The 561,633-nt window shown below is 43.5% G+C and overlaps 5 protein-coding genes, 7 long non-coding RNA genes, 6 other non-coding genes and 4 pseudogenes across 26 annotated transcripts, besides 98 other annotated features; 12 read left to right on the forward strand and 10 right to left on the reverse strand.

Moving 5' to 3' along the window:
• Positions 19,542 to 24,290, reverse strand: MIR4733HG (MIR4733 host gene). 2 transcript variants are annotated; one of them, NR_186435.1, is made up of 4 exons: positions 24,027 to 24,290; positions 22,173 to 22,291; positions 19,825 to 19,918; positions 19,542 to 19,735 (listed from the first exon to the last, which is right to left on the reverse strand). It is a non-coding gene; the product is annotated as an MIR4733 host gene (long non-coding RNA). The 2 variants fall into 2 exon arrangements; NR_186436.1 differs by lacking the exon at positions 24,027 to 24,290 and adding an exon at positions 23,326 to 23,614.
• LOC124903974 (uncharacterized) lies at positions 20,435 to 21,927 on the forward strand. Its single transcript, XR_007065704.1, has 2 exons — positions 20,435 to 20,507; positions 21,676 to 21,927. It is a non-coding gene; the product is annotated as an uncharacterized LOC124903974 (long non-coding RNA).
• Positions 22,405 to 22,428: a protein binding site, noted in NCBI's record as "Sp#1 site". NCBI's record gives the evidence for it as "EXISTENCE:protein binding evidence [ECO:0000024][PMID:10435592]".
• Positions 22,405 to 24,181: a biological region, named in NCBI's record as "NF1 (neurofibromin 1) promoter region". NCBI's record gives its function as "regulatory_interactions: NF1".
• On the reverse strand, positions 23,150 to 23,225 carry MIR4733 (microRNA 4733). The gene has a single exon (NR_039886.1). It is a non-coding gene; the product is annotated as a microRNA 4733 (primary transcript).
• Positions 23,345 to 23,368: a protein binding site, noted in NCBI's record as "TLF oligo 3". NCBI's record gives the evidence for it as "EXISTENCE:protein binding evidence [ECO:0000024][PMID:15767669]".
• Positions 23,357 to 23,782: a promoter, noted in NCBI's record as "-270/+155 promoter; pMXNF13". NCBI's record gives the evidence for it as "EXISTENCE:reporter gene assay evidence [ECO:0000049][PMID:14647436]".
• Positions 23,390 to 23,629: a transcriptional cis regulatory region, noted in NCBI's record as "-263/-3; BssHI/EcoNI fragment". NCBI's record gives its function as "mediates inhibition by HTLV-1 tax protein" and the evidence as "EXISTENCE:reporter gene assay evidence [ECO:0000049][PMID:8627811]".
• Positions 23,477 to 23,500: a protein binding site, noted in NCBI's record as "Sp#2 site". NCBI's record gives its function as "positive regulation of promoter activity" and the evidence as "EXISTENCE:protein binding evidence [ECO:0000024][PMID:10435592, PMID:14647436]".
• Positions 23,603 to 23,626: a protein binding site, noted in NCBI's record as "CRE; binding blocked by cytosine methylation". NCBI's record gives its function as "positive regulation of promoter activity" and the evidence as "EXISTENCE:protein binding evidence [ECO:0000024][PMID:10435592, PMID:14647436]".
• Positions 23,770 to 23,787: an enhancer, noted in NCBI's record as "-320/-336 ICSBP/IRF8-binding cis element; nf1TATACAT". NCBI's record gives its function as "mediates activation by Spi1, Irf2, and Irf8" and the evidence as "EXISTENCE:reporter gene assay evidence [ECO:0000049][PMID:17200120]".
• Positions 23,770 to 23,787: a protein binding site, noted in NCBI's record as "ICSBP/IRF8-binding cis element". NCBI's record gives its function as "positive regulation of promoter activity" and the evidence as "EXISTENCE:protein binding evidence [ECO:0000024][PMID:17200120]".
• Positions 23,770 to 23,787: a protein binding site, noted in NCBI's record as "ICSBP/IRF8-binding cis element". NCBI's record gives its function as "positive regulation of promoter activity" and the evidence as "EXISTENCE:protein binding evidence [ECO:0000024][PMID:15371411, PMID:17200120]".
• Positions 23,770 to 23,787: a protein binding site, noted in NCBI's record as "ICSBP/IRF8-binding cis element". NCBI's record gives its function as "recruits Irf2 and Irf8; promotes transcription in myeloid cells" and the evidence as "EXISTENCE:protein binding evidence [ECO:0000024][PMID:17200120]".
• Positions 23,777 to 23,800: a conserved region, noted in NCBI's record as "conserved_region; NF1HCS 24 nt element". NCBI's record gives the evidence for it as "COORDINATES:sequence similarity evidence [ECO:0000044][PMID:16059932]".
• NF1 (neurofibromin 1) lies at positions 23,777 to 306,475 on the forward strand. Of its 3 annotated transcripts, NM_001042492.3 has the most exons (58): positions 23,777 to 24,169; positions 84,783 to 84,926; positions 87,810 to 87,893; positions 91,986 to 92,176; positions 98,691 to 98,797; positions 110,222 to 110,289; positions 110,510 to 110,585; positions 111,308 to 111,465; positions 129,222 to 129,395; positions 129,837 to 129,959; positions 130,211 to 130,285; positions 135,040 to 135,171; positions 143,251 to 143,385; positions 147,805 to 147,918; positions 150,650 to 150,729; positions 152,244 to 152,367; positions 153,895 to 154,050; positions 155,235 to 155,484; positions 156,018 to 156,091; positions 156,323 to 156,406; positions 157,825 to 158,265; positions 158,635 to 158,774; positions 159,060 to 159,182; positions 159,642 to 159,725; positions 160,873 to 160,989; positions 161,500 to 161,681; positions 161,802 to 162,013; positions 164,411 to 164,572; positions 164,718 to 164,821; positions 177,784 to 177,919; positions 181,738 to 181,800; positions 187,144 to 187,302; positions 187,832 to 187,929; positions 189,169 to 189,315; positions 190,511 to 190,657; positions 194,029 to 194,139; positions 254,620 to 255,052; positions 256,299 to 256,639; positions 259,096 to 259,298; positions 263,638 to 263,831; positions 265,133 to 265,273; positions 265,435 to 265,714; positions 266,168 to 266,382; positions 266,619 to 266,680; positions 266,825 to 266,939; positions 267,504 to 267,605; positions 269,305 to 269,445; positions 271,809 to 271,935; positions 277,920 to 278,051; positions 278,983 to 279,118; positions 281,057 to 281,214; positions 285,260 to 285,382; positions 285,760 to 285,890; positions 286,069 to 286,169; positions 287,280 to 287,422; positions 287,769 to 287,815; positions 289,287 to 289,503; positions 302,813 to 306,475. In NM_001042492.3, the coding sequence occupies exons 1-58, from the start codon at positions 24,110 to 24,112 to the stop codon at positions 302,953 to 302,955; spliced, it is 8,520 nt and encodes a 2,839-aa protein (NP_001035957.1). In that variant the 5' UTR covers positions 23,777 to 24,109; the 3' UTR covers positions 302,956 to 306,475. The 3 variants fall into 3 exon arrangements, with proteins under 3 accessions (NP_001035957.1, NP_000258.1, NP_001121619.1); NM_000267.4 differs by lacking the exon at positions 181,738 to 181,800; NM_001128147.3 differs by lacking the exons at positions 152,244 to 152,367; positions 153,895 to 154,050; positions 155,235 to 155,484; ... (38 more) ...; positions 289,287 to 289,503; positions 302,813 to 306,475 and having other exon boundaries at positions 150,650 to 151,564.
• Positions 23,856 to 24,166: a transcriptional cis regulatory region, noted in NCBI's record as "+231/+539 fragment". NCBI's record gives its function as "negative regulation of promoter activity" and the evidence as "EXISTENCE:reporter gene assay evidence [ECO:0000049][PMID:14647436]".
• Positions 24,022 to 24,091: a silencer, noted in NCBI's record as "silent region_8408". NCBI's record gives its function as "represses an Ori minimal core promoter by ATAC-STARR-seq in GM12878 lymphoblastoid cells {active_cell/tissue: GM12878}" and the evidence as "EXISTENCE:reporter gene assay evidence [ECO:0000049][PMID:35858748]".
• Positions 24,032 to 24,055: a protein binding site, noted in NCBI's record as "+415 (SP1) site". NCBI's record gives the evidence for it as "EXISTENCE:protein binding evidence [ECO:0000024][PMID:14647436]".
• Positions 24,078 to 24,101: a protein binding site, noted in NCBI's record as "+460 (KLF) site". NCBI's record gives the evidence for it as "EXISTENCE:protein binding evidence [ECO:0000024][PMID:14647436]".
• Positions 24,132 to 24,181: a silencer, noted in NCBI's record as "silent region_8409". NCBI's record gives its function as "represses an Ori minimal core promoter by ATAC-STARR-seq in GM12878 lymphoblastoid cells {active_cell/tissue: GM12878}" and the evidence as "EXISTENCE:reporter gene assay evidence [ECO:0000049][PMID:35858748]".
• Positions 32,463 to 32,644: a silencer, noted in NCBI's record as "fragment chr17:29430681-29430862 (GRCh37/hg19 assembly coordinates)". NCBI's record gives its function as "represses an EF-1alpha promoter that drives an FKBP-Casp9 reporter gene in an ReSE screen in K562 erythroleukemia cells {active_cell/tissue: K562}" and the evidence as "EXISTENCE:reporter gene assay evidence [ECO:0000049][PMID:32094911]".
• Positions 72,844 to 73,438: an enhancer, noted in NCBI's record as "NANOG-H3K4me1 hESC enhancer chr17:29471062-29471656 (GRCh37/hg19 assembly coordinates)". NCBI's record gives its function as "activates a minimal SCP1, AML or CMV promoter by ChIP-STARR-seq in primed H9 embryonic stem cells {active_cell/tissue: H9 hESC(primed)}" and the evidence as "EXISTENCE:reporter gene assay evidence [ECO:0000049][PMID:30033119]".
• Positions 73,439 to 74,034: an enhancer, noted in NCBI's record as "NANOG-H3K27ac hESC enhancer chr17:29471657-29472252 (GRCh37/hg19 assembly coordinates)". NCBI's record gives its function as "activates a minimal SCP1, AML or CMV promoter by ChIP-STARR-seq in naive and primed H9 embryonic stem cells {active_cell/tissue: H9 hESC(naive and primed)}" and the evidence as "EXISTENCE:reporter gene assay evidence [ECO:0000049][PMID:30033119]".
• Positions 74,035 to 74,628: an enhancer, noted in NCBI's record as "H3K27ac hESC enhancer chr17:29472253-29472846 (GRCh37/hg19 assembly coordinates)". NCBI's record gives its function as "activates a minimal SCP1, AML or CMV promoter by ChIP-STARR-seq in naive and primed H9 embryonic stem cells {active_cell/tissue: H9 hESC(naive and primed)}" and the evidence as "EXISTENCE:reporter gene assay evidence [ECO:0000049][PMID:30033119]".
• Positions 79,550 to 79,862: a mobile genetic element, noted in NCBI's record as "direction; forward".
• Positions 79,560 to 79,597: a non allelic homologous recombination region, noted in NCBI's record as "MUW-1, UAB-1, and UAB-2 intron 1 recombination sub-region, recombines with the MUW-1, UAB-1, and UAB-2 intron 2 recombination sub-region within the NF1 intron 2 Alu-mediated recombination region". NCBI's record gives the evidence for it as "EXISTENCE:nucleotide sequencing assay evidence [ECO:0000219][PMID:26189818]".
• Positions 85,809 to 86,088: a mobile genetic element, noted in NCBI's record as "direction; reverse".
• Positions 85,809 to 86,775: a biological region, named in NCBI's record as "NF1 intron 2 Alu-mediated recombination region". NCBI's record gives its function as "recombination_partner: LOC108281169".
• Positions 85,852 to 85,859: a non allelic homologous recombination region, noted in NCBI's record as "UAB-3 distal breakpoint sub-region". NCBI's record gives the evidence for it as "EXISTENCE:nucleotide sequencing assay evidence [ECO:0000219][PMID:26189818]".
• Positions 85,948 to 85,949: a non allelic homologous recombination region, noted in NCBI's record as "UAB-75 distal breakpoint sub-region". NCBI's record gives the evidence for it as "EXISTENCE:nucleotide sequencing assay evidence [ECO:0000219][PMID:26189818]".
• Positions 86,478 to 86,775: a mobile genetic element, noted in NCBI's record as "direction; forward".
• Positions 86,488 to 86,525: a non allelic homologous recombination region, noted in NCBI's record as "MUW-1, UAB-1, and UAB-2 intron 2 recombination t sub-region, recombines with the MUW-1, UAB-1, and UAB-2 intron 1 breakpoint sub-region within the NF1 intron 1 Alu-mediated recombination region". NCBI's record gives the evidence for it as "EXISTENCE:nucleotide sequencing assay evidence [ECO:0000219][PMID:26189818]".
• Positions 86,489 to 86,525: a non allelic homologous recombination region, noted in NCBI's record as "UAB-7 proximal recombination sub-region, recombines with the UAB-7 distal recombination sub-region within the NF1 intron 3 Alu-mediated recombination region". NCBI's record gives the evidence for it as "EXISTENCE:nucleotide sequencing assay evidence [ECO:0000219][PMID:26189818]".
• Positions 90,554 to 90,860: a mobile genetic element, noted in NCBI's record as "direction; forward".
• Positions 90,554 to 91,242: a biological region, named in NCBI's record as "NF1 intron 3 Alu-mediated recombination region". NCBI's record gives its function as "recombination_partner: LOC108281181".
• Positions 90,726 to 90,748: a non allelic homologous recombination region, noted in NCBI's record as "UAB-12 proximal recombination sub-region". NCBI's record gives the evidence for it as "EXISTENCE:nucleotide sequencing assay evidence [ECO:0000219][PMID:26189818]".
• Positions 90,784 to 90,814: a non allelic homologous recombination region, noted in NCBI's record as "UAB-76 proximal recombination sub-region, recombines with the UAB-76 distal recombination sub-region within the NF1 intron 8 Alu-mediated recombination region". NCBI's record gives the evidence for it as "EXISTENCE:nucleotide sequencing assay evidence [ECO:0000219][PMID:26189818]".
• Positions 90,995 to 91,242: a mobile genetic element, noted in NCBI's record as "direction; forward".
• Positions 91,006 to 91,042: a non allelic homologous recombination region, noted in NCBI's record as "UAB-7 distal recombination sub-region". NCBI's record gives the evidence for it as "EXISTENCE:nucleotide sequencing assay evidence [ECO:0000219][PMID:26189818]".
• Positions 91,012 to 91,029: a non allelic homologous recombination region, noted in NCBI's record as "UAB-10 distal recombination sub-region". NCBI's record gives the evidence for it as "EXISTENCE:nucleotide sequencing assay evidence [ECO:0000219][PMID:26189818]".
• Positions 91,016 to 91,035: a non allelic homologous recombination region, noted in NCBI's record as "UAB-11 proximal recombination sub-region". NCBI's record gives the evidence for it as "EXISTENCE:nucleotide sequencing assay evidence [ECO:0000219][PMID:26189818]".
• Positions 113,168 to 113,477: a mobile genetic element, noted in NCBI's record as "direction; forward".
• Positions 113,319 to 113,339: a non allelic homologous recombination region, noted in NCBI's record as "UAB-16 distal recombination sub-region". NCBI's record gives the evidence for it as "EXISTENCE:nucleotide sequencing assay evidence [ECO:0000219][PMID:26189818]".
• Positions 113,400 to 113,428: a non allelic homologous recombination region, noted in NCBI's record as "UAB-76 distal recombination sub-region, recombines with the UAB-76 proximal recombination sub-region within the NF1 intron 3 Alu-mediated recombination region". NCBI's record gives the evidence for it as "EXISTENCE:nucleotide sequencing assay evidence [ECO:0000219][PMID:26189818]".
• Positions 200,813 to 202,438, reverse strand: LOC101927057 (uncharacterized). Its single transcript, XR_243788.5, has 2 exons — positions 202,377 to 202,438; positions 200,813 to 201,565 (listed from the first exon to the last, which is right to left on the reverse strand). It is a non-coding gene; the product is annotated as an uncharacterized LOC101927057 (long non-coding RNA).
• OMG (oligodendrocyte myelin glycoprotein) lies at positions 223,447 to 226,039 on the reverse strand. Its single transcript, NM_002544.5, has 2 exons — positions 225,956 to 226,039; positions 223,447 to 225,137 (listed from the first exon to the last, which is right to left on the reverse strand). Exon 2 carries the CDS (start codon positions 225,129 to 225,131, stop codon positions 223,809 to 223,811), a length of 1,323 nt encoding a protein of 440 aa, NP_002535.3. The 5' UTR covers positions 225,132 to 225,137; positions 225,956 to 226,039; the 3' UTR covers positions 223,447 to 223,808.
• EVI2B (ecotropic viral integration site 2B) lies at positions 232,570 to 242,854 on the reverse strand. The gene is made up of 2 exons (NM_006495.4): positions 242,779 to 242,854; positions 232,570 to 234,430 (listed from the first exon to the last, which is right to left on the reverse strand). Exon 2 carries the CDS (start codon positions 234,407 to 234,409, stop codon positions 233,063 to 233,065), a length of 1,347 nt encoding a protein of 448 aa, NP_006486.3. The 5' UTR covers positions 234,410 to 234,430; positions 242,779 to 242,854; the 3' UTR covers positions 232,570 to 233,062.
• Positions 240,002 to 240,081: an enhancer, noted in NCBI's record as "active region_12008". NCBI's record gives its function as "activates an Ori minimal core promoter by ATAC-STARR-seq in GM12878 lymphoblastoid cells {active_cell/tissue: GM12878}" and the evidence as "EXISTENCE:reporter gene assay evidence [ECO:0000049][PMID:35858748]".
• EVI2A (ecotropic viral integration site 2A) lies at positions 245,210 to 250,422 on the reverse strand. Of its 2 annotated transcripts, NM_001003927.3 has the most exons (3): positions 250,295 to 250,422; positions 249,173 to 249,313; positions 245,210 to 247,823 (listed from the first exon to the last, which is right to left on the reverse strand). In NM_001003927.3, the coding sequence occupies exons 2-3, from the start codon at positions 249,229 to 249,231 to the stop codon at positions 247,103 to 247,105; spliced, it is 780 nt and encodes a 259-aa protein (NP_001003927.1). In that variant the 5' UTR covers positions 249,232 to 249,313; positions 250,295 to 250,422; the 3' UTR covers positions 245,210 to 247,102. The 2 variants fall into 2 exon arrangements, with proteins under 2 accessions (NP_001003927.1, NP_055025.2); NM_014210.4 differs by lacking the exon at positions 249,173 to 249,313.
• Positions 247,251 to 247,300: an enhancer, noted in NCBI's record as "active region_12009". NCBI's record gives its function as "activates an Ori minimal core promoter by ATAC-STARR-seq in GM12878 lymphoblastoid cells {active_cell/tissue: GM12878}" and the evidence as "EXISTENCE:reporter gene assay evidence [ECO:0000049][PMID:35858748]".
• Positions 247,511 to 247,570: an enhancer, noted in NCBI's record as "active region_12010". NCBI's record gives its function as "activates an Ori minimal core promoter by ATAC-STARR-seq in GM12878 lymphoblastoid cells {active_cell/tissue: GM12878}" and the evidence as "EXISTENCE:reporter gene assay evidence [ECO:0000049][PMID:35858748]".
• Positions 274,116 to 276,501, forward strand: AK4P1 (adenylate kinase 4 pseudogene 1; annotated as a pseudogene).
• Positions 280,203 to 280,515: a mobile genetic element, noted in NCBI's record as "direction; reverse".
• Positions 280,363 to 280,372: a non allelic homologous recombination region, noted in NCBI's record as "UAB-83 distal recombination sub-region". NCBI's record gives the evidence for it as "EXISTENCE:nucleotide sequencing assay evidence [ECO:0000219][PMID:26189818]".
• Positions 280,381 to 280,390: a non allelic homologous recombination region, noted in NCBI's record as "UAB-30 distal recombination sub-region". NCBI's record gives the evidence for it as "EXISTENCE:nucleotide sequencing assay evidence [ECO:0000219][PMID:26189818]".
• Positions 280,431 to 280,456: a non allelic homologous recombination region, noted in NCBI's record as "UAB-72 proximal recombination sub-region". NCBI's record gives the evidence for it as "EXISTENCE:nucleotide sequencing assay evidence [ECO:0000219][PMID:26189818]".
• Positions 300,511 to 300,805: a silencer, noted in NCBI's record as "tiled region #6872; HepG2 Repressive non-DNase unmatched - State 15:Elon". NCBI's record gives its function as "represses a minimal TATA promoter and a strong SV40 promoter by Sharpr-MPRA in HepG2 cells {active_cell/tissue: HepG2}" and the evidence as "EXISTENCE:reporter gene assay evidence [ECO:0000049][PMID:27701403]".
• Positions 319,690 to 320,279: an enhancer, noted in NCBI's record as "H3K4me1 hESC enhancer chr17:29717908-29718497 (GRCh37/hg19 assembly coordinates)". NCBI's record gives its function as "activates a minimal SCP1, AML or CMV promoter by ChIP-STARR-seq in naive H9 embryonic stem cells {active_cell/tissue: H9 hESC(naive)}" and the evidence as "EXISTENCE:reporter gene assay evidence [ECO:0000049][PMID:30033119]".
• RAB11FIP4 (RAB11 family interacting protein 4) lies at positions 320,475 to 467,011 on the forward strand. 5 transcript variants are annotated; one of them, NM_032932.6, is made up of 15 exons: positions 320,475 to 320,811; positions 360,613 to 360,700; positions 362,834 to 362,922; positions 446,451 to 446,677; positions 449,966 to 450,160; positions 450,715 to 450,849; positions 451,160 to 451,195; positions 452,312 to 452,411; positions 452,693 to 452,796; positions 453,890 to 454,030; positions 456,642 to 456,723; positions 457,206 to 457,343; positions 457,420 to 457,578; positions 459,126 to 459,269; positions 460,416 to 467,011. In NM_032932.6, exons 1-15 carry the CDS (start codon positions 320,653 to 320,655, stop codon positions 460,530 to 460,532), a joined length of 1,914 nt encoding a protein of 637 aa, NP_116321.2. In that variant the 5' UTR covers positions 320,475 to 320,652; the 3' UTR covers positions 460,533 to 467,011. The 5 variants fall into 5 exon arrangements, with proteins under 5 accessions (NP_116321.2, NP_001333677.1, NP_001290471.2 ...); NM_001346748.2 differs by lacking the exons at positions 320,475 to 320,811; positions 360,613 to 360,700; positions 362,834 to 362,922 and adding an exon at positions 416,908 to 417,232; NM_001303542.3 differs by lacking the exons at positions 320,475 to 320,811; positions 360,613 to 360,700; positions 362,834 to 362,922 and adding an exon at positions 416,908 to 417,072.
• Positions 329,021 to 329,522: an enhancer, noted in NCBI's record as "H3K4me1 hESC enhancer chr17:29727239-29727740 (GRCh37/hg19 assembly coordinates)". NCBI's record gives its function as "activates a minimal SCP1, AML or CMV promoter by ChIP-STARR-seq in primed H9 embryonic stem cells {active_cell/tissue: H9 hESC(primed)}" and the evidence as "EXISTENCE:reporter gene assay evidence [ECO:0000049][PMID:30033119]".
• Positions 340,253 to 341,218: an enhancer, noted in NCBI's record as "H3K4me1 hESC enhancer chr17:29738471-29739436 (GRCh37/hg19 assembly coordinates)". NCBI's record gives its function as "activates a minimal SCP1, AML or CMV promoter by ChIP-STARR-seq in naive H9 embryonic stem cells {active_cell/tissue: H9 hESC(naive)}" and the evidence as "EXISTENCE:reporter gene assay evidence [ECO:0000049][PMID:30033119]".
• LOC124903977 (uncharacterized) lies at positions 343,057 to 343,900 on the reverse strand. Its single transcript, XR_007065706.1, has 2 exons — positions 343,663 to 343,900; positions 343,057 to 343,181 (listed from the first exon to the last, which is right to left on the reverse strand). It is a non-coding gene; the product is annotated as an uncharacterized LOC124903977 (long non-coding RNA).
• Positions 343,149 to 344,112: an enhancer, noted in NCBI's record as "H3K4me1 hESC enhancer chr17:29741367-29742330 (GRCh37/hg19 assembly coordinates)". NCBI's record gives its function as "activates a minimal SCP1, AML or CMV promoter by ChIP-STARR-seq in naive H9 embryonic stem cells {active_cell/tissue: H9 hESC(naive)}" and the evidence as "EXISTENCE:reporter gene assay evidence [ECO:0000049][PMID:30033119]".
• Positions 344,588 to 345,428: an enhancer, noted in NCBI's record as "H3K4me1 hESC enhancer chr17:29742806-29743646 (GRCh37/hg19 assembly coordinates)". NCBI's record gives its function as "activates a minimal SCP1, AML or CMV promoter by ChIP-STARR-seq in primed H9 embryonic stem cells {active_cell/tissue: H9 hESC(primed)}" and the evidence as "EXISTENCE:reporter gene assay evidence [ECO:0000049][PMID:30033119]".
• Positions 345,429 to 346,268: an enhancer, noted in NCBI's record as "H3K4me1 hESC enhancer chr17:29743647-29744486 (GRCh37/hg19 assembly coordinates)". NCBI's record gives its function as "activates a minimal SCP1, AML or CMV promoter by ChIP-STARR-seq in naive and primed H9 embryonic stem cells {active_cell/tissue: H9 hESC(naive and primed)}" and the evidence as "EXISTENCE:reporter gene assay evidence [ECO:0000049][PMID:30033119]".
• Positions 353,719 to 354,446: an enhancer, noted in NCBI's record as "OCT4-NANOG-H3K27ac-H3K4me1 hESC enhancer chr17:29751937-29752664 (GRCh37/hg19 assembly coordinates)". NCBI's record gives its function as "activates a minimal SCP1, AML or CMV promoter by ChIP-STARR-seq in primed H9 embryonic stem cells {active_cell/tissue: H9 hESC(primed)}" and the evidence as "EXISTENCE:reporter gene assay evidence [ECO:0000049][PMID:30033119]".
• On the reverse strand, positions 354,084 to 354,916 carry LOC105371725 (uncharacterized). The gene is made up of 2 exons (XR_934661.3): positions 354,846 to 354,916; positions 354,084 to 354,350 (listed from the first exon to the last, which is right to left on the reverse strand). It is a non-coding gene; the product is annotated as an uncharacterized LOC105371725 (long non-coding RNA).
• Positions 354,117 to 354,317: a silencer, noted in NCBI's record as "peak2797 fragment used in MPRA reporter construct". NCBI's record gives its function as "represses an SCP1 promoter by STARR-seq MPRAs in K562 erythroleukemia cells {active_cell/tissue: K562}" and the evidence as "EXISTENCE:reporter gene assay evidence [ECO:0000049][PMID:32103011]".
• Positions 362,507 to 363,236: an enhancer, noted in NCBI's record as "H3K27ac-H3K4me1 hESC enhancer chr17:29760725-29761454 (GRCh37/hg19 assembly coordinates)". NCBI's record gives its function as "activates a minimal SCP1, AML or CMV promoter by ChIP-STARR-seq in naive and primed H9 embryonic stem cells {active_cell/tissue: H9 hESC(naive and primed)}" and the evidence as "EXISTENCE:reporter gene assay evidence [ECO:0000049][PMID:30033119]".
• Positions 363,898 to 364,398: an enhancer, noted in NCBI's record as "H3K27ac hESC enhancer chr17:29762116-29762616 (GRCh37/hg19 assembly coordinates)". NCBI's record gives its function as "activates a minimal SCP1, AML or CMV promoter by ChIP-STARR-seq in primed H9 embryonic stem cells {active_cell/tissue: H9 hESC(primed)}" and the evidence as "EXISTENCE:reporter gene assay evidence [ECO:0000049][PMID:30033119]".
• Positions 364,399 to 364,899: an enhancer, noted in NCBI's record as "H3K27ac hESC enhancer chr17:29762617-29763117 (GRCh37/hg19 assembly coordinates)". NCBI's record gives its function as "activates a minimal SCP1, AML or CMV promoter by ChIP-STARR-seq in primed H9 embryonic stem cells {active_cell/tissue: H9 hESC(primed)}" and the evidence as "EXISTENCE:reporter gene assay evidence [ECO:0000049][PMID:30033119]".
• Positions 366,335 to 366,444: an enhancer, noted in NCBI's record as "active region_12011". NCBI's record gives its function as "activates an Ori minimal core promoter by ATAC-STARR-seq in GM12878 lymphoblastoid cells {active_cell/tissue: GM12878}" and the evidence as "EXISTENCE:reporter gene assay evidence [ECO:0000049][PMID:35858748]".
• Positions 383,005 to 383,506: an enhancer, noted in NCBI's record as "H3K4me1 hESC enhancer chr17:29781223-29781724 (GRCh37/hg19 assembly coordinates)". NCBI's record gives its function as "activates a minimal SCP1, AML or CMV promoter by ChIP-STARR-seq in naive H9 embryonic stem cells {active_cell/tissue: H9 hESC(naive)}" and the evidence as "EXISTENCE:reporter gene assay evidence [ECO:0000049][PMID:30033119]".
• Positions 383,507 to 384,006: an enhancer, noted in NCBI's record as "H3K4me1 hESC enhancer chr17:29781725-29782224 (GRCh37/hg19 assembly coordinates)". NCBI's record gives its function as "activates a minimal SCP1, AML or CMV promoter by ChIP-STARR-seq in naive H9 embryonic stem cells {active_cell/tissue: H9 hESC(naive)}" and the evidence as "EXISTENCE:reporter gene assay evidence [ECO:0000049][PMID:30033119]".
• Positions 385,998 to 386,846: an enhancer, noted in NCBI's record as "H3K4me1 hESC enhancer chr17:29784216-29785064 (GRCh37/hg19 assembly coordinates)". NCBI's record gives its function as "activates a minimal SCP1, AML or CMV promoter by ChIP-STARR-seq in primed H9 embryonic stem cells {active_cell/tissue: H9 hESC(primed)}" and the evidence as "EXISTENCE:reporter gene assay evidence [ECO:0000049][PMID:30033119]".
• Positions 386,847 to 387,694: an enhancer, noted in NCBI's record as "H3K4me1 hESC enhancer chr17:29785065-29785912 (GRCh37/hg19 assembly coordinates)". NCBI's record gives its function as "activates a minimal SCP1, AML or CMV promoter by ChIP-STARR-seq in primed H9 embryonic stem cells {active_cell/tissue: H9 hESC(primed)}" and the evidence as "EXISTENCE:reporter gene assay evidence [ECO:0000049][PMID:30033119]".
• Positions 388,249 to 388,750: an enhancer, noted in NCBI's record as "H3K4me1 hESC enhancer chr17:29786467-29786968 (GRCh37/hg19 assembly coordinates)". NCBI's record gives its function as "activates a minimal SCP1, AML or CMV promoter by ChIP-STARR-seq in primed H9 embryonic stem cells {active_cell/tissue: H9 hESC(primed)}" and the evidence as "EXISTENCE:reporter gene assay evidence [ECO:0000049][PMID:30033119]".
• Positions 388,751 to 389,250: an enhancer, noted in NCBI's record as "H3K4me1 hESC enhancer chr17:29786969-29787468 (GRCh37/hg19 assembly coordinates)". NCBI's record gives its function as "activates a minimal SCP1, AML or CMV promoter by ChIP-STARR-seq in primed H9 embryonic stem cells {active_cell/tissue: H9 hESC(primed)}" and the evidence as "EXISTENCE:reporter gene assay evidence [ECO:0000049][PMID:30033119]".
• On the forward strand, positions 394,343 to 394,632 carry RN7SL79P (RNA, 7SL, cytoplasmic 79, pseudogene; annotated as a pseudogene).
• Positions 396,146 to 396,840: an enhancer, noted in NCBI's record as "H3K27ac-H3K4me1 hESC enhancer chr17:29794364-29795058 (GRCh37/hg19 assembly coordinates)". NCBI's record gives its function as "activates a minimal SCP1, AML or CMV promoter by ChIP-STARR-seq in naive H9 embryonic stem cells {active_cell/tissue: H9 hESC(naive)}" and the evidence as "EXISTENCE:reporter gene assay evidence [ECO:0000049][PMID:30033119]".
• Positions 398,493 to 398,994: an enhancer, noted in NCBI's record as "NANOG-H3K4me1 hESC enhancer chr17:29796711-29797212 (GRCh37/hg19 assembly coordinates)". NCBI's record gives its function as "activates a minimal SCP1, AML or CMV promoter by ChIP-STARR-seq in primed H9 embryonic stem cells {active_cell/tissue: H9 hESC(primed)}" and the evidence as "EXISTENCE:reporter gene assay evidence [ECO:0000049][PMID:30033119]".
• Positions 405,127 to 405,943: an enhancer, noted in NCBI's record as "H3K4me1 hESC enhancer chr17:29803345-29804161 (GRCh37/hg19 assembly coordinates)". NCBI's record gives its function as "activates a minimal SCP1, AML or CMV promoter by ChIP-STARR-seq in naive H9 embryonic stem cells {active_cell/tissue: H9 hESC(naive)}" and the evidence as "EXISTENCE:reporter gene assay evidence [ECO:0000049][PMID:30033119]".
• Positions 416,440 to 417,179: a silencer, noted in NCBI's record as "silent region_8410". NCBI's record gives its function as "represses an Ori minimal core promoter by ATAC-STARR-seq in GM12878 lymphoblastoid cells {active_cell/tissue: GM12878}" and the evidence as "EXISTENCE:reporter gene assay evidence [ECO:0000049][PMID:35858748]".
• Positions 417,270 to 417,319: a silencer, noted in NCBI's record as "silent region_8411". NCBI's record gives its function as "represses an Ori minimal core promoter by ATAC-STARR-seq in GM12878 lymphoblastoid cells {active_cell/tissue: GM12878}" and the evidence as "EXISTENCE:reporter gene assay evidence [ECO:0000049][PMID:35858748]".
• Positions 417,740 to 417,809: an enhancer, noted in NCBI's record as "active region_12012". NCBI's record gives its function as "activates an Ori minimal core promoter by ATAC-STARR-seq in GM12878 lymphoblastoid cells {active_cell/tissue: GM12878}" and the evidence as "EXISTENCE:reporter gene assay evidence [ECO:0000049][PMID:35858748]".
• Positions 427,713 to 428,674: an enhancer, noted in NCBI's record as "H3K27ac-H3K4me1 hESC enhancer chr17:29825931-29826892 (GRCh37/hg19 assembly coordinates)". NCBI's record gives its function as "activates a minimal SCP1, AML or CMV promoter by ChIP-STARR-seq in naive H9 embryonic stem cells {active_cell/tissue: H9 hESC(naive)}" and the evidence as "EXISTENCE:reporter gene assay evidence [ECO:0000049][PMID:30033119]".
• Positions 428,675 to 429,634: an enhancer, noted in NCBI's record as "H3K27ac-H3K4me1 hESC enhancer chr17:29826893-29827852 (GRCh37/hg19 assembly coordinates)". NCBI's record gives its function as "activates a minimal SCP1, AML or CMV promoter by ChIP-STARR-seq in naive H9 embryonic stem cells {active_cell/tissue: H9 hESC(naive)}" and the evidence as "EXISTENCE:reporter gene assay evidence [ECO:0000049][PMID:30033119]".
• Positions 437,679 to 438,158: an enhancer, noted in NCBI's record as "active region_12013". NCBI's record gives its function as "activates an Ori minimal core promoter by ATAC-STARR-seq in GM12878 lymphoblastoid cells {active_cell/tissue: GM12878}" and the evidence as "EXISTENCE:reporter gene assay evidence [ECO:0000049][PMID:35858748]".
• Positions 438,440 to 439,230: an enhancer, noted in NCBI's record as "H3K27ac-H3K4me1 hESC enhancer chr17:29836658-29837448 (GRCh37/hg19 assembly coordinates)". NCBI's record gives its function as "activates a minimal SCP1, AML or CMV promoter by ChIP-STARR-seq in primed H9 embryonic stem cells {active_cell/tissue: H9 hESC(primed)}" and the evidence as "EXISTENCE:reporter gene assay evidence [ECO:0000049][PMID:30033119]".
• RN7SL45P (RNA, 7SL, cytoplasmic 45, pseudogene) lies at positions 447,241 to 447,529 on the forward strand (annotated as a pseudogene).
• Positions 451,903 to 452,537: an enhancer, noted in NCBI's record as "H3K4me1 hESC enhancer chr17:29850121-29850755 (GRCh37/hg19 assembly coordinates)". NCBI's record gives its function as "activates a minimal SCP1, AML or CMV promoter by ChIP-STARR-seq in naive H9 embryonic stem cells {active_cell/tissue: H9 hESC(naive)}" and the evidence as "EXISTENCE:reporter gene assay evidence [ECO:0000049][PMID:30033119]".
• Positions 453,196 to 453,810: an enhancer, noted in NCBI's record as "H3K27ac-H3K4me1 hESC enhancer chr17:29851414-29852028 (GRCh37/hg19 assembly coordinates)". NCBI's record gives its function as "activates a minimal SCP1, AML or CMV promoter by ChIP-STARR-seq in naive H9 embryonic stem cells {active_cell/tissue: H9 hESC(naive)}" and the evidence as "EXISTENCE:reporter gene assay evidence [ECO:0000049][PMID:30033119]".
• Positions 454,191 to 454,485: an enhancer, noted in NCBI's record as "tiled region #11348; HepG2 Activating DNase matched - State 12:CtcfO, and K562 Activating DNase unmatched - State 12:CtcfO". NCBI's record gives its function as "activates a minimal TATA promoter and a strong SV40 promoter by Sharpr-MPRA in HepG2 and K562 cells {active_cell/tissue: HepG2 | K562}" and the evidence as "EXISTENCE:reporter gene assay evidence [ECO:0000049][PMID:27701403]".
• Positions 454,191 to 455,040: a biological region, named in NCBI's record as "Sharpr-MPRA regulatory region 11348".
• Positions 454,426 to 455,040: an enhancer, noted in NCBI's record as "H3K4me1 hESC enhancer chr17:29852644-29853258 (GRCh37/hg19 assembly coordinates)". NCBI's record gives its function as "activates a minimal SCP1, AML or CMV promoter by ChIP-STARR-seq in primed H9 embryonic stem cells {active_cell/tissue: H9 hESC(primed)}" and the evidence as "EXISTENCE:reporter gene assay evidence [ECO:0000049][PMID:30033119]".
• On the forward strand, positions 463,683 to 463,771 carry MIR4724 (microRNA 4724). The gene has a single exon (NR_039877.1). It is a non-coding gene; the product is annotated as a microRNA 4724 (primary transcript).
• Positions 464,311 to 464,610: an enhancer, noted in NCBI's record as "active region_12014". NCBI's record gives its function as "activates an Ori minimal core promoter by ATAC-STARR-seq in GM12878 lymphoblastoid cells {active_cell/tissue: GM12878}" and the evidence as "EXISTENCE:reporter gene assay evidence [ECO:0000049][PMID:35858748]".
• Positions 467,190 to 467,259: an enhancer, noted in NCBI's record as "active region_12015". NCBI's record gives its function as "activates an Ori minimal core promoter by ATAC-STARR-seq in GM12878 lymphoblastoid cells {active_cell/tissue: GM12878}" and the evidence as "EXISTENCE:reporter gene assay evidence [ECO:0000049][PMID:35858748]".
• Positions 470,451 to 470,500: an enhancer, noted in NCBI's record as "active region_12016". NCBI's record gives its function as "activates an Ori minimal core promoter by ATAC-STARR-seq in GM12878 lymphoblastoid cells {active_cell/tissue: GM12878}" and the evidence as "EXISTENCE:reporter gene assay evidence [ECO:0000049][PMID:35858748]".
• Positions 478,508 to 479,217: a silencer, noted in NCBI's record as "silent region_8412". NCBI's record gives its function as "represses an Ori minimal core promoter by ATAC-STARR-seq in GM12878 lymphoblastoid cells {active_cell/tissue: GM12878}" and the evidence as "EXISTENCE:reporter gene assay evidence [ECO:0000049][PMID:35858748]".
• On the forward strand, positions 478,874 to 478,945 carry TRT-CGT4-1 (tRNA-Thr (anticodon CGT) 4-1). Its single transcript has one exon. It is a non-coding gene; the product is annotated as a tRNA-Thr (tRNA).
• Positions 485,851 to 486,475: an enhancer, noted in NCBI's record as "NANOG-H3K4me1 hESC enhancer chr17:29884070-29884694 (GRCh37/hg19 assembly coordinates)". NCBI's record gives its function as "activates a minimal SCP1, AML or CMV promoter by ChIP-STARR-seq in naive and primed H9 embryonic stem cells {active_cell/tissue: H9 hESC(naive and primed)}" and the evidence as "EXISTENCE:reporter gene assay evidence [ECO:0000049][PMID:30033119]".
• Positions 487,578 to 488,067: a silencer, noted in NCBI's record as "silent region_8413". NCBI's record gives its function as "represses an Ori minimal core promoter by ATAC-STARR-seq in GM12878 lymphoblastoid cells {active_cell/tissue: GM12878}" and the evidence as "EXISTENCE:reporter gene assay evidence [ECO:0000049][PMID:35858748]".
• Positions 487,578 to 488,599: a biological region, named in NCBI's record as "H3K27ac-H3K4me1 hESC enhancer GRCh37_chr17:29886028-29886818".
• Positions 487,809 to 488,599: an enhancer, noted in NCBI's record as "H3K27ac-H3K4me1 hESC enhancer chr17:29886028-29886818 (GRCh37/hg19 assembly coordinates)". NCBI's record gives its function as "activates a minimal SCP1, AML or CMV promoter by ChIP-STARR-seq in naive H9 embryonic stem cells {active_cell/tissue: H9 hESC(naive)}" and the evidence as "EXISTENCE:reporter gene assay evidence [ECO:0000049][PMID:30033119]".
• On the forward strand, positions 488,796 to 488,883 carry MIR193A (microRNA 193a). The gene has a single exon (NR_029710.1). It is a non-coding gene; the product is annotated as a microRNA 193a (primary transcript).
• On the reverse strand, positions 492,570 to 492,691 carry RNU6ATAC7P (RNA, U6atac small nuclear 7, pseudogene; annotated as a pseudogene).
• Positions 496,699 to 497,199: an enhancer, noted in NCBI's record as "H3K4me1 hESC enhancer chr17:29894918-29895418 (GRCh37/hg19 assembly coordinates)". NCBI's record gives its function as "activates a minimal SCP1, AML or CMV promoter by ChIP-STARR-seq in primed H9 embryonic stem cells {active_cell/tissue: H9 hESC(primed)}" and the evidence as "EXISTENCE:reporter gene assay evidence [ECO:0000049][PMID:30033119]".
• On the forward strand, positions 499,942 to 504,459 carry MIR365BHG (MIR365B and MIR4725 host gene). Its single transcript, NR_186556.1, has 3 exons — positions 499,942 to 500,161; positions 500,885 to 500,974; positions 504,311 to 504,459. It is a non-coding gene; the product is annotated as an MIR365B and MIR4725 host gene (long non-coding RNA).
• Positions 502,166 to 502,785: an enhancer, noted in NCBI's record as "H3K4me1 hESC enhancer chr17:29900385-29901004 (GRCh37/hg19 assembly coordinates)". NCBI's record gives its function as "activates a minimal SCP1, AML or CMV promoter by ChIP-STARR-seq in primed H9 embryonic stem cells {active_cell/tissue: H9 hESC(primed)}" and the evidence as "EXISTENCE:reporter gene assay evidence [ECO:0000049][PMID:30033119]".
• MIR4725 (microRNA 4725) lies at positions 504,069 to 504,158 on the forward strand. The gene has a single exon (NR_039878.1). It is a non-coding gene; the product is annotated as a microRNA 4725 (primary transcript).
• On the forward strand, positions 504,211 to 504,321 carry MIR365B (microRNA 365b). Its single transcript, NR_029856.1, has one exon. It is a non-coding gene; the product is annotated as a microRNA 365b (primary transcript).
• Positions 509,522 to 509,571: an enhancer, noted in NCBI's record as "active region_12017". NCBI's record gives its function as "activates an Ori minimal core promoter by ATAC-STARR-seq in GM12878 lymphoblastoid cells {active_cell/tissue: GM12878}" and the evidence as "EXISTENCE:reporter gene assay evidence [ECO:0000049][PMID:35858748]".
• Positions 524,535 to 525,401: an enhancer, noted in NCBI's record as "H3K27ac-H3K4me1 hESC enhancer chr17:29922754-29923620 (GRCh37/hg19 assembly coordinates)". NCBI's record gives its function as "activates a minimal SCP1, AML or CMV promoter by ChIP-STARR-seq in primed H9 embryonic stem cells {active_cell/tissue: H9 hESC(primed)}" and the evidence as "EXISTENCE:reporter gene assay evidence [ECO:0000049][PMID:30033119]".
• Positions 525,402 to 526,266: an enhancer, noted in NCBI's record as "H3K27ac-H3K4me1 hESC enhancer chr17:29923621-29924485 (GRCh37/hg19 assembly coordinates)". NCBI's record gives its function as "activates a minimal SCP1, AML or CMV promoter by ChIP-STARR-seq in primed H9 embryonic stem cells {active_cell/tissue: H9 hESC(primed)}" and the evidence as "EXISTENCE:reporter gene assay evidence [ECO:0000049][PMID:30033119]".
• Positions 525,450 to 525,589: an enhancer, noted in NCBI's record as "active region_12018". NCBI's record gives its function as "activates an Ori minimal core promoter by ATAC-STARR-seq in GM12878 lymphoblastoid cells {active_cell/tissue: GM12878}" and the evidence as "EXISTENCE:reporter gene assay evidence [ECO:0000049][PMID:35858748]".
• Positions 526,462 to 527,317: an enhancer, noted in NCBI's record as "H3K4me1 hESC enhancer chr17:29924681-29925536 (GRCh37/hg19 assembly coordinates)". NCBI's record gives its function as "activates a minimal SCP1, AML or CMV promoter by ChIP-STARR-seq in primed H9 embryonic stem cells {active_cell/tissue: H9 hESC(primed)}" and the evidence as "EXISTENCE:reporter gene assay evidence [ECO:0000049][PMID:30033119]".
• Positions 527,318 to 528,172: an enhancer, noted in NCBI's record as "H3K4me1 hESC enhancer chr17:29925537-29926391 (GRCh37/hg19 assembly coordinates)". NCBI's record gives its function as "activates a minimal SCP1, AML or CMV promoter by ChIP-STARR-seq in primed H9 embryonic stem cells {active_cell/tissue: H9 hESC(primed)}" and the evidence as "EXISTENCE:reporter gene assay evidence [ECO:0000049][PMID:30033119]".
• LOC124903975 (uncharacterized) lies at positions 533,649 to 534,836 on the reverse strand. The gene is made up of 2 exons (XR_007065705.1): positions 534,761 to 534,836; positions 533,649 to 533,793 (listed from the first exon to the last, which is right to left on the reverse strand). It is a non-coding gene; the product is annotated as an uncharacterized LOC124903975 (long non-coding RNA).
• Between the last annotated feature and the right edge of the window lie 26,797 nt (positions 534,837 to 561,633).

Consider the following 561,633-nt stretch of genomic DNA (forward strand, 5'->3'; position numbering starts at 1 on the left):
GCTTATGGGATTTCCAGCAGTGCCAGAGAAACAGGTGAGGATACCACACAGCCGGAAACAACCCCAGCAGAAATGCCCAGCCATAAACAGGGCTGTTCTCACAGAAGCCCCACTGCTGCTGCTCACCATTCAATACCTGTGATGCTGGGGGCTGGACAGTGAGGCTTCTCTCAAGGCTCTTTCACGGTCATGTCTGCAAAAAGATGGACCCAACTACATGTGCTGCCACTTCACTTAAATGACCTTCATCTTCCTGGAGCACATAGGCATCTGCTGGGCAGAACCTGGGTCATAGGCAGAACCCTAGCTACAAAAGAGTCCAGACACTGTAGGTTTTAGAAATGGTCAAAGCAGATATTGTGTGGACCCATTCGTGGAATCTGCCACAGTGACCATATCGATTTCAGGCAATTTGTAAGTAATGGTAATCATGAGAGTTATATGAGAATAATGGCTAGCAATTTCCAGTGCTTTGTAGCACTTAATATCTTATAAGCATGATTTCATTTAATCCTCAAAGCAGCCCTATGAGGTAGGTACTATTCGTATCCTTGGATTGTAAGTGAAGACATCAAAGGACTAGAGAGGTTAATTCACTCACCCCACATCTCATGGTGGTAAAAAGCCAGGATTCAAACTCAGCTCTGTCTGAATGAAAGTCTGTGCTTTCAGCTAGTATACTGCTAATGCTTTACTAATTATTATTTTTAGTTTATCTTCTAGGAGCAGCTTGACTATCTAATCTGGGTTTACCACTTCTGGAAGACTTTTTACCCACAGTGGGACTCTGATATTTGTGTAACTGGAAATGGAAATGAGATCTTCTGAATGTGGAATGCAAAGGAGAGGGTACGTCTCACCAATCCTGGGTTATATTACCTTTGTGTCAGATGTAAGGTGACAAGCCAAGCATAGGACATGCACCAAGTGGAAAAGTCCACTGAAAATTTTATCTTTGAAGAGAACAGAAAAAGCATTAAATCTCTATATCTGGTACAGTCTATATGGGTTGTTTTATCTGAAAGGGGAAGGAGGAATGCTTTAAAAAAAAAGGTAACCTTAACTCTAGGCAAAACTTAAATTATTTTCTTCTCTTTCTTCATTTCTAAAGCTACAGCCAGTCAGACAAGATGGGACATGTAGTGTTGCACAATGATCCTGCTGCATTTTCAGCCTCCAGGCTGAGAAGCAAGTGCAATTAACATTCCAAGGTGGGAGTTATTTCCCCACCATTTGAGCCCTGCAGCATCTTATTGTGATTACAAAGGCTGGACTAACTGGCTTTGTCAATGTAATGTATACACATTAAACATATACAGACAGTTCTTGAAAAGTTATAAATTCAAACATTCCATAGTATGTGGAACCCAGTAAATTATAGAATGGGAAATGCTTTCAAAGGAGCACCTGATTCAGCATCCTCCTACCTCTTGTTTCTAATTAAAACAAAAAAAAAAAGAAAAAGAAAAAAGAAACATAAAAACAACGGCATTGTAGTCATGCTTTAATTTCATTCTAAACTTGTGTCATCCTGTTGAATTGAGGCCCACAGGGAACAGGGCCCAGCAAATCCCTGGACCTCCTGGTATTTGGTATAAACATAGCAGCTAACCTGGACTGGCTTCCACAGAGCTAAGACATTTTCTTTTTTGCACACAGAGCAGTATGCTCCAAAATTATATGTACATGTTGCAAAAGTATATATTTTGTTCCAAATATATGCTCTAAAATTATATATAATATATATATATTTTATATATATATAATTTCTTTGAGTCAGGGTCTTGCTCTGTTGCCCAGGCTGGAGTTCAGTGGTGTGATCATAACTTACCTCAGCCTTGAACTCCTGGGATCAAGCAACTCTCCTGCCTCAGCCACTTGAGTAGCTTGGGCTACAGGTGAGTGCCCCCATGTCCAGCTAATTTTTATGTTTTGTAGAGATGGGGTCTTGCTTTGTTGCAAGGTATCTAACTCCTGGGCTCAAGTGATCCTCACGCCTTGGCCTCCCACAGTGCTGGGATTACAGGTGTGAGCCAATGCACCTGGCCATGAACACATAGTTTTAAAAATACTTATTTGTTTAAATGTATATTAAGAAAGACATATAATAGGTCAAACATGAGATTCGTGGATGTTATTGCTCATAGCAAGGCTAAGATTTTAAAAAAGAAGGGGGAATCACTGAAAGGAATTAGATAAATAAATAACATGATACTCTAGCAAAACCAAAAACGTTGCAGGTGGTCCTGGAGTGATGAAAGTGAGGGAAGCCATCGAAGAGAACAGTGCCTGGATTCAAGTGCCTGCTCTGTCCCTGACAGGCTGGAAAGATCTTGAACAAGTCGTCTCCCCCTGATGAACTTCAGACTGTAAACTAAGAGGATGTACTGGGGCAATGTTGAACGTGGGGTGTGTTCTTCCTTGTTCCAGGAGACCAGGGCTTCCCATGGTGTCTCAGGCACTGGGCAGGAAGAAAGGTGAGGCTTCCACTCCCAACAGCTTCAACTAGAGGCAGCTTTCACTAGCTTTACAAATGCAGCTTCTTACAGAAGTTGGTTTGAAAATAAGGTTTCATTGGTTAAAAAGTCTGAAAATGTTCTTCTCAGCCCCAAAATAGAATATTTATATACTACGCTTTTGTAAACGATAACTAACCAAAAAGCTAATGATATCAAAATAAGTTCAGCTGGCGTGCGGCTTGTTTCAGGAAGTCTGTTCAAGAGGAAAGTATAGCCAAATAATAACAGATAATGTGTTTGATCACAGGCTATCCCAGGCACTGAGCTATATATACTAATGAATCTTGGAAAAACAAAACCAATAAACAAAATAAAACCACCACTAGGAGGTACGTTTTATAAATAACTCCACTTTACAGATGAGGATACTGAGGCTCAGAGAAGTGAAGTGGCTTGGCTTAGCTCACCCACTTTGTGCACAGTCAGGGTACAAACACAGGCAGTCTGACTCCCCTTAACTGTATCACTGTGTCGCCTCGCAGGAGGGCAGAGAGAGGTGCCTGGTACCTGGGAATCGGCGATCTCTAGCAATACAGATAAATACCCCATTTAGTGCACATTTCAGGCTACCCAGCATCCATGACCCAATTTTCAAAGATTTTCCATTCATCTAGTTGTTAGGCAGTGGTGGTCCGGGCATGCTTCTTTGGCCAGGCCAGGGATGATTTCTGTTTCATGGTACAGTCTTTGCTGTGAGGGTTCATCTGGGTGGGGGCTCACAGGCCTCTTACAATGGAGTTTCTCATATTCTGAACCAATTCTGGGTTCTCAGGCAGGTCCCTGAGTCATATTCTTTTTTCTCCTGGATCACAGGGCTGGGTCTACCTACTTTCTTTCTTTCTTTTTTTTTTTTTTTTGATACTGATTCTCGCTCTGTCAACAGGCTGGAGTGCAGTGGCACAATCTGGGCAAACTGCAACCTCCGTCTCCTGGGTTGAAGCAATTCTCCTGCCTCAGCCTCCAGAGTAGCTGGAATTATAGGCATGCGCCACCACGCCTGGCTAATTTTTGTATTTTTAATAGAGACGGGGTTTCACCATGTTGGCCAGGCTGGTCTTGAACTCCTGACCTCAAGTGATCCACCTGCCTCAGCCTCCCAAAGTGCTGGGATTACAGACATGAGCCACTGTGCCTGGCCAGAAGTCTTCATTCTTTACAGTACTTCAGGACTTCCAAATGCCTCTTCACTCTCTCCTCATGGTTTGCATTCCTGCACTGGTGACTCTCTCTTCATTGCAGTGCCTTCTGCATATCCCACACGGCAGGAGGCCCAGACAGGAACCCCCACGGTGTAAAAGGATAATGTTTGATCTAAGCGTTCTGTCCAAATCCCTCCAGATCTTTTTTTTTTTTTTTTTTTTAATCAGGCAGCCCTCAGAATCACAGCAGATTCAGAGAGAGTGCCCCTCTAGATTTTTTTATGATTTTGGTCATTTCTCTCTGCCTTCAAGTGTGCTTTTGTTTACAATGGCCTGCACCTGTAACTCTTCTTAGGGGAATTTGCCCTGGGCTACTGGAGCTGCTTTTCACTCAAGGACAGAATTCTGGAAGTGTCTAGTAGGTTTTCATGCTCCTGGTGTGGCCCTTAGTGGATGACCAAGGGTGAGACCCTCTCTTGCCTTAGGCTGAGACAGACTCAGGTGTGACTTACATCCCAGAGTGTTTCCCACCCACCCCCTCCCTGCAGGATCAGGCTGAATCACAGACTGGCTGGGCTCCTTCCCTTGCCTGCCTCCTCCACGCCTTCACTGATTTCTCCTGGGAGCCATTTTTTAAATTTATTACTTACACACAGGTCCTCATCTCAGGGTTTTGTTCTGGGAAACCCAACCTAGAAAAAGACTTAAAAGAAAAAAAAAGAATTACAACTTAAAACTGAAAATAGTTATCACTGGTTTTAATGCAGTATAATAAAGCCAGGCCTGTTCCTTCTCAGCCTCTTGAAGAACTTAATGCTCAATTTAACATTTTATTTACATTTTCATTCATCTTTTTATGAATTAATCACGCCCAAACTTTTGTTGCTCTTTCCTTCCTTTGAAAGGTTTCTGAGTTTCTTCCCTTCTCTGGAAGTTAACTGGTGAGGACTGCCTTAAACACAGTTTAAGGAGTTGTGTTGCCCCCAACCCCAATATCCCCTTTCAGGAAGTAGTGTCTTGGTTGTGTTTTGTCTTCCAACACACAGATGCATACACACACATGCACCCACAAATACACACTTGTGCACACACCAATGCACACAAATCATGTTCCCACATGCAGGCATGAATAAAAACATGCACTCACACACGTGTGCACACAGAAATCACGTACATGCACACATGCACACACATATGCACACCATAGTTAGGATTCAGGCACCTGCCTATCTGCCTGCCTAAACTGTTCACTGTGGAATTTCCTGATGCTTCTTTTTACTTGTGTGGTTTCCTGAAAGAGTATGAAGGACTCTGATGGTTGTCAACAGAGTGTCAAGTGTAGGACTGAACCAAATGACATACTGTTGAATATAATAAGAAAAATAGAAGGCACTGAGAGAAAAAGAAGGCGAGTAGTAAAATTTCTTTGGGTAGCTTCTAAGCACACATTTTTAAAGTTTTGCTAAAGTCTAAGGGGGCATACAAAATTACCTTAGATTAAATGTTTATTATAGCTTCCGTATTAATGTTAGGTCAGATTTATAATGTGGTAGACTCTGAATAGAACTATGTTTATACTATGTTGTATATACACTTTTATTATTATTATTATTATTATTATTATTATTATTTGAGACCGAGTCTCATTCTGTTACCCAGGCTGGGGTGCAGTGGCATGATCTTGGCTCACTGCAACCTCTACTTCCTGAGTTCTAGTGATTCTTGTGCCTCAGCCTCCCAAGTAGCTGGGATTACAGGCATGTGCCACCACACCTGGCTAATTTTTGTATTTTTAGTAGAAATGGGATTTCACTATGTTGCCCAGGCTGGTTTCGAACTCCTGGACTCAAGTGAGTCGCCTGCCTCAGCCTCCCAAAGTGCTGGGATTATAGGAGTGAGCCACCATGCCTGGCCTGCATTGTAATTTTCCAAAAGGAGGATGGAGTCATGCTTGCCAAACCTATTGGACTACAGCACCCTTCCTGAGGAGCATCTCTGGAAAGAGAGTCCAGTGGACAATACTCTCAGCAGTGCTGACCCGCTTTACCCTTGGACCTGCACGCTTGCAGTGATCTGGTCTAGCTTTTTGTTACATGAACACCAGCATTTTCCACAGATGTGACCTCCCACTGTCAAGGTGATTTAAAACAAAATTTTTTGTAGAAACCAAAAGAATCCTTGCCAGATAATTTAAGCATCAAAGAGATAAATGCACATGTGATGTTATAGAAGGAAAAGAATCTTCTTGGGAGGTGCTACTTCTCCCCTAGCCCATGAGGACCAATAAATACTAATGAGGACCCTTCTCATCTATAAGCCAGGGTGCTAAGCACCCTCCACAGACTATCTGATTTACTTATTACAGCACTGCCACGTGGTAGATGGCATTTTTCTTACTTTGTAATAAAAAAGCCTGAGGGTTAGAGAAGTTAAATAACTCACTTGAGGTGCCCAACATCATCTGGTAGGTCTGGATTCAAATCCAAACCTGTAACACCAAAGCCCATGGCCTTAAGCAATAAAAGGTAAAAGGCTGGCATGGTGGCTCACCCCTGTAATCCCAGCACTTTGGCAGGCTGGGGCAAGTGGATCACCTGAGGTCAGGAGTTTGAGACCAGCCTGACCAACAAGGAGAAATCCTGTCTCTACTAAAAAATACAGAAGTAGCTGGGCATGGTGGCGCATGCTGGTAGTCCCAGCTACTCGGGAGGTTGAGGCAGGAGAATCGCTTGAACCCAGGAAGTGATGGTTGCGGTGAGCTGAGATCTCGCCATTGCACTCCAGCCTGGGCAACAAGAGCAAAACTCCGTCTCAAAAAAATAAAAAAATAAAAATAAAAGGTAAAAAAAGCAAAGAATGAGGGGGAGACATGTCCAAGTGGACATCTGTACATCCCCCTTCCCTTGTGTGGCTCTAGCTGCCTGGATTTAAAGTCAGGTCAGAGCCCACATACCCCAAGGTATGGGGCCCAAAGTGACCATGCTAATTTCTCAGGCCTTAGGTCAGGTCACTCAATGATAATAGCTGATATTTATGGAGTGCTTCCCCAGTGCCAACCACTGGTAGGATCTTCACACGCGTGATCTCACTTAAACCTTTAGGTTCAAAGCTGTGAGGTAGGTACTATAATGACCCCATTTTACAGAAAAGCATAGGTTCAGAGAGGTTACTTTGCTTGCCCAGGGCCACACCACTAGGAAACGGTAGAGCTGGGCTTCAAAACCAGGTCTGGTCTGAGTTCAGGCCATATACTTAACCCATACTTAACTCTTTGAGTTAAAACTAGAAAAAAAATGGAAAAATCAGTCTTTTTTAGGTATTTCCAAATTATGAACATTTGCTGGTTTTGGGGGCTATGTAACACCCAGATCGCCTTCCTGTTTCATGGGAATTCCACTTTTGGAAGGTCTTGATGGGAGGGCCTCTGCCTGTGGGAGCTGGCAAAGGCCAGACATTCCCTGTCCCTGCCTCCTGGCTCACCAGTGGGCTGCTCCAGCAGGGAATGATGGTTTTGGGGGGCGTGATGATGCCAAGACACGGGAGCCCTTAGAGAGCATCCATAGCAGTGGCTGTGGCTGTGGGTGATGTTCCTGTGTCACATCTTTGGCTGGGTTTTCTGCTGACTCACCTTCATGAGTTCCTGCCTGTTTCCTGGGGCTGGTAGCCAAGCCTCCCCACCTGTTCTGTGACCCACCAACGTTTTTCCAATATACTCACTCCCTTTCTGTTTAGGTAAACTGCAGGTGGCTTCTGATGTGTGCAACCAAGAACCAGACATGTACAAAAGTCTTCGTACTTTTGGAATTATATAATTGGAGCCAAAGATAAACCTTTGTCTTAGGCTCCTGCAGATGATTTAAAAATGTATTCTTTTCTGAAATCCAAGCAGAGGACATAGCTGTGGCTTTGTCCTTGGGTAACAACCACCTTTTGTACACTGGGGCTATAGGCAGAGAATTCCAGTTTCTCAGCGTGACCTTCAAGGCTTTGCCCAGAATAGCTCCATTCATGACTCTGTCTTCTAACTAGGCCCGTATTCCAGCCAACCTGGCCTTCTGGCTGCTCCTTAGCCATGTTTTGCCTTTTCTCACCCAAATATTCACCTGCCCTTCTGAGATCAGCTTCTTCTAACACAGGTATACATGGAAAGCTTGGTCTTACATATACCTTGAGTCGTCCGCTTAGAAGCACGTCCTATATGTAATCCCAGCACTTTGGGAAGTTTGGCCAGATGGATCACTTAAGGCTAGGAATTTGAAACCAGCCTGGCCAACATGGTGAAACCCCATCTCTACTAAAAATACAAAAATTAGCCAGGCATGGTGGCATGTGCATGTAATCTCGGCTACTTGGGAGGCTAAGGCATGAGAATCGCTTGATCACAGGAGGCAGAGGTTGCAGTGAGCTGAGATCGCACCATTGCACTCCAGCTTGGGCAAAAGAGCAAGACTCCGCCTCAAAAAAAAAAAAAAAAAAAAAAGAAGAAGGTCCTATAGTCATAGGTTTCCCACTGTTTCTAGCTCTGCTGAGGGCCGCGGCTCCCCTACAGTGGTCTGCTAACTCCAACTCTAGGCCTGAGGTAGTCCACTTGGTAGGAGAAGAGTCTAGTTGTCTCTTCATAGGCCTCACTGGGAAGTGGGAAAGGGAGCGGGTCTCCTTCCCCTTCACCACACCACCCCAGGTTGTACAGATGGAACAACTCACTTCACTGGGCATGTTGGAACCATTGGAAAGCGAACCGAAATTCAATAGAAGGAAGGTGAAAGTTCTTGATGCATCTGATTCTCCCAGAGTTGCAAGGGAAAGTAGCACAAAATTAGGCCTTCACTTTGTTGGGGTAGAGGATTCTGCTAAGGTCTGGCCCTGAACGTCCTACTTTCTTGATCAAGCATCTTCTACTACAAGACTTTTGGGAAAACCTCTTTGAGTCACTGGAAACCACTGGGAAGGCTCTGTCCCATCCCCCTCCTCTCTCCAGACATTTCCTCATTCAAATGGGCAACTCAGCAGGACTATCAGCCCTGCTAGGACAAGGAAGACCTGAAGACCCATCAGAGGTAGCAGGAGCTGGGGAGAGGCTCAGGCTCACCAGGGTCTGTGGCTGAGGATGGGTATGGGTCGTCTGGGTCAGATTATCTTTGTGCTTGCTATTCCCTTCAGCAAACATGGCTGTGTCAGTAGCTTTTGAACTTGTTAGATTTAACAAGTAGTGGTTAATTAAGAAGCTTTTCTTCATTAACAAGGTGCTTCCCCTTTCCCTTGAAGTCCCTAAATCCCGTTATAATGTACAGGAGGGGTTAATCCCTTTCTCATTTTGCCTATCAGAGCAATGGAGGAGGCGTGTGGCTCATGCCTGTAATCTCAGCACTTTGGGAGGCCGAGGTAGGAGGCTCATTGAGCCCAGGAGTTCGAGACCAGCCTGGGCAGGGCAACACAAAAAAAAATTTAAAAATTACTTAGGTGTGGTGGTGTGCACCTGTAGTCCCAGTTGTTTGGGAGGACTAGAGGGAGGATCATTTAAGTGGGAGGATTGTTTAAGCCTGGGAGATTGAGGCTGCAGTGGGCAGTGATCATGGCACTGCACTCTAACCTGGGCAACAGAGCGAGACCCTGCTTAAAAACAAAGAAAAATAATAATGCAGGAGTTACTTTAAAAAAAAAAAGCTTTATTCAGATATAATTCAAGTATGATGCAATTCACCCACTTGAAGCACACAATTTGAGGGTTTTTACTACAGTATATTCACAGTTACAGGCCATCACCACAGTCAATTTTAGAATACTTTCATCAACCCAAAATTAAGCCTCATACCCATTAGCAGTCTTGGCAACCACTAATCAACTTTATGCCTCTATAGATTTGCCTTTTATGAACAATTCATATAAATGAAATTATACAATACTGTATGTGCTATTCTGTGACTGGCCTCCTTCACTTAGCATAATGCTTTCAAGGTTCATCCATGGTGTAGCATGTATCAGTACTTTATTCTTTTTTATAGATAAGTAGTGTTCATTGTATGAATATACCACTTTTGTTTATCCATTTATCAGTTTATAGATCTTTGGGTTGTTTTGACTTTTTGGCGATCATAAATAAAGCTACTAAGAACATTTGTGTACAAGTCTATGTGTGCACATATGTTTCTTCATTTTTCTTGGGTATATACCTAGGAGTAGAACTGATTGATCACAGCTCTGTTTAACCTTTGGAGGAGCTGCCAAAATGTTTTCCAAAATAGCTGCACTATATTACATTCCTACCAGCGCTGTATCAGGATTTCAATTTCTCCACATCCTTGCTACAACATTATCATCTGTGTTTTTTATTATAGCCATCCTACTAGGCATGAAGTGGTACCTCACTGTGGTTTTGATTTGCATTTTCTGATGGCTCGTAATGTCGAGCATCTTTTCTTGTGCTTATTGGTCATTAGTGTATCTTCTTTGGAGAAACGTATATCTACATCCTTTGCCTGTATTTATTTATTTATTTATTTGAGACAGAGTCTCTTTCTGTTGCCCAGGCTGGAGTGCAGTGGTGCGATCTCGGCTCACTGCAACCTCCACCTCCCGGGTTCAAGTGATTCTCCTGTCTCAGCCTCCCTAGTAGCTGGGATTACAGGCGGGTGCCACCATGCTTGGCTAATTTTTGTATTTTTAGTAAAGACAGGGTTTCACCAAGTTGGCCAAGCTGGTCTTGAACTCCTGACCTCAGATGATCCACCAGCCTCGGCCTCCCAAAGTGCTGGGATTGCAGGCATGAGCCACCACGCCCAGCCTATTTATTCATTTAGAGATGGAGTTTCATTCTGTCACCCAGGCTGGAGTGCAGTGGTGCAATCTTGGCTCACTGCCGCCTCTGCCTCACAACTTTCAAGTGATTCTCCTGATCAGCCTCCTGAGTAGCTGGGACCACAGGCACACGCCACCGCATCCAGCTAATTTCTGTATTTTTAGTAAAGAAGGGTTTCGCCATGTTGGCCAGGCTGATCTCAAACTCCTGACCTCAGGTGATCTGCCCGTCTCGGCCTCCCAAAGTGCTGGGTTTATAGGCATGAACCACTGCACCAGGCCATTTGCCTGTTTTTTAATTGGGTTATTTATTTTTATTGTTGTTTTTGAGTTGTAAGAGTTATTTATATAGTCTAAATACAAGTCCCTTATCAGATATATGATTTGCAAATATTTTCTCCCATTCTTTGAGTTGTCTTTTCACTTTCTTTATGGTATTCTTTGAAGCATGAAGTTAAAAAAAAATGTGAAGTCCAATTTACCTTTTTTTCCTTTAACTGCTTTGCTTTAGTATCATATCTAAGAAACCACTGCCTAACACAAAGTCACAAAGATTTACTTCTTTGTTTTATTTGATGAGTTCTAGAATTTTAGCTCTTATATTCAGGTCTTTGATCCATTTTAATTTTTGTATATGGTGTGAGATAGGGGTCCAACTTTATTACTTTGCATGTGGCTATCTAGTTATCCCAGCAGTATTTGTTGGAAGGACTATTCTTTCCCCGTTGAATTGTCTTGGTATCCTTGTTGACAATCAATTAACTGTAACTGTGAAGGTTTATTTACAGACTCTCAATTTTATTCTTTTTATTTATTTATGTATTTATTTTTTGAGATGGGGTCTCACTGTCTCACCCAGGCTGGAGTGCAGTGACGTGATCTCGGCTCACAGTAACCTCTGCCTCCTGGGTTCAAGCAATTCTCCTGCCTCAGCCTCATGAATAGCTAGGATTACAGGCACCCACCACCACACCCAGCTAATATTTTGTATTTTTAGTACAGATGGAGTTTCGCTATGTTTGACAGGCTAGTCTCCAACTCCTGGCCTCAAGTGATCTGCCCGCCTCAGCCTCCCAAAGTGCTGGGATTACAGGTGTGAGCCACCGTGCCTAGCCTATTCTATTGTTTTATATGCTGTCCTTATACCAGTACCAGAGGTTACTTTTTTTTTTTTTTTTTTTTTTTTTGAGATGGAGTCTCACTCTGTCACCCAGGCTGGAGTACAGTGGCACGATCTCTGCTCACTGCAAGCTCTGCCTCCCAGATTCAAGCCATTCTCCTGCCTCAGCCTCCCCAGTAGCTGGGACTACAGGCACCTACCACCATGCCTGGCTAATTTTTTGTATTTTTAGTAGAGACAGGGTTTTACCGTGTTACCCAGGATGGTCTCGATCTCCTGACCTTGTGATCCACCCGCCTCGGCCTCCCAAAGTGCTAGGATTACAGGCATGAGCCACCACGCCCGCCCTGCCTAGAAGTTACATTTTAATCAAGGCTGCTTTCTTTCCTTCCCCAGGAGGAGCTCCTGGTTGACAGTTTCTTTGTTCATAATTTAGTCTTGGAAGGAGGATAAGGTCAGAGAGAAAGGAGGGGAGGTAGGCAGTTCTTTATGTCTGTATTTTCTCAGGCTGTTCTTATTTCTCCAAGAGTGGGACTCCATACCATAGAGGACATGTTAGTGACACCCTCATTCATTTATTCATTTTCAGTGCATGGTGATACACTGCAGCTTGTCTGTGCCTAATTAAGTGGTTCTATAGATTACACTAACTGGATTCCAATAAACTAAATTTGCTGACCTTTTCTGTGAAGGCCAGAGGCTGTCAGTAGTATCAAAACATGCCTGCATTCATGTGCATACACACACAATGTGACCTTTAAAATAAAGGTGTTATTTAACAATGATTGAGAGAAAGACAAACTCCTTTCCTAAAAAGACACGTTAAGCAGAGGGCATTAGGAAAACAGATCTTTAAAAATATTTCATAGTTATGTGGTTTTGTTGTAAAGACAAGTATGTATTTATAAAAACTCATAGCTGTGGCCAGGCGCGGTGGCTTATGCCTGCAATCCCAGCACTTTGGGAGGCCAAGGCAGGTGGATCACGAGGTCAGGAGATCGAGACCATCCTGACTAACATGTGAAACCCTGTCTCCACTAAAAACACAAAAAAATTTAGCTGGGCGTGGTGGCGGGTGCCTGTAGTCCCAGCTACTCTGGAGGCTGAGGCAGGAGAATGGCCTGAACCCGGCAGGTGGAGCTTGCAGTGGCCAAGATCGTGCCATTGCATTCTGGCCTGGGCGACACAGTGAGACTCCGTCTCAAAACAAAACAAAACAAACAAACAAACAAAAAAAACGAAAACAAAAACAAAAAACCTCATAGCTGCATACTTTTAAAACTTGGAAATCAAAATTTCTAACCCATTTAGGATTAAAAGGAAATGTTTCAGTGGATTTTGTACTCATTTGTTAGTTTAGAAGAACAACTGGTTCCCATCAGGGAAAATGGAAAGACGCTAACAGCATTACAAGAGCAGCAGCACCTTTGCATAATTAGTGAACAGGATGGAACATTAATATCATAGGCCAGGCACGGGGGGCTCACGCCTGTAATCCCAGCACTTTGGGAGGCCGAGGCAAGTGGATCACCTGAGGTCAGGAGTTCAAGACAAGCCTGGCCAACATCATGAAACCCCATGTCTACTAAAAATACAAAAAAATTAGCGGGGCGTGTTGGTGGGCATCTATATAATCCCAGCTACTTGGGAGGCTGAGGCAGGAGAATTGCTTGAACCCCAGGGGCAGAGGTTGCAGTGAGCTGAGATCGTGCCACTGTACTCCAGCCTGGGTGACAGAGAGAGACTCTGTCTCAAAAAAAAAAAAAAAGAAAAACATTACATAGTAAGCAGAACTAATGACAGCTTCATCCATTTGTGTGTATGTACTCTTTTAGAGCAAATGTATAAGTTATGATATCCATTTAAAAAGGAACAAAATAAGCCGGGTGTGGTGGCTCACATCTGTAATCCCAGCACTTTGGGAGGCCAAGGTGGGTGGATCACTTGAACCCCAGGTGCAGAGGTTGCAGTGAGTTGAGATTGCACCACTGCACTCCAGCCTGGGCGACAGAGTGAGACTCCATCTCAAAAACAAACAAACAAAGAAACAAAAAAACTGAACTTTAGAAGCAGAACTTTGAAAAGAACAATAAATCAATATGCTGAAATCGAAGGGCCGGGCGCAGTGGCTCATGCTTGTAATCCCAGCAGTTTGGGAGGCCGAGGCGGGTGGATCACTTGAGGTCAGGAGTTTGAGACCAGCCTAACCAACATAGTGAAACGCTGTCTCTACTAAAAATACAAAAATTTAGCCAGGCAAGATGGTAGGTGCCTATAATCCCAGCTACTCAGGAGGCTGAGGCAGGAGAATCACTTGAACCTGGGAGGCAGAGGTTGCAGTGAGCTGAGATCACGCCACTGCACTTCAGCCTGGGTGACAGAGCGAGACTCCATCTCAAAAGAAAAAAAAAAATTAGTTTGGCATTGTGGTGGGTGCCTGTAACCCAGCTATGAGGGAGGCTGAGGCACGAGAATCACTTGAACCCAAGAGGTGGAGGTTGCAGTGAGCTGAGATCGCGCCACTGCACTCCAGCCTGGGCGACAGAGCAAGATTCTGTCTCAAAAAAAAAAAAATGCTGAAAAATGTAAAACAAGTCCAACCACAATGCTCTTACTAAAAATATTATTATAAACAATATTAACATTTTATGTTTATAATATATTAAATACTATTAATCATGTTGCAAATATTACTAATGCTGGAAGTTTTAGTGAGAACAAAAAGTAATATATTAAACAGAATAAAATTAAAAATAGTTAAAAATATATAGATTCTGTAAGTCCTATACTGGGCAGAGGTGCTTACATTCTTTTACTGATATGAATATGCCTTCAAAAAATTTTTTTTAATTTTAAAAAAGGAATATACCATCAAAAAAGTTTGGAGGCCACTGGCTTAAACTACTACAGTGTTGTAATACAGAACAACACTGTGAACTGCCAATAGGGAACTACAGTGCATGGCATTTCTCAAACTCGTCTGGCCATGAGTCATTTGGAGGCATGAAAGTTCCAAGAAACCCTCTTTGGACCATGCTGTATGGTGGATAAGAGCATGAACCTGGAGTCAGACAAAGCTGACTTCAGCTAACTACCAGACTCATCTTATACTAGCTAGGCGACCTGAGCATTTTACTAAATCTTTTTGAACTTTTTTCCTTATCTGTGAAATGGGGATAGTGATATCTACCTCATATGGTTGTATGGACTTTAAAAACAATATTGTATATAAGTGCATAGTATAATGCCTGATGTCTTGTAAGCACCCCTTAAAAGGAAGTTTCTATCATTCTATCATCTCTGATAGTTATTTAGAGACCTGATGTATCTTTCATAACTACACTTCTTCAGAGCAGAAATTGAATCTTCTCTTATGAGTCCCATGGAACACTTAGCTGCAATAGGTATGTGAGAATGAAGAAATAAATGATATTAATAGAAGCAGAGTTCTCTGAAAGACTGAGAGACTAACTATACCACCAAAGACAGAAATGTTTCTTTCTCAGCTGTTTATAACTTACCATTTTAATGGCTACACCAGAACATTCACATAGGATGAATCCTCATAGTAATTTTCCTTACCTAGGCAGTTGATAACAATTAGTCTGTTACTAATTGTTTCCAGCTGCTCCCCTTTGATTAATCAATCAAAACAAATTTATAATGGTTCTCCTGTGGTTTGATACTGCTAGGAGCCTAGCATGCCTGTGATGAAGACAAGATGACTACGTGTGCTTAAAAGTCCGGGGAGTAGGCTAGGCACGATGGCTTACGCCTGTAATCCCAGCACTTTGGGAGGCTGAGGCGGGCAGATCACCTGAGGTCAGGAGTTCTAGACCAGCCTGGCCAACATGGTGAAACCCTGTCTCTACTACAAATACAAAAATTAGCCAGGCATGGTGGTGGCTGCATGTAATCTCAGCTACTCGAGAGGTTGAGGCAGGAGGACTGCTTGAACCTGGAAGGTGGAGGTTGCAGTGAGCCAAGATCATGCCACTGTACCGCAGCCTGGGCAACACAGCAAAACTCTGTCTCAAAAAAAAAAAAAAAAAAAAGTCAGGGGAATAAGGACTGGAGTGGCCAAAGCAAGTTCAGCATCAGAGGATTAGGTGGGCTTTAAAGGAGAGACAGTGACTCAGGCCTATAATCCCAGCACTTTGGGAGGCTGAGGTAGATGGATCACTTGAGGCCAGGAGTTTGAGACCAGCCTGGCCAATATGACAAAACTGCAACTCTACTAAAAATACACGGATTAGGTGGGCATGGTGGTACATGCCTGTAATCCCAGCTACTTGGGAGGCTGAGGCATGGGAATCACCTGAACCCAGGAGGCAGAGGCTGCAGTAAGCTGAGATCATGCCACTCCAGCTTGGGCAACAGAGCAAGACTCTGCCTTGAAAAAAAAAAAGAGAAACAAAAGAAAAGTTATTTCAGACCCAGGTAAAAAGAACAAAGGCATGATAGTGTCCATTTCTGGCTCTGATTTCCTTTTGTGCCCCTTCCTCTGGAATGTTCCTCTTACAAAGTTTTGTTATAGTAGTACTAATGATACTACTACCACTTATGACAATTACATAATTAGTTACTTAATAAATAATCCAAATAAGTCCTAGACATCACTTGGCCCAGTTTTGGAGTAGTATAACATTCAGAGGAAGAACCTAGCAACCAAAAATGAAGTTAATTCCTATGTATATTTTCCTAATTACAACCCACAGTAACACTTCTGAAAATCACCTCTCTTTCTATGCCTTTAGGTCTCCATTCAGCAGCTGCTTAAAGCCCCTCTTTCTTTACTTTTCTCAGTATCTGTGGGGGTCAGTTAGGGTTACATTCAGCTGCATGGAACTGAAACCTGGATGCACATACTTCACAAAACAGAGGTTTTATTTTTCTTTCTGTAACCAGAACTCTGGAGGTAGGCAGTTCAGGGCAGGTACAGCTGCTTGAAGAAGTATCAGGGACCCAAGCTTCCTTTAGCTTCCATCTTTTGCAAAATAGCTGCTTCACTTCTAGGCTTTGATCTACGTTCTCAGCAGGAAAAAGAATAAAGAGTAAATGACAAAAGATCTGTGCTGTTGCTGGCAGGTTGGGCATTTGGTGGCATCAGCAGCTGGATCAGCCTTGTTGAGTGGGAGCCCTGCTACTCTGTATTTGCATCCTTTTCTCTGATGTTCCCCCAGGGTATGCCACTTTTTAAAAATGTCGACTGTTGGCTGGGTGAGAGGGGTGCAGTTTTAGAAGCTTCCCCAGGTATGGCCTTGGCCTTCCCCACTATGACAGCTCTTGCTCCACAGGCCAAGGAACTATCATAGAGGTTCTGCCAACCACCAAGTATGCCCATGCTAAGTACCCATTCAGAGAGGACAAGGACTCATCACTATATACCCTTGCTGGGAATCCGGTCTTCCTCAGTCATTAGGTTCTGGAAATTGGCTCAGGTTGAGAAACAGGGCAAGGGATTATGACTATTGGGGCAGCTCCTCTCAGCTGCCTCCTTATCTGTCCTTGTGTTTTAAAAACTACATCTTGAGGCACACAGTATCCTACTAACTACCTTCATAGCTTCCTGTGGGTCAGGCTTCCTTGGATGCCATTCTATCTTGCCACTTCTAACAATGCCACTTAATCTTCTGCTAGTTATGCACTGCTACCTGGTCTCTAGCAGGCCCATTGCTATCAGGGACCCTAGCTCCTGAAACATCTTCCACTATAAGCCCTGGTCTACAGAGAAAAGTGACTATTGGACTTCTCAGTGATGCTTGTGTCCCTCTCAATAGCACATTCCTTATTGCTTGTGATAAACAGCAGAACACAGCTGACAGGATAGGATGTAAATAATATGTCATTCCCACTTCTGAGTCTTTTGCTCCCTTCTTCCATTGTTTGCCAGGACAGCTCTGGCCTTTCTATTTTGCTTAGTGTGGACCACTGCTTTCTCCAAGCTTTCTAGAGCCATCCTAGCAATCTGTTAGCTTTATCTCCTGGAGTCCTTGCCAGAATGTAAATACTGTAGTACAGGAATGTGCTTATATCAATATGCTCTGCTTTATTTAGCATTATTTTCTCCTCCCTCCCCAATTCAGCACACTGGGGACCCTTTACCCAGTTCTCCCACCTTCTGCAGATGTGTATATAAGTTGGGTAGGTTTTTTTTCAGAGGAGTCTCTCTCTGTCACCCAGGCTGGAGTGCAGTGGCCCGATCTCGGCTCACTGCAAGGCCCGCCTCCTGGGTTCACACCATTCTCCTGCCTCAGCCTCCAGAGTAGCTGGGACTACAGGCGCCCGCCATCACACCCGGCTAATTTTTTATTTTTTTATTTTTAGTAGAGACAGGGTTTCACCATGTTAGCCAGGATGGTCTCGATCTCCTGACCTTGTGATCCACCCACCTCGGTCTCCCAAAGTGTTGGGATTATAGGCATGAGCCACCGCACCCGGCCTAAGTTGGGTAGGTTTTTTAGCTCCTTCAGGATACAGTGCCTCTCCTCCCTTAGCAGGTCTAGCATTTTCTTAATGGGGTTATGTGTGACTTGACCTTAGTTATTGGTCTGTTAGACAGGTGGAAAAGTGCAGGTAGATCTGAGGAGAGCGTGTGTTGCCTTGCAAGGCAGATAATACTTCTTGATCTTCAAGCAAGGGGGTGGGGTGCTAGTTTCTTGAGGGAGGAGTGGGACACTTCTACAAACCCAGAGCACTCAAGGTGATGTGGGGTTTTAAGGTTCTCAAGTGCATTGACCCAGATGCCCCATCTAAAGTGTCAGGGTCCCACTTCTCAACTATGCCCCTGACCTTGGTATAGTACACTCACTAGGGCTGAAAACCTTTTTGGCGTTCTTCTGCTCTTATAATTAAATCCTGAGCTTCATCTTCCGCTTTTTCTGCCTTATGCAGCTCCTACTTCCTTTATATGCTGCTAAGGAGGCACACTGGCTTTCTTCCTTAGCCTTTAATTGGTGATTCATCATCCTCAACCTTTCATTGTCTTTCTCCAAAGCACAGGTTTACTCCATCAGTAGCCATCCAATTTCATTGTTCTTAAACTACTATTTGCCCTATATTGTTAAAATGCCTGATAGATTGCACCTACGAGTGCATTGTTCCACTGAGGTTACATCCCACCCATTCCAGCTCTTCACCATTGCTGAAAGTTTTAACATCGTACTGCTATGGCACGCCGGGGCCTGTCAGGGCTTCCCCTGTGGACCTTACTGCTAACTGGCCAGGGGAATGATTCAGCTCCACTGGATCAAACCACATTCATGGGACGTTTTTGTCCGTTTGTTTTGAGACAGGGTCTTGCTCTGTCACCCAGCCTGGAGTGCAGTGGTACAAACATGGCTCACTGCAGCCTCTACCTCCTGGGATCAAGCAATCCTCCAGCTTCAGCCTCCTGAGTAGCTGAGATGACAGCTGCTCACCGCCATGTCCAGCAAATTTTTTTATTTTTTGTAAAGATACGATTTTACCATGTTGGTCAGGCTGGTCTTGAACTCTTGGGCTCACGCGATCCACCTGCCTCAGCTCCTAAAGTGCTGGGATTACAGGTCTGAGCCATGGTGTCCGGCCACACTCATGGATTTAATTGCCCTTGGAATCAACACCGTGCAGGAAAGGAGTAGGATTGAGCAGAAAAAGTTGAACTAAATGTAGTTACAGCAAATGCCTCAGCTTCCGGATCCTAAGGGAGCTCTGGTGCCAGGAGAGCCCTTCAGAGCAGCCCCACCCTGAGCCCTGCATCTGCCAGTCAGTGCAGACGGACCTGGTGAGAGGCAGCTTTCTTCAGCTGAAGGCAACTCCTGGAAAGGGATTTAGCTGATAGGTGTTGACAAGTAATGCGCCCAGCAGCTGAGGAAATGAGCACCTTAGTCCTGAAGAGTGGTGTGCTCTTTGGTATGCTGGGATGGTTGGTTGTGCCAGTGGAGATGGGGGTGGTGGGCAGAATGAAGGGAATACTACTGTAAAAGCTTTTTATTTTTTATTTATATTTATTCATTTATTTATTTTTTAAGACAAGGTCTAACTCTGATGCCCGGGCTGGAGTGCTGGAATGCAATGACACCATCACAGCTCACTGTAGCCTTGACCTCCTGGGCTCAAGCGATCCTCCCACTTCAGCTTCCCAAGTAACTGGAACCACAGGCACATGCCACCATGCCCAGCTAATTAAAAAAAAAAATTTTGTAGAGATGAGGTTTCGCCATGTTGCCCAGGGTGGTCTGGAACTCCTGGGCTCAAGTGATCCACCCACCTTGGCCTCCCAAAGTGCTGGGATGACAGGCATGAGCCACGGCTCCCAGCTTGGAACAAAACTCTTCGAAGAAAAAATTGGCAGAGCTTGTTGCCTGACCAAAAAACAGAGGCTGAATGAGAGAGATGCATTTAAAACAATACGAAACACTAAGGGTTCCCTGAATACTGTTGGACAGTGCAAAATGGGGGAAGTTAGGATACAAATCTAATTCTGTTCTACTGTAAGGCTCATGCCTTTTCACTAGACTAGTGCTGGTCAAACTGGTGTTCCATGGGCTACATTCAGACAGCAGACGTATTTTGTTTGGCTACACAGCATTTAAAAAATGTAAATTGGCTGCCACTATGTAAAAATTGGAAGAGTTTATATGTAAGTTCAGATCTCTAGCTTCTCTTGAGTAACTAGAAGATCTAGCAACACTGGGTCAACATTCCTGCATGGCAGTAACTGGAGTTGAGTGACAGATACTCTTTAAATGGAGAGAGTATCTCTTATCTGGATAAATGGAGGTGGGTATATGCTTCTTAATTCACCACAGTCTCTATGCATTACCTTCTTTGGCATTTTTTTTTTGAGATGGAGTCACTCTGTCGCCCAGGCTGGATTGCAGCAGCACAATCTAGGCTCACTGAAACCTCAGCCTCCTGGGTTCAAGCAATTCTCCTGCCTCAGTCACCCTAGTAAGTAGTTGGGATTACAGCCATGTGCCACCATGCCCGGCTTTTTTTTTTTTTTTTTTTTTTTTTTAGTAGAGATGGAGTTTCACCACATTGGCCAGGCTGGTCTCAAACTCCTGACCTCAGGTGATCTGCCTGCCTCGGCCTCCCAAAGTGCTGGGATTACAGGCATGAGCCACAGCGTCCAGTCTTCTTTGGCACTTTTGTTTAGCATTCCTGCCATATGTACTATGTATGGTCTAACAAAGTACATAATACATAACAGGCATTTGGGTACTTTTATTTTTATTTATTTTTTAGAGACAGGGTCTTGCTCTGTTGCCTAGGCTGGAGTGCAGTGGCGAGATCACAGCTCACTGCAGCCTTGACCTCTCTAGCTCAAGTGATCCTCCCACCTCAGCCTCCCAAGTTGCTGGGACCACAGATGCACACCACTATGCCTAACTAATTTAAATAATTTTTTTTGGTAGAAGCTGGGATCTCACTATGTTGCCCAGGCTGGTCTGAACTTCTAGGCTCAAGCAATCCTCCCACCTCGGCCTCTAAAAGTGCTGGCATTATAGGTGTGAGCCACCACGACCGGCCCATTTGGACACTTAATACTGGTTCAGCAGAACTGAATGAATTTAATTGGAGAGGAAGTTGGGGTGAAGTCTAGGCCTCTGACTATAATGAGAGGTTTGGCACTGAGGGGAGGCAACAGAACAGGGAGTACAAATTAGGATGAATTAATGACATGCTGGCAGGAGCTTGAGTAAAGGAAGAAGAGCAGAGGGCCAGGGCCTGAAGTTTGGGTGTCTTACCACAGAGCTAAAGAAGAGTGGGCAATGGTAGACTAAACTAGAGAAGAAGAGGAGAGAAAGGCACAGAGGAACTTCAGCAACGGAATGCCAGGGAAGGCAAGGGAGCTGAGGGTTTGGGCAGTTGCATCCAGTGTAGGGAAGAAGATCAGGGAGATAGACAGGCAAAAAGCCATGGCAACAAGGAAGTAGTTAGGGACTTTCAGAGGAAGTATGAGAAAAGGAGAGGAAGGTCATAGGTCTGAAGTTTAGCAGTGCAGTAGGGGGCACTGGAATACTATCTTGGGGGTATGAGTGAGTGCTTTTTCAGGGGTCCTACTTGGGAGAAACATAGATAGACATTCATTTAATATTCATCCATTTCTTTCCAGCATAGTCATCATTCTGACATCATCTAAAAGAAATTAGTATCTGCATTGCATCCTTAAAGAAGAAGGGACAAAAGACATGTCCAAACTGTCTGTCTGTTCTAGTGGAATAAAACATTAATTTAATATGTATTTTGGACAACCACCAACCTAGAGATTGGAAACTTTTCTCAAGGATATATCTCTCTGTATGTGGGCTACTGGCTTTGTGGCTTTTCTGTAGGAAAATTAAAATTCTAGTTTTGTTCTCCCTTATCACCCAGTGTCTGTGTGGCTTAACTGGCTGATTAGCGCGTGCTTGGAATGTGTAAATTCATTTTAACATTGGCCTAGGGGCCTGTGTGGTAGCTCACCCCTGTCATCCCAGCACTTTGGGAGGCCAAGGCAGGGGGATCACTTGAGGCCAGGAGTTCCAGACCAGCCTGGGCAACATAGCAAGACTGTGTCTCTACCAAAAAAAAAAAAAAAAAAAAAATTAGCCAAAGCAGGGTGACACTCACCTGTAGTCCCAGCTATTCAGGAGCTTGAGGTGGGAGGATCACTTCGGCCCAGGAGTCTGAGGCTGGAGTGAGCTATGATTGAGCCACTGCACTCCACTGCACAGAGTCAGACCTTGTCTCTGAAAAACAAAAACATTTGCCTAGGTAAAATGTATCGAGGAAGACAAATTTTAAAATTACTCATTCCAGGCCAGGTGCGGTGGCTCACACCTGTAATCCCAGTACTTTGGGAGGCTGAGGTGGGCGGATCATGAGGTCAGGAGTTCAAGACCAGCCTGGCCAATATGGTGAAACACCGTCTCTACTAAAAATACAAAAATTAGCCGGCTGTGGTGGCGCATGCCTGTAGTCCCAGCTACTCGGGAGGCTGAGGCAGAAGAATCACTTCAACCGGGAGGCGGAGGTTGCAGTGAGCCGAGATCGCGCCTCTGCACTCCAGCCTGGGTGACAGGGTGAGACTCTGTCTTAAAAAAAAAAAAAAAAAATTAGTCATTCCAAAGTCCAATGTCAGACATAGATTATCCGTTGTTTTGGATGTAATCCTCTTCCTGGAAAACTGGCACAACCCAATTACACATGAAATCCTTTCAACTCTGGTATTGGAGGTATAGGGAAGGACTTTGTTTTAGGAGACCCATAGTCTACCTCTATTGTTCTAGGAGTTAAACCACGTTGGTTTACATCCTGACTTTGCCACCTGTCAACTCAGACCTTGGGCAAATCAAAGGTCTGAGGGAGGAGTGCAGGCTCCCAGCGTTCCCACGGGGGTGGGGACGTGACGTATTCATCAGTTCATGAAGTTAATGATATGTATTGAAAAGGTTTGTTCAAGGATTTAAATAAGACGATGAATATATTGAATTAATAATGAATGCAAGGCCTTAAAGGTGTTTTGAGGGTGGTGAAACTTGAATCTCTCATCAACTGTGCAATAGTTATATTAACTTGGATGGCTATGAGTTTTGCAGAGGAAAGCTGGGCTTAAATCCCAATGCTAGACCTGGTGGCTAGACCTTGATTGCCACCGGGTCTAGCATTGGGATTTAAGCGACCTCTAAAAAAAAAAAATCACGGAATCTCTCTTTGGCCTTCCTTTTTTGTTTCTCAGCAGTCTACCAAGCTACGAAGAACCTGAAAATCGGAGGTCGTGTACCTTATTTTTTCTGAGAGCTTAAGCTGAGAGCACAGCCTCCCCAGGAGATTAGCGGCAGAGATCCGCGCGCTGGGAGAAAGGCTAGCCCCAGGGCGCCCTAACTTCCAACTCCGGGAGCAATCCAAACCCGGAGGCCGGCGGGGGAGGGGACAGCTGTAGGGGGCGGTGGGGATGGGAGTGGATGCTCCCGGGTCAGCTCTGGCACTCGCCAGCTGAGCCCAGCGCCAGTCTAGGTGAGCCCCACGGCGGTGAGGGACGCTCGCCAGACGGCCCAGAGGAGTTAGATGACGTCACCTCCAGGAGGACTCGCTTTTTCATTAATGAAACCGGCCGGCGCGGGCGCATGCGCGGCAGGCCGCCTTCCCTCTCGCTTCCCCCTCCCCTTTCCCAGCCGCGCTCTCAATCTCTAGCTCGCTCGCGCTCCCTCTCCCCGGGCCGTGGAAAGGATCCCACTTCCGGTGGGGTGTCATGGCGGCGTCTCGGACTGTGATGGCTGTGGGGAGACGGCGCTAGTGGGGAGAGCGACCAAGAGGCCCCCTCCCCTCCCCGGGTCCCCTTCCCCTATCCCCCTCCCCCCAGCCTCCTTGCCAACGCCCCCTTTCCCTCTCCCCCTCCCGCTCGGCGCTGACCCCCCATCCCCACCCCCGTGGGAACACTGGGAGCCTGCACTCCACAGACCCTCTCCTTGCCTCTTCCCTCACCTCAGCCTCCGCTCCCCGCCCTCTTCCCGGCCCAGGGCGCCGGCCCACCCTTCCCTCCGCCGCCCCCCGGCCGCGGGGAGGACATGGCCGCGCACAGGCCGGTGGAATGGGTCCAGGCCGTGGTCAGCCGCTTCGACGAGCAGGTAACCGGCCCGTGGCGGGCGGGAGGTGGGAGCGGAGTGGGGGTGGGGACAGAGTAGGTGAGGGGAGGTAGGAGCGGCCGCCTCCCCCGCGGCTGCCTCAGGCTCTGGAGGAAAGGAAGGGAAGGGAAGAGAAGGGAAGGGGGGATAAGTGGGGGTGGCCAAGGCGGGAGGTGAGGGGTAGGAGGGGACAGCTGGGAGCTTGGGCACCCTTTCCCTCCTAAGTCGGGGGGTGGGGCCTTGTCCCTGACCAGCCTCCGACCCTCCATCCCCTTTATCCCAGCCCTTCCGCTTGGAAATGGGGATGAGTGACCTGGGGGCGCCTTTAGGGGCGCGCCATCTGGATTTAATAATTACCCCCTTACTTTTGTTTTTGAGCAGAGGTGGGTAACGTTTAGGGGTTCTCTCTTCCTCTTCCCTCCGTGACCCTCCTAACTGGGGACGAGCGAACCCTAAGGCCTGTCTTATATACCCTCAATAGGAGAACGATAACATTCCGCCCCTCCCCCAGTTTCTTCAGCTTCCTCTCCTGGAGGGGGAAGAGCAGAAGAAAGCAAGGAAGGCACAGGTTTTCTTACTTTCTGCTCCATCGTCTCATCCTGCCCCGAGAGCTTCAAGTGCACACTCACTGCACATCTTTGTGATGCCCTACAACGTCGTCCCCCATATCCTGATGACACAGACTGCCTTTTTTTTTTATTGCCGTTTGCAGTGGAAACCGTGGTTCTGAAATATCTTCCCCTTCCTTGATAATTGCAGTCTCTTCCCCCCCCCCTTTTTTTTTTGCCAGCGGTCTGAGGATGTGATGCATTCTCGAGTGAGAATGTTGGGGAGTAAAGGGGAGAAGGGTGAAAGGAAAGTGAGAAACTGCTTCAGAGCCACCGACAACAGAGCAAAGCCAGCTGGGATGTGGTCCTGGAGCGGATCATTCTGCTAGTGTTTGTGGTTGTTTTTGACTCTCTCCTGGTTGACAAGAGAACTTTCATTGAGAATATTTGGGATGAAAAAAAAGTTTTGTAGCTTGAGGAGGTGACTTTTTATCGCCTGAGTTTCACACAATAAATCCTGGGGCTGATTAGAATAAATGCACACATAGCCTTTTGTCAGTGGAAATTGGTTTAACTTTGTGTTGCTGTAGGTAGTTGGGGATGGTTTAAGGGATGCTTTCTGCAGCTGTGGGTGCAGTGGGCTTCCTGTGATGGGGGAATTGTTTAAGATTGAGTCAACCTATTTTGTTTACTGGATATAATGGTAAAACATTATGGGAGCTGAAGGGGTGGGGGAAGAGCTCTTCTGTTATTTGATGCATAAACATTTCTTTACGGGACTCAGCGTTTCAGACCTACCTGGAAAATATCTTGGAATAGACAGAGGAAGTTGAGAAGAAGCTATGTAGATAAAATAGAGTTATGAAGCTGTCAGAGACTTGAAGGAATTGTTTTATCCATTCGTATGCTTCCAGACCCAAAGGCATCTAAACTAAACTACTAATCCATCTGAAGTATAATGTTACTGCATATAAAAGATTACATTATTGATAGAGCGTTAGATTTAAAACTTGGTAGAAAAGACTCTGTAATTTTAAGAAAGGATTTAAAAGGCACATAGAAGACTTCCAAAGCTGAACCTTGTGGACAGCAGAATCTGGATGTAGGAAATTGAAGGATCCACGCCGCAATTCTCCTTAAATTTTAAAAATTAAAAATTTTTTTCAGTTTTTTCTTAATTTTATTTTTTTACTTCTTACCTGTTCATCTCTAGGCTTATTTGCCATATTGGAAAAAGATACTTAAGAGAGGAATGATTTTGGGCTGGGCGCGGTGGCTCACGCCTGTAATCCCAGCACTTTGGGATGCCAAGGCAGGTGGATCACCTGAGGTCAGGAGTTTGAGACCAGCCTGACCAACATGGAGAAACCTCGTCTCTACTAAAAATACAAAAATTAGCTGGGCATGGTGGCGGGCGCCTGTAATCCCAGCTACTCGGGAGGCTGAGGCAGGAGAATTGCTTGAATCCGGGAGGTGGAGGTTGCAGTGAGCTGAGATCACACCACTGCACTCTAGCCTGGGCGACAGAGCGAGACTCTTGTCTCCAAAAAAAAAAAAAAAAAAAAAGGAGGAATGATTTTGATTATATACCCAGTAAAGCAAGAAAGTGTTTCTCCTTCTGTCCCTAGCTTTAAAAGACCTTAAGGCTTCGTTGTTTGTTATGCATATTGTGGAATCAAACTCACCACCATCTGTTAAAAATTAAGGACATTAGTTTTTAAAACAGCATTTTTCTGCATTCCTTATGTTGTAATTAAGAGAAAGATATATAGGAGAGATTATTCCTCACTTTTTTTTTTTGAGACAAGGTCTTGCTCTGTCGCCCACGCTGGAGTGCAGTAGCTTGATGTCGGTTCATTGCAACCCCTGCTTCCCACATTCACGTGATTCTCCTGCTTCAGTCTCCCAAGTAGCTGGGATTACAGGTGTGCACCATCGTGCCTGGCTAATTTTTGTATTTTTAGTAGAGACGGGGGTTTCACCATGTTGGTCAGGCTGGTCTTGAACTCCTGACCTCAGGTGATCTGCCCCCCACCCCCTGCTCGGCCTCCCGAAGTGCTGGGATTACAGGCATGAGCCACTGTGCCTGGCCTATTCCTCACATTTTTCTCTTAGAAAGTTAAAGTCTCTGACCTTGAGATACAAAAATGTAAGGGTTTTCAGTGTTTAACATAAGGTACTTATATATATTATATATAGTATATATATAAAATAAATTAATATATTAATTTATTATATAAGTGATAAATGTTTAATTCAAATTAGAGTTCACCTTACGGTTGAAAATGTCTTTTAGTCAGAAAACTGAGGCATGGGAAGGTTAAGTGACATAGATCTAATAAGAGCTTCAGTATGAAAAGTAGTGAATGCTTGACCATCAGGGAGATACTTTTCCTAAGTATCCCATAAAATTTGTTCTAATCCATTAAATATATTTAGAAGACTTTATTTTATTTTTTTTATTTTTGAGACGGAGTTTCATGATTCTTGCCTAGGCTGGAGTGCAATGATGCGACCTTGGCTTACTGCAACCTCTGCCTCCTGGGTTCAAGTGATTCTCCTGCCTCAGCCTCCCAAGTGGCTGGGATTACAGGCGCCTGCCACCACTCCTGGATAACATTTGTTATTTTTAGTAGAGTGCTGAGATTACAGGCGTGAGCCATCGCTTACATTTTTATTGAGGGGAGAAAAAGCCCTGCATGTACTGAGAGATAGTTGTATAAGAATCTTAAGAGTTGGCCGGGCGCGGCGGCTCACGCCTGTGATCCCAGCACTTTGGGAGGCCGAGGCGGGCCGATCATGAGGTCAGGAGATCGAGACCATCCTGGCTAACACAGTGAAACCCCATCTCTACTAAAAATACAAAAATTAGCTGGGTGTGGTGGTGGGTGCCTGTAGTCCCAGCTACTTGGGAGGCTGAGGCAGGAGAATGGCCTGAACCTGGGAGGTGGAGCTTGCGGTGAGCCGAGATTGCGCCACTGCACTCCAGCCTGGGTGACAGAGCGAGACTCCATCTCAGAAAAAAAAAAAAAAAAAAAGAATCTTAATAGTTTCAACTGTTTATAAAACTTTTGAATTTTGGATTATATTATCTGTACTTTGCTTTACTGGGCCCAGGGGGAGTTAAGCTTTCCTTCTTATTACAGCTAAGAGTTTGCCTGTTGGACCACTTAACGCCCCCAGGGAGCATGTGCATGTCTAAAGATGGCAACTCTGTTTATGATTGCTGTTTTGGTTGGATTTCTAATATTCGGTGTGATTAAAGCAGAAATGCATTTCTAGCCACTGCTGATTACAGACATATTGCACTCTGATGGGTATCGCTTAGCAACTTAGTGCAGTAGACTCAGTTAAAAGAAGTGGATGTGTGCCATATTGACATTTTGAGCTCACATTCTTGTGGGTAATATAAAATTCCTTAACCTGATAATATTGCAGCTAAACCTAGTATTTAGGGTCTAAGTTGAATGAGTATTACCAATTTTAGAAGTAATCACCTCCTTGGTTAGGGAAATGACAGTTGCACAGGTGGACAGCCAGAAAGCTGAATGTTATCAGTTAAATCTTACATCTCTCCTTAACCTGCCTTCGTGGTGCCAAATAGCAAGTTTCTAATTGAAACTGACAAATTGTAGGTGTGTAGCTTTTTTTTTTTTTTTTTTGAGACAGAGTTTCGCTCTTGTCTCCTAGGCTGGAGTGCAATGGGGAGATCTCAGCATACTGCAACCTCTGCCTCCTGGGTTCAAGCCATTCTCCTGCCTCAGCCTCCCAAGTAGCTGGGATTACAGGCGCCCACCACCACGCCTGCCTAATTTTTGTATTTTTAGTAGAGACGGGGGTTTCACCGTGTTGGCCAGGCTGGTCTCCAACTCCTGGCTTCAGGTGATCCACCTGCCTTGGCCTCCCAAAGTGCTGGGATTACAGGCGTGAGCCACCACGCCCGGCCATGTGTAGCTTTTAATTGTGGTTCATTAACCCAGTTTCTAAGCAAATTAGAACCTTCTGTGTATCTCCCCTAGTTCTGTATGCCCCACTGGTTCCTGTAGAGCTTTATTTCTGAAGGGAAGTATGGGAAAACTATGGATATTTGAACTAAAAAAAAAAAAAAAAGAATTAAAAAGAACTCCATCCCAAAATGATTTGTTGTAAATATGTTCATTTAAAGCAATTATATTTTCCATATCTGATCAAGCAAAAGTAGTACATAAAAGCCAAAAAACCCAATTTAAAGAATATGTTATGGAATAAACTCTGATTTTAGAGGTTGTAGTAGCATATTTGTTGTTCTCATACATTGAGTGTTCATCTGAATGTACGTTGAATATGCGGTGAGTGATTCACAGTATAAAATGATTGGCAAGTATCTTCGAAATTACAAACCACATACTGATTAGACAAATAGATTTGCAAAACTGAAGCTTTTTGGATTTAAAAAATATCTCCTAGCCTCATTCTTCAAGCCTGGTGTGTAATTTTTATAAGGCCTTATAGTAGTTGAAAATGAGTACTCTTTTATGGTGACGAATTCTTTATGGTGAGTGAGAAATAATGCTTATTCTTCCAATTTTAGTATATGTGGTGCTGAATCGAGCACAATAATGCTTATTCTTTGCTTCGGAATTTTTTAATTTATTATTATTGTTATTTTAAATTTTTATTTATTTATTTATTTTGAGATGGAGTCTCACTCTGTCGCCCAGGCTGGAGTGCAGTGGCGCGATCTCAGCTCACTGCAACGTCTGCCTCCTGGGTTCAAGCGATTCTCCTGCCTCAGCCTCCCAAGTAGCTGGGACTACAGGCGCATGCCACCACGCCCAGCTAATTTTGTATTTTTAGTAGAGACAGGGTTTCACCGTGCTAGCCAGGATGGGTCTGAATTTCTTGATGTCGTGATCCACCTGCCTTGACTTCCCAAAGTGCTGGGATTACAGGCATGAGCCACCGTGCCCGGCCCGGAATTCATCCTTTAGAAAGATTTCTTCCAGCTGTTCCTCAGTTCTCTGCACTCCCTTACACTTTCCACCTTATCTGTCTGGGAACTAATTTAGTCTTTATGTTGGCTGCTTTCTTTTCACTTTTCAGGCTAAGATTTCCTTTCTCTTGGAAATCAGACGTTTACTTGGTCCTGCAGCTCTCTCTCTGTGGACCAGTCTTTTTTGTTGTTGTTGTTGCCAGATACTCACCGCCTCTACTGTTTATCCACCCATTTCCTTTATAACTCTGAAAAGTAGCTCCTGCCTCTGCTTGATTGCTGTTTTCTTGAAAGTGATTACTTCTGGCAAAACATAGTGGTCATTGCTTAGTTGTAATGCCACTGTGATGTTCCACTCCCCCCGGAAACCAATCTCTTCCAGTTCCCAAGACACAATACTTTTCTACTGAATTGGAGTTCCTTAGCGGGGGTCTTAGTTTTGTTCTGCTATTCAGTGCCTTTGTCCCTATCCTAGCCATTAGCTTTCCTATAGATCCTTGATTTCCTCATCTGTTGAAAAAGAAATGGCTAGAAAATCTTTTAGATTCTTTCAAGTTTAAATATTCGATGATTTTAATATTCTAACAGCATGTCTCTGTGACCCAGCAGTCTATTGGGAGCTGACCCCACTTGATTTACCAAACTCTTTCCCATTATGCCTCTGCATGCACCTATGTTCCAGGCAGGTCACCTCAGTCTCTTCTGTGTGTATCATGCTTCTTCCCACTTCTTGGCCTTTATTTCTGCCAGTCTCTGCCTGAATGCTTTAATTCCTCCTTTGTGCTTTTCTAATTCCTGTCCATCCTTCAATGTTCAGCTCAGATTTCATTTTTTTTTTTTCCCCATGAGGTTGTTTCAGACTAAACTCTGCTATCTCACTTCTTGGTATCCTTGTTACCTGGAGTTTTACAGAACCACACAGTAAGTTTTCTTCCTTTAGGAGGATTGTTTGAACACAGCTTGGCTTTGTTTTCTTTTTTTCTTGTCTTTTTATCAAATGGAGTGCATACTTTCTGAAAAGCAAAGAACGCTATTTGAATTCTCTTCTAGTCACCCCAGTGCCCAGCACAGTCTTAAACACACAGAACATTGATGGAATGTTTTTCATATGATTCCTGGTTGAAGGGTAGACTGGCTAAATAAAAAAAGTGGTACTTTTGGCTTTGTTTTACTGAATTTTACTTCCATGTTTGCAATAGCCTAGGTCTGATAAGTGATATTTTAACTAGGAATGAGTAAGAAAATTAGCATAAAGAAGGAATTTATACATATTTATATTTCCTCCCATAGAGCAAACATGTTTTTTGAATCAGGTTTCAGATCTGATCAACTACTTTTGTAATTTTGGATTTGTCACTTACTGTTAGGATATTTTGCAATGGTGTGATAGAATATGAATGTGAAGCACTTTGAAAAGTCTAAAATTTTTCTAATATAAGATTTATATGTTTTCTTTATAGCTTATTATTATTATTATTTTTTGTGTGTGTGACAGAGTCTTGCTCTGTCACTCAGGCTAGAGTGCAGTGTAGCTTATTACTGATTATTGTGTTTTCATTAAATAAGGGAGAGTAGGCCAGGTGCGGTAGCTGATGCTTGTAATCCCAGCACTTTGGGAGGCCCATGTGGGAGGACTGCTTGAGGCCTTGAATTCAAGACCAGGCTGTGCAACATAGTGAGATGCTGTCTCTAAAAAAAATTAGTTGGGTGTGGTGGCATGTGCCTGTAGTCGCAGCTACTCAGGAGGCTGAGGCAGGAAGATCACTTGAACCCAGGAGTTCAAGCATACAGTGAGCCATGATTGTGCCACTGTACTCCAGCTTCGGTGACAGAGTGAGACCCTGTCTTCCAAAAAAAAAAAAAGAGAGCGTGACTAGTCTCTGGATATTCCTTTGTATGTACCTTGGCCAATATATACCTTACTTTAGTATCCATTGACAAGTTCTCTTTTTTCTTCTTCTTCATTTTTTTTTTTTTGAGATAGAGTCTCGCTCTATTGCCCAGGTTGGAGTGCAGTGGCACGATCTCAGCTCACTGCAAGCTCCACCTTCTGGGTTCAAGCGATTCTCCTGCCTCAGCCTCCCAAGTAGCTGGCATTACAGGCACGTACTACCACACCTGGCTAATTTTTGTATTTTTAAAAGAGACAAGGGTTCGCCATGTTAGCTGGTCTCAAACTACTGACCTCAAACAATCCACCTGCCTCAGCCTCCCAAAGTGCTGGGATTATAGGCATAAGCTGTGGTGCTGGTCTAATATTGTTACATTTTATTTTAAATGTTCCTGTTTTTTGCCCTACTCTTTTTATTTGACTTTTTAACCATTAGGAAATTAGATTCTTTTCTCAAATCTGCTTTATTATTATTATTATTTTGAGACAAGTTCTCGCTTTCTCGCCTAGGCTGGAGTGTAGTGGTACAATTTTGGCTCACTGCAACCTCTGCCTCCCGGGTTCAAGTGATTCTCCTGCCTCAGCCTCCCAAGTAGCTGGGATTACAGGCGTGTGCCACCACACCCAGCTAATTTTTTTGTATTTTTAGTAGAGGCAGGGTTTTACCATGTTGGCTAGGCTGGTCTTGAACTCCTGACCTGAGGTGATCCGCCCGCTTCAGCCTCCCAAAGTGCTGGGATCACAGGCTTGAACCACCGTGCCTGGCCCTATTTTTGTATTTTTACTATAGACGGGGTTTTGCCATGTTGGCCAGGCTGGCCTCAAACACCTGCCTCAGCCTCCCAAAGTGCTGGGATTACAGATGCAAGCCACTGCACCTGGCCTTAAGTCTGCTTTTAAAAAATGTTTTGGCTGGGTGCGGTGGCTCATGCCTATAATTCAAGCTTTTTGGGGGGCTGAGGTGGGAGGATCACTTGGGCCTCAGAGTTTGAGACCAGCCTGGGCAACAGAGTGAGACCCCATCTCTACAAAAAGTAAAAAAAACAAATAAAAAAAAAATCAGCCAGTGTGCATTGGTTGAAAGTAAAGAAAAGAAAAAAAACAGACAAATTAGCCAAGTGTGGTAGTATATGCTACTTGGGAGGCTGAGTCAGGATTGCTTGAGCCCAGGAAATTAAGGCTGCAGTGAGGCATGATTGCACCACTGCACTCTGGCCTGGGTGAGACCCTGTCTCAAAAAAAATTTTTTTTTTTAATATGGAGAAAGTATTTTTGTTTTTCGTTTTTTATTTGGGTACCGGCCACTGCACCCAACCAAACATTTTGTCCTTAAACAAAAGTTTAAGTCATATAATACAGTAGTAAGAATGCCTTATTTTTTACATCTTTGTTCTTTAAATTACTCAGATTGCTATGGGGCATTTTTGTTGTAGCTTTCAAATTTGGTATTCTGGGGTTCTATGTAGACTCTATATTGTTGCATTCTAACGACATACTTTTAAGGATAAGCAGCGTATTAATTAAAAATGTGTTTTCCACTTGTGTTCCTTAGGTCTGCGTATATTTTGGAGGTGTGTGTGTATATAAGTCAAGGGACAGGAGGTATCGGAAGGCTCTAAAGGAAGTTTAAGGAGGAGAATATTCTATAGAAGTGGAAGGGGAGATTTGTGGTCAGCTTAAACTGTTAAAAGGCTTGGGATCAATACCGAAGCAGAATATGAGCATCTTAATCTGTTTCTTTGCAAAGGATTGACTTGTATTTATAAAAGCATTGGCTTGTTTCATCTGACATCTTTTAAAGTACCCCATTTTCTTGGGGGCGGGAAGGGAGAGATGAGACCATTTGTTTTGATCTTGAAGGACAGAAAAGTGGTTTTACGTTGTAGTGACTGTGAATTAAGTTTAAGGTCTCAGCAAGTTGTAAATTTCTGTATCATACTATGTGGTAGAGCCTTCAGTAAACAGAGTACTCTCAGGTGTTTAATGCTATAGGATATAAACTATAACTGCTGTTTATAGTACCCTCGCTAAATTCTCTTAAAGGCAATCCATTTGACCACTTCAAATGTTATATGCCTGTGATATATAGTTATATTCTCTGCATATAACTGGTTTTTAAAAATTGTTTATTATTCATTTATTTTAGAAGTGAGGTCTCTCTTTGTTCCTCAGGCTGGAGTGCAGTGGTGTGATCATAGCTCACCATAGCCTCGAACTCCTGGGCTCAAGTGATCTCCCACCTCCCGAATATCTAGGACTATGGGCGTGCGCCACCATACCTGGCTATTATTTTAATTTTTTTCGTAGAGACAGTGTCTTGTTATGTTGCCCAGGCTGGTCTCAAACTCTTGGCCTCAAGCAGTCTTCCCACCTGGCTTCCCAAAGCACTGGAATTACAGGCGTGAACTACTGTGCTGGGTCCTGAGTGGCTTTTGAGCCACTGACTATATCATCAAAAAGCTTCTGTTGAGACAAAGCCTCAAGCTAGTGTGGAGTTCATCCTACTAAAATGAAGAATTGGCATTATGTTCTAAAACTTTACATATTCTTACCATAAATGGTACTAATTACTTTGCAGTAGCAGTAACTTGAGGTGCAAACTTCCAGATTGCATATTTTCTTTAAACCATAGTCTGGCACTCACGGTTTGGCTTAGGGTTGCCACTGCAGTCCACAAGCTGTCGCCTGCCCTTATTCATATTTTATAGCTTTGAATGTCTTATTCCATTGAACTTCAGATAACTTTTTTTTTTTGAGATGGAGTTTTGCTCTTGTTGCCCAGGCTGGAGTGCAATGTTGTGATCTGGGCTCACTGCAACCTCTGCCTCCCAGGCTCAAGCGATTTTCCTGCCTCAGCCTCCCAAGTAGCTGGGATGACAGGCATGCGCCACCATGCCCAGCTGATTTTGTTTTTTTAGTAGAGACAGGGTTTCACCATGTTGGTCAGGCTAGTCTTGAACTCCCAACCTCAGGTGATCCTCCTGCCTTGGCCTCCCAAAGTGCTGGGATTACAGGCATGAGCCACCGTGCCCGGCTGAGAACTTAACTTTTTCTGATGAAATTCTTTCCTGCTCCACCTAACTCCCGTGTCCCACCCCCACCAGCAGAGTGGTATATCTAGCACAAGAGGCATGAAATTAATTTAGTAAATAGCAGGACTACTAGAAACTTTTAAGGATTATTTAACTTATTTTTAATCAAAATTTTATACTCAGATAATGACCTTTTGGGAAGTTATGTCTCTTAATGATCTCAAGTGGTGACACTTTTCTGTTGACACGGTTTCTCTTGGGTAGTTCTCATAGTAGTTTGGGCATGAGAAAACAACTTTTACCACTTTAGACTTGTGAGGGCAGCCTACTATGTAGTAAAAGAAAAAGCTTTTGATTGTGCAACTTGCAGTGTGGTCTTGGGGAAGTCTCTTAACCTCTCTGAACATCAGTTTTCTATATTTTCATGTGTAAAATGGGCATGATACTTACCCTTCTCACATCATGGGCTTGTTTAATGACTTAGGTATGAATCTTATATGAAAGGAAGCTGTAAACAGTCATAAAAATGTATTAGCATCTGTGCAGTATTTTTTTTCTATCCATTCTTTATAATTTGGTGGTTATTATTTCTACTCTACATGAGAAAAAAGTTACAGAGGCAAAACATGTTCACAATCATATGATTATATAATTAACTGAGTTAAACTAGAGTATGGATGTCTTGACCCTTAGATCACTATCTTTCCAATAAATAGTTTTAAAAGTCTAAATTTTACTAACAGGTAGTACAAATATGCAAAATGAGGGATGTATGATTGCTTCTTCACTCGAAGATGGTATATTATGTTTTTCCTTTTAAGTTCATGTTAGAGTATCTGAATCTTTTCAAGTTGGTTAGATGTTAGAAATAGATGTAAATTTTAAGCATTATATATCCTTGATTTCATTATGTATTATTCTCCTGGTCACTTTATCAAAACTTCTTCAGCTGTTAGAAGTTGTAACATTGTTTCCCTTTTATTTAGTTATATAATACACTTATTGTACATTCTTAAGTGGGAGAATAGAATTTGTGAGAATACCAACAGAAATACACATACAGCTATAAATATGAGATTATGATTCTTTCATGTTGGCATTGCACAGTCTATTTTTGTAAAGTTGGTTTTTATATTCTAAGAACATTTTACTTAGAGTTTGATTACATTTGAGGCAAACTTTTCAACTTTGGTAGTATTTGAATGAAGATTCCTGGATGTGGTTTTTTTAATTGTTACATCTACTTTTTCAGTTTTTCTTTTTCCCTATAACAACCCTCAAATCCTTCATCTTGTCTTTTGGAGTATTTTTTTCTATCCTCCTGTCTTTATCGGTGCCTTCTATTCCTGTCCCACCTTGGGTCTGGGAAAATGTGCCTTTATGCTCCATGTGAGTCTTCTTCCTTTTGGGTAATGAGTGCGGAGGGAAAAAAAGCACAGTATTTCTTTCCCTGTTATGTTTCAGTTTTTGGCCTCTGATAAGTGAATCTGGAGTAGGGAATGACAGTGATAGTAGGTTTTGTTTTAGTCATATATTGGCGACAAAGATCAACGAAGACCTGAAGCTCTTGTTCCTCTCATGACACAAACTACCCACAGGTGCATGCCACCATGCCGGGCTAGTTTTTAAATTTTTTGTAGAGACGAGGTTTCGCCATCTTGCCCAGGCTGGTCTTGAATTCCTGGACTCAAGCGATCTTCCCACTTCGGCCTCCCAGAGTGCTGGGATTACAGGCATGAGCCACCGTGCCCAACCGAGATTCTGTCTCTGAAAAAATAAATAAATAAATAAAATAAATACATAAAAATAAAATAAAAACATTTGAAGACATCTTAAGTACACCCTAGATTCCCACCCCCACCAAAAAATTTCATTCATTCTTCAACCATTTCTCAAAGAACATGTTTTCAAGACACCTCACTATCCTAATTGTTTTCCTTTTGGTGCAATGGTGGTCAGTACTCAGGCATACCATTTTTTATCTTTCCTCCCAATGTTGTATGAGGGCATTATATGAAACTTAAATGGATTTAAAAATGCTGAGCTTGCTGGACATGGTGGCTCACACCTGTAATCCCAGCACTTTGGGAGGTGGGGGAGGGAGGATTGCTTGAGCCCAGGAGTTTGAGATCAACCTGGACAACACAGCTAGTATGCACAAAAAAATAAAAAAAGTAGCTAGGCGTGGTGGTGCATGCCTGTAGTCCCAGGTACTTGGGAGGCTGAGGTGGGAGGATGGCTTGAGCCCAGGAGGTTGAGCCTGCAGTGAGTGGTGTTTGTGCTACTACACTCCAGCATGGGTGACAGAGTGAAACTCTGTTAAAAAAAAAAAAATGCTGAGCTTCAGGTACAGTATATTTTTGGTATGCATTTGATTACCAGTACAGTATACCTATCAAAAATGTTAATTCACATGTTTTAAAATAAAAAGTTTCCAACATAAAAGTAGAGAGTTTTTTTTTTTTTTTTTTTTTTTTTTTTCTGAGACAGAGTCTCACTCTATTACCCAGGCTGGAGTGTAATGGCACGATCTTGGCTCACTGCAACCTCTGCCTCCCAGGCTCAAGCCATCCTCTCTCTCAGCCTCCCGAGTAGCTGAGATCACAGGTGCACACCACCACGCCTGGCTAAATTTTTTGTATTTTTTGTAGAGACAGGGTTTTGTCATATTGTGCAGGTTGGTCTCGAACTCCTGACCTCAAGTGATCCACCCGCCTCAGTCTCCCAAAGTGCTGGGATTACAGGCGTGAGCCACTGCACATGGCCTAGAGAGATGTTATAAATTAATCCTTTTGTATCCATTACTCAATTTCTCCCTAGTCTTATTTCATCCGTATTCCTACCCATTTCCTGCTCACTACCTCTTTATTATTTTAAAGCAATCCTATATATCATTTCAGCGTGATTTATTCTTATACTGACTTTAAGAGCTGTGTAATATAAAAACAACTCAATTAGGAATCAGAAGACTTGACTTTAAGTCTTAACTTTCTACTGGAATGAGTTAACAGGGGGGCAAGCCAAGCTGTATGAGCCCTGAATTCCTAATATGTTGAAGAGAGTAACACGTGGTGGAGGGGACATAATGTTACCTGCACTTTTTCACAGGGATCTATGAGAATCAAAGATAGGAGGTAATATGCATGAAAGTATTTTGTCTACTCTAAACTCAAAAGCAAAAGTGCTTTACAAAGGTAAGATTTTATTAGTAAATGCTGCTTCCCTGTATAAGTGCTAACAACTCATGCCTAATCAGTCTTAGAATTATCTGGATGCTGACATTAAATTAAGTCCATAGTATTAAAATCACCCTTTCACCTTTACCCACTCTTGGATTTTGACAATTGCAACAACATTTTCTCATTCCCAATCTGGCTCCTGTTACTTTTCATGACTTCTGCAAGTTCACTGACCACATTTCTCTTACCATATTTCTAAATTTTCATCTGTATCTTGGATTCATGTACACTTGAGCTCAGGTAAAACAGGGAGGTGGGCTCTTCATGCTTTATGTATCTAAGTTCTGATGACTCTCAGCAATGCTTTTTTTCAGATTTGAAGATCATTTTCTTTTTTTTCTTTTTCTTTTTTTTTTCTTTTTTGAGTCACTGTCACCCAGGCTGGAGTGCAATGGCGCGATCTCGGCTCACTGCAACCTCCGCCTCCCAGGTTCAAACGATTCTTGTGTCTCAGTCTTTCGAGTAGCTGGGATTACAGGCACCTGTCACGATGCCCGGCTAATTTTTGTATTTTTAATAGAGAAGGTGTTTCACTGTGTTGTCCAGGCTGGTCTCGAGCTCGTAACCTCAGGTGATCCTCTTGCCTCGGCCTCCCAAAGTGCTAGGATTACAGGCGTGAGCCACCATGCCTTGGCCTCATTTTATTTTCAACTAGAACAATTAGAAATAAAAATTGAGTTGAATAGTTCTGCTTTTAATGACCTATTGGTGCTGGAATCATGGACTCTAGTGATTCTTGTTCTTCTTTCCTCATCTTTTTGATCCTAATGTATTTTAAAAGCCTTTACATATTTTTGTCTTTAACATTTCTAGTTATTCTGAACTTTTGTTTTAACTCTTCTGTTAATTTATCCATTGTGTGTAGTGTGTATTTTTTCTTAAATGTCCTTATAAATACTGAGCTGTGGGGGAGGGGAGAGGAGGAGCAACTGGTGCAGGCACGCTAGTTTCTTTAGAAATGTCAGCTCTGCCAGATCACTTAAGACTTGTTAAAAGTACAGATTTCCTGGCTCTACTAAACATCGTGTGATTTCTAGAGGTCCCAGGTCATTTTTGACATAAAGCTGGGTTTGTAAACCACTGCTGTGTGATATACAGGGAGAATTTAATTTCTGGGTGGTATTTAATAGGTCACAGTACAGTCATATATATCACTGCAACAAGTTAGAAAACCACAATTGGATGAACTTTAAAAATCAATACTAAAAAAAATATTGGAGAGCTATGGATGTAATGAGGACTAGATGAATTAGAATTCCAGAAATAGAAGAGATCTTTATAGGTGAGCAGAGGATTGCTGACATTTGCTGATTCTGGACACACACTGAAGGAAAAGGAAACTAGAGAGGAAGTGCATTTTACTAAAACTGCAACATATCCCTGGCCCAGTTCAATTCCTGATTGGACTGAGGTGATCAGCCTATCTTATCCCTTTTGCCTAATAGAGGAAATAGACAGCTCTTACTGAGGAGATATATTCTGGGGTTTCTATGGTTCTTTCGTTTATAATACTATCATACTATTAACTATTCTAGAGATGTGAAAGGGTGGAAAAATTCAAGAGAAAAATAAAACTTATAGAAGCAGACTCAGAAAATTGAAGTTCATCAGACAAAGACTTATTTTAAAATAACTATAATATACTTAAGAAAATAAAGGAAAATACGGAGAAAATGGATGAAAATTTTCATAGAGAATTGGAATCCACAGAAAGAAACCAAATGAACATTCTAGGAATCAAAAACACAACGTTGGTTGCTTAAGGTCTTTATTTGTAGTTTAATTAGAAACTTTGGCGCAGGACTCTAGGACACTCCACCTCCCCCTCATTCTTTACTGTTCTTAAAAAACAAAAACAAAAACAAAAAAAACCCAGGTAAATTTAATGTATACTATTTAAGTTCCACGAGAGCAGGGCCTATGTCTGTTTTGTTCGTTGTTGTACTCCCAGGGCTTAGTATAGTGCATGCCACATTAAAAAACAAAACAAGACAGAACAAAATCTTCCTTAACACCACCATCACAAACCCCCCCATTAATAATTAATTGACATTAATCTGAAATTAATTATTCATTGTACCGGTTCAGTAGCAGACTATACACAGCAGAAGGCAAGACTAGAGAGCTTGTGGACAGATCAATAGAAAATATCTAGATAAAAGCACAGAAAAAAAAAAAAGAATGGAAAGAGTAGAACAGAGCCTCTGAGACATGTGGAACATTAGTAAAAAGTCTAATGTGTAATTGGAGACCCAAAAGTAGAGAGATTAGCATGGAAGCAAATACTTGAAGAGGTAATGATAAAATATTTTCCCAAACTGATGAAAGGCATCAACCTATAAATTCAAGTAGTTTAGCAAACCCCAAGCAGGATGAACACAAAGAAAACTACACTTAGCATATCTTAATGGAACTGTTGAAAACCAGAAACAAAGAGAAACGCTTAAAAGCAGCCAGAAGAGGGGAAAAAAGGCACTGTGTTCAAAGGAACGATATAATACAACTGATGGCTGACTTTTTAATACAACTGTGGAAACTGGGAAATAACAGACATTTTTTAAATGTTGGCAAAAAAACCTGCCAAGCTAGAATTCTACCTTCAGCAGAAATATCCTTCAGACAAGAAGGCGAAATAAAGACATTTTTAGACAATCAAAAGCTGACAATTTATGACCAGCAGACCTGCACTGTAAGATTACTGAAGGAAGTTTTTTAGGCAGAATGAAAATATCTCAAATGGAAGTACAAAACTGTAGGAAATAATGAAGAGCACACACTCGGGTAAGTGTGTGAGTAAATAGACAAGACCTATTGCCTCTTGTTTTTATTGCTGTTTTTAGGAACTTTATTGCTTTTTGCTATTCTAGAATAATAGAATTTCCACAGCTTTTAGGTTAAGGTAAAATTGCCATCCAATCAATAAACTGCACATATTTAAAATGTATAATTTGATGAGTTTTGATATACATATAAGCCTTTGATACCATCACCACAATCAAGATGAAGAACATATATTACCGGCAAAAGTTTTCTCCAGCCTCCTTATAATCCATTCCTACCTCCATCCCATCCCTAGGGAACCCTTGAGCTGTTTTTGTCTCAGTGGATATATCATAAGTTGTTTATCCATTCACTTGTTGATGGATAACTGAAGACAACTCAAATTTTCACCATTACAAATAAAGTTGTCTTGAAGATTCATATACATGACTGTCATTTCTCTTGAGTAAATACAAAGGAGTAGAAATGGGTGGATCATATGGTGGATGTATATAATAATGTTACAGGATATTATATTCTGTAATATTTTAAGAGGCCACCAAGCTGTTCCTAAAGTGATTGTATCATCTTACAGCAGTATATGAGAGTTTCAGTTGTTCCACATCTTTGCCAACACTTATTTAACCTTTTCTTTTAAATTACAGCCATCCTAGTGGGTATGAAGTGGTGTCTCATTGTGGTTTTGATTTGCATTTCCCTAATGACTCATGATATTGAGCATCTTTTCATGTGCTTATTTACCATCTGAATATTTTCTTTGGTGAGCTGTTTATCTCTTTTGCCCATTTTTAAAAAATTGGGTTTTACTGGAGTTTTCAGAATTCATAATATATGCTGAATACAAGTTCATCAGATAAATGATTTGCAAGTCTTCTAGTTTTTCCTTGTTTTTTTGTTCTCAAAGTCTTTCAAAAGCAGATGTTCTTAATTTTTCTGAAGTCCACCTTATCAATTAAAAAATAGATCATGTTATTGGTATATCTAAGGTATCTTTTTCTAATATAAGGTCACAAATTTTTCTCCTCTGTTTTCTGTAGAAATTTAGGATTTATACTAACGTTTGTGGCTCATTTTTAGTTAATTTTTGTATTTGTGCTATGTGCCTGTTATGCCAATACCACATAGTCTTAACTATAAAAGAGCTTAACTATATAAACTATAATAAAATATCAAGTCAGGTAGTATAAGTCCTCCAGCTTTCTTGTTTCTCAGAATTGTTTTGACTAGTCTAGGTCTTTTGTTATCCTTGTATGGTTTCGGATTGGCTTGTCAATTTCTATTAAAAAGCCAGTTTTGATAGAGATTCTGCTGAGTCCATGGATCAACTTTGGGAAGATTGCCATCTTAACAGGTATTGTTTTTTAGTTTCAATTTTTGATTGTTGCTAATATATAGAAATACATGGATGTTTATTGATCTTGTTTGTTTTTATTTAGGCCATAGATTTTTTTCTTTTTCTTTTTAAAGACAGGGTCTTGCTCTGTCCCCTAGGCTTCATAGCTCACTTCAGCCTTGAACTCCTGAGCTGAAGTGATTCTCCCAAGAAGCTAGGACTACAGGTACATGCCACCACGCTCGGCTCATTTTCTTATTTTATAGAGACAGGATCTTGCTGTGTTTCCCAGGCTGGTCTCGAGCACCTGGCCTCAAGCTGTCCTCTCGCCTCGGCTTCCCAAAGTGCATGAGTCACTGAACTTGGCCAGGCCGTAAATTGTTTTGAGACAGGGTCTTGCTCTGTTGCACAGGCTAGAGTGCAGTGGTGCAATCATGGCTTACTGCAGCCTTGACCTCCTGGGCTCAAGTGATCCTTCCACCTCAGCTTCCTCAGTAGCTGGGACTGTAAACACTCACCACGATGCCTGGCTAATTTTTGTAGAGACAGGGTTTCACCATGTTGGCCAGGCTGGTCTCAAACTCCTGACCTTAGGTGATCCATCTGCCTCGGCCTCCCAAAGTGTTTGACCACTCAGCCTTTATACAGATATTTCATCTTCTTTACAAGAAGAAAAACACTCTAAGCTCTTGCCTAAAAAGATGAAAATGTTCTTTGTAAAAATGAGGATGTCCTTACCCTCTTCCCAAAATGAGGAGCAGAGTCTCATAATTGTATTGATTTCTGGGGGACATTCACACTATCTATTTCTAGGCTGTGTTAATTATGCCTCAAATTCATAGTTCCTTCTGAATATCCTGTTACCTAGGGACTAAATTGTAAAGTTAACCTTTAATAAAGTTTGAATAACATAGAGAAGAAGAGGGAAGGAATTGATTTATAAACTTGCCCGTTTCCCTGTAATAAGGAAGAAAATATGTATAGCTGCTGTAGACCTTGCTTCTGTAACTGGTTGAGAGATTGTAGTTCATATTTATAACTACTTCTGCTGTACATTCCATGTTTCCTTTGTTCTCATTCAAGATCTCAGCTGGTGGGGTAACCTAAATCTTCATTAATAAAGAATATGGCTTTGGGAGGCTGAGGCGGGTGGATCACGAGGTCAGGAGATCGAGACCATCCTGGCTAGCACAGTGAAACCCCGTTTCTACTAAAAATATAAAAAATTAGCTGGGCGTGGTGGCGGGTACCTGTAGTCCCAGCTACTCAGGAGGCTGAGGCAGGAGAATCGCTTCAACCCAGGAGGCAGACGTGGCAGTGAGCTGAGATCACACCACTGCACTCCAGCCTGGGTGACAGAGTGAGACTGTCTCACAAAAAAGAATAAAAAAAAAAAAGAAAAAAAGACCATGGGCCGGACATGGTGGCTCACGCCTGTAATCCCAGCACTCTGGAAGCTGAGGTGGGCAGGTCACAAGGTCAGGAGTTTGAGACCAGCCTGGCCAACATAGTAAAACCCTGTCTCTACTAAGAATACAAATATTAGCTGGGCGTGGTGGCAGGCGCCTGTAATCCCAGCTACTTGGGAGGCTGAGGCACAAGAATCACTTGAACCCGGGAGGTGGAAGTTGCAGTGAGCCAAGATCACACCACTGCACTCCAGCCTGGGCGACAGAGCAAGACTCTGTCTCAAAAAAAGAAAAAAAAGAATACAAATCTTTGGTGGTCCTGCTTCATGTGTGTGCATGCCTGTGGCTGTGGTTTTCCATTAAGTTTTGCTCTTATATATATAGGTTTAGAAAAACATTTCAGGGAATCCTCAGGGTTCCAGACATAGTCCTCTTTGTCCCCATTATGTAGCAACAGTACAGTATCACCTAGTAATAGGACTGAATTACATCAGCTAATAGAATAACCCCCTTCTTTGACTGTTGATGTAGTGCGGTGGTTCTTAGGACAGTTTTACCTCCCAGGGGACATTTGGCAATGCCTGGAGACATTTTTAATTGTTATGACTTTCGTGGGGGTGGGGGAATGCTACTGGCATCTAGTGGGTAGAGTTCAGGGATGCTGTCAGGCATCCTGAAATGCACAGGACAGCCCCCAAGAGTAGAGACTGATCCAGTCCAAACTGTCAGTAGTGCTAAGATTGAGAAATTCTGATTTAGTGGTATGGAGGCAGTGGTCATGAGGTAGTTGTTACTTCCAGTTCAGTGGAACTGTGTGGAATCATTCCCTGCTTGGGAACCAAGGCCTCCAATCCAGCAGATATCAAAGTCGTAGGTACTTGAAACAAAACTTCTGCTAATGGAATTTTTAGGAATAATAGAGGAACTACTTCTACTTGTGCCCCTTGATTCTCAGGCCTTTGTATTCTAGCTATGGGGAAAACAATATTGTATATTGCTCATTGATCCACTGTAACTGAGTGAGTCTTCAGTAGTCCATTCTGTTAGACCAGCTGCTTCTGGGTGATGGAGTATGTGGTAAGACCAGTGATTTCCAAGTTCCATAACCCATTCCTGCATAACCCTTTTTCTGTGAAATGAGTACCTTGATCAAAGTCTTGTTGAGTAGTATACCTTGATGATGAACAAGGTGTCGCCCATGTCCTTGATGGTGATGCTGGCAGAAGCACTGTAGGCAGGGAATGCATATTCATATTCAGAATATGTTGGTGCCAGTGAGGACAAATTCTTGTCCCCTCCATGTATGTAGAGTTTTTGTTTTGTTTTCTTTTTTTAAGGTATGGTATTATCCACTGTCATTAATATTTTGGAGCATTTTACTTCCACATTAAAAAAGATCAAAATAGGTAATAATTATCTGACCAAGAAATGTTTTAAATAAATTGTAGACTTATGACAGCTATATCATCTATCTAAAAACCTTGGAGTAACTGTAAAATAGTGACTTTTGAACTGTAGACTTTACTCATGCAGATATCTCACTAATTTTGTTGAAATCTACCAGATAGAAATCCATTGTTATGGGTTGTATGGTTGAAAACTTTTTAGGCTGTCATTTGTTTCAAGATACAGATTGACTCGGTATACTTTAACATTTCTCATAGTTGGCCAAATTTAGGTAAAACTATTTAATTTCATTGAACGTTTTAGGGAAAATGCCTGAATATTAATAGAGATAGGATGAATTAAATTAAAGAACTTACCCTTTGAAAAATTGCCAGGGTTAGCAATTTTTATGCTAACCCTGCATAAAAATTGTGCGTGGTGGTGTGTGGAGTGGTGTATATGTTTCAGAGAAATAATATAAATGTTCAGATAAGAGTATCTGCGTAATCTAACTAGGACCTGTCTAACCTACCTGCTTAAGGATAGAGGAAATCTTGAGAGACTTGAAATTGAAGAACTTAAAATTTTAAGTCTTCCCTTTCAAGGCCCTATCAAAACATCATGACCACATCTTTGAAATAGTTACTTTTATCACTCAATATAGTTAGAAAATTTTATTTTTAGAACTCCAAAATCATTTTATTTTATTTTATTTATTTATTTTTTTCGAGACGGAGTCTTGCCCTGTCGCCCAGGCTGGAGTGCAGTGGCGCCATCTCCGCTCACTGCAAGCTCCGCATCTTGGTTTCACACCATTCTCCTGCCTCAGCCTCCCGAGTAGCTGGGACTACAGGTGCCCGCCCCCATGCCCAGCTAATTTTTTTGTATTTTTTTTTTTTTTAGTAGAGACAGGGTTTCGCTGTGTTAGCCAGGATGGTCTCGATCTCCTGACCTCGTGATTCACCTTCCTCGGCCTCCCAAAGTGCTAGGGTTACAGGCATGAGCCACTGTGCCTGGCTCATTTTATTTTTATTATTATTTTTTGAGATGGAGTCTCACTATTGCCCAGGCTGGAGTGCAGTGGTGCTATTTTGGCTCACTGCAACCTCTGCCTCCTGAGTTCAAGCAATTCTCCTGCCTCAGCCTTTGGAGTAGCTGGTACTACAGGCGTGCCGCCACGCCTGGCTAAATTTTTGTATTTTTAGTAGGGATGGGGTTTCACCATATTGGCCAGGCTGGTCTTGAACTCCTGACCTCAGTTGATCCTCCTGCCTCAGCCTCCCAGAGTGCTGGGATTATAGGTGTGAGCTACCGTGCCTGACCTCCAAAACCGTTTTTATTAATTATATTCTTTATTAAGTATATGTTTGATAAAGACAAGCATTTTTCCTTTTTTCACTGTTACATTCTTTCTGTTTAGAATAGTGATTTGCGGCCAGGCGCGGTGGCTCATGCCTGTAATCCCAGCACTTTGGGAGGCTGAGGCAGGTGGATCATGAGGTCAGGAGATCAAGACCATCCTGGCTAACAGGTGAAACCCTGTCTCTACTAAAAATACAAAAAAAATTAGCTGGGCGTGGTGGCGGGCTCCTGTAGTCCTAGCTACTCGGGAGGCTGAGACAGGAGAATGACGTGAACACGGGAGGCGGAGCTTGCAGTGAGCCAAGACTGCGCCTCTGCACTCCAGCCTGGGTGACAGAGCAAAACTCCATCTCAAAAAAAAAAAAAAAAAAAAAAAAAAAAAAAGGAATAGTGATTTGCACATAGAAGGGACTCAATAAATATTTGTTGAATGAATGAATATATGAAATAAAATCTTCCATGCTCTTGAAGAGAAGTATTTGTCATGTGACTGGTCTTATATGGCAGAATGTCCCTTGTTTACCATTCCTATTCCCTTCTAACCAAATCATGATATGTATTTTTAGGTATTCTTTGGCATTTCTTTTTGAACACCTGGAAAAATGCTAAAATATGGTTTAAAACTCAATGTTTGTGAATTAGGCTGTTAGGTGCAGCCTGACTTAAGGGATAAGGGCTGAATTATAGAGAAATTGAATTATGCTTTCAAATATGGTACGCATATGAAAGTAATACATGGTTGTTTTTTAAACTAGGTTAAATGTGGTAAATGCACTCTTTTAATTTAGTGTTTTATTAAATTTTGGTATATGTTGTGTTATAAGCATAAAAGTTTCTGAAAGAATTTTTGTGCCTAGAAATTGTGGGAATTGTTGCTTTCTTTAACTTTTGATTTGAAACAATCACAAATTACACTGGATTCTTAAAAATGTTGTAGGATCTTTAGGGAGCTCAACTGCAGTCCAGATGCTGATTTTTTTTTTTTTTAATACTTTAAGTTCTGGGATACACGTGCAGAATGTGCAGGTTTGTTACATAGCTATACTCGTGCCATGGTGGTTTGCTGCACCCATCAACCTGTCGTCTACCTTAGGTATTTCTCCTAATGCTATCCCTCCCCTAAACCCCCACCCCGCAACAGGCCCAGTGTGTGATGTTCCCCTCTGTGTGTCCATGTGTTTTCATTGCTCAACTCGTACTTATGAATGAGAACATGCAGTGTTTGATTTTCTGTTCCTGTGTTAGTTTGCTGAGAATGATGGTTTCCAGCTTCATCCATGTCCCTGCAAAGGACATGAACTCATCCTTTTTTATAGTTGCATGGTATTCCATGGTGTGTATATACCACATTTTCTTTATCCAGTCTATAATTGATGGGCATTTGGGTTGGTTGCAAGTCTTTGCTATTGTGAACAGTGCCGCAATAAACATAGGTGTACATGTGTATTTATAGTAGAATGATTTATAATCCTTTGGGTATATACCCAGTAATTGGATGGCTGAGTCAAATGGTATTTCTAGTTGTAGATCCTTGAGGAATCGCCACACTGTCTTCCACAATGGTTGAACTAATTTACACTCCCACCAACAGTGTAAAGGCATTTCTATGTCTCTCTCTCTTTTTTTTTTTTCTTGAGATGGAGTCTCACTGTGTTGCCAGGCTGGAGTGTGGAGTGTGGTGGCATGATCTTGGCTCACTGCAACCTCCGCCTGCCAGGTTCAAGTAATTCTCCTGCCTCAGCCTCTCCACTAGCTGGGATTACAGGTGTGTGCCACCACACCCAGCTAATTTTTTGTATCTTTAGTAGAGACAGCGTTTCACCATGTTGGGCAGGATGGTCTTGATCTCTTGACCTTGTAATCTGCCCGCCTCGGCCTCCCAAAGTGCTGGGATTACAGGTGTGAGCCACCGCGCCTGGCCTTAAGAGTTCCTGTTTCTCCACCTCCTCTCCAGCATCTGTTGTTTCCTGACTTTTTAATGATCGCCATTCTGACTGGTGTGAGATGGTATCTCATTGTGGTTTTGATTTGCATTTCTCTAATGACCAGTGATGATGAGCTTTTTTTCCTGTGTTTTTTGGCTGCATAAATATCTTCTTTTGAGAAGTGTCTGTTTATATCCTTCGTCCACTTTTTGATGGGTTTTTTTTTTTTCTTGTAAATTTAAGTTCTTTGTAGATTCTGGATATTAGCCCTTGGTCAGATGGAGAGATTGCAAAAATTTTCTCCCATTCTGTAGGTTGCCTATTCACTCATGATAGTTTCTTTTGCTGTGCAGAAGCTCTTTAATTTAATTAGATCCCATTTGTCAATTTTGGCTTTTGTTGTCATTGCTTTTGGTGTTTTAGTCATGAAGTCTTTCCCCATGCCTGTGTCCTGAATGGTATTGCCTAGGTTTTCTTCTAGGGTTTTTATGGTTTTAGGTCTTATGTTTAAGTCTTTAATCAATCTTGAGTTAATTTTTGTATAAGGTATAACAAAAGGGCCCAGTTTCAGTTTTCTGCATATGGCTAGCCAGTTTTGCCAACATCATTTATTAAATAGGGAATCCTTTCCCCATTGCTTGTTTTTGTCAGGTTTGTCAAAGATCAGATGGTTATAGATGTGTGGTGTTATTTCTGAGGTATCTGTTCTGTTCCATTGGTCTATGTATCTGTTTTGGTTTCAGTACCATGCTATTTTGTTTACTGTAGCCTTGTAGTATGGTTTGAAGTCAGGTAGTGTGATGCCTCCAGCTTTGTTCTTGTTGCTTAGGATTGTCTTGGCTCTACGGGCTCTTTTTTGGTTCCCTATGAAATTTAAAGTAGTTTTTTCTAATTCTGCAAGAAAGTCAATGGTAGCTTGATGGGGATAGTATTGAATCTATAAATTACTTTGTGTAGTACAGCCATTTTCATGATATCGATTCTTCCTATTCATGAGCATGGAATGTTTTTTCATTTGTTTGTATCCTCTTTTATTTCCTTGAGCAGTGATTTGTAGTTCTCCTTGAAGAGGTCCTTCACATCCCTTGTAAGGTGTATTCCTAAGTATTTTATTCTCTTTGTAGCAATTGTGAATGGGAATTCACTCATGATTTGGCTGTTTGTCTGTTATTGGTGTATAGGAATGCTTGTGATTTTTGCACATTGATTTTGTATCCTGAAACTTTGCTGAAGTTGCTTCTCAGCTAAAGGAGATTTTGGGCTGAGACGATAGGGTTTTCTAAATATACAGTCATGTCATCTGCAGACAGAGACAGTTTGACTTCATCTTTTCCTATTCAAATACCCTTTATTTTTTTCTCTTGCCTGATTGCCCTGGCCAGAACTTCCAATACTATGTTGTATAGGAGTGGTGAGAGAAGGCATCCTTGTCTTGTGCCGGTTTTCAAAGGGAATGCTTCCAGTTTTTGCCCATTCAGTATGAGTATACCTATGTAACAAACCTGCACATTCTGCACATGTATCCCAGAACTTAAAGTATTTAAAAAAAAAAAAAATCAGCATCTGGACTGCAGTTGAGCTCCCTAAAGATCCTACAACATTTTTAAGAATCCAGTGTAATTTGTGATTGTTTCAAATCAAAAGTTAAAGAAAGCAACAATTCCCACAACTTCTAGGCCCAAAAATTCTTTCAGAAACTTTTATGCTTATAACACAACATATACCAAAATTTAATAAAACACTAAATTAAAAGAGTGCATTTACCACATTTAACCTAGTTAAAAAAAAACACAACAACCATGTATTAGTTTCATATGCATACCATATTTGAAAGCGTAATTCAATTTCTCTATAATTCAGCCCTTATCCCTTAAGTCAGGCTGCACCTAACAGCCTAATTCACAAACATTGAGTTTTAAACCATATTTTAGCATTTTTCCAGGTGTTCAAAAAGAAATGCCAAAGAATACCTAAAAATACATACCATGATTTGGTTAGAAGGGAATAGGAATGGTAAACAAGGGACATTCTGCCATATAAGACCAGTTACGTGACAAATACTTCTCTTCAAGATCATGGAAGATTTTATTTCATATATTCATTCATTCAACAAATATTTATTGAGTCCCTTCTATGTGCAAATCACTATTCTTTTTTTTTTTTTTTTTTTTTTTGAGATGGAGTTTCGCTCTGTCACCCAGGCTGGAGTGCAGAGGCACAATCTTGGCTCACTGCAAGCTCCGCCTCCCGTGTTCACGCCATTCTCCTGTCTCAGCCTCCCGAGTAGCTGGGACTATAGGCACCCAGCTGTGGGTTTGTTATAAATAGCTCTTATTATTTTGAGATGCTCTCCATCAGTACCTAGTTTATTGAGAGTTTTTATCATGAAGGGGTGTTGAATTTTATCAAAGGCCTTTTCTTCATCTATTGAGATAATCGTGTGGTTTTTGTCATTGGTTCTGTTTATGTGATGGATTACATTTATTGATTTACATATGTTGAGCCAGCCTTGCATCCCAGTGATGAAGCTGACTTGATCATGGGGGATAAGCTTTTTGGTGTACTGCTGGATTCGGTTTGCCACAATTTTATTGAGGATTTTCACAGATGCTGAATTTTTTTCTGGGAAGAATTTACTTTGACTTTTTCATCCTACAAAAATTATTCTGGTTCTGAAGGATGCAGGTGTTTCAATGGTGTCCCATTAATATCCCCAGGCTTAGCACAGTTCTTGCTTGGTTATAATAGGCAATTAAGTGTTGAATGAATGAAAGAATTTTAACTTTATTCTGTGGGTTCAGGGAGCTGTTGAAGAGTATTAAGCAAGTGAGTGGCATGCTCACATGTTCTGAAGAGTGTTTCCTGGTAGTGATATAGAAGATGGATTTGAAGGGACAGTAAAGGCAAGAATAATAATTAAGAAATTGTTATAATAGGGATGATCTGAGCCAGGGTACTCATTATAGGAAATTAGGGGCAACCTTGTCATGAGATTTGTTTAGGAGATGAAATTGGAAGGCTTCAGATGGATGATAGGGGTAAGGAGGAAAGGAGGAGATTTAAGTGAATAAGAGTTGAGGAGAGGGAGGAGTTGTAAATGACAAGTTTCTTGTTTATTGTTTTGAATAAAGGGGAAAATTGTTTTCAGTTATTCATAAAGGACTTAAAAATGGGCTTTGATCCCAAAAGTTGTTTTGAAGTTATTTCCTGCTTTATCTTTGGAGACCCTTCTTCCCACCCCCACATCAAAGCAAATGCCCTCAACTGCTTTAGATGCAGTCTTGCATTGAAATAGGTATCACATTGTTTTATTTTGCTTGAATGGGTGCTGTTGGCTTAAACATCTAATTGCATCTGCTTTGTCTTCTTTAGTTGTGTCTACTTATGGGCCAAAAGAGCATTTCTACCTCTGTAATTTCATTTGCATATTGGTTTTCAGATAAATTGAAGATTAATTATATGAAGTATATGGTTTGTAATCTCAATTGAAGGTGAATTTTTTATTTTCCTGGTTGAATATAATGGAATCATTTTGGTATGGAGAAGAAATGGTTAAAAATAGACCAGTGGGTCATCTCAGTGTGAAAGTCAAGAGGACTTCTAGGCTTAAGCCTGGTAGCTAAATTTCTGTTGGCTCTACCCTCTTCATGATGAGTCCAAGTTTATTTTGATCTGCATCTTTCTTTTTTTTAATGAATGAAATTCTCCTTCATTCAGCCTGGTAAGTAACCTGGCCATTAGTACGTGACTAAATAGCTGAAGCTTCTGGCTTGAATTAAGTTATAAACTTAGCACAGTGGCAGGTGCTTGAACTGCCATGTTAAAACTAGCGCATAGAATCTTTGCCATTCAAAAACTGTTTTCTCAATCCCATGAAGGAGATGAAGCCTACATGGGAATCTTCACTGATTGTGCTGACTTTTCTTCTACAATTTTTAGTTTATAACATGTATAGTTTGTCAATTGTGCTAGGATATTTTGTTAATATGTTCTTAAAAATTCAAATCCCAGGGGTAAACATCAAATAATTTAATTGTGCCTATTTGACTTTATGGGAGAGTTAACAACCATATTTATATATATGGTTAAATGTGTATAATCTTCATTCTCAATCTTTCAGAATCCTTATTTTCCATTTTCATTTTTAGCATTAGCTGCATTATTTCTTTATACAACTAGGAAAAGGGATTATTCAGAAATTTGGTTGATGGCTTTTTATTTTGTAGAGACAGGGTCTGTCTCTGTTACCCAGCCTAGTCTCTAACTTCTAGTCTCAAGTGGTCTTTCCACCTCAGCCTTCCTAGTGTTGGGATTACAGGCATGAGCCACCGCACTGGCCAGATGGCATTTTAAAGAATAATGTTAGGAAAATAATTAATTTTTGCAAGTGAAGATAGTTGAAATGTTAGCTAAAATGATGACCTAGAGGCAGCTTGTTTTGGTAAATATCTTAGTCAGTTTAGGCTGCTATAACAAAATACCATAGATTTGGTAGTTTATAAACAACAGAAACTTACTTCTCACAATTCTAAAGTCTGGGAAATCCAAGAATAACATTCCTTTAAGCAAGGTTGAATGTACCAGCTTGGGCGATAGTGGCAAGTAGCCTCCTATTCCATTTTGTTCTAGAAAGCATTTTTTCTCTTTTCTATTATTTTTGTCTCTTTATATGTTTATGTGTTAGGGGGAGAAGGAGAGAGAATATTTTTATATTTTTCTTTTGGGGGGATATTTTTATTTTTAAATTATAAATACTTCTAATTTGCAAAGGATCCCAGAAATAGTTGAAGCTGTCTTTAAACCCCTCTCTGATCCCATTCTATCCTTTCTGTTAACTACTATTCTGAAGTTAATTTGTACTCTGTCCATTTTTATCCTTTTATTACATATGTTTGTGTTCATAAAAAAATTACAGTTTAACATTTTTACATAAAAAATGTTCTTGTAAATATTCTGCAATTTGCTTTTTTAAATTTTATTTTTTATTTTTAATTTTTTTTTGCAGAGCCAGGGCCTTGCCTTGTTGCCTAGGCTGATCTCAAACTCCTGGCCCCAAGGAATCCTCTTACCTTGGCCTCCCAAAGTGCTGGGATTATAAGTGTGAACCACCACTCCTGGCCTTGCAGCTTGCTTTTTAAACCTATTCTAAGACTTGCTCCCTATTTATACATGAGTATTAAGTTAACTCATTTTAACTGCACGTATAATATTCTATTATCAGTATGTCAGTTTATCCATTTCTGGTATAGAGGAACACTTAATTTGTTTTCAGGGTTTTTTTTTTTTTTGCTTGTGTTTTTGTTTTATTATAAACAATGCTTCAGGAAGCATATATTTGTATTCTTGAATTTTTTTTTTTTTTTTTTTTTTTTGAGACAGGGTCTCACTCTTGTCGCCCAGGCTGGAGTGCAGTGGTGCGAACTCGGCTCACTGCAAGCTCCGCCTCCCAGGTTTATGCCATTCTCCTGCCTTAGCCTCCTGAGTAGCTGGGACTACAGGTGCCTGCCACCATGCGGGCTAATTTTTTTTTGTATTTTTAGTACAGGCGGTGTTTCACTGTGTTAGCCAGGATGGTCTCGATCTCCTGGCCTCATGATCTGTCCGCCTTGGCCTCCCAAAGTGCTGGGATTATATGCGTGAGCCACCGTGCCTGGCCTTGAATTTTTATTTGACTTAAAACATACTGTGAAACTTGTAAGATTATGTGAATCATGTTTGTACAGTTTATACTTAAAAAAAAAAAAACATGGTGAACTCTTATCAATTCACAGAGTAAAAAACAACATTCCCAATGCTGTGGAAACACCTCTATGGCCCAAATCACAGTTCTTTTCTTACCATTCCCCCTACCACTATCTTGAATTGTATTTTAAAATTTCCTTTCTTTTCTTTATGTCTCCATGAACAATGTATTGCTTTGTTTACTTATTTTGATTTTCATGTAATGGAATAATACTGTAAGTATTCTGATTTCTTTTGTAAGCATCATTTTTCTTTTGAGCGTTAATCTATGGTATTGTATGCAGTTCATTCAGTTTTACTGCTATACATTAGTTCATTATTTGTATATATTGTATATATATATATATCTGGGCTATTGATGCACATTTGGATTGTTTCTAGTTTTTTGCTATTACTAAGAATGCTGCTTACGAACATTGTTATTCATGTCTTTTGTGCACATGCAGGAATTTGAAGTATATGTCTGGGAGCAGAATTTTTCATTTTATGGGGTATGGGTTTGTTTAGCTTTACTAAGTAATGCCAAATTTTTCTAATTTTTAAAAATTTTTAATTAATTTTTTTTTTGAGATGGAGTTTCTCTCTTCTCCCCCAGGCTGGAGTGTAATGGCACGATCTGGACTCACTGCAACCTCTGCCTCCTGGGTTCAAGCGATTCTCCTGCCTCAGCCTCCTGAGTAGCTGGGATTACAGGAGCGAGCACCATGCCCAGCTAATTTTTGTATTTTTATTAGAGACGGGGTTTCGCCATGTTAGCCAGGCTGGTCTCGAACTCCTGACCTCAAGTGATCTGTCCACCTCCGTCTCCTGAAGTGCTAGGATTACAGGCGTGAGCCACTGCGCCTGGCCACCAAATTATTTTTTAAAGTGATTGAATCAGTTGACACTCCCAACTGCAATATAGAAGTATTCCTATTGCTCTGTGTCCTTGCCAAAGCTTAGAATTGTTTCTTTAAAAAATTTTATGGGGCCGGGTGCAGTGGCTTACACCTGTTCAAGGCCAGCCTGGCCAACGTGGTAAAACCCGGTCTCTACTAAAAAATACAAAAAAATTAGCTGGACGTTGTGGCATGCACCTGTAGTGCTAGCTACTCGGGAGGCTAAGGCAGGGGAATTGCTTGAACCTGGGAGGCGGAGGTTGCAGTGAGCTGACATCTTGCCATTGCACTCCAGCCTGGGCAACAAGAGCGACACTTCGTCTAAAAAAAAAGAAAAAAAAATTATGTATCTGGTGGGTAAGAAATGTTGTTTCATTGTAATTTGAATCTGTATTTCCTTGACTACCAATGAGGTTTAGTTTCTTTTCGGATATTCATAGAGCATTTGTGTTATTTATTCTGTGAAATGTATTTGTGTTTCTTATTCTGTGAAGTGTCTGTATATACTTTTTGCCCATTTTTCTGTTTGGATTGTTTAATTTTTCCTGATTGATTCATAGCAATTTTTTATGGTTTTAGATCTAATTCTCTTGTTTTTTGAGACAGGGTCTGGCTCTGTCACCCAGGCTAAAGTGCAATGGTGCAATCTTGGCTCATTGCAACCTTTGCTAGGCTCAAGCTATCCTCCCACCTCAGCCTCTTGAGTAGCTGGGACTACAGGTACGCGCCACTGTGCCTGGCTAATTTTTGTATTTTTTGTGGAGATGGGGTTTTGCCATGTTCCCCAGGCTGGTCTTGAATTCGTGAGCTCCAGTGATCTACCCACCTCAGCCTCCCAAAGTGTTGAGATTGTAGATTTGAGCCACAGTGCCTAGCCTAGATCTAATTCTAGATTTGTGTTGCAAATATCTTTTCCAATTTATGATTGGATTAAAAAAAACTTCGGTGATTGAAATTCTTGATCTTACTGCAGCTGAATTTATCAGTCTTCTATGATTTATGTTTTAAAATTTTTTTGTGTCCTATCATTAAGATAATTCTCTATTTTCTAAAAGTTGTTTGCTTTTCACTTTTACATTGAAGTCTCTAATCCACATGGAAAGACTTTTTTTGTAAGGATCCACTTTTATTTTTTTGCCATATGATAACAGATAACTGATTGTTCCAGCCTATTTATTGAGTAGTGCATTTTTTCTCCTGTGATCTCAGTGCTTGCTTGGGTGAATATTAAGTGTCAGTATATGCACAGGCTCAGTTTCTAGACTCTCAGTTCGGCTCTCTCCTCTAGTGCCAGTAATCCACTTGATTATTTGTCCTGATTGTGGTTGCTTTATAATAATTCTTAGTATAAAGTATGGCAGGTCCCCAAAAGACTTATAATAATGCCTTTCCATATTGGTTTTACAGTCAGTTTATTGATTTCCGCAAAAAATGATACTGGGATTTTGAATGGTATTGCATTGAGTCTTTGGATCAAGTTGGGAAGAATTGATTGACATTGTTATGATATTGAGGCTTCCTATTTAAGAACATAATATGACTTTCTATTTATTTTATGTTTTAAAAAATCATTCCAGTTAAGTTTTATAATTTTCTCCTTATATAAAGAACTTCTACATAAAATGTCAGTTTTTCCTAGAATATTTTTATTATTTATACATGATATTTAAAAAGTTATATTTTCTGATTGTATATAGAAATGAAATTAACTTATATTTTGTCTTTATACTTTTTTTTTTTTTTTATTTAAAGAAACGGGGTTTTGCTATGTTGCCCAGGCTGGTCTTAAACTCTTGGCCTCAGGTGATCCTCTAGTCTCAGCCTCCCAAAGTGCTAGGATTACAGGTGTGAGCCACCACATCTGGCCTGTTTTTGTGCTATTACTGACTTATATCTAGATTCTTTGGGGTTATCTATGTAGACAGTGGATGATCTACAAATAGTTGTAGCTTTGTTTCTTTATCTTCAATCTTTTTTTTTCTCTGTGCATCTGTTGAGGGCTTTTAATGTTGAATAGGGGAGATGACATTGGGAAGCTATGTGTTGTTTTTAATTAATATTTTTTTTGTACATTGACCTCTTCTGTACCTTGCACTTCTGTTTTGTTTTGTTTGGTTTTGTTTTTGGAATGCAGTGGCGCAATCACAGTTCACTGCAGCCTTGATCACCTGGGCTCAAGCCATCATCCCACCTCAGCCTCCCGAGTAGCTGGGACCACAGGCGTGTGCCACCATGCCTGGCTGATTTTTGTATTTTTTTTTTTTTTTTTTAGAGATGGGGTTTCATCCTGTTGGCCAGGCTGGTCTCAAATTCCTGAGCTCAAGTGATCCACCTGCCTCGACCTCCCAAAGTGTTAGGATTATAGGTGTGAGCCACTGCACCCAGCCCCAGGGTTGTTGCTTCTTTATTGAGCTTGTCACTCAGTGCCTTTTAACTGGGGCATTTAGCCCGTTTACATTCAAGGTTAGTATTGATATGTGTGGATCTAATTGTGTCATCATGTTGTTAGCTGGTTATTATGCTGACTTGTTGGCATGGTTGCTTTGTAGTGTCACTGGTTATGTACTTAAGTGTGTTTTTTTTAGTGTCTGATAATGTTCTTTCCTTTCCATATTTAGTGCTGCTTTCAGGAGCTCTCGTAAGGTAGGTCTGGTACTAACGAATTCCCTCAGCATTTGCTTGCCTGAAAAGGATCTTATTTTTCCTTTGCTTATGTAGCTTAGTTTGGCCCAATATGAAATTCTGGGTTGGAATTTCTTATCTTTAAGAATGTTGTGGCTGGGTGCTGTGGCTCACACCTGTAATCCCAGCACTTTGGGAGGCCGAGGCGGGCAGATCATGAGGTCAGGAGATCGAGACCATCCTGGCTAACACCGTGAAACCCTGTCTCTACTAAATATACAAAAAATTAGCCAAGCATGGTAGCAGGCGCCTGTAGTCCCAGCTACTCGGGAGCCTGAGGCAGGAGAATGGCGTAAGTAAACCCGGGAGGCGGAGCTTGCAGTGAGCCTAGATCGCGCCACTGCACTCCAGCCTGGGTGACAAGAGTGAGACTCCGTCTCAAAAAAAAAAAAAGGAATGTTGAATATAGACCTCCAATCTCTTCTGACTTGTATAGTTTCTACTGAGAGGTCCATTGTTAGTCTGATGGGCTTTCCTTTATAGGTGACATGTCCTTTCTCTCTAGCCACCTTTAACATTTTTTTCTTTCATTTCTGCCTTGAAGAATCTGATGATTCTGTTTTTTGGAGATTATCTTTTTGTGAAATATTTTGTGGGAGTTCTCTTTATTTCCTGAATTTGAATGTTGACTTCTCTAGCTAGGTTGGGGAAGTTCTCATGAATGATATCCTGAAATATGTTTTCCAAGTTGCTGCCTTTCTCCCCATATCTTTCAGGGATACCAGTGAATCATATATTTAGTCTCTTTATATAATTTCATATTTCTTGGGGGTTTTGTTTGTTCCTTTTCATTCTTTTGTCTTTATTCTTGTCTGTCTTCTTATTTCAGAAAGCCAATCTTCAAGCGCTGAGATTCTTTTCTCAGCTTGGTCTGTTCTACTGTTAATACTTGCGATTGCATTATGAAATTTTTTTTTTTTTTTTTTTTGAGACAGAGTAGTGACACGATCTCAGCTCACTGCAACCTCTGCTTCCTGGGTTCAAGCGATTCTCCTGCCTCAGCCTCCTGAGTTGCTGGGATTGCAGGTGCCTGCCACTACACCCATCTGATTTTTTGTATTTTTCGTAGAGACGGGGTTTCACCATGTTGACCAGGCTGGTCTTGAACCCCTGACCTCATGATTCGCCTGTCTTGGCCTCCCAAAATGTTGAGATTACAGGTGTGAGCCACTGCGCCCGGCCATGAAATTCTTATAGAGTGTTTTTTAGCTGTATGAGGTCGTTTATATTCTTTTCTATACTGGCTATTTTGTCTGTCAGCTCTGTATCGTTTTATTGTGGGTAGCTTCCTTACATTGGGTTTCAACATTCTCCTGAATCTCAATGATTTTCATTCCTATCCATATTCTGAATTCTGTTTCTGTCATTTCAACCATCTCAGTCCAGTTCAGAACCCTTGCCGGAGAGCTAGTGCAGTCGTTTGTTTTAGAGGAAAGAAGATGCTCTGGCTTTTTGAGTCATCAGAGTTCTTGTGTTGGTGCTTTGTCATCTTTGTGGGCTGATGTTCCTTCAGTCTTTGAAGTCGCTGTTTTTTTTTGTTTTTTTTTTTTTATCCTATATGATGACCTTGGATGTTTGTGGTACAAGGTAGGTTCAGTTAACTGGCTTCATTACTGGAGGGGCCAGGGCTCATCTCAGGACTCCCGGAGTACATGGGTCCTCCAACTCTGGGGGACTGGCATTGGGCCCCAGCTTTGTTCTCTGGTTCTTTAAGGTTAGGAACCTGCTGCACTGGAGGGGCCGAGGTGCTCCTGGACCTCTGGTCACAATACTCCCGTGGGTTGTGCCAGCCAAAGTGTAGGGGGTGGCAGTGGAATCAATTCTTGTTCGCATGTGCCAGTAGCAGTGGCAGCAAGGCCACAGGGTGCTGGCCTCCATGTGGGCATTGGCAGCAACAGTGGCAGTAAGGCCAGGGCGGGGGGCTGCTGGTACACATGCACTGGTGGTGGTGTTAGCACAGGGGCAGGGTGCTGGTGGGTGCAGGACTGGGTGTGCCCTCTGTGCACGTTCATGCTGGCTTCAGTGGCCGGTAAGGGGTGGGGGTGGGTCCTCTGTTTTCTCTGCCTAGTTTCATGTTGGTGCAGGGGCTCAGTGCTGGTGGGGATGGCACTGGTGGGCTCTGTACCTGCCAGTGCTCCCTTGACAATGGCCATGGAGGGATAGGCAGGGTGTACTCACGCTGGCTGCAGTGGCATGGGAGGGTGCTTGCACGCATGTGTGCTGGCGGGGAAGGGAAAACAAGGTACACCTGTGCACACGTGTGGGCAAAGCATTTGGAGGGTGGCCATGGGCGAGTGCCTGCAGGCAAAGCAGCATGGAGCAGCCTTCGGTGGGAGGAGGGTATTGGCAGGCTCGTGCTTTTCCACAGGGATCACTGTGGTTGGAGCACTCTGCCTGTCAGCACCTTGTCAGTGCAGGAGCTGGTATGTGGCCCCCCCCGGCAGTACTGCAAGCATCCTGGCCAGGCTGGAGCCCCATGAGAGACCAGCAGACTGAGGGTACTCAGGTCACACCACCCCCACCTTATGGGCAAGACTGCCCTGCAGAGTTCAGGTCTGGCAGTTCCTCTAGGGCTAAAGTCTCCTATGGGAGCAAGTCGAGCCTTGGGGGATGGGCACTCCTGGCCCTGTTGCACTACAGATGCTCCAGCACCAAAACCTCTGAGCTCTGCCCTGGCTGGAGTTCTGCCCCTACCACTTCTCTAAGCAGCTTTCCCTGCCAGCTCAAGTGTCCTTGGTGGTTGAGGGGTCTCCTTGTGGTGGAGGAGTCTCCTTCTGCAGGGATTCCAGAGTCCCCTGGTGAGAGTGGGTTGCTGCTTCCCTGTTCAACTCAACTGCCTCTTCAGGAGTCACTGGGGGCCAGGAAAAAGTCCCGGTGCGTGGTAGCCCTGTGCAGGGTTCCTTACTTCTTCCCTCGTCAGTTCAGCATCTGTGTCTTCCCTCTGTCAGCACTCAGTGCTTTCCCTCTGAAGATCTGCTAAGAGTGTGCCAGTCATCCTGATCCTCTGGGAGATGTTCCTACTGGCTGCAGCTAGTTGGCCATCTTGGAGCCCCCTCCCTGTGGCTTTTCATGATTTCTAATAATTACATTGATGTTACATTCTGTGGGCTGTTCTTATTGAAATGTATAAATTTAACAAATCAGTTGTTGGTGTAAACTTGCTGATATTTTGTTTAGGATGTTTGTATCTATGAGTAAGATTGGTTTGTAATTTTCTTATATAGCTGTTGTCTGGATTTCATATCAAGGTGATTCTAGCCTTATAAAATCAATTGGGGAGTTTATATAATCTATTTAATCTCTGTGTTAACTGAAGTTGTGTCTAATATTTCACCCCTAATGTTTATTTCTTTATTTTTTCATGTTTTTTTTTCTGTTTGTGTATTTCGTTTTTATTTTTTTGAGACAGGGTCTTACTCTGTCATCCAGACTGGAGTGCAGTGGTGTGATCACTGTTCACTGCAGCCTTAACCTCCTGGGCTCAAGCAGTCCTCCCACCTTAGCCTCTCAAGTAGCTGGGACTACAGGCACATGTCACCATCCCTAGCTAATTTTTAAATTTTTTTTGTAGAGACGGGGTCTCACCTTGTTGCCCAGGCTGGTCTTGAACTCATGGGCTCAAATGATCTTCTTTCTTGGCTTCCAAAAGTGCTAGGATTACAGGCGTGAGCCACTGTGGCTGGCCTCAGTGTATTTTTAAAGACTCATTTCTAGGCCAGACTTGGTGGGTCATGCCTGTAATCCCAGCACTTTGCGAGGCTGAGGTAGATGGATCACTTGAAGTCGAGAGTTTGAGACCATCCTGACCAACATAGTGACACCGTTTCTACTAAAAATACAAAAACTAGCTGGGTGTGGTGGCAGACGCCTGTAATCCCAGCTACTCAGGAGGCCGAGGCAGGAGAATCGCTTGAACCCAGGAGGAGGAGGTTGCAGTGAGTGGAGATCATGCCGCTGCATTCCAGCCTGGGCCACAGAGCAAGACTTCATCTCAAAAAAATAAAAAGACTCATTTCTTAGCTTTTTAAACTTTGTTTTCTGTTTTGTTAATTTTGTTGTTACATTTTCTTTCCTTGGGTTTATTCTGCTATGCATTTTTCCCCTAACTTTTTAATGTTACTTATTTATTTATTTTTTGAGACGGAGTTTCACTGTTGTTGCCCAGGCTGGAGTACAGTGGCGTGATCTCAGCTCACTGCAACATTTGCCTCCCGAGTTCAAGTGAGTCTCCTGCCTCAGCCACCCAAGTAGCTGGGATTACAGGCGCTCGCCACCATGCCCGGCTAATTTTTGTATTTTTAGTAGAGATGGGATTTCACCATTTTGGCCAGGCTGGTCTCGAACTCCTGACCTCAGGTGATCCACCTGCTTCGGCCTCCCAAAGTGCTGGGATTACAGGCATGAACCACCGTGCCTGGCCTTAATCTTATGTTTAAATGTGGAAAAATGCACATAACATAAACGTTACCATCTTAACTGTTCCTAAGTGTATAGTTCAGTAGTATTAAGTACATTCACCTTGTTGTGTAACCAATCTACAGAACTCCCTTCATCTCAAAAAACTGAAACCCTTTACTCATTAAACTAGAACTTCCCATTCCTCCATGTTCCCAGCCACTGGAAACCACCATTCTACTTTCTGTTTCTATGAATTTGACTACCCTGGATACCTCAAATAAGTGGCGTCATACAGTATTTGTCTTTTTATAACTGGCTTGTTTCCGTTAGTGTAATGTCTTCAAGGTTAATCCACATTGCAGCATATGTCAGAATTTCCTACCTTTTAAAGGCTGAATAATATTCTGTTATTTGTGTAAACCACATTTTCTTTATCCATTCAGGACATTTGGGTTACTTTCACCTTTTGGTTATTGTAAATAATGCTGCCATGAACATGGGTGTGCAGATACCACTTCAAGACCCTGCTTTCAGTTCTTTTGCATATGTACCTAGAAGTAGGGTTGCTGGATCATATGGTAATTCTATTTGTAATATGTTGAGGAACTGTTTTACTGTTTTCCATAGGTATATGCACTATTTTACTTTCCCATCAGTAGTGCACAAGGGTTCCAATTTCTCCATATCCTCATTTACGTTTGTTATTTTGTGTCTTTTTTTTTATTTTTTTGAGACAGAGTCTCACTCTGTTGCCCAGGCTTGAATGCAGTAGTGTGATCTGGGCTCACCGCAACCTCCGCCTCCCGGGTTCAAGCGATTCTGCTGCCTTGGCCTCCCTAGTAGCTGGGACTACTGGCACCTGCCACCATGTCTGGCTAATTTTTGTATTTTTAGTAGAGATGGGGTTTCGCCATGTTGGCCAGGCTGGTCTTGAACTCCTGACCTCAAGTGATCTGCCTGCCTCGGCCTCCCAAAATGTTGGGATTACAGGCATGAGCCACTGCGTCTGGCCTTATTTCATGTCTCTTTTTGATAGTAGCCATCCTAATGAGTGTTAGGTGGTTTTATGACTTTTTGGTTTTTTTTTAATAGAGGTTTTTGCTCTGTCATGCAGACTAGAGTACAGTATCATGAGCATAGCTCACTGCATCTTCGAACTCTTGGACTCAAGCAATCTTCCTGCCTTAGCCTCCCCAAAGTGCTGGGATTATAAGTGGAAGCCACTGTACCTAGCACGTTTTCTGACTTTTAGAGTTATATTTAAGCTCATCAGTTTTGAATATTTCATTTGATTGTAAGTATTCAAAGTTATAAATTTATTAAATGCTGCTTTAATTGTATCCTACAAGTTTCAATAATTGGCTTTTTATTTTTCAATTTCATATTTCCATATAATGTTTTCAATTATGATTTCTCCTTTCACCTAGAGTGTTTCATATGAATATGAAACATGTTATGGTTTATATGTTACCAGTAATTTCAAATTTGAACTTAGCTTTATGACCTTGAACATATTTATTAGTTATTTATTGTTATGTTATAAATTATTCCCAAATGTAGCCGTTTTGTACAACAAACATTTATTATCACATAAAGTTTCTGTCCATCTGAAATCCATTAGTGGCTGAACTGAGTGTTTCTGGCTCAGAGTCTTTCATGAAGCTGCAGTGACAGTCTTGGCTGGGTCTGTAGTAATCTGAAGGCTTGACTGGGGGTAGAGCATTTGCTTCCAAGTAAATTCACTTACATAGCTTTTGGCAGGAGGCCTCAGTTCTTTGCTGGCCATTTGTAAGAGGTCTCAGTTCCTTTCTACTTGGGCTTCTCCATCTGGCTGCTTGTAATGTGGCAGCTGACGTCTCCCAGAGTGAGTGATCTGAGAGAATCAAAAGCCACATTCTTTCATGATCCTTAGAAGTTACATACCTTCCTGCTTGCCGTATAATATTGGTTATGCAGAACAACCCGAATACCAGATGAGAGAGGATGACACACGGGTGTGGATATCAGAATGTAGGAATACTTGCAGACCATCTTGGAGTCTGGCTACCATAAGCATACAGTCCATTTTTATAAAGTTTTCATGTCTTCTTGAAAATGATATGTAGTCCCAAGTTCTTGAGTGTGATTTTTACATAGGAGTTTGATCAAGTTTATTAAGCAGTTCAACTCTTCTAAATTCTGATTCTTTTTTGTCTGCTAGATCTTACTACTGAGAAAGGTAAGTTAGGAAATCTTTCACTGAATTAGTATGTTTATGCTTTTTTCTTGCAGATGTGTCAGTTTTGTGTGTGTGTTATTAGGTGCATAGAGGCTTACAATATCTTACAGTTGATTTGAGTCCTGTATCATCATGTAGTGCCCCTCTTGATCTCTAGTCCTTTTTATCTTAGTCCACTCCAGTTTTCTCTTGTTTCTATTTGCCTGATAGATCTTTTTCCATTTCTTAACTATCAATATTTCTGTGCCTGTATGCTTTATGTTTGTCTCTTATAAACAGTTCATGGGAAACCAGTCTGATGGTTTTTTTTTCTTCTGCCTGGAGAGTTTAGTTCATTTACATTCATTGTGATGACTGACATCTTTGGATTCCTTTCTGCCATTTTCTTTTTAAAATTTAATCTAATTATTATTACTTTTTTGAAACAGGGGTCTTTCTCTGTTGCCCTAACTTGAGTCCAGTGGTGTGATCATGGCTCACTGCAACCTCTGTCTCCTGGGCTCAAGTGATCCTCCCAGCTCAGCCTCCTAAGTAGCTGGAACTATAGGCATGTGCCATCTTGTCTAGATAATTAAAAAACATTTTTTTTTTTTGTAGGGACAGCATCTTACTGTGTTTCCCAGGGGCTAGTCTTGAACTCCTGAGCTCAAGCGATCCACCTGCCTCAGCTTCCCAAAGTGTTGTGATTACAGGTGTGAACCACCACCCCCAGCTCTGCCATTTTCTTATGTGCCTTTTATTCAACTGTTTCATTTTTTTACCCCTTGAGTCTCAGAATTTACCTCTGGGTTCATTTTACTTCTGCTTGAAGCATATTCTTTAGAATTTCTTTTGATGAGGGTCTGTTGCAGTAATTGCTCTTACTTTCCTTTCTTTGAAAATACAGGGCCAGCGCGGTGGCTCACGCCTGTAATCCGAACACTTTGGGAGGCCGAGGCGGGCGGATCACAAGGTCAGGAGATCAAGACCATCCTGGCTAACGCGGTGAAACCCCCATCTCTACTAAAAATACAAAAAATAGCCAGGTGTGGTGGTGGGCGTCTGTAGTCCCAGCTACTCAGTAGGTTGAGGCAGGAGAATGACGTGAACCTGGGAGGCGGAGGTTGCAGTGAGCTGAGATTGTGCCACTGCACTCCAGCCTGGGTGAAAGAGCAAGACTCTGTCTCAAAAAAAAAAAAAAAAAAAAAGGAAAGAAAATACAGTAGTCTCCCCGCTCCCCCCACAACCACTTATCAGCAGTTTTGCTTTCTATGGTTTGTTGCCCACAGTCAACTGCAGTCTGAAAATGTTAAATGGAAAATTCCAGAAATAAACAATTCATAAGTTTAAAATTGCATGCTGTTTTGAGTAGTGTGATGAAATCTCACACAGTCCTGCTTCGTCTTACTTGGGATGCAAATCATCCCTTTGTCCAGTGTATCCACACTGTGTATGGTACCTGCCTGTTAGTCACTTAGTAGCCATCTCATTTATCAGATTGACTGTCATGATATTGTAGTGCTGTGTTCAGTTAACCCTTATTTTATATAGTAATGGCCCCAAGGAGGAGGAGCAGTGACGCTGGAATATTGTTATAATTGTTCTTTTTTTAAAATTAGTTATTATTGTCGATCTCTTACTGTGTCTTATAAATTAAACTTTTTTATAGGCATGTATGTGTAGGAAAAAAACATAGTATATATATAGGGTTCAGTACTATCCCTGGATTCAGGCATCCACTGGGGCTCTTGGAACTTATGCCCCATGGATAAGGGGAGACTACTGTATCTTTATTTCTCCCTTATTCTTGAATGATAGTTTTGCTGGATATATAGAATTCTGGACAGTTATGTTTCCCTCAGTATGTTAAAGATACTATTTCACTATCTGTCTGCTATCATAGCCATTGAGAATTCAGTTGACATAATTGCCTTTATTTTATAGGTGACATTTTCTCTCCAGTTGTTTTTTTAGGTCTCCTTTTTGTTGTTTGTTCTGTAGTTTCACCAAAATGTTTGTAGGTATATGGATCTCTATTCTGCTTTGAGTTTTTGGACTTCTTGGGAGTGACATTTGTTGTTGTCTAACAGTTCTAAAAAGCCATTACCTTCTCAAATATTGTTTCTTTTCTGTATTTCTATTAGTTTTCTTCTGGAACTACAATTAGATGTATGTAATATTGTTTGAGGCTGAGCCAAGTAGTGTACTGTGATTAAGTTTACTTTCTGGTACAACTTTTTGTGTCTCCTAAATGTAATGTCTCATTTAGCCTCATTTTTTTCATTTGCTTCAGTTTTTATGTAGCTATTGTTATTTCTTTCCATCATTAACACGTTCTCAGTACAGTTTTTCACATAGGGTCAAACCTGTTAATCTGTTCAGTGTGACCATTTTCCTTGAGGATTTCCTCCCATGCTAGTGTTTAGAATTGGCTGCTTGCTATACCAGGTGTGCAGCTATCATCCTGTGTTCTCCCTTCAGCATCATTTTGGAAATTCCTATTGCTTGTCTCCTGTGTTGATTCCCTTGTTTTGTGGATCTCATTCATTTACAACACACCTTCCACTAGCTTGCTGGAAAAAAAAAAAAGTACAAAGGAGATAAATTTTGAGACCTTGAATGTTTGAGAATGTCTTTATTCTACCTTTTTTGAAAAAAAAATTGATAATTTGTCTAGGTCTTAAGTTCTAATATGAAATAATTTTTTTTCTCAGAATTTGGAAAGAATTTCTCCATTGCCTTTTAGTTTATCACTGAGATTATTGCTAACCCCAATGCCATTCTGGTTTCTGTTACGTTGTCATCAATCTGTTTATTTTTTCTTTTCTAGAATCCTTGGAATTTTTTTTTATTTGTCCTTGCTATTCTGCAGTTCAATAATAACATGTTGGGATACCAAATGGGTCTTACTTAGTTTAGAGACTCTTCAAGTCTGGAAAACTTCTTGTGTTATTCTCTGGCAACGTCTTCCTATCTTATTTATTAATTTTTTTCTTTTTTTCACATGTTGGAATTGATTACTCATGTAATGTTTTACATTTTTTTCTTTCATGGTCTTTCTTTTGTTCTTTTTTTGTAGAAAATATCTTGACTTTATCTTCCAACTCTTTAATGTTTTCTTTCTTTCTTTCTTTTTTCTTGAGACAGGGTCTGGCTCTGTCGCCCAGGCTGGAGTGCAATGGCACGATCTCAGCACTCTGCAACCTCCACCTCCCGGGTTCAAGTGATTCTCCTGCCTCAGCCTCCTGAGTAGCTAGGATTACAGGTGCCTACTACCACACCTGGCTAATTTTTGTATTTTTAGTGGAGACAAAGTTTCACTATGTTGGCCAGGCTGGTCTCGAACTCCTGACCTCAGGTGATCCACCCGCCTGGGCTTCTCAAAGTGCTGAGATTATAGGTGTGAGCCACTGCACCTGGCCTGCTCTCTCTATTTTAAAAATAGCATTCTTTAGTTTTTTTTTTTTTTTGAGTCAGCGTCTCGCTCTGTTGCCCAGGCTGGAGTGCAGTGGTGCAATCTCGGCTCACTGCAAGCTCCGCCTCCCAGGTTCACGCAATTCTTCTGCCTCAGCCTCCTGAGTAGCTGGGACTACAGGCTAATTTTTTTTTTTTTTGTATTTTTAGTAGAGACGGGGTTTCACCGTGTTAGCCAGGATGGTCTCAATCTCCTGATGTCGTGATATGCCCACCTTGGCCTCCCAAAGTGCTGGGATCAGAGGCAGCATTCTTTAAATTTTTAAGTATTTTTTAAGATACTAATAATTTACCGTATTTTGAAGTTTTCTTCTCATTCTTCATTATCTTTTTTCTCAAAATTAATTGTGTGTACTTGGTTCTTTTTCTTTCATGTTAATAAGGTTTCCTTATACCTGGTGATTCTGAGCTGTTTTCACTTTAAATATCTAAGTTTTGTTTGTTTGTTTTTTGAGACAGTCTCATTCTCTCGCCCAAGCTAGAGTGCGGTGGCATGATCTCAGCTCACTGCAACCTCCACTTCCCAGGTTCAAGAAATTCTTGTGCCTCAGCCTCTCAAGTAGCTGGGATTACAGGCATGTGCCACCATGCGTGGCTAAATTTTGTATTTTTAGTAGAGATGAGGTTTCACCATATTGGCCAGGCTGGTCTGAAACTCCTGTCCTCAAGTGATCGGCCTGCCTCGGCCTCTCAAAGTGCTGGGATTACAGCATGAGTCATTGCGCCTGGCCTACTCTTAGATCTTAAATGTTTTACACAGACACACACACACACACACACACACACACACACACACACGGTAACTGTGATGATGGATGTGTCAGTTGATCGTGGTAATCATTTCAGAATGTATACATCTATTAAATTATCATGTAGACCTTAAATTATTATTTTTGTCAATTATACCTCAAGCTGGAAAAAAATGCAGATCTACTCTTAAATGTGAGATAATTGGAAGCTCATGTGCATGGGCTAGGGTAAGTTGGTGGAGAACTAACTTTATTGTTGGAGGCTTTCTAAATGTATGTCTTTTCTTTGAACATTAGTTTGTTCCAGAAAATATTGCGTGGTTGGTTGCCTGGGAAGATGTATGTCTGATTTTCGGACTTGGAAGCAAGATAAAGGAAAGAGGCTGCTGGTTTATGGTATAGAGATTTTCACTCGTTAAGAAAGTAACAAAGTAAGGAAGTAGGATTATTGTAGAAATATTATTTTACAGTTCAAGTTTGTAAAACACAGGTGAAGGTAATCGTTGGTGGGTCTCTTCCTCTGAGATCACCAAATTATCTGTAGACTGGTTGGTAGACTTGGAGAGACCACTTGTTCTTGGACAACAGTTAGAAGCATACTGCCCTAAGCAGTAAAAAGGTGATTGTTGAGGGCAGCAAGAGGCGGTGTAACATACCAGTTCATTTTTCTTTTCTTAGCAAGCATGTACTAATTGCCTTTTAAAACTCCTGACCATAGGGGATAAAACGATTACAAGAAAGATACCTTCCCTGCTCCCATGGAATTTACATTCTAGCACAACAGTGGATATTAAACAACGTATCATCTGGTTATGTAATTACAGTAATAAGAATCATGTAGGAGAGGTCAAGGAAGCTTACTGCTGTGGGGTTCAGGATGGCATCTCCGAAAGTATGAATAAGGAAAGTGGTGGGAGAATAAAAGGAGAGTGGCAGAGACTCAGACTGAGAGATTAATTGAGATAATGACAATTGTGGGATTCAATGAGGTGTATAATGTGTTTAGTGCCTGGTACTTGTGCTCAGTAAGTGCTAATTAGTAGTTGTTTATAGCAATACTGTTATCTTGGATGATCAAATAGAAGATCCCTAGCAAGTAATTTTATAAAGACAAAAATTTCGTGTCAACTCTGTAATAAAACAATATATCCTTAGAATCAGTTATCACTTAAAATCCTTATTTTATAGAAATTTTTGTGTTTCAAAAGTATAGCTAGGGCAAGTCCCCCTTCAGGGTGGATACTTAAAGGAGATGAAATCACTTCATAAAGGTGTCTGCACTCCCATGTTCATTGCAGTGTTATTTACAAGGTAGCCAAGATATGGAAACAACCTAAATGTCTGTTGATGGCAAATTGATAAAGAAAATGTGTGTGTATGTGTGTGTTTATACAATGGAACGTTATTCAGCCTTTAAAAAGAAGGATATTCTGTCATTTGCCACAACTTGGTTGGACCTTATGCTAAGTGAAATAGACCACGCACAAAAAGAAAAATACTATATAATCTCACTTATATGTGGAATGTTTTTAAAAAGTCAAGTATACGGAGACAGAGAATAAAACAGTGGTTACCTTGGGCAGGAGGAGGAAGGAAATGGGGTTATATAGATAATAAAATAGCAGATATATAGAATGAAGAAGTCTGGAGAGCTTATGTATAACATGAAGACTATAGTTAATAAAACAAAACTGTATTAAGGATTTTTATTAAGTAATTTAGCTGCTTGTAACACTTACACACACACACATAGTAACTATGATAGATGTTTTCACTGTAGTAACCATTTTGCTGTCTATACACATCCCAAGATATCAGCTTATAAATCTCATATACACAGATTTTTTTTTTTAAAGGTATTGTTGGGGCAGGGATCAGGCTTAACTTTGTGGTTGTATCTGTAGTACCCAGCACAGTGCCTGACACATAGAAGGTGTTAATCTTGTTTTTTTTTTTTTTAGGTATCTGAAATACTTACCAGAAATTCTATTCTTTCAGATGAGAGACATCTATGTGATTTTAGGTATTAATAAAAGAAATATTCTTCCTTTTTTCTTACTACGGTGTTGGTAGTGGTGCTCTTTCTTCAGGGACATCATTGATGGCCTTTTAGTTAGAATTTAAATGTTATCCTTTCTGTAGCCAGCAGGGATCTGTTGGGATAAAGTCTTATTTTTCTTTTCTTGGGAGTAATTGGTGCTTTCTAACTTTTCAGCACTTAGACTCACAATGTATTAGTTATCTATTGCTGCAAAACACATTACTTCAAAACTTAGCAGTTTAAAACAACAGACATTTATTATCCCACAGTTTCTATGGGTCAGGAAGATAGGGGTACCTTAGCTGGATGCCTCTGGAGCACGGTCTCTTGAGGTTGCAGTCAAGCTGTTGGCTGGGGCTATATCATCTGAAAGCTTTACTGGGGCAGGGGATGATGTACTTCCAAGTTCACTCCCATGATTGTTGGGAGGAGGACTTAATTCCGTTTCTTGTGGGCTTCTTCCTGGTTTATGTTTGTTACCTGGTGTCTAGAGCTGATGTATTGGGTACTTCCCCTCTAGCATGGTTATTTTCTTTGTTTTTTCTCTCATTTAGGTGAAAACTTAGGTGAATTTTAATGTAAACCCTACCCCCATTATGGTCTAAGGGGCCTTTTAGAAAATGAGTAGAATGTACACAGAGGCAAAAATTTTAGCCTGTGACCTTTTGAAGAATTTTCTAAGTGAAACTAGAAACAAATTAACCATTGTTCACAGAGTGCTTTGCTTAATGTTATGCCTTCTTTTGCTAAATCCTCTTGTTTGTTGAAATCTTACATCTTAAGTTGCTGATAGTTTGTTAATAGAGATCATAATTAAAAGGTGATTATATTTCTTCATGCAGTTTAGCTTTACATTTCTTCCATTATACCCAAAGATTTCTATAATATAGCAAGAAATGTTTTTAAAAAGTGTTTTTCCTCAATTGTGTGAAAGTAATGTATCTAACTGAAAAGAAGAGAAACTCATAAAAGTAAAAATTTTAAAAAATCACCTTATTCTTACCTCTCAAATACAATGACCTCATATTTTAAATTTTGCTCAAGGTTTTTTCCTCCTCATTCTAGGCATAATTATTTTCTTATATGTGTTTCAGTATTACTTTTTTTGTGAAAAATATGGTTACAAATGTGGTCTAATTTCATTTTGCACTTTAAAAATTATTAATGAGGCCGGAAATGAGGCCGGGCACTGTGGCTCATGCCTGTAATCCCAGCACTTTGGGAGGCCAAGGTGGGCAGATCACGAGGTCAGGAGTTCGAGACCATCCTGGGTAACACAGTGAAACCCTGTCTCTACTAAAAATACAAAAAATTAACCGGGTGTGGTGGCAGGCGCCTGTAGTCCCAGCTACTCGGGAGGCTGAGGCAGGAGAATGGCATGAACCCGGGAGGCGGAGCTTGCAGTGAACCGAGATCGCGCCACTGTACTCCAGCCTGGGCGATAGAGCGAGACTCTGTCTCAAAAAAAAAAAAAAATTATTAATGAGATGGTCATATTTTTATGTTATTTACTGATCACTTACCTTTGAATTGCCCCTTGTTTCTTGAAGTTTTTCCAATAAATATTCTTATTAATAGGCAAGACAACCTGATCTGTTAGTTATGTAAACTTTTTGGTAGCTAATTGTATGTGCATTCTTTTACCTCCCGTTTGTTTCTTTATTAGCAGTGTCTTTTTGTTATAGAATTTATACATTTTCTTGTAAGCAAATATCAGTGTTTTTATTATAGGTGCTGTATGTTTGTCTTGCTTAGGAAAATCTTTATTACTCCAATATTATTAAATTATTCTTTAGTATTTGTCCTAATAGCTTTATGGCTTTGTTTTTTTTAAATCACACACACACACTCACACACACACACGGACACACACACTCTTTGAGACGGGTCTTGTTCTATCACCCAAGCTGGAGTGCTGTGGCGCAATTATGGCTCACTGCAGCCTCAACCTCCTGGGCTCAAGATATCCTCCCACCTCAGCCTCCCAAGTAGCTGGGACTACAGGTGCATACCACCACCCCCAGCTAATTTTTAAATGTTTTTTTTGTAGAAACAGGGTCTCACTTTGTTGCCCAGGCTGGTCTGAAACTCCTGGGCTCAAGTGGTCATCCTTCCTCAGCCTCCCCAAAGTGCTGGTTTTACAGGCATGAGCCACCACACCTGGCAGCACCCATATATTTTAAAATTTAGTATGAATTAGTCTTTTCTTTTTGATGTGGCATAATTGTATTGACTAATCCATTCTTTACCATTGATTTGAAATACCACCTTTATTATATTAAATTTGTGTGTGAATATGAATATCTTTTCTGTGATTGCAATTAATTTGTACTTGTACAGATTGTGCTGTAAGAGCTTAACAGTATATTTCAGTACTTGGTCATGTCTCTTGTTCTTGTTTTTCTTTTCTTTTCTTTTTTTTGTTTTGTTTTTTGAGACAGAGACTCGCTCTGTTGCCCAGGCTGGAGTGCAGTGGCGCAGTCTCGGCTCACTGCAAGCTCTGCCTCCTGGGTTCATGCCATTCTCCCGCCTCAGCCTCCCAAGTAGCTGGGACTACAGGCGCCTGCCACGACGCCCAGCTAATTTTTGTTGTATTTTTAGTAGAGACAGGGTTTCACCGTATTAGTCAGGATGATCTTGATCTCCTGACCTCGTGATCCGCCCGCCTCGGCCTCCCAAAGTGCTGGGATTACAGGCTTGAGCCACTGCGCCTGGCCTTGTTCTTGTTTTTCAAAAATTTCTTTGGTATTCTCACAAGTTTATTCTTCCAAATTAACTTCAGAATCAGCTTACCATTTTAAATAAGCACCCCCCTTCTAAATCTATTATAACATCTCACTACTTTCTCTTCTATTCATATTAGCTTAACTTAAGCTACCATCCTCTCTTGAGTAAGACTGTTTTCTAACATACAGCAACAAGAGGGTTCTTTTTAAAACATAAATCAGATTATGTCATTCCTTTGCTTAAATTCGTTCAGTGCCTTTTTCCCCTGTCTTTTGGTTATCTATTGCTGTATAATAAGCTACTCCAAAGCCTTGTAGCCTAAAAACAACCATTTTATTGTGCTCACAATTTTTGGGGGTCAGGAATTCATGACAGGTTCAGCTGGGCAGTTCTTCTGTTCCATATTGTGTTGCTGACACTGGAGAATCCCTTCCATTATGGCTTCTTCAGTCACATGTCTGGCTCCTCAGTGTTTCTTGGCCTCTCTCTCCACAATGGCGTCCCATTCTTCAGAATCTCTGCATGTGGCCTCGGCTTCTCACAGCATGCTGATCTCAGAGTAGTCCCATTTTTTACATGACAACTGGCTTCTAGGAAGAGGGAAATAAAAACTGTCAGACCAATTAAGGACTATGGCCTGGAACTACACAGTGTGCCTTTAAGCCGTATTTTATTGGTCAGAATAGTCACTGGACCTGCTAGATGAAAGGAGGTAGAAAAATAAATTTCTTTTCCTAATGAGGGAGTGGCAAAATCTTATTGCGGGAAAGCATGTGGGATGAGAGATACTTGACAGTTGGAAAATATAATCCGTGACATCGTCAAATTCAAAATAAATTCAGAGTTCTTAAAATGGCCTATAAGGCTTTTCATGATCTGACTCCTGCTTCTTGAATCTCTGACCGCATCCCCTAGATTTTCCTCTTCGTTCCCTTTGGGTTAACCACATTGGCCCTCTTGCTAGGCTTTGAACATGCCACACCCAACATCAGATCCATTTTACTTGCAACTACTGCCGTGAATGCTCTTCTTTAGATCTTTGCATGGGTCTTCCCGTTCTCATTCATTCATTCATTTTGAGACAGGGTCTCACTCTGTTGCCCAGACTGGAGTGCAGTGGCACGATCTGGGCTCAATGCAACCTCCGCCTCCCGGGTTCAAGCAATTCTCCCACCTCAGCCTCCTGAGTAGCTGGGACTGCACGCATGTACCACCATGCCTGGCTAATTTTTGTATTTTTGGGTTTCACGAGGTTTCCCCATTTGGCCAGGCTGGTCTCAAATTCCTGACCTCATGTGATCCGCCCGCCTCAGCCTCCCAAAGTGCTGGGATTAGAGGTGTGAACCACTAATCCCATGGCTGGTCTTCCCATTTTTTTACTTCATTTAGGTCTCTGCTCAAATGTCACATCTTCAGAGAGCTTCCCCTGAACACCTTATCTGATAAATTCTTGGTTACTTAGAACTCCTTAATCTTGATTTTTTTTTCCTTTTCATAGAATTTGGTGCTGTTAGTAGGAGCCTGGGGGGCCTAAGTACCACTTTTCTTCCTTCCCTGCCTGGCTTCTGAGCAAGTTGAGAAATGAGTAAAGGTGGAGGCCAAAATATATTTTAAAAATTCTTCTGACTAAAGGGAGATGAAGTAAAGGGAACAAAAGAAGTATCATGAAGATTCTCAGATGTCCGACATGGGAAACTGGGTAGATTGTGGTACTATTTACCAAGACAGGAAACATGGTAGGAAGATTATGAATTAAGCTTTGGAAATGTTGAGTTTGAAGTGCCTACAAGTTATCCATGTGGAGAAACCAAATGGACATTTGGATAACACATCTGAAGCTCAGGAGAGAAGTTTCCATTACAGATTCAGGTTTGGTAGTTGTTCTAGTTTTCTATTGCTGTGTAACAAACTACCACAAACAGTAGCCTAAAACACACAAAATTACTATCTTACAATTTCTGTGGGTCGGAGTCAAGGCATTGCTTAGCTGTGTTCTCTGCTCAGGTTCTCATCAGCCTGAAATCAAGGTTTTGGTTGGGGCCTCAGTCTTATCTGAGGCTTGGGGTTCTCTTCCAGGCTCATTGGTTGTTGGCAGACGGTTCAGGAATCTGGGGAGACAAGATTTTTGGGAGCGCCAACCCAGATGTTTCCATTCCATGTGTCAGAGTCTTGTTCTTTCCTAGCCAGGCCCCTGATCTGGACGTAGGAGACCTGCTGCCTTTGGGAGTTCAACCTTTGAAGCCCAACACATACAGATTTAGATATCTAATCTGTCTGTCCATCCATCCATCCATCCATCCATCCATCCATCCATCCATCCATCCATCCAATCTGTATATCTCTGAGATATATAAGTGTAATAAATGGGCGATAATCAAGTGCTGGTTTTGGTCCTTAGGTTTCTCTGCCCTCCTGCTGCAGGAGAGGAGAATCTCTGTGTTTTCAGAGAGGTTCTCTGGCTTTCAAACTTAGTTTTCAATTGGAAGTTAATCAGCTTTTTTGTTTTTATCTTTTTTCTTTGAAATCAACATCTGGGAGTGAGGAGCACTGGGCAAATGCAGTGCAGGCCCAGCACCAGCTTTGGCCAACCCCCACGGGGAGCCTGGAGCGAGAATGGGAGCCTGGGACAAGAATGGCTCTTCTGAGTTGCCCAGAATTGCGGTGGCTGATGTGTCCAGGCCTTCATATTGCCATATCAATTAGTCATTTGATGTGGGTTATCTTGGGAAGGATATGACCTTGAACAGGGTTGTTCCTTGTAGGTGAGGCAATCCCTGAAGGGGCTGACTGACAGCACTCCCAGCATTTAAGGTAAGTCCTTTTTTGAAGGAGGAACTGGGTAGCACCTCAGTGTCTACCACGATTTCTCTGTATCCACCAAATGGCCAATTTGTTTTTGTTTTTTATTATCATTATTCATTCATGGATTTAAACATATATTTAGCAAACTTTCTGTTAAATTATGTGTATAGAAAAGGGCACAAATTGTAAATATACAGCTCAGTTAAATGTTCACAAAGTAAACACACCAGTGTAACCAGTATCCAGATCAAGAAATAAAACAATACTGTGAATCTAGGAGTCCTCCTCGTGTTTCCTTTCAGTCACTGTTTTCCAGGGATCTATCCTGACTTCTAAAATCATGGGTTGAATTTAGCATGGTTTTGAAATTTATGTAACATCATACAATATGTCTTGTTCTGACTTCTGTCTGTCAGTATTGTATTTGTGAAATTAAGCTCACAATTGTAAGTCATTCTCTTGCTGTATATTTTTTCATGGTATGACTATACCAGTTTTTAAAAACCATTTCTGCTATTAACATTTGGATTGTTCCAGTTGTTGGGAATTATAAAACATGCTGCTGTAAAACATTGTTGTGCATGTCTTTTGGTGAACATATATACATTTCTGTTGGGTATATATCTAGTGAAATTGCTGAATGTGTGTGTGTGTGTTCAGTTTTAGCAGATAATGCCAGTTTCCAAGGTAAGTACTGAGTTACATGCCTACTAGTAGCTCCTAAGATTTCCAGTTGCTGTAATTTGCTCCTGTTTGTAGAAGACACAGCCTTCGAGGGCTTATCACTGAGAACTGTATTTACTAAGGTCTCCACTAGCAGATTCTGAACTCTTTTGTCCTCTCGAAGCTGCAAGGCTTTCAAATTCTGCTTTGCTTTTCAGAAGTTTTTAGTTTAGCCTTTTTACCCTCTTCCACTCACTGAGGCATTTGAGATTCCCTCACGTCTTCAGTTTTGCCAATCTAGCCCTCAGTGAACACCAGAATCTCTGATGGTTTCTTCTTCCATTAGAGGTACATTGCCTGGGAAAAAAGCCTTATTTCTCAATCTGTTTTCCTGACCAGAATCTGCAAATGCCCCAGGGGAAAAGCAGCTGCAGAAGATCCCCTTACCTCATTATAGCTCACTCTTTTTGGAATCTTAGTGTTGCTAATCCCTATTCCTTCAGTAGCTCTCTGAATTCTTCAAACAGGTGATTTTTATATTTCATCTTTTGTTAGAAATTAAGTTTGTGGTGGGAGCTATTGTTTTGCAGTAAATTATTCTATCCTACATGGAAACAGTAGTATGGATTTAAATATATTTAATATGTTTCAATAAATTGCCATCCTTAAGTGTTCAAATTATTACACTTTTGGCCAGTGGGGGCCTCTTTAAAATTCATTCCTAACCATTTTTGGCTTGACCGTTATTAGTCAGTGCTGCTATCTGGTATGACAAGATGTTCCGGGGTCATTATGTCTTTTTTTTTTTTTTTTCCTCCAGACATAGAAGCAGCCATTTCCTAAAGGAGTCCAGATTCCTTTTACTGGGAAATGGTCGTTCAAGATTACAACTGAGTGAGGATTACTATGGGATTGGTCATTAGTCATTACTATGGGATTGGTCATTGTTTCTAGGCATTTTCATTGGACAGAAATAGAAATATGTTTTTTAAAGTACAAAATAAAATATCTTGACTTCATATAGATACTTCTATTTCAAATTCAAGACTACATTTCTTTACTTTACCATTACTTTTATTTCCCATGCTGAAAGTCTTGGGTTTTTAGAGGCACTAGGAGTCATAGAATTAAAATACCACAGAATTATTTAGTTCCTCTCTTTATACCATTAAATAATTAGATACATTTATACCATTAAAGAATTAGATACAGTTTTCAGTTGATTTGTTTATTTTTGATTTCTAGACTTCTTAAAATTTTAATTTTATGTTTATGTAAGTTACGTAGTTCTAAAATGAAATCTACAAAAACAATATGTATTCCATATAGAATATGGATTCTATCCTTTTCACTTCTACTTTCTTTTCATTTCCTAAAGGCAACCACTAATTTTTTTGAGCATTTCATTCTTCTACTGTTTTGTTTTGTTTCTTAATATAAGAAACATATATTTCTATCTCCTCCCTCTTCTTAGATGAATGGAACATACTGTGTATATTTTCTCCATCTTGTTTTTTTTTTAACTTAAGATGTGTCCTGGAGATTATTCTATCATTTAATGAATTTGGATTCATTTTTTGGTTTTACGTTACATTTTATACATGTCTTTTATTTAAGTGTCACTGTGTTCATGTTATTTGCTCTTTCAGCATATATAAATATATACACTTATATACATGTACACACACACACATACACACACACACACACACACACATTTTTTGAGACAGAGTCTTGCTCTGTTGCCCAGGCTGGAGTGCAGTGGGGCTTAGCTCACTGCAGCCTCTGCCCCCTGGGTTGAAGCAATTATCATGCCTCAGCCTCCCAAGTAGCTGGGATTATAGGCACGCGCCACCATGGTCAACTAATTTTTTTGTATTTTAGTAGAGATGGAGTTTCAGCATGTTGGCCAGGCTGGTCTCGATTGCCTGCCTTGGCCTCAGCATATATTTTTGTATTTAGAAAGATTTATTCAGACCAGCGTTCATACTGTGTAATGATAAGGAATTTATTGTAGAAATTAGATTGTATACAGTTTTGAGGGGACTAAGTGAGGTGAGTATCTGGAATGGGGAATTGGAGGATCAGAGGAGTCCACTAACCAGATCGTCCAAATCAATGACAATGGGTAGATAAGTTGGAGCTGTTGGGGAAATCTGAGAAGTCAAATATATCCAGCCACTGAAGTGAGATTATGAAGGAGGAGCTTGAGGAGGGCACTGTGGGAAGCTCTTGCCATGTAAGGTTTGTCTTACAAAGCCCTGTAGGTTTGCACCCAAGCATCTGGTGGTAGGTTTGGGCTAGTATTGGTCAGCAAAGTGACCACTGGTCCAAAGAAAGAGCTGGACATGGAGTGAAAGAGAGAGAGAGTAAAAGCTGGAACTTTCTGGGTGCCTCTGTATCTGTCTCTCATTGTATGTTACTGTGAAACCTTCAGAATAATAGCTGCTGCTTCGCTTCCACATTTCAAACAAATTTTATACAGGTCGAGTATCCCGTATCTGAAATGCTTGGGACCAGAAGTGTTTTGGATTTCACATATTTTTGGGTTCTAGAATATTTGCCTTTTACTCACCGTGATCATCCCTAATCTGAAATGAGCATTTCCTTTGAGAGTCATGTTGTTGATCAACAAGTTTGGATTTTAGAGTGTTGTAGGTTTCAGATTTTTCAATTAGGGATAGACAGCCTGTACAAATTACCCTTTAGACCAACTCTAACCAGAACCATATAGTGAGTGGGATCTGGGAAAGTAGTTCCCAGCTTAACAGTTAACACACCACGCACCACCAGTACAATTTGTGTTTTTGTTCTGGTGGTTACCATTATATTAATACCTTTATATGGTATTCTAATTTCCTTCTCTTTTGGGGTGGAGGGGTATTATGTGTTGGTTTTTTACTCTGAGCAATATTGAAATGAACTAGAAACCTCCTTTCCTCATCTCCTTTTTCCCTAGCATTTTACTCTCAGTTAATAACAAGACAATCAAGAAACATATTCTACTATTTATATGCTCTCACCACCCTCCCTCTCCTCATTTTGATAATTGTATTGTATCTATATTATCAAGTACATAAAGCAGTCACCTAATATACTTTCTCCCTTATTGCCACCATTCTCAGTTCTTTTAGAAAACACAGTGATGCTCCGGCTGGGCACGGTGGCTCACGCCTGTAATCCCAGCACTTTGGGAGGCCGAGGTGGGTGGATTACCTGAGGTCAGGAGTTCAAGACCAGCCTGACCAACATGGTGAAACCCCGTCTCTACTAAAAATACAAAAAAATTAGCCAGGCAATGGTGGTGCATGCCTTTAATCCCAGCTACTAGGGAGGCTGAGGCAGGGGAATCGCTTCAACCTTGGAAGCAGAGGTTATGGTGAGCTGAGATTACGCCACTGCACTCCAGCCTGGGTGACAGAGCAAGGCTCTGTCTCAAAAAAAAAATAAATAAATAAATAAAAATACAGTGATGCTCCACATAATGACATTTTGGTCAGTGATGGACTGCATATGTAATGGGAGTCCCTCAGTATTATAATATGGTATCATTACCTTTTCTATGTTTAGATACACAAACACCATGTGTTCAAGTTGCCAAGAGTATTCAGTACAATAACATGCTGTACAGTTTTGTACCCTGTATACCATATAGCCTAGAGGTGTGGCAGGCTATACTATCTAGGATTGTATAAGTACACTCTGTGATGTTCACATGACAGTGGAATCATGTAAGGACACATTTCTCAGAACATACCCCATCACTAAATATATTTAATGATTCCTATTAATGTGGATGTCTTTCCAATTATTCTGGTCATCTGAAGCATATTCTCTAGTATATCCTCCAGGAAAAGGAAAAGGGAACAAAATTTCCAGGGTTCTTGCCGTTTAGCACAGTTTGTCATTGCTATAAAATTGTCTCTCAGTATCTGGGACATTGGTTCCAGGAACCTCCATGGACGGTGAAATCTGTAGATGCTCAAGTCCCTGATATGAAATGGTGTGGTATTTGCATATAGCCTACACACATCCTCCTGTGTACTTTAAATCATCCCTTGATTACTGATAATACTTAATACAATGTAATACTATATAAATAGTTGTTATACACTATTATTTAGGGAATAATGACGAAAAGTCTGTACCTGTTCAGTACAGACATACTAAAATTTATTTTTTGATCTGCAGTTTGTTGAATGCATAGATGGAGAACTCATGGATTCAGAGGGCTGACTGTATTTGAATTCAGTTTGGCTAGATATAAAATCCTTGGTTTATGTTTTCTTCTTTTTTTAATTATACTTTAAGTTCTAGGGTACATGTGCACAATGTGCAGGTTTGTTACATATGTATACATGTGCCATGTTGGTGTGCTGCACCCATTAACTCGTCATTTACATTAGGTATATCTCCTAATGCTATTCCTCCCCCCTCCCCCTACCCCACGACAGGCCCCGGTGTGTGATGTTCCCCTTCCTGTGTGGTTTATGTTTTCTTTAAATATCTTAAATTTATTTTACTTTATTGTTTTCTGACATAAAATTTTGTCAAAGTCTGATGAGAGTCTAATTTTTGGGTTTTTTTTGTATAAATAATGTCCTCTTTCTGCCTGTAAGTTCAAAAGATTTTTTTTTTCTTGTTCACGGAAGTTCAAAATATGTTAAGGTATTGGTCATTCTGGGTCACTTTTCCAGGTGTGTGGTATGCACATTAAAGATACAGTTTCAAGTTTTTAAAAATTTCAATAATAATTTCAGCAAAGTTTTCTTGAATTCTAGTTTCTAATATCCACTTTATTCCATTGGTTTGGTTTCTTTCTTTGGTGACTCCTGTTATATGTATGTTGAATCTTCTTTTTCTATCTTTTTTTGTCACTTTATTGTAAATTTTTATTATCTCGTATGTAATTTCTTTTTTATATTACAACTTTCCTCCTTAGTCCCCCCTTTTTTTTCAACATTTGTTTACTCTTAAAGCATTATCTTCTGTGTTAATTTACTCTTATGTATCTTCTGGTTAGTTTTCATTTCTGAAATGATTTATCTTCTAATTCTTTCTTGAGTTCTGTCAACTTATTTCTATCTGTAATTCTTATTTGTGTTATTCCACATCTTTTGTCATTTTCTTAATTTCTCTTGGCTCACTTTGAAATAATAATTTACAGTTTTCATCTGTTGGTGGATATGTCTTTTTGGAAACTTTGATTTTCTGTTGTTTAGACCCTTATTTTTATGTTTTTCTGTTTCTTACTCCTTTTTCTTAATAATAACTTTACATATTATTTGACCATAGAACTTTTCTGTTGGCTTATTTTTATGTGAAATTAATTTTTCTGAATTGGTAGGAGGGATTTGTAGGCCAGGATAGCTTTGTAGCTTTATGTCTCTAGAGCTTATTCTTTTTTTACTTTCATGAAATAAAAAAAAAATGGTCTCATTCTTTCAGAGATCTCTTGTTCATCTCTCTCTTTTTCATTTTTATTTGGACCTTTTTCCTTTTCTCCCTTTACCCCTGTTTTCAGTTTGGAGTTCATTCTCAGCAGTTTCTTCTCAGTGTGGGCTAGAACTGTGCTGTCCAGTCAGATCTAATAATTACATGTGTGGCTACTTAAAGCTAAATTTAAATAAACTTTATTTAATAATAACTTAAATAAACTTTAAACTTTTGATTTCTTGTCTATACCAGCTATGTTACAAGTGGTTAATAGCTACATGTGACGACTAGTGGCTGTTGTATTGGGCATTGCCCATGTAGAGCACTATCATTACCACAGCAAATCCTATTAGACAGTGATGCTTTTGAGTGTGCTCCATTCTCTTGAGACTTTTATCATAGGCCTTTTTCATTCATCTGCAAATTGCAATGAGCATAACTACCCTCTGTTTTGGCTAATATTCCTAAATTGGGCTGCTGTGCTTTTTATTAAGGATGCAGTACATTGGGAATCTCCTCTTGTCAGATCCATTAGACATTCTCCTTCCACCTGCTTTCTCTTGCATAGATGCTTATACCACATTAGTATTTTTGTTTTTTGTTTTCCAGACACAGGATCTCGCTCTGTTGCCCAGGCTGGAGTGCAGTGGCTAGATCACAGCAACTTTCTGGGCTCAAGCAGTCCTCCTGCCTCAGCCTCTTGAGTAGCTGGATTACAGGCACACACTACCAAGCCTAGATTTTTTTTTTTTTTTTTTAAAGTAAAGATGAGGTCTCACTCTGTTGCCCAGGCTGGTCTTGAACTCCTGGACTCAAGCAGTCCTCCTGCCTCAGCCTCTCAAAGTGCTGGGATTACAGGCATGAGCCATTGCGCATGTCCCCAACCAGTTTTGTAACTATAAATGGTTTGTTTCTATTTGTTCACTTCTCTGGGTTTGGGAATGAGGGACCTTGTCCCTTCATTTTCATGTAGATATTCATCAGTTTGTGTTTTTACTAGAGAAGTTCTAGTTTCTTTGATTTTTTTTTTTTTTTTTTTTTTTTTTGAGACAGAGTCTCTGTTGCCTAGGCTGGAGTGCAGTGGTGCGATCTCAGCTCACTGCAGCCTCCACCTGCTGTTCAAGCCATTCTCGTGCCTCAGCCTCCCTAGTAGCTGGGATTACAGGCATGTGCCACCACGCTCGGCTAACTTTTTGTATTTTTAGTAGAGACAGGGTTTCACCATGTTGGCCAGGCTGGTCTTGAACTTTTGACCTCAAGTGATCCACCTGCCTTGGTCTCCCAAAGTTCTGGGATTACAAATGTGAGCCACCGCACCTGGCCATTTCTCTGATTTTTATGGGATACTTAGGGAGATTCACCAGCTGCATTTTATGAAACCCTAGTTCAAGAAACATACTGGAAAAGGAGATATGGTCACAAAGAATAGGAGATGTTTCTAAGGGAAATAATAAATTAAAATGAAAGTTACAGTGACTTGTGCTCACTGAATCTAAAACCCAGCTGATTAAAAATTTGGCAAAATAAAATTAAAAAGGTTATCTGTGCTCGTAAACAAAAGTCCCATTTTTGGCCTTTCAGGTTTTTTTCCTCCATAATCTTTATAATTAACATTACGAAGTTCTGTAGTTTCTGTTCTGCCCCCTCCTTTACACTCTAAAAATGCTGCCCCACCCCGCCAATTTCATTTAGTATTTCCTTTTTTTTTTTTTTTTTTTTTTATTTGAGATGGAGTCTCGCCCGATCGCCAGGCTGGAGTGCAGTGGCGTAATCTCGGCTCACTGCAATCTCTGCCTCCTGGGTTCATGCCATTCTCCTGCCTCAGCCTCCCGAGTAGCTTGGATTACAGGCACGTGGCACTACACCCAGCTAATTTTTGTATTTTTAGTAGAGTCTGGGTTCACCATGTTGGCCAGGTTGGTCTCAATCTCCTGACCTCGTGGTCTGCCTGACTTGGCCTCCGAAAGTGCTGGGATGAGCCACCGTGCCCAGCCTATTTAGTATTTCTTTACTATCAAAATAATCGTCCATTATTAACTGATTTAGCAAACTTGGGCATGCCCCTCGGTCTCTTTCCACCTTTAGTTGTACTATGTTAAAAATGAGAAAGTTATATTCAGGTTTGTTTTTTTCACAGAGGAACATTGCTAGGTTTCTCTGTTAGCATTAGCAGGGTTTAATATTAACAGTAAGTATGTCCATGATGCTTTAAATACAGAATGCTATTTTTGAGCAGAGTAGAGATGAACTTCTAGACAGTGGAACTTAACTCATTCACAGAGAAATGTAAATGTGGTCTTCTCATAGAATATTTTTTCTCATGGGATTTGTCTGCTTGTGTTCTGTTATCCCTTCAATTGTGTAGCTGAGGGTGCTTATCTTACTGAGTGAGTCTTACTGTTTTTTCCCCAGGTTTTATAGTTTGTTCTTGCTTCTGAACAATCAGCAGTTGTTTGCCATTATTGACAAGAAGTCTAGGGCATAGATTTTCTTGATCTGTTTTTCTTTTAATGTTTGAGTTCAATGGATAAGGGAAACGGTTGTATGCATTTTATTGCAGACATTCTCTGAAATAATTTTTAGCCACAAGCAAATAGCTCTGTTTCTGTGAGTCATCATTTCTTCTTATATAGTGCTGGATAAAGAATTCTATTTTGTAGATAGAGATTTATGACTTCCAGAAAGAAAGCTGCAAAAATGGAAGTTTCCAAAGAATTTAAGATTTGCTATAATAAATGCTATCATATATTGGTGTTTGAGATGCAAATGTACATATCTGTGTATCATATATTGGAGGTTGATTGAAAATCGGAGTTTGAGATGCAAGTATAGGTATCTGTGGTTGATGCAGTTTTCCTAAAACGTCATGATTTTCAATGGCAAGTAAGTTATTTATGGTCGTTTTTAAGGATAAGCTGTTAACGTGTTTTTTTTTTCTTTTTTTTTCAGCTTCCAATAAAAACAGGACAGCAGAACACACATACCAAAGTCAGTACTGAGCACAACAAGGAATGTCTAATCAATATTTCCAAATACAAGTTTTCTTTGGTTATAAGCGGCCTCACTACTATTTTAAAGAATGTTAACAATATGGTGAGTATTTGGGTTACTGTGTTTTGGGGAATTTGCTTTCTTTTCTTTTTGATTAAAAAGTTTAGAACAGCATATTTTGAAGTATGGAAAGTGATTTTCTGTGGACTTTGGATATAACCATTAATCTTATTTTGTTTACGAGCACAGATAACCTTTTAATTTTATTTTGTCAAATTTTTAATCAGCTGGGTTTTAGATTCAGTGAGCACAAGTAACTGTAACTTTCATTTTAATTTATTATTTCCCTTAGAAACATCTCCTATCTTTTGTGACCATGTCTCCTTTTCCAGTATGTTTCTTGAATTAGGATTTCATAGAGCTTTTGTGGCCTACACGAATTGACCACAGTAATCCATTACACATATTTTTCTTTAGCATCTTGTTTGAATTTACTTACGGTTGTCCCAGCCCTAAGTAGATGATAAAATATGATCTCATAGTCCTAAAATGTGGATTGATTTTTTTATGAAGATATGTGTTTTTTCTTCCTTCTGTAACCTGTGACAGATTCTGTAGTAGTTACCCTGTTGTTGAAACAGTTTTTCTCAAATACCAGTTTCATCAAATAATTCCACTGTTAAAAGCTCATAATTTCTTTCTTCTTCCCATTTTCTAAAATCGATTGACGTTTCCTAGACTTCAGAGTACTCCAGCTGTCCTCCCTCTGTACCTTTGAACATATAACATCTTTTGTCTTTCTCAAGTGATCCCTTCCTCTCTCTAAATTCCTATTTAACATCTCCATTCTAAGCTGTTTCAAACTAACATACTCAGTTCATGGCAACTGATCTGGATTTTTCTTGATTAACTCTGAACTCTCTGCTGGTGTTTAGCATTTATTTATTTATTTATGAATGAATAAATGAATGAATGAATGAATGACAGGGTCTCATTCTGTCACCCAGGCTGGAGTGCAGTGGCGCAATCTCGGCTTACTGTAACCTCCCCCTTCCCAGTTCAAGTGATTTTGCTGCCTCAGGCTCCCCAGTAGCTGGAATTACAGGCATGTGCCACCATGCTCGGCTAATTTTTTTGTATTTTTAGTAGAGACGAGGTTTCACTATTTTGGCCAGGCTGGTCTCAAACTCCTGACATTAGGTGATCCGCCTGCCTCGGCCTCCCAAAGTGCTGAGATTACAGGTGTGAGCCACCGCGCCCAGCCTGCATTTATAATCCCAGTTTGTATTTGTTTGTATTGAGTTGTGAAACAACTTCTGGTTATAGATTGTGAAGATTGTTCCCCCTTCCTTTTTTTTGAGATGGTCCTTAGGTTTATTAGATAATATTCTAGTATGACATTGAAAAGACATGAAGTTACCTTTTTGCCTTATTCCCATATTTTAGATAATTTTTCTCTTGTTCTATTTTATTTTTAACTGGCATACAATAATTGTACATGTTTATGGGTACATATTGATGTTTCAATACATATAATACATAGTGATCCCACTAGGGTAATTAGCATATCCATCATCTCAATATTTATCATTTCTTTGTGTTGGGAATATTGAATATTCTCTTGTTATTTGAAACTATATAATGTTAACTGTAGGCCAGGCATGGTGGCTCACGCCTGTAATCCCAGCACTTTGGGAGGCCAAGACGGGCGGATCACGAGGTCAGGAGATCAAGACCATCCTGTCTAACATGGTGAAACCCCGTCTCTACTAAAAAAAAAAAAAAAAAAAACTTAGCGGGGTGTGGCGGCATGTGCCTGTAGTCCCAGCTACTCAGGAGGCTGAGACAGGAGAATGGCGTGAACCCGGGAGGCGGAGCTTGTAGTGAGCCAGGATGCGCCACTGCACTCCAGCCTGGGTGACAGAGTGAGACTCCGTCTCAAAAAAAAAAAGTTAACTATATAATGTTAACATAGTCATTCTACAGTAGTACAGAACACTAAGTCTTATTCTTCCTATAAAGCTATATTTCTGTATCCTTTAACAAATCTCTACCCACCCCGATTCTCCCTACCCGACCCTTCTTACCTCTAGTGTCCTCTCTTCTACTTTTTACTCTTTTTAGCTTCCACATATGAGTGAGAGCATGTGGTGTTTAACTTTTTGTTCGCATCATCCTTGGTGTGTTTCCTTTTAAGAAAGTTGCTTACACAATACCCTAAACTTACAAAACTAATAAACTGGAGGTGTAGAAAATCATTTACCTTCTTTATGGAAAAAATTAGTATTTTCCCCCCAAAAGCAGGACCATTTATAAATAGGTAAAGAGATTTACGGAAAGACATTTAACATTTTTTGTAGCTCCTCTGTTGCAGTGTGTGGGGCACAGTTTAGTATTTGCACATATGAATATGTGGCTGTGTTCCCAGTTATATTGAAATATTTTAATATTTGGGACCCTCTTTTCAAAACAAAACAGCATTGTTATATTGGCGTTCATTTAGTGCTTATTAAATAAGTTTTCAAAACCATAGTCTCTTGTTAATAAATACATATGTAGTATTCATTTTGAGGATAGTGAGTACTTAAAATTCACTGTGGTGCTATAGCATGTTTTTGCTATAAAAATTAAGACTTTGATCATTTCGTGGCATAAAAGTATAGTTAAATCCCCAATTCAAGATTCTGGTACAGGTCTATATGTGTGTCTAAATCCTACATATTTTTAAAGCATGAAGCAAAACAGCATCTTTTACTGTTACAAGGTTAATGGCAGACTCTAATAAATGCCATTTCTGTTTGCCTTAGACTTTAGTTTTTATGAGGATTAGGATAAAATCAGAAATAATATATTTAAGTATAGTATAATCTGGGAGGTAAAATGGAAGACTATTGTTGATCTTTTAGTCTTTCACTTTTCAGATGTGTGTTGATTGGTAGCAGAAAGTGAAACTAACTTTTATGTTCTGAATATCTTTTCTGTTAGAGAATATTTGGAGAAGCTGCTGAAAAAAATTTATATCTCTCTCAGTTGATTATATTGGATACACTGGAAAAATGTCTTGCTGGGGTAAGTAAATTGATCTTAAGTAGGCAGGCTTTGTGAATTTGATCTTGAGAATGATCTTATGTCCCAAAGTACAGATGTGGACCAAGAGGACAGTCCTATGGACTTTTGTCTGAGACATATAAATATGAGTTTTGTTAATATAGCTGACCTGGTGACAGACAATTTTTCATGAGAAAATTTTCTCATCTTTTGTAAATTAAACAGATATTAAGTTTACTTATAAAATGTTATGTTTCAGCCACGTATCTGTCTCTCAGGTTTTTAGGAAAATATTTTATGAAGAGATCACTATTTGATTTAACGGATCTCTCAGAGAGTTGTGGGAGAGTGCGATTCAGAAGTCCAAGAGTAATCTTGTATTTCCTCCTATATGAATATGATTTTAATATTCTACTTTTGAAATTTATGTAAATGAGAACTTAAAAATTAAACCTATTAAGGATAGATGTTACCTTGAGAACACTTGTTTTATGTAGACACACAAATATGCGATAGGTATGTGGAGGAGGAGAGTACCAAACAATTATTTCTCTGGTTTCCTGTAAGTTGTTACCACAGTGTATTTCAACCATGACTTAATTTGAACTTTTTCAAGAGTATTTCTATTGTGTAAAGAAAGTATTTCTATACATCATTATCCTTAATTCTTCCTGGAACATGGTAAGAGTTTATATAAATATATAAATTAAATACCTCTGTTTTAATGATCTGCCTAATCCATGTGTATTGAAATTAACTCATTTCTTATGTTCTCTCTTCCTTTGGCTCAGAATTCAGAATTTTGTTTTGATTCAGAATTGCTTCCCTCTTCACATATGTTGCAGTTCTCTATAGTGAAACTAGTTGAAAGAGACCTTAATATATGAGGACTGATAGTGTGGTTGAGAAGTGTTGGTGGAAGCATTGGGGTAGGGCATTGAAAAAAAAATTATATTGACACAACTGTGTATCCCTAGGGAAGGCTGTAAGCGAAAAAATGTAAGCATAATATGTATATATATTTTTCTTTTGAGACAGAGTCTCACTCTGCGGCACAGGCTGAAGTGCAGTGGCACCCTCTCGGCTCATTGCAACCTCCACTTCCCGGGTTCAAGCTATTCTCATGCCTCAGCCTCCCAAGTAGCTGGGATTACAGGCATGTACCACCATGCTCAGCTATTTTTTTTGTATTTTCATAAGCCATGGGGGTTCACTATGTTGGTCAGGCTAGTTTTGAACTCCTATCCTCAAGTGATCCGCCCATTTTAGCCTCCCAAACTCCTGGGATTACAGATGTGAACCACTGTGCCTGCCCTAAGCATAATATTTTAAATTTTCTTATTGACCGTTGACCATATTCCAAAATTGTGGAGACAGTGTTTATAAGTTTTCTACTTAAAATCGAAGGTGAGCTAGTTGTTTTAGCATGGTATTTTCCGTTAACTTGTGATATGCTATTGTTCATGTGTAAAATGGAGTGAAAGAGCAAAAGAGCTGTTACATAGGATGATGGAACTGGGAAGATGGGCAAATTTTAAACTTTTCTTGAATCAGTTTTTTCCAGTGGTCTTATTACTTTGACTGCAAATTACCAGTATATCAGCCACACCCATGACTGAATGGTGGGGCGTGGGGTCATATATTGCCTTGTTCAGTTTCACAGCTTTTCTCCATTAACATTTGTAATTGAGAGGTAATAATGAATGTATTTTGGAGAATGATTACCGATATTATTGGCCTCTGTTTGATTTAATACTCTTTGAAGATAGCCTAATTGAAATGCTAATAAGTGGGCCTAGTATAACTTATGTAATGCATAAAATGTATATTATCTTGCCGTGCTCTACTGTTGAAAAATGTGTATGCTTTTTCATTAAATTTACTATTTAAAAAGTAATGCTATTTATATTATTGAACAATTGTTTTATTTCCTTCAGTGATTTTACAGATGTTTCTTGATTCTTACTTTTAAATCAAAGTAAATTGAGGCAGTTTAAGAAGAACGGAGCTCACAAGTATACGTTTGTTATACATAGTTGGAATATTTAAGTGAAAGAAAAATACTTACCAATATGTTATGAGTGCAATTTTGTAGAATTTGAGGAATCTTAAGTATTTTTGTTCCTGTGAATATGACTATTATTTAAAAGATTTAATACTTCTTAGATTTTTATTTGTTAGAGTTAACATCTGTATTGTTTGGTTAGCCTATAAACAAGAAATAGGCATTGTAATGTGAATTCACAGGTTTTTGTGAAGTCTGTTTATGTACTGTCCCTATGTTTCAGTGTATTTGCATCTGAGAGTGCTTGGATTGCAGTTACAGAATTGAGCGTAGCATACAATTGTACACATTTTTGTTCTTTGCCATCTTGCTCAGTGTTATTAAAATTCTTATCCGCATGTAGTTATCAAGACTGTTAGGTGAAATAGTAATGTGGAACAGCATACCTACAGGATAGCTTATCCATTGATTGTGTGTTAATTGTAAAGTATATATTTACAAAGTAGAGATTTCACTGTTAACACCGAAGTTATCAAACTTGGTGTCAATAACAGGACCACCTGGCCTTATGTTCTCATGGTGTGATGTAATATAACCTATAGTGAATCCCCTAAACTGTTTAACCTCAATCTAATCAGACCATTAGGTTTAAATTTTAGCTTACAGAAAATATACAGGCCGGGCACCATGGCTCACGCCTGGAATCCCAGCACTTTGGGAGATCGAGACAGGCGGAGAGCTTGAGGTCAGGAATCCAAGACCAGCCTGGCCAACATGGCAAAACCCCATATCTGCTAAAAATACAAAAATTAGCCAGATGTGGTGGCACATGTCTGTAGTCCCAGCTACTTGGGAGGCTGAGGCAGGAGAACCACTTGAAACCAGGAGGCAGAGGTTGGAGTGAGCCAAGATTGCGCCACTGCACTCCAGCCTGGGCCACAGAGCGAGACTCCATCTCAAAAAAAAAAAAAAAAAAAAAAGAACGAAAATATACAATACAGTAACTAGAAGAGCAAATCAACCTATGTCACTGGAAAATAATTAAATCAAGGATATGGAACATTCTGTAAGGCAGCTGGCCCACTTAAAGTCATGGGAAATAAGAGTGGTGAATATGGGCCAGGCGTAGTGGCTCACGCCTGTAATCCCAGCACTTTGGGAGGCCGAGGAGGGCGGATCACTTGAGGTCAGGAGTTCGAGACCAGCCTAGCCAACATGGCAAAACCCCGTCTCTACTAAAAATACAAAAATTAGCTGGGCATGGTGGCGGGCGCCTGTAATCCCAGCTATTAGGGAGGCTGAGGCAGGAGAATTGCTTTAACCCTGGAGGTGGAAGTTGCAGTGAGCTGAGATTGCGCCCTTGCATAGAATAGTGAAACTAAGGAAACATCATGTTGTAATCGGTGAACTTTTTTGGATCCTTATTGAATAAAAATGCCTATGAAAGACATTTTGGGGGCAGTGGTGAAATTTGAATTCAGACTTGGTATTAGATGATACAAGGGAATTGTTTATTTTTCCTTGGTGTGTTAATTGTATTGAAGTTACATTAGAGAAAATTCTTTTAAGAGATGCCAAGGCACATGGGGTGAAGTATTCTATTTATAATTTACTTTGAAAAGATTTCAACCAAAATAAAATTACTTTGAGTAGGTAGTGTCTGTTTTGGTCAGTCTGCACAAAAGCAAGTGTGATGGCTCACCCAGGAATTTACTTAAATGTCAAGACAGATGACACAATGCACTCATCAATCAATATGAATTAAGTCGATTCTGTAATTGTAGAACTCACAGCAAACTGGGGATTCCCAGGGAAGGGCTCGTTTGGTGAACAAGAGAGCAAGCAGGAATGGGAGGACTGGTAAGGATGGCAGGGGGATTGAACTTTAATTGTGATTATGGGGTCAGAGATGGAACCATCCTCTTTATTAAACTATCTATAGACAGATGTAGCAAATATGATGAAACGTTAACAGTTGTTAAATCTAGGTGGTGTGTATGTAAGGTGTTCATTATTTTTGTTCTGTGTGTGTGTTTGAAAATTTTCATAATAGAAAATGTTTACAGGTAAAATTAAAGTTTAGAATAATGTGATTATTTCTATTTTAGCAACCAAAGGACACAATGAGATTAGATGAAACGATGCTGGTCAAACAGTTGCTGCCAGAAATCTGCCATTTTCTTCACACCTGTCGTGAAGGAAACCAGCATGCAGCTGAACTTCGGAATTCTGCCTCTGGGGTTTTATTTTCTCTCAGCTGCAACAACTTCAATGCAGTCTTTAGTCGCATTTCTACCAGGTTAGTGTGTAAATCCACATGGGACTACTGAAGTAATATGAATATTAGAAGTTTTGTTTTTTGTCTACATAAAAATAAAAAGTTAATGGAAATGAGGTTTTTTTGTTTTTGAGACAAGTTCTTTTGCCCCTCACAGCAGCTTTGACCTCCCAGGCTTAGGTGATCCTCCTACCTCAGCCTCCAGAGAAATGAGTTTGTCTGGGCTTGCGTAGAAATTTTATGCATTAATATCTTTGACATTTTAATTGCGTAATATTGTGATATTGATATGTGCAATTAAATAAGAGCACTGTTATGAATGTGAAAGTCTAAATTTCAGATAAAAATATCTGCCGTGAGCAGGCTTTAAAAAACAATACTAGGTATGAACTTTTGGTTTGGCTTTTTAAACATATTATCCCTTTAAATGAAACTACCCAATTAGATGGAATAATTAATGAGAGTAGTCAGAATTCAAATACTTTCACAACTCTACCCTTTATCACAAGATTTTAGGTTACCAAAAAACAAAACAAAAACAAAAACAAAAAAACCTAAGTGATGTGAAAACACAAGGAGGTGAATAATTGCAAAGTAGAATTCTCCAGAAAGTGGACTACATTTTAAATGTATGTAAAATACTGCCATTTATTGAGTATTTATAGCATTTCCTTTGCTGTCTCATCCTCACAGTAACCTTGATGATACTTCCCTCATTTTACAGGTGAGCAAACTAATACTCAAAAAAGTTCAGGTGATGTGCCAAATAATGGAGGACCCAAAATTTCTAAGTCAGGCTGGCTTCAGAATTTATATTAGTTTCACTATACCAGATTGCTTCCCTATCTATTTTAGCCACATTTTGATGAAATCTGTTTTATAAAATATACTTCTGTTTTTAAAGATGTATCAAAAATATAATTTAAGCTTTTATTGATGACTCAAAATCATCCTGAGCATTAGTTGTGATATGCTACCTACAGGTGGAGAAATTAGTATAGGTAGTGCTCTATGGGATAGAATTATAAGTGACAGTAGCAAGTAGCTGCAAATTGTTGTTATGCACATGATTTGCCTTTCTAAGGCAAGTAAAGTCAGATGGGTTATTAACTTAATTAGAAACTATAGCACAAATTATTTAGTGATTCGTGAATCGAAGACTAATACCGAATAGAGAAAAACAATCCTCTTTGTTGGTGCCTGCATCTTTGGCTCGTCAGTGTTGTACGAACAGTGGACTTTGATTATTCAGATTTACTGATTCCTTTGTTGTTTTCCAGCAGGTGTGAAAGACAACATACATCACCATTTGAGAATTTGTGTTACGGTTTTTTGGGGGAATTGATTAACTTCAGAGTCCTGCAATCTTTTTAATCAACAATGACATTTCTATAATTAAGATCCTAGGCAGCAATATTTTTCAACCTCAATGCAATTCTTGATCCAAAGAAAATTAAAGTTTTATTTAATGGTATATTATTGATAATCTTGGGTAATATTTACATGATAGAAAAATGTTTTCATGAAATCTTTTGAGCAGTAACGTTTTATATTATGAATAATAATACAGTGGTTGAGTCAGCAAGGTAACAAACACCTAGAGAGTAGGAGGGTGGAAAATTGTATTTAATAAAAAACGCAAACCCTTTTCATTTAGGTGACTGCTAGGCCGGCCTTACTATTTGAAACACCTGTTAAATTAAAGGTAGAAAGTGGTACAAAAAAACCCAAATGTCTTGTAGTCTATCAATGCATGAACTGCCTTATAGAACACAACAAATGTGCCACCTTGGAAAATTCTAGAAAATTTCTAGTCACCAAAGGTTTTACTTTATGGGATTTTGCAGCATTAGCACATGTAAAAATAAGCAACTTTTGTTTATTTCCTGAATCTAGTTCACTGTTGCCAGAATAGAAACCAAGTGTCTAAAATTTTATTAGCTTTCAGAGGACAGACCACTCAGAAATGGCATCTGTGAAATAACATTGTTTCAGACAACTGCATTTTCAGTTCCATTTAGCTTGTGTCAGAAATAGGAGCTGATCTTACTGAAGGATCACTCACCTAAAAGACCATTATGATGGTTTAGTTTAGGTTGGAACATCTTATGCTGTCATCGTCATAGTATTAGGTGACTTAAAATATGTGTGTGGCTTGAATGGTAGTTCTTTCTAAAGATTGATCTTATGTTTTATATATAATAGATGAATCAGTATCATGAAGATGTTTCGTGTTTGTCCATTCTCCCCGTCAATGTTTCTCCTTTAAGATTAAGATTTGGTTTTTATATTTCTGACCTTTACTTTTCTTTAGGGGAAGATAGGCTATAGATTTATTTATTTTATGTTTTTGAGACACAGTCTCTCTCTGTCACCTAGTCTGGAGTGCAGTGATGTGAACATGTCTCACTGCAGCCTCGACCTCCTGGGCTCAAGAGATCCTCCCACCTCAGCCTCTTGAGTAGCTGGGACTACAGGCACGTGCCACCATGCCCGGCTAGTTTCTTTAATTTTTTTGTAGAGACGGGGTCTTGCCATGTTGCCCAGGCTTGTCTTGAACCCCTGGGCTCAAGGGATCCTCCTGCCTTGGCCTCCCAAAGTGTTGGGATTACAGGATGTGAGCTACCATGCCTGGCTGGCTATAAATCTTAAGATAGCTTTATTTTTCTCTGGGAGTATACCATTTTCTGTGGCTTATAGTATTTATGTAGCGGAGTAACTGCTTTCTCCACAGAATTACTCCACAAATGCAGTTGATCTAGTTGTTTTGTAGTGAGAAGGTGCTTCAGAATATCTCATTTGATATACCACCAGAAGCAGAAAACTCAATGACTTTAAAAGTCATTTGGTTCTTTACAGTTTACTATTTGGTTCCATACAAATCTGTTCGTTATGGTTTCTTACTCTTTTTTTAAAAATAGTTTTCAGTTTTTTTATATGTCTCTGATCATTTAAAACGTATTTTACGTTCTCTTTAGTATTGTTTAATATTGATTTGTTTGTGCTGATTCATTCATAGTGAATTGTTTCATCTCAGTTTTGGAATCCTTGATTGCAAAGTTATCTTTAGTGTGGCCTGTATTTTCTTTGAGAATCCTTGTAGCCTTGGGCTGAGGGAGTGTTCTAGTGATGGTTTTGCATTTGCATTTGCCAGGTGCCCAGTTCTGGAGCTATTTTTTTCTTAATTTCTCAGTCCCAGCCTGTATGGGCAGTATAAATTTGAACCCTAAACTCTTAGAAGGTAAACAGCTCTAGGTGACTTTTTTCACTTTATCCAAAGTTTAGGCAGAGCAGTTAAGCTTCTTTGTGCTGGTAGGTTTTTTTCTTTTTTTCTTTTTGTGGGGAGTGGGGGCGGCAGGGGGAGTGCATTGTTCTTTCTAGTTCATGTTTTATGCAGGGCCCAAGTTAGAATCCTGAATTATTAGGGTACAAGGCGTTTATATCCAGTCTCCATGTGGATGTTAAGCCCCAAGCTCCTAGGTTAAGGAGATCAAAAACCTCACTCATCTTTCCTTTGTTGCAGGGCTGGGTCATGTACTTGTGCACTTAACTCTCTGGTTTTCAGTTTTCTTCTTCTTTTCTGGACCTATACATTTAAAATATCTTTCAGTATGCCTAGACTTTCTAGCTGTTTTAGTGATAGGTTTTCTACTGTTCATTTCTTTTGCTCAGACTACGCTTTATTTGATTTCTCTGCTTCGGAAATGATGTTTAACCTTCACAAAATACCTGCTCTCTATAAGGGTACCAGACTATAAAAGGGACAAAATTTTTCTCCCATTTTTCACAAACAACCACAAGAGTCAACTTTTCAGAAGTTGGTATTGCTGATCTATGATGTTGTGTTTTCTGAGGAGCCGTACTCCATATTTCTACGCTCTTTGCAGCAGCTGTGGAATTTTTAGCATTGAGGACAACCTCATTCCCAGCTTGAAATGCTGAGCTTTTCTTACCCTGATGATAGGAAGAGAGTTCATGTAAGTGCTTAGAATAGTTGTACTGTTAGCTGTAGTCTAATTAAAGCTAAAGTGAGTGAAACGAGAATTTGAGAAGGAAGAATAGGATTGATTACATTCTTATCAACTGAAGGTTTAGTGTGATGATTAATAACTCCTTTGCAAATTGCACTAAATGATTGAAATTCAAGTTAATACATATAAATTATAAGACCATATAGTATTTGTGCCTTTTCACCATATCTCTATTGCTGCATTTATAAAAGTTTACAATTTAATTGTGCTGCTTATATTTTTTATGTCTATTAATATGAATAATGAGTATGCCTCATTAGGTAGCATGATTTAATAGATTAGCAATACCAACTTTTGAAAATCTGAGTGCTGTGGTTGTTGGTGTAAAATGGAAGAAAAGTTTAATGCCTTTTATTAACATTTAGGCTAAGTGAATTTCTTTTATCAGTTTAAAAATATCTACATATTTGTTAAGTGTTAAATGTTTCTACGTTTGTGATAACTTCATATTCAACATAGGAGAAGCTGGGGTTTAAACAGATATTCCTGTCCTTATAAGCTTATGTTCTGTGAAGTAGGGATATTAAGCAAATAATTACATAAATACATGTACAAACTGTGAAAAGTGCAATGAAAAAAGGCTTACTCGGTTTTCAAATACAAAGTAAATGTACCCTGTGAATATAAAGTTTCATTCGTGTTTCAAAAATCTAGTTGATAAAAGTAGAAGTTAGTAAAATCAAGTTTACTTATTATAGTTTTAGTCTTAATTCAAATTATACTTTTACTTGTAATTGGAAATATGAATTTTTAAAACTATTCATTGTGGAAAAATGGAAAAATACACATAGAATAGTACTTCAAATCCCCATGCATCTCTTACTCTGCTTTAACTGTTTCTGGCATGCTATGGTTTCTCTTCTTCCCTTTTCAGTAATTTAAAGCAAACCCCAGACATCATTTCACCTGTAAATATTTCAGTATATATCTCTAATAAATAGATTTTTAAGCATTTAACTATAATATTGTCATACCTATCAAGAATCATAATTCCTTAATATCATGCATTGCCAAATTTGTGGGTTTTTTCATTATCTCAGAAATGGCTTTTTTGTTTTGTTCAAATTAAGATACAAATAGGATGCGTACTTTGGAATTGGTTGATATTTCTCCTGAGCCTCTGTTAATCAGTATCATTTCTTCATTTCTTCACCTTGCTCTCCATTTTTTCCCATGCTGTTTATTTGTTGGACTGCGTTATTTGCCTTTCTACATTCTGTATTTGGGTTTCATTGGATTCACGTTCATTTGGCTGGGGGGGGACAAGAATACTTTACTGATGATGCTATGTGGTTCCTAATGAATCACATCAGGAAACATGTCCTATTATTGACTTTTAATGTTATGATCAGTGATTGGATTTCGATGTTATCAGCATTATGTATTCATTATACAGTTTCCCATAAATTTTTCCTAATGTTTTTAGTAATCACTGATGATCACTGCCTGGATTCCACTTCATTGGGGGCTGCAAAATGAAACGTTTTCTATTCTGTCATTCATTCTTTATTTTAAAATTGTGACTTCTATGAAAGATTTTTGCTTCATTGTGTGTTTAGTTATCTTGCAATACAGTCCATGTAGGGAATGCAGGATACAGACTTGACTTCCATTATTCGTTATCAGAATGAGTTGGTACCCTAACAGTTGCGAAAGGTTACCCATGAAGTTTTTTCTTTCAATATTATAACAGGCTTGTGTGTTTTAATTTATTGTATGTGTTTCCATTGTAGACATAATTCTTTTGATCCTCAGATTATCCCATTTTTGACAGTTGAGATGCCTAAAGTGCATACCTGTGTGATATTTGACATGGTTCTGATAGTTGTTGATAGTTTCCTGTTTTCAAGCCCAAGGTGACCTGCCCTCACCTTGTATATCTCTTGCCCCCATCCTGGAATTAACTAATTTTCCCAAAGAACCCTGGCCGAAAGTCGGCAATATTTAGACACCTCAATCTTAAGGATAAGGATGCTACGATGCTACGTTTACTGAATTATCATGGTTTCTTTTATCATATCCCTTGTTTGTTATGTTCCTTTAGGTTTTTATAAGAAATATTTATTGCCTTATTTTTATATATGTCTTTACTCTTATGAACTCATCTTTGGGGGAAGAATCTGTTGAATTCAGAATTTAGGGATACCCGAAGACTTTTTTTGTTTTTGTTTTTTTTAAGAGATAGGGCCCACTCTGTTACTCAGGCTGAAGTACAGTGGTGTGATCACAGCTCATTGCAGCTTCAAACTTCTAGGCTCAAGAGATCCTCCTCCCTTAGCCTCCTGAGTAGCTGGGCCTATAGGTGTGTGCCATCATGCCCAGCTAATTTTTGTATTTTTTTTAGAGATGATGTCTTGCTATGTTGCCCAGGCTGGTCTTGAACTCCTGGCCTCAAGTGGTCCTCCTGCCTTGGCCTCCTGAAGTGCTGGGATTACAGGTGTGAGATACCACACCTGTCCCCTAATACTTAATTTGATAAGTTAATTTTGGTTTTTACTTTTTAGGTTACAGGAATTAACTGTTTGTTCAGAAGACAATGTTGATGTTCATGATATAGAATTGTTACAGTATATCAATGTGGATTGTGCAAAATTAAAACGACTCCTGAAGGGTAAGTTTAAATGTATAATATATCTGAAAAAAATCACTGGGTCAAAAACTAGTATCATGAATGTACTAATTATATTAATTGTGCTGAACTAGAACACCAAACTGGATTTTATAATGACATTTCCTTGTGAAATAACCAGTAATACAAATGGGTAATTATTTTTCAATCTTTGAAAATAATGCAGTAGAGAAAATGAGCATTTTAAATCTTGGCAATGGAAAGTTTTGCTTAACTACAATTTTTGTTTTCAATACAGAGAATGCAAGGGTGCTATTATTTCATTTTTCTGGAATTTGATCTCTCAAGGGTGGCTATAGGTTATAGAAGCTATCTGTTTAGCTATTGTAGCACTTTACAAAGATTGTCTGTAGTAGGATATCAAAGTTTTATTGCAGAATGGAACGAGGAGATTGTGATGTTATGGTGAGAGGATGAATTGAGCCAGAGATTTCATTTCTGACATTTCTGTTTTCAGCTCTCTACTGACTGACTTTATAGCATTACAAAGTCCCTTAACCTTCCATTGCCGGTTTTGTCTCCTTGTAGAACATGTCAGTAGTAGTTCCACATGGGGATATTATAACACCTAATATGTGACTTTAAAGCTTGGGAAGTACTTTACATGATTATGTGGATTGAAATAAACGATCAGAAGGAATTGAGATATGTTCTGTAGTAAGCAGTGATGTGTTAATGTAAATCAGATACCAATGAGTATTCATAAACTGAGTATGATCTGAAGGAATTGAGATAAATTCTGTGGTAAGCAGTGATGTATTCATGTAAATCAGATATCAATGAATATTCATAAACTGAGTATGAATATCTAAATTTCATTTTACAAAAAAATGTTTTTTAGTTTTTGGCATTATTAGACCCTGGCTAATTTAGATATGAAACCGTATACAGTTCACACATATTTTTATTTGTAACTTAAGGAATTGTCAAACAATAATATTTTTAATATCTGACCTAAAACAGATTGAATTATATTAGCTTCAGAAACATCAGTTCTGCAATGTAGTTTTCAAAATACGTGTTTTTGTTTTCTTAATATTTCCTTTAAACTCAATAACTATCTCACCAGAGATGTAAAAAGGCAATACCTATATAAAGGAATAATATAAAGCTGTGTTCTATTCATATTACCCTTGTTCATAATTTATGATTTTAGGTCATTACCATTGTGAAACCAAGCAACAATTAATTCAGTAACTTTAATAAAGGAAAATATAGGGGTGATTTTAGCTGTTATGCCAAGATACAAACATGTGGACAGCAATTATTTTAGATTATAATAAACCACCATTGAATTAATAGTTGAGATTTGCAAGATTTTGATATCTATTATTAAGCGTTGAGCAGTTGAGAAACTGAATGGTAAAATTTAGAGATCTCTATGAATTAAAGTTAAGAAGTATTAGTGGGATTTTATGATTTTTCATAACTATTCAGTGATGTTTTGGAAACAAGTCTAGTCCAGGTTGCCTGTGAATAGCTGTTTAAAACAATAGAAATGTTCAATCCGTAATAATTAACTGAAATGTCTCTTCTGTCCAAATAAGAGAAACTAATTGAATGTGTGGATAAATGACTTTCTTTTATACTGAAGTAACTTTCCCATCGAATGCGGCTCCCTCATGAACATAAATTTAGAGTATATGCTGATAAATATATAAAGTATAAAACCGATATTAAATAGGCCAGCAAAATATGGCTCTTGGTGACAGTGGTAAAAGGAATGCACCCTTTCAGTAATGAGTAGTAAAGGTAGTAATGTGTTTTAAATACAACTCAACAAGCCTTTGTTGAGAAACTATGTATAAGAAGCCATGCTAAGTGCTGGGATTACAAAAATTAATAAAATATGGAATCTGTCCCTAAGGAGCTCATGGCATGGTTTATGAGACAAGTGATGTCATTATCAAGTTATTTGCAGAAAAAAACTATGATAAACTCAAATAGGGTGAGTGTAAAGTGAGAGAGGAAGTATATATTTGTTTGAGGGGATGAGAGATGAGCAAGATGTGAAGGTACAAGAATAGGTCAGATCATTTTAATAAAAATATGGCCAGGCCTGGTGGCTCACACATGTAATCCCCACACTTTGGGGAAGCCGAGGCAGGAGGATTGCTTGAGCCAGGGCAACATAGAGAGACCCCCATATATACAAAAAAAAATTAGCTGGGTGTGCTGACACGCACCTGTAGTCCCAGCTACTTGGGAGGCTGAGGTGGGAGGATCACTTGAGCCCAGGAAGAGGTTGAGGTTGCAGTAAGCTGTGATTGTGCCACTGCATTCCAGCCTGGGTAACAGAGTGAGATCCTGTCTCTGTCTGTCTCTCTGTCTCTCTGTCTCTCTCTCTCTCTCTCTCTTTCTCTCTTTCTCTCGATATACCTATCTGTATATAGATATATCAATCGATATGTGTATATCCAGATCTGTCTATAGATATATCTGTATCTTGATAGATATATCGAGAGAGAGAGAGAAACATTTGTTATATTTTCAGTCTGCACCGGGCCTTGCGCTATGCAGTTTGCATGCCTTTTCTCATCAATTCTTACAATAACCCTGTGACGCAATACTAGTATTAATATTATCATCTCTTGTGTAGATGAGGAAACTGAGGCCTCAGTAAATTTTCAAAGTCACAGAGCTAGTAATTGTTCAGTAAAGATTGAGTTCACATCTGCTCGTCTCTAGAACCTAGATACTTGACTGCTGCACTGTTGTGCTTATGAGTTACGAAGCTTTATTTTAGTGGCCCTGGGAAGTGATAGAAAGGCTTTGAGGTAGAGAATACCTTAATCAGTATTTTATTTTAGATATACCCCTTTGCTTGAAATTTGCAGGATGGCTTGGTAGAGGGTTACCTGAACTTCTGGGACTTGGTTATGCAGTAATATAAGTGAAAAATAATGAGAGTTGTGGAGATCCAGATGATGGATTGGGGTAGGGTAAGGATGGGGACCAGTTTGATAGGTATTTAAAGAAGTGGAGGCTGGGCGCAGTGGCTCACACCTGTAATCCCAGCACTTTGTTAGGCTAAGGTGGGCGGATCACTGAGGTTAGGAGTTCGAGACCAGCCTGGCCAACATGGGGAAACTCCGTCTCCATTAAAAATACAAAAAATGGGCTGGGCGCGGTGGCTCACGCCTGTAATCCCAGCACTTTGGGAGGCTGAGGCAGGTGGATCACGAGGTCAGGAGACCATCCTGGCTAACACGGTGAAACACTGTCTCTACTAGAAATACAAAAAATTAGCCAGTCGTAGTGGTGGGCGCCTGTAGTCCCAGCTTCTTGGGAGGCTGAGGCAGGAGAATGGCATGAACCCGGGAGGCAGAGCTTGCAGTGAGCCGAGATTGTGCCACTGCACTCCAGCCTGGGCAACAGAGTGATACTCCGTCTCTAAATAAATAAATAAAATAAAATAAAAATACAAAAAATTAGCCGGGTGTGGTGGCACGTGCCCATAATCCCAGCTACTCGGGTGGCCGAGGCACAGCAGAATCGCTTGAGCCTGGGAGATGGAGGTTGTAGTGAGCCGAGATCACGCCATTGCACTCCAGCTTGGACAACAAGACCGAAACTCCATCTAAAAAAAAAAAAAAAGAAATGGAATACATAGCATTTGATAGTCAATTTAGATATATGAGGTTAGAGAGATATCACCAAATATTACAGAATAAGCTGGTTAGAGCAGAAAAGGGAAGGAAAGGTTGATGGCAGAAGAGAGGGTTTGACCAGGAAAATGATAAATTCAGTTTTAGATCTTCTGAGTTTGAGGTATCAGTAGGATGTCCAACAAGAAACTTGTAGAACTGAAAGATACTTTGGCTTTGAGAGTAGATTATGGTATATAACACATTTAAGATGTCATAAAGGTAAAGTTGTTGCTAAAGAGCACTGTGAAGAGTAATGTCATTATTTGGAAATCAGTGGAGGGTGAGAGCAAAGAGAATTCAAAGGGGTACTTTTAAAAACTGATTTGGAGAGTTACTTATTTGCAAGTCCAGAAAAAAGACTCATCTCTCTCTTAGACACTTACATAGATGTAATAAAAACCTTTATCCCTTCATTAAAAGTCAACAGGAGAAGTTCTTTGCCGAGGGACCATTGCCAGTAAAATCGCTTATAGACAGGTCATTTTTTCCAAACATAAATCTTTTTCTAGATGTGGACAATAAACTTAAAGAAGAAGAAATTAAAATACCCAATATATTTATATGGAGAAATGTTTACTGTTACTTGCGTTAAAATGCAGTCTACTATTTTGAACACTCCAATTAGCAAAATAAAGAAAATGAACATACTTTTATGATGACAAAGATAGGATGAAGGCACTTTCGTATGCTGCTTGGTGATAGCAGCATTTGGCCCAACCCTAGTGAAAGGCAGCTTGGTAATCTTTATCAAGGGCCCTAAAAATATTCATCTCTTTGACTGGACACTTCTAGAGATTCCTTATCTTAAATAAGCAGTGATGTGGGAAAAGATGTTGATATGAAAATATTTGTTAATGTTATTTATAATAGTGAAATAACAGAAATAACCTCAGTGTTAAAACTGGAAAACATTAAATAACCAGTCACTTAATACAGTGACTTAAATATTATGAGGGGCATCAAAGCATACTGAAAAGACCTTGGTTTTAAAGCCCAATTCAATCATTTATTAGATCTGTAACCTTAGACACACAGTTTGTTCATCTGTAATACTCTGAAAACATTAAGATTCAAAAAGAATTAAGTGTATCATACTAAAAATACATGATATGTTTTAATAGTTTGTGTAATAGTTACTATTGCATATAGAGCCATCAAAAATAGGCCAGGCACAGTGGCTCACACCTGTAATCCCAGCACTTTGGGAGGCCTACGTGGGCGGATCATGAGGTCAGGAGTTCGAGACCAGCCTGACGAACATGGTGAAACCCCATCTCTACTAAAAATACAAAAATTAGCTGGGTGTAGTGGCGCACGCCTGTAATCCCAGCTACTGGGGAGGCTGAAGCAGGAGAATCGCTTGAACCTGGGAGACGGAGGTTGCGTGAGCCAAAATTGTGCCATTGCACTCCAGCCTGAGCGACAGAGCAAGACTCCATCTCAAAAAAAAAAAAAAAAAAAAAAAAAGAGTTTTTACTGATACAGAAATAATTAGGGATACTATGGAAAAGAACAGGTTTGATACAGCTTATATGATCTCAGTTATGTTAAATATATTTGTTTTCTACATGCATAGGAAAAGTGGTAGAAGTAAAACCACCAGATGTTAACTGTGATTGTCTCTGAATGATAGAATCATTGATGGTTTTAAAAATTTCCCATAAACACCTGTGCTTTTGCTTTTTTTTTTTTTTTTTTTTTTTGGACAGAGTCTTGCTCTGTCGCTCAGGCTGGCATGCAGTGACATGATTATAGTACACTGTAGCCTTGAAATCCTGGGCTCAAGCTATCTTCCCACTCCTGCTTTCGAAAGTGCTGAGATTATAGGCGTGAGCCATCGGGCCTGGCCCTGTATATGTTTTCCAAATTTTTTAATTATACTTTAAGTTCTGGGGTACATGTGTAGAACATGCAGGTTTGTTACATAGGTGTCCATGTGCCATGGTGGTTTGCTGCACCCATCAACGCATCATCTACCTTAGGTATTTTTCCTAATGCTATCCCTTACCTCAGCCCCCACCCCCCGACAGGCACCGATGCGTGATGGTCCTCTCCCTGTGTACATGTGTTCTTATGGTTCATCTCCCACTTATGAGTGAGAACATGTGGTGTTTGGTTTTCTGTTCTTGTGTTTGCTGAAAATGATGGTTTCCAGCTTCATCCATGTCCCTGCAAAGGACGGGAACTTATCCTTTTCTATGTCAGCATAGTATTCTGTGGTGTATATGTGCCACATTTTCTTTATCCAGTCTATCATTGATGGGCATTTGGATTGGTTCCAAGTCTTTGCTGTTGTGAACAGTGCTGCAGTAAACATACGTGTGCATGTGTCTTTATAGCAGAATGATTTGTAATCCTTTGGGTATATACCCAGTAATGGGATGGCTGGGTCAAATGGTATTTCTAGTTCTAGATCCTTGAGGAATCGCCACACTGTCTTCCACAATGGTTGAACTAATTTACACTCCCACCAACAGTGTAAAAGTGTTCCTATTTCTCCACATTCTCTCCAGCATCTTTTCTTTCCTGACTTTTTAATGATCGCCATTCTTACTGGCGTGAGATGGTATCTCATTGTGGTTTTGATTTGCATTTCTGTAATGACCAGTGATAATGAGCTTTTCTTTATATGTTTGTTGTCTTCTTTTGAGAAGTGTCTGTTCATATCCTTCATCTACTTTTTAATGGGGTTGTTTGTGTTTTTCTTGTAAATTTAAGTTCTTTGTAGGTTCTGGTTATTAGCCCTTTGTCAGATGGGTAGATTGCAAAAATTTTCTCCCATTCTGTAGGTTGCCTGTTCACTCCGATGGTAGTTTCTTTTGCTATGCAGAAGCTCTTTAGTTTAATTAGATCCCATTTGTCAATTTTGGCATTTGTTGTCATTGCTTTTGGTGTTTCAGTCATGAAGTCTTTCCCCATGCCTATGTCCTGAATGGTATTGCCTAGGTTTCTTTCTAGGGTTTTTATGGTTTTAGGTCTTATGTTTAAGTCTTTAATCTATCTTGAGTTAATTATTGTATAAGGTGTAAGGAAAGGGTCCAGTTTCAGTTTTCTGCATATGGCTAGCCAGTTTTGCCAGTACCATTTATTAAATAGGGAATCCTTTCCCCATTGCTTGTTTTTGTCAGGTTTGTCAAAGATCAGATGGTTGTAGATGTGTGGTGTTATTTCTGAGGCCTCTGTTCTGTTCCATTGGTCTATGTATCTGTTTTGGTACCAGTACCATGCTGTTTTGGTTACTGTAGCCTTGTATAGTTTGAAGTCAGGTAGTGTGATTCCTCCAGCTTTGTTCTTTTTGCTTAGGATTGTCGTGGTTATGCGGGCTCTTTTCTGGTTTCATATGAAATTTAAAGTAGTTTTTTCTAATTCTGTGAAGAAAGTCAGTGGTAGTTTGATGGGGATAGCATTGAATCTATAAATTGCTTTGGGCAGTACGGCCATTTTCACGATATTGATTCTTCCTATCGATGAGCATGGAATGTTTTTCCGTTTGTTTGTGTCCTCTCTGGCTGGCATCTGGCAGGTGCCCCTCTGGGACAAAGCTTCCAGAGGTAGGAACACGCAGCAATCTTTGTTGTTCCGCAGCCTCTGCTGGTGATACTCTGGCAAACAGGGTCTGGAGTGGACCTCCAGCAAACTCCAGCAGACCTGCAGCAGAGGGTTCTGCCTGTTAGAAGGAAAACTAAGAAAGGAATAGTATCATCATCAACATCAAAGACCAAAGGTAGATAAATCCACAAAAATGGGAAGAAACCAGTGCAAAAAGGCTGAAAAAAAAACGAGCACGCCTCTTCTCCTCCAAAGGATCACAACTCCTTACCAGCAAAGGAACGAAACTGGACAAAGAATGAGTTTGACAAATTGACAGAAGTAGGCTTCAGAAGATGGGTAATAACAAACTCCTCCAAGCTAAAAGAGCATGTTCTAACCCAATGCAAGGAAGCTAAGAACCTGGAAAAAAGGTTAGACGAATTGCTGACTAGAATAACCATCTTAGAGAAGAACATAAATGACCTGATGGAGCTGAAAAATACAGCATGAGAACTTCGTGAAGCATACACAAGTATCAATAGCCAAATCAATCAAGCAGAAGAAAGGATATCAGAGATTGAAGATCAACTCAATGAAATAAAGCGAGAAGACAAGATTAGAGAAAAAAGAGTGAAAAGAAATGAACAAAGCCTCCAAGAAATATGGGACTATGTGAAAAGACCAAATCTACATTTGGTTAGTGTACCTGAAAGTGATGGGGAGGATGGAAAAAGTTGGAAAACACTCTTCAGGATATTAGCAGGAGAACTTCCCCAACCTAGCAAGGCAGGCCAACATTCAAATTCAGGAAATACAGAGAACACTACAAAGATAATCCTCGAGAAGAGCAACCCCAAGACATATAATCGTCAGATTCACCAAGGTTGAAATGAAGGAAAAAATATTAAGGGCAGCCAGAGAGAAAGGTCGGGTTACCCACAAAGGGAAGCCCATCAGACTGACAGCAGATCTCTAGGCAGAAACCCTACAAGCCAGAATAGAGTGGGGGCCAATATTCAACATTCTTAAAGAAAAGAATTTTCATCACAGAATTTCATATCCAGGCAAACTAAGCTTCATAAGCGAAGGAGAAATAAAATACTTTACAGACAAGCAAATGCTGAGAGATTTTGTCACCACCAGGCCTGCCTTACAAGAGCTCCTGAAGGAAGCACTAAGCATGGAAAGGAACAACTGGTACCAACCACTGCAAAAACATAACAAATTGTAAAGACCATCTATGCTGTGAAGAAACTGCATCAACTAATGGGCTAAATAACCAGCTAGCATCATAATAACAAATTCACACATAACACTATTAACCTTAAATGTAAACGGGCTAAATGCCCCAATTAAAAGACACAGACTGGCAAATTGGATAAAGAGTCAAGACCCATCACTGTGCTGTATTCAGGAGACCCATCTCACATGCAAAGTTACACATAGGCTCAAAATAAAGGGTTGGAGGAAGATTTACCAAGCAAATGGAAAGCAAAAAAAAGTAGGGTTGCAATCCTAGTCTCTGATAAAACAGACTTTAAACCAACAAAAAAGATCAAAAGAGTCAAAGAAGGGTATTACATAATGGTAAAGAGATCAGTGCAACAACAAGAGCTAACTACCCTAAATATATATGCACCCAATACAGGAACACCCAGATTCATAAAGCAAGTCCTTAGAGACCTACAAAGAGACTTAGACTCCCACACAATAATAATGGGAGACTTTAACACCCCACTGTCAACATTAGACAGATCAACGAGACAGAAAGTTAACAAGGATATCCAGGAGTTGAACTCAGCCCTGCACCAAGTGGACCTAATAGACATCTGCAGAACTCTCCACCCCAAATCAACAGAATGTATATTCTTCTCAGCACCACATTGCACTTATTCCAAAATTGACCACATAATTGGAATACAACACTCCTCAGCAAATGCCAAAGAATGGAAATCATAACAAAGACTCTCAGACCACAGTGCAATCAAACTAGAACTCAGGATTAAGGAACTCACTCTAAACCACACAACTACATGGAAACTGAACAACCTGCTCCTGAATGACTACTGGGAAGATAACAAAATGAAGGCAGAAATAAAGATGTTCTTTGAAACCAATGAGAAAAATACACAACGTACCAAAACCTCTGGGATACATTTATAGCAGTGTGTAGAGGGAAATTTATAGCACTAAATGCCCACAAGATAAAGCAGGAAAGATCTAAAATTGACACCCTAACATCACAATTAAAAGAACTAGAGAAGCAAGAGCAAACAAATTCAAAAGCTAGCAGAGGACAAGAAATAACTAAGATCAGAGCAGAACTGAAGGAGATAGAGACACGAAAAACCTTTCAAAAAATCAATGAGTCTCCTGACCTCGTGATCCGCCGCCTTGGCCTCAGTGAAACCCCATCTCTACTAAAAATACAAAAAAATTAGCCGGGCATGGTGGCAGGCACCTGTAGTCCCAGCTACTCGGGAGCCTGAGGCAGGAGAATGGCGTGCACCCGGGAGGCAGAGCTTGCAGTGAGCCAGGATCGTGCAACTGCACTCCAACCTGGGCGACAGAGCAAGACTCTGTTTAAAAAAAAAAAAAAATCAATGAATCCAGGAGCTGGTTTTTTGAAAAGATCAACAAAATAAATAGACCACTAGCCAGACTCATAAAGAAGAAAGAGAGGAGAATCAAATAGACGCAATAAAAAATGATAAAAGGGATATCACCACCGATCCCACAGAAATACAAACTACCATCAGAGAATACTATAAACACCTCTGTGCAAATAAACTAGAAAATCTAGCAGTAATGGATAAATTCCTGGACACATACACCCTCCCAAGACTAAACCAGGAAGAAGTCGAATCCCTGAATAGACCAATAACAAGTTCTGAAATTGAGGCAATAATTAATAGCCTACCAACCAAAAAAAGTCCAGGACCAGATGGATTCACAGCCAGATTCAGCTAGAGGAGGAGCTGGTACCATTCCTTCTGAAACTATTTCAAACAATAGAAAAAGAGTGAATCCTCCCTAACTCATTTTATGAGGCCAGCATCATGGTCATACCAAAACCTGGCAGAGACACAACAACAAGAGAAAATTTTAGGCTGATATCCCTGATGAACATCGATGCAAAAATCCTCAATAAAATAATGGCAAACTGAATCCAACAAGCACATCAAAAAGCTTGTCCACCATGATCAAGTTGGCTTCATCCCTGGGATGCAAGGCTGGTTTCAACATATGCAAATCAATGAAAGTAATCCATCACGTAAACAGAACCAATGACAAAAACCACATGATTATCTCAATAGATACAGAAAAGGCCTTTGATGAAATTCAACAGCCCTTCATGCCAAAGACTCTGAATAAACTAGGGATTGATCAAACATATCTCAAAATAATAAGAGCTATTTATGACAAACCCACAGCCAATATCATACTGAATGGGCAAAAACTGGAAGGATTCCCTTTGAAAACTGGCACAAGACAAGGATGCCCTCTCTCACCACTCCTATTCAAACTAATATTGGAAGTTCTGGCCAGGGCAATCAGGCAAGAGAAAGAAATAAAGGGTATTCGGTTAGGAAAAGAGAAAGTCAAATTGCCTCTGTTTGCAGATGACATGGTTGTATGTTTAGAAAACCCCATCGTCTCAGCCCAAAATCTCCTTAAGCTGATAAGCAACTTCAGCAAAGTCTCAGGATACAAAATCAATGTGCAAAAATCACAAGCATTCCTATACACCAATAACAGACAAACAGAGAGCCAAATCATGAGTGAACTCCCATTCACAACTGCTACAAAGAGAATAAAATACCTAGGAATCCAACTTACAAGGGATGTGAAGGACCTCTTCAAGGAGAACTACAAACCACTGCTCTAGGAAATAAGAGAGGACACAAATGGAAAACAATTCCATGCTCATGGATAGGAGGAACCAATATCCTGTATGTGTTTTATACTTTTTTTTGAAAAAGCAAGTTATTAAAAGAAAAAGCTCACAATCATTGATGTCCAAGGCATATTTGCTGTTTATGGAATTTTTCTTTCCTAGCAGACAACTATCGAGTTTTGGGTTTATGTTAGGTGTCTTTACCTTTCATTGCTTACAGATAATATTGGAGCAAAAGTAATACGTAAATGGAAAGTTATTTTGCTCTGAGTTGTATTTGTGTTAACTTATTCTAGAGTTAATTTTTAAAAATTGTGTTTTTTCCAGAAACAGCATTTAAATTTAAAGCCCTAAAGAAGGTTGCGCAGTTAGCAGTTATAAATAGCCTGGAAAAGGTAAGTTACAACCTCTCTGGTATTAAAATTTTGTTTTTGATGTAAAATTTGCTGTTGTTAGCATCCTGAATCAAAAAGTTATGACTTGAGTGATAGTTTCACATTCATTTTCAGGAAGAATACATTGTAATATTATTATGAAGGAAGTTAGAAGTTTGTGACATTTTATTTACTGTATTACAAAAAATCACTGTAAAGACATGTGGTTCTTTATTTATAGGCATTTTGGAACTGGGTAGAAAATTATCCAGATGAATTTACAAAACTGTACCAGATCCCACAGACTGATATGGCTGGTAAGGATACGATTGATTTTTTTTTTTTTTTTGTCTTTTAAATGCCTACTTGTGACATAAAAACCTATCATCGTTTTCCAAGTTATTTTTGTTATAAAGGTGCTTTTACATCTTCTATTGTCAACTGGTGTCAAATAGGAAATACTGTTTTTCTCTTACATTTCTAAATTAGGCCCAACCCTCTTCCTTTCCTTGGAGCAAACAAAGTAGTTTGAAATGAAGGTCAGATCTTTAGAGCTGTGATAGGATGGGGTGTTTGGCTCTTTGTTGTAGAGAAGCATGTGCTCTGAAGCTTTATTTTGTATTTAGGGAGATGTGTATAAAGTAGTAATATTCTCACCTATAATGTAAGACACAACTGCAAGGCAGAGAATACAGACTCCTGGAGAACTTTGGTAATTCTTTTTGGGAAGCTGTTCAGTCTTTGTTGCTTGGGTACATCACACTTTGCATAAGGCCCTTCACAGTGAGACTGAATACATGATCATCCATTCTAAAATGTGAGCTTTTCCAGGATAGATCAAGATAGCTCTTCTAACACATAGACAGTATTACATTGCTTGTCTACTTACCAGAATGCATTTGTGTAGTTGCTTAAATGAAGTTCCATGTTTATCTTTTAAAAATGTTGCCCTTGGGTTTTTACATAGTGTCAGCTTTTACTTTAATGCCAGGGATTTTGTTCCTATCTAATAATGTCATTTAATATATTTTTCATGCAGAATGTGCAGAAAAGCTATTTGACTTGGTGGATGGTTTTGCTGAAAGCACCAAACGTAAAGCAGCAGTTTGGCCACTACAAATCATTCTCCTTATCTTGTGTCCAGAAATAATCCAGGATATATCCAAAGACGTGGTTGATGAAAACAACATGAATAAGGTAAGGAGGGCAAAATTATTTCCATTATATCTAGATGTGAAGCAGTTTATTTTACTCAAGGTGTGTATTACTTTAGGCTTATTATTTAAGCAAAGTATTTCAGGGAACCATTTAAATGATCATTTTAGGTTTCTTTGTTTGATGGACTTAGAAGAGACATACTCATACATAATTTTATTTGGCAGAGGGAAAATAATACCAGGCAATGAACAAAGATTTAAAATAATCCCTTAGTTTCATTCTTTTGTCTGAGAAGACTAAACGATACCTCTGTTATTATTAAACGTAGTTTCTCTAATATTCACTACAAGGATTGCCCTACTTGAGTTCATCACTTTTATAGTGTGTTATTTGCATGTACTTAGGGTATGTGTCCATATAGTGCTACTGAAATTATCTAGTAACTCATTTTAAGTATTTTAGAACAGTTTTCAAAGAATTTTGCCAGGAAGGTAAGGCTCTCGCATATACCATCTATAGTGAAATTGGCACCATGACAACTGGTAATTCTAGGAGGCTCTTAAAATTTTTTTAAATATCACCTAGGTGATTGAAAAAAAAAAGAACTGAGTATTAATCCTAGGGTTTTACTGAAATTTCAATATGCAGTTTGTTTTGCAAATATTTTTTTTTTCATTTTTTGCTGCTTTTGGAGAAATACTCTTAGCTGGCTGAACATGAGATGGTTTCCTTCATGGTTTGCCTGTAGATGGAGATGTTCAGAATCAGCTGAATGATTTATTACTTTGTAGAAGTATTGGACCGGGAATTTATACATTAAAGGGTAAATAAATGAACCAGGTAATCCTTGAGAGTCTGTGATTGCGTGTTACTCCACTTAGGTGTATATCTCAACTTTTCCATTATGAGGACACCATTTTTCATGGTAGATTGTTTTGGAGCCCTTCAAAATAGTAGGTTTGATGATAAATACTGAGTGTCAACTTGATTGGATTGAAGGATACAAAGTATTGATCCTGGGTGTATCTGTGAAGTTGTTGCCAAAGGAGATTAACATTTGAGTCAGTGGGCTGGGAAAGGCAGACCCACCCTTAATCTGGGTGGTGCACCATCTAATCAGCTGCCAGCATGGCTGGAGTATAAGCAGGCAGAAAAATGTGAAAAGAGAGACGGGCCTAGCCTCCCAGCCTACATCTTTCTCCTGTGTTGGATGCTTCCTGCCCTCGAACATCAGACTCCAAGTTCTTTAGTTTTGGAACTTGGACTGGCTCTTCTTGCCTCTTAGCCTGCAGACGGCCTATTGTGGGACCTTGTGATCGTGCTAGTTAATAGTTAATATCCCCTTTATATAAATATTCTATTACTTCTGTCCCTCTAGAGAACCCTAATAGAGATTTTGGTACAAGGAGTGTGGTTCTAGAGGAACGGAGTATTAAGGATGGAGTTTCTTAGTTTGTTTGGGGGTTTCTGGAGTTTGCTGCTTAATATGATTAGACCCTAAAATATTAAGGACTCTACTTCTAATATTGTGGAGAACACTGATAGTCGTTGCTGTGAACTGTTTAGAGAGTTTGCAAAATAAATGCATTTGACACTCCTGATTCACCGCTAATGAGAGGCAAGGAGTTTAGTGACCCTATACATAATAATACCTTTGACCATATATGGAGAACCAAGGAACATAATGAAGCTGGTTGGTTGCTCCTAAATTCAGTGGACAAAGTGGTGAAAGAAAATGATGGGCCGGGCGCGGTGGCTCACGCCTGTAATCCCAGCACTTTGGGAGGCCGAGGCGGGCGGATCACGAGGTCAGGAGATCGAGACCATCCTGGCTAACACGGTGAAACCCTGTCTCTACTAAAAATACAAAAAATTAGCCGGGCGAGGTGGCGGGCGCCTGTAGTCCCAGCTACTCCGGAGGCTGAGGCAGGAGAATGGCGTGAACCCCAGGGGGCGGAGCCTGCAGTGAGCCGAGATTGCGCCACTGCACTCCAGCCTGGGCGACAGCGAGACTCCGTCTCAAAAAAAAAAAATAAAAAAAAAAAATAAAAAAATAAAATAGAAAATGATGAGCTCAGGGATTCTGTCTCCTGTCTTCAGAAGCAGATACTGAGCCTCAAATCTGCTAAGATTGACCTGAGTGAGACCCTTATCTCCTGTAGAAAAAGAGCTGAAATTGTGAAAAAACAAACACAAACTCTTATCATGCAAGTGGCTGACCTGCAACAAAAGGTGCATGTACAGCCTAACCAGGTGTCTACTGTTAAAGTGTGGGCATTGATTGGAAAAGAATGGGACCCTGCAACTTGGAAAGGGCATGTGTGGGAGGACCCTGATGAAGCTGGGGACTCTGAGTTTGTAAACTCTGATGAACCTTTTTTGCCAGAAGAAACAGCTTCCCCATCCCCAGTAGTGGCAACATCCCCTCCCTGAGCCATGCTGCCATCAGCCTTTCCACTTTTGTCTGAAGAGATAAACCCTGCGCTGCCTGAGGCAACAGGAATGGCCTCCCCTGAGGCAGTTGCCAGGCAAGATAATGTTGATTCTCCTCAGAAGCCACCCCCAACACCCCTGTTTGCTTCTAGACCTATAACCAGACTAAAGTCCTAGCAGGTCCCTAGAGGTGAGGCTGAGAGTGTGACCCATGAGGAGGTGCGCTACACTCGTAAAGAACTGCTTGAGTTTTCTAATTTATATAAACAAATCTTACTTGGAGAGACCTTGGTCATGTTTCACTTCCACAACATATGACACTGGTCTATTACATTAATGATATTATGCTGATTGGATTCTGTGAGCAAGAAGTAGCAAACGCACTGGACTTATTGGTGAGACGTTTGGGTGCCAGAGGATGGGAAATAAATCCGAGTAAAACTTAGGGACCTTCTACCTCAGTAAAATTTCTAGGGCTTCAGGGGTGTGGGGCCTGTCAAGATATTCTTTCTAAGGTGAAGAATATTGCTGCATTTGGCCCCTCCTACAAAAAAGAAAGAGGCACAATGCCTAGTGGGCCTACTTGGATTTTGGAGGCACCATTCCTCATTTAGGTGTGTTACTCTGGCCCATTTATCCAGTGACCCAAAGAACTGCCAGTTTTGAGTGGGGTCCAGAACAGGAGAAGGCTCTGCAACAGGTCCAGGCTGCTGTGCAAGCTGCTCTGCCACTTGGGCCATATGACCCAACAGATCCAATGGTGCTTGAAGTGTCAGTGGCAGATAAGGATGCTGTTTCGAGCCTTTGGCAGGCCCCCATAGGTAAATCACAGCGGAGGCCTCTAGGATTTTGGAGCAAGGCCCTGCCATCTTCTGCAGATAACTACTCTCCTTTTGAGATACAGCTCTTGACCTGTTACTGGGCTTTGGTGGAAACGGAATGTTTAACTGTGGGTCTTCAAGTCACCTTGTGACCTGAACTGCCTATCTATGAACTGGGTGTGTTCTGACCCATCTAGCCGTAAAGTGGGTCGTGCACAGCAGCATTCCATCATCAAGTGGAAGTGGTACATACACGATCGGGCTCAAGCAGGTCCTGAAGGCACAAGTAAGTTACATGAGGAAGTGGCTCAAATGCCCATGGTCTCCACTCATGCCACCGTACCTTCTCTCTCCCCACCTATACTGATAGCCTCATAGGGAGTTCCCTATGATCAGTTGGCAGAGGAAGAGAAGACTAGGGCCTGGTTCGCAGATGGTTCTGCACAATATGCAGGCACCACCTGAAAGTGGACAGCTGCAGCACTACAGCCCCTTTCTAGGACATCCCTGAAGCATAGTGGTGAAGGGGAATCTTCCCAGTGGGCAGAACTTTGAGCAGTGCACGTGGTTGTGTACTTTGCGTGGAAGGAGAAATGGCCAGATGTGCGATTATATACTGATTCATGGGCTGGAGCCAGTGGTTTGGCTGGATGGTCAGGGACTTGGAAGAAGCATGATTGGAAAATTGGTGACAAAGAGATTTGAGGAAGAGGTATGTGGATAGACCTCTCTGAGTGGTTAAAAACTGTGATGTTTGTATCTCATGTGAGTGCTCACCAACAGGTGACCTCAGCAGAGAAGGATTTTAATAATCAAGTGGATAGCGTGACCTGTTCTGTGGATGCCACTTAGCCTCTTTCCCCAGCTACCCCTCTCCTCGCCCAATGGGCCCATGAACAAAGTGGCCATGGTGGCAGGGATGGAAGTTATGCATGGGCTTAGCAACGTGGACTTCACTCACCAAGGCTGACTTGGCTATGGCCACTGCTGAGTGTCCAATTTGCCAGCAGCAGAGACCAACACTGAGCCCTTGATATGACATCATTCCTCAGGGTGATCAGCCAGCTACCTTGTTGATTATATTGGACCTCTTCCATCACGGAAAGGGCAGAGATTTGTCCTCACTGGAATAGACACTTACTCCTGATATGGGTTTGCCTATCCTGTATGCAATGCTTCTGCCAAGATTACCATGCATGGGCTCACCAAAGGCCTTACCCACCATCATGGTATTCCACACAGCATTGCCTCTGACCAAGGCACTCACTTTACAGCTAAAGAAGTGTGCCAGTGGGCTCATGCTCATGGAATTCACTGTTTTTGTTTGTTTGTTTTTTGAGATGGAGTGTTGCTCTGTTGCCAGGCTGGAGTGCAGTGGCGCGATCTCGGCTCACTGCAACCTCTGCCTCCCAGGTTCAAGCGATTCTCCTGCCTCAGCCTTCCGAGTACCTGGGACTATAGGTGTGCGCCACCACGCCCAGCTAATTTTTGTATTTTTAGTAGTGATGGGGTTTCACCATGTTGGCCAGGATGGTCTCAATCTCTTGACCTTGTATCTGCCCCCCTCGGCCTCCCAAAGTCTAGGATTACAGGCATGAGCCAATGTGCCTGGCCACACTGGTCTTAACCATGTTCCCAACCATCCTGAAGCAGCTGGATTGGTAGAACAGTGGAATGGCCTTTTGAAGTCACAATTACAATGCCAACTAGAAGACAGTACTTTGCAGGGCTGGAGCAAAGTTTTCCAGAAGGCTGTGTATGCTCTGAATCAGTGTCCAATATATGGTACTGTTTCTCCCATAGCCAGGATTCCCGGGTCCAGGAATCACTCACCATCACCCCTAGTGATCCACTAGAAAATTTTTCTTCCCGTTCTTGAGACATTATGTTCTGCTGGCCTAGAGGTCTTAGTTCCAGAGGGAGGAACGCTGCCACCAGGAGACACAACAACGATTCCATTAAACTGGAAGTTAAGATTGCCACCTGGACACACTTTGGGCTCCTCCTACCTTTAAGTCAACAGGCTAAGAAGGGAGTTACAGTGTTGGCTGGGGTGATTGACCCTGACTATCAAGATGAAATCAGTCTACTACTCCATAGCGGAGGTAAAGAAGAGTATGCATGGAGATCCATTAGGGCGTCTTTTAGTATTACCATGTATTGCCATGCCCTGTGATTAAGGTAAATGGGAAACTACAACAGCCCCATCCAGGCAGGACTACAAATGACCCAGACCCTTCAGGAATGAAGGTTTGGGTCACTCTACCAGGAAAAAAACCACCACCTGCTGAGGTGCTTGCTGAAGGCAAAGGGAATACAGAATGGCTAGTAGAAGAAGGTAGTCATCAATACCAGCTACGACTGCATGACCAGCTGCAGAAACAACTGTAATTGTCATGAGTATTTCCTCCTCCTTTTGTTAAAAACATGTTTGTGCATGTATACACCTGTACTAAGAAAATATCTTCATTTTATTTCCTTTTTCTTTTATCATATGACTTAAGATTTATTGACTTCACATCAGCATTTTAAGTATTGTTAACTTTTAGTATTTGGGTTGGGATAGGTGTGTTTCTGGTTGTACGAAGGATAATTGTATTATGTTAGGCATAATTATGACTTTATTGTCTTTATTTAAAGATTATGTATGATCTCAGGAGATATGTATGGGTTCAAGTTGACAAGGGGTGGACTTGTGATGGTTAATACTAAGTGTCAACTTGATTGGATTGAAGGATACAAAGTATTGATCCTGGGTGTGCCTGTGAGGGTGTTGCCAAAGGAGATTGACATTTGAGTCAGTGGGCTGGGAAAGGCAGACCCACCCTTAATCTGGCTGGCTACCATCTAATCAGCTGCCAGTGTGGCTAGAATATAAGCAGGCAGAAAAATGTGAAAAAGAGAGATGGGCCTAGCCTCCCAGCCTCCATCTTCCTCCTGTGCTGGTTGCTTCCTGCCCTCCAGCGTCGGTCTTCAAGTTCTTCAGTTTTGGAACTTGGACTGGCTCTCCTTGCTCCTCACCCTGCAGACAGCCTATTGTGGGACCTCGTGATCGTGTAAGTTAATGCTTAATAAACTCCCCTTTGTATAAGTATCTATTCCCTTAATTCTGTCCCTCTAGAGAACCCTGACTAATACAGTAGGGTGTTTTTTGTTGTTGTTGTTTATTGGAAAAATAGAAATAAATAAATAAGCTATAGATTCAGTAGTACTCGAGTGAATTTACGTTTTAATAATCACAACTGTAGCTTTCTAAGTGTTTACTGGTTATTTGTGTATCTTCAGGGAATTGCTGATTTTTCCATTGAATTGTTTGTCTTTTGTTGATTTGTAAGGGTATATGTGTACATTTTTACTTGGTTTCATTTTTAAACTTTATGAGTTCTTTTTACTATATAGATATTTAAAATTTGCATGTAGTCACCTCAGCCTTGTTCCTTTTTGTCTCCTAGCTTTTTTGGTCAGATCTCTCTTCCCAGAAGATATTATTCATTTTATTGAGATATAATTCACATATCATAAAATTTACGTTTTTGAAGTGTAAAATTCAGCGATTTTAGTACATTAACAAAGTTGTACAATCATCACCATTGTTTCTGTGCAGAACATTTTCATCTTCCCAAAAAGAAACCCGTTAGTAATCACTCCCTGTTCCTCTCGCCTCACTCGCAGCCCTTGGCAACCAGTAATCTAGTTTTTTGTCTATAGATTTACTTAATTCTAAACTAGACATTTCATACAAATGGAATCATTCAGCATGTTATGTTTTTGTCTGGCAGGTGCCAAGATTTTTGAAGTATGCTTTTTAATTTTTTTCTGGTATTTTCTAGATTTAAAAGTTTAGATTTTTAAATCTTTCTGGATTAAAAAGAAAAGTATTTTTTTTTTTTTTTTTTTTGAGACGGTGTTTCACTCTTGTTGCCCAGGCTGGAGTGCAATGGCACAATCTCCGCTTAGTGCAACCCCCGCCTCTCGGGTTCAAGCGATTCTCCTGCCTCAGCCTCCTGAGTAGCTGGAATTACAGGCATGCGCCACCACGCCCGGCTAATTTTGTAGTTTTAGTAGAGATGGAGTTTCTCCATGCTGGTCAGGCTGGTCTCGAACTCCTGACCTCAGGTGATCTGCCTGCCTCGGGCCTCCCAAAGTGCTGGGATTACAGGCATGAGCCATTGCGCCTGGCTAAAAAATGTATTTTTAAAAATGTATTACAAAAAAAAAAAAAAAAAAAAGCTGGCCATGGTGGCAGGCTCCTGTGATCCCAGCTACTCTGGAGGCTGAGCCGGGGAGAATTGCTTGAACCTGGGAGGTGGAGGTTGCCATGAGCTGAGATCATGCCACTGCACTCCAGCCTGGGCGACAGAGCGAGATTCCATCTCAAAAAACAAAAAAACAAAAAAAATAAAATAGTATTCTCACCCTTTTCTACTCACATTCCTTCTGAGCTGGTTAGTGTTATTGGCTGGTATGTATCCTTCCAGTCACATCTATTTACCCATATATTCAAATGCAAAATATACATACGTAGGGTGGTGGTGGTTGTATTTTAAAATGAAATTATTTTATGCACATTACTCTGCATCGTTGTTTATCTAAGAAAATATTTTAGCTGTTCCTCAAAATAGTTGATAGAGATCTGACACATTCCTTTCAGTATTAGGTAACATTCTGTTACACTAATGAGCCTCATTTACTCAGCCATTTCACTGAATGGGTGGATATTCAGATGTTTTCAGTTTTTTGACACTTAGCTAAGCCTTAAGTAAATATCTTGTTCATATATCCTTGTTAACTGATGCTCTTAATTCTATAGACTAGAATCTAAAAACTAGGGGTTCCTGTGTCAAGAACATTTGCATTTAAAATTTGTAATAGTTATTACTAGATTTACATTCCCCAATAGTTGCAGCAGGTCAGAGTTTCATCCCCACTGAATTGCCTATTTTCCTGCATTTTTGTCAGGATTAGCTGTTGTTAAATCTTTAAAATTTTGCCACACTAATAAGGTGAGATAGTATCTCATCTCAGGTATTCTTACCTTCTCTTTCAGAGGTAAACTGTGTGATGTGATGGATATGTTATTACCTTGATTGTGGTACTCATTTTAGAATGTATAAGTTTATCAGAACATCATGTTGTACACCTTAAATATATACAATTTTTATTTTTCAATCGTACCTCAATAAAGCTGAAAAAATGTCATTCAGAAAGGAAGCAAACAGTAGATACTAGCATTAAAAATATGTTGTAAATTTTCAAGCATAGAATGATAACATAAGGTTAGGAACAAGAATATGTGTATAGATTTAAATATTTATCTCTGTGAATATTAATCCATAGATACAAATGTTGAAGGCAAGTTACAATCTTGAAGAAAATGAAAATTATGTTGTGTACCTATAATATGAAAATAAAAAATCACACAAAGGCATATACCTTCACTCAAGGATGTATACTCGAGTATACATATTATTTATAATAGCGCAAATTTGAAAACAGCCCAAATGTCCCTCAGCTGGTGAATGAATAAACCAGTGGTGATGCCTTGGAACTGTGGAATACTATTCAGCAATAAAAAGGAACTACTGACTCGGCAACATGTGTAAATCTCAAAAATATTATGCTAAGTGAAAGAAGCCAGGGTCAAGAGATGACATACTATATGATTTCTTAAAACTTCCAGAGAAGACAAAATTCAGGACAGAAAGCAGATCAGTGGATGCCAGGAGTGAGAGTTAGGGGAGGAAATTTATTGCAAAGGAGCAGTAGGGGATTGATTGTGGTGATGTTTGAAATGTTCTATGTCATGATCGTGGTTGTAGTTACATGACTATTCTGAAAGTTCATATTTAATAAGTGATATAAAAGAAAAAAGTATTAATGGCTTAAACATTAATTTTCCAAATGAGAGCACTAATTAAAATTCTCAAGTGTTGAGAACAAAGATAGTATCTCATTGTAATTTTTATTCTTTTTAAGGTTAGTGAGGTTTGAAAACAGTTCATATGTTTCTTTGCCATTTGCATGTTTTCTTTTGCAGGTGCCTGTTGACTTCCTTTACCTATTATTCTGTTATGTTGCTTCCAGTTCCTTATGAATTCGCGGAACTTTTTGTATATTCAGAGCAGTAATCCTACATTTTTAGTCTGTAAATGTTTTTCCAGTCACCTGTTTCTTTTGACTATAGTATCTTTTTTTAAAAAGAAATATTTGAAATGTACAAAGAATGTAACAGTTTCCCATACTGCTATTAACATTTTTATATTTTGCTCATCTTTTGAGAAATTTATATATGTGTCCACGAAAAGAGTCAAACTCTATAAAATATTTTAAGAGATTTATTCTGAACCAAATACGAGTGACCATGGCCCGTGACACAGCCATCAGGAGTTCCTGAGAACATGTGCCCAAAGTGGTTGGGGTACAGCTTGGTTTGATATATTTTAGGAAGGCATGAAACATCAATCAGATACATTTAAGAAATACATTGGTTTGGTTTAGAAAGGCGCGACAACTCAAAGTGGGGGCTTCCAGGCCATAAGTAAATTTAGACGTTGTCTGGTTGACGGTTGAGTTTGTCTGAAGACTTGGGATTAATGGAAAGGAATGTCCAGGTTAAGATAAAGGATTGTGGAGACCAGATTTTGTTGTGCAGAGGAATCTCTCAGCAGACTTCAGAGAGAGAGAAGGTTGTAAAATGTTTCTTATTAGACCTAAAAGAGTGCCTGGCTCTTAGTCGATTAATCTCCTGGATCTGGAAAGGAAAGAAGGAAAACAAAGGGAAAAGGGGATTCTCTATAGAATGTGGATGTTTTTTCCCCACAGGAGACTTTGCACGGCAAATTTCAAGGTATGGCAAGGAAATATATTTTGGGGCTAAATATTTTTTCCTTGTCTCATAATGTTATGCCAGAGTCAGATTGAAAAGTAAGTCACGATATATAGCGTCAAATAAAACCCATCTGATGAGAATTTATGGTTTGTAGGGCATGACTTCCTAGACCCCTTAGGTAGGAGTTTGGGCAAGTTAAAAAATCAGAGCTAAGTCCTCACATGGCTTTTAAAAATTGTGAATAAGTAATACTTCCATAAATTCTGATTTAATTACGAATCCCACTAATTTCTTTTTTTTCTTTCCCAGGGACAGCCACTGCAAAGGGTTAAATGTATATTCTTCCAGTCTAGCTTTTATATTTTTATGAGGATGGGGAGATAGACAGATAGGTATATAGTTCAGTGTTTCTCAAAGTGTGGTCTTTAGACCAGCAGCATCAGCGTCACCTGGAAATTTGTGAGAAATGCCAGTTCTTAGTTTCTAACTAAATACTTAGTTTCTCACTAAAAACAGCCATTTTTATTAAGTCCTTCAGGTGATTGTGATGCACATTGAAGTTTGAGAACCATTGTTCATCTAGGTCATTGTCTTTAACTGCTGTATGGTGTTCCCTAAATTGAATATACCATTTTTTAAAAAAGAGACTAAGTCTTGCTATTATGTTGCCCAGGCTGGTCTCAAACTTCTGGGCTTATGCGATCTTCTTCCACCTCAGCCTTCAGATAGCTGCAACTATAAGCATGCACCACCGCACCCAGCTTGAATGTACCATATTTTAAATTCCATATTGTCAAGCATTTAAGTTACTTTTCTTTAAAAAATTAACGTTATTGCAAAGGAAACAATTGGCAGAGTGAAAAGACAACCTACAGGATGGGAGAAAATATTTGCAAAGTATGTATCCAGCAGAGGATTAATATCCAGAATATACAAGGAACTCTGATATCTCAACAGCAAAAAACAAAACAAAACAAAACAAAACAACAACAAAAAATTTAAAAATGGGCAAAGGACCTGAATAGACATTTCTTAAAAGAAGACAGACACATGACCAACAGATATATTTTTTAAAAAAGCTCAACATCACTAGTCATCAGGGAAATGCAAATCAAAACCACAGTGAGATATCATCTCACCCCGGTTAGAATGGCTACTATCAAAAAGACAAAAAATAGCAAATGCTGGCAAAGGTGTGGAGATAAGTGAACTCTTAAATGTGGCTAGTGGGAATGTAAACTAGTACAGCCACTATGGAGAACAGTGTGAAGGTTCCTCAAAAAACTGCAAATAGAACTACCATGTGATCCAACAATTCATTACTGGACGTTTATCCAAAGGAAGGGAAATCAGTATATTGAAGAGACATCTGTACTCCCATGTTTATTGCAGCACTATTCACAATAGCCAAGATATGGAATCATCCTAAGTATCTAACAACAGATGAATGCGTAAAGAAAATATGGTATATATACACAATGGAATAGTATTCAGCCATAAAAAAGAATGAAATTCTGTATTTTGAGGCACGTGGATTGAATTGGAGGACATTATATTAAGTGAAATAAGCCAGGGACAGAACATTAAACACTGAGTGTTCTCATTCATATGTGGAAGCTAAAAAAAAGTTGATCTCAGAAGTAAAAAGTAGAACAGAATACTACAGGCTGGGAAGGATAGGGTGCGGGGAGGGTAGGGAACGATTTGTTAAAGGATTCAAAATTACAACTAGATAGGAAGAGTAAGTTCTAGTGTTGTATACCACTGTAAGATGGCTGTAATTAACAATATGTTACAAAGTTTCAAAGAGCTAGGAGGAGGATGTTGAATGTTCCCAGCACAAAGAAATGATAAGAGATGATGGGTATGCTAATTACCTTGATTTGATCTCTGTATAGCTATGAAAATGTTACTATGTTCTTCATAAATATTAATACATCAAAAAATTTAAAATTAATAATTAACAAAAGATAAAGGGCCCTGAACTCTAGTTTTAGAGCTGAATTGTATCCAGTCAGATAGTTTCTATGTTATTTAAATGTTCACTTTAAATTTGGAGCTGAAATATATTTGGAAATCTTTACTTTTAGTATGTTCATTTGTGTGTGTGAGGTAAACTTGGTTGGCTATTGGCAAATGTATTGGGTAGCTGCTTAATAAAACATTTCCTTCCAGTGCTTCAGCTTTCTGATGCTTAGAAAATATGTATAATTAACATAATATGCATTATCACTTTTGAAAGTAACTAATTATTCGAACAGTTATTTGTGCCAAATTAGTAATGTGAATTTGGGAACTATCAGTCTTTTCTATGGCCCGGAATAATTTAAATAATAGAAATTATCTGATTAGATAGAAATCATTGTAAAATCATCAAGGTTAGGATTTCCTTTGACTTTTGCTTATCATTAGTTTTAAAGAAAAAAAATAAATTGACATAATGGAAATTTTCACTGTACATCAGGAAGGGAATTCAGTGGAAAAGTAAGCTTCCTATTCACTCTTGACCTTCAGTTTATACTTTTTTTCCTAAGTCAAGTACTGCTACTGGTTTCTTATGCTCTTTCTAGAACTAGCCTGTTTATTGTCTATTTAAAATAACTCATTAATCACCTTTTATTTGAGCTCCCTTATGGATCTGTGTAGTTTTTCTGTCTCTTTAAAATTTTGTATGCGGTAAAATGCACGTAACATCAAATTTACCATCTTAGCCATTTTTAAGCATACAGTTTAGTAGCACTATCTTTCACATCGTTGTGCAATCAATCTCCAAAACCTGTTCATCTTCCAAAACAAATTCTGTATCTATTAAACAGCTCTCCGTTCTTCCCTACCCTCAACTCCTGGCAACCGTCCTTTTACTTTCTGTCTCTCTGAATTTGACTACCTCATATAAGTGGACTCATACAGTATTTGTCTTTTTGACATGGGCTTATTTTACTTAGCATAATGTCCTCCAGTTCCATTCATGTTGCCTTGAAAGACAGGATTTCATTCTTTTTTTTTTATGGCTGAAATAGTATTCATCCATGTTGTAGCATGTCAGGATTTCCTTCCTCTTTAAGGCTGAGTGATATATTCCATTGTATATATATACCAACATTTTATTTATCTAAATTCATCTGCCAATGGATTTTTCAGTTGTTTCCACCTTTTGGCTATTATAAATAATGCTACTGTGAACATGGGTGTACAAATAACTTCAAGACCCTGCTTTTAATTCTTCTGAATATATATCCAGAAGTGTAATTTCTGGATCATATGGTTATTTTATTTTTGATTTTTTGAAGAATTTCTGTTGTTTTTAAAGTCACTTTTGATGGTTTGTTCTTTGCTAGAAAATATATATTTCAGTTTTATCAGTGCAGAGTTGTATATAATACTTACATATTTTGTACAATTATATAAAGGTTATATTATATTTCCATATTCTCATATAATTATCTTTAGTATCCATGTTTGTAACTGTTTACTCATTTCTCTTTCCTCATTCACGTTTACTATTTTATTGGTCTTTAAAACCTAGGCTTTGATTTTGTTTCCTAGCATTTAAATTTTTCTGTTTCATTAATTTTAGCTTTCATTTTATTTATACTGTTATTTCTTGAGGCAATGGCTTGGTTCATCTATTTTCAGTTTTTAAAAAAACTGTAAAGTATTTGTAAGGCTCTAAATTTTATTTTATTTTTTAGTTATAGGAATTTTTAATATATTCTGGTTATTCACCCCTTATGAGATACATTATTTGCAAGTATTTTCTCCCACTCTGTGGATTGTTGTTTCATCTTCTTGATAGTGTCGTTTGATACACAAAAGTTTTTATTTTGATGAAATCCAGTTTATCTGTTTTTTCTTTTGTTGCCTGTGCTTTTTTGGTATCATATACAAGAAATCTTTGCCAAATCCAATGTTGAAAATATTTTTTTTTCCTATATTTTCTTATAGGAGTTTTATAGCTTTACTGTTAAGTTTTGGTCTTTGATCTATTTTGAGTTAATTTTTGTATATGATGTAAGAAAAGGGTCCATCTTCATTCTTTTGCATGTGGATAATCAGTTTTCCTAGCATCATTTGTTGAAAAGACCATCCTTTCTCTATTGAATGGTCTTAGCATCTTTGTCAAAAATTGGTCATATGTGTGAGGGTTTCTTTCTAGGCTCTCTATTCCATTGGTCTGTATGACTGTGCTTATGCTAGTACCACATTGTTTTGATTACTGTAGCTTTGTAGTAAGTTTTCAAATAAGAAAGTGTGAGTTCTCCAACTTTATTCTTTTTCAAGATAGTTTTGACTATTATGCGGCTCTTTGAGATTCCATATGAATTTTAGGATGGGTTTTTCCTTTTTTTTTTTGAGATGGAGTCTCGCTCTGTTGCCCAGGCTGGAGTACAGTGGCGCGATCTCGGCTCACTACAAGCTCCGCCTCCCAGGGTCACGCCATTCTACTGCCTCAGCCTCCCAAGTATCTGGGACTACAGGGACCCGCCACCATGCCCAGCTAATTTTTTTTGTATTTTTAGTAGAAACGGGGTTTCACCATGTTAGCCAGGATGGTCTCCATCTCCTGACCTCGTGATCTGCCCGCCTCGACCTCCCAAAGTGCTGGGATTACAGGCGTGAGCCACCGCGCCTGGCTTTTTTTTTTTTTTTTTTTGCAAAAAATACCATTGGGATTTTGATAGGGATTGCATTGAATCTGTATATTGCTTTGGGTAATATTGTTACCTTAACAATCTAGGAACGTGAGATATCTTTCCATTTATTTATGTTTAATTTCTTTCAGCAATGTTTTGTAGTTTTTTATTAAGTTTTTCACCTCCCTGATTAATTCCTATGTATTTTATTTTGGATGCTATCGTAAGTGGAATTGTTTTCTTAATTTCCTTTTTGTATTTTTCATTGCTAATGTATAGAAATCCAGCTGATTTTTGTGTGCTGATTTTGTATTCTGTGACTTTGAATTTATTAGCTCTAACAGCTTGTTTTTGGTGTGTATGTGTCATCTTTAGGGATTTCTACATATATATCATCTGTGAATAGACATAGTTTTGCTTCTTTCTGTCCAAATTCAATGAATTTTCCATCTTTTTCTTGCCTACTTGCTCTGTCCGGAATTTCTAGTATTATGCCAAATAGAAGAAGAAAAAGTGGGCATCCTCATCCTGTTCCTGATCTTAGGGGAAAAACGTTCAATCTTTCACTATTGAGTATGTTGTTAGCTATTGGTTTTTAATACATGGCTTTTACGATGTTGAGGAAATTTCCTTCTATTCCTAGCTTGAGTGTTTTTTTATCATAACAGGTGTTGAACTTTGTCAAGTGGTTTCTCTGTATTGATTCAGATGATCATGTGGAGTTTCTTCTTCATTCTATTAATGTGGTATATTACATTGATTTTTTCATTGTTGAATCATCTTGTGCTCCTGGAGTAAGTTTCACTTGGTCATGGTGTGTCATCCTTTTAATAGGCTGCTGATTTTGTTGAGTTTTTCATCAGTATTCCTAGGGTGTATTAGTCTGTAGTTTTCCTGTAGTATTTTTGTCTGGCTTTGGTATCGGTAATGTTGGACCATAGAACTAATGAAGAGAAGTGTTCCCTTCTCTTTAATATTCTGGAAGTGTTTGAGAAGCATTCTTTAAATGTTGGGTGGAATCAACCAGTGAAAGCTATCTGGTCCTAGCCTTTTCTTTGGGAGCTTTGTGATTACTGATTAATCCCTTTACTAGTTATAGTTCTATTTAGATTTTCTATTTCCTCATGAGTTAGTTTCGGTAGACTGTGTGTTTGTAGAAATTTGTCCATTTTGTCCAGGTTATCCAAATTGTTGGCATACAGTTTTACATAGTATCGTCTCATAATTCTTTTTATTTTTGCAAAATCAGTAGTGTCACCACTTTTTTTGTTGTTGTTGAGGGGGTGGGGGGGATAGAGTCTTGCTCTTTCGCACAGGCTGGAGTGCAGTGACAAGATCTTGGCTCACTGCAACCTCTGCCTCCTGGGTTCAAGTGATTCTCCTGCTTCAGCTTCCCTAGTAGCTGGGACTACAGGCATGCACCACCATGCCTGTGTAATTTTTGTCTTCTTTACAGTAGAGATGGGGGTTTTACCATGTTGATCAGGCTGGTCTTAAACTCCTGACCTCAAGTGATTCGCCTGCTTTGGCTTCCCAAAGTGCTGGGATTACAGGCATGAGCCACTGCATCTGGCCGTGTCACCACTTTCATATCTGACTTTAGTAATTTGGTGTTCTTTCTCTCTGTCTCTCTTTTATTTATTTATTTTTTTGTTAACCTATCTAGCTAGAGTTTTGTTGACTTTTTCAAAGAATCAGCTTCTGGTTTTGTAATTTTTCTCCATTGTTTTTCTGTTCTCTCTTTTCACTCTAATTTTTATTATTTTCTTTCTTCTGCTAGCTTTGGTGTAGTTTACTCTTTTTCTAGTTCCTTGAGGTATATGGTTAGGTTATTGAATGAGAACTTTCTTATTTTTTGATGTCAGTGTTTACAGGTTTACATTTTTCTTTTAGCTCTGCATTCACTGCATCCTATAAGTTTTAGTATGTTGTGTTTTCGTTTTCATTTATCTCACGTTGGTTTCTAATTTCCTTTGTGATTTTTTCCTTTGATCTATTAGTTAACATTCACAAATTTTCACATATTTGTGAATTTTTTAGTTTTTTTATCTGCTGTTGGTTTTTCATTTCCATTATGATCACAAAACATACTTTGTATGATTTCAGTTTCTTTAAATGTATTAAGACTTATTTTGTAGCCTAACATAGGTCTGTTTTGGAGAATGTTCCATGTACACTTGAGAAGAATATATTGTGCTGGTGTTGGGTGAGTTTAGTTTTTGACATGTTACATTTGAGCATTCATTTAGGAGAAAAGCCAAAGGAAGACATTTGTTAATGAACTGTAAAGAGGGGTTGACATCACAAGAATAGGTAATTTTTTTTGAGAAACAAATTTAGAGCAACAGAACAGCCTTGAATATATTCTTATTTAGAAGGCTGAAGGTTGAATATAACCTGGAGTGTTAGAAAAGGGTGGAACAGTTTATCATAGACCAGAGCCAAGAAAGTATAATATTTAGACTTTAAATATCAAAAAGAAGATATGGTCAGCTGAATTCAAAGTTGAAGGCTAGGTGTGGTGGCTCATGCCTGTAATTCTAGCACTTTGGGAGGCTGAGGCAGAAGGATCACTTGAGCCCAGGGGTTCAAGACCAGCTTGGCCAACATGGTGAAATCCTGTCTCTACTAAAAATACAAAAATTAGCCAGGCATGGTGGCAGGCGCCTGTAAACCCAGCTACTCTGGAGGCTGAGGCGGGAGAATCGCTTGACCCTGGGAGGCAGAGGTTGCAATGAGCCAAGATCGTGCCTTTGTACTCCAGCCTGGGCAACAGAGGAAGACACCATCTTGGGAAAAAAAAAAAAAAGAAGTTCAGAAAACAGCTTGTTTGGGAAGGACTGTTTTTTGTATTCCTTTAATAATTCAATAAAGAAAATAGAAAAAGGATTTTTTTTAAATTTGAGAAACATTTAAATGATGACCACTACTTAAATTATGAAATTGAAAACCACAAATATAAATTATGCATTCTTTATAGTATGAGTTTTAGAGGCTGTTAATTTGCTATAATATTAGCTACATCTGGAATAGAAGAAACTTCATATATTATCTTATCGCTATATTTGAATTCTGTAGAAGTTATTTCTGGACAGTCTACGAAAAGCTCTTGCTGGCCATGGAGGAAGTAGGCAGCTGACAGAAAGTGCTGCAATTGCCTGTGTCAAACTGTGTAAAGCAAGTACTTACATCAATTGGGAAGATAACTCTGTCATTTTCCTACTTGTTCAGTCCATGGTGGTTGATCTTAAGGTAACATGCTTATTCTTTCTCTACTACAAACTTTAAGAAAATTAAATGAATTTTCTAGCATAAGTATTATGTCAAAGATAATTGCTAACATTAAAGTTCTGACTCTTCGTTGATAAGTTCATAGGACTTGCTTTTGTTGTTACTGTGTTCATCAGCCTAAATGGACTGAGAATATGAAGAAAACACCATTTTCTTAAATAAGCATAAATATACAGACTTGGGTTTAAAATAATGTGGCAATTAGGGCCTGAAATGAACCTATATATGGTATAGGAAGAATTGTATCAGACTGATGAACCACAGTATGGGTGCTTTGTGCTTCTTCTGGCAGCTGGATTTTACTGCCATTTGTGTGGGTAATGTGTTGATGTTATTACATGTTAGTAAAGAAATACTGCATGGGTATTTAAAGGCTTTTGTTTTCTGTTGGGGTTTTTATAGAACCTGCTTTTTAATCCAAGTAAGCCATTCTCAAGAGGCAGTCAGCCTGCAGATGTGGATCTAATGATTGACTGCCTTGTTTCTTGCTTTCGTATAAGCCCTCACAACAACCAACACTTTAAGGTGAGAGCATTGGTTTTTATCTAACTATATTTACTGATGCTGTTATCCTTTATAAACAAAAAGACTATAGAGATTAATAGGTTCACTTTTATCGGTATTTCTCACTATTATGTATTGATGTTCGTTTCAAGACCTTAAAAACTTAGTGTTTTTTTTTTAAACTTTCTATTTGCTGTTCTTTTTGGCTTCATTTGTATTACTGAGTATTTTTCTCATAGAAATAATCTGCTTTTTTTTTTCTTTTTCTATAGATCTGCCTGGCTCAGAATTCACCTTCTACATTTCACTATGTGCTGGTAAATTCACTCCATCGAATCATCACCAATGTAAGTCCAAAAGGTATTGCTAAATTACTAAAAAAATTTTTTTCTTTCTTTTCTTTGCGTATTTCTTTTTAAGAAATGCACTCTTGGTTTTCAAAAAGGTTCTGAATTTAGATGTATGAAATAGGAAAATTTCTCCATGGTGATTCTATTTGATAATTGATAAATATTTGTATTTTTCATATTAAGTCTTGACCGAAGGGACCATATTAAGGAAGATGGAGTTAATAAGATGCTTTGGAAAGATTAAATCTAAAACGTTTTATTCAGATCAGAAGCCCTTGAGAAAAATGTCACTGAAAATACAGTTTAAAATTTTCATCCCGAAGCTTTTCAAACATATTATTTCAGCATTTGATACATTGACTTGCCACCTTACCATTTAAGTTAAAAGTAATAGTATTTATGTTGTAGTCTAGTATAGCACATTGACAAAATGATGGGACTATATTTGATGGTACTTTTAAATCTTTTGATCCTAAATTCATTCATAGTGTAAAATTTCATTTTTCTTAAACAAAATGAAATATTAACATACTTTAAAGTAGGTATTAACAAGATACAAAAGCATATCAGACAAAGTAAGTGAAATCATTAAAAGGTACTTGCGAAACCTTCAACTCTGTCTGATGTGGAGACATTAAATAGACAGCAAAACTATCAGATTTGGACTGTGGATTTTTAAAATTCTGTTCTTGTAATAATGAACAACCCTATTTTGAAAGTTTTCAAGTGTTATTTTCCATTGTTCCACTTTTATCAAATGATACTCACATTTATGGGTAAATTGGTTGATGCTTTCCTTCCTTAAAGGAGGCTGTAATCATTGATAACTTAGTATATTTGACCTGTTTATAATCAAATTCCATTTTAAGACTGTGCCTCTGGTGAGTTGAAAATAACCCTTCACCTCATTTGCCCTGGATGTTGTATTTATTTAAAATAAATACTGCCCATATTCTATCCATTCCTGCAGTGGAAAATTAACTATTGATAAAGCTATTTGGTGATACATTTAATTTTTCTCAGCAGGTGTTTAGTGAGCATTTTGGGAGGACAGTCCTTTGTTGTGCAGGATGCCTTGGGCATTGCAGGACCTTTAAGATCGTCTGGCCTCATTTCATTAAATGCCAGTTGTGCTGCATCTCCCCATCCCTAGTCATTATGAACAAATAAACATGCCTGAGGGAATGATACCTCCTCCCTTAGTTGAGTATCACTGAGTTAAATTGTAGGTAAAAGTAACATTGAATATGCTTTGTTCCAAAAGGGAAAGTTTAATGAAGATTGTAAATAAGGTATGTTTGTATTAAAAACTTAAAAAAAATCACTGTACTTTTGTCAGCGTAATGAGCCAGGGCATTGTACCTTCAAGGTTTACTTTCAAGGCCATTAAAACAAAAAGATGATTTCTCCCCTCAAGTTTATGTGTAACTCAGAAATAAGTCATTATTGCTTTTTTCCGCTGTGGCTCAGAACACTAAAAATATTCAAAGAGTGGATAGCTTTGCATAAATGCTTAAAATTTGTATACAATAAACCCAAATATATACTTTTTTGATACTTTGTGGCTAGTTACTTTAATTGTGAAATATTTTTGTCTACAACTGACTACATAGAGCACTTTCAAGCATGGACTTGGCACTGCTGTAAGTGGCTGAGCTGCTCCTTTCTGGGTTCCAAGCATGCCTGGAGTGGTGCTTCATGCATGCCTCAGTGTACTTGGTGAAAGTGGCTGTGCATCCTCTTCTACTCTAATGAGCACTGCATGTGTGGAGGGTGGAGTGTGTCTGTATCAGAGATCAAGTTATATGAAAATCTGTTTTTATAAAGAAAAAAACTACATTGAATAATTTTTAAACATTAAGTATCAGTAACTTTTCAATGAAATAGCTTGAAAAGGAACATAAATATTAGTTCAAAGTATCTTTTTAAATTATGCTTTGGGTAGTGATACTTTATTATTATAGATAGTGTGGGAAATTGTTTCTCGTTAGGATATTTTCCCCCTTGGTTTGAGGCTAATCGCTATTGAATCTGAAGTACTCTTTTGGTTGAAAAGGACTATTTATAAAGTGAATATAGAAATTTATGAGATTGACTATTTTAGAGTTTCATTTGAAGACATTTATTATGGCAATATTTTTGTCTTGAAAAATCACATGAAATTATTCTTAGATATTTGGACTTCTGATCTTAAATTCATTCGTAGTGTAAATTTTTTTTCTAATGATTCTTGGTTCAATGTACCTCATAAGTTCTCTTCTCCCATGGTTCTTTAGCCAGTCCACACATTTTTTTTAAAGCATCACATTCTCAAATAAGATAAAAGTTTTAGTGATGTGTATTGAGGGTTTGTGTAGAAGTAGTAAGGTGTTTGGAGTTCTACTTTTGTGAAACATACTCATACTCAGTTCATAAGTACTGAGTTTAGATCTAAAATATTCTAGTGTTTCTTCTTAGAAAATCTAAAATATATCCACTATTTGATTCTTATTATAATGCAGGTTCCTAGCAGTTACTAAAATAGTAGTTGTACTGTCATCTTTTTTATTATGATGTGCCATAAGAGATGAATTAATAGTTGTAAGATCTATGTTATATGCATAATCTTCATAGACTTCCTTTAGGTTAAATTAGATATGTAATTGGGAAATTTAAAAAGTAATATACACACTTATGAACCAATTATCTTAGCCATCACTGGTACATGCTATAGCTGGTATATTACTTATTTCTGTTTTTTCCTTACGACAATTTATCGTAATTTACATATGGATAGTTCACATACTGAAAATGAGATGATTGCTTTCTACTGAGAGGTTGTAGTTGAAAGGAATTGTTTCCAAGGCATTTGAAAATTATTTAAATCTCTTAAGGAATTGCCACATAATTTGTTCATATTATGTAAGTGTTGCCATTTGGCTATAAACATGGTATTTTCAAGGAAAAAAAGAGTAAGTCTACTTTAATTGACTGGTGTTCAGGAAGGGCACATTTAGTAACTGCTCAAAATACTAAACTTTTTTGCCAACCACATGATGTCTAGTTTTTCATACTTATTTTATTTGAAAATGTGTATTTTACTTTAAAATGAATATATTATGAAAAATGAAAACTATGAAAATTACTAAATCTTAAGCCTAAAGTTATTTTATGTGGTGCACCTGGTACCACAATACGGTTTCAAAAGCTATTAAAAAAAGACACAGTAATTTGAATAGGATGTTATATGGGATGCCTTTCTTAGTTTATCAGTTTCTGACAAGATCTTACGAGATGTGTTGGGTAAGGAAGACCCTTCACTCAATGTACTTTGTTATTATTCAGCTTTTTGTTACTTTAGGCTGATTAACACAAGCTGTATAATTTAGTAAGTATAAGGAAATCAAGTTGCATTGGTTGCTTTGGGCAAGTCAAAATTGCTGAGAGTTGGAGGAATCCATTATACTATCAGACTAAAAATTGATCATTTGTAGAAACTAGATTAAATAAAGTAGGAGTTGAGGGAAAAATGTAAACAACCATACTGTCCCAAAAAAGCATTTCTTCCCTCCCAGTTTTGGGATTCCTCCCTGAATGGAGTTCAGTATTCAAAATGTGTATCATAAGTTGGTTTTATATTTTACTATCCGGCGAACAGGATTTGTAATCCACAGTTTGGGTTAAGGTAATATAACTCGATGCTATTCAAAATATTCTGAGAATTCCAAGTGAAGAAATTAAAATGTCGAGACTTCAATTAGCTTAGTTTTGAATAAGAAAAAATCTGGGACTGAAATGTGAGAGATGTGAGGCTATTCAATCCCTCTTATCTACAATTTGAATGTATTATTCTTCCAGATTTTTTAAATAAACATCTGGAGTATTATAAATTAGAAGCCTACATTTTAGGTCATTTAATGCATAGTCTACATATGTAGTGAAAATTCATCCAGTCAGTTTTTTATTAAATGATAGACTTTAAAGATATAGTGATTTTCACAATTGTCATTTTTTAATAATATATCAAGTAATTCATTTTAAAGTTAAAGATACACTTCCAAATAAAATAGGCACTAAAAACTAGACATCAGAGTTAAACAGGGTAAATTGAAATAGAAAATACATAAAATAATTGTTTAAAAAATATTTCACTAGGATCAGTTTGTCTTTGTTTATGGTAATTGTTAGTCTCCCATATATCATGTCATCATTGCATATCAATTTATAGGTTTACTTAATAGTTTTATTTCATTTACTAATTTCATGTTGTAATTATCATTGTTGTCTGTAAACATATAAGTAATGGTTTTCCACATACACTTTTAATACTGTGTTGAACCACTAATCACTTTTAAAGCTTTGATAATAGCATTCTTACCTGGGAAAATATATGCCATGTATGCACGTGTGCCAGAAATTGTAAAACATTAAACTTAAAAAAAAAAAAAGAAGATTGGCTACAGATTAGCTCTCTGAAGACTTTATTTTTCAAATTCACTGGCTAATCATCGAGAAAAGATGTCTCACATGCACATGCTCATAAAGTGGGCAATTTGTCTCATGCTCACTATTATGTTTTATAATATAATATGTATGAGTTAGTGTTTGAATTAAAGACGTTGTTTGAAGACTTTGGAAATCATGGTGTGTGTTTGCATGGTCTTAGAAAGTTCCCGACAAAAGGATAAAACTTAAAACTACAGTGATAAACAGAGCATACAACTCACGTAATTTTGTACTTTTTCTTCCTATTGGTCTTTGTTTTTCTCTAGTCCGCATTGGATTGGTGGCCTAAGATTGATGCTGTGTATTGTCACTCGGTTGAACTTCGAAATATGTTTGGTGAAACACTTCATAAAGCAGTGCAAGGTTGTGGAGCACACCCAGCAATACGAATGGCACCGGTAAGATAAATCACGAATTTTGAATCTCACCTCCTTTCTATTGCATTTTTTTTAGTGTCTTTATCCTATTCCTGCTGCTTTGGTTATTTTAGAGAATTGAATGGGTCCTTCATTTCCTCTAAATGTTGTGGTATGTTGTATCTAGAATATTGTTGAATACTAGATTATGTTTGTTTTCCACTGTTTCCATGAGTTGAACTTAACTTTTCTTAGATAAATTTTCTCACAAAACACTGAAAGTCTTAATGAATGTCACCTTTTTTTTCTGTTTTTAAAGTTTTTTTTCTCCTTAAAACTTTTGAACAAAAATATTTTGATTAGCCTCTCACGTTTTGGGGATGAGTAAGGGAAGCTGACTCCTGGGTTAGAGTGAATGTTGCTGCCAATGCACATTTTAGCTAATTGAATGGTGACTATTAAACATAGGAAATGAATAAAATTTAGAGTTTTTGTATTTAAAATAAAAATATTTTGTATTTCAACAAATATGCCTTGAGGTTTTACAACTGATAGGAACTTTGATACTGACATTTGACTCTAAACTTAATAAAAAGCAGACTTAAAATTGGGTATTCTCACAGATTATTACTCTTAATATGGAATTTTAAAACTCCTATGGAATCAATTTAAAAAGATAATTATAAGATTGTGGAAGTCATTTTTTTGGTGTTTATGTATAGCAAGAGTATTATACAAGAGCAACTCTTGACATTGATTGGTGGTGCTTTGTCTTCTGCTTCTTATTTTCTATTATTGGCTGCTGTCGCTCACATGATCAGATGCCAACCAGTCACTGTTTTGCATGGCAGTGGGCTTCTGTGGCTGTAAGTATGACCCATTGTAACTACATCAGAAAAGTCCTTGGTTTCTTTGACTTTTCTGTGTATAGTTACCATTATAGTCACATCTTGTCATTTCAACTGAAAATATAGCATGTCTTCACCTGTTGGTTTTATCTAGTAAGTTAGTCATTTCACAGTTAGGAGATAATTTAAACAGCTTTCTCCCTGGCATGCTTCTCTTTTTCCAAGTCCCCTTAGTCAGTGAAATATTTTGGTTTTATACAGTTGTGGTTCACTCTTATCCAGTTGTCAGTAATTATTTCTGAGGATTGTTTATCTTAGATGTTCAAATAGAGAAGTTTTTTATGTCATATATTTTGGGATTATTGAGCCTAAAAAATATAGCCAAAAGATCATGGCAATGATGTTTCCTTAAGTAAACTTTAAAATGCAAGGTTACCTTTTAGTTGACTTTTTGTAATGCCAAGTACTTCACTTTTTTTTAAGTTGAAGAAATTTTCAGTACAGGTATAAGTTAATTGGAGGTAAGCATAAATAATAGCTGTTTAAATGTCATTTAATAAGATATTTTTAAAAAATCTTTTAAAACTACTTGAAATAAGTTGTTTAAAAGTTATTTATTGACCTGTTTATTCCAGAGATCTGGGAAATCAGAAGTTTATTTGACTTTTTTGCTTTAAGTTTACTACCTTTTCTGGTAGAAAGTTAATGACCTCCAATAATAGGACTTGTTGGGGGGTTAATATTCACTTCCTATTTAACTTCAATATCCACTTTACCAGCTGCCCATAATTTTCTGTGAATAAGGACTAAAAATGAAACTAAATGATTATTTTGAACAGAGGTAAAATTTGATTGGTAGTCTAAATATGTTCTCTACACTTAGAAGTTATTTTACTTCTTAGCCCTAGTTATAAGCTGATTCTCAGAGCTACATATTATTTTACCGAAAAGCCATAACTAGAGAGGATTTCCTCTTTTGGCTCAAGGACACCTGTAATAAGAATTTAGTTTTTATTTCTAATTATTTTCTGAAAATATCAATATACATTTAATTTTCAAAATCATTCCTAAGCTGTTTATGTTTTTGAAATGTTATATGTATGTATATTTGTACATAATGACTAAAGGACAGCTTTTGGGCTGATATTACCAGGAGAGAAAATAAATAGCAAATGTAATATGAAACAATTTTTAGAATAAGAAAATTTTAGGTTTTGAATGGCTGTTAGGGTAAAATCTCACCCTTCATAAACTTGGTGAGTTAACAGTCAGATAACCAGTATGGAAGTATTGACCTTCTACTCTTTGCCAGGCAAAGGTGCTAATGCCAGGGAAGCATGGTGAACTAAACATACACAGCACTTCCCCTCACCGAGATTCCAAGCAAAAGGTTTATAGCTTTTGCTTGAAAATGTCTAATGAAGAACTCAACACCGGACACGGTGGCTAACGTCTGTAATCCCAGCACTTTGGGAGGCCAAGGTGTGCGGATCACCTGAGGTCAGGAGGTCGAGACCAGCCTGGCCAACATGGTGATACCCTATATCTACTAAAAATACAAAAATTAGCCAGGCGTGGTGGTGCATCCCTGTAATTCCAGCTACTCAGGAGGCTGAGGCAGAAGAATCGCTTGAACCTGGGAGGCAGAGGTTGCAGTGAACTGAGATGGCGCCATTGCACCCCAGTGTGGACAACAAGAGCGAGAATCGGTCTCAAAAAAAAAATCAAACAAAAAAACTCACTACAGGTGGCATGGAGTCTGGCAACACAGGCAAATATATATAATAAATGGTTTACAGATAATACCTAACATCAGAGTTTCCTACTGTTGGCACTATTAACATTTTGGACTGGATAACTCTGTTATAGGGGGCTGTACTGCGCATTGTGGGATATTCAGCAGCATCTCTGGCCTCTACCCACTAGATGCCAATATTCCCTTTACCCCCCAGCCCTCCAAGTCATGAAAACCAAACATGTCTCCAAACATTTCCAGATGCCCCTTGGGGGACAAAATCACCCCCAGTTGAGAACTACTGTATTACAGAGTATGTTCAGTGGGTTGTCCCTCATTTGTATTGCCTCAAATGATTTGGGACTGATAAACCTGAGCCATTAGCTTGCTTCAGAAGTAGCAATCTAGGAGTTCTGTTGCAAAACAGTAAAAGTAAAATAATATCTGCTTCAAGGCTTTACTAACACTTTGTATTTTGGAGAGACAAGTTACTTGTTGGAAGGAGCTAATTATTTGAAAATTTTCTCTTCGACCAAGATAGAATCATGTCTCTGTCACTTACAGCCATCACTGATCCTCTTTCTGTTGGAGCTCTATAGAATACTTCTGATTCTTCCACAAGGTGGCCCTGCAGATATTTGAATAAGGTTATTCTGTACTCCTAGAATTCGTTTTATTTTTATATCGTTTTGGCATTGGAAGGGATTTTATTCTTTTAGCTCTCTCTCTTTTTTTTTCTTCTTGAGACAGAGTCCCACTCCGAGTCCCACTCTGTCACCCAGGCTGGAGTGAGTGCAGTGATGCAATCTTGGCTCACTCCAACCTCTACCTTCCAGGTTCAAGTGATCTCCTGCTTTAGCCTCCCGACTAGCTGGGGTTACAGGTGCCCACCATCATGCCAGCTAATTTTGTGTTTTTAGTAGACCATTTAGCACCATTTTGGGCAGGCTACTCTTGAACTGTGACCTCAGGTGATCCACCTGCCTCAGTCTCCCAAAATGCAGGGCTTATAGGCATGAGCCACTGTGCCTGGCCTCTTTTAGCTCTCTTTAAAACTGTATGTGTGTTTGTTGGGTCTGTTTTTATAGCTAAAGAAACTGAAGCTTAAATAAAGTTATATTAATAACAAATGCATGGTTAATGAACAGTCAACCAGAGTTAGTTCTGAGGTTTCTTGACATTCAGTTCAGTGTCTTTATCAGGTTCTTTAGTTGTCCTTCTTCACTAGCAAGTTAGCTTGATGAAAGCAGTAGCTTTGTCTGGCTTAATCAACACTGAATCCCTAACGTTTGAACAACATCTGATACATATTGGGCATTTAGTACATGTTTGCAGAATGAATGAAGGAATGAATTTCTTACTTGATGTGGTTTCAAAATCCTCGTACAGGCCGGGCACAGTGGCTCATGCCTATAATACCAGCACTTAGGGAGGCCGGGGCGGGCAGGTCACTTGAGACCAGGAGTTTGAGACCAACTGGGCCAACATGGTGAAACCTTGTCTCTACTAAAAATGCAAAAAAATTAGGCAGGCGTGGTGGCAGGCACTTGTAGTTATAGCTACTCAGGAGGCTGAGGCAGGAGAATTGCTTGAACCCGGGAGGCGGAGGTTGCAGTGAGCCAAGATTGTGTCACTGCACTGTCAGCCTGGGCAACGGAGCGAGACTCTGTCTCAAAGAAACAAAAACAAAAAACAAAAAACCCTCCTGTTTCTGATTTGCTTCTCTTCTGGAAAGACCAACCTGACAAAAATTTTTAAAATTAAAATGCCATATTAAGATCTGATGTTAGTGATACAGATATAATACTATGATGTAATAATTGATAAAAGCTATTAAACTGCTGTGTTTGTATACCCTGTTTCTATTAATACAATCTAAGATAGTATTATTATTTTATGTTGACTTTTTAGTTATTTAAACTCTTTGGCCCTTTTTATATGAATGTTGAGCCATAACTTCTCCTTTGTACCTTTGTAGTATTTTTTTAATATTTGAAATGTTTGTCTTAGCACTGATTTTACTATTTGCAAACTAACATCTCCTGCTTTCATAAAATTCAAAACTGCCAATAACAGATATATGAATTTTCACAAGTATTTGTTATTTCTCAACATTTTTTATCTTAAGTGGCATGCTGGCTCACCAGATCTTTCTTACATGCCTGTTATTCAGTCACATGGTCTAAATTAACAAGTGGTTTGGGCCTTTAATAGATATCTGAAGACTCTGGTTCATGAATTTCTTCCCAGACATGATTGCCTCTCATCTTTGGCCAGATCACATGTACCAGCTTCTATTCCTACTAATACCTGCAATATAGAAGATCAACTAATGAATGAATGAATTTTTTTCTTACATTTCTAATTAAGAAACACATTGCTTCTTTAGCATGTTTTTCCTCACTTTCTGTAACCCACTAAAATTAAAAGGTATTTGAGATGAATTAAATTTATTGGAATTTCTGAAGTCATACATTTCATATTAGGCAACCATGTTGGAACAGAATTTACATGTTGATATTTGGGATTAAGAGGTGACATAATTAAACTAATATAGTCATACATCACTTAATGACAGGGACATGTCTTGAGAAATGAGTGCATCCTTAGTGATTCAGTCATTGTGCAAACATCATAGAGTCTGCTTACATGAACCTAGATGGTTATATAGCCTGCTACATACCTAGGATATATGGTCTAGCCTACTGCTCCTAGGCTGCAAACCTAGACTAAACAGCATGTTACTGTACTGAATACCTTAGGCAGTTGTAGCACAATGGTAAGTATTTGTTTATTCAAACAGAAAAGGTGCAGTAACAATACAGTATAAAAGAAAAAAATGTATAGGACACTTAACACAAATGGAGTTTGCAGGACTGGAAGTTGCTGTGGGTGAGTCATTGAGTGAGTGTTGAGTGCATGTGAAGCCTAGGACATTACACTACTGTAGACTTAAAATTTTTTTAAATTTATTTTACTTTTAATACTTTTGCATTTTTCTCATACTCAGGATCTATACTGTAGACTTTATAAACACTACACTTAAGCTATATCAAATTTATAAAAAATATTTTTATATGATAACTTTACAGTAGCTTTTAAAATATAAACTTTTAAATTTTTTAATTTTTTGACTTGTAATAACACTTAGCTTAAAACACTTTGTATAGCTAGCTGTATAAAATATTTTTCTTTATATCCTGTAAGTTTTTTCTATTTGAAAATGTTCTATTTTAATTTTTATTTTGAAAACTGTTTTAAGATCTGGGACACAAACATACACGTTAGCCTAGGCCTACATGGGGTCAAGATCATCAATCAGTGTTACTGTCTTCCACCTCCACATCTGCTCCCATTGGAAGGTTTTTAGGGGAAATAACGTGTGGAGCTGTCATCTCTTGTGGTAACAATGCCTTCTTCTGGAATACCTACTGAAGGACCTTCTGAGGCTGTGTTTCATAGTTAACTTTTTATCTTTAAGTAGGAGTATAACAATACAAAGTATACTATAGTAGGCTGGGCCTGGTGGCTCACGCCTGTAGTCCCAGCACTTTGGGAGGCCAAGGCAAGTGGATCACCTGAGATCAGGAGTCGAGACCAGCCTGGCCAACATGGCAAAACCTCTTCTCTACTAAAAATAGAAAAAAATTAGCTGGGCGTGGTGGTGCATGCCTGTAGTCCCAGCTACTTGGGAGGCTGAGGCAGGAGAATTGCCTGAACCCGGGAGGCAGAGGTTGCAGTTAGCCGAGATCGCGCCACTGCACTCCAGCCTGGGCAACAAAGTGAGACTTGGTCTCAAAATATATATATTATAATAAATACATAAACCAGTAACAGTTATTTATTCTCATCAAGTATTGTATACTGTACATAATTGTATGTGCTATACTTTTTTTTTATATGACTAGAAGTGAAGATTTGTTTACACCAGCATCACTACAAACAATAACGCATTGTGCTTGGACATCACGATGGCTATGATACTAAGTGATAGGAATTTTTCAGCTATGTTACATATTGTCTATCATTGACTGAAATGTTGTTTTGTGGCATATGACTCTATTTACGTTTTTTGGAAATGATTCTTAAGGAAAAATTCTGATACCTGCTCATTGTTCTCTGATCTTGTGTTCCTGTGCAATGGCTGCATCAGGGAAGAGCCATTTGATAGTTACACTTAGTTACATCAAAGTAAATAAATTCGTTTAATCAAAGTTTCAGCTTGATCTGAGGTGAAACACCTCAACTTAGAGTGAGGAAAAAAATACAGTTGAAAGAGAGCAAACAGTAAAACCAGAATTTATTAAATCATTTAGTAAAACATTTGCTTTGGGGTCAGGGGGCAGTTATAAAAAGCAAACTATTTGGAAGTTTTGCTATTTCTCTTCTGTAGTGACATTCTTGAGTATAAATGTGTGCATTAAATAGCTATTCTTCCCCGCAAGGACTAAAACCCTTCGGTGTTCTTGGGTATAATAACAAATGCATATTTCACTTAAACATTGAGGATAGTTCATTTGTGTTGTAGATATGCATGTCTGCTTCTTAACTTTGAAAGACAGCCTGTTTACCTGGACATTTGTATTATGGGTCCACAGTTGGTACACAGTCTTGTTATTTCTGTATTATATATATGTTTACATAAAGACATTCATTCAGAATCAGATAGTTTTGTGTTCTTTTCAAGGAAAAAAGGAAGGAGATGTTTTATAATAATAGGTGATGTTAGCTCTGGAATATAATTGTTGGATTTTTGGTTGAAAAACATTTATAATTATTTTAATTCATCATATGTCTCTATAATTGAAACATATTTTCTGTAAGTTTACCTTTCTGAGTTCTTTCTGTTTTACAAATGTTCTTCAGGCAAAATGCATGCATTCTGTAACTTAAAAGAGGTGGAGTGCCGTCGAAGGAAAAAGCAAATTTTACAATTAAACTAGTAAATACAAAGATTGCCTACATGTTTCATTAATTCTAAGAAGCACTTATTTTTACTCTTCTCTAAAATTGGGAATGTATCTTATTTTAAATGGTGTCTTACAATTGACAGCAGTTTTTCATTCCTTTTGGGACATCAAATAATGATGCATCTTACAATTGATAATGTTGTAGAGTCTATGAAATACTTGTATGTATGTCTGGGGAATGTTTGTTAAATAAATTACCCAGTGTGTATATTTGTGAGAACTATAGGCCAAATCTTTTTTCCCTTATGTTTTTACATTTTAGAAAATAGTTTTTTACATAGATGTTTTACAACCTGATACTAAGCTTTTAGTATTGTAATAGATTTTCATTGTTTTATTAGATTGATAAAAAAAAATATAAATGGTGCAAAAACGATTTTCATTGTTTTGTTAAGCTTAATAATACTGACCTTATGCTTACTATTGAGTGTTTCTACTAATACCACACATTTGGTAGTATAAAAAATAGCTTTTTTCAAAGGTTTTTAATAATAAATTTCTTTTAAAAGGTTGGATAGCTATTATCCTGAGTCTTATGTCTGATACCATGTTTTTGTTTTGTTTTTAGAGTCTTACATTTAAAGAAAAAGTAACAAGCCTTAAATTTAAAGAAAAACCTACAGACCTGGAGACAAGAAGCTATAAGTATCTTCTCTTGTCCATGGTGAAACTAATTCATGCAGATCCAAAGCTCTTGCTTTGTGTAAGTATTTTTTTATGAAATGTCTCAAAATTATCACACTAAGTTAATTGGGTTTAGCTGAAACGCCAAGACCTTGAGGATAATTTTTAGCTCAAGAGCACTTACTGATCCTTTCTGATCATACCTGAAAACTAAGACGTCTCTAAGAAAACTAATGTATAATGAATACTAATATAATTAGATCAGATTCTTAATTGCCCTTATCATTTCCTAACATTTCTCTTTCTTCTTAATTTCCCTATCATTAAACTAACATACTTTGATGAGATCTCTGTTCTCATCCTATTACTAAGTTATATATTATTCAGGTATAATCCTGGTATGGGGGATAGAAGTGACCATCGATCACAGTGTCTACATCTATACTGTTGGTTTAAAAAATCTCCAGATTGCTTTTGCCAGTTTAGCTTTTCTATCCCCCTTTCTTTGTGTTATCAGCTTTCTGTTATCATTGGCTCTGCCTACAAATACTGTATTGGAAAAAGAATGAGGTGAAAATGGGTGTGGTTAGTACTTGAGTTAGTGTGATTATCATTATTATTATTATTTTGAGACAGGGTCTTGCTCTGCTTCCCAAGCTAGAGAGCAGTGGAGCAGTGATGGCTCACTGCCTTCGAACTCCTGACCTCAAGCCATCCTCCAGCCTCGGCCTCCCCAAGTGCTGTGATTACAGGCATGAGCCCCCATGCCTGGCTAGTAGTCAGTTATTGTCATAACTACTCTTACTGCCTCAGATGATATTAAATTTCTGAGAACATCACTCTGGTACACAGAGTAATTAGGAACAACGCAAATAATAAAAATGAGTCATAATGAAGTGATTAACAGCATGGACGCTGGAGACTACCTACTAGCTATGTGATTTGGATGACTATTTAATCTTTCTATGCCTTAGTTTTCTCATCTGATATATTGGGATCATAATAGTTCCTATCTCAGAGATACTGTTAGGAAAATTGAAATAGTACATACAATGCTTTAGGAACAATGCCTGGTGCATAATAAGCACTAAATAAATGTTAGCTATTATTGCTATTAATAAGATACAATTTAACACTAATTAATGCACCAAATGTAATAGTTCTATATTGTGTCTTTCATAGGATGACATGTTTAACCTTTGTTGAGCTTCTTCAGTCCCTGGAGAGCAGCATCAAGCAAGGTTTCTTATCGTTTTGCTCAGTAACTGGCTTTTTAAAAAGTGTTAAGGTGCTTTCGATTTTGGTGGCATATTTTTTAAATTACTGTAATACAGGGAGTTTGTAACTACATGCCTATGATTCCAAGAGTTCTATGAAACTTCGTGAATTTTTTAAAAATGTGTATTTATGAGTAATTTTTCTTGGAGAGTGGAGAGGAGAGAAGAAGGAACATTCCCAAAGGATCAGTGACCCCAAAAGAAGGCCTGTGATACTTTAAGCCTGAAAAACCCATTCAAGTTTGAAAGTCTAATTAGAATAAACAGATCTTTGGCATGAAAAAATTCCATAAAACCTGTCAGTGAAACTCTATAAAAAAATGAAGTTCCCTTTCTCTTCATTCCTTTGTTATGTGTTACAAGCTATTTGTGGCATTATTTCATCATGAAGGTCACATAATACTAGCAGTACTCTGTTTACGTGGTGATAATTCACATTCAAAGCAGGCACCAAACTCACCAATGCCGTTTCTACTAAATGTTGCTTCAAGAAGAATTTAAGCAAAACTTGCCATTTTCCAAGGATCATTTAAAATGGAAATTATTTGCTTTGCTGCCATCTAGTGGTTAATAAGTTTTCTCAAGGTAACCATAAGTACATTAAAATAGAAGATTCGTTGTAAATATTTGACCATTTTGTCTTTTACATAAAAAATCTGAGTCTTAGTAATTTAGGAGGAATGTAGGAATAATTATTAAATGGTCTCAATCATGGTATTTTTAAAGTAATATGATTTTGTCTTCCATTTTAGTACTCTCAATTTCTCAAGCCTCCTAATTACTCAGCTTGCATCGTTTCTTAGATCCCCCTGATCATTTCTCCACACTGAAGTTATGGCAGTCTCTTTAAAAAGCAAATCTTATTATGCCCCCTCTCAGCTTGAACCCTTTTAGTTGAAATTGCTCTTGCTTATGAAGACCAAACTCCAAATAGATCTACAGGGTCGTGCAAAATCTTTCTCCCATCTACCATTTCTTCCACATGTAGCATTACATTTTTTGTCTTCCTTTACTCTATTCATGATGGTCTTCCTTTCAGTCTTTCTAACCACATGCCTTCATACCTCCCTTGCAGTTGCTTTTCCCTCTGCCTAGAATCTGCTTACTCTTAACATAGTAATTCCTACTCATTCTAAGCTATTGTCACTGCACTAAGGAAGCCTCCCTGAGTCGGACACTTTTCCATGTTATAGGCTGTCATAGCAGCATGTACCTTAATAATAGCTCTTATGTGATTTGCATTTTTATACTTGTTGATCTGATTATTTCATTGATGATATCTTCCCCCATGAGACTACATGCTCATGGAGGATGGGAAACACATCTTCTCTTTTTCATTGTTGTGTCTTTGGCATTCAATAAAAATGATTTGGTTTTGGATGAATTTATATGAATGTCAGAAAATAAGCTAACGGTTTTGAATTACAGATATATTGCAGTGAGGGCTTACCTTAGTCATTATAATGGGGAAAAATCTATAGTTAGCAAAATAAAATATGGGACACAAGTTGCATTGGCTTCATATATTCTTCTTTTTTTTTTTTCTGAGACAGAGTCTCACTATATTGCCCAGGCTAGAGTGCAGTGGTGTGATCTCAGCTCTCTGCAACCTCCGCCTCCTGGGTTGAAGTGATTCTCCTGCCTCAGCCTCCCAGGTAGCTGAGATTACAAGCACCCGCCACCAAACCGGCTTGTACTTTTAGGAGAGATGGGGTTTCTTCATGTTGGCCAGGCTAGTCTCGAACTCCTGACCTCAAGCACTCCGCCTGCCTTGGCCTCCCAAAGTGCTGGGATTACAGGCATGAGCCACCATGCCTGGCCAAACCATATATTCTTGAAGTGCAAATATATGCTTCCAAGTTAAGAGAAACATTTTAGTCTCTAAATAGGTAGGCATTCGGCAGGGCGTGGTCGCTCACATCTGTAATCCCAGCATGTTGGGAAGCCGAGGCAGGTGGATCACCTGAGGTCAGGAGTTCGAGACCAGCCTGGCCAACATGGTGAAACCCCATCTCTAATAATAATGCAAAAATTAGCTAGACGTGGTGGCGCATGCCTGTAATCCCAGCTACTCGGGAGGCTGAGGCAGGAGAATCGGTTGAACCCAGGAGGCAGAGGTTGCAGTGAGCCGAGATCACGCCATTGCACTCCGTTTCAAAAAAAAAAAAAAAAAAGGTAGGCATTCACATTTTTACATAACGTTAATTTTCTTTGCTTAGTACACTATATTTTTCCACGATGAAAAGGACCGAAGTATGGGTATCTGCCGATGCAAATTCTAGCCTTTGCTTTGTTACCAGCTGTGTGGATTTGGGCAGGACCTTTGTATGGGTCAAGAGGGCTGTACAGGATAATCATGCAATCCTTATCCAACATGTATGTCCTTTACCTTTGATCACAATCATGTATAAGCTCAAAACCAGTAAGTTCCAAACCAGAGATACGTTCTTTAGCCAGTTTACTATTGTTGGAAAAAAAATTATTCCTCATATTGTTGATGTAATTTTTAATGGGAATTCGTGGTTTTTGTTTTCATTAGGATTTTCCCTGGACATTATTCACATTAATGAACAAGTATAGATGTGGATTAAAAGAATCCCTAACAAAAGAAGTTTTGATTTAATAAAATTTTTATTTTATTGAGATAAAAATACTATACCCACATACCATAAAATTCACCATCTTAAAGTTTACAATTCAGTTGTTTTCAGTATATTTACAAGGTTCTGCAACCATTACCACTATGTAATTCTAGAACTTTTTTTTCTTTCTTTCTTTTTTTTCTTTTTTCTTTTTTTCTTTTTTCCAGATGGAGTCTCGCTCTGCCACCCAGGCTGGAGTGCAGCGGTGCAATCTTGGCTCACTGCAACCACCGCCTCCCAGCTTCAAGCGATTCTCCTGCCTCAGCCTCCCAAGTGGCTGGGACCACAGGCGCATGCCACCACGCCTGGCTAATTTTTATATTTTTAGTAGAGATAGAATTTCACCATATTGGTCAGGCTGGTCTCAAACTCCTGACTTCAGGTGATCCACCCGCCACTACCTCCCAAAGTCCTGGGCTTACAGGCGTGAACCACCGCGTCCAGCCTAGTTCTAGAACATTGTTATCACCCCTAAAAGAAACTTGGTACCCTTTAGCAGTCACTGTCTATTTCTTCCTCCTTCTAATCTCTCTCGATTTATTTATTTTTTTAATTGAAGTTTCCTTTTTTTCCTTGCAGAATCCAAGAAAACAGGGGCCCGAAACCCAAGGCAGTACAGCAGAATTAATTACAGGGCTCGTCCAACTGGTCCCTCAGTCACACATGCCAGAGATTGCTCAGGAAGCAATGGAGGTAAGGGGAAAATGAATTCCATGTTCTTGAAGGAAAGATTGTAACTATGTACATTCATGATGTTCCTTTGGTGTGTGGTTTCTGTGAGTAACAGGTAGATGTCATTTCTGGAAATGGTATGTTTATGTCTATACATTGTTTTATAAAACTCCATGGAGAAAGAAGGGGTTTACTTGCTTTGTATCACATAGCAATAACATTGTACAAATTCTGATGCTTAATAAAATAGTTCGAGATTTTCTAATTGCAGTTGACTTTAAAATTTTTAAAAATATTATTATTAAATATTAAAAATACTAATTTTTAAATTGAGACATAATTCACATACCCTCAATTTGGCCATTTTAAGTAGTTCTTTTTTTTAAATTTTATTATTATTGTACTTTTAAGTTTTAGGTTACATGCGCACAATGTGCAGGTTTGTTACATATGTATACATGTGCCATGTTGGTGTGCTGCACCCATTAACTTGTCATTTAGCATTAGGTATATCTCCTAATGGTATCCCTCCCCCCTCCCCCCTAAGTAGTTCTTATTCACACAGTTGTGCAACTATAGCTACTCTCTAATCCATAACATTTTTATCACCCCAGAAAGAAACTTGACTCCCCATTCCCTCATCCCTACCAACTACTAATCTATTTTCTGTCTCTATGGATTTGCTTGTTTTAGATATTTCATATAAATAGAATCATAGAATATGTGGCCTTTTATGTCTGGCTACCTTGACTTAATGCTTTCAAGGTTCATTTATGTTGTGGTATGAATCACTATTTTCTTCCTTTTTATTGCCAAATATTTCATTGTATGGATCTGTTTTGTTCATCTAGTTATCAGTTGGTGGACGTTTGGTGTTGTTTCTACTTTTTAGCTATTACAAATAATGCTGCTATGAACATTTGTGTAAAAGTCTATATGTGGACATATCTCTTAAGTATATAGGAGTGGAACTGCTAAGTCGTGTGGTAACTCTGTCGAACTTTTGAGGAACTGTCAAACTCTTTTTCTGAAGCAGCTGTATCATTTTATATTCCCAGTAACAACATATGAAGGTTTTAATAGTTCTGTATGCTTGCTAACACTTCTTATAATGTGTCTTTTTGATTGTAGCCATCCTAATGTACATACTGTACAAATGTTTATACATACCCAGTAAAAATGTTTATAAAAATATTTTAGCACTTACTACGTAATCATTGCTTCCATTTGTGTACATTGCTATTGGTCCCGTAAATTGATACATTTCTTGTAGTCTTTTTGGAAGGCTATTTGGCAGGAGCTATACAAACATTTCATTTTTTTATGCAAATAATTCAATTTCTATCACTTTAAAAATCTTATGAATATAACTCAAAAGGAAAAAGCTGCACACATAGGTACTTATTGCTCTTAATTATAATAGAATATTAAGAGAGCTTTATTTACTGGGAGGAGAATGGGTTAATATTCAATAGTGAGAATGCTATTTTAACTTGGTGAGCTGTTAAACATTTATTAAAACTTATATAGATCACACAGCAATATGGAAAAATATGAAATGTCAAGTGAGTATACTGCATTTATGGCTTTGTTAAAACATGGAAAATACAAAAAAAAGAAGGCAATATGAAAAGAAAATTAAAGCCTGGAAAAGGCTAACACATTTTCTTTCAATATGTATTTTTAAAGTTTTATCAAACAAAAATATAGAGAATTTGTCACTTAAAAAAACTAGTGCCAGTAAATTGTACCACGTTTTTGTACAATAGTAGCAAAATTGAATTTTAATTTGTGTTGTTTTTCCTTGATATGAGAGCTATAAATTATATAGCTTTTTAAGATTCTCAACAATTAATTGCAATTTTCATTAAATATCTCAAAGTAATTACAATAAAAATGTTTGAAATAAGATAATATGGGTCTGGCCTTTAAATGTTGATATGTTGACCAAGGACTGAAAGAAATGTCCAGAGCTTCACAGTTTCTGCTGGGTTGGGGGTGGAGGGATGGTGGGAGGAATGTGAATTGGGATTGTAGAATTGGAGTTGAGATAAGATCAGTTCGAAGGAAGAGTTTGTGTTTTTTTTATATCTTTGATGGTTTTAATTTATATAATAATCTATTTATATGTTATATATTGTAAATGAATTATTTAATTCCCGTTAGTGTTCTCTGAGCCAGATTCCAACTTCAGTTCTGTGGTCAATTGAAATACTTTAGAATGGATAATCTGCTATGAAATACTGAATCCATTTTGCTTCCTCTCTCTTGATTTTGAAAAATAATTGCTCTTTTCTGTTACAAGAGACTTTGTGGCAAGTGAGACAGTTTAAGTAAAAACTTAAAAGATAAGTAAATCTTTTGCTGTGTGTATTAATTTTGGCAAGCCTTCTTACTTGGGGATTAGCTTTTTGTTTCATAGAGTTCTTTAATATCTATTGAAATTATTTTGTTTGTTTCTTAAAGCAGTTTTTACAGTTATATATTGTTCCGAATTCATCATTTAGCTTTATATGTACATGCCAGTTAGAGTCAGAATGATGGGAATAAAATGATTTCATTCTGTCTGTATTATTCCCTAGAGGTTTGTGTTCACCAGAGTTTCTCTCTTTTTACCTTTTACTATATATTGAAACTACAAATGAAAGAGCTCAATTTCTTAGCATTTATAAAATAAGTACTCCAGTGTTATGTTTACCAAAAATGTTTGAGTGAGTCTTCTCTTTGTCTTTCTCTTTTTTAAAAAATTCAGGCTCTGCTGGTTCTTCATCAGTTAGATAGCATTGATTTGTGGAATCCTGATGCTCCTGTAGAAACATTTTGGGAGATTAGGTATATGTACTTTTATTTTTTAAATTCAACTTTTAAATTTTATTTTGTATTTTTGTCTTGAAATATTAACTCTGTAGTACTTAGTACATTGTAAAACTTACACTTCCAAAGGTTTTATGGTTTTGTATTTTATTTGACTTCAAATTATTAGAATTTCTTGTTTTAACTGTAAGAAAAGTATCACAGCAATTTAGAAAATAAATTTTAAGAATAGTGCTAAATTTTGTCACCCTAACATAAGTACTGTTGTTTGGTATATTACTTTTTTCAGATTTCAATGTGGTTACTACTGTATTTTTAATAGATTTTCATAGTTATAAGCCTAGAATGATAAAATTTTGTAACAATACTGTTTTTTCAGTTTTTTGAACTATGATCTTTCATAAACTTTCTGTAATACCAATGCTTTCGATGAATGAATTAATAATGGACACCTGCTTAGAAGAAAAAAATGTATGCAGAATTTTGTGGTCTGCTTCCTAGATTATACAAATCATTACATTTTAATGAGCATGAAGTCACCACACGGAGGAAAATGTAAATGTGTAAACCTCAAGTTTGCCATTATCTTATAAGAATGGGTGTGCTAAGTTACTTGGCAGCTGAATTAAACCTTACTCTAGAGTAGTGCTGTCCACTAGTAATATAATGAGAACCCCATATGTTAAAAACTTTTTTACTTACTACATTAAAGAGTAAAAAGAAGCAGGTAAAATTAATTGTAATTATGTTTTGTTTAACCCGGTGTATATTATCTATAATTTCAACATGTAATCAATATAAAAGTTATTAATGACATTTCATTCTCTTTTTTTTAATAAAGTCTTCAAACTTTGGTGTGTCTTTTATACTTACAGCACATCTCAATTTGAACAAGCCACACTTAAAGTGCTCAATAGCCACGTGTGGCTGGCTAGTGGCTACCATGTTAGACAGTGCAGCTCTGGAGTAGGGATCAGGAAACTTTTCTCTAAAAGGCCAGATAGTAAATATTTTAGGGCTTGTGGGTCATATAGTTTCTGTCATAACCATTCAGTTCTGCCTTTGGAGCATGAAAGTGGCCACAGACATGTGAATGAACGGGCATGGCTGTGTTTAACTAAAACTGTATATTTACAATAGCAAGTGATAGGCTAGGTTTGGCCTGTGGATGGTAGCTTGCAGACCCCCACTGTGGAGCACTGGGTTTATAGGCAGTCTCTGCTGTGCATGTGGTTTATTGTTTCTTCTTATGTCTACTACAAGGATGAGATACATGGATAGAAACACTGGGAGTTTAATGAAACATAGGGGGCTTATAGATAAATACTTGCTTTTTTTCTATAACCTGTAGACTTATTTCCTTTGATTATAATGCTATTGACACTTTGATAACTGTTTCTCTAAAACCTTACAAGAAAAACTAAGCTTCTCTAAACTTGTATTCATTATGGGAGAATGCCATTCTTATGTCTGGTTATATCTGCATTAGGTTATTGATGATGCTAGTAACAATGAACTTTATGTTACTGCAGCTCACAAATGCTTTTTTACATCTGCAAGAAATTAACTAGTCATCAAATGCTTAGTAGCACAGAAATTCTCAAGTGGTTGCGGGAAATATTGATCTGCAGGAATAAATTTCTTCTTAAAAATAAGGTAAGCAAAATGACATATTTAAAAAATGGAAGAATATTTGGAATGGTAATGGTGAGAGATTACTAAAGTGTTTTATAGCCAAATTAGGTTCTATTTCAGCTTCTCCTTCCTCCCAATGTTCTCAAAAGGAAATATGTATGCAGAGGACAATGACTGGCAAATCAGCATTTTAAAAATTATTCTGAGGCTTTGGCCTTAGAACCACACTGTTGATGAATTCTAGTTCTAGTTGAGTTAAATAGGTCTCTATGGGGCAGGCCTAGGAAAAGTGGGGGCTGCTATAACCAGAGTAGCTTGAGGAGCATATTGTATCTTTACTCTTAAGTTCATACATAAGACATAATTCATACATAAAATTTATTTTAACATATAGCTTCTGTAATTTAAGAATTCTATTATGGCGTAGATTTGGGAGTACTTGATTTAATGGGTTTTTGTCCAGTTCTAGAATCATAGCTCTGAGAAATCGTAAAGACCTAGATCTCATGGCTAGACTAGTCCAGAGAATTATCTATCAAGAAGCAAAAGGGAAACAGTTGAGGGTCCTCAATCTAGATTTATTTCGATTCCTCCAATAAGGGTTTCACCTCTTGAAAATATCAGGAGACTTTTTCATTGGGGTGGAGTGAAATGTTTTGATTCTGAACTATTGAAACATGGTGAGGTTGTGGAAGATAGAGAAGAGCCTTAAATTTCTTTTAACATATAGTTTCTGTAATTAATCAATTTAGGAATTCTGTTATGGCCTAGTTTTCGGAGTACTTGATTTAATGAGTTTTTATCTGGTACTAGAAGCATAGCTGTGAAAGACCTTAAATGTATGAAACTCATATCCTTTTCAGTATTTACAGCTTGTTATTAATAAATTGTCTCTTTAGAAATAGACTAATGGTGAAGTGGGTTTATTCACATGTGACTTATTTGATATGTTAATGTAGTGGAATTTGGCATTATTCCAAAGATACAGAAAGAGATTAGACTTCAGACTTTCATGGCCTCGCCTATGGTATAATCTCCAGAATGTGAGTATGAGGAATCCAGTAATGAATTCATAGTGCCCTGGTAGGCATAGTCACTCTTGTGACATACTTGGTGTATATACATACCAGAGTTAATTACTGGTCCAGAAGAACTTAATCTCAAGAGCCAATTTCTGGTTATCCCAACATGGCACAGTATAAAATCTTATGGAAAAAAAATCTTTGTCATTGAGATCAAATTATAGTTTTCATACAGTAGATTTATATTGTTGATGTTTTACTCATGTTTATGTCAGACTTAATTTATATTTGTAGAATCTACTGTTTCTGATGATTTAGAGAATGGGAAACTGAAAGAAATTTTAAAGAATTAAGTAAACCTTGTTTGTTCTAATGGGTTTCTAGTGAATCTCCTTCAAGTTGGGGCATAGAGATTGAGAGGAGAGGTTTTTTAGGAGAGTCTCAAACAGGAAGACAACTCAAATAAGTGTTTATTCCTCTTGGTTGTCAGTGCTTCAGTAAAGCTTATTTATTTATTTTTTTCTAGCAGGCAGATAGAAGTTCCTGTCACTTTCTCCTTTTTTACGGGGTAGGATGTGATATTCCTTCTAGTGGAAATACCAGTCAAATGTCCATGGATCATGAAGAATTACTACGTACTCCTGGAGCCTCTCTCCGGAAGGGAAAAGGGAACTCCTCTATGGTCAGCTTCTTCTGTACTTTTTCTGTATCATTTTATGTGCTCTGTTTGTTTTCTGAATGAAATTTGGTAAATTTCATCTAGGTAATATAGTGTAATAGTGAAAAACTGCTTAGAATCTAGTTCTATTACTGCTCTTTGTGGAACTTTGGGCAAGTTCTTAACATCCTTGTTCCTCAGTTCCTCAACTTTAAAATGGGGACAGTAATAGTTCCTGCCCCAGAGTTGTTAAAGAGGGTTAAATAAAAGGATGTGTAAATAGCACTTGACACTTACAAGCTATATCTGATAATTATAATTATTATAAACCTCCACTCCATAAAAAACCCATTCATACCACAGAAGTATAGAATTCGTACCGGCTAACAAAGGTACAGATTTACAGGGATAAAAACAAAGTATTTTGCTTCATGTTAAAGATAAGTGTTTCTGTGATTTGTGTTTGTGTGTATAATTTCTTTTAAATATAAATCATATTTCAAGTGAAAATATCACATCATTACAGAAGAGTTTATTTTCCAAACCAAAACTTTTTTCATTCCTAATTTTTAATGCAACCTTGTTAAGGAAGAAACACCTAAGCAGTATGATATTTACTAATGTCTGTTTTACTTGTAGAATTTGCATTTATTTTATCAATTATTTTCTCCATTTCGTGTTTGGAGAATAAGTAATTCAGAATCAAATGTATCTTCTACAGCAATATTTAGTTCTTGTTTATGCCCTTGTTTCAATGAGTGCTGCAGTGTACTTATTTTATTACTTCCCTATAGCAAGTAGATAGAATTTCCTGTTACTTCCTCTTTTTTTGTCATTTCTAATTGACTGGGAGGTACATTATATTGTTACTGCAGTAGATTTACGTTATGGTGTTTACCTGTCCATGTTAGAATCAGTTTACATTTCTGGAATCTGGAATAGGATAATATCTATTTGATTTGAAATTGAACAGATGGTAGCATTATGTTGGTCCAGATAATCTCATTTCTCATTTGGACAAGATATTTTGGGGTTTGAAAAATTCCTATAATGATTAAAGGAAAAAGCTCTTGTGAGTTATTGTATGCGGAGACACACACACACACACACACACACACACACACACACACACAGTTTATTGCATTGTTAGATTTTATACATAAAATTACCCAAGTTGCAAATATATGTCTTCCACCCTTGACTCTCAGGATAGTGCAGCAGGATGCAGCGGAACCCCCCCGATTTGCCGACAAGCCCAGACCAAACTAGAAGTGGCCCTGTACATGTTTCTGTGGAACCCTGACACTGAAGCTGTTCTGGTTGCCATGTCCTGTTTCCGCCACCTCTGTGAGGAAGCAGATATCCGGTGTGGGGTGGATGAAGTGTCAGTGCATAACCTCTTGCCCAACTATAACACATTCATGGAGTTTGCCTCTGTCAGCAATATGATGTCAACAGGTAAATGTGAATAGTGGTTTTTTTTACTCAGTCTGCCTCAAAGCACATGGCATCTGATTTTGAGAATGTATTTAAGGTCACTACTTTGTAAGTTTACAGGGGAAATTCAAGTAGCTTACTTGAAATCCTTTTCTGAACAAAGTAAGATGAAAATAAAAAGCATTTGAAATAAATTGTTAGTCTTCCACTGAGTTGTTAATATGCTATACATTTTAAAAATAACTGGCAGTAGATGTTACTATCAGTTATGATTATGTAATTTACTCTGCCTAAGTTGTAGATAGTGAAGTTTTACAAACATTGGCGTATGTTTTGAGTAAATTGTAGGTGGGAATAGCTATTTTATTCTGTGGACATTGTAGAGTCCAAGATAAGTACCTTTCCTGTGAGGTTAGTGAAAGGAAGTTTTTGGCTTTATCATTTGAAGCATTTGCTCTGCTCTTCCTACTCCTTTTGGGTGGAGCTTATCAGGTTCTCCATTGGCAGGCAGGGCTCTAAGTGCAGTAACTTGATTTGCTGTTGTATTTGCTTAGGAAGAGCAGCACTTCAGAAAAGAGTGATGGCACTGCTGAGGCGCATTGAGCATCCCACTGCAGGAAACACTGAGGTATGCCCTTAGCAACAGAAACACCCCTCCCAGGCGCCCACCCTCAATTTGGAAGCCTCTTGTTACATATGTGTGATCAGGAATAGCTTTTGAAGTAAATCCAAGATACGTGCATATTACAAGTATAATATCTGAGTATTTAATATACATCAAGTTTGAAACTTGGCTGTAGCTGATTGATGTTTAGCTCTAGACTAAGTTGCTTTCAAGTGATAATTGCCTTCATTTTAGGCTTGGGAAGATACACATGCAAAATGGGAACAAGCAACAAAGCTAATCCTTAACTATCCAAAAGCCAAAATGGAAGATGGCCAGGTAAGTCTGTAAAGTTGACTTTTGTCTGTTAACTGATCTGCTAAATATATGTACTTCACTTTGATAATCTTTCAAGAGTCGCTCAGTAAAGTAAACATATAGCTGTGTGAAGACTGATATTTAGTTGTGGTTTATCTAGACCTGTACTTTGTAATGTGGTAGCTACTAGCTATGTGTGACTATTTAACTTAAATTTTAACATAATTAAAATTAAATAAAATTTAGTTCCTCAATCATATAGTAACCACATCGCAAGTACCAGTAGCCACATATGACAATTACTTACTCTATTGGACAGCAGAGAGAGAAAATGTTCCTGTCATCACAGAAATACTGGGCAGCACTGCTAGAGACTGTTTGTTGCAGAGACCATTTCTTTACCTTTTCTTGCTCTTTCTCCCTTCATCAGGGTGTTTCACAGAATTTTCAGAAAAGGAGCAACAGAGGTAGAGATAAATTAACATGGAAACAATTCATTTTGCTATTTTGTTAGGTATTCTAATTAAGGAATGTCTTAGGCAGTAGATTGATCCCATAGAGTAAATGAAATTTTAAAATGTGGACAGTTCATTCAACTATTACTATTGACTATATTATCTGTTACTTTGGAAATTAATGATCAGTTAGTGTTTGTGTGTATTTGATTTGTAATGTTCATATTGCTCTCATTATTAGGTGATTTATAAAAACTGGTTGTTCCTCCATGGTGTTTTTGTCATGCTTAATTACAATAGGAAAAAGTTATATTTTTACGAAGCAAATGTGTGTACCTAATACCTTTATTTGGAGGGGACATGTAGCTTTAGAATGAAAGCTTTTGGGGGGATAACTGTTTTATATAATTACATACCATACAGTTCACCCATTTAAAGTGTCCAATTCAGTGACTGTTTTTAATGTATTCACAGAGTTGTGCAACCATCACCACAATCAAGTTTTAGAACAATTTCATCAATTGAGAAAAAAACCCCGTACCCTTTAGCTATCTCTGCCTCTAACCACCCCCCACCCACTTTCTTGCCTCTCTTCCCCCAACGTCTCTAGCCCTAGGCAACCATGAATCTACTTTCTGTCTTTGTAGATTTGCCTATTCCGGATATATTCTGTAAATGGAATTATAGAATATGTGGGCTTTTGTGATTAGCTTCTTTCACTTAGCATGATGTTTCCAAGGTTCATCCATGTGAAATCAAAACTTTTTAAAAGAAATTTGACACTCGGCTGATTATATTAGTGTATGATAAAAATAGATCAGTGGCTCTTTAAAAATGTATATGGTAATTTTATGGGTTGATTTTAATGTATATTTTACATTTTTTGTACTTTTGTCATGGAAGAAATGTTGGATAAAGCATAATTTGTCAAGTCTCAACTAATTAAGGTTTAATTCATGCTTTGCACAAAAATTTTGTGTTTAGGCTGCTGAAAGCCTTCACAAGACCATTGTTAAGAGGCGAATGTCCCATGTGAGTGGAGGAGGATCCATAGATTTGTCTGACACAGACTCCCTACAGGAATGGATCAACATGACTGGCTTCCTTTGTGCCCTTGGGGGAGTGTGCCTCCAGCAGAGAAGCAATTCTGGCCTGGCAACCTATAGCCCACCCATGGGTCCAGTCAGTGAACGTAAGGGTTCTATGATTTCAGTGATGTCTTCAGAGGGAAACGCAGATACACCTGTCAGCAAATTTATGGATCGGCTGTTGTCCTTAATGGTGTGTAACCATGAGAAAGTGGGACTTCAAATACGGACCAATGTTAAGGATCTGGTGGGTCTAGAATTGAGTCCTGCTCTGTATCCAATGCTATTTAACAAATTGAAGAATACCATCAGCAAGTTTTTTGACTCCCAAGGACAGGTAAAGTGTTCTCTTATTTTTCACCTTTCTCTATGAATAGAGTGACTTGTTTGAAATAAGCCTTTTTCTTTCAGATTATTTAAATTAGGTACTCACAGTTTTTAAAAATTTCCAAAAAATTGCAGAAAGAAGAGTCATCTCAATGTAGGGGTCAGCTTGCCTCTTAGGAACTCTGGTGTGTATGTGTGCCTAAGGGTATACGTGCCCTGTGTATGGGTACGAGTGTCTGCGTATATCTGTATGCTTATTTGGCTCTATGCCTGTGGGTGCACTTACTCTGTGTGTTTAGATCAGTCAGTTTCATCTCTCTAGGGGGTCTGTCTTCTGGGCATTGATGGCAAATCATTAATGTATTTGTTCTTTCTTTAGGTTTTATTGACTGATACCAATACTCAATTTGTAGAACAAACCATAGCTATAATGAAGAACTTGCTAGATAATCATACTGAAGGCAGCTCTGAACATCTAGGGCAAGCTAGCATTGAAACAATGATGTTAAATCTGGTCAGGTAAGCATTCTACTGAAATGTAGCAGAAACATTTTAAGAGATAAGAAAAACCTCTTACACACTGATACTGGTAGTAATTGATAAAATAACTGGCCATTCTTTACTGCACACAAACTAGGGTGTGACAGTAAGGTAGCCAGAAGTTGTGTACGTTCTTTTCTAAATAAATATCTTATTGTTTTCAAACTTACATTTAATTCGTTTTACTTGATGACTAAAGTATTTAGAATGCCTTCTCTTTTGTCTATATCTGATAATTTTTTTATTGTTTCTATGTCTATATAGGTATGTTCGTGTGCTTGGGAATATGGTCCATGCAATTCAAATAAAAACGAAACTGTGTCAATTAGTTGAAGTAATGATGGCAAGGAGAGATGACCTCTCATTTTGCCAAGAGATGAAATTTAGGTGAGTTCTCAAAAGAGCAATGTAGGGTCTTGTAAATCTTAATATGTCCAATGAAGTACAGAAAAAGAGTAGATATGCGGTTATTGGTAGAAAGGAGGACATGAAAAGAGAGCAATTTACATGTTTGTTTTTCTCTACATCTCTTCTCAAATTTCCCTAAGCTTTGTGCCTGTGACAATGCTCCCTTTTTCTAAAACTGTGCTATACTTGAGCTAAGAATTTGATTCTATTTCCAATCTGATACCATAACTAAGGGCCATGATGGAGGATAAATATCCATGTTGCTTGTTCCCTTCTGGCTTTTATGTCTGTGATAGCAGTATCTCTTTTATAAAGTCGTCATGTCACTTAGGTTATCTGGCAAATTATTTGCACTATAAGAAATCTTACGTGACTAAAGGTGTGTGTGTGGCTTCAAAAACATTGTTTGCTGTTTCTCTTTTCTCCACCATTCTATAGGAATAAGATGGTAGAATACCTGACAGACTGGGTTATGGGAACATCAAACCAAGCAGCAGATGATGATGTAAAATGTCTTACAAGGTAAAAAAAGAATGACCTTCAAGTATTAGTGGGTTTTACTGTGAGAGTTATAACTACTTAATTACAGCTTTATACTTGTATTTTGTGTGTATTTAAACTTTTGAGATGTCAAACTTTTGTGTTTGAAATATGTAAAGATGCTAATCTTTATTACTGCTTTTTTTTGACTGATAGACTTTCAGTAAAATTAAATGTGAAAGAGTGATATGTTTGGGAAGTTAGTGTTGTCAGTTTATGAAGAATAGTCTACAGTTATTGGGAAATAAGATACATAAAGCCTCAGATTGCATTTGTGTTATGATTAGATAGATAAAGGTATTATTTGAGGAACTCATTGTGTTGAATCTTTTTAAGAAATAATTGATTTCCTGATTCAAGCACCAGAGACAGAAAAAAAAGGAAGTAATCAAGTCTGCTTTAATGATACTTATTGACACATATCAGAAAATGATTAAACACTATGGACTGTATAATAAGCATTCACATATGTTTCTTTGACCAAGCCTAGCTTTATAATACAGTCTTCTCTGTCAGGGATTGGTTCCAAGAACCACTCCCCAAACCCCTGCCCACATCTTACTCCCATGAACACTAAAATCCACAGATGCTCAAGTCCCTGACTTAAGATGTCATAGTATTTGCATATAAACTATACACATCCTCCCATATATTTTTAATTATCTTCAGATTACTTATAATATCTAATACAATATAAATGTTGTATAAATATTTGTTATACCATATTGTTTAGGGAATAACAACAACAAAAAATCTGTACATGTTGAGTACAGATGAAACCCTCCTTTTTTTTCCCCCAAATATTTTCAATCCATGGGTGGTTGAATCCATGGATATAGAACTCACTGATACAGAGGGCCCATTGTACATGCTTCTGATTTAAGGTAGCCATTTTGCCAAGATTACTTTGTAGAAAGTAAGTATTACCTTCTCCCCATTTGAGATGATTTTGTATTCTGGGATCTGCATATTAACTCAAATTATTTGGGTTGTGCTAATAATTTGTTTAATGAAATAGGTAGTTCCTAAGGTTTATATCTGTTAGTAAGAGGTTTATTTGAGGGGAAGTGAAAGAACTTGAAAGATTCATGGTCTCTAAATTTTTTTTTTTTTTTTTTTTTTTTTTCAGAGATTTGGACCAGGCAAGCATGGAAGCAGTAGTTTCACTTCTAGCTGGTCTCCCTCTGCAGCCTGAAGAAGGAGATGGTGTGGAATTGATGGAAGCCAAATCACAGTTATTTCTTAAGTAAATTTCAGTCACCAAAAAACATAAAGCAAAAAGCAAATAAAGCCCCCCACCACACAAAAAAAGCAAAGAAATAATACCCATGACAGGACTAGGATAGGAAAATAACTGTGTTTTGTGATTTTTTTAAAGAAAGTAATATGATCAGTGAAATTTTGCTTATAATAAAACCCAGATTGCTTCATTAAGTCATTTACAAAAGTGACATTGTCTAAGCTGTTTGGACCACTAATTTTATATACTAACATTAAAAGTGACACATTTACCAGGTAATATTGCATCTATTTGATGCTAATGTTATGAAAGGTATACTAGGCTATATCAGGTAAAATCATGTCCAACATAGCACACTTCATAATAAGCCACCCTGGCTGATTATCGCGAGAGAGGAGAGAAACAGTTAACCCAGGGCCATTCACACCATGCACATATGATTGTTTTGGAATGTCTGGTTAGCTTTCTAGTTGATACGGCCTTCACTATGTAAAGGTCAGTCTTTTTATTTCTCAGATACTTCACATTATTTATGAACCTTTTGAATGACTGCAGTGAAGTTGAAGATGAAAGTGCGCAAACAGGTGGCAGGAAACGTGGCATGTCTCGGAGGCTGGCATCACTGAGGCACTGTACGGTCCTTGCAATGTCAAACTTACTCAATGCCAACGTAGACAGTGGTCTCATGCACTCCATAGGTGAGATCAAATGAAAGTTTCATATAGAAATACAAAACCTAGAGAACTGGCATGTAAGAGAAGCAAAAATTACTTCAGCAAGGCCATGTTAGTAAATTTGCATCTGTTTGTCCACATTAGGCTTAGGTTACCACAAGGATCTCCAGACAAGAGCTACATTTATGGAAGTTCTGACAAAAATCCTTCAACAAGGCACAGAATTTGACACACTTGCAGAAACAGTATTGGCTGATCGGTTTGAGAGATTGGTGGAACTGGTCACAATGATGGGTGATCAAGGAGAACTCCCTATAGCGATGGCTCTGGCCAATGTGGTTCCTTGTTCTCAGTGGGTAAGTGATTAGAGTAAGCGGGGAAGAAAAGTGCCTGGCACATAGCAAATCCTTCAGAATATATTTGTTCAATAAATGTTTGTTGAATGAATTGATAAAATTTCAGAGCCAGAAGAAAGATGTTTAGTTAGGTGATTTTTCAGCTGTAGGGAAGTGGTTGGCACCACTAGACCTGACTAGTGTTCTGTATCATTTCATCCTACTAAAAAATTCCATTTAAACGCATTAAAAATCACTGATCTACTCTGGTGTCTTCATATATTTGATAAGGTAATTAGGTTAAACCTAATTTTAGTTAGTTGTTGCAATGCTGGAATTGGAATCCACGATTTGTGCCTGTTTACTACCTCCAGTTTGCTATTCTTTTCCCCATAATGTCTCATACAGTTTTTTAAAAATTTAAGCACTATATTTGCATTTGATATTATGATATTGTTTATTTTAAAAACTGAAAGCGTCATATGGCTATGTCTCTCTCTTAATTTAATGAAAAATTTTCCTAAAATCACATCATTCTTAATACATGCTAAAACGTTGAGACGGGTTGTTGTTCCTTTCCAGTGTTAAAAGGCTATTTGCTTTTTAGTGTACCAAAACTGATTTCAGTTATAGTAAATTATGACTAATAAGGTAATCTGTCCTTGTTAACAAGCCTGTATTTGTTATACCTGTACTTAAAGTAAAATTCAAACTCCTTACCCTGTCCTACAAGGCTCTACCTGATCTGGGCCCTACCTCATCTCTAACATCATCTTATGCTATTTTCTTTCTTGTTCACCAGAGCCACACCAGCTACCTTTCTGTCCCTCCTTGTTAGACTTATTTCTGCTTTAGAGCACCCTTGCTGCTGCCACCACCTGAAATGCTTCTCTTCTGGTATTTTATTTTGGTGAGAACACCTGGCATGAGATCTACCCTCTAACAGATTTTTAAGTGTATAATACAGTATTGCTGTCTGTAGGCACAATGCTGCACAGCAGATCTCTAGAACTTACCTTGTATAACTGAAATTTTATACTCATTGATTAGCAACAGCCCCAAATTATTGAAACCTCCTTGAAGCCTAAATTTCAGAAATGTTCAAATGTTTTGAAAATGGATATTCTGAATTATCTTATTAGCATCTACCTATAATTAGCACTGAAAATAGTAATTTTTTAAATAAAGAATCAGTTAAGGGCCGGGTGTGGTCGCTCACGCCTGTAATCCCAGCACTTTGGGAGGCTGAGGCGGGAGGATCACAAGGTCGGGAGATCGAGACCATCCTGGCTAACACCGTGAAACCCTGTCTCTACTAAAAAAATACAAAAAAATCAGCTGGGCGTGGTGGCAGGTGCCAATAGTCCCAGCTACTTGGGAGGCTGAGGCAGGAGAATGGTGTGAACCCAGGAGGGTTGCAGTGAGCCAAGATCTCGCCACTGCACTCCAGCCTGGGCGACAGAGCGAGACTCTGTCTCAAAAAAAAAAAAAAAAAAAAAAAAAAGAATCATTTAGTTCAAGTAGCTTTAATTCGTTGAGTTTTATATTAAATGACTTTGAGAAGGAATTTTCTGTTAGGCCAGATCTCACCTACCACATTATTGTAATCCTTGGATCAGGCAAGAATTAGAGAGCTATGAGCCATGATCCTGGCCTTTGTTGTTACTGCTTGAGGATTGAGGCATCTTTTTATGGCTACCCCTATTATCTATAAATTTCTTCTTATCATGTGATTAAACAGTGATTTACCATTAGATCATTTTTTCTTGAGTGTACCCCAAACTGTTTTACTACAGAGAGTTATAAAGGATGTCATTTAGGTAATAGATAGAAATTTCAGCCCTCATCCTTGTGACCCTAGCTTTGTATGTAAATCTGGCTCATCTCTGGGTTCTGAATGCCCAATTCCTTTTCTTCCTGGTTTCTCAAAAATCCTATAGTCTTTCTGTTTTTGTTGTGTCTCTGCCTAGTATATATTCAGTATTCGCTGAGTTCCCCGACTGTATGAGAAGAGAGTAGAACTCTTCTGATCATCAATCTTATTTCTGCTCTGTGCAAATGCTTGTACAAATCAAACTAAATTCTTTGCTGTCATCTTCTGTTTCTGCTCTCTTTCATTTTGTGATGTAATTTGAGCTGAATCTTGGAGATTTTGTCTCCTAGTAAAGCGTAGGCCTCTCTTAATAGCTTTTACCGGTTAATCCTTGGAATTAACAGCTATCATAGACATTGTATATAGTCATCTATCATAAACAATGTACACTGTTAAATCTCAGGATAAATATTAATCAGTCATCATTTGCCTTAATTTAGCAAGTGGTTGTCAACTTTGGGTTTACATTTTTGCTACTCTTTAGCTTCCTACCTAAGAATAAAAATGGGATTGTTTGCACTAACCTGATTTTGTTTTGTTCTCAGGATGAACTAGCTCGAGTTCTGGTTACTCTGTTTGATTCTCGGCATTTACTCTACCAACTGCTCTGGAACATGTTTTCTAAAGAAGTAGAATTGGCAGACTCCATGCAGACTCTCTTCCGAGGCAACAGCTTGGCCAGTAAAATAATGACATTCTGTTTCAAGGTTTGTATCATTCATTTTGTGTGTATGTGTGTGCTGAGGTATGTCAAGTAATGATTATGTACAGAATGTGCAGGGCTGATTGTCTTCTTTTAAGGTAAAATATATGGAGCAGGTATAATAAACTCCTATTCGTGCATTTCTGTAGGTATATGGTGCTACCTATCTACAAAAACTCCTGGATCCTTTATTACGAATTGTGATCACATCCTCTGATTGGCAACATGTTAGCTTTGAAGTGGATCCTACCAGGTTTGTCATCTTTTCACATAGAACCGCTGTTTTTTGTTTTTTTTTTTTTGTTTGTTTGTTTTACTAACACTGCATGAAGCAAGGCACCTTCTCCCCTTGATCATTAAAATTAGTTTTTAATTATAAAAGTTATATACAAATACACGTTTCTTTAATGATATCTGTAATTTTTTTTTAAGGTATCCTTTTATTTGCCTTAGATCCAGGGACAAACTAGAGAAAGGTGTCTTTGACTTCCACCTCCAGAGACTGTTACTAGTTAAGTCTGTTCCCCTGTCCTTTTTCCATGCATTTACATATTCATATGCAGTCACTTGCATGCATACTCTTTTTCTAACTCACTTCTTCTATGATGAGGAGTGACTTAGGAGAAGGGAAAGAGGCTAATAGGTAATGCAGGCTGCAGTTTATTTATTTGTCATTTTTTTAAAAATTTGAGACAGAGTCTCACTCTGCCATTCAGGCTGGGGTGCACTGGCGCAGTCTCGGCTCACTGCAACCTCTGCCTCCCAGGTTCGTGTGATTCTCCTGCCTCAGCCTCCTGAGTAGCTGGGATTACAGGTGTGCGCCACCACGCCCAGGTAATTTTTTTTTTTTTTTTGTATTTTTAATAGAGATGGTGTTTCACCATCTTGGCCAGGCTGGTCTCAAACTCCTGACCTCAGGTGATCCGCCTGCCCTGGCCTCCAAAAATACTGGGATTACAGGTGTGAGCCACCATGCCCAGCCCAGAGTGCAGTTTAAACCACCATTTCTGTGAAGCTTTCTCTGCTTGTTACCAGGTACTACCCACGAACAAAGAAATATGCTTTGTTCTGTGCTGTGCACCACCATTGTAACAATTGTGACGATTTATGAGTTTCTCTCTCCTCTAGACTGTTTGCTCTTTTACATTTTTACATCTTTATATCCTTCCATGAATATTTAGCATGGTGTCTGCCTTATAGTGAACATTTTATAAATATTTGTTAAGTGAATGAATTTTAACGGAATATCTTATGCTTGCTTTTTCTAAGCCACATGTTAAGATGTTCTTGTCTGTCTTTCAGTTAGGACTTTATTTTTTACTTTTAAGTTCAGAGCTTCTTGATGATTGTTCTTCCTAAATAATCATTATTTAGCAACTGTGTATCAGTTGATATTTTTGGCTCTGCATTTGCTGAAGTATCAACTGTAATATCTATTCAGAACTCCAGCACTAAGCCAATTTTTGTTAAAATAGTTAAAAACTTAAAAGCAATTTTTATATTTTTATTTACTTCTTATTTTTTGAAATGGGGTCTCACTCTGTCACCCAGGCTGGAGTGCGGTGGCACCATCTCGGCTCACTGCAACCTTCCTGTGCAGGACTCAAGCGATTCTCCCATCTCAGCCTCCCAAGTAGCTGGGATTACAGGCATGCACCACCATGCAAAATACAAAATTTTTGTATTTTGGTAGAGACGAGGTTTTGCCTTGTTGCCCAGGCTGGTCTCAAACTCCTAGACTAAAGAGATCCACATGCTGTGGCCTCCCAAAGTGCTGGGATTACAGATGTGAGCCACCACGCCTGGCCAAAGCAATGTTTTGTAAAGCCTTGTATTTTCTTGCCATTAAGCACTTTCAGTTTTTTTCTTGACAACTTCTCATGTCTACTTTTTTTTTTTTTTTTTGCAATTTTCAAGTGTACATAATACATTATTACGGATTTTATGTTAATTTTGTGCCCTACAATTTTACTGAATCTTATTATTAAGCAATTTTACTTTCTAAAGGTTAAAGAATTACTTAGAGAGTGAACCAGCTGCTTCAAATAAGTTTACTATACAAAGTGCTGTGGTCCAGATAAGAGAACTAGATGGCAAACAATATACTCAGGTTGCTTAAAATCAAACTGAGGCCCACTCTGACATGTCAAGAGCTTGAAAGTCAACACTCCTGTGTTCACAACATGAAAAAAGCTAAAAAACTGAAAATCAGCAGCTCTTAGATCCATCAGAGAATTTAAGTCCACTCCAAAAACTGGAGAGACAGGTAAATGTATACAGAGAATCACAGTTTACCAGGAGAAGAAGCTGCTGGAGCCAGTAACTGGTAGGAAAGCTTAGATCATAATTGACGAGTTGCTGGAGGCTGAGCATGGAGTGCCTAGAGAGTTAAAACTCCTAGGGGCCTAGTCTTGCAGGGACCCCTGCACCTTTGTAAGTTTTACCTCCAGAAGCCTCATCAGGCTCTCATGGTGAAGATAGGAGAAAAATCCCTTTATGCTTTGGGCAGGGGAAGGGGAAAAGTAGCCATTTTTAAATATGACCACAGTGTTCTGTTATCCCTAGCAAAGGTTTGCCCTCAGGAGAAATTACTTTACCAGAGCTTTATTTGACTTAGAAGTTAGCCACCTCCAGCCCCCTCTAGCGTTTCTGTAAGAAGAGAGAAAAGGCTAAGAAACTCTTTGAGTCTGGCCTGGTGGCTCACATCTGTAATCCCAGCACTTTGGGAGGCTGAGGTGGGCAGATCACGAAGTCAGGAGATCGAGACCATACTGTCTAACATGGTGAAACCCTGTCTTTACTAAAAATACAAAAAATTAGCTGGGTGTGGTGGCACGTGCCTGTAGTCCCAGCTACCAGGAGGCTGAGGCAGGAGAATCGCTTGAACCCAGGAGGTGGAGGTTGCAGTGAGCTGAGATTTGCACCACTGCACTCCAGCCTGGGCGACAGAGCGAGACTCTGTCTAAAAAAAAAAAAAAAAGAAACTCTTTGAAGGTCACACTTTAAGGAATTTGGCCCAATAAAACAATGGAGATATAATCAGATTGTAGAGTACTTCCCTTCCCCAGTATCCCAGTTAACGGGGAAACCCAGGGACAACAAAAGAGACAGAAATAAGAGCACTAGAGGAAATGGGCGCCTACAGTTACAGCGAACATTAAACATAACCTAACTTCTAGGCAGATTAACAGAATGCCTCACACTAAAGTCCAATTTACCTCAGTTCCTATGACCCAATACATCTTGTCTGGCTTTCAACAAAACATTACAATGCATGCTAACAAAAAATGAAAAATTAGTCTGAGGAGACAAAGCAAGCATCAGAATCAGACTCAGATGTGGCAAGATGTATTGGAACTTTGAAATTGTCAAACTGAGAGTTTAAAATAACTAATATGCTAAGGGCTTTCATGGAAAATGGACAGTGTGTAAGAACAGATGGGTAATGTAAGCAGAGACATGGAAATTAAGAAAGAATCAAAAGAGAAGGCTAGAGAAAAAAGCTGTAACAGGGAGAATTCCTTTAGTGGGCTTATCAGTAGTCTGGGCACCACTGAAGAAAGAATTGGTGAATTTGTAGTTATATCAAGAGAAACTTCCCAAACTGAAATGCAAAGACAAACAGAAGAATAAATGAAAATGAAAATACATCAAAATTTGTGGGGTTTAATAAAAGCAGTTGCTTAGCAGTGTTAAATGTATGTTAGAAAAGAAAATCTAAAATGAATTATCTGAGCTCTCACCTTAGAAAACTAGACAAAGAGCAATACCTAAAGCAAGATGGGGGGAGGAATCAGAAATCAATGAAATTAAAAATAGGAAAAAAATAATGAAACGCAAAGCTAGATCTTTTTATTTTTTAATTTTTATTTTTTTGTGGGTACATAGTAGGTGTTTATATTTATGGGGTACATGAAATATTTTGATACAGACATGGAATGTGTAGTAATCACTTCAGGGTAAATGGGGTGTCCATCACCTCAAGCATTGATCCTTTCTTTTTTCTTTTTTGAGACAGAGTTTCACTCTTGTCGCCCAGGCTGGAATGCAGTGGTGCTATCTTGGCTCACTGCAACCTCCGCCTCCCATGTTCAAGCAATTCTCCTTGCCTCAGCCTCCCGAGTAGCTGGGATTACAGGTGCCCACCACCATGCCTGGCTAATTTTTGTATTTTTAGTAGAGACAGGGTTTCACAATATTGGCCAGGCTAGTCTTGACCTCCTGACTTCAGGCGAGCCGCCTGTCTTGGCCTCCCAAAGTGCTGTGATTACAGGCGTCAGCCACCGTGCCCGGCCTATCGTTTCTTTATGTTACATACAATCCAATTATACTCTTTTAGTGATTTTTAAATGTACAATAAGTTCTTGTTGACTGTAGTCACCTTGTGCTATCAGATAACCAGATCTCATTTATATTCTTTTGTACACATTAACCATCCCCGGTCTCCCCTTCCCCACCCCCCACTACACTTCCCAGCCTCTGGGTAACTATCATTCTACTCTCTATCTCCATGAGTTCAATTGTTTTAATTTTTTTAGCTTCCACAAATAAGAGAGCGCACGATGTTGTATTTCTTTGCCTGGCTTATTTCACTTAACATCATAACCTTCAGTTCCATCCGTGTTGTTGCAAATGACAGGAATCTCATGTTTTGTGTCTGAATAGTACTCCGTTGTGTATATGTACCACAGTTTCTTTATCCATTCTTCTGTGGACAGACACTTAGGTTGCTTCCAAATGTAGGCTATTGTGAATAGTGCTGCAACAAACATGGGAGTGCCGATATGTCTTCAATATACTGATTTCCTTTTGTTTCAGTATATACCTAGTAGTGAGATTTCTGGATCATATAGTAGTTTTATTTTTAGTTTTTTGAGGAACCTCCAAATGGTCCTCCATAGTATTATACTAATTTACATTCCTGCCAATAGTGTATGAGGGTTCCCTTTTCTCACTTTTCTCCTTGTCACCATTTGTTATTGCCCGTCTTTTGGATAAAAGCAACTTTAGGGTGATGTGATATCTCATTGTAGTTTTGATTTGCATTTCTCTGATAATCAGTGATGTTGAGCACCTTTTCATGTACCTGTTTGCCATGTGTATTTTGTTTGTGTGTTTGTTTGTTTTGAGACACAGTCTTGCTCTGTCACACAGGTTGGAGTGTAGTGGCGTGATCTTGGCTCACTGCAACCTCTGCCTCCTGGGTTCAAGTGATTCTCCTGCCACAGCCTCCTGAGTAGCTGGGATTACAGGTGCCTGCCACGATGCCCAGCTGATTTTTGTATTTTTAGTAGAGACAGGGTTTCACCACGTTGGTCAGGCTGGTCCCAAACTCCTGACCTCAAGCAATCCACCCGCCTCGGTCTCCCAAAGTGCTGAGATTACAGGCATGAGCTACCATGCCCAGCCATGGAATATCTTTTTTCTTTGCTTTATTTTCAGTCTGTGTTTTTCCTTATAGATGATGTCTGTTTCTTGTAGGCAACAGATTGTTGGGTCATGGGTTATTTTTGTTTGTTTTTAATCCATTCAATCACTCTTACGTCTTTTGATTGGAGAATTTAGTCCATTTACATTCAGTGTTATTATTGACGAGGACTTACTCCTGCTATTTTGTTATTTGTTTTCTGGTGGTTTTGTGGTCTTCTCTTCCTCCTTTTCTTCCTTCCTGCCTTCCCTTTAGTAAAAGTGATTTTCACAGATGATATGTGTTAATTTCTTGCTTTTTATTTTTTGTGCATCTGTTGTATGTTTTTGATTTGAGGTTACCATGAGGCTTGCCAATAATATTTTATGAGCCATTCTTTTAAGCTGATGACAAGTTAACACTGATGGCATAAAGCAGCAAACAAAGAAGCAAAAAGAAAACTAATAAAAACTCTACACTTTAACTTTATCCCCCTACTTTTTAACTTTTTGTTGTTTTTATGTATACCTTATTATACTGTCTGTATCTTGAAAAGCTGTAGTTATTTGTAAAAGGTTCATCTTTTAGTCTTCTCAAGATAGTAGTTCATACCACAATTACAGTGTTATAATATTTTGTGTATTTACTGTTACCAGTGAATTTTGTACCTTCAGATTTCTTATTGCTTGTTAATGTCCTTTTCCTTTTGATTGAAGAACTCCCTTTAGCATTTCTTCTAGGACAGGTCTGGCATTGATAAAATCCCTCAGCTTTTGTTTGTCTAGGAAAGTCTTTATTTCTCCATATATGAAGGATATTTTCACTGGATACTGTTCTAAGGTAAAAGTTTTTTTTTTTTCTTTATCACTTGAAATATGTCATGCCACTCTCTCCTGGCCTCTAAGGTTTCCACTGAGAAGTCTGGGGCCAGACATATTGGAGCTCCATTGTATGTTATTTGTTTCTTTCCTCTTGCTGCTTTTAGGATCCTTTCTTTATCCTTGACCTTTGGGAGTCTGATTATTAAATACCTTGAGTTAATCTTCTTTGGTTTAAATCTGTTTGGTGTTCTGTAACCTTCCTGGACTTGAATATTGATAAATATCTTTCCCTAGGTTTCATAAGTTCTCTTTTTTTTTTTTTTTTTTTTTTTTTTTGAGATGGAGGTTCACTCTTGTCGCCCAGGCTGCAGTGCAATGGTGCAACCTCTGCTCACTGCACCCTCCGCCTCTACCTCCTCTTTAAGGCCAGTAACTCTTAAATTTGCTCTTTTGAGGCTGTTTTCTAGATCTTGTAAGCATGCTTCATTCTTTATTCTTGTCTCCTCTGTGTATTTTCATATAGGCTGCCTTCAAGCTTGCTAATTCTTCTGCTTCATCAATTTTGCTTTTAAGAGACTCTTGATGCATATTTCAGTATGTCAGCTGCATTTTTCGTCTCCAGAATTTCTCTCTGGTTCTTTGTAATTGTTTCAATCTCTTCGTTAAATTTATCTGATAGGATTCCGAATTCCTTCTCCACATTATCATGGATTTCCTTGAGCTTCCTCAAAACAGCTATTTTGACTCCTCGGTCTGAGAGGTCACATATCGCTGTCTCTCCAGGATTGATCACTGGTGCCTTCTTTAATTCCTTCGGTGGGTCATGTTTTTCTGGATGGTCTTGATGCTTATGGATGTTCATTAGTGCCTGGGCATTGAAGAGTTAGGTATTTTTGTAGTCTTTGTAGTCTGGGCTTGTTTGTACCCACCCTTCTGGGGAAGGCTTTCCAAGTATTTGAAGGCACTTGGGTGTTGTTATCTTAAGTCTTTGGTCACTGCAGCTATATCTGCTTTAGGGGACACTCCAAGCCCAATAACGCTGTGGCTCTTGTACACTCATAGCGGTACCACCTTGGTGGTCTTGCATAAGATCCTGGAGAATTCCCTGGGTTATCAAACAGACTCTTGTTCTCTTCTTCTCTTCCCTTACTTTCCTCTAAACAAACAGAGTCAGTCTCTCTCTCTGTCTGTGTGTGTGTGTGTGTGTGTGTGTGTGTTGAGCTGCCTGGAGCTGGGGGAGGGGCGACACAAGCAGCCCTGTGGACACCAGCACTGGGAGTGCACTGGGTCTTGCCCAAGGCCTGCAGTACTGCTGCCTGACTACCACCTATGTTCACTCAAGGCCCAAAGGCTCTACAGTCAGCAGGTAGCAAACCCAGCCAGGCTTGCGTCCTTTCGTTCAGGCAGTGAGTTCTCCGTGGGTCCAGAGATGCCATTCAGGAGCCAGAGCCTAGAGTTGGGTACATCAGAGATCTACCTAGTGCTCTATTCTGCTGCGGCTAAGCATTAAGCTGGCACCCAAGCTGTAAGACAAAGTCCTTCCCGCTCTTCCGTCCTCTTTTCTCAAGCAGAGGAGTCTTTTCCCATGGCCGCCATCGCCCCAGGCCCATGGTGAGTGCTGCCTGGCTACCACTGATGTTCACTCAAGGCCCAAGGGCTCTTCATTCAGCTCATGGTGAATGCTGCCAGTTCTGAGTCTCTCCCTTAAGGCCTTGGGGCTCCCCTCTAACCCAGGGCAGGTCCAGGAAAGTTTTCCAGGAGCCAAGGCCTGGAATCTGGGACCCCAGGAGCCTACTTAGTGCCCTACCCCACTGTGTCAAGCTGGTACCCAAGTTGCAACACAGAGTCCCCTTTATTCTTACCTCTTCTTTCCTCAAGCAGAAGGGGTCTCTCTCCATAGCCACCACAGTTGGTAATGTGCTGGGTCACCCCTGAAGCCAGCATGTCTCCAAGTCTCACCCAAGGCCCACAGCAAGTACTGCCTGGCTATCCCTCCTGGTTGTTCAGGGGCCAAGGGCTCTTTAGTCAGCAGGTGATGAGTTCTGCCAAGACTGGGTCCTTCCTTTTAAGACAGCAGATTTCCTTCTGGCCCAGGGTTTGTTTAGGAGTGTTGTCTGTGAGGTAGGGCCTGAAATGGGGGCCTCAGGACTCTGCCTGGTGCCCTCTCCTACTGTGGCTAAGCTGGTAGTTACAAGACAAGGTCCTCTTTACTCTCTCCACTCTTGTATTTGAACAGAGGGAAGGCATCTCTGTTGGAGCTACAAGCTGAGCTGAGCTGCCTGGGTTTGGGAGAGGGGTGATGTAAGCATTCCCTTGGTTGCCCTGGCTGTCTCACTAGGTCCACCCCAAGTCCACTGGCTCTGAGCCCAGCACAGCACCAGGACTTACCCAGAAACTGCAGTCCTTGTGGGCCTAGACTGCCTTTCAAGTTTATTTAGGACCTCAGGGCACTTTAGCTCTTGGTGGTGGGGCTTGCTGGAACTCAGGTTTCAACAGCTGGGATGGGTGATTTACCTCTGGCTAGGTCTGTTCTAAGTTCTCCATCCTTGAGCACCAGCTGAGCTCTGCCCTGTGTTGCTTTCTGCTATGACAGGGCAGCATTTAGTCCTAATGCAAAGTCCCATAATCACTGTGCTGTCCGTCCCCCAAATGCAGATTTTCTTTGCACACCACGGGGCCACTGCCAGGAGGTGAAGGAAGGGTGGTATAGGTAAGTCAAGACAGTTTTTCCTACCCGCTTCAGTGCCTCTTCCTTAATATGATGTTAAGACCAGGTATTGTGATCACTTACCTGATTTTCAGTTCTTATGAAGGTGCTTTTTTGTATGGATGGTTGTTCAAGTTGGTGTTCCAATAAGGGGGACGATCCCTGGAGGCCTCCATTCAGCCATCTTGCTCCACCTCCAGTTCTCAAGCTAGTTCTTTGAAAATCAACTTGGGAAAAGTTTTATACACAGGAACACTTGAATAATTGAACACAAATGTTCATTGTAGTTCAGAATTAGTAGAATATTCAACAGGTTACCATTGGCATGTGGGAAGCAAGAGAGCACTGTGGCTAGAAGGTATTGTTTTAGAGGGAAACCTGAAATGGACTGCAGTGTACCTGCTGCTATGCTGACTCAAAAAAAAAATTTCACAAAGTAGGCAATTGTCAGGGTTTCTAGCAGTCTCTTTGAGCCTTGTTAAAGAAATTGTTAATCTCATTCATACCTACCAACTCCTAGACCTCCATATCTTAAGATTTGGATTACTGTTGTAGCTTAACTGTTCTCCCTGCATATAATCCCCATATTTAGGCTGTCTCTTCAATTAGCCACATATTGCAAGTTCATTTTCCTCCTCTGGCTTCCTAACAACCATCAGCCATTCTCCAATAGATACCAACCAGGTGTCCTTGTGATTCAGTTCAACCGTGACACTGTTTACCTGGAGAGAGCATCAGATTTCCCATAGGATAAGGGCTGAGTAAGATTGCTACCACTTCAGATGCCAATTACAAGCCCCAGGTTGTTACCTGTGCTTCTCACAACTTCACCTTGAGTTGGATTAATTTGCTAGAAGGACTCACAGAACTCAGGGGCATACTTTACTTTTGTTTGCCTACTTACTATAAAGGATATCAGAAAGGATACAGATGAACAGCCAGATGGAAAAGATGCACATAGGGCAAGGCATGTGGGAAGGGGCTTGCAGCTTCCATGCTGTCTCCAGGTGCACTACCCTCCAGGCACCTCTATGTGTTCGGCAACCTGGAAGCTCTTCAAACTCTGTTCGTTGGGTTTTTATGGTGACCTCATTATATAGGCATGATTGATTAAATCATGGGTCATTGGTGATAAACTCACCTTCAGCCTCTCTCCTCTCCTTGGAGGTTGGGGAGTGGGGCTGAAAGTCTCAACCCTCTAATCGAAACTTGGTCTTTCTGGTGACTAGCCCCGTCTTGAAGCTCCCTAGGACCTCCCAGCCACCAGTCATCTCATTATCATATAAAAGACACTCAGCACTTCCAGAGATTCCAAGGGTTTTAAGAGCAATGTATCAGGAATCAGGAGCAGAGACCAAATATATATTTATCACAATACCCTTGAATTATTGTATTGAGTACTTAGTGTGGAATACCTGGTCTATATGTCTTTCTCCTTTTTGAAAAGGTCAAAAGGCAATTGTTGAATCCTCAGCACCTGATACTAAGATGGCAGATAGTAGATGTGCACTAAATATTTATTGGATTGATTACCTGCCGCACCTACTTTCTCTTTCTGAAATACCCTTACTTCTTTTGTCTATGCAAATTCTGTGCCTCCTTTAGAACTCACCTGTTCAATGAAGTATTTCTTGCTTTGCAGTCCATGCTAATTTCTGAACTCTTACTGTATTCATATGCTGTGCCACACAGCAAACTCTAAGGAATCTACAGCAATGACGTAAGTGTCCAAAGCATTTCTGTAATACGTTAATTAATATAGAAACAAAATTACTAATTAACCTGTTAAAAACAAATATTTACTCAGTACTTGCTGTGGTAAGGCACTGTGCTAGTCTTTAAGGGGACATAGGTAAATACTTCCTTCAAGGAGCTTACAGTTTAGTAAGAGGGATAAAACACACAACAGATAAGTGGTGAGTTTCATAAGGGGTGTATTTTGAGAGTTCAGATTAGGCTAGTTAGAGAGTAAAGGTTTGTGGATTTGATTACTATTGGGTAAAATTTAAACTACATAAAGTAGGCATTATTAGTCCTGTATTATTGATGAGAAAAAATGACACCCAGAGAATTTAAGGATTGTGACCAACTCATAATGATTGATAACTGATAGAGCTGAAATTTAAACCTAGTAAGTCTGCCTGCGGAATCTCTTCCTTTAATCACAACATCAGAGTTTAGAGGTGGTACTGATAAGAGTTAGCAACACTGGGCCGGGCACGGTGGCTCATGACCGTAATCCCAGCACTTTGGGAGGCTGAGGTGGGCAGATCATAAGGTCAAGAGATCTAGACCATGCCGGCCAACATGGTGAAACCTTGTCTCTACTAAAAATACAAAAATTACCTGGGCGTGGTGGTGGTGCGCCTGTAGTCCCATCTACTTGGGAGGCTGAGGCAGGAGAATTGCTTGAACCTGGAGGCGGAGGTTGCAGTGAGCCGAGATTGTGCCACTGCACTCCAGCCCGGCAACAGAGCAAGACTCCATCTCAAAAAAAAAAAAAAAAAAGCAATACTGATTGGATATGGGGAATAATGAAGTAGAGCAGGAAAAAGTGACATCAGAGATGGCCTGAATGATGTGATTAAGAAAGTGATAGTGCTATTGATAACATAGAGCACATGATAAGACATAAGAGTACGAGGAAAAATCAGTTAATTTGGGGCATACTGATTTTTAGATACCAGTGGGGAGGGGACATCTAGCAGTTAGAAATGTCAGACTGGATGTGAAATGCAGTTCAAGATAGGGGAAACCTGAATGGCCACAAAATATCTAAAAGCATGTCTAACCTTAGTAGGAACTGTGGAAATAGAAGTTAAAAACATGAGCTACCTCATGTTTTACTCAACTGCTAGATTGGAGGGGAATAAGAATTCTTATACAGTACTAGTTTTAGAGCTATTTGGCAATATCTAGTAAAGTTATATCTGCATATACTCAATAACTCAGAAATTTCATTTTTAGGTAGCTGCCTTAGAGAATCTCTTATGTGCAAGAATGTTCATTGCAATGGTGTTTGTAAAGGTGAAAAATGTTTAATGTTCATTATAATTAGAGAATAGATAAATCATGGTATACAATAGACTATTATGCAGTAAAGTGAACTATATCTTCATCTATCAACATGGATAAATCTCAGAAACATAATGTAGAGTGAAAGATGAAAGTTGCCTTTTGTTACTATTGATGAAAAAAGTAAAGACCTACATCATTCAGCCGGGCGTGGTGGCTTATGCCTGTAATCCCAGCACTTTAGGAGGCCGAGGCAGGTGGGTCACTTGAAGTCGGGAGTTTGAGACCAGCCTGACCAACATGGTGAAACCCTGTCTCTACTAAAAATATAAAATTAGCCGGGCGTGGTGGCCCATGCCTGTAATCCTAACTACTTGGGAGGCTGAGGCAGGAGAATCACTTGAACCCGGGAGGCGGAGGTTGCAGTGAACTGAGATTGCGCCATCACACTCCAGCCTGGGCAACGAGAGTGAAACTCCATCCCCCGCCCCCACCCCCCACCAAAAAAAAAAAACACCTGCATCATTCATATGTGTGTGTTAATTTTTTCATATGGGCATATACACATAGAGGATTGTGAATTGGAAAAATACATGATATTCTTGTTTTATCTGTCCCCTCTCTCCCCCTTTTGTTGCTTGGGTATTTTAAAGCATATCTCAGAGATCATGTTTCTAACATATACAGACTTAAACACACATACACGTGCATGTGCAGCCTGAGTATTTCCACACAAATTAAAGTTAATAATCCTGAATAATATATCTAAGACTAGTTTTCTGTTAAATTTTTTTCAGTTATCTCAAAGTTGTCTTTTTTTTTATTTTTATTTTTGAGATTCAGTCTTGCCCTTTCATCCAAGCTGGAGTGCAGTGGTGCAGTCTTGGCTCACTGCAGCCTCCACCTCCCAGGTTCAAGTGATTCTCCTGCCTCAGCCTCCTGAGTAGCTGGGATTACAGGCACCTGACTAATTTTTGTATTTTTAGTAGAGATGGGGTTTCACCATGTTGGCCAGGCTGGTCTTGAACTCCTGACCTCAAATGATCTGTCAGCCTTGGCCTCCCAAAGTACTGGGATTGCAGGCGTAAGCCATCCAGCCCTGTCAAAGTTGTCTTTTTTTTTTTTATAGTTGGTTGTTTAAAGATTCCAATGAAGTCTACACGTTGCACTTGGCTTAATGTCTGTATAAGAGTCTCTTTTAAGGAGTGATTTTTGTTATTTGTTTTAAACAAAAGTGTTAGGATTTTATTTTTATTTTTTTGTAGGTTAGAACCATCAGAGAGCCTTGAGGAAAACCAGCGGAACCTCCTTCAGATGACTGAAAAGTTCTTCCATGCCATCATCAGTTCCTCCTCAGAATTCCCCCCTCAACTTCGAAGTGTGTGCCACTGTTTATACCAGGTATGCTTACAGTTAGAGATTACCATTATTAATCTAAAGTTAAATTATGAAGAATGCTTTATCAAAGAAGGATCTAGCTGCTGATGGTGTGTGGTTAACTATAATACTGAGTCAGTTTGGATGAATAATACATTGAGAATTGTTGGAATTGTCTTTGAAAAAAACTTAAATATTACTTAGGCAACAGTTTGAAGTAAGAGAATACTTTAAAATACTAAATTTTACTTGCATTGGGAGCAAGTTTAAAATGCAGTGAATCCATTGGGTATGATGGATGTGGCTGAAATGAACATATTATGGATTTTTGTTGTTGTCATCTATTAACCTAAATTATTTACAGGGTGTTTCACAGTTGAGGCGGGTCTCCTCCTTGCTTTTTGCATTGTGAATTGCTTGATCATCTGTGATTTTGGTTTCTTCATTAATGTATAATTAGTTTGTGTCAGGTTTTCCCAGGATAGACTGATTGTTCTGTTTACTTTATGTAGCATATTTCTTAAAAGAGATACTGCATCATCATTCAGACCAAATTATTAGACCTTCTAACACTAGCACTGCAAGTAATGCGTCTGAACTCAGAAAATAGCCATAGTCATGGCCTTCTTTTTTAGGGAATTCGGTCTATGTTCTTTTATGTCTTCTACTGTGTTTTTGAATTGCACATTGCAGTTTTAGGAATTATTTATTCCAAGGGAGGTCCTGCAAATGCATATTAGCCTTTTGGAAACTGTGATTCTGGAAGAAACATTAGTGGGTCTGGAATTTGGGATAGGGGTGGATATAAGGGAAATACACAGTTATCAAAACCCATGTCTTTGTGTCTCTCTCTTTGCAGAGTCATCGCAGCCATTTGCTTTTTTAGCACACGGCTTCAGTTGCTTAGAGACGTTAACAGCATCATTGAAATCACCATTTTAAAAGCTGTTTGAGGCTGCTCTATGTGAATTTTTTCACCATTGCTATTTTTAAAGATGTATCTGTTCTATCTGTAAAAAAGCTTTTCACGGTATACATAGATGATAAAACATACTTAACCTTGTCTCTCTTAATTTATCATGACTTTTCTGCCTTTACAAAAAGGCTCAAGGAAACTTAGGAAAATCCTGTATAGTTTTTTCAACTAGTTAAGTCTGAGTCTAAAGGGTAGTTTAGTTATAATATGAAACTTAATACAGTGAATATCTTCTCAAGTTTGGGCTGTATTCAGGTTTCTCTTTAAATTTTATTTAGTAATTGTTCTATTGATGAAACTAGGCAGACAGGAAATAGCACATATTAAAAATAGTCTGGGTCAGCTTCTTGGTTGGCCTAGTAGTAACTGGTTTCAGAGAGCAAGTGGGTTTCTAAAATGACAGAGGCTTTGACTTTAGCTGGTTAAAAGTGAATGGGGACTGACTACATGATTACATGGTCTAGGAGATTGTAGTAGAATTTCTTCATGTGGTTGTCATCCTAAAAGAAAAATCTTTTTGTATCATGAGCAAAGTTGGAGACCGTTTTGAGACCATGATTCTAATAATGTAAAAGGAACAGGTCTTAGCACTTATTTAGTACTTAGGAAATATTTAATGAAGAAATAAATTTCCCATCCCTCCCACCTAAGTAAACAAGATTCTTGCCAGCTTTCACAGCTAAGAAAGGAGGAAAATAGTGAAAATAGATTTTTAAACACTATATGTGGTGATTATTAAACAGTATGTTATGCTTTTTAGAGCACTTCACAGTAAAATATCCTATATTATTTTAATAACAAACCTGGTTTATTATGTTAAAATTTCACATAAAATTATTATCTTTAAAAACATGAATTAAAGGTGGTATCAGTGCATTGTTTAAGTATTGGGTAAAAGCATTGTTGAAGAGCAGAGACAGCATGCTGTGTTGTTATTAAATAAGGCTTTATTTTTTAATTAGTAACTGGTAACAGGGAATGTTACATTTACTGATTAGAAAGAAAGATAGGAAAAAAGCTTTGGTCTCAAGATAGTATTTTATTGAGTCTGCTTCCCAAACCTAGTTTATTTCTTTTGGTTTGCTCTTTTGTTTTTATTCATCTTCCCTCTTCTGGCTTTTTCTTGCCCCTTTGCCTTTGGCAGTAACAGAAAGGTACCTTCCTGCTCTTCTGTGTTCTGCCTGGAGGGATAGTAGTCCCTTTGGGACCTACTGGGGAAATGTTGAAAGGGAAGTGAGTATATTGCTAGCTAATAAACTTCCCTGGACTTTAGCTCCTTTTTTGAGTTCATATCTTGGCCTTTAAGCCTTTTCAAATCATGTGTTAACCAGCTCTATTACTTTATATACCTTCCTTCCTTAGTTGACTGGATTAAGGTTATTTAAGAATAGCCAACTGTGAACATGTGTCAGATTTATAATTAAATCATTTTCTCATGTGTTGTTTTCACTTCTCCTGATGGTTTTAGGATAAAGATAAAATGATTCCCAAAGTGGATATTCTCGTATGGTGAGAGAATTCTAAGAACTAATTTATGATTCTAAATAAATCTCACCCTTTTTCAGTAAATCTGCTTCTCCAAACTGAAGTAGTTTACACACAGTTTTAAGGCTATAAATGATAGTTATATACCACTGTTACTAATACATTTGTATATAGTCTAAAGTTTGAAACAAAGCTCTGTGAGCTAAGGGGCTGTGTCTTGTTGTTTTACTGCTATTTCCCAATGCCTAGAATGGTATTTGACCTGTAGGTACACAGTAACTCTTTGGATGGATGAATGGGTGGGTGGATGAATGGATGTCTAACTAACTTAAAGCCCAAGTTATGGGTTATGGTGTTGGATGTCCAGAATTCCCAGAATAAGATGCCATCTATTTGTGGATTAAATAATTCTAACATGGTTTTAAAAATATTTTTAAAATAATTATTCTGCCTAGGCTAGTCCAATCAAGAGTCTTTTAATTTTGAAAGAAATCTTTGGTCTAGAAAGAGCTCTGAGAGATGAAACCAATATGTGCCTGGAGTTTTGGGGGTTTTTTAGGTGGCTTTTTTTTTTTTTTTTTTTAAGATATTTTGATAAATGGTCAACTGTAATATGTGAAAAGTTTTAAGCAGGCCTACAGTTTTGTTCTGTAATTTTCTCTGCAGTTTCTTCACTTTAATAATATTAATGCTTCTTACTAGTTGAGCTGATAACCTTCTTCTCCCAAATGTTGCAGAGCTTTTAACCTCCTCTGATTAGAACCATTTCAGGAAGTAGCCTGCAAACATTGAAAAATATGTGAAATGTTAAGAGTAATCTTTTTTAGAGAGAGAGGTCTTTAATTCAGAATTTCTAAAGTGAATTTTTATATTTATCCATATAATTTTTATTTCTTTATTCAGTAGGATCATAATTAAATGCCAGGTGTTGGAAAAAGAACTTAAAGTCAATTGAAGGATACACAGAGAAGAATTTTACATACCAAGAAAAAATTATGTAGACACAAATGTTTTTAGTGTGTGATCTACTTGTAATGAATATTTTATATTACATTTCTCAAAAGCTAGGAATTAACCAAAATGTAAATATTTAATATCCTCAAATTCACTTGGAGAGAGTTTTTCTGTGATTCATAGCCAGAAATAGTAGACATGATTGGGTCTCAACATTTCTTGCTGTTTTAGTGCTTGGCTTAAAAATGTAATAAAAATTAAAACCCAGAATTAAAATTCATTCCTCAAAATTCAGTTGATTTCTAATTTTTTGTTGATTCCATTTGTGTTACATTTTATGGTGTAATTTTATGTACAAGCCAACATTGTTTTTGTTGCTGTATGTAGTCGGTGCTGTGACTTGTTTGTGCTCATCTCTGTTCTGTAGGCAACTTGCCACTCCCTACTGAATAAAGCTACAGTAAAAGAAAAAAAGGAAAACAAAAAATCAGTAAGTTTGGAGAACTTTTTATTAGCTGTTTCTTTCAAAGCAAAACAAAAATCTTTTGCTGTTTGTTAAGAATATCTTCACTTCAGCCTATTTGACCTTCACTGTAAAATCATTCTACTAATTCTGGCACAAAATAGCTTTCATTTCAATTAACCCTGGAATTAAGTTACATTGAAACATTCTCTGTGTTCCTTTGGTTTGATTTATCCCAAAGGCAATTTGTGGGCATTTGTTGCATTGGATATCCTTGGTCTAATTTTATTATTGTTACTTTTTAAATTATAAATGAATGCAAAGAAACTTAATTTCAAGGCCTTAGGAAACGCTGACTGTCTTCATTCTTGCTTCTTGTTTGAAGGTAATGTGAGTGGTTTCTTTTCCCAGAGATGACAGTGTTTCTTAATTGTTAGAAGTATATGGTGGGAAAGAGTCACTTTCTAAATCTTACCTAAAAGTTGCTAAATTTTATTTTTTTACTCTTCATATTTTTATCTAGGCAGTCTCAGGCATAATTTAGATATTTGTGCATAGATTATAGAAATTTTAATGGTAAAACTACTTTTACCTCAAAAAAATAAGAGGTAAATGATAAGATAGTACTTTTGAGATAAAAGAAAACTGAGTTCATATTTGTAGAAAAACACATCATTCTGCAAACATAATGTGAATATACTATCTGCTTCTATGAACTTGCCTTGATTTATTTAAAAGGAAGAAAATTATGAGAGTCGTAATTATTTTCTTCCAGTGAATGGAATTTGTCCAAAATATAATATGCATTCATTTTACATTTGCCATTATCTGTCACAGTGACTTATCAGGCTGAGCCCTGTCTTTGTTCATATAATCCAAATGATTGTAGAGTAAGATGTAAAGAAAACTAAGTAGGTAGTTTTCTTAAAAGGGTGTAATTTAGAATACAGTGTTCATCTGGTTTCATCTTTCATGCCTTATCTAAACTTTACATATAATAAAAGCTTTATGGCTGGGCACAGTGGCTCATACCTGTAATCCGGGCACTTTGGGAGACCAAGGTGGGAGTATCTCTTGAGCCCAAGAGTTAAAGACCAGCTTGGGCAACATAGCGAGTCGTCTCTACAAATAATTTTTTTTTTTTTTTAATTAGCCAGGCGTGGTGGTGTACTCCTGTAGTCCCAGCTACTCGGGAGGCTGAGGCAGGAGGATTGCTTGAGCCCAGGTGGTTGAGGCTGCAGTGAGCTGTGATTGTATCACTGTACTCCACCATGAGTGACAGAGTAAGACCCTGTCTCACAAAAAAAAAAAAAAAAAAAGAAAACGAAAAAGCTTTACATATAAGTTTCTAAGCTGTACATATAAATTATCTAAGCTTTAAATATAGATTTTTAAAATTCAAATCAAAATTTAAATTTATAGACATATACTTTTGTTGTGTCCATTGAAGATTTTATTTTTGATTATATTAAGTAAATTTGCCTAGCTATGATCAAATTGATTGGATTATAAAGACGTTTCTAATGCTTCAGCCTTCTAATTCTCAGCATATGTGAGTTTAACATAATGTACACCATCATTGTTGAAATTAATTTGCTGCTTCTAACACTCTTGTTCAGTGTTATACTAATGCCATTTTGTAGTGTATCACATAATTAAAATTCAGGCTTTCTGTGTTTCTCTAGAGCATGTTTTCTAGCCTTTCTAACACTGCTTTATTTATTAAGATTATGTCTAAAATTGTTTCTTGAAATGTTTTTTTTTCTACTAGAGTTATTTTCAAAAAATTTTTTTTTAATTTCTGGGTAACACCAAGTTTTGGAATGTATTTCTCAGCACAGGTAATACGAGCTCCTCATGGAAACAAGGGGAATCTAATTGGTAATTCGAGATATTTTAGAGTACATTCCAAAGTATGAAGACAGTATACTCATAAATTTAAAATGTTGTTTTATGGAGTTGTGTGCTTTAACAAAACCTAATGATATTTAAGAGCAAGCTGACTTTCTTTTTGGGTGTATATGTCATGGATTGGAATATGTAAAATATAGAGAGAAGATCTGGCTTCTAGTATATAGCTGTGTAGTCACATTACAAATAACTGTTTATTATTCTCAAATATATAGTGTATAATGAGGTTTACTTTGAAAGTTAACTGTCTGCCTAACTCAGGGAGAATGCAGTAACTAAGCATATATGGGTAGTAATGCTCTTGCTGAAGTGTAGTTTATGACTACATGCATTCGCGTTATGTAGTCAGCTTTTACCAAGGGAAGAAAGGGTACATTTGGCTGATAACTGGTCTCAACACACAGACTGGCCCAAGTTTGACCTTTTATGCAGAATGTCTTTTGGATCCAAATTAGATTTTTATGGATTAAAAAAAACACTAGAGCATGTATGTATTATGAGGTAAAATTACATTGATGTCAATTAGTGGTGAATGAAAAAAAAACAGTCCTTTTATAAGTTGACTTACGAAACTTGTTATGTAGCATTTTTATTGGTTTTTAAAATCAGTTTTTAGTTCCAAAATTATATTGATTCTGCCATCAGTGATACATATATTTATATGATACATGAGACAGTATGTGTTCCTGAGGTGTCGATATTTTGGGTTTTGACATGAATTATTTTTAAAGATGTGGAAGATGGTAAAAGTGTAGTACTTTTCATAAAGTTTACAATATGCTTTTGGGAAATCACTCAGTTTTTCATTAAATTCTGAGGCTGAGTACCATTAAATCAGGTGTAAATATGAGTCACATTTTAAAACTTCTTTGTCCTAGAGAAAACCGGTAAATAGCTACTTTCAAAGAAGTATTTTGTCTAATTGATGATAACCATTACAAATTTCCTTGTTCCTTCTCCACTCCCAGTGCTTCATTTTACTAGCATAAAAAATAAAACAGTATTTTGAAAGCTCTCCATGTGTTTCACAGCAGGTTAACATTTTATAAACTAACTGGTTCTTTGAAAATTAAACTATGGGTTTTAGTTTTGTAAAAACTTTTAGAATTTTAATGAGTTAAACGTATGAGATGCTAATTCTTTTAAAATAATCTATTTTAAAATAATTATAAAGCAGTTTTTAATCCTTTTCCCTCCTGCTAACTCACTCCTTAAAGGCTTTAAAATGTTATAGGTTTCTTTTGTCTGCCTTTATTTATTTATTTATTTATTTATTTTGAGACAGTCTCTCTGTCACCCAGATTGGAGTGCAGTGGCACGATGGCTCACTGCAACCTCCACCTCCTGGGTTTAAGCGATTCTCCTGCCTTAGCCTTCCAAGTAGCTGGGATTACAGGTGTGGCTCCACCATGTCCAGCTAATTTTTGTATTTTTAGTAGAGATGGGGTTTTGCCATGTTGGCCAGGCTGGTTTCGAACTCCTAGCCTCAAGTGATCTGCCCGCCTCGGCCTCCCAGAGTGCTGGGATTACAGGCATGAGCCACCACGCCCAGCCAGAGAATTGTCTAAGATTAAAATTTGGGAGTTTTAGAAAACCACTCAGTAGCAATGATGGTCTATGAATATTCTAAAATTATGTGAAGAATTTTGTGTGTGTGAATGCATACATTCATTTTTCTAACCTTTATCAGATTTCAAAGAGGTTCCTCGTCCCCAGAAGGTTCAACACCGTACTGGAATAGTCAAAGCACTGGAATTTTTTCTTAATTTTACATCTTTCTATAGTTTTAGCTAAAACTTCTGTATCTAATTCTAAATGTATATATTTGAGCTAAAAATAAATGGTATTTAGGTTTTAAAGCCATTCTAATAAAGCAGCTATATTTAGTCACCTTCACCAGTTTCCCCTTATTTAAGGGTTAAGGTTGTTCTTCATGCAATAAACACTGTAACATAAAGAAAGCTTCCTGAACTATGTGTAGTGTAACTGAAGATGGAACTATATTAGTTACAACTGACCTCTTTTTATCACCTCTTACAAATATTTTCTCTAAAATCTAGTTTTTACTAACTTCCTGTTAGAGATTATAGAAAGCTATTTTGAGGTTATAAGCAGTGATAACACATTTAAAATGTGGACTGCATGAAGCACTACATTGAACAAGATGAAGTGAAATAATCCCCATTTTTTCCAGAGTTAATCTGGAGTCAGCCTGTCATAATTTGTGTCATAATTTCCTGTCATAAATTATGACAGGAAATATTTATTGAAGCATTGTGAAAAAAATAGCTACGTGATATTCCGCATGTAAATCTGGGTCCCCTCCCACCAATATCCTTTGAAATGAAGGTTTATCCTTGACATCACAGAATATTGAGTGGAATGCTACAGTTTTGTAGTCACTGCTACTTTAAACAGCAGTTTAGCCGCACTAAGCAAGAATAGCTGTAGAGATTAAAATGTTACATTAAGTGTTCTTTAAAAATGAACATATATAGTATATATAAAAATGTAAACTGCAAAATATAATTTTCATCTATGACATGATTTAAAGCAGGGGACTCTGGAAAGGGATGGGAGCTGAACCAGTTTTATAGCACTCTTCCCGAGCTAAGGTACCTTTTTATCTTAATGTAGAATGTTTTATAAAGGGAAAATCATCCATTTTAAATATTGGGTTCACATTGCTTTTCAGGCTGGACAACCATTTCTTGAGTTCTTAAATTATTTTTATTTGACAGAATTATAAATTGAGGTAGACATAGGGGTTCTCTCTTCTGGTGAGATCCTTTTTTCTTTTAGGTCCCCAAGAATTCCCATCCCTCCATGGTTTAAATAATAGGTAGGTTCTTGTATTATAAAGGAAGCTGTGAAGAAAAGGCACTGGCAGTAACATTACTTGTAAGTAAGTTTTTTTTTTTCTCAGTAAGAATCTAATATTTTATTTTGTATATGGCAAGCATTTTTTTCTTAAATTCAATTGTAACTGGTACACAACAAAATGTAAATATGTACTATCAGGTATAGGATGTTTTGGGGGTGTGCTGTTGAAAATTTAGTTTCACGTTATAAAGTTGACCACACTTTCATGTCTGTTAATCTTAGTAAATTATGATCATCTTTGTGTGAAAAATTTGGTCTGCTTTCATTACTCATCAAACATGCAGTATAAGTGATGATACAGTGAAGATCTTTTTTCAGGTTTCTTCTACCCATCTCATCCATGAGGTTTTTCTTTCCTCTGAGATACCTTAATTGTACTTTAATATGATATAAGACTAGAATTGAGAGGAAACTTTATTTTCTCATGTTTTGGGAGAAGAAAAAAATAGAAATATGTCATTCATGAGGACTGATTGATTCAGAGTTTTTATGCAAAGTTTGACCTTTGAACTCTTTGTTTTCATGTCTTTATATTAATTCAAACCTTATACTCAATTCTCAACTCCTTGTTTTTAGGTGGTTAGCCAGCGTTTCCCTCAGAACAGCATCGGTGCAGTAGGAAGTGCCATGTTCCTCAGATTTATCAATCCTGCCATTGTCTCACCGTATGAAGCAGGGATTTTAGATAAAAAGCCACCACCTAGAATCGAAAGGGGCTTGAAGTTAATGTCAAAGGTGAATTATTTTGATAATCTAGCTATCTTAAATTCCCCTTCCAACTAAATTTTCAGCTTTTCTTACAGTACTTCCTCTTACATTTATATTTGAAATACCCTATGGTTTTCAGTTATGTGCTTTTGTTTTATTTGTTTATATTACAAAGGAATTCATTAGTTAGGTACCTGATGGACCTTATTTTCATGATAAAACATTTTATTATAGCAGATGTCTTGTGTTATGAAGATCATTTTTTGCGTAATCATTCTAGACATTCTGAAACAGACTAGAATGTAGACTATAGGATTTTTTATTTTAAAAGTCATTAAACATTTTTAATATGTATTTTTACATGTAAATATAATAATTATATTTGGGAAGGTTAGAAACACTACCTAAAATAATTTATAGAATGAGGAATGTTTGATTTTTAAGTACTAGCAGAAATTATATCAATGAGAAAATTCATGTTTTTAAAGAATGTCTTAATGTATAGACTTCATACAATAAATAATCTGATTATTTATAACCCTGTTTTATTGTGTAGATACTTCAGAGTATTGCCAATCATGTTCTCTTCACAAAAGAAGAACATATGCGGCCTTTCAATGATTTTGTGAAAAGCAACTTTGATGCAGCACGCAGGTAATTTTCTTGCCACTTACTCAGTTGCTCTGTTTGAATCAAATATTTTCGGTTTCACATAAATCCATGTACCTGTTTTACATGAAGTTCCTGTGTAAGTTTTTTTCTTTTCCTGCTCTAGGTCAAGACATAGCTTGTCTTATTTTATTTTACTATAAAAGACAGTCATGAAATAAATTAATATTTTTTATAATTTGGTAGTGATTTTCATATTTGAAAACCAAGAGGGATTTTTGACATGTCTAATTAAATAAAGGATTTGAGGATGGTACAATATGTGGACAAGGAAGAAGTAGGATTCTTTTTATTTAAAACTAAAACCAAATTGGTATCAATAATACATAACAATGTTTAATAAGGTTTTTTTGATGTTAGAGTATTTGTGATACTTAAATTTGGAAGTGTATCTAAACTAAAATGTTATTCTTTAAACCAAGTCAAACAAACACATAAGATTTTGTTTATGAGGAACTGAACTTTATGATTTTAGAAAACTTTTCTGCTAGATTTCTATAACTAGTTATTTCACTTTATTTCTCTGAGTTATTGGTCTATCTGTAAAGTAGGGATAAACTCTTTGCCTGAGTTGTTTTTAGAGAAAAAAATGAGATAATTCATAAGAAAGCGCTTTGTAAATTTATGTCTGGAATTCTGCTTTTCATGCAGTGTGAATCTAATTGATCCTCATCATCTAAGCTAGCCTTGTACAACTCTCTCTTCCAGTTTATCATCATTGTAGTTGTTACTGACTTTTTTTCTGTTAGAGAAATTGGAGTTGAAAAGGTATATTGCTGAATGACAAGCCATGTTGGAAAGAGAGTGAATGTCAGCATAGGATTCATATTCTGGCACTCTGTGTACCCATACAAAGTTAAAAGGATCAAAGTTTTAATCCTGGCTCTGACCTAGCAGGCTATATATCTTTGGGGAGGTCTTTCGTCTGGACCTTCATTTCCTTATCTGTAAAATACTAGCCTCTTTCCAAAGTTTCATCCATCTTAATTTTGTTGTTGTTTAACTTCAGAGCCTACTTTGAAGCTGAAGCCGGGTATCAGAAATGGAAAGCCAACTTTCTCCTTGTCCTTTTTGCTTTGTCTAATGTCAAGTCACATTGTGTGAACAAGCCCTCCATATTTGTAATCTTAGTTACTTCACAAAGTTACTTCTTATAAATTTAATTCAAACATAAGTCTGGGTGTATCTGGTGTTGAAAATTCTAATGACTTTGCATTTTTGAAGGTTTTTCCTTGATATAGCATCTGATTGTCCTACAAGTGATGCAGTAAATCATAGTCTTTCCTTCATAAGTGACGGCAATGTGCTTGCTTTACATCGTCTACTCTGGAACAATCAGGAGAAAATTGGGCAGTATCTTTCCAGCAACAGGTAAGATTTCCCAGTCATGGGGATAGTGAACACTCTCCGTTTAAATTTAGATTAATACAATTATTGGTCATGAATAGTGCTTTTTACTTTGCATCTTCTTGGACTAAGAATTATGGTTTAGAAAGAGAAAGATTCTTTTTTTCAAAAAAATACAAACAAAAGGTTAAGTCATATTAAATAATCAACAAACCTACCTAGGTTCCAGTGGTCATTATTATTATTTTTTTGTCAGGTTAAGAAATCACAGATTTGCTCTTTGGGTTTTTATGGCTTGCAGATTGTTATAGATCCAAAGAAGTTCAGATTAGCGTTGGCATTTGACTCTGAAGAACAGCCAATTCGTAGGAATTCAGTAATTAAAATATTGTCAGTGTTTTAATTCTATGATAAACTCATTCGTGATACTCTTAAGTATATGCAAATAAAGCTTTATATAGAAAATACCGGCCTGGCACAGTGGATTACACCTATAATCTCAGCACTTTGGGTGGCTGAGGCAGGCAGATCACCTGAGGTCAGGAGTTCGAGATCAGGCTGGCCAACATGGTGAAACCCTGTCTCTACGAAAAATACAAAAATTAGCTGGGCATGGTGGCAGGGGCCTGTAATCCCAGCTACTCGGGAGGCTGAGCCAGGAAAATCGCTTGAACCCAGGAGGCAGAGGTTGCAGTGATCCAAGATCGCACAATTGTACTCCAGCCTGGGCCACAAGAGCTAAACTCCATCTCAGAAATTAAAAAAAAAAAAAAAATACTTAAAAATCAAAATTATTAATTTGGGCATTGTTTCATTAGCTCTTATTAGTCTCTTGTGTAACATAAATTACTTGCTGTCCCATCTAGTTATATAAACTTGTAAAGGGACCAAATTCCTATGTATGAAGAGTTCCTTACAAAGGAAGAATGAGTCCAAATTATTTTTAAATGCCAATAAAAATGATTAGCACATTCACGGGAAAAGTAGTGGACTGTGAAGCTAAGGGTAAGCAATTGGGAGATGGGAGTTTAAATGACAGGGCATTTTAATCTTTTATGAATTATTAATGGATTGAAGTAGACATGGTCCTGAGGTCTTTTTGGTGCTGTTTACAAATCAGCTGACAGTAAAAGGAAAAGCAACCAGTTACAAGTTAAAGAAATGTGTAGTGCTAAATGTGAACTGCTAATTTTTTTTCTAAGTAGTTTGCTGTATCTAGGGATCATAAAGCTGTTGGAAGACGACCTTTTGATAAGATGGCAACACTTCTTGCATACCTGGGTCCTCCAGAGCACAAACCTGTGGCAGATACACACTGGTCCAGCCTTAACCTTACCAGTTCAAAGTTTGAGGAATTTATGACTAGGTAAAGTACAACCTTGAAATAGTTGATTGCTTTCTTTTTGGTTGAGAAGGAGAGTTTGCCACCAGGCCACTTGTTAGATATGATAGAAGACTATGAGGAAAGATGTATTTAATAATCACATTGCCATGTTTGGGGAATCCAACTATATATTATTTATATATATAGGGTGTGTTTTATTTTATATATTGATTGTCATAACAATAGTAACAAATCATATTTTATCATCTTGCTTTCATAAGTTTTCACATTTAATACTTACCAGGGAGTGAAGACAACATTATTTTCAAATTATAGTTAAGGAAAATGCAACTCAATGTGAATAATTGACTTGCCTAAGATTCCACACCTGATTCATAGGTCTTTTGGTTTTAAGTGCAGGACTTCTCTACTACACTATAACATTTTTCAGAACCCTCATAAAGGTTAATGGTTTTAAATTATTTCAGATTAAGGTTCAGAAAATATAGTATACTTCAGTATTGCTATAAAATTTCTGTGGACATTTGTTTGAATCCCATTTAGTGGGATTTAGTTTGTGAATGAAAAGATCCTCATTGTTAGACACTTACTCTGTGATGATACAGTGAGAGTAGTTTGCTGAATCTTTTAAAGTACCTTTCACAGGACTTTATGCTTAGTAAGTGCTCCTTCGTGTCTGTGATTTGAGTGCTATGTTCATAGTATGTTCCAAAACAGAATAAAACAGAATCTGATGATGAGAAGTTAAAGATTTGTATATAATATGCCTTGAATTGTAAGTGCCTGTTGTTAGTTGTATTACTTACAGGTCATGGTTTTGTACATATAACTCCAAACCATTGATACTGTTAAAAGAATATATGAATATATGAAAGAATGTATAAACATAAGAATGTATGGGTATATAGTGTCCTTTCCAAATTAATTTTTATTTTTAGCTCTACTAGATTTTTTTTAGTGTAACAAATGTTTATTCCTATGTAATTAAGGGCATATTTTCCATACAGACTATTCACATTACCTAATTGAAAATTATATACTACAAAAATATAATACTATTTTTAGGCCAGACATGGTGGCTAATACCTATAACCCCAACATTTTGAGAGGCCAAGGTGAGAGAATTGCTGGAGGCCAGGAGTTCAAGACCAGCCTGGGCAACATAGTGAGACCTTGTCTTTATTAGATAGATAGATAGATAGGTAGGTAGGTAGGTAGGTAGGTAGGTAGGTAGATAGATAGGTAGGTAGGTAGGTAGGTAGGTAGGTAGGTAGATAGATAGATAGATAAGATAAGATAAGATAAGATAGATAAGATAGATAGATTGGGCACAGTGGCTCATGCCTGTAATCCCAGCATTTTGGGAGGCCAAGGCAGGAGGATTGCTTGAGCCCAGGAGTTTGAGACCACCCTGGGCAACATAGCAGGACTCCATCTCTACAAATAATAAAATATTAACCAGGTGTGATGGTACGCACCTGTGGTCCCAGCTACCTGGGAGGCTGAGGTGGGAGGATTGCTTGAGGATGCAGTGAACTGTGATTGCACCAGTGCATTTCCAGCCTAGGTGACAGAATGAGACCTTGTCTATAAATAAAGAAATAAGTAAAAATATAAATAAGTAAAAAGAAATATAAGTAAATATAAATATAAATAAATATAAATATAAAAATGAATGAATCAAAACAGTTTTTAAATTTGACATCACTGAGGACATCCTAGCCATTTTTCTAGAAAAATATTTTTATTATTCCTTTTTTCTGAGATCCTACCTTCCCTTACAAAGCAATCTTTTGTGCTTTTGAAGATTAAGTAATCCAATATATATAATATACTTAGCATAGTATCTGGTACTTGTAAAGTAATTAATAAATGTTGGATCTTATTTTTGTTCTAAATTCCCACTGATGCTCTTGGAGACCCATTTTCTTTTTTTTAAAAAAAATGAAGGTAGCTTTATAATATTCTCAGTTATTTAAAAAATTATTAAATTACTTGATATAGAAATCTAAAGAAAGTTAAAAAAATTAAAAATTGTTTATCCTCCCTCTCAGAATACTTCACTTAACGTTTGGTGAATAGTCTCCCAGTCATTTATCTATGCACATGTACATTTGTTTCTCCTATCAAATGATATCTAGGTTGTTTCCATTAATATTTTTAAAATTCTGACCTGGTACCAGCAGCATGATGGGCTGAGCTAATGCAATCTCTTCCCAAGACATAAGGCTCATAGAAATACTAGGTGTAAAAGAAAATATGTGTACTTAAAAAAATTTAGGCCGAGTGCGGTGACTCACGCCTGTAATCCCAGCATTTTGGGAGGCCGAGGTGGGTAGATCACCTGAGGTCAGGAGTTCGAGGCAAGCCTGGCCAGCATGGCGAAACCCCATCTCTACTAAATAAATAAATATATATATATGAATTAGCCAGGTGTGGTGGTGGGCACTTGTAATCCCAGCTACTTGGGAGGCCAAGGCAGGAGAATCATTTGAACCCGGGAGGCAGAGGTTGCAGTGAGCCGAGATCGTGCCACTGCACTCCAGCCTGGTCAACAAGAGCAAAACTCCATCTCAAAAAAAAAAAAAAATTAAATTTATAGCTGAAGCTAGTTTCTAAGCAAATTACCTAGCATACAGTCAGTATAGACAGATAAATGGAAAATATGAAAGAGGTTAGGAGATGCAGAAGATAAAATGAGGAGGTTCAAAATATGTCTAGTAGGTGTTCCCTAGAAACTGAGCTCAGTGAGAATGGGAAGAAGTAATATTTGAAAGGCTAATGGATGTATGTTTTCTAGAGTTGATGAATGACATGAATCTTGAGGTTGAAGAAGCACACTGAGTCTTGAGCAAACTATATAAAAATTAAACCAGGCTTTAATACATATGGGAACATAATATATGCTAAAGCTGGTATTCAGAATCGAGATTAGGATGGACTTTCAATAAATGGTTTTGATAAAACTGAGTAATGATTTGGAAAAATATTTTCATACCATTTATGATAAACTTCCATAAATCAAAAAAAATGAGCAAAGCAAGGCCTTTTTCATCCATTCAAAATCCATAAACTAGAAAAGATTGATAAAATGAATTATTTAAAAAATCATAAACTTCTGTCTGGGACAAAAATGTCATGAGTAAAACCAATCCTATGGTTAATATTCTTGCCCAGTAGTTCTCTTAGAATAGTCCTAAAAGTGCTTTTGTGGTTCAAAGAGTAATACCTTGAAATTTTTGGTGCATGTTGCCAAATTACCCTTTAGAATGCCTGTTGCTTTTAAAATATTTTTTCATTTTAGTATTTTATTGTTTATCCAATTATAGACTTTTTTACATACTCAGTAGACAACATAAAGCCTCATAATTACTCTGTTATTTTTCTTTTAGGCATCAGGTACATGAAAAAGAAGAATTCAAGGCTTTGAAAACGTTAAGTATTTTCTACCAAGCTGGGACTTCCAAAGCTGGGAATCCTATTTTTTATTATGTTGCACGGAGGTAAGAAATACTATGTTTTGGGTCTCTTAACAGAATTTTTTAAATTATAGCAAATATAGAGAGATGGCAAGTTTGGTTTTTCCCAGTTGACTTAACAGGAATTGAAGACAAGTTTACTTGGGAGCATATAGCAGGGTAAATAGCCTGCGTTTCCTAAAATGATGGTCGGTATCTAGTAGCTGCTTTTCATACTACCCATTTCATATTGCTTACTCTGTCCTACATCATTTTTTAAAATACTGCCTGCAATGGATTAATTACCAAGAGTTAAAAACCCACAAAGAATCTTTTGTTTTCAAGTATATTCTGATTAAATAGTACTCACAACATGATAACTGGGAACTTTTTTTAAAGGAAGAAATAAAACTATAAGAGCCTATTTCTGAGAACTTTTAAAAATATGCTGTGTAAGACAGCATCAGGATGATTTAAAAAATAATTCAAAGGAGTGGTGAAAAATCTCTATGAAGATGGTGCAAGGGGTGGCCTGGAAAACGGTGCTTGTTCATGCTGCCCTCAGTTGAGGCTAGTTCCTAGAAAGCCTTTCTGGAAATGTTGTGAGCTCTTCCTTAATAATAGGTATGATGCTTGCCTTGCTTTCCCTACCATTGTCTTTTCTTTTTTGCTTCATTTTACCTTCCTTTTGAAAACTCAATCTGTGACGTTATTTGGTCAGTTTTACTTTTTCCCATTTACCATGACATACATTCATGGTAATTGAGCCTTAGAGACAACATGATACATAGAGAAACCACTGACTTTGGAATCTCAAGGACCATGTTTAGACCTAGTTCTGCTACTCATTAGTTATAGACTTAATCTTTACCAGTTTCCTGAATTTAACAGTATTTAACATCCATGACCATTAAGTTAGTAGACTTACATTGTTAGTCAGCTTGCTGGCCACAGGTGGCAGTGTGTAGGAAACAAATCAAGGTTGAGAAATAGTAGAGAGACGGTGAAGGAAGATCAGTGGAAGATGGGAAACTTGTCTAATAGGGTCATTCAGATAGCCTTAAGACCAAGAAGTCCAAAGGACTGGAGTATTAGGGAATCAAGAAAGTAAGAAAATTGCATTGAACCTCCCGCCACCCCCCTGCCCTTTAACAACTCTAAGTAACCCCTGCTCACCTTCCCATGAAAGGCCTCTCTCCAGCTCTCATCTCAGTTGCCATTTCTAAATTGCCTAAGATCATTTTAATTTTCGTTTGCGTTTGAGATGAACCATATTTGTATTCTAACCCCAACCTTTAATACAACCAGGATATTTTTACTTTTCCGTTGTTGTCTAAGTAAAAAGCAAACATTGGTAAGGGAGGTAGAAGATGTGTTTCCCCCTCTTCTTTAAAATCTTATTAGTTTACAAATAGCAAAGATTTCTGGAAAACAAAGCTGCGTTTTTTTTTTTCGGAATCAGAAACTGTTATATTTGTATTCCCTCTCTGTGGTGATCTAGAAAAAGCTAAAGGAAAGATTGGACCTGCTGCAGATCCCTTAGTGAGATTCAATCAGTTTGGTTTCCATGAAACCTATTGAGTCTTGTGGCCTGAGAATGCTAAGAATTCTCAGCTCTGCTGCTTATTAGCTGCATAATCTTTTTTTTTTTTTTGAAATGGAGTTTCACTCTTGTCACCCAGGCTGGAGTGCAATGGAGCGATCTCGGCTCACTGCAACCTCCACCTCCTGGCTTCAAGTGATTCTCCTGTCTTAGCCTCCCGAGTAGCTGGGATTGCAGACATGTAGAACCATGCGTGGCTGATTTTGTATTTTTAGTAGAGATGGGGTTTCACCATATTGGCCAGGCTGGTCTTGAACTCCTGACCTCAGGTGATCTGCCTGCCTCGGCCTCCCAAAGTGCTGGGAATTACAGGTGTGAGCCACTGCACCTGGCCTTAGCTGCATAATCTTAGATAAGTTTATTTTTCCAAATCTGTTGCTTCATATGTTAAAGCTGGGGTATGTGCTTATAAAAACTGTCTACCTCTCCTATAAAGTGTTTTGTGACCTATAAAGTTGTGTAAGGAGTAAATTTGAGATTTTCTTTTTTTCTTTCATTCTTTTTTTGGGGGATATGGCACTGTCAGTTTCAGATTTTCAATCCTTTTAGTTTCTTACTTAGACCTACTGGAGCTCCTCCTGACCTTCATTTTCACCTGGTGTGAAGCCTAGCTCCAAGACAGATGAGTACACAGTATATCAGAGCAGAGCATCCATTTACTCCATTATGAAGGTCTTGTCTGTCTGTATGCCGTCAGTTTTGTCAAAGAGCACTTGGGTTTGACTTCTCTTTTGATATTCCTGTGTTTCTGTGGCTTAGACTACTATGTATTAAGTAATGCTTTTTGAATTGTGGATTTTCTAATTTCCTTATCGATGGTCCACAGACGTTTCAGACTTGAAATGTCCAAAACTTAATTCAGTATATCTTCAAATCAACCTCCTCTTCACACCGTATTTCTGTTTCTCAGTACCATCATCATCCCTTCTAGTTCCCCATCTAGAGACCCTAATCATTTTAAATTCTTTCCTCTTATTGTCTTTCTCATTGTTAGTCACCAAATCTTGGTTTTACCTGTGAGATCCTGGGCAATCAGTTAAGTTGTTTTAGTTAGGCTTTTATTGCAAAGCAGTCATTTGTATTTTCTCAAGGATAGTTTTTAGGAAAAGCATGAATTAGCGCAGAGCCTACCCAGATATAGAGAACTAGATGGCTGTGGTGCTGGAACTGGCTATGCTCTTTGACTGTCTCTCGGTTTTGTGTTCAACTCTTCCTCATGATTTTCATCTTTCTGTATCCTTTCAGCTTTTGCCCCAGATAGTAACCCGTTCATTATCTCAGTACTGCACATCTGAAATTCCAGAAAGAAAATATGATTCAGCTAAAAAGCATCTCTGCTTGGCAGAAACTTTAATGTTAGGTTCTGGCCAGCCAGTTGATTACTGGCTGCCCCTATGTCCAGTATGTGCTCCTGGCCCAGCAGTCATGTGATTCAAAATGTGACCACTTGGCTGGGCGCGGTGGCTCATGCCTGTAATCCCAGCACTTTGGGAGGCTGAGGCGGGCAGATCATGAGGTCAGGAGATCAAGACCGTCCTGGCCAACATGATGAAACCCCATCTCTACTAAAACACAAAAAATTAGGCAGGCGTGGTGGCACGTGGCTGTAGTCCCAGCTACTCGGGAGGCTGAGGCAGGGGAATTGCTTGAACCCGGGAGGTGGAGGTTGCAGTGAACCAAGATTGCACCACTGCACTCCAGCCTGGTGACAGAGCAAGACTCTGTCTAAAAAAAAAAAAAAAAAAGTGACCACTTGGTGCTGTTTCTTCATCAGGGGCTGTTCTTAGGTATGTGTTTTAATTTTTTTTGTTTTGTTTTTGAGACAGGGTCTCACTCTGTTGTCTAGGCTGGAGTGCAGTGGCACTACCATGGCTCACTGCAGCCTCTAGCTCCCAGGCTCAAACAATCTTCCTGCCTCATACTCCCAAGTAGCTGGGACAACAGGTGTGTGCCACCACAGCTGGCTAATTTATTATTATTATTTTTTTTGTAGAGATGAGGTTTTGCTATGTTGCGCAGGCTGGGCTTGAACTCCTGGGCTCAAGCAATCCTCCTGCCTTGGCCTCCTAAAGTGCTGGAATTACAGATGTGAGCCACCACACCTGGCCTAATTTTTTTTTTTAGTTGGACCTTAATGGTCTAATATTACTATTACGTACCTTGGCAATGTCTTTCGAAACCATTTTCCCCCACTGCTTTGCTGGAACTCTGTGTCTTACCTATACTAATGTAGCATTATTCTCCTCCTCCTTCATCACCAGTTGACTACTTCTAGGTAATCTTAACATTTCTTCTGGAGCCAGTTTCCAGTAGAAAGCTTGTCTGTCCCATTGACTCCCTGTATAAAGTCCAAGTTCTGTAGTCAAACATGCAAGGTAATTTTGGCCTAATGTACTTTTCTAATCTTTTCCTTCTATTCCATCCAATATACTTATGCTCTTGCCCTGTGGTAAGGTAGCATAATACAAGGACATTGTTGCAACATTGTTTATATAGTGGCAACAAAAAGGAAAACAATAGAGTTGTGTTTCAAAAGGGGAATTGTTGAATAAATGATGATACATTTACATTAGGGAATAAGGCAATGTGTTAATTTTGCTTGTTACAAGTGACAGAAATGCAATTCAAATTTATGTGTGCCAAAAAGGAATTTATTGACTCATGTACCTAAGAAAATCAAGAGATGTATTAGTTTCTTGCATGACTAGCTGCAGAGCTTTAAACAGTATCATCTGCAGAACATCTGTCTTCTCTGGCTCTTAACTCTACTTTCTTTGTGTCGGTTTTATTCCCAAGCAGCTGCTCCCTAGCTGTGGCTGGTAATGGTTTGTGTTCTCCCAGCTTAACAATCCCAGAGGAAAAACACCTCTTTCCCAGTTTTGTGGTTTCAGCAAAAGTGGTTGGTCTTACTGGCCTGGTGTGAGTCACATGCCATTCCTAAGGCAGTCACTATGGCAAGGGGGATGGAATTTCTTGGTTATCTAGGCCTGGATCATGTGCCCCTTCCTGGAATGCAGTGGTAAAGCCAGCCCTATCCAAATTGCATGAACTAAAAGGAGGGCATGGGGGCAGGGTTTTCACAAAGGAAAATTGAATTGCTGTTACTAGAATGAGGCAAAATGGATACTGGGCAGGCAGAAGTAGCAGAAGTCCTCTACATCCAGCTTTAAAAAGGCCCAGAAAGATGACTCTGACACTTACCTTACAAGGTACACGACAGTGTGTGTGTGCACCTGCACATGTGTATGTGTAGACTGAGAAATGTATGAAAGTATACATATTAACTGTTCACATTGCTTATCTCAGAAGTGTGATTGGAGGAGATAGAGGACCAATTTAATATTTCTGTTATCTATCTCTATGTTGTTTGGCTTGCCAGGAGCATATATTGTTTTTGTAAGAATAATTAAAAATATAAAACCCCAAAGTGGCCGGGCAAGGTGGCTCACACCTGTAATCCCAGCACTTTGGGAGGCCAAGGCGGGGAAATCACTTGGGCTCAGGAGTTTGAGATCAGCTTGGGCAGCATGGTGAAACCCTGTCACCACGGAAGAATACAAAAATCAGCCGTACATTGTGGCATACACCTGTAGCCCCAGCTACTCAGGAGGCTGAGGTGGGAGGATCACTTGATCCTGGGAGGTCAAGACTGCATTGAGCCGAGATCACACCACTGTACTCCAGCCTGGGCAACAGAGTGAGGCCTTCTCTGAAAGAATACATTAAAACAAAACAAAACAAAAACCCCAAGTTACAAAGAAGAGTTTTCCTCTTAGGAATATTGTGATACCTGGCAATTGCTTTTTGGGTGGTAGTAGTAAATAATGATAATAGCTAACATTTCCTAAGTGCTTTCTCTGCATCAGGAAACTGTGCATATTACATAATTTCTCATTTAATCTACATAATAACCTTCTGAGATATTATTAACAATTAATTGACGTACGTATAAACTGAAACCCAAACATGGCTATCAGAATGATCTGGAACATTAAAACAAACATATCCCCAGCCCCCATTTCCAAACCAAAATCTCAGGGGCAGGGCCTTATTTATATATTTAACAGGCACTCCAAGTGTTTCATTTATTACTAAAGTTTGGGAATCTCACTGGGTCATGTACTTAATTCATGGTAGCACAACTAGTAAGAATCAGAATTCGGTTTCAAACCTAAGCCAAAGCTCTTAACAAATGCACTATTAATTACATGCTTATTACTATTATAATTGTATGCTTGGGTAAATCTTTGTAGATGAGCATGAAAACCTAACCAACAGTTATGAGATATATTACTCTGGGGAAAATAAGTTCTCGATTCCAGGCATCTGATTTACAAATGGTTTTTTGAAACATAAGACAAGAGTGTACTCAATATAAGATAATCTTGTCATTGGCGCAATATCATTATACATTACAAAGGTTAGCAGAATTGGCACCTTTTCTTAGCGAAATGACATATTACTATTAACACATTCATGAAATATGTTAATACAGATGAATGTGTTATTTTGTAGAGCGCTTTAGTTTATCAGATTAGCATTTTTTGTCTGTTTAATAAAAAATAAAATATAGACCGGGCATGGTGGCTCACACCTGTAATCTCAGCACTTTGGGAAGCCAAGGCGGGTAGATCCCCTGAAGTCAGGAGTTTGAGACCAGCGTGGCCAACATGGTGAAACCCCTCTACTAAAAATACAAAAAATTAATCGAGCGTGGTGGTGGGCATCTGTAATCCCAGCTACTCTGGGGGCTGAGGCAGGAGAATTGCTTGAACCCAGGAGGTGGAGGTTGCAGTGAGCTGAGGTCATGCCATTGCACTCCAGCCTGGGCAACAGGAGTGAAACTCTGTCTCAAAAAAATAAAAATAAAATACAAAAACAACTTCCCCCATACCACTCCTTATCCCACACCCCCATCCTCTATCCCCTATCCCCTATCCTTCATCTCTCTGTCACTGTTGCTCACTCGCTCTCTCACTCTCATGTGTGTGCTCTCTCTCACATACACCACACACACACACACACCCCACCTACATAATTTCTTCTCTTACACCTTTAATATAAATATCTGAGTTTTGGTTCAGTTTTGCAAACATTTAAAAGGCAAACATGGTATTTTGCTTGTTTCAGCATTTAATAAGGTAGTGCATACTTCTTTCATATGGAAGGAAAACATCATATTAAGTTAATATTTAAACGTACACAATTATAATTTGCAAAAAAAAATCAAGATGATAATTTCTTAAATAGTAAATTGAAATAAATGATATTTTCCTAGCATGCTTGTCATTCAGCAATAATAAGAAACTGAGATAAGAATGCAGGCAGTTGAAGTTCACTTCAGCCTGAGTGCAAGTATACACAAAACAGCAAAAATATTACATAGAAAATAAATGTTGTCCATTGGATTGAGTATGGTGCTACCATTTGTCACAGTGTTCATATTCATAGTTGTGGCTATCTTTGGGGTCACTGCTGTATTCAGACTTGTCTTGGAATTTGGAGTCATCTAGGGATTTGAGGTCATTTTGAGATTTGGGCTTGTCCCAGGATTGGTGCTACCATTTGTCACAGTATTCATATTCATAGTTGTGGCTCTTTGGGGTCACTGCTCTATTCAGACTTGTCTTGGAATTTGGAGTCATCTTGGGACTCGAGGTCATTTTGAGATCTGGGCTTATCCCAGGATTGGGGTTCATTCTGGGATTGGTGCTCTTCCTGGGATTAGGTCTGGTCCCGGGATTCAGGCTTGACGCAGGATTGGATACTGCCATAGAATTTGAGGTTGTTGATGTTGAAGTTTGTCCCCGGAATGTTAACAAACATGAAGAGCAGGCCAATCGGTGATAGCTTGAACATCATCCTCCTCTGTTTCACAATAATTATATAATTTTAATTGAACACTTGGATCACAAATAGGCAAGCATATATCCTTAATTGTGTTTATCAGTACATTTGTGTTATGTAAATGTTTGCTTTTTCACTATTAGTGAACAAATTAAAAGCTTCCCTTTCTTTGTTGTCAACATCTGCTGACACAAGACCTATTTTCTATTGAGGGCTACCAACTGAAGGCAAAAACAATCCCAAGACTGAAAAAGAGCTTAATTGGCATTTTTCTATTTAAAAAAGGAAAAAAATAAAACTCTAGACATTCAATGCAATAAATATGGGGGCTTGAGATCAGTATAGAGTAGGGTAGGGGCAAAGACTGAGAGGCAATTTGGGACAGTAGAGCAACAAAAGAAATAATGAAATAAATATTGGTATTTTCTTGATTTCTCATGACCTTTATTCCAACAATTTAAGGTTTTAGTTTAGGTCACAAATTAGGATATTACTTCTAAATATTTACCCAAAGACTAAAGAGGTTAAACCAAAGCATTTCCCCAGTGCTGGGATGAGGTTTTCTTCATTAACAACAACAACAACAACAATAACAAACTAGAGAAGTTCATAGTTTTAAGATTTAGAAATGAACAAAACCAACTCCTTCATTTTGCAAATGGGCTCAGACAAGGGGCATAACTTACCTGAGGGTGCATATCTAAAAATGACCCAAGCTAGAACTTAAGTCTGTGACTTAAAGCCCAAATTTTAACTGTAGAACTCTAACATATATATTAAAAGTTACATTTGGCTCTAATATGTAATTGAGAACATTTCAAATTAATGTTACCTTTTGATATTTTTCTTTGAAGAGTAAGAATTCAGTCTTTCTCCAGCGTCTATGGGGAATCTGATTTCTCACTCACTGCATGCTATTTAAATATAATTAGTGAGGAAGTCATGTGTTCTAAACTTGACCTGCCATTTGCTCTTTGGAAGTATCCAACTGAGTGTTTCCAGACAACTACATATAAACAGATAGACTTTGGCAGAGATTAAAGAATTCAAATAAAGTTCTAAAATCTGCTTGCTAATTTAAAGAATCCAGTGAATAGCATTTGTTATTCCTCTTACCATGTATACATTAATGAATTGCTTCACTGGATTGACTCTAACTAGATGAATTTACTATTTTGCCTGCTGTGATTATTATGATTTTAAACCAAGTAAGTGTATTAAAGGTGTCTGCGTTTTCCTTAGAACATCTGTACATATGTTTATAGGGCAGTTTCTACCCATGGTTATTTTGAAGTTTAAAAAATAATTCAGTAATACAACATTTCAGGTATTTAATTTTTGGTAAATAAAGTAACCTTAGAAAAGAAGTTAAACTTCATTAATATGAAACTTAAGAAAAGGATTACATATGAAAGTGATACTTTTTCATACTGAGTTTACAAACTTTTGTGTGTTTGTGTATGGTTTTTTAATGTATTAAACCAGTCACCTTGAAGTGCATAAAGTAAATTTTTTGAAGGAATTTTGTCTTTTGGTCAGCCGTTTTCCATGATAACTAGCATATAGGGAAATTGGGTTGTATTCTGCTAATGTTTTCATCATATTGGCCAGCACACTTTAAAAATTGCAGGACTGTGAACAATGGTGTTGACATACAAGGAAATTGCAACATAAATGGCAGAAGTACAAGCCAGTACATGTTCCTCACTTGTTTTACTGTGCTGTGAAGATCATTTTTCCCCTGAATGAATAAACCATGAATAGAACCATGCTTGGTAAATCTTATTTATATGGTACATATAATAACTTCACTTAACTGGAGGTTAATGTGGTCAGATCTAAGAAGTAAACAAACAAAAAAAAACTACTTGGCAACCAGAGTAGATATTATGAATCGGAGTACTGCAGTAATTTACAGGAGTTTGTCATTGTCCTCTCTCTGCTCACTTGCTCATTCTGTGGATTTCTTTGGGGGGTATATAGTTGGTAATAGTAATAGTAATAGTAATAGTAATAGTAATGTTTCGAACTTGAGCAAACTGTGACTTATTCTATTTTTCTAATCTTGACCTTTTGAGTACTACACTTACACAACTCTTTATTGATGCTTCAAACACCTCAGTCTCAACTTGTTTAAAATTCAGAAGTTAGTGTTTTCTCCTTCCTATTTTTGTATCTAGATATATTCTTCTCATAATCTCTTGGTTAATTGTATCATCACCTAGCCAAATGTTTCTCCAACACTGGATTTCTCATTATCTTCTCTTTCTTATTTATCTTAAGCTCTCCAGGCCTCTTCATGATGATTAAGTAAAATTTAAATTCTATTTAGTACTCAAATGTTCCCAAACAAACAATAGTCAATTTGCCATTATTCAGGTCTTCAAATACCCACCAACTTTGTATCTTTGTGCAGCCTCCCCAACTTGCCCAAAGTGTAATAATAGCCCCCTCTTATCCTAAGTTTCACTTTCCATAGTTTCAGTTACCCATGGTCCACCATGGTCTGAAAATACTCAATGGAAAATTCCAGAAATAAACATAAGTTGGATGTATCATGAGGTTAATAGTAGCCTAGCACTGTGTCACAGTGCTGCATTAGTCAACCCACTTCATCTTATCACATAGGCATTGTGTCATATCACATCATCACAAGAAGGGCGAGTATAGTACAATAAGATATTTTGAGAGAGATGCCATGTGCATGTGCTTTTATTGTAGTATATTGCTATAACTTCTATTTTATTATTGTTTTTAATCTCTTACTGTGCCTAATTTATAATTAAACTTTATCACAGGTATTTCTGTATAGGAGAAAAACACAGCATATATTGGGTTCAATACTGTAATTCTGTGGTTTCAGGTATCCCTGAGGGGTCTTGGAACATATCCCCCACAGTTAAGGGGGTACTACTGTACTTTCCTCATTCAAAATTGTGTTGTTTCTTCAAGCTCCACTCATGTCAGCACCTTTTATACGATCCTTCCCTAATTCTTCACGTCAGAATCAGTCATTTTAGTACTTTATACTTTGATCAGAGTCTCATTTTCACTAAAGAAACTAAATCTTCCACCATATTCTGGCTTTTTTTGTGGTAAGATACCACCTCTTATTCCTTCTATTCCCTCTAGCTTCTAATATAGTGAGTGTTTATAAAGAATAGGACACAGGGCCAGTTATAAAGAATAGGACACAGGCTCATGCCTGTAATCCCAGCACTTTGGGAGGCCGAGGTGGGCAGATCACGAGGTCAGGAGATGGAGACCATCCTGGCTAACACGGTGAAACCCCATCTCTACTAAAAATACAAAAAATTAGCCAGGCTTGGTGGTATGCGCCTGTAGTCCCAGCTACTTGGGAGGCTGAGGCAGGAGCATCGCTTGAATCCAGGAGGTGGAGGTTGCAGTGAGCTGAGATCGCACCACTGCACTCCAGCCTGGGGGACAGAGCAAGACTCCATCTCAAAAAAAAAAAAAAAAAAAAAAAAGGGGCACAATAAGTATTGGAATTCATTGAAATACCTCCTGTTTCTCCATGTCGGAGGGCTGGTATCATTAATGATGTCTAAAGTAAGAGTTATTTGGTTATTTGCAGTTTTCCCTTCACATTAGCATAAATTTGGAAGGCACAGGCTTGAGTTTAACTTTCATCTCTACTTTCCTGGCTGCTGTTTTGAGAAGATTTCTTCATTTGTACAATGTGGATCATAATGCACATTCATAATCCCTTGTCTGTAATCTGAAACCCCAAATCCTCCAAAAACCTTAAGTTTTATCAAAAAATAAAAAAGTTTGACACCAAAATTTATTTGGTGCAAATGCCTTATCTGCATAGATGGGAGGTTTTTAGCTATCTTTGTTTCACTTAGTGTGGATATTAATGTTGCGCTGCAGAAATATTGATGAGATTGATTTTGGGGTGCTGTTCCATTTTCTACTGGAGTGTTACATAATACATGATAAGAATAGTACTTAGCATATTCATGTTTCTCTTCTTCCTTCTGGGCACAGCACCATACCACTCTTAGCATTCTGATAGTTAGGTGGTACCATCTGACTGAGTTCTGGCCAGTAAAATGTCAGTTCCAATGATGTACAATCGACCCTTGAACAACACTGGGGTTAGGGGCACTGAATCTCCACGCAATGGAAAATCTACGTATAACTTTTGCCTCCCCAAAAACTAAACTACTAATAAGACTGTTGATCGGAAGCCTTTTGATAACATAAACAGATTAACATGTTTTGTAAGTTAAATGTTGTATATGCTATATTCTTAGAGTGAAATAAGCTCCAGAAAAGAAATTGTTACCCAGAAAATCATGAGGAAGAGAAAATATATTTACTGTTCTCTGAGTGGAAGTGGATTATCACGAAGGTCTTCATCCTCTTTATCTTCATGTTGAGTAGGTGGAGGAGAAAGAAGAGGGATTGGTCTTACTGTCCCCGGGCTGGCAGAGGTGGAAGTAAACCTCTGTATAAGTGGATCAGCATGGTTCAAAGCCATGTTGTTTAAGGGTCAACTGTATATGATTTTTAAGCCTGATGTCTAACTTCTCACCAATCTTCCATTCTTGCTTTCTTCTATCAACGCCTACTAGAAACAGACGGTTCAGTGGAGGGGGTCTCCAAGACGCCAGAAGATGGTAAAACCATTAGAAAGCATGATTTAAGAGAAATTAACTTTTGTTGTCTTAGCCAGTGATATTTTGGGATTATTTGTGACAGAAATTAGTTCGTGCTGACTAACATAACTACATGCTGGACATCTTGCCTTTGCCTCTTCAAATCCACTCTGTTCTTTACCCTGCTGTGTACCCTAAGAGGCTGACCTGTGTAGAGGGTATCATTGGGCTCCCCTCCTTTCTGGCTTTCAGCTGGCCCATAGGGAATACAAGCGGAAGATTAGGGAGAAGAAAGAGAGTAAGGTTAGGAGGTATATATTTTTGGCTCCGTTTCTGCAGGGTCCCAGTGGGCTGGCTACATCCATCCATGCAGTATGGTTTTTGTTGGGTGACCCTCTCCACACAACCTACTCTGTGTCTGCTTTCTGCTAACTGCTTCCTGCACTCACTACTTCAGGTGTAGTATCACACTGTCTCTTAAGAGTTTCCTTAAAACCTGCCTTCTCCTTTATACATAATCTCTAATATCTCAGTTTGAATTTGCCACCTGTTTCCTGCTAGAACCTTAATTGCTACAAGCTGTATGTACACTGTATCATCTTCCTAAAATCACCAGGCATGGTGGGATGTGAGCTATAGTCCCAGCAACTCAGGAGGCTGATGTAGGAGGATTGCTTGAGCCCAGAAATTCAAGGCTACAGTGAGCTATGGATACCCTAACCTGAGCAACAGAGCAAGACCTTGTCTCTAAAAAACAAAAATTAAGTTAAAAAATTGTGTCTTTCTTTATATACTTACATTACTTTCCGTTGATCTGTTTTTGAAATGTTTCCAGAACTGTCTTCCCTCACGTATTGATTCTTCCAAAATTCTTAAGAAAATGGAAAAAAGTAATTTCTGAAAATGATGAGAATGATCATAAATTTCATATAGCACTTTCTTGAGAATTTCAAATTGCAGTTTTAATATTTTACTTTAGAAACAGGTCCAGTTTTCCCTTCTGTAATTTTTTTCTTTGGTCTTTTTGGATTTTTTGGGTTTTTTTTTTTTTTTTTTTTTTGAAAAGAACACAGAGATCTTTTCTTGAGTGATATTTGCACAGACATTGCCTTGGTAATTGAAGCTTTTTTTTTTTTTTTTTTTTTTTTTTTTTTTTTTTTTTAGAAAATCCTATTAAGTTTTATGCCATGTCTATGCTCATTGCACCTGTGCCTCATGTCTCATTCATTCATTCGTTTATTTTTTTATTATTTTTTTTTTTTGAGACAGAGTTTCGCTCTTGTTGCCTAGGCTGGAGTGCAGTGGCACGATCTCAGCTCACTGCAACCTACACCTCCCAGATTCAAGTGATTCTCCTGCCTCAGCCTCCTGAGTAGCTGGGATTACAGGTGCCTGCCACCACGCCTGGCTAATTTTCGTATTTTTAGTAGAGATGGGGTTTCACCACATTGGCCAGGCTGGTCTGGAACTCCTGACCTCAGGTGATCTGCCCACCTCAGCCTCCCAAAGTGCTGGAATTACAGGCGTGAGCCGCCGCGCCTGGCCTTCATGTCTCTTTTAAATAGGACTTCTAAAATTTTGAAATGAGGTCAGCTTCAGTGGCTCATGCCTATAATCCCAGTGCTTTGGAAGGCCAAGGCAAGAGGATCACTTGAAGCCAGGGGTTTGAGACCAGCCTGGGCAACATCATGAGACCCTGTCTCTACAAAGTACATTTAAAAAAAAATTAGCCAGGTGTGGTGGCACACACCTGTATAGTCTTAGCCACTTGGGAAGCTGAGGCAAGTAGATCGCCTGACCCCAGGAGTTCAAGGTTGCAGTGAGCTATGTTCCCACCACCGCACTTCAGCCAGTTAAGGGGACAGAGCGAGACCCTGTCTCAAAAAAATTTTGTTTTGAAATGAATTTATGTATGTTTGGTTATTTCTGAAAGCAGTTCAGGCCTACAGCCATACCACCCTGAATGCACCTGATGTTGTCTGAAAGCAATTCAGGTTTTCAGGATTAAAATTTTTATGCTACTAGGTTTGTAACCTATATTTAAAAGTAGAACATTTAAAACATTTTAGTAGTATATAGCACTGAAAAGTGGCTTTTTAGCGTAGACAGTTGTTTTTCAAGAAACTATTTTGTAATCCTAGCTACTTGGGAGCCTGAGGTGGGAGGATCGCTTGAGCTCAGAATCCAGTCTGGGCAACAAAGGAGAATTCCAGCCTCTTTAAAAAAAAAAAAAAAAGGAAGAAACTATTTGGGAGTTTTGTGAACAATGGATATGCAAAAAGACAGGCCATTGTTATGAGAGGCCTAATTGTGAGTACCTTCTAGAATTGTATATAAGCATGATTCTCTTCAATAGTAAAATCTCAGCCTCTTCATTTTAGAAATCTAATATAGGAAAAAGAACACATTTCTCCATAGTTGTAAAACATAGGTTCTCAGGGTGAATGCCCATCTTTGAGCAAGTTTGTCTTCCTAATGGTATAATACTGTAAGTCTGTTATCTAATTTTGGCTTGTTGTCACTTATTTTTCATAATCAAAGAAAAATGATTTAATTTTAAAAAGATGCTCTCCTTTCTGTTTTCTTCTCTTGGATGATAGTATCCCTATCTGTCTGAGTTTATAGAATCTTAATTTTTACCTGCTCTTACCACATACATCTGATTAGTCATTAAGTCTTACTGATTCTGCTTCAGAAATTTTGTTTTATGCTTCACTCTCATGCTACCAACTTATTTGGTAGCTTCAGCAGTTGTCTAAGCTGGGGTTGGCAAATTTTTTCTGTAAAGGACCAAATAGTAAACATTTTAGGCTTTATAGCCCATATAAAGTTTTTTTTTAATTTTTTTTTTTTTTAAAAAAGAAAGAAATGTAAGAACCCACACCTGTAATTGCAGCACTTTGGGAAGCCGAGGCAGGGTGGATCACGAGGTCAGGAGTTCAAGATCAGCCTGGCCAACATGGTGAAAACCCGTCTCTACTAAAGATAAATTAGCTGGGCGTGGTGGTGTGTGGGTATGTGCCTGTAATCCCAGCTACTCAGGAGGCTGGGGCAGGAGAATCGCTTGAACCCGGGAGGCAGAGGTTGCAGTGAACCGGGATCGCGCCACTGCACTCCAGCCTGAGCGACAGAGTGAGACTCTGTCTCAAAAAAAAAAAAAAAAAAAAAAAAGTAAGAATCATACTTAGCCTGGAGGCCATACAAAAATAGGTCACAAGCAGGCTGTGGGAAGGATATTGTAAGTGGGCCATACTTTGCTGACCTCTGGTCTAGGCTATTACAACAATTTCCTAATTGGAGTATTTGTCACCGGTATTTTACCCCGGTGTAAGATTGCCTCCATCTTACACATTACTGCCAGAATCATCTCTCTGAAATGTGACCATTTCACTTCCAGGTAAAATCTTTATGTGCTCCTTTTAGCTAAGTTTTCTTGCTTAAGGTATTCATGTATTACTTCGGGGATTTTTTTTTTTTTTGCCATTTCTTCATAACCATCTATATTATTTATTCAGTATTTTTATAGACTTTTTTTTCTTAAAGGAAAGTTTATACTGTGAATGGAAAATCAATATTGATTGCCATAACTAGAAAACCAACAAAAGGCAACAGTAAAAGGAAATATAGAACTATGAAATGCCTGTTTCATGTAGCACCCAATCATATATGTACTACATTTCAAAAAGTCACTGGCTTATAAAAATATTTTTTAGCATCTCATACAAGTCTCTTCATAATCTGTTATACAGCTCACCTTACTTGCACGATTGCTGAGCCAAAGCAGATCGAAAGTCATTTTGGTAAGAGGCTAGATGCTGACCTTGTATTCTGAAAATCTGATGATTCTACTGTTGTTGATGTGATTCCAAGTAAGCCTGTGTGAACTTCTGGGCTATTCTCAGGGAAGTGTTTATGACACATTGTTGAAGGTATCATCAGGGCAGTTGATCCAAGAAGACTCTAGGAGCTGGCTAAGCCACAAAGTCTGCCCAAAAAGCTCAGAATGACAAATGAATGTTTTGTACATTATCTCCACTATAATGCTAGAAAAAAGTCTTAAAAGCATTTGTCTCAATTGATCATTTATATGGAATAATACTGGTTAATCATCTTAAATCATCATAGTGTTGGGTAATGTCTGTAGAAGGATGCTTTAAACTCTACTTGGTGCTTCAGCTATGCTGACCATCTCACCATTGCCCCCTTTGCCATGCCCTGACATCCTCACATGTCTCTCTGCTTTTGCATACTCTTTTCCACCTGGTTTGAATGCCCTTCCTTTATCATGGGACATTATCCTTTCCATTTAATACCCATCTTGATAACCTGACTCTGACCCCCTAGGCAAGTTTAAAAAAAAAAAATTCATTGAAATGAAATTCACCCTTTTTGAAGTGTACAATTGCCTGGGCACAGTGGCTCACACCTATAATCCCTGCACTTTGGGAGACTGAGGTTGGGAGAGTCACTTGAGTCCAGGAGTTCGAGACCAGCCTGGGCAACATAGTGATACCCTGCCTCTACAAAAAAAATTGCAAAAATTAGCTGGATGTGGTGGTTGATGCCTGTAGTCCCAACTACTCAGGAGGCTGAGGTGGGAGAATCACTTGAGCCCGGGAGGTTGATGCTGCAGCAAGCTGAGATCAAGCCACTGCACTCCAGCCTGGACAATGGAGAGAGACCCTGTCTGGAAAAAAAAAAAAAAATCTTTTTTTTAAGTATACAATTTTGGGCCGGGCGTGGTGGTTCACGCCTGTAATCCCAGCACTTTGGGAGGCCGAGGCAGGTGAATCCCGAGGTCAGGAGATCAAGACCATCCTGGCTAACACGGTGAAACCCCGTCTCTACTAAAAATACAAAAAATCAGCTGGGCGCGGTGGCAGGCACCTGTAGTCCCAGCTACTTGGGAGGCTGAGGCAGGAGAATGGCTTGAACCTGGGAGGCGGAGCTTGCAGTGAGCTGAGATAGCGCCACAGCACTCAAGCCCGGGTGACAGAGCGAGATTCCATCTCAAAAAAAAAAAAAAAAAAGTATACAATTTTGCATATTCAGAGTTGTGTACTCATTACCACTGTCTAATTTTAAACATTTTCATCACTCCAAAAAGAAACCTCATAGCCATCAACAGTCACTCTCCCCTTTCCTCCTGCCCCCCCTCAGCCCCTGGCAACCACTGATCTACTTTCTGTCTCTATGGATTTGCACAGTTTAGATGTTTCATATAAGTGGAATCATACAATATGTGCTCTTTTGTGACTGCCTTCTTTTACTTTAATATTTTCAAGATTCATCCATGTTGTAGCATGTATCAGAACTTTATCCCTTTTTATAGCTGAATAATATTCTATTGTATTCATACAATATATAAGCGTTTGTGTGGACGTATGCATTCAGTTTTTTTAGATACATATCTAGGAGTGGAATTGAGTCATATGGTACCTCAGTGTTTAACTTTAGAGGAACTGCCAAATGATTTTCCAAAGTAGCTGCATTATTTTACATTGCTACCAGCAGTGAATGAGAGTTTGAATTTCTGTACATCTTCACCCAACACTTGATATTGTCTGTCTTTCTAGACAAATTTTGATAAATCCCTCCTTTTCTAAACCATAGCCAAGTCTATTACTGTTTAACAATGACCATCTTGGAGTATAAATTTTCTGTTCACACTTTGAACTTTAACTTCCGGGTCTTAGATGTCTTTATCTGGATATACAGAGAATCTAGGTTTTGTATGTAATTATTCAATGATAGTATTAAAACTAAGTCCGGACGCAGTGGATCACGCCTGTAATCCCAGCACTTTGGGAGGCCGAGGCGGGCGGATCACGAGGTCAGGAGATCGAGACCATCCTGGCTAACACAGTGAAATCCCGTCTCTACTAAAAATACAAAAACTTAGCTGGTCGTGGTGGCGGGCACCTGTAGTCCCAGCTACTCGGGAGGCTGAGGCAGGAGAATGGCGTGAACCTGGGAGGCGGAGCTTGCAGTGAGCTGAGATGGCGCCACTGCACTCCAGCCTGGGCGACAGAGTGAGACTCCATCTCAAAAAAACAAACAAAAAAAAACACTAATTACCAGTTTTTTTGTTTTTGTTTTTTTGGGACAGGGTCTCACTCTGTCGCCCAGGCTGAAGTGCAGTGACGCAGTCACAGCTCACTACAGCCTCAGCCTCCCTGGGCTCAAGTGATCCTTCCAGCTCAGCCTCCTGAGTAGCTGGAACTACAGGTGTGCACCACCATGCCAGACTAATTTTTGTATTTTTTTGTAGAAACACCATGTCTAGCTGATTTTTGTATTTTTTGTAGAGACAGGGTTTGTCATGTTGCCCAGGCTGATCTCAAGCTCCTGGACTCAAATGATCCACCTTGGCGTCCCAAAGTGTTAGGATTACAGGCATGAGCCACCTTATTAGGCCTAATTACCAGTTTTAATTATAGACCTACATGACTACGGTTTGAAGGAAAAAGACTTTATTTAATCCTAGTGATTGGAATTGGAATTCTCATTTGAGCCAGAAGATTTCTTGAGTGGTTTTGTTTTCTGTGATAACTTGGTTTATATAAGTAATCCACATTACTTGGGTGTTAGTGGTAAAGCAAGTCTTTGCCTTGTACAACAAAGATAATTTAGTGATTGATACATTCTGAATAATCTGGTGGTTATGACTTGACACATACAAAAAATGTTAGTGGTTGCAGTCCATCTGTTGCTCTGTAAAAAGATTTTTGTTATTGTTTGTTTGTTTTGAGACCAAGTCTCACTCTTATTGCCTAGGCTGGAATGCAGTGGCATGATCTCTGCTCACTGCAAACTCTGCCTCCTGGATTCAAGCAATTCTCCTGCCTCAGCCTCCTGAGTAGCTGGGATTACAGGCATGCACCATCATACCTGGCTAATTTTTGTTTTGTTTTGTTTTTTCTTTTTTTTTGAGATAAAGTCTCACTATGTCACCCAGCCTGGAGTGCAATGGTGAGATCTCAGCTCACTGCAACCTCCGCCCCCCAGGTTCAAGAGCTTCTCTTGCCTCAGTCTCCCGAGTAGCTGAGATTAAACAGTCATGTGCTACCATGCCCAGCTAAGTTTTGTATTTTTAGTAGAGATGGGGTTTCACCATTTTGGCCAGGCTGGTCTTGAGCTCCTGACCTGAAGTGATCCGCCTGCCTCGGCCTCCCAAAATGCTGGGATTACAGGCATGAGCCACCGTGCCTGGCCTAATTTTTGTATATTTTATAGAGACGGGGTTTCGCTATGTTGGCCAGGCTGGTCTCATAGAACTCCTGACCTCAGGTGATCCACCCACCTCGGCATCCCAAAGTGCTAGGATTACGGGCATAAGCCACTGTGCCCGGCCAAAAGTTTTTTTGAATCACCTATGGTTCATTTATTTCAGTTTAAGTGTATAATCCTCAAAGGAAATAATCCATTGGGATGTATTTATGAAGTTTAAGTCTGTAAAACAATGTGGAGGCCGGGCGTGGTGGCTCACGCCTGTAATCCCATCACATTAGGAGGCCGAGGTGGGCAGATCACTTGAGGTCAGGAGTTCGTGACCAGCCTGCCAACATGGCAAAACCCCATCTCTTCTAAAAATACAAAAATTAGCCGGGCATGCTTTGCGCGCCTGTAATTCCAGCTACTCAGGAGGCTGAGGCAGGAGAATCGCTTGAGCCCGGGAGGCAGAGGTTGCAGTGAGCCAAGATAATGCCACTGCACTCCAGCCTGGGTGACAGCATGAGACTCCATCTTAATAAATAAATAGCCAAGTGTGGTGGCACATGGCTATAGTCCCAGCTACTTGGGAGGGTGAGACAGGAGAATTGCTTGAACCCGGCAGGCAGAGGTTGCAGTAAACCGAAATCGCACCACTGCACTCCAACCTGGGCAAGACAGAGTGAGATTCTGTTTAAAAAAAAAAAAAAAAAAAGGAAAAATTCTGAAACAACCATGTAAGAATAAATGCATCCAAATGAACGTTGTTCATCTCAGAAGAGTCACCTTTGGAGGTGATGCACTTAGTTCCAACTTTGCTGCCTTTGAGCACAACATTTTAGGGAAATAATTTTTTGGAAGTGTTGTCAAAGTCTGAAATACATTCTTGTAGAATGTGGAAAATCTCATACTTGAAATTTTTTGATAAGCAAGACAAAATGTCACGTTTAGTAATACTGTTTTTTGTTTAAGATGAGGTTTTTCTGCTGGACATGGGGGCTCACACTTGTAGTCCCAGCACTTTGGGAGGCCAAGGCAGGTAGATTGCTTGAGCCCAGGAGCTCGAGACAAACCTAGGCAACATGATGAAACCCCATCACCTGTACAAAAAATTAGTAGAGTGTGGTGATGAGAGCCTGTAGTTTCAGCTGCTTGTGAGGCTGAGATCGGAGAATCACTTTAGCCTAGGAGGTCAAGGCTGCACTCCAGCCTGGGTGACAGTGAGACCCTGTCTTAAAAAAAGTTTTCTTATGTAACTTACAAACTAGCTCTTAGTGGTATTTGAAAGGAACAGCCCCAGAGTTGTTTTCAGTAACGATGGTATCATTGGAGTAAAAGTATAGCGATCCAACCTGACTACTTTGAAGAAATAATACAGAAAATGAGGTGTATCATGTGTGACATTTATGTTTAAATTTAAAATCAGTTTATAGTCAACTCATAGTTAATATACGAATATTTTTTACTAACTTCAAGTGATTCCTTGATCCTTTAAATAATTTTAATATGCTTTTTTGTTGTTTTTTGTTTTGAGATGGAGTCTTGCTCTGTTGCCCAGGCTGGAGTGCATTGGGGCAATCTTGGCTCCCTGCAACCTCCACCTACTGGGTTCAAGTGATTCTCCTGCCTCAGCCTCCCGAGTAGCTGGGATTACAGGTGTGCACCAACACACCCGGCTAATTTTTGTATTTTTAGTAGAGACAGGGTTTTGCTCTGTTGGCCAGGCTGGTCTCCAAGTCCTGACCTCAGGTAATCTGCCTGTCTTGGCTCCCAAAGTGCTTACAGGCGTGAGCCACCACACCCAGCCTATTTTAATATGTTTTAAAGAGACTTTAGCTTTTACAAGGTGTCTCTAAGCTCATACTTAATGACCTGCAGCTTTTTTTGTAGAATTTAAAGTCAAGGCAAGAGACTCATAATACTTTATCCAAGTATATTTTGTTAAAGCAAAAAAAATGTCATGTGATCTTGTGGAAAAGCCATACCATGAGGAAATTTTAGCTCCTATAAATAGGTGAAACTATTTTTAAACAATTGTTTGCTTTCTTAGATTATTTGTCATTGGTATAAGGAATACAGATGAGTATTTAATGTCTAAATAATATAACTCATAAATGGATGTGGTTGTATGCCAGTTACTCTTACACTACATAATATCTCAAATGTGATAATGGTTGCTGAGGCTTTGGATGGCAAATTAGGGCTTTCCCAGTGGTTATTGTGGTGTATGGCATCCTTGTCTTCCCTTACTTATGTTTTGTTTTTCTTCTTTCTCAATGGAAAGCCATTAAGTCTTAGTTAATTTTCTGTTGAGGCAAGCATTTGACATTCATTCGAATTCCCTCAGCCTTCCAGAAGCATTCAGTATGTTTCAACTGTGACTATGAGCAACAAAATAATACAAAGTGAAAAACTGCGTTTCCTGGTGTGAGTATTTCATTAGATTTATTGATCCTTGGCCTTATGGTATCCATGTGAAATGTTCAGACATCTAATTTTTTACTGCTAAATAATTTTTTTAGGGGATAAATAACAAACCTTGTAAATTATTTGAAGCATAACTGAAGATGTCAGATATATGAGAAATTATTTACTATTACTGTTTCAGTCATTTTCACTTCTAATCTTGTTAACTACCCAAGAATCTCTTGTACAAAGGATAGTAATCATTAAAATGGTTATATAGCACCCACAAAGTGCTTTAATATACATGTTTTAATCTATTCCTTAAAACACCTTCTGGAGTATATGTTCTTAACCATATTTTTTATCAGAGGACACATTTAATCACTTGCCCAAGGTAAAAACACACACCGTAGGTGATAAACTTTATGTCATGCTCTGCTGTTAAACCACCAATATAGTTAGAATTATTTTGATCAGACAAGAGCGAAGCAGTTTTCCTGTTTTTAGTGAGTGCGTATGTATGTTTAATTTCTGTGCTTTGATCTCATTCATAACTGTGTGTGTGTGTGTGTGTGTGTGTGTGTGTGTGTGACACAGGGTGTGGCTTTGTCACCCAGGCTAGAGTGCAGTGGCATGATCTCAGCTCACTGCAACATCCGCCTCCTGGGCTCAAGCCATCCTCCCACCTCAGCCTCCCAAGTAGCTGGGACTACAGGCACACGCCACCACACTTGGCTAATTTTTGTATTTTTTTGTAGAGACAGGGTTTGCCGGGCTCAGAGCTCAAGCAGTCTGCCCACCTCGGCTTCCCAGTGTGCTGGGATTACAGGCATGAGCCACTGCTCCTGGGCTCATTAATAACATATTCTCACTCATAGGTGGGAATTGAACAATGAGAACACATGGACACAGGAAGGGGAACATCACACTCTGGGGACTGTTGTGGGGTGGGGGGAGGGGGGAGGGATAGCATTGGGAGATATACCTAATGCTAGATGACGAGTTAGTGGGTGCAGCACACCAGCATGGCACATGTATACATATGTAACTAACCTACACATTGTGCACATGTACCCTAAAACTTAAAGTATAATAATAATAATTAAAAAATAATAAAAATAAAACATAGTTTTAAAAATACAAAAAAAATAAAAAATAAAATAACTTTCCAGAAATTTAGATTCAGAATCTCAGGTCAGGCTTTCTAGATAAGGATAAGTGGGTATGTTGAGCATGTGTCTCACCTGGCTCTTAAATATGTTTAACAAAGTTGGGGCTGTTGAACCAAACTGACATTTCTTAACAGTTGATCTTCTTAAAGACCTCACTTTGCACCACAGTTTTCTAAATGTGAAACATACTAATCTGCTTAACACATTATTAACACCTTAACATGACATTTGTTTCTACTTCTCTTCTAACTTCCCTTGAGCAATTTTCTATATTGAATTGTTCATGGGTATCAGAATTAACCTTTCTCTAGAATTGTTCCAAAGGTAACTCCACATTGCCCAGAACTAGTTTTTTTTGCTTTGTTTTTTTTTTTTTTTTTTTTTTTTGGAGTGGGAGACAGAGTCTTGCTCTTGTCACCCAGGCTGGAGTGCAGTGGCATGATCTCGGCTTACTGCAACCTCCGCCTCCCGGGTTCAAGCGATCCTCCTGCCTCAGTCTCCTGAGTAGCTAGGATAATAGGTGCCTGCCCAGCTAATTTTTATATTTTTAGTAGCGATAGGGTTTCACCATTTTGGCCAGGCTGGTCTTGAACTCCTGACCTCAAGTGATCCACCCACCTTGGCCTCCCAAATTATTGAGGTTACAGGTGTGAGCCATGGTGCCTGGCCCAGAACTAGTTTCTTATATGACTAGTAGTAGCCTAGCCAAATCCTCCCTCATTCTTAACTTTTCTTTGATCTTTCTTTTCTCAGGACTTTGAAGCTGTAACTTTGAAATAAATGAAAGAAACTTAGACTCTAGAATAAGACTCGCAGGTTTGACTTGGTCTGTCCTAAGTAGGTCATTGTTAGCCAACTAGTCACATCTTTGATCTATGTTAATTCATTCTTTTATTTATAAATTCAGATAAAGGTGGTCAAAAAAACAAACTTCTAGGGGCAAGTGAATGTCTCAGCTGAAATCAAAAGGATGAGTAGGGTTTGAGAGGGCAAGAAGAGGGAGAGAGGACATGCAGCATCTCTGAAAGCCTGGTGGCACGAAGCATGGTGACTAAGGGACAGAGGATATTTTGTTTGTTTGAACTATAAAATGTTAGAGAGCTGGAAAATTTTAAGATGATACTCTAAAGGGAAGCAAGGCCCTGATCATGCAGTAAACCATATTAAGAGTTTAGATTTTATTATGAGATATGAGAAATTATTGAAAGGGAAGGGTTGGTACACAGTTCATCTTGTGTCTTCTTATTTCTCTTGTTTTCTTACTCAGTCTAGATGCCCTAGACAAACATTTCAGTAGTTCTTTTCTTAGATCTCTTGGCTATTTCAAGGACAAGGCAGGTAATAAAATATGCTTGGTCTACAGTGTTAGTTAGCATTTTGGCATTTTTCTTTTTGTTACTTTTTAATACATGGTTCTATGTCCTATAATTTTTTCTTATTTTTCTAATATTTGCGTTTTCCACATTTCACACTTTAAAAAACTCTTCATAAATATTTTTATTGGCCAGATATTCTGGTCAGTGGGTCATTGTTTACTTAATTTCCTAATGGTGGATATTTATTGTTGTTTCAGTTTTTCTTGTTAGAAAGAATGCTGTGATTTACCTATAGGCAAAAGTTTAAATGCCTTAACTGTAGACAAAAGTTAAAATATCTTACTTTTTTAAAAATTTCATTGCCAAATTGCTTTCCCAAAGAATTGTGCCAATATGTGAACATGGCCATTTCATTCTACCTTCCCCATCGTTGGTTTTTTTTTTAATTGCTTGCTATTTTAATAGTGAAAAATGATGTCACATTTTTATTGCATTTCTCAATTACGTGGTTGGCCATATTCCCATATATTAATCATAGTATTTTGTATCTTGTAAACATTCTTTTTATGTCCTTTGCCCATTTATTCATTGAGAATTTTAAGATTTTTTTCTCATCCGTTTTATGAGCTCCTGATTAACAACCTCCTTTATAGCATCTTATTTGAATATTTTTATCAGGCTGGTTGTTTCAGCATAATGGGGATTTTGTATAGACCAATCTATTGATAATTTCTTTGTGATTGTTTTTTTTTCTAATTAAATAGCCTTCCACCTGAAGACTTACAAATATTTTTAAATTCTTCTGCTGGTTTTATGACTTCCTTGTTCATGTTTTCTTTCACTTTGTCAGTGTATCACATGAAGTGAGTGTTAAACTGAACTTTTTTCCAATTTCCTCATCTCATTTATTGAGTCTTTTCCTTTCCCCTTTGGTTTCTGATTTTTCTTTCCACAGCTAACAATGTTTGAGAATTTACTGTGTGCTAGGCACTGTTCTAAACACTTTATCTGTATTATCTCATTTTCTTCTCACAACAACCCTGTAAGGAAATAGAGGCACAGAAACCTAATTTGCTGAAGTGACACAGCTAGTAAGTAAAGCTTTGTCACATATTCAGTTCTTCTGTGTACCTGTGCTCTCATTGTGCTGTTGTTTCTATATTGTGGTTATCTTTCTGTTTTTATGCCACTATCATTCTGTAATTATTATGGCTGATACATGTTTCTCTCTCAAGAAAAGCTAATATCGGCCGGGCACGGTGGCTCACGCCTGTAATCCCAGCACTTTGGGAGGCCGAGGCAAGCAGATCACCTGAGGTCAGGAGTTCAAGACCAGCCTGGCCAACATGGTGAAACCTGATCTCTACTAAAAATACAAAAATTAGCTGGGCATGGTGGCACATACCTGTAGTCTTAACTACTCAGGAGGCTGAAGCAGAAGAATCGCTTGAACCCAGGAGGTGGAGGATGCAGTGAGCCAAGATCGCACCACTGCATTCTAGCCTGAGTGACAGAGCAAGACTCTGTATGAAATAAATAAATAAATAAATAAATAAATAAATAAATAAGTTAATGTAACTGTAGTATTTACTTCTTTTTCTATTCTTGCTTGTTTCTAAGTGAACTTAAGGTTCCAAAACATTTCTCATTGGAATATTTTTCAGAATTGCCTTAATCTGTAAACTATACTGGAAATAATTGCAACGTAATAGTATCCCACCAAAGTCCTCTGTACCTTAGTGTTTGATATGTTCCAGGTGCTGACTAAATATTTGTTGAGTGAAAGAATGAATGAATGAATGGAGAGACCTTAGTTTGTCATCTGCATCAAGTCTTAATTTATACTTCTCATTAATATTTTTCAGATTTTCCCCATTTGATGCTGCATATTTCATGTTAATGTTACTTCTTGACATTGTATATTTTTCCCATAATTTTCTAATTATTTGTTGCCAATATCTGTTATTTCTGTTTTTTTGTTTTGGAATTTCCCAAATATTGTTAAAAAAGATTGGCAATAGTGGGCATCCTTGTTTCGATTGTGATTTTAATAGAAATATGTTATTCTTCACCAGCAAGATGTTGGGTGGTAGTGTGTAATACATTCTTTTATCTAGTTCTTAAAATATATTTTATAAGGAAAAATTTTATGAAAGATTTTAGGTTAACTCTTGACTGACATTTTTGGTATTAAAGGAATTTGCTGTTGTTTGATAGCATCATTATGGAAGATATTGAATAGCACATATTTGTGATCTTTTAAGTTAGCTATAGAAGCCATCTTCTCATTCTGCTGTGGTAAGTGAATGTCTTTCTGACTTTCTTCTGGGTCCCTATTTCACTGATATCTAAACCTGATTTCTAGCAGGGAAGAGACTAAAGCAAGCACATCCTTTCATTCCCTTGCTCTCAGTGTGTAGAGCTGAAATGTTTCCATATATGGGAATTTCTCATAGCATTGGGTTTGGACATACAGATGTGATAATAATCCTCACAACAACAACATTACTGCATCTAGGAATGTGGGTGGGCCAAGACACTGTGAAGGGTTTATGTGAATTATGTCATTTAATCTTCAGAAAAAAACCACTGTAAGTTCTGCCAGCCCATTTTATAGATGAGGAAACTGTGACTTAGAGCAGTGAAATAACTTGTCTATGGTCATACAGCTGAGAAGTGGCAGAGGCAAGTTGCTTGTAAAGTAGAGCCAAGCCTTAGAGATGGATGGGTGAAGATAGATATAGATGTATGTGTATATAGGTATGTGTATATCTGTACACATATGCATACATATTTGATGTGCTTGAGAGATAGATGCTAAGGACTAATGCATTTTGAAATTTTTCTGGAGCCAGGAATATAGTAATACTTAGTGGCAAATAATGAGCCTTTTTCCATTAATAATAAGAATATAATTTCTTTGGAAGGAAATACTATCTAATTATAGTTTCCCTCAGTATATCTGGGGGATTGGTTAGCAGACCCCTGTGTATACCAAAATTTGCGCATATTCAAATCCCAAAATCGGCCCTGTGGAACGTGCTTCCTTGTGGAACCTATTTATACAGTATGTGGGTTTCACATCCCACAAATACTGTGCTTTCAATCTATGTATAAGTGTGCCCATGCCATTCAAACCCATGTTGTTCAAGGGTCAACTTTACTTTAAGGCTAGATAATTCTTCTGTCTAAGAACTTAGAGTCTGAGTAGTTGACGTATATTGTACTTGTAAGTTTACCAAGTTTGACTCTGCATTTTGCAGACATGTCTGTAGGATTGACATAATCCATAGGTGCTCCTAATGCAGTAGTCTATAATTTGACTTTCTTATTACTTTTCCCCTTAAAAATTCTAAGACAGCATTGAGTTTTTGGTATCCTCAGAGGAAAAGACAGTTACCTCTAAGATACCTACTTTCAGGGCAGGCGTGGTGGCTCATGCCTGTAATCCTAGCACTTTGGGAGGCCAAAGCAGGCGAATCACCTGAGGTCAGGAGTTTGAGACCAGCCTGGCCAACATGATGAAGCCCCGTCTCTACTGAAAATACAAAAATTAGTCGAGCGTGGTGGCAGGCGCCTGTAATCCCAGCTACTTGGGAGGCTGAGGTGAGAGAATTGCTTGAACCTGGGAGGGGGAGATTGCAGTCAGCCGAGATCACGCCATTGCACTCCAGCCTGGGGGATAAGAGCGAGACTTCGTCTCAAAAAAAAAAAAAAAAAAAAAAAAAAAAAAAAAGAAACCTACTTTCTGTGAAAGTCGGTGTATATGTTTTTTTAAATAAGACACAAGTATGTGGTAGAGTAGGGATTATCTAAGCAATTAGTCCCTATCATGGATGGTGAAGGTACTAATCAGTGTTTGGGAGGGAGTGGAGATAGCTTCCGTATATAGAGAGGTAATGCATTTTAAAATCATTTAGGGGACTTTTTCAAATAATCCTGTTTCTTCATGGTGAGATTCCCTGACACAGTGAGCCAATCAGGTTTGCTAAGGCAGAAAATGTTCGAGAGCCACTGTACTAGACAGCATGAAAGATGACTGTTTTGTTGAAGCTTAATGGTAATTTTTCCATAATCCTGGTCCTTAAAAAGCAAAAAAAAGAACACATTAGAGTGTTGTTACTTTTCTCTCTCTCAATAGAAATGTTCCTAAACCAGCAAAGGAGGCTATCTGAATTTTTAAAAGTTTTTACGAAGGAACATAAAAATTCCTTTCTCTATCTTTTCCCACCTCTAGAAATGCTTGAAATGAGATTCTGCCTTACGTCTCACAAATTAAATACCACATTTGTGTCTCACCCATCTCAGTTATGCTGTCTTGCATTTTAATCAATCCTGTTTCAGGACTTCTTTTGCTGCCTTGTGGCTGTTTCTTATGTTTGTCACTAATTCATAAGTTGGCTAACTTTTATATTTGTAGAGAATTTCTCAGTGATTTTCTTCTAGTTGGAGTTCCAGTGTGGTTTGATTTGGAGTGTCAAGATCTCTGTCCCATGCCTAGCCTTAGTCCTCAGTCTGTTTTACTGGGTTCACCACCTGGTTGTAGTACCAAATGCCCTTTTCCCTTTCCCTCTCTCCTTCCTCACTTCCTCAGTACTGCCCAAGTTCGTCAGACCCAATGATTTTATTCTTAAGCTAATCTTATTTTTAATTTAGGTAATTCTGATTTCTGATTTGTAAAAGATAAATTTTCTTCTCCTTCATGTAGTAGGATTTTAATTTTGTAAATATTTAAATTCTCCATTAATGGTGTGTTAAATCTGCACTAAAACTGCTTCTTTACATGTTTTTAAATTTTTTCATTATGTTTTTAACACTTTTCTTACATGCAAAAAACACAACCGTTAAACTTTTCTTATTAAAATGCAAAGCCTAGTGTCTTCTAGCTTTTTGAAGAGCTTTTGTCCATTATATAATCTGTCAAGTAGCCAAGAGTTCCTCAGAAGCAGGACATCATTTAGATTTAAAACAATTATGGCTTGTCTGTAAAATAATGTTGTAGCATAACCATTCATGGGATGGCAGCTACGATTTTACTTCAGTAAAATATCCTTGGATACTACCGCCATTTTATTTACCTTAAAGATTTTACCAAGGTACCCTAGAACAAAAATGGTGAGGTCATTTTGATTCTGCTAAAGTTGGTATGACTGGAAAGCCAAATGACACAGTTATGAGCATAGACCTTTTATTTTCCAGATGTTTGACAGTGTAAACATACATAAAATACATATTAAAGTTTAGATGCTTTATATTTTGTGCAATAAATTGAAGCCTTAAAACATTTCATTTTTTTTATAAAAGAAACTCATTAGTTTACTTAATTAAGACAGTAAAATAGCAGCAAGTACCAAGACATTGTGCATTTCTTTTATTTAAGACAAGTTACTTCATTTACATCAGAGTTAGAAATGTTAAGACTGGCTTTCTTGAATACTTAAATATAGCTCGAATCACTGGTTAGATATGGACATATTTTCCCAACTGTACATCAGGGAGGAGTGCTTTCATTAGTTTCAGAAAATGCAGACCCTCAGACAGCCAGCATGACCACAACATTGAGCAATAAGAGAAATGAAGCATTTACTTTCCAAGCATTTGCCACAGAAGGTAATGGAGTCTTTACATTTGTGGTTGTCTCTTCCCTCCATAAGTTAAGGGTTGTGCTTTGTTGAGGCATTTCAGAGAAATTATTTGGCATGCCACTAGTGATACTTAGGGTCATGGGTGTTGGGGATGATTTTGTTGAGCTAGTGAGGCTTGTGTTTGTGACCATTCCATCTTGGAGATGAATAGTTAGAGTTGCAGCTGCTGCTTCATGTGAATTGATAGTCTCTGTGGATGTATCTTCTGGATAGGGCACAAAAGCCTTATCAGTGCTAGTAAAGGTGGTGTCTTTGCTTAGAGTGGCACCAAACGTTGTTTCCTTTGTTCGATATTGTTTGGGTATTTTGGTCACTTTGGGTTGAGTTACCACACTCAGAGAGTTAATGGTGTCCACTGTCTGCATCCCACTTACAGTGAATAAGCTTGAGGTAAATCCAGAAGGTGTGGGATACATGTTATGTTCCTTTAAAGATGATATTTGGGTAGAACATGGAGTCCCTATCACATGGGCTTTTGTTTCCATCATCCACTTCAGTAAGTAAGTAATGTTTTGTTTGTGGTCACATGACCACCTGTTATTGTAAAGGGTTATCTCTTGCAACTGAAAGAGTTGGTCAAAAGATTGGTCTGGAATGAATGTGAACTTATTGTTGTGCAGGTAAAGATGTGTGAGATTTGTCAGGTTTATTAATGTACCTGGAAGAATTTGTGTCAAAGAATTATTAGACAGGTCCACGATATGTAGTTTGGAGGGCATGTTGGTTGGAACTGTCCAAAGTTTGTTACTACTGAGGTTGAGAACCTCGAGACTTCTTAGTGTATTTTTAATGAGGACAACCTTTTCCAGCATGTTCTTAGAAACATCCAGATATTTAAGATTCCACTGATAAGCAGTATCAGATTTGTCAAGAAGTTTAATGTTGTTGTTAGCAGCAGACATGTTCCACAGAGACCGAGGTAAGTGAGCAGGCAGGCTTTCAAGCCTGTTGTTTGAAATGTCCAGGGTCCTCAGATTGGTATATTGGGTTAACTGGTTATGCAGATCAGTAAAGTGGTTATAAGACAGGTTTAAATGTATAATATTCTCTTGCAGTCCAGATGGTAATGTAGACAAGTTTCTGCCTGAACAGTCCACATGCCTGTGCCTCTCTGTGCATATACATTGGAGAGGACAAATGCATAAAATACCAGGTGTGAGAAACAGAAGGATGAACAGGCAGAGAGACATTTTCAATATCTGATATTCCATCAAAGCCTAGAAACAAACAGATACACCCTTCTTTTAATATGCAAATACAGTTTAGGCATCTGCATGGGTCAGTTAGCATTAGGCAAAATTTTCAATAAACCTCGTTGTTGTCGAGTCCTTTTATAATTGTTCCAGTGATTAAACTAACAAAGCTCCCCTTCATTTATAGTCCAAATGCTTAATCCTTCAATTGGGCTATGTGGTAGAGAGAGACTCTCTCCCTACTCTCTCCTGCATTTTCTCCTTTATTTTCTCTCTCCCTCCCCCCTTTTCTAACCATATTCTTTCTTATTTATCTTTCTAGAGCCTTAATATGATAAAATAGCATTCTTTGCAAATAAATAGTTGCAGTTGTAGGCTATTACTATTTTTGATGATATGCTTTCTTACTCAGATGAGAAAAAATGGCTGTCGTGTCTTTTTTTTTTAATCTCTGCAGTAATGTAATTCAATGTGTGTATATAGGGTAGATTTTATTTAGATATTAAAGCAGTTCTTCGAAATTTTATCTGTATGTTTTTAGGATAAATATATCTTTGTAAAAAGCACTTGAAAAATCCAGACCAACACAGTACCTATAAACCTCACATTTTATAAAGTGATTTTTTTCTGTATATTTCAGTGCCCATTTTAAAGGAAAACAATATGTATATTTACAGAGTGACTGAATGTATAAAAAATATCCCTCAACTGACACTGCAGCAAATTTCTGGTGCATGCACTTGCTATTGAATATATATTTAATCCTAACGTTGACTTTTTCTTAAAAGAAAAAGGAAAAAGATTCCAAAGTCAGCCTTTTACTGATTTAAATAACATCTTACCGTGGTGTCGTCTTCAACATCAGCATCTCATTTTCTCTGGGAAACTTAAAGGTCGTCTTGTTCTGTAGAGTCGGAACTGTTTCTGGCTGTGGGCTGTGCTTGCCTGCTCAGCTGCATTGTGTTGCTGTGAGCTGAAGCTCTGCAACCACCTGATCAGTACCACATAGGAGGACTGCAGAGCTGTCGCTGGTGCTGACTCAAATTTATGGCAAGAGGTGCACACGCAACAAAATGGACAATTTTTTAAAAAATTTGTGGCATCAAGCGTACCTATATATCTGATTTGCTATAGGATGGGATACCTTATGCATGAGAGTTGGCCCTTACTCCTTTCTATGTATTTGTCTGAGATTGGGTTCCATATTTTAACATTTGCCTCATTAAGAATCTGTGAATTTTTAAAATACCTCTACTCTTTATCCTTTTTACATGTTGAAAATAAATTTGACCTTCCTCATGGATAGTTTTCTATGATATTAGTCCCACTATTTTTTAACTCCTGCCTTTTTATATTCCTTTCTAAAATTGTATAATTTTCATGTCACTTTTTTAATATTATAAAAAATCTGTTTTATGACTTTTATGTCTTCCCCCAACATGGTGATTATTATGTTTAATCAGCTTTTCAAATTTATCAACCACTTAAGTGTTCCGTCTTCCCTTTTAGGATGTATAGAAGTACTGAAATACGATTATTTTTTCTTTATCTTTCTGATACAATGATCATTTGACCAAGGCTACACACAAGCCAGGATACATTTGGAAATTAGCATCTTATACTTCAGATTATCAGTTCCTATGTAAAATAAACATGTTTTATTTTATATATTTGGAGTTAAAGTTTTTTTTCTTTATGCAACCTTGGGTGGTAAGTGGATATGAGTATTGTTTTTTCCAAAGACATTTTTGGTGCTGTATGAATGACCATTTATTTGATTTTATGTTTTAAGAATAGCAGTATCAATTTAGGTGATTTCAGAGTGTTGCACATTTCATCTTTCTGGGAAAGTAGTTTATAGTTTTAAAATTACATGAAATGATATAAAAGGAAAATTTTTCATCATGAGTTTTATAAAGTGAGATCAGATTTATGATAAATTTTGCTCCACTCTTCAGTGGACTGCTTGTGTAAATCTGTTAAAACACAAATCTGATTTCCAGAATGGCAAGTTTAAAGAAAGCAAATAAAGTTACGGTATTTTCGTTACCAAGTGGCACCATTTAAAAACGAGTAATATTTAGCATGTTATGTGTAAGGAAAGTCTCTTTATGCCTTGTTACTAAATCGTTTGTTTTTCTCTAAATTATATTAGCATTATTTAGATTATACCACAAATAGAATTTGTTGTATTAAAATTTGAAGTTTATTTTCTTACAAGAGAAACTATACTCTAGGAGCCACCTTTTGTATAAAACTAATGTTCCTCGAAAAGTATCTGCATTTTAAGAGTCCGCAACATAGAAGTTTATTGTTGATTGGGTGCTTTATTGCCACTTTACTTTGAGGGTTCAGTTGAACTCTCAATTGGATTCTTACTGTGGATTTAGGAAACCAGCCATCAATCATAGTGCTTAAAATAATGTGTTAAAAATACTACATTCAGCAATATTGTGGAAATAGGGAATGCATTGACATTTAGAGTTCTATTTAAGCTCATATATACACTGCTGCACTTCTAAAGATGTGACTGAGGGTCAATTTACCGACCACTTAAATCTCTTAATTTTAGGAAACCTCATTAAGTCAGTGTAGAAGTAGAGTTATGCATTTTCATTACACTTAACAGTACTTTTGTTTGAAAGAAAAGACATGTTACTTCATTAATGGATTCAAATGAATTTGGGTTTAGGCTGTATCAAGTTTAGTTTCTGTTGTATATAATAGAAAATTCCAGTGCAATAGTAGTGGCAATGTTTCTCATTTCAAGTTTGGGACATACCAAATTGCTTCATATTATTCAAAGATTATTGTAAAATTCTCAAAAAGAAAAAGGGAGATCATTTCAATATATTTGAATTCTAACAATCTCTTACACTGGGTGCAGCACACCAGCATGGCACATGTATACATATGTAACTAACCTGCACGTTGTGCACATGTACCCTAAAACTTAAAGTATAATAAAAATAAATAAATAAATAAAAGAAATTCTCATGAAATAAAATAATACTGTATTACTGTTACTCAAAAAAAATATTTTTTAGAGGCATAAGTATGTGTTACAACTTATTTTAAATATTATTCAGACTCATTACATTTTCTATTAGGCTGTCTAGGTCAGTAATGATAGTTAGGCAACTTTTACATTCTAGATTAAGCAGTAAATTAATTTACGTATTCTTTTGTGTCCTAGGATATATTACCCCAACATTGTGAAAGGTATCACAAAGCATCTGCCAAGGAATAGCTATCCCACGCTAATCAGTGGTTTCAGTTTTCCATTATTATAGGTAACATTTGCTATGCTTGAGAGTCAGATATTGTTTATTTTTGGTAATATGGTTGGCTATTTAGACTGATTTTCCTGCTGAATACAACTGAGAGTACTCAATAAAGTACTTTAAAAGCATGAAAGAAATAACAACATAGAAATTACCAAGTCAAAATCCAAATGAATCAGTTTCTTTGCCCACCTCCCTACTCCTTTTTTTCTTTATGCCACTGGCTTGTTGCCAAAACTCAGTCAATTATTTCCTAAAATGTCTCTCATCTTGGAGTTTTCTCTTTGACTCTTTGGGAAGATTTAATTTGTTCTTCTGTCCCCCATATTTTCTATAAGTGATTCCTCATATCATTGACATAATTGCTCATTTGCATCATCTCACAATAATTTCAAAATAATACCAGTATTGATTGCTACAATTAGATTATAGACTACCGAATAAAGTTTAAAATTTGTTTGTAGCTCTGCTTGCTTTATTTTACTAAAAGTGTATAGTAAATTCTGTGTTCTAATGCAATGTGAAATAATTCTTTTCTGTGTATTTTTATATCACCAACTTGATATAAACTTTGTTTCAGTTTTCAGCTTTTCAGGATCACAAGTCAAAATTATATATATAACAATGTATATTCAGATAAATCTTGCTTCTCTGTCTTTTCCATCCTATTTCCTTCCTTCTGCTATTAGTAACTGTTTTTATTAGTTTTTCGTTGTATCATTAACATTTCTTTTTGAAAACCTAAAAAAAATGTAAGCATATGTATGGTATGTTCTTATCCCCCCTTCTAATATAAAAGGTGACATATATACATACTGTTAGATAACTTGTTCTTCTTTTCTTACTGTATCTTGAGTATCACTCCATATCAGTATATAGGTATCTGTATGATTCACTGTTTGATCCATAGTACTCCATTTGGGAATGTACCATGGCTTATTCAACCAGTCCCCTATTGGTGGACATCTGGGTTTTTCAGACTTTTGCTGTTACGAATAATGCCACAGTGAATACCCTTGTACCTAAATAATTTTATATGTTTGCCAGTAAATCTTTGAAAAAGATTCCTAGAAGTAGGATTGCTGGGTAAAAGGGTAAATGCATTTGGAATTTTTCCAGACATTACTAAATTCCTCTCCATTGATTATACCATTTTGCAGTCCCACCAACAGTGTATCATGGTGTCGAGTTCTATACAGCCTCACTGTATACTTTGTTGTTGAACTTTGGGATTTATTGTCCATCTGATAGGCAAGTATCTCCATCTAATTTTAAATGCATCTCTGTAATTATGAGGGGGAGTATATGTCTTTACATATGTTTAAAGACCATTTAAATGTTTTCTCCTGTAACTGTCTTTTTAATGTTTTGCACTATTAAAAGTTGTGTTTTGGGTCTTCCCCTTCCTGCCCCATATTAGGAGCATTTTAAATTTTAGAGGTATTAGCACTTTGTCTTGATTTAAGTTTTAATTTTTTTTTCCAGTTTGCCATTTGTCTTTTGGCTTTATTATGGTGAGGTGTGTGTGTCTGTGTGTAATGCGCACTTGCATGTGTGTGATATTTAAAAGTTTCATATAATTTGATTTCCCTTTTTATTGCCTCTGGATTTTGAGTCTCAGCTAGGAAGGTTTTTTCCCGCTTCCAGATTATAAAGGAATTTACTCATATTTTCTTCTATTACTTGTATAATTTCATGGTTTATATTTAGAACTCTGGTCCTTGGTGTTCCAATATAGTGTGAAGTATGGATCAAATTTTTTCTTTTTTCCAGATGTCTATCCAATTGTTCCAATGCTTGTTTCCACTGATTTGATATTTATTTCTGGACTTTTTCTTCTGTTCCATTGATCTGTTTGTTTAGTCATATACCGGTACCACAGTGTTTTAGTTATAGGTTCCCAAAGGTGCTACTTTACTTTTTGATCAGAATTCAGTAAGAACAACAGTTAAAGATCACCCTCATCTAATTCATTTGTGTCCCTCACCACTGACACCAAATAGAAGACTTATGTGATATATGTATGTTTCAGTGCATGATGTAGGTGCTCTTTGGTCCTATATTAGTGAAAAGAGTGTTGAACCAATAGTCAGGGAGCAAACTCAGCTTTTAATACCACTTCTAAGCACATCACTTACTTTCTCTGGTCCTGTTTTCTCAGTAGTTAACAAACAAAAGGAGTTGAACCAAATGGTCTTCAGGGTTGTGTCTGACTCTGGTTAATGCTATTTTGGTTAAGAGCACCACTAGTATGTGGTGTGAACTTTAATCTACCTTTTATTCCCCTGTGCCTTATTCTTTTGCAGTATTCATGAAATAAACTTTCTCTTCTGGATCTTAGTTCTTTAATCTTTTCTCTAAAAGATTTTTCTTTGTTCCAGCATTTTCTTCTGTCCTGCATTTATTAGTTTGTATCTCTTCCTGCTGATTAAGCAAGGATTGCCACTGTTTGGCTGCTCAGCTTCCACTGACCTCACTGGGGAAAATTACATGCAGTTAAATGTGAATTATTCTTCCCCCAGCAAAGAATTTCTTTAAAAAAAATAAAAGGAAAAAAGACAACATAAAAACCCGGCTGCTGCCAGTAGTCTGTCCTGTTATACAAAGAACAGAAAGAGAAAACCTCCCTTTAAAAGTACTTAAAGATATCAGACAACACTGTGGTCAGCTAATCAGCTCCCGTTTAATCTAAGAAAATTGGTATTTCCCTATTTTTCCCTGTATTTCTTTCAGGAAAGAAGGTGGTAAAAAGGGGCAAAAATGTGGAACGAGCCCATTAAGTAACTGTCACAAATGTAAAATGAGAACAGTTATGATGATTTAAGGCATGTCAAAGACTTGGCCAAGTATAAAAACATATCTTATTTACCATAACAAAAATTCGTAAAATTAAAAAGAATAATAGGAAATTCTCAACTCCAGATTGCTGCTGGGGAAATTAGCTTTAAAAGTACTAAGTTTGGGCCGGGCACGGTGGCTCACGGCTGTAATCCCAGCACTTTGAGAGGCCGAGGCAGGTGGATCATGAGGTCAGGAGTTCAAGACCAGCCTGGCCAATATGGTGAAACCCCATCTCTACTAAAAAAAAAATACCAAAATTAGCCAGGCGTGGTGGTGCACGCCTGTAGTCCCAGCTACTCAGTAGGCTGAGGCAGGAGAACCCCTTTAACGTGGGAGGCGGAGGTTGCAGTGAGCCAAGATCATGCCACTGCACTCCAGCGTGGGCGACAGAGTGAGACTCTGTCTCGAACAAAAGTACTAACTTTGAAGAATACATGAAAGAAAATTTTTAATGAGGAAGACAAAAGATGTAATATGACAATAAGTATCATGCTTATTCAGGAAAAGTAAGAAGCTCAAGGAAGTGTTTCTATAGATTAAAAAATTAATGGTCAGTAAAGATGGCTTGAAAGATTTTAGGAAAAACATTGTATGTAAAATTCCTGTGTCCAAAACCCTACTGGTTCTTATTAAATATGGAGCTTTGTTAATGTCATGAATGCCAGTGCTATGAATAAATGCTATGTTCTACTCTGAAAATCCCAGAACTATGAGTGGTTCTCCAAGACTGGGCTACCATTTTATTCTAAGTGCTTGTTTCCCCCTGGAGTTAGATGGGACTAATGAGGAAGAATATGTGCTTGTTGGGCAAAGGAGCACTTCTGCAGACAAAGGCTGGCATCCCCAAAAGTATAGGCTGATGACCACTCTTGACTTTGACAAAGATTGGGCCCATTCCTACTCTAATAACTCAGACTTACCAATTGTCAGATAATGGATAAAGATGAAATTCTGTGTAAGAAAGGTGACTTAAGAGTGGATAGCATCAGAAAGTATAAGTTTAGTAAAAAGTTGAGAATCATCTGTGTTTTGATAGTCTCTTTTCCTGAAAAAAAAATCACCCAAAGTCACCCGTATTTAGAATGAAGCCATAGTCTTCTTTTCCTTTTTTTTGCTTTATAAAACTTGATTTTGTTTGGGTGTTTATAAAGAAGAAACTTGTAAAGATGCCAGTTTTAAAATTTGTGCCCCCCCAACATGGTAGGAAAATATTTACATTTTATGATGCATCCTCATATTTTTTTCAGGGTAAATGTTCCTAACCCAACCCTTCAGTTGATGTTTTAACATGTTTGTTTTACTCTTTGCAATGAAACCAAGAAGAAAATTTCTCTATTCTCAAACATGCATTTTAATCTCCCATTCCCACAAACTTGGAATATTTATTTAATACTTGAGGTATTAATTTAAAACTTGAAGCATATACTTAGTCTCTTATTCCTCTCCACCCTGGTCTTTGAAATGGAAACATAAAAGTTTATTCACCATAATTTTATACACAGCTTTTCAGGGGAAAAAAAACTGTACTGGGTAATAAGTATATGTAGATTGTTTCAGAGTTCTTAAATTATTGAAACATACCATTTACATATGTAAAATGTACTATACTTTAAAGATAGGTACTATAATTAGTAAATAGATTACTGTTAAATAACTTTTTTTAAAAAAAAGTTTCATCTATGCACATAGGCTCTGAGCAGATTTCAGATAGTTCCTGAATAAAAATCAAAATTGACTATCAGTTGCCATTTTATATATGTTAACATATAAAGAAAAAAGAGTCATTTGAGGATGGAAGATCAGCTAAAAAGCAAGTTGTAATATTTATAACAGTTCTGCAGGTGGAGGTGGCAGGGATTCATTAAGATCTTGATCAGAGTTGGGAGGAATAGAGAACTCCTGACACTGGATCTCAAGGTTGGAATCTTCTTGGTTTTTCATAAAATCTACTGGTGGCAGGGGCAAGTTAAGTGAGTCAAGCGGTGGAAATGATTGTATTATCTCAGATTTATGATCTCCACAGTCTTGATTGAGACAGTCCAGAGATGGAGGGAGACTAGTAGAATCATTTGGAAGAGGAGATACAATTGTCATTGTGGGTTTGTCAGATTGGTTACTTTCCTGTCCTTCCAAATCCAGAAGGGGAGGTGGTGGAGGCAGATCTGCATCATCTGAAGAAGAAACAGCAGTTCCAACTGTTGAACCATCAGCACTATCTTCTGATGTACCATTTACTTGATCTTTTATTTTCTCTGTTTTGGGGTTGTTGGAGTCTTCAATGTTTTCACTTGATTCAAACAACTTAATTTCTAAGTCATCTGCTAAAAGTGTGCTTTTGCTTGGTTTCCAGGGTGTAAGTGAAATGATTGATGTACGTTTTGTGGATATTTCATTTTCTCTGATGTTATCCATACAAATGTCAGGGGTTTCTCCATCAGCAAATGGAGATCTACCTGCCCAATTTTGATCATTTAAAACTGGTTTCCTTAAGCATTTCCAAAGTACAATGATGATTATAGCTACCAACATAGAAGTCAGAAGTACACCAATTAGTATGGCAGCTATTGAATTATAATTGTTTTTTTGTGGGGTTTGTTTGTTACTGGTAGTATCTAAGATAAATCCTGGTGTACTCCTAGGTGAATTTTTGACAGTTGATGTTGGTTGTGTGGATGGATTATGAACAGTTATTTGTTTTCTAGAAGGGATCTGGACAGATGATGATTGTTGAGTAAAAGTATAGACAAATGACTTTGGTGGTTGTGTGGTAGAAGTACGGGCAGATGGTAGTTGTCTGGCAGAGGTGAACACGGCTTGCTGGGAGGAGGTGTTGGCTATTGGTGTTGGTTGTTTGGTGTTGTAGGCAAGTGGTTGTCCAGCAGAAGTATGTGCTTCTGGTTTTTCAGAAGAGGTATAGACAGCTGGTGTTGGTTGTCCAGCAGTGACTTTGGCAGGTGATATTGATTGTCCAGAAAAAGTGTCGCTGAATTGTGTTGGTTGACCCAAAGGATTCCCTGTTGTGTTTTGAGAATTAGCCAATACCTGTGACATTGATGATGTGAATAAGGTAGGCTGTGACTGCTTCTCTGTTGTAATTGTCTCTGTCTTTGAAAAAAATGTATTGTTCAGGTGTCCACAAAACAAAATTAAGATGAAATATTTGGGATCCATTTCAGAATATTTCCTCGTTATCTATAGCGGGTTTATAATGAAAGAGAAAGACAGTTAGGCGTCATTGGTGTCTAGTTAAAAATTTGACTTTTCATTATGATTCCTGGCATAAAGTAGGTAGACATTATTCCTAATTAGTAGTAGTTGATTAGTAGTTATTATTCCTAATTTAGACTTGATACACTGTAGGTTTGGTGTAACAACTCTTGGATATACTCTAACCCATCATACAGCATTTGGACCTCATAAGCAGTGATCTCTCTTCTTTTATTAATACAAGTTCTGTACTTGGCTCTGCTGCCCCTCTAGCTTCATTATATTTCAGTACTTCACTTAGTCATACTTCTCAAAACGCATAGGCTCTATATGCTGGATCCATGTGTTCTCTACCTTTTTTCACCATTTTCTACTAGAAATATATTGATTCTCCTGCCTTGAAGAACACCAGTGATCATCTGTTACCTAATCTAATTGTTCTTTATTTCTTCTCTCCCCTCCCCTCCTTGACCACATTAGACACTACTGTTCCTTCACTAATATTCAAGTAGCTTTTTGTAATCAGTCTTCCTTTCATGTTACTCTCACTAGCTCTTTTTCTTCTGCCTCCTAAATATGGTTAATTGATATTCTGTCCTCACCCTTACCTACTTTTCTTTGTTCCTGATTCTGTAAGATTTTAGTTCTCAGCTTTATGCCACAATTCCTAAACCTGTACCTCCAGCCTACATCTTCTTTGTCCTAATTCTATTTGTGTGACTTCTTGGTGGATTTTTCCATATTTTATATATATAGATAGATAGACATAGATATAGATATAAATATCTCCCACTATCAGCAAATTCAACATATTTAAAATGGAGTTCATCTTTACCCTCACAACTGACAACTGACTCTTCTCCCAACTTCTCTGTATCTGTTAATGGTACCACTAAGTTTCTTAGGCACAGAGTCTATTAGTAATCTTTGAAGCATCCTTAGTGTCTCTGTAGCGTGGTAGCCTTATGTTAATATTGCATATTTTTAAAGAATTTCATTCAACTCAGAGTCTTAGGCTTAAAATCCTAGAGTGATCTCTGAATCTGGTGGAGTAAATTCAATCCAGTTGGTCAAGTAGTCCTGCTGCTGCTTTCATTCATCTATTGGTAAATGCCACATTTGTGTGGAGCTCTGTTCTAGGTTTAGGAGATTAAAAAAAAAAAAAAAAGATAGTCACTGCCTTTAAGTGTTTCAGATTCTAGTGATAGAAGCAAACAGTAAAGGCCAGGCGTAGTGGCTCATTCCTGTAATCCCAGCACTTTGGGAAGCCAAGATGGGAGGATCGTTTGAGGCCAGGAGTTCAAGAACAGCATGGACCACATAGTAAGATCCCATCTCTAAATAAAAAGAAGAAAGAAAAAAAGCTAAAAAATAATTACAATAATTTTTTTTTTTTCAAGACAGTCTTACTCTGTCACCCAGGCTGGAGTGTAGTGGCACAATCTGGGCTCACTGCAAATTCCGCTTCCCAGGTTCAACTGATTCTCCTCTCTCAGCCTCCAAGTAGCTGGGATTACAGGTACACATCACCACGCCTGGCCTATTTTTGTATTTTTAGCACAGACGGGGTTTCACCGTGTTGGCCAGGCTGCTCGAGAACTGACCTCAGGTGATCTGCCTGCCTTGGCCTCCCAAAGTGCTGGGATTACAGGTGTGAGCCACCACGCCTGGCCCAATTACAATAATTTGATAAGCTTTCTCATAAAAGTATGCAGGAGATGTACAGAGAAGTTAACCTAGCCTGGAAAGGCTTCAGTGAAGTAAAGCTTGAACTGAATTTTAAAAGTCTATAAAAACTAATTAAGTTTCCAGCCAGGGAGAGCAACAATGTGGGCACAGGAAAATAAGGCACATATGAAAGTTTGGCAGATAGGGCTTTTTCTGGGATGTGGTAGATGCTAAAACTTGGAGAGTTAAGTTTCAGTTCTACTTCTCCCATCTAACTACCTGTCTAACCATGAGAACTAGTTGCTTAACCTTTCCTGTTCTCAATTGCCTTTCCTCTAAAGTGAAGAGTTCTACTGAGACAATTTGCAACTTTTGGTATAATATACTTGTTTTGCACATCATCAAACACAATGGCAACTATTTGGTTATCTCTTAACATTAGGGAATAGAAAATCTTAGGGTGTTAGATATTGGTATACATGATTAGAAACTATAGTTCTTCTGACTCATAAGCCTATATTTAGAGAGATTTGATGTTCTGTTGGAAGGTGCAATAAAGGTTTTACAAATTACCTTTTCAGCATATCTAAACAGCATATCATTGCTTACTCCTCTACCACTTGGTACACAGTGATGATAAATGGCCCTGTTTTAGTAGAAGAAAAGATATGTGATTTTTTTCCCTATACGAATAATTCAAGCCTGAATTTTAAAACAGTTCTCCTTTGAACTCTCCTGCACACTGCTGAATTAATCTTAAAAGTGTGCATGATCAGGTTACTACTGCCTTGCTTGAGGGTTTAATTTCTGTTAAGATAAAACTTCCTTTTTCTTTTTTTTTTTGGAGACAGAGTCGTTCTGTCACCCAGGCTGGAGTGCAGTGGCATGATCTTGTCTCGCTGCAACCTCTACATCCTGGGTTCAAGCGATTCTTGTGCCTCATCCTCCCGAGTAGCTGGGACTACAGTAGGCATACACTACCACACCTGGCTAATTTTTGTATTTTTAGTAGAGACAGGGTTTCACCATGTTGTCCAGACCGGTCTCGAACTCCTGACCTCAAGTGATCTGTCCGCCTCAGCCTCCCAAAATGCTGGGATTACAGGCATGAGCCACCACGCCTGGCCTGTTAAGATAAAACTTCTAAATTGAGTTTTCTTCCTTCTGGCTTGAGTTAACCAGTCCAGATTCACGTATCATGACTGAAACTTCTTATCCAGCCAAATGCATCCCTTTCCCACCTTGCATACTTTCTAAACACACGATTTTTCCCTGCTAAACAGACACTTCTATGCTGTTTTTTACCCTTCTCAAGGGTGTTCTTTTTTTTTTATTTTTCTTCCAGACCTAGCCTCTTCCCCTTTCTGGCTGCATATCTGAATCTGTCCTCATCTTTCAGACCTCAGTTTAAATTCCCCTTCTTAACCCAAGTTCTCTGTGACTGACTACAGCCCAAACAGATCAGTCATTTACTGAATTCCCCCTAGCTCTCATTTATTGTTTTTATGGTTCCTTACATAATTCATGTATGTATCTCACTCACACTTCTATTCTCTTAAGTAATTGTGTTTACTTTTCACATTTTCCTATACCTACTTCCTTGAACAAGATTATAAAGAACCTTGAAGAAGGCAGAAAGGAGAAAGAAAAATACTTATCTAGAGCATATTATGTGTTGTACTATCCCAGTTTTGCATACTTTATTTCACAGAACCTTCAAATGACTTTATAAGGAAGGTAAAGGGATCCCTTATTTACAGATAAAGAGACAGTGTCAAATGAGTTAAGCAGTTTGCCTGATGTTATACCACTCGAAGTGACAGATTGGGAGTTTGTACCCAGGGCCACCTGATTCCAAAGCATACATTCTTTCTGCTACCCTTTATTGCCTCATGTTTTTATATTTTGATTTCTTTGTAGTTAATGCCTTATATATTAGGAGCACAGTAAACATTTAACCTGTATTGGGCTTCTTGATTCCTTTCCATTTTAGTTTTTGCTTTTTACTAGTACTTCTACCAGAAAATAAGCAGAGGCAGTGAAATCTGAGTTAATAAATTCTGCTTTTTATCCATTTTGCAAAAGATTTAAAAGGGAAAATTTGAACACTTTTGGCATAGATATAGGGATTTGAATAATCTCTGGATGGTCATCATCCATGCAGTTCCTACCCATTATTCTTATAGATTACAAAAAAAGGCGGGGGGACTTCTTTAGAAAATGTTATTCTCTTCAGAACTTCATTTTAAAAATCTGTTTTAATGCTATGCAAAGCATCAGAAAATATAAGCCATGAATTGTCTTTAGCCAAAAATGTTTCCTCTTTTGTGACTTTGCTTAAAATAAGGAAACCATACGGTTCCTCTTTTCAGTTAGCTGAAAAAGGCATTAGAGAAGGACAGGGCCCAAACAGGAACATAATTTTAAACCCAGGTTAGTTTGTAAGATCAATTTTGATAGGCTCCTATCCTCTACTGTCAGTAGTAAGCTGGTGGAACCCTCCATGTATGAGATTTTCACTTGTCAGTTAACGGTTATGGCAATATTAAAACCAAATTCCATTTTTTGCCTATCCTAACACTTTCTACCACTCTTCAGTTAGCTTTTTATCCTCCTAGGATCTGCCACATCAGAGTACTAGAAACTGTATTAGAATTCTATGATGGCAATTCAGTGTAGTCCAGAGAAGGAGAAGAAAGATTTAAAAGAGGAATAAATAGGGAATATGGTAGTGGAAAAAACTGACTTTTTTCCCAGCGGTAATGAGGCCAGCGTTACTACCAGTGTGGAAGGTTATTTAGCATACACATTTTAAAATATGTAAGTGGTGTGTACCTGAAGTACCAACATTGTTTCTGTAGGTAAAGAACAATATTGGGCAGGGGAATAAAAAGGAGATTTAGAATAATATAAAAGGCAATGCAAAGAAATACAAAATAACACAAAAGAGAAAAAACAAAAACTCTAGGAAGCAGCGAACAGAAAAGAGGAAGGTCAATTGACTAGAGAAGATACAGAAAAGAAGAAAAGTTAATAAACAGGTGAAAAAAAAAGCAGTGGTTATATAATTAGCAAGAAGGCAGTGTAGATGATTGAAGTAGGCAAAATGAAGTTGGGGGTGGGGGGAGATGATTGAAGTAGATGAAAGAAGCAACGGCAAAATGCTGCTCTGTTGTGGCTGGCCTGTGTTTGTGAGTGCAGGGAGACAGTAAAGAGGAGCTTGCTTTCTAAAATGGAGGACCAGAAGGAACCATCCTTTCAAATTCATTTACCTTTCATTTCAGGCTCTCCTGTCTGCTGTGAGTATCCTTACCATCCTCTCCCTTTTTTTTTCCCTGACACTATCCAGAAGCATACCTAGCAATTATTCCAAAGAACCCATGTACCCGTGTACGTTTTATATAGAGTTTTCCAGAAATCCCTTAGTCTGCTGCTCAAGCAAATTTGTCAGCCCTCATATGCCGGTTTTTACTCATTATTATAGGCTGGCACTTTGAGGTTTAAATCTGTGATTTTGGTTCTTTTTCTTTGCTGAATATTTAGAATATTTTAAAAAGAAAAACATAAATTTAAACATTTTAAAGACAGTTACAGTGAAGCAGGAGTCCCCGTGTATAAGACATGTTCTTTTTTTTTTTTTTTTTCCGTTTGGAGACAGGGTCTCACTCTGTCACCCGGGTTGCAGTGCAGTGGTGCAATCTCAGCTCACTGCAGCCTCTGCCTCCTGGGCTCAAGCGATCCTCCTCACACCTCAGCTTCCCTAAAGAAGTTAGAAACTGCAGGTGCACTACACCACGCCCAACTAATTTTTGTATTTTTTGTAGACATGGGGTTTCACCATGTCACCCAGACTTGCCTTGAACTCCTGGACTCAAGTGACCCACCCACCTTGGCCTCCCAAAGTGCTGGAATTATAGGCATGAGCCACCGAGCCCGGCCATAGACATGTTCTTATAAATATAATGCATAAGTACTTAAAGGGTCCAGCATTTAAAATTGATGCTGTTAAGTTGGATATGTTAGGAAGTATGCCATTATCTTTTAAAGAGAATCAAGATTTGGAGAGCATATCCTAGACAAAAGACAAGTATAGATAGCTGTATCAATTACTTTGATATAATAAAAGTTGTGATGCAAATATAATAGATTAAAATTTAGCAGTAGTATTATCTCTAACTAGTGAAGTTTTGAAACCGTAAAAGAAAAAACCAGCCATTCTGCATCTTGAGGAAAAGTGGAAAGAGAAATTGACCTTCAACTACAATAGGAAGTATTTGATGACCATCTTGTATCATGATAGTGACCATTTACTGAGCACCCACCAAAGGCTAAGCAGTATCCTATTTTAATTAGCTAGGTGGTGGTTTTTTCATCCTACAGATAAGGAAACTGAGACACCACGATGTTGGGTAACTTGGCAGTATCACAGCTCTAAGTAGTGGCACTAATACAAAAATCATGCTAATCTTGTGCCAGAACCGTTTCTTTCTATCACATTTCACTGTATGTGCTATACTGCCTTTCATAGAAAAGTTATGAAATAGAAATGCTTTATGAAGGAAGGAGATGTGAGTTGGTGGGAATTACACGTAAATAACACTTGTAGGTAGTCTTAGATAAAGGGTAGGAAAGAAATACCTGAAAACCCATTTTAGTCCTGATTCTACGAAAACTATTATAAGAATTTGGAATGGTTTCTATAAAGTGTCATATTTAGTAAGTTTACTGAAAATTTTGTGGTGATTTTTTTTTTAAAGCTTGGACATTGAAAGGCATCAGATTTATGTTTCTCAATTCAAACTTAATCAGAATTAAAGTTTCCTTCTAAGTAGAATTATGTGGGAATTAGCTGGAAAACACAGGCACTACTAGTAAACTTTAGATTTGGGACTAACCCTTTAAAAACATGTATGGGACCAGGCGCAGTGGTTCCTGCCTGTAATCCCAGCACTTTGGGAGGCCGAGGTGGGCCAATCACTTGAGGTCAGGAGTTGAAGACCAGCCTGACCAACATGGTGAAACCCCGTTTCTACTAAAAATACAAAAAATTAGCCAGGCGTGGTGGTGGGTGCCTGTAATCCCAGCTACTCAGGAGGCTGAGGCAGAAGAATCTCTTGACCCTGGGAGGCGGAGGTTGCAGTGAGCCTGTGAGCCAAGATGGTGCCGCTGCACACCAGCCTGGGTGACAGAGGGAGACTCCATCTCAAAAAAAAAAAAAAAAAGTATGGGATTCTATGACAAAAACACACCATAAGGATCGATGGGAAATTTTTTAATTTTATGAAATATGACAGTGAAAAAAATTTAATATAATTTTATGACTTTATGCATAATGAAATAAACTAAATATTAGAAGTAGAAAAATATATAGACAAGCCTAATCTGAAAAAGAGATAAATATCTTTATTTTCTGACTTCCACAGTAATTACTTAGAAGAAATCCTTCTAAGAGAAAGTCATGAATATTTATTAAGTGTTGAAATGGGATATCACCCACTATGAACATATTATTCCCTGAAATTACAAGTCTATGTAAAATACTCTTTGCAGTTTTTATTTGCCCATTTTACCCACAGCAAGCATCTTTTATGCATATTAACAATTTTCTATTGTTTATTCTATAGGTTTCTTCTATCTTATACTATGTTCTAAAGTCTCAGATAATGTGACATAAACACGTAGATGATATTAATATACGCATGCATGTTTGATTATTGACTAACATTTTTGGCTTAGTAAGCTTTTAAAATGAGCCATAATGTTTTCATGTCATCATTATTAAATATAAAATCTATATGTAAAAAATAAAGCATGTATAATAATAATAGTCAAATACCACATCTGATTTCTTTTTCTTTCTAAATTAAGTGAAAGTGACCATTCTTACTATGCAAACTAAAGGGGATACAAAAATTTTAATTTATGCATTATATTATGTACAGGAAAATTCTATAAAAAGTACATTAGAACTTTTAACAATTAATATTTTGGAGGTTATAAATTCAGTCATAGCCTGTGGAATCTAGTTCTATTTCTAACCCTTAGCTTTATCTGCCATGGCTATAGTTTCTTTTTAATTCTAAAACTAAGGTTAACAAATATGATTGTGGCTGGGAGCGGTGGCTCACTCCTGTAATCCCAGCACTTTGGGAGGCGGAGGTAAGCGGATCACCCAAGGTCAGGAGTAGGAGACCAGCCTGGGCAACATAGTGAAACCCCATCTCTACTAAAAATACAAAAAAATTAGCCAGGCGTGGTGGTGGGCGCCTGTAATCCGAGCTACTTGAGAGGCTGAAGCAGGAGAATTGCTTGAACCCAGGAGGTGGAGGTTGCAGTGAGCTGAGATCGTGCCACTGCACTCCAGCCTGGGAGACAGAGCAAGACTCTATCTCAAAAAAAAAAAAAAATATGTGTGTGTGTGTGTGTGTGTGTGTGTGTGTGTGTGAGATTAAATAAACTTAAAAGGTCTTATACAAACCTAGGTGAAAATATTTTTCTAAGGCAAGCTGAACTGAGTATTTTTTAATTCTATGCAACAAAACCACAAAAACCTGTTATAGACATCTTTAGACTATCAGAGTTTAAGTTTAAAACACTAATGACAGTTTTTAAAATAAATTTTATATAAAGCAAGATCAAACCAAATTGTGTGAAAATTTTCTTACCTCAGCTGTTAACTTCTTTTGCAGAATGCTAAATTCTTGTTCTAACTGGACATTTTGGTGATTTGGCTAAGAAAGGAAAATGGGTGGTTCAATTCAGATTTAAAATGTTCCTCTAGCAAACTGAAATAGTTTCTGTAGAAAAAGAGGAAGTTTATCAATAGCTGGTTCCGGAAGTGCAATAAACCACAAAGTGACTAAGAAATATATTACTTTAACAGAACTTATTTTGAAATACATTTTGGAGCCCTATGATTTGAGTGCTTTTAATTATGTAAATAAATATTTGAGATACTCTAGTAATATGATTATGTAAATTAAATATTTAGGATGGAGTCCCGAAGAGAAAATTACATGTTCTAAGAAGAAAAGCTGCCAGTTGGGTTATCACTTACAGTGAGATTTCTTCTCATAAGAAGTGAGTGATGTGTTCTGTTTACTTGTATGACCTTAGGCAAGACTCTGCACTTCTGAGTCACCGTTTCCTCCTCTAAAGGAATATTTTATTGGGTTATTGTGAGGATTAAATAAGATAGCATAATATAACATGTATAAATGCCTCACCAACTGCAGGTAACCAATAAATGTAATGTTATTTCCTCATAATATAAAAAGTCCAGGGTAAAAGTATAATTACATTATTTTGCAAATGACAGGATCTCATTCTTTTTTATGGCTGAATAATACTCCATTGTGTATATGTACCATATTTTCTTTATCCATTCATCTGTTTATAGACACTTAGGTTGCTTCCAAATCTTGGCTGTTGTGAATAGTGTTACAACAAAAGTGGGAGTGCAGATGTCTCTTTGTACAGTTTTCCTTTCTGTTGGGTATATACCTAGCAGTGGGATTGCTGGATCATATGATAGCTCTATTTTTAGTTTTTTGAGGAACCACCAAACTGTTCTCCATAGTGGTTTTACTGATTTACATTCCCACTAACAGCGTACGAGAGTTCCATTTTCTCCACACCCTTCCCAGCACTTGTTATTGCCTGTCTTTTGAGTATAAGCCATTTTAACTGGGGTGAGATGAGGTATCATTGTAGTTTTGATTTGCATTTCTCTCATCAGTGGTGCTGAGTACCCTTTCGTATGCCTGTTTGCCATTTGTATATTTGTAATTAAATTATTTTGACCAAATATTTTACTAGTGACTTTTGAGTTCAAGTTCTCAACTATTTATTTGATTACCCACAAAGTAGTTACTTCTCAGTGGAAAATAAAATAAATTGGGGATCATTTTTTAAATAAGAAGTTAACTAAAGTTAACTTGTTACTAAAGGGTAATGAGGGGTTGGGGAGATGGTGTTACCAGTTAATAGGTACAAAAAACAATAGAAAGAATGAATAAGACCTATTTGATAGCACAACAGAGTGACTGTCATTAATACCATAATTATACATTTTAAAATAACTAAAAGTGTAATTGGATCCTTTGTAACACAAAGGATAAGTGCTTGAAGGGATGGATACCCCATTCTCCATGATGTGATTATTTCACGTTGCGTGACTGTATCAAAACATCTCATTACCCTTTAAATATATACACCTACTATGTACCCACAAAAATTTAAAATACAAAAAATTTTTAAGTTAACTAAACAAAGTGTATTGAAAGGAGTGAGTCCATCTGAATAAAAATTTCTTTGAGTAAGTCACCTTTCCTCTCTTGAAAAATGGAGATCATAATTCCTAATTTATAAGCTTATTGTGGAATTAAATAAATGTAAAGTGCCTTGGATGATGCATATTATAGTAGGTACGGAATGTGTTAACCCATGCACTGCTTTTTCCTGGTCACTGCGGGAAACACAGGTTATTATGACCTTGTTCTTAACTTCAGGGTACTTATAGCTTGGTGCAAAAAGAATAGTTTTTTTTTATGGGCTCCTACTATAAAGCATAATATAATCAAATGCTATAAAGCTTTTGATTCACTGGTTTTTGGAAGTATTGTTGTTTTTACGGACAGGGTATTGCTGTGTTGCGCAGGCTGGTCTTGAACTCCTGACCTCAAGCAATCCTCCTGCCTCAGCCTCTCGAGTAGCTAGGACTACAGGCACATGCTACTATGCTCGCTGGCTGGCTTATTTATTTATTGTAAAGATGAGGCTCTTACTTTGTTGTGCAGGCTGGCCTCAAACTCCTGGCCTCAGGTGATCCTCCCAGGATTATAGGTGTAAGCCACTGTGCCTAACCTGATTCACTATTTTTAAATCCCTGAATTAAGCTGGTGAACTGTAATACCCAGGGGTAGGGAATGTGTTTTTGTTCAAAACTAAATGACTTTTAAATTTTGAACTCAAAGATATCTTACCTACCATTTTAAAATACCTGTCATTTGGAAAGGAAACACTTCTGTTTGTTCAGTAACTATCATTGGATAGTACCATTCTGAGAGTATATGTTTAATAGCCAAGATAGTGAGTGGTGAATTTTAAATATTCTTTTAAATATCCTTGTGGTAGAAGCTCTCTGGTGAGAAAATGTTTGACCAGTATGTTGAATATGAAAGTAATTTCCTATTTTTATGATGATATTAATTTCTTTTAATTTTCTCTGACACGTGTTTATTTATGACCCTTGATTCAAGGAGTGCTTTGTGTTACTCCTGGATGTACTGGTGCACAATCTCAAATTTTCAATTTTTGCACAGAATGGGAAGTCTGCCCAGTTTCATTTCTAATCTGGGTTATTTTTCCCCTCAAAAGATAACCTGATTTCAGTCACCATGACTGGCATGAATATTCTCATGCTTTCCTTTTTACTTTGTTAACACTTAACTTTATCTGGAATAATATTGTTATGATTTCTCGTTTAGAGAATAGATTTGTTTTTTACAAATTGCTAATAAATTGATAATAAAAATGATGCTTTATTTTTTTCCTCTCATTTTAATAATAGCTAGACGTTTGAATTTGATGACCAAGAGCAGTTATCACCTTGAGAGTTACGTAAAAATTACCAATGCTTAGAGTTCACCCCATTCCAGTTGCATCAGAAGGAAGACATGGGAATTAGGCATTGGTGTTTTTTAAAAACTCTTCAGGTGATTCTGACATGCAGCCAGGGTAAGAATCACTAGCTTAGAAGGGAGAGTAAGATTGTAGTCATACTTGGGAAAAAACATATAAAAAATATTTTTAAAATGGTTACTATATTGCCCGAAATAAATGCCCAGTAAGGGATGAGATTTTTGAAATGTGGCCTGATCTTAGCCCTGTGTTAATTTCAGTAGATATTTGGAAAGTCTCTCAAACCAATTTTTGTAATATATTTAATTGAAGATGGGGGGGTTCTCAACTTAAATGTAAGTCATTATTTTACTTGAAGCCAGTTTCTTTAAAGGTTAAATTATAACCTGAAGTATGCAGTTTTCCAGATTTGAACACACACACACACACACACACACACACACACACACCCCTAATAAATCATTAGGCTACTTGGCATCCTTGAAGTCCAAAAATTAATCAACCTTTGGTACTTGTTGTTAATGTTCCAGTAAGTAGTATTTATAGAAAAGATGAATATTATTAATCATAAACAGTGAAACATACTTTGCGTTTACACTTAGCCTATTGGTGTGGCTATAAATCTTATTTATTTTAGTTGTGCTCTATTTCTTATTGATCTTTACAATGTGTTCTCTAAAGTAATAAAGTGAATGCAAATATACGTGGTCACAGGTTTATTCTGAGTTTTAATTTATTATACAAAAGTAAAGGTTTTAATTTAATATTAATAGTAGAAAAACACTTTCTTACGTGTGCCATATGGAAAGATAAAGGATCTATTCTAAAATTAGCTGTGTTGGTTGATAAGCTGGTGTGGATTCTGCCACATCCAGCAAGGAAGATACCATTAAATTACACAGTTTAGCTCTCTCTATCTATGCATTAGGAATTTGACTTCCATTTGATGTTAAAGCATATACTTGGCTTTAAGGACACACTAAAACTATTCAAAGTTTAATTACATTCAGACAAAGATCATCTAACCACTGTTGCTACATAGGGAATATTTATTTAATTATCCCTTGCTATCTCTATTAATCAGTTTCCTCAATTTATCCTTAAAATTTTCCTCAAATGCTTAGTTATTTTATTATTTGCTTTTTAAAATATTCAGTGTCAAAACAAAAGTACACAGTTTAAATAATTAAGCAGGCATACTTCTCCCTGTCTCACCTGCTTGATTCTAAATTGCAAGGTCTACCATGTCAAATTTTAGATAATCAGAACAACACTTTGGGATTAAATACCAACTGACTTCATTTTTACTCCATAAGCCTTCTCATTGCTACTTTGCATTTTTCTTCACTAACCTATCTGTTTGTTAGTAAGTTTTTCAGTTCCTTCTTCATCTTTTCTTTCCCTTGTAGCTGTGAGCACTCCAGTAGATTGCATCACTAGGTTGGGTCCTGTGAGCTGTTTTGTTCTTTTCCAAGTGTCTGATTCAGCGGGCCATAGACCGCTTGCCAGAAAATCGCCATTGCTTCTAGGCTGACGCTTGCCTACTTGTTTTGATCGTCTGAGAGAAGAGACTTTGTTTGCCAAAACCACAGTTGATAGAAATAGAAAGGTACAGATAAGAAAAAGCACTGCAATTATAATTAAGCAAATTAGCATAGCCATGTTGTTGTTGTTTTCCGCACAGACATCCTTTTTGAAAATTTCACCATGACTTTTGCTTGTGTTTTCAATGCTCTGTACTGTTGAAGGACTGTTGCTGACGACAGAAGGTATATAAAGCTCCTGTTCAGATTTAGAAGTTAAAGCTACGATGTGAGATGTTTCAGGCATGTTTGTAGAATTACCTTTATAATCTACTTCAGGAGTTATAGGGTTTGTGTTAATGTTTTCATTTTGGTTTCTGCCTGTCTTGTTTTGAATAACTGAATCCCAGGAAGAAGTACTGTTAGCCCACAGACGGGTATAGTTTGCTTTTGTTCCAGGAGACAAAGAAAAAACTGTTGTCATCAGAAAGGCAAGATGTAGGTAATGTCCTGTGTGTTCCATGTCCGTGGGCATGCTTGGCAATCTGTTGGGATAGCAATATAATTTGTTAGTTTGTGAAAGAATAATGGATCCTAGTTTTGGTAATTGTAGTTAAAAGATAGTGTTGAGATGTTACAAGTAAACTACAAGCTTATGCCTAATATTCGCTACCCTGAATTCCTTCTCAACTAAATTTCTTTTCTATTCAGCTATGTATGAAGAAGCATTTTAATTTCTATTAACACTTTTAGATGCTAGAAGTTAGCATTACAAATAAATATTAATCATTTTAAGTGGACTATCATGGCTTTATATAGTTTTCTTCCTTTGAAGCGTGCTAGACTTCTGCTTTGAGTCAGTTAGTTCTGCTTTTACTTTTCTGATTCCTTCTTTAAAAAAAAAAAAAAATTAAGGATCATTCTTACAGAAACTACCCACCCTCTAACCTGTCACCAATCTTTACAGAAGAAATGTGGCCTTGAGCTTCTTGCTTCATGTATGAAATAAATGCAAATTTTTTTGGTGGAAAGAGGGGAAGTTTGGTAGCAACCAAAAGAAACTGAACTTCAAATAGAAATTCAAGGTGTTCTTTTTTTTTCTTGGGTGTTCATCTTGAAGCTTAGAATAAAGCTGGTACTTAGAAATACATTTGTAAGTGTATTTGTGAACGCAATTTTACTGTGGTGGTTGTCTCTTTTCATTTATATTTCCCTGGACTGACTGTGTCTTTCTGAAGGCAAAGGCATACCAGTTTTCTCAACCTAAAAATCTGAAGAAAAAAAAAAAAAAACAGCAAATTTCCTCTGAGTAGACTTAAAAGTTCAACAAAAGTTGCTGGGTTTTCTTTTAAAGCATCATTTATACCTAGCATTTTTTCTGATTTTGACATAATTGTAAAAAAAAATGTGTAATAAAATAGAAATAGAGCATCAGGATCTTGATGATTTGGGATGAAGTGGCAGGTTATAAGCATCTCAACAGATAATTGAAAATGTTGAATTTCCGCTTTGGCCCTGAGCTTGCTGGAAACTAGTACAAAAAGGAGACAAGTTATATTATACATTTTTTAAATCTACCAAATGATTGATTTAAATAGAAATGGCATATCTTAGAATTTAACAGTTCCATGTACTGCTAACCCAGCAGGAAAGATTTATAATCATTATTAAGGTATCTTATAATAATATACCAGTTTGTCTTGAGCTACTTTTGAAAGGAGTATTTTATTGTTAGCATTTATTTGAATGAACTAAAAGCAAAACTATATTGTTCTCCTGAGATTTACTAAATGAAATTGCCTGGTTAAGAACCCTACGTATGCTATAGAAATTCTTCTCAAATGTACTTAGGAGTCCTTTTATTTAAAAAAAAAAAAAAAAGGCAGATTCTTACCTAGCTAGTATAGGTAGGGCCTGAAAGTCTTTGTTTCCAAACCAACTCCTAAGCAACATGGATGCCACTGCTAGTCAGGCTTTTGAACATCAAGGTTTTATAAGAAATGGTTGTTATATGTCATTGGCTGACATTTGTATACTATTAAAATACAGAAATTGAAAATAAGAAATGTGATACGTTGAGTTATGCAAACAAAAGTAGCATGTAATAAACAATGCTAACTGGAGACTATATTTCATATTAATAGTAGGGAGGAAAAACTATTAAATATTCCAGGATTAAGATTACTTTTTAGATTATGACCTTTAGTAGACAATTAAAGGCCCAAGTCACTGGCTTTTGTATAATAGTGTTCAGCTTTAATTTTTAAGTTTAGTGACATAAATCTTTGGATATTTCATGATTCTTCCACAAAAAGAAATACTTGAAATTGGATTAGCAAGTAATTTCCATCTTTTTATACTAGACTGGACTTCTGTATTAGATGCTAGAATGATTTAAAGTAGATTATTCTTTTCACATTAGTTCATTAACAGTGTAGTATACATCATAGTATTGGTACACATTTTAACAGTGCTTACCACGGAACAGATAATAGGCCTGCTGTTGATTGTCTTCAGCCAGATGTACTGCAGTGCCCAAATAAACAAACTGTATGACAAAATGAGACTTTCTCTTGCCCTTACAAATGCCTGAGAATTGAGGACTGTTTTTACTCCAGTTTATGCCTTGGAGGCCAGGTTGTGTTATCAGAAGTTTTCTTATATCTGATCATTTTCAGTAGAATTTATTTTCAGTAGAATTTGTAATGTCCAAGCATTAGTAATGAGAAATTTATTTTTTAACTTTTGAAAAATAACAAAACATTTCCAGTTTACTTGAGGAAACCAAACTTAGATCCTTCGTAATCCTAATTTAAAACTCCATGGCGATGGCAAATTTTTTCATTTCTAACTTAAAATTTATGTAACAGGACAGAAAAAAAAAGTATACATTTTCAGTCACAATTCTAGTTTGTTAGTGAGATTCTTACACACTTTGATAGCATTTCCTCGAACACTAATCTGTCAGACGTTAGAAGTGAAAAGGCATAAGAAAAGCCGTATATATATGACCTACCTTACAAAATGCTTGGTCAAAATCTGATTATAACGTGATTTTGATAAACCACTTCTTTTCTTGTCTTCTTTTTAAAGCAGAATAGACTTGGAGAATATGAGCCTTAAAGTAAATCTGCAGTAAAAAAGGATATGTGCAGCTAGTTTTCCACTTTTAAAACCAAACCACAGATGACACATTTCCTTTCCACTGCAACTAAAGCACATGTCACAGGAGGGAAAAAAAAAAAAACAACGAAAAAGCTCCAACTTCTCTAGTTGGCCACTGGCATGACAGGAGGCTTTGTAGAACCAATCCCCGCCTCCAGAGCAGGGAGGGTTTTCCACTTAATGCCTTTTGACAGTATGCTCATTCTATAGGCCTGCTACATGCTTTAGTGTCATTCAAAAGAGGTTTTGAAATGGTATCTTCCATTTCAAATCTTCTCTAAAAGACTTATTTGAAATCTACAGACTGATTTGAAAATGTGAGTTTGGAGTCCATGGGATACTGATCAGATAATGTAACAATTGTGGAACTGCAGCAATTATTTGAGAAAATATCTAGTAAACTTAGATTATATGGGACAGAAAATGCTTTCGTGTGGTGTAGTGTGTGTATACACACACACACACACACACACACACACACACACAACTGTCAAACATCCTGTCATCACCTCAAGTTTAACATGACTGAAACAGACTTTAAGAACTAGGTATGGGCTGAACACGGTGGCTCACACCTGTAATCCCAGCACGTTGGGAGGGTTGACGCAGGCAGATCACTTGAGGCCAGGAGTTCAAGACCAGCCTGGCCAACATAGAGAAAACCTGTCTCTACTAAAAATATAAAAATTAACCAGGCAGGGTAGCATGCACCTGTAGTCCCACCTACTTGGGAGGCTGAGACAGGAGAATAGCTTGAACCCGGGACGTGGAGGCTGCAGAGATCATGAGATCTTGGCTGCATGAGCTAAGATCATGCCACTGCACTCCAGCCAGGAAGACAGAGTAAGACTCTGTCTCAAAAAAAAAAAAAAAAAAAAAAAAAAAAAAAAAAAGAACTGGATATGGCAGCACATATCTGTAATCCCAGCTACTAGGTAGGTTGAGGTAGGAGGATCACTGGTGGAGCCCAGGAGTTCAAATCCAGCCTGGGTAACATAGCAAGACTCCATCTCTTAAAAATTAATTAAATTAATGAAATAAAAAGAACTTTATTTTTTCTTTAAAGGAGGCTGCCTGTGACAGTCTTCTTGTTTCTGTTCATGATAGCAACATTCTAATATCAGAGGCTTAGTATACAACACATCATTTTAATTTAAGTCCTCTCAGTCCTGATCAGACTTTGAATCATGTTGGTCCTTCCTTCATATTGTTGGATCAGTTTCTTTTTCCCTGTTTTTACTGTCAACAGTACTATTTTAGATCCTTATCAGGTCATACCTAGACTCTACAGTGCCTTTTCGGTAGCCCTGAATCCTTCTTATATCTTGTATACATCACTGTCTTTGGTCATACCACCCTTTCTTTAAGGGAAAATAAAACCGGTTGAACAGTTCCCTAATACATACAACAATGATTCAGAAATGTTTGTGTACATAAACATCAGATGAGAAGATTGTTTAAAAATTATAAAAGCAGGACATGGTGGCTCACACCTGTAATCTCAGCACTTTGGGAGGCTGAGGCGGGAGGATTACTTGAGCCACAGAAATTCGAGACCAGCCTGGGCAGCATGGCAAAATCCTGTCTCTACAAAAAATACAAAAAAACAAAAACAAAAAACTAGCCGGGCATGGTGGCGCTTATCTGTAGTCCCAGCTACTCAGGAGGCTGAGGTGGGAGGATCACCTGAGCCTGGGGAGGTCAAGGCTACAGTGAGCTGTGACCGTGCCACTGCAGTCCAGCCTGAGTTAAGGGAAAAAAAAAAAAGATAAAAATTTCCAGGCCCCACTACATAGATCCATATTTAGTAGGTCCAGGTTGGGACCAGGAAACTGCATTTTTATCAAGCACCACAGTTGATTCTGACGCCAGTAGTCCACAGAACATATGCTGAGAAATGGTGAGCCCCTAGTAGAAAACCTAAGCCCTTTGGTTGGGCAGTTATGGTCTCTCCACAATTTGACTATTCTGTATTTTCCCAGCTTTATCTCTCAAAACTTCTCTACCTGAATCCTCCATTCTGGCTAGACTAGCTGTCTCTTCAACACATCTAGTTACCTGTTTCTTTTCCTTTTTGCCTTTCTCCATAAGGCCTGCCCAGTCCTCTTGCTGAGTCTGCATTCCTCCTTACCTGATTCAGCCACTGTATCTTCTATGTAGCTTTCACTGACTGCCCAGTTTGTGTTAATCTCTCTCTCTCTCTCCTTTGTCTTAATAACAGTATTTTCTCTGCATTTCCTTTGATAAGTGATTACTTTCTACCTCATATCTTCTATCTTGAAATATTTGTGTTGTTTTAAAATCATTTGACTTGTCATATTTTTATCTTATTTTCTCCCAACAAGATTAAAAATTCTGAGGTGAAGTTTTTTATTGATACATGATAATTTGTACATATTAATGGAGTATGTGTGATTTTTTTGGTTTTTTTTGTTTTTGTTTTTGTTGGAATCTCGCTCTATCGCCCAGGCTGGAGTGCAGTGGCACAATCTCAGCTCACTGCAAACTCCCCTCCCAGGTTCAAGCAATTCTCCTGCCTCAGCCTCCCAAGTAGCTGGGGCTACAGGCACGTGCCACCACGCCCAGCTAATTTTTGTATTTTTAGTAGAGACAGGGTTTCACCCTGTTGGCCAGGCTAGTCTTGACCTCCTGACCTCAGGTGATCTGCCCGTCTTGGCCTCCCAAAGTGCTGGGATTGCAGGCGTGAGCCACCATGCCCTGCCTGTATGTGTGATATTTTGATACATGCATATAATGTGTAATGATTAAATCAGGGTGATTAGGATATCCATTGCCTCAAAGAAAAGAAATTGTTTCGTCTAGCTGTTTTGAAATATACAATGTTATTATTAACTAGTCACCTTACTATGAATAGTAGAACTTGTTCCTTCTATCTAATTCTAACAATACATATATTATTTATTTTATTATTATTTTTTTAAGACAGTCTCACTGTTGCCCAGGCTGAAGTGCAGTGGTACAATCTCAGCTCGCTGCAGCCTCTGCCTCCCAGGTCCAAGTGATTCTCGTGCCTCAGCCTCCCAAGTAGCTGGGATTACAGACATGTACCACCATGCCTGGCTGATTTTTGTATTTTTAGTAGAGACAGCGTTTTGCCATGTTGGCCAGGCTGGTCTCGAACTCCTGGCCTTATGTAACCCACCTGCCTCAGCCTCCCAGAGTGCTGGGAATACAGGCGTGAGCCACTGTGCCCAGCCCTGATTATATTTTTATATCCATTAACCAACCTCTGAGGTAAAGATTTATTTTAACTTACTTAGTAGTATTATCACCAGAATCATCACATATGGAAAACTTTGGGCCTAAGTTAACATAGATTGTTTTGATTTGAAACTTTGGTACCATTACTTCAGGGCTTTTTCATGGTCCTCACTGTGGCTGCTCCCATTTATTAGTATTCTTTTGGTTTTAAGCAACATATGACCTAATATGGCTTAATCAAAAAATGGTATTTATTGGCTTATGTAACTGAGCAGTCCTGGGATAAATTTGACCCCAGGAGAGGCTTTATCTCATACACAAATGATATGGCCAGGGTTCCAGTTTGTCTATTTCTCAGCTCCTTCTCTTCAGTCTTTTGGGAGGCTCTTCTTTTATATCCCAAAATATGAGCTAGCAACTCCTAGGGCTACGTATTCCCTTGTTTATAAACACCAGGAAAGAAATATCTCAAATCCCAACAATTTAAGCTAAACTACCTGAACTGGGCCTCTTTGGCCCTGGTTGTCCTGGTTTGAATAATGTGTTCATTGCTGAATCAGTCTGTGATCAAGGTGGGATAAATGGATTGGCTAAAACCATCTCACTCCAGAGCTCCAGATGGGTCATTCCTACCAGACTATTCGCCTAAGGAGTTTGGTGGGCCCTGCAGGCAACCAACTAATTCCCACTGTTTTCTTCCTTTCTTGACTCATGGGCAAATTTTTTATTGTTGTCGTGGCTCAAAATTTTTGAATTGGAGATTTGTCTCTTCTCTTAGCCTTATTTCTCAGTGTCCAAAAAACAACTGATTTAAAAAATGAATCCAGACTTTGAAGAATTGTTTTATATTATTCTCTCTAGAAAATGAATCATAAAATAAAATTGATTAGTGGCATCTGTATATTTATTTTAAACACTGCTAATAATCTTTGTCTTTTTTGTCATTTTCCTTAGGTTCAAAACTGGTCAAATCAATGGTGATTTGCTGATATACCATGTCTTACTGACTTTAAAGCCATATTATGCAAAGCCATATGAAATTGTAGTGGACCTTACCCATACCGGGCCTAGCAATCGCTTTAAAACAGACTTTCTCTCTAAGTGGTTTGTTGTTTTTCCTGGCTTTGCTTACGACAACGTCTCCGCAGTCTATATCTATAACTGTAACTCCTGGGTCAGGGAGTACACCAAGTATCATGAGCGGCTGCTGACTGGCCTCAAAGGTAGCAAAAGGCTTGTTTTCATAGACTGTCCTGGGAAACTGGCTGAGCACATAGAGCATGAACAACAGAAACTACCTGCTGCCACCTTGGCTTTAGAAGAGGACCTGAAGGTATTCCACAATGCTCTCAAGCTAGCTCACAAAGACACCAAAGTTTCTATTAAAGTAAGTTCCAGTCTGTGTTTTGTAAACGATTCATTGCTTTTCTTGACTAACTAGACTATATCCTGGCCTCCCTAGGTGTCCTACCCCTATAGTGGTGTATAAAATGTCACGTAAGGCTGTCGCGGTGGCTCACGCCTGTAATCCAAGCACTTTGGGATGTCAAGGTGGGCAGATCACGTGAGGTCAGGAGTTCAAGACCAGCCTGGCCAACACGGTGAAACCCCGTCTCTACTAAAAATACAAACATTAGCCGGGTATGGTGGTGGGCACCTGTAATCTCAGCTACTTGGAGGCTGAGGCAGGAGAATCGCTTGAACCCGGGAGGTGGAGGTTGCAGTGAGCCGAGATTGCGCCACTGCACTCCAGCCTGGGCAACAGAGGGACGCTCTGTCTCAAAAAATAAAAGGTTATGTAAATCTAGATGTAGGAAGACCAACATTTGTGTCATCATGGAGGTCCTGTGGAGGATATGAGACGTATACATTTTATTCTAGCTTAGGCTGGAAGTAGAAGAGTGTTTTGGAGAGGGCAATTTGTTATGTCATTCAAATTGTAGGAATGTGTGGAGAGTAGAAATTACCTAATGAGAGTTCTGATTATTACATGCTTTTTTCAGAGTGAGGAACATGAACCTTCAGGATAAAATCAGTACTTTTCTATAAGATTGTTTGTTTTGTTTTGTTTTGTTTTTTGATATGGAGTCTCACTCTGTTGCCTAGGCTGGAGTGCAGTGGCGTGATCTCAGAGTGCAGTGGCGTGATCTCAGAGTGCAGTGGCATGATCTTGGCTCACTGCAACCTCTGCCTCCCAGGTTCAAGCGATTCTGCTGCCTCAGCCTCCCCAGTAGCTGGGATTATAGGCGCCCACCGCCACGGCAGGCTAGTTTTTGTAGGTTTAGTAGAGACAAGGTTGTTGGCCAGGCTGATCACGAACTCCTGACCTCAAGTGATCTGCCCACCTCGGCCTCCCAAAGTGCTGGGATTACAGGGATGAGCCACTGCACCCGGCCTTCTATAAGATTCTTGACCTTTTTAAAAAGGAAAATTAAAAAATTTTTAAATGTTTTTTGTTTCTTTTGAGAACATTTATCATAATAATTACTGAACCATTTGAATATACAATGGTGGGAACTCTTCCTTAAATGGCATAGTGTTTTGTTTGGTTGGTTGGTTTCTGGAGCCTTTTAGAATTTTATGTAAAAGAGTTTAATTCTTCTCCACTTCACCCCGTCACCACCACTTTCCAGGTTGGTTCTACTGCTGTCCAAGTAACTTCAGCAGAGCGAACAAAAGTCCTAGGGCAATCAGTCTTTCTAAATGACATTTATTATGCTTCGGAAATTGAAGAAATCTGCCTAGTAGATGAGAACCAGTTCACCTTAACCATTGCAAACCAGGGCACGCCGCTCACCTTCATGCACCAGGAGTGTGAAGCCATTGTCCAGTCTATCATTCATATCCGGACCCGCTGGGAACTGTCACAGCCCGACTCTATCCCCCAACACACCAAGATTCGGCCAAAAGATGTCCCTGGGACACTGCTCAATATCGCATTACTTAATTTAGGCAGTTCTGACCCGAGTTTACGGTAGGTTTTTTAAAATTCTCTTCAGTTTGATTTGGGGTTTGTTGCTTTTAAAATGAGACCATTTAATGAATTTTAAAACAGCCTCTACCTTAATATTGTAAATTGGAAGGTATGCAGTGTTGGTTAACCACTGTGACCTCATCAAGTTGTGGGGTATTCACATGAACTGTGGAATTCCAAACAGGGTGATTCACACTAAACCAATATATGTCCTTTCTCCATCATGTAAAACAACACGACATAGCAGATTTTTTTTTCCAAAGTATCCTAAATTAAGTTTTTCTTCCTCTAAGTCCTCTAATTTTTTTCCATTTTCAGAAGTATATCACTATTTAGTTTAAAAGTCAAGTCAGATTATTGCTTTACAAAAGAAGGCCTAATGTTCAATAACTTGGTAACATTATTGCATACTTTCCACCTACATCACTCTTAACAAAATTCTCAAAATAAATCTTAAGACAAATAAGTCATCTGAGCAGAGTGTAATTGGTTCCATTTAGGCTTAATAACTTGAATATGCATGTGGAAAGAGCATGGCTGTGGAGTGAGTAGATGTGGTTTGAACAGATATGCCACTTTCTAGCTATGTACTTTGAGCAAGATACTGAAGTTTTCAGATATCTAGTTTCCTTATTTGTGAAATAAAGGTAATTGCCTTTCTTATATACCCACAAAAGCTTAAAAAATAGTATGTGTAGTAGTATAGTATAGCAAACTAGCAAATAGTTTATACTTAGTAAGTAGTATTTTCTTATCTTTTCCCTCCCTGCCAGCATCTCCTTGCACCCTTTCTCCCTTTTCTCCCCTCTCCTTACCAAGTTAGGATAATTCTTTGTCTCAAGTACCCTGAGACTTTGAAGATTTTTCAGATGTAAATTCTTAACTTCTGAAAATTTTCCCTGAGGATAACATAGCCCAGGTTTTATAGTGGGCCTTTTAGGATTCCAAATTCTCCTTTACTTAAAGGGAAAAAGAAGAAAATCAAGATATGTTTACTTGGATGGGCTTCAGAAATTGTACATAAGATTTTGTGTATGCTTTGCTTCCTTTATCTCATAGGTGTCTGTGACACCTGTCCTGGGTTGAGGAAGTCCAATTCTTTATAAGTGTTGAAATACACAGGATAAAAGTTTTGTCAAAATTGTATAACTTAGAATTCCTGGGAATTAGTAAAAGATACAAGCTGAGCACTGGCACTGTAGTCCCAGCTACTCGGGAGGCTGAGGCGGGAGGACAGCTTGAGCTCAGGAGTTCAAGGCTGCAGTGTGCTATAATCATGTCTGTGAATAGCCAATGCACACCAGCCTGGGGAACATAGTGAGACTCTGACTAAAAGTTTTTTAAAAAAGAAAAAAGATATGTAAACAGAAATAATAACACTAATTTTCACATTTTAGGAAAATGGAGCTATAAGCCTGCCTTTAATTTCTAATTCAAAGATCTTCATTGAAAAATACAACCTTTTAACAATTATTAGCCTGGGTAAACCTGTATTCTTCTCTAGTGACCTAAAGCAATCTCTGACAGCTTCTGCTTTTTGCTGAAGCATGTCATCCCAGAGAAAAAGCCTTTAGGCAGACTTAAATTCCAGTGGCTTTTTTTCCCTATATGGTTGTTGCATCAATATAGTAGCATGATAAACATTCAGAGGTAAGGAAAACCTGACAGTTACTGAACAAACTATTTCCTTTACTGGACAGGGGAGAAAATTAAAATTTTTAAATTGAGTCTGAGTCTTTTAGGCTGTCTCCTAAATTGCTTAAATATATTTTCAGACATTTGTAAGTGATGTTTGGTCTCAATGAAACCTGGATATTATAGTTTTTTTCCATATTGGTGGTTATATATGATGTAATGAGGTCATAGAGGGAAAAATGGGAGGACTTAATTATAAGTTAATTTTGTTTTTAACCTTCAGTTTGTAGGGTAACTTTTAGGACACCCAGAAAGAAGTTCAGCAGATCCTGATTAAAGATTTTCACATTCTAATTTGATGAAGGGAAGGGCCATCTGATATCTGTCCCTATGATCCCCATTATAACTGGATCTAGTGGGAAAGAGAACCAGAATTTGAGTTTTGGCTTTGCTAAAAATGTATGGTGTGCCTTATTCTGACTTAATTTCTATTGATCCACATTAGGACCATAAGTCCTCTCATATTTTATGTCTCAGTGAGATGTATTTTAGGAAAGCCTATACCCCGCCCCTCTGTCATAGGAGCCTCACAGTGCTCTTATGGTTATATCAAGTGTGTCCCTTTTTATAAAATCCCTAAATGATTAAGGGGTATTTTGGTTTTACTGTAGAATTATAACATCTTATTTCTAACTGATCATAAAATTTAAAAATAGTTGATCATACTTTGTAACAGAATCACAAATTGTATGTTATGAAAAAATTTTGGAACTATAAGGAAAAATACGTTTTAAAACAACTTCATTTGTGTTTTCTCCTAGGTCAGCTGCCTATAATCTTCTGTGTGCCTTAACTTGTACCTTTAATTTAAAAATCGAGGGCCAGTTACTAGAGACATCAGGTTTATGTATCCCTGCCAACAACACCCTCTTTATTGTCTCTATTAGTAAGACACTGGCAGCCAATGAGCCACACCTCACGTTAGAATTTTTGGAAGAGTGTATTTCTGGATTTAGCAAATCTAGTAAGTAATGATAATTTTCTTTAATACTAACAATTATTCTAAGAGAATTCAAAGAAAACCCTTTCATTTCAGAATTTTCCAGTGAAGACTTTCACTTACATTTTTACTTTTTTTCCTCTTCTGATTTTATATCTGTGGTATCCTGTAACTGAAGGAACTCTGAAGGAACTTTTTGGTAGGCCACATTGAGAAATCCACCAAAATTCTGATAATAAAAGCAAAGCGGCAAGAGTTTGGTACTTTACACACCTCTGGACCACTTACAAAGTATTTTCTTCACTGTTGCAGTTTAATTAGCTTCAGCATTTCTCTTCATAGCAGAAAAGTCCACATAAGTATCCATGTTGCCTCCTTAATTTTAGAGAACTAGTCATTTTCTCTTTTCTTTAGGTTGACTTTGAACAATGAATTTATTGTAAATGTACAGTTCACGGAGAGCACAGTGGCACATAATACAGGGCCCAGAGTCAGTTCTGACTTTGTTTTAACTAAGTCTTATAAATTTAATATCCACTCTTTATATTTGTCCATCTTTATATCCTATAGTTTTATAAATGTTGATCTTCTCCCAGCATATTTCCTGACCTTTTCTTCCCTTTCCTTTCCCTGTAATATATAAAACTTTTTTTTCTGCATTCAAACACATTTCTTGACTTTTATATATTAGATAATTAAAAGCTTCAGCAATTCACTAAGACTCTTTGTCAGGTAAGAGATGTAGGACTATAACCCTAACAAAAAAATGTGTAGGACTGACAAAACAAGAAAAGTATAAACTTTATTCATAAATATTAATATGAGAGAAGATTTGAGTGAATGTAAAGGCATATTGTGTTCCTGCATGAACAGTTCTTCCCAGATTATTACAAATTTAATGTAATTTCATCAAAATAACCATGGGATTTGAGGATTGAGAATGGAGATAGAACTTAAATGATTCTAAATTCTACATAAAAGTGCAATAATAGCTAAGAAAATATTGAAAGGAAAGAGACTTGAGACTTAATAGTACAGATGTCTGAACACTTTATAGCAGTACAATAATTAAAACATACATGTGCAAGAATCAGCCATCAGATCAGTTTAAGAGAAACAGATTGATAAAGAAGCATCACAAACTGATGAGGGAGAGATTAAATCATTTAATAAATGAGGCTGGGAAATGACTTAAATTAGGTCTTCGTCTTCACCGTACACCATAAGATACCAAGTATGTTCTGCCTGTATTTAAGAGTTGAGTAGGGCTGTGTGTGGTGGCTCTCGCCTGTAATCCCAGCACTTTGGGAGGTTGAGGCAAGAGGATTGTGGCAGGAGGATTGCTTGAGCCCCAGAGGTCAGGGCTATAGTGAGCTATCATCGTACCACTGCACTCCAGCCTGGATGATAGAGTGAGACCCTTCTCTATTAAAAAAAAAAAAAAAAAAAAAAAAAAAAAAAAAAAGTTGTATATAAAAGCTTGGAACCATTTTAAAAAGAAGAGGAACAAGTGAATATTTAATTGCTTTCTAGATGAGTAAGGACATATGAAGTAAAAAAGTGATAGGATGAAACAAAGGAAATAGCGAACAGATTTGACTACATAAAACTTCAAAACATAGCTACTCAAAAATAAACACAAGTGAAGATAATTAAAAACTAGGAAATACACTTGGAGCAAATATGAGAAATGATTAATATCCTTAATCGGCCAGACGCGGTGGCTCACGCCTGTAATCCCAGCACTTTGGGAGGCTGAGGTGGGTGGATCACAAGGTAAGGAGTTCGAGACCAGCCTGGCCAATATGGTGAAATCCCCTCTCTACTAAAAATACAAAAATTAGCCGGGCTCGGTGGTACATGCCTGTAGTCCCAGCTACTCAGGAGGCTGAGGCAGGAGAATTGCTTGAACCCAGGAGGCAGAGGTTGCAGTGAGCCGAGATCACTCCACTGCACTCCAGCCTGGGCAACAGAGGGAGACTCTGTCTCAAAATAAATAAATGAATGAATAAATGAATGAATGAATGAATAAAATCCTTAATCATGAAGGGTGCTGACCGATTAATAAAAAGTGGATTAACAGTAACATACAGATCATGGTTTTTTTTTTTTTTTTATTATACTCTAAGTTTTAGGGTACATGTGCACATTGTGCAGGTTAGTTACATATGTATACATGTGCCATGCTGGTGCGCTGCACCCACTACTGTGTCATCTAGCATTAGGTATATCTCCCAATGCTATCCCTCCCCCCTCCCCCGACCCCACCACAGTCCCCAGAGTGTGATATTCCCCTTCCTGTGTCCATGTGATCTCATTGTTCAATTCCCACCTATGAGTGAGAATATGCGGTGTTTGGTTTTTTGTTCTTGCGATAGTTTACTGAGAATGATGGTTTCCAATTTCATCCATGTCCCTACAAAGGATATGAACTCATCATTTTTTATGTTTTTTAAAAAAGAATATTTGTACAAAAAAAGAAAAAAGCCAGGCACCATGGCACATGCCTGTAATCCCACCTGCTCAGGAGGATCGCTAAGCCCAGGAGTTTGAGACCAGCCTGGACAACATAGTGAGGCCCCCATCTCAAAAAGAATATTTATATTTTAAGAAATTCACTAATAAAAGCCAATTGAAAGAATAGTGAGATAATCAGTTATCAGCTTGGCAAAGATTTTTTTTTTAAGATCCATTCCTGGTGGTCTGTGGAATTGTGAGTAGAGGCAATTTTTCTAGAAAGGCATTTGGAAGTGGATAACAAGACCTTAAGACTATTCATACCTTTTGGCCTCATAATTCTGCTTTTTAGCATTTATCCTAAAGAATTAATGTTAAAATGTTTATTATAGCATTATTTTTATGTAGATTTTTAAATTGAGGTATATCTTGTCATCAGTAAAGTGCAAGATCTTAAGTCAACAGCTTGATGAACTTCTACATGCAAATACATCATGAAAGTATCTCCAGATCTAGACATAGAACATTTCTAGCATCCAGAGGGATATTCTCAGTACCCTCCCTTCACCAAGAGTAAACACTATTATGACCTCTATTGCACAGATTTATTTTGCCTACTTTAGAACTTCATATGACATTATTTATAATAGCAAAAAAATGAACAGGCCAAAAGTCAAAGAATAAGGAACTGATTAAATTATTGGTTCTCCATCTGATGGAATAATATGAAGCCATTGAAAAATGGCTTTGTTACAGAATTTCAGTTTGGAAGATGAAAAGGTTCTAGAGATGGATGGTGGTGATGGCTGCACAATGATTTGAATGTACTCAGTGCCACTGAACTGTGCCCTTCAAAATGGGTAAAGCCACGGAACTGTACATTTAAAAATAGTTAAAATGGTAAATTTTGTGTTGTGTATATTTTACCACAATTTTAAAAACTCTTTGAGACTTTAGGTAAAGTGTATAGATAAATTTTTGTACAATTTTTGTCTTATAAATGTGAAGCTTTTTCAAGTAAGTTTAAAAGAAGTTTGCAGAATTTGTAATGTTGAATAAATAATCTCAGTATAGGCCAGGGGTGGTGGCTCACGCCTGTAATCCCAGCACTTTGGGAGGCCGAGGCGGGCAGATCACGAGGTCAGGAGATTGAGACCATCCTGGCTAACACAGTGAAACCCCGTCTCTACTCAAAATATGAAAAAAAATTTGCCGGGCGTGGTGGTGGGCGCCTGTAGTCCCAGCTACTCGGGAGGCTGAGGCAGGAGAATGGTGTGAACCTGTGAACCCGGGAGGCGGAACTTGCAGTGAGCCGAGATCGCTCCTCTGCACTCCAGCCTGGGCGACAGAGGAGACTCCATCTCAAAAAAAAAAAAAATGAATAATCTCAGTATAATCACTGAAAAAAATATTCAGAGCCTACTGCATGTATAGCATAATCCCCGTTTTTGCGGGGGAGTGGGAGTGGGTTATACCTGTGTACACACACATAAATGTACATTAACTCTACATAAATTTGAAAGCCTGAGGAGAGATGAGATGATACACCAATGTTAATACAGTTTTCATTTTGTGGTGATGCTTTCCTTTTACCAAACTTTCTATGATTACCACATTTCCTTTTATAATGAGAATAAAACAACTTTTTAACAAGAAAGGACTAAAATGGAGGAAAATAAGACAAAACTTTTCAAAAATTGGCTTACTGGCTTTTAAAATTACTTTCTTCAAGGACTGTTCTTTCTTCGCCTCTACAAAAATATATTTGCCAAGTGTCTTTTCTCCAGGCCTGATTCTAGGTAATAGTCTTTACCTTTTACCATTTTTTCCCCGAATTCTTTATGTTAAATAATTGTTGATGTGATTTTCATTGACCATCACATGCTAATAGTGTATTTTTTTCCAGGTATTGAATTGAAACACCTTTGTTTGGAATACATGACTCCATGGCTGTCAAATCTAGTTCGTTTTTGCAAGCATAATGATGATGCCAAACGACAAAGAGTTACTGCTATTCTTGACAAGCTGATAACAATGACCATCAATGAAAAACAGATGTACCCATCTATTCAAGCAAAAATATGGGGAAGCCTTGGGCAGGTATTGAGTTTGCTCAAATATTTATCTAGTATCTCCTTTGTGCACATATTTATCTGGTGCCACATTGGGCAAAGCACTGCGCTAGACACTAGGGATAGAGTTGTAAAAAACACAGTTTCCTCCTTCAGAAAGCATGTAGACACTCACCCAGCTCTTCATCTGGTTCAAAATTGTAAATGTCTAGTGCATGTCTCAGAGCCAGAGAAAAGCTAGTTATTTGCACAGTCTCCTTCAAGGCATAATTATATATATATATATATATATAATTATGCCTTGAAGGAGACTGTGCAAATAACTAGATTTTATATATATATTATATAGAACTGTAGAAATCTGGTGACATTTCTAGTGCTTTATTCTAGTTCTCTACATTCCAAAGGTGTCAGTAGATGTTTCTTCTTATTGATGCTATTTGGGACATCTGCTTTCATTTATAGTTCTACATAAGAATGCCAATATTAAAATAGGATATAATGTAAATTTTATTTTTATCTGACAAGAATTAGGCATATCATTTCTTCAAAGTAATCATTTAAGGAAATAATGCCCTCACTCAAACACTGCTGCTCCTCCTCCAAATAATTAGAAATAACCTTGGAGCCAGTGTTGCAGCCCTAGAAAACATCCTGGTACTTAATGTCATTTCCTATATTTTATTTTTTTTTGAGACTGAGTCTCGCTCTGTCACCCAGGCTGGAGTGCAGTGGTACAGTCTCGGCTCATTGCAACCTCTGCCTCCCAGGCTCAAGTGACCCTTCCACCTCAGCCTCCCAAGTAGCTGGGCCTACAGGTGCACACCAACACACCTGGCTAATTTTTGTATTTTTTTTTTTTTTTTTTTTTAGAGATAGGGTTTTGCCATGTTGCCCAGGCTGGTCTTGAACTCCTGGCCTCAAGCAATCCGCCCGCCTCAGCCTCCCCAAGTGCTGGGATTACAAGCGTGAGCCACTGCACCCAGCTCTGTATTTTCAAATTACTATTTTATATTGATGCTACATTACTGTCTTAGAAAAGCATAGAGATACTTTGCAAGTGACTGAAGATAGTATTGATAGAGATTTAAAATTTTTGAATACCAATCTCTTAATCTCTGAAGGAGTCAAATGAATATACTCATCCTTTACTGGATATTTTATAATAAATTGTATTTACTGACAGGCCTGTAAATAAAATCTAGTATTTTTGAGGCCTCAGGTAAAATAGAATTTTCATATTGATTAGGCTGTTCCAATGAATATTTTTTAATTAAAAATTAAATTGGTAGAGTGATTAAAAACATGTTATTTTCCTTCTTCAACTAGATTACAGATCTGCTTGATGTTGTACTAGACAGTTTCATCAAAACCAGTGCAACAGGTGGCTTGGGATCAATAAAAGCTGAGGTGATGGCAGATACTGCTGTAGCTTTGGCTTCTGGAAATGTGAAATTGGTTTCAAGCAAGGTAATCACTTTTCTTTTGCCTTCTGTACTATAGCATATCTGTTTTATCATCAGGAGGTTTTTTGTTTTGTAATTACTTTTAAATTAAACTGAACTTTTTTGTGCTAAAACTTTGAGTCCCATGTTTTTTTTTTTAAAAAAAAAAATCCTGCTTCTTTACAGGTTATTGGAAGGATGTGCAAAATAATTGACAAGACATGCTTATCTCCAACTCCTACTTTAGAACAACATCTTATGTGGGATGATATTGCTATTTTAGCACGCTACATGCTGATGCTGTCCTTCAACAATTCCCTTGATGTGGCAGCTCATCTTCCCTACCTCTTCCACGTTGTTACTTTCTTAGTAGCCACAGGTCCGCTCTCCCTTAGAGCTTCCACACATGGACTGGTCATTAATATCATTCACTCTCTGTGTACTTGTTCACAGCTTCATTTTAGTGGTAAGTTCTAGGAAAGGAATTTGTGTTTACCAGTTCCTTTCTCCATTTTACTTCACCTGATCAATATAGATTATCTTATTTATGTTTGTGCTCTAACACCAAGTTGCTAATTTAAGCCTCCAGTAATGACATGAAATATTACCAAAAAGAAAATAAATTACTTCCATTCCATATCAAGCTATAGTAAAGATTTTCTATGCATACTTGTCATGTAGAGTTATCCCATAAGCGGAATACTCAGTGCCAGTTGACCATGTTCAGTTACCAGCACTAATTTGTAGATAAATGAAGCAAGGAGCATTAATACAATGTATCTAGAGGTTTGATTTAGGGAACATGATTATGTAATTTTTATATGGTATTCAAATTTTCTAAATTCAAAATGAAACATGGAACTTTAGAAATTAAAAAGTAATATTTTCTGTCTTTACTTGTTCCTTTATTCTCTTACAGAAGAGACCAAGCAAGTTTTGAGACTCAGTCTGACAGAGTTCTCATTACCCAAATTTTACTTGCTGTTTGGCATTAGCAAAGTCAAGTCAGCTGCTGTCATTGCCTTCCGTTCCAGTTACCGGGACAGGTCATTCTCTCCTGGCTCCTATGAGAGAGAGACTTTTGCTTTGACATCCTTGGAAACAGTCACAGAAGCTTTGTTGGAGATCATGGAGGTATAGAAGCCAAAATGATAAGAAACTAAGTTAAAATCTTTTTTTAAAAATATGTTAATACTATATAGAAGAAATATTGGTTTATTGTGCTATTTTGTACTTAATGCTTAAATAAAAACACTTGCATGGACTGTGTTATTGGTAACAGGTCACTTAATGACATCATAATAAACATTATTTAAACAGTTCTAAAAACATTTATGTACAATATGTATTCAGAGTATCCCCTTTTTTAGGCATGCATGAGAGATATTCCAACGTGCAAGTGGCTGGACCAGTGGACAGAACTAGCTCAAAGGTATGTCCTAAATTAAATATAAGTTGTAAAAATATGCATATTGTTGAAAATACAGCTATTACTGTATGATCAATGTTATAATTTATTATTTAGTATATATAAACACAAAGGTTTTTATAAGTTCTGTGGATCTTTTAATTGCAGATTTGCATTCCAATATAATCCATCCCTGCAACCAAGAGCTCTTGTTGTCTTTGGGTGTATTAGCAAACGAGTGTCTCATGGGCAGATAAAGCAGATAATCCGTATTCTTAGCAAGGTACCTGTTCCGCCCTCACTTCTCCCAAATATTTATGGTTCTCAAGTTGTAAAGCATATCTTTCATTTTTCTAAAAGACGTTTAAATTTGAGGTCAATGAAATATCTTATATGTTACTTATTAAGCCTTTAAAATGTATTTTGATTATTTATTGTAATTCTTTGAAGAAGTCTTCTCTAAAGAAGCTGTCTTTATATGTAAACTCTGATTACTTCATTAAGGAAGATGTCTTTAAAATAAAATATGTTGCCTCTTTTGCTAAGCAGGTACACTTAGTATTTTACCAGTTTTCAAAGCATTTAATTATATGGTAAGACTATAGCCTTGCATAAAATTATTTAATTTGTAATTACTATAATAATGTCTGACTCTTATAATGTAGAAATGTCAAAAAATAAGAAAACAAATGTACATTAAGCTAGCTACCAAGATCACCATAGCATGAGAAATCATTCTAGCATTTATTAAATAAGTAAATGTTCCTGAATTCATTCCGAGATTCAGTTTAGGAGTTAATGTTTTATTTCAATGAAAGTAAAATAAAAAATTCTGTTTTCCTAAAAGGCACTTGAGAGTTGCTTAAAAGGACCTGACACTTACAACAGTCAAGTTCTGATAGAAGCTACAGTAATAGCACTAACCAAATTACAGCCACTTCTTAATAAGGTAATTACTGTATAGAAAATGAGTGCATTCATTTTGGGTATCAGTGTTGAATGTTACTTTCTTTCAAAGAGTTTAGAAAATAAGATGAATTGAGAATAAGTTATAAAGAAAAAACTATAGTTAAAGTAGAACCTCTTAAAGTTTAGTTGTTTGAAGTAGTCATATTAGAAGAAGAGTAAGTATGGATAGTATGTTCTCAAGCGCTTGTAAGTTTTTGGTCTCATCAGTGCTAAAGGAAAGATAGGTATATATTCTTAATTATTTTATCTTATAACTATTAATTATCTGCTATTGCCAAGTACTGTTTTAGGCGCTAGAGATAGAGTACTAACAAAGCCCATAAAACTCACTGCCTTCATGGAGCTTACTTTCTGGGGTGGGTGTGGAGGTTGGGGAGTGAATGGATAATGAAGTAAACAAAATACGTAGTATGTTAGTGATTATTACTATGGAGAAATTAAAGCTGGGAGAAGTATACTTGATCGTCATAAGAGTTTGGGTGCCAAATGAAGATTATATTTAAAAGGAGTAAAATGAAGTGGCCACTGTTTTAGGATGGTCTGACCTTATCCCATTTTTATATTTAAGATATCTGGAAATCATGTTTTTGTATTAATAAAATGAAAAAGATTCGATAATGGCATGGTATTACCATCCAGTTCTAAAGTGGTTTAATTCTGTGATTTGAGTACAAAGGTATGCCAGACTTGGGAGAAATAACAGAGAAATAATACCTGTTATATTCCTGGTTTGTCTACAAGCATTCTAATTTTGTATTATACAAAATGGTTCTCTGGTCCCCATCTTCTAAGTGAAAATGAGCTCAGAAGGGCTAAATAACTTGCCCAAAGTCACATACCTAATAAAAGAACCATGATTCTAATGTGATACTATTTGACTCTAAAGTCCATGTATTTTCCCTAATATCACAGTGCTAAGTAAAGATTGCCAGTAATAAATACTTTTAATTCAGAGCAGCAAGAGATTACCATACTGGTTAAGAGTGACAAGAAGTTGAAAAGACAGTTTAAAATAAAGTTAAAGGGAAACATAGGAGTTAATGTAGGTAGAGAGAAAGGGAGAGAGCTGCACAAGAATGCCAGGACAATGGAGGGAAGGTGGGTAGAACATTCTAGTTGTAATGGAGAAGCTTTTCAAAGGAATCGAGAGAGGGAAAGTTGTGAGGACTGGATAGACCTCATCTCACATTCAGCATTGTTCAAAAGAGTTTGGAAATGTACAGTTTTTAAGCAGACAAGTCATACGATGAAAGCAGGACTTAGCTCCTGGTGGTAGTGTGCACAGTGGATTGGAGTAGGGAGAAACTGAAGTAAAAAGAATCCACCTTTATAATAAAGAAGGTTGGCATGTGGTAATGTCATTAGCAATAAGAAAGAAATGACAAAAGATACAAAAGAGACTACTCTAGAAGAATCAACAAACCTTGGTGACTGGATTTAGAAATCAAAGAACAGGGAGAAGTCAAAGGAGGTGCTAAGTAACGTTCTCAGTCCAGCTAACAGTGTCTTTAGTTATACATATGGAAAAGTGAAGAGCTTACTCATATCTTTATCTTCCCCAAAAGAGAAAACATGGGTAATTTAGGAAGATAAGCTGCTTTATTTTTAACTGCAGTGTGTTTTGAAAGAGACTATGTCATGATTCATCTTACTAGCCTCAAACATATCTTCTTTGCCAGGACTCGCCTCTGCACAAAGCCCTCTTTTGGGTAGCTGTGGCTGTGCTGCAGCTTGATGAGGTCAACTTGTATTCAGCAGGTACCGCACTTCTTGAACAAAACCTGCATACTTTAGATAGTCTCCGTATATTCAATGACAAGGTAAGCAAACTTTGCCTTGAGGTTCCTAGATTACTCAAATTTAGTACTCTTCCATCTTTTCTTGTTGCTATTCTTTTAAAATCACAAGAAGTCCATAACTTAAGTAGGAATTTGTATAATGTAACTTATTGTGAGTATATTTCCTTACCAGCTCATAAAGAACTATGTAAACTTGAATGCATATTTTTTACATAAAAATAGCAAAAAAAAAAAAACAAAAAAAAAACAGTACTGGCCTAATACTAGTAGAATTACAGAATAAGGATAAATAATACATGATCATCCTTACAGAATGAGCATAAACAATACATGGTAATAATATTAATAGCTACCATGCCAGGCCGTATGCTAAACACTATACATTTATTTTTAATTTTCATAACCTTAAGGTAAAGGTTAGCATTCTCTGCCCCCCATTTCACACGTGAAGAAATAATCTAAAAGTAATCTTAGTTTTACTTAATAATGCCACTTAATGAAAAATACGTATAATTCATAGTAGATAAGGAAGTTGGAGAGTCTAAAGGAAACTTTTGGGTACTTAATTTTACTAGTTTTTTTATTCTGTCTAATCTTACTTTAAAATATACCATTAGTGGCCAGGAGTGGTGGCTCATACCTGTAGTCCCAGCACTTTGGGAGGCCAAGACAGGTGGATCAGTTGAGCTCAGGAGTTAGAGAACAGCCTGGGCAACTTGCAAAACCCCATCTCTACAAAAAAGGCAAAAATTAGCTAGGCATGGTGGCATGCACCTACAATCCCAGCTACTCGGGAGGTGAGGTAGGAGGATTGCTTGAGCCTGGGAGGCAGAGGTTGCAGTGAGCTGAGATCACGCCACTGCACTCCAGCTTGGGCAACAGAGCAAGACCCTGTCTCCAAAAAAAAGTGTGTATACATATATTACATACACACATATATATGTAATGTATGTGTATATATATATATAAAGTGTGTGTGTGTGTGTGTGTGTGTGTACACACATAAAATATGTAAAATCCAACTCCAATTAAGGTTAATAAATGTTAGGAGGGGTGCTAATGGGGTGTGTGTGTGTGTGTGCACGTGTGCATGTGTGTGTGTATATATATATGAACATGGGCAAATTACTTCTTAGTTCCTTTCTAATTTGTAAAATGGAGATCTAATTGGGGTTGGATTTTAGTTCATAGAGAATAGAGGAGAGAATAAAATAGTATGAAATTACGTCCCTTTTGTCTTTGGATAAAAATGGGAAGGGTCTAGGAGAAAAGAGGGGAATGTTTTTAAAAGAATGTGTATATACAGTGAGATTTGCTTGAAGTGAAATTAACTGAACTGTGGGTACAAAGAACAGGATTATGGTTTTAAGTGTAAAAAGATACTTGGTCTAAACATTATTAGTTCAGTCTACCAGATGTAGTGTGAACCTGGAACAGATATGGGTCTGAAAAATATAGAAGCAAAATTTTAGAGGTAAGAGGTCTTATGGAGTTTATTAATCAGACCTCCATTTTGCAAATTAGAAAGGAACTAAGAAGTTAAGTAACTTGCCCATGCTTGTACATCTGTTTTGGGACTAGAACCCCTCTGTCCTAATTCTCATTGCCGTTTTTCTAAAACTGTTTTGGGACAGTGGTGGTCAGCGATATCTAGTTGTTGGCTATTTATATGTTAAGAATATTTGCAAATTGGCCGGGTGCAATGGCGCATGTTTGTAATTCCAGCACTCTGGGAGGCCGAGTTGGGAGGATCACTTGAGGTTAGGAGTTCGAGACCAGCCTGGCCAACATGGTGACACCCTGTCTCTACTAAAAATACAAAAATTAGCCAGGGTGGCACATGTTTGTAACTCCAGCGACCTGGGAGGCTGAGGTGGGAAGATCTCTTGAACCCAGGAGGTTGCAGTGAGCCAAGGTGGTGCCACTGCACTCCAGCCTGGGCGACAGAGTAAGACTCCATCTCAAAAAAAGAATATTTGCAAATGGAGCATTGCAAATGGGGCATCTGCCTCGGTATTTTCATCTTCAAAACAGCCCAGTAGCGGGAGCTAATATTGATTCTAGTGCCCTTTGGATGCTAGGCATCAGAGTTAATAAGCATGTTAAAAGTCACCGGGATGTAAATTGACAGTCATTTATTTTGTATTGTAAATAAAAGTGATTTCATCTTCCACCATCTTCTTATTTATATGCTTGACTGTCTTGCACCAGTTAATTTGTAGTAGCTAAAATGTTCTGTGGTTTTCTGCAGTCAACTGAAAATAATTTCTCTCAAATTGAAAGGATTACTTATCTTGTCATACTATTGAACACAAAATTAAGTGAGCCTTTAAAGAAAGCTACTGTGTGAACCTCATCAACCATCTCATGATTATCTTTAATAGAGTCCAGAGGAAGTATTTATGGCAATCCGGAATCCTCTGGAGTGGCACTGCAAGCAAATGGATCATTTTGTTGGACTCAATTTCAACTCTAACTTTAACTTTGCATTGGTTGGACACCTTTTAAAAGGTAAAAAAGCCTTATTTAGAATATTTTTATGAAGTACTATTAAGAAACCAGAAGTAATTTGAATAAGTGATTACTTGAAATAAATTGAAGTAAGTTAGCCCTTATGTCTTACTTTAAATGCAAACTAGGCCAGGCGTGGTGGCTCACGTCTGTAATACCAACATTTTGGGAGGCTGAGGCAGGAGGATCACTTGAGGCTAGGAGTTTGAGGCCAGCCTGGGCAACATAGTGAGACTTCATCTCTACAGAAAATTTAAAAATTAGCCAGGCATGGTGGCACGTGCTTGTAGTCCCAGCTACTTAGGAGGCATAGATGGAAGGATTGCTTGAGCCTGGGAAGTCGAGGCTACAGTGAGCCGTGATCACACCACTGCACTCAGCCCTAGGTAACAGAGTGAGACTTTGTCTCAAAAAATAAATAAATAAATGCAAACTATATCTGTCTTAATGAGTTGTGTTTTATTCAATATGTGTTTTAAGAGAGCTTCATTTCCAATTCAAATATCAAATTTGCCTGAAAAACAAAAGAGTTTATTCTGGCTGGGTATGGTGGCTCACACCTGTAGTCCCAGCACTCTGGGAGGCCAAAGCAGAAGGATCTCTTGAGCTTAGGAGTTCGAGACCAGCCTGGGCAATATGGTGAAACCCCCTTTCTACAAAAAATAAAAACATTAGCCAGGTGCGGTGGCACATGCCTATAGTGCCAGCTACTTGGGATGCTGAGGAAGGAGAATCACTTGAGCCCAGGAGGTCAAGGCTGCAGTGGGCCATGATCGTGCCACTGCACTCCAGCCTGGGTGACAGAGTGAGACCCTGCCTTTAAAAAAAAAAAAAAAAAAGTGTTGATTCTTACAAAAACCTACATACTGAGTCTGATAATAGCTATATTAATAGTAACAATACCTAAGTATCTTACTGATTTTCAAAATGAAACAGACTGCAAATCACTAAGTGTTATTTGAATAATTTATATTAGAAAATGTTAAGAGATTTGATCACAGATTTTCTTCAACTTGTTTATAGTTTATTGTTGATTAATACTATTATTTTATACCATTGTACATCACCTTTCTGGCACCCTATTCTCACCCCTTTCTATATTGCTTATAGCCAGTGATCTCCAGCTATTCCTCAGAGCCCGCTCATTCACTTCCTAACCTGGTTTTACTCCCCGTTGCTGACTTCACAGCTTGTTAACTTTGGTTCATTAACATGGGGCAGTCATGGCCAGAGACTGCAGTTAATAAGAACAGCATGTAGTGGTGGGTCAGAAGCAAAGCAGGATAAAGTAAGACCTGGGATAAGGAGCTGGCATGAACCCCAGTGGTCTCAGAAGTGGATTTGGCCACAATAGAGATTCAAGCTATAGCTTGAGTCAACAATTTTGTATTAATTTAAATCATAGGCTTGAGGGACCATGGAGATTCTCCCAGTTTTTATGAGAGAGAGAGAGATATGCATACACCCACTATTGTGAATGTATGCATTTGATTTCACTTTCTTATGAAATTTCTACAAAAAATATTGACAGTGTTAATCTCTAAGGTCAATGGGGATTTCTCAAAAAATACTACCTTACTAAAGGATACCAAGATAAGTAATTGTAACTGGGCTAATAAAGTGCTTAATTATTCTTTATATCTAAAAGAATACCAGGCTGGGTGCAGCGGCTCATGCCTGTAATCCCAACACTTTGGGAGGCTGAGGCAGGTGGATTGCTTGAGGCCAAGAGTTCAAGACCAGCCTGGCCAACATGGTGAAACCCCTGCTTGAAGGCAGGAGTTCAAGACCAGCCTGGCCAACACGGTGAAACCCCATCTCTACTAAAAATACAAAAATTAGGCAGGTGAGGTGGTGCAAACCTGTAGTTTCAGCCACTCAGGAGGCTGAGGCACAAGAATCGCTTGAACCTGGGAGGCAGAGGTTGCAGTGAGCCAAGATCCTACCACTGCACTCCAGCCTTTGTGACAGAGTGACACTCTGTCTTAAAAGACAAGAAAAGAAAAGAAGACCAGATACTTTCCATGTTCAAATCACCTATTTTTAAATGGGGGAAGGATTAATGATTAAAAGCTGGCCAAAGATCAAATTTATCCTCTAATCAACCCTATTTATTGGGCTCTTAGAGCATATACTTCCTATGTCATCAGCTTTTCTTTTAATTAAAAATGTTTTTGTATTCCGCCTGCGACTCGGTCCCGGCGCTGGGCTGAGGGGAGGGGTTGTCTTAAAAGTCTCTCCTTCCCCCTGTAGGGGCGGCCGGCGAGTCCCAGTGAGAGCGGAGGGTGCCAGAGGTAGGGGGCCGAGAAACAAAGTTCCCGGGGCTCCCTCCGGGGCCGCGGTCGGGGCTGCGCGTTTGACCGCCCCCCTCCTCGCGAAGGCAATGGCTTCCAAACTCCTGCGCGCGGTCATCCTCGGGCCGCCCGGCTCGGGCAAGGGCACCGTGTGCCAGAGGATCGCCCAGAACTTTGGTCTCCAGCATCTCTCCAGCGGCCACTTCTTGCGGGAGAACATCAAGGCCAGCACCGAAGTTGGTGAGATGGCAAAGCAGTATATAGAGAAAAGTCTTTTGGTTCCAGACCATGTGATCACACGCCTAATGATGTCCGAGTTGGAGAATAGGCGTGGCCAGCACTGGCTCCTTGATGGTTTTCCTAGGACATTAGGACAAGCCGAAGCCCTGGACAAAATCTGTGAAGTGGATCTAGTGATCAGTTTGAATATTCCATTTGAAACACTTAAAGATCGTCTCAGCCGCCGTTGGATTCACCCTCCTAGCGGAAGGGTATATAACCTGGACTTCAATCCACCTCATGTACATGGTATTGATGACGTCACTGGTGAACCATTAGTCCAGCAGGAGGATGATAAACCCGAAGCAGTTGCTGCCAGGCTAAGACAGTACAAAGACGTGGCAAAGCCAGTCATTGAATTATACAAGAGCCGAGGAGTGCTCCACCAATTTTCCGGAACGGAGACGAACAAAATCTGGCCCTACGTTTACACACTTTTCTCAAACAAGATCACACCTATTCAGTCCAAAGAAGCATATTGACCCTGCCCAATGGAAGAACCAGGAAGATGTGGTCATTCATTCAGTAGTGTGTGTAGTATTGGTGCTGTGTCCAAATTAGAAGCTAGCTGAGGTAGCTTGCAGCATCTTTTCTAGTTGAAATGGTGAACTGATAGGAAAACAAATGAGTAGAAAGAGTTCATGAAGAGGCCCTCCTCTGCCTTTCAAAAGGGTGGTCACCTACACATGTTTAAGGTGTCTCTGCACATGTCTCAAGCCCATCACAAGAAAGCAAGTACAGTGTGGATTTCAAATGGTGTGTAACTTCAGCTCCAGCTGGTTTTTGACAGCTGTTGCTGTGGTAATATTTTTTACATGTGATGGTGATAGTCTCTGGTTCTCCCCATCCCCACAAAGGCTGTTGAACCACAGCACCAGGAAGCCTGAGAATGAATCCTGAGGGCTCTAGCCCAGGCTTTGTCCCAGGCTTTCTGGTGTGTGCCCTCCTGGTAACAGTGAAATTGAAGCTACTTACTCATAGTGGTTGTTTCTCTAGTCTTGAGTGACTGTGTCCACAGTTCATTTTTTTCCGGTAGGAATAACTCCTTTTCTACATCCACACTCCATAGAGTCTCTCCTTTTCAGACATCCTGGGATGAAAGAATTTGGCTTTTTTTTTTTTTTTTTTTTTTACATCTGTTTTCACTCTTAGGCTTTTAAACAATAGTTATTGCTCTTATCCCTCTCAGATTCTAATAACTGAGAGCGATGGGGCTATATTGAATCTCTGTATGCACTGATAACTGAGCTATGAAGAGGATCTTATTAAACTGCTGGTCTGACTCTATGGATTGACACTGTTCCTTTCTTTTATTGTGAAAAAAAAAACCCCTGAAAGTCTTGGGAACCCCCTAAAGTCTTTTGGGAATCCTCAAAAAGCATGGGAAGTTAAGTATTTAGCTACATAAATGTTGTAAGATCATATCTTATGTATAGAAGTAATAAGACCATTTGGAATTACTGGACTAATTGAATAGTTAAGGTTTCTATTCGGGACAATAAAATGTATTTTGAAAGTGCTGCTAACTATTGATGCTGACAGTGTTTCACTCCTATGAGTGACCCAAACATATTATAAATATGTGGTAAAGGGAATGGAGCCTGTGGGGTTGAGCAGAATGTTGTACTAGCTGTGCCTGGACTGAGTATAACAGCTTTATGATTATGAGAAAACAAATTCTTTATTTTTTTTTCTGTTCCAAAGATTCATCCTATGGGGTGGCCATAAAGTCTAGAATTAGATACTAATATTTTGTCATTCATTATAACATATCGATAAACCATTTGTTAAAAGATTTGCCTGGTTTCCAGACTTGGTGGCCACCTTGAATAATTCTTGCTGTCTTCTGGGAAGGATGATGAAATTTATTCCTGCTGCCTTAAAAATATGTATCCCTTCTTCACCCATCATGACTGTCCCCAGTGAGTGTCCTTTACTATTCTTGGGAGTGACTCCTGTCTAACTTTTCATACTGGCGAGAAGAAAAGAAGCCTATTTTAACACTTTAGTGGTGTTGAAACACATTACTTACTTTCTGAAGATGTCCCAGTGAATCCTCTGTCAATTCACTGCCATATGTAATCTATATGATAAGGAATGCATCTTCCTTCTAAGTACTGCCCAAACTCTTGCCAGCTCCTCTCCCATTGTCCCTTCATGTGAATATTTCTTGGCTACCTTAGTGGAAATATAGATCAGTCTTCTCCCCATCCATCCTCTCAAACATAATGAGATTGTTTACTTTTTAGATTTATGCAGTGAAAATGCCCAGTCAGGTCTGAATCGTCAGTGCATTATATTGACTCTGAGCACTTTAGAATTTAGAGTTGCAATTGAATGCCAGCTGTGGAGATGGGGTGCATATCAGATATATAAATAAAGCTCAGGTTTGCTAGGGAACCAGGTATAGAGAAAAATAAGTCTGATATGAGGAAGGAAAATTGCACAATTTAGAGTAGTTATGCCATAGAGAAAATTTCCACAAACTAGGAAATGTAGAGAGTTATTCTATAGAATACTCAAAAGAGGAAAGTATGTGATTTTTGGAAACAGGAAAATCTTCAAACTTCTTTCTTCACTTCCCTTTGTGTTTAGCTGACCCTCCAATGTGATCATTGCCTTTGGAGTTTGGGAGAGGTACGGGAAGTGGCCTGATCCCTGCTTCCATACTTCACTCCTCCATCCATCCTTCCCTCCCTCTTCCCCTCCAGCTAAATGGACAATTCTAGCCAACATTGAGTCACTCAATAAGTCTCAACAGTGGGTGTGTTTGCTGAGATTGTCCAGCAGTTGAGCAGTTTGGTCTCACCTCCCTCGCTAGTTGAGACCAAAAAGAGACAAATAACTTTTTCATGGTCTTTGAAACATAATGCTTATTTCGTGGTCAATGGCTTTAAAAAAATCTGTTTCTTGTTTTCTTCAACAAACTCACTAGTTTTCCCTTAACTGATATTGTAAAAATTAAAGTAATCTTGAAAATGTTTTGACAAAAGTAAAATTAAAGGGACATCTTTTCTTAAAAAAAAAAATGTTTTTGTAAAAGAACCCTATTTTCAAATGAAATCTTAAGGAGAATTATAATACATAGATTTTTTTTTTTAATCTCTGTGCTGCTTTAGGGAATAGAAGATCTGAAAGACTATCATGTTTTTTAATTTTCCTCTTCCTGGAGTACTGTAGAGTTCTAGGGAATATTATATTCTACACATTTTTGGTACTTAATCTTATACATAATTAATTATTCTCATTCACATATGCATGTTTTACCTTCCCAAATGGCTATTCTTGGAAAGTAGGAGTTATATTTCCTTTCCTTGCAGAGTTGTTAGTCAGGGAAGAAGACCTCAGCAGATGCTTGTTCAAAAAATTAATTCTTACTTGTTTGTTTGTTTGTTTGTTTGTTTTTTGTAGGGTACAGGCATCCTTCACCTGCTATTGTTGCAAGAACAGTCAGAATTTTACATACACTACTAACTCTGGTTAACAAACACAGAAATTGTGACAAATTTGAAGTGAATACACAGAGCGTGGCCTACTTAGCAGGTAAAAACACAAAATAAACAAAATTAATCTTGCTACATCTATATATAAGGATCACCCAAAAAGTACAAATACCTATAGGTTTTTTGGCGGTTGCGTGGCAGAGCAGAAAGTTCACAGTCTAGTCCTTTAGTGGTGGTTACAATTTTGAGAGTTTTGCCAGAACATTTTTCTGTAGGAAAAAATTTAATTCCCATTAAAATCTGAAATGTGTTCCCTTGGTCATCTTTGGTTCAAGACACTACAGTGGCTCTCTGTTATCTGTCATAAAATCTGAATGCTTCAGTCTAGCACCCTGGGTCCTTAAATAGCCCTCTCAGTTCTGTTATCTTTCTCTAAATTTCATGAGCCTCATTTTTTATTACCACTCCAAATGGATGAGCTATTTTAAGCTAATCTACTTGCCATCTCCTACAAGCAACTGCCTCTTCAATATTCATTCCTTATGTCATTTTATCTGGAGTATCTGCCCTATCCCCACCATTCCATTAAAGCTTCCTATTTGCTCTTATCTGATTTTTGTTTCTCTACTCAGCAACACTTAGCACTTATGTACAATACAATTCTTGAACATAGTTGTTTGATAGAAAGTGCTGATTCTCAGTTTCACAGACTTGTATTTGTTCAACTTTTTTGTTTGAACCGTATCATCTTGAGCAAATCATTTAACATCTCAGTATTTTTTCTCATTCAGCTTAATAATACCTGCCCTGCCTACTTTGTGTTTGTTAAAGATCAAATGTATATTAAAGAACTTGGAAAATAAAAGATGCTTATTAAATCTCTCTGTATATTTCACATTTATGTAGTCTTCCAAAATATGTGCACATTTAACAGGTACTATGCTCTTTAGGAGACTGTAAGAAGTTCATCCTGTTTTAAGTCACACTTGTGATTTGTTAAATTTTTTAACCTGCCACCGTTTTCCTTTTAGCTTTACTTACAGTGTCTGAAGAAGTTCGAAGTCGCTGCAGCCTAAAACATAGAAAGTCACTTCTTCTTACTGATATTTCAATGGAAAATGTTCCTATGGATACATATCCCATTCATCATGGTGACCCTTCCTATAGGTAAGTGGATTTACTCTCCTATAATTACATAATCATAATCAAGTTTCAATTTTCCAACTAATGGAGGCAAGCAGCAGAGTAATCTAGAAGGTAACATGGGAGAAATCTAGAGATGGCCTAGGAAGAGTAAGTGAAACTCATTTTATAAATGTGTGGTATTTTATGTGGGTTAGTAGGAAAGTTATTCTTCCAGTCTGATTGTGCTAATGTTAACATTAGTTTGCCTCTGAAGCACAGACCAAATGAACAATGAAAAGAGATGCTCTTGAAAATATTAGGTTGCAGGGGAAGGGCCTGGGGAAAAAAACTAACGCGAAATATAAACAACACATTACGTGCTTGGATAGAGAACGAATCTATACAGATTTGTAAAAATACAGGCATGCTAACACATTTGTTGTATTTACTCATATCACACAAGTTATTTAAAAGTTTTCTATAATGTAGACATAGATGGTAAAAATTATATCTGCTATACATGGGTTTGGGTAGTATATTTTTCAGTATAATTTAGAGAAATTTCATGAAAATGGCATCATTGGGGGATTTTTCTGTATTTTCAATTAAATAAAAATATCTTTAAGGTTTAGGGACAGTGTTGAACACAGAAAAGTTATCTTCTGTTCGCAAAACTCGTATCATTCCATTTATCAACATCCTGCTTTTTGATAAAAAGACTTCAACAATTTCCTTAAGATTCTAACAATGTACGCAAAAATTTTTCAAACATGGTATTCAATAGTCTTACTTTCGTCAGTCCCATTATTATATTACTTTGAGATATGCCCTTTTTGTTATAGAAAGGGTAAAATAGTTTGCCTGTGTTCCCCTGTCAAAGTATAAATTAATATCTGATTTTCTTGGTTTTTAAACAATTGCCTATTTAGACTTAATTTTTTCTGATTTAAAAAAAATCAGTGCAATAAGTTCAAGGTCTTTTATCAACATAACTACAGTTAATGTATTTTATACTTGAAAATAGCTACGAGTAGATTTTAAGTATTCTCACCACAAAAGATAAATATATGAGGTAACACATATGTTAATTTGCTTGATTTAGCCATTCTACAATGTAAACATTTTATTTATTTTTATTTTTCTTTATTAATTTTTTTTGAGACAGAGTCTTGCTCTGTCGCCCAGGCTGGAGTGCAGTAACACAATCTCGGCTCACTACAACCTCCGCCTCCTGGGTTCAAGCGATTCTCCTGCCTCATCCTCCCGAGTAGCTGGGATTACAGGCGCGTGCCACCATGCCCAGCTAATTTTTGTATTTTTGTAGAGATGGGGTTTCACCATGTTGGGCAAGCTGGTCTTGAACTCCTGACCTCAGGTGATCCGCCTGCCTCGGCCTCCCAAAGTGTTGGGATTACAGGCGTGAGCCACAGCGCCCAGCCAATGTAAACATATTTTAAAACATCATGTTGTACACCAAGCTTGCTCAACCCATGGCCTGCAGGCCGCACGCAGCCCAGGATGGCTTTGAATGCAGCCCAACACAAATTTGTAAACTTTCTTAAAACATTAAGTGATTTTTTGGGGTTTTTTTTTTTTTTTAAGCTCATCAACTGTAGTTAGTGTTAGTGTATTTTATATGTGGCCCAGTATATTCTTCTAATTCCAGTGTGGCCCAGGAAAGCTAAGAGATTGGACACCCCTGTTGCTATACCTTTTTATTTGTCAGCTTTTAAAAATTGCAGTACAGATCTTTTTGTTCAGCATTTGGTGAGTACCTACTATGTGCAAGATACTATGGCAAGAAAGTTGATAATTCCTAGGGATACACCAAGAGTTTGTATCCTAAAGCCCTTTAAAGTGCAATTTTAAAATTAATTGATTGCTGTTGTTAGGAAATAGGACAGCCACTTGGAAGGAGCAAACGATGGTTGTATTTGTCACCATATTAATTGATTTTTCTCTATTGTTTTCATCTTTCAGGACACTAAAGGAGACTCAGCCATGGTCCTCTCCCAAAGGTTCTGAAGGATACCTTGCAGCCACCTATCCAACTGTCGGCCAGACCAGTCCCCGAGCCAGGAAATCCATGAGCCTGGACATGGGGCAACCTTCTCAGGCCAACACTAAGAAGTTGCTTGGTTAGTTTATCTAAATTATGTAGATTTTTTTTATTATTTAAAAAAATAGATATTTTTACTCTTGGAAAATTATTTGAAATTTCAGGATTATCAAAATTTTCCATGTCAGTGTAGCAAAGTTTTTGATGCCATTTAAAAGAGAGTTTGATAGATCAGTTAAGCATTATAAGTTGAGATAGAGAAATGAGAATGGGACCTTGAAACAGTTTTTTCTGAATCTTATACTAAATATTGTGACTCTCCTTATTTTGTTTTGCCTTTGCTGGCCAGCAGGGAATGGGACTCTGAGACATATTAGATAAATACCTATAAGAAAGGAAGAGTCTTGCTGCACTCAGGGGATTTAATGATATACTGTAATACTTCCCAAAATTATCATCTGAGAGAATATATGAATATGGTATGAAGCTGTAATAGTACTATTTGCCGTGCTTTCTTTGAAAAGACAAAAAGACATGCTTCTCAATTACCGAAAGAAAATAGGATTCTTTTTTTTCTTTTTTCTTTTCTTGATATGAAGTCTTGTTCTGTTCACCCAGGCTGGAGTGCAGTGGCGCAATCTCAGCTCACTGCAACCTCTGCCTCCCGGGCTCAAGCAATTCTCCTGCCTCATCCTCCCTAGTAGCTGGGTTTACAGGCACACGTCACCACATCTGGCTAACTTTTGTATTTTTAGTAGAGACAGAGTTTCACCATGTTGGCCAGGCTAGTCTTGAACTCCTGACCTCAGGTGATACACCCTCCTCGGCCTCCCAAAGTGCTGAGATTACAGGCATGAGCCACCATGCCCGGCCGGAAGATAGGATTCTTGAAATTAAGATTGCTCAGTTACATCAACATTTATAGAATTTTTGTCTCTGAGAAGTACACCTGAAATGCTGCGAGACTCATTTCCATTTTAGTAACTGAAAGTAAATGAATGAAAAAACCCACTAGGCCAGGTGCAGTGGCTCACGCCCATAATCCCAGCACTTTGAGGGACTCAGGTGGGAGGATTGCTCGAGTCCAGGAGTTCAAGACCAGCCTGGGCAACATGACAAAACCCATCTCTACAAAAAATACAAAACTTAGCTGGGCATGGTGACGAGCACCTCTAGTCCCAGCTACTTGGGAAGATCACTTGAGCCCAGGAGGTGGGGGTAGCAGTAAGCCAAGATTGCACCACTGCACTCCAGCCTGGGTGACAGAGTGGGACCCCGACTCCAAACAAACAAACAAACAAAAACACTGATCTTACATCGCTCCTCAGAGGAAATGCAGAGATGTTCTTGCATTCCATTGGGTAAAATTGTAATTGTTACTGGAATACATTAGGATCTGTATTTCAGTAGCCAGCACTGAATGGTTCAACAGATTTCAGTTATCCATGCAAACATATTTAAGTATCTTTAGGTATTGGAAAAATGTTTGTGTTCATAAGGAAATTAGTGAACAAACAACAAATTGTAACATAAATAACGTGCCAGTAAACCGTGAAAGAAATAGAAACCATGAATGTGTCAATCACAGTTACTAGCCACATAGGTGTGTTACTGTTGTTTGAGTTCCCTTCTGTTAGTACCTTGCCATAAATAATCATTTAGGAGTTTCCTGGTTACTTTGTGTTTTGTAATTCTGGATTTTCATGCCAATGAAGTTGTAAATGAAAAACTAACCTCAGAAAAAAATATATTGAATTCATTCAACCCATGTACTAAGTGAAAAAGATAAGGTAACTGCCCTGGAAGACTTTGTAATTTGTGTCCAAGACTTATAATCAGCCAATCACAACAGCAACTCCAGGTGCCATTAAAATGATATGTCTTGATGGAGAAAGCTGGAGATCTGGGGAAATTAGAAGAAAAAAAACTGCAGAGAGGAGATAACATTTGGGCTGTGTCATAAAGATTTAATATATGCTTGCAAAATAGCAGGATAAGTAGGGGCATATGTTTAAGAGCAGTGGGGAATAGCAAGAATAAAGAAAAGGCAGGAAAGCAACTGATGATACATCATGGCATCATGGGGAATGGGGTAGGAAATGAGATGAGAAGAAGGACTAGAACTCGATTGGAAACGACTGTATGCCATGGTAAGATATTTACCCTTATCACACATTCAGCTGAGGTATTTAAGTAGGAGAAGAACATGACCAAATTTTAATTTTTGCCAAGTTTTTCTAGCAGCAATGTGGAGAGACAGGAAGAGATTTTTAGCAAGGGAACCATTTAATAAAATTGATATAGCAGTCCAAGCAAAAAAAATGGTGTGGGCCCCGCACTAATGCAGGAGCAATGGGAGAATGGAGAAGAACCAGCAGGTTTGGAGCTGGGCATAATGGTACACACCTCTAGTCCCAGGAACTCAGGAGGCCAAGGCAGGAGGATTGTTTGAGGCTGACCTGGGCAGCATAGTCAGACCCTGTCTCAAAAAAAACAAAAATCAGGTTTGGAATAGGTTTCTGAAGTACAATGGACATGACTTAGTGACCAATTGTTGCAGGTGGGGAAGGGGAGAAGACTGTGAAGGATGTCAGAAGCTTTTAGTTTTAAAAACTGTCTAGATAGTGATACCATTCATAGAGATCAGGACTAATACGTTCACAGTACATGATAAATTTAGGTTGATTACATTTGATATATTTTCAAGACATCTATGAGTATATATCTAAGAGATAAACCACAAGATGTACCTGGAATTCGGGAAGAAAGTAAACAAGTAAACATTTAGAATTGATTAGCTCACAGATAGTTGAAGCTATGGAAGCAGAATGAGATCTTCCAGGAAGAATGCAGAGAATAAAATAAAAAGGACAAGTGAGAAAGGAAGGAAAACTAAATGTAGAAAGTAGTGTCCCAATCTCATGTACTTTGGAAAGCACTGACTGGTTTTAGAAAACCTGAGTTTTCCATCTGGTCATTGTCTAGATCCCTAGCCATGCTACCTCAGACTAATTACTTAACTGCTCATGGCTTCATCAGTGTACATGTGCATGAAACGAAGAAGCCGGACTAGATCCCTTTGGACTGTTAAATTATTTGGCCTTGGTATTTATGACTATTATGAATAGTTATTCATATTCTTGAGGTAATAGACTTTGTATTTCTCAAGTGTTAAATTGTCAGATTTTATTATATTGGCTTTAATTCTGGCTTTAATAAAATAATACTGTTGGCCGGGCATGGTGGCTCATGCCTGTAATCCCAGCACTCTGGGGAGACCAAGGCAGGTGGATTGCTTGAGCCCAGGAGTTCGAGACCAGCCTGGGCAACATGGAGAAACCCTGTCTCTACTAAAAATAGAAAAATCAGCTGGGTGTGGTAGTGTGTGCCTGTAGTCCCAGCTACTGGGGAGGCTGATGTGGGAGGATCACCTGAGCCCAGGATGTGGAGGTTGCAGTGAGCTGAAATCATATCACTGCACTCCAGCCTGGGCCACAGAGCGAGACCCTATCAAAAGAAAAAAATAGTGTTAATACATGATTACATGATTAGAGAAACTAAAAGCCAAATGGGAGATAATGCTACTTGCTATTTTTGAAGCATCTCCCAGTGTATCTGGTTTTTAGTATTTTCAGGCATGCATATCTTTTTTTCAAAGCTTAAAAAATTAAAATCAAACTCTGCTTTCTTCCTAAGCTTGGAAATTACTCATGTATTAATGAGTAGTTCTTGGCACCAGCAGCGTTTCTTAAACTGAAAAGACTGGTCAGACATAGTTGACCTTTGCTACTGAATAATGCCTACCATTGCATTTATTATCAGTTATCATATTTGTTGATTTACCTCCAGTGTAGTTTGGTTTACCTCCAGTGTACAGAATACAATCTCAGTTTAATTTGCACCAGTAAGGTGCAACCTATCCTGAAACAGAAAGCTATGGGAACAAAACCCTTTGAGAAGATGGAAAATAAAGGAAAGAAACTGCTCCAGGGATGTATTAGAGCTTTCTTTGAGTCCTCAGTGAAAGCTTAAACACTTTATGTCCAAACATTTTCTTTTTAGTGTATTCCCATTTATAGACACTGTAGTTAATGAACTTGCATATTCTTAACTTTTGTTTATAGGAACAAGGAAAAGTTTTGATCACTTGATATCAGACACAAAGGCTCCTAAAAGGCAAGAAATGGAATCAGGGATCACAACACCCCCCAAAATGAGGAGAGTAGCAGAAACTGATTATGAAATGGGTGAGAAACAAAGTATTGATCTAGATCATTGAAAATAAGGTGGGAGAGTACATGAAAGTCATGTTTATTTTCCAGCCATTTCTTAGAATCTTTAGAGTGAAATATAGAAACGTTTGCCATTTCTCAAAAGATAAACTCTACCATTCAAGACAGTTATCTTGAAGCTTGTGTAAAAATTAATCATATATATTATATACAGCATTGTAAATAGGTAGCCAAAACTTTTGTGTAGGCGAATAGTAATTCTCTATGATGTTTATGTTAGTATTTTAAGTATCTACTAAAGAAAGCTGTTGAATTTTAGAAGTAACATTGAAATAGTTAGGTGAAGTGATTATCCAGGTGTTTGATCACGTTAATTCCCTATCTTGCTGCAGAAACTCAGAGGATTTCCTCATCACAACAGCACCCACATTTACGTAAAGTTTCAGTGTCTGAATCAAATGTTCTCTTGGATGAAGAAGTACTTACTGATCCGAAGATCCAGGCGCTGCTTCTTACTGTTCTAGTAAGGATTTCCCCTTTTTGAGTCCCCCACCCTCAAATTTTTATTCCAGTCTACTTTTAGGAGGCCCTTAAATATTAAAAACATGAATAGGATACAGTCTTCTACTTCTCACCCAAACAGATAACAATTCAGCCACAAAGTAAAAATGTTGTGTGTTTACTTTTTTGCATCTTGGCAGGCTACACTGGTAAAATATACCACAGATGAGTTTGATCAACGAATTCTTTATGAATACTTAGCAGAGGCCAGTGTTGTGTTTCCCAAAGTCTTTCCTGTTGTGTAAGTATCTCCTTTTGATTTTAATTCACCTTCGTGCCTGTCTTTAAGTTAAATGCTTACCCAGTAATGTGCACTGGTTGCAAAGAGGGCAAAATGAGATATTGTGATAGTGATTTTAGCTTTGAGACAGTAGGTTTAATGAGGGTTAAGATTAGTTTTGACCTACTAGATCTATTAGAAAGTTTATAAGGAAAGACTTTTAAAAAATCTGGTTGATTTATTTAAGTGGTTTATTTTGATGATCATTGCTCATTTTCCTCACTTAGAAGCAAACTATTAGACTGCTATATCTAAATCAGCATATCTGTTTTGGTTTACTTTTTAGTAGAGCTTTTGTATTTATCCACAGCTGAGTGAAAACAAAATTGACCTTCTGTTTAGGAGGTGAATTGTTTACTCTCTCTTAAGGACTAAAAAATATTAACCTCAAAGTGTTCAAATTTAAATAGTTCAAATAAATTCTTTTCCTGATCTAGGCCTTCTATATCATGTCATTATTTTCTTTTTTTAATCTCATGTTAGAATTTTAGAGAGTTAGAACTCAGTTATTTTTATTAATGGAGTGTAGCCGGGTTAGAAATAATTTTTTTCCTAAGTTTCAGTTGGATCATGTATTTCACTCCCTCTAAACTATTTTGCTTTCCCTATTTGATCTGACTCAGCATTTTAAAAGCACTGATTAACATTAAATTTAATTTTTTTCTTTTTGTTTTGCACAGATCCTAAATTTAGTTTTAACTTCCTAAGCGCATGTCAGTATACAACAGATGGAAATAGTACTAAAACATGCTAAGTAGCAGACAGAGCCAACCTTGTCTTAAGCAAACATTTACCGTATATGGTTACACATGGTTATATGACACTACCAGTTGTTTGTTTTCACAATTTCTTCCCTGGTGACTAAAAACAAAAGACAAACAAAAACAGACACACACACATGTTCATTGTAGAAAATTTGGAAAATGAAGAAATGCCCCAGAAAGTAAAAAGCACTCATCTCCCTTTAATTTTGGCACATTATTCTGGGGAATGTATATTATGTTTTCCACTACATATTTTCATTTAATTTTCCTCTAAAATGTTCCTCTGTTGACTTTTTTTTTCTTTTAGGCATAATTTGTTGGACTCTAAGATCAACACCCTGTTATCATTGTGCCAAGATCCAAATTTGTTAAATCCAATCCATGGAATTGTGCAGAGTGTGGTGTACCATGAAGAATCCCCACCACAATACCAAACATCTTACCTGCAAAGTAAATAAATGTATCTGGAGAAGGATGGTTGATGAACTTGCTAACATGCGCGCTGTTGTAGAATGCACTGACTACAGAATTCTTTATAAGGGATAGACTTGTTCATACTTTTATTTCCATATTCCATTTTTTTACTCTCTCAACTGTATGTCCAATGTAACTGGTTGACAACTTTTTATGCTGAGTATATTTTAAGTAGGTTTTAGTTGCTTTGACACTCATTCTAAAAACATGTTTTCAACATGTACATAGGGTTTATATATCATCAGCTATATGACTTATTTAATTTCTGTTACAATTAAAAGATACCTTGCTTGTTATAAGAGTAAAATTTGATTTGTTGCAGGTTTTGGTTTTAATGGCTTGTGGCGGTTTGCAGGACCGTTTTCAAAGGTAAGAAAATATATTTTTCTCTAACTTTTGGCAAAATGAAGGTTTCTGTTCAAATTAGTATGCCTGCTTTAAGAACACACAATGTGCTGAAAACCAGAAAAATAATTCACAATAAACACATATGTTACTTTTATAAAAAGTTTCTCATCACAAGGTTTTTTTCCAGGAGGCAGCATGGTGTTGGGGTGTGTGTATTCACTTTTACAAACAAAGTCAACTTATGATCAATTTTTCAGAAGAGTATGATAAACCTCTGTGATACTTTTCTGCCACAGTCCCTTGTGTATTTGATAATCTTAATGCACACAGTTAGATATCTTATGACTAGCAAGGAGCATTACCATGGTTAAAATCTATTTCATGAAAACATTTTTATTTCCAGCCTATTAGATTAGATTAATTTCTCTCTGGATTTGTCCTCATTTGCTCTTATTCAGTTTTTTTGTTTGTTTGTTTGTTTTGTGAGACGGAGTCTCACTCTGTCTCCAGGCTGGAGTGCAGTGGCGCAATCTTGGCTCACTGCAACCTCTGCCTCCCAGGTTCAAGCGATTCTCCTGCCTCAGTCTCCCGAGTAGCTGAGACTACAGGCATGCAGCACCACGCCCAGCTAATTTTTGTATTTTTAGTAGAAACAGGGTTTCACCATGTTGGCCAGGATGGTCTTGATCTCTTGACCTCGTGATCTGCCCACCTCGGCCTCCCAAAGTGCTGGGATTACAGGCATGAGCCACCGCACCTGGCCTCAGTTTGTTTTTTGATTGGCATTAGTTTATGTAGTGCTACATAAGATGTATATGATCATTTTCTCTGTATGTGGGCTCTCTCCAAATTGATCAAAGTTCCTTGAAGACAGGGTTTCTGTTTCTTCCTTAAACAGTTCCTGGTGCAGTGTTTTAGATACAGGGGGTGCTAAATCAATATGAATTGTATAAACCTTGTTCCAGTTTTTAAGAATTGGGTATTTTATTTATTTCCTTTCACTATTACTTGAATATCTGTCAACATGCAAAGGTTGTCACTTAAAAAATGGGCCTGAAGTTACAGAAATAAGTATATCATACAGAAGTTTTTGCATTTGGATTGCCAGTAACCCTCTGAGCCCTTTACAGTGTCTAGTGAGTGGAATCTAAATGGCAGCTGGAATGATGATGCTCTGCTCATTTTCTCTGTTTTGGAAAATTGGCTAGACATCATTCCTGGTGATTGTATTGTCTCAGTATTACATTCAGTCTGTCTTGTGCATGGCTTTCAGAAAATGCAGGTTCATCTGGAAGCTTTAAGCTGAATAGAACTCCCTGTTGTAAGTCCTATGGTAGTCTATAAATATTACTCCACTCCCCTTTTTTAATGATAAGTAATACAAAGGAAGAAAAATAGTAAATTAAGTCCAAACAAAATTAATATTTTTGGCTTCAGATGGGGATTTACTTAAAAAAAAGGAACTAAAATAATTTCCTATTTTCCATTACAGCAAACACAAATTCCAGACTATGCTGAGCTTATTGTTAAGTTTCTTGATGCCTTGATTGACACGTACCTGCCTGGAATTGATGAAGAAACCAGTGAAGAATCCCTCCTGACTCCCACATCTCCTTACCCTCCTGCACTGCAGAGCCAGCTTAGTATCACTGCCAACCTTAACCTTTCTAATTCCATGACCTCACTTGCAACTTCCCAGCATTCCCCAGGTCAGTAAATGTGATCTTTATATGACTTTGAGCAACAATATAAGACACCAACATTAGGAATTCCCTTGTGATCAGTTTATAGCAAATTTTGCTCCTTTTTCTTATGAGATTCACCTTACATTTCTTCTTTACCTTGTAACTGACTTGACTTTTGTTATTCTATGAAGCTTTCTACTTTCAAACAAGTTGTACATAAGACAGTAAAATGTTAAAATGTCCACATGATATTCCAAGGTTGACAAGTTTGTAGAGTTTGGGCAGGAAGAGGAACTTAAAACACATTATTCTGTAAGTGAACAGAACTATAATTTATTTACTAGATATACTAACATTGCCCTAAGGGCCTCTTTCTCTGTCTCTGATACAGCATACTATATCAAAAAAAAAAAAAAAAAAAAAAAAAAAGAAGAAGAAGAAGAAACACAAAATCTATTAGGTACCTCACTTTCCTGCTGCCAGCAATAACTCAACCATCCATAGACCATCCTGAAAATCTGGAAGTAAATAAATAATCAAACAAAAAATTCATCTCAAGAAAATAACATCTTAAAGCCCATAAGCATATATATACCAATTCGTAATGCAACTTAGATTTGAATACACTGAGAAATACTAATAGCTAATAGCTCCAGTGGGACTGAGATAAACAAGGTGGGAGAAATGGCAAACCTACAGAACTCTGGACTTATTCAGTGTCATAGTGAATGGTTTCATACAACTCTGGTTGACCCTGGAGGTGCTATTCATTATAGAACTTAAACTATTGTGTGTGTTATTATGACAGTGAGTAATGAAGGAAAGCTTTTGTTATGGTTGTGTTTTCTATTTAGAAAGATATTCTTCTAAAATGGTTAAAAATAAAAGAAACTTTAGTTGTTTAACGTTCCATTATCTGAAAAGTTCACTTATGAAACACATCATTGTATAAGGAAAAGTTACTATATATAGTTCTTTTAAGTGTTAGCATAAATTTAAAAAAAATCCAATGACATAACTATTCTGTGATATTCAAGATCAATAAATAGAATTCCCAGTTTATGATCTCAGTTTTGCATGAACATTTCAACTTATGTAATTTTGAAGGTTCTGAAGAATTTGGCAATACCCAATTCATATTATAAACTATTATGTAATTAACTATATTCTATTAAATTCTGCTTAACAACAAAGCTTTGGTCAGCAGAGGAAACAAATTTTATTTCCACATTTGTCAGTCGCCTTACAAGTAATCCTTTTTTCCCCCAGAAGTAAGAGAAGTCTAACTTTTTTTCCCATGTAACAAGGTTTGTTTGCCCTCTGCCACTAACTCTCTAGTACAGTGTTTCTCCACGTGTGATCCCAGACCAGCAGCATCATTTGGGAGCTTGTTAGAAATGCAGATGCTGTAGTTTCACCTCAGATCTGCACAAAAAACTCCCAAGTAGAGCCCAGCCAGCAGTCAGTGTGTTAATAAATACCCCAGGCGATTCTTACACACACTAGAATTGGAGAAGCACTGCCCTGGGGTCTGCTTCTGGTCTTGCCCATTATCAGCATTTCAGCTGTGAAGGCCAGGGCAAAACTTAAAATTTACTTTTTTTACAGATACTGCAGCCACTGAATTCCTTCCTGCTTCCCCGCTGATAAACCTTTTAGCATTTTGGAGCTAGGGAACCATACAGGTAATTTAGTTTTAGGCTCACAATATTGTGTACATTGGGGAGACTGAGTTTTAGAAGAGCTGGGTTAACTGCTTTATACAGTTCTTATCTAGAACCAAGGCCAGGCCCTTTTGTACTACATTCATTGCCTTCCATGGCTGTTGTCTGTTTGATTATCTATCTACTTTCCCTTCTCCTTCTTTATTTCCTTGTTTTTGTTTGTTTATTGCTAATTCATTACTTCTGTCTGCCTTGCCTTAAGCCCACCAGTTCTTTTTTTTCTGTTGGACTATTTTCTGGGTTACTGAACAGAAGTTGAAAAGTTTTTAAAAGTCTGCTTCATCTTAACCAAGCTTTTGCCTTTTGGGCTACTAAACTGGTGTTAAACATGTCAAAAATGGTTAGTTTTTTTATTGACTTTTTTTACCCAGTCTAATTGTAGGGAAATTTCTGCCTATCTTTGCCCACTAATGGAGACAATAAAATAATCTGGATGAGAATAAAGAACCATTACAGGTTTCTCTGCTATTTGATTAGTTGCATATGTCCAGTGTTGATTGGCTATTTGCCAAATCATTTGCTTTGGTGAAACAGTCTTACTCTACAACCTTTTACTTAAAATTGTTTATTAAAATCAGAATAGGTTTTATGGCTTTGGTTCCAGTTTCAAACTAATGGTGTCACCTCCATTAGCTCTCCAAAGTTGGTGCCTTTATTCAGGCTGGAAATCTCTGACTATACACAGAAGAGATGAGGAGGTTTAAAAGTAATAGAGTTAAGTGGTATTGTGGTGTTCAACTCTTCCTGTCACTCAATTGTGTGTCATTGGTTTGACAGTTTATTTTACTACATGTTTTCAGAGAAAGGGTTTATCTTTTCAAAAGTAACCTTACTCTCCCACAAAACCCATTTGTATCTCTAAATTACAGGCTCATGTTCACAAAAGGATCCCAATTTATATGCCCAATCACTGAGTTTTTGTCATTTGCTCTTACAGAATAACTCTTAATGGTAAGAGTTGATCTTTTGTTTATAATTAGGTATATTGCTTCATATCTTTAGCTCCATGTAATCTTATATCCTTATCTCTCTCTTTTTTTTTTTTTTTTTTTGAGACAGAGTCTCGCTCTGTCGCCGAGGCTGGAGTCAGTGGTGCGATCTCGACTCACTGCAACCTCTGCCTCCCAGGTTCATGCCATTCTTCTGCCTCAGCCTCCCGAGTAGCTGGGACTACAGGCGCCCACCACCACACCTGGCTAATTTTTTGTATTTTTAGTAGAGATGGGGTTTTATGGTGTTAGCCAGGATGATCTCGATCTCCTGACCTCGTGATCCACCCACTTCAGCCTCCCAAAGTGCTGGGATTACAGGCGTGAGCCACTGCGCCCAGCATTTTTTTTTTTTTTCCCCCTTTGGAGACAGTGTCTCGCTCAGTAGCCCAGGCTGGAGTGCAGTGGCGCAGTCTTGGCTCACTGCAACCTCTGCCTCCTTGGTTCAAGCTATTCCCCTGCCTCAGCCTCCCTAGTAGCTGGAATTACAAGTGCACACCACCACGCCTGGCTAATTATTGTATTTTTAGTAGAAACCCGGTTTCCCCATGTTGACCAGGCTGGTCTCGAACTCCTGACCTTAGGTGATCCACCCATCTCAGCCTCCCAAAGTGCTGGGATTACAGGCTTGAGCCACGGCGCTCAGCCATCTCATTTCTTTATGGCGTTGAGTTTGCTTATATCAAAAAACCAAAAGAAAGTTGTCCAGATTCCTAACTCAGTCTGGCGTTTCAACTTTGCTGTTTAGCTGTATAGAAACCAAAACATTTCCTTATCTCCATTCCCAGCAGCCAAGTCTCAAGCAGTAGTATTGAAAGAAGTTCTCTGTCATTCCCCGATATGGAGCATAAGTTTGATTTACCATCAAATTACCCAACATCAACCTATACTTAGTCAACTGAGATTTAAACAGATAAAGGTTCCATTGCCCTATTTCAAAAAGCAAATGTTGCTGATCTGCACGCATTCAATCCTTTGCTATAAATGTTTCATGTCAATGCAAAACTCTTCATTCTAGATCTTTGATGTTTAGCAGGATCAGCTACTGAGCTGTATTTTCTTTTGTCCAACATTTTCTACTAGCAAATCAACAAAATAAGAGATTCATGAACCTCTCCTCCTCCCCCTCCTGCCCCAGCATTAGGTCTTACTTAAATTAAACATTTGGGCAGTATTTCGTTAGTTACCAGCTTTGAGGAGAAGTGGTAGTCACTTACATAAAGCAATTGTCTCTGAAAATGCATTCTTCTTGACAAATTAGCATAGCCTAATTCTCCATCCTAAGGGGGACTGTTTTACAAGTCTACATATAAAAGTACCTAAATGGTTGTCTTCTGAATCCCTCCCTAGTAGAAATTGAATTTGGCATCAGTGGAGCCAGTGACTGTACCTGGGATTCAGTGCATATAGAATTGCATTGACTGTGACCCTTTAGGCAAATGGATGTAAGACTTTGGCTCTTAGGATTTTCCCAAACACCAATAAGAGCATCTTGAAGAGAATCCATTTACTTTATGATATATAAGGATATTTCAGGTTTGATATTATGATCCTTATTAGGTCCAGTCTAGCTGAGCTGGACATGAATTGAAGAACCAGAATTAGAACTAGAAAATGAAACCCAGGCTGAGTGCGGTGGCTCACGCCTGTAATCCTAACACTTTTGGGAGGCCGAGGCAGGTGGATTGCTTGAGACCAGCCTGGGCAACATGACGAAATCCCATCTCTACAAAAATAGAAAAATTAGCCAGGCGTAGTGGCATGCATTTGTAGTCCCAGCTACTTGGGAGGCTGGGGTGGGAGAATCACCTGAGCCGGAGAGGTCAAGGCTGTGGTGAGCTGTGATCATGCCACTGCACTCCAGTCAGGGATTGAGAACCTATCTCAAAAAAAAAAAAAAAAAAAGAAGGAAAGAAAGAAAATGAATTAATAGGATCCATTTCCAAAGCATTAAAATTTAATATATACTTTATCAGGGTCTTCTGATATTCTTCAGAGGAGAATTGTTGTAAGTTAATTCAATAAACATTTGAATACCTGTTTTGTAGGTGTATGTTAAGTATGTATTAGAATCCTTGATCACCAGAGACTTGACGGTTTTTGCCTTGAAAGTTATTTCCTTCCGATCCATGTTGTTTAACAAATTCTAAGTGTGCACTATTTTTTTTATTTTAAATACAAGATTAATACTATAGTGCACTGTAGAAAATACCAAAATTCCAGATATTTATCCTACATATATGTATTGTTTACTATATGCAAGGGGCTCTTAGACCCCAGGGGAGCAGAGGGGCTGCCAGGGCATGATACCTGCCTTCAATATATTTCAGATCAGAACGGGCAGTAGAATGTACATAGATAACTATTTTGACCTCTATTGTGATACCTGTCATGTTGTACCTTGTACTATATAGTATTCTGATAGTTCAAAGGGACATTTGTGTGGAAGGATCATGTAATAATTATGGCAAAAGTTTTATAACACATTTTTCACCTCAAAAATGTTTTTAAACAAAACAAGTAAATTCGTGATCTATTTAATTTTTTTTTTTTTTTTTTTGAGATGGAGTCTTGCTCTGTCACCCAGGCTGGAGTGCAGTGGCACGATCTCAGCTCACTGCAACCTCCGCCTCCCAGGTTCAAGCAATTCTCCTGCTTCACCCTGCTGAGTAGCTGGCACTACAGGCACCCACTACCATGCCTGGCTAATTTTTGTATTTTTAGTGGAGACAGGGTTTCACCATATTGGCCATGCTGGTCTCGAACTCCTGACCTTGTGATCCTCCCACCTCCACCTCCCAAAGTGCTGGGAATTACAGGCATGAGCCACCGCACCTGGCCTAAAATTTTTTTTTACTAGGAAAAAGGCTTTAACTTTTTTTTGTTTGATCAGCTCATTTTACTGTTAGTATTGGTGCGTGAATTTTTTAGAACAAAGACATACTTAGTTCATCGTTACTTTAGACTCCCTTCTTCCATTTTTATTTCTGGCCTTGGTCCAAGCCTACCAGTCATTCTCTCACTTTGCTTCTGTAATGTAGACCTTCTTCCTGAGAAGCTGGCTAGATCAGGTAGTGATCATAACATTCCTAAACCAATAGTGCTGATAGCTCTGTGTACGGAGGGATATTTCATCTAAACCATTGCTCTAAACTTAGACTTGGCTCTGAGTCAGTAATACTTCTGTTTACTAGGTTTGAAATATCTCCCTCTTAGCTGGGCACAGTGGCACATGCTTGTGGTCCCAGCTACTAGGGAGGCTGAGGTGGGAGGATTGCTTGAGCCCAAGAGTTCAAGTCTGGCCTGGGCAACATCATGAGACCCTCGTCTTTTAAAAGAAGGAAAAGAAATATCTCCCTTTTAGAAGAAACCTAGAAGTCTCTATTTTGAGGCCACTTAAGATCTCTGAAATGATTTTAATGTTTTAGAGAATTGTTTATGGTATTACCTGACCTTTTTTTCTTGATTTGTTTTCTTTTTCTTTGTTATTATCCTATGTTTAAGGGAGAAAAATAATTTTAAATTGAGCGATTTCTTGGTATAATTCTTGCTAATTTTTAAATCTAATTTTTAGCTTAATTCTTAATTTAAACTAAAATTCTTAATTTTAATATAAGTGGTAAAAAAATACATCTACAAAGTTGTAAGTTCTCTCATTTATTTACCAACTGTAATATTTAGGAAATTAATGGTCAGAATTCAATAATTAAAACCAGATTCCTTCTGAAAACCAAGGAACATTATAATTATCTAGTATCTAATTGTATTTCACCCTTTTTTAAATCTTATGAACATCACTTACTTGCTTTTTTTTCTTCCATTCTTTGTAAAGCTTCTCTGCCTTGCTCTAAATCAGCAGTTTTCATGCAGCTGTTCCCTCATCAAGGTACTCTTTATTTTCATCATCTTTGCACGAAAATACTGCTTACCCCACACTCATCCTGGGCACATAGCATGAGACTTTACTCACCGGTCCCTGTAAGCTCAGTCTGCCTTAGGCACTTTAGGAACTTGTAAAGCCACCACTTTATAAGGTCTTGGTACTTAACAGGAATTGCACGGCCAGTGTGTGGCCTGTCTTGTTTAAGGAGCTGCTAATACCCACCCAGAACAATGAAGATGCAATCCCATACCTGGACTAACAAAGGCAGGTTAATAAGAAACTCAAGAGAGAGTTAATAGAGAAAGAGCAGAATACGTGGTTTGATGAAGTTTTTTTAGCTTAGAAAATAACTTGTTTTCCCCAAATAGAAAGCCAACCCCAGTGTTTCCTCAGAAATTAAAGCTGGCTGTCTATTCAATCACCTGTGGTTAAAAAAAGGAATATGGCCAGGTGCGATGGCTCACGCCTATAATCACAGCACTTTGGGAGGCCAAGGTGGGCGGATCACTTGAGTCCAGGAGTTGAAAACCAGCCTGGGTAACGTGGCAAAACCCTCTTTCTACAAAAAATACAAAAAGCTATTCACAGGACTGAGGTGGGGAGGTTGAGGCTTTGGTGAGCTGAGATCGCACCACCGCACTCCAGCCTGAGTGACAGAGCAATACTCTGTCTCACAAAAAAATTAAAAAAAAAAAATATATGGTCATTAGTTAGCTATAAGGACTAAGATGAAAAAATTTGACACATTTATGTCTAATTTATAAAAGATGCCTTTTCTTTTATTCACCTGTAATTAATATACAAAAAGATTACACCTAAACAGAAAAAGAAGTGCTAGCAGTTGGTGAACGTCATTTTTAAAAATTCTTTTTTCTTTTTGAGACGGAGTCTCTCTCTGTTGCCCAGGCTGGAGTACAGTGGTGTGATCTCAGCTTACTGCAACCTCCGCCTCCCCAGTTCAAGCGATTCTCCTGCCTCAGCCTCCTGAGTAGCTGGAATTACAGGCATGTTCCACCAAGCCTGGCTAATTTTTTTTGTATTTTCAGTAGAGACGAGGTTTCACCATTTTGGCCAGGCTGGTCTCGAACTCCTGACCTCAAAGATCTGCCTGCCTTGGCCTCCCAAAATGTTAGGATTACAGGCATGAGCCACAATACCAAGCCAAAAATTCTTATAGTTACAATTTTTTATATTTAGCTCAAAATAAAAATATTTCTAAGTATATATTTAATACGCCTCCATGAATGTATTTACTGTAGCTTAAAAATAGGCTGTAGCTACCTAAGAAGATTTATTCTATTTTGTGCTTATTTATATTAGCTTCACTCATTTTACAAATTCTAGCATAAAATTAAAGTCCTAGTATTTGTTCTAAAACTCCTTTGTATCACCTGGTCTTTTACTTCAGATATTAGGAGCATCTTAATTTGTGGAGTAATTATTTTATCTGTGTGCAAAAATTCTTCACATAGATTATTTTGTCTAACAACCCTTTGAAATAGACAAGTCTGCTGTTATCCTTAATTGCCAGATTAAGAATTACAACTAAATAAGAATATTGATCCAAACAAGTCTCAAACCTAGGTCTTCTGACATGTTTAAGTTCTCCTGTATGTAATAAGAGTTTTCTAATAAGTTTGCCATATTGTATATGAAATAAACTAAATGCAGAGTAAGGTAACCTACTAGTGCTCCTGCACAGGTGGCAGGAGATTTCAGTTTTTATTAGTCTGTCATTTTTGTAGTATAACTTCTCACAAATTACCTAACCCATTTTTCCTTAGCTTTTCAAGAGTTAAAAGCGATTCTGTTGTTTTATTATTTCATGATACTATTATAACTGATTATTTCAGTTTGGGAAACCAAAAGTGTTTTTTAAAAATGAGTGACTAAAAAATTGTCAGGCTGGAGCTACATCACTAGTTGTAAAAATACACAAACCTTGATACCTGCCTTCAAGGAACTCATGTTCTAGCAGGGAAGATAGACATCTAACTTAAATAACAATAATGTAATCTAATCCTTTTCCCCAGCTACTCAAATTCACTGAATTTTGGCCAATAACACCTTCTAGTTAGGATTTTGTCTTTATCTGGAACCACCACAATTTATTGAAACATAGTACTGCTGATATACTGCTGTACAGAATGTCCAGCTGTTTCTGCTCTGCATGTTTGTAATTGGCTGCATGTTTGACCACAGCATATCTGTGGGGTCATTTAAGCTGGCAAATCAGGACCACAGAAGTTTTAGCTTTATTTCCTTTGTGTGGTAGCCTCTGGGTTTCTGTCAGTCACTTTGTAGTTTTGTCTGTTTGTTGTCCACCAAAGGCCAGAAAGGAGAGCCAATGCTTTAGGGGCAAAAGAGATACCAGAATACAAAACTTTAAAGGGGTTTTGATGAAAAGAAGTGCAGCACCAAGGCCTTCTCACTAACTTAAAATATGGCATATAGCAATACAGGATGTGTTCTGTCTGCATTGGAGTGGTCTATCAGATAATCTGAGAGTTTTTCCTATGGGATATTGAGGTGAAATCCTTCACCAGTTCCTAGAGAGATTTCTAGATTTAATTTTAGAGGATAAAAAGAAAGAATGCTGCCAAAATTCTTAGAAGTGAGAATTATGCTGAGAAACTTAAATGCCAGAACTAGATACTATGATCATTCTGTTTCATACTACCTTGGCTTTTTCAAGATATATTTTGGTGTAAACGTAATGCATTTTAATTGTTTTTTTTTAATGACTTTCCAAGATTTTTGTTAGTTTCTCCTTTGATCCTTACAGTAAAACATCTTTGCTGTGAAGTTGAACTTAGGAATCACAGTCACACCACATTTACCTATGTGTGATTTATACAGTTGGGTCACTAAGTAGGAAGAAAACATACATTCCAAAAACAAGAATTTAGATGAAAAATGAATTTGAGAAAAGAAGTAGAATATCAACTTTTGACATAGTGTTGAAGCTTTTGGTTATGAGGGATGGGGCTGACAAGTCACTCGTACTTTTACATTTTTAATTAATGTGCTCATTAGGAAAAAAATTGGAAAATTCAGAAAAATAAAAGGAAAAAGTTACCCACAATCCTATCATTCTAAGATAGATAACCACTGTTTATTAACATTTTGGTGCATTTCCTTCCAGTTTCTTTTTTTTATATACTTGAGGTCATAGTATGTGAACAACTTTATAGCTTGTTTTGTACCCTCAACATTTAACAGGAGATAAATAAGGCCTTTAAAATTATTTGAGGTTTGACGGTTATTTGCTTCACAAAACAGAAAGTGGAATGTTCTTAGCACTTTTTTGAAGATACCTTCACCCTAGTGACTTCATCTACATTACTACAATTTATGTAATTGTAATTCTCAGGAATAACACTGTGCCCAAACAGAAGCATTGCCACCCATGTCATGACTGTTTTCCCCTCAGAGTAGGCCATGGTCTAGTAGTAGCAAGACACACAAGAACGAGCCCCAGGGTAGCAGATTGCTGGCAGAGAGTCACAGGGCCTTCCTAGTGGTCATCCATGCTTCATGCCCCTCCTGCATGCGGGCCAGCTCCAAGTTGTTTCAAACCTTTGTCTTTTTAAGGTCCTAGTTTTGCCTGAATCTTATTTTCTATTAAAGAAACAACTCAGAATTACTGGACTTGAAACTTGTAGGCCAAATGCAAATTTGAGGAAATGGAAGGTCAAATACGCTGACAAATTCATAATTTTAAGTGGAGGATGCCAAAGGGAAAAAAAAAAGTTCTATCTTTTCAACTAAAAATATTATACCACTCTCTGGAGATCAGGGATTGCATGCTTTGGGGCTCTGAATTACAGGTATCTAGCTATCACATTTTAAAATGGAAGTGTTCAGTTCATTCAGTATTAATTGAAAATAATTTTTCAATGTATTGAAAAAATAACTAGATTTTACAGGAAAACAAAAATGAATAATAATGATCTTTACCCTTCTCAGTGCCTTTACTCAGTAGAGGAAGATGGATGTACAAGTTGTAGAATCATAGGCAAGTTAATTTAAAAGCAAGGAAGGAGAAAGTAGTTCTGGCAAGAGACAGAATAATGCATCATGAAGGAAAAGGATATGAGAAAAAAAAATATGGGTTGAATTTTATCTTGTAGAGATACGCAAGACAATTAAAAGAGCCTACACAAACATACATCCCAAAGAAGCTCAAGGCACATTCCAGAGATCATGAGCAGCTTTCTTTCAGTTTTGTTATTTCTTTTGTAAATAGCTCTGGAGAGGATGCAAATAAATATACAGAAGAGAATTTAAATAGACCAGAATTCTGTTACCCAGAGAAAAGTTCCATGAATGTTTCTAGTCATCTTTCTATGCATATGATTAGATTAGATTAGATTAGAACATGACTAGCCTTAAAAAATTTAATAAGGGTTTTAAAAAAGATTTGAATAGAACAGATTTTCAGTGGTGGTTCAGCTATGCTCACCTCCTGGAGAAATGTCGCTGATGTTTTTCCTTGCACTCATATGCCTGATGCAGTGCACATGTTCATAAACAGTCACTGACAAATGCCCATGTTCCTTTGACAGCAGTTCAGATTTTCAAGACAGCAAATCTCTGTTGAGCACGTGTAAACCAGGCCACGTGCTTACAGATGCCTGATACTCTTGAGTCGAATTCAGAGCTGAATCCAAATGAAAGATGAGTGGCTCCTAGAGGGAGGTCATCCCAAGTTCATTTCCTGTTCATGAGCCAACAAATAACTAACTGGGTAGATCTATGTACATTTTCTGTAACATAATGAATACTTCTTGACTTGAAATATTACTTTTTGTCCAAAAATGGAAATTTTTCTATTCTAAGATTTAAAATTTCAATATATAAAGAAGAATAAAGTACAAATTAGCTGAAATCTTGCCATACAGAGGTAAAATATATTTTTTAGTCCTTTGGCTTCTGACAGAGATAAAATATTTTGGCAGATGTTTACCCAGCCCTACGCCCTCTCCCCACAGTGTGTGGGTGTTTTTTTCCTACTCCAAAAATTGTGGTCATCTTTTTGTATCAGTAAATATCAATCAGTAATGTACATTTTGATACAAATTACTAAAACGTTCTGCAGCTGTTTGCTTTCCCGCCAAAATTTATGCCAGCAGTAAGTATAATCAGTCTAATTTTGGGGGTAAATTTTATTGATGTTTAACAGAAAAGTTCACAAATTGCAAGTTTTCAGCTTAGTGAACTTTTAAAATGTAAACACACTTGAAAATCCATCATCTACATCAAGAAACAGAACATTACCAGCATCCCAAGAAGCCATCCTCATGCCCCCTTAAGTCACTACTTCCGCAAGGGTGACCACAGTCCTGTTACCCAATTTGTAATCTTTCCTAATGTGATAGATAAAAATAAAAATCTTATTTTAGTTTCTGGTTACTTTTCTGAAGTTACTGCTTAGATTATTTATAATATTAATTGGGGTGGGGTGCAGTGGCTCATGCTTGTAATCCCAGAACTTTGAGAGGCCAAGATGGAAGGATTGCTTGAGACCAGGAGTTCAAGACCAGCCTTGGCAACATAGTGAGACTCTATCTCTAGACAGAATTTTAAAATTAGCTGGGCATGGTGGCATGCACCTGTAGTCCTAGCTGTTTGGGAGGCTGAGGCGAGAGGATAGCTTGAGCCTGGAAGTTCAAGGTTATAGTGAGCTATGATCACACCACTGCACTGCAGCCTGTGCAACAGGGCAAGACCCTGTCTCTAAATAAATAATCAATCATTGTTAGGCCCAGGTTTTGGAGGTTTAATCTCCTCCTCAAGAGAAATAAATGGCATCTGTTTAAGGTTGCAGAATGTGAAATGACTTGGCATAGCTGAAAAGAAGCAAAGATTCTACAGTATGACCTTTGTGATATATTATTTTCTCAGTAAATAGTTTCTTTGGGATAGGCACTGTGATTAAAAAAATAAAAGCATCTTGAGTTTTCTTTGAAGTGACAAATTTGCTGGAAAGATCAGTACTTTCTGCTGCTGGAGAGTATATTCTGTTTATAAACATGAATGAGGATGTGAATAAGGCTAGAAGATGACCTCTGCTGGAAGTTTCTGGTATGATTTGGAGGAAGGAGCACTAGTCTTCCCTGGTGGCTGCTAGCCTTTCATTTAGTTCAAGCCTGCCAGCCTCTAGCTTTTCCTTGCAACTTGTCTTTTCATTTTTCTTGTGCTATTTTCTGCTATGATAGCAAACTTTGCATAACAAAATGTGAAGTTTTCCATGTGACATTAACTTAGTAAACATTTTAGCAATTGACTATTAAAATGAAATGTGCATAAACAATTTGCCAGGTTGTATCTTATCACAAATATAGTCATGTGCTGCATAACAACATTGCAGTCAACAACAGAACACATATAGACAGTGGTCCCGAAAGATTATAATACTGTATTTTTACTGTACCTTTTCTGTGTTAGATATACAAATAGTTAGCATTGTGTTACAACTACATAAAGTACACAATATGGTAACCTGCTGTACAGGTTTGTTGCCTGGGAGAAACAGGCTATACCATATAGCCTTGGTGTGTAGTAGGCTATGCTATCTAAGTTCATGTAAGTACACTCCACAATATTTGCACAGACAAAATCGCCTAATGATTGTTTCCTAGAATGTGTCCCCGTTGTTAAGCGACACATGACTGCAATGAAATTCAGTCCTGGAAGGAAAAGAAGAAGTAACTGGCTGTTCTCTTTTTCTCCAGGAATCGACAAGGAGAACGTTGAACTCTCCCCTACCACTGGCCACTGTAACAGTGGACGAACTCGCCACGGATCCGCAAGCCAAGTGCAGAAGCAAAGAAGCGCTGGCAGTTTCAAACGTAATAGCATTAAGAAGATCGTGTGAAGCTTGCTTGCTTTCTTTTTTAAAATCAACTTAACATGGGCTCTTCACTAGTGACCCCTTCCCTGTCCTTGCCCTTTCCCCCCATGTTGTAATGCTGCACTTCCTGTTTTATAATGAACCCATCCGGTTTGCCATGTTGCCAGATGATCAACTCTTCGAAGCCTTGCCTAAATTTAATGCTGCCTTTTCTTTAACTTTTTTTCTTCTACTTTTGGCGTGTATCTGGTATATGTAAGTGTTCAGAACAACTGCAAAGAAAGTGGGAGGTCAGGAAACTTTTAACTGAGAAATCTCAATTGTAAGAGAGGATGAATTCTTGAATACTGCTACTACTGGCCAGTGATGAAAGCCATTTGCACAGAGCTCTGCCTTCTGTGGTTTTCCCTTCTTCATCCTACAGAGTAAAGTGTTAGTCCTATTTATACATTTTTCAAGATACAAGTTTATGAGAGAAATAGTATTATAACCCCAGTATGTTTAATCTTTTAGCTGTGGACTTTTTTTTTAACCGTACAAAACTGAAAGAACCATAGAGGTCAAGCCTCAGTGACTTGACACCATAAAGCCACAGACAAGGTACTTGGGGGGGAGGGCAGGGAAATTTCATATTTTATAGTGGATTCTTAAGAAATACTAACACTTGAGTATTAGCAATAATTACAGGAAAATAAGTGCGACCACATATATCTTAACATTACTGAATTAAAACTATGGCTTCTAAGTCCTTATCCAAACTCAGTCATCCAAACTAGTTTATTTTTTTCTCCAGTTGATTATCTTTTAATTTTTAATTTTGCTAAAGGTGGTTTTTTTGTGTTTTGTTTTTTGTAAACCAAAACTATACTAAGTATAGTAATTATATATATATATATATTTTTTCCCCTCCCCCTCTTCTTTCCTAACTAATTCTGAGCAGGGTAATCAGTGAACAAAGTGTTGAAAATTGTTCCCAGAAGGTAATTTTCATAGATGTTTGCATTAGCTCCATAGCAAAATGGAATGGTACGTGACATTTAGGGTAGCTGATATTTTTATTTTGTTAAATAATTTCCAAGAATAGAGTATGGTGTATATTATAAATTTCTTTGATAAGATGTATTTTGAATGTCTTTTAATCTTCCTCCTCCTCTCCAAAAAAATCAGAAACCTCTTTAAGAAAACATGTAGGTTATATATGCTAGAATTGCATTTAATCACTGTGAAAAGACTGGTCAGCCTGCATTAGTATGACAGTAGGGGGGCTGTTAGAATTGCTGCTATACTGGTGGTATGGATTATCATGGCATTGGAATTTTCATAGTAATGCAGATCCAATTTCTTTGTGGTACCTGCAGTTTACAAAATAATTTGACTTCAGTGAGCATATTGGTATCTGGATGTTCCAATTTAGAACTAAACCATATTTATTACAAAAAGATATTAATCCCTCTACTCCCAGGTTCCCTTTATATGTTAAGATATAATGGCTTTGAGGGGGGAAAAAATAAACCTAGGGGAGAGGGGAGTTTCCTGTAGTGCTGTTTCATTAGAGGATTTCAGTAAATTAAATTCCACAGCTAATTCAATAAATAATGGTACATTTAAGTGTTCTGATTTTAATAATATATTTCACATTTATCCACACAGTAACAATGTAATATGTTAATGTAAATAAAATTGGTTTTGATACTCAGAAATAACAAGAATTTAATTTTTTAAATTTGTTTACAGTCCTGGGAAAAGTAAGAATTATTTGCCAAAATAAGAGGAAAGAAAACCTTAGTATTATTAATGAGTTTACCATAGAATTGTTGGAAATACTGAAGACAGGTGCAATTTACTAAACTTTTGTTTTTAAACTATTGTAGAGGCTGCATTAGAAGAAAATGTTTATAATGACAGAGCAACTATGACTATATAAAAAAGCTGAAATTAGAACTGTGTTTAGAAATAGATCAGTAACCCAGTGCCAAGGATGCCAAGCTGCCACCATGGTCTTGGCTCTCCCACAACCCAGTGTTTCTGGGGTAAGTTTCACAGTTTCTAGGCCCTGGAATAGCAGGCAGTGTAAGCCTTTGATAACTTTAGTTCGATGTTTTTCTTGTTTTTGTTTGTTGGTTTGGTGCATATGATAGTGGGTGTTATGCTATTTTGCTCTTCCCATCAAAATAAAGAAACTTCCAGAGGTTTACTGTTAAAAATACTGATATTTCCATAAACGGGTTTACCAAGGGTGTAGTATTTCATACCGCCTGAAATGATCAGCATTGGCACAAATCAAAATTCAGCCGCCTTTGAAATGCAAAAATACCTTTGACTAGTAAGTACATCCTAGGAGTTTGAAAACTTAACTAAGGTTTAAAATTTACCTTGTTTAAAGAACTTCTGACTTTTGAGGAAAATCTAGCTTTCCAAGTAACTAAAATGTACATGAGATAAACCTCTCACCACTATGTGTCCCTTGAGAAATGCAACACTTTTTTAGTCTTCATACTTGTAATCTATAAAAGAAATTCTGAAGTTTAGACCAAGTTGCCCATTTCTGCGTAATTGACATAAGTTCTGTTAAAAATATTATAAGTAATTCGTTTCGGTTTGTAGATGTTTCCCCTGACTTGTTAAAGAGGAAACCAGGAACTCAGTCATGTTTTTGTCCTGGATAATCTACCTGTTATGCCAGTACTCCCATCCGAGGGGCATGCCCTTAGTTGCCCAGATGGAGATGCAGTTCAGTAGATTTGGGGCAAAGTGGCTACAGCTCTGTCTTCCATTCACTCAACACCTGTTCATGACTGAGCCAGGTGCCCAGGACACATCCTAAACAGTCAGCTTCTATCCTGTGTCCTAGTTGGGGAGACAGAGTGCCAGCCAGCAACCCTCCCAGGTTTGTAGGTTTTAGGGGTTTTCAGTTTTGTTTGGGTTTTTTGTTTTTTGTTTTTGTTTCTACATCCTTCCCCGACTCCCAGGCATAATGAGGCATGTCTTACTCAATGTTATGCAATGGATTTAGGCAAAAATTCATTCTTAGTGTCAGCCACACAATTTTTTTTAATGCAGTATATTCACCTGTAAATAGTTTGTGTAAAATTTGACAAAAAAAGTATATTTACTATACTGTAAATATATGTGATGATATATTGTATTATTTTGCTTTTTTGTAAAGCAGTTAGTTGCTGCACATGGATAACAACAAAAATTTGATTATTCTCGTGTTAGTATTGTTAACTTCTTTTTGCGACTGCGTTACATCATTTAAAGAAAATGCTGTGTATTGTAAACTTAAATTGTATATGATAACTTACTGTCCTTTCCATCCGGGCCTAAACTTTGGCAGTTCCTTTGTCTACAACCTTGTTAATACTGTAAACAGTTGTACGCCAGCAGGAAAAATACTGCCCAACAGACAAAATCGATCATTGTAGGGGAAAATCATAGAAATCCATTTCAGATCTTTATTGTTCCTCACCCCATTTTCCTCCTTGTGTATGTACTTCCCCCACCCCCCTTTTTTTAAGTAAAATGTAAATTCAATCTGCTCTAAGATATGAGGAGTTATTTAATTTCTTCAGATGTATCGAGCTCTGTTTTCTTCCCCCCGAGTCCTCCCAATCTTTTGAAACATTAAGGCCATTTTCCTTAAGGATGTTTTTGGCTCTCCTACTCCCCGTGAGAAAGATCTTTCCATTTCCAGAACTTCTCCACACTAAAAGTGAAATATTTTTGTGAAATGCTTTTTTAGGGCCTGCCAAACTCAGGTGAGTCTGTTCTCTGGGATAAGCTGGCTTCTCTTAAAATGAAGCCAGTCAGAAATGTCAGGGCATCCCAAGATTGACCAGTCAGAGGGCAGTTCTCTCCAACTTTTCAGCTTTCCCGCTATAGAATCTTCTGTGACACTACACGTGTATACAATGTAAACCACCTCCCCTGGCTCAGCTGCCCCGTGTTACTATTTTACTTACTTGATTATGTGGGTTGCCTCCCCCAATCAGTGGAGAAAGAACACAGCCCAGACCCAGTGGACAGGACAGAGCTATCCTCAGAAGGGTAACAGTGTCTGATATTGAACAAAGGACTAAAAAAGACCAGGTGATAGATACCTGCAGGTCTGAGGCAAGTACTTGTCTGTTTATGGGCAGGCCTGGAAAGCAGGGGTACCTCACCTGGAGAGCTTGCTAATACACTGGTCCCCATCCTAATCCCCCAAGGTAAAGGCAAACTCTCCAAGGATGGGCTGTTGGGAGAAAGAGTGTGTGTTTAAACTTCTTAAGCGATTTTACGGAGCACTCAGTGGTTTAAAGACCATTGGAGTAGAGAACTGAAAACTCAAATACTGCAAATAGCTGCCTTTTCCCTGTAACCTAAAGCATCTTAGTCCAAACTAGGGGATGTTTTTAGGATAGTGACCCTCTAGATCAGAGCTCTCCCTTCCTGGACAACAAGCTCCCTGAGGACGTGGGCGACTTAGTACATCTTGTATGGGCCTCTCTGCCTGTTCTTTGCTTTGCTTTCTGGGACACCCTTAGGCTAGTCTAGCAATTCTGAACTGCCTGGCTTGAAGAGTTGATTCCCATGGGATGTTGAGGAGGGGCCAGAGGTTCTGGAAGAATAGTAAAAAACCTACAACCAAGTGGTAGCATCTCAGTATTCCTCTTCCACAAAGTAGCCCATCCCCCCCCATCACCAAGGGAAGCCCCTAGTGGTGGCAGGCATCTTGGGAATTTACCTTCATTACTAATTCTCCCTTGTCTACCAGTAGCACTTCTTAACCTGCTCACTGCCCATCAGAACAGCCTCTGACAAAGCTGCATCCAAATTCTTTAAAGGGCAATTCATTGCCCCAAGTAATCTGCCAAACCTGTCTTCATTTGGAAATCAGTCTTCATATTCAGGTGAGTTCCACTTAAGACCCTTTTAGCTGCCAATTTAAAAGAAGCCCTTTTGCAATGTTGATTATGTTTCTATAAATATTAGAACCAGCCGGGCGCGGTGGCTCACGCGTGTAATCCCAACACTGGAAGGCCAAGGCAGGCGGATCACTTGAAGTCGGGAGTTTGGGAAACATGGTGAAACCCCATCTCTACTAAAAATACAAAAATTAGCCGGCCATGGTGGCTTATGCCTATAGTCCCAGCTACCAGGAGGCTGAAGCAAGAGAATCACTTGAACCCGGGAGGTGGAGGTTTCAGTGAGCTGAGATTGCACTTCTGCACTACAGCCTGGGAGGTAGAGCCAGACATTGTCTTAAAAAAAAAAAAAAAAAAAAAAAAAATAGAACCATACTACAGCAGCATAGTCACTGTTGGTTTGAATCTCTCACATTTTGTTCTTTTAGAAGTGCTGCCTAATCATAAGTTTCATAAAGTAATGTGGAGTTATAATTTTAATCAGTTGGTTTGGCTTTTTTAAAAAATTGTCTTCTAAAAATCGGTTTATACTGTGTGTGTACATACATACTACATATGCATATGTGGATGCGTATTTCAGGTTTCCAAAACAGCTTGATACATTTTACCTACATTGGGCCAAATTATTTTGTCTTTTTAAATTTTCTCAAAAAGGTCATATTGCAAAATTATTCTAGGTCCTTTACTATGTCTTTATGCTGACAGTCAAGCTAATAGTGATCAAGAGCATTATGCTTCTGGGGTTACAAGGTTCAGAACTTGCCCCATTGGCCACTTCCTCTATATAAAATAAGACAGTCACATTGGAATCTTAATAGGGCCCTTTCCTGCTCAGAAGTTCAGAAAGCATTGCCTAAATTAATATTTTTAAGGGAAGAAAATGTTGACAGATGCAACCTTAGCTGATTGTTCAAAAAAAGTTTTTCCTTTGGTTATAATTGTAAATACAAAAGAAGAAAGCTTGGCCTTTGTCCTCTATGACCTCATGACTTAGTGGGGAAAACAGCCACACAAACAATGACCACAGTGTCCCAAGGTGTGGGTGGGGTTTTTAGAGGGTCATGGAGTGACTGGCATGGTTGGCAACTGAGGAGGTGGGTCTTAAAGAATGACCAAGAAGTTTGTCCAGGTTGAAATGTGTCCAGTGAGCAGTTGAAAATAGGGTTTTGGAGTATTTAATGGACAGAAGGTAATCAAGTCCGTTAACAGACTGGCCCAGAGACGGATCACGAGGTCAGGAGATCGAGACCATCCTGGCTAACACGGTGAAACCCCGTCTCTACTAAAAATACAAAAAATTAGCCAGGCATTGTGGTGGGCGCCTGTAGTCCCAGCTACACGGGAGGCTGAGGCAGGAGAATGGCATGAACCTGGGAGGCGGAGCTTGCAGTGAGTGAGATCGTGCCACTGCACTCCAGCCTGGGTGACAGAGCGAGACTCCATCTCAAAAAAAAAAAAAAAAAAGAGAGAGAGGAGACTGGCCCAGAGAGGGCAAGTAGCAGATAAGTGTTTAGGCAGAAAGCAGCACACCACAGGAGATTGGCTTCTCGTGTTATTTTTCTCCATTCTTTTGTCCCACGTTGGGGAATGCAGCTTAATTTTCTACATTTACAAAGTATATGGGCCAGGCGCAGTGGCTTACGCCTGTAATCCCAACACTTTGGGAGGCCGAGGTGGGCAGATTACCTGAGGTCAGGAGTTGGAGACCAGCCTGACCAACATGGAGAAACCCCATCTCTACTGAAAATACAAAATTAGCTGGACATGGTGGCACATGCCTGTAATCCCAGCTACTCGGGAGGCTGAGGCAGGAGAATCGCTTGAACCAGGAAGCAATGGTTGCAGTGAGCCGAGATCGCGCCATTGCACTCCAGCCTGGGCAACAAGAGCGAAACTCCGTCTCAAGAAAAAATAAAAACAAAAAATACGTGAAGATATGCCTTAGCCCCAGATCACAAAAATAGCAACACTTTTTCTATCCTGGCAATTATAAATGTTTTGAGTCTGGCCCAAAGTTGAAGTAGAAAGAAATTGATGGTAAAGAGATACTTTCTTTGCAATTTGGTAATTTGTGAATGGAAGGCAGAAAGGAATTAGGTGATCTGTGCCTTCATTAAAAAAGACTCCACAAATACCACCCTTACTCATATCTAGGATTCTACAGGAGACAAAAATTCATTATCAAAATACCAAGTCTTTTTGAGTGTGCAGCAGTCATTCAGCAAAACATTTTCTGGGTGCCTTGTTGTCACTCAATTTGAGCACCAGCACCTCTTGGAAATGCTTTCTGATCTCCCATTGGCTGAGAGCCCTTCTCTTGCTTCTGTGACAGCTTCTCTATACAACAACTTTGTAATCATCAACTATCTTCCTATGTCCCTGGTTAGGATTATGAGCCTCCCAGTGTAGGGAACATGCTTTGTTCAAAGGTGCTCAATAGATAGTTGTTGAATAACACTGAAGGCTTTATGTTATAAAGAACTATATAAATAGAATGGGAAAATCCCCATACACAATAGCAACCCCAATGCAAAATCCCTAACAAAATAGAGGTGACCTGTGTAATAAAGACCTATTGAAAATTCTAATCCAGACTTTGAGATTTCACAGATCAGTAAAATTTCCAAAATACATTTCATCAACTTATGCATTTAGAAACAAGAAAAAAATATATCTAACATAGTTTTTTTGTAAAACGCCATTTCAACTCTGAGTAGTGGGGGAGGGAATCACAGGATAAAGTACAGTTCTTTAAAAGAAATTAGTTTTGCTTTATAAAAGTCACTATGTTGTCCTCAGTTTTCTCTCATTGCTGCTTATTTTTCTCCACACAGCACTGCTCAGCACGCAGGCATGTGAGGAAGCTGGGCTTAAAGGAGACTCCAGCAAATGGAGAGACAGACCACAGTCCTGGGTTGGAAAGCTGAATATCGTTGAATGCCAGATCTTCCCAAATAAATGAACTGGCTTAATACAATTCTGATCAAGATGCCAACAAGAAGAGAGTGTATCCAGACAAAATGATCTTTGGAAAATATTCTTCACCTTGTGGAATAAACAGGAAAGCATGGCTAACAACGGGTTGTCGAAAACTTCCTTATTAGGTAGTAAAACAAATTTTTAAATGCTTAAATACTAATGGTAATTAGAGTAAATATAAAGTGGAACAGGCTAGAAGGTCCAGATTATGCTTTGATTTTTTTATTTAAAAAGACAAGCATGAGTAACTCCCAAAGTGTATTGGCTTCAAAGCCACAAAAGCTTATTTCTCACCTCTGCTACATGTCCATCACCCGTTATCAGGAGGCTCTGCTCACCCTGATGTCTTGGGACTCCAGAGTGAGTGATCAGCCATCTCTGATCACTCACTCATTTGATCTACAAATGGCTAGCCATCATGCCAGAGGGAAGGAGCTCAGGCTGTAATGTCCAGCCGCTGTGATGATGGAAATGTTCTGCTGGAAGCTGAAACAGAGGGGTCCCATTTTCATTTGTCACATTAGCAAAGACGTACTTAACTAATATTGGTGCCAGTCCAGAATGTGGTGCAATGAGTTCTTCCTGCACTTGGCCTCATCTTTCTGTATTACCAGTTCCATATCTGCACTGTCCAGGACAGTGGCCACTAGCCACATGTGGCCATTGAACACTTGAAATGTGGTTAGTGAGAATGGGAAACTAAACTTTTATATTAAATAAATGTAAATAGTTACATGTGGCTACTGGCTGCTAGATTGGACAGAGCAGCATCTGGAAGCTCTTGCATCAGCAATTAAAGGCTTGAGGACAGATACACAGTCACTTTTCACAGTCATTGCCAGAACTTGACACACAGCTTCACAAAGTCACAAGGGTCAAAAATCACTATCTTCCTCTGTTCAAAAGGGAAAGAGCTGGAAACATTGGCCAAGAACATTAATGACTCCTACAATAGGGAAGGACTTTGTAAGCTTAAAAGCAGTGTAAGTGCAGTGGCTCACGCCTGTAATCCTAGCACTTCAGGAGGCCGAGGCGGGTGGATTGCCTGAGCTCAGGAGTTCAAGACCAGCCTGGGCAACATGGGCCTCTCTACCAAAATACAATACGTTCTCGGGCGTGGCGGCATGTGCCTGTAATCCCAGCTGCTCAGGAGGCTGAGATAGGAGAATTGCTTGAACCCGGGAGGCGGAGGTTGCAGCGAGCTGAGATTGTGCCATTGCATTCCAGCCTGGGTGACAGAGCAGGACTCCGTCTCAAAAAAAAAAAAAAAAAGCAGTGTAAGCTTAAAAGCAGAAATCCTAAGGGTCCCGCATTGACTGCCTAACATTAAAATGTCCCCATGTCCAAAAAAATCACACACAAAATTAAAAGGCCAACCAATAGGGAATTATAAAGAGTTCATAAAAACTCATCTAAAGAAAAAACCTAAGCAGAAAGAAAAATGGGCAAAGAACATGAATGGCCAATCCACAGAAATATTGTACCAACTCCTGTTTATGATGGAAAAGGTCATCACACTCATTAGTAAACAAAAAGAAATACAAACTGAAACAATGGGATACCTGATACATATTTTCACTTGTCACATTAGCAAAGACACTTAACTAATACTTGGTGCAGGTCAAGAATGTGGTGCGATGAGTTCTTCCTGCAGATGGCCTCATCTCTCTGTATTACCAGCCTTAAAAATGTCCATACTGGCTGGGCGTGGTGGCTTATGCCTGTAATCCTAGCACTTCAGGAGGCTGAGGCAGGTGGATCAGCTGAGGTCGTGAGTTTGAGACCAGCCTGACCAACATGGAGAAACCCCCGTCTCTACTAAAAATACAAAATTAGCCGGGCGTGGTGGTGCATGCCTGTTAATCCCAGCTACTCAGGAGGCTGAGGCAGAAGAATCACTTGAACCCGGGAGGCGGAGGCTGTGGTGAGCTGAGATTGCGCCATTGCACTCCAGTCTGGGCAACAAGAGCGAAACTCCGTCTCAAAAAAAAAAAAAAAAAAAAAAGTCCATACCATTCGCCCTAGTAATTATCTAGGAATCTATTCTGGAGAAACAAATGGTAAAAGAGTGAAGACTTTCATCAAAGTATTATAATATCAGAAAACCTGAAGACAACCAAAATATTGGTTAAATTATCTACATTCATCCAGCACTTTCTGGAAGCTGACCACTTCCTTATGCAGCCTTTAAAAATGGCCTAATAATATTTAAATTTTGGGAGGGAACTTCCAATAAAATCAAGAGTTTTAAAACCACATAAGAGGGCTAATTCCCAATTATATAAATACAAATATATGTGTATAGTTTTTGCATAGGATAAAGAAAAGGAAATGTATTGAATGTTAACAATATGTATGGCTCACTTACTCCTTTTTGTGTCTATCTTCTAAGCATTTTACAATGATTATTGCTTTGAAAACAAAAAGGGTTTTAAGAGATGAGGATAATGCTTACTTTTAGTTGTACTAAAAAGGATGTTTATGATAGCAGAGTTTAGGTATTACATTAACTACCACCTCTTGGATGTTTTTACCTTTATCTTTTTCCTTTTATCAAAAGGTAGCTCTTTACTAATTCGGATTACAGGGAGCTGGGTTTGTTTTCCTTCCTTAGGGGAGTATCAGCATAACTAGTTTAGAGTGGTGCAGGTGAACTGCTGTCAACTCCGTAGGCCAACCCTAAACCTTCACTGTTATTTTATAACTTCTACTCAACAGCTTGCAACCTTTCAAGGTTAACAAGGTTGATGGGGAATGGTCCTTGCTCTCAAGAAGCTCGTAGGCGGCCAGGCACTGTGGCTTATGCCTGTAATCCCAGCATTTTGGGAAGCTGAGGCAGGTGGATCACCTGAGGTCAAGAGTTCAAGACCAGCCTGGCCAACATGGTGAAACCCCATCTCTACTGCAAATACAAAAAATTAGTAGCCGGGCGTGGTGGCTCACGCCTGTAATCCCAACACTTTGGTAGGCCGAGGCGAGTGGATCACCTGAGGTCGGGAGTTCGGGACCAGCCTGACCAACACGGAGAAACCCTGTCTCTACTAAAAGTACAAAATTAGCCAGGGATGGTGGCATGTGCCTGTAATCCCAGCTATTTGGGAGGCTAAGGCACAAGAATCGCTTTGAACCTGGGAGACAGAGGTTGCAGTGAGCTGAGATCGCACCATTGCACTCCCGCCTGGGCAACAAGAGCGAAACTCCATCTAAAAAAAAAAAAAAAAAAAAAAAAAAAAAGCCAGGCATGGTGACAGGCACCTTGTAATCCCAGCTACTCGGGAGGCTGAGGCAGGAGAATCGCTTGAACACTGCAGAGGTTGCAGTGAGCTGAGGTCACGCCATTGCACTGCAGCCTAGGCAACGAGAGTGAGACTCCATCTCAAAAAAAAAAGAAATACATGGTGAAGGATGTGCACATTTAACTATAATTCAGTCATTTTCCTCACCTCTTTTGGCTTCCAGGCACCTGTTCCCGCTCCTCCTATGGCTCTGACAGCACTTCCTTCACCTGCCTCTTAACTCTCGGCTCTTGACCCTGTGTCTGTTTTCCTAATCTTGGAATGATCCCATCATCCCTGAGAAGACATCTGGGCGCCCTGGCCAGGGGAGACAGCTGATGGGCAGAGCATCCCTGTGTGTGCATCACGAACACACTGTAGAGTCTGCAAAGTTCTGTGAGGGCAGAGCAGTAAGGGCAGCTGACTCAGGGAAGGCTTCTTGGAGGGGGTGGCATTTGAAGGATGGCAGTGGGGGTGGTGGAGGGAGGACAATCCAGGCAGAGGGAACAGCATATGCAAGGCAAGCCAGGCATTTCACTGATCAATTCCATGTTGAGTCACTGTCTTGGAGTCTATGCCACACAATGCCTGGGATATAGTAAGTGCTCAATAAATGTAAACTGAGTATAGTAGATGATGTTACTGCCCAGCCATGTTTTACAGAATGGAGAGCATCAGGCTGTAAAGGGCCTTCCTGCTTGCCGCTCACCCTGAGGATTGAGTTTTTCTTTTAGGCAGAAGTGGGCAGTAGAGAAGGCTCAAAGCCAGGGAATGTGAGTGGATTTGACTCACCAAGGACACTGCTTCCTAAGCCAGGAGGGAAATATTGGTGCCCTGCCTGGAAGTTAGTTTCAGGGGCCATTTCTGCAGCTGACAGAAGGATCTGGAGCCCAGTTGGGTAGAATAAGTTAGGTTTTGGCATTTCTTCTTAGAATCCCGGAAGGAATTTTAGCAATCAGCCGGTCCTGCTTCTAAGGGTCAGAGAAGATTCTGGATACCCCTCACATCAACAGCTCATGCAGCAGAGGAAAGATGAGGTCTCAAGGTGCCCCCCTGCACCCCAAGTGTGCCCTAGTCCAGCCAGGGTCCTCAGCACTCCACAGGCAGGGCTGGCTGTGTCTCCAAGCAGGGGCCTCTCTGCTTTTGCTCACAGAAACATATTCTGGGATCAGTGAAGAAGGAAAATAAGTTCACGGCACCTTCTTCCCCTTCAAAGTGATAATTATTCATGGGTTTAAAAAAACCCAGCAGGTTGTGAACAGGAAGTAACTGAATCCTGCCCCATTTCCAGACAACATGGACAATGAAGTCAAGGCTCACAGATGAAAATACAGAAATGTTCCCCCTTTTAGACTGGTTCTAAACTGCTCCATACTGACACACATAATCACCACCCAGGTGCCAGGTACTGTGCCAAGCGCTGGGCGAGGCATGACGCAATCTTTTTTAAATTAAAAGCCTGAAGGACCTCTACAAGGTAGAAAAACTGAAGCTTAGAGAAATTAACCTGACCAGAGTCATGGGGCTAAAAGAGCAACAGATGTTGGTGCCCAGCTCAGCTGTTTTGAATTCCAAAGCCTGGCTCTTCATAATCTTTGATAACTTCCACATGATATTCATCCCATCTGTATTCATTTCTCATGGCTGCTGTGCTAGCTCCCACAAACTTGGTGGCTTAAAACACCAGAAATTTATTCTGTAACAGTTCTGGAGGCCAGAAGGCCAAAATCCAGGCATCAGCAGGGCTGTGGGCCCTTCAGAGGCTCTGGGAGGGATTCTGCTCCTTGCCTCTTCTGATGGCTGCTGTTGCTCCTTGGCTTATGGCTGCACCACTCCAATCTCTGCCTCTGTGGTCACATTACCCTCTCTTTATGTGTCAAATCTGCCTCTGATCCATCCTATAGATATGTGTGATTGCATTAAGGGTCCACCTAGCTAACCCAGAATAACCCCCCTGTCTCCAGATCCTGTTGTTTTTTTTGTTGTTAGTTTTTTTTTTGTTTTTTTTTTTTTTGGAGGCAGGGTCTCACTCTTGTCACCCAGGCTGGACTGTAGTGGCATGATCTGGGCTCACGGCAACCTCCACCTCCTTGGCTCAAGCCATCCTCCTGCCTCAGCCTCCTGAGTAGTTGAGACTACAGATACATGCCACGATGCCCAACTAATTTTTGTATTTTTTAGTAGAGACAGGATTTCATCACATTGCCTAGGCTGGTCTCGAATTACTGGACTGAAGCAATCTGCCTGCCTCAGCCTCCCAAAGTGCTAGGATTACAGGCGTGAGCCACCACGCCCAGCCTCCAGATCCTTAATTACATCTGCAAAGACCCTTTTTCTAATGAGGTAACATTTACAGCAGGGGTCCCAACGCCCAGACTGCAGACCATTACCAGTTCATGGCCTGTTAGGAACCACAGCAGGAGGTGAGCGCCGGGTGAGTGGGCATTACCGCCTGAGCTCCACCTTCCGTCAGATCAGTGGCATTAGATTCTCATAGAAGCGGGAACCCTATTGTGAATGGCGCAGGAGGGGGATCTAGGTTGCGCACCCCTTATGAGAATCTGAAGCCTGATGATCTAAGTTGGAACAGTTTCATCCCAAGACCCTCTTCCCCCGACTTGTATGAAACCAGTCCCTGGTGCCAAAAAAGGTTGGGGACCACTGATGTACAGGGATTGGAATATAGATATCATTTAAGGGGGCATTTTTCAGCCTACCATGCCATATTTGTCCATTCCTTAATTTATTCCTACACAGACCCTAACTATGTGTGTATGGGCATTATTTAGGAGCTACAGAAATCAGGAGAGAAATAGACACAGTCCCTGCTCCCAGGGACCTCATGGTCACTCCTGTGACCTTTCATACAGTTTCCCAGATAATCCGGTGATAGACAATAGGAGTAAGATGGTAAGGATAGTCACAAGGACAATAGCTGTCACTAACCAGCAGCACTGTTCTGACACTTACAATGTATGTATTAACTTACTGACTCTCACCACAGCCTTATCCATACCTGTAAGTGGGCTGCAGTCTGTACTTTTCACTTCTCTGCAGGAGCACATGGGAGAGGTGGTCAAGGTGGGCAAGGAGTGGGGTGGTCATGAAAGGCTTCCGGTAGGAAGTGCCACTTCCACAACACAAGGACAGGAATTAGAGAAAGTGGAATTGGGTGGGGGTAGGATTGAGACCTCCCACCCACTAAGCAAAGGGAGGCAGGAGGGAGCCTGGATGCTCCCAGACTAGGGTTAAGGAGAGGCAGGAGAGTATGAAGACACTGCACAATGCCAGCTCAGGCAATGGTGGCCATTGAGTTTTCAGCAGGGGAGGGACCTGATCAAACTTGTTTCTTCCTAGAGAAGGGGCCGGAGTCCCAACTGTCCCTTCCATGTATATTTCCCAGTATATTTCCAGCCTGCCCAGGCTGCTGCAGCTGTTGGAAATCCCCTGGAGAATCAGAGGTCACCTGGAGGAAGCGGAGGACAGAAAGGAGGCTCCGCGCCTTCCCGCCCTATCCATGGGGACCTCTTGCTTTCCTGGAGCAACCCCCTTCACCCTGCAGCCGGCCCTGACATGGGTATTCTCTTGCTGCTTCTGCTCGGGGCTGCACTCTGAGCTCTTGGATCAGGGTTTTGGGAGCCCTAGTGGTCCCAGGTCCACTTCCAAGGACCCAAGGACTCCATAAATTGCACCATCTCTGAGGGACCTTTGGGTAGGCACTCAGCCATTTCTGCAGGCCCTCTTGGGCTCCTAGAGCCTGGCACCTCAGTGTAGATCACACTGGGCCATGACTGCCCCCATCAAGTTCAGCAAGTGGCTGCACCCCTTTCACTGTCTCCCTAGCATACCCAACACAACGTAGGTGCTCAACAAAAACGTGACAACCCCAGAAAGAATGCCTGTGACGTGCTTTGCTGGCCCCAGCAGCACAGCGGTGAGCAAGAGACCCAGTGCCACTGGTGGGGGAGGCAGGTGTCCTTCAAACCATCGCCCACCAGAGACAAAACTGCAGAGACCTGGGCAAGGAGAGTCCGGTCAGGGAAAGCTCTCCTGGGGGATTTTTGAATTTGTGATGATCCTGTCTTTGACAAGAACTGGCTAATCTGGTTGCGGGATTCTGTCTTGGTTCACTTGGGATTTGTTCATGCTCAGGTCTGAGGTCCCCGCCTCTGCCAGCTGAAGTGGGTGAGTCTTCCAGCTCCCCTGTCCCCAGTTAGGGGGCATTCAATGCCAGGCTGAGCGCGGAGAGCCATTTCTGCAGCCCCCACCAGGGGGCAGCCCCAGCTCCTGGCCATCTCCTTTCTGTGCTGAGCCCCTTGGGTGAGAGAAAATGGCACGAGCTGACCTTGGACGAACTAATATCGGGGTCCCAGGGGCAGGCAGCAGCCCCCAGCTTCCACTCCCTACCTCCTTGCCAGGGGGCTGGCTGGATCTCCAGCAGCCAGTCTCTCCCAGCCAGCTGCTTGTCCTTATTCTCCACTTCCACCTCCATTTTGCAGGGTAGGTCGGGGGAAAGCAGCATTGCTTAGATTCGCTCTCATCTTCAGTTGCCCTAAAAGGAAGGTACTATTATCCTCACGGTACAGGCGAGGAAACCGGCTAAAATATGCTAGTATCCTGCTGAGCGGCATCCAGCTAGCAGAGACGCTCCTACTCAGCCGAATACCCCTACTCCACTCCCACGGCCTCCCCTTTCCCGCTTTCTCACATTTCGGACTCCTCAATCCTCAGAACCACAGGTCTCTCTTCCCAAGAGGTGTTGCCTTTCGTGGCTCTCAGACGAACTGAAGGGTCAAAGGAGAGTAGCTAAAAGCCAGGTTCATCCCAGGAGCCGGGGCTGGAAAGAAGAGGTCCCCGCCCACTGTCAGAAGGCAAATGGCAGTCCCTGCGCAGGATATATTCAGGGTTGAGCAGGAAGACCACAGAGGTACAAACCGAGGCCCAGCTAGGGGAGGCCATGCAGTTCACCCCGTACTCCCTGTCTGCGCCACTACGTTGCTCCCGGCTCCTCACATAATGGGCGGGCCCATCCCCTCTGGGTGGGGCTTCCTCTGGGCCCACTCTTGCCTGGAGATCAGGGACTTGAAGGTAATTAAGACATATCTTGCCCTGGAGGGCTTCCCAGCATGGTAGGGGAAATGGGCATCCCACTAGAGAATTAAGAATTAACTGGGCACCTGGAAGAAGGGCTTAGAACTCAGAATAGAAGATAAGATGGCGTGCCATCAGAGAAGCCTTCCCGGAGGAGGAAACCTCTGTGCTGAGCATGACAGCATAGGTGGGAGTAGACTCAGCCAAGGCCTTTTTTTGGGTTGGGGCCAGTCGTTGCCACAAAGACCTGATGTGCCGAGCAAGAAGGTGGAGAGAAGAGCCCGGCCGGGTCCTGCAGGGCCCCGAGGCTGGGCTGGGAAGTTAGCACAAGCTGGGGTGGAGGCTCCGCTGAGCACTAATGGGAGGAGGCCAGGGTCCTGACCTAGAGCCTGCGGCCAGCGGGACAGAGATTCTGTCCTGGATTCTCTGAGCTTGGGGCATGCGGGCTGCCAGGGAGGTGTGATGGTGGGAACCCGGCGAAAGGGAGGAAGCCTCTTCCAGGCGTGGAGCAGCCTTGGGCCCTGAACAGGCAGGCCTCTGGAAGCGCCTCGCTTTTCCTCCCTCCGGCCTCATCCTGGTTTTCTCCTCATCTCCCCGTCGCAGGGTCCCGGGTCCAGGCTGGGGTTCAGTTGCCTGCTCCTCCTCTCTGTGCCCTCCCCCGCCCGATGGCCCCACAAGTGCTGTCTTGCAGGAGAGCGCCGGGAGACCGCAGGGCGGAGGTGAAGAACGGAGTCCAGAGCCCTCCAGAGATGGCAGCGAATCCCGGCCCTGCCTCTTGCCAGCTGTGTGGCCTAGAGTGAGTCCGACCTCTCTGGGCCTCAGCTTCCTCCGGGATGAATGCAGTCACGGAACGCGCCAATGCAGGAGGCCCCCAGGACATCCTGAGCGCTCGGGAGACGCCAGGCGCGGCAGCGGGCACGGATAGCGGAAAGGGGCGCGACCCCGCGGAATCCTCCGGCAGGGCAGGGCCTTTGGGTGGCTCCGGGTGTCCAGAGGAAGGGGTGGGCTCGGGGACGCGGAGGGAAACTGGGGACGCGGAGGGAAACTGAGGTCGCGGAGGACGCGGCCGTTGGCAGCTCGCTGCGCCTGCCGGCCCCGCGTGGGCCGCCCCACTCGGGAGGACGCGGGCTCCTTTTGTCTGCAGCGTCCCCGCCGCCGCCGCCCCCGCCGCCTCCCCCTCTCCCTCCCATTTTCGCCGCGGCCCCCGCCCCTCCCCTCCCCGCCCCCTATTGCCCCTCCTCCTTCCCCTCCCCACTCTTCTCCTTCCCTCCCCTCCCCTCCCTTCCCCTCCGGAGCGGCTGGGGCTGCGGCGCCGCTGCTGACACGGATCGGCCGCGGCCGCCACCGGGCGGAGGCTGCGCGGCGCAGACCCAGACGGGCGGCCCCGGAGGGCGCGCGGCGATGGCGGCGGCGGGCAGGCGGCGGGCGCGGCGGGCGAGGGGTCCGGGCTGAGCTGCGGGCCGGCCCGGATGGCGGGCGGCGCGGGCTGGTCGGGCGCCCCCGCGGCTCTGCTGCGCTCCGTGCGCCGCCTGCGCGAGGTGTTCGAGGTGTGCGGCCGCGACCCCGACGGCTTCCTGCGCGTGGAGCGCGTCGCGGCGCTCGGACTGCGCTTCGGCCAGGGCGAGGAGGTAAGCTGGCCCGACCCCAGTCCCGGCCCGGGGACCCCAGCCCAGCCCCGCCGCCCCTCCCCCAGCTCCCCCGCCGGGTCACCCGCGTGGCCCGAGGCGGTGGCCTCCCTCCCAATCCCCTCCCTCCGCCGGAGCCCAGGACCTCGGCCCCCCCCGGGTATCCCTGGCCCAGCCGGGCCCTCGCTTTCCGCCCCCCGGCGCCCGTGCCCCGAGCGTCACGCGTCACGCCTAGGGTGGCTTCTGCGCCCACCTTCCTTCCTCGGCCATGCAGGTCCTTCTGAGCGGTCTGCACATCCACCCTTGTCTGGGGGAGAGAGCTGCCAGAATCCGGCCCTAGGCTCCCCACCCCACCCGGCGCTGCGGAGACCAAGATGCAAGGGTCTGTGTACGTCCTGCTGGGCCGGGCCAGGGGGTGAAAGGGACCGGTAGGGGTGCTCTGCAGCCTTGGCTCCTCGGCTGCACACACCCTGCCCAGACACGGAAGGAGGTGTCTGCTGGGGCCACCGTGTACTCCCGGGCCAGTGTCGGGTGACCTCTCATTCAGGCTCTGCTGGGCAGCCAGGCTGGCAGCTGGCTGTGTTGGTTGCAGCAGGCCAGGCAAAGCCAGGCTCGGGGAGTGGTGGCTGAGCAGAGGGCTTTCATGTGGCGGGGCCGCATCTATTTGGGGAAAGCAGGACTTACGTAGATTGTTAACAGGGCTGGAAGCGGAGGGTCGGTGCCGCCAGTAGGGTGGACGGAGTCATATCACTAAACGCACACTACACCAGTGTCCTCTGGTGCCACCGGCATGGGGACTGGGGACTGTGTCTCAAGGGGAGGACAAGACACCCACCTGGCTGAAATGGTCAGGGGTTTCCCCTGGAGCCAAAAGCCCTGAGAAGTGGGTTTCCAAGGCCATCTAAGGCCTCAGGCCCTGCATGGGGGGCCTGGGGCCATGGGCCTCAAATGGGCACTGGCTGGCATTGTGTTCCCAGAACAGGTCGGACCAGGCATTTCAGAACATGGGAGAAGCTGGGTGATGGCCAGGTTGGGCCCGTGCCTCTGCGTCACCAGAGAGTGGGAGGCGATTGAGAATCATCTCTCCACCCGCACCTGGGCATGGGCCGGGACTTGTGAGTCGCTGAGAGCTGTGGGCAGAAGAGAGTGAGGCAGCTTCAGGGCTTGAGAACTCAGGTACCCACCACAGGAAAGACCACTGCAGTGCCTGTGAGAGCCCAGACTGCCCTCTGCGGGGCTTTGCTGAGGGACACTGCCTGCTGCCACCATGACCCTTCTTCCCCAAAGGCCAGCCAAGCCCTTCCGTTTTTCCAGTGGCTCCCATCTGGGGCAGGCTGAGCAGACTCCTGGCATGGGGATAGTCGCGCTCCTTCCTCTCAGAACACAGACTGCAGGTCGGGTAAAGAAGCTACCAGCTCTGGCTGAAACCTGGAGTCCCCGAACTCAGAGCCTCAGTAGTGGGAAGGGCCTCCCAACAACCTCTGGCAGGGGCCACCGGCCTCAGCCACGTGCCCAGCAAGCCTCACCCACTTCTCCCCCAGCTGGACAGTTCCTGCCATTAGAACCTTCTCCCTCATACACTCTAGAGACAGACCTGCTTGTCACTTAGTCATCACCGTTCTGCACGGGGACTCACATAGGTCTCTCTTCTTTGGGGGAGCCTTTAAATATTTGAAAATAGCACTCCTGCCCCTTCTCTCCTTCCCAGCTCCATACTCCCATTTTCCCTTCTCCAGGCCAAATACCCCAGTTCCTGAAGCCCTAGGCCATTTCCATGTGACCCAGTAGCCAGACCTCTGGCTTCTGGCCTTGGAGCTGCCATCGACTAATTCTGTGATTCAGTTTTCCTAGCAATAACATGAAAGGGCTGGACAAGCAGACCGCCCCCCGCCGCCCCCACCAGGACTATATTAGCCCCAAGACCTCACACATATGCACACAGCTTAGGGTGGGGCTGCCTCTGAATGGGGCACTGCACTCTGCTTATATTAAGTTTCTGGCCACCGAAACCTCCAGGGATCTGTTTTAGAAACCTCTGCCAAGCCAGGGATTCTCCACCCTTCGGGGAGGGTCAGTGATTTTTTTCTTTTAAAAGCATACTCTGAGATTACTACAGAAGCGGTGGATATGCATTGCAGAAAACTGGAAATAGGGACAAGCAAAATAAAAAGTATTGTGTCCTATCTCTCAGGCAGCGCCTCAATGACACTTCTGTCAGACCTTTCCAGAGCTGTTTCCATGCTTATATGTCAATTTTCTCCAGAAAATGAGATCATACTGTGCATACTGTTTTGTAACCTGATTTTTTTTGCCGGTAAATGATCATGACTTTTCTGCTTCAATAAATTTTCATCTGGTTTAATATGCAGACCTTTTTCAGATTTCCCTATTTGACCCCAAAATGTCCATTTTTGCTGTTTCCTCTCCAGGACTGTGCAGTGTATGTGGTTGTTGTCACCTTTTAGTCTCTCTTACTGTACACAATTCCTTTTTCTTTTCTTTTCTTTTCTTTTTTCTTTTAACAATCCTGGCTTGTGGAAGCATTCGGGCCTGTTGTCTGTCAGTAATTTCTGGAATCTAAGCCTGTTTCTTGGCCCTTATTCCCATTTAATTTCGTCTTGTTCATTTCATCACATTGTATCTGTCAAGAAAGAGAATCTAGCATCCTACCTCTATCACTCTCAGCTGTGCTGCTGCCTGCGGGCTGGAGAAGCAGTGCTTGGTGTGTCTGAATCCACAAGGCTGGTTAAACATTGCAGGGCAGGACCATGGACAGGGCCCCGAGGCACTTGTAGGGGTGGTTTTCGGCTTATGCTGTATTGACCGAGACCCGTGGAAATATATTTTGCATCTCTACTCACTACCCATCTTATCCCCTGATGCATTAAAAAATCGGAGTGTTGTTTTCCAGCGGTGGGGTGGCGGGGGGCGGGGGGGGGGGGCTCCCTTACGAAATGCAGTGTACTCTGACTGTTTCTATTTTATTTGTTTTAAAATCAGGCAGTGACATTGATTTCCCAGCCACTTGTGCTCTGGGATGGATAATGATCATTCATTAGATATGTAGTTCAGTGAACTTAGAGCTGATTGTCCACAGTTTACCACCTACCCCCAGAATACCAGGGATACCAGGATCAAATGCTTTGCAAAAACCAAAATATACTAGGTCATAAAGTATGAAATAAATATCCATGAGGCCATAATGAAATATATATATGTATAAATTATTGAACAGATGATAATAAATAAATAGGAAAATCTCTCGTATAGAAGAAATCTGAATAACGTATGTTGATAATTGCCCCATTGAGGAAGTGAAGCATAACGTCCCACCGTGTAAGCATGAGATGTGCGTAGTGGCTTCCTTATAAAGGGTAGAGTTTGGAAAGTGGGGGGAACAGCAACTGTATAGTGGAGAAACCCAACAAACACTGTCTCAGAAGGTGATCAAGGACAACATCGATAGTGACAGATTGTGATGATGGCATACACCCTTGGTGTGATGTGGTGAGAATAGAACTTTTCCTCTGTGGTCTTCCTCCCAAACCAGTAATCCCAGTCTAGTCCTGAGAAAAATGCCAGACAAATCCCATCCGAGAGGCATTCTACAAAATGCCTGATTAGGACCTCTCAAAATTGTCAAGGTCATCCAAAACAAGGAAATTTTGAGACACTGTCAGAGCCAAGTGGAGACTAAGGAGGCAGCTGACTAAATGCAGTGTGGTGTCCTGGATGGGACCCTAGAATCAAGAAGAGGACATTAGGTAAAAACTAAGGAAGTCAGGATCAAGTATGAATGTTACTTAATAATGTTATTTATGGATTAGGTTAGTCCCTGATAGTTCCCTACTTTGTTGACCTAGGTATCACAGCAGAAAAGAGGAGACAATGGGCCGGGCGTGGTGGCTCATGCCGGTAATCCTAACACTTTGGGAGGCTGAGGTGGGAGGATCACTGGAGCTCAGGAGTTCCACACCAGCCTGGGTAACATGGTGAGACCCCCCATCTCTACAAAAAATACAAAAATTAGCCCGGTGTAGTGGCGTGCACCTGTAATCCCAGCTAGTTGGGAGACTGAGGCAGGAGAATCGCTTCAACCTGGGAGGCGGAGGTTGCAGTGAGCTGAGATTACATCGCTGCACTCTAGCCTGGGTGACAGAGTGAGACCCTGCCACAAAAAAAAAAAAAAGAAAAGAAAAGAAAAGAAAAGAAAGAAATGCAGATTTTTGAGGGATGGGGGCACACCACTGCCCTGATCCTGAAAGTCTACAATGCCAGGGAGCAGGACTCTGATAAGTATGTAACATGATGGCTCAACATCCTGACCCTGTGTTGCCTTCTGATATATTGCATTGTCTCCCTAACCTCTTTAGGCCTCTATTTACTCATCCATCAAATGGGGCTGATCAGAGTCCCCATTCTATAGGGTTATTGTGGGGTTTGAGTGAGTTAATACATACAAAGGGCTTAGTCCAGTATCTGCACAGAGTAGGCATAATATCAGAATTGCTGGTGCTCTCCTTGTCATTATTATTATTTTCTAAACACTTGCAAGCATTTTTGAGAGGCTGTTCTAGGCTGGAGATTTGCTAGGAATTGAGGTCAAGATCTGGCACCGGCCTCTGTGTGCTCAACTCACCCTCCTTAACCAGCTGTGGTGTTCCTGCCCCTCTTACGTCCCCTCGGCAGTCAGAATGGTAGACATTGAAAGCAGCCAGAGATGTCCTGGACCACACTTCCCTGTGACATGGTCCTCTTCCCTTTCCAGTTTGAAGACCGTCCTTCTTGCTAGAAAAATAGAAATAAGAATCACCAAGTAGGCCTCTCCCATGCATTAACACAGCACCATCTCCTCTGGACAGTGGGCCTGTCCTGCCTGCTTGGAAATGAAATGATGGTCCCCACTGGGCTCCCTGAGTCCTCAGGTCCCCTCTGAGCTAATGCCTGCTATGGGGGAATTGCTAGTGCCACTTGGGTTAAGCCTGGGTCTTTGAAATGGCAAAGGGGTTGGGGTGCTAGGATGGGCTGAGACCGGCCAGGAGCCAGCCCTGGGGCTGGGATCGATGTCTTTTGAGATACGTGGCTTCCAGGAACAGGAGCACCTGGAACTAAAGCTCCTCTGCTCAGGAGTAGCAATTGGATAACAGGGAAGAAACAACTGTATCCCCACAGCTGTGGCTGGAGGAAGGGGTGAAGGGGAAGGTAGGGCCAGATCAGTGGTTCCCTGTAGGCAGTGAGACCTAGGCAGCCAAGAGTGGATGTGTATGAGAGAACAGGGGATGGGGAGCAGGATTGGAGGCAGGAGGCCTCCTCGGGACTGTGGCACATGGTAAGAGAGGAAGAGCATCCTAACTTGGGCAGTGGCGGGGGGTGCAGAATTGACAGGGGCCTGGAAGGCCGGCAAAGTCCCAACGAGCTACTCCCAAAAGGTGATAGTTAAAGGTGCTCTTTTGAGACCAGGCAACCTCTATGTGCCCCACCCTAATGAGGCTACCATGCAGAGTGACAAGGCTGGCACATCAGAAGGAAGGCCCAGGTGCCCTGAGCCTGGCAGAAAAGGTGGGAGTGCCTGGGACCTGAGGTGGAAGCAGGACAAGAGTGAGCCCAGAGAGATGTTCTCTTTCCTATGCTTCTGGGAAACTGTGCTCCTGAGGTTGGAGGTCATCATGGAAGTGGGGCCAGGGCTGGGGATCCCTTGGGGCCTGGGGATGGGCATGTGGCACCACACTCTGCATTGAGGCGGGAGGACGAGTCCTAGCTGGGGCACCCTCTGGCCTCTTGTGCCCACCAGTTTGGCTGTGCTGGGAGGAGGCCAGATGCAGAAAGTCTGCTGGGACTCATCCATCTTATCAGACACGCCCCTGCCTTTTTTTTTTTTTTTAATTGAAACAGGCTCTCGCTTTGTAGCTCAGGCTGGAGTTCAGGGGTGCATCATGGCTCACTGCAGCCTCGAGCTCTTGGGCTCAAACCGTCCTCCTGCCCCAGCCTCCCAAGTAGCTGGCACTGCAAGTATATGCCACCATGCTCAGCTAATTTTTTGTCAGACACTTTTTTTTTTTGAGACGGAGTCTCACTCTGTCACCCAGGCTGGAGTGCAGTGGCTCGTTGCAACCTCCAACTCCGGGGTTCAAGCGATTCTCTCACCTCAGCCTCCCGAGTAGCTGGGATTACAGCCATGTGCCACCACGCCCAGCTAATTTTTTGTATTTTTAGTAGAGACAGGGTTTTGCCATGTTGGCCAGGCTGGTCTTTTAACTCCTGACCTCTGGTGATCCACTGCCTGAGCCTCCCAAGGTGCTGGGATTACAGGCGTGAGCCACCACAGCTGGCCTGTCAGACACTCTTGACGAAGCCTGAATCCATTTGGCAAAACCTTGCTGAGTTCCAGCGTCATTCCCAAGACACTGGAGTTCTAGAGAAGGAGGAAATGCCAGCGTTGAGAGACCGTGCCATGGGGGGTGGGGGGTGTGATCCCTGCCTCCATTGGTGAGACCTGAATGGGGGACATATAGACCTGAGTAGGGGGAAGAATCAGCCCTTCCCATCAGCAAGACGTGCCCTCCGAGGGATATCAGTGGGTAGAGAACCTTGAACCATCCACAAGCTTCCCTTATGGGCGTCCAGCCCATGAAGTGTGACGTTCCCCCTTGTACAGGTGGGTCACGAGGCTGGACAGGCAGCGTGGCTTTCAGACCTGGCCCTGGCTCTGAGGCTTAGGAGCCTTCCCTAGCACCGGGAAGAAAACCAAAGAGGAAAAGAAGAAGAAAGGACCGGACAGAGGGAGGAGAGGCTGGGCCAGGAGATTCCTGTGTGCTGCCTGGGCTGGTGGGCGGGGAGTAGGGAGCCCAGGAACCTGGGAACGGGGGCGATGGCTACAAAGCCACCCCTTTTTCCTTCAGCAGGGCCTCCACTGCCTGAGAAGTTCGGCACTGGGCAACACTGCCTTGGAGGGCAGTGCATTGCTAGGGTGGGCAGCAGGCTCCTGGACAATGGTGCCCCGGCCTGGGCAACCTTCGGCCGGCAGGAATAGGGGTGTTCACAGGTCCACATGGAGGAGGGGTTCTGCCTCAGCCCTGGAGTGTAGGGCGGAGGGCTCCTTCCCTTCCTGTTGCAGCACCCCTTTGGCCCACTGAGCAGTCATCCCCACCCCAGCCCTGAGCAGTGCCACCAGGAACAGTGCAGAAGGGGAACCTGACAGCTGGCTGAGATAGACTCTTAGAGCTGAGTCACACCAACCTGGGCGGGATGGAGGGGAAATGCCCGCTGGCCTGGAAATGGCATATGGCTTGCCCAAGTCACTGCTGTCCTCCTAGCCCCAAGTTATTGGGTAAATGCGCTGAAATTTTTATAGAGTTGATTTTATGGAAGTATCCCTTACATTTACCCTTAACACGGGTCCAGATTTAAAAATTTTTTATTCTAGGCCAGGTGTGGTGGCTCAACCCTGTCATCCCAGCACTTTGGGAGGCCGAGGCGGGCAGATTGCTTGAGGTCAGGAGTTCGAGACCAGCCTGGCCAACATGGTGAAACCCTGTCTCTACTAAAAATACAAAAATTAGCCGGGCGTGGTGGCATGCGCCTGTAGTCCCAGCTACTTGGGAGGCTGAGATAGGAGAATTGCTTAAACCCGGGAGGCGGAGGTTGCAGTGAGCTGAGATTGCACCACTGCACTCCAGCCTGGATGACAGAGCGAGACTCAGTCTCAAAAAATAAAAATAAATACATAAATACAAATAAAAAATTTTTATTCCTAGGCCCAGCGCAGTGGCTCAAGCCTGTAATCCTAGCACTTTGGGAGGCTGAGGCAGGCGGATCACCTGAGGTCAGGAGTTCAAGACCACCCTGGCCAACATGGTGAAACTTGTCTCTATTAAAAATACAAGAATTAGCCGGGCGTGATGATGCACGCCTGTTATCTCAGCTACTCGGGAGGCTGAGGCAGGAGAATCGCTTAAACCCAGGAGGAGGAGGTTGCAGTGAGCCGAGATTGCGCCACTGCACTCCAGCCTAGGCGACAGAGTGAGATTCCATCTCAAAAAAAAAAAAAAGCCATTTTATTCCATTAACATCTTGGGTACCTACTGTGTGCCAACCCTGCCCTGGGCACTGGGAAATAGGAAACAACAGGGACCTGGGCTCGCATTCTGATAGGGGTCGCAGAAAAGAGGCAAAGGAATAGAAACAACTGTCAGGTGCGGGTAAGTGGCAGAAAGAAACATTAGTGCCGAAACAAAAGCCAGTGTACTTAGAACAATGTCATAGATGGCTATTGAGGTGGAGCCCAGAATGAAATGGGGGCTGCACCTTGCATATGTCTTGGAAACGTGGTCCAGGCAGAGGCAGGAGCCTGCCCAGGGGCTTAGAGGCACAGTGAGCCCGAAGACAAGGGTGGGGCCAGTTCCTGTGGCCTTCCCTGCAGGGGCTTTGGCTTTCTTGGAATGAGATGGAAGCCCCCAAAGGGTTCTGAGCGGAGGAGATACAGGATCAGACTTAGGTTTAATGGGGACCACCCTGGCTGCTGTGTGGCTCCTCGGAGAGGCAGAAGGGGCCGGGGAGAGGCAGGGAGACCAGCACCAAGGCTAGTTCTTCACCCAGGTGATGGGCGCTGGGGGCCAGGAGCAGAGGAGAAGCCGTGGAGCAGTGGCTGGATCTTGAAAATGGAGCCGATTGGCAGTGGGAGTGAGCAAGAGGAGACTTTGGAGACAAGCTGCCGTTGCTGGGTGGGGAGGCAGAGAGGAAGAGGGCTGGGTGAGGACTCGGGAGCTCCACGTTGGCCTGTGAGACCTGAGTGCAGCTGTGGAGCCAGTGGCGATGGACAGGTCTGGGGACCACGCTTCAGCCCCCACCGCCTGGCACATCCTGGGCTCTTTCTCCCTTTCCTTCTACCCTGGCCCTGGGGTCTCATCTCATTGCCCACAACAAAGGAGTTTACAGAAGCTGACCTAGGTGTGGTCTGGCCCCCTTTAAAAGTGAGGCTTGGCCGGGAGCGGTGGCTCATGCCTGTAATCCCAGCACTCTGGGAGGCCAAGGCAGGCAGATCACGAGGTCAGGAGACCCAGCCCATCCTGGCTAACACGGTGAAACCCCGTCTCTACTAAAGATACAAAAACAAAATTAGCTGGGCATGGTGGTGGGCGACTGTAGTCCCAGTTACTCGGGAGGCTGAGGTGGGAGAATGGCATGAACCCGGGAGGTGGAGCTTGCAGTGAGCCAAGATCACGCCACTGCACTCCAGCCTGGGCGACACAGCGAGACTCTGTCTAATTAAAAAAAAAAAAAAATGCCAGGCTTGCCCCAGCATCTTCAGATTCTTGGAGACTCCCCCAGGGGCCATAGCTTAGGGTCACCAATTCCCTGCAACCTGTCACCCCTGAGGTCACTGCTGAGGACCCATTGTCCATAGCTTCTGTGCCCTTGAGGGCAGGATGAGCAGAGCAGCCCAGAATCCTTATAGGTTTCTATAACAACCCATGACCCAAGACGGGGAGCAGGCTCCATACAGCTGTAGCCCAGATTCCAGCTGTAAGGACCTCTGGCTTCCCTGGAGACCAAGGCCTTGAGTCCAACACACACTGCAGTTGCTGTGGCTCAGGGCTTACAGGCGCAAAACCCGGAGAAGATTGCCAGCTTCCTCCAAAGTGTTTGCTGATGACACATGGGCCTGCAGTGGGCACTGTCCCCAGGAAGATCCCAGTCTAAGGCTAGCACCTGGACAGGATAGACAGAGGATTGATTTGAACCAAAACAAAAACCAGAAGGGGAGTAGAGGTCATTCAATGAGACTCCCATTCAGTGCCTGCATCACTCAGTAGCCAAGAGACAGGGACGCGCTGCCTCCCAAGGCAAGCCCATTCTCACCTGGCAGGGCTCTGGCTGAGTTCTTGTTCATATAACGAGCTGAAATCTATCTCCTAGAGTTCCATCTGCTCACACTTCCTCCACCCATTCATCCAACCATCTGCCTGCCGGTTCACCTAAGCATCCACTTACCCATCCATCTACCCATCCATCATCCCTTCCATCCATATATACCCAACCATGTACCTCCTGATCCATCCGTCCAGTGAACCGCCCATCCAACAGTCCATCCACCCATCCATTCATTAGCCACGCACCCCTTAGTCCACCCATCTGTTTATCCACCCTTCTGCCCACTTCCGTAGCCTCCCCATCTGTCCATGCATCCATCCATCCATCCATCCATCCATCCATCCATCCATCCACCCACCATCTACCACTTCCTGAGTATCAGTCATGCAAAAGTCCTAAGCACAGACCCAGGGATGGGGACTGGTATTTTCAGGGAGTGACAAGTGTCTCCATGTGGTGAAAGGACAGGGAGGGCAGGGAGACTGAGAACTCAGGCTGGAACAGGGACCAGATGGTGACTTTCGGGAGGGCTCAGGAGCTGGGAGGGTCTGAGTAGCTCAGATGAGTTTTGGATGAGCAGCAACACCTCAGTGCAGTGATTCCTGCCCTCTATGGAATCAACTCTTTTTTATGATTTCTCACTTCCCACACAGGCCATTGGGTCTGGCAAGAGCTGGGACCTTGCTGAAAAATGTGAAGGCTCAGATTATTTTATTTATTTTTATTTATTTATTTATTTATTTATTTATTTATTTATTTTTGAGACAGAGTCTTGCTTTGTCGCCCAGGCTGGCGTGCAGTGGCGCAATCTTGACTCACTGCAAGCTCTGCCTCCCAGGTTCACGCCATTCTCCTGCCTCAGCCTCCCAAGTAGCTGGGACTACAGGCGCCCACCATCACTCCTGGCTAATTTTTTTTTTGTATTTTTAGTAGAGACGGGGTTTCACCGTGTTAGCCAGGATGGTCTCGATCTCCTGACCTTGTGATCCACCCGCCTTGGCCTCCCAAAGTGCTGGGATTACAGGCGTGAGCCACCGCGCCTGGCCAGATTATTTTTAAAGGTGCTTATTATGATAGGTGGACCTCAGTTTCCTTATCTGTAAAATAGAGGTCATACCCCTATTTGTGGCACTGTTGTGATGGTTGGAGATTGAATATATAGAGATATATGAGTATGACTGAGCATGGTGGCTATTGCATCATTTCTTCACCGCCCCGCCCCCCCGCCCAGCCATGACCCACATGGGTACTGCGCTGCCCTCAGTCCTAGGACTGCACCTCTGACCCCTTTCTCTGCCCAGTACACCCCAGGCATGGGGCTCCCTTGTGCAATGACCAAAGTCTTCTGCAGCCACTGGTGATTTTCCATGGACAGAGAGGATATGGAGACCCAAGGACTCCAGGACCCACCAAAACTTGCTGGCTGCCTTTGTATTTCTTTCTTTCTTTCTTTTTTTTTTTTGAGATGGAGTCTCGCTCTGTCACCCAGGCTGGAGTGCAGTGGCGCAATCTCGGCTCACTGCAACCTCTGCCTCCCAGGTTCCAGCAATTCTCCTGCCTCAGCCTCCCAAGTAGCTGGGACTACAGGAGTGCACCACCACACCCAGCTAATTTTTTGTATTTTTAGTAGAAACGGGGTTTCACCATGTTGGCCAGGATGATCTCGATCTCCTGACCTTGTGATCCACCCATCTTGGCCTCCCAAAGTCCTGGGGTTACAGGCATGAGCCACCGCGCCCGGCCCTGCCTTTGTATTTCTTAATCCCTTTCGTCATCACGGCAACCAGGAGCCTCCATGAGGTGAAGTGACTTGTCCAGGGTCTTGAGTAACTGGTGGAGCTGGGATTAGAACCCAGGTCTGTCAGGTTCTAAAGCTGCCTTTTTAGCTTCCTGCTGTGGGGGTCTCATGTTCTTAGAAGGTCAGAGGAGGGAGAGAGTGACCTGATCTGAGTTCCAGAAATCTAACATTGGAGAAATCTGAAATTTGAGACTTCCTCTGGCTGGGGACTTTGAGCCTGGGGTGGTCTCGGTTGGGAAATGCGCAGATCAGAAGTAGGTCTGGGCTCTGCAGGATGGGCGGCCAGGGGCCCTCTCATGGGCACTGCATCCCAGCACTGGGCAGGGAGGGAGGCTGCCAGCGAACTGTGCCCAGAATTATGCATCTGCGCCACTTCCTGTTCAAATGGTGATTCCATGGCCCCAGGAGGTGCGCATTTCTCTGACTGCTCCGATTTCCTGCCAGGCACTCATAGGTAATCCTCTGCAGGCCCAGGCTGTGTGGGGCTGAGTCTTCTTTGTCTCCAGTTGGCCGCCCCGCCAGCCCGTGGACCACACACTCCTGTTCCTGCATCCTCCTCGGCCTGCACTGCAGATCCTCCCCAGTCAGAGGCCCTGCAGCCCCAGCCGGCCTTGGCCCCATCCTGCTCTCCGCCCCGTCCCCACTTCCACTTTTCTACTGCACCTCAGATCAGGCCAGGCCATCTCTCAGGTTCTCTCCCTGCCCTGGGGAAGTGACTGGGAGCTGGGCCCTAGTGTCAGACACATCTGGTTTGAGACCCAGCTCTGCAACTTACTTGCTGCGTGACTCTGAGAAGTTACTTAACCTCTTTATGCCTCAGTCTCCTCATCTGTATAGTGGGGATAATATTAGCAATGCATGTTAAACCCTCAAAACGACACGTGACATAGTGTCACATATGTTTGTTAAAATGACCGTTACCACCACCTCTAGGTTTTCTGAGTCAGCTGTCTGATCCACTCTTTTACAGATTTTTTGAGGTCAGATTCTGTGTCATGTTTGGGGCCAGAGGGTATACAGATGAGTAAGATAGGATTCCTTCCCTGCGGTGGGGGCGGGGGACTGACATGGAAACCAGACCTGCGGGAAGGGTGCGGGCTTGTGCAGGTGTGGCTGAGGCATGAAGATAGGAGAGTCACTCTGCCTGGGAGATGAGAAAGCCTTTCTGGAGTGGGACTTCAGAAATGGATGGCGGGGCTGAGTTTGGAACAGGGTCTGCCAGGGTGGAGGGAAGGACAGGTATGCCAAAGGTGAGACCTACCTGTGCAGAGGCCCACCTGCAGGGGTGGAGGGGCTGACCAGGCAGGCTGGAGGCAGGAGGTGGCAGGGCTTGATTTTATCCCAAAGGTTTCGGGATAAAATGTTGAAGAGGTTTAAGCAGAGGGCCACACAGCTCTATTGCCTTTAGACAAACCCACCTAGAAGTAGCGTGGGTTGGGGAGAAGGGGCTGAGGTGGGAGGCTTCTGTCCCAGTTCAGGGGCAAGGAGAGGGGACCCTGAGGATGGAGAGAAGGGGAGGGTCAGAGGGAGGCTCCCAGGCGGTCTGGAGGCGTTCACATGGGTCCTCCATGATTCCCACCTCCATGACTGGGTGCTGGAGCCCTGAGCCCAGCGCAGGTGGCACTCATAGGCCTGCCAAGCTCACGCAGCCTCAGGGCCTGCCCTTGCTCTCAGGAATCATTTGAAGGGCAGCTGATCTTTTTTTTTTTTTGAGACGGAGTCTCGCTCTGTCGCCCAGGCTGGAGTGCAGTGGCGTGATCTCGGCTCACTGCAGCCTCCACCTCCCTGGTTCAAGCGATTCTCCTGCCTCTGCCTCCCAAGTAGCTGGGACTACAGGCATTTGCGCTGCCACACCCAGCTAATTTTTTGTATTTTTAGTAGAGACGGGGTTTCACTGTGTTGGCAAGGCTGGTCTGGAACTCCTGACCTCAGGCGATCCGCCCTCCTAGGCCTCCCAAAGTGCTACCGCACCCAGCCTGCTCTTTATTTTAAAAGCAAAAAAATTATCAAATATTGTTCTTGATATAGAAATTTAAATTACTTTATACTTAGTTTTTCTTAGTTTTCTTTATACTTAGTTTTACTTTTATAGTAGGAAAAAGAAAGCTAACTAGCACTGAATTGAATTTCTGTACCTTAAAACCCACATCTGGTTATGATTGCCTGGTGTGAGCTATCGTGACCCTTTTTCACCTCGAGGTGTTTACTGTGCCTGAATCTGTTCTAGAGATGGTGGTGTCTCCTCCCTCTCCCACCCCTGCCTCATCCCAGGCACCGACTGGCCCTCACACCAGTCACTATTAGTGTCTGCACTAATAGTGCAGACACTCTGCTCTGCCCAGCCCAGCTCACTGAGCCCAGCCCACCTGGCAGGGCACCTGGGCCAGCTGGTCAACCCCTGGGCTCAGCTCCTGCTCTGGTGCAAGCAGGGTGGGGCCCAGGGATACTTTGCTCCCCAGATGATGCCCTCCAGAGGGCGGAAGGGGGGTTGTCTGGAGCCAGGCTCACTGCAGAAAGCCTGGAGGAGGAGTCCTGGGTACCCTGAGCTGAGCTGCACCTCCCTCAGTACCACTGACTGTCCCTTGGGCTCTGCTCCCAGCGCAGGCGCTCAGCTGCCAGCCAGAGGAGTGGCCTCTGGTGTGGGCATCTCACAACCCCTGACCCCCAGGAGGCACGTCCTAGACACTGTGTGGGTGGAATCCAGGGCCTGTCTGCTCATTTGTCTGGCCAGAGGCACTGGCTTTGGGCTTCTGGTCACCTTTTCTAAAAATGGTCGTGTCTCCTCCTTCTGTCTCCCCTGCCTCAAAGCAAGCCTTGCTCCAGGCACGAGGGTGCTGTTTCTGCACGACCCCATCAGCACTATTATTTTAATGTATTTGTTTCTGCCAGTTTGATAGGTGTGTAATGGTATTTCACATCTTGTTTACACTTGCATTTTTAATTGCTCATGAGACTTTGCATTTTTTCCATGTTGCTATTTACTCTTGGTATTTCTTTCTGCATAAACTGTCCTATCGATCTTTTTTCAGCATTTATCAAGGGGAATTTTTGTTTTGCCCTTTATTTTAAAGTCAGTTCTATATATTTCAGCACTGTTTGTCATGCCATTTTTTCTTGCTCTGTTGCTTTCCTCTTTCTCTCTGTTAATCATATCTTATTGCTCAAAAGTTTTCCTGTGTGTGAATATGTTTTCTTTCAATTATATCACATCTGCTTTGTTTCTGATTATATCTATCACTTCTTTAGTAGTTAGACACTTATTTTCCATCTCTAACAAGAATAAATAAGCCATTTTGTTTATAACCCCCAGTTAACTCACCAACTGTTTAGTGTTTTGACACATTTGTTTTTTTGTTTCACTTGATTTTTTTTTTTTTTTTTTTTTTTTTTTTTGAGACAAGGCTTCGCTCAGTCACCCAGACTGGAGTACAGTGGTGTGATCTTGGCTCACTGCAGCCTCAACTTCCTGGGCTCAAGCGATCCTCAGCCTCTTGAATAGCTGGGACTAACAGGTGTGTGCCACCACGTCCTGCTAATTTATTTTTATTTTTTGTAGAAATGGGGGTCTCACTATGTTACTCAAGCTTGTCTTGAACTCCTGGGATCAAGCAATCCTCCTGCCTCAGCCTCCCAAAGTGCTGGGATTACAGGCATGAGCCATCGTGGCTGGCTTTCACCCTACCTCTTATCTGTCTGTCTTATCTATCCATCTATCATCTAACTCCATTTCTGTTGTTTTGTTTTGCTTGAACCATTTTCAGTAGATGAAAGACATCTTGACCTTTCTCCCATAAATACTTGACAGTTTCCTGCCCAAATGCAGTGCCATGATCACCCAGGGATTTCACATTAATTCAGCGATGTCATCTAAGATTCAGCTCATAATCAGATTTCCCTAGTTGTCATAACATTGATGTTTCTGAGGAGTCCAGGCCAGTTGTCCTATAGACTGTCCCATCACCTGGATGTGTCTGTTTCCTCGAGGTTAGATACACAGTAAGCGTTTTTGGCAGGGACAGGTGGTGGTGTGTCCTCAGAGCATCTCATGAGGGGCCACATGATGTTCATTTGTTCTATTTTGGGGATGCTGAGTTCAATCACTTGATTAAGGTGGTGTCTACCTCATCTATTCAACATAATGGTACTTTTCCCCTTATAATTAATAGGTAATCTGTGGGACCATACCTTGGGACAGTGTAAACATTTGGTTTACATAATAGTTTTAGCATCCACTGATGCCCCTTGCCTGAGTAAATTACACTGGTGGTTGCCAAATGGTGATTTTTTTCTAATTCTCTCATTCTTTCCACAGATAGAGCATTGTTCTGTTAAAAAAAAAAATTCTTTCCTTCCACCCCCCTTTTCTGAGTATCACTATGAACTTGTGGCTCCTTACCTCCCCAGCCTGTCATACCTTGTTACCTTCATTCTTTTTAATGCTCAACAGTTTTTTGTTTTGTTTTTAATGCAACATTATAACATTTTGAGCATTATGACTTGGAATAATGTATTTTTAATTGAAACAAGCCAATCATTATTACCTTTTAAAAATCCTTCTGATAGTCTTCATTATTTATGGATTTTGAAGAATGTAACACATTTTTCAGGGTCTGTAACGGGTATTGCATTCAGTCTATTAGATTAGAGAGTGCTGCCATCTTTACATACTATATTTAGTCCTCCCAATAGGAGCAAAATATTAACATTAAAAATAGGTGTTTTACAATTGGACTAAATAAATGTTTAATATTTAATGTGTTTTATTACTGCTGAGAATTAAGTACTTTTTTTCCATTGATTTTTTTCCTAGCTGCATGTCACTAGCATATAGGAATATAATTGATTTTTTGTAAATGTTTTCTCTAATCTCACCACTGGTATGAATTCATTTATCATTTCTAGTAGTTTTCTGGTTGATGACTTTGCATTTCCTAGGTAAGCCATGCCATCCAGTTCAAAAGTCATTGTTTTGTGTCTTCTTTTGAGTTCAATTACTTTTTCTTCTGAGATGGGAGCCGCCAGCATTTCTAGAGCTAAGCGGGGTGGGCACAGGAGACATCGCCCCAACTGACATGTGCTGGAACATTGGCCACAGGCCCAGCTGTGAGTCAAGGAGAACAGCTGGGGCAGGGGCAGTGGTCTTAACAGACAGGGTCCCAAAGGAAGTGGTGAATCCTGAAGAGGTCGAGGCTGGTGTTGGCACAAGAGGTGGCCTAATAGAGAGGGAAGGGGGCCAGCAAGAGGCCATCAGGCCTCCTGCTATGGTTCAGGGGAGGACTCCAGCCTCATGGCAGAAAAACCAAGTCCCAGGCAGCAGAGCAGGGATGATGGACCAGATGAAACATGCACACAGACGGCCGCAGAGTTGATCCGGGCAGCCAGATGCAGCTAGCTGGGCTGAGGCTGTTCCCTGGCCCGTGTGTGGTCTTGGATGGTGGTGGAGCCAGTAGGGATAAGGGTTGGTAAGGGATGGTGGAGGCAGGACCCCATCATCCTTTCCTTATAATTTTTTACAGTGGAGAGACAGTAGCTTCCTACCATTAAGTACCTTGTCAGTACTTAGGTTTAGGTCAATATTCTTTTGCATATTAATAAAGACCACCCCCTCTCCGCTCCGTTCTCCTTTTGTTAGAGTCTTATTCAAGACCAGATGGTAAATTGTATCAAATGTCTTCCCAGCATCTATTAAATGTTTCAACGATGCTTGCTATTTTCCCAGTTGATGTAAAGAATTATGCTTGGAATGGATGAGTCTCCACTTGGCCAGGCCTGGTCAGGTGCCCATCCTCAGCGGCAGTCCACCCAAATCACAGAGAATGGGGAGGAGCAGCTCCCCAGAGGAAAATCAGGGTGCACTTACCAGGTGAGGGGCATTGCAACGTTGGGTAGAAAGAAACTCCAGATGTGTAGGAAAACTTAGCCTTTTAGCCCAAGCTCTCTTGGTTCCCACCCTGCACTCAAGGAGCAGGGAGGAGCATTTATTTCTGTGATTCTCCTGGCATGAGGACAGATGCTGGGTTTCTGCAGCCCTCTGCCTCCAACACAGGGTGTTGTACTGGTACACAGTACTGGGTTTATAGTGTGTAACAGGGGCACAGTGTTACTTAACCGACTGGGTGAGTAAACAAATAGAGTGCAAGGGGACCAGCCCGGAACCCAGGAGCCCCAGCTCCTCCTGAGCCCTGCCCCCAAAATCTTGTGATTTGGAAGCAAGTTCCTCTCTGCTTCTTGAGGCTGCTAGATGGTTTGGGAGGCAGGAGGGCTTTGTGATCAAGGACTCAGTGTCTGAACGGGTCAGAGGTCAACTCCCAGATTTCCAGCTTGCCGGCTCTATGACCTGGGATGGGCCTCTGTACTTCCTGGTGCCTCACCTGCGAAATTGGGATGCGATACTGTTCCCCTGAGAGGGTTCTCATGATGCTAATGAAAGAAGGAGGGTGAAGCACTTAGCACAGCCCTTGTGCATCCTAAGCCCTTTACCGAGAGGAGTTATTAGGGTGCACTCTGTGTCTTTGGGGATATTTAGAAGAGGAAGTTCTGCGCTGGTTATAGATTATTTGGGGCTCTTGTGGGGATAGGGATAAGTATCCAAGTCCATAAGTCACTGGGATTGTGCGCTTGCTGCTGCCACCACGTGGTCCCAGGATGATGAGGATGATGATGATGATGAAGGAGAAACATACCTGCACCTGCGGCTGCAGATACAGGGGTAAATTGAAAAGGTGGTATTGCATAGTAGAAAATAGTGCAAGTTGGGCTGGGTGTGGTGGCTCACGTCTGTAATCCCAGCACTTTGGGAGGCTGAGGTGGGCGGATCACTTGAGGCTAGGAGTTGGAGACCATCCTGGCCAACATGGTGAAACCCTGTCTCTACTAAAAATACAGAAATTGGCCAGGCATGGTGGTGCGCACCTGTAGTCCCAGCACTGCACCGAGGGGGCTGAAGGGGGCGGGGGCATGGTGTCACACCCTTGGAGGGGCTGGGACTGCTGTGGGCTGAGTCTGCCTGGGAAGGGGTGATGGCACAGCCCTTCTGTTTCCACTGTTGCTGCTGGGAATATTCCCACTGCCACCACCTAACCACCTTTCTGCCAGCCTCAGAGGGCATGTGCCAGCTCCAAGACCAGGGCCCTGGTTGAAGACCAGCTCCTGCCACTCCCTGCTGGGTGAGGTCCACCAGCCGCCCAATCTGGATTCCCCTCTCAGGGTCTCATCATCAGAATCTCCAGGGGAGGCCCTGGAAAATGCAGCTTCCAGGGTCCCACCCTGGTGAACAGGCTCTGCAGATCTGTGTTGAGATGACAGGATGAGAATCCCTCCCATCTTTCCACCCTGGATGGCACACGGTTTAATGGAGGATGCGTAGGCCCTGGATCAGAATGCCAGGCTCAAACCTCACTTTCCAGGCCGGGCGCGGTGGCTCACGCCTGTAATCCCAGCGCTTTGGGAGGCCGAGGCGGGTGGATTCCAAGGTCAACAGATCGAGACCATCCTGGCTAACATGGTGAAACCCCGTCTCTACTAAAAATACAAAAAAATTAGCCAGGCGTGATGGCGGGCGCCTGTAGTCCCAGCTACTCTGGAGGCTGAGGCAGGAGAATAGCGTGAACCTGGGAGGCAGAGGTTGCAGTGAGCCAAGATCGCACCACTTCACTCCAGCCTGGGCGACAGAGTGCGATTCCATCTCAAAAACAAACAAACAAACAAACAAACAAAACAACCTCGCTTTCCTCTCTTCTAGCCCAGAGATCCCAGCTAAGTCCCTGACTCTCTGGAGCTTTGGTTTTCTGGTTTATTAAGTGAGGCCAGTAACTTCCCTCCAAGGGCTCGCATGAGGATAAACCAGGGGAAGGGTGTGTAGGTGCCACACGCCTGAGTCCTTTCTGATACCCAGGACTCTGTTACACTGGTCCTCCACCCCAGGCCTCTGAGCTACTTTCTTTTGGGAAAGAGGTTTAAATTATAAATAAGGGCCTCAATCATGGATGAGGCCTCTTGCCTCCTGCCGTGCTTGCTGGAAAAGAACTTTGCCTCTGCAAAGAGCGTCTACAAAATGAGTAGACTCAAGACCTCCCCTGTGGCCCTTGGCCCTGCCATACGGGCCCTGAGGAATTTGCTGAGCTGCCTGGGGGTGCCTCCCATGAGGACAGCTACTCAGACTGCAGGGCGTCCTTCCGAGGAGAAGGTGCAGTTGCAGCAGAGAGGAAGCGAGGGCTAGAAAGCCTGAGACATAGACAGCCCCTCTGGCCATCGTCCTTGCCTCAGTCGGGGCTCTGGGAGGGCCGCAGCCAGGCTGGGTAGGACCGAGCATCTCATGAGGGGCCGTGTGAGGTTCACTTGTTCTGTTTGGGGATGCTGAGTTCAATCACCTGGGGAGCAGCTTGGTCCTGGGAGGACCCACCAGAATTTCTCCTCCCCAAGTGAGTGCATCAGTGCTGGCAGCTGAACCCACGAGCTGCAGGCAGGGGTGTGGAGCAAGTGAACCTAGACAGTTCATCCTCTAGGGGTGACTGCGCACACCACCACCCTCCTCTCACACAGATGCCGGTTTTGCCATGGAAATGGCCCATTTAATGTCCTGTGCAAGGGAGAAAAGCTCTAGATCCCCAGAGCAGGGGTCCCACCCGTGTCCAGCAAACAGAGGGAGGAAAGGGTATTCTGATCCAGCAGTTGGTCAAGCAATGTGGAAATGGAGCCCGCTCCCCCTTCACTTTAGTCCAGGAAAGCCTCCGGGTAAAAATGCTGACTCCAGCCTAACCTGTCTCAAACTTACGGATTTCAGAAACCTTTCTACATGTAACACATTGACACTCTCTAAGAAATGCCATCCTGGTGATCTTGGGTGAAGGACTCAACCTCTCTGGGTCCCACTTGCTTCATCAGTGAAACTGGAACCTTAATCCCCATCCTGCCCTGTCCCATCACAGGGACCACGGATAGGAAGGGGCGGGGCCACCTTAATCTCTGCTGCCCACAGAGCCTGGGAGCTCCTCTTGTCCCCAGCCCCTGGCTAGACCTGGCCCAGGAAATGTACGTGAACACCAGTGAGTCCCAGGGAGCAGGCAGACACCAGGCGCAGATAGGTTTCAGGTCCTCTGCCAGGGCTACAGGCTGCACCTCCCCTGGGATCCAAGTGGGGTTTCCGTGGTGGAGAGATTGACCAGTGGGCAGTGAGGTGAGGAGCAGTACCTGCCCCATTTCACAGGCAAAAAAACTGAGGCTCAGAGAGGTCGGGGTCTGCCAGGGCCTCATGGTACGTTTGAAATTCCATTATGGGATTCCCAGAACAAGTCGCCCTTCTCACTTGCCATCTTGTGTTGTACTGACAGCAACAGTGGAATTTCTGCCTGGAGCCACTGTATTTTGCTTTGTTTCTGTAGCTAAACCTCAATTTACTGAAAGGCCATGAGGTGTCCTGGTTAACTCATTTTCTGGGGAATGGAGGGAGGACTGGCGGGAGCTTTTCAGTTTGAGTCTAGTTGAAGTGTCAGAGCTGGGGAGCTCGGCATGTTTCGGATGGGGCGGGATAGATGGGTTAGAGGAGGCAGGGTCCAGGGACCACAGCTCAGAGTGGCCCAACTCCTGCAGGCCAGCACCCCCCTTTGATGAGCAGACATTCCCATGTAACCTTAAATAATGGGTCTAAAGCCAACCAAAGCCCACAGCGAGCAGCGCCTTTCAAACTATGCTGAGAGCCAGAGATGTCAACAGAGGGCCTCACACGGAGGGCACGGAGGGAGCTGTCCTTCCATAGGCCCCCCGAGAAGAGAGTGTCTTCCCTCTTCCCCCGCCCCCATATTTAGCCTCCCCCTGCCCTCCAGCCACTGAGAACAGCTGGTGGTTCCTCAGACCCTTCGAGCACCTCTACGGCCTGGCCTTGGCTACCCTCTCCCTCCTCCCTCCCTTTTGCTCACACCAACGCCCCGCTTCTTGAATTCCCATTCCCCACACCTGCTGTGTCAGTTCTTCCACCTGCAGTCCAGCATAACCCCCTCCTCCTCCAAGGCCCTTCCACATCTCCCAAGCCCTCTGGGCTGTCTGTCTCCTCTGGGCCCCAAAACTGCAAGGATTTGGGGTAACACCTTCGAGGGGGTTACATTGTGATGGATTCTGTCTTATCTTCCCCTACAGTGCTATCAGCAGTTTTTCAAAAGAGTCATAAGAGTTTCATTGAGTTTTTTTCCCCGAAGTTTAAAAATGATCCAGTTCATATTTTAAATTCAGCCAGTTAAAAATTGCTGGAAGAAGAGGTGCAACGACTGGCTGTCCCAGCTCATGAGGTTCACGGGTGTCCGCAGCTTCCTGACCAGCGTCCAGGCATGCTCTGCCTATGAAAGCCTCATTTATCCCGAGCCTGCTCTGTGTCAGCTGCCAGGCTGTCTTGATATGCCATCCCCTCTCAGTCCTAACACATGATGAGGCAATGATGTTGCTCAGGGAGGTTGAGTCATCCACCACTGGTCACACAGCTGGGAAATGGAGGAGGTGGGATTCCAGCTCAGCAATGTCTGCCTCCAGAGGCTGGGAGCCACGCTACCCTGCCTCTGGGCGTGTGGCAGTATTAACAGTCACCTACACACTTTTATGCTATTCCCGAGGCTATTTTTATTTCACTCAAAAATAACTCCAGGACATCTGTTCCTTCCCTGGGAGCTTCCTGGGAGCCTCTCTGTCTCCCCACAGGCCAGTCAGTCTGGCTGAAGAGCTGTGGAAACATTTGCAAAAGGAACGGACAGATGGGCGGATGCCTGCAGAGGCCAGTCCACTTCAGAGACCACCCAGGCTTCTGTCACTTTCGCTCCTATTCAGACCCCAAACAAAGCCCTTGTGGGTGGCCGGAGGGATTCTGTCAGCCCAGACTCAGGCTGTGAATGAGGGGCCACCTGATGACACTCAGATGGATGGAGGTGTTGGCGGTCCCATAAAGGAAGATGTCTCCAGCTGTGGCGGCTGGGACAGCGCTTCCCAGGAGGCGGTGGCCTGGGTACCATGTCACTGGGCCATGGTGCTGGCCAGCCCTCTGGATGTCTAGCCACCCTGGCCAGAGGCACTCCAAAGCCGCACAGGCCCTCTCCACCTCCCCTCCCATCACCACCTTTTATCCCAGTGGGTCCCTGAGGCGGGGTCCTTCATTGGGCAGGGGCCCTCCAGCTGTGAGAACCAGGAAGCAATGCAAAATAACTTACATGCTGAGGCAAGTGTATTCTTCCTTATAACACAAGGGTCCAAGGTAGGGCAGCTCCAGGGCTGGTTCCTCAGGGGCTCAGAGGCACCAGCTAGGACCCAATCCCCTTCCATTGAGCTTCCCAGCGTTGACCCAAGAGGGCATCCCTTCTCCAGCAGGGGAAGCAGGGAGGGGACAGCTTCCTGTTCATGGGCCCCACCCTCCAGAGACAGCCTCTCCCAGAGCCCCCTGCAGATGTCTTCTCATGGCTTATTGGCCAGAGATGTAGAACATGCCTTTGCCTGAACCAATCACTGGCAAGGGGGAAGAGCCCCCCGGAACTGGCTTGGTCCAGTCAGAACTCATGCTCCAGGTTGAGTGGCCCCAGGCACCTGGTCAGACAGGAGGTGGGCACCTCAGGCCCAGGGGGCGCTCTACGTGGACAAAGAGGAGGGGAGGGGCAGGATAGTGGTGACTGACGAATCTGCCTCCGTTCTTGTCATTATTTCTTGACTTTATAGAAGAGGGGAAGTAAAAGGCTCGGAAGAGAGGTTGAGTAATTCCCCAGGGCCACACCCACTCCAAGGTCCCCAAGCCATTTACTTGTTCCGTGGTGAAGCTCCAGTAAATGGAGGCATTTTTCTCCCAGTCCTCTGACCCCGTCTGCTTCTCCACTCTGGTTTTCTTCTCTTCCTCCCCCCAATCCCCATGCCCACCCCAAACATGCCTGAAAGCATTACGATCATAGAGACTTCAGAGCTGGAAGAGACATTCAATATTAATGTTATCCAGTGCTGTCATTGTCCAGATGGGGAAACTGAGGCCGAGAGAGGGGAAGGAGCTCAGCGAGACCACTCAGTAAAGCAGTCTGTGGTGGAGCTGGGACTGGATGGAGGGCCCAGGAAGCACAGCATCCCTGAGATTCTCAGAGGGTCTCAGGGACCACCCTACTTTCTCACCTCAGCCCCCCTGCGGACGGTCTCCGCAGCCTCCCAGCTGGCTGGTGGCCCCTCTGCCTGTCCCTTCCCGGGGGAAGGCTCACCCTCAGGCCCCCTTTATGCATCTTTGCACCTGGCACATCCATGGCACTCTGCAGCCTCTGATGTCCTTGACTCATAGTCTGATCTGATCGTCACAGCGGTCCTGTGAGCTGGTCGGAAGTGCATTATAGATACAGAAACTGAGGCCCAGAGAGGCAACAGGGCTTGCCCGAGGTCACGCAGTGGTACCTTATCGAAGCCCAGGCAGAGCCCGCTCTCTCGGCATGCGACCTGTGCAGTCACTCAGGGATTAGTGCTCTGGGGTTGCCTTCTTGAAATTCGTGGTAATGTTCCCCTTTGCCCTGGGCGCCACTAATTGCGGAGCTGGTCCTGGGCCCGGGGCTCCTGACTCCTCCAGGATGCTTTCCACAACCACATACCCCCTCTACCAGTGGCCTACCCAGGGTAAGTCTGACTGATTCCGTGGGACAGCCCTTCACATGGAGGGGAGCGGGCTTAGGGAGTGGGAGCAAGACAGTGGGATGTTTTGGCCTGGGCTCAGGGTGCAGGAACTGGAAGGACCCACTTTGGAAATGCCTCCCTCATCCCTTGTCTCAGGCCGGTGTTGCTGAAGTTCTTGCCTGGCTCCCTTCCCATCCTGGCCTCAGAATTAATGGAGAGGGCCAGTGGCGGCCTGTGCCCTTTGTCCCACCGGCCGGCCTGGGGGTGGCGGCTCCAGAATACAGGGTCCTATTGTGTGCCCTGATGTCAGGCAGCTGGACTGCTGGGAGTGAGGATAAACAAGCAGCTGGAGCATCTCGCCTGAAGCCCCAGGAGAGGGCCAGAGCCCCTGCAGCAGCAGGAGAAGGGGCCAGTCTGAAGAGGGACAGAGCTAGGGGCAGTTGGATTCCAACCCTGCCTGCTGTGCGGTGAGGCCAGCACAGCAACAGGGTCCACTGCTGTAAGAGGGGAATGACTGGCGGTTTGGCTACTTCACAGGGCTGCTGGGAGTGATGCACTTGAGTGCTTCGAAGGCTGCCTGACACCAGCCAGCTCTGCCGCTGTCAGCACTTGCCCCTGTGCTTCCTATCGCCCATATTCAGGATAAAGCACATACAGGCCCTTTGCCTGGCTCGTAAGCCCTTCTCTTTCAGGCCTGTTCCCTCTCTCTTTGGCCCCATCTCTTGATGACGCCCCCTCCCCATATTCCTTCCATCCACCCCAGACCCCCTGCGTTTGCCAGCATTGCCCCCTCTCCCTCTCCTGTTCCCTCTTGCTGCCCTTCACGTCCTTCCCCACTGTCCCCCTCACCTGGCCAGCTCCTAGCAGGAAACCCTGCAACTGGTCCTGGGATTTACGATGCCTCCGGTACCCCAGTGTCCTCACAGGTGTCTCCTGACTGTAAGGCCTCCAGAGTGGCCACCCCTGAGCAAGGATCTGGCCCCAGCACCTGCCTCACCTCCTCCAGAGGGTCCCTTCCCCAGAAGCACTGCCAGGGAAATCTAGGCTCCACGTGGGTTCAAAAGGCACTTCCCGGCCTGCTGCAGGGAGTCTCCAGGTGCCCAGACCTGCCACTGTCTTTGTAGGCCCCTCTCACCCCACAGGCACTGTCCTTTCCCCTCTTTTCCCATCTGTCTTCTATTGTGGCTGCTAAAACAGCATAAAAATGCTGGGGAGTTTCAACTTCACCCTACTCCAAGCCAAGCCCTGAAACCCCTTTTGTGGATATAGACGATGTCAGGTGCCCAGCCAAGCCCAGGTTAGTGCCTGGGGTAGCAGGAATTGCCACTCCGATGCCCATGGGGGCCAGGAAGGAATGCAGCCTAGGTGGGGCTGCGGTGGGGAACTACTTGAGATTTGGGGGTTCCCATAGACAGCTGGGGAGCAGAATACATTCCCTTTCTAAAGAGTGTGCTTGAATTCAGCTGTCGCTCATTGTTGCTGTGGGGGAATATGGGACCTGTATTGCCAGATCTGATTTTTCAAGAAAAGCCAGGGGCTGGGCATGGGGGCTATGCCTGTAATCCCAACACTTTGGGAAGTCAAGGCAGGAGGATCACTTGAGGCCAGGAGTTCAAGACCAACCTGGGCAACATAATGAGACCCCATCTCTACAAAAAATTAGCCAGGTGTAGTGGTGTATGCCTGTACTCCCAGCTACTTGGGAGGCTGAGTTGGGAGGATCCCTTCAACCTGGGAGGTCGAGGCTGCTGTGAGCTATGATCATGCCACTGCACTCCAGCCTGGGTGACAGTGAGACCCTGTCTATAACAAAAATAAAAATAGGCTAGGCGTAGTGGCTCATGCCTGTAATCCCAGCACTTTGGGAGGACAAGGCGGGCGGATCACCTGAGGTCAGGAGTTCGAGACCAGCCTGGCCAACATGGTGAAACCTCGTCTCTACTAAAAATACAAAAATTAGCTGGGTGTGGTGGCAGGCACCTGTAATCCCAGCTACTCAGGAGGCTGAGGCAGCAAAATCGCTTGAACCCGGGAGGCGGAGGTTGCAGTGAGCCGAGATCGCACCATTGCATTCCAGCCTGGGAGACAAGAGTGAGACTTCGTCTCAAAAAAATAAAATAAAATAAATAAAAATAAAAATTTAAAGTCAGATATCCAACTTTGTATGTGCAGTTCCCTTGATTTTTTTTTTTTTTTTTTGAGACAGGGTCTCACTGTGTCACTCAGGCTGGAGTGCAGTGGCACAATCACAGTTCACTGCAGCCTTGACTTCCCGGGCTCAGGTGATTCTCCCGCCTCAGCCTCCGAAGTAGCTGGGACTACAGGCGTGCACCACCACACCTGGCTAATTTTGTTCATTTTTTGCAGAGACAGGGTTTTGCCATGTTGCCCAGGCTGGTCTGGAACTCCTGAGCTCAAGCGATCCTCCTGCCTTGACCCACTCCCAAAGTGCTGGGGTTACAGCTGTGAGCTACCGTGCCCAGCCAGTTCCCTTGATTTTTAAAGAAAAATTTTAAAAAATTGTTTTTACTTTACATACAGTAAAATTCGCTTTTTGGGGGTGGGGGAAGAAGTGTCACTATTTACATAGACTCCTGTGACTCCCACTGCCATCAGGGACAGAACGGCTCATCCCCCAAATTCTCTCCGGCTGCTCCTTTGTCTTCAGTCCCTCCTCCTCGCTCTTGGCACCCACTGATCTGGCTTTGTCACTATGGTTTTGCCTTTTGCACGTAAATGGAATCATACAGTTTGTAACCTTTGGGAGTGGTTTCTTTCCCGTAGCATAATCATTTGTTCTTTTTGGTTAGGGAACACTTGCTTATCCATTCACTTGTTGAGAGACACTGGGGATGTTTCTAGGTTTGGGTGATTATGTGTAATGCTGCTGTGGACATTTTTGTGCAGTTTTGTGTGGGTGTGTGTGAATGTAAGTTTTCATTTCTCTAAGATAAGGAAGGATAAGGAAGTTCCCTTATATTTCTACTTTGTTGAGAGTTTTTTTGTTTTTTTTTTTTGGTATCATGAATGGATGTTAAATTTTGCCACTTGATTTCTCTGCATCTTTTGATAGGTTTTTCTTCTTTGGTCATGTTTAGATTACATCCATTAGTTTTCAAATGTTGGGCCAGCTTTGCTGAATAAACCCCATTCGGCTGCTTGTCTTGTTATATTTTTCATATATATCTCCTGGATTCGATTTGCTAATATTTTGCAGAGGCTCATTGCATCTGTGTTCATGAGGGATATTGGTTTGTAGTTTTCTTTTTTCTTTTTTTTTTTTTTTGAGACTGAGTCTCACTCTGTCGCCCAGGCTAGAGTGCAGTGGGGCGATCTCGGCTCATTGCAAGCTCCGCCTCCCGGGTTCACGCCATTCTCCTGCCTCAGCCTCCCGAGTAGCTGGGACTACAGGCGCCCACCACCATGCCCGGCTAATTTTTTGTATTTTTAGTAGAGACGGGGTTTCACTGTGTTAGCCAGGATGGTCTCGATCTCCTGATCTCATGATCCGCCCACCTCAGCCTCCCAAAGTGCTGGGATTACAGGCATGAGCCACTGCGCCCAGCAGGTTTGTAGTTTTCTTATATTGCTTTTGTTTGGTTTGGGTAACAGGGTATTATTGCTGGCCCCATAAAACGAGTTGGGAAGTGGCTCTTCTATTCTCTGGAAGAGGTAGTGTAGAATTTATGTATATTTTCCTTAAATACTTAGTGAAATTATCTGGTCCTGAGGTTTTCCTTTTTGGAAGGATATAAATTGGGAAATTAATTTCTTTAATCACTCAAGGACTGTTCAGATTATCTATTTCTTCTTGCATGAGTTTTGGTAGTTTGTGTTTTTCAAAGAATTGGTCCATTAGCTCATCTAAGTTGTAGAAATTATGTGTGTAGAAGTGTTTCTAGTGTTCCCTTATTAGCCTTTTAAAGGATGTAAGACTGTAATGATATCTCTGTTTTCTTTTTTTTCGAGACAAGGTCACACTCTGTCACCCAGGCTAGAGTGCAGTGGTGTAATCAAGGCTCACTGCAGCCTTGACCTCCCTGGCTCAAGCGATCCTCCCACCTCACCCAACCCCGGTAGCTGGGACCAGAGGCATGTGCCACCATGCTTGGCTAATTTTTTTAATCTTTTGTAGAGATGGGGTCTTGCTATGTTGCCCAGGCTGATCTTGAATGCCTGGTCTCAAGCGATCCTCCCACCTTGGCCTCCCAAAGTGCTGGGATGACAGGTGTGAGCCACTGTGCTCAGCCTCATTTTTTATATTGGTGATTTGTATTCTCTCTCTCTTTCTCTCTGTCATTCTGGTTAGAGATGCATCAGTTTTGTTAATCTTTTCAAAAAAAAAACCAGATTTGGGTTTTGTTGATTTTTCTCTACCAGTCTCATTTTTAATTTTATTAATTTCTGCTCTTATCTTTATTATTTCTTTCCTCCCTTTTGCTTTGGGCTTGAATTTTATGGTATTGTATTTTCATTTTCATTTAGTTTAAATTATTTTTATTTTCTCTTGAGACTTTGGGGCTGGGTGCGGTGGCTCATGCCTGTAATCTCAGCACTTTGGGAGGCCGAAGGGGGTGGATCACCTGAGGTCGAGAGTTCAAGCCCAGCCTGACCCATATGAAGAAACCCCATCTCTACTAAAAAATACAAAATTAGCCAGGCATGGTGGTGCATGCCTGTAATCCCAGCTACTCGGGAGGTTGAGGCAGGAGAATTGCTTGAACCCGGGAGGCAGAGGTTGCAGTGAGCCGAGATCACGCCATTGCACTCCAGCCTAGGCAACAAGAGCAAAACTCCATCTCAAACAAACAAACAAACAAAAAGATACTTCATCTTTGACTCATGAATTATTTAGACACATACTGCCTAATTCCCAAGTATTTGAGGATTTTTCAGATGCCTTTCTGTTTTTGATTTTTTTGCTTGTTTTAAAATTTCTTTTCTTTTCTTTTTTTTTGAGACAGTCTCGCTCTGTTGCCCAGGCTGAAGTGCAGTGTGTGATCTCAGCTCACCGAAATCTCCATCTCCCAGGTTCAAGTAATTCTCGTGCTTCAGCCTCTCAAGTAGCTGGGATTATAGGCACAGGACACCATGCCCAGCTAATTTTTGTATTGTTAGTAGAGATGGGGTTTCACCATGTTGCCCAGGCTGGTCTTGAACTCCTGACCTCAAGTGATCCACCTGCCTCAGCCTCCAAAAGCTCTGGGATTACAAACGTGAGCCACTGAGCCCTGAGACTGATTTTTAGTTTAATTATATTATAGTCACAGGACTTTTTTTTTTTTTTTTTTGAGACAGAGTTTTGCTCTTGTTGCCCAGGCTGGAGTGCAATAGCGCAATCTCGGCTCACTGCAAACTTCGCCTCCTGGGTTCAAGTGATTCTCTTGCCTCAGCCTCCCTAGTAAGCTGGGATTACAGGTGCCCACCACCACGCCCAGCTAATTTTTTGTATTTTTAGTAGGGATGGGGTTTCACTATGTTGGCCGGGCTGGTCTCAAACTCCTGACCTCAGGTGATCCACCTGCCTCAGCCCCTCCCAAAGTGCCAGGATTATAGATGTGAGCCACCACGCCCGGCAAGACATACATTTATAATTTCAGTTTTTAAAAATTTGTTGCCAGACTCTGTGGCTCATGCCTGTAATCCCAGCACTTTGGGAGGCTAAGGCAGGAGGATCTCTTGAGGCCAGGAGTTCGAGACCAGCCTGGGCAACATAGTGAGACCCCCCGTCTCTACAAGAAAATTAGCTGGGCGTGTTGACATATCCCTGTAGTCCCAGCTACTCGGGAGGCTGAGGTGGGAGTATTGCTTGAGTCTGGGAGGTGGAGGCTGCAGTGAGCTATGATCACACCGCTGCACTCCAGCCAAGGTGACAGAGTAAGATCCTGCCTCCCCACCACACACAAAAAAAGTATTATAGTTTGTTTAATCGTCCAAGATATGATCTACATGATCTACCTTGGTGACAGTTCCATGTTTACATGAAGAGAACGTGTATTCTGCTATTCTTGGGTGGTGTGTTCGATAAACATCAATTAGGTTAAGCTGGTTAGTGGTGGTATTCAGACCTTTTAGATCCCTTGTTGATTTTTCATCTAACTAGCTCTACTGTTAAAAATTAGATTTTCTATCTAACTGGTTATATTCTCTAGAGGAGTGTTGAAGTCTCCAACTATGATTGTCAATTTGTCTATTTCTCCTTTCAATTTTATTAGTTTGGCTTCATGTATTTTGAAGCTCTGTTTTTAGGGACATATGCATTTAGGATTGTTATGTATCTTCTTGGTGAGTTGACCCTTTAATATAATGTTTGTCTGAATCCTTGGTAATTTTCCTTGTTTGGATTAGGCAATTTCTGTTGTTCTATCACTGTTTGTACTGTGATTTCCGTTCTGCTATTGATCCAATCCAATGAACTTTTATTTCATATATTGTATTTTTTAGTTCTAAAATTTCCATTTGGTTCCTTTTTTCTAGCATCTATTTTTCTGCAAGAATTTCGAAATTTCCATTTATTTCGGATTGTTCACCTTTACTGAACCATGGAGCATGGTTATAATAACTTTTTTAAAGTCTTTGTCTAATAATGGCAACATCTGGGTCATCTTAGCATTGGTATCTATCTATTGATTGCCTTTTTTTTTTTTTTTTTTTTGAGACGGAGTCTCGCTCTGTCACTCAGGCTGGAGTGCAGTGGCACGATCTCGGCTCACTGCAAGCTCTGCTTCCTGGGTTCATGCCATTCTCCTGCCTCAGCCTCCTGAGTTGCTGGGACTACAGGTGTCTGCCACCACGACCAGCTAATTTTTTGCATTTTTAGTAGAGACGGGGTTTCACCATGTTAGCCAGGATGGTCTCTATCTCCTGACCTCGTGATCCGCCCGCCTCTGCCTCCCAAAGTGCTGGGATTACAGGCGTGAGCCACCGCGCCCAGCCTTTTTGTCTTTTGTCTTGTACATTGTTGTCAGCTTTTCCTGTTTCTTTGTATGTCAAGTAATTTTGGACTGTGTCTTGGACATTTGGAATACTGTAAGACACTGGGGCCTGTTAAAATCCTCTGAAGAATGTCAGTTTTTTCTTTGTTTGTTTATTCGTTTGTTTTTGAGACAGGGTCTTGCTCTGTCACCTAGGCTGGAGTGCATTGGCATGATCATGGCTCACTGCAGCCTCAACCCCCTGGCCTTAAGCAATCCTCTTACCTTAGCTTCCTAAAGCCTTAGGGTTACGAGCATGAGCCACTGTGCCCAGTCTGTTTGTTTGCTTTTTAAATCAGTTAGGTTGACGCCTCAGATCCCAACCTGCCCTCTGTGAATTATAGTTTCAATGTCAGTTCAGTTTTCAAAGCCTTTGCAGTGCTATTCAGATCCACCCCAAGTATACATACTCCAGGGGCCAGTCTGTTCAGTCTACACTGTAGTTCAGTTCTCAGAGTCTTTGGTAGGTTATTTGGGGTCAGTTCCATGTATGTGCAGCTCAGGAGTAGGCTAGGACCTCAAATACAACAACTTTATGGGATCATATTCTCAAGCTCCCTTCTTTCTGTGATGCCGCCCTATCCAGCTTCCAGGGGCCCCTTTTTCTCATTTTTTTCCAGGTAAAAGATTTTCCCTTTCTCGGAGTTTTAGGTCCCCCTGTGTGACTGCTACGGCTGCTGCCACCACCTAACCTTTGGGACAGGTTTTACCTTGTAGGGAGGGGGCTGGGAGAGAAAAAAGACCCAGGGCACTTCTCCCACTCGATTTTTCCCAGGAGGCCCCCCTTTCCCGGCTTCTCATCAGAAAGAGAGTTTCTTCCGTAGCTTTTTCTCTGTGCACCTGCTGCACAGTTCTGGGATTTGGGCTCCTGAGTCTAGGTCAGGAAATATGCAAGCTCACCACCGTATTCATCTTACTTAACGTTTTTGTTTTCCTCCCCAATTCACCTTCCACTATTCACTTTTCACAGTCCTTGTGTAGTTGTTTTATGTCTTCTGTCAGGGTTTTTAGTTATAATCAATGGGAAAGCTAGACTGTAGTGTGCTTACTCCATCTTAACCAGAACCAGGAGGCTTGCTTGGCTTTAAATATTGGCATCTAATTTTAAGTCTGTCCTCAAGCCACATCTGAGATGCTAGCTGGCCACCTCTGCTTTAGTGGCACAGTGTCTCAAAATTAATTTTTCTTTCTTTTTTTCTTTTGAGATGGAGTCACAATCTTGGCTCATTGCAACCTCCCGCCTCCTGGGTTCAAGCAATTCTCCTGCCTCAGCCTCCCCAGTAGCTGGGACTACAGGCGCGCACCACCACACCCAGCTAATTTTTTTTTTTTTTTTTGAGGCGGAGTCTCGCTCTGTTGTCCAGCCTGGAGTAGAGTGGCACGATCTCGGCTCACTGCAACCTCCGCCTCCCAGGTTCAAGTGATTCTCCCACCTCAGCCTCCCAAGCAGCTGGGATTACAGGTGTACACCACCACACCCTGCCTAATTTTTGTATTTCTAGTAGAGATGGGGTTTCACCATGTTGGCCAGGCTGGTCTCGAACTCCTGACCTCAGGTGATTCACCCATCTCGGCCTCCCAAAGTGCTGGGATTACAGGTATGAGCCACTGTGCCTGGCCTAATTTTTCTTTTAATACTCAAATTCTTAAGCAAAAGTTGTCAGTACCAATGCCAGTTTTTCTAGATTAAAAGAGAGCAGAATACAGATTTATTCTTTCTCTGGTCAGAGCAAGCCCCTAAACCTGTCAGCATAATAATAGTGATTGCAATTATTTTAGCAGAAATAATAATTACTGGCTAAGGGCATGGAGTCTGGAACCAGGCCTCTTGTGTTCAGCCGTCTTCTACGAACTGTGTGACCTTAATTCTGAATGACTTTGCCTTTCTATGTCTCAGTTTCCTCCCCTGTAAAATGGGAATAATAATGGTATCTGCTTCCCAGGTGGTGGCGAGGATTAAACAAATTCATATGCATAGAGCGCTCAGAACAGTGCCTGGCACAAAGGAAGGCTCGCTAAGCATTTGCTTTGATTCCCGTGAGTAATGGCTGACGTTTATTAGGCACCTTGCCTTGCAGACAGCTTCACAGCGGCAAGATAAGCCGGCTTATCTCACTTGCTCAGATGAGGCAGCTGAGATTTCAGAAAGGCAAATGGCTTGCTTGAGTCCATCTGGCCTTCAGACCTTGAAATTAGGGAGGCGTGGGTGGCTGGGCATGGGTTCAGGGAGTATCTGGCTGGTAATCAATCAGACAGCAACGGCAACGAAGCTTTTTAACATCATCTGGTCTGAGCTAGAAGAGATGTGACCCAGGGGACTGAGTGGGGGGAAAAAATCAGCTCAAAGAGAAAGGCAACAGAAATAGAAGGGGAAGCCTGGTAATTGAGTGGCCCCAAAAAGGAAAGATCAATATTTTACTTCCAGTGAACAACCAATTTCCCTGGCAGCAAGCTGGGGCCCAGCTGTGTGTGCTTCAGTGACAACAGCTGCTTCTGCAATGCCTGCCAGGCCTGGCGAACCCGTCTCTCCTGGCCTGGGAGCCAGAGGGGGAGCCCCAGGGCTGCCCAGCCACGCATGGTGTGTGCCCCAGGGTGGGGGCGGCCCCCAGCTCCCCTGCCTGGGGCCCAGGCTCCCCACGAAGACCACATGGGGTGGCTATTTGCTATGCTCCCTGCGTGACCTTGAGCAAACCCCTCCCCCCGCTGGGACCTCGCTTCACCAACTGTGAAATGACGGGCTGGGTCAGTGGAATGTGTCTGGCCGAGGACCATCTGTGGCAAAAGGTTACCTGATGTCCAGGAAGGTCGAGACTCTTTGTGATCCAAGGCGAGGGGTCCCCACGTAGTGAGTAAAGCTTCTTTGATGCTCAGGGCGCCAGGGGATAGAAAGAACACTTTAGTGCAGACAGCCCCGTGAGAGTCTCTGGCCCAGGAAGGCAACAGGGAGCAGTGGCTGACTCTCTGGGGTCAGTAAGACCTGGGTTCAAGAGTTGCCACTACAGGTGGGCAAAAATTTTAAATTTAAAAAAAGGAAAATAAAAGGGGAGCGTTACCACTGCAGTGACTTTGTCTAAATGTCTTACCCTCTCTGAGCCTCAGTCTCCTCAATTTAAAATGGGGGACTATAATAATAGCTACTGTTAAGTTTGCTGTGAGGATTAAATGAGACTATGTGTGAACCCTCCGTGGACTCCAAGCATTTGCAATACTTCTCCACATAAATGATGCTGTTATTTATTTTAAAAATCACTGAGCCTGTGGTTGATGGTATGTATTGGTAATAACCAGCATGCATTGTTCTAATAATTTCACACCTGTTTTCTTTTTTTTCTTTTTCTTTTCCTTTTTTTTTTTTTTTTGAGACGGAATTTTGCTCTTGTTGCCCAGGCTGGAGTGCAATGGCACCATCTTGGCTCACCGCAACCTCTGCCTCCCGGGTTCAAGCGATTCTCCTGCCTCGGCCTCCCAAGTAGCTGGGACTACAGGTGCACACCACCATGCCCAGCTACTTTTTCTTGTATTTTTAGTAGAGACGGGGTTTCACCATGTTGGCCAGGATGGTCTCAATCTCTTGACCTAGTGATCTGCCCACCTTGGCCTCCCAAAGTGCTGGGATTACGGGCGCCAGGCACCACGCCCAGCCCAATTTCACACTTGTTTTCTAAAGGGCAGGACATCAGTGTGCCTGGCCATTTTTGTTTTTTGTTTTTTGTTTGCTTTGAGACGGAATCTTGCCCTGTCACCCAGGCTGGAGTGCAGTGGCACAATCTCGGCTCACTGCAACCTCCACCTCCCTGTTTCAAACGATTCTCCTGCCTTAGCCTCCCTGAGTAGCTGGGACTACAGGTACACATGACCACGCCTGGCTAATTTTTGTATTTTTAGTAGAGACAGGGGTTTCTCTATGTTGGCCAGGCTGGTCTCGAACTCCTGACCTCAGGTGATCCACCTACCTCAGCCTCCCGAAGTGCTGGGATTATAGGCATGAGCCACTGCGCCCGGCTGGCCTGGCACTTTTGTGGCCACTACTCTGGGGCTGCCACTCTTTGAAGAGCCCTGTGGGAGCAGCTGTAGAGAGGTCACAGCCTGGGGTGTGCCCCCGGTTGCAGCTTGGGCCATGGCGTGGGTGCTTCGGGGACCATGCAGTGGCCCTCAGTACCCCATCTGTCTGCCTGTCATCAAACAACCCCACCCCCACCTCTGTCCCAGGTAGGCTTTTGCTGGCAGAGGAATGGACAGCTCGCCCCACCAGTGTCTCCCAGCCTCAGGGAGCTGTGGACACAGGGATTACAGAATCCAAATCCCTGCACTCCTGCCTCCTAGGTGGACTTGAGGTGAGGGTCCTCATCAGTCAGTCAGCACTCTGTGGCCGACTCCACCCTTGACTTGCTTCAGAAATAATGAAGGCAGAGCCCTGACCTTGGAGAGGACTGTAGGCCTGAGCATGGGAGGCTGGAGGGTAGAGGGTGCCCTGGCTCATCCCCACATTCACAGGCCCCCTATAATGCCAGCGATGCAAAGGCAGGAGGAGAGGAGGCGGAATGCCAGCCAGGATGGTGGGTGGGCTCCCCTGCAGCCCTGCAGGTGGCACCTGGGCATTGCTATTCTCAGAAGCCACGTCATTGCCTGGCAGTGTCAGAGGCTGGCATGGCTGGGGGGAGGGGGCAGCTGCAATGTTGAGGAGGCTGGCAAAAAGCCACTTTCCTCCTTTACTGAAATTTTGCAGGTCTTTCCTGAGAGCCCACTAGGTACCAGGTTCAGGGAGGTTCACAGAAAGAATGTGGCACGGCCCCTCTGCCCTTCCCTCACCCCAGACTCACCCCAGAGTGGAAAAGCAGGGTCAGCTGGAATCAAGATGCAAGCACAGAGCCGCCAGGTTCCAGGCAAGGAGAAGATGGTTAGGGTGGGGCCTCTTTGTCCACTGCTCACCTTCCAAAGCCCACTGGGCACAGCCCCCATGGTGCCAGGCCACCGGCAGTGACCAGGGCTTCAGACCCCTGCTGCAGCTGCCACGCTGTGGGCATGCAAGAAAAACGTGGTCCCTATAAATAGATGAATCCCCAACGTGGTTTGGCTTCGGTGCCTGTGATGGGTGGTGTGGTATGCCGGCGAGTCTGCCTGTGATGGCGTGAACACTGACAACAGTGACTGTGAGCAGTTTCCTGCATGCTGTGCTCTGCAGGCCCCGGGTGCCCTCAGATCCATCATCTGCAGCCCAGCCTGAGCAGATTCTGGAAAGAGCTCATCCTGGCCTGGCTGTGCTATAGATACTGATGGTGATTATTAGGGGGAGCGGCAAGATGCCTGACAAGGAGTGTGAGCGTGTACACATGTGTATGCACTATTGTGTATGTGTGGCTAGCCAGCAGAACCAGCACCTACCACCATCAACCCCTGAAAGAGTGCCTGGCATGTAAGAGGTGCTCAGTCATCACTTGTTGAATAAGTGAGTGAATGAATGAATGAATGCTTGTATGGGTGCTGTGGGAGGGCTGCCACTAAGTTTTAGAAGCAGTTTTAGATTTAGAAGCAGGCTTCTGAGCCAGGCGTGGTGGCGTGCCTGTAGTCCCAGCTACTTGGGAGGCTAAGGTGGGAGGATCCCTTGAGCCCAGGCATTTGAGGCTGCAGTGATCTATGATCATGCCACTGCACTCCAGCTTGGGCAATAATGTGAGGACATGGCTCTTAAAAAAAAGTTGTTATTATTATGATGATGATGATGATTATTATTATTATTTGAGACGGAGTTTCACTCTTGTCACCCAGGCTGGAGTGCAGTGGCGCGATCTTGGATCACTGCAACCTCCACCTTGAAGGTCAGAGGTTCTCCTGACCTTGGAGAGGATTGTAGGTGTGAGCAAAAACAAATATTATGAAGCCTCTACTATGTACCAGTCACGGTGCAAGCGACCAGGTATACAGTGGTGATCAGAATGGACAGGGTCCTTGCCCTTAGGGAGCTTACTTTGTAGAGAGAAGATATAAATTAATCAAATTATCCCACACACATACAACTACATGAAAGAGTATGGAGAAACTAAGGCTAAGGCTTTCTGCAGTGAGGTCGGGAGATACTCACACCTGCTAAAGTTCAAACCACACAATATCCCAATAGACTTGGGTGTGCAACCGAAGTCATGATCTGCCAGTCTCCAGCATTTCTCAGCTGCGAGTGCCCTGACTAGCTCACCAGTCAGAAAGGCTTTGCAATCTAGGATTTCTGCCCAGCCAATGAGCTGCCTCTGAAAACAACTTTCTGTGGAAATCCTCCGTAAAAATTGGTCTCCTGGCTGGGCGTGGTGGATCACGCCTGTAATCCAAGCACTTTGGGAGGCCAAGGTGGGCAGATCACCTGAGGTCAGGAGTTGGAGACCAGCCTGGCCAACATAGTGAAACAGCCTCTCTACTAAAAATACAAAAATTACCTGGGCATGTTGGCGGGCGCCTGTAATCCCAGCTACTCAGGAGAGGCTGAGGCAGGAGAATCTCTTGAACCTGGGAGGCGGAGCTTGCAGTGAGCTGAGATTGCGCCACTGCGCTCCAGCCTGGGCAACAGAGCGAGATTCCATCTCAAAAAAAAAAAAAAAAAAAAAAGAATCCTTCCTCCACTTGCCTCCTGGGATGCTCTTCGGGGCTGTCCTGATCCCGTGTACCTGAATTGCAATTCTTTGTTTCCCAAATAAACGCTATTTCCTTTGACCTCCATGTCAATCTCTTTTTAGTTAACAATAGCAAGTTGCAACAAATTGTTTGAAGGGAAAGTATAGGATGCTACAAGACAGGATAGCAGCGGGGTGGGCCCTGATTGGATGGGGGTGGTCAGGACAGACCTGTCTCAGGGAGGGACGTTTCATAGAGGTACAAAGGGAGACCTGAAGGATGAACTGACATGGCGAATGGGGAGGACAGCTGTCCAAGTTGTAGGGAATAGCATGTGCAAAGGCCCTGGGGCAGAGAAGAGTGTGGTGGTTTCCGTGAGGAGCTGACCAAAGGCCAGTGCAGCTAGAGTACAGTGAGTGATGAAGAGCATGGGAGGAGAGGGAGTGGAAGGGGTCAGATCACATGGGGCCTTGTGGGCCGTGTTGTGGAGTTTGGATTTTTTTTTTTTTTTTTTTTTTTGAGACAGAGTCTTGCTCAGTCGCCCAGGCTGGAGTGCAGTGGCGTGATCTCAGCTCAATGCAACCTCTGCCTCCCAGGTTCATGCCATTCTCCTGCCTCAGCCTCCCGAGTAGCTAGGACTACAGGCGCCCGCCACGACGCCCGGCTAATTTTTTTTGTATTTTTAGTAGAGATGGGGTTTCACCATGTTAGCCAGGATGGTCTCGATCTCCTGACCTCGTGATCTACCCGCCTCGGCCTCCCAAAGTGCTGGGATTACAGGTGTGAGCCACCGCGCCCGCCCTGGAGTTTGGATTTTTATCCTAAGTGTGGTGGAATGATACTGGAAGGTTTTAAGCAGAGGAGTGGGTGACACGATCCAGTTAGACTTGCATGATCCAGGAGAGACAGGATGATGGCTATGACCAGGTGGGGCTCCTGAGAGGTGTGGGAAATGAGGGAGCTGTGGGATACAGTGGGAGCATGGATTGAATGTGAGTGACAGTGAGCAGACGCAGTGATGCTGAAGAACCCTGCAGTGGCAGGAAGGGAGGGAGGACGGGGTCAGGGAGTGGGACATTTGATGGGTGGTATTGGAGGGGGTGATCACTGGGTTGACCAAGGGACTTGGTGCCTGAGGTGGAATATGAGGCAAAAAGAAAGTCAAGGATCTGAGAGGCCGGGGGTTGATGGGTCATCCACACAGCTGCAGGAACCCCCAAAGATGAATTGTAAAAGCAAAAAGCTGGAAATAACCAAAATGCCCAGCTATTAGGGGTGGTGAAGTAAATTATGATGAACCCACCGGGCAGAATGTGTTACAGCCACTAACAACGTGGGTTGTACACACCAAGCAGCATGGAAACTGTTTCTGTCCTACCTCCTGTTACACGGGAGAGAAACTCTCCAACCTCAGGGATGGCTGACTCTGCCAGGTGAAAACTTACTTCCTTATTCATCTAACACTCTTCATTGAAGTGCAAGGTACAAATAGAACAGAAAAGTTCATCAGCCACCAGTGTCCATCTCAGTGAGTTTCCCCATCTAGCCAGCACCTGGAACAAGAAATAGAACAAGAGAAATGGTGGGATTTCTGGGTCATTTACAATGAGTTTGTGTCTGTTTTGTGTGAAAGAAACCAATTTTAAAACATCGGCAGAGCCTCGGCTTTCATTGTGCAGTCCCTGGGGGAAGGAGGCTCGGCCCCTGAAGCCGTGTGCTCAGGGAGGGTGTGCTCAGGGAGGAGCCGGTGTTGGCTCTGCTTTTCTTTGCCCGAGTTGTCTGTCACCATGGGGAGAATAAAGTGGCCCCATGGCTGATACTGACCCCAGGGTGAGGGTAAGAGGACTGGGCGGGGACACTGGTGTCCCTCCCTCCCTCCCAGCCTCCCCACCCAGCTCCCTGAGTCTTCGGGAGATCCTTGGGTGTCTCACACCTGTCCCTGCTTCATTCCCACAGGTGGAAAAACTTGTGAAATATTTGGATCCCAACGACCTGGGGAGAATCAACTTCAAGGACTTTTGCCGGGGGGTGTTCGCCATGAAAGGTGAGGTCTTCCCGGGAGGCTTTCCCAGGCGCTCTCCGGTCCTGCCCAGCTGGGGAAGCTGGTGTGACTGGGGGCCCAGCCTGGATTCCTCCCCACAGGGGTCCCAGAGCCCAGGATGGGCCAGAAGTCGGTTCTGCCTCTGGCTTCCGGGGGGGCCAGAGGAGAAGGACACTGTTGCCCCAGCCGTGGGGGGCTGTGGTCTCACCCATGGAAGTCACTTCTGCCCTTCCCCTTGTCTGCCCGCCTCTGGAGAAAGCCTCCTTCCCTGCTTTTCTGTCCTCTTCCTCTCTCTCCCGCTCTGGGGTGACCAAACCCAGTGAGTCTCCTGGGATGTGGGAGGGACTCCACTTTTAAGACCAGGGCAGTCCTGGGCAAACCTGGACAAAGCGCTGGTCACATGACTGCCCGCCTCCCTCTGAGCTGCTGCTTTTGTGTCCTCCCTGCTCCCGCCTCCTCTTTTTTTTTTTTTTTTTGAGACAGGGTCTGGCTTTGTCGCCCAGGCTACTGGAGTGCAGTGCCACTATCATGGCTCCCTGCAGCTTCAACCTCCTCGGCTCAAGCAATCCTCCTGCCTCAGCCTCCTGAGTAGCTGAGACTACAGGAGGTACACCACCATGCCTGGCTAATTTTTGTATTTTAAGTAGAGATGGAGTTTTGTCACGTTGTCCAGCCTGGTCTTGAACTCCTGAGATCAAGTGACCCTCCCATCTCAGTCTCCCAAAGTTCTGGGATTACAGGCATCAGCCTCCATGCCCTGCCCTCTCTTCCTCTTAATTCTTCCTAATTCCTGCCTTTCTTCCTTGCCCCTGCTTCCAGTTTTAAGGGGACAATATAAATCCCTCTGTCTTGTCCCAAAAATTCAAAGGCCAGTTGTGAGAAACTTGCAGGAATCAGAATATGGCCACTCACTTACTACTAAGCTGTTTATCTGAGACAGTGAGGGCCAGGCACGGTGGCTCACACCTATAGTCTCAGCACTTTTTGGGAGGCCGAGGCAGGCGGATTGCTTGATCTCAGGTGGATCACTTGAGTCCAGGAGTTTGAGACCAGCCTGGCCAACATGGCGAAACCTCATCTCTACAAAAAATACAAAAAATTAGCCGGGCATTCTGGTGTGTGCCTGTGGTCCCAGCTACCTGGGAGGCTAAGGTGGGAGGATCACCTGAGCCCAGGAAGTTGAGGCTGCAGTGAGCTGAGGTCACGCCACTGCACTCCAGCCTGGGTAACAGAGTAAGAACCTGTCTCAAGAAAGAAAAAAATCTGAGACAGTGGCATAGGTCACCAGCCAGGTGGACTTGCTAAGGCCTCCCCACTAGCTGCAGAGAGAATGCAGTCACTTCTGGAGTCCCAGGGTGTCTGCTTATCTGTGAAGGAAGCCATGGTTTCCTGTCTGCGGCTCAGATCAAGTTTAGCCCTTTTCTGTGGGGTGCCTATGAGTCCTGGGAGGGTGGAACGATGCAGGGTGAGGGATGAAGGGAACCAAATACACGGTGCAGGGGGCACAGAACACAGAAGGTGCCCAGGGAAGGTTTTCTGCGTGGATTTGACAATGGGCCACTGCAGGCTGCACCTGCCATGTGCCTGTGCCAGGCATTTTGTCAGGTCCCCCTCCCAGTTCAGTACAACCTTGGGGCGTTTGGTTGGGATCTCAGGAGCGAGGCCAGCCGTGTACAGAGTCAGCAGGAACTGCAGCTGTCCTGCGGGCAGCCCTGTCCTGGACGTCCCAGGGTCTGCAGGACACGGGGGGCGCCCAGCCTCGGAGGAATGGGTGTGTTTGCTTTCTCCAGAGGCTGGCACAGTCGTTTGGAGTCCCTGCAAGCCAGGTGGGCAGCACTGCCTTAGGTCCCCTCCCCCAGGAAGGCCTCCTTCCTTCCTGTTGCCCCAGCCTGCCCTCTGTGTGTGGGAATTAGTCCCAGAGGACAAGGGCCTCTTGCAGCTCCCTCCACAGTGCCTTGAGCTGAGTTCCCCACCGCCTGGGCTCCATCCCTGCCTTCCAGTGCTCAGCTGGCCTCCTGGAGCCTCGGGCCCCCACCTCAGCCCTTCCCACCCTATGCCCATTAGTCAGAAGCAGAGCAGCCGTCCCAGGCTGAGGCTCAACCCCTCACTGTCCCGTGTGTCTGCCTGTCTGCGCAGGGTGCGAGGAGCTGCTGAAGGATGTGCTGTCGGTGGAGAGCGCGGGGACGCTGCCGTGCGCGCCAGAGATCCCAGACTGCGTGGAGCAGGTAAGGCTTGGGGGGCCTCAAGGACCTCCATGGCTCTGCCTCCTCCTTCTTGGTCTTGCCTTTGCTCCATTTTCAGTATCTGGGAGGACCCAGAACCTCCCTCTGAGGACCCTTCTTGAGCATCAGAGTCAAGAAATAGTTTTTGGAACAGGAGCCCTGAGTCCCCTTGGGAAGCCCCAGCAGAATGTGTAACAGCTGGGGGTCCTCACCCAGCAACTTTATTTCCCATCTGTGGCACGGAGGAGAGACTGAGTTCCAGACAGGGAAAGTGGCAAGTGGAGGGGAGGCAGGACTAGAATTGTTTCCTTTTCTTCTGCACCATCGCTCTCTGAGCTGAACGCTTCCTGTTTGTTTGTTTTCAAACAACAACGAATTCTCCAATTCTCTGACACTAACTGGTGTCCAGCAATCAGTTCCACCTGCCACTAACTACCCAGCATTAGCACAGACTCCATGAGTCAAGGTCAACTCCATGAGACTGCCCCACCTCCCACGCCAGCTGCAGTTCTTCCTGGATAACTGCAAACACAGGGTTCCCAGGACCACCTCCCTCGGGCTGGGTAATTCACTGGAAACACTCAGGAAATGGTTGTACTTACGATGATCAGTGTATTACAAAGGATACAACTCAGGATTAGCCACACGGAAGAGATGTACAAGACAGGGTATGGGGAGCAGGGATGCAGAGCTTCCGCACCTTCGCTTAGGGGCGCTGCCTCCCAGCACATCACCGTGCTACCAGCACCCGGGCTCTCTGCATCTCATTGTTCAAGAATTTGTAGGCCTGGCGTGATGGCTGATGCTTGTAATCCCAGCACTTTGGGATGCTGAGGCAGGAGGACAGCTTGAGCCCAGGAGTTTGAGAGCAGCCTGGGCAAGATGATGAGACCCCGTCTCTACATAAAAACTTAAAATTAGCTGGATGTGGTGGTGCACACCTGTAATCTCAGCTACTGGGGAGACTGAGGTGGGAGGAGCACTTGAGCCCAGTAGTTTGAGACTTCAGTGAGCTGTGATTGTGCTACTGCACTCCAGCCAGCCTGGGTGACAGGGCCAGACTCATCTCCAAAAATTAAACAGTTTTTACAACCCAGTCTCCAGCCCCTCTCCTCTGCCTGGAGGTTGGGGGTAGGTGGGAAGGTGAGAAAGTTCCCACCTTATTGTATGCTTGGTCTTTCTGGTGACCAACCCCATCCTGAAGCTCTGTATCAGGAAGCGGGACAAAGACCACAGTCCCCAAGGCTCTGTTTTTCTGTTATCATTGCCTAATGGTGTGTTTCTTATGAAACTTTGAACTAGTTTTCCAAGCAGTGCAGCTTCATCCTACAGAGAAACAGTTGAAGGTGCACAAGCTGACAACCAGCGAGGTCCCTCCTGGTGGCAACACCCAGAACTAGAAGAGGATGATTTTGATTTCTTACCCAGCCCAACCCCCAAACCTTTTCCCCAGTTCTGATGGGTGCCTCCTCTGGACCCCAAAACATGAGTATGTTTATAGCTGAAGGAGATCCAGGACCCCAGAGGCCACTTTGGCTGATGGTAGGCCTCTTGGAATCCAGCTGGGTCGTGGGGTCAGGGTTAGGTTCCCTGGGCAGGACTGGAGGAGGGACAGTCCACAGAGAGGGACACAGTGCTGAGGGCTGCCAAGTCCATGGTGGCAGAGACCAAAGCCAGGCACCAACTGTGGGCCAGGGCCCCCAGGCTGGGAGTCAGGTGGCTAGGCCTCAGGCTGCTGTGCTCAAAGCAAGAGCCCTCAGGGATGCGTGGAGATAGCTGGGCCCCAGGCCCATGCCCATGCCAGCAGTGATGGCTCCAGGCCTGTCTTGATGGGTCCAGCAAGCAGGGGTTGAATATGTATTTGGGGCCAGCTAATGGAACCAGGATTAGGAAAGAGGACCTCCACTGTGGGACAAATACTGAGTGCCCCAGGAACTTTGCTGGGGGGGCCCTTCCTGGATTGCTGAGCAGGAGGCAGCGTGCAGAGGTGTGCAGGACTGGGTCCATACCCACGTGGGCCACCCAGGACAGGCCATGGAACCTGAGCACGTTCTTCTCAACCCCGCTGAGCGTCAGTGTCCTCAACTGTAAAACAAGGCTTGCTGTGCCAATCTGGAGGGTCTGTTGTGAAAGTTCAGTGGGAAGACAGACCCCTAATACGTGCTAATTCCTCGCCGCCTGCTGCTGTAAGAAAATGGTGCTGAAGTTACCATTTGCATTTTTCAGTTTACCCTCGGATACTGGTGTTGCAAAATTATGTTAAAGTAAAGCCCTGCCCCAGGAACTGGAGGGCAGAGTGGAGCCGAGGCCTGGGGAGAGGGGGTGGGAGTTGGGGTAGGGGTGACGTGTTCCCTGTAGTCTTTGGCTGCTTTTGTGGCCCCCACATTCTGCCATTCACACCTCTGGAAAAGGTGGCACATGGAGAAAAGATGAGCAGGGGGTGCAGAAGAGTGGGCCTCCACCAAGGTACTCTTTTTTGTAAACCGATATTGCTTTCCTCCAAAGTCTAGAGGTTATGGGAAAGCAGAAAGAAAGACCGCGTCAGCCTATCTCAGCAAGCCTGGTGCTTCTCCTTGTTTCTTCATGGGACTTTGCAATCCTATAGGTTTTTGTTGCTTTGGGTTTTGTTTTTTGTTTTTTTTTTGTTTTTTTTTGTTTTTTGTTTTTTTTGTTTTTTTTGTTTTTTGAGACGGCATCTTGCTCTATCGCCCAGGCTGGAGTGCAGTGGTGCAATCTCGGTTCACTGCAAGCTCCGCCTCCCGGGTTCATGCCATTCTCCTGCCTCAGCCTCCTGAGTAGCTGGGACTACAGGTGCCCGCCACCATGCCCAGCTAATTTTTTTTTGTATTTTTAGTAGAGATGGGGTTTCACCATGTTAGCCAGGATGGTCTCGATCTCCTGACCTCATGATCCACCCGCCTCGGCCTCCCAATGCTTTGGATTTTAAGCTTCTCGTGGGTGAACTCCTTTCTGCCCTCCATGGAGGTCTGGCCCCGGCTTGGTTGGCCAGAGCCTAGTGAGATGGCGGTAGCTGTGGACACAGTGGCAGCCTTGTTCATTATGCTCGCTGGGGCTGCTTGGTTGACCTGGACTCCATTCCCTACCATGGGCTTCTGCGTGTTGGCAGGGAGAGGAAGGGGGCACAATCCGAAGACCAGCCTGACGGGGCAGACGGCTTCTGGATTGTGAATGAGTCCTCTTCCTGGCTTAGGCTCCTGTAATAGCAAGGTCAAGACCACAGCTCTGCAGATGAGGTGTCAGAGTGGGCTGGACTGGGCAGGTCCGAATTTCTCAGGCCCGGCTCTCTGCGCCCTGCTGTGTCTTAGCTGTCCCCTAGGGGTCAGTCTGAGACTGAGAAGAAGCGGGTGCCTGGATCACTACGTAGGCTTCCCAGATGCCCCCAGGGAACGCAAACCTGAGGCATGATTTGAGGAGGTGTGGGGATGACACACAGATGGGATGGCAGGCGCTCCATCCCTGTGCCATGCGTGTATGTTGGGAGGTGAAGCTTGTTTTTCGGGCACAGCCCCCTCCCCTCAGGGTGTGGACGGAGACCTCTGACTTAACCACTGGATGTGGCTCGTAATTAAAGCAGTGAATGCTTGAGTGCTGGCTGGTGGGCCAGCAGCTGCCACCTGGCCCCTGAGAGCACCCTGCCCTTCTTGACCCCCTCCCAGGCCCCGAGAAGCCTCTAGCGTTGGGCATCAAGCAGGGGCCCCTGGGGTTGCTGTCCAGACCTCAGGCCAGTGCAAGTCTATCCCGGGCAGTTGATGCCTGGATGCACCAGTTCCTGACCTTACTGGATGTGGCTCCACCTGCGTCCCCAGAGCCCTGCGAGACCCTGGCAGAGGGAAACTTTGAGGCTTGGGAACCCCAACTGTTGAGCAGGCTGTTGAGAGAGTTTCCTGACCCAGGGAAATTTGCTTCTGGTCAAAGGGAATGTTAGGTGTGTCCTGAAGGACTCCCCAGGTTCCCTGGGTCCATGCATGGGGTCCCTGGAATCGCCCTGGGAGTCCCTCTGAGACTGTCCTGCTCAGGCTGCCCATCAGCCCCCAGTCCATATGCTATAGGGGCCCCCGTGGGGAGGGGGCATGGAGACACGTGGAGAGCCCGACACTCGGGTGCTAAAGGCAATGGGATAGTTGCTAGGGGCCCGTGGTCACCCCTCAGCAGGCAGTAATGTGAACCCTAATCCTACAAGTGCTGTAAGGCCCTGGGCCCTGTTCATCCACCCTATGGTGGATGAAATGGAGAGGGCATCCAGCCACCTGCCCCTCCTGTGTAGCCACCACGCCAGCAAATGGTGTCAGTAGCCTCCAACCCAGAGAGTCATCCTCAGCGCCTCCTCATGCAGCTGCCTTGAGTCCTCTGTTCCCCACTCACCCCTGCCTCCCCCTTCCATCACAGCCACTGCCACCCACTGACCGGGCGTCCTCCTGTCCTCAGCCTTCCTCTCTCCACACCCCCATCCCGCTCCTGGGACCCGTCCTTACCAAGGGATGAAAACCAACATCAGCTCCTACCCACTACTCTAGCCTCATCTCTCACCATGGTGCATCTCACACCTAAAACTGGCGATACCAAACCGCTCCCCGTTTCCTGAGAAAGCCATGTTCTCTCTTGCCTCTGAGTGTTATCTTTCTCCTAGGATGTCCTCCCTCCCGCTTCCTTGTCAGGAGCTAACGTCTACTCACCTTTTTAAGACTTACTTGCCGGGAGTGGTGGCTCATGCCTGTAATCCCAGCACTTTGGGAGGCTGAGGTGGGAGGATTACTTGAGCCCAGGAGTTTGAGACCAGCCTGGACAATATAGTGAGACTGCTTCTCTTAAAAAAAAAATTTTTACTTAGGTACCGCCTCCTCCAGGAAGCCTCCCTGACTCCTTCTGCCCCAGCCCAAAGGAGAAGGACCTGCACTGAGCTTCCTGGGGGCCCTTCACCCTCTACCACTGCCTGAACCTCACCCTTCATGACAGCCAGCCCCATGTCCACCCAGTGGCTTCAGGGCTCAGGCTGAGCTCCTCCTTTTCACCCCCAGGACAGCACCCACAGCAAGCATCGTTATCCATGCTCCTTGGGTGTGTCTCTAAGTATTTCTAGAACTAGGTATCTGGAAGCAGAATTGCTGTGTCAAAGGGTATGTAGATTTTGTTTTTTAACAGATACGGATGAAATTTTCTTCCACAAAGCCTGTACCATTTGTATCACCCAAGCACTATATGAGATTGCCCCTTTCCCCATGGCCTTCGCCAACCCCGGAAGCCATCCATCCACCTGCTGGTCTCCGGCCTAGCAGCCTGAGGGGAGGAAAGCCCATTGCTGCCGTCCTCTGTGCTGCCCAGCTTCCTAGGGAGGCGGACCATCTTTTTCTTATCTTCCCATACCCTCTGGATTTCTGCTTTTACGAATTAGCTATTCATATTCTTTGCCCATTTTCGATATGGTTGTTTGTCTTTTCCTTATTGATTTATAAGAAATCTCTGTATATTCTGTTTTTTGCTTGTTTGTTTTTTGAGGCAGTCTCGCTCTACTGCCCAGGCTGGAGTGCAGTGGCTCAATCTCAGCTCACTGCAACCTCTGCCTCCCGGGCTCAAGCGATCCACCTGCCTCGGCCCCGCAATTAGCTGGTACCACAGGCACACGCCACCACATCCAGCTAATTTTTGTTTTTTTGTTTGTTTGTTTGTTTGTTTTGTTTTTGGTAGAGACAGGGTTTTGCATGTTGCTCAGGCTGGTCTTGAACTCCTGTGCTCAGGTGATCTGCCCACCTCGGCCTCCCAAAGTGCTGAGATTACAGGTGTGAGCCACAGCAACAGGTTGAAATCTCTATATATCCTGATTATCAATCTTTATGGATTTTGCTTGTGTTTTAATCTTGTTTTAGGAGTGTTTTATTACACAGAATGTTAATTCTGATGTCATCATTTATCAACCTTTTTATGCCATTTGCATTTTGTGTATCATTTTGTGCCTTCTGTACCTCCAGGCTATAAACATATTCTCCTATATATAGTTTTCAGATACTTTTGAGAAAAAGAAGTATTTATGCTTAGCTCTTTTATCCACCTGGAGCTTATTTTTGCTTTTGGTGGGAGTAGAGATCTGGCACTCTTACTTCCTCAATATGGCCAGTACTTTGAGTTCCTAATGTTGAATAGTCCCTCTTTCTCAATTGATTTGAAATTTTATCTTTATTGTATGCTAACTTACCTTATATACGTAGGTCTCTTTCTGGACTCTGGTCTGTTATATTGATCTGTTTGTCTACCTACTTTTAAGCCAAAACCATAGTTTCAGTTACTCTTGTTTATAGTTTGATATCTGATAGGGAAAGGCTCTCTCATCCTTCTTTGTTTCTTTAACCTTTAAGGCCAGGTGCGGTGGCTCATGCCTGTAATCCCAGCACTTTGGGAGGCCAAGGCAGGTGGATCACCCGAGGTCAGGAGTTCAAGACCAGCCTGACCAACATGGTGAAACCCCATCTCTACTAAAAATACAAAAATTAACCAGGCATGGTGGCACATGTCTGTAATCCCAGCTACTTGGGAGGCTGAGGCAGGAGAATCACTTGAACCCGGGAGGCGGAGGTTGCAGTGAGCTGAGATCACGCCATTGCGCTTAAGCCTTGGCGACAAAGTGAGACTCTGTCATACACACACACACAAAAACAAATAAAAAAAACTGTTTTTTTGTTATTCTTACATATTTTCTTTTCTGGAACAGCCTTTTTGTCAAGCTCTATTGCAAATCCTGTAGGAGATCATATTTGAAATTAAATTTGTGCATTAATTGAAGGAAATTGGCTTCTTTACAATATTGCATTCTGTCATCCAGGAATGCATATATCTTTTCATTTATTCTGGCCTTTTATGCCCTCTAGGAAAGTTTTCTGTTGTTTTTCTTTTTTGGTTTTTTGGGTTTTTTGAGATGGAGTTTTGCTGTTATTGCCCAGGCTGGAGTGCAGTGGCTGGATCTCTGCTCACTGCAACCTCTGCCTCCCAGGTCCAAGCGATTCCCCTGCCTCAGCCTCCCTAGTAGGTGGGACTACAGGTGCCCACCACCATGCCCGGCTAATTTTTTGTATTTTCAGTAGAGATGGGGTTCTACTACGTTGGCCAGGCTGGTCTCAAACTCCTGACCTCAGGTGATCCTCCTGCTTCGGCCTCCCAAAGTGCTGGGATTACAGGTGTGAGCCACCGCATCTGGCCGGAAAGTTTTATAATTTTCTTAAATAGGTTATGCACACTTTCTTCTTAGGGTGACTATATTTGGAGTTTTTGTGCTGATATGTGTAGGATCTTTTTGCTATGATATTTTATAACTGGTTACAACTGATGTATAGGATAGGTTTTCATTTTTGGTGTTAATCTTGTCATGATAACCCTATTAAACTCTCCTTATTTTATTTATTTATTTATTTATTTATTGAAACAGGGTCTTGCTCTTATTGCCCAGGCTGGAGTGCAGCAGTGTGATCTCGGCTCACTGCAATCTCTGCCTCCCGGGTTCAAGCAATTCTCCTGCCTCAGCCTCTCGAGTAGCTGAGATTACAGGCGCCCACGACCATGCCTGGCTAATTTTTGTATTTTTAGTAGAGACGGGGTTTCACTATGTTGGCCAGGCTGGCCTCGAACTCCTGACCTCAGGTGATCTGCCTGCTTTGGCTTCCCAAGGTGCTAGGATTAGAGGTGTGAGCCACCATGCCTGGCCCATTAAACTCTCTTTATATTTAATAGTTTATTTATATGCTATTTTCTATCATGCTTAATTCTATATAACAAGGTAGCCATGCTGCCATTTTAAATTTTAAATGGCAACATGATATTTCATCACATGAAGACAACCAAATTTATATACCAGTTTCTTATTGTTGGGCGTATATACACTTTTTTTTTTTTTGAGACGGAGTCTCACTCTGTCGCCCAGGCTGGAGTGCAGTGGTGCAATCTCGGCTCACCGCAAGCTCCGCCTCCTGGGTTCACGCCATTCTCCTGCCTCAGCCTCCCAAGTAGCTGGGACTACAGGTGCCCGCCACCACGCCTGGCTAATTTTTTTGTATTTTTAGTAGAGACAGGGTTTCACTCTGTTAGCCAGGATGGTCTCGATCTCCTGACCTCGTGATCCACCTGCCTCGGCCTCCCAAAGTGCTGGGATTACAGGCGTGAGCCACCATGCCCAGCCAGGTGTATATATATATTTTTAACGTAATTTGGGGAATGAACAAAAGCAGTGTAATAATCATTCTTATAGCTAAGTATTTCCCCACAGCAGCAATCGTTGCTTTAAAGTAAATCAGAGGTTGGCAAATTACAGACCCCACGAGCCAAATCTAGGAGCTTGTTATTGTAAATAAAGTTTTACTGGAACACAGCCACACCCATTTGTTCACATCTTATCTGTGGCTGTTTTCACACTACAGTGGCAGAGCTGAAAAGCTGCCACAGAGGCCAAATGGACTGCAAAGCTTAGAATATTTACTGTCTGCCCTTTACAGAAAAAATTTGCCAACCCAGACGGTAAATTCAGGCAAGTGGAAACTGTTTTATGAAAAGGATGCAAAGGCTGGGCGCGGTGGCTCATGCCTGTAATCCCAGCACTTTGGGAAGTGGAGGCAGGTGGATCACCTGAGGTCAGGAGTTTGAGACCAGCCTGACCAACGTGGTGAAACCCCGTCTCTACTAAAAATACAAAAATTAGCCAGGCGTGATAGCGCATGCCTGTAATCCCAGCCTCTCGGGAGGCTGAGGCAGGAGAATCCCTTGAACCCAAGAGGCGGAGGTTGCAGTGAGCTGAGATCGTGCCATTGCACTCCAGCCTGGGCAACAGAGTGAGACTCTGTCTCAAAAAAAAAAAAAAAGAAAAGGATGCAAAATATTAAAACTGCCTAATACTAATCTGCCAAATTCCTCTGCAGGAATCCCATCAGGATTGCGTCAGATTCCTGCTACCCTTTTGATACTGGTGTTGCTGAGTTTTCAGATCCTTTAAATTTGAGAGGCTAAAATTAGAACCCCTCTTTTGAATTATAATACAGTTTAACTTCTTAAAGTACATTTTTTGGTCACTAAGAGGGCGTTCTTCATGAATTGCCTGTCGACATTCTCCACCCTGGCTATGTTTACTTCTATTGAGTATTTTTTAAGAACCAGAAATATAACTTTTTGACATACATTAAATTTTTTCCAGCTTGTTATTTATTTTTAACTTTGTTCATGATACCAAATTTAAAAATTTTTATAGCCAATTCATCATTCTTTTCCTTTATGGCTTCAGCCTTTGGTGTAATGCTTATAAATGCTTTCCCGCCCAAGATTGTGAAACTGTTCTGTTTTATTTTTGTGTATTTGATTTTTAATTCGTAGAATTGACTGATGTCTAGAGTGAGGTAGGGATCCAGTTTGCCTTTTTCCTGTCAGTTCCTCTTGCCCTCCCTCACCTGGCTGGAACCAGCAGCTTCTTGCTAGGCTATGCTTACGCACGCAGTCCCCTGATGGCAAAGGAAGTGAGGTTTGCCCGGTGCAGTGGCTCAGGCCTGGAATCCCAGCACTTTGAGAGGCCGAGGTGGGCAGATCACTTGAGGCCAGGAGTTCAAGACCAGCTTGGCCAACATGGCGAAACCCCATCTTTACTGAAAAAAAAAGAAAAAAATTAGCCTGGCATGATGGGGCATGCCTGTAATCCCAGCTACTTGGGAGGCTGAGGCACAAGAATCACTTGAACCCAGAAGGCAGAGGTTGCAGCCAGCAGAGATTGTGCCACTGCACTCCAGGCTGGGCAACAGAGCAAGACCCTATCTAAAAAAGAAAAGAAGAAAAGAAATGGGGTTTGCTGGGAACCCAGACCTGAGCCTGAGCCCAAATTGGCTCTTTTGCTCATATTCAGAAGGGGCTTTGCCAAACCCTTGTCTTCCTGGAAGTTTTTAAAATGATGATAACCTGTGCCTCTCTCTAGAACTTGCTGGGGAGGAGGCCTACAGCCTGAACATCTAAGCCCACCCTCGCTTCATTTCATCCATCCTGAAACAAGCATTTCTAAAACCACTCATGACAATGGCACTTATAAGTTCTAAAAATACTTTTCCTGACAAACAGCACTGTGATTCACTGTGCTGGTGGAGGTGTGGGTGGGGTGCCATGCTCCCACTGGTGTGGTGGCAGGAGGGAGTTTCAGAGCCCAGGGAAGCAGCCTTTCTACTTATATCTGGCCCCAATATATTTTTCTATGTTTCAACACCCCCCCCACCCTTCTAAAGAGAAAAAAAAATCTACTTATCCCAAGCCTCAGAGCTTCTGTAAGATCCTCGATTTGTGTCTTTGGGAAATAACTCAACTCTGATTAAGCCAAAGGTGGCGGGGATGGAAGCAGTGCAGATATGGAAGCCCCTTTTGTTCGTTGCCTCAGCCTGGTCTGCCCTGGACCGTGTGTCTTCTACCTCCTACCCCTGACCATCCCTACCCTAGAGACGCTAAGCTGAGCTGGCCAGCAAGTGCTACTTCCCACGGGCCACCTCCTGCCTAACCCAACCCTGACGCCCAAGTCCACATGTATCTTTAGAACCTACTCACCAAGTTAGAGCTTGACAAAACCTTGGAGAGGCTCCTTACATCCCGTCTTTTTAAAGCTGAGCAGGAGGGAAAAATTTGGGTTTTATGAACCTGTAGGACATTAACCACCTTCGTATATACCTTTCCAGTCTCATTTCAGCATCCTTTCTTTCCCTGATTACATAGACTTTGATCCCTCCCCTTCTCCTTTGGATGAGTTATCCCTACCTGCTGCTTCCCTCATTAATGAGTCTAGTGCAGTGCATTTTTGAAACAGTAACTGTGGGAAACACACAAACACAATCACATGAGGGCAGATGTTCTCCGAGAAAGCACGGTCGAAACCAGTGGGGACTCTGGGTTAGCAGGGCCTATGGTGCTTCATGTGTCAGAGGCTGAACTGGGATATCAGTGGAGATTCTAAACTCACCATCCAGTTTATAAACCTCTGAGGGCCCAAGCTCCTGCTGCAGATGGTGCAAGAATAAAGAGTAGATCACTTTTACTAAACAAAGACCTAGAGAGTTGACTTGGTCTCCAACTTTTTATTTTGAAAATTTTCAACCTTCAGAAAAGAGCAGAACAATGAATCCACATATATCCTTTGCTTGGATGACAGCTGTTAACATGCTGCTAAACTGAGTTTCTCTGCCCCTGTGTTTGTTGGTGGGGTGCATGTGCATACATACTACTTTTTTTCTGGACCATTTGAAAGTTAGTTGCGGACATGACACTTCATCCTTAAATACTTGGCCATTCCTAAGAAGGACACTCTCCTATGTGACCACAATATAGTTATGACTTGCAGGAAACTTAACATTGGCACAATTTGTTACCTATTGTAAAATCTACATTCAAATTTTCCCAATTTTATATATATATATATATATATATATATATATATATATATATATATATTTTTTTTTTTTTTTTTTTTTTTTTGACACGGAGTCTTGCTCTGTCACCCAGGCTGGAGTGCAATGGCGTGATCTCCGCTCACCGCAACCTCCGCCTCCTGGGTTCAAACGATTCTCCTGCCTCAGCCTCCCGAGTAGCTGGGATTACAGGTGCATGCCACCACTCCCGGCTAATTTTTTTTTTGTATTTTTAGTAGAGACTGGGTTTTACCATGTTGGCCAGGCTGGTCTTGAACTCCTGACCTCGTGATCCACCCACCTCGGCCTCCCAAAGTGCTGGGATTACAGGTGTGAGCCACCGCACCCAGCCATCCCAATAATATTTTTATAGCTTTTATTTTTATCTCAAATCTAATACAGGATCACACAGTAGTTTAGTTGCCATGTTTCTTTAGTTTCCTTTAATCTAGAAGAGTTCCTTGGCTTTTTTTTTCTTTTCTTTCTTTCTATTTTTTTCTTTTTTTTTACTCCTAATGACATTGACCTTTTTAAAAACTTCAGGCCACTTGCTTCGAAGAATGCCCCTCAATTTAGATTTGCCTTTATTGATTTTCTGGTCCTTTGGGGTACTGCAACTTAAATTTAAATTAAAAATAAAATGGTGTGGCGAGGAGGGGGCCAGGAGGGGAGTTCTACTGTGTTTATTTTTCAAGTCTAAAACACATTTAAAATGCATATTGTTGGCACCCACTCAGTGGGCCTCAGTTTTCCCAGCTGAAACATGATCTAAACACCCCTTGCAGCTTCTGTCCCTTCTGGCATTTGGGGAAAAATAAATGCCTAATTGTGTGTGTGCGGCCGAGCGTCCACCCTTGGCATCTCTCAAATTGTGGGGAGGCAGCCGGCCTTGGTACTTTCTGGCTCCAGGAACACGCCATGGGCCATTGAACGTCTGTGCGATGGGTAACGTCTGTGCGATGAACACTGTACACTGGGTACAGTGTTAGGAGGTGTGGGCTCTTATACATGACCAGGCCACATCTCCATCCTCTTTGGGCTGAGATTAGGACATTGGAGTAGGTGTATTTGTCTCCTGAGAGGGGCAATCTCAAGAGAAAACTAGAAAAGACCCCCCCCACGTCTTTGGGGGGATTATCTGAGATAATGTGGGGAAGAAATCCAAGCCCCTAAGATACACTGGACGGTGCTTCTCCGGGTACCTGTGCCCGAGGGAGATACCAGCCACTTGCTGGGACACCAGGGGGCATCTTCCTGGAGCAGCAGATTGCCTGGAAGAATTGGAGAAAACATTGTCCAACATTAAAACAAACATGGAACATAATAAACATATTTTGAAGATAAGAAAGAAGCCTGTAATCCCAGCACTTTGAGAGGCCCAGGCTGGAGGATCCCTTGAGGCTAGGAGTTCAAGACCAGCTTGGACAGCAAAGTGAGACCCCCATATCTATTAATACAAAAAAGACAGGCGGGTGCCGTGGCTCTCGCCTGTAATCCCAGTACTTTGGGAGGCCAAGGCGGGCGGATCACGAGGTCAGGAGATCGAGACCATCCTGGCTAACACGGTGAAACCCCGTCTCCACTAAAAATACAAAAAATTAGCCGGGCGTGGTGGTGGGCGCCTGTAGTCCCAGCTACTCGGGAGGCTGAGGCAGGAGAATGGCGTGAACCCGGGAGGTGGAGCTTGCAATGAGCCGAGATTGTGCCACTGCACTCCAACCTGGGCCACAGAGCGTGAGACTCCGTCTCAAACAAAACAAAACAAAACAAGACAAAAATTAGCTGGGCTTGGTGGCAAGCACCTGTGTGTCCCAGCTACTTGGGAGGCTGAGGCAGGAGGATTGCTTAAGCCCAGGAGATTGAGGCTACAGTGAGCCGTTTGTGCGACAGCACTCCAGCCTGGGCAACAGAGCAAGATCTCATCTCAAAAAATAAAGTAAAATAAAGATAATGAGAAAGACTTTTATCAATTTTATTTTACTTTATTTTATTTATTTATTTTTTTGAGATGGAGTTTCACTCATTGCCCAGGCTGGAGTGCAATAGTACGATCTTGGCTCACTGCAACCTCCGCCTCCCGGGTTCAAGCGATTCTCCTGTGTCAGCCTCCCAAGTAGCTGGGATTACACACGCGCACCCCCATGCCCAGCAAATTTTTGTATTTTTAATAGAGACGGGGTTTCACCATGTTGGCCAGGCTGGTCTCGAACTCCTGACCTCAGGTGATCTGCCCACCTCCACCTCCCAAATTGCTGGGATTACAGGCACAAGCCACCGCGCCCAACTGCTGTATTTTATTTTTGAGACAGGATCTCACTCTAGCACCCGGGTTGGAGTGCAGTGGCGCGATCTCAGCTCACTGCAACCTCCACCTCCCAGGCTCAAGCAATCCTCCTGCCTCAGCCTCTTGAGTAGCTGGGACTACAGGCATGCACCCAGCTAATTTTTGGATTTTTGGAGAGACAGGGTCTCACTATGTTACCCTGGTTGGTCTTGAGCTCCCGGGCTGAAGCGATCCACCTGTCTCGGCCTCCCAAAATGCTAGGATTACAGGTGTAAGCCACCGCGCCCTGCGGGAAAGACTTTTTAAATTGTTTTGCTTTAGAGGCTGCTCTTTCGAGTCCCACTTCTACTGTAGACCCATGTCCATCTTCTGCTGTGGGGCCGCTTTATGTAAGGTATTACTGTTATTGCTATTTTGTTTTCCTTTTCTTTTTTTTAAGAAACAAAGTCTTGCTCTGTTACTCAGGCTGGAGTGCAGTCACTGCAGCCTCAACCTCCCAGGCTCAAGCAATCCTCCCACCTCAGCCTCCTCAGTAGCTGGGACCACAGGCTCATACCACCACATCCAGCTAATTTTTTTTTTTTTTTTTTTGGCAGAGACCGGGTCTAGCTATGTTGCCCAGGATGGTCTCAAACTCCTGGCCTCAAGCAAGTCTCCCAGCTGGGCCTCCCAAGGCACTGGGATTACAGTCATGAGCAACCTCTCCTAGCCCTGTTTTCTTGTAATAAAGTAAATGCAGTGTTCATTTTAGTAACAAAACAGGTCTTCACTGGGAGGGAGAAATGAGGAAATTTGACCCCGCGTGGCTGAGGCCTGGAATGAGCTCCATGGGCAGGCTCCAGGAATGATGTAATTTTGCCTCCTCTCAAGGCTGGCCTCAAGGAGGCCTGATTCCAGCCCTCTTTGTCTGGGGCTGCCCTGAACCTGTAAGAATCCTTCTGACCAGATCCTCCAGACACTGCAAATTCTCACCCAGGTTGCTCAGAATCCTGGAAAGAGCTCAGGTTTGAGTCAAACGGGCTGAGTGTGGGTTCTGCTTGACCACTTTCTGTGTGTCATTTGGCAAGTCGCTTCACCTCTCTGAGCCTTTTTCATTTCTGCCTATCTAAAATCAGAGTCGTCAGCCTGATTTTCAGTGTTGTGGTGAGAATGCAATGGATTAATGTTTCTAAAGGTTCCTGAGGAGACAGGTCCCCCAGTCAGTAGTACCTATGCCTGCATTCTCTGTACCACTCAGAACCCTCAGGGGAATCATTCAGGACACAGGGGACAGAATTCCCTCCCCTTCCCATTCCCAAAGTCACCAGCCTGCCTCCACCTGCACCCACACTTTCAGCTTGCTGCTGGGATGGTGAGTGGCATGACCCTGCTCTGACACAGGCCATGCCCTCCAATCCCAGCTCCTCACCCGCACACCGCCTGAACACTGGATCCCAGCCCCTCCTGCCAACTCAAGCACTCGCCTTCACAAACAGCCCCTCACCCACAGCACCCGCACCACGCCCCTGCTGGGTCCTTTCCATTCGCTTCTGGAGCTGACATAATAATGCCCTTCCCATGGGCAGGGAAGCACCCGCTTGACCACACATCCTGGCTTTCTTTCCTTTGGTCTATTTCCTCCAAAGACTGGTCTCAACTCCCTTTCTTGCCTCCCTTTCTCTCTGTTGCCACTCCCAATGATGTCTTGGCCCCTCTGTTCTGCTGAAACACTTCTCACAGTCACCAGGGACTTCTTTTTGAGACAGGGGTCTCACTCTGTCACCCAGGCTGGAGTGCAGTGGTGCAGTCCTGACTCACTGCAGCCTCCAACACCTGGGTTCAAGCAATCCTCCCACCTCAGTCTCCCAGGTAGCTGGGACCACAGGCATCTGCCATCATCCCCAGCTATTTTTATTTTTTGTAGAGATGGGGGTCTTGTTCTGTTCCCCAGGCTGGAGTGCAGTAGTGCAGTCCTAGTTTGCTGCAGCCTCAAACTCCTGGCCTCAAGCAATCCTCCAATCTCAGACCCCCAAAGTGCTGGTATGGCAGGCATGAGCCACCTTGCCTGGCCACCAGGAACTTCTCACTGGCCAAATCCAAGCATCAGTTCTCTAGTCACATTTTTACATAGTGATGGTGTGTGGTGAATAGATCAGGGTAATTAGCATATCCACCATCTCCGGCATTTATCATTTCTTCATTTTGGGAACACTCGATAGTCTCCTAGCTACTGAAAACTCTGTATTATTGTTAATGATAGTCATCTTACAGTGATGTAGAACAATGGAACTTATCCCTCCTCTAGAACTGTAACTCTGTACTTTTAACAAACGTCTCCCTACTCTCCTTCCCCTGCCATTCTCAGCCTCTAGTGTCCTCTGCTCCATTCACATTTTACTGGAACCCTGGGCAGGGCCTGGCACAGCCAACCTCTCCCTTCTCAGATCGTCCTTTTAGCTCAAGCCTTCCTCCTACCTCTCAGGCTGCTTTTCTCCCCGCACACCACCCCCCCGCCACCGGCTTTATTATTATTATTATTATTATTATTATTATTATTATTATTGAGACAGAGTCTCCCTCTGTCACCCAGGTTGGAGTGCAGTGGCGTGATCTCAGCTCACTGCAACCTCCGCCTCCGGGGTTCAAGCGATTCTCCTGCCTCAGCCTCCCAAGTAGCTGGGATTATAGGACGGCGCCATCACACCCGGCTAATTTGCATATTTTTGGTAGAGATGGGGTTTCACCATGTTGCCCAGGCTGGTCTCGATCTCCTGGCCTCAAGTGATCTGTCCACCTCAGCCTTGCCCGCCCTCCTCCTGGGTCCCTTTAAATGGCGCTGGGTCTCAGGCCTCGTCCTCACCCCTATGCTTCCTGCCTGCCCACTCCCCAGGGGAGCTGGTTGGTCCCAGAACTCTAAAAGCACCATTACCCTGAGGGCTCCCAAGATAGTATTTTCCCCTCCGACATTGCCTTCGGCTCCAGTCTCTTCTGTCAAACCTGTGGCGCACCCTCTGCATTTCCACCATGTTCCAGGCTACACCCTTTGATCTGATCCAGCTCCGTCCCCTCAGCCCCAAGAATGTTTCCCCAGGCTCCCCATCTCAGTAAATGGCACCACCTCCCCTACCTGGTCACTCTGACCAAGGATCAAGTCATCCTTAATTTCTTTCCTCCTTCCACATCCAACCCATCATCACAGCCTAATGGTTTTACCTCCAAACTATGTCCCGAGCCATCCACTTCCCTCCACCTTGGAGGTTACACCCCAGTCCCAGCAGAGCCGCACCCTGTACCTGTGCCCCGATGGCCTGCATTCTCTCTTGTTTTTTGTGGTCCATATGACACCGGAGTGTTCTTTAAAACTTGTAACTCCTAGTGGCTGGGCATGGTGGCTCACACCTATAATCCCAGCACTTTTGGAGGCTGAGGCAGGTGGATCACCTGAGGTCAGGAGTTCGAGACCAGCTTGGCCAACATGGTGAAACCCCGTCTCTACTAAGAATACAAAAATTAGCTGGCCATGGTGGCAGGCGCCTGTAATCCCAGCTACTCAGGAGGCTGAGGCAGAAGAATCACTTAAACCCGGGAGGCGGAGGTTGCAGTGAGCCGAGATGGCGCCACTACACTCCAGCCTGGGCAACAGAGCGAGACTCCATCTCAAAAAAAAAAAAAAAAAAAAAAATTGTAAGTCCCATCCTCCTCTCCCTTGCATAAGAGCCTCCAGTGACAAAATCCAAAACCCTGACTTCCCACTGTGGCCTCGAAGGTTTCACTTTTGCCTGAATCTTTGACCTTGCCCCTCCCAGATTCCCGGTGACTCTCACTGTTCAGCCACCCTGACCTGTTTTCTGTTCCTCAAACTGCCCAAGCGAGTTCTGCACAGGGCCTTTGCCTGGCTTCCCCTTCACCTAGAACCCTTGTCCCCCAAATCTTTGCACAGCTGCCCTTGTGCCCTTCAGGTTTCAGCACAAATGTCACCTCCTCAGAGAAGCCTTCCCCCACCACCCTCTCAAGAAACTCCCTCCCCACCCTGCCCCCATCACTGCCAGAGCACCCTGCTTATTTCCTTGAGTATGCACCACTGTTAGCTGCATGTTTTTTTAATGGCTGTGTAATAGTGATACATGTTTTTGGGATACATGTGATATTTCGATAACTGCATATGTTGTGTAATGATCAAATCAGGGTAACTGGGATATCCATTACCTCAAACCTTTGTCTTTGTGTTGGGAACATTACAATTCTTCTAGCTTTTTGAAAGATACAAGAAATTATTAACTATAATTTCCCTGCTGTACTAGCAAATACTAGAACTTATTTCTTCTCTCCAACTGTATCTTGTTTGGCACAGTCTTGATCATCTATGTGTGTCCTGTCATCCCCCACTGGCCTGTAAGCTCCGTGGGTCCAGGGCTTTGCCAGTGTCATTCACTGCTGCACAGTGCCTGGCATAGAGAGGCTGTTGGTGCAGATTTGTTGCACAAGCAGATGGATGAATCTCAGATGTGGAATGTTGACTCTTTGTCAGGGAGGGATGGGCTCCCACCTAGGAGTCTCCGAGGACCAGCTCAAAGGCTGTAAAAATCATGCCCTGCCTCAGTGCTCTGGGGGATTAGAAAGGGGGTGCCTGGATTCTCTGAGACTCTGCAGCTGGGCTCTCTCGCTTTCCTGTGCGTGTCAATCACTGATCTTAAGAAAATGCAGATTCTGGTTCACAGGCCTGGGTCTGCGTTCCTAGCCTGCTCATCAGCAATGGTGGTGCTGCTGACCTCAGATCTCTCTAGCAGCGCTTTTGTAACTTGCAGGTCCTGTGCCATCTTTCCCCCTACATGCCATGGGACCACGCGGAAAGAGCCAGAGGGGTCCCTTCATTGCCTCCTCTGCCCCTCCTCCCTCCATCCAGCAGCAAGTGTTATTTGTAGCAGTCACTGTCACCTCCGCATGTGGTGAGGCCTGCTAGGTTTCTGTCTCCACATTTCTGTTACTGTGACAGACAAGACGGATTCTCTGCCAGGAACTGTGCTCAGCCACTTGCTTCTGGCATTGCTGTTTCCTCTCTGTGCACCTCTTATTCAGGCAGACTCCTGGGGGATGTTGCCCCTGCTGGAAGTCAGGCCCAGTTCATTGCCCTAGTGTGGGATGGGGCAGCTGACCCCGCGGGGAACTGGGAGGCATTACCGAGAGGTTTCCAAGCTTTGGTTTCAGGAGTACAGGTATAGGCCTACCTGACTGGCCCTGGGGGCAAAATGTTCATTTAAACTTGGGGAGAGGCTGGGCACGGTGGCTCACGCCTGTAATTCCAACACTTTGGGAGGCCAAGGTGGATGGATTGCTTGAGCCCAGGAGTTGGAGACCAGCCTAAGCAACATAGAGAGACCCCATATCTACAAAAAAATTAAAAAGTAGCCAGGCATGGTGGCGTGTGCCTGTAGTCCCAGCTACTCAGGAGGCTGAGGTGGGAGGATCACTTGAGCCTAGGAGGTTGAGGCTGCAGTGAGCTATTATATTATCACACGACTGCACTCCAGCCTGTACCATAGAGAGAGACCCTACCTCAAAAAAAAAAAAAAAAAAAAAAAAACAAACCTGGGGAGAGTTTGGGACCTTTGGAGTCCAAGAGTTCTGAGTTTGAATCCTGATGCTGTCACATACTACTTGGGCCACGCCGAACAAGGAACTTAGCCTCCCTGAGCCTCACTTTCTTCACTTGCTAGATGGAGGTTGTAACTCGTGTCTTCCTCCCAGGGTCGTTGTCAAAATGAAACATGAAAGTGCATGGAAGTAGGAGGTCAAGGCAGGTGAATTACATGAGGTCAGGAGTTCGAGACCAGCCTGGCCAACATGGTGAAATGCTGTCTCTGCTAAAAATACAAAAATTAGCTGGGCGTGGTGGTGCATGCCTGTAGTCCCAACTACTAGGGAGGCTGAGGCAGGAGAATCACTTGAGCTGAGATCGCACCACTGCACTCCAGCCTGGGCACAAGACTCGTCTCAAAAAAAAAAAAAAAAAAAAAGAAAGAAAAGAAAAGAAAGTGCATGGAAGGCTCTCCGCACTGTGGAAAATACTGGCATTTCTCAACTCACAATGCATAGATTGTGAGACATATCATGGTCCATTGAATATCTTTTGACTCAGGGGTGGTGACCAGGTGCTGATAGCAAGGCCTGGGGCCCAGTCCTCCTCCCACAACCGCATCCCCCCCAGCCCCACCCACAGCCACCTGCTGCTCTAGCACTAGCTAGAAAAGTCAGCCCCTGGGCATTCTCAAGAATTGAGCCCACCCCTTTGTCAGACCATTCTCCCAGGGCAGAGACTGGCCTGATCACATGAAAACCACACCTGCCGAGCCAGAGGGCAAATGCTCCAACATTGTATTAGAGAGATTAAACAGCTGTTCTCAACCAGATCATTGCTACATTCCATTTCCTGACCAGGAAAATGAAAATGGCTGTCATAGAAGACAGAGCATAAAGTCTGATTCTTTTCTTTTTGAGATGGAGTCTCGTTCTGTCACCCAGGCTGGAGTGCAGTGGTGCGATCTCAGCTCACTGCAACCTCCGCCTCCTGGGTTCAAGCGATTCTCCTGCCTCAGCCTCCCGAGTAGCTGGGACTACAGGTATGTGCCACCACGCCCAACTAATTTTTGTATTTTTAATAGAGATGGAGTTTCACCATGTTGGCCAGGTTGTTCTCGAACCCATGACCTCAAGCAATCTGCCCACCTTAGCCTCCCAAAGCACTGGGATTACAGGCATGAGCCACTGTGCCTTGCCTAAGTCTGATTCTTAAGATGGAAACTCAGTCAGGCGGCCATGGCTCATGCCTGTAATCCCAGCACTTTGGGAGGCCGAGGCAGGTGGATCGCTTGAGGTCAGGACTTCAAGACCATCCTGGCCAACATGGTGAAACCCCGTCTCTACTAAAAATACAAAAATTAATCAGGCCCGGTGGTTCCTGCCTGTAGTCCCAGCTACTCGGGTGGCTGAGGCAGGAAAATCGCTTGAACCCAGGAGGCAGAGGTTTCAGTGAGCCAAGATTGTACCACTGCACTCCAGCCTGGGCAACAGAACAAGACTCCTTCTCAAAAAAAAAGATGGAAACTGTCTGTGGGCTCTAGGGAGGCAGTGGAGGTGCCAGGTGAACTGACGATTAGCACCACAGTGGGAACAGGCAGGAAGAGGACTGGTCTCCAGTCTCTGGTCTCCTGTCTGAACAAGTCTGTAGGGGAGGAAAAACTTCTCCTCTACCCTTTTATGTTATGTCTGCAGTCTGCAAATAAAATTGAGCAAAGACAGATTAATAGAAAAAAGGCATACGAATTTTATTGTTGTTTTTAATTTTACATGCATGAAAAGCCAAAGAGATGGTCAGACCCAGGGTTTATATACAATTTTGACAAAGGAAGATAAGTTGTGGGCAAGTAACTAAACAAGGAAGAGGGGGATTTGGGCTCCTAAGGGCAGTATATTCTGGGAAGGTAGCTAGGAAATGTGTGTTAGATTGGGGGTGGTGGTTTAGATGTGTTATACAGATACATAACCTCCCCATTGGATTTATTCTCCTTTTCATGGGACGGGAGAGGGGGGCACATTTACAAATGGAAATTTATGCCCTACTTTCAGGCACCTAAGGGGAGGGCAGAGAGCTCATCCTGTGTCTGCTGTTTCTCAGTTGCCTTCAGCTCAAAATAATCCTTATGCCAAAGTGGCGTATTGCAGGGTGGCATATTTGGATCCCCTTCAAGTTCCTGCCTCAGTCCCTTCCCCAGTCCTCTGCCTTGTACACATGGGTACCTCACTGTACCTACTCAAACTAGGTCTCCTTTGACCACAGGGAGTGGGTCTGCTCTGATAATGTGTTGATAATTGGTTGACTTTACAACCAATATTTCAAAACAACTGCCTTATCGAGCCCAGCCTGGGGTTTCTGTCTTGTGCTGTGACTTGCAACATTCTTGGTCAGACCCCTTCTCCTCAAGGGAAACTTTAATCTAGGCTGAAGGGGCCTCTGAGATGGGTACCAGGCAGGAGGCATGTCAGGACCCTTACCTGCTGCAGTGAATGTCAGCTTTGCCACCTTCAGGGCTGACGCTCCCAAGGCAGCTGCACTCACCCTCCGCTGAGAGTGCCATCCTGGGCTTACAGGCAGAGGCTCAGCTCTGACATGTGATATCGGAGAAAGTCAGTCATCTTCAGCATCTTCAGGTCATGTTAACCCTATTCCTTTAGATTTTCCATTATCTATCCTAATACCAAGTTCCGTGTCAGAAAGCGCTGTTTGCTCTTACCTCCTTGCAAATACGTCTTTACTGTTGTACATTTTGTTTTTATTCTCACGGCTCATTGAATATTGCTTCAATTTCATTAGAATTGCTACAGGAAACCTTACAGCTGATTTGTCATCCTGTGTACTCTTTGATCCAATATATTCTTTTTTTGAGACAGGGTCTCACTGTCACCCAGGCTGGAGTGCAGTGGCACAATCTTGGCCCAGCCTTCTAGGCTCAAGCAATCCTCCCACCTCAGCCTCCCAGGTAGCTGGGACTACACACATGCGGCACCACTCTCAGTTAACGTTTGTATTTTTTGTAGAGACGGGCTTTCACCATGTTGCCCAGGCTTGTCTCGAACTCCTGAGCTCAAGCGATCCGCCCCCCTCAGCCTCCCAAAGTGCTGGAATTACAGGCGTGGGCCACCCTGCTGGCCCCTAGTACATTCTTTTTAGGATTTTGTACCAGAAAAGAAGTCCTTCCTGATGAAATGATACCTTTTTACATCAGATAACAAGAGTTACAGCATAACTATCCCCTTGCTGTCCTTTTTGGTTTTGGTAAGTCAGAAAACTTAGAGCTAATGAGACTGGTGAATCAATAAAATCTGCCTTTCCATTTAATCATTTACCTCCTTTTTCTCTATGGTTTATTTTTATTTTTACTACTCTAGCTATGAATGTGTCTTTTATTGTAAATAATTTCATAGCTGTCAGGAAGAGATAAAAAGGAATCTTGATTTACTAAGGAGAGACTTATTAAAGGATTATTATTGCCTGGGGGTGGTGGGGAGGGGACTATTCCAATGGAAGCGGGAGCATTGCAGTGGGAGAGAGCACTGACCAGAAGATCCTCCTGCACCTCCAAAGTTAAGCCGAAAGGGTTGTTCTTTTCTAGGCAAGAGTAAACAAGGCTTGAAAGAACTGGTGCGGGGAGGTAGGTTGAAAAGGTGGCCTGGTCCTGGGGGCCTGTCTTAATGCAGGCCAACCTGTCCTCCGGAGGGCTGTAAGGAGGGATAGTGAGTTGCTCAGGTGAGGGTGGCCAAAGTTCACAGAACTGGGGGAAAGAGAGAAACTAGAGTTTAGTTAACAAGCATCGTGTTTTAGGTAGAGAATGGGAATTTGGAGGGCCTTCCTCACAGGTTCTCGACTGTGTTCTCCTGGGGGACGAGGACCAGCTTCATGGCTTGCTGTGCCCTGCGCTGGGCCTGACCAAGTTACTTGGTCCCTGTTTGTTCACTGACGTTGACTGAGGGCCTTTCCAGAGTCAGGAGCTGACCTCTCACAGAGATTCCAAGAACTAGCAGGTCACACTCTCACCTCTCCCCAGGGGTCCCCAGTTCCGGCCATGCCCTGTGTCCTCTCCTTCTCCTCAAAGGGGTCCCCAGGCCTAACCTGGGGAAGCACTATCCATTCCCTCTCTCACCCCACCCCAGTCCCCCCTGGAACTGGCTTCCTGCCTGCTTCTTCCCCTTTCTCCGGGGTGGGGCGGGACAAGGTGGAGGGAGAGTGGGAAGGAGAGGAGGAGTCACCCAGCTGCCTCCTAGGACTGATAAGAGACCCAGCGGGAGCTTTGAAGGCTGTTACAGCCTGGGGGTGGGAGCAGGCCTGACCCCCACCACCCTCACCCCCAGCCCCGCAGGTGGCCACACCCCTCCTGCTGCCCTACCCTCTGTCTCTCAACTTGGCCCTTTCTGTGCCTCTGTGCTCTCTCTCTTTGTGTGTGTCTCTGTCTGCATGTGTGCCTCCCTCTCCGTCCCTGACTATCCTCCCTTCCTCTCTCTCCTTTTCCCCTCCCCGCTCTGTCTCTTCTCTCTATCTGCACCCCATCTCTCTCTGTCCTGAAGTCTGCATTCTCAACACAGGGAACCTTCCAGTCTGACCCAGGTCTCAGCAGGAGCCAGACAAAAGGCCTTGAGGGAAGGGACAGATGGAGTGTCCCCATGCTAATCTCCTTTAACCACCCCCAGCAGACCAACCCTGCCAAGTAGGTACTGTGGTACCCATTTCGCTGATGAGGAAGTTGAGGCTCAGACAGCAGTTAAGACGTGTGTCCAAGGCCTTGGGGCCACAGTGTGCAGGGCCAGGATTTTTAGCTGCATCTGATCCAGTTGCCTCAGAATGCGGGCTGAGTCCACCTTTCCTGAGGCTCCTCAGGTGTCCCAGGCCTCTCCTCACTCCCTCCACCCCATCCCTGGAGGCAGGACCAGAGGACTCCTTTGAGGAGCTGCATAGCTTGGGAGCTGCGCATCAGGAGCATCTGCAGTGCTGCAGGACCATCTTCTACCCAGAGGCATGAAGCAAAGTATCATGGGAGCCCCGCAGGGCATTGCGGGGAGGCAAGATTCTCCCAGCCCCTTCCTGCTGCTTTTGGAGGCCTGAAGATGGCTCTGACCTGGATATAGGGGGTCCTAAAATGGAAGCCCTTTGGTTGAAGAGGCAGGTGGCACTGAGCCTGCCAGCTGGGGCTGTGCCAGGGGTGTTTGGAGGTGCCTCTCAGAATGGGCCTTCTCTGCACGGGAGCCTGGGAGATGCATCAAGGAAAGATGTACCAGCTTCCTGGCTGTGGGGCTTCTGGGGGTCTTCAAAATGCTCATGTGCACCTCTGGGCCTCCCAGCACAGAGGTGGAGGCAGTTTGCCAATGTTCTTTCCTCTTGGAACCCTTCATGCACCAGCATCTTTGTCACATTAGTGAAGAATGGACTGGCCTTGTGGGTCACCCAGGGTGTGAAACACGTTTGGGGCGAAGCTGCCACTTCCTCCCCAGGAGAAAACAGAATGTGGCCCTTGATAGCAGTGTGGGGTTTAGCTGGCAGCTGTTAGCCCAGGAGCTGAAGACCTGTGGCTACATGCACAGTCATGTGTGTGAATCTGGTCCCTCTATTAGCCAGGGTCACTGCTACCTAACTCCAAGGGGCACTATTATCACTGTAGTCTATGGAAATTGTGCAGTACCCAACCTGTGCAGCTGAACATGGTAGTCCTGATCTCAACTCTCACTCATCATGTCTGACAGTTGCAATGGCCTCTCTGCTGACTTTCTGCCTCTAGTCTGTTCCCTCTAGTATTGCCTACACCCCCTGCCCCGTGTCAATTCCCCAGTCCTACCCACCTCCAAGTCCCTTCTCCCCTCAGCCACCTGTCAGAGAGATCTACGAGTACTCTCAGCTGTTCAGGGATCCTGGGAGTAGACTCCTTCCTCTGAGATGGATGAGCCATGTGGTCTTGGGCAAAGCACTTAACCTCTCTGAGTAACCCCACACTGGTATCACTTATTCTCATTTATAAAATGGGGGTAAAATGCCCATCAGGTTGTAGTTTTCTTGATCACTAGATTCTTAACTCCAGGAGGCCAGATACTCTCATTCCTCTCTGTACCCACATCTGACACATCCTCAGTTCCGGTGAGCGTTTTATTATTATTATTATTATTATTTAACATGAATGGTACCATAAAGCATTTGTTGAATAAATGAGCGCATGTCACTTTGACCAAAACCTTTCTGCAGCTTCCACTCCCACGCCTGATGGGTTAACTCAGGACTTCCCAGGCACTGCTGCCCTTTCTACTCCTGGGCTTTTGCCCATGCTGTTCCCTCTCCTAGAATTCCCTGTTTCTTGCAGCACTGTCATCTTTGACACAGCTCGGCTGCCACCCAGAAGCTTTTCCAGCCCCTCCCCCCACCCAAAGCAGCCTCTTTATCCCCCACCAGTCCCTCCCCACGGCCCCAGATACCTCTGCCTGACAGTGGGTTGTGCCCCAGAGGGGCTCCTCTGTTGTTCTGGACACAGGGGTGGCTGGGACTTTACCCTCCTGGGGTCCCAGGGCTTGTGTGGAGCCTGGGACTGGCTCAGGACAGAAGTACACAGAGTGCTCTGGAAATTGGTGGTGGCCACAGTGCTCCTGCCTGCCTTGCGGTCACTCCCGGCCCTCTCAGGTGCCTCTTGAGGAAAAAGCCCTGCTGCCTTCCCAGACACAAGCCCACCATGGGCTGGGACAGACCAGACTGCTAAAAAGCCTGGCTGGAATGGGATGGGGTGGGCACTTCATGGTCAGGCTTTGGGGTCCATTGAAAAATGTGTCTTTGGGTCTGGTGGAGGAGCAAGCACGTTGGAGACTCATGCCTGATGCTTTGGCTTACTAGGCTGTTGTTTAAAAAATAAAGTGCTTTTCAAATGCTTAACTCAGAACCTGACCCAAAGTAAGCAGTGGATCAGTGTCTGCCGTCCCTGGGAGCAGGTGGTGTAGACTCACCTTAGAGCATGGACGTCAAGAGTCAGAAGGACCTGGGTCCGAATCACAGCTTGGCCCTTCCCCGTGAGACTTTGGACAGGTTGTGTCATCTCTGAACGTTGTTTTCTTTGCCTGTTAAATGGGCATGACCCTAATGTACTCCTCAGTCTTGTTGAGAGGATACAGGAGATAAATTAGAAGCCGCTGGCATCAGTTAGGATGTGTGTTAGAGCCTGACAGCAAGACAGAGTGCTAGAAATGTTGGTGGCTATAAATATTACTACTTGCTTCTATTTTCTGGCAAAGAACCATTAATTTCTTGGACCTCTTCATTTTCTCTCTCCCTCCAAGACTAGTGGTAGCAGGTGGCTTTCTCTCTGGGACCATTTTTTCACAGACACAAAGTTGAGTGGGTGTATATATAGAGACATATATATATTTCTTCAAGACAGGGTCTCACTCTGTCACCCAGGCTGGAGTGCAGTGGTGTGATCCTAGCTCATTGCATCCTCCAAATCCTAGGCTCAAGTGATCCTCCCACCTTGGCTTCCTGAGTAGCTAGGACTGCAGGTGTGCACCACCACGCCCGGCCATGTGTGTATTTTTAATCGCTTCACAGGAGTTACCACACACAGCTAGTTTACAGCATTGTGCTGTAAATGCTGGCTGGGTCATGTGTCGAGCCCCCTACCACCCACAGCCTCCCCTGTCCACCAACTCTCACCATCCACAGACCTCCAGAGCCCCCACATACACCACCATGATGCCCCCCAAATCCACAGACCCCTACTCATAGCCCTTGCTGCCAACAACCCCCCTGACTCCCACCCTTAGCTTCCTCACCACCCTTATAGCCCCACCTGTCTGATAAAATACCTTGAGGCCATTTGCAGCAGAGGTGCAGGTGTGCAGATGAGGCAGAAAAGCCCCTCCACACGCACAAGCCTGGGCCTGGCCTTGGACTCAGACATCATCTACGTCCACATCTCCATCCACCCTACAAAGCCCTCACCAGTTCCTGAGGTGCACAGCTAAGAACCATCACCACGATACCAGGCACTTACTGAGCACTTAGCTTGGCACTGAGCACTGATGTAAGCCCTGGATGCTCAAATAAAAATGCATGGGTTACCTTGATGCAGGACTTCTCAGAGCTTTAATATCCCAGCGCCCCTCTGGATGCCAAAGAGGGAGATGAGAGTATGCAGCATTTGCAGACTTGGCCAGGGCAACCTTTCTTCAGCTCTGGAGCATACTTAGGAACATTCTGTGTCCTTGACATTCCTAGTGTGGTCCATGGACTCATGCGTGTCTCATCTGCAAATCACCTGGGATCTCAAACTCCCAATGTCAGGGGATCCACCTGCCTCGGCCTCCCAAAGTGCTGGGATGACAAGCATGATCCACTGCACCCAGCCTTTTTTTTTTTTTTGAGACAAGGTCTTGCTCTGTCACCCAGGCTGGAGTGCAGTGGCACGATCTCGACTCACTAGAGATACAGAATCTCACTACAGATACAGAATCGAAACCCATTTCTACTGAATGGGAATCTGCATTTTAACACCCTCGGAGATTCATTCATGTGCTCATTAAAGTTTGAGACACACTTTTGTTGGTCACAGGGCTGGACCTTGGCCAGATATTGGAATCACCTGGGGAGCTTTAAAAACTAATGTGGCTGGGTGCGGTGGCTCATGCCTGTAATCCCAACACTTTGGGAGGCCAAGATGGGTGGATCACCTGAGGTCAGGAGTTCGAGACCAGCCTGACCAATATGATGAAACCCCCATCTCTACTAAAAATACAAAAATTAGCTGGATGTGGTGGCAGGTGCCTGCTGTAGTCCCAGCTACTCAGGAGGCTAAGGCAGGAGAATTGCTTGAACCTGGGAGGCAGAGGTTGCAGTGAGCCGAGATCGTGCCACCACACTCCAGTGTGGGCAACAGAGCAAGACTCCATCTCAAAAAAAACAAAAAACAAAAAAAAAAACAGGGCCTAGGTTCTACCTCCAAATTCTGATGTAATTGGTCTGAAGTTTGGCTTGGTCATTGGGAGTTTGAAAAGCTCCCCAGCTGATTCTGATGTGTGGCCAGCAGCATAGATGAGTGAACATTAGAAAGGGTCTGGAGTATCCGCTTGGAAATTTGCAGGGAAGCATTTAAAGTCTTGGAACAGCCCCAGCGAGGCACAGGGAGAACAAGGGACTTTCCCGAGGTCTCATAGCTGGCTGGTTGCAAAGCCTCCACCAGCACTCAGTTTCCTAGCACCAGCCTCGGTCCGGACTCTTAGCGTCATTATCTCCACACCATCTTCTATTTTTTCTTCTCTTTTATTATTTTATTTTATTTTTTGAGATGGAGTCTCACTTTGTCACCCAGGCTGGAGTGCAGTGGTGTGATTTTGGCTCACTGCAACCTCCGCCTCCTGGGTTCAAGTGATTCTCCTGCCTCAGCTTCCAAAGTAGCTGGGATTATATGTGCGTGCCACCACGTCTGGCTAATTTTTGTATTTTAGTGGAGACGGAGTTTCGCCATGTTGGTCAGACTGGTCTCGAACTCCTGACCTCAAATGATCCGCCCGCCTCGGCCTCCCAAAGTGCTGGCATTACAGGCGTGAGCCACCGCGCCCAGCCTCATACCATCTTCTTGAAAATTCTCCCTCCTGATCCTGAGCCTCAGCTTCAGTCCTCAAACAAAAGCCTTGATTGGGTTCTGATCATGAGGCCGCCTCTGCACTTACTTTGCTGGCTGCTGGCTCAGGGCTCCAGCAAACAGTCCCAAAGCCAGTAAAGCTTAAGCCATCAACATGAGGAGGCGTTAACACATTGTAACCACCAGAGCATAGTCCCATTATGTAAGGAGTCCTGCTGCAAGGCCGCTCAGCTTAATGGAGAACACGAGACTCCAGGCAGGCCTGGGTTTGAGCCCCAGCCCTGGCACTTGGCAGCTGTGCTGCCATCATGACCCCTTTAGCCTCTCTGAGCCTCATCTTCCCTACCTGTAAACTGGGCACAATGGTAATCCCCTGCTACAGGTGGTGTGCAGATCATATAAGATAAAGAAGACGATGAGTCCCGCAGTGCCCTGGCGTGTGGTGGGCACTAGATCAGAGTTAGTTGGGGTCGTTGAGGGCTCTCAATTTTGGCACCAACACAGGAGGCCTGGGGTTCTCAGCTGGCCCCAGCATCTCAAGTTTCCACACAGCAAGAGCACCCAGAACCTCCCTCCACCAGGCCAGAGGCAGCCAGCATGTGCCTTTCTCTTCTCCTCAGCTCACTGCAACCTCCGTCTCCCAGGCTCAAGCGAATCTCCTGCCTCAGCCTCCCGAGTAGCTGGGATTACAGGCACCTGCCACCACACCTGGCTAATTTTTTGTATTTTTAGTAGAGACGGGGTTTCACCATGTTGGCCAGGCTGGTCTCGACCTCCTGACCTCAGGTGATCGCTCGCCTAGGCCTCCCAAAGTGTTGGGATTACAGGTGTGAGCCACTGCGCCTGGACTTTTTTTTTTTTTTTTTTTTTTTTTTTTGAGACAGAGTCTTTCTCTGTTGTCCAGGCTGGAGTGCAGTGACCCGATCTCAGCTCATTGCAACCTCAGCCTCCTGGTTCAAGCTATTCTCATGCCTCTGCCTAATGAGTAGCTGGGACTACAGGTGCATGCCACCACACTCAGCTAATTTTTTGTATTTTTAGTAGAGGCAGGGTTTTGCCATGTTGGCCAGGCTGGTCTTGAACTCCCAACCTCAGGTCATCCGCCCACCCCATTCTCCCAAAGTGCTAGGATTATAGGCGTGAGCCGCCGGGCCCAGCCTCTTCTCCCCATTTGTTTCTCCTGTGCCAGACCCGCAGGTTCAAGGATCATACTTGCCTGTGTTTGAACATGGCTATGAGGAGACCTGTGCTGTCAGTGTGGGGGACCCCCCCAGCTTTCTCAGGCTGATCAAGCAGAAGTTGGCCATGCCGGCCAACAGTTGGTGGCATTCTTCCCATCTCGTGGGCCCACTCATGACAGAGCAGCTGTTACTGTCATGGTTATTTTATTTTTATTCCTCCCTCTGGGAGCCCAGAATCAAAGGGAAACATCAGCACTGCTGCCTCATTACAGAGAGCAGAGAAAATGGGGATGGGGATGGGACATTATCTCTTTTTTTCTTTTTTCTTTCTTTGAGACGGAATTTCGCTCTTGTTGCCCAGGCGGGACTGCAGTGTCATGGTCTCTGCTCACTGCAACCTCCACCTCCCAGGTTCAAGCGATTCTCCTGCCTCAGCCTCCCAAGTAGCTGGGATTACAGGCGCCCACCACCACACCCAGCTAATTTTGTATTTTTAGTAGAAACGAGGTTTCACCATGTTGGTCAGGCTGGTCTCAAACTCCCGATGTCAGGGGATCCACCTGCCTCGGCCTCCCAAAGTGCTGGGATTACAGGCATGAGCCACTGTGCCCGGCTTTTTTTTTTTTTTTTTTTTTTTTTTTTTGAGACAAGGTCTTTCTCTGTCACCCAGGCTGGAGTGCAGTGGCACGATCTTGGCTTACTATAACCTCCGCCTCCCAGGCTCAGGCAATAGTCCCACCTCAGCCTTCCTAGTAGCAGGAACTACAGGCACGTACCATCATGCCTGGCTGATTTTTGTATTTTTAGTAGAGACAGTTTCGCCATGTTGCCCAGGCTGGTCTCGAACTCCTGGGCTCAAGTGATCTGCCTGCCTTGGCCTCCCAAAGTGCTGGGATTACAGGTGTGAGCTACAGTGCCTGGCCTGGATATTCTCATCCAGGGCCTACGGGCAGTCAGTGGAGACTATCTGGGGTGACATATTCATCTTACAGATGGGGAAACAGGTTGCACAGAGCCTGGAACTTCCCAAGGCTATGTTGAGGCCAGACTAGAACCTGGTTCTCCAGGCTCCAGGTCTGAGGTCTTTCCCCTGTAGTCAGGAAGGAATCTAGGTTAGGACTCCAAAGTCCTCCTCAACCAGTGTGTCCATGTTAAATGCAGATTCCTAGGCCCCATTGACTAGCCCAGGATGTGGGTGGACCTGGGAATCTGCATCCTTAGCACGCTCCCCTAACCAAAGTTCTAGAATGACTGCTGTGACCTCTTTCCATTGGCCCCAGAGCTCCAGGCCTATGCTCCGGGACTCTGTGCTTCAATCCCACATTACAACTCACCATTCAAGAACTGCAGCCCCTCAATACGGATGGCACCCTGTTAAAAAAAAAAAAAAAAAGAACCCCAGCCCCTGCTGGGCGCAGTGGTGCTCCTGTAGTCCCAGCTAATGGGGAGGCAGGAGGATCGCTAGAGCCCAGGAGCTCTGGGCTGTGATGCTCTATGTTGATCGGGTATCTACACTGAGTTTGGCATCAATATGGTGACCTCCTGGGAGCAGGGGACCACAGTGTTGCCTGAGGAGGGGTGAACAAGCCCAGGTCAAAAACAGAGCAGGTCAAAACTCCCGTGTTGATCAGTGGTGGGATCGCGCCTACCAGTGGCCACTGCACTCTAGCCTGGGTAACATCATAGCAAGACCCTGTCTTTAAAAAATAAAAAAAAGAGCCAGGTGCGGTGGCTCATGCCTGTAATCCCAGCACTTTGGGAGGCCGAGGCGGGCGGATCACAAGATCAGGAGATCGAGACCATCCTGGCTAACATGGTGAAACCCCATCTCTGCTAAAAATTAAAAAAAAAAAAAAAATCAGCCGGGTGTGGTAGCACGCGCCTGTAAGTCCCAGCTACTCGGGAGGGCGAGACAGGAGAATCGCTTGAACCCGGGAGGCGGAGGTTGCAGTGAGCCGAGATCACGCCACTGCACTCCAGCTTGGGTGACAGAGTGAGACTCGGTCTCAGAAAATAAAAAAAGAATCCCAGCCCCTGACTAATCTACTTCATTTACAGCATTGCTTATCTGGTGCACTTGAGGACAGTGGGTCCCAGGGGAAGGAGGCAGAGACAGTGTCATGTTGTGGTTAAGGACATACACCCTGGACCCAGGCAGCCCGGGATTGATTCCTGAATCCGCCACTTCTAGTCCTGTGACCTTAATGTGTTTCTTCCCCTGTCGGTGCCTTTGTTTCCTTTCCTGTAGGTGGTGATGCCTTCCTCCTAAGGTGTTATGAGGATTAAATGAATTAGTAAAAAGTACTTAGGTTAGTGTCTATCGCATAGTTATGTGCTAAGTGTTAGCAGCTGTTACACCATTTTACAGGCTGAGAATGTTATGCAGAGAGATGCTGAGACTTTGCCGAGGTTATGCAGACTCTGAGTAGCAAAGTTGGTTGGGGCTTCTACACTCGTCCCACATAGTTCCTGCCTGGGCGTCTACCGCCTTCCAGTGCCAACCGTGGCTCCGCTGGTAGATTATAGCTTGGCAGAAAAAGACCCTCTGCACTCCCCCATTCACTCATGTACCTTCCTACACACTCTGGGGTTGGGGTAATTTCCCCAGTCCCAGTAGCCAGGAAGGCAGAGTCTATGGAAACCAGGTGGCCATACAGAGCAAAGTTGAGCTTCCCTTAGCCCTCAGAGTCCCTAATGGGGACCCAGGGATGCTACCACCTTGAGTCTCAAAAGCTCAAGCTTTATTATGTCAATTCTTATTTATACTCAAAGCTTATTTCCATTTTTCTGGACAAATTTACACTTCAAATCTCTGCATTTTGGTTTAAAGGAATGTTCTCAAACATTGGCTCTCCTGGCTCTTGGTGTCAACAAGACCACTTCCTTCCCTGTCTGGAGAAGAAAATGGAGTTAAGGCCCAGTGTCCTTAAACCATACCTCCTGCATCTAGCTCCTGAGTATTTCTTTCTTTTCTTTTCTTTTCTTTTCTTTTTTTGAGATGGAGTCTTGCTCTGTCGCCCAGGCTGGAGTGCAGTGGCATGATGTCGGTTCACTGCAACCTCCACTTCCCAGGTTCAAGCATTCTCCTGCCTCAGCCTCCTGAGTAGCTGGGACTACAGGCGCATGCCACCACACCCAGCTAATTTTTGTATTTTTAGTAGAGACTAAAATGGGGGTTTCACCAAGTTGGCCAGGCTGGTCTCGAATGCCTGACCTCAGGTGATCTGCCCGCCTCTGCCTCCCAAAGTGCTGAGAATACAGGCGTGAGCCACGGTGCCTAGCCACTTCCTAGTATTTCCAGAAAAAAACAGAAAGCAGTCTCTTCTTGGTACTCCCCTTCTTCATCCTGCCCTCAGTCTTTCTCTCTGACTTAATTCTCTTCTCTGAGTGGTTCTGATGCTAAGTTTGGCCCAGGGACATGACAGAAGTCTACATCCCCACTGATCTCAGCCTCAGAATGGGCTTTGTGAGCACATTCTGAAACTCTCCACCTGGGGAGAGAGTAGTCCCAGCTACTCTCTCTGCTCTGAGGACTGAGGGACTGAGTGAGGCCATTCAAGCCTGTGGAGGGCCCAGGCACACACTGCCCCACTCCTGCCACCCACCGCTCTCCATCTCAGTGCCCAAGGGAGGGCAGCTCCATTACCGCTCTTTTCCTCTTCTCCCATCCCTGCTGTGATAGAATCTGCCCCGAGCTTGGGGCCCATTCTAATTAAGGTAACTGAATGCCCAGGCAGCTGAAACCGGCCTTTTGCAAAATAGCAAGTGGAAGGCCTGCCCTTGAGGCCCAGCCTGCCAGCTCCTGTTTGCCCTTGCCTGGTGTTCGAGATGACTGGGCCCTGCAGCCCCAGTGAAGGAGGGGCCTGGGAAGGGGAAGGGGACAGAGAGCAGGTTTATTCGGGGTGAGCTGCGCTGGTCCATTGTAGTTTGCACTCAGTGCTTCCAGGAGCTGGAAAGGCAAACAATAGATTTGGGTCACGAGGGGTTGGGGGAGGAGATGGTCAGATTTAGCAGGATTCTGATGCCAAGTAGCTGGTGCTTAGGGCTCTGGGCTGTGAACTTGGGACTCTTCTGATCAGAGCCTCTGTCTCCCTTCCTCGCTTCGTCTCCCTTCCTCGCTTCCTCTGCTCAGACCCCCACACACATGCAAAGCTGGCCTCAGGCAGACACATGCCACCACTGTTCTGGGCTCCTTTCCTTAGATTTGAGAGGCCTGGGGCAGAGTGGAGAGGGCTTTGGTCCTGCATCCAAATCCTGGCTCTGAATGTCCTTGCGCAGGTTATTTAATCTTTCTGTGCCTCAGCCTTCTCATATGCGAAATGGGAAGAGCAATGCATTCTCTGGTGGATCTGGGTTGTGTGGGGCCTGAAGCTCTTACCACATGTAGAGCCCTTTTTAAGGTAAAGAATTTCTGGCTGGGCACTGTGTCTCATGCCTGTAATCCCAGCACTTTGGGAGGCCGAGGCAGGCGGACCACAAGGTCAAGAGATTGAGACCATCCTGGCCAACATGGTGAAACCCCATCTCTACTAAAAGTACAAAAAATTAGCTGGGTGTGGTGGTGGGCACCTGTAATCCCAGCTACTCAGGAGGCTGAGGCAGGAGAATCGCTTGAACCCAGGAGGCGGAGGTTGCAGTGAGCCAAGATCGCACCACTGCACTCCAGCCTCGTGACAGAGCAAGACTCTGTCTCAAAAAAAAAAAGGAATCTCAACATCTTGTGCAAAGTTTACAAACACTTAACCATGTGAACACACTGGCAGGGCCCCTCTGGAGCACGTGAGGGTCCTAGAAGCTTAAGCTCTGTTAGCTTCACAGTAAATCCAGATGTATACATGCCTACCTGATAGGACTGTGAGGGATTAAATGAGCTCATATTTGAGCTCCTAGAACAGTGTCTGGCACAGAATAAGCCCCTCGTAAGTATTGGCTTTCATTCTTATTGCCCTCAGGGTTCCTGTGAGCATTAGACATTTGCAGATTGCCCAAGTAACATCAAACGTGGTGTGGGCAGATGCTGTGCACCTGACACATGCATTCATTAGCTCATCTAATATGTAGCGTTCACGATGGGCCAGGGGCTGTTCTGAGCACTGGGGAACCAATGGCCCCTCTTAAAGCTTTCGGTCTGGGAGGGGTAATTGGGCAGTTACTCACACACATAGGCAGGTCCAAATGGAATGAGGACAGGTGCTATGAGAAAACAAGGCAAGGCCAGGCACGGTGGCCCATGCCTACAATCCCAGCACTTTGGGAGGAGGATCACTTGAGCCCAGGAGTTTGAGACTAGCCTGTGCAACATAATGAGATCTTGTCTCCACAAAAATAAATTTTAAAAAAAATGAGCTAGGCATGGTGGTGTGTGCCTGTAGTCCCAGCTACTCAGGAGGCTGAGGCAGGAGGATCACTTGAGCTGAGGAGGTTGAAGCTGCAGTGAACCATGATCATGCCATGCCATTGTACTCCAGCCTGGGTGACAAAGTGAGACCCTCTCTCAAAAAAAAAAAAAAAAAAAGCGAGACTATATCTAGGAGAAAGAAAAGATTTTGATTTGGGGCATAAGGAAAGGCCTCTTTGAGACATTACGAAAGAGTAGGGAAGAATTCTTATTCTCATTTCTGGTTTGCTTGCAGTTTCTGCATGTCTATCCGTAAGGCAATCTGGCATGGTGACATTAATTAAAGCAACTAAACCGTTTGGCGGTCCAACTAAAATCTAAGCAAATATTGTCTCCTCTGAGCCTCTCAACAACTCTGAGATGAGTAAGCGGAGACCCAGGCAAGAGTGGCTTTACCTGAGCTGACATAAATACTAAATGAAGGAGCTGGAATTGAAATCTCCACCTGACTGCCTCACAGGTCCTTCCTTCACACCATGTGCCTGACACAGAGCAGGGGTGCCCCTGCAGACTCATGTGACCTCATGACCTTCTCAGAGGCCACACAGTCTAATCTCCTCCCCTCTCACTGTGGGAACAGAGGAAGCCGAGGGCCTGAGAGTCGCTGCTTCTGAGACCCATCCCACATCCTCTGCCTGCCACTATCAAAGTGGTTGTGACCTCCCTGGGGTAGCAGAGTCCAAGAACAGTCAGTCTCCCAGACACAGGAAGCCCTCCTGTGGTCCTCAGGCACCTGCACCATGGGTATGCAGATCTGGCCCTCATTGATGCAAACACCAGCCCTCTCCTGGCTTTCTGCTCTACCCCCTGGCACATTTCTTCCTGGAAGGGTGATTGATGCTCTGCTACTTGTGGCCTTGGAGGTGCTCACAGTGAGAGACATGAGATGCCTTAAAACCATGAAGGTCAGAGTTCAAAAGGCAAGTAGGCAAGCAGGGAGAGCCCAAGTATTGGGCCCACAGAACTACAGTAGGGAAGCAGGCTTATATCTGAGCATCCCCACAGGCCTGGCAGAAGCAGGAATGGATGATACATGGCTCTCATGATCCAATGGAGGGAAGCAGGTGCTTAACACATGGGCTGGGTGTGGCACCATGGGGATGAGTGCTGCCTAAGCACCTACCATGTGCCACCCACTCTGCTAGGTGCATGAAGCCAGTTACTGAGTGGGCCTCTTAACTGTCCTGTGTGGTAGGTACGTTTATCCCTATTTCACAGATGTGAGCACTGAGGCTCAGAGAGGCAAGTGAACATTGTCTCCTCTGTAATGACCGTCCCCTATAAACTCCTGGCAGGAGGGCCTTGCCAGCTGAGTCATGGCACTCATCATAAAGGCTTCAAGGAGGAGGGGAGTCATTATAGAGGAGACAATGGGCCACATAGTAGATGCAGTTTTCTGTAGAAGTTTTATTTTAAAAATCAATGTTATTGTTTTTAAATACAGAAACTTTTGATATTTCCATTAGCCCTGGTTAAAAGCTGAAGGAAATGTTTTAAAATCATATGTCATAAAAGTATGTCTGGGAAATGGAAGGTTTTTTTTTTTTTTGAGATAGGGTTTCACTGCCACCCAGGCTGGAGTGCAGGGGTGCGATCATGGCTCACTGCAGCCTTGGCCTCCTGACCTCAAACGATCCTTCCACCCCAACCTCCTGTGTACCTGGGACCACAGGCACACACCACCATGCCCAGCTAATTTTTTTTTTTTTTTTGTAGAGATAAGATCTTACTGTGTTGTCAAGGCTGGTCTCAAACTCATGGCCTCAGGTGATCCTCCTGCCTCAGCCTTCTAAAGTGCTGGGATTACAGACGTGAGCCACTGCGCCCAGCTGGAAATGGGAGTTTTTTAAGTGTCCAGGATTATAATATTTGGTCACATATCAGTGCCGGAGCACTCATAGAAATGCACACATACTGAGGTCACAGGAACTAACTGCTTTAGACATGTTACCCCAGCCAAGCCCCCAACAACCTCGTGAGAGAGATACTATTCCTATCCCCATTTCACAGATAACAGGCTCAGCTGTCAAGCAGGTCACCCAGCTGGGAAGTGGCGGAGCCCAGCTGCAAAGTCAGGGCTGCTGAAGGGGAGAGAGGTGGCCGTGTGCCCAGCTGTGAGCAGGCTAGAGGTGCTGGGGGACAGTCTGGGTGTGCACAGAAGCAGCTCCCGAGCTCTCGGTGCTAATGTGAGGATGAAAGGCCCCCACCCTGCTGCTGCCCAGTGGGAGAGCCTGACGCTCAAGTTGGCGATGAGCCTTGCAGGCTGGGCCTGGATGTGTGTCTGAAACAGGGAGCCTTTTCAGGTGGGGAGGCGCCCTGGCTGAAGCCCTCAAATGCAGAGTCACGGGGCCGGGCGCAGTGGCTCACGCCTGTAATCCCAGCACTTTGGGAGGCAGAGGTGGGTGGATCACAAGGTCAAGAGATTGAGACCATCCCGGCCAACATAGTGAAACCCCATCTCTACTAAAAATACAAAAAATTAGCCGGGCGTGGTGGCGAGTGCCTGTAATCCCAGCTACTCGGAAGGCTGAGGCAGGAGAATAGCTTGAACCCGGGAGGCGGAGGTTGCAGTGAGCTGAGATCGTGCCATTGCACTCCAGCCTGGGCAAAAAGAGCAAAAGTCTGTCTCAAAAAAAAAAAAAAATGCAGAGTCACAGAACAGGAAAGGGGCTGCCCACCTGAGGTCAGGTCCCCAGACCTTGGCTGAGCACCGCCCTGGGCTCATAAAGAACCACTGTGCAGTGCCGCGTGATGAGTGCTCCCCCCATACCCAGCGCAGGGAACCTGGGGAGAGAGTGGCTGGTTCTGCCCTGGGGGTCGGGGCCAGCCGCAGGGAGCTGGCAGCCAAGCTGGGCCTTACGCGCTGAGTCATGGCTCTCATCATAAAGGCTTCATTCAGAGACACGGCCACAGGCGGCCCCAGCGCTCACCATCCCTGGTCCTCACAACCGGCCCAGGATGAATCCCAGCCGCACACCAGGGATACACCTGCGCACAGGAAGACATGGTCCCTTCTCTCAAAGAATTGCGGTCTGAGGGGAGAAGCAAGACCATGAACACGGAAATAAGTCAGTAGCGCCCATGCTGATAGAGAAAGTGCATCAAGAAGGCGAAGCAGAAGGGAAGACAGGGATGGCCATGGTGGGGGTTTTTCTCTAGGAAGAGGGCCTCATGCAGGAGGTGACGTGAGCCGAGCCAGACAGAAGTGAGGGATGGAGGCCAGGCATGGTGGTTCATGCCCGTAATCCCAGTACTTTGGGAGGCTGAGGAGGGTGGATCTCTTGAGGTCAGGAGTTCGAGACCAGCCTGGCCAACATGGTGAAACCCCATCTCTACTAAAAATACGAAAATTAGCTGGGCGTGGTGGCAGGCACCTGTAGACCCAGCTACTCAGGAGGCTGAGGCAGGAGAATCGCTTGAACCTGGGAGGTGGAGGTTGCAGTGAGCCGAGATTATGCCACTACACTCCAGCCTGAGCAACAGAGCAAGACTCGTCTCAAAAAAACAAAAAAGAAAAAAGAAGTGAGGGATGGAGGCACGTGAGGTGGGGGAGTGGGAAAGAGCTTGGCTGTTTGGTGGCTGAGTGATGGGAAGGTGGAATGGAATGGAAGGAGGACCCGGGCAGAGGTTCTGAGAGCACAAGCAAGGAGTCTGCACAAGAGGCCAGGCAAGGGCTTTTAGCTGGGAAATGACAAGACCTGCCTGATGTTTTAAAAATATCCCTGGCCAGTCACAGTGGCTCACGCTTATAATCCCAGCACTTTGGGAGGCTGAGGCAGGTGGATTGCTTGAGGCCAGGAGTTCAAGACCAGCCTGGACAACAAAGCAAGACCCAGTCTCTACCAAAAAAAAAAAAAAAATTAGCTGGGCATGGTGGCATGTTCCTGTAGTCCTAGCTACTCGGAGGCTGAGATGGGAGCATCACTGCAGCCCAGGTGTTAGAGGCTGCATGAGCTGAGATCACGCCACTGCGCTTCAGCCTGGGCGACAGAGTGAGACTCTGTCTCAAAAAAGAGCCCCTGCAGCACCTGGAGGAAGACAGCACTGGAATCGGGAAGAGTTAGGTGGTTGCATTTGTCCAGGGAAAAGAAGGTGAGAAGGAGGCGGTCAGCTCGGCCAGGCTGCCAGGACTGCTGATGTAGGTGGAGGAAAGAGCCATCCAGGGCTATTCCATGGTCCTCACCTGAGCTCCTGCATGGAGGTTGGTGCGATTTGCTCAGCGGGCATGGAGGGAAACTTGACATTTGGGTGGTAAGCATGTTAATTTGAGCTGCCCACTGGATAGTCAGTTGAAGTCGTCTGCACACTGTGGTATGCATCCACATCCCCTTGAGGTCCAAGGCCACCTGCCAGAAGTGTTGGCTGCTGCAGACCGTCCCCAGGAGCCAAAGGGGCTGCCTTGCCCAAGATGACAGACCCATCCTGGGGCAGCCCTCATCTGAAGGCTGGTCCAGGTGGGGACACAATGATTTTGCCCCCTTGCCTCTTTCTGGGCAACTTTGAAGGACTATCTTGGCTCCAGATGCCCCGGGGATCAGCTGAGGCTCATTGCAGCTGCAATGCAATCCACTTCTCCCTCTGCCCATCCTGCATCCCTTGTGCCCTCACAGGCCAAGCCCTAAGACATTCCCCAGTCAACTTCCTCACAGGCAATTGGATGCATTTAGTTCGGAGCTCCAGGAAGAGGTCTAGGCTGGGTGGCAACAATGTGGGGTGGGGACATCAGCACTGGTGGAATTTAAAGTCTCAGGCTAGGTGAGAAGGGAAGAGGATTGAAGCACAGAGCATGCCAACCTTGAGAGCTGAGGAGGTTGGAGGGGTGGTGCCCTGGAACCAAGCTAAGAAAGGTTTAAAGGGACCAGGTGCGGTGGCTCACACCTGTAATCCCAGCACTTTGGGAGGCCGAGGAGGGTGGATCACTTAAGGTCAGGAGTTTGAGACCAGCCTGGCCAATATGATGAAACCCATCTCTACTGAAAATACACAAGTTAGCCAGGTGTGGTGGTGCATGCCTGTAGTTCCAGCTACTCGGGGCTGAGGCAGGAGATTCACTTGAACCTGGGAGACAGAGGCTTCAGTAAGCTGAGATTGCGCCACTGCACTCCAGCCTGGGGGACAGAGCTAGACTCCATCTCAAAAAAAAAAAAAAAAGAGAGAAAGTGTTTAAAGGAGAGATCCGGTGCCTGTAATCCCATCTACTTGGGAGGCTAAGGCAGGAGAATAGCTTGAACCCGGGAGGTGGAGGTTGCAGTGAGCCAAGATTGCACCACTGCACTCTAGCCTGGGCACGACAGAGCGAAACACTGTCTCAAAAAACAAAACAAAACAAAACAAAACAAAACAAAAAACAAAAAAAAAACAGAGATTCACCTCACCAGGTGCTATGAGGATTGTTAAGGTAAGATGAGGACCCGTGACACTCTAGTTAGTTCATTTCAACCGCTGTGGTGTTCAGGGAGGAACTTGAAGGAACGTTTAAAGCCAGGGGCATAATGTGGTGAGGAGAGGAACTCATAGAGAAGGAGAAATGGATGATTCAGAAGGGGAGGGCAGGAGCAAAACCTTGAAGGGGATGGGGTCCAGGGCCCACATGGAAGGGTCCATCTGTGAATAATGCTTTGTATCAAGAAGAAGGCAGAGTAGAGGCACCTGTGCAGGTTGGTGTGTAGAGCTGGTGGGGAGGTCACTGGGCATGGTCACTGGCTGTGAGTGAGTGGTGGGAAGCAGTGCTGGAGATGAGAAGACAAGAAGAGAGGAGAGTCAGCTTAACCTGCAAGTCTCCCAGCTGCAAAGGGCACTGGTGCGCTTCAAACCTGACTCTGGGCTTCATTCACTGGAAAAAGCACAAAGAAAGACATTCTAAGCTGTCAAGACGTGGTAGGTTCAGCAAATAATACTAGTTACAGTAAAAAGATGTGAGCTGTTGCTACGCTTAAGCATTCGTCGTGCATTCTTTCATTTAACAAGCCATCCCTCAAAACCCCTGTGACACAGATACAGTTGGTCCTTATTACTTGCACATTCTGTATTTGCAAATTTGCCTGCTTGCTGAAATTCATTTGTAACACCAAAATCAATACTCGCAGAGCCTTTGTGATCATTTGCAAACATTCTCACGGTGGTGAAGATGTGAGTTGCCCAACGTGCATGTTCCCAGCTGAGGTCAAACAAGGCGACAAGCGGCCTTCTTGTTTCAGCTCTCATACTGTAAACAAGTGTCCTCTTCACGGTCTAGTTAGTGCCACGTTTTCTGCATTTTTGTGTGGTTTTTTTTTTTTTTGGCGATTTTGCTATTTGAAATGGCCCCCAAAGGCTGTCTAGTGTTCCTAAATGCAAGAAGGCTGGGACGTGCCTTGTGGAGAAAATAACGACTGAGTGTTAGATAAGCTTTGCCCAGGCATGAGCTACAGTGAGTTCAATGTTAATGAATCAACAATATGTATTAAATATAGTGTCTTTAAACAGAGACATGCTTAAAACAAGGTTATGCATTGATCGTTTGATGAAAATGTTGTGATCAGAGGCTCACAGGAATTGAACCAGTATTTCCCCTAGGGGCAATGGTTCAGTATTCACGATTCTGTGTTTGTAGTGACTTCATAGAGCATAACTACTGCAAATAATGAGAATCGACTGAACTTTTTTTTTTTTTTTTTTTTTTTTTTTTTTGATACGGTGTCCTCCTCTGTCACCCAGGCTGGAGTGCAGTGGTGCAATCTTGGCTCACTGCAATGTCTGCCTCCTGGGTTCAAGTGATTCTCCTGCCTCAGCCTCCCAAGTAGCTGGGATTACAGGCACGTGCCATCACGCCCAGCTAATGTTTGTATTTTTAGTAGAGACGGGATTTCACCATGTTGGCCAGGCTGGTCTCAAACTCCTAACCTCAAGGGATCCACCCACCTCGGGCTCCCAAAGTGCTGGGATTATAGGTGTGAGCCACCGTGCCTGGCCTCGTGTGTACTATTAACTCTGTTGGTCACATAAGAAACCAAGGCTAAGAGACTAGACGAGCTACAGGTAGTAATAGCAGAGCTGGGGCTGAAACCTGGGCTGGTGGGGCACTAGGGGGCTTCACCCCATGAATGTGGCCTTGTGATCCAGTGGGGACCACAGGGGACCTGGCCTGGAAGAAAGGTTTCTTTTTTAGGGCACCCCATGAGCAGCCTGCCTCCCCACTGCACTGGCCTCTCCAGTTTCTACGTGAACACAGAAGCTCCTTCAGCCCTCCTGGGCTGCAGCCACAGAGCTGTTGCTGGGCCGTGGTTTTCCCCTAAGTGGGTGGAACAGTGGCTCCGTGTCCAGAGGCCGGGCACCTTTGGTTTTCCTTTGCCCAGCCCAGCCCTGGCAGGGGAGGCACAAAGGAGGCATCTGTGACTGAGCACGGAGGCCAGCCAGTCTCCCGACACCAGCCCATCCGGTCTGCTGTGGCCTCCTGTTTATTCAGGGGATAAACTTGGGCAGGCCCCAGGGAGCCGCCCTCTCCCCAGCCCCACCACCTTCTCCACAGGGCAGAGTCTGCAGCCCTTCTTCTGTCTTTTGTGGGGTAGCTTGCGTGTTGTGGTTTGGGATACTTCTTCATCCCAGCATCACTGAGATAATTTAGGAGACAATTGCGGGGGACTCTGCTTTCAGAGTGGAGTTACAAGCCCTTCAGTGTGTGTCCTTCCAACCCCAGAACAGACTCAGAGTCGTCATCGTCCACTGTCATCCCGCCTCTCAGGAGGCCGCTAAATCTGAGACTAATGGCTGCCACCTGGAGTGTTCCTCAGGCAGGGAGCAACCACACGACTGTGAGGAGGGGGCACTTACCTGGTGGGGGGCTCAGTGCTCCCCTGTGGGGCTGAGGAAGGAGCCTGGGCTTGGGGAGAAGCTGGGTGCTCCCCGCCCACCCTCCTTGACCCATCAGATATAGATGAGAAGCCACGGCTGGGAGGGTGCGAAGCTGACAGCAGAGCCCCAGGTCCCCAGACAAGCTGTGGGGAGAAGAGCAGCGCGGGCGTCAGAGGCGCCTGGACAGGCAGCCGGCAGGTCCACAGCAAGGCTGCACCTTGTTCTTCCTTGGTCTCTGGGTGGCCAGCACTAGGTCTGGCCTGCGGTTTCTGCTCAGTGATTCTTGTTTGAGTAAATGAATGACGGGGTGAATGAATGAATGGTCTTGGTTCTATGATGGTTACTTTGGGGAAGTTATTTTATTATACAAAACCGAGCCTCTCTTTTTTACATAGGATAACGGCTAGGTGCACAGTCTCTGGAGCCAGGCTGCCTGGGTTTGACTCCTGGCTCTCAACTTACTAGCTGTATGTCCTTGAGTAACCTCTCTGAGCCTCAGTTTCCCCATCTGTAAAATGGGGATAATACCTGCCTCGTAGGGTTGTCGGGAGGATTAAATGAGCTCATATCATGTGAAGCACTAGAACGGAGCTTGTATATATTAAGTGCTATGTGGCCATTTGCTGTTAATACTTTTTTTTTTTTTTTTTTGAGACAGAGTCTCTGTCACCCAGGCTGGAGTGCAGTGGCTAGATCTCGGCTCACTGCAACCTCCACCTCCTGGGTTCAAGCGATTCCCCTGCCTCAGCTTCCTGAGTAGCTGGGATTATAGGCGACCACCACCACACCTGGCTAATTTTTGTATTTTTAGTAGAGACGGGGTTTCACTATGTTGGCCAGGCTGGTCTCGAACTCTTGACCTCAAATGATTCACCCGCCTTGGTCTCCCAAAGTGCTGGGATTACAGGCATGAGCCACCGTGCCTGGCCAGCTGTAAATACCTTTAAGATGAACATAACGTCTGCCTTCCGCGCGTGTTGGGAGCCTGGTGCATTGTTTGCCCAGGTGTGCTCTTCTCAGAACACTGATCCCTTGTGTTGTTAAATGTTAAATAAGAAGGGTCCTGTCCAAGCCCAGTTGCCTTAAGGAAGCCTGGGGTTAAAAGCTAGGGAGGCTTCTCTCCTGCAGAGGTGCCTGTGACATCTTCAAGAGGGAGTGAAGAATTTCACCGGCTGATTTGACCACAGATCAATTTCTTGCTATCAGAGTGGGATGGGGTTTCCACAAAACACGTCTTTGAAGACAACAAATACTGCTTCCTTCCCTCCCTCCCTGGAGCCCTGGCCTCATACTGCTTAGCTTATCTGGTAGCAGCCAGGGAAATGGCAGGATGCATCTCCCTGGGCTTAGAACTGGGGCAGGAGGCAGCAGCCAAGTCAACAGCAGGTAGTGGCCAGTCCTCAGCTCTAAGCCAGCAGGTAGGACTGCAGAGGTGCATGTGGCAAATCATAGACACCTGATGTGGGCTGCCACTGACTGAGACACTGCTGAGCTGGACAGCAGACACCTGCAACCCAAGGATGATGAAGAGGAACTTGAGGCCTTTAATTGCTCATGGTCTTCAATCATCCTTACCAATTAGTTTCTGCTGCTTCCCAGGCAATTCCGGTTGCTGTAAGTAAGCCAGTGATGCAACAAGAGAGGCAGAAGGGAGTCCTGAACGTGGGCCAGATCTGGGTACAAATCTTGTCTCTGCCACCACTTAATCCTCTTGAGCCTCAGTTTCCTTATTTGTTTCATGAGTGCAGTAACATCTACTCTACAAGATTGTTGGATTAAATTAAGAAATGAAGTGGCTGGCACATAGTACATAGCTGTTATCAACAATAGGCTGCAGGGAAATGTTCTCTCCTTGGTTTCAGGGCCCTTGTCCAAGGTTCCCATTAGGTAGAGGAATTGTTTCTTCAGAGTTGAGATCTGATGTGTCTGGGAAGAGGGCAGCCTGACTTGAGAAGGTCTCTCACCTTTCAAATGCCCATCTCAGGAACTTCAGAAAAGGCTTCCGCTAATTCAAAAATCAAGTCCTCAGCTTTCCATTGTCTGTGGGTGAGGGATTCTCAGTCCCATTCAGGGCCCTAACCATTCCCCAGGTGATTACTGTGTGCCAGACATGTTAGGAGCTTAAGTCCAAAGACACCAGGGGCATGGACCCTGTCCTCAGGAATTGCAGAATGGTAGGGGACCTGACAGGAGGCCAATCCTGACAATTCAGTGTGTTCCTCTTAGTAACACAGCTTGTGATTGAGGCATAGACATCATGAAGCCAAGGAATAATTTATTATCACTGGAGAAGACAGGGAAGGCATCACCTGGGAAATCATACCTGGGTGGAGTTTTGAAGGATGAATAGGAGTTTGCCTGGTGGACAGAGGAGGCCAAAAGTTTGGTACTAAAAACAGCATACCTACTCTACTCCCAACCACCTCCCTTTTCTAGGATTGGTGTGGGTCCATCTGCCGTTAGCAAGCTTTGTGACTATAGGTAAGTCATTTCTTCTCTCTCGGCCTGTTTCCCATTGGTGAAATGGGATCCCTTCCAGCTTTAATGCATTGTGATTTCATGTTTATATAGGCCTAGATAATTGTTTTAAAGTCCTCATATTTGCAAAACACGGGGCAAAAGTCTTTGACTTTTTCTCTTCTAACGCATCTCCCAGTCTTACAAAGTTGGTTGTACTCTCTCCATTTGACTGAGGAGGAAACTGAGGCTCGGTGAAGTTACTTGCCTTTAGCCAATATGTGGCAGATCCAGGCCTCAAATCCAGGTCTTCTGGCCCTGAGTTCCACTGTTTCTCCACTGCTCCACACGGCCTCTCACCCCACAAGCCCTCGGCGGCTGCACATAAATGATCCTTGACAGATTACTGCCTCACTCAGGCCCCTGTCAGATGTTACTGCTGACAGTTGGGGAGGAGGAGGAGCGAGAACATTGTGTGCCAGGATGCCAGGCCTCGGCCCTGAAGGAGGAGCTTATGAGAAAGAGGCAAGCAGGGAGGCAGCAGGTAGGACATTGAGCATGGTCAAGAAAGGCTGTTTTGGCCAGAGAGTGGATAAATGATAAAGTCTGGAGTAGCAGGCAAGTGCACAGCCACCCTTTCCTGAAGCAAAAATTGGTGCCTAAATCCATAGTGAAAATAGTCCCCCTGGCCGGGTGCGGTGGCTCACGCCTGTAATCCCACCACTTTGAGGCCGAGGTGGGTGGATCGCTTTAGGTCAGGAGATCGAGACCACCCTGGCCAACATGGTGAAACCCTCTCTCTACTAAAAATAAAAAAATTAGCTGGGTGTGGTGGCACGTGCCTGTGATCCCAGCTACTCGGGAGGCTGAGGCACGAGTATCGCTTGAACCCAGGAGGCAGAGGTTGCAGTGAGCCGAGATCACGCCACTGCACTCCAGCCTGGCGACAGAGCCAGACTCCAGACTCCGTCTCAAAAAAAAAAAAAAAAAAAAAAAGAAAGAAAATAGTCTCCCTGCCTCCAGGGTCTCTCTATGCCCATACCCTGCTTTGTTTTTCTTCAGAGCACATATTATATATGTCACTCATTAATTTATTGTTTCATCATCTGACTTCTCCCACTAAAATGTCAGCTCCACAAGAATCAACCAAGACTTGGTACTGATCAAGGCTGTGTCTACAACACCTAGAACAGAGCCTGGCACTAACTGTTTTGAACAAATGAAGGAATTAATGAAGGAATGACTGAAAGAATGAAGGAATGAATGAAAGAATGAAGGAATGAATTAAAGAATGAATGAAGGAATCAAAGAACAAACGATCCCTTCACCTGTGATCATGTCAGCACCCACTGTTGTCAGCAAGCCTTTAGCAAAGCAGTTCCCAAACTGCTGCATCAGAATCACTGGGATCTTTAAAAACTGCCAACACCTGGCTTCCACCGTGACATTCGGATTAGGTTGCCATGGGGTATGTTATTGACATTTTTTTAGGTTCAAGTGATTCCAAGCGTTTTTTAAGTTCTTCAAGTGATCCTGATGTGCGGTGCAGTTTAGGAACCACTGCTTTAAAGGGTTGTCCACTCCTGAAAAAGGGCAGTCCACTCCTACAAAGCTTCTAGCTGAGTTAATAGCCAATCAGAGACATGGGTAGTGGCACGCAGGGTGGGACCTCTGTGCTGCCCAAGTCTGGGAGGAGGTGGGGAGGGTGAGGTGTTTGGGGAAAGGAGAGTTGTTTTTGCTGCCTGGGTTTTGCTGTCTGGGTAACTCTGATGTTACCAAGAGTAGAGGAAAACGAAGTTTTTCTCCTTGCTCTCACCCAATTCAAGTCAAAAGAACACCTTGCTGGACTTCCTCCTCCCCTGCCACCTCCTCTTCTTGGATGACTGAATGAGTCAGGGGGCTTGTTTGTTAGGGAGGAAACACTGGTTTTCTCACCATTTTCCCCCTTTCGTTGAGCTTGAATGAGTAAGAAAACCCATTGTTTATACATGCACAGGTTGACACAAATAGAGCTTGGAGCTTCTGAAGACTCAACCTGGGCTCCAGAGTCAATAAGACCAGGTCCCACCCCGTCTGCACAGCATCCAGCCAGATGTTACAAGAGAACCCAGCCCCGGGGGCAGGCTGGTGAAATCATCCCGGCCAGTGGACAGTCACCAACACCGGAGTGTTTGCCAAGGGAAACACCTTGTTTCCACAGTCCAAGATCCTCTCCTGGGCTGGCACAGAGTTGCAGAATTGGAAGAGACCTAAAGATGTGCTGTCCAGCTAAAAGCTCTTCCAGGGGAGGAGTCTGAGGCCCAAAAAGTTAGGGAGAGCCCAGAACCCAGGCCTCCTGCATCTTCACTGGGTTTGGTGGGAAGAGGCAGAGGAAGGAGTGGTCAGAGAAGATGCCAGCTTAGTGCAGACCCCTAGACACATCCCCACTGGCGAGAGAGGGCTTTTGGATCCAAGAGTCATTCCCATTTTTTTTCTAAATAAAAAATTGGGGGCCAGGTGCGGTGGCTCACGCCTGTAATCCCAGCACTTTGGGAGGCCGAGGCAGGCAGATCACTTGAGGCCAGTTCAAGACTAGCCTGGCCAACATAGCAAAACCCCATCTCTACTAAAAATACAAAAAGTTAGCTAAGTGTGGTGGCATATGCCTGTAATCTCAGTTACTCAGGAGGCGGAGGCACAAGAATCACCTGAACCCAGGAGACAGAGGTTGCAGTGAGCAAAGATCGCACCACTGCACTCCAGCTTGGGCGACAGAGGGAGACTCTAAAAGAAAAAAAAAGAAAAAAAAAAGAAAAGAAAAAAAATTAGGAATGACTTTCCTTTGGGGTCAAGAGGCCTCTGCAGTCTCAGAGTCCTGCCTATTTGCTTGGTAGTCCCTTCCCTAAGCCACTGCTTAAGTCATCAAATACTGAATTTACCACCTGGGATGAAAGCTGAGATTTAAGAGTTGTAGCTGAACTTCCTGAGCGTGGAGTCAATGGACCTCTGAGAGAGAGGTGAGAGAGGACAAGTACTTGTGGTAAAGTCCTAGCCAGCTGCCAGGGGGGCTTTTCCACACATAGAGCCCCAGCTGGGCAGAAATAATGTCCTCTGGCCGGGGGCAGTGGCTCACACCCATAATCCCAGCACTTTGGGAGGCCGAGGCGGGCGGATCACGGGATCAGGAGTTCGAGGCTATCCTGACCAACATGGTGAAACCCCGTCTCTACTAAAAATACAAAAATTAGCCAGGCGTGGTGTCATGCGCCTATAGTCCCAGCTACTCAGGAGGCTGAGGCAGGAGAATCGCTTGAACCCTGGAGGCGGAGTTTGCAGTGAGCCGAGATCATGCCATTGCATTCCAGCCCGGGTGACAGAGTGAGACTGCATCTCAAAAAAAAAAAAAAAAAAAAAAAAAAAAGTAAAGAAAGAATGTCCTCTGTGTGTGCGTTGACAGAATCAAGCCCTGCTAAGATGGACCAGGTTTGACTGATGCTCACAGTCCTGATTAATGACTGGTGTCCACCTTGGAGAGCACTAGACTGAGAGTAATGCAACCTGGCTCTACTCCTGGCTCCACCACTAACTGAGTGTGCTACTTGTGAGGGGAGATGCCATTTCCCACCTCTGGGGCTCATTCCCCTGTCTGGGAAATGGTTATACTATACCAGTGATTTTAAATATTTTTAAAGCCATAGAACCCTTTATTCACATGAAGTTTCATACAGAAGACAGCATGTACAGCAGACAGAAGTGGAGCTATTTTTGTGGTTCCCCTGGAGCACATCTTCCCTTTTGCGAAGTCTCCACAGAACCCTGAGGGTTCCAACAAACTCAGTTTGAGAACAACTTGCCAGACTTTTTGTTTTAGCTCCAATACTATTTATGTCAGCTGTTGTTTGTTCACTTGGCTAATATTGGTTGGCATCAGTTGCTTGGCTAATGTTAACATTAGGTAATGTTCAGAAGGGTTCTTTTCTCAAAATAATGATCATGAAACCATATATATATATATTTAGCCAGTCGTTCCACATGGCCCCAAACATGTGCAGAATGTTGCTTCTTTACACCATCCAATGTTGAGCTAACTCTTGCATGGTGGCAGCGAAAGAAAATAGACACAGAGAGGCCAGGCATGGTGGCTCATGCCTGTAATCCCAGCATTTTGGGAAGCTGAGGTGGGGGGATTGCTTGAGCCCAGGAGTTTGAGGCTACAGTGAGCTATGATTGTGCCACGGCACTTCAGCCTAGGCAACAGAGCAAGATCTTATCTTTTTTTTTTTTTTTTTTTGAGACAGTCTTCCTCTGTCACCTAGGCTGGAGTGCAGTGGCACAATCTTGGCTCACTGCAACCTCCACCTCTCAGGTTCAAGTGATTCTCCTGCCTCAGCCTCCAGAGTGTCTGGGATTACAAGCGCTCGCCACTACACCCAGCTAATTTTTGTATTTTTAGCAGAGACAGGGTTTCGTCACGTTGGCCAGGCTGGTCTCGAATTCCTGACCTCAGGTGATCTGCCCGCCTCGGCCTCCCAAAGTGCTGGGATTACAGGAGTGAGCCACTGCGCCGGGCCTGACATTGTCTCTTTAAAAAAAAAAAGGAACCTCACAGGTAATGCTAAGAGACCAGGGTACCTAACTCAAGACCTTCCTTCCCCACATCCTCATAGGTGGTGCTATGCTCAGAAGGCAGGATTATATTTCCTATTAACTCACTCTTAGCCCCCGTTTGAACCAAGGACACTGAATCCTAGCCTGTGTTAGAGCCCTCAGATCCCATATTCATCCTGTGTCTAATCTCACCCATCAGATACAGTCACCATCCCCACCCCACCCCCCACTGGACTATCATTGCTTCTCTGAACCCTGCTGGAAAGTGTTAGCCCTTCCCTCAAAAGTCAGGGTCCTAAATTTTCCCTCAGGCTGCCTCTAATCCTCACCTCTGTTCCCCTCAGCCTCTTGCCATAATGATCATTAGTAATAGCTACTGTTTATTGGTTACCTGCTCTGTGCCAGGCTCTGTTCTATGTATTTTACTGGTCCTGATTATTTTGATCCTCACAATAGTTCTAAAATACATACTATTATTATCTCCAATTTAAAGATGAGGAAATTGAGACACTGGGACTTAAACTTGCCTACGTTCATTTAGCAACAAGGTGGTAAAGCCAAGATATGGCCCTTGGCCCCGGCACCCATGCACAGAACCAGTGCGTCAGACTGCAGCTCACTCATGCTGCTGGTAGTGACTAGGAACTGCCATTTATTGAGCACCTGCAGCATCTTAGGCATTGCACTAGACACTTTATCATTTCATTGAAACTTCACAACTGCAAGAGGAAATGTCTTATTTCCATTTTCTAGAGGTAGAGACTGAGGCTCCAAAACATTGACTTCCCTTGATAAGTGGAACCGGGCAGGCTTCAAACCCAGGAGTGTTCAATGCATCTGTGGCCTTTCTCTGTCACTCTGCTTTTAAGGACAAGTACCTGCAGACATTCCCCACTCCACTACCTTTGAGAAAAATAAAGAAGGACCTACTGATACCACCCGTTCCATAGAGCTCTTGAGAAATGTCGCTCAGGCTGCCCATGGTGGGGACAGGGAGGGGGCTTGACAGGCCTGACTTTCTCCATTGACCTTCTCTGGGAGAGAGTCACGACCAGAGAAGGGATGATCACCCTTGGTTTCTGCTTTTCTTTCTTGGTTCTGGACGATCCTGTCATGTGACCTGCTTTGAGCCTAATAATCCTTAGGGGCAACATCGGACTTGGAAGGGAAGAAGGGAAACCAAGATAGAACCCCTGGACTCAGCCACATCCTAAAACCTTTTGGGACACTGCTGAGCTTAAGGTCTCAGGGTGGAGATGGGAAGGCAGATAGAGTGGGCCCAGGGTGCATGGGCTCAATCGCATACCACACCTTTGAGGAGTGCCTAAAATTAAGTGTAGTCACTGTGCTAGGGTGTACAACATCCTGTGAGGTACCATTCCCATCTTACAGATGAAGACATTGAGTCTTAGAGAAGTAACAGAACTTGTCCCAAGACATCTGGGAAATAAGACTCAATTCAAACCCAAGTCTGTTTGATTTCAAAGCCAGTGGTATGATACACCACATAGGTACTCTTATTTTTTTTTTAAATAGAGACAGGGTCAGCCAGGCGCAGTGGCTCACGCCTGTAATCCTAGCACTTTGGGAGGCCAAGGCGGGCAGATCATGAGGTTAGGAGTTCAAGACCAGCCTGGCCAATATGGTGAAACCCCGTCTCTACTAAAAATACAAAAATTAGCTGGGCGTGGTGGCACACACCAGTAGTCTCAGCTACTTGGGAGGCTGAGGCAGAAGAATCGCTTGAACCCAGGAGGCGGAGGTTGCAGTGAGCCAAGCTCACGCCACTGCACTCCAGCCTGGGCAACAGAATGAAATATAAATCTCAAAATAAATAAATAAATAAACAAATAGAGACAGGGTCTTGCTGTCAACCAGGCTGGAGTGCAGTGGTGCCATCATGGCTCACTGCAGCCTCAAACTCCTGGGCTCAAGTGATCCTCTTCAGCCTCCCAAGTAGCTGGGACTACAGGTACGTGCCACCACACCTGCCTAATGTTTTTATTTCTAATTTTTTGGTAGGGATGGGGTCTTGCTGTGTTGTCCAATCTGGCCTCAAATACCTTGCTGTGTTGTCCAAGCTGGCCTCAAATACCTAGCCACAAGTAACCCTCCTGCTTTGGCCTCTCATAGGCACTGGGATTACAGGCATGAGCCGCCACATCCAACCAACATGTGTGTTCTATATGATACACCACAGTGCTCCTGTGTGTTAGAGACTGTGGGAGCGGACCCAAACAAGAGAAACAGTCTGGCCTCTGCACATATATCTCTGAACAGCAAGGCATACTTTCCGAGGAGAGGGCTGGGGCAGTGGAGTTTCTCTTGGGGCCACAGCTCTAGCTCCTCTCTTAGGTGGCTCTGGCCAGGAGGCCCTCCTGTACCTAATGCTGTCCCATTTGGAAAGTCCCCAGCAGTTCTGGGAGCTCCAGCGGCTGCTTTGCCTCAGAGACAAGCCCTGGTAAACATAGGGGCCGCTGCGAATTTACTGGCAGGAGAGACTGAGAAGGAAGTTGACAGCCAAGAGGCAGAGAAGTGGGCAAAGCTGGTGCGTGTGTGCATGTGTGTGTGTGCATGTGTGGGTGTGGGTGGGTGTGTAGGGTGGTGCAGGACCAAAGCACCCAGATGCCCCACTGGTCCTGCCCGTACCAAAGTGCCGTTGCCACTTTGTTGGCCAGTGAAGACTCAGGGAAGGCAAAGGTGGCTTTGAGCCAGACAGGAAGATAAATCTCTCCCCTCACTCAAGTTATATAGTGCAACAGCAGGTCAAAGGGCAACCACATTTGCAATATTTGCCGCTTTACATTCATCTCATTTTTGTCTTTTTAAAGTCCAGGGCATGGTTAAGAGTGATGGGGGGATGGGGAGTACATTTTTAAACATTTAATTTTTTGTAGAGACGAGATGTCGCTATGTTGCCCAGGCTGGTCTCAAACTCCTGGCCTCAAAGATCCTCCGCCTCGGCCACTTTGTCTGAGCCACTGTGCCCGGCCTGAGGACACATGTTTGACATAAATAGTATTTACTAGCATTCAACAGGAAGGGTCCTCTCCTTTTTTTTTTTGGTTCTTTAGTTCTCGTTGCCGCTTGGTTCTTTGTGTTCCTGGGCTGGTTATGGAGATGGTTCCGACTTCACATGAAAAGGCTGGAAAAGTTGTGGGTAGGACTCTGGATGAAAGTCAGCCTAGGCGCCCCCGGACTCATTAGGGGGTGGAGGCGGCGGCGGACCGTGTGGGGCGGGGTGCGCAGTGTGAGCCGGGGAGCGCCGGCCGGAATCTCACAGTGCGGTGACAAAAAACCGTGAGGGTGGCGCAGAACGGGCAAGAGACTACAGCGCCTACCTGGCAGGGGCGCGAGCTCACACGCCGACTCCTGGAGTCCCAGCCAGGGCTGCCCTGAGCTGGGCGCGCCCAGGCGAGCTCCACCTCCGGAGGCGGGGCCGGCCGCGCGGCCATTGGTCGGCGCCCTGGAGCCACCTGCCCCTACCTTGGGGGCGGGGTTACCTGGGCCCCGCCCCGCGGCTCGGGTTCCGGGGCCGCGTCCCTGTCCTCCGCCCCCGCCCCCGCCCCGCCCCGGCGCGAGGCCCCGCCCCCGAGTCCCGGGGCCCAGGCGCCTCGTGATGTCACCGCAGCTTGATACAAAGAGCCCTTCGGCCCACGCGGGTCTCCCGGCAACGGGCGGGGGCGGGGCCGCGCCTTCCACTGGTGCCCAGAAGTGCGAGCGGCAGCGGCGCGGCCGCGATTGTTCCTGCGCTTCGGGGCTGCCCGCCGCGTCCCCGCGCGCCGCCGACCCGCGCCCGCTGGCTTCCGCGCCTCTGCCGGGGAGCGGCCCGCGGATGCGCACCCCGCCAGCTCTCGGGAGCCAGGTAAGCGGCGGCCCCGGGGCTGGCGCTCGCAGGGCTCCGGCGGCGCGCACCTGGCTCGGCCCGGCCCGCGGCCCCGGGAAGTTGGCGGAGAGCGGACTTGGCCTGGGAGGTCGTGTTACCTGAGCCATCTCGTTCGGCCGCGAGTAGAAGCCGCTGCCAGGTGCGCGGGTGGCGGCTCCTTCCCCAGCGCAGTTCCAGGAAGTGCTTTTAGTGGACTAGGAAGGGGGCTCGTCTGCTGGGGCGCCTCCCTGGGGACCCGACGGCGGGCCCCACCTCCGGCCGCAGCGCCCCTGCCCTCCTGCCCTTGCGGGATCGGCGTGGTACCCAGCGCCGTACCCTTGGGCCGGGTCCCCGAGGGGGCTGAGCGCCGCGAAGTTTTTCTGTAGCTCTTGGCGGCTGCACAGAGCCTGTTTCCTGGCTTCCCCCGTCCCTCTGGGATGGTGGAGGTGGGGAGTCCTCGGGGCCAGCCCAGGTCGTGGTGTGGGGCCGGGGCCCTGCCTCTCCCCAGCCGAGAAGCTGCAGTGGTGGGAGGTGTGTTGTGGCCCTTGAGGCGGCCGGTCTGGCCCGGTGGTGGGAGCTGTTGGCACAGCCGCTTCTCTGTGCGGGCGACAAGTGTCTCCAAGGTCCTGGCGGCGCAGTCTCTGGAGAGCGTGTCTGTGCTGTGGGGAACTGGGTTCCGACACAGCCCCGCACCCTACTCCTCGCCCATGCAAACTCTCCAGTGCCTTCTCTTTCCCTTTTCCCTCACCCTGCTCTCCCACAGAGGGCTGGAAATGACACCTCACTCGCCCCGAGGGCCATGCCAGTTTTCCTTGACTGACCGATTTTCTCAAAGCAATGTGAGAGGTCTGGGTCCTGTCTCTGCACTTAGCCTCCACCAGGTCTTGGAGTGGCAGCACCCTGGGCTGGTTCCTGGTGATCCACCAAACTTCTGCCCTGCCCTGCCAGAGCAGGAGGCAGGTGGCATTGGCTTGGGCTTCTGGGACGCTGAAAAGCAATGGGGCAGGCACATTCCTTAGAACATCCCCAGGTCCTGGCCCAGCTGAAAGGTGGTTACAGTGGTTGCTGGGATGGGAAAAAGGAGACTCAAAGGGGTCGGAGGCAGTACTAATTGTGTGCCACTAGACCTCTGCAATGGGAGCGCTCTCACTCCCCCCCATATCCTCCCCCCACCAACTAGCCTTGCGTTGGTGGAGTGCCTGAGTCGCTGCCTTTGACTGGGGTCTCCCCCAGGTGCTGGCACCCTGGCACTGGCCCAAACCTTACCCTGCTTTCTGGCTTTCGGGGACTGTTGATTATGTTCCCAGGGAACATTACACACGGGACACTTCCCTGCCTTCAAGGTGTTTGCAAGCTCAGGCAGTCTGAATACTGGGTCTGCTCTGGGCCTGCCCAGCTCTTCTAAGTTGATTGCAAGTTGCCTGCAGTTGTCTTTGAGGTCCCTGTCACTTCACAGGGGAGAGTGTCGCCTGGCGGGGTGAGGGAAGCCGCTAGGGTTCTTCACTGCAGAAGGCAGCACCCCTTGGGCAAATGCGTAGTGGAGAACAGCTTCGGAATTTGAAGGGGGGGCCTGGACTTAGGCGAAGGGGGTGGAGTAAATGACTAAGGCCAGTAGAAGAGATAAGACTGGGCCGGAGGCGAGGGGCGGGACTAGCCAGGCCAGGTGAGCCAGCTGGAAGGCATGACCTTTGCCCTAAGGGAGGTCTGTAGGAGAGACTGCCTGGAGCCTGCCCTCGGAAGGGACTTTTAGGCAAGTGGGGGAGGAAAAGCAGAAGAAATTAGAGGGCCCATTGGGTTCTAAGCCACCTCCTTTGGGGTTCCAGGGGCAGCCTGCACTCGGAAGGCTCTGGGCTGCAGCTTGAGATACTCCACCGGCCCTCACTCTCCCTCCCGACCATCTGTGCCACTTCTAAAGCATGCTAGTGCCTTCCTAGCCCCTTCCCCTCCTGGTAGGCAGGCTGCTTCAGACCCAAGGTTTTCTCTTTGGCCGTTCACCTGGGGCCCTTGCAACTCCCTCCTTCATCTGTACCCGTAGGTATCTGGCAGTCCCCGATCTGGGCAGCCCGTTATGCTGAGGTTTTTCACAACTGATTCTGTTCTGAGGAGACTTCGCAATTTCACTTTATATGTTTTAGGTATGGGTAAGGAGGGGGTGAAGGGGGTAGGAGAGGCTCCCAATGAAATAGCAGGTGAGCAGTTCCCAGAAGGCAGGCATCTCCGAATGAGAAAGGGCATGCTGTTTCCTGGCACAGGGCTCATTGTGTTTGAAAAGGAAGCATCTTTTTTTTTTTTAATTGAGTTGAGACAGGGTCTTGCTCTATGGCCCAAGCTGGAGTCAAGTGGTGTGATCAGGGCTCACTGCAGCCTCCCACCCTCCCAGGCTCAAGCAATCTTCCCACCTCAGTCTCAGCTGGGACTACAGGTGTGTGCCACCCTGCATCTGGCTAATTTTTGTTTTTGTTTTTGTAGAGATGGGGTTTTGCCATGTTGTCCAGGCTGGTCTTAAACTCCTGGGCTCAAGGGTTCTGCCTGCCTCACCTTCCCAAAGCGCTGGGACTACAGGCATGAGCCACCACACCCAGCTGAAGCATCTTTATCTGTTCGTGCCTGCTGTCTGGTGTTAGCAGTGGGGCACAGTGCCCTGGCCTTGCCAGGCATACAGAACCCCTGGGGCTGGACTCTGTCTTCCTCTGGGTCAGCTCTGCTGGCTCTTGACTCAGGAACTGGGCACCTATGGCTTCAAACACTGGCCTCGAAGATCAATGCCCAGTTACTTCATCTCAGGTCTCATGGCTGGATTATTGGGTGGTCCCATCCATACCAATTAGGCACCACAAGACAGGCCTGCCTATTTGGCAGTCCCACCTGGTGCCTTACTGGATGTCGTACGATCTTTGCCCCTGAATGGTACCACAGTCTCCCTCACCAGGAGGCGTTTCAGGACACGGAGGCTTCCCCATTTCTGTTTGCTCAGCCCCCAGCACATTTCCCAGTACAGGGCAAGTGGTACTGAATTCATTCACCAGATTCTTCGTTGCCTACTTTGTGCCAGATTCTGTGCTGGGCACTGGAGATACAGCAGTGAACAAAACAGACGAGAACCCCTGCCTTCAAGGAGCTCGCAGGATGGTAGTGAGGCAGGTAGAGCAGTAAAACACGGAGTATGGGAGTTGGCAGGAGGAAGAGCAGGGAAGGGGAGGGAGTGCTGGGTTTCAGAGTCAGACAGGGAAGTCCTCACTGAGAAGGTGACATCCAAACGAAAGAGGTTCAGGCAGAGAAAAGAGGAACTGCAAGGGCCCTGAGGTGGGACGGTGGCTGGCATGCTATGTCTGTCCACAGAACTACAAGACAGGATGTGATTGGAGAGCAAGCCAGGGCTGGGGGGACAGGGGACAAGCTCAGAGAGATGGGGGACCACCCAATGCTGTGACAACCCAGAATCCCAGGAGGAGGAGGAGAGGGGACTGACAGTACAAGTGAGACTAGAAATCCACAGGCACGAGCTGCCTTCCATTGCTCTGCCCTTCTCAGAGCCTCCGCGTCGAGGGGATTTGGGCATTGAGGCATTTCTGGAGGACAGGCTTCTGTGGCCACTGCTGCCACAGACTTCCCTGCCCTCAGCTTGAGTTGGGTCAGACGAGCCTGTCCATGTGAACGTGGAAACATTTCCTGCCAGACTATGCTGTTGCCACCACACGAATCAAACCAGCAAAGGGCACGCCGGCGATGTGCATACAGCTGTGTCTCTGACAGCTGCCTGGGCCTGCCTGCTGTTCCCACGGGTCAGCTCCTGTCGGGTAGGGACAGGTCCTGCTCTCAAGGCTCATAAAGCAGCCAGCAGCCTGCCCGTGTTTTCCGTACTCTGGCCTGTGTCACCCAGGCTGTCTCCTCATCTCTTGTCTGATCCTCAAGGGTTCCCTGGCCTCCCTCTTCACTCCCTCTGCCTGTGGCAGGCAGCAGCACAGTTCTATGGGGTCCTAAGGACCCCAGGGAGTCACTCCCACATTTGAGCAGCAACTTTGGGTTTAGTCTGTCCAGGTTAGGGCCCCAGATCATATATATGTGTGTACACACACGTGTGTTTGCGTGTCATGCGGCATTCGGATGGGGCATCCTGTTCATCCACCCCCCTGCTATGGGGTGGCTGAAGGTTGGGGTGCCCTCTGAGTTTTTGGTGGGTGGGGCTTCAGCAGGGTGTCTTGGCTACCTCTCCTGGCCAGCACATGTTATCCTGGGAGGATTTGTAGCTTTGGGCCTGACCACGGTTCCAAGCACCATGATCTGGAGCCCACACTGGGTGGCAGGCTGCAGAGAAGGTGCCCCCAGAAGCCTGGACTGCACCCTTATCTGTTTTCATTTGGAGCTATTTTCTCATTATCTCATGCCAAGTGTCTGACTACACATGGCAGTCCTTCCCCAAGTGTTTGCAGCTTCATCATAATACTGTTAATTGAATGGAATTTGTCATTGGCCAGCTTCTGTGGACCCCATTCAAGGCTGAGTGGATGCTGGGGGCGCCCAGCTGGCCTTGCTCAGAGGGGTCCCGAGCGTCTTGGTGCTTCAGGAGCTGAGCCCCCCTCAAGAGCATTGATGACAAGAGCTCAGATTCTCAGAACCCCCCTGAGCACCCAGACAACCTTGGTGGTTACTTCTTCACTTTTTCGCATGACCTGGAAAGGAGATGAGACGGGGAGGAGAACATAGGCAACCAGAAGGACGTGCAGCCTACAAGGGTCGTATGAAGGTCAGAGGGGTGGCTGTGATGGCCCAGAGCTGTGGGGTCTGAGTGACCTCCAGCCCAGAACCGCCCAGCAGGCCAGTGCTAGTCATGCCAGCACTTCCAAACCCACTTCTTGACTGACCTTAAGAAATGGGAAGTTTTCCAACTGTTGGTCACATTTTTAATTGATCTAACCTGCTTCATCTTCCCAGACAAGTGGGTTCTTTCCCAACAATGTAAACATTAATTCAGATGAAAACAAAGCTCTGTAGAAGTTATTAATATCTGTGGCTCTGCTCATGGGAGCCTTTCTCTTTTGAGGTACCAGAAAGAGGAAGGCCTAAACAGAACTGGAGTGTGGGAGAGTGGGCGGGCTCTCTCTCTTTAGTCATCTGTGGTCACCCCCCACCCCCCTGCGCTGTGCAAGCCTGATACCATGGAAAGGGAACCCACATTTCAAATAGCTGCTGCTGCTCCGGTGAACTTGGGGTAAGGGAGCTGAGGGGTGTCTACCCTCTGCACCAGACTCAAGTCTCCCTCCTAGAATAGGAGCGAGAATAGCAGCAAGTCCCTGCCCCCTGCTCCCTCGTTTTCCTGGAAGAAATGCCTACCTAAGACACAGACACCTGCATCCCACGCTTTGTCACCCAATGCCTGTTTCCTTAAGGAGAAAAAATGGGCGCCAGAAAACTTCTAGGTCTAGATCCTGGCTCTGTTGCTCGCTAGTTGTGGAACTTTGGACAGGCGACCTCACCCTTCTGATTTCACTTTCCCTGGCCTCACTCTTCACTCCCTCTGCCTGTGGGCAGGCAGCAGCATGGTTCTGTGGGGTCCTAAGGACCCCAGGGAGTCACTCCCACATTTGGGCAGCAGCTTTGGGTTTAGTCTGTCCAGTTTAGGGCCCCAGATCGTATATGTGTGTGTGCACACACGTGTGTGTTTGCGTGTCAGGCAGCATTCAGATGGGGCATCCTGTTCATCCACCCCCCTGCTTTGGGGTGGCTGAGGGTTGGGGTGCCCAACAGGTAGAATGGGGTTGATAATAGCACCTGCCTCGCAGGGTGATGGTGAAAATAAAATGAGCCATGGTGATTTAAGATGCCCAGTCTAGGTTCTGGCCTTTACTTAGTTGACACTCGTGGACGGTTAGATGGTTAGAGAGGCAGGCCAGTTTAGTACCAAAATGCCTTCAGAGTCAGGCTGTCTCTGGGTTCAGATCCTGGCTCTGCCCCTTGCTATTGGTGGAATCTTAGACAAGTTATTTAATTTCTCTGTGCCTCAGCTTCCCCACCTGTAAAACGAGGATGAGGCTAGTACCTCCCTCACAGGGTTCGTGGTAAGAGGATGAGGCTAGTACCTCCCTCACAGGGTTCGTGGTAAGGCTCAAATATGTAAATGTATGAAAAGCACTTAAAACTGTGCTTTGGGGTGAGCTGTTATTCTTAGTTCCTGCAGGCTTCAGCTGGTTTGATTGTTGTGACTAATAACCTTCGCACCTAACAGAATGTCTTGCCGGGGAGTGTCATGGCCCAAACAGGAAGGTGGCAGCGGAAAAACTCCATTACTCAAGGGCCTTTGCAAGAGAAGCAAAACTCTACTTCCTCAGCTTCTGTGGGTTTTTAAATCTTTTTTTTCAATTTTAATTTTAATTTTTTTAAAAAAAAAGTAGAAATGAGGTGTTACTATGTTACCCAGGCTGATCTCGAATTCCTGCCCTCAGGTGATCCTCCCACCGCGGCCCCCCAAAGTGCTGGGATTACAGGCATGAGCCTCTGCACCCAGCCAGCTTCTGTGTTTTTAACAAACCTTGCTCGGGCTCTGCAGATACAGATTCTGGGTCTGGGGTGAAGTGACTAGCATTTGTGTGGCAGTCTGTGAATGAGATGTCAAGCAGCTTCCGAGGTAACAGACTTCTCCCCAGGTTCAGTGAGGGAGACTGTACCTAGCCTGTCCTTCCAGAGGCTGCTCACACTGCCAGGCTGTGGCTGGCCTGCCAAGGGGAGGATGGCCCTCCACACCTCGGCCCACCTGCCCTTCACCTCCAGCCAGGGCCTGCCTGTCCATCCACCTGTGCCTAGCTGGAAAAGCTGGCTTGGAGCAGTGCTGCCCATCTGCCACTGCCAGCCCCCAGCATCTGCCTTATTAAAATGCTGAGGCTCTGGCTGGCCACAAGCCCCAGGAGATTTGGAGAAAAGCCAGACAAAAAGGTGCAGGCTGTGCCACCGCCCAGCCACACTGGGTGACTGCCCTTGGTAGTTAACCACAGAGTCATCCAGCTTGGCTGCCCAGAGGTCTATAGCTCCACTCAGGCGAAGCTGGCTAGCCTGGCCTAGCCTGGCTGGTTAGGTGGGCAGGACAGCCTCCACTTGACTGATTTTTTTTTTTTTTTTTTTTTTTTTTGAGACAGGGTTTCGCATTTCTGCCCAGGCTAGAGTGCAGCGATACAATCTTGGCTCACTGTAGCCTCGACCTCCTGGGCTCAAGTGATCCTCCCACCTCAGCTGCCTGAGTAGCTGGGTGCACCACCACTCCCGGCTATTTATTCATTTGGTAGAGATGAGGTCTCACTATGTCACCCATGCTGGTCTCAAACTTCTAGGCGCAAGCAATCCTTCCACCTTGGCCTCCCAAAGTGCTGGAATTACAGGCATGAGCCACCATGCTTGACTCGTCTGACTGATGTTAGGCAACCTTGAATTGATGGTCTCCTGGTGAAATGAGGGTTCTTGTTGACAAGGCAGGTCTGGCCAACACATTTTTGTATGATTATCTGCACGATTGCATCAGTTATTAGCAAAGAAGGATTTTATAGCAGCAGGTGTGTGCTCATGTGCTTGTGTGGAGTTGTTGACTGCCCTTCACTGCACACACACAGTCTGCGGAACTGTGACTGAATCCCTGTTCCCTACTCACACTTACATGGTATTTTCTGGGATTCTAAGGCACATTCTTTTTTTCCTTTCCTTTTTTTCCATTTAACATCTTAAATTGGAATGTGTCGCACATTTGCGGATTATTATAATTTGACAGCGCCTTTTTCTTGGCATACTTGAAATAACGGTGCATTGTAAAATCAGAGGTGTCTCAGATTTAATGAAATAGAAACTAGGTAACCTCTGGGGAACTTATATAATTTGTCCAGTTCCTCCAAGGATGCAGGTGGAGCCACCTTGTAGTGGTGGCAGATTATATGAGGGGACCCTGATGTGGTTCAAGGGGACAACCTTGGATTGGGCTTAGATTCCAGCTTTATGGCTCGCCAGCTGTGTGGCCTTGGCAAAGTAGAGCGACCTCTCTGAGCCTCGGGATTTTCCTCCCACCACATATGAATCGTGGCTCCACAGTTGTCATGGCTGTGTGCAAGGCAACATTCCCTGTTTCTCTTGCTGGGTATCATCTAAGGTCTGCCCCGTTCCATCTGGGTTAAGAGGGAAAATGAGGGCTGGGAGTGGGTCACTGGCCTTCCCAAGGGAGCAGAGGGAAACTGGTGTTCCAAGGGCTTCTTGACTCAGTTTATAATCCTTGGACATTACTCTTCTTCCCTCGTCCTTCTCCCCCTTTGCCTGAGTTTTCATTTTCACATGTGTTTCCTTTTAGCAATTTTCTTTCAAATCTCTCCTCTCCCTTTCTGTAAAGTCTTCCCACATGTAGCCTCTTTGAAGCTCCCTGGGGTGGGAAAGGGGAGGAGGGCTCTGCCTGATGGCCTGGATGGCACAGACCTCAGAAGCCCAGTGTGCTGTGGTCCCTGCAAGCTTCAGCTCAAGTCCAAGTTCTGGTACCATCAGCGTTGCTAACTGCCATTCCTGTGGCTGCAGGGTCAGCCTGAGTCCACTCCAGTGCACAGTGTTGTCCATGGGGTGCTGGATGTCGCATCGCTGAGAGCATTTGGTATTCTCTGTACCCTCCTTGCTGCGTTAAAATCAGACCTGGTTCAAATCCCAGCCCTGCGACCTTTCACGAATTACTTAACCTCCTTGAACCTGTGTATTCTCATCTAAATAGTGGCTGATGCACAGAAATACCTGGCACACAATAGGTGCTTAGCAGATGCGTGCTTTCCTTGTTCTCAAATGTTTAAGACCCCTTTGTGGACAGGCACGATGGTTCATGCCTGTAATCCCAGCACTTTGGGAGGCCAACGCGGGCGGATCACCTGAGGTCAAGAGTTCGAGACCAGCCTGACCAACATGGTGAAACCCCATCTCTACTGAAAATACAAAAATCAGCCCGGCGTGGTGGCAGGCGCCTGTAATCCCAGCTACCTAGGAGGCTGAGGCAGGAGAATCGCTGGAACCCGGAAGGCAGAGCCTGCAGTGAGCCGAGATCATGCCACTGCACTCCAGCCTGGGCGACAGAGCGATACTCCATCTCAAAAACAAAACAAAAAAAAAACTGCTTTGTGCTTGTTTAGGTGTTAAGGATCTCGGGGAGTGCCAGCCAGTGGCACTGCTCCTGAGACAGACGGAGGAGTTCTGGGCAGGGGGCAGTGGCAAAGGCACAGGGGCCTGTGTGAGCAGGATGTGTCAGGGGCCCCGTCCTTCAGGATGGCTGGGCTGCAGTGGGGTGAGGCAGGACGGAGAGAGAGGAGGAAGAGTGGTGGGGTGGGCACCCAGTCGGCACCTACAGGGGTGCACATGACAAGGCTGCACAGGGTCTGGCTGGAGCAGTACAGAGGGTTAGGTGTGGGCTGTTCATGGAAGTCGGGGCTGAGTTGGGGAGGCACCAGGAGACAGCCACATGGGGATGTCTGGGTGACAGTGGCCCCCAAGCAGGGGCTGAGTGTGCGCTGCTGGCTAGAGGGAGGCTTTAAGAGCAGGTGATGGTTTTAAACCTTGTTTTCCTTGGAGATCTTCTCTCTGCCCCCTCCCTCTTGAGATTCCAATGAAAGCCAGTAGCCCAACCTCCTCAGTTTTGTGTGTAGTGTCAGAGATTCGAAGCCCCCTCTTTGATGAGGTGGTGCTTATGCCCCCTGTGCATAAGAAGCAGCATGTGCTGAGGCATTGGGGTGGGTAAAGGTGCCCAGGAGCCTGGGGTACTAGGGAAGGGGAGAGGCAGAGCATGTCCTGAGGCTGAGACCTGCTGGAAGGGGCTTTGCGAGCTGCTCTCAGGAGCTGGGCCTGGTTCTGTGGGCAGTGGGGAGCTCACAAGCTCTTAGAGGGGGTTCCCAATGGACTCCCTGGGAGGGAGAGTCTCCACCCCATGAGCCCCTAATGCCCTCTCACCTGTCCCCACTGCGAGAAAGCCTGCCCTGGCCGGAGGCCCTAAGCTGAGCTCTGGCCAGCTATGCTTGAGTGACACCCCCCAACCCCCCATGCAAGACAGCAGCTTCTGGAACACGAAGCTTGGGTAGCTGGGTCTAGCAAAGGCCACAGGACAAAGAGAGACACCTGAACTGAGCTTGCTGGGAAGACCATGGGGGCTATGTGCTGATGGGAGGTACCAGAAGATGGGGCAGGGAGGAGGAGAGGGTTATAAAAACCAAGGGCTCTGGCAGGAGGCCCTGCAGGGTTGGGAGGAGGAGAGTCACCCTGCTGACCCTGACCTGCCTGCTCCAGAAGGGCGGGTCACGTGGAGCCTTGGCCATTGGCTGTGGGTAAACATCGGTGCTCTGCTGGCTGTTCAAGGCCTGAGGGTTCTGTGGCAGAGGAGGAGCTGGGTGGGAACCCACCCTGGCTTTGGACCGTGGGTCAGCTCCATCCAGGCATGCTCTCCTTGAGTTGGATAGTGGCCTCTCTCTGGAAAGTTCCATGTCACCTCTTTGGAGGGTGCTCCCCTGAAAATGTAGCCTGACCTACCCGGTGGACTCTACGAGAAGAAAGAGCTGGCCTGAGCCACTGTTTTCCCTCCCAAACCTTCACTTTGAGTGAAGTGTTTTTATCATCGCTCCTCTTATCATGATGGTAAAGTATGGAGCCCCCAAAGCAAGCCCCACAGACTCTTGGTTGTGTGAGTAATTAAGCCCTCTCTTCAAAAAGCCACATCTTGAAAAGCTATAATTTGTAGCAAAAAATAGCTGCCCGTTCCAAGAACCAGGAGAGCCCTTTATACGCACCCCATTCAACTGCAGCACGTTACTTCGCTTTTGAGTTGAGTTGCTGGGACCTCTGGTCCATGCTTTTCTTGGGGGAACCAGAGATGCAGTGGCTGCATGGGAACTGGAGCTTCCGGTAGGCATTTGGGAAATCTTTTCTGAGAATTTAGATGGGACGATTTAAATTAGGGAACTCCTGATTTGGGTTTGCATGGCCCCAACTTTTTGTGTGACTCCAAAGGGGAGTAAAGAGAAAAACTGCAGGATACTTCAGGGGAAAGTGGATGAGACTCTCTGGACACCATTCCCCCACTTTTTCTTTTCCTTCTTCCTTTCTTTCTTCTTTTTTTTTAGATAGAGTTTCACTCTGTCGCCAGGCTGGAGTACAGTGGCACAGTCTCAGCTCACTGCAACCTCCTACTCCCTGGTTCAAGCGATTCTCCTGCCTCCGCCTCCCGAGTAGCTGGGATTACAGGCACGTGCCACCGTGTCCAGCTAATTTTTGTATTTTTTAGTAGAGATGGGGTTTCACCATGTTGACCAGGATGGTCTCAATCTCCTGACCTCGTGATCCGCCCGTCTCGGCCTCCCAAAGTGCTGGGATTACAGGCATGAGCCACCGCACCTGGCCACATTTCCCCATCTATAAGGAGGAAAATGATAATTACTTGCAGGGAGTTTACCACCTCTGTAAAGCACAGAGCAGACTGGCCACATGGTAGGCGCCCTAGTATGTCAACTTTGTTCTCTTTCTCTGAGTTGTGGCTCCACTAGCTATTTGTAGACAGGAGATCTTTGTGGCTTCAGGTAGGTGATGGGGGACTGAAAGCTAAGAGGAAAAGCCTCCCCTGACCTGCAGCTTCTCTTTGAGCTGGCATGCCTGGAATTCTTGGGGCTGGCTGCTGGGTTTGTTTTCCAGATGTGGAAGCAATTTAAGTTCTGTTTTCTTAATCCCCAACAGTTTGCCTCCGAAGTCCACATTCTCATTTGAAAATCAAGGCCGTTGGCTCTGTTTGCAGGGCAGAGGGTAGGCTAGATAGCCTCTTCAAACCCTTTTTGTTTAGGAAATGGGCTTACTGGGGCACTCAGATCTGGGACCCAGGGCATTCTTGGGACAGTCACACCCCATCCAGGACTTGGTTAAAAGGTGAGTTCACTTTCTCTGTGGGTTTTCCTTGGAGATGATTCACTGAGCTAAATTCAGCTGCACCTTGGTTACAAACCAGCTCTAGACCGCTGTGGAGTGGCGGGGGTGGGGCTCGGGTTTGGGCCATGTCACAGGCCAGCTGGCGTCCCTCTGAGCAGGGTGCCCACGTGTCCCGGGGGCAGTAGCGGCCCTCCTTCCCACACTGACCACAACAGAGGGAGGAAAATGCTCCAGATGTCAGGTAGCCAGAAATACTGTCTGGCACGGAGAAACTGGTAATATCTTGTTCAGTTACTGAGCGCTGCTGGTCACAGAGGCAGCCTGACCCAGGATAAAAGGCTCCTTGTGTGAGGGCCTGTGGCTCCAGGGCTAACTGCTGATTTATTCTCTTGTAAAGCAATCGCTGTGTAGGTAAAATACCTTTTACATTTGTCTTATAACTATACTAAATACAGTTTTGGGCAAACAAAAATTGCCTTTGCAATTCTAACGTCTCTGAACTGTGCATATGCTTCTCTGAAATTGAAATAGAATACTTATACTACTGAGAGAATGCACAAGAAAATGGAAGTGGCTGGGCATGGTGGCTCATGCCTGTAATCCCAGCACTTTGGGAGGCTGAGGCGGGCAGATCACGAGGTCAAGAGATCGAGACCATCCTGGCCAACATGGTGAAACCCCGTCTCTACTAAAAATACAAAAATTAGCTGGGTGTGATGGCACGCGCCTGTAGTCCCAGCTACTCAGGAGGCTGAGGCAGGAGAGTCGCTTGAACTCGGGAGGCAGAGGTTGCAATGAGCCGAGATCGTGCCACTGCACTCCAGCCTGGTGACAGAGTGAGACTCCATCTCAAAAAAAAAAAAAAGAAAATGGAAATAACTTACTTAGATTGGCATATAGTGTTTATAGAATGCCATCCTGATAATCATAGATTCACCAAGCTTTGATTTCAACAAAATATCATCTCTTAAGAAGTAGCAGTATTTCAAACTAATCGTGAAAGAGAATAAGAGAATACAACTTTTTTTTTTTTTTAGGACAGACCAAAAATAAATCCCTGAGTCTCTTGAGTAGGTTCTGGAAATCCAGTTACAGATGCTCCTTGATGGGGTTACGTCCTGATAAACCCATTGTATATTGGAAGTATCATAAGTTAAAAAAAAAAAAAGAAAAAAATGCGTTTAATACATCTCACCTACCAAACACCATAGCTTAGCCTAGGCTACCTTAAATGTGCCCAAACACTTACTTTAGCCTACAGTTGGGCAAAATCATCTAACACAGAGCTTGTTTTACAATAAAGTGTTTTATGTCCCACGCAATTTATTTTTTGTTGTTGTTGTTTTGTTTGATTTGGTTTGGTTTGGTTTTTCTTTGAGATGGAGTCTGGCTCTGTTGCCCAGGATGGAGTGCAGTGGCGCGATCTCGGCTCACTGCAAGCTCCGCCTTCCGGGTTCACGCCATTCTCCTGCCTCAGCCTCCCAAGTAGCTGGGACTACAGGCGCCCGCCACCACGCCCAGCTAATTTTTTGTATTTTTAGTAGAGATGGGGTTTCACCATGGTCTCAATCTCCTGACCTCGTGATCCGCCCGCCTCGGCCTCCCAAAGTGCTGGGTGTAATCCACCGCACCCAGCCCATCCCACGCAATTTATTAAGTACTATGCTGAAAGTGAAAGACAATGCTCTTATGGGTACTTGAAGTATGACTTCTACTGACTGTGGATCACTTTGCACCATCATACAGTTGAAAAATCAAAGTGAGCCCGGGCATAGTGGCTCACGGTGGCCTGTAATCCCAGCACGTTGGGAGGCCAAGGTGGCTGGCTGCATCACTTGAGGCCAGGAGTTTGAGACTAGCCTGGACAACATGCCAAAACCCCATCTGTACTGAAAATACAAAAATTAGCCAGGCGTGGTGGTGGGCACCTGTAATCCCAGCTATTTGGGAGGCTGAGGCAGGAGAATCACTTGAACCCAGGAGGGGGGTGTTGCAGTGAGCTGAGATGGTGCCATCGCACTCTGGCCTGGTTGACAGAGCGATACCTTGTCTCAAAAAAAAAAAAAATTGTAAGTCAAACCATTGTAAGTTGAGGACCATCTGTAGTTCTCTTTAAAGGTTGAATTGGCTGGGCGAGGTGGCTCACACCTGTAATCCTAGCACTTTGGGAAGCTGAGGTAGGTAGATCACTTGAGGTCAGGAGTTCAAGACCAGCCTGGCCAATATGGTGAAACCCCATCTCTACTAAAAATACAAAAATTAGCTGGGCGTGCTGGTGGGCACCTGTAATCCCAGCTACTTGGGAGGCTGAGGCAGGAGAATTGCTTGAACCCAAGAGACAGAGGTTGCAGTGAGCTGAGATTGTGCCACTGTACTCCAGCCTGGGTGACAGAGCAAGACTGTATCTCAAAAAATAAAAAAATAAAGGTTGAATTGAATTGACCTTTAAAAAGTTCTCTTTTGTTATCAGGGTGAGAAGGTGGGCGAAAAATCCAGACTGAGCTTGGGTTGGGGTTTCCATGAAGCCTTCCTAGGGGAGGAGAAGGGATATTGGTATATTGGTCTATTGGTCTGCTACGGCTGTCATAGCAAAGGACCACAGACTGCGTGGCGTAAACAACCAAAGTGTGTTTTATCACAATTCTGGAGGCTGAAGTCTAGCATCAAGGTGTCAGCAGGCTTGGTTTCTTCTGAGTCCTCTCTCCTTGGCTTGCAGACAGCCATCTTCTCCCTGTGTCGTCACATGGTCTTTCCTTTGCGTGTGTCCTAATCTCCTCTTATAAGGACACCAGTCACATTGCGTTAGGGCCCACCCATTAGGACTTCAATTTAAATGAATTACCTCTTTATTATTATTATTATTATTTTGTTGTTTGTTTTAAGACAGAGTCTTGCTCTGTTGCCCAGGCTGGAGTGCAGTGGCACTATCTCGGCTCACTGCAACCTCCACCTCCCAGGTTCAAGTGATTCTCCTGCCTCAGCCTCCCGAGTAGCTGGGACTACAGGCATGTGCCACCACGCCTGGCTAATTTTTGTATTTTTAGTAGAGACTGGATTTCAACATGTTGGCCAGGCTAGTCTCGAACTCCTGACCTCAAGTGATCCACCCACCTCGACCTCCCAAAGTGCTGGGATTGTAGGTGTGAGCCTGCAGTTCAGCCCGGCCTGAATTACCTCTTTAAAGACTATCTACAAATACAGTCACATTCTGAAGTACTAGGGATTAGGACTTCAATATATGAATTTTAGAGGGAACAGGATTCAGCCCATAGCAGAAAAGGGTCTTGGGAACCTCCTTCAAGGGAAGGGGGAAGAGGAAGAGGAGGGTGGGCAAAGCCTGGCAGAGTAGAGGGGAGGCAGTTCTGCTTTCAGGCAAAGGCCCATGGGTGAGGGACCCCCTGGGGATGGCTCTTGACCACCTGCTCTATTTGGAAACATTTCTAGGACTGTTATGACTGTGAATGGTCTTTTAGAGGCCGGATCATTCTTATGACCTCAGCCATCCATTGCCGCTTGATCTGATCATTTGAAACCAAGACTGCTCGTCGTTCTGTTCTCATTTCATCCTTGAAGCTCATGTTGGTCTGTTCGGGCTCCAGTTTCTGTGGACTCTACCCGCTAGGATAGTATTCTTTCAGGATGGCTTCACTTTTTCATATTCTTTTAAGTAGAGCCAGACCTGTCAGGAAAAAGCGAATAAACCGATCAAAAAATCAGCAAAAGATCCGAATAGACATTTCTGTTATATGTAATTTATATAAATGGAAAACAGGCATATGAAAGGTGCTCAACATCATTGATCATCAGAGAAATGCAAATGAAAACTATAATGAGATATCATCCCATCCTAGTTAAAATACCTTTTATCCAAAAGACAGGCAATAACACTTTTCCTTCACTAGTTCAGCAAATTTGGGGCAGGCTATTTTTTCATGTTTCCATATAATGTTTACTACTACTTCTTTTTTTTTTTTTTTTGAGACATTGTCTCGCTCTGTCACCCAGGCTGGAGTGCAGTGGCGCGACCTCGGCTCACTGCAAGCTCTGCCTCCTGGGTTCACGCCATTCCCCTGCCACAGCCTCCCGAGTAGCTGGAACTACAGGCACCCACCACCACGCCCGGCTAATTTTTTTGTATTTTTAGTAGAGATGGGGTTTCACTGTGTTAGCCAGGATGGTCTTGAACTCCTGACCTCATGATCCGCTTGCCTCGGCCTCTCAAAGTGCTGGGATTACAGGTGCCCGCCACCACGCCCGGCTAATTTTTTTGTATTTTTGGTAGAGACAGGGTTTCGCCATGTTGGCCAGGATGGTCTTGAACTCCTGACCTCATGATAAGCGCTCGCCTCGGTCTCCCAAAGTGCTGGGATTACAGGCGTGAGCCACCGTGCCTGTCCTGTAACTTTCAAATGAACCAAGTTTCTTTTCAAATGAGCCATTTGAAAAGAAATTAGACTAAATATTATCAAAACTAAGGACATTTTCCTTCACAACTATATGCCATTAACACACCTGACAAAATTAAGCATAATTCCCTAATATCACCCAATATCTACTCCAGATTCCATCCTCCTTGTTTATCCTCAAAAGGTCTTTTACAGCTGGTGGTGGTTTGTTTGTTTGATCTGGGATCTAATCAAGGATAATATTCGGTTTCTATGTCTCTCAGTTAATCTAGAACAGTGGTTTGCAAAGTGTGGTCCTGGGACAAGTGGCATCCGCATCACCCGAGAACTTGTTAGAAATGCGTTTTCTTCCAGCCTGCCTCAACCTTTAGAAATGCATCTTCCCTGTGGTGATGTGTAACTTCTATCCCATTTTTCCGTTTGGTAGAAGTTAGATCCTAAGGCTTGATTTGAATTGAGTTAAATACTTAGTTAAGCCCACACTATAGGTGATGCTGTGTACCTCTTAGGCATCGCGTTGGGAGGCCAGCGCCTGGTTCTTTCCAATTAGTGATGCTAAATTTGATCTCTGCATTAAAGGGACAGTAGTCTGTGTTCTCCCTGGTAGAGGTATGTGGGGTGCTTTGGTGTTTTGCAGCAATCTGTAGGGTGATTCTTCGGTATTGTGCAAGTATCTAGTTTTTCATTAGCCTTTAATCTACTGGTGTTATTCTGCAGTTGTTGAGTGTAGTGTTCTGTATGTATCAGTCTGGAGTTTGTGTTGTTCTGGTCTTCTGTGTCCTCTCTAATTCTCTTGTTTGCTTATTCCATCAGTAATAATAATAATATATAATAATTATTATATATTAATATATAATTATTATATAATATATAATAATTATTATAACATATAATAATAATTATAATATATAATATATAATTATTATATTATATATAATAATTATATATTATATATAATTATTATATATTATATATAATAATAATTATAATATATAATAATATATAATAATAATTATATATTATATAATAATAATTATATATAATATATAATTATATAATAATAATTATATATAATATATAATAATTATATAATACATAATTATTATAATATATAATAATTATATATAATATATTAATAATATTATTATTACTATTATTAAAGACAGAATCTTGAGCTCTGTCACCCAGGTGCAATCATAGCTCACTGTATCCTCGAACTCGTGGCCTCAAGCAATCCTTTGGCCTCAGCCTCCCGAGTAGCTGAGATTACAGGCATGCACCACCTGGCTATTCTTTTTTACTTTTTTTTTTTTTTTGTAGAGATGGAGTCTCATTATGTTTCCCAGGCTGGCCTGGAGCTCCTGGCCACCTGCCTTGGCCTCCCAAAGTGCTGGCATTACAGGTGTGAGCCACGTTCAGCATGTTCCATCAGTTTCTGAGAGAGGTGAATTAACAGCTCCCACTTCCCATTCTGTTAAGTTTTGCTTTATGTTTTGAGACTGTTAGATGCATAGATATAAAAGTGTTACATCTTGTTAAATTTCAATTGTGTTTCTTGTAAGTGGTATGTAGTTGTTTTTAATTTACTCTGACAATATTGATCTTTTAATAGGATTATTTACTCAGTTTTCTTTAAAAGTATTACTGATGTGGTAGAGTTTTAATCCTACATAATCTTTAAGTTTTTAATTGACATACAATTGTACATATTTAGAGAGTACAGTCTGATGTTTTGATACACATGTGTATTGTGGAATGATCAAATCAGGGTCATTAGCAAAACCATCACTTCAAACACTTGTCATTTCTTTGTGGTGAGAACATTCAAAATGCTATCTTCTAGCTATTTTTAAATACACATTGTTGTTAATTGTAGTAACCTTACTGTGCAATAGAACACCAGGACTTAGTCCTCCCATCTGACTATAGCTTCGTGCCTGTTGACCAACCTTTCCCCGTCCTCCCTTCTCCTACCCTCTCCAGCCTCTGGTAACCACCATTCTACTTTCTACTTCTATGGGATAACTTCTTTAGATTCTACATAGGAGTGAGATCATGCTGTTTGTCCTTCTCTACTTGGCTTATTTCACTTAACACAATGTTCTGTAGGTTCATCCATGTCACAAATGACAGGATTTTATTCTTTTTTATGGCTGAATACTATTCCATTGTGTATATATACACCCCATTTTAAAAATGCATTCATCTGTTAATGGATACTTAGTTGACTCCATATTTTGGCTATTGTGAATTGTGCTTCAATAAATGTGGGAATGCAGATCTCTCTTTGACATACTGATTTCTTTTCTTTTGTTTGTATACCTAGTAGATGAATTGTTGGATCATATGATAGTTTTAAATTCTTTGAGGAACCTCCATACCGTTGTCCATAATGATTGTTCTATTAATACTTACAGTCCCAACCGGGCACAGTGGCTCACAGCTGTAATCCCAGCACTGTGGGAGGCCGAGGTGGGCGGATCATGAGGTCAGGAGTTTGAGACCAGTCTGGCCAATATGGTGAAACCCTTTCTCTACTAAAGATACAAAAAATTAGCCAGGCGTGGTGGCATGTGCCTGTAATCCCAGCTACTCGGGAGGCTGAGGCAGGAGAATCGCTTGATTCCGGGAGGTGGAGGTTGCAGTGAGCCAAGATCGTGCTATTGCACTCCAGCCTGGGCGACAGGGTGAGACTCCATCTCAAAAAAAGAAAAAAAAGGTTACAGTCCCATTAACAGTGTATAAGAGTTCCCTTTTCTCCACATCCTTGCCAGCATTTGTTATTTTCTGTCTCTTTGATGATAGCCATTCTTATTAGGGTGAGGTGGTATCTCATTGTGGTTTTGATTTGTGTTTCCCTGATGATTAGTGATGTTGAACATTTTTTCATATACCTCTTGGCCATTTGTGTGTTGTCTTTGGAGAAACACCTATTCAGATCTTTTGCCCATTTTTAAATTGAATTATTTGTTTTTTTGCTATTGAGTTGTTTGAGTTCCTTATGTATTCTGGCTATCAGTCATCTGTCCTTTTGGATGATTCAAGCATTTTTTTATTCCTTCATTTCTCTCATCTATTATTATTATTACTATTATTTTAAGATATAGGGTCTCACCATGTTGCCCAGGTAGGCCTTGAACTCCTAGGTTCAAGCAGTCCTCCTGCCTCAGCCTCCCAAATAGTTGGGGATACAGCCATGCACTGCCATGCCTGGCTTAGATTTTTAGTAATATGTTTTGTTTTATTTTATTTTATTTTATTTTAACTAATTTATTTTTAGACAGGGTCTCACTCCCGTTGCCCAGGCTGGAGTGCAGTGGCACCATCACAGCCTCGACTTCCTGGGCTCAGGTGATTCTCTATCCTCAGCCTCTCAAGTAGTTGGGACAACAGGCATGCGCCACCACACCTGGCTAACTTTTTGTATTTTTTGTAGAGATAGGGTTTCACCATGTTTCCTATGCTAGTTTCAAACTCCTGGGCTCAAGTGATCCAGCCACTTCAGCCTCCCAAAGTGCTGGGATTACAGGTGTGAGCCACTGTGCCCGGCCCGTTTTTAACTCCCAACCTTTGACATGCTCACTTGTTATTGGAACGGAAGTGGCACAGTGGGGAGAGAGGAGTGAGAGCGTCTCCCCACAGTGGATGGCTCAGCTGTTCGGGATGTTTCCAGTGGGATCACACCATGGTCCAGGGTCTGGTCTGCATCCTAATGGGCTTGAAAACCAGATCTTACTGGCTTTTCCCACACCCCACAACTTGAGTCCACTCATGCTCACTGATTGTCCCTAAATGGACCTGCAGAGCCAGTGGATCCCCTTGTGGTGAGAAATGCACTCACATGAGCTTGGGCAGCCCTTCTCTCCTGTCTGTCAGCAGGCTTCTGGGAGTGGGTGCTACGTGAACTTGGACACAGGGGCCAAGGGCTGGACAGGTGTGGAATGTTGAGCCAGGCCCCACCGCCTTTGGGGCAGGCTGGATGTGCTGGCCAGCCAGACCTGACACCTCTGGCCAGTGCCTGGGTGCACGCGGCCCGGGTCGGCCTCAGACCCTCCCTCTTGGTGCTTCCCAGGAGACCACTCGCTTAGCCCCTCCCTGAGGACAGGCTCTGTCTTTAGATCCCTTAGTACTTCAGTCCCTCTGTCAGCCTCAGGAAATGTGTGCATCTCTCTTAGTTGAGCTCCCAGGAGGTTATCTGACATCTCTCATTTCTGAGTCTTTCTGGGAGCCTCAGCACACACCCCGCTTCCTCTCTGTGGGCTCCTCTGACGCTGCCTTATCAGCAGTGTGTGTGTTGGGGTGAGGTTGTGAGATCGGAGAGAGAGACAGCTCAAGAGTTGTGATGAAAACACTGAAAGAAAGGCAGTGTGGGCTTCAGCAGCCCTTCCTCGGTGATGTTTGTGCAGCAGCAGAACTTGTTGAGTGACCGCCTTTGCTTTATGTAAATGTCATGAGTTCTGGAGAAACACAAGCATGGCTTTCGCTTTCTTTTCTGTTCAGCACCAACCTGAGGTTCCACAGCCAGTGTGTGCCAGATCCAGAACTGAACCAAATCTGCCCAAGAGCCTCAGTCTCCACATCTTCAAGCCCAGGAGTTTGAAACCAGCACAGGAAACGTGGTGAAACCCTGTCTCTACAAAAAATCTGTAAAATAGGGTGATTTATTACCTCCCTCTGGGGGTGATGCAAGAAGCCTGCTTGCTTCTCATGTGAAATGAATGAGCACCTGGGGAACCCCAGTTGTCCCGGTTGCCCCCGCTCCTGGGGTCTGCAGGCCCACCTTAGGATGGAAGTGGAGCGCAGCAACCAGGTGTCTACACAAGATCCACTCCTAGAAGCTGCAGGGCGGGAGCAGTGGGCCCTGCTGAGGGGTGGTCTTGAGCTCCTGGCCACACCCTTTCTGGGGTGAGTTTCAGGAGGTGGATCCGGGGCCCCCGGCTGGGAGAAGAGAGTCTGGAAGCTGCCCTGCCTTGGCTGCCATCCCCTGGGAGGGAGTTTAGCTGGAGGAATGGGGCACTGGGTCCCTCCCTGACACCCCGGGGCCTCTGAGCCACTCTGGGGATGGAACGTAGCAGTGCAGCATTTCTTCCTGATCAGAGCGGGAAGCTCTGGGCTGCAGAGCTTTGATCTCACAGTATGTGGTCAGTCCCCGGGGCTGGCTGAGGTGTGGGATGATCCCTCGTGACCTGGCGACCTGGTGCTCCCATGCTTACCCCTGGCTCTGTTGGGGTGAGCCGAGGCCTCATGTCTGAGCTGAGGTTGCTTGTTGTTCAGAAGGCAAGGCCGAGGCACTGCCTCTGGGTGGATGCTTGAACCCCCTTTATCCCACCCTTGCCTTGGCTGGTGCCTGGGCAACTCTCTGTTGAACCAAAACCTCTTATCAGCAACTGATAAGTACCCAGCCTTGCATCTGCAGAGCAAGGCCTGACCCAGAGCCAGGGTTGGCAGCTGCAGCAGGAGTCCGTTACAGCCAAGATTGCGTACCAGTCTCTGCGGCCACCACCTTTTCATGATGAGAGCAGCCAAGCCACAGTGGGGTGTGGAAGACCCCAGCCCTAGCAATCACATCCCTTCCCTGTGGACCTGGGGACATTGGCACCTATGAGTTAGCTCAGTAAGCTGAATTTCCTGCTGCCCATAGGAAGGACCCCGTGAGACCTTGACCTGGCCCATCTCGTTCCAGAGCTGTTGGTTGGCTGGGAGTGGGGTGAGAGATTCATCACAGGCCTAGCCCTGGCAACCGCTGGACTCCCCTACACTAGGCTTAGTGTGTGTCCACCCCCACCGCACACATGCACACCTTCCCAGCGGCAGCGCTGCACGTGTGCCTGCTGGTGCCTTGCTGCAAGGGAAGTGGGCATGTGCCCGCCCAAGCTATTTTTACCCTGCCTTGTCCCCACAGAGCTGTTCTTTGGCTCTGAGTTAGTGCCTGGGGAATGAGGCCGTTGCCAGGGCTGGGGGTGGATGAGCTGGAACCTCGGAGCTTCTTGGACTCCCTTCCCCAGGCAGCATCTCATCTTAATGCTTACTAAAGGGTGTGACTCGTGTGCAGGGCGACCTTCCATAAGAGTGGGCAGGAGAGGACCCTGGTGGGGAGAAAGAGGCACTGATGTTTGGAGGGCAGGCTCTGGAACCTGCAGGTCTGGCTTCCTGCAGCCAAAAAAACCCAGCCGAGCTGCAGCCCAGTGAGCCACGGTGGGTAGAGGGAGAGGTCCCAGGGGCTGGATGGGAGCCAGGAGGCCAGGAGGTACCCTGGATTGTTTTCCTTCAACACAATGACGACAATAGTAGTTCAGTTTTGGGGTGTGGTGGTGTGTACCTGTAGTCCTAGCTGCTTGGGAGGCTGAGCTGGGAGGATCACTTGAGTCCTGGGAGTTTGAAGCTGCAGTGAGCTGTGATTGCGCCACTGCATTCCAAGGGTTTTTTTGTTTTTGTTGTTGTTTTTGTGTTTTTGTTTTGTTTTGTTTTGTTTTCTGAGCACTTTCTGTGTGTGCTAAGACCATAAAGTGCTTAGGATGTGTAGCAGCTCATTTAATCCTAATCACAGTTAACTCCATTTTATAGATGGGGAAACTAAGGCACTGAGCAGTTCAGTAACCCTGAAGCTGCAGAGCTCATGAATGGTGAATGGTGGAGCAGGGCTCTGGCCTGGCCGTCTACTCCAGAGCTTGTCCTTAACGCCACCCCGCGCCTCCTTTTGCCGTGTGTTCCGCGCCCTCATGACACAAGGCATTGTCCTAGTTCCCTGTGGCAGCCTGCCAGGCAGGTGGTTCCCTCCCCGTGTTTACATCAGGCCCAGAAATTAAACAGCTGATCCAGCATCAGACAGTCAGGCAGTGACCACACCAGAGTCGGCACCCAGGTCTCAGGGTCCTGTGGCTGTGCTGTTCCCAGCTCATCATACTGCAGTACAGTATGGTTCCACCACCTGCCATGTGCTCTCTACAGTGCTAACCACTGGGGTTCTGACATGTAAATCCCCATAGCTACCCACTTAGGGTCCTTGCTCTCACAGGGAAGGTGGACATGTGGTCACTTGGGGTCCATGTACTCTGTGTGTCAGCTCAGGGAAACGCAGGGTGCTGGCGTGTGCCTGTGAGGTGGCTCCCCATGGGGGAGGTGGGGAGGGAGAGGACCAGATGCTGCATCCGCTCTGAGAGTGTGGACAGTGTGGCATTGTTGGCCACTCTGAGGCTGGGACGGCCCCCACGTGTATTGATACTTGGCCTTTTCAGCAGCCCTGAATTCATCCCTTGCCAACTTCCTACAAAAGAAGGGGTGACTTGGGGCCTGCTGGCAGGCGAACACGGCTCTCAAGACTGGAGAGGGCCCCACGGCAGGCTGTGTGCCTCTAGGTTCCCACTCCCTGCTGGGGACAGGGTGGGACAGTGGGACAGCGAGGTAGGGGTGCAGGGGATGCAGACCTGCCCTGCCAGAGTGGCTGGCTGGATCCTGTTCTCCAGCTCTCTCCAGAATGCCCTGGCCTCAGGTAATTCCTCAGCTTGGCTTCTCTGAGGAGGGTGGGCGTCCCTCCTGGCTGCTCGTCTGTCCAGGACATTGCTGGCTGACCAGCCGGGGACCCATGGCTGTAGGAATAGCTCACCCTCTGTTGCCTGTAGCCCCTCGTGAGGCCAGGTCAGAATTTACGGCTCCTACCGTGACCGACTCTCCGGTGTAAATTGTCACGTGTGGCCCCCTAGAGCTGCCACTGAGGTGGAGTTGACTGGCCCCATTCTGTAGGTGAGGAGCCAGGTGCTCACAAAGGTGGTCACTTGTCCAAGGTCACATGGCTTGTAAGTGGCTGGGCCAGCAGGGCCGGAAACCCAGACTGCTAGGCCCCAGAGCTGAGCCCTCACCCAAGCCCACCCCCAGGGGCCTCCTGGGGCTTCTGGAGGAACACGCTGCTGCATCCGCTCTCTCCCTTCACCCCGGGGTCCGCTGGCAGGTGGAAGAAAGCCTGGGGTGGTGTGGCCATGTACCAGCCAAGCCTGTGGGCCTATGGTGGCTGGCCCTGTGTCCCAGGGTACAGGGAGCTGTGAGCTCAGGGCTGGCTCTGGGTCTTGAGGGACAGAGCCCTGGCAAGTCAGACTGTGCCAGAGACGATGCCCGGTGCTGCCTCCTGAGGATACCACACTGTCCCTTCCCCAAAGGCCCCCAAAAGAGCAGACACAGCCTTTCTGTGCAAACCCTGGGAACACCAGGCCAAGCTCCAGGCCTGGACATGTGTAGGGTCCCTGGGTGGTGACTGGACGGCCGTGTGTGGACTCCTTTTTCACACAGCAGGCGGGAATGGGCAGGAAACCGGGGCTCTGAGAGGCAGTCTTGGAAGCTGCCCTGGGCACAGACCTTACTTGCTGACCCCGGCCACCTAGAAACATGAGCTCTGGGGAGGCCCTGTCCCTGCCCCACCACTCCTGCCAGCCCTCCAGAGCCAGGCTTGGGTGGGCGCCTCTGTGGTGAGGATGTAGACCGTGCAGCTGGGGTGAGCGGGCAGCTCTCTGGGCATCCTGACGAGCATAGTGCGGTGAGGTGGGGTGATGGTATCCTCTCCCATGACCCCCAGTCTACTTGGAAGTATGCTCAACAGGGGGCTCCGCGTGATTCTTACCTGCAGGCAGCCTGGCCGGAGAGGAACCCACCGCCTCCAGAAGTCTGTGACCCCCAGGCCATCTGGAAACCTTATGAGGGCAATGTTTTTATTATGGCCAAGTTCTTCCTTTTCCTCTGCAACTTTATCTAAAAAACATACAAAAGGGAAATTGGCCAAGAAGAGTCCTAGTATGCTTGACTCCGAGTTCTCCCAGCCCATGAATGGTGGCTCAAGGAGAGAGAAGAGGCTGCGTTCTGGCACCTTCCAGCATCTCCCCTCCAGGCCGGCGGGAGAAGGAGCAAGGGCTTCCACCAGACCCTTCCCCAGAGGGCCGGGGAAACAAGAGCTGGGGCTGGGGACTTTGGCCCTCAGGGAGGAGCAAGGGTGACCATGGCAAATACCAAACCAAGGGGATCTTGGGACAGGCATAAACCAGTACTGTCCTGGGCTAACCAAGGCGTGCAGTAAACTGTCTTTATTATATTTGAATTTAGGGGGCAAACTACTAGAAATGGTTTTAAAGTTATAATTAAAATTTCCGATTGCCTTGGACAAACAACTGTGGGTTGAATGAAAAAGTATTAATGTTGGGAATAGCCATTTTTAAGAGAAAAAGCTGGAGAGAGTGTGTGCGCATGTGTGGCCAGGCAGGTGAGGACTTGGTGTGTCAGCCGGGTGTCAGGTCCCTGCAGGCCCTCTGTGAACTGCAAGGTTCCAGGGCAGCCACTCTCCCACTCTGAGCCTCATCTTCCCCAGGTGTCAGACGGAGCTGATGAATCCCAGATCTCTGCCCTGTCTACCCCAGGCAGCTCGCACGGGGCTGTTGTGAGGGATGGGGTGTGTGAGACAGGCGAGGAGCTTGCTGAAGGGCTGGGCAGATGTGGACTCTGCTTAGTCCAAGGCTGAAAGCCTGCCCGAGGAGGTGGTGGTCTTCTTTGGAGGGTGGGAACCTGGTGCCCCTGCTTCTGCCCTGCCTGTGCCTGAGCCAAGCCATTTGAGGCTGCTCTCTCCACCCGGTCAGGGGCTTGGGCCAGCTGCTGGGAGTATCAGGACGCTGCTGTAGATGTTGGGTGAGAGGGCCCGGTGGTTCCACCTGCATGTCATGAGCCAGGTGTTAGTGGGGCAGTGCCCGGCACACACTCGGCCTCTGTGTCCTCGTGTCAGTGGCCAGAGGCCACGTCAGACACCTGAGGAGCAAGGACGCTGATCTGCACTGGGCCCTCTGCCTGCCTCTGGGAGCTGGTGGGCCATAGCCTCCCCAGGATGTGGCTGTAGGGGGAAGGTGGGTGTTGGGGAAACAGAATCATGTCCGGACCCGGCTGTAAACTCCCACATGGCCCCAGGCAAGACCCTTCACCTACAGAAAGGGGAAAAGAGGCTCAGCTCATCGGGCTGCGGTGAAGTCCAGAAGAAACACCATTGCCAAGTTGCTGAGCTCTCACATGAGCCACAGGGCGGGCATTCCCAGCAAGGGGGAACTCTCGCTACCCGTGTGGCCAGGAAGGTGAAAAGTTTGCAGTTCTTCCTGGCCAGGTGAAAGAACAGACCAGGCGCATTGTCCTCTGAGAGCCCCAGGTCTCTTCTGGTCTCCCTCCTGCCTTGTTTCTCTTAGGTGTCCCCGCACTAACCTGCAGTGTCCTGTGAGGGCGTTAAGTGGATGGACGTGGAAGTTGCTGCGTTAGGCGGCATGCTAAGGAGTCATAATTAGTCACATGTCCCTATAAAATGTGCTCTCCTTGTTGTCACCATGAGGTTTGAAAATCCACAAAGTGTGGGAGGTGTCAAGGATAAATGGAATCAAGTGTGTGGATGCAAAGGCAGGCGGGGTGGGGGGCCCTGCCCTGCCCTGCCCTGCCCTCTGGCTGGAGGACTTCTGATGCGCTACTCTTTGAGCCTCTGTTTCCCCATCAGTAAAATGGGGATAATGATCACTGCCCTGAAGAGCTGTCATGAAGCACAGGTGGGATAATATGTGAATGCCCAGCTCGGTCTCTGGAACCTAATGGCTGCTCAGTGATGCTGGTTTCCTTTTGTTTCTACTGGGATGCAGCTTCAGGCTTGGGGATGAAGAGCTTGCTTAGGGCACAAGATGTGATAGGTTGGGAGCCATGTGACCAGATTAATGACATGTGGGTGGAAGGGGCCCTGGGAACCCTGGGGGGATTCTCATTACACAACCTCAGTCTCCACAGTCTCTGCTGTTGGCGTGCCCGGCTCGCTGGTGTACGTGTTATTGGTCCATCTGGTGCTCAGCCTATCACAGCACAGGCAGGAACCAGGCTCATGATAATATTGCCATCTATTTTTAGCCCAGGGGTCTCCTGGTGGGGACGGACCCCCAGGAGGGCTGCCAGCTCACTGGTAGCAGCAGACGGCTGCACATGTCTGGGCAGGCACATCCAGGCCTGTCGCTGAGCAGCTTCTTCAGCTGTCTGAGACTCCAGGAGGCTTTTCACAGCCTGTTTCTGTTGCCCTTCTTGTAGTCTCGGGACTGCAGGGTCCTTTAATAGGGTGCCCTGCCAGCCCTGGCTGAGGAGCACACCAAAGAACCTTGGGAACAGGTTGACATCTCCAATGGGTCAGGTAGAAGCGGTGCCACCTGAGAAGTACCTACTTCCTCAGAGGTGAAGTGGCCCCAGTAAGTGATTTACAGAGAGCTGCCCCTCGGTCTAGGGCCAACTCTGAACCAGGCCGAAGCTCTTCTATCTGATGATTTAACAAAAGGTGCCAGCATGTCTTTATCACACACTGTCATTATGCTGGGCCCCAGACCCAGCACAAGCAACGCTCAGAAGTGAGGCCTGGCATTCTTGCTCCCAGCAAGGCTGTGGCAGGGCCCAGACAGGCAGTTGCCTCCTGGGCTGGGCATCACATCTTCTGGCCAGGGTTTATTCATTGAGGTCCTACTGTGTGTCAGATGCGAACGTGAAATACCTCATTTAATCAGCACAGTGATCCTGTAAGATTCCATTGCCATTCCTGATTTACAGAAGACAACTGAGGTTCAGAGGTGTTCCATGATGTGCACAGGGTCATGTAGGGTGGATCCCAAGTTGTGCAGCTTTCACTGCACCATGTGGCAGCAGACTCTACTAGATCAGGGTTGTTGGTCCTAAAAGCTGTTCAGTGTGACTGTGCCCTTACACCGTGCACCAAGAAGCCTTCTAGAAGCCGTTTGGCTTCCTCTGACAGACTTTTGTGGTGGTTTTACCAGTGGAGGGTGTCCAGGTTCTTAGCGTCTTGAACAAAAATTGGACAAAATGCACAAACAAAACAAAGAATGAAGCAACAAAAACAGAGATTTATTTTATTTTATTTTTTGAGACTCAGTCTTGCTCTGTCACCCAGGCCGAACTGCAGTGGCGCTATCTTGGCTCACCGCAAGCTCCGCCTCCTAGGTTCACGCCATTCTCCTGCCTCAGCCTCCCGAGTAGCTGGGACTACAGGCATGCGCCACCTCGCCCAGCTAATTTTTGTATTTTTAGTAGAGACGGGGTTTCACCGTATTAGCCAGGGTGATCTTGATCTCCTGACCTCGTGATCTGCCCGCCTTGGCCTCCCAAGTGCTGGGATTACAGGCGTGAGCCACCGTGCCTAGAGATTTATTGAAAACGAAAGTACACTCCACGGGATGGGAGCAGGCCCAAGCATAGGGGATCAAGAACCTGGTTGCAGAATTTTCTGGGGTTTAAATACCATCTAGAGGTTTCCCATTGGTTACTTGGTGTACACCCTATGTAAATGAAGTAGTGGCCCACAGTCAGTTTGATTGGTTGCAGGAGGGGACCAATCAGAGGCCAAAGTGAAGTTACAAAGTTACACCCTATGCAAACATCTGATTGGTTGCAGAAAGCAATCAGAAAGCAACCAATCAGAGACTAAAGTGAAGTTACAAAGTGATATTCCTATGCAAATTAAAACTTAGCCTGTGACCAGCCTGATTGGTTGCAGGAGGGGACCAATCAGAGATACTCTCAGTTTTTCATCTGCCAGGCAGAAAAGGTTGGGGGGCGAGGAGGCGGTGCGGGGGGGGGGGCGGTGGGGGGGGCGGGGGGGAAGGGGATGCAAAGGGAGTAGCTACTTGGGCTCGGAAAATTGGGGTTTTCCTTTTGATTTAGCTCTAGGAAGTCAGTGTGAATCAGCCTTATGTTCCCTGCCTCCAGACCCTATTCTGCCTCAGTGGGGGCTCTGATGTGCCAACCAGGGTGCCCTGAATAAAGTGGCTAGCCTGACTGTGGCCCTTCTTCGTGGATGGCTGTTCCTGGGAGTTCTAGCTCCTCACTAGATGCTCATGAGTCAGCCAGTATGAGAGGTCCCTGGGACTAATCACCTGCCAGGTGTTCCCACGCTTAGGGTTCGGGATCTGGGCCTCCTGTACCCAATCCCTGCTGTTTTGGCCTGGCTGATGCCCTTGTGGTCTGATTGGAACACTGAGCCCTGGGAAGCTGGCCTCACTTATCTTGTCTCTGCTCTCTCTTTCCCAGGGCAGCGAGGTCACAGGCCCCACCTTTGCTGATGGCGAGCTCATCCCCAGGGAACCCGGCTTTTTTCCCGAGGACGAGGAGGAGGCTATGACGCTGGCGCCACCTGAGGGCCCCCAGGAGTTGTACACAGACAGCCCCATGGAGAGCACTCAGAGCCTGGAGGGGTCTGTCGGGAGTCCTGCCGAGAAGGACGGGGGACTTGGGGGCCTGTTTCTGCCAGAAGACAAGTGAGTTAAAACCACCTGAAGCTCCATATTTGCCCTCTCAGCCCAGAAATGTGGTTCTTGGAAAGTGTCTCCAGGAAGTAAATTTGAAACATGCTCAAAATTTGTATCAGAGGCATTAGTGTCATGGGTATTCTGAATAGCACAAGATTCTAAGCAGACTAAATGCTTAACAGTAAGGGATAGTTTTGGAATTTTAGGCAGCTGTGCAAAGTCAAGTTTTTAAATTTAATTTTACTTTATTTTCAGTCCTAGCTGTGCAGGCAAAGGGAGTTTTAAATGACTAGTTAATAATATGAGATATATGATCTCAATTAGTTTTAAAAAGCAGGTTGTGGCCAGGCATGGTGGCTCACACCTATAACCCCAGGACTTTGGGAGGCTGAGGCAGGAGGATCGCTTGAGCCCAGGAGTTTAAGGTTACAGTGAGCTGTGATCACATCACTGCACTCCAGCCTGGCAACAGATCAAGACCCTGTCTCAAAAAAAAAAAAAAAAAAAAAGGGCAGGTTACAAAGATGTCCATGAGATCAGCTTTGTTAAAAACACAAACATATGCCAGGCAAGTGGCATGTGCCTGTAGTCCCAGATACTTGGGAGGCTGAGGCAGGAGGATCACTTAAGCCCAGGACTTCTGGGCTCTAGTGCACTATGCCGATCGGATGTCTGCACTAAGTTCAGCATCAGTATGGTGACCTCCCGGGAATGGGTCACCACCAGGTTGCCTAAGGAGGGATGAACTGGCCCAGGTCAGAAACAGAGCAGGTCAAAACTCGAGTGTTGATCAGTAGTAGGATCACACCTGTGAATAGCCACTGCACTCCAGCCTGGGCAACATAGCAAGACCCCATCTCTAAAAAAACCAAAAAACAACACACAGACATATGTGTTAGGAAATGCCTAGAAAAAAATTAATCTGGAAAATTAAGCAGTTATTTCTGTATGGTGGGATGATTTTTTTTGTTGTTGTTGTTGTTGAGACAGACTCTCACTCTGTCACCAGGCTGGAGTGCAGTGGCATGATCTCACCTCACTGCAGCCTCCGCCTCCCGGGTTCAAGCGATTCTCCTGCCTCAGCCTCCCGAGTAGCTGGGACTACAGGCGCGTGCCACCATGTCCAGCTAAGTTTTGTCTTTTTTTTTTTTTTTTTTTTTTTTTGAGACGGAGTCTCGCTCTGTCGCCCAGGCTGGAGTGCAGTGGTGCAATCTCAGCTCACTGCAACCTCCACCTCCCGGGTTCATGCCATTCTCCTGCCTCAGCCTCCCAAGTAGCTGGGACTATAGGTGCCCACCACCACGCCTGGCTAATTTTTTGTATTTTTAGTAGAGATGGGGTTTCACCATGTTGGCCAGGATGGTCTTGATCTCCTGACCTCGTGATCCACCTGCCTCGGCCTCCCAAAGTGCTGGGATTACAGGTGTGAGCCACCGCACCTGGCCAGTTGATCATTTTAATTACTTCCCATCTACTCTGCTATATTTTCTATATTGAGCATGTACTCCCATAATCAGAAATGTTATTTAAAAACAGTATTAAGACCTAAGTGACTTCCCAGTGAAGCAGTTTCACCTTTAACTTTGGTGTTGGCAGAAAGGAGTCCCTTCCATCTCAGCCCTCACCAAGTCTCTCGAGGGATACAGTGCTGTGGGGTGGTGGGAAGCTGCCACCATTGTGGCTGAGGAAGCCGAGGGGGTTGCAAGTGGCAGCCCCTTACCAGAAGGTGATGGTTACGACTGCTGCAGGGATTTGGAGAGGGAAGAGAGGGGTTCCCATGTTGGTTGAACCACATGAAATTGACAACTTTTAATCATTTCCATCTTCAAAAAAGTAATTTCATGTGGTTCAACCTAGTATATCTCAATGCAGGGTTTCTCAAACTCAAGTGATTCTCAGAGTCCTGATGTTCTTGGTGGGGCCCTTTGGGTCTGTGGATGGAGAAGAGGGGCCGTGCTGCTCGTGCTGCTCTCTGGGAGCAGCCTTGTAATCCCAGCAGTTTGGGAGGCTGAGGCGGGCAGATCACCTGAGGCCAGGAGTTTGAGACCAGCCTGGCCAACATGGCAAAAACCCCATCTCTACTAAAAATACAAAATTAGCTGTGCATGGTGGCAGGAGGCTACTCGCAGCTACTCAGGAGGCTGTGGCAGGTGAATCACTAGAACCTGGAAGGCAGAGGTTGCACCAATGCACTCCAGCCAGGCGACAAAGCAAGACTCTGTCTCCAAAAAAAAAAAAAAAAAAAAGACAAACTTAAAAAATAACACAGTATAACAACTATTTACATAGCATTTACATTGCATTAGGTATGATAAGTAATCTAGAGACGATCGAGTATACAGGAGGATATGCATAGGTTGTATGTGAATACTATGCCATTTCATATCTGGGACTTGAGCATCCTCAGATTTTGGTGTCCACAGGGGGTCCTGGAACAAATCTCTCTTGGATGCCAAGGGATGACCATACTCAGTCTTACAGTATCTAAAATTTTAGATCCATTTATATTCATTTTCTGTATTACTCCGAATGTTTTTTTTTCCTCTCCTTAAAGTGAAAGCAAGTTTATTAAGGAAATAATAAAACAATGGCTACTACAGAAGCAGAGCAGCTACTCCGAATGTTTTTTTGTTTGTTTTTTTGTTTTTGTTTTTTTTGAGACGGAGTCTCCCTCTGTCGCCCAGGCTGGAGTGCAGTGGCACAATCTCGGCTCACTGCAAGCTCCACCTCCCGGGTTCACGCCATTCTCCTCCCTCAGCCTCCTGAGTAGCTGCGACTACAGGTGCTCGCCACCACGCCCGGCTAATTTTTTGTATTTCTAGTAGAGTTGGGGTTTCACCATGTTAGCCAGGATGGTCTCGATCTCCTGACCTCTGATCCGCCCGCCTCGGCCTCCCAAAGTGCTGGGGTTACAGGCGTGAGCCACCGCGCCTGCCACTACTACAAATGTTTTAACAAACCTTTCAACAACTATTTGATATTCCACAATTTAATAATTTACTAACATTATAATTTAATAATTATAATTTGATCTAGCTGTAGCTAGACAATTAGGTTGTAAGCAGTGTTTTGCTACTGTGGAGTAGCATGGGTAGAATTGGTTTGAACTGTAGAAATGGTTTCTGTGGTGAGATGTTTCCCTTTAGATAGGGTCCCTGAAATGTACTTACCAGGTCAAGAGCTACAAACTTAATCGGTAGTGCCAATTAAAGGGAAATGCCTGTCAGTTTCCCCACCACGGGCTGTGGCTGGGGACCCATGAGTCCTCCTCTGACTTGGGTGCTCTCGGACCCTCAGGTCCCTGGTCCACACTCCATCCATGACGACCTCAGACCTTTCTACACACTCCACCACCTCGCTCATCAGCAATGAGGAGCAGTTTGAAGACTATGGGGAGGGTGACGATGTGGACTGTGCCCCCAGCAGCCCTTGCCCCGATGATGAGACCAGGACCAACGTCTACTCGGACCTGGGGTCTTCGGTGTCTTCCAGGTGGCCCCTTGGTCTGGGATGTCATTTGGGGTCAAAAGTTGCAGAAGCAATTTAAGCACATCCTAGGGGGTGGGGGGGTGCGAGTCCTGAGCTGGCCCTTTTCCTTTGTCCTCAGCTACTTGAGTTCTGCTCCTGGGGCTTGGGGTTGCTACCTTCGCACCCTGATTAGGGGTCAGGAGTTCCTCCTGAATTAACTGACCTAGGAGGCTGCACACTGGGGGCCACGGGGCTCTGTGTCATCTTGTATCCTAGAACCTCAGTGTTGAAGCATCCTTCCAAGTGACCCCTGTGATCCCTTCTCACCCACCTGAGTCACCACTTTCTCTGAAATGAGCTCGCAGTTTGCCTTAGCTGTTAAATGGGTATGCCTCACTGGCTTCTCTTTGAGCGTGTTGGAGAAGGGATGATCTGTTGCTATATTTCCACTCCCTGCCCCTCCCCCGTAACAAGGTTCAAAGGTACTGGGGACTCAAGTAAAGTCAGCTCAGCAGGGTGGTGTAGGGCACCAGACTGGACAGCAGTTAAGGTGGTGATTCCTTTCCCTCATGAATCAGTGCGGGGCAGACGCCTAGGAAAATGCGGCACGTGTACAACAGCGAATTGCTAGATGTTTACTGCTCTCAATGCTGCAAGAAAATCAACCTGCTCAATGACTTGGAAGCCCGACTGAAAAACCTGAAGGCCAACAGGTGAGGCCCAGGCCCAGCTGGGGGGTGAGAGGCCGGGGGGCCAGGGCAGGGCCTGGAGGGAGAAGCTACGGGCATGGCGAGGCGACCCCTGCTGTCTGGGCAGGTGAGAGCTCTCAGAGGAGGGTTGATCCAGGGGCTTTTTCTGCCACAGGAAATCAGGCTGTTTCTTCTCAGGACCAAGCTGACTAGTGAATTCCTTTCAGTGGGAGGGAAGAGCCTTGTCCTGCACTGTGGTGTCTTACAGCTAGGACAGAGTAAGGGAGTGGACTAGAACCCCTCTGTTCAATGACTGTTTCCTTTCTCTCTCTAGCCCCAACCGAAAGATCTCCAGCACGGCCTTTGGACGGTAAGGCCCGCCTCGAGGGAGGGCAAATTGAGTGCTGTCCCCATGCTGCCCACTGGCCGGGGCTCCCTGCCAGCAGCCCGGACTCAGCTGGTGCCCGCATGTGGCTGAGTGAGCAGAGGGGAACGAGGCCATCCCAGGGCAGTGCAGCCAGGGCAGCGTCACTTCTGAAAAAGAGGGGCCAGCTCCTCCCTGCTCTCTCCCCACCCCTTGTCCCTTCTTCAAATCCTAGGTCACCTTGACTTCAGGCAGGCATGCCAGGGATGCCCTGAGAGAGACAGAGCACCCCACAGCGTTCAGTGCCCTTCCTGCCTCTTGGAGCTGGCAGCCATACTCAATAAAGAGACCCCGGGTTTCCTGCAGGCGGGGATCTGGGCATGAGTGTGCGCCATTGGGGCTGGTCACTTTGCTCCGATTAAGTCCTGCGGCAGTTCAGTGTGGCCCCAGGTCCACACTCAGGGCTCTGGGAGCTGGCAGCAAGGGCCCAGGAGCTAGGTGGGTTGGCCTCTTGGCAGAGACCCTGGCTGCTGCCTATCAGGGAGCTGGAAGGGGATGTCACTGGGGGTGGCAGCTGGATTTTGCCTCAGGCACGGGTTAGCTCAGCAGGCCCAGTCCCACCCCAGCTCACTGCTCTGCAAGGCCTGGAGAATTCTCTGCCTTTGCCATCCCCCAGAGTTCCCAGAGACGTAGCAGGAGCCAGCTTGGTGGAGAGGCTCAAGCCTCAGGAGGCCCAGACCCTCTTCCAGGGCCATGGAGCTGGGCTACCTCCTTGGGGGCTTCCCCACTGGAAGAGGAGGGGGCTCACGTGCCAGCTGAGGTCACTGGGTAGCTGCAGGCCAGCATGCTGGCGTGAAGAGGGTTCTGAGGCCGCAGGAGAAGCTGTGCGTCATTGGCTGTGTCTGCCAGGGGACCCCGGGGGTCTGTACAGCCCATTTGCCATCCTCTGGGCGGGGTGATCCGCTGAGTTTGGCAACATTCTTCCTCTCAGGCTGAGTGAGGGCAGCCTCCTTAAAGGGGCAGACCCCCTGGGGTACTGGATGCTCGCCTAGCCAGTAGTGTGAGTAGGCCCCTGTCTCTGGAAGGCCCCTGCAGCCAGACACCCTCCTCCCACCCCTGCAGGCAGCTCATGCACAGCAGCAACTTCAGCAGCAGCAATGGCAGCACCGAAGACCTGTTCCGGGACAGCATTGACTCTTGCGACAATGACATCACAGAGAAGGTGGGCCTTGGGTGGCTGGAGAAGGGACTGAATGCATGCCTGCTCCCAGGGGAGATGGGGTGCACTCAGGCTACTGTCTGGGGACTTGGGAGACCCTGTACCTGCCTAGGAATTGGGGGCAGGTGGCCCTGGTCACGTGTTCCCCACTCCCCCACCCCACACATGACCGTTCTCAGATACACAGTGGTTTGGAGGTCCTGCTCATGAACCTCATGGCGTCGAGGTTCTCGGTTCTGTGGCCTCAGAGGTCTTCTCCACCCCACCCCGGCCCCCTGCTGCAGGTAAGCTTCCTGGAAAAGAAGGTGACAGAGCTGGAGAATGACAGCCTGACCAATGGGGACCTGAAGAGCAAGCTGAAGCAAGAGAACACACAGCTGGTGCACAGGTCAAGCAGGCAGCGGCGCTGGGGGCTCGGCCGTGACGCTGGGGAACAAAGGGGGGTCCATCTTGCTAAGACCTCCAGGAGGAGGCAGCCTCATGCCTTTGCAGCTCTGAGGGTCTGTGACGCATCAGCCTCTTGTCACATGGCCCTGCCCACATGTGGTGCCCAGGACAGGACCTTAGGGACAGGGAGACAGGTTGGAGCTTGACCTTGGCTCTAGGCCCAATGGATTCTACCCCCTGAGGTCTGAAGCCACAGGGCTGGTCCAAGATGGGAGTGGGGATCCACTGTGTCTCACTCATACAGTGACAGGAGCCTGACGTCCCTTCCTAGGGACAAGCTCTGCAGGGGACAGGCCAGTGTGAGCTGGGCGGTGGGAAGGGTCCAGCACTGCTGCTGATGGAGGTCCCCTGAGCCTGCCGTTCCTGATGCTGTCTGCAGTGGTGGATTCAGGGTTTAGTTGTCCTCACCAGATGGCATGACCCTTGGGGGACATACCCTGGCCAGGGGTCCGGTCCTCCAACTTGTCACAGGGCCCAAAGATGGGCCCTTTTGTACACCCCAGAAGGTCAGCCTGGTGGAGGGGCTGTTGCCAGTGAGACGTATCCCAGACCGAAATACCAACCAGGCTGTCACTGGGGTGCTCACATCTACGTGCCCCTGGCCCTGTCCCAGGTCTGGGGCAGACTTCAGGCCACCAGCCAGGATGTGCCTATTTTGGGAGTCAAGGTGCCCAATAAGCTGAATTATTAATCAGAGGGGTGGCCGGGAAGGAACAGCACAAAAAGAAGAGGTGAGGCCTGAGGTGGTTCCGGCCAGGTGTGGCTGCAGGGACTGGTGGGGGCGGTCCCTCCCTGTGCTGCCCTGAGCGCCCCACCTTCTGACTGCCAGGCCTGCCCCTCCATGGCATGTGTGACCGACACCCCCTCTATATGTGCGGTGTCCCCGTTCATCTCTCTGAAAGCTACTGGCCCACACGCCCTCAGTGGACATGCCAGTGACTCAGGGTCTCGGGGCCCAGGGTCCCCCGTGCCACAGCCTGGGTTGGGGTGAAATGGTGCAGGCCCCAAGAGCTTGCCCATTGCGCTGTCCTCAGGGTGCATGAGCTGGAGGAGATGGTGAAGGATCAGGAGACCACGGCCGAGCAGGCTCTGGAGGAGGAGGCGCGGCGCCACCGCGAGGCCTACGGCAAGCTGGAGAGGGAGAAGGCTACCGAGGTGGAGCTGCTCAATGCCAGGTGGGCCCCTCCACCGAGCCCCCTCCCTCAGAGGGACCCCCTGTCCTGGGGCAGCCCTGTGGGATAGGCGCTATCCCCATTTTATAGATGGGAATGTGAGGCTGAGGGGCAGCCTCTTGAGACTTTCCAGTAGTAACAGTTCCACTTTAATACCACGAGAAACACAGAGGCATGCTCTTCAGGAAGTTCGCTAAGGAATGTTCCCAGGAGCGTGGCTCACATTTGGTAATGCAAACCACACAAATGTCTGTCAGAGAAAAGGGCCTGGGCTGGGTCTCACATCCAGGCCTGGAGCGCCCCCTGCTGTCAGGTTCTCCCCTGACCCCTGGTGGACTGAGCCAGAGCCCCAGGGCCAAGGTAAATGGAAAACCCGGCTCCTGTGCCTTGCGTGTACCTGTGGCTTCGTCATTGGAACGTGACGCAGGCGGGACAAGGAGCAGCCCCGGGCCAGGGATCTGAGTTGGTCTCCCATTAGCTCCATGGCCTTGGACGTACTGGGTCACCTCCCTGTGTGCCCCACAGAGCGGCTGTGTGGGTGGGTGAGCCGATGTAAGTCCAGACCCTGCCCACGGGTGAGGGCTATGATGATGCCTCTGTGATGAAGCCCCTTTGCGGCCCTTGACCGAGGCCGAGGAGGCCGCCTGGGCTTCTGGCAGAGAGGACAGCTGCCCTGGCACTCCTCAGGCCCCCTGAGGCCCCAGTCTCCATGCTGAGGCTTCCCAGAGTTGCCGAGCCCCACCTGGCGGCTGGTGGGCTGCTGAGCAAATGACTGGGAGTTGGGCTCTCAGGCAGGTACCTCCCTGCCCCCGTGTCCCTGCCCCTGTGCAGTTTGGTGAGGAGACTTCCCAACTCCCCGGTGTCTGAGACCTGCTTTGCTAAGTTACCCACCAGGGGTTCATTTTACATTTTGACTCTATTCTAGAAGCTGCTGTTTTGCATCTGTTTCTGGAGGCTGGTGCCTAGTTAAGGGTGACTGCTCTCGCTCAGCCCGCCTCGGCAGCTGGCCCAAGAGAGGTGGCTGGGACACGGGAGGTGGTAAAAGACAGTGTGAACCTGGGCCACAGGACAAAGTGCAGAAAGCCAGCCCTCGGGAACTGTCTCCTAACGTGTGCCCGTCACACAGCTCCGGGGGCGCCATTCGTGTAAAATATCCGAGTGGTGTTCCCAGAGTCCTGCCGTATGCTTGGTTCCCTACCACTTCCACCCGCTTGGGGCCACCTGCTGGTGGTGGGGCTGAATTCCTCTCTGGAGCCCAGAGGGCAGTGGAGGCCCAGAAGCCATCCTTCCAGGAAAGAGGACATGATGGGGAGGTGGTGGGTTGAGAACGGGATGCTCTGCAGGAGTCACTGCCAGAAGTGACCCTGTTCAGTTCTGCTGCCACCGACGGCCCAACTCACCTGCACCTATTCTCAGACCATTTAAAACTGACCTGAGGCCGGGCACAGTGGCTCACGCCTATAATCCCAGCACTTTCGGAGGCCGAGGCAGGTGGATCACGAGGTCAGGAGATGGAGACCATCCTGGCCAACATGGTGAAACCCCATCTCTACTAAAAATACAAAAATTAGCCAGGCGTGGTGGTGCGCGCCTGTAGTCCCAGCTGCTCGGGAGGCTGAGGCAGGAGAATCGCTTGAACCCGGGAGGCAGAGGTTGCAGTGAGCTGAGGTCACGCCACTGAGACTCCGTCTCAAAACAGACAAACAAACAAAAAACTGACCTGAACACCCAGGCTCTGTCTTCTTGTGGAATCCCTTTAGGATTCCCTTTGTGGAATTCCTGTGTGAACGCTAACACAGAGGATTATTACTGTCAGAGCCCATGCCTGTGGTCATCAGAGGGAGGTGCAGTGAGCGCTCAGAGAAGAGCCCTGGATGAGATGCTGTTGGCGGAGAATGAAAAGCCAATATGATCATTGCCTTCAAGTTACAGAGTCTAACAGGAGGGCCCAGTCACAGAAGCCACAAGAAGACTGTTTCTCCATCTAGCAGAAAGACATCCCCGTGTTGTCTGAGGATCTGAAGGATGCATACAAGAAGAATCTGCGTTCCTACTCTCTAATGAATGTTTCCACTTATTGGAAAAATAAAGGCCACGTGTGGTGGCTCACTCTTGTAATCCCAACACTTTGGGAGGCCAAGGTGGGCGGATCACATGAGGCCAGGAGTTTTTGAGACCAGCCTGGCCAACATGGCAAAACCCGTCTCTACTAAAAATACACAAATTAGCTAGGCGTGGTGGTGCATGCCTCTAATCCCAGCTATTCAGGAGGCTGAGGCACGAGAATTGCTGAAGGAGTTAGAGGTTGCAGAGCTGAGATTGTGCCACCTCACTCCAGCCTGGGCAACAGAGCAGGACTCTGTCTCAAAAAAAAAAGAAAGAAAATAAGAATGATAATTTACTATTTTGCTTACAAATAGTCCTTACTATTTTGCTTTGGCTGATAGGAAGCTCACGGCTAAATTGTCTTTGACATAATAATCATATTCTTTCTCTCAGTTGGTTTCTGGTATCTTTCCTCTGGGAGGAAGCAGAGAATCACTGCAGACTGGCAGGCGCTTATCAGATAGTCTACATTCCAGGTTTCTGAGATTTGTCTTTCTCCTTTCGCCAGGGTGCAGCAGTTGGAGGAAGAAAATACAGAGCTTAGAACAACAGTGACTCGGCTCAAGTCTCAAACAGAGAAACTGGATGAGGTGAGCAGCAGATCCAGGCTTGGAGGGGCAGGGCTGGCCATCGGGAGCCTTTAGTTTATTGCTTCTGAAATTCTAAACAAATGCCGCACCCCCTAAGAAATGCAAAAAAAGTGAATAACAACTTGTGTTTCTGTATTTCTGATTTTCCAAGTTTTCTACAGCGAATGTATTTATTACTTTATACAATGGAGAAAAATTAGTTTTAGAAAGAGGTTAGCTTCTATTTGGGCTAACACCTTCAATTCAGGTTGCATCTAGCATCGTTGAAGGACTTCAGAGGCCTGAGGTTTTTAGTTGTATTTCTAGAATCATCGGGGCTCTGGCCGTTTCTGTAAGCCAAGACTCAGGGCTCCGTCTAAGGGAGCTGGTTTCACTGTGCATCTGCCTCGTGAAGATGGCTGACCAGACCCCAGGGACACCCCTGGACATAGTGAGCCCCTCTCTGGGAACTCTCCTCCCCTGATCGGGTCTCCCTGCTCCAGGAGCGGCAGCGCATGTCTGACCGTCTGGAGGACACCAGCCTGCGGCTCAAAGATGAGATGGACCTGTACAAGCGCATGATGGACAAGCTGCGACAGAACCGCCTTGAGTTCCAGAAGGAGCGGGAGGCGACGCAGGAGGTAGGTCCCAGGCCAGCAGGCACCAGGGCTCCTTCCAGCATCCCTGCTCCTGCCAACCTGCTTCTCTCCCTCGCAGCTCATCGAGGACTTGCGGAAGGAGCTGGAGCACCTGCAGATGTACAAGCTGGACTGCGAGCGGCCAGGCAGGGGCCGCAGTGCCTCCTCTGGCCTAGGCGAGTTCAATGCCAGGGCCCGCGAGGTGGAGCTCGAGCACGAGGTCAAGCGGCTCAAGCAGGTGGGTCTAGCAGTCTCTGTGTCCAGTGGGGCAGGGTGGCCGGGCCCACCACGTGGGTTTCCTGTGCAGGATCTGTGGTAGGGGAGCCCAGAGCTGTAGCAGCACTGCCTGTCTGCTTCTCAGCAACCTGTTTGCCAGGGCTGACTGCCCCATTTCACAGCTCAGGAAAATCGATCCAAAGATCTCTCCCTTACGTCTATGTAAGGAAATAGACCCTGCCTTGGTGCTCAGGGTGGAGGATGAGACCATACCCAGCTGCAGTATAGTGCCTGGAGGCATTGGGTTCTCCCAGAAGTAGACCCTCACCCAAGGTTCCTTTTTTTTTTTTTTTTTCCCAAGAGACAGGGTCTTGCTCTGATACCCAGGCTGGAGTGCTTTGGCACTCCATAGCTCACTGCAGCCTTGAATTCCTGGGCTCAGGTGATCCTTCTGCCTCAGTCTCCCTAGTAACTAGGACTACAGGCACACACCACCATGCCCAGCTAATGTTGTTTTTGTTTTTTGAGGCAGGGTCTCACTGTGTTGCCCAGGGTGGAGGGCAGTGGTGTGATCACAGTCACTATGGCCTCAAATTCCTGGGCTCAAGCAATTCTCCTACCTCAGCCTCTCGAGCAGTTAGGACTACAGGAGAGCACCACCACACCTGGCTAATTTACTTATTTATGTATTTATTTCCAGAGATGGGGTCTCCCTATATTGCCCAGGCTTGAACTCCTGGGCTCAAGGGATCCTCCCACCCTTAGTCTTTGAAAGTGTTGGGATTACAGGAATGAGCCACTGTGCCTAGCCAGAAGATTACATTTCAAGGAGCGCTGCCTTAGCTAGAGACCTTTGGGTGGGGGAGTGGATCAGGAGGAGGCAGTGGCCAGGTGGTGCTGGGTGAAGTGTCAGCTCTGCCTGACCCTGCAGGTGGAAGAGCCTGCAGCATAAATTATCCTTCTGAGTTTGTTCCACTGGGGACAAAGGTGCTGGTGGCTGTGCTCTCACAGAAATCCTAAAACCCCAACCCTTCTCCTAGTCTAGGGGTGGGGTGCCCAGGGTCCCAGGTGTGAGCATTAGGGCTCTTTAGGCAAAAGCTGGAGTGTGAGACCGGTGCATGGGATCTGGGCGGGTCCGCCTGGGTCAACTCCAACCAAGCAGGATTCGGAACGTGGCTGCTGGGGGAGCCAAGGAAATGAGCTGGCCAGCCTGCCCAGAGAGCCCAGAGCATCACTTCCTTCACTGGGCTGCTGGGTGGGTGATGTCCCTATGCAGGGCCTAGGGAGGAAGGGATGGCCAGGAGCCTTGGCTGCGCTGAGCAGGGCTGTAACTCCTCCACAAACCCTGTGCACTCCCAGGATGCCAGTCCCCTGGACCAGGACCCAGCCCTCCTTGCCCCCAGCGCTTGGCAAAGGCTGCAACATCTATGGCCCCTTGAACCAGCCGTGACACACACCTGTGGGAATGGCGCTGGCGGCAGGTCGGGGACGGTGGATGTGGAGAAGTGGGTTCCAGTGGGCTGTGGATGCCTCTTGGGGTTGATGTCGCCTTCGTCCTTCTCTCTGTAGGAGAATTATAAGCTGCGGGATCAGAACGACGACTTGAATGGGCAGATTTTGAGCCTCAGCCTCTACGAAGCAAAAAACCTCTTTGCTGCCCAGACTAAAGCCCAGTCTCTGGCTGCGGAGATAGACACCGCCTCGCGCGATGAGGTAACCACACCACCGGCTCTTGCTTTGGGGCCTGGCCGCCCTCTGTGATTCCTTCTCCCGGCCCCCACCTGCCCAGAGTGAGAAAACCAGACCAGGGCCTGGCAGAGAGTCCCATCTACAGCTACCCCACATGACAGGGCAAGGCTGTGAGCAGGGGAGGGGGCTGCTGGAGAAGTTAAGTCAGCTCTGAGTTCCGCCTGTGCTGGAAGGAGTGCGGGTTTGGTTCAGAGTGGAGTGTGAGTCTTAGGTCGGCCAGAAAAATGCCAACATAGCCAGCTGAGTGGATCAAGCTGTGACTCTGGGTTAGGCTATCACTCCCGCTCTTCCCAGTCCAGAGAGGGAGGACATTAGCATTTCCCCAGCACCTGCTTCTGCGGTGTGTTTTCACTTAATCTCCTGATGACTCTGAGGCTTTAGGAACAGCTCCACATTCCAAGCTGGGAAGGTGGAACCCAGGACCACCCAGCTAGGGAGGGAGAGGGACCCAGCTCTCTCCAAAGCCAAAGCCTACCCTTCCTGCCACACCAGAGTATGCTTATGAAAGATCAGGCCTCCAAAATGCCCCGGCTGCATTGTAACATGAATTACAAGACACTCTGTCACTGAGCCTCACCCTCTGCCTGGGACACGGGGTGAAGAGCTGACCTCTGTCCTCAAGGAGCTCCCAGGTGAGCTGGGCCCCAACCCCTGGGCAGAGGCAGCATGTCAGCAATGTCCGAAAGAACACTGCCCTGGAGAAGAGCAGTGTGGGGCTGGGGGTGGGGAGAGGTGTTCCAGGCAGGAGACAGCTCCCCTTTGGAGTCTTAGCGGCCCTGGGACTTTGTCAGTCTTGATTTTAAATGACTTTGGCTAGTGTTTTCTACTTTTGCAAAAAATTACCCACACCTGGGCCCCCTCTACAAACTGATCACATTGGAATCTCTGGGGGTGGGGCCTGGGCACCTGCATAGGTAATACTAGGGGCTGAGCCACTTCGACTCTGGTCCTGGCATCCAAATGCTGAGGCTGTCCTGGGGCCCACCTTGCCCAGGATCTCCTGATGCCCTCTATTGTCAGGCACTGGCCTGCGACAAGCCTGGGAGTCTGGACTCTGCCTGCACCCTATCCCAGGCCCAGCCACTGACCCGTCTTTCCCATTTCCTTCAGCTAATGGAAGCCCTGAAGGAGCAGGAGGAGATCAACTTCCGGCTGAGGCAGTACATGGACAAGATTATCCTCGCCATCCTGGACCACAATCCCTCCATCCTCGAGATCAAACACTAAGGCACGGGGCTGGCTGCAGAGCAGCCTTAGGACCCTGGGACCAAGGGCAGACCCTGCCCAAGGATGCAGGCCTAAGCCGGGCCTCACACTCACACTGTAAATGTCTCTCTGGCCACCATGCGTTACGTGTACCCGTGTATATGTGGGGAGGCTGTGCACACGAGCGAGGGGTGAGTGGCCGTGGCTGTGGGCAGCATCCACACGGTTAGCCGTGCATGCACTTTGTGGCCCCTTTGCAAGGGGCAGAGGGTACTGGAAGTGGGAGGAGGCAAGGTCTGCTATCAGGAGTTACTGTAAAAACAAGAACTGGAAGCTCGTGTTTCCGGTACTGGGTAAAATGATTCTACCTCTGGGGATAAGGATTCACATTCGCTCTAGTACGATGGGCTCTTTCACCCCACTCCTAGTCCCCTTGGGAGTGGGAGCAAAATTGTGATCTTTCCTAGGAGTTTGAATGCCCCATATTTGTGTCCTCGCCAGCTCTTTGGCCACCTTTCAAGCCCCAGTGTTCAAGCTCAGAGAGGATGAAGGGGCATCTGGAGGGTCCATGAGATGGGGCCCTCACCAAATGCCTTGGCCACCGGCCAGCAGCCCTCTGTGATGTGTGTGCAGAGTGAACAGAGGACTCAGGTTTCATAGCAGCTAGTGCGGGGCATCCTCATCCTGTACCTATAGAGTTCGTGCACTCCCCCATCCATGCTACCTACCTCCCCGTTTCTGTTTCAGTTTTAAGACAATGAAGCAGCATTCACTGCGTCATTGTAACATGAAGGGATAAAAATGAAGGAGAAGGAGGGTTTGGGATGGGTGTCTAAGGCAGGAGTTGACATCGGGCAACCAAAGAAATGAGTTTTGGGGAGGAACACAACTCCCATCCCAGTCAGTTTCCTTCCCATGGCTGCATCTTAAGATGGATGCACGGAGAAACCGTCTGCCTGGCTCCCTGTCTTCATTCTCCACGCAGCCTGGTGATGGCAGGCCTGGGTTTGGATTTCAGAATCCTAGCTCCGGGCTCCACTCGTGTGGCAGCAAGACTGCTTCGTTCCAGCGTTTAGAAACACACCTGTATTTGATTCTCAGCCAGGGGAGCACTCGCTGCACTGGTGGGAGGCGGTTGGGAAAGTTGCAGGAAAACCTTAGTCTTCCATCCTTCTGACCCATGGTGGAAATTCACACCATGGATTTTTAATGGATCTTTGTTCTAGGCAGCTGGGAATAGACATGGTACTTACCTTAGAGTTTTCCAATTTATCTCAATTTTATATGGCTTGTGATTCATTTTCTTAATCCAAATATATATAAACGTGTGTGGTCTTATTCTTCCCCCTGCAGTTTCTTGCTTTCTTCAGCACATCTTATAGTATGAGAAGGAAGGTTTGGGCATGTTGGGAAGGGCGGTGGAGGGGGAGTTGCAGAAAGAGAGGGCAGTGAGGGTGAGGAGAGGGGATCTGGGGACTTGGGTGTGACACCTGCTTGACAGAGGCAGGGCTGTGGCCAGGACCAACCTTCAATTCCATTCCAATCAGCCTTTGCATTTGTTGGATCTCGTGGCTTCTTTTTAATCTTTTGTTGGGGATTAGTTTCATGCTGCACATAATGGGGTTGCACTGGTCTGACCCAGGACTTTGGAGCCACCCACACTGGGAAGACTAGGCTAGGCAGTCGGTCTTCTAGGAGTTTCTCAGCCCCTTAGGACGCGGGTCTCCTTGGGCTCCCCCAAGGGTTCTGCGAAGAGGCAGTGGAAGAAGGCATGAGGAGAGGGTCTCTTGAGAATTTGCCAATAGGAAGGAGTGGCCACGGCTGAAAGGAACAAGACAGATCCTGACATAGCTTTGGCCTGGGTGTTAGGTCAGAAGGAGTACTGGTGCGTGGGGGCCTTACCCCAGGGTTGAGTATTTTATCTGTAAAATGTTATCTGCCCTTTGGCTGCATTGGAATTTCAGAGAAGGCTGCAGAGGCCTGGGTTACACAGCCTGAGTCACAACGTGGGAAGGAATCTCTGCCACGGGAAAGGTGGGCGGAAGCAGCTGGCAGCCTGGGGCGTGCTTCAGGCTCCTCCCTCTAAGGGGCGCCATGGGAACAGGCTCCGGAGGGAGCCGGCGTCTGAAAGGCCCCCGGGACCTGCTGCAGTGCCAGAGGGGCCTCTGGAGCAGGCCTGGCTTTTAAATGGGGGGCTGAATTCCAGCTCACACACACCTCAAGTCCAACCTTACTTTCTTCAGCCAGAATACATTTCTTGTAAAACCTGGCTTGTTGCTTGGCTTTTAAAGATGGTGTATGTTTGTAAAAATATTCTTCTGGGCTCAAAAGCTAGCTTGAGGGGGCAGATGCCCCAGGTGTCCCAGCTCCACAGCCCCTGGCAGATCCCAGACCCCTTGGTGGCAGGTCCCAGAGCCTAGGTGGTAGGAGCTTGATCTTTGTTTCTGCCCTTACCCCTCAGTAGTGGGGCTGCGAGGTAGTAGACAGGATGCCCAGTTAAGTTTGAATTTCAGATAGAAAATAATTTTAGAATAAATATGTTCTATCTAATACATGGGACAGATGTTATTTTTAGAGATAGGATCTTGCTCTGTTGCCCAGGCTGGAGTGTAGTGGTATGATCATAGCTCACCACAACCTTGAACTCCCAGGCTCAAGCGATCCTCCCGCCTTAACTGCCTGAGTAGCTGGGACTACAGGCATGCACCACCACGCCCAGCTAATTTTTCTTATTTTTTGTAGAGACAGGGTCTCACTGTGTTGCCTCACTCGAGCTGCTGACCTCAAGTGATCCTCCCACCTCAGCCTGCCAAAGCACTGGGATTACAGGCATGAGCCACCATGCCTGGCCAGGACATATTTGAAATGGGGAGATTTTAAAAATTCTGATGATTAGACTGAATCCTCAGACGTTCTGGTTTGATTGTTGTGGGTGTAGCCCAGGCATGGGATTTTTTAAAGAGCTGCTCAGGTAATTCCAATTTAATTGCGTGTCCTACTTGGGTTTTTTGTTTGTTTTTATTGTTTTTGCTAAACCTGGCAACCCTACCGAGTAGGGATTAGCAGTAACTTATCTGAAATTTAGAGGTGTTTTGGGGGTGGGGCGAGGGTTTCTGTAGTAGACTCAGATTTTACATGGCCCTGAGCTGCCCTTGCGTTCAGTTGGAAGCCACGCAAAATGAACTGAACCAGGAGTGAGCTTCGTGTACATTATCTATTAGAAAATGAAGTACCTTCTGGTTCAGCTAGTCCCTGTGCGTTGAGAGGCTTTAAGAAACTTCTAGTAAAAATGTTTTTTTCTTTTAGCTTTGAATTGGCCAGAGTTTATCCTAGATTATTTTATTTTAAATTGGTAGAATTCTTTGCGAACTGTCACAGAGAAATTCCTTTTCATGACTTTATTTCTGACCTATTAAAACATGAACAGGCCAGGCATGGTGGCTCACGCCTGTAATCCTAGCACTTGGGAGGCAGTGGCAGGCGGATCACTTGAGCTCAGGAGTCCTAAACCAGCCTGGGCAACATAGTGATACCTTGTCTCTACCAAAAGTTAAAAAAAAAAAAAAAAAAGCTCAAGAACCTGCACGAGGGCCTAAAACAGTGGGCTCAGCTTTGGCTGTGCATTGGAATCACCTGGGGAGATTTGTAAGCTTCTGCTGTCTGGGCTGAACCCCCAGAGGTTCGGATTGAATTGGTGTGGGGTGTGGTCCAGGCATCGAGATGTGTAAAGACCTCCCCAGGTGATGATATGCAGTCCGAGGTTGAGACTGCCCTGTCCTGCAAGGTCGTTGGCCAGAGGTAGAGGAAACTGGTCAAAGTGGCTGTTGGGCTTGTCAAGCCCGTGGCTGAATGACAGTGAGCTCTCTTGCTGGGAGGGTTCCTTTTCCTGTTGTTGAATGGTCCTGGCCTGCAGGATGGGAGGCCAGATGCCTTCAGGAGCTGGTGGATCCAGCTGTTCTCACCAGCCTGGAGGTTAGCAGACCAGAGTGGGTGGGCAGGACCTTGGCCTGGTGCCCCTGGAATCAGTGGGTGGCATGTGTTGGGATATACTGGCTACAGGCTCATCTCAAAGAGCAGGTAGAACAGAGTCAGCAGGGAACTGACAGGTGGGGCTGTCCCCCTGAAAGCAGCCGCAGAAACAGCTGCCACCTATTTGCATAGCTGAGCAGGAGGACATACTGTCTTTGTGGGTTTTGCTTCTGGTCTGTTTCCTGACTGGGTTGATAAAGGGAGTCCCAGCTCGTTCCCTGTTAGCCAAACCAGCATCCTACTCACACACCGGACACTCCAGGTGCTAGTCCACTGGTGCTGGTGTTCAGGGGAGTTGGGGGGGGGGGGCGCGGGGACAGAAGCGCGGGTTCTTGGTTCCAATGAGGGACTTAGCAGAAGCCTCCAGGGGCCAGCAGGGCCAGGTGAAACTGGGAGAAATGAAGCCCTCTGTGTCCTGTGTGTGTGGTGGGGTTTAATGCATTAGCAAATTTAAACTTAAAAACTAACTCTAGGCCGGGCACGGTGGCTCACACCTGTAATCCCAGCACTTTGGGAGGCCAAGGCAGGTGGATTGCCTGAGCTCAGGAGTTCGAGACCAGCCTGGACAACATGGTGAAACTCTTGTCTTTATTTTTTTAAAAAAACAAAAAGTAACTTTCGATGTGATCATACCAGGAAAGTTTTGCGTGGTCACCATGCCAAGAAAATGACTTTGGTTGCCCAGCAGATCCACAGCGACTCTTTCTCAAGGGCTACTGTGGATTCTAGATTGAGGAAAGGGGCCACTTAGGACTCAGTGCTGGTATCCTCCACAGTCCTTTCTCCCAGACTCTGGCCCTCCCTTTGGGACCCAGGAAATCCCCTCTAGGGTGACGCTGCTGGCTAGGAAGACTGAGGTCTGCTGCGCCAAGGGGCCTCAAGTTAGAAGGGCCATGCCGTCAGTGGATGACTTTGAGCGCTGATCCTAGGGACCTGCCAGGTCCTCACTTCCTGCCCTGGGTGCACACATGAATGGGGCAGCCAGCAGGAAGCGGGAGAGGCTGGAACCAGGAGCCTGCCCTACCTGCATGGCAGGACAACTCTGAGGCCCTTCTGCCATATTCTCTGCTACCCACCAGAGAAAATAGGCTGCCTTCTAGAAAGATTTGTTTCTAAAAGCGTAGACCCTGGGGAAGTATAATGTCACCATGCTCACCAGGCGAGGTTTCCCATATGACCTCCCTGCCCCGACCTCGTAGGTTGCTCCTTTCCCCATCTGTAAGGTAGAGATGTCTGCCCCGGAGCTACCAGCTGGGGATGGCATCCAGGCCATGTCTCCTGCAGGATCCAAGTGCTGTTGTCCCCAGGGTGACCCTGCCTCCTGCTGGGGCCCATCCGCTTTGCTGTGCTGCACAGGCTGTTTTCATCTGCATGGTTTGGGGTCTTTGTCCTTGTGCCTTTTCTTCCCCATCGCCACTGTACAGGATTTTCCACATTGCCCACTGCCTCCTTTTCTACATCGTCTCATCTCCCTGGCCTTTCCCGAGCCCTGTAAATGTGTACTTTTTCAACGTGCCTCCCCCAGGTGAGGCCAGCTCTCCCGGGCACATTCGTCCACAAGGATCAGGCCCCACTTACCCTTGGCTCGCTCAGCCTGTAGACTTGGTAACTTTGTACAGAATCTTTCATTATTGTCTTAAGCATGGGGGGCTAGGACCCACTTAGTCCCTCCTCCAGCCTGCAGCTAATTTAGGAGCCTTGCATTCCAGAAAAGGGCAACTTTGTGTAAAGCAGCTTCTCCCACAGAGCTTTCCCTGCATTGTTAGTGATGTCGGGCAAAGCATCACTCTTTAACCTGGGGCATTGGCCCCAGCAGGGATATCATGGGACCGCAGCCGCTCCGTGCACTGTCTCTGCCCCCAGAGGAAGCCCTGTCCATGGTTCCTGGTGCACGGCCACAGGCCTGCCTTGAGGCCACCACATCTGGTGTCTAGAACAGCTGCGGGCCCCACTTGGGCAGAAGGAAGAGGTGCTAGCTGCTGCCCCTGCCTGCTGTGAACACCTGCCCAGCCCTTCCTTGTCTGCTGAGGTGCTCAGACCAGAGTGCCATTAAATACCAACTGATGTCACGGAGCGGACGGTGCATTGCCAAGGACTCACAGCTGTGGGCTCCCTTCCAGCTCCTCCCACTTTCTTGGCTGGGTCTTCTGAGGCCTACGTGGAATGAACTACACATGTGGCCTCATGCCCAAGGGTTTGTTAGATGGCCTCTGACTCTGTGGGATTCAACTTGACTTTTTTGCCCCAGGAGGCTCTGTCTGGAAACAGGCTTAGCTTTAGTGCTGGGGTGGGACCTGCCCTGTGGGCCCCAGGGAGGGGACAGTGGGGGTGAGGCCCTGAGGCTGTCCAGGGTCTGAGCTCTTTGCCTCCAACCTGCTTCTGCCCCAAAAGGAACAGGCTGTTGGTGGCAGGCTCCTCCCGGGGAGCTGTACTGTACAGACCAAGGTGTAAATAAACAGTTTGCTCTTCTCGCCTGACTGAACCATGAGTTTCTGTGGTTGGGGGAGGGTGGGCAGAAGAGGCCTGGTTCCAGGGCTCACAGGGACAGATGGTCTCCCTTAAAAAGAGCAACCCCCCTGCCCCCCACCAAGTTTGTGGTTCCCAGGGTGGCTGGTGCTGTCCCCCAGGGGCAGGGTGGAGTGGGGCGGTGTCACTCTTCAGTCCCTAGGGGAGAAGACGTGGATCCCAGAAGCCTCTTTAATGCCACCATTCCAGCCACAGGGCTATGATGTTTGGAAACTTTGTCCTTTGTGTGGCTATGTTCTTTCCCACTGAGGTCTTCCTAGGGGTCCAGTGGGGTCCCAGTGCCATGCTCCCTCCATGTCCGCCGCTGTGGCTCCCCAGGGTGACGGCCCAATGCCTCCATTCAGGACTGGCTTCAGACCTGCCAGTGCTTGTCTCTGCCACACCATCAAGTACCAAGGTGGTCCCCAGTTGAGTCAACCAGACCCCTGGATTTCTGCCTTCTGTCTGCTCCTTCCTCTATTACAGGATTCCAGGCATGGAAGTGGCTTCACAGGTGGCCCCGGCCCTCCACCTCCCAGTGCAGGCCCTGGTGCCATGAGTCCTCCAGGGAGGGCAGACAGTTCCTCACTCACTGGACTTAGCCTCCTGGCTCAGGAGACGTCACCTCCAAATCCTGGGAGTGCTGTGTCCTCTTGGATCTTTATTGCCTCTTTCCTCTTTTTTTTTTTTTTTTTTAAAGATGGAGTCTTGCTCTACTGCCCAGGCTGGAGTGCAGTCGCACAATCTCGGTTCACTGCAACCTCCCCCTCCTGGGTTCAAGCAATTCTCCTGTCTCAGCCTCCCAAGTAGCTGGGATTACAGGCACCCAACACCACACCTGGCTATTTTTTGTATTTTTAGTAGAGACGGGGTTTCACCATGTTGGCCAGGCTGGTCTTGAACTCTTGAGCTCAAGTGATCCACCCACCTTGGACTCCCAAAGTGCTGGGATTATAGGCGTGAGCCACCGCACCTGGCCAGTTCCCTCCTTCCTCCTAATATTCCTTCTTTCCTTCCCAACTTAGGCTGCCAGATTTGGCTAGTAAGAATACAGGATGCCCAGTAAAACTTGAGTTTCAGATAAGTAGTCCAACGAGCCTCATCTTTACTTGATTACAAATAGGGTCTTTACATTGCGAAGACCCTGTTTCCAAAGTAAGCTTGCATAGGTATCAGGGCTTAGGACTTCAACATATCTTTTGGGAGGACACAATTCAACTCATAACACCTATTGAAGGAGGTCCTTGGAATTGCCTCAGTTTACCATCCTGGAGAGAGGTGGGAGCGAGCACTGCTGTGTGTACAGGCTGTACCCTCTCCTCTGCACAGGTGTGTTCCCCATTCACCCATTTTGCAGAACATTTCCTTACAGTCCTATTAAAAATGATGTCATCCCTGTGCCCCCTTGAGGCCACAGCACCTGCTAAAGGTGTTTCATTGTTGGATTCCATTGACTCACCAGGCCCTCAGTTAGAGGGCCCTTTAGGGTCATCGGCTGGGCCCAGGCCAAAGCAGATGAATGGGTGGATAATATCTGAGCACAGAAATCACTCAACCCGCCAGCATCATCTACCGAGCACCACTGTGTGTGCCAGGCACTGGGAATTGGTACAGGCAAGGCCTCTGCCCCGTGAAGTCCCCACGCTCCTGGGGGAGGGGAGAGACATAATTCATTTCCAGGGTGATGAGCACTACCAAGAGGAAGATATGGGGGGCTTCAGGAGCTGGGGGCAAGTGGATTGAGCCCACTCAGGCATCAGGTATGGCTTCTCTCAAGGAAGGAGCCTTTCAACAGAGCTCTGTAGGATCTAAGGGAACTCAGACTGTAGGATCTAAGGGAACTGCCATGGGGAGGAGACTTGGAGAAACAGCCCTTTCAGGGTACTAGAGAGGGGGATAGTGGAGGGCTGCAGCCTAGCCAGGTGGTGTAGAGTCTAGGGGGCCAAGGGTGGATCTATCACATTCACTCACTAAGCAGATGCTTTACCAGCACCTAACAGATGCGGGGTGCAGGGGAGGTGCTGGGCTCGTGGCACAGGGAGCCTCTAGAATGTACAAGAGAGGTTCTTAAAACCATCCCACCCCAGCAATTCTGATTCCATTGGTGGGGAGTGGGGCTTGGACACTGGGATGTTTTTTAAAGCTCCCAGGTGATTCCAAGGTGTAGCCAATGGTGAGAATCATGGGGTATAAAAAGGGCACTTAGACTCACCTGAGGAGGCTTCAACTGAGACTTGGAGGAGGAGAGGCTGGCCAGGTAAGGGAGATGGGAGGGCAGGGCGGAAGCAGGAGAGGGAACAGCAGGTGTGGAGGCCTTGCCATGGGGAGGAACTACGAACCAGCTAGCTCAATGGTAAGCGGGACTGTGGGGACTACGCCAAAGCATTTTAAGCTGGGGGTGGCCTGGTCAGGTCAGTTTCAGAGTTGGGTGGTGAGAGGTGAGGGCAGCCTGGACTGGGGTGTGTCTTAGCTGGGACTGACCTGACAGAACACAACAGGCTGGGAGGCTTACACAGACACTTATTTTCTCGCAGTTCTTGGGGCTGGAGGTCCAATCTTGAGGTGCCAGTGGGGCTGAGTTCTGGTGAGGCCTCTCTCCTTGGCCTGCAGACAGCTGCCTTCTCACTGTGTGCTCACAAAGAGCTCATTCTCTACTGTCTCTTTGTTGTCTTAGAAGGACACCAGACCTGTTGGATTAGGGCTTCACCCATATGACCTCATTTAACCTTATTTACCTCCTCAAAAGCCTCATCTCCAAATACAGTCACACTGGGGTTAGGGTGGTGGGTGGTTGCTCGGGTGAGGGAGTCGGACTTCTCACAGCCTTGCTGGGAGGGTCTACGTCAGCTAGGCCATTTCTCCAGAAAATGATCAAGCTACTCCCCAGGGCGGAAAGCCCCTCATTCTTAGAACCAGGCTTCAGGCCCAGGTCCCTTGGGAGCAGCAGGCGGCAGCACCACTAACCACTGGGTCCAGAGACCCATCAGGTCAGCAGCCGGGGTGCTCTGAGAGGGTGGGACCAGTTCCTCTCTTTTGGTTAGTCCAGCTGGTTGTCCACTCTCTCGAGCCCTGGGGAAGAGGATTTGGCCTAATTCCTCCCTCTACCACCCTCCCCTCCCAAATCCCTGAGGCTAACCCAGTGCTTGGCCCACAGAAGGCACCAATGAGGTGGTTATTAGATTGCTTGCACTTGTTTAGGGCTTACTCTAGACCAGGCAGTGTTCCAAGTGCTTTGCATGTCCTGGGTTATCTGTCCCTCACAACTCCCTATGAGGTGGGTAGTATTACAGATGAGGAAACTGAGCCACCACAGGTGAACTCACTGGCCACATGTCACCTGGGATTCAAGCCCAGGCAGCAGGGATTCACCTGGGATTCAAGCTCGGATGGGGCGGGGTCACTGCAGGCTGGGAAGGCAGACAGAACAGTCAGGACACATGCTGAGCCCTGGAGCCTGGGTCCCCTCTCCAGGAACGAGGGGTTGTGACATGAGCACAACTGGAGCAGAGCCAGGAGGTAGGGCCTGCAGCTCTGCTCACAGCCATGCGGGGCAGAAGAGAGGACCAAGAAGGGTGGCAGCTCCACTGTGGCTCAGCCTGGCTGGCTGGACTGTGCCTTAAAGTGGGCTGAGGGGGTCAACCCTGCACCAAGTCCACTGGGAGCGGTTGGGGGCTCCAGGGCCCAGGACCTCTGTAGCCAGCTTGAAGCCAGACCTCCCTGGAACTAACGAGGTGACTGGGATTAGGGCTGCAGGAAGTTCCCCTCACTCTCCTGCCACCCCTGGTTCAGGTCTGGCTCTCACTTCAAACTCCAAGCTCTGACTTTGGTATCAGGCTTTGTCTTAGGCTCCATACTGGTGTGGCCTTTGGGTTTAAAAAGGAGCTAGAGTTTCTGAAAGGCCCAAACCCAGGGTGCAGAGGTGCTGAATTATGAGCCTACTTCCTACAGCCTGCTTGACAGCACCAAGCCCACGGGAGCTTGTGGACTCTCGGCCCTTGCTTTCTAGCCCAGCTGGCCCCTCCAGGGAGAAATACCTTTTCCAGCTCTGCCACCACTTGGCCATGGTTTCAGGGTTGGCTTTCCCAGCTTACCCAGGTCAGCAGGCAGCCCCTGACCAAAAGGTGGACTTTGCCAAGCTCTGGCAGAGCCTGGGCCAGACCCTCAGACCTTGGTTCTGCAGTTGGGGGGCTATGAGCGTGGGCTCTGAAGGCCATCAGGGCTGGAAGGAACGTGGGAGAGTATCTGCTCCAAATACTCCCACTAGTGAGCCCTCAAGATGAGACCATTTTTTGAGGTGGGGCAGAGACAAAGGAGACCCACTTTGTATCTCTTTACATCTTTGTAAAGATTGAACCCAGCCCCAGGACTGAGTTCAATTTGTGTCTACTCTCAAAGTCACAGAGCCAGTGAATGACAGGTGTGATACAGTCTCCAAAGACAAGTACCATGGATTTATTCCCTCCCTGGGTGCAGGCCACTATTCCACTGAGAGGTGAAGTTTATTCTTCACCTCTTTGAATCTGGGCTAATTCTGTGACTGCTTTGATGAATAGATGCAAAAATGCATCACTTGAGGCAGAAGTGACATTCTGGGACTTTTTTTTTTTAGACGAAGTTTTGCTCTTCTTGTCCAGGATGGAGTGCAATGGCGTGATCTCGGCTCACTGGGTTCAGGCAATTCTCCTGCCTCAGCCTCCTGAGTAGCTGGGATTACAGGCATCCACCACCATGCCCGGCTAATTTTTTGTGTTTTTAATAGAGACAGAGTTTCTCCATGTTGGCCAGGCTAGTCTCAAACTTCTGACCTCAGGTGATCCACCTGCCTCAGCCTCCCAAAGTGCTGGGATTACAGGTGAGAGCCACTGCGCCCGGCCCATTCTGGGACTTCTGAGCTCTAACCTTAAGAAGATCAGCAGCTTCTGCGTCCTTCCTCTTAAAATGCACCTTCTTGGAAAACCCAGCTGTGAGGAATCTCAAACAGCCACGTGGAGAACTGAGGCCCCAGCCAAGACTAGCAGGAGAGTGAGGCCATCCCAAATCCCCAGCAACCACCAGATGAAGCAGAACTGCCTGGTCAACCCACAGAGCCATGGAAAACAATAAAGTTGTTATTTTAAGATCTAAATGTTGGGGTAGTTGATTAGACACAGCAGTAGGTACCTGAAACACCAGGGCCTCCAGTTTCCTCTCCACCAGGCTTCCTCTCAGAAGATCCCCCATCCCAGAAGGAATCCAGCCTGGTTGACAGAGCCCAGACCCTGTCTCTAAATAAATGAATAAAGCCAGGCGTGGTGGCTCATGCCTGTAATCCCAGCACTTTGGGAGGCTGAGGCGGGCGGATCACGAGGTCAGGAGATTGAGACCAGCCTGGCCAACATGGTGAAACTCCATCTCTATGAAAAATACAAAAATTAGCTGGGTATGGTGGTGGGCACCTGTAGTCCCAGCTTTTCGGGAGGCTGAGGCAGGAGAATCGCTCGAACCTGGGAGGCGGAGGTTGCAGTGAGCCAAGATCGTGCCACTGCACTCCAGCCTGGCGACAGAGTGAGAATCAGTCTCAAAAAATAAATAAGAAATAAATGAATAAATAAGTGGCCACATATTCTCCAAAAAGTCTCAAGTTGCATTGACTTTCCCTCCTATTAACAGCACCTTAATTTAGACCTTTTCTGGTGGCTGTGAAATTTGATCAAAGGGAAAAGTGTCAGGTGTTACTGTACCAAAGGCAGAAGGGTCAAGCTGGCATTTCATTCCGCTGTTCACTTTAGCAGTGGATAATGAATCTTGCTCAATGTATAATTAACACAGGGCTGTAGCTAATGGCTAACTCTCCCATTTTGTAGATGAGGAAACAGACTAAATGGAGGCTGAAGGGACACTGTACATGGCCTCTGCCAAAGTTACCCTGCATCACTAACTTTTGCCTACTCCATACAAATAACCAGCAGCCCACAAACCTAGAATGGAAAGGTGTGTAAGCTGTATATGGCCTCCTGTATCAATGAACTATTGCTTCTATGTAACAAACCACCCTCAAATCCTAAGGCATACAATGATTTATTACCTTCCTGATTCTGTGGTAGGCTGGCAGTTCCTCTGCTGGGTGTGCCTGGGCTCGATCTTGCAGCTGCATCCAGCTGAGGCATCAGCTGAGCTGGAAGGTCCCAGATGGCTACCTGACATGTCTGGCAGACGGTGCTGGCTGTTAGCTGGAATGACCCTCGGGGCCTCTCAACCTTCAGTAGCTAGACTGCCTTTCTTCCACAGCATTCTCAGGGCAATTTCCTAAGACAGTGGAGGCAGAAGCTGCCTCTCTTGGGGCCTTAAGCTTCAGAACTTACATAACATCACTTTTGCCACATTGTTTTAGTCAAAGCAAGCCCCATGGCCAGCCTGTACCAAAAAGTGGGAGAAGAGACTCCACCTCTAGGTGGGAAAAGCTGCAAAGAATTTGTGACTGCATTTAAGCTATCCCACTTATTTATGAGACGGAGTCTGGCTCTGTTGCCCAGGCTGCAGTGCAATGGTGTGATCTCAGCTCACTGCAACCTTCACCTCCCAGGTTCAAGCGATTCTCCTGCCTCAGCCTCCAGAGCAGCTGGAATTACAGGAACCCACAACCACGCCCAGCTAATTTTTTGTATTTTTACTAGAGATGGGGTTTCACCATGTTGGCCAGGCTGGTCTTGAACCCCTGACCTCAGGTGATACACCCGCCTGGGCCTCCCAAAGTGCTGGGATTACAGATGTGAGCACCGCACCAGGCAACCACCTATTTAAAACTGCAACCCGGGCCGGGCACGGTGGCTCATGCCTATAATCCCAGCACTTTGGGAGGCCGAGGCGGGCGGATCATGAGGTCAGGAGATCGAGACCATCCTGGCTAACACGGTGAAACCCCGTCTCTACTAAAACTACAAAAAATTAGCTGGGCGCGGTGGCGGGGGCCTGTAGTCCCAGCTACTCAGGAGGCTGAGGCAAGAGAACGGCGTGAACCCGGGAGGTGGAGCTTGCAGTGAGCTGAGATAGCGCCACTGCACTCCAGCCTGGGCGATAGAGCGAGACTCTGTCTCAAAAAAAGAAAAAAAGAAAAAAAAACAACAACAAAAAAACTGCAACCTGGCCAGGCGCGGTGGCTCACGCCTGTAATCCTAGCACTTTGGGAGGCCAAGGTGGGCAGATCATGAGGTCAGGAGATCGAGACCATCCTGGCCAACATGGTGAAACCCCGTCTCTACTAAAAAAAAAAAAAATACAAAAATTACCTGGGTGTGGTGGTGCGCGCCTGTAATCCCAGCTACTTGGGAGGCTGAGGCAGGAGAATCGCTTGAACCCAGGAGGTGGAGGTTGTAGTGAATTGAGATAGCGGCACTCTGCTCCAGCCTGGCGACAGAGCAAGACTCCATTTCAAAAAAAAAGCTGCAACTCTCCCCCTCCTGAAGAACATCCTAGCCTCCTTCCCTGCTGTATTTTTCTCCCTAGTACTTCTCACCAACTGATAGACTGTATGTTTTGCTTATTTAAGAATGGAAGCCCCATAAGGGCAGAGATCTGTGCTGCTTAGTTCACCGCTATAGCCCTAGCATTGAGAACAGTATTTGGCACACAGTAGATGCTCAATGATTTGCTGAAGGAATAAATGACTAGGTGCTCTTATGACCACGCTGTATGAAGGTGAGTAAGGCTTGATTCCTGCCCACTTGGAGCTCTGTGTTCCAGAACCAGCTCCTAGGCCTACCCAGCTGAGAAGTGGACCTGGGTGAACCCACAGTGACCCCACCAAAGGGCAACTACAATGTGGCCCAGGGTTGATAATGATTCATAGCAGGGGGTCAGAGAGGAAAGAATTCAAAAATTATTTTTCTTGTTATTTATTTATTTATTTTTTAAATGGAGTCTTGCTCTGTTGCCCAGGCTGGAGTGCAGTGGCACAATCTCGGCTCATTGCAACCTCTGCCTCCTGGGTTGAAGCAATTCTCCTGCCTCAGCCTCCCAAGTGGCTGGGACTACAGGTGCACACCACCACACCTGGCTAATTTTTGTAGTTTTAGTAGAGACAGGGTTTCACCATGTTGGTCAGGCTGGTCTTGAACTCCTGACCTTATGCGTGTCAGTCACAGAGACCAGCCCCGTTTTTGTAAAAGAGACTTTTTTTTTTGAGATGGAGTCTCACTCTGTTGTCCAGGCCAGGGTGCAATGGCATGATCTCGGCTCACTGCAACCTCTGCCTCCCAGGTTCAAGCAATTCTCCTGTCTCAGCCTCCTGAGTAGCTGGGATTACAGGTGCATGCCACCACACCCAGCTAATTTTTTGTATTGTAGTAGAGATGGAGTTTCACCATGTTGCCTAGGCTGGTCTCGAACTCCTGAACTTGGGTGACCCACCCGCCTTGGCCTCCCAAAGTGCCAGGATTACAGGCATGAGCCACTGCAACCGGCCTTGTAAAACAGACTTCTAAAGAGCAGTTTTAGGTTCACAGCAAAACTAAGCAGAAAGCAGAGTTCCCTATATACCCATGGCCGCCGTATCTCCCTAGTCTCCCCTGCCATCAACATCCTCCACTAGAGTGGTACATCTGTTACAACTGATGACCCTGCATTGACACATCATCATCCAAAGTACATAGTTTACACCAGGGTTCACTCTTGGTGTTGAACGTTCTATGGGATTTTTTTTTCTTTATTTTTCCCAGCCCAGAACCCCTCTATGGGTTTTGACAAATATATAATGATATGTATCCACCATTATATCATGCAGAATAGTTTTGCTGCCCTAAAAACTCTCTGTGCCCTATCTACTCATCCTTCCCACCCCTCAACCCCTGGCAACCATTGATATTTTTACTGTTTCCACAGTTTTGCCTTTTTTAGAATGTCATATAATACAGTATGTAGCCTTTTCAGTTTAGCTTGTCTCAGTCCGTTTTGTGCTGCTAAGACAGAATACCATAGACTAGGTAATTTATAATGCACAGAAATTTATTGGCTCGTGGGACTGAAGGCTGGGAAGCCCAAGATCGAGGAGCTGGCATTTGGTGAGGACCTTCTTGCTTCATCAACCCAGAGGCCGGGCAAAGAGAGGGTGGGAAGGCAAACTTCTTTTATAAGAAAACTACTTGCTCTATAATGAACCCACTCCTTTGAGAATGGCATTAATGCATTTATGAGGGTAGTGGCCCCATGACCCAAACACTTCCCACTAGGTCCCATCTCCAAGACCACCACATTGGGGATCAAGTTTCTAACACATGAACTTTAGGGGACACATTCAAACCATAGCAGTAGTATGCATTTTCACTTAGTAATATACATTGAAGATTCTTCTGTGTTTTTTTCATGACTTGGTAGTTCATTTCTTCCTTTTCACAGACTTAATTTTTCAGAGCAGTTTTAGATTCACGCAAAACTGAGCACAAAGTACAGAGAGCTCCCACATACTCTCTGCCCTCCCAACTGCACAGCTTCCCCTGAACAAGAGTTGTGCACTTGTTATAACTGATGAAAAGGTCCACTTTATTTTTTCTTGTGCTGTGTTGTCCAGGCTAGGGTACAGTAGCACAATCATAGCTCACTGCAACCTTGAACTCCTGAGCTCAAGTGATCCTCCTGCCTCAGCCTACCAAGTAACTAGGACTATAGGTGCTATCATGCCTGCCTTGTTTTAGTTTACTTTTTGTAGAGATGAGGTCTCACAATATCGCCCAGACTAGTTTCTAACTATTGGCCTCAAGTGATCCTCCCACCTTGGCCTCCCAAGGGAAGCCTGGGATTACAGGCATGAGCAACCATACCCAGCCTTTTGCCCATTTTTAAGTGAGTTGTTTGTTGTTGTCGAGTGGTAGGAGTCTAAATTTTATTTTGGATAGCAATTCCTTATTAGATATCTGATTTGCAATATTTTCTCCCATTCCACAGATTGCCTTTCATTCTGTTGTTTCCTTTGCTGTGCAGTTTTTATAAAGTCTGACTTGGTCCTATTTGTCTATTCTTGCTTTTGGGGTCATATCTAAAAAAATCATTGCCACATCTAATGTTGTAGACCTTTCCCCCTGTTTTCTTTCAGGATTTTTATAGTTACAGGTCTTATGTTTATGTCCTGAATCCATTTTGAGGTAATTTTTGTATATGGTGCTAGGTTAGGGTCCAACTTCATTCTTTTGCATGTGGATATGCGGTTTTTCCAGCATCATTAGTTGAGTCCAGAGATCCGCCTGCTTCGGCCTCCCAAAGTGCTGGAATTACAGGCGTGAGCCACCGCGCCTGGCCGAGTCCAGAGAGTTTTTAAAAGCATAGAGAGGAGGCCAGACACGGTGGCTCATGCCTGTAATCCCAGCACTTTAGGAGGCTGAGGCGGGTGGATCACCTGAGGTAAGGAGTTTGAGATCAGCCTGGTCAACATGATGAAACCCTATCTCTACTAAAAATACAAAAAATTAGCCGGGAGTGGTGGCAGGTGCCTGTAATCCCAGCTACTTGGGAGGCTGAGGCAGGAGAATTGCTTGGATCCGGGAGGTGGAGGTTGGAGTGAGCCGAGATCGTGCCATTGCACTCCAGCCTGGGCAGAGCAAGACTCTGTCTCCAGAAAAAAAAATCTGCACACAAATAAGGCTTAATTTGGCAGTGGTGGTGGCAGGGTGGCTGTCCCCAGCGAGCATGAGCCCTGCCCTGAGATAAGGGCTTCTCTTCCCCCACCCATGCAGACTCACCTCTCTCCTGGAACAGATGCTGTGGCCACAGGCCAAACAAGAACAGGGGGACCTAATTCCCCCCTTTATTTAATTTAAAGAAAATAAAAGATTTACCAAAAAAGTATACAGTATCCTAATAGGCACTCGTGTTCCCACCTCTGCCTCTTCCATAGACTAGAAACAAAACAATGCCAATTAAGTTAAAGTCCCCTTTGTCCCCCATCCCCAGTCCCAGGCTCCCTCTCTGTTTTTCCAGTAAATTTTCACGTGTGTTTCTGGGCTCTGCCTAAGCTGACAATCAGTCCTTTGAATCCGCATGGTTCCTTTTCATCGTGACCTACTGTTCCGCGGTATGAGAGACCACATGATTCTGCCATTCGGGTCGCCATGTCATCCCTGGGGGCCTCTCCTAGCGTGCCCACCTCGGCTCCTCCGGGGCAAGGTCATCCAGGCTACACAGATGCTCAGGGTCCTCCTTGCCAGGGGCTGCAAGGGGAGCGAGCTGAACCCGAGGAAGGTCGTGCTTCGTGCAGGGCCAGCGAGGGAAGGTCACCTCCCGGCGCCCCGAGCCTGGCCCCATGCCCCAGGCTCCCCGCGTCTTCCTCGGAGCGCTGGCCCCGTCCCAGTCCCCGCCCCCGGCCGCGCCGCCCTTCTTGGCTTGCGCCCTGGTCCCCACCAACCCCGCCCGAGCCCCCACGGACCCTGCCCGGCCCGACGGAAATGACCCGGCCAGGGTCACACACGGCCCCTGCCCGCTCCGCTGCGGCCATCTCCGCTTCCGCTTCCGCTTCCGCCGAGGCTTCTTTCCGACTCAGGCACGGCTCTGTGCCGTAGCTTTCGACCCCACCGCCAGGCCGCTGCCCGCTCTAGGCGTGGGCTGGGTCTCGGGGCATCGCTCGCGGCGGGCGCGGGGCGAGAGAGGAGGGAGGAGGGCCGGGCTTCTCAAGACGCCGGTTCGGGTCCCGCAGGCGGCGGGCGCGGGACCTGCCCCTGACCGGGCGGGAGCGGTGCTCGCAGAGTCAAGCCCGGGCTTGCGGGTGGGGCTTGCGGGGGCGGGACCGGGGGCGGGGCCGAGGCCGCAGCTCCCAGCCGGTACCACCTCCCCTCCACTGAGAGATTCCACCGGTCCCTGGGCTGTCAGGCGCGGTGGCCAAGTGGTAAGGCGTCGGTCTCGTAAACCGAAGATCGCGGGTTCGAACCCCGTCCGTGCCTGAGACCCGAGGTAGGGCTTTGGCTGTGGGGAAGTCGGGTTTTCTCCACGTACGCCGTCCCTTCTACGTGGCATTTTTTCCATTTTCGGATTCTGCTCAGTCGCCCTCCAGTTCGTCTCCTGCCCCGGGCTCCGCGGTCGGCGGGGGCCGGTGCACCTGGGCTTCGAGACTCCAGGGTCCACCTTACAGGTGAGCTCGGCCCCCGCCGCGCCGCGTGCGCCCTCGCCGCCGGTCCCCGCGTCTCCTTTCCCCCAGCCGCATTTCGCAGAGCCGGAGTCGTCTTCACTGCTTCGCCAATGGGGACACTAAGGTCCAGGTGGCCCGCGGGGACTCGGGTCCCGCCCGATTTGCGAGTGTTATGGCGGGGCAACTTTCCAGAGAGGGTGCCTGAGTTTCCCGAACGGTGGTTTCTGGATTGTTCTTTGGAAGGTGAATTATGCAGGCCATGCGCACTGCCTGTCTTCCTGTCTACAAAGCAAACCAGATTGTTCAACTGGTGGGTGCTTCTTTTCCAGTCCTGGTGAACTGATCCTTTGAATCTGCCCCCAGCCAGTTATGACACTCCCCACATCATCTCTAGGATAAACAGTCTGATTTAACATATTAATAACATGACATTGAGCGCCTCCTCCCATTCCTGGACCCTCTTTTTGATACACTGCTCTGTCTGTCCTCCTCTTCAATTGTAACACTCCCTACCGAACATACTACTCCAGACAGAGTCTTATGAATGGAACTTCACCTCCCTCATTCTATACCCCATACTTCTGTTAATGTAGCCCTGAAAAACCACATTACTTTCTCTGAGGCCTGTTGCACAGATGACCATGAGGAGCTTTAGGTGGACTGAATGTCAGAAGAGTCTCAGGTTATCAGAAGAGAAGGTATAGGGCCCAGGCAGCAGAGAAATATTGACCTTTTCTCTAAGATCCCAATAAATGGAAGAGACGCTCTTGGCTTTTGAAGGTAATGCCGAGCTAGGGTGTCAGTGTCATCATGAAAGTGTTATTAAATACAAATTGAGGCCTTTTTTGACAAGCGCCTCAGCCTAAACAGAGTCCAGATATTCAGGCATAGAAATAGGAAGGTGAAAAGTCCTGCTCTACTGGATATTGCCTTGAATCCTGTCCCTTCAAATTCCTGATGAGAAGGAGCTTCAAGACTGAACATTGTGTTTTCCGTTTTTTTTTTTTTTTTTTTTTTTTTTGAGACGGAGTCTCGCTCTGTGGCCCAGGCTGGAGTGCAGTGGCGCGATCTCGGCTCACTGCAAGCTCCGCCTCCTGGGTTCACGCCATTCTCCTGCCTCAGCCTCCCGAGTAGCTGGGACTACAGGCGCCCGCCACCATGCCCGGCTAACTTTTTTTGTATTTTTTAGTGGAGACGGGGTTTCACCGTGTTAGCCAGGATGGTCTCCATCTCCTAACCTCGTGATCCACCCACCTCGGCCTCCCAAAGTGCTGGGATTACAGGCATGAGCCACCGTGCCCGGCCAAACATTGGGTTTTCTGAAGGAGCTGGAGCAGAGAATTCCACCCCAGCGGAGGGCAGAGGGACAAGCCAAGCCGAAGTCAATATAAGAGAAATGCAAGGGGCCGGGTGCAGTGGCTCACACCTGTAATCCTAGCACTTTGGGAGGCCAAGGTGGATGGATCACTTGAGGTCAGGTGTTTGAGACCAGCCTGGGCAACACAGCAAAATCCCATCTCTATAAAAAATACAAAAACTGCCAGCCGCAGTGGCTCACGCCTGTAATCCCAGCACTTCGGGAGGCTGAGGCAGGCAGATCACTTGAGGTCAGGAGTTTGAGACCAGCCTGGCCAACATGGCGAAACCCTGTCTCTATTTAAAATACAAAAAAATTAGCGGGCATGGTGGCACATGCCTGTAGTCCCAACTGCTCTGGAGGCTGAGGTGGGAGAATCGCTTGAGCCCAGAGGGTCGAGTTTGCAGTAAGCTGAGATGGTGCCACTGCACTCCAGCCTGAGAGACAATGAGAAACTGTCTCAAAAAAAAGTGCAAGGTACAGAAGAGGTCAGTGTAAAGATTTTGGGGAAACATGGGCTTCCAAAAGTGAAGGACCAGAGGCAGGGGTCAAGTATGGATTCCAGGTCAAGTTTTGTGAGAGGAACTAGAAGTGAAGGCAAGTCAGATACAAGCACCAGGGTGAGCCTGGGGAACAGAAATCTTGTAATTACCTTGAAGGCCAGCAGGTATCTACATGCACCCCTGTGGAGCCAGGGGTAGGTCATTGGCTTAAAGAATAAGGACAGAATTGAAGGCAGGGGCAGAAAGGGACACATATGTTGAGTTTGTTGCATGACCTCCATTAAATCGCTGATACTCCCTGGACTTCAGCTTCCTTAGTTGTAAAATTCTACAGTTGAAAGAGCTATGTCCTAAATGCCTTGTGTCCTGAAATTCTAGGTTTCTACCTCAGAGCCTGGACCTTGCAGAAGCAAGGGGATCACAGGCCACCCCACCCATCATAGTAGCCCCTTCTGCAATGGGGCTTGACCATTGCAACCTCATGATGAGATGTGACCAGGGCTCCTCCATCCAGGGAGTTATAAGCAGTCCTCCCTGATGGGAAGCGCTGGAGCTGCAAAGGCTCCGCCCATGCTGGTTACCCCTGGTAGAGTCCTCCCTTTTGCTCCTCCTTAGTGTCCAGGGCAAAACATAGGGCCTCTGGTACTGCATTTTGAGAGCCACGCAGGCAGACACAGTCATTTGTGGGCAGCTAAAACCTCCAGGATATTTTTTAAAACATAGACCAGAATTTGGCAAGTCTATATATTATGCCTCATTCTATAAGTTTTAGCCCAATACCAGCCTGGAGAAATATGCTTTTTTTTTTGTTGTTTTTTTTTTTTGAGACGGAGTTTCACTCTTGTCACCCAGGCTGGAGTGCAGTGGTGCGATCTTGGCTCACTACAACCTCCGCCTCCTGGGTTCAAGCAGTTCTTCTCCCTCAGCCTCCCGAGTAGCTGGGATTACAGGCACTTGCCACCATGCCCGGCTAATTTTTGTATTTTTAATAGAGACAGGGTTTCACCATGTTGGCCAGGCTGGTCTCGAACTCCTAACCTCGTGATCTGCCTGCCTCAGCCTCCCAAAGTGCTGGGATTACAGGCGTGAGCCACCGTGCCCAGCCCAAGAAATATGTTTTTAAGTCTTTTACCATACAATAAAACAAATTTGAAAACCACACAAATCAAGTGAATGCCTTAATGAATTATAAGGGGAACACTATCCAAATTAGAGAATTTTGCCGGATACCCCAGAAACCCTTTTTGTGTGTCCCCCCCTAATCACAACCTCCCCAGGGCCATAAGTATCCTTACCCTCTAATCACTTCCTTGCATTTTAGTTTATCACCTAATTGAGCATCGCGACATCTTTGTACACTATAGTTTAACTTTGCTCATTTAAAAAAATGGATAGAAGCTTTTTTTTTCAATCAGGAGGTACCCCTTCCTTCCCTTTCATTTCCTGGCAGTGTGTCTGTTGAGGACCCTGGGCCACTGCACCTGGAGGGTTTCCCACAGTCTAGATCTTGCTTACTGCAAACTCTTGGTGCAACCCAGTAAGCTCCTCAGTCCTCAGTACTTCCTGCAAATCAAATTGGCAGTTAGATCCAGACGCTGGATCGGAGTCAGGTTGGTTGCCTGTGGCGAGACTCTGGTATTACCTCCTCTGAGAAGCCTCTGATTCCCCCAGGTAAGGAGTCCCTCAGTTTCTTGTCTGGGACCCCTCTGTGTGTCTCACACCATACTTGGAAGCCCCTTAGGACTTGGATGGTGTCTCACTCATGTCTGTGTTTCCAGCAGCTGGAACAGAGACAGAGCCTTGGCACAAGGAAGGTCCTGACCTGAAGGGCTAAGGAAGACTTCCCTGAGGAGTGACATTGTGGCTGGGCTCTGCAGGATGAATACGAACTCACCAGAGCACAACCAGGTCTTGGGTATCTCTGCCCTCATTCAGTCATCTTTGACACTCAAATATCATGATCTAGGTTGCATCTAAGCAGGCAGGGGTTCTTTTCTTTCCGCAGTGGCCTCTCTAACCTGCAGGTAAAATCAATTTTTGAATTAAGAAACAAATTCTCATTCCCTGTAGATGGTTTTATTAGCAAACCCCAAAGGTCTAACCCCATACTTGGGGACAAATTTACCAATTTGGAATAATACACTGATAGAAATGAAACCAGCCAACCCTCTCATTTCACACTGCAGAAACAGGCAAAGAGAAGGAAAGTGATTGTTCTAGGTCACCCAGAAAGCTCTACTTTTATCATAGATATTATGCTTGTCTACAGCATGAGCTCAAATCTTCTAGGAAAAGTCATCTTCATTATTAACTTGACATGCACCCAGGAGATGGTCTATCTCTTTGCCAGCCTGTAGGCCAAACTGGCACCTCACTTGTCAAACACTCATGCCTGATCGATAGGAACAGCAGATGGTGACCAAAATCACTATACTTGATTACAATATTAAGGCTTTAGGGGCAAGAGAGGGACACAGATATACACTGTCAAAGGTTGGAATCCCCAGAAGGCAGACCCCTAGACAGAGCTTAATGTGCAGAATGCTTATTCCACCTGGGAAAGGGTGGGAAGCAGGTGTGAAATGAGGGAGAGCCCCCCTCCCCCACCACTCACTGGATGTGGGCTGTCCAGAGAGCTTAGACTAGGCGGCTCTAATGGCAGAAGACAGTCTGTTGACAGCACTCCAAGCAGCTGGGACAAACCCTTTCTTGAAGGGGTAACATGGCACAGTGACCATCACACACAGAGTGGGAACTTAAAGACAAGAATCAATTCAGTCACAGAGAGTGAGGGCAAAGATAAAGCTCATAGGCCAAAGGCTTAACTTCTGGATCAAGGGCTCTAATATTTTCCAGACATGGGCTTTGGCTACTGAAAGCATTTCAAAGAACACTGAGTAAGAGGGCTGGGACCTGGGGCCAGTAGGGATCACTGTGTGACCTCACTTCCCAGGAGTCATCCTCAGCATCACGTGCAGAAGGCCAGCCTGGGTAGGGAGCCTCAGGTCACCTGCCTCCTCCCCAGACCCCATCATCCAGGAAAACTGAATTCAGCTGAAAGCACAGCCATGGCATTGCTGAAATATGACAACACCTGGAGACAATGGATTCCTTTCTGGGGAATTTACCCCTCTGCTGCTGCTTGAGGGCAAGCGTCCTGTCTTCTCTTCCCCTGGTATATAAAATGAGGCTCTTCATTTGTTGGCTGAATGAATGAAGGTCAGAAAAAGAAAACTCAACTTCTCATCCTCCAGTAATGGAACAATCAAGTTGGGAGAAATCACAGAGAAAAAAATCACGTCCCAATTTTGCTGATGAGGAAACTGAACTTCAGAGGCAGGAAATAACTCTCAGAAGGTTGCAGAGAAGGTGAGGAATCGAAACAGGCCATAAGCAGTGACAAGTCTGGTAATGCCAGAGTAGTTTTTCTGCAGTAAAGATTTCCCTTCCTGCTTGCCTTTCCCCTGATTCTGGGGCTCTCCCTTGGTCCAGATCATTTGGGCCGAGAGAAACAAAACCCAGGTGCATTGCCATCTAAGCAGAATATGCTGAGAAAATCACCCTCACAAATTCCATAGTCACCTACAAAGTACTTCAGGTTATCACCAGCCCTTTTCTCCCTCTGGTCCCCAGGATGCGTATGTCTTCTCTCAGAACTCTTTCTGGGCCGGGTGCAGTGGCTTACACCTGTAATTCCAGCACTTAGGGAGGCTGAGGCAGGAGGATCACCCGAGGTCAGGTTTCACTAACATGGTGAAACCCCGTCTCTACCAAAAATACAAAAATTAGCTGGGCATGGTGGCGGGCGCCTGTAATCCCAGCTACTAGGGAGCCTGAGGCAGGAACCTGGGAGGCGGAGGTTGCAGTGAGCCGAGATTACGCCAATGCACTCCAGTCTGGGCAACACAGTGAGGCTCTGTCTCAAATAAATAAATAAATAAATAAATAAAAATAACAGAGAGATGTTAATATCATCATCATCATGGTATGTTCTTGAAGTTCTCAAACAGCAGGAGGTAACCCTGTTAAGTGAAACCAATTTAACAGCTTGTAAACAGCATTCTAAAAATGAAACGGTAACACAGAATATATATTTGAGTGCATAAGAATTGTTTCATAAAACATTTGTTTTACACATGTACATAGATACATACACATATATACATACGTACACACACAGGTATTTCCTATCATGGGGCATGACTGAGTTTGAAAGCTACTGTTCTAAGGCAACATTTCTCTAAAGATGATTGAAAGGAGTGTTTTTCTTTCTTTTCTTTTTTTTTTTTTTTAATTTTTGAGACAGGGTCTCACTCTGTTGCTCAAGCTAGGGTGCAGTGGTATGATCACAGCTCACTGCAGCCTCAACCTCCTGAGCTCAAGTGATCCTCCCACCTCAGCCTCCCGAGTAGCTGAGACTACAGGTGCGCGGCACCACGCTTAGCTAATTTTTTTTGTTTGTTTTTGTTTTTGTAGAGACATGGTTTCGTCAGGTTGCCTAGACTGGTCTTGAACTCCTGAGCTCAAGCAATCTGCCTGCCTTGGCCTCCCAAAGTGCTTGTGGCTTACAAGCCTGAGCCACTGCGCCTGGTCTATTTTTCTAACTTTAGTAATTTGCATTTGCATACCACTGCCATTATTGTTGTCATATCAGAATACTACCTATAACATTATTTACTAAATTCTTGTCTTTGAGTTGGCTCACTTTAACCATTTTTGCCTCATTGTAACAGCAATATTCAGAAAATTTATATTTAATACTACATATTACATTTTTTTCCATCTAAAACCATCTCTCATATGAGCACCACCTTTTGGGAAACGCTGGTGGCAAGGAGTGTCACATGCAAAAGCCCCTTCCAGAAGTCAAGCTGGGAGCCAGAAAAGCTGTATGATGTTGGGATGTTGGGTGAGCCCCCACCCCCTGCCCCCGGGGTCCTTCTCTGCCCCTGGAGGCAGGCCCAGTCCTGCTGCTGGGTATCCCAAGTTCTTGTGGTTGACCTTCCCGCAGTGGCCACCTCAGGAAGAAAAGGGCAGGCCCTATCTGCCTGTGGACTGGATCTTTCTTGGGATGTTCCCGCCAGTGGAAAAGGCCAGGACCTCGATCTGCCTTTCTGTAGTGAGCTGCATCCTGCTGCTGCCCCAAGATCGAAGAATTTCCTTTCTTGTCCAGCTTTGATTCCATTGATGGGATTAGGCACCCCCCACGGCCGTGTCCTTTGATGTGGTCAGGGGGTAGCAGGGAGATTTCAGGCCCAGGGAGCAAATCTTAATCTTCTTCGAGCTTCTCTGGGATCAGCACCGGGGTAAACCCATTACAACCCTGCCCTTTCATCCCCCCAGGACACCGGCTCCTCCCGGCTCCTGAGTCTCAGAGATCCTAAGGGTTTGTCAGATTTGGAGCGAGCAATAAAAGGGGAAGAGAAAGCAGAACACTAACTCCAGACCCCCTCCAGCCCCGGCTGCATCTCCAGCAACGTCAGGGCATCTTCTTTCTTCCCTTCTAATCCTGCGCTCCCACAAAATGGCGATTACAGAGGCCTGGGGCCAGCGCTGTCCATGCCCCAGCACTGGGCATCTCTGCCAGCGCTTGGCCGCCATCCCTCCCCCAGCTACGCACTCCTGGGAGCACCAGCTCCTGGACATGTCCTACCCAGGGATCCCGATGTGGGGATCAGATAAACCAGATATACCACTCAACCCTTACCAAAGTGAAGTTTAGAGACAGGGTCTCCCTCTGTCACGCAGGCTGGAGTGCCGTGGTGCGATCATAATTCACTGTAGCCTCTAACTCCTGGGCTTCAGCGATCCTCCCACCTCAGGTGTGTGCCACCACGCCCAGCTAATTTTTTTTTTTTTTTTAACTTTTTGTAAAGACAGAGTCTCACTATGTTCCCAGGCTGGTCTCAAACTCCTGGGCTCAAGCAATCCTGCCTTGGCCTCCCAAAGTGCTGGGATTACAGGTGTGCGCCACCGTGCCCAGCCTCATAGTGAGATTTAAAGGCATGATCTGGGTTGGTGAGGCCAGGAAAGAGAAGGCAGGAACATAGCTAATATCTATGTCGGGACACAAACAGATATGTCACGTTATTTTCTTTAAATGGCTCCAAATCTCGACCTGAAGAGGTTGGGAAACTCAACCTCAGTGGTTATTTGGGCTTCCCCATCACCCACGGTGCCTGGAATCCTGGCCATCTTGAGGCTGGGGATCTTGGTAGAGGCCTGGTTCAGGTCCCAGAGGAGACACGCAGTTACTCTCCCACATCCTGGCGTCTCCGGAGAGACAGTGGGGCAGCAGGTCTCCACCAAGGGGATTCCACTGACCTCCCACCCCTCGCTAATCTTGGGACAGCTCTTACTCAGCCTCAAAGCTTTTCTGTCCCACTCCTTTTCCACAGTCTCCCTAAAGGAACTCAGCTTTTCAAACAGCACAGCCAGGAAGAGAGGTTGTCTGCAGGCCGCTGGAACTGGGAGTTGAAAGCACGAAATTTTAACATCTCAAGAAAGTATGCTGCCCGGTACTATGCTTGGCACTTTAATTTATAATCTTTGCCACCAAAGCCCTGCCAGAAGTGCCCGGCGGCTCCAGGTTCTAGATGGGGAAGTTGAGGCCGGCGGCAGGCGCGCTCCACCGGGCGGGGGCGCGGCCCGGGAGCGGAGCGGCCGGCAGGGGGCTCCCCGCGCCGGTCTCCGCGGGAGGAAGCGCTGGCAGCTGCTCGGACGGGTCAAAGGAGGAAAAGGGAAAATTACTGGGCTCCGGGGCGGGAAGGACTGCGTGACTGGGAGGAAGGCACTCCAGACTGTCGAGTAGGGCCGCCCGCGTCGGGACCCCATCCCCGGGGCAGTGCGGGCCACCCGGGACCTGGGAACCCGGGCCACCCCCCACCGCCGTCAGGGTCTCTCCCGCCGGTGCCGCAGGCTGGAGCGGGCGTCGCGGCCGGGGGCGGTGCCGCCTAGGGGCGGGCGAAGGGCGGGCCGGGGCGGGGCGCCGTCCGCTCGGCTCCGGGAGGCGGTGCGGGCGGGCGCTGGCCGCGTCCGCCCGCCGGGAGCCGCGGGGCGCGCAGCCTTCCTGATGTGTCACCAGCACGTGGAGCCAGGTCGGGCCGCGGCGAGCAAGCCGACCCCCCCAACTTTCGAGGGGTCTCGCCGCCCCGCTCCTCTCCCGGCTTCGTCGGGCTCGCTCTCCTAGCGGAGGGGGCGGCGGCGGCCCCCAGGTCCCGGGCAGGTCGAGCGAGGCCACGGCCCCCGGCCAGGAGTTCGAGGGGCTCCCGGAACGTCGGGGCGCGGGCCCCGGCTAGCGGCTATGGCCCCCGTGCCCAGGCAGCGGTGCGGGCTCGGCCTTGCGGGAGGGTGCGGCCTGCTGCGAGAGGTCGGCCACGGCTCCTGCCCCGCGCCCCGCGCCCCTCGCCCGCCGAGCTGAGCGCAGGTAACCGAGGCAGAGCGGAGCTGGGCCTCGCAGGCGCGGCGTGGGAGCGTGGCGAAGTTTCTCGGCGCATAACTCTTGCGCCCCACTCGGGAGTGGGGCTGCGGTGGGGAGGCTTTGGTCCCCGCACCTCCCCCTCCCCCAGCGCTGTCCCTCGGCCTGAGCCGAGGCGGCCCGGGGGTGGCGTGGAGGCCGCCGAGCGTCGTGTAACCCTTGGAGGGCTGGGTTTGGAGCCCGCGACCCGAGGTCGGGCGGGGCGGTGGACTTTCCCGGGGAACGCCGCCTGAGGGACACCCAGAGCTTCGGCGGAGCGGAGCGCGGTGCACAGAGCCGGCGACCGGACCCAGCCCCGGGAAGCCCGTCGGGGACGCACCCCGAACTCCGAGGATGGGAGCTGAGGGCTGGGTCTTTGCGGGCGAGATGAGGGTGTCGGATCAACTGGCCTACAAAGTCCCAGTTCTCGGCCCCCGGGACCAGCGTCTTCTCCCCGGTCCTCGCCCCAGGCCGGCTTCCTCCCGGGCTGGCGTGCGCTCCGGCCAGGCTGCCTCTCAGGTCCACGCTGGAGAAGGAGTGGTGAGGTGCGCTCGCCCCGGCTGCGTGCGGTGATTCGGGAAATCCCCGCACTTCGCTGGAGAAATAGCGACGCTCTCGGAAGTGTGAGTCGGTCACTGCTTGGGGTCCGTACCCTTTGGGCAGACGTGGACCGCGCCCCGGCGACCTGGGTTGAGTGGACAGACGGGACCCGGCTTACCCATGGGCCAAGCCCTGCCACTTACCGAGGCCTGCCCTGCTGTGCTTTCCAGGGCGGCAACCTTGAGCTTGGGGGTGGGGAGAACGGGGCCTGACTTCTAGAATTGCCCCTGGGGAGGTGGGAAGCGGAGGTTTGGCCCGGTGGCGCAGGAAGCCCCTGTTCCTCTCCCAAACACCATTTCATTAAAGATGGATCTTTGTGGATGTGTTCCCAATGGCCGGTCTTTTGTTCCCTGACCGATGCAACATAATGTGGACCCACTCTAGTCCTCTTCAAGTTTTTTGCTGGAATTCCTTAAACTCTCCTTTAAAGTCTCTTATCTATTCCTCTAGTGCGTTTGCTTCTACTCCCCGAAAACAAAAACCCACCAACCCCTGAAACCTCGGGTTTGCCTGGTGTTGGAACTTTGGTTATTTGTCCTTTGTTTGTGTTGTGTTTTTGGCTCTTGGCCGTGGAAAAACATCTGGGGACATGCAGTGAGGTGACTTGAACTGTGTGAAGAACTGGTTGACAAAATAGGGAACGTCTGGTCCCTGTCTTACTTGGCTTTGGAAAACAGGAGAGGTTTTTAGGAGCTGGGAGGAGGGAGGGTGAGAGGGAGGAACCATCACGGCCAGGTTGGCCCACCCCTTGCCAGGTCGTGTAAAAACCCATTCAAGAGGCATTTTCCCACAGGCTCCCTGCCTCTGCAGGCCACGTGTAGAGTAGTCCTTTGCAGGCGTCCTGCCCATACTGTTGTCCCTGTTTTGGGGGCATGTGGGAGCCAACACAGGGGAGTCAGGTGTGTGGTAGGCAGTCAGGTGTGTTTTGGGGTCAGGGAGGCAGGTTTGGGCCTGGGAGGCCAGGAAGGGACATACCCCGTCCTGCAGTTGGCCTGACTTTTGTCCATGTTAGCTTTGTCCTGGAGGCTTACCCAGTGGAACATGCAGATGTCAGAATTATGGGAGAAAAGAGTTTGGCCATGGGGTAGATTTCTGAACATCTTGACAAATTCTTAGTTTGGAGACAAAATTGTCTAGGAGTGGAACTGATGGGAGCTTCAACTGGAGACCTCGCCCCTAATTAAGAAAAATGCTCTTTGGAGCGCTGAATCAGCTTGGGAAAACAAAGTTCTCCCTTTGAACCAATGCCTCTCCCAGCCCTGGGGATCAGTGTCTAAAAGTAAATGAAGTGGAAATCTCCAGAATATTGCGTGGTCATAAAACATCCCAGAAGTGGGCTGGAGCAATGAGATGCCGAAAAGCAGGCCTGGCTGGCTGCCCTGCACCCACCCTGGAGGGGACCGGCTGGGGAAGGTGGACTCACAGGGCTGGGAATGAGGCCTGAGGAGCACTGTGGTGCCCCCGGCAGTTTCCCTCAGGCTGTGCCCCATTCTTTCTGGGTCTGGCCAGGGCTTTAGAGATTTTTAGGAAATGACTTGGTGCTTCGTTTCTTTGGGGGAAGTGAGTGATTAGGTTTTTCCTTCTTGGGTTTTTTTCCTTTGCAAAATGTGATTGAATCAGCTATGCAGTAGGCTGGGCTAGCCTGGCCTCCTGCAACTGATTTATGCTTCCGTGTAAGCCGTTGTATTGAGGAATTGTGTTGTAGTGGAGAGCTTTTTGATTTTGCTCTCTCTTGAATTCATAGTTTCCTGGAGCAGAGGCCTCCTTCCTGGCTCCTACCCCCACCCCCAGTCCCTCTTTCAAAGATGGGTACCTCAAGGTTTCAAGGGGAAGTAGCTTGAACATAGACTGATTTACCCTGGAGCCTTCTTCAGGAAGCAGCTAAATGCAAGGTAGAAAGCTGGTAGGAGGGGGAGGGTTTTAGCGAGACCTGCAGGGAGACTGACGGAAGACTCCTAAAAATCCAGCTGGACTCCCTGTCCTGCCTACTGGGAAGAAACTTGCATTCCCTCAACTCTTAGGTAAATTGCAGACTGGTGAATAATTAACCTTGCCTTTTTGGCTTTTTTTTTTTTTTTTTGAAAAAGAAAAATCCCAACCTATGAAAGATTGAAGATCAGTTTTTGTCCAGCAGGATCGGAATGACAAAGGAAGTATTGGGAGAAGCCAGTCCTCTCATCTTCACTCCTAGCAACTCTGGAAGTTCTGAACCTCAGAAGAAATCCCTCCGGGGTTTTGTTGGTGGCCATCCCTGCCGAGCCCCTGGCTGCTTCCCTGGGTTTCCTTTGGTTCCTCTTTGCCCAAAGCTGAGCTGTCTGAATGGTGAGGATTCTCTCCTCCACTTTGTCTAGCAACAGCTTGGCCCTTGATACTGCAGGAGGAGTTAATTCCGCTGCTGGGCCAGTCTACAGCCCTCTGCGCGGGCTGGTAAATATTTGGCCAGTCTCAGTTCTTTTTACACAAAAGAACAGCACTCCTAATCTGTGATAAGTCCCTGAAAGAGAGTTGTCTCAGAAGCAAGGGATCATTTTGGTTTCCGTGAAGGGTTTTTTTCTTGAAGCAGCCCAGTGTGAAGGCCATGGAGGCGCACTTTGCGTCCAGATGTGCTTGGGTTCCAACTGCGGCTCACCAGCTGCATGGCTTTGGCCCAGTGACTTCTCTGTGCCCCAGTTTCTTCTCTTGCGGGATGAGGGTTATGATACCTACCTTGTAAGTGTGTGGCGAAGCTTACGAAAGATGTATGTCAGGGTGTCTGGCACAAACCAGTAGATCTCCGACTGGTAGTCTTTGTCCCCTGGCTCTTTTTTTTTTAATAAAGATTTTCAAATTATTATTTTATTTCTTTTTCTTTTCTTTCTTTTTTTTTTCTGGGACAGATTCTCACTCTATTGCCCATGTTGGAGTGCAGTGGCACGATCTCAGCTCACTGCAGTCTCCACCTCCCATGTTCAAGCGATTCTCCTGCCTCAGCCTCCCGAGTAGCTGTGATTACAGGTGCCTACCACCACAGCCGGCTAACTTTTGTATTTTTAATAGAGATGGGGTTTCACCATGTTGGCCAGGCTGGTCTCGAACTCCTGACCTCAAATGATCTGCCTGCCTCAGCCTCCCAAAGTGCTAGGATTACAGGTGTGAGCCACTGTGCTCGGCTTGTTTATTTTTCTTTTTTTTTTCTTTTTTCTTTCTTTCTTTTTTTTTTTCTTTTTTCTTTCTTTCTTTTTTTTTTTTTTTTTGAGACAGATTCTCACTCTGTCATCCAGGTGGAGTGCAGTGGTATGGTCTCTGCTCACTGAAACCTCTGCCTCTTGGGTTCAAGTGATTCTCCTGCCTCAGTGGGATTACAGGCGTGTACCACCATGCCCAGCTAATTTTTTGTATTTTTAGTAGAGATGGGGTTTTAACATGTTGCCAGGCTGGTCTTGAACTCTTGGCCTCAAGTGATCCCCCAACCTTGGCCTCCCAAAGTATTGTGATTATAGGTGTGAAATACCACGCCCTGCCTTAAATTATTATTTTAAATTAAAAAAATGATGTTTAGATGCCACGATGTAGGTGGCAGTACCTTAACTATATGCGTGTCGTCAGGCCCAAGGGCCTCTTCCATCCTTGTCAAGGGGAGTGCTAACCTTCTCTCCTTTCATACAATCCAGCTCTCTTATTTTGAATCTGCGTGTATATACATGTTGGTTGAGACCGGTGCAGAGTGATTGAGACTCGGGCTTGTGGGTCTGGTAGGTTCGAGGACTAACTCCATCGCTTGGGAGCATGTGGCCTTGGGCAAGTTACTTAATCCACTGGGAACAGGGGTATCGTAACCATCAGATGGGGATACTGTCTGGGATTCCCATCCCCTATATGGGTCTCAATCCTCTCAGTTTCTGTGGTCTAACAACTATGTGCCAGGGACTGGGCCAGGCAGAGGCTGGGGTATCCGTTAGTAAGATGGGCACGGTCCCTCGCTGCCTGCTCTGATTTTTGCCCCAGCTCTGAGAGCAGATTAATGGTATTGTAAGTCCTCATTGTATGGTTGAAGTCGAGACTCAGGGGAAGAGACCCTCCCAGAATCTCCCAGCTTGCCTCGGTACCATAGGAGCAGGACCCCCAGGCTTCCAGGTGCAGCCTCCCAGGTCGGAAGCCAGCAAGCTGGGGCTGTAGAACAGGAGGTGGCTGGGCCTGGATTCGCTGGCACTGAGTCCTTAAAGGAACCCTGGGTAGCAGATGTGGCCGCCTTGTACATCTGCTCAGCAGTGCATCACTCCTAAAGGCCCAAAGACTCGTCCGGTCCTGACACTGAGCACGTTTCAGAAAAGGTCCCAGGAAAGACATTTGAATTGCCACAGCTGCTCAAGGCTTGCTCCCTCACTCATGCTGTGGGCAAACTAAACATCCTCTAGTGGGACCAGGCAAGCAGGGGACAAAATGGAATGGGGGTGCGGGGGAGGAGAAAATAATTTGATATTCCAAAAAATGCTGCAGAGTAATCATTTTGGGGGTGAAAATCAGAATTTCTTGGGACTTAGACTTTTTTATGGCTCAGTGGTGTTTTTCTTTAGAATTTTGGACTGGAGGTAGGGATAGACCATAATCTTTTCAGCACCCAAGAGCCTTCAGCAGGCCTCACTGGCTCTGGGCAGGGGGCAGGGCTTACAGGACCCAGAGCAGGTGACATCTTACCCACTGTGGATACTTCCTCCCTCCTCCCTTTGGCACGGTCTGAGGAATTTTGAAATCACCCCATAGCCAGACCCCTTGCATTTGCTGCCCAGGAGAACCGGGCAGGGAGGTGCCATGCGGAAAGTCCCGCTGCCTGATTTTCCTCTGAGCTCATCACTGCAGCCTGAGAGCCCCCTTCTCTGTCAAGTGGGTGACTGAACTGAATACACCAGACCCCCCTTGGCATTCTTCTAAGATCCTAAGGAGGAGGAGCTGAGGAAGGCACGGGGTGGAGCCTGGGGCTGTGGTTTGGAGGATGGGAGGGCTGGGGGAGGGATTCAGAGATTGCAGCTGGGAAATTTGGATCGGCCTATGAAGACTTTGTGGTTCATTCTCATGAAACTCGCTTCCTCTCACTGGATTTCTGCCCTGGGGGATGTGGGGTTCAAGTGAAAACACTGGCTTTTCCTTCTTGGTGACTGAGGCTTAAATTCTGGTCTCCCAAGCAAATATTTAAGAAATAACTCTCTTTTCCCTCCTTGTCCATTGTAAAACAAACCCTCTTTTTCGCCCATGTCTCCCACCCTCCTGAAAAGAATTCGGTTGTCTTGCTGCTTACTAGCTGGTAGCACCTGGCTTTCCAGCAGGCTGGTTGAAAACAGAAAATGCTTCTCTGCTTAAGACAGGGAAAGGGCGTGGGCTTTGGCATCAGAAACCTGGCTTTCCTGTAGACTAGCTGTGTCGGGCCTGGGGCGTCTTCCCAAGACTCAATTTCCCTGTCTGTGATAATACGTGCCTACTTCTCAGGGCATTATAAGGACTGAACAAGAATGTCTGTGTGAAACACCAGGCGCATGGTCGGGGGTGGTACATGGTAGTTCTTCCCGGGTGACACCATATTCATCCCAGGGTCCATGGGACAATGAGGTCAAAGAAGGACCAGCTGAGGCTGGTGTGCCTGCTTGCTGGCTTAGTATCTGGGGAGAAAACACTGGAAGAAAAGCAAATCCTTGCTGGTGGGGTGTGGGGGTGAGTTTGTGTGGGTCCTGCCTCTTCAGTGAGACATGTCTACCACTTGGGAGGGGCGTAGGGTGGAGGTGGGGGGCCAGGAGTCACAGCCTTTTCCGGGGGTTGGGTTCATGCGGCCGCCACTTAAGCCTATCTGAGGGGAGAGGTTAGTGGGAGAGTCAGGATGAGTTTCTGCTGAATTCCTTCTTGTCAAGCTTGCTTTTGTGGGCTTAACATGAGAAGGGTGGGGAGGGGGCCATATCTTAAAAAAGAGAAAGGCTGGGTTCAGTGGCTCGCGACTATAATCCCAACACATTAGGAGGCTGAAGTGGGAGGATCAGCTGAGGCCAGGAGTTCAGACCAGCCTGGCCAACATAACAAAATCTCATCTCTACAAAAATAAAAAATAAATTAGCTGGGTGTGGTGGCTTACACCTGTAGTTTCAGCTACTCTGGAGGCAGGGGCGAGACAGGATTGCTTGAGCCAGGAGTTTGAGGCTGTAGTGAGCTATGGTCACACCACTGTACTCCAGCCTGGGCAACATAGTAAGACCCTGCCTCTGAAAAAGTAAAAGGAAAAATTAGTCAGGCATGGTGGTGTGTGCCTGTAGTCCCAGCTACTCAGGAGGCTGAGGTGGGAAGATCGCTTGAGCCCAGGAGTTCAAGGTTACGATGAGCTGTGATTGACTGGGTCACTGCACTCCAGCCTGGGCAATAGAGGAAGACCCTGTCTCTCTTGAAAAGTGTCTTTGCTTTTGAAACTTCGAGGGCGATTAAACAGATACTGAAGTACAAGCAAAATGTTAGTCTTCAACTTGCCCAGCCAGACCACTGTGTATCTGGGAAAAGTCAACTAGACTGCTTGCTCCAGCTGGTTGGTCTGGTTGGTGTGGAGGGTGAACCCTCCTCTGGCCCGAGGCGTACACCCTCTCTCCTCCTTCTGTGTCTGGTGATGGCAAACGTTTATCTTTGCTCAGGCCTGGGTGCACGCTAACCTCGGCCAAATCTCTGAATGTTCAAACATCTGCCAAAATACCACATTTCGACAATGGGCCTTCTCTATAGAGATGAGGTTACGGGGGCAGTACTGGGATGCTGGAAAACCACTTAAACTAAACTGCGGGAAGGGGCAGGGTCCAGGATCCTGACTTTGAGTGTAAGGGGTGGGGAAGGAGCAGGGGGCAGCTCCTTGCCATACAGAGAGGCCTGAGGACCAGCTCCCTGCTTCCAGAGCCGGAGCGGGGAGGGGGCTGCTGCCAACCTATCTTGGCATTCTCCCTTTCGTCCTTGGGGTAGATTTCGTTGTAATTAGACAAGTTGTGACAAATAGCCCATTGGTCTTTGGGCTGGAGAATTGTGCCGAGTCCTGCCTGGAAACCCAGCCTTGTTCACTTGGGAGCCATAATTAGGCAAGAGAACAGTTCATGAGCCCTTTGATTCAATAAAGACCCTTTTATGATGTTGGTTTTTCCCAGAAAAATCATACCACTTTGCTCCATGTATTGCATTTAGATGTGTAATCATATTAGAGCTAAGCAGCCCAGGGGACTGAAGTTGTGTAGCTGGGGTTGTAGGGGCAGAAAGGTGCAATCCCTTTCCTCCCCGTAAGGGTCACGGCTGACATTTCTGTAACAAAGACAGGTTAACAGGAGAAAAGTTTGACAAATTTATTTAATCAGTGTTTTACATGACATGAGAGCCTTCAGAAGTAAGACCCAGAGAACCAGGGAAAACTATTTTTATGCTTAGATTGGAGGAAGAAGGGACAACCATCTAGGAATGTGATAGGACAAAAAGGGTACGACCTAATGTAATAGACAGAGGGGACCACCCAGCAAGGCCTGTCTATTCAGATGCTTTTTGGCCTCACTGTGCAGCATGTCTGGGGCGTATGGGGCAGGACCCCTTTGGGATGAGGGGTGAGAAGGGAGAGAGTGACCTTTGTAGATACTATGTCTTGCTTTGGGGGAGAGGAGTTCTACTTCCTATGACCCACCTTGGGGAAGAGGAATTCTGGTTTCTGTGCCTGGCTGCTGGGGAGAAAGAGGGGCAAGAGACAGAAGGGTGGAAGAAGGTCAGAGAGAACTTGCTTTCTCCTTTAGTTCAAAGTGCTCAGTGTACCAAAGCGCCAGGCTCTGGGGTATTGTGTTCTCAGCCCCATGGCGTAAAGCCTGTTACCCGGTCTTCAGAGAAAAACAGTGTCCTCAGAAAAAAAGAAAATGACAAGGAACACTTCTAAAGATTTTCTCTCTTGTCATCTAAAGAACATTTTCTCCCTTCAGAGTGAGAAGTGACCCAGGGGGAAAAACCAGAAAGTGAAACTAACTTGACAGGCCAGTGGCAGCGGCAGCCCCTGGTGCCTGCCCTCTGCAGTCCTGTGTCGGCCCAGGCCACGCGTGCCCAGCATGGTCGATATTTGTCAGACGGATAGCACGTGTCCAGCCAAGGGCCAGAGAAAATGCCCCCAGAGGATGCTTGCATCCTTTCCACAAAGAGTTGTGGTCAGCCCACTGGGGTCTCCACCGGGGTGGCAGGGCTGCAGATGCTGGTGTGTGCAGGTGGCAGTTCTCGGCCTCCTCCTCATTGCCTCCCTGTGAGGGGCAGTCAGCCCTGACTACATATAGCCCTGGAGCTTGCGGGCAGCTTTCAGCTCGTTGGGAAGGTGTGCTGGGCCTGCGACATTGACCGGACAGTTCTTCCAGGCATGAGAGGGATGCCCTGCCCAGGTCGCTGTCACAGGCACACCCCCTCCCACCAGCCACCCTCTTGCCTTCTTACCCCAAGACCATGTTGTCAGGCAGGCCAAAAGCATTTCCCAATCATGGAGTCAGATGTGTCCCAGAAATCTGCCCTGTGCCCAGGAGAGGTCGAAATCGCCAGTGGAATCAAGAACCTCTTTCCCAATTTGGGGTTTAGAAATCTCTGGCAATGAGGAAATTTCTGGTAGTCATTTGTAAGAGTTACTCTATTAAGAAATAGAGATAGAGGGTATGACATTTCAGAATGCTAAAATTTTGTTGCATTAGAAAGGGGGAAAATCCGTTTACTTCCCAAACATCTGGTGGGAGTTATCACCAAAATATATTTTCAGATATCCTCTAATGCAGAAAAACTGTATTTTATAGGACGTGGTTTATCTGTTTGTAGATAATGTGATTAAAATACTTCTGCAGTGTCGCTACTATCTTAAGGTGACTCTTTTTAACCTTCATACTGTAGGCTTTTTAAAAACACATAGAGATGGGGGTCTCACCGTGTTGCCCAGGCTGGTCTCGAACTCCTGGGCTCAAGCAATCCTTCCACCTGATCCTCCTAAAGTGCTAGGATTACAGGTGTGAGCCACCATGCATGGCCTACTTAGGCTTTTTGGAAGATACTTTACACTTTTTGGAAGAAGTGCTATTTCTTCTGGATACTTTACACTTTTTGGAAGAAGGGCTATTAAGTTATATATATGTATACATTGCTTCCCCCCCCGCCCCGCCAAAGGAGTATAATTAGAGCATCTGAAACCAGATTATCCAATTAGTACATTTTTCTAATTAGCTGTTAGGATTTCGTGATGAGATAAATTATTTTAGATTTCCAAGTGGAACTTTGGCCACAGGGAGGCTCTAAGGAAGTACACAGGGGAGAAAAATAATGGGTTTTTAAAGTTTTGACTCCACCCACTCACCTGCTCCCCCAAAAACCTAATGTGCCTGCCCATGAGGCAGCAACAGTGACCAGAAAACAGTTTCTTTTCCTTGTTCTGAGTAAATGGAGTTGGAAGAATTATTCATTTATATTGGCTTTTCTTTGTTCCTGGTAATGAAGCAGGCAGACAGGGGTTGGCTTTAAATGCTATTTTTTCTACATTTTCATCAGTCATATTAGTAGCTGTTCTTTGGCAGAAAAAAAAATCTGGTGATCAGGATTAATTCAGAACCTATTTACTGTGAGCCTTGTATGTGCTTTCTCTGTGCCAGGTGGCAATGAAGACCGTCTGTCAGGGGGATCGGGGGGATGTCCTGTCAAGACCCAGGGGATGAAGTCAGGACCCAGCTTTTGCATTTTGTAACTGTGGTTGATGCAGGCCCACCATCCTTTGTCCAAAATTCTGGATACGCAAGAAAACTGGATACTGAACGTTGTTTTTGCCGCTAATTGAATGGGAAGACCTGACCCAAACTGACAGACTATTGGAGTCCATATTTATCCTGGGGAGTGTGAATACTCATGGGTTTCCCTGCAGAGATATTAATGTTTGATTATGGGTGCTGCCTTGCTGGGGTGTTACATAATATGTGGCATAGGCACCACATTCCCTTTCTAAAACTTGAAAAGTTCTGGAACACATGGCCTGAAGGTTTGGAGTAAGAGACCCTGCCCTGGAGTAGCGTCCACTTAAGACTACAGCAGCCGTGTGCTCAGAGTCCCTGCTCTGCCAGGGCCCGTTTCCACTTCAGCCATAGGAGGAGCCTGAAGGCAGATTGAGAGTCCAGCTGACCAGTGGGTGAGATGCCCAAACAGCTGTACCGCCACCAGGGCAGGTGACTTGGCTGCCCCATGACCCTCAGAGGCCTTCCCTCACCAGGTGCCAAGCAAAGATTGTTCAGAAGCAGATTCTGTTCTGCTGTCATTGTGAATACATCAATGAATGAGTACATCTATGTTCTAATAAAACTTTATGAGGGCCAGGTGCGGTGGCTCACACCTGTAATTCCAGCACTTTGGGAGGCCGAGATGGGCAGATCACTGAAGGTCCAGAGTTTGAGACCAGCCTGGCCAACATGGTGAAACCCTGTCTTTATTAAAAATACAAAAAGTAGCTGGACATGATGGCGGGTGCCTGTAATCTCAGCTATTTGGGAGGCTGAGGCAGGAGAATCACTTGAACCCAGGAGGTGGAGGTTGCAGTGAGCTGAGTTTGTGCCGCCGCACTCCAGCCTGGGTGACAGAGTGAGACTCTGTCTCAAAAAAAAAAAAAAAACCCAAAAAACAAAACTTTATGAAAACAGATGGTGGGCTGGGATGGCCCTTTGGCCAGAGTTTGCTGATGCCTTGTCAAAACGATAAATGCATCCTTAAACATACTGTTTTCTTCCACAGACTTTAGCCCTGCCATCTGCCTGCCTGGTCTGCTTGTCTTGTTCCCCACCCCTGGCCAAGTGGAGTTGCCTTAAAGAGATAAAAGTTGTGCCTCTAGTGTCAGTACCCACCCCTTGCTTGGCTCCTCCAGATGGTCTGGAAACATAGATGGAAAGCAGGCGCTGCCCTCACCGACCTGGCCTCGGTAGCAGGAGTGTGTTTTTGTGTGGACAACTGCAGTTGGGCCCAGGTCCAGCCTTGCTGACGGCTACTCACTTGGGCCTCCACCCACTGATGAATTTTGGGGGCAGAGCCAAGCCCCAAGATATGTTGGCTGGCAGCCTGGGGCCAGGCAGGGCTGCTGTTGTGGGAGCCCAGTCCCAGGTGGGTTTGTGAGGTGTACGGGGAGTGAGGGGTTGAGAATGAGTGTTTTCAGAGCTGATGTGTTCTTAGCAAAAGAATTTCTGGCAGAGAGAGGTTGATTATCGTAAACCCAGCGGCTCTGATGGATGAGTTTCAGGTCTCCTGGCTTGTTCATTCCCAGCCTCGGAATGTCCAGCAAGGGCGGGGCCAGCCTGCGAGGCCAAGACCTCTTTTCACTGCATCAGAAGTTTAAATCCAGTTGAGCCCTCTGACTTGCACCTCTGTAGTGGTCTGGCCTGGGGAAGACTGGCTGGGGTGGACAGAAGGAGGGCGGGACCCTCAGAGCCCACTCTTCTAGTCTGTGTGCTGGAATCACCCCTGTCCTCCCCAACCTCCAACCCCGTCAAGCTGCACCAAGGATGTTTGGCCTCTGACTCAAAGAAGGCCTGGCCTTTCCAGGCTGCAGGGCCAGATCCTCTCAGCCAGCCCCTGCAGCAGGCCCCAGCATCCCAGAGAGGCAGCGGGTCCCTGTATGTGCTCAGCACCTTCTCTCTGTAGGCGGTTTCTCTCCCAAGACATTTGAGACTTTTGCCCTCTGCCTGGTCACCTTCTTTCCTAGCCAGGATAGGGCTGGTGGATGGTTTTGTTTTTTTTTTTCCTTAAAGCCAATTCCAAACAAGGGCTGATATTTAGTTGGCCTTTCTTTTTCTTCTCTCATGGTTTTGTGGGTTGCTGGCACTTTAGGGACTCTGTTCAGAGTGGAGCCTCCTTACTCTACAGCTCGCTGGTAAGCCCTGGTGGCCCATCAGCCCACAGAAGGGGGCACTCACTCAGGTGAGTATGAATATTCACACTCCCCAGGATAAATATAGACTCGAAATAATAGTTTCTAGTCAGTTTGGGTCAGATTTTCCCACTCAGTGACAAAAACAACTTTCATTATCCAGAGTTTTGTTTGAGTTGAGAATTTTGAATAAAGGGTGGTGGGTCTGCATCAACCACAGTTACAATATGCAAGAGCTGGGTCGTGACTTCATCCCTTTGGTCTTGGTGGGACATCACCCTGACCGGTCCCATTGCCACCTGGCACATGATGCACCTCAGTCGTCAGCGTGTGCCCAGCCCAGGGCCATGCAGAGTGAGCACTCAGGGAAGGCGCATGGAACTGGACTGGGTGGCTGGTGTGTTTGGTGATAGGTTAGCTCTGCTGTCAAAGCCAAGCCCAGGTGGGTCACTGTCACATACCCAGCACGGTGTGAGGAGCTCCTCCAGCCACTCTCAGGGGCAGCTCTCCTGACCCTGCCTCCTTGATTTTGGACCAGGCGCTTTTGTTTCTGGGCCAAGCACCTGCCTGTAGCAATGGGTGTGGGGACTTGGGTTTTGCTTTGCTAGTGGAGAATATGGCTGGGATCTGGGTTAGGGCAGAAAGCTCAGGTAGATGACAGGTGCCAGAGCAGTGGTTCAAACTTGGGAGAATCACAGCAGGAGCCTATTAACAATGCAGATTCCAGGGCCCCTTGATAGACCTGGGAAGGGGGGTGCAATCAGCATTGTTAATAAGTTTGTGTGATTGTGAGGCAGGTGGCCCCAGGATTGTGCTCTGGTTGGGTGGACCAATAGGTAAAGCACAGTGTGATGAGCTTTGGGATGATGGAATGGGGAGAAGGAAGGGGCTGTAACCCAGGGAGAGTCTGGGGTCAAGGAAGGTCACCCAGAAGAGGTGAGCTGAGTCTTGAAGAACAAAGCAGGAATGGTAATAATAGCTAATCTTGATTGAACGCTTTGTGCCAGGCACAGTTCTAAGCCTTTTCCATGAATGAACCCATTCAGTCCTCCAGACAACCCCTGAAATAGGTAGTAACCCCAGACTCACACAGGAACAGACAAAAGCACTCGGGGTTAAGTTGCTGGCCCGAGGCTAGTGAGTGGTGAGCTAGGTCTTGCCTGCTTATTGCACGGCACCACGTGGGGTAAGGTGTGCCAGGCAGCGGGAGCAGCTCAGCACAGTGATGCAGGTGTGCTGTTCAGTGGTTCAGATGATGCAGAACCTAGTGTGGGGGGACTGCTTCAGTTCTGCTTTGTTGGTGGAGAATATGTCTGTGATCTTGGTTAGGACAGAAAGCTCCGGGTGGATGACAGGTGCCAGAATGTCAGTTTGAGAGGGCTGAGGCTGGAGCTGGCAATCGGGATAGCAGGCACACTTCCTCACAGTCTGAACTGGAAGGAGCGTGGAGTGTTGGGGAGAAGATGCAGTGTCAGTGCCCAGGGTGCAGCGAGGCACGGGCTGGCACCCTGACCCAGCCCCCTTCCCAGAGGGGAAGAATTCGCTATGGCCCAGCCCCTGCCCTTGGGGTCTGAGGGGATCCACTTTTGTTAGGAGCCTGCTACACACTTTGCTTTCTTTCGATCCTTACATTGCCCTTCCAGGTGGGCTTATTATTCCTATTACAGATAAGAGAGCTGAGGCTGGGAAGCCGAGTAATTTACACAGGGTCAGGTCATACAGCAAGTTAGCAGGTAGTGGTGCCAGCAGCTGGCTGTCTTTTGTGGGGATGTGTTTTCACCACAGCGGTGGCAACCTGTGTCCTGACAGGCCAGGTTCCTGCATGGACAGTGGGGCCCCCAAAGAGCAGGTGCAGTGCCAGGCTGGACAGATTCCAGCTGTGCCGGGGCCTTGGGCAAAGTGGCCTGGCCTCAGGAGACACGTTTCCTGTTGCTGGGTGACATTCCACAGGTGGGAGGCACATGCAGGACCTCATTCCCTAGGGGCCTTCCTGGTCTGGGCCCTGATGCCCTGACGCTGGGGTTGACCCTCTACTGCCCTGGAGGCTCACCTGGGCCTCGGGACAGAAGGGATTGTCCCATTAAGGAGAATCCTCTACGAGTCTCTGATTCTGGAAGCTCTTGTTTTTTATCCTCCCATACAAAAAACAAATTGGCCACCAGTCTCTTCCCTTCTTTTTGGCCACTGTCTCACCATCTCCTTCACCCAACCTTGGTTTCTTTCAGCCTGTGCTTCCCAGCAGAGCCTGTGGGCTTGTTGATTTGAACCCAGAAACCACCTAGGACATTCCAGAGGTCTTCACACTTGTCTTTGTTGCCCATTGTAGGCCGTTTTCATAGAAGGGTATTGGGAGGACCTGCCTTCCCACTCAGGCCAATGTGAAGCTGTTGCTCTTTTGCTAAGGGCAGGGTGGGATATGGCCGAGAATTGGTGGGCGGGCCTGAGATCCATTCAGCAGCACCCCAGGGCGTGCTGTTTCTCACAGGTTGCAGCCTCTTCCAGCCCCTTTGCTTTCTGTGACAGAGCTGAAAGTCTCATTTCCTCTTTGGCTTTCCCTTTGAAATGGGAGAGAGGGTGGTGGGAGCTTAGCTCCTTCCAGGCCCATTTTACAGGCAGAGTAACCAAGGCCGCGACTGCTGGAGAGAAGCGGAACCGGAGTTCCCGTGCCCATTCCTGTTGGAATCTCCTGTCTGTGTGCCGTTCTTTAAGATGGGCTGGAGAGAGTCGGGGCAGCTCTTCTCCCGGGTTTTCAGGCCTGGGTTGCTCTTCTGGGCACTTCCTGGTGTTTTCTTCTCTTTGCCTGAATCAGGCCTGGCCTCAGGCCTGGTTACAAGAAGGTTGGAGGCTGGCTGTCTTGTGTTCATGTGTCACGCCAGGCCTGAGACCATCATTGTCTCTCTGAGATGGTCCACGCCCCTCCTGTGAACACAGGGGCTACAGACTATAGTATAGTTCTTGCCACGTTCCCGAGTTTTGGGGGCTGCTCTCCACATTGGGATTCCACCAGGATGCTGGTCTGCAGTTTCCTGCAGGCAGAAGGCGCTGGGTTCTGAGTTGGCTTTAGGTGGAACCCAGGTCATTCCTGGGTATGCCTTGGGAGGGCGGCGAGGCTGGCCGCAGCTGGGCCCGGCATCGGAGAAAATTGTGTCTCTCTGGAGACCCTGCAGCCTTCCCACCCACCAGGGAGCTTTCCATGGGCTGTGGGGAAGGCGTCAGTGTCGGGTGAGGGAACACCAGCTTCACCTCGGCTCATCTGGGCGTGGCAGACGACTGCTTCCTCACCTGGAGAGTGTTCAAGGACAGCAAGAAAAATGAGGGACTTTCAGGGGCAGCTGTGTTTTCTGACTCAGTCATAATGCCCCTAAAAATCCTTATTGTTCTTGCAGTGTGCATCGGGCAGCGGCCAGCAACCTGCCTCTCACCCACCTGGCCCTTCTGGGAGGACCGGGACTTCCTGGGGTCAGATTGGAATGTACGTCCAAAATAAGAGTGAATGGGGATTTGCTGATTATTAAAACAATTTTGTTTGCGTGCATTTTTAGCATCTTCTCTTCTGGTGGAGGATTGGAGTGGCTGAGGGTCGGGAGGGCTGGACATCAAGATATTCCTGTGCAGGTTGGAGCCCAGGAGGGTGCAGGAACTCCCTGGTTTGTGTGCAGTGAAGGCCTGGAAGAGCCTAGCTGCACGTGCAGTGCCCAAGGAAGGTCATCTTCCGGGTCAGTGATGTTAGAGGCAACAGAGTTGGGCTGGACAAGATGCCCCCCAACCTTTCCTGAGAAGTTGAGGCAGGAGTAGAGGAGGCATCTATCTGCGCAGGAACTTGCATTGTATTTTAAAATAGAAGGCAGCCTGGCCAACATGGCAGAACCCCATCTCTGCTAAAAATACAAAAGTTAGCCGGGTGTGGTGGTGTGTGCCTGTAGTCCCAGCTACTCGGGAGGCTGAGGCATGAGAATTGCTTGAGCCCAGGAGTTGCAGGTTGCAGTGAGCCAAGATTGCACCACTGCACTCCAGCCTGGGCAACACAGTGAGACCTTGTCTCAAAAAATAAATAAAATAAAATAGAAGGAGCCTCAGAATCCACTGTCTGTCTGAGACCCAGTGAACTAGCCATTTTGAAAATAGAACAGTGAATTGAGGGTCTTTCCCCCTCTACTGTGACCCTGGAGCTTGCTTTTCCTTGACTGAAAGTCCTCCATCCTTATTTCACTTCATGGATCTCCTCCATTCTCAGCAGGTCTCCCTACCCCTGCCCTATCCAGCCCCACCCTGCAGATACAGTCATGCACTGCCTAACGATGTTTTGGTCAACGAGGGACCGCATGTAGGACAGTGGTCTCATAAGATTATAACACTGTTTTTACTGTGCCTTTTCTGGTTAGGTACACAAACGCTTGCCATTGTGTTCTAATTGTCTACAGCATTCAGGATAGGAACGTGCTGTACAGATGTGTAGCCTAGGAGCAATGGGCTCCCCCACCTAGCCTAGGTGTGCAGCAGGCTATTCACCATCTAGGTTTATGTAAGCACACTCTGTGAGGTTGGCACAATAACAAAATCACCTAACAATGCCTTTCTCAGGATGGATCCCCGTTGTTAAGTGACACATGACTCTATTTTGACCAGCCAAGGCTTTTGGAGGTCCTGGGGGATTGTCGAGAAGCAGAAATACCTTTTTTTAAATTATTATTATTATTTTTATTTGTTTTGAGATGGAGTCTTGCACTGTCGTCTGGGCTGGAGTGCAGTGGCGCGATCTCAGCTCACTGCAACCTCCACATCCCAGGTCAAACGATTCTCCTGCCTCAACCTCCCAAGTAGCTGGGATTACAGGCGTCTGCCACTATGCCCAGCTAATTTTTTGTATTTTTAGTAGAGACGGGGTTTCACTGTGTTGGCCAGGCTGGTCTCGAACACCTGACCTCATGATCCACCTGCCTCGGCCTCCCAAAGTGCTGGGATTACAGGCATGAGCCACTGCGCTCGGCTGAATCCGATTTTTCTGAGACCTATTTTTTTATTTTTTATTTTTTTGAGACACAGTCTCACTCTGTTACCCAGCCTGGAGTGCAGTAGCTTCATCACAGCTCACTATAGCCTTGACCTCCAGGACTCAAGGGATCCTCCCACCTCAGCCTCCCAAGTAGCTGGGATTTACAGGCACCCACCACCATGCCCGGCTAATTTTTGTATTTTCAGTAGAGATGAGGTTTCACCATGTTGGCCAGGCTGGGTCTCAAACTCCTGACCTCAGGTGATCCACCTGCCTCGGCCTCCCAAAGTGCTGGATTACAGGCATGAGCCACTGCGCCTGGCCAGAAATACTTTGTTAAATCAATTTGTGATATGCCTGCCTTCCCCAACAATGCCAGTCCACCAAACCCGAAGCAACAGAATCCTGCTCTCCAGGGGAGACTGGGCTGGTGGCTTGCAGTGAAGGACAGGTGGGGAGATGGACAAAGTGACAAGCAGGACTCTGCATGCCCCAGTGGGTCCACTCTATGTCTTACTGCCCTCATGGGTCAGCAGGGGAAGTTTACCCTTGAGGTATTTCCAGGGTCTCTAGGTGCAGCTCAAAAGCTCTCGTCACTGGAGGAGATGACCACGTGTGCTCAGCATTTGCAGAAGTCCAACTGCCACGATCTTCCCTGCAGCCCAGCCCTGGCTCCAGTGGGCACTGGCCGGTGCTACTGTGACTACCTCCACATGAGCTCTCCCAGAGACAGTTTTGAAGGAGCTGGGTTTGCTCAGGAGCCTTGGCTTTTTTCTGCACAGGGCAAGGACAGCTCCAAGGTAAAGTTTAAACATGATGGCATTTATCCTTTCTTGGTAAGGGATAGGTGGGGCTCCCATGAAATGCTATTCTCGCAACCTCCAACGGACAGGGGTGTTGCAAAGGTTCCTTCATCCCCGATCAGCTTCCCTGCCATTTGCTCCCCTCAACCATCCCCTCCCATGGGGCCCCTTTCTCCTGCCCTTCATTCCCCTGAACCTCCTTGTTCTTACATGTGTTCCTCATTCTTTTTTTTTTCCTTCTTGACATAGAATCTTAACTCTGCCACCCAGGCTGGAGTGCAGTGGCCTGAACCAGGCTCACTGCAACCTCTACCTCCTGGGCTCAAGCGATCCTCCCACCTCAGCCTCCCGAGTAGCTGGGACTACAGGCGCACACCACCATGCCTGGCTAATTTTTGCATTTATTGTAGGGACAGGGTTTTGCCATGTTGCCCAAGCTGGTCTCAAACTCCTGGGCCCAAGCAATCCTCCTGCCTTAGCCTCCCAAAATGTTGGGATTATAGGTGTGAGCCACTGCACCTGGCCAGTTCTTCATTCTTTACCACAAAACATTTGCAAAAGATAATACATCAACTTTTTTGGTTTTTTCTTTTTTTTTGAGATGGAGTCTCACTCTGTCACCCAGGTTGGAGTACAGTGGCACAGTGGCATGATCTCGGCTCACTGCAACCTCCGCCTCCCAGGTTCAAGTGATTCCCCTGCCTCAGCCTCCTGAGTAGCTGGGATTACAGGTGCCCGCCACCACGCCCAGCTAATTTTTTGTATTTTTAGTAGAGATGGGGTTTCACCGTATTAGCCAGGATGGTCTCTATCTCCTGACCTCATGATCCACCCTCCTTGGCCTCCCAAAGTGCTGGGATTACAGGCGTGAGGCACGGCGCCCAGCCTACGTCAACTTTTTAAAAGAGGCAATATATCAAACATAAAACTGATTACTGTTTTTTCCCAATTATAAAATAATTGCCTTCTACTATAGGGCATTTGAAAAATACAAAGGGGCCAGGCTTGGTGGCTCATACCTATAATCCCAGCACTCTGGGAGGCCTAGGTGGGCTGATCACTTGAGTTCAGGAGTTTGAGACCAGCCTGGGCAACATGGCGAAAACGCCGTCGCTACAAAAAATACAAAAATTAGCTGGGTGTGGTGGTGCATGCCTGTAGTCCCAGCTTCTCAGGAGGCTGAGGTGAGAGGATTGTTTGAACTCGCGAGGTGGTGGTTGCAGCGAGCCAAAATCGCTGCATGGCACTCCAGCCTTGGCGACAGAGCCAGACCCTGCCTCCAAAAAACAAAACAAAACAAAACAAAAAGAGATGGAAAGGGCTTATAAATGCCCATACCTAGAGATAATGTCTGCTAATTAAATCTATCTTTCCAGCCTTTTTAACTCATGCCTGTACTTCCCCACCCAGTTAGCAGGATTGGGACTTTTAAAAGGGTCAGGCTCATAACTCATTTGAGCAATGGCCCTGTGCCCTCAGGCCAGAAAGCCTTTATTTTCTTTTTACCAAGCAGGATATGCTGTGGGCCGCTGCTGGCCTCTGGCCAGGAAGCTCAGTGATCTTGCTGGAGGGTGTTTGAGCAGCACCAGGTCTCTCTAAACCAGGATTGATGAAATTGTCAGTGAGGATGCCGGACAAGAGGGCTTTATCCCGTCTGATTTATAAGTGGGCGGCTGCATTGCTTCTTGACCTGGCTGCACAGAAGAATCACTTGAGAGCATTAAAAACATGCCAATGCCTGGTCCCATGCAGGACCCATTGGATCTGAATTGCTGGGGAATGAAAGGGCCCAAAGACTGGTATCTTTGTTTTTGTTTGTTGTTTTTTATTTGTTGTTTGTTTTTTTAACACAGGGTCTCTCTCTGTCTCCCAGGTTGGAGTGCAGTGGCTCGATCTTGGGTCACTGCAGCCTCAATCTCCGGGGTGCAAGTGATTCTCCCACAGCCTCCCAAGTAGCGTGTGGTGTGTGCCACCGCGCCTGGCTGGTGGTTGTTTTTGTTTTTGTTTTTGTTTTTGAGACAGAGTCTTGCTCTGTGGCACAGGCTGGAGTGCAGTGGTGCGATCTCGTCTCATGGCAACCTCTGCTTCCTGGGTTCAAGTGATTCTCCTTCCTCAGCCTCCCGAGTAGCTGGGATTACAGGTGCCCACCACCTCGTGCGGCTAACTTTTGTATTTTTAGTAGAGACAGGGTTTCACCATGTTGGCCAGGCTGGTCTCAAACTCCTGGCCTCAAGTGATCTGCCCGCCTCAGCCTCCCAAAGTGCTGGGATGACAGGCATGAGCCACCACGCCCAGTGCCTGGCCATTTAAAAAATTTTTTTTGTAGAGACGAGGTCTCACTATGTTGCCCAGGCTGGTCTTGAAGTCCTGGGCTCAAGCTTCCCAAAATGCTGGGATTATAGGCATGAGCCACCACACCTGACCAGTTATTATTTTTTTTTTTCTTATGTTCCTCAGGTGAGTCTCTTAAGCAATCAGAGGAGAACTGTTGGGTTAAATGCCCACAAGCTAGAGATGGAAGAGGTTTCCTCCAGCTTTGCCTTCAGAGCCCGATCAAGGGATGTGACCATTTGCAGTTGGCCAACTTTCATTTCCGTTACTGTCTCTGCTGCTCAGTCATCTTTTGATCCTCATTTTGCAAGCAGAAAACTGAGGCTAAGGGGATCGGGGGACTTATCTGAAGACACAGAATATGGCAGAGATGAGATGTAAAATACACAACTTCTGACCCTCCAGATTAGTGCTGTTTCAGTAGTACTAGTCATTAGTATTCATGATGAGCATATGGATCATAAGAAGCATATTCTTGTGCTTAATAATAATTGGACACTTGGTCATCACAGTATGCTGAGGCGTGGGTAGGGGCTGCCCCAGCAGGGTGAGTCATCATCCCCTAGTTTCCCAATGCTCTGTGTCCCCTGCCAGCCAGCCTGGACCCACAGCTGCCCGCAGCCTGCCCTGTTGCACTAATCCCAGCTGTGGGCACGGTGAGATTTGGCCCCATTTTACACATGAGGAACAGGCTCAGAACACTCAAGAGGCTTGGCCCATGTCACCCAGCTCTCCTTGCCTGGACAGAGGCATCTAGGAAGGAACACAGCCCTGCATGGGGCTTGCTTGTCTGAGTCCTCAGGGACAGAGCTCTACTGGGGGTGCCCAGGTCTCTAGCAGACTGTCCCTGCCCCTCTCTCCTTCCTGCCCAGCTCAGCTCCAGAGGCCTGGCCTGCGGGCAGGCTGGGCAGGCAGCCAGCGCAGGGAGCTAACGATGGGTGCATTGTCGGCTCCAGGAAGTGGTCAGCTGTTCCCTGGCAGGTCTGCAGAGCCGGAGGACCAGCCTGCCTTGCTCGTGGAGGGTAGAGATAGAATCTGGGAGCTCAGAACACCATTTTCCCGGAGCCCAGTGGCTCTGGGCCAGCCCTCGGGCTTCCTTTGGAAGGGAGGGCCCCGTGTACTCCTCCGCTCCTTCCTTGCTTGGCATTGGCCCTCTCCCTCCTCAGTCTGGCTCTCACCGTCCCCCGGCCCAGCACTTTGCAGCAGAGTGTACACTCTTGGCAGCGATGTCCATTAAACCTGCTTCCCAGAAAGCAGCATGGCTGTACAGGCAGATTCAGCCAGCACCTTAGTGGGAGATGGGGCAGTGGGCATCAGCTCAGGCTTTTCTTGCCCAGGTTCCCTGGGGAGCTGGGTTGGAAGATAGCCCTAAGCTGCCTTGGCTTCCTGCTTCCTGGATCAGAAGTGCCCTCAGCTCAGTCAGCAGCCTAGCCGCTGGACAAGGCTGAGACAAGCGCTTTGACCTCCTGGAGTTGGGCTGGGACGAGCCTTTGCCTGGGAGTCTGATCAAGGCGGTCACTGAGCTGAGAACCTGGGGTAAAGCTCCCTGCTGAGCCTGTTGCCTCATTTGTTTGATGGGTGCCATAGTTCCCTGTAGGAATGTGGGTACTTTCTAGGCTTCTTCCAAATAGATACAAGAAATTGTGGCTGCCTTTCCCTTCCCGGCCAGGAGTACACTTCAGCAGAGAACTCAGTGATGCCTGGCATGGGGAAGATGCCCAGTGAATGGTGGTTGCCCCACACGGCTCAGGAAATGAAGTTTGGGTCACAGCCTGAGGATGGTGCCTTCCATCCTTGACCCTGCAAGGACAACCTTTCCTGACAGTCTCCTCCCTGGGTGAAGTATTGGGACAGTGGCTCTGGACTGGAAAACTGAAGCTTTACCTCTTTGCTCTGGATTCCCATCAGGTCTAGATTGCTGAGGCCCAGCGCCCACAGAGGCATCTTCCCCTCTAGGGGGTTTGTCCTATAAGCCCGGACTCCGTCAGCTCCGAGGCACTCCTGCTGGGCCTGGGCCAGAGTGGCTGATGTGGAACTGCTCCCTCCCCTGCCAGCTTCCTTGGGGTGCAGACAGCCCAGCACAGGCAGGAAGGGCTTTCTGTTTGGCTGGACTGGTGGGGAAGCAATTAGTGCTTACTTTCTGTTTTGATTCTTGTAGCTAATAGGCAGAGTTTGTGATGTCACGGAAAAGCAGCCTTGGGCCCGCGTGGGTTTGAGGTCTGTCCCTGATAGTCTGGCCAATGTGGAATTGTCTGGAGGTAGGGGTGTATGCTGACACTACTCCCTGGGTATGAGGTGGCCATCTGTTGGCTTTCCATGCCCCCTTCTGATAATACCTCTTTTAATACCTCTTTTTTCTGTTAATAACTTCAGGAGATCACTTCTCCCCTACCCTGTATCTCTGGGGTTCTGGTGTGGCCAACCCCAAACCCTGGCTTTAGACACTGGCATGTGTTCCAGGCCTGGAGGCCAAGTCCTGAGACTCTGCCATGGGACATCTGCAGCAGTTATGGGGAAAGAAGCATTCTTTTTCTGAGGGAGTTGCTGTATTGATAGGATGTAGGCTGGGAACTGCTGGTGGCCATCCTGTCCTCAACTTGACAAAGCCAACAAAGAGGAAAGAAAATGAAGAGATGAGGCCAGGCACCGTGGCTTGTAATCCCAGCACTTTGGGAGGCCCAGGTGGGCGGATCACAAGGTCAGGAGATCGAGACCATCCTGGCTAACTCAGTGAAACCCCATCTCTACTAAAAATACAAAAAAATTAGCTGGGCATGGTGGCGGGTGCCTGTAATCCCAGCTACTTGGGAGGCTGAGGCAGAAGAATGGCATGAACCCAGGAGGCGGAGCTTGCAGTGAGCTGAGATTATGCCACTGCACTCCAGCCTGGGCGACAGAGCAAGACTCCATCTCAAAACAAACAAACAAAACAAAGAGATGGAGAGTATGGATCCAGACATCAGTGAGCCCCTGGATCCAGCCATGCCTGAAACCAGCTGCAGCCTGGACTAACCTGATTTTGTGAGCCAATACATTTCTTTTCTTTTTTCTTTTCTTTTCTTCCTTCCTTCCTTTCCTTTTTCTTTTTCCTTTTCTTTTTTCTTTTCTTTTTTTAGAGACAGGGTCTTGCTCTGTCATTCAGGCTGGAGTGCAGTGGTGCAATCATAGCTCACTGCAACCTCAAACTCCTGGGCTCAAGCAATCCTCCTGTCTCAGCCTCCTGAGTAGCTGGGACCACAGGCACATGCCACCACACCCGGCTAATTAATTTTTTTTTTTTCTAGTGATGCGGTCTTGCTGTGTTGCTCAGGCTGGTCTCAAACTCCTGGCTTCAAGTGATCCTCCCACCTCAGCCTCCCAAAGCACTGGGATTATAGGTGCGAGCCAGTGTGCCTGTCCTTTTTTCCCTAAAACCAGCCTGAGTTGGGTTTCTGTCACAGAAAGGGTTTTAATACAGGCAGTGTTTTTCTTTGGTCTTGTATTTTTTAAAATAAACTTTATTGAGGTATACTTTACATGTAACAAAACCCACCCGTAAGTGTATAATTCATAAGTTTTGTCAAATGCGTGCACCCTTGTAACTATTGCCACAATCATGATGTGGAATATTTCTTATTTGCCCCTAAAAGTTTCTTTATCCCCTTTATGACCAATCCCTCTGACTCAGACAACCTTGATCTGCCTTTGTTTTGCAGATTCATTTTGCCTTCTCTAGAATTTCATGTAAAGGTCATCATATAGCATGTACTCTTTTGTGTCTGGTTTCTTTTACTCAGCATGTTTTTGAGACCCATCCACATGTTGCATGCATCTCAGTAGTTCGTTCCTTTTTATTGCTGGAAGGCATTCTATTATTCTATTGTATGGGTGTGCCACGGTTTGTTTAGCCATTTATCAGGTGACAGATATTTGAGCTGTTTCCAGATATTGCCTATTATGACTAAGGCTGTTTTGAACATTCACGTATGTTTCTTTCATTCGTTGTATGGGCGTATGTTTCAATTTTTATATCTAGACATCAGCCTCATTTTACTGTTGAGGAAACAGGGTCAGAGAGGTAGAATGACCTGTCCAAGGTCACATGGCTGATGAACCTAGGGCTGGTGCAGGGAACACAGCTGGACCAGTGAGGTAGCTGGAGGAATGGCACCTTTCTCCTTTTGGGTATTTGGGTGTCCCTTCATAAATGGAGCTTGGGACTGCTTGGAAGGTGCTCATGGAATCCTGGTAGCCAAGAACATCATTGCTGGGAGGGACTGTCAAGATGTCTCCCAGCGTCTGTTCTCCCTTTCTCCTAATAGTAACACTCCCTTTCCTTGGAGAACTGCTCCCCTATCGCTCTATCTGGTCCTGGAGCATTTTAGCCTTCTTGGTAACCCAGTGGTCACATGACCTTGGTGAGCCAATCACACCCTGGATTGGTTCAGGGACTGGACATGAGATCCAATCAGAGTCCTTCCCTGGAATATTTGGAATTTTTCCCCGAAACTCTAAGGAGGATATTTTGGCCTTAAGCTAAGTTGAAATTAATGCATCTTATCCAGTGTTAAAGAAAAAGCTGGAAATGTGGGTGGGTGGCCCTGGGACCCTGAGAGGTAGGTGCCTACCATGTGCCAATGATCATGTGCCATAATTCTCACCTTTCACCTGTCTAGACCAATGTTATTTTCCCCCTGTGGATTCCAGGGCTTGAAAGATAATATCTACTAAACCCCATACAGGAAGCCAGAATCCACTTCCCCAAATGTATTCTTCAAGGCATATGCACAACTCACTGTCTCAGCTGACTGCTCCATCACTACACAAGCCAAGGGAAGGACCTGGAGTTGAAATCATTCCAGCCGTAGGCAAAGAGGACGATGATGATGATGATGATGATGATGATGATGATGATGATGAGCTTGGCACCAACAAATTATGGACTCCTCCCAGAGGTCTGGAGGATGTCAGGTTGGCAATCTCAGTTTAGTCCAGCTGCCCATTTCACAGATGCTTCAGCCAAGGAAACTGAGGCTCGGAGAAGTTAAGGCCTGGCTGGAATGTGGCTGTGTCACATGCATCTTGCTTGCCTCATCAGATCCTCGCAGCTCCCCCACCCGTCAGACCATTGGCTGCTTGCTGGGCCTTGGCCACAGCCAGGGCTGAAGGACTCCATGGGGTCCCCGCAGTTGTTTCCACAGCTAAAGCCGACCAGCTGCTTTTCCAGCCTGACTTCTCTGAGACCACATCCCAGGAGGACGTGGGACCTGGCTCCCACATGGCTGCTAAAGGGGCTGGAGAATGCAACCCAGAAGTGGGGTGGGGGCGAGAGAGTTCTATGGGATGACCTTTGAGCAATAGGAAATGGGAGGGTAAATTCCTTCTTTCTCTCTCCCTTCCTGGAGCCAAGGTTTGCTTGCTGTGAAGTGGCAGCCGTGTGGTTATCCATCGTCTTGCCCTGCTTCCTATCAATTTCGTACTTCACTCCTCTGTTCCCTCATTCCTGCCCTGTGGAGCTTCAACCTCCAAATTAAAGCTTCAGCAATTAATTCCTTGCCGAAGGATATTTCCTAGTGAACCCAGGCAGCCTGGCTCCAGGATCTGCCCTACTCTACTCAGCAAACATTGAACCAGAGGATAGATGTGTGGGAATGTGAATAAATGAATAACTATCTGTGATATATTTATTTTTTATTTTTATTTTATTATTATTGCTTTTTTTTGAGATGGAGTCTTGCTGTGTTGCCCAGGCTGGAGTGCAGTGGCGCCATCTTGGCTCACTGCAACCTCCGCCTCCCGAGTTCAAGCAATTCTCCTGACTCAGTCTCCCAAGAAGCTGGGATTATAGGCATGCACCACCACATCCAGCTAATTTGGTATTTTTAGTAGAGACGGGATTTCCCCATTTTGGCCAGCCTGGTCTCGAACTCCTGACCTCAAGTGAACTGCCTGCCTCAGCCTCCCAAAGTGCTGGGATTACAAGCATGAGCCACCGCGTCCAGCCTTATTATTATTTTTAAAAATAACAATAGAGACGAAGTCTCTCTGTGTTGCCCAGGCTGGTCTATTATTATTTTTAAAGATAACAATAGAGGCGAAGTCTCTCTGTGTTGCCCAGGCTGGTCTACAACTCCTGGGCTCAAGTGAACCTCCTTCCTTGGCCTCCCAAAGTGCTGGGATTATAGGCATGAGCCACTGCACCAGCTTTATCTGTGATTTATGTATCATTACTATGGGGATGGGAGAGTTGATAGGGGGCCAGGATGGTGCCAAATTCATCAGAGATTATTCCCCTTGCTGTCTTCCCCTCCATTCACTACATTTAATCAGTCAAATACTCTCTGATCTTCTGCTGTATTTCAGAGGCTATGGCCTCCCCACTAACCTCTCTGCCTGGTATAAAAGAATCCATACTCCCTGATCCTCCACTGAGGTATGAGATGCTGGCAAGGTACTCTGCCTCCCTGAGTGGGTCTGCCTCCCTGAGTGGGTCTCCCAGTCTGAAAAATAGGATTAAGAATGTTCTCACTGCCTAGGACCTCTGCAGGGCTTAACTTAGTTTGTGCCTGGTGCATGAGTGTAGCGGGCATTGTTGGGGCTGCCTGTGCCTCACCATGTCTTCCAATAAGTCCCAGTTTTGGGGCCCAGTCTCAGTCCCTACTGAGTAAATGGTGCTGTCTTCTACACCCCCTTCCCAGGCCTGCCACCAGATCCAAGTTCAATCACCACATCCCAGGCTTTGACTCCAAGAATTGGCTCAGGCCTGGGCATGGGACTTAAGTCTGGCCAGGCACTGTAACAGTGCCCCAAAGGTTTGCTGGAACGATCAGGAAAGAGGTACTTGCTCTTTGCTGAGATCATTGGCTTGCAGCTGCCAGAGGCCATTTTTACTATTCGGCTGTTTGAGAATGAAGTCAGTAGAATGAAGTCAGAAGGAAGTGGAGCAAGAGCCAGCACAGGACGCAGAGTCCCGATGATGTCTTTGTAGCTCCTGGATCCAGCCAGGCCAGAAGCTAGTTAATCTCTGGTAATTTTAGGAATGAAGACATCAACATTTTCCTTTTTATTTGCTTAAGGCAGTTTGAGTTGTTTCTGTGACTTAAAACCGAAATGATCCTGACTAATACAGTAGGTTCCCTATGAATGATCGCTGTGGTTATTGCAACTAATATTAGAAACACATCGATGGGAAGATGCAACCACGGGGATGCATAGGCCAGGTTCCTTCAGGGGCCACCGCAGCTCTTCACACATCATGCCCGGGATATCAGGTCCCAGAGGGTGAGTTTTTTTCTCTTTGCTGCTGATGTATCCCAGGTGCCTGGCAGATGGCAGGTGATTGGTAAACATCTGTTGAATGAACAAATGCAGTGGGCCCATTGTCCATTGTCTGGTCCAGTGCGCCCTGCCTCCCAGTCCCCATGCCAGGGTACACACTTGCTCTCCACTTATCCTTAGCTGACCTCCGAAGCTAGGAGGAGGGGCTGCCAGGAGTCTATCTTGGCAAACTGATCTCTTGTTTTTACAATTTCACAATTTTCCTAGAAAGTATCCTTTCTAGGGCCTCATTCATCCCTTTATTCATATATTTGATTTAAAAAAATCTTTATGAATGAGTGTCCATTTTGTTAAGTACTAGAGAAAGATGCAAACGTGAATACTATTTTGCCTGCCTTCAGGGAGCACCTGTTCTAATGGGGATTACACTGACAATTTTGGTGTAGTCAGGTTATCTTAGGCATTTGGATAATTTTCTAGTATCCTACAGACCAGATAATGAAACAACTCTAAGAAGGACATTTTGGCTATAAGCTAAATTGAAATTAATGCACCTTAGCTAGTGTTGAAGAAAAAGCTGGCAATGTGGATGGGTGGCCCTGGGACCCTGGGAGGTAGATGTCTACCTCGTGCCAAGCTCTCAGCTTCCCAAGCCAATCTATAACAACTGCCGACTTGGAATCACTGTTGCATCATACTGATGGAGAAGTAGGCTCAGAGAAGTGAAGTAATTTCCCTGAGCAGAAATGGAATCCGAACCCATAATTGTGCTGTAGCAGGGACCGTCTGGTCCTTGGAATTCATAAGACGTCTCAGTGGGCAGTGGCTGATTGTCCATTAGCTCTCATAGAACCTCCTGTGGATGTTGTGGCTCTTTCCACATTCACCCTTGGATAACAGTGATTTGTTTCCTTGTCTACATCTCCCATCCCAACTCCCTAGAAGAGCTCCCGGTTGCAGTCATCTCCACAGCTGTCATACTTGTACCTTGTACCAGGGACAGGCCCATGGTAGAGTCCCAGTGTCATGAGCTTCTGTTGATTTTTGTCCCCAGCATCTGTTCTCTCTTTCTTCTAATAGTAGCACTCTCTTTGCTCAGAGAACTGCTTCCCTATCACTCTATCTGGTCCTGGAGCATTTTAGCCGTCCTGGTAACCCAGTGGTCACATGATCTTGGTGACCCAATCATGCCCAGGTTTGGTTCAGGGGCTGGACATGAGATCCAATCAGAGTCCTTTTCTGGAATATTTGGAATTTTCCCCTTGGATCATGAGCTGTTAAGAATCTGACTCCAGCCAGGCACGGTTACTCACGCCTGCAATCCCAGTACTTTGGGAGGCCAAGGCAGATCACCCGAGGTCAAGAGTTTGAGACCAGCCTGGCCAACATGGTGAAACCCTGTCACCACTAAAAATACAAAAATTAGCCAGGTGTGGTGGCGGGCCCTCTAATTCCAGCTACTCAGGAGGCTGAGGCAAGAGAATTGCTTGAACCCAGGAGGCGGAGGTTGCAGTGAGCTGAGATTGCGCCGTTGCACTCCAGCCTGGGTGACGAGAGCAAAACTCCATCTCAAAAAAAAAAAATTGAAAAATCTGATTCTAGAGCTACCAGTGGCTGTATGGTGGAGCCTGAGAGAATGAGGCCCTGAAGCAGTCAGCTGAGATTATTAGCCCCTCTGCCTTTCTGTGTCTGGCTTATATGAGGCAATAAACTCCATCCCTTTTTTACCTTATTATTATCAAAATATACAAGAGCATAGTAACAAATCAAATACACGTTGAATATCTCTTACCCAAAAGGTGTGGGAGTAGAAGTGTTTCAGATACTGGATTTTTTTTAAATTTTGGAATATTTGTATTATACTTACGGACTGAACATCACAAACCCGGAATCCAAAAATTTAAAATGCTCCAATGAGTATTTCCTTTGCGCATCATGTTGGCACTCAAGATGTTTCAGGTTTTGGAGCCTTTTGGATTTCGGATTTGTGGATTTGGAATGCTGCCCCTATAGCACAAAAGAGCTTATAAAGAAAATCCCCAGCCTTCTGCCCTATTCTCCCCGCTTTACCCCAGCTGTACTCCAGACACAAGCTGTTTCACACATTTCCTTTTGTATTTTTTTCTGTAGTTACCCCAGTTACTAGATCATATGCTTACACACCTATTTCTTGATTTATAACTTTAGACCAATAGCCATCAACTTTTCTGTAAGGTACATGAGGATTTAGCTTATTTACCCTCCTAACCCCCTCAACTTTGAAATGTATAGTACATGTAGGTCATCTACTGATGACCTATATCTAATAGTTTATTTCTGGCCGGGCACAGTGGCTCACACCTGTAAATCCCAGCACTTTGGGAGGCCGAGGCGGGCGGATCACTTGAGGTCAGGAGTTCAAGACCAGCCTGGCCAACATGGCGAAGTCCTGTCTCTACTAAAAAATACAAACATTAGCTGGGTGTGGTGGCACGCACCTGTAGTCCCAGCTACTCAGGAGGCTGAGGCAGGAGAATCGCTTGAACCTGGGAGGCAGAGCTTTCAGTGAGCCAAGATGGCGCCACTTCACTCCAGCCTGGGTGGCAGAGTGAGACTCTGTCTTAAAAAAAAAAAAGTCTATTTCTTTTGTTCAACTTTAGACAGTGTTTTTTGTCTTCCCACCCTTTTTAGAATAAGAATAAATATGGATGCCCTTACCATTTTATCTGCTTGTTCACACCCTATCTCTGCCAGCTATAATTTTTTTTTTTTTTTTTTTTGAGATGGAGTCTCACTCTGTCGCCCAGGCTTGGAGTGCAGTGGTGTGATCTCGGCTTACTGCAACTTTCACCTCCCAGGTTCACACCATTCTCCCGCCTTAGTCTCCCAAGTAGCTGGGACTACAGGTGCCCACCACTGTACACTGTACACCACTTGTACCTTGTACCACCAAGGTACAAGTATGACAGCTGTGGAGATGACTGCAACCGGGAGCTCTTATAGGGAGTTGGGATGCGTGGTTAATTTTGTTTTTCTATTTTTAGTAGAGACGGGGTTTCACTGTTAGCCAGGATGGTCTCGATCTCCTGACCTCATGATCTGCCCCTGCTTCGGCCTCCCAAAGTGCTGGGATTACAGGCGTGAGCCACGGCGCCCGGCTGTCAGGTATAATTTTTGTATTGTCTGTGTTATTGACATTCACATTCTCTTCTCCACAATGTTTGATTGATTGATTGATTGATACAGGGTCTTGTTCTGTCACCCAGGCTTGAGTGCAGTGGTATGATCTTGGCTCACTGCAAGCCTGGGCTCAAGCGATCCTCTCATCTCAGCCTCCTGAGTAGCTGAGATGACAGTCATGCACCACCATGTGTGGCTGATTTTTGTATTTTTTGTAGAGATTGGGTCTCCCTATGTTGCCCAGGCTAGTCTTGAACTCCTGGGCTCAAGTGATCCACCCACATCGTCCTCCCAAAGTGCTAGGATTACAGGTGTGAGCCACTGCACCCGGACTGGTTATTTTATTTATTATTATTTTATTTATTTATTTTTTTGAGACAGGGTCTTGCTCTGTCTCCCAGGCTGGAGTGCAGTGGTGCAGTCATAGCTCACTGCAGCCTTGACCTCCCAGGCTCAAGCAATCCTCCCACCTTAGCTCCCCTAGTAACTGAGACTACAGGTGTTCACCACCACGCCTGCTAGTTTTTTAATTTTCTGTAGAGACTGGGGTTTTACTATGCAAGCTATCCTCTTGCCTCAGCCTTCCAAAGCACTGGGATTACAGGGATGAGCCACCACGCCCAGCCTTCCACAATAAATGTTTATAGCTTTGTCAACAGGTCGACTCAAAAGATTCCCAAGAAACAACATTTACAGGACTATGATTATGAAACGCTGTTTACTGTAAACTCTTTTAGCCAAAGCTAGTTTGATTTGGGTTTGTGTTGGTTATGGCCAATGTGTCCTGACTTATACACTCAAGTTTTGTTGAGTCGAATGAGGTGTGTCCACATGCCTTCAAACACAAGCGGGGACAGAGCTCACCCCAGGCCACCTCTGTGGGCCTGCCACTCACGCAGTCACAACAGAGCCCACCACTAAAAGGGTTCTGTGCTTTGTTTATGCTTTCACCATGTTGAAATTCTTAATAATTTTGAACAAAAGGCCCCATAAAATATGTAGCTGGTTCTGAGCTCACCATTTGCTGGGAGAGGCCTGTGCTTTCTGAGAAATAGTCTCTCTCCTTGGCCAGGGCTATGCTCCTGGGAGGGCCCTTAGGCAGGTCCGGAAGCAGCCATAGAAAGTAAGAGGGAAAGGCTGTGAACCTGAGGGTTGACTTGGTGAATGGACCTCACATTGGGAGGTCAGACTGGGCTTCTCCAAGTCCCTCTTACAAAGAGGAAACTAACCTTGGTGAACCTGGGGCTGTGTCAAGGAGATGGGATTATCCCTACATTTACAGAGAAGCATCAGGGCTGAAAGATTTGCCCAAAGGCCACTGGTTATAAATGGCAGGTCCTAGATTCAAGTCCAGGCCTGATTCCTGCTCCACCGTGCAGCCTCCAGATCAGTGCTGCGCATGAAGCAGCAGACCTGGGTTTGAGTTCTTGCCCTGCTCCCAATTTGCTGTGTGTCCTTTAGTGAGGGACTTGCCCTCTCTGGCCCACTTACCCTAGCAGTCCTTTGAGAGAGCTGATCAACTACAAAAGTCCCTTTCAAACAGAATCACTATGTAACCAAATCATAGAGGAGAGGAAGTCTCTTTTATAGATGGATTCCAGCTAATAAATGCTGAATGATTGAAATATAATGTCATTCTGAAGTCCTTAATGAATTAATTGCTTGAAGCTTCCATGGCTGCTAACATCAGGAACAAATAATTGGACATTATGTGCCTCCTAATAGAAGAATTTGATGCCAGCTAAGGACATGGTCTTATGTGTGTGTGTGTGTGTGTGTATCTATCTATCTATCTATCTATCTATCTATCTATCTATCTATCTATAACTTGAATCTGATCAAGCCTCTACTTCCAACTGCCAACTTTTAGGAAAAACAGAGGATAGAGGAACATGTTGAACTACACCACAGGGGAGCAATCCACAAAACCCAGATGGAGGAAAATACCACAAGACAAACAACTCGTTTCCTCCAGTAAATAAATTGCAAGCAAAAACAAAACAAAAACCTTGCTGGGTGTGGCAGCTCACACCTGTAATCCCAGCACTTTGGGAGGCCAAGGTGGGTGGATCACCTGAGGTCAGGAGCTCGAGACCAGCCTGGCCAACATGGTGAAACCCCGTCTCTACTAAAAATACAAAAATTAGCCAGGCGTGGTGGTGGGTGCCTGTAATCCCAGCTACTCAGGAGACTGAGGCAGGAGAATCGCTTGAACCTGGAAGGCAGAGGTTGCAGTGAGCCGAGATCGCACCAATGCACTCCAGCCTGGGCAACAAGAGCAAAACTCTGTCTCAAAAACAAAACAAAGCAAAACCTCTAGACCCAAAAACACTCAGAGAATATACTGACGACTGTAATGTGTAGACCTCATTTGGATCAAAATCTAAACAAACTGTCAAAAAGCAACTGTGTGACAATTACAAATTGGAACATTGACCTGCTCTTTGATAATAATAGCAACTATTGTTAATTTGTTTGTTGTGATTATGGCGCTTTGTTTTTTGGAAGGAAGAGTTCTTTTGAAGATATACCCTGAAATATTTATGGATGAAATGATGTCATGCCTGAGATTTGCTTCAAAACTGGCCGAGTGCAGTGGCTCACACCTGGAATCGAGCACTTTGGGAGGCGGAGGTGGGTGGATCACTTGAGGTCAGGAGTTTGAGACCAGCCTGGCCAACATGGGAAAACCCCGTCTCTACTAAACATACAAAAATTAGCAGGATGTGCAGTGGTGTGCACCTGTAGTCCCAGCTACTCAGGAGGCTGAGTCAGGAGAATCGCTTGAACCCAGGAGGCAGAGGTTGCAGTGAGCTGAGATTACACCACTGCACTCCAGCCTGGGCGACAGAGTGAGACTTCATCTCAAAACACACACATACACACACACACACACAGCGAGGAGGGATGTGAATGGGAAGGTGGGTGGGTCTGGATGAGGCAGGATGGGTCATAGGTCGATGATTGTCACAGCTGAGTGGTGGGTATATCAGGGTTTGTTATACCATTGTCTCTTTGTGTGTGTGTATAATTTTCAGTTTCTAGCCCATCGTAAGGGCCTGAGGGTGGGAGTTCTGCGGATGGCTAGCCATGCCATCTCGGAGCAGGGGTGAGGGCATGACTTTGGGCACACCAGGCCTCGCCTCTCACACCAGGCCTCGCCTCTCTCTCCCCACCTGCCTTGGCCAGGCTGGGCCCTGGAGTGTTGTGCTCACTAGTGCCCAGGCTCAGATCTTTGTGTTTGGATAAGCTCATGGAACCAGACACTGTAATTGTAGAACTCTGGCCCTCACTCTGGTGACTGTGTGTGAGCCACAAGCCGGGCTCTCCCCTCCCCGGGCAGGCTGGCTCCACATTCCAGGCACATCATCGCCTACGCCAGGCCATCTGGCCTCCAGCATGGGTGGGGAAGGTGCAGCAGCTGGTGAGAGCTGTAGGGGCATTCCCAGACACATTTCTCATGACATCCTTGGCGCTGGTAGCATGGCCAGCACCAGGCCAGGATCTAAGGACCTGGAGGGTCAGAGGGCCACTGTCAGGCCCACCGCCCAGGAGTGCTCCATGAAAGGAGTGAGTACCAGCCACCTTGGTGCTGTGTGACCTTGGCAAGACGTCTCCCCTCCCTGGCCATGGGTTCCCCATTCAAGAGGAGGCAGCTCAGTATTTCTCAATAGGGTGCTATTGACCCTTTGGGAGGGACAGTTCTTCCTAGTGAGCATTCCTGGTCCCCAGTCCACTAAATGCCAGCAGCAGTCCCTGTCACTGTGGCAACCAAAAAATACCCTACACATTTCCAACCACCCTGGGCTTGCAGACCACTGTGGGTCTTTAAGGGCCTTGCCAAGCCCACAGTTCTGTATATCTGTGCTTCTTGAGCATTTAGGACAAATTGGGTAAGGGAGGAGTAGAAACCATTACTGTTGCTCATAGTCTTGCAAGGGGATGAAATCTGGATGGGTCTTGAAGTATAACTAGGAGTTTGCAAGGTGAGCAAGCAATGGGGACCAGGGGAGGGGAGCGAAACGAATTCTAGGTGGAAGGATCAGCTTGCATGCGGGCATGGAGATGGGAAAGAACATGGGGTATTTGGAGAAGTGCAGAAATTCCCTGTGGCCCCAAGGTTTGGCCTGGGCTGAGAAGCCATGCAGTGGAGGTAGGGCTTCAACTTGTAGATAACAGGGAACCAGCAAGGCTGTTTGTTGTTTGTTTGTTTGTTTTGTTGTTTGTTTTTGAGATGGAGTCTTGCTCTGTCACTTAGGCTGGAGTGCAGTGGCATGATCTCAGCTCACTGCAACCTCTGCCTCCTGGGTTCAAATGATTCTCCTGCCTCATCCTCCCGAGTAGATGGGATTACAGGTGCATGCCACCACACCCCACTAATTTTTATATTTGTAGTAGAGACGGGGTTTCACCATGTTGGCCAGGATGGTCTTGAACTCCTGACCTCAGGTGATCCACCCACCTTGGCCTTCCAAAGTGCTGGCCCCAGGTCTGACCCAGTGAGGCTTTTTAAATGGGGCAGAAACTTACTTCCCCTCCTCCTGAGCAAGAGCAGGTTTTTCCACCCCAGTCCCTCTGGACTGAGAAATTACCAACGCCTGGGTGTGAATCAGGAGAATGTCTCACTCCTCATGGCTCAGGACTGCAGAGAATGCAATCGCACAGCTGGGATTTGGGGAGAGATTTAGAGGTGACAGTGAGAGAGAGAGTGGGCTCCTCATGTTTGTTTTGTTTTATTTTGTTTTTGAGACAGGGTTTGCCTCTGTCACCTGGGCTGCTGGAGTGCAGTGGCAAAATCATAGTTTGCTATAGCCTTAGCCTTCCAGGTTCAAGTGATCCTCTCATGTAGCTGGGACCACAGGCGAACACCACCACACCTGGCTAATTTTTTGTATTTTTTGTAGAGATGGGGGTCTCACTATGTTGTCCAAGCTGGTCTCAAACTTCTGGGCTCGAGCAATCCATCTGCCTCAGCCTCCCAAAGTGCTGGGATTGCAGGCATGAGCCACTATGCACACTTCTTAAACTAGATGAGAACACCATGGAGGGGAGAGTGTGCCTATGGAGTGAGTGTGTGTGAGGAGTGCATGTAAGGGGTGTGCTCATGAGTGTGTGTGCCCCACACATGCAGGCTGCTCATTCATTCATTTAATACGTGCCAGTTGCACAGGGAAAGGTGAACACATCCTGACCTGGTCCTCGTCCTCATGGAGCGTGGAATCCAGTGGATCCAGTGGAGGAGAAAGAAACAAGAAAACAAAATAAAACACATCCCAAAAGCTAGAGTGCGAGGCAGCTAGGGCGGGAGTGGGGAATAATGAGGGCCGGTGGGGAGAGCCTGCTGGATAGGTGGGTGTCTGATGGCCCTCTCAGAGCAGAGCATGGATGGTGGGCATCTGCTGAGCCTGGACCACCCAACTCCCTTTCCTCACAGGCCTTTAGTTTCTTTTGGGGAGGAACTGCCTCTTCTCTGCTGGACAGAGTCTACCAGGCTCCCTCTGCCCTGCCCTGCCATAGGGTGGACATGTGACCCACCTAGCCAGTAAGATTGTCCACTCCTCTAATTCATGGGCAGAAGGACAAGGACAGTCAGAGTCTCCCGGCTGCCTCCTGCCACGCATTCCTGCTCCCCACCCCCAATCTATGCGCTTGCCCTTCCCGCCTTTTGGCCCTCAGGAGCTGTCTTGGTTCCTGCCCTTGCCCAGGCCTGTTTTTCCAGCCTTCCCACCAATTTTCTGAGCTCCTGTGGGTGTGCCTATCTTGTGTGGGTTTGGTTTTGGCTTTTAAATGAGCAAAGGCAGAATGAGGGTGCCATGAGCACAGATGAGGCTTTTGGGAAACGCCCCCCTTCCATTGCACTGTTGGAAGGGAGTGTAGAGGCTGCTGTGTTTCCTGGGGCCGGCCACCTTGACACCGTGCCTGCATGCACGCAGCCCCCCAGCACGCTTCTTCACCAGCCAGCCTGAGTGCAGGGCCCTGGCCAGCCTTGCCGGGAGGAAATGCCAGCCCCGTTTCTTTAAGCCTCAGTCAGCCTCCCCAGGGACTCTTGACTGCCCTAATGCTTCCTCCTAGGCCTTGTCAGTGGTGCAGGCCTGGTCTGCCCAGAGCAGCAGGGCCTCCGGCAGGGGCCTGTGACTCAGGGCTCAGTCAGGCGGAGGCAGGATGTCAGTGCCATTCACTGGGCCACGAGGAATCTCACTCTTCTATTTATAGGCAGCGCAACTGCTGGCCCAGCCTGGCCAGAGGAAGTGGCTGCCACTGCCAGCGAGTCAGGAGCTACGATGAGGGAGGCATGGCGCTGCTCCCTCTGCCTGCTGGGGGGGATTTCCAGGTTAGGACCAGCTCTTCCACTGCAGAATGGTCAAGGCTGGGACAGGCCGGAACAATGAGCTCATGTGGCTTCATGACCCATCAACTGAGCAACAGGGTGGTGGACATGGGGTGGCTTGGTCTGTCATGAGCCTAGAAGGGAGGGCAGGATGGGGACCTCCCTGACCCTGCAGGGGGAAGAGGTAAGGTAAAGGCAGTGCCCAGAGCCTGGCATCCTGAAGTTTGGCCCCAGACAACTCACCCCACTCTTCCTGCATTGGGGTCCCAACTTCATCTGTCAGAGACCCCTGTCCCCACCTGCCATCTTGCCCCACACCAAGACGGCTGCTTGTGCTTAGGAAGCTAACACTGGATACCTACTGAGAGGTGAGCCCTGTCACATCCATTCCTGCATCCAGTCTCACAACAGCTACACAACATAAGCCCATTTAGCAAAAGTCAAAACTGAGGTCGAGAGTGGTTAAGGCACTTGCCTGGTTTTGGGTGTGTGCACAAATGTGCCCTCTATGCATAAGTGTTGTAAAATGTGATCTACCTTCCCATCACAGAGGAGCTGTGAGGGGAACTGAGATGGCTTTGGCCATTGTGAATCTGTTGCCATCTCTGTTGGAGTGCCCGTCTACATGGTTGACCTCTGTCCTCAGTTGAGTGTGCATGAAGCATGAAGGATTCTTGTGTTTGTTTCCTGCCCTGGACAAGGTGTCCCTGGAGGTCAGGAAGGGAGTCTTGCTCCTCCTGTGACCCTAGACCCCAGCTTGGATGGAGCTTGGCACCAAGCAAGTGCTCAGTAGACTACCTACCGCATGGGCCCGCAGAGTCTCCCCATCCTCAGACGTGGCCTCTTGCAGGCAGCAGCCCTACTGGATGCTCTGCTGCATTGGGTCTGCACAAGGGGCAGGTACTCAAAGAATGAGGATGGGGGGACACTTCTTCCCGAGAGGCTGCCTGACGGGGAACCCCAGGCCTTCAGTCCTCATGTCAGGTGAGAACCAATTTCTTGAACAGGAGGCCTTTCCGACTGAGTCCGCTGGGGCCAGTTCAGAGGAGACCAGCCTGGGGCCACAGTGGATATTGCAGATCTGCCCTCCTGTGACTGCCGGCTGGTCTACCATGTGTGCTGCTACCAAGGGGCAGGTTACCCCTCTCACCCCACCTGGCCGTGTTCGCCCATCCTCACTGACCCTGAGGAAGCTGGGAGCACCTGGTGAGCCTTTACTGAAAGGCCCAGGCCATTGTTCCAAAGCCAGGCAGAATGGGAGGGAAGAAGGAGGTGGGGGAGGCAATTGGGGTTGATACAAGATGAGGTCTCCCTGCCTGGAGCTCCAGAGGGCCCCTTCTGGCCTCTTCTGCAGTCCTTGGCTCATCCCCTTCACCTCCTCCTACAGGAAGCCTTCCCTACCTCCCCAACCAAAGTTCTCACCCTTCCTTCCTACCCCACCACATCTCTTCCTAAGGTAATTGGCAAACCCCAGGGCCCTTCCTGAGTCTTGCAAAGTTTGCAGGTCTGGCAGTCTCTACATGTCAGTGGCTTTCCTTTTGTGGGCAGGACCCCCTGAGGGGGAGCACAGGAGGGAACGTGGTAGGGGAGGGGTTGGCTCTGAAGGGCTCCCCTGAGGAAGGGAGGATGAGTAGGAGTACAGTCAGTGTGAGCAGAAAAGGGGTCCCAAGGGATGAAGATCTCAAGGAGGGGAGGTAAAGCTTCGAGAATGTGCAAGGAGCTCCAGAGGGTGGAGGGGGGTAAAGCGTGGAGTCGCAGGGTGTGGGGGGAAGTATTCCAAGGCAGGAGATCGGGGGCAGATCTCGAGGGCCTCAGGGCAGGCCAAGCTTTCTTCTGAGCGCAAAATTAGAGTCAGTCAAGGGTCTCAGGCAGGGTGCTGCTTTGCAGGGTGCTGCTTTGCAGGCTGGGGTAAAGGTGGAGGAGATAGGGTGGCAGCAGGAGGGCCAGCTGAGGATGGGGCGGTCTTCCTGCTGAGAGATGACAGCAGCTGAACTTGGGGAGGTGGGGGCAGTGGAGTAAATGGGAGGCTGGGAGAGAACTGAGAACTCTGATGTGGCCTTGATGCCCCCTCCCCAAGGCCCACCCATACTGGTGAGGATTGGGGTGACCGGTGTGAGGAGAGGGAGAGCCCCTGATGAGGCCAGAGTCCAGGCCCAGAGAGACCCCGTCCGCTGTGCCACACATGACATCATTTTTGTGTACTTAACACAAGGTAAACAGGGCTGGAAAAACCCAAGTACTCATTATCTGACTTAGTGGCTGCTGCTGGCTCCTTAACAACTGGTTTCCTGGGATTCTGCAGTTCTCCTGCAGAACGGACCCAGACAGAGGGGCTTCCCTCCGGTGCACAGAGAATCCTTGCCCAGTCCCTGTGCTGGGGGCTCGCTGACCTCTTCCTTCTGGGAGGCTTTGAGTCGTTCCCTACCAGTTCATGGGGCTGGGCCTGCTGAGGGCCAGGCGCCAGGGTGGGCGTTGTGGGAGCATGACGGAGAGCAAAGCCCAAATGTGGTCAGGGGGGTTTGGTTCTAGTGAGCAGGTGGGTTTGAGACCCCAGGAGCACAGGAGGGCAGTGGGAGCCCAGCAGGGAGGTTGTGGTAAGCACCCAAGCATGAGCTGGCCGAGTCCTGGAATCCCAGAGGGCACCTAGGAGGTTATCCACTCTTTTCTTTTTTTTCTTTTTTCTGAGGCAGAGTGTCACTCTGTCACCCAGGGTGGAGTGCAGTGGCACAATCTCAGCTCACGGCAACCTCCGCCTCCAGGTTCAGGTGATTCTCCTGCCTCAGCCTCTCGAGTAGCTGAGATTACAAACGTACACCAGCACACCTAGCTAATTTTTGTATTTTTAGTCAGGGTATTTTGTATTTTAGAGATGGAGTTTCGCCATGTTGGCCTGGCTGGTCTTGAAGTCCCGTCCTCAGGTGATCCACGTGCCTCAGCCTCCCAAAGTGCTGGGGTTACAGGCGTGAGCCACCACACCCGGCCCATTTTGCCATTTGATTCTACAGATGGGTAAACTGAGGCCCAGAGGAGTCACAAGACTCACTTAGAGTCATACTGGGAGAGAACCAGTGGCAGGACTAAAACCCAGGTGTTCTGATGTCGGCGAGAAATTGGCTGGCTCTAGAAAGAAAAACAAATTTAAGCATTAATCCCCTCCCCACTTCCACTCACCACCCAAACATGCACACATGTCACTTCTGCAAAATGTCAATGATCTTGTGAGAAATTTTTTCTTAGTGGGTAGGTTCCAAGTGCTTTCCTTTCACCCCCAGAACCCACCCCCAATCGAGGCCAGAGGACAACATTCCTTCCTGTGGAAATAGCCGAAGGGTGGTTGGGCAGGGTGGCTCACACCTGTAATCCCAGCACTTTGGGAGACCGAGGCGGGTGAATCACTTGAGGTCAAGAGTTGGAGACCAGCCTGGCCAACATGATGAAACCCCGTCTCTACTGAGAATACAAAAATTGCTGGGCAGGCGTGGTGGCACACGCTTGTAATCCCAGCTACTTGGGAGGCTGAGGCGGGAGGATCGCTTGAGTCTGGGAGGCGAGGTTGTAGTGAGCTGAGATCACACTGTTGCACTCCAGCCTGAGCCACAGAGTGAGACTCCGTCTCAAAAAAAAAAAAAAAAAAATAGCCAAAGGGTGACCAACAGCCGCCAGGCAGCCTCAGAGGACCGATTGTTTGCCACTGCTCTACGTGGCAGCACTGGGTGCCTCTGGCCCCAGTCCACCCTCCCTACCCCACTCCAGTCCTCCATGTTCCCTGGATGGAGGCCCCAGCAAGGCAAGAAACTTTCAAAGAGCCCAGAGGCACAGCAAGTTCCTGCACTAATGACACTCGGGGGCTCTGGGGCCTTCACTTGCAAAGCAAACCCTGAAAAATAATCTGGTGGATTTTGTTCTCTGCCTTAAAGAACAGCAACCACAGACAACAACAATATTCCTCTTTTTCTAATGTCAGTTGAGTTTAACAGACAGGCAGCACGGAGGAAAGCTGGAAAACTAGCCCTGCAGCCTTGGACAGATCCTTAACTCCCCTTGGGCCTCAGTTTCCCCATTGGTATCGAACCCTAAGCATTCTTAAGCTTCACTAATCTGTGAGTTTGAATGACCAGTTAATATTAATGACCAAAGCCTGCTCACCCTAGGCCCCTACTTCTGCTCCCAGGGCCTTTATAAGAGGGAGGCAGGAGGGTCGGAGTCAGAGGCAGTGACATGGTGGCAGAAGCAGAGGGAGAGAAGGCAAGGGTCAGCGAGATGCAAGGAAAGGGTCAGGAGCCAAGGCGGCAGGTGGCTTCTAGAAGCTGGAAAAGGCAAGGAAACAGATTCTCCCCTAGAGTGTCCACAAGGAACACAGCACCGCCAGCACCTTGACATGAGGACTTCTTCTCCGGAACCAAGAGAGTAAACGTGCGTTGTATTAAGTTATGAAATTTACAGTTGTTTATGACAGCAGTGATTGGACACTGGATGGTTCAAGAATAGAAAGTGGCTGGCTCAAGGGTAGGACAGACACCACTCCTGCTCATCTCAGGCCACCTGCCTGGCCTCCTCTGCCCCTTCTGCCCAGTCAGTGCCGCTTCTTTGGTGACCCTGAGACACAGCTACCTCTGTTGGCCTCACTTTCCACATGGGCTTCTGCAAGGGCCACCAAAGTCTGTGGGTCGCTGCCTGATCACCCTAGCAACTAGTGTTTGCAATCTTTTTTTTTTTTTTTTTTTTTTTTTTTGAGAAGGAGTCTCGCTCTGTCGCCCAGGCTGGAGTGCAGTGGCGCAATCTTGGCTCACTGCAAGCTCTGCCTCCTGGGTTCACGCCATTCTCCTGCCTCAGCCTCCCGAGTAGCTGGGACTACAGGTGCCCGCCACCACACCCAGCTAATTTTTTGCATTTTTCAGTAGAGACAGGGTTTCACCATGTTAGCCAGGATGGTCTTGATCTCCTGACCTTGTGATCCACCCGCCTCGGCCTCCCAAAGTGCTGGGGTTACAGGCGTGAGCCACAGCGCCTGGCCTTTTTTTTTTTTTTTTTTTTTTTTGAGACAGAGTCTCCCTCTGTCACCCAGGTTGGAGTGCAGTGACGTGATCTCAGCTCACTGCAACATCCACCTCCTAGGTTCAAGCTATTCTCCTGACTCAGCCTCCCGAGTAGCTGGGACTACAGGTGCGCGCCACCATGCCTGGCTAATTTTTGTGTTTTTATTAGAGACAGGGTTTCACCATGTTGGCTAGGCTCGTCTAGATCTCCTGACCTCAGGTGATCCCCCCACCTCAGCCTCCCAAAGCGCTGGGATTACAAGTGTGAGCCACTGCGCCTGGCCTCTTTTTTTCTTTTTGAGACGGATTCTCACTCTGTCACCCTGGCTGGAGTGCAGTGGTGCAATCTCGGCTCACTGAAACCTCCACCTCTTAGGTTCAAGCAATTCTCCTGCCTCAGCCTCCCGAGTAGCTGGGACTATAGGCATGTGCCAGCATGCTGGGCTAATTTTTTTTTTTTTTTTTTTTTTTAGTAGAGACGGAGTTTCACCATGTTGGCCAGGATGGTCTCAATCTCTTGACCTCAGGATCCACCCGCCTCAGCCTCCCAAAGTGCTGGGATTACAGGCATAAGCCACCACGCCTGGCCGGCATTTGCAATCTTTAAGGGACAGTGGTAGCAGTAGCTTGGCCTTTTTCTGGGTCCTGAGTGTTACACATACATGCGAGTGCATATGCGCCCACACACACGTGCTTGCACACACACACACACAGACACACACACACAAACACACGCTGTCCCCTGAACGCAGACCCACTGCCCGGCTAGAGCCAGCGGCCCCATGATTTAGGATTTTGTTCTCTGCCTGAAAGAACAACAACTACAGACAACAGGACCACCCTCACCAACAGCACCCAGGCTGGTTTCTGAGGGGAGCCCCCTATGCTGAATGTCCCTTACCTCCTCACTTCTTCGCAGGAACCCTCATTCTCCACCCACCCCACCCTCTCCAAGGTGGTCAGACATTCTCAGTAGGAATGTCCCCAGCTGTGGATGTGGTTCAAGGTTTCCGATTTCTTACCGAGAGGCCTCTCAGCCCCCATAGATCCACATGCAGAAAGTCCTCACTTAACGTCCTCTCGATGGGCTCTTGGAAACTGCAACTTTAAGCAAAATGACATACAGCAGGTTCTCAATGATGTCGTTTCGTCCCGTGTCATTTCCCTAATAATTGATTTCATTATACATCATTTTGTCAAGGTCACAGTTTCCAAGAACCTATTGAGGACGTTAACTGAGGACTTACTGTACGTGCTAGGGATGGGGTATGGAAGGTGCCGAACTCCACCTGCCATGAGTCGGCCAGGGACCAGCATCCAGGGCAGGACCTACCATGCCCATGTGGCTTGTAACCTGGCTGTGGGAGGGAGGTGGGTAATGGTTGTATATGAGCCCCCATGCCTCCCTGATCATTTTCTGGCCTGGACCCCTGCTATCGACGTCCCCTGCCCCTTCTCATCCTCCAGGTTTGTTTGTCCTCTGCCTCCCTTTCACCAGTGGTGTAAGCAAGCCCCCTTCCCGTGGCCCAGTTCAGCAGTTTCTTTCTGGAGAAACCACTGACAACAGTCAGTTTTGCAGGATCTTGGGAACATTTTCCTTTGAAAGACTTTTTAAGCTTTTATTTAATTACTCAAGTGACACATGTTCCCTGAAGGAAAAAAAAAAAGCAACAAACAGAAGTGATCTCTCATCCTACTTATATCCATATAGAAATAATAATCTGCTAAGCCACTGCTGAAGTCTTGCTATATATCTGATCTATTTCTAATAATCTGATATCTGATAATTGATCACTACTGGAATATTGTTTATTTGTTTTTAACACAGCCATGATCATATCACACATACTTCTCCAATGCAGGCTTTTCTCACACAGCAAATGTGTGATGAACTGCTTTCTGTGTCAGCAGACCTAACATCATTTTTCATGGTTATGTGGTATTTGCCGGTATGAATATGCTATATTTATTAAGTGAATTGTTGGACAACTATGTTGTTTCCAGTTTTTCAAAGCCATAAACAATGTTGCCTTGTAAAGACTTCTTTGCCCACTTACCCAGCTATTTCGGGAGGAGAAATTCCTAGAGGTGAAATTGCTTGGCCAGAGGTTGTGCACATTTTTAAGGCTTTTGGTGCATATTCCTGGCCCCCTCTTAAATCCAGACCCATTTCTTTCATGCTTTGGATTTGTCACCTACTTTAGCATTAACTCAAGGGCAAATAAATTTCAGTGGTGAATCTGCTATTTACAATTTTCTAGGCAGCTTCTGTCCATTAATATGCATGCATGAAAAAAATGACTCTAGTTTCCATTTTTAAAATGCCAAGCATATTCTCACCCCAGTGTTCCTGTGCACCTGGCTCTTCTTGGTAGTTTTGAGAGTTTTGGATTAAATTGTGTTTTTTTCCTTCTAGAATGAGAAGTCCCTAGATGAAGCCAAAGACAGTATAATTTCTCTGAGCCTCAGTTTGCTCATCTGTAAAATGGAGACATTATGAGTACTTTGCAGTATTTTCATGCAGGTGAAAAGAACCCAACTCCACGTCTGACATGATGAAATCTCCGAATTTTATCTGTCCTCTCCCTTCCAGGGCCAGGTGGGGTGTGCAGTGGGGCCTCTGGGCCCAGGTGTTGGCATTGGACACTTGGTTCCTCCTGGGCTCTGTTCCCAGCTTTTCCTACCCATATTTCCAGGTACCCAAGGCTAACTGCCTCCCCCAGAACAACCCCCAGATTCGTTCCACCTTAAAAGGTCCTTGAGCTCTCACTAGAACAACCAAACAAGAGAACAGAACATTAGAGAAAATTGCTTGTCTAAAATAGACAAATAATTTTCATTTCATCCTTCTTTCTGTGCTCCACTTTATCTGTCTTCTTGCTGTCCCTTTTTCTATATAAGCCAGGCACGAGGGCGATATTATTCTTCTAAATTCTCAAGATGGATTATGTAATAATCTAGACTGAAAAAAGAAAAGGCAACTGCTTGGTAAATGGACACGAGTCTTTGCAGCTATTTAAAAAGATAAAGCCCAGATCATCCTCGCCTTCCAGTACTCAGTAGTAGCTGATTGCCCTTATTCTTGGGTTTTGCAGAGAGTCCCAGCTGGGCCTGTTTGGAACTGTATTGCCCAACTTCCCTGATGATCAGAATCACCTGGGATGTTTATGACATTGCAGCTTCGTGGGCTCCAGTCTAGACCTTCTGACTCAGATTTTTCAGGGGAGAGGTCTGCACATTTACAAATGTACCTTGTATTTAGGTCTATACATTTACAAATGTACATTGTATTTAATGAGTGGCCCTGGATGATTCTTAACGTCAGGAAAATATGGTCAACATTGTTAATAGAAGGAGAAAGCCTCAGTTTTCAACTGTGTTTGCACATTAGGGTCTCCTGGGGACCTTTAAAAGCTCCAATGCCGGCCGGGCGCGGTGGCTCACGCCTGTAATCCCAGCACTTTGGGAGGCCGAGGCGGGCGGATCACGAGGTCAGGAGATCGAGACCATCCCGGCTAAAAACGGTGAAACCCCGTCTCTACTAAAAATACAAAAAATTAGCCGGGCGTAGTGGCGGGCGCCTGTAGTCCCAGCTACTTGGGAGGCTGAGGCAGGAGAATGGCGTGAACCCGGGAGGTGGAGCTTGCAATGAGCCGAGATCCCGCCACTGCACTCCAGCCTGGGCGACAGAGCGAGACTCTGTCTCAAAAAAAAAAAAAAAAAAAGCTCCAATGCCCAGTTATATCAGAATTCCAATCATCTTGAACCACATTCAGGGGTGAGTTGAAAGACCTCTGACATGGACCAAGAGTCCAGGGTTCTGAAAGAGAAAGCCCTGGCTTTGTCACTAATTCACTGGGTAGCATCTCTAGGCCCCATTTCCCATACATACAAAATGAAGGACATGGACTAGCCCAATGGGAAAATACTTTCTGTCCTGTGTGGCAGTCTGGTTGATGGGTAGCCGCTGTCTGGGTCACAATACTGAGAAGAGCTCTGAAGCAGGGACTGGGCTAAACAGGAGAGTGCCTTGATGGATTAATGATGTCTGCCATAGGTGCACAGGAGAGGTGTTGGCTGATACATTAACATGCAAGAGCCAAGTATCCCTGGACTAGGTCTTCTGTAAGGGCCCAATTAAGCCTCTGTGATGTAATAATAATGAACATAGCACCAGGTTCATTGTGATGCATAGTTGAGATAATCTATGCAAATAACACCTTGCAATATTTGAGGTGCTGTGCAGATGTTGGCTATTATAATAATAGTTATTATTTTAGTTCTTGGATGCTACTTCTTCAACACTTTTTAAGGCAGGGCCATAAATAGCAAGTGGCCTGTCTGGGCCAGGGTGGGATGAGGTGTGAGGTCAGAATGCAACATTGGAGGCCAGGCGCAGTGGCTCACACCTGTAATCCCAACACTTTGGGAGGCCGAGGCAGGTGTATTACTTGAAGTCAGGAGTTCGAGACCAGCCTGGCCAACATGGTGAAACCCTGTTTCCACTCAAAATACAAAGAAAAAAAAAATCAGCCAGCCGTGGTGGCGTGCACCTGTAATCCCAGTTTCTTGGCAGGCTGAGGCAAGAGAATTGCTTGAACTCGCGGGGAGAGGAGGTTGCAGTGAGCCAAGATCCTGCCACTGGACTCTGGCCTGGGCAACAAAGTGAGAGAGACTCCGTCTCAAAAAAAAAAAAAACAAAAAAATGCATCATTGGATGGGTAGTCGTATGGGATTACAGGAATGAATAGTTGAAAATATTAGAGATTTCAAAGCTAGAACTCTTTTTTTCAACCTGAGGAGGGAAATGATAGAGGGAAGACAACATACGGAGTTCTAGTTCCAGCATACATCTCTGCCCCAACCAGCCTACGGCCCATAGAATCTTTCTACTCTCAGGCACGATTATACTTAAGGACTCCATCCATCCATCCACACACACACCAACCCATCCACCCACCCACCCCGCTACTCATTCACCCATACATACATCCATTTACCCATTTATCCATTTATTGAGCATTTTCCACGTACCTGGCCTACCTAGGTGCTGGAAGTTAGTCAGGGCTGCTATGTTTCACAACACCAGGGGACAGCATTTACACCGTGGTCTTCGCATAGATCCACTGGACACAGAGTGAACAAGACAGATGGCCGGGTACAGTGCCTCATACTTGTAATCCCAGCACTTTGGGAGGCCAAGGCGGGTGGAACACGAGGTCAGGAGTTCAAGACCAGCCTGGCCAACACAGTGAAATCCTGTCTCTACTAAAAATACAAACATTAGCTGGGTGTGGTGGTGGGCGCCTGTAATCCCAGCTACTCAGGAAGCTGAGGCAGGAGAATCGCTTGAACCCAAGAGGTGGAGGTTGCAGTGAGCCGAGACCACGCCACTGCACTCCAGTCTGGGCAACAGAGCTAGACTCAAAGACAGACAAGGTCTTTGCTGGCATGGATCTTTCATTCTAAACAGGGGAAAGATAATAAACAAGCAAACGGTGAATCGGCAAGATCATCTGACATAGTGATGAGTTCTAAGAAACTGAAACAGAGTGATGGGGTGTGATGCACTGTAACAGGTGGGGATAGGCTGGGAACTTAGTTTGAATGGGATGCCCAGGAAAGGCGATATTGGAGTAAAAGCCTAAATAACCAGAAGGAGCTTTCCAAGTGAAGTTCTAAGGATAGAGCATATCAGACAGAGGGAACTGCAAATGCAAAGGCCCTGTGGTAGGAACAGTGCTTGGTACCAAAAGAATGCCAGTGTGGGCCGGGAGTGGTGGCTCACACCTGTAATCCCAGCACTTTGGGAGGCTGAGGTGGGCAGATCACGAGGTCAGGAGATTGACACCATCTGACTAACATGGTGAAACCCCGTCTCTACTAAAAATACAAAAAATTAGCCGGGCGCGGTGGTGGGCGCCTGTAGTCCCAGCTACTCAGGAGGCTGAGGCAGGAGAATGGCGTGAACTCGGAAGGTGGAGCTTGCAGTGAGCCGAGATTGCGCCACTGCACTCCAGCCTGGGCGACGGAGAGAGACTCCATCTCAAAAAAAAAAAAAAAAAAAAGAATGCCAGCGTGGCTGTGTTACTAGAAAGTAACCCAAGAGAGGGTTCTTGGACCTCAGGCAAGAAGGAATTCAGGGCCAAGTCCATAGAATAAAGTGAAAGCAGGTTTATTACAGAAGTAGAGAAACAAAAGAATGGCAACTCCATCAGCAGAGCAGCAGCATGGGTTGCTAAACTGAGTATACTAATAGTTTTGTTGGTTTGTTAGTTTGTTTTGTTGTTTGTTTGGGTTTTTTTAGATGGAGTTTCGCTCTTGTTGCCCAGGCTGGAGTGCAATGTCGCGATCTTGGCTCAGTGCAACCTCCACCTCCTGGGTTCAAGGGATTCTCCTGCCTCAGCCTCCCATATAGCTGGGATTACAGGCATGCCCCACACGCCCGGCTAATCTTTTATTTTTTGTAGAGACAGGGTTTCACCATGTTGGCCAGGCTGGTCTCAAACTCTTGACCTCAGGTGATCTGCCCACCTCAGCCTCCCAAAGTGCTGGGATTACAGGTGTGAGCCACCAGGCCAGGTCTGTTATTTCTTGATTATATGTTAAACAAGAGGTAGGTTACTGGTGAGTTTTCTGAGACAGGGTTGGGCAATTCCCAGAACTGAGGATTCCTCCCCTCTTAGACCATATAGGGTAACTTCCTGACATTGCCATGACATTTGTAAACTGTCATGGTGCTGGTGGGACTGTCTTTTGGCATGATAATGCATTATAATCAGCATATAATGAGCCATGAGAATGACCAGAGGGCACTTTCATGACATCTTGGTTTTGGTGGGGTTTGGGCAGCTTCATCCTGTTTTATCAGCAGGGTTTTTGTGACTTGTATCTTGTGCCAACTTCCTATCTCATCCTGTGACTAAGAACACCTAACCTCGTGGGAATGCAGCCCAATAAGTTTCAGCTTTATTTTACCCAGACCCTATTCAAGATGGAGTCGCTGTGGTTCGAACACCTCTGACAGGTGGAGCTAAGTGTATGAAGAGAATGGTATGAGATGGTGGAACTTTTGGCTTAAGCAACTGGGTGAATGGTTGATGCCATTTCCTGAGAAGGGAAGACTGAAGGAGGAACAGATGAGTGGAGAATTGGCTCAAGAGATCTATTTTGGCTATGTTGCCTTGAGGTGCATGTAAGATATTCCTGTGGAGATACTGAATAGGCAATTCAATTTAGTAGTCTGGAACTCAGAGGTTGGGTTGGAGGTATGGATTTGGGAGCTGTGGTAGACATGGAGTTTCTTGCCCAATATCTATACCCCTTTTCATGATAACTACCCTAATGTATGTTCCTGTGTCCATATCTCCCATACGCCTGGAGGGAAATAACGCCACCCTTGCACTAGTGGTGGAAGATAGAACTCAAGCCCAGGCCAATCAATAATCCCAACTTCTGGCCTTGTAAGTGGCTCTGGAGTGGGCACTTGACCCTATTTGGAGCAATACAATTACAGAAGACGAGTGTGAGGGTTTTCTGGTTCTTTCAAGAGCACTTGGGAAGAGGCCTCTCTCTCCCTGAACATGAAGAATCACATAGCCCTAGAAGCTGTTCACAGCTATCTTGCAACCACAAGCACAGCCAGGATTACAGTAACATTGATTCAGTAAAAGGTAGAGCTGAGGAATTTGGAAAAAGAGTAGTAAAAATCCTGACATTGAGTCACCAAAGCCCACCCTGCCTCAGAATTTTGTGAGATGCAAAATTCACTCAAATGTCTAAACTAGGTTGGGTTGAAATCTCTGGTACACACACACACACACACACACACACACACACACACACCAACTGATACTAGCCATGGGTTAGACGCTGTTGCCTAGGGAGAGTGTGGATGGGCCTGCACGTGAGTGGACCAGGAGGAAGGCTACTGAAAGTTTTCCAAAGAAGGGGTGCTGGGATCCCTGGACGCAGCCATCCTGGAAATTTTCCTATGTGGAGTCTGGGTCTCTTCTAGTGAAGAGAAAACCTCAGGTCTTTGTGCCAGACAAGCTAGATTTGAACAGCCTCTGCCATTTGCTTGTGGAGGAGTTTTGGCAACTTGCTGAACCTCTCTGAGCCTCAGTTCCTTCCCCTATTCAAAGGAGGTCACAGTAGCCACATCATAGGGTTGTGTGAAGGTTATGCAGTATAAAAACTGTGAGGTGGGGGGCTAGCTTTCTGCCCCTCCTTTCTGCCCTCTCCTTGGTGGTGACAAGCTGCTCTCTCTCAAAGCATATTGAGGGACGCTGAGTCATTTTTTAAAACTAAAAATGTTAAGTGCTCCCTCAAATGACTGTCTCCAGAGAAGCAGTTGATAGCCAAGCACATTTGTCCCTCCTTTTCATGCATGGATCACATTTTAGCATGAAAATAGATGCTCTAATTAGGGGAGAAAGGAGCCAGCATCTGCTGGCTGCTAAGTGATGGCTCACAAGGGACAGGGAGGAAGGGCTGCTTCCAGCACAGGAATGGGATGACCTGTGGGATGGCATCCCACCCTGAGAGGTCCCTGAGGGGCAGACCCGAAGGTGGGAAATACAGAGCTTTTGCTGAACTGGAAGATAATTCCTGGAGATGAGGCAGTCCCAGGGGGCCAGGATGCTGATTATGGAGGAGTCAAGCCTGCCTAACTCCTCTCCGCAAAGGGCAGATAGTGAGGTCCTCCCAGGCCACTGCCATGAGTCTTGTTATCTATGAAGGAGGCATTTCTTGGCTGGGTCCAAGTGTCAGCTCTGCCTCTCACTAACTCTATGACCTGGGCAATGCATTGAATGCCCTTGTACTTCTGTTCTTCCATCCGTAAAACATAAAATTGGGAGAGTCACGGCTGCTTCAGGTACACTCATAACCCAATGGGGGAAGGCAAACGGTATAACTCCTATTAAGGAGAATGTGGTCATTTCTAGTAAAATGACATATGCAATTGCACTTTGACCAGCATTCCTGTTACCAGAAAGGGGTCCTGATCCAGACCCCAAGACAGTGTTCTTGGATCTCACACAAGAAAGAATTCAGGGCAATTCCATAAAGTCAAGTGAAAGCAAGTTTATTAGGAAGGAATAAAAGAATGGCTATTCCACAGACAGAGCAGTCCCAAGGGCTGCTGTTTGCCCATTTTTATGGTTATTTCTTGAAGACATGCCTAAACAAGGGGTGGATTATTCATGCCTCCCCTTTTTAGACCATATAGGGTAACTTCCTGTTGTTGCCATGGCATTTGTAAACTGTCACGGCACTGGTGGGAGTGCAGGATGACCTAAGGTCACTCTTGTCGCCATCTTGGTTTTGGTGGGTTTTGGCCGGTTTCTTTACTACCTTGTTTTATTAGCAAGGTCTTTATGACCTGTATCTTGTGCCGACCTCCTATCTCATTCTATGATTAAGAATGCCTTAACTTACTAGGAATGCAGCCCAGCAGGTCTTAGCCTTATTTTACGTAGCCCCTATTCAAGATGGAGTTACTCTGGTTCAAATGCCTCTGACAATCCTACCCTCTAAGAATCTATCCCAAAACCACAATGGCAAAAATACAAAACATATATACTCAGTCTATTTGATACAGCATGATCTGTACTAGAAAAAGCCTGGGCTGGGCACAGTGGCTCAAGCCTATAATCCCAGCACTTTGGGAGGCCAAGGCGGGTGGATCACCTGAGGTCAGGAGTTCAAGACCAGCCTGGCCAACATGGTGAAACCCCTTCTCTACTAAAAATACAAAAATTAGCCAGGTGCAGTGGTGGGCTCCTGTAATCCCAGCTACTAGGGAGGCTGAGGCAGGAGAATCGCTTAAACCTGGGAGGCAGGGGTTGCAGTGAGCCGAGATCGCACCACTGCACTCCAGCCTGGCAGGAGAATAAGACCCTGTCTAAAAAAAATAAAAATAAAAAAATAAATAAATGAAAGAAAGAAAGCAAAAGAAAGAAAGAAAAAGGCTGGAAACAACCAAAATATCCGTCAATCAGGCTGATTGAATAAGCTATGATCCACCTATATAATGGAATACTATGCAGCTGCTAAAAAGAACAAGGATTATTTCTATGTGTTGCTTTGGCGTGATTGCCAGGATACAGTGTTACATGAAAAAAGTAAGATGGAGAAAATATGTTTAGTATACAGCCATTTATCCAAGAAAGGAGGGAGGGAACACACACACACACACACACACACAGACACCCCACAGAACTTTTTAATTGGGAGGATATTTTTAACTGGTTACCTCTAAGCAAGGGGAGGTAGAGAATGAGGTGGAAGGGCAAAGACAGAGTGTAGAATTCTCTGCAAGCGGTTCACAATACCATTCCCTCCATTTTTGTAAATATTTGGAATCTTTCATAATGCAACTTTTTATTTTTAAATGATTTTCCTTTCTTTACACTGGCCAGTGGACCAAATGGCACAGAACAGAGCCACCACCAACCTAAAGCCTTACTTTGGGCTTTTCTGTGAGAAACAGCAAGCCTTTTGTTGTTTCTTGTTTCTATGACTGAATGACATCTATTTGTTCTGCAGCTTCGCTCACTCTAACTAACACACAATCCCACCATTTATCTTCCAGGTCTTACCTTGGCCTTTCCTTCCTGGCTCAAAACCTGTGGGTTCACCTCACAGGTGAGCAACCTCCAGCTTGACCTCAAGTCCTTCTTTTACAATACGTTCTCAAGGAGACAGAAGCCAAGAGTCTGGGCCCTGCCTCTTCCTTAGCTCCGACCCCAGGCTCACAAAGGAATTGGAGGTACACTGGCAGTTCTATATGATTGCTGTCCACTTATTCTATGAGCAAGGGGACACTTGTTTTGGCCCAGTGGTTTTCATTATTCTCCTTCTCCTCCTCTCCCTCCTCCTTCTCCTCTCCTTTCTCCTGCCACCTCTCTCCCCTCCTCACCCTCCTGCCTCCCCAACCTGCTGTTACATATGACTTCTAGTAAGTCTCCTTAAAAGGAAGAGAGGATTTCCTTCTTTTCCCCTACCCCATCCCACTGCCTGAAATGTGGGTGCAATAGCTGGAGCTCTAGTAGCCATTTTGGACCCTGAGGACAAGAGTCACATCCTAGAAGTGACAGAGCAGAGAGCTGGAGGAAGCCTGAATCCCTGATAATTCTGTGGCATCACCACACCACACCAGGCTCAGGCCACCTACTTCTGAACTTCATAAAAGATGTGATAGTGTGGTCGGGCGTGGTGGCTTCTGCCTGTAATCTCAGCACTTAGGGAGGCCAAGGCAGGTGGATCACTTGAGGTCAGGAATTTGAGACCAGCCTGGCCAACATGGCGATACCCTGCGTCTATTAAAAATACAAAAATTAGCAGGGTGTAGTGGCGCACGCCTGTAATCCCAACTACTTGGAGGCTGAGGCAGAGGAATCGCTTGAACCCAGCAGTCAGAGGCTGCAGTGAGCTGAGATCAAGCCACTCCACTTCAGCCTAGGTGACAGACTGAGACTCTGCCTCAAGAAAATAAATAAATAAAAATAAAAGATATGATAGTATTAGAGAAATTAACTTCTATTTAAGCCATTGTTATTTTATGATTAAAAAAACCCAAACAGTTTAATCTATCCTAATTGATAAGTCTTTACTCCCCAACATCAGCTCAGGTGTGCCTCTGCAGGGCCCCAGACTACACTGAATACTGTTCTGGCCATAGGAAAATCAGCTGGTTATTGTGAACTGTGCTGACTCTTAGAGATTCTGCCCAGAACAAAACGTGTCAACTCTGCTCACATCGTGTTGACCAAAGCAAGTCATGTGGCCAAATCTTATGGCAATGGGGTGGGGATATAGAATCCCCTCAAGGGGAAGAACAGGGAATATTTAGAAATAATAATATGATCCATCCTAATAGTCAACAAAACCAAGGCCCAAAGAAGCAAAGTGGCTTACCTGAGGTTTTACAGACTACTAGGAGGCAGAGTTAGAATCCTGGTTGAGGACTAGTATGGTGGCTCATGCCTGTAATCCTAGCACTTTGGGAGGCCAAGGTGGGTGGATCACCTGAGGTCAGGAGTTTGAGACCGGCCTGGCCAACATGGTGAAACTCCGTCTCTACTAAAAATACAAAAATTAGCCGGGAGTGGTGGCAGGTGCCTGTAATCCCAGCTACTCGGGAGGCTGAGGCAGGAGAATCTCTTGAGCCTGGGAGGCAGAGGTTGTGGTGAGCCGAGACTGCGCCACTGCACTTCAGCCTGGGCAACAAGAGCAAAACTCTGTCTCAAAAAAAAAAAAAAGAACCCTGGCTGGGCTGATTTCAACTCTAATGCTCTTTCCTTTACACTTTACTATGTCTCAAAAGGAACACTTGATTTGGGAACACATAATGGCTTCGAAGAAGGCAGTGTTGGTGAAATCAGGCTCACCTACTAGGTCTTATTTCCATGATTTATCCCTTTCCTGCAGTCTTCTTTGGGGCAGCAGTTATAATCGCCCTCTCTTCTCTTCCCCTCTTTTGAAGTCCAAGGTATCAAAATTTATTACTACAGTGGAGACTAGGAAGTGCACCCCTGCCCAACTTGAGGAAGGATAACAAAATGTGTGGAGCAATGTGTGAAATAGCCTTCACATGCGAACACAGATATTCCCAGAGGCAAAGGCAACACAGTGTGACCATATTGGGACCTTTCCAATGAATTCAGATATTTTAAGGATATAGACAAAAGTCAGGAGGAAAGGCATATTCCTAAGTGGTATGCAGGAAAGAATTATGGGATATTGTGGGTCTTTACATTTTTCTCCTGTGTTGTGAGCTGTTCTGGTTCCTTCATCTTCCAAACCACTAATTCGATTTTCCACATAACCAATCCACCTTTCAGTAGTCAATGTATTTTAAATATTTAAATTTGCACAGTTTCTTTTACTCCCAGAAACTTTTTAAATGCTGTAACTGTATCTCCTCAAGAGTTTTTTTTTCCTTTTTCAGTTAATTTTCTTGTGTAATTCTTCCATTAGTTCAATAGCAGCCACTTGTTCAACTAACAAAAAAATGAGAAAAAAGAAAAAGAAGGGAAAGTAATAAAAACTCTAATAAAGAAAAAGCATAAAATAAAATTGGTAGGAATAAAATTGAGAATATCAGTTATAATACCAAGAGAAAAGATGGTCAAAGTAAATTTATAAAACAAAATATCTTATATACAAGCATATACTTATAGTTAAACAGTAAAAAGCGTAGAAAATAAAGGGATGGAAGAAAAATAAAGTAGTAGTGGTGATGTTAGTATCAGATAAAATGAAATTTAGGATCAAAGACATTCAATTGGTCAAAGAGGAACATTACATAATGATAAGATAATATTCTTTATAAAGAAGAGGTGGTAAACATAAGGCCTTATGAACCAAACAATATAGCAGGTAAATATAATATTTAAGGCAAATACTCCTAATGATACTAAGAGAATTTAATAAAAATTTAGGTATGGTGGAAAAATTTTAAATATCCCTTTAAGAATTTGACAAGTCAAGTAGTTAAAATATGAGCAAGGACTTATAGAATATGAGTGTTCTCATTGATAAGCTTGGTTTAATATGCTAGAATTTTTTAGACTTTTTTTTTTTTTTTTTTTTTTTTTTTGAGACAGAGTTTCACTCTTGTTGCCCAGGCTGGAGTGCAGTGGCATAGTCTCAGCTCACCACAACCTCTGCTTCCCAGGTTCAAGCGATTCTCTTGCCCCAGCCTCCCGAGTAGCTGGAATTACAGGCATGTGCCACTACACCTGGCTAATTTTGTATTTTTAGTAGAGATGGGGTTTCTCCATGTTGGTCAGACTGGTCTCGAACTCCCGACCTCAGGTGATCCGCCTGCCTTGGCCACCCAAAGTGCTGGGATTACAGGCATGAGCCACCGCACCTGGCCTTTTTAGTCTATTATGTATTTTTTTTATGTTAATGACACAGCTACCAAAGTCAATTCTAAACAACTAAAAATGTAATGGAAGGCCTGATAGCATAAAACCATCAATTCTTCCAAATTAATTTATAAATTTAATGCAATTTCAATGATATCTTCAACAGTCTTTTGAAGAGGGAAGGAGTGATTTTAAAGTAAATATAAAGAATAAATGTTCCAGAATAACCAACCAAATTATGAAGATGAAGAGTAGTAAAAGGAGACTTGTCTTACTACATGTTAAAAACTACTGTAATTGGCCGGGCACGGTGGCTCACGCCTGTAATCCCAGCACTTTGGGAGGCCGAGGCGGGCGGATCATGAGGTCATGAGATCGAGACCATCCTGGCTAACACGGTGAAACCCCGTCTCTACTAAAAATACAAAAAATTAGCCGGGCGAGGTGGCGGGCGCCTGTACTCCCAGCTACTCGGGAGGCTGAGGCAGGAGAATGGCGTGAACCCGGGGGGCGGAGCCTGCAGTGAGCCGAGATCGCGCCACTGCACTCCAGCCTGGGCGACAGCGAGACTCCGTCTCAAAAAAACAAAAACAAACAAAAACAAAAAAACTACTGTAATTAAGCTGGGCATGGTGGCTCACACCTGTAATCCCAGCACTTTGGGAGCCTGAGGTGGGCGGATCACTGGAGGCCAGGAGTTCGAGACCAGCCTGGCCAACACGGTGAAGCCCCGTTGCTACTAAAAATACAAAAAAATTAACGGGGCCTGGGGGCGTGTGCCTGTGGTCCCAGCTACTCAGGAGGCTGAGGCAGGAGAATCACTTGAGCTCAGGAGGCAGAGGCTGCAGTGATCCAAGATCACGTCACTTCACTCCAGCCTGGGGGACAGAGTGAGACCCTGTCTTACAGTTTGGTATAGGGATAGACCTACAGGTCAATGGAAGAGAACAGTCTAGAAATAAAACCAAATATATGAGAAGTATGTCAAAGGTGATATTTCAATTTGGTGGGGAAAAGATTGTTTAGTCAATAAATGGTGCTGGCACAATTGGTTACTCATCTGGAAAAATTGCAAAAACAACCCCTTACTATATTTGGAAAAATTAAATTCCAGTCAGATTAAAATGCAAATGTAAACAATATTATTTTAAAATTTAGCAGCAAATTTAAACATTTTATGTAACTTTAGCAAGATAAGAAATCTGAATGTTGTAAAGAAAAAGATTACATTTGACTATGCAAAAATAAACTTTGTTCAAAAACCTCACAAAGTCAATGATAGCACTTGGGAAAACTACTTTCAATACATATGATGGGTAAAGTATTAAATCTGTAACATTTCAAGTACACCAGAAATTGATAAGAAAAAGACAGCCTGGGCGCGGTGGCTCATGCCTGTAATCCCAGCACTTTGGGAGGCTGAGGCAGGTGGATCACGAGGTCAGGAGTTCGAGACCAGCCTGGCCAATCTGGTGAAACCTTGTCTCTACTAAAAAAAAAAATACAAAAATTAGCCAGGCTTGGTGGTGTGTGCCTCTAGTCCCATCTACTTGGGAGGCTGAGGCAGAAGAATTGCTTGAACCCGGGAAGCAGAGTTTGCAGTGAGCCGATATCGCGCCACTGCACTCTGGCCTGGGTGACAGAGAGAGACTCCGTCTCAAAAAAAAAAAAAAAAAAAAAAAAAGAAAGAAAAAGACAAATATTCTGATAGAATAAATGGATGCAAATAGGCAACTCTTGGAAGAGGAGCCCTAAATGGCCAATAAAAATGATGTTCAAGCTCTCTTGGAGTGAGGAAATGAAAATGAAAGGAACAAAGAAATAAAATCAGATTGGTAAAACAAACAAACAAACAAACAAACAAACAAGAACCCCAAATGATAAACTTCAATCTTGCTAAGGATGAGTAAAATTGGGCACTCAACATTGCTGGTGGGGAATGTTAATTGCTACAGCCTTTTTAGAGGGTGACCTGCATTGTGTATCTAATAAAATACACAATGCATATTCCACATGCCATGTTTGTATACACATGCTATCTCTGAAAGCATATCCGAAAAATTGGCAACAGTGATCAGTCATCTCTGGTAAGGGGAACCATGTACTGGAAAACGGGGATGGGAGGGCAACCTGTATATCATGAATAGTCTTTTTACCTTTGGAACTTTATGTTGTATTTGTATATATTTTTTAGCTAACAAATAAAGAAAATATTTGTAACATTTTGATTTGAGGTCTTTCCTCTCTTAAACACAGGCCATCTACAGCTATAAATTTCCGTCTAGCAACTGCTTTCACTGCATTTCATAAACTTCAGTATGTTGTGTTTTTATTTTCATTCATCTCAAAATATTTTCTAATTTCCCTTGTGAATTCATCTTTGACCCATTAATTATTAAGGACTGTGTTCATGTCCATATATTTGTAAGTTTCTCCAATTTTCTTCTATCATTGATCTCTAATTTCATTCTATTGCAGTTGAAGAAAATACTTTGTATAATTTCAATACTTTTAAATTTATTAAAACTTGTATTATGGCCCAACATATGGTCTATCTTGGAGAATGTTCCATGTGTATTTGAGAAGAATGTGTATTCTGTTGTTGTTTGGTGGAGTGTTTTATAGATATCTGTTAGATATAATTGGTTTAGTGTTGTTCAAGTCCATTTCTTTGTTGATCTTCTAGTTTAAGATCTAATTGTTCTACCTGTTGTTTACAGTGGATAATTGAAGTCTCCAGCTATTATTGTTGAATTGTCTATTTTTCTGTTCAAATACTACCAGTTTTTGCTTTAGTATTTTGGAGCTCAATTGTTAGGTGCAAATATGTTTATAATTGTAATATTTTCTTAATGGATTGACCCTTTTTAAAATTATTTAAAATTTCCTTTGTATCAATAAACAATTTTTGTCATAAAGTCTGTTTTGTCTGATATTAGTATAGCCATTCTGGATTTTTTAAACTGTTTGTCGCCTTTTTACTTTTTTCATCCTTTTGCTTTAAACCTTTTTGTGTCTTGGAATAACAGATGTATTTCTTGTAAACAACATAGTTAGATAATTCTGCCAATCTCTACCTTTTGATTGAAGTGTTTTGTGCACTTATATTTAATGTAATTACTGATAAGGTAGGATCTACATCTACCATTTTGCTATTTGTTTTCTATATGTCATGTCTTTTTAATTAATTTATTTTTAATTTTGTGGATACATAGTAGATATATAGATTTATGGGGCACATGAGATGTTTTGATACAGGGATGCAGTATGCAACAATCACATCATGGAGAATGGGTTATCTATCCCCGAAAGCATTTATCTATCCATTCCTTTATTATCGCATTTTGTGTTAAACAAATTTTTTTTTTTTGAGACGGAGACTTGCTCTGTCGCCAGGCTGGAGTGCAGTGGTGCAATCTTGGCTCACTGCAACCTCCGCCTCCCGGGTTCAAGCAATTCTCTTGCCTCTGCCTCCCAAGTAGTTGGGACTACAGGCACATGCCACCATGCCCGGCTAATTTTTGTATTTTTAGTAAAGACGGGGTTTCACCACGTTGGCCAGGATGGTCTCGATCTCCTGACCTCGTGATCCACCCGCCTTGGCCTCCCAAAGTGCTGGAATTGATTACAGGTGTAAATCACTGCACCTGGCCTTAAATAAATATTTTCTAGTGTACCATTTTATTTCCCTTGTCACTTCTTTGACTATTTTTTGAAAAATTATTTTCTTAGTGGTTGCTCTGGGGATTACAATTAAAGCTTTGCCCCTGTATATTCCCATTTCCTCTCCCCTCTTGTGCAAAAATTTAGACTATTAAAAATCTGTGTGAAAAGTTTTTACTCTTTGTATAAAATTTACATCTTTTTTATACTGTATGCCAACCAACACCAATTTTTAATTATTGTTTTATGCTGTCTTTGAAATCAGGACAAAAATGAGTTTCAAACAAAAAAATTTATACTGTCTTTTCTATTTACTTATGTAGTTACCTTTACAAGTGTTCTTTATTTCTTTATGTTGATTTGACTTACCACTCTGTCCTTTCATTGTAGCCTGAAGGAGTCCCCTTAGTATTTCATGTAGGGAAGGTCTGCTAGTGATGAATTCTCAGTTTTTATTTACCGGGGAATGTTTTCATTTCTGCTTCATTTTTGAAGGATAGTTTTAGTGGATATAAAATTCTCAGTTGTTTTTTAAATTTCAGCATTTTGAATATGTCATCCCACTGCCTTCTGTCCTCCATGGTTTCTGATGAGAAATAGTTTTATTCAGGATCGCTTGTATGTAATGAGTCATTTCTCTCTTGCTGCTTGGAAGATCCTCTCTTTGTCTTTGTTTTTCAACAGTTTAGTTATGATGTGTCTTCAAGTGTATCTTTTTTACCTAATCCTACTTGTAGTTTATTGAGTTTCTTGGAAGTGCAGATTAATGTTTTTCATCAAATTTAGGAAGTTTTCATCCATTCTTTCTTCAAAATTCTTTCTCTTCTATCCCCTTTATCTGAGATTCCCATGGGACCTTGAAGATCTATTCTTTTTTTTTTTTTTGGAGACAGGGTCTCGCTCTGTCACCAAGGCTGGAGTGCAGTGACATGATCTCCACTCACTGCAACCTCCACCTCCTGGGTTCAAGCAATTCTTGTGCCTCAGCGTGCTGAGTAGCTGAAATTACAGGCATGCACCACCACGCCTGGCTTATTTTTGTATTTTTACCAGAGATGGTGTTTCGCCATGTTGGCCAAGCGGGTGGCGAATTCCTGGCCTCATGTGATCCACCCATCCCCGCCTTCCAAAGTGCTGGGATTACAGGCTTGAGCCACTGCACCTGGCCAAAGAATTGAAATTAATTGGAAAAACTGAGTGTGCTCTGGCTGGGAATCTTTTTTCTTTCTGTCCCTCAGACTGGATAACCTCAATTGACATATCTTTAAAGTTCACTGATGTTTTCTTCTGCCTGCTCAAATCTGCTGTTAAACTCCTCTTAGTAAATTTTTCATTTCAGTTGTAATTTTCAACTCCAGCATTTAGTTGTTTTTAATATATAATTTGTTTCTTTATTGAAATTCTTTGTTTGTTATCATACTTTCCTTTAGTTCTTTAGGTGTGGTTTCCTTTAGTTCTTGAGCATATTAAAAATAGCTAATTTAGGCCAGGCATGATGGCTCACACCTGTAATCCCAGCACTTTGGGAGGCCGAGGTGGGTGGATCGTTTGAGCCCAGGAGTTTAAGACCAGCCGGGGCAACATAGTGGGACCCTGTCTCTACAAAAAAAATAGATAATAATTAGCCAGGCATGGATTGCTTGAGCCCAGGAAGTTGAGGCTGCCAGGAGCTGTGATCGCACCACTGTACTCCAGCCTGGGCAACAAAGCAAGACCCTGTCTCAAAAAATAATAAAATATAATAAAATAGCTGATTTAAAGTTTTTATCTAGTAAGTGCAATTTGTGGGCCTCCTCAGGGAACGTTTCCATTAATGACTTCTCTCGTGTGTATAGGCCATGCTTTCTTATTTCTTTGCATGTCTCATGATTTTTGTTGAAAATGAACATTTGATATAATGTAACGTGGCAACCCTGGAAATCAGATTCCCCTTTCCAGGGTTTGTTATTATTACTATTTCTTTAATGAATTTCTTGACCTAATTCTATAAAGTCTGCTTGTATTCTCTGTCAGGCGTGGCCACTGAACTTTCTGATCAGTTAACTTACTGGTCAGCTAATGACCGGACAGATATTTCATTAAATGCTTGGAACCAGAAAGTCTCCCAATCTTTGCCAAGGACTCTGTGTGAGTTTGGGGCATGCTTCAGTGCTCAGCCAAACGGCTTAGAATCCTACCTTAATCTTTACTTTCTGTTTGCACAGTTTCAAGGCCAGCCAGAGGTGAGGGCTCAGGGCCTTCTCAGGTCTTCCTTGAGCATGTGCGTAGCCCTGGGCATGCACACTGTCCTGGGCACATGCATGGCCTTTTAGAATCCCAGGAATCTATCAGAGCTTTTCCTAGCCCCCTGAGGATACCTCTTTCCTCAATTTTTCCTTTTAAGTTTTTTGGTTACTTTGTTGTTTGTCCTGTAATTACTGCCTCAGACAGCTATGATATTAAACAATAGCTACTGAAACGGGTGCAGTGGCTTACGCCTGTAATCCCAGCACTTTGGGAGGCTGAGGCAGGTGGATCACCTGAGGTCAGGAGTTTGAGACCAGCCTGACCAACATGGTGAAACCCCCGTCTCTACTAAAAAAATACAAAAAAATTAGCCAGGCATGGTGGCGCGCACCTGTAGTTCCAGCTACTTGGGAGGCTGAGGCAGGAGAATCACTTGAACGTAGGAGCCAGAGGTTGCAGTGAGCCAAGATGGCGCCACTGCACTCCAGCCTGGGTGACAGAGTGAGACCCTGTCTCAAAATAATAATAATAATAATAAACAATAGCTACTGATTATTTTTGACAAATGCCCTCAGGAAAAAGGCTTTTTGTACTGAGCAAGTTCTACATCAGGTCAAATAAAGAGAGCCTTGCAAGTGGGGTTTTCCAGGGCACTGAGAGACAGTTCAAGTAGGACAATTTTCTGGGAATGGGGCTTTGATAGAGTGCCATTCCCTGTTGTAACCCCTTCAGTAGCTGGAAGACTGCTCACTTTCACCATGATTATAGCCTGTTCGTTCCCAAGGTTACCATGAAGCTGGAGAGAAGAGAACGGGAATAGCACAAGTTAATACCCAACTTATTTTTTTCCAGATGGCTATTCATTGTCCAAATACTATTTATTGCAAAGTCTGTCTTCCCACCCACCCCCTCGATTTGCAATGCTTATATACTGTACTAAATTATCCAATGAATTAATTCTCTCCTTTTGGACTTCCTAGTTTGTTCTCTAAGTTTGTCTATCTGTTCATATGCCAGTCCCATATTGTTTCAATTATTAAGGCTTTGAATTATATTAAAATAGCCAGTAAGAATATTACTTTCTCATTGTTTTCCTTTTTCACAGTTTTCCTGGCTGTCCTTGGCTTGTCTATTTTTCTGTATGAGCTTTCAGAATCAACTTGTCTGGTTAAAAATATATTGTTTGTATTTTTATTTAATTTCCACTGAATTTATAAGTTAATTATATATTAAGACCTTGTCTCTATTAGAAAAAGAAAAAGAAAATAAATTTTAAAAATCACAATAGGAATTAGAAACTATTTTGAACTGGATAATACAAAAATACTGCACATCAAAAGTTGTGGGATGCAAAGACATGCTTAAAAAGAAATTTATAAGTTTATTTTTATTTATTTATTTATTTATTTATTTTTGAGACAGAGTCCCACTCTGTCGCCCAGGCTGGAGTGCAGTGGCTCAATCTCAGCTCACTGCAACCTCCGCCTTCTGGGTTCAAGCCATTATCCTGTCTCAGCCTCCCAAGTTGCTAGGACTACAGGCACACGCCACAACACCCGGCTACTTTTTCTGTATTTTTGGTAGAGACAGGGTTTCACCATATTGGTCAGGCTGGTCTCAAACTCCTGACCTCAGGTGATCCACCTGCCTTGGCCTCCCAAAATGCAAGGATTACAGGTGTGAGTCACCGTGCCTGGCCTTAGAAATGTATAACTTTAAATGCATATACAAATGCTGTTGGATTTACTATAAGGTTACATCCTGATACACCCATCATAAGTTGAAAATATTGTAAGTCAAAAATACATTTAATACACCTAAATTACTGAACATCATAGCTTAGCCTAGCCTATTTTATGCGTGTTCAGAACACTTACATTAGCGTAAAGTTGGGCAAAATCATCTGGCAACACAGCACAATGAAGAGTGACCCGTGTTTACCCTCAGGATTATGTGGCTGACTGGCAGCTGCAGTTTACTGCCACTGCCCAGCCTAACAAGAGTATTGTAGGCATATTTCCAGCCTGGGAAAAGACCAAATTCAAAATTTGAAGTATAGTTTCTACTGAATGCGTATTGCTTTTCACCATTGTAAAGTTGAAAAATCATAAGTAAACCCATTGTAAGTCGGAAGCCATCTGTATTAGAAAAGAAAAAAGACTGAAAAACCAAAATGTTAAGTGTTCATGTCAAGATGTCAACAACAGAACAGCAAATTAAACTCAAAGAAAGTAGAAAGAAGAAAATAATAAAAAGCAGAAATTAAATGAAATTTAGAAAACAAACATATACTAGAGTATCAATAAACTACATGATTATCTCTTTGAAAGAATGAGGCCAGGTATGATGACTCATTTCCTGTAATAACAGCACTTTGGGAGGCCATGGCAGCAGGATTGCTTGAGGCCAAGAGCTTGAGACCAGCCTGGGCAATTTAGTGAGCCCCACATCTCTACAAAAAATTAAAATATTAGCTGGGCATGGTGGTGAGTGCTTGTAGTCCCATCTACTCAGGAGGCTGAGGCAGGAGGATCACTTGAGCCCAGGAAGTTGAGGCTGCAGCGAGTCATTATCAAGCCACTACACTCTAGCCTGGGCAACAGAACAAGATCCTGTCTCAAACAAAACAAAACAAAACAAAACAAGAATGGAAGGGACTGATAAACCCCAAGTAAGATTGATAAGAAAGAGATAGAGATACAGAAAAGGCATAAATAATGAATGGCAGCAACGAAAATGGAAATCTCACCATAGATTTCACAGATATTAAAAAGATAAGAAAAAAGATTGTGAGCAACTTTATACCAATAAACTTGAAAGATTAAATGAAATGGTCTGAGCAGGTGGGTTACACCTGTAATCCCAGCACTTTGGGAGGCCAATGTGGGCAGATCACCTGAGGTCAGGAATTCGAGATCAGCCTGACCAACTTGGAGAAACCTGTCTCTGCTAAAATTACAAAATTAGCCAGGTGTGGTGGTGCATGCCTGTAATCTCAGCTACTTGGGAGGCTGAGGCAGGAGAATCATTTGAACCCCGGAGATGGATGTTGTGGTGAGCCAAGATGGCACCATTGCACTTCAGCCTGGGCAACAAGAGCAAAACTCTGTCTCAAAAAAAAATGTACAAATTCCTTGGAAAACACAAGTTAGTAAAGGTGACATAAGAAGAAATAGAAAACCTGAATAGTCATATAACTATAAAACACATGTAATGCATAAAGTCAACTGACAAAGAAAACTTCAGACCTGGACAGCGTTACTAGCAAATTCTGCCAAACACCTAAGGAAGAAACAATGCCAATCTTGAAAATTCTTCCAGAGAATAAAATAAGAGATATTATTTCCCAACTTATTTTGTGAAGCCAGCAAGAGTTTTACAACAAAATCTAGCCAGAACACTTGGAGAAAGGAAAAGTATAGGTCAATCCCATTCATGAATGTAGGTGTAAAAATTCTAAACAAAATATTTCCAAGCCTATTTATGAATGACCAAGTTGGAGTTCTTCTAGGAATGCAAAGTTGGTTTAACATTTGAAAATTAATCAACATAATTTATCTCATCAACAGCATAAAGGATACAAAGCATATTATTATCTCATTACATAGAGGGGAAAGAGTTTTTGATAAAATTTAGCATTCATTCATGAGTTTTGTTTTTTTTGTTTTTTTTTTTTTTTTGAGAGACAAGGTCTCACTATCTTCCCCAAGCTGGTCTGAAACTCCTGGCCTCAAGCAATTCCCCTGCTTTGGCCTCCCAAAGTGCTGGGTGTGACCTACTCTACCCAGCATCATTCATGACTCTTCGCAAACCAGGAATGGAAAAGAACTTCCTTAACTTGAGAAGGGCATCTTAAAAAACCTACAGTAATTTTGATATGTAATGGTAAAATATTGAAAAATTTCCCTTTGAGATCAGGAACAAAATAAGGATGTTTGCTATCACCAATTGTATTTAACATTGTGTTAGCCTAGTACAGTAAGACAAGAAATTATTGAAAACGAAGAAATAAAACTGTCATTATTTGCATATAATATGATATATGATGTATAGAAAAGTCAACACAGTAAAATCCATAAAGAAAAGCAAGATAAGTTTTTTGTTTGTTTGTTTGTTTGTTTGTTTTTTTGAGATGGAGTTTCGTTCTTGTTGCCCAGGCTGGAATGCAGTGGCACAATCTTGGCTCACTGCAACCTCTGCCTCCTGTGTTCAAGCAATTCTCCTGTCTCAGCCTCCCAAGTAGCTGGGATTACAGGCATGTGCCACCAGGCCCAACTATTGTTGTATTTTTAGTAGAGATGTGGTTTACTCATGTTGGCCAGGTTGATCTCAAACTCCTGACCTCAGATGGTCCACTCACCTTGGCCTCCCAAAGTGCTGGGATTACAGGTGTGAGCCTCCACACTCAGCCCAGTTTTAAGAATTAATAAATAAGTTTAGTAAGGTATTAGAAACAAGCTCAATATACATTAATTCCGTTTCTATATTTCAGGAAAAAACGTGAAATAAAATAGATGCCATATGCAATAGCATAAAAATATAAAATACCTAAGAATAAATCTAATGAAATATGTTACAAAGTAAATCGCCAAAGAGTATGAAAAACAGGAAATAATATCCAATGGAGGAGTATACCATGTTCATGGATTGGAAGGCTCAACATTGTAAAGATGTCTATTGTACTCAAATTATTGTATAGATTCAATGTAATCTTAATCAAAATCCTAACTTTTTCGTGGAGCTTGACATGCTGATTAAAAAATGCATCTGAAAATACAAAGTACCAAGAATAGCCAAATCATTCTTAAATGAGGAGAAAAAGATGATGGGAGAACTTTTTCTATAAAACACCAGGAATTATTACAAAGCTAAAGCATGTAATACAATGTGGAGTAAAGACAGAAAAATTAATCAATGGAATAGGTTAGGAAAGCTTAGAAACAAACTCAGACATATGTGTGTGTGTGTGTGTGTGTGTGTGTGTGTGTGTATGTGATTTACAACAAAGGTAGCATTGCAGAGCAATGTAGAGAAATGGCAGTTTTTCCAATAAATGATGTTGGAAATATACATTCTTTCAAAGAAAGAATATGTACTATACAGTTCCATTTATGTGAAGTGAAAAAATGTGAGATAAATGTGGAAAGAGAAAGAAAGAGCAGAAAGGAAGGAAGGAAAGAGGGAGGAAGGGAGGAAAGCAAGGAGAGATGGAAATAACTTTTTGAGATAACAGAGGTAAGGTTCTTCAACACCTCATGGAGGGAAACACTTTTTGAATTAGGTCAAAGGAGGTAGCAGCCATAAATAAAATGATTGCTAAATTCAATTACATTAAAATTAAGAACTTCTGATTATTAAAAGATATTAATGGGATGAAAGGATAAGCCACAGTTGAGAGAAGATATTTGTAACCATAAACGGGTCACATTCATAATATATTTTAAAAATTCTTTCACATTAAGAAAAAGGCAAACAACCAAAAAGAAAATTAAGCAAGGGATTTGAAAAAGAACTTTACAAAAGAGATATTTAAATGGACAATAAACACATGAACAGATGCTCAACATGATTATTAATAAGAAAGATACAAAATAAAACACAGTATGATACTATTCCATATCCACCAGAATGGCTAAAATGAAACTGACAATAACAAGTATTAGCAAGCGTATAGAACAATGTTCATCCTCCCAGCACGACTGCTGATGGGGGTGCAAATACTACCACTCTGGAAAACTGACATTATCTATTTATTTACTTATTTTGGGAGGACAGGGTCTCACTCTGTTGCCCAGGCTGGAGTGCAGAGGTGCAATCTCACTGCAACCTCTGTTTCCTGGGTTCAAGCAATTCTCCTGCCTTAGCCTCCCAAGTAGCTAGGATCACACGTGCTTGCTGCCATGCTCGGCTAATTTTTGTATTTTTAGTACAGCTGGGGTTTCACCATATTGGCTAGGATGGTCCCGAACTCCTGACATCAAGTGATCCACCCACCTCAGCCTCCCAAAGAGCTGGGATTACAGGTGTGAGCCACTGTGCCCAGCCTGGAAAACTGACATTACTAAAGCAGAACATCCACATAGCCTCTGACCCAAGTTCATCCCTAGGCATATACTCAATAGAAATGCATGCACATGAGCACCAAGAAATACATAATGTCCACAGCAGCACCATTTATACAGCCAAAAACCAAAAACAACTCAGATGGTCATCAGATATGGAATTAATATATACACTGTGGTATGTTTAGACAATGAATCAGCTATAGCCTCATACAGAACCATGGATGAATCTCACAAATGTAATGTGGAACAAAATAAACCAGCACAAAAGGAATTATGTATAATTCCATTTATATGAGGTTCAAAACCAGGCAGAACTAAACTAGAGTTCAGGGGCACATGCTTAGTGAGTAAAGTCATAAAAGAAAGCCAGGAAGAGATTAACATTGAGATTGTGGTTACTTACATGGGGAGGGAGAGGTAGAGATTGGGAGGCAATATGAGGGAGGCTTCTGGGGTGCCGGAAGTGATCTATTTCTTTCCTTGATCTCTGTGGGTCGGTGGGTTGGGGGGCGGTGGTACACTGATGTTTGCTTTATGATCATCCATTAAAGTGTAGGTTTTTGTTTTATTCACTTCACATAACTATGTTATCTTTAAAATATTTTTAATGTTTGCTATAGATAATATTGCTGCCAATATTTAATAATAAAGACAAGAATGAAAATCATGGACAAAAATCTTTGGTTTGATTAGATTATATAATTAGCATTTTTAACTTGGATATCTGTTATCATTTTAGCATTTTCTCAAATAAGGTAATGTCTAGATGAATATTGAGTAAGAAATAGTGTTAGAAAAGATAAATTAATCCAGAATAAGCTGAAGCCTGTGAAATACACCAAAGAAAACACAAAGGGATTTTTATTTTTATTTTTATTTTTATTTTTTTAGACAGAGTCTCACTCTGTTGCCCAGGCTGGAGTGCAGTGGCATGATCTCAGCTCATTGCAACCTCTGCCTCCTGGGTTCAAGTGATTTCCCTGCCTCAGCCTCCCAAGTAGCTGGGACTACAGGTGTGTGTGCCACCACACCCAGCTAATTTTTGTATTTTTAGTAGGTACTGGGTTTCAGCACATTGGCCAGGCTGGTCTCAAACTCCTAACCTCAGGTGATCTGCCCACCTCAGCCTCCCAAAGTGCTGGGATTACAGGCGTGAGCCACCACCCCCAGCCCACAAAGGGATTTTTAAAGGTCTATTCACAGAAAGGAAAAAAAAAAAAAGTCAAGGACTGTCCAAGGCTTGGGGATTTTGATATAACAGAAACAGATAATGGGGAGAAAGCAGGACTACTCAGCTTTTATTTGGCTTCCGTCTTCATCAAGGAGAATAATTTTCAAACAGGAAAAGAGAGAACAGACCATTACAAAGGTGAAATTAAAGGCTGAGGTGTACAAAGAAACTGTCAAAATTTGCGATTGTGATCACAGAATAGTTAACACTGTGAGAAATCAGACAACTGAAGAGGGGCCAGAGGCCAGAAGACAAGTCAATATAATCACAGCTGCACAAGGGAGGGCCAAGTCAATGTACATCCCTGGCAAAAATCCAAAGTAAGGTACAGATTGTGGACGGTTCTAAAAAAAGGGACACTCATCTGGAGCCTCCAGTGAATCAGCAAGAACAGGTCTCACCAAACTGGGCTCATTTCATCCATTTGCAACATCAGAGGATTGAACATGTTGGATGTAGTTTATGTAGGGGTGCATGTGGGGATTTTTTTTTTAATTTAGAGATAAGATCTCTGTCATCCAGGCTGGAGTGCAGTGGCATGATCATTGTCCACTGCAGTCTCAACCTCCCAAGCTCAAGCAATCCTCCCACCTCAGCCTTCCAAGTAGCTGGGATTACAGGTGTAGCCCACCATGCCTGGCACATGGGATTTTTATACATTCGATATGGTTCAGTAATTTTCTAGAAGAATGGGGAGATATTGCAAATGGGAAGTTACCCCAATTGGGGGTCCTAAATTTTGACTGGGAAGACACAGGATCAGTGAGGATAGGATAAGTAATGCTGCAATAACAATGTAACTCCAAATTGCAGCGGCTTCAAGCAACAGTGCTCATGTCTCACTCCTGCTGTCTGCACACGGCACAGCAGCTGGAGGCTCTGCTCACATCTTCCTCGTTCTGGGACCTAGGCTGAGGAAACAGCCCTCACCTGGAGCATGGCTGGTCCCTCTGGCAGAAGGAAAGAGAGTACGGTGAGCCACATGTTGGCTCAGAAAACATCACCCAGGAGTAACAAGGCAAGTCTCATGGCCAAGCTTAACTTCAATGATAGTGAACAAATGCTTGGGGAGGATGAGGAACCAGGAATGGGTGGTGACCAGAATTAATCACCCCCACAGACCTAGTCTGCCAGCCATCTGCAAGCCATCTGCTTGCACATCTTGGGTAAGTGCAAGCTTACCCCAACAGGCTTTGGGCAAGAAGAATCCTGGCAGTGATTCAGCACCTGATCGGCGTCCCAGGAGTAGGGCCAAGTCAGAAGTATGAACTAGACTAGCCCATGGCTCTGGATAAAGAGTGAGGGCAGTATTTCCTCACTCCCCCCATTCTCCATGCCTGTCCTTCCTCGTCCCCAGTGCCTCTGCTTATCCTCATTTCTCATCCTCCTCTTTCCCAGCACTCGTGGATTTAAGGCTCTGAAATGATGTATACCTGTTTTTACTTAGCATTGCCTTTGGCAGCCTCTATACCTCAAAAACACCATAAAAAGCCAGGCGCAGTGGTTCATGCCTATAATCCCAGCACTTTGGGAGGCCGAGGTGGGCAGATCACTTGAGGTCAGGAGTTCAAGACCAGCCTGGCCAACATGGTGAAACCCCATCTCTACTAAAAATAAAAAAAAGAAATACCAGCCGGGTGGGATGGCACATGCCTGTAGTCCCAGCTACTCGGGAGGCTGAGGCTGGAGAATCGCTTGAACCCAGGGTTGGGGGCAGGGACGGAAGTTGCAGTGAGCTGAGATTGCATCACTGCACTCCAGCCTGGGTGACAGAGTGAGACTCCCACTCAAAATATATATATTATTATACCTGTTAAAAGAAAAGTTTTATTTTATATATATATATACCACTTACCCGATTTGAAATTGGAGAGATGTTCCTTGGGCTGGTTGGTCTGAGGACCTGAGGTGGTAGGCGGATCTCCCCACGGAGTGAGGGCAAGGACAGGGGACTGGTCTCCCAAAGGAGTCCTCCTATCCCAGGTCTTCGGCACCAAATGTCACACGCGTCCGTGTGAAGAGTCCACCAAACAGGCTTTGTGTGAGCAACAAGGCTGTTTATTTCACCTGGGTGCAGGTGGGCTGAGTCCGAAAAAGAAGTCAGCAAAGGATGGTGGGATTATCATTAGTTCTTATAGGTTTGGGATAGGTGTACAAAGTACATTCTCAAGGGCAGGGAGAATATTACAAAGTACCTACTTAAGGGTGAAGGAGAATATATCATATCAGTTAGGGTGGGGCAGGAACAAATCACAATGGTGGATATATACATATTTTCGAGATGGAGTCGCATTCTGTTGCCCAGGCTGGAGTGCAGAGGCAGGATCTCAGCTCACTGCAATCTCTGCCTCCCAGATTCAAGCAATTCTCCTGCCTCAGCCTCCCGAGTACCTGAGACTACAGGCGTGCATGCCTGGCTAATTTTTGTACTTTTAGTAGAGGCACGGTTTCACCATCTTGGCCAGGCTGGTCTCGAACTCCTGACCTCAAGAGATTCGCTGGCCTCAGCCTCCCAAAGTACTGGGTTACAGGTGTGAGCTGCCATGCCCAGCCAAGAAAAACTTTAGATGAATTAATTTTAACAGCGTTTAATGGAGCAAAGAACAGTTTGTGAATTGGGCAGCCCTCAGAACCAGAAGGGGTTCAGAGAACTCCGCAACGAGGTCCGGGAGTATTTATGTACACAAAATGGAAATGAGATACAGAAACAGCTTGACTGGTTACAGCTCTGAGTTCACCTTGTTTGAACGTGGTTTGATCTGTTGGCATCCTGAGATTGGCTGAAGCTTGGCTGCTGTGATTGGCCGAGACTCTGACAATCGTTACACAAAATATTTACTCATAAGTTAGGATTTTGGTTTGTTTACATACTGTTAGGTTGCAGTTAATTATGGGCTCAAGGTACAGAGAAATCCTCAGGCTAAATTTAGTTTAATTTGACATATCACTGCCTCTGAATTTCAGCAAAGAATTTGCCAAGTCACTCAGGGTGTCAGGCCTCTGAGCCCAAGCTAAGCCATCATATCCTCTGTGACCAGATGGCCTGAAGCAACTGAAGATCCACAAAATAAGTGAAAATAGCCTGAACTGATGGCATTCCACCATTGTGATTTGTTCCTGCCCCACCCTAACTGATACAATATATTCTCCCCCACCCTTAAGAAGGTACTTTGTAATATTCTCCCCACCCTTGAGAATGTCCTTTGTACGCCTATCCCAAACCTGTAAGAACTAATGATAATCCCACCACCCTTTGCTGACTCCTTTTTCGGACTCAGCCCACCTGCACCCAGTTGAAATAAACAGCCTTGTTGCTCACAAAAAGCCTGTTTGGTGGACTCTTCACACAGATGCGCATGACACAGGGTATCTTTACAGGCAAATGGAAAAGTGTGACTGGTTAATAGTAAAATCATGTGAGGTCAAGGGAGGCAGAACACCTTCAAAGAGGAATGATTAAGGAATTAGTGTAAACTTTCAAAGCGGGTGTTTAGTGGTGTGCCCTCAAATATTCAGTTCAGAATACAACAAAGTGATGCTCCAGATTAAGAGGAAAAAAAGAATGATTCAATTTTGTGAACACTTTGAGAAAAAAAAGTAAAGTTAGAACTTCACCATAATATCCTATTCCAAATCCTGAATCCCTCAGCGATTAAGGAGGTAAATGTGAAACACAAATTGAGGTCTGTAAGAAGATATAGATACACATATGGCCACAGAAAAAATTTTAAGTTGTG

Source organism: Homo sapiens, chromosome 17, assembly GCF_000001405.40.
Source record: "Homo sapiens chromosome 17, GRCh38.p14 Primary Assembly".
NCBI lineage: Eukaryota > Metazoa > Chordata > Mammalia > Primates > Hominidae > Homo > Homo sapiens.

What these genes read in the sequence shown, in the direction of transcription:
- EVI2B (NM_006495.4), bottom strand. Translation starts at nt 234,409, where the DNA reads ATGGATCCCAAATATTTCATCTTAATTTTGTTTTGTGGACACCTGAAC.
- OMG (NM_002544.5), bottom strand. Translation starts at nt 225,131, where the DNA reads ATGGAATATCAGATATTGAAAATGTCTCTCTGCCTGTTCATCCTTCTG.
- NF1 (NM_001042492.3), top strand. Translation starts at nt 24,110, where the DNA reads ATGGCCGCGCACAGGCCGGTGGAATGGGTCCAGGCCGTGGTCAGCCGC. An exon ending in TTTTATTATGTTGCACGGAG is followed by an intron (nt 194,140 to 254,619) that starts GTAAGAAATACT and finishes CATTTTCCTTAG; the next exon opens with GTTCAAAACTGGTCAAATCA. An exon ending in AGAAACTGATTATGAAATGG is followed by an intron (nt 285,383 to 285,759) that starts GTGAGAAACAAA and finishes ATCTTGCTGCAG; the next exon opens with AAACTCAGAGGATTTCCTCA.
- RAB11FIP4 (NM_032932.6), top strand. Translation starts at nt 320,653, where the DNA reads ATGGCGGGCGGCGCGGGCTGGTCGGGCGCCCCCGCGGCTCTGCTGCGC. An exon ending in AAAAACCTGAAGGCCAACAG is followed by an intron (nt 450,850 to 451,159) that starts GTGAGGCCCAGG and finishes TTCTCTCTCTAG; the next exon opens with CCCCAACCGAAAGATCTCCA. An exon ending in AAACAGAGAAACTGGATGAG is followed by an intron (nt 456,724 to 457,205) that starts GTGAGCAGCAGA and finishes TCCCTGCTCCAG; the next exon opens with GAGCGGCAGCGCATGTCTGA.
- EVI2A (NM_001003927.3), bottom strand. Translation starts at nt 249,231, where the DNA reads ATGTTGCTTAGGAGTTGGTTTGGAAACAAAGACTTTCAGGCCCTACCT. An exon ending in GCCCTACCTATACTAGCTAG is followed by an intron (nt 247,824 to 249,172) that starts GTAAGAATCTGC and finishes CTATCCCAACAG; the next exon opens with ATTGCCAAGCATGCCCACGG.